At 37.2% G+C, this 576,716-nt stretch overlaps 15 protein-coding genes, 1 long non-coding RNA gene, 2 other non-coding genes and 1 pseudogene across 32 annotated transcripts; 8 read left to right on the top strand and 11 right to left on the bottom strand.

Moving 5' to 3' along the window:
• Positions 1-28,079: 28,079 nt before the first annotated feature.
• Positions 28,080-33,512, bottom strand: LOC117985209 (uncharacterized). The gene is made up of 3 exons (XM_034971902.2): positions 30,605-33,512; positions 29,302-29,422; positions 28,080-28,842 (listed from the first exon to the last, which is right to left on the bottom strand). The coding sequence occupies exons 1-3, from the start codon at positions 33,510-33,512 to the stop codon at positions 28,080-28,082; spliced, it is 3,792 nt and encodes a 1,263-aa protein (XP_034827793.2).
• Positions 33,513-78,842: 45,330 nt separating this feature from the next.
• On the bottom strand, positions 78,843-83,628 carry LOC117984932 (uncharacterized). Its single transcript, XM_034971606.2, has 5 exons — positions 83,332-83,628; positions 82,936-83,004; positions 81,700-81,773; positions 80,323-80,524; positions 78,843-79,153 (listed from the first exon to the last, which is right to left on the bottom strand). The coding sequence occupies exons 1-5, from the start codon at positions 83,371-83,373 to the stop codon at positions 79,061-79,063; spliced, it is 480 nt and encodes a 159-aa protein (XP_034827497.1). The 5' UTR covers positions 83,374-83,628; the 3' UTR covers positions 78,843-79,060.
• Positions 83,629-92,157: 8,529 nt separating this feature from the next.
• LOC138402727 (uncharacterized) lies at positions 92,158-93,863 on the bottom strand. The gene is made up of 2 exons (XR_011237072.1): positions 93,560-93,863; positions 92,158-93,049 (listed from the first exon to the last, which is right to left on the bottom strand). It is a non-coding gene; the product is annotated as an uncharacterized lncRNA (long non-coding RNA).
• A 9,038-nt stretch (positions 93,864-102,901) lies between these two features.
• Positions 102,902-118,772, top strand: LOC117985208 (uncharacterized). The gene is made up of 19 exons (XM_034971901.2): positions 102,902-102,994; positions 103,171-103,383; positions 103,813-103,903; positions 104,212-104,313; positions 104,627-104,842; positions 105,341-105,766; positions 106,905-107,041; positions 109,113-109,325; positions 109,583-109,673; positions 109,803-109,904; positions 110,030-110,245; positions 110,361-110,798; positions 111,201-111,353; positions 114,183-114,406; positions 114,981-115,071; positions 115,193-115,294; positions 115,818-116,033; positions 116,157-116,594; positions 118,608-118,772. The coding sequence occupies exons 1-19, from the start codon at positions 102,915-102,917 to the stop codon at positions 118,770-118,772; spliced, it is 3,714 nt and encodes a 1,237-aa protein (XP_034827792.2). The 5' UTR covers positions 102,902-102,914.
• A 23,117-nt stretch (positions 118,773-141,889) lies between these two features.
• On the bottom strand, positions 141,890-161,370 carry sand (sandman). Its single transcript, XM_034971600.2, has 11 exons — positions 160,952-161,370; positions 152,860-153,043; positions 151,207-151,354; positions 150,333-150,469; positions 148,464-148,565; positions 147,560-147,663; positions 146,053-146,165; positions 145,226-145,408; positions 144,815-144,904; positions 144,372-144,501; positions 141,890-143,879 (listed from the first exon to the last, which is right to left on the bottom strand). The coding sequence occupies exons 2-11, from the start codon at positions 152,975-152,977 to the stop codon at positions 143,811-143,813; spliced, it is 1,194 nt and encodes a 397-aa protein (XP_034827491.1). The 5' UTR covers positions 152,978-153,043; positions 160,952-161,370; the 3' UTR covers positions 141,890-143,810.
• A 4,375-nt stretch (positions 161,371-165,745) lies between these two features.
• On the top strand, positions 165,746-169,288 carry RpLP2 (ribosomal protein LP2). The gene is made up of 5 exons (XM_034971607.2): positions 165,746-165,853; positions 166,507-166,679; positions 168,007-168,099; positions 168,571-168,651; positions 169,242-169,288. Exons 2-4 carry the CDS (start codon positions 166,508-166,510, stop codon positions 168,639-168,641), a joined length of 336 nt encoding a protein of 111 aa, XP_034827498.1. The 5' UTR covers positions 165,746-165,853; position 166,507; the 3' UTR covers positions 168,642-168,651; positions 169,242-169,288.
• Positions 169,289-175,060: 5,772 nt separating this feature from the next.
• LOC117984921 (armadillo repeat-containing protein 2) lies at positions 175,061-192,230 on the bottom strand. Of its 2 annotated transcripts, XM_069500701.1 has the most exons (21): positions 192,129-192,230; positions 190,629-190,751; positions 187,677-187,812; positions 187,019-187,160; positions 186,460-186,580; positions 186,114-186,251; positions 185,526-185,673; positions 185,008-185,215; positions 183,976-184,078; positions 183,566-183,738; positions 182,988-183,184; positions 182,583-182,751; positions 181,697-181,811; positions 181,328-181,377; positions 180,981-181,109; positions 180,519-180,669; positions 179,557-179,700; positions 178,754-178,984; positions 177,607-177,692; positions 176,354-176,487; positions 175,061-175,760 (listed from the first exon to the last, which is right to left on the bottom strand). In XM_069500701.1, the coding sequence occupies exons 2-21, from the start codon at positions 190,735-190,737 to the stop codon at positions 175,598-175,600; spliced, it is 2,847 nt and encodes a 948-aa protein (XP_069356802.1). In that variant the 5' UTR covers positions 190,738-190,751; positions 192,129-192,230; the 3' UTR covers positions 175,061-175,597. The 2 variants fall into 2 exon arrangements, with proteins under 2 accessions (XP_069356802.1, XP_069356803.1); XM_069500702.1 differs by lacking the exon at positions 186,114-186,251.
• Positions 178,086-178,157, bottom strand: TRNAW-CCA (transfer RNA tryptophan (anticodon CCA)). Its single transcript has one exon. It is a non-coding gene; the product is annotated as a tRNA-Trp (tRNA).
• A 3,452-nt stretch (positions 192,231-195,682) lies between the features above and the next one.
• Positions 195,683-200,480, top strand: Gos28 (golgi SNAP receptor complex member Gos28). Its single transcript, XM_034971604.2, has 6 exons — positions 195,683-195,881; positions 196,395-196,570; positions 197,083-197,172; positions 197,263-197,411; positions 198,241-198,357; positions 199,248-200,480. The coding sequence occupies exons 1-6, from the start codon at positions 195,851-195,853 to the stop codon at positions 199,366-199,368; spliced, it is 684 nt and encodes a 227-aa protein (XP_034827495.1). The 5' UTR covers positions 195,683-195,850; the 3' UTR covers positions 199,369-200,480.
• Positions 200,481-201,742: 1,262 nt separating this feature from the next.
• On the top strand, positions 201,743-204,993 carry Pis (phosphatidylinositol synthase). The gene is made up of 4 exons (XM_034971605.2): positions 201,743-202,043; positions 202,182-202,316; positions 203,070-203,387; positions 203,831-204,993. Exons 1-4 carry the CDS (start codon positions 201,995-201,997, stop codon positions 203,989-203,991), a joined length of 663 nt encoding a protein of 220 aa, XP_034827496.1. The 5' UTR covers positions 201,743-201,994; the 3' UTR covers positions 203,992-204,993.
• Positions 204,994-205,520: 527 nt separating this feature from the next.
• On the bottom strand, positions 205,521-209,695 carry CCT6 (chaperonin containing TCP1 subunit 6). Its single transcript, XM_034971599.2, has 6 exons — positions 209,469-209,695; positions 208,861-209,060; positions 208,480-208,619; positions 207,802-207,949; positions 207,093-207,286; positions 205,521-206,505 (listed from the first exon to the last, which is right to left on the bottom strand). Exons 1-6 carry the CDS (start codon positions 209,603-209,605, stop codon positions 205,729-205,731), a joined length of 1,596 nt encoding a protein of 531 aa, XP_034827490.1. The 5' UTR covers positions 209,606-209,695; the 3' UTR covers positions 205,521-205,728.
• Positions 209,696-210,641: 946 nt separating this feature from the next.
• On the top strand, positions 210,642-244,216 carry Usp32 (Ubiquitin specific protease 32). 5 transcript variants are annotated; one of them, XM_034971587.2, is made up of 26 exons: positions 210,642-210,816; positions 210,888-211,122; positions 211,269-211,587; positions 215,143-215,371; positions 221,873-222,153; positions 222,549-222,738; positions 225,561-225,752; positions 226,093-226,382; positions 226,493-226,577; positions 226,727-226,866; positions 227,488-227,705; positions 228,460-228,589; positions 228,921-229,046; positions 229,885-230,097; positions 230,488-230,677; positions 231,073-231,187; positions 231,838-231,992; positions 232,603-232,763; positions 234,349-234,596; positions 234,749-234,937; positions 238,880-239,022; positions 239,622-239,740; positions 240,663-240,800; positions 241,645-241,830; positions 242,287-242,742; positions 242,959-244,216. In XM_034971587.2, exons 1-26 carry the CDS (start codon positions 210,759-210,761, stop codon positions 243,232-243,234), a joined length of 5,082 nt encoding a protein of 1,693 aa, XP_034827478.1. In that variant the 5' UTR covers positions 210,642-210,758; the 3' UTR covers positions 243,235-244,216. The 5 variants fall into 5 exon arrangements, with proteins under 5 accessions (XP_034827478.1, XP_034827480.1, XP_034827479.1 ...); XM_034971589.2 differs by having other exon boundaries at positions 222,546-222,738; positions 232,603-232,703; positions 234,352-234,596; XM_034971588.2 differs by having other exon boundaries at positions 222,546-222,738; positions 232,603-232,703.
• Positions 244,217-247,977: 3,761 nt separating this feature from the next.
• Positions 247,978-277,980, bottom strand: 14-3-3epsilon (tyrosine 3-monooxygenase/tryptophan 5-monooxygenase activation protein epsilon). Its single transcript, XM_034971602.2, has 6 exons — positions 277,793-277,980; positions 274,528-274,691; positions 267,425-267,580; positions 251,846-252,004; positions 250,598-250,787; positions 247,978-249,478 (listed from the first exon to the last, which is right to left on the bottom strand). Exons 1-6 carry the CDS (start codon positions 277,854-277,856, stop codon positions 249,423-249,425), a joined length of 789 nt encoding a protein of 262 aa, XP_034827493.1. The 5' UTR covers positions 277,857-277,980; the 3' UTR covers positions 247,978-249,422.
• Positions 277,981-280,039: 2,059 nt separating this feature from the next.
• LOC117984922 (PHD finger protein 12) lies at positions 280,040-293,080 on the top strand. Its single transcript, XM_034971597.2, has 14 exons — positions 280,040-280,323; positions 281,317-281,501; positions 281,892-282,038; positions 283,751-283,956; positions 284,870-285,018; positions 285,453-285,527; positions 286,129-286,262; positions 286,992-287,110; positions 287,674-287,870; positions 288,752-288,997; positions 289,494-289,795; positions 290,013-290,157; positions 290,970-291,148; positions 291,741-293,080. The coding sequence occupies exons 1-14, from the start codon at positions 280,276-280,278 to the stop codon at positions 291,946-291,948; spliced, it is 2,340 nt and encodes a 779-aa protein (XP_034827488.1). The 5' UTR covers positions 280,040-280,275; the 3' UTR covers positions 291,949-293,080.
• A 135-nt stretch (positions 293,081-293,215) lies between these two features.
• LOC117984928 (GPN-loop GTPase 3) lies at positions 293,216-296,548 on the bottom strand. Its single transcript, XM_034971601.2, has 5 exons — positions 296,252-296,548; positions 295,699-295,895; positions 295,120-295,334; positions 294,411-294,516; positions 293,216-293,502 (listed from the first exon to the last, which is right to left on the bottom strand). The coding sequence occupies exons 1-5, from the start codon at positions 296,294-296,296 to the stop codon at positions 293,238-293,240; spliced, it is 828 nt and encodes a 275-aa protein (XP_034827492.1). The 5' UTR covers positions 296,297-296,548; the 3' UTR covers positions 293,216-293,237.
• Positions 296,549-297,029: 481 nt separating this feature from the next.
• Positions 297,030-298,949, top strand: LOC117984923 (heat shock protein 68-like; annotated as a pseudogene).
• A 327-nt stretch (positions 298,950-299,276) lies between these two features.
• On the bottom strand, positions 299,277-526,213 carry LOC117984920 (homeobox protein cut-like). 10 transcript variants are annotated; one of them, XM_069500690.1, is made up of 11 exons: positions 525,763-526,213; positions 501,778-502,143; positions 408,190-408,519; positions 345,499-345,680; positions 330,775-330,858; positions 330,492-330,625; positions 329,521-330,033; positions 306,708-306,895; positions 306,039-306,184; positions 304,807-305,708; positions 299,277-304,236 (listed from the first exon to the last, which is right to left on the bottom strand). In XM_069500690.1, the coding sequence occupies exons 2-11, from the start codon at positions 501,898-501,900 to the stop codon at positions 302,678-302,680; spliced, it is 4,161 nt and encodes a 1,386-aa protein (XP_069356791.1). In that variant the 5' UTR covers positions 501,901-502,143; positions 525,763-526,213; the 3' UTR covers positions 299,277-302,677. The 10 variants fall into 10 exon arrangements, with proteins under 10 accessions (XP_069356791.1, XP_069356792.1, XP_069356794.1 ...); XM_069500691.1 differs by having other exon boundaries at positions 304,807-305,687; XM_069500693.1 differs by lacking the exon at positions 525,763-526,213 and adding an exon at positions 493,166-493,221 and having other exon boundaries at positions 501,778-501,895.
• On the top strand, positions 441,942-445,329 carry LOC117984924 (uncharacterized). Its single transcript, XM_034971598.2, has 2 exons — positions 441,942-442,186; positions 442,403-445,329. Exon 2 carries the CDS (start codon positions 442,773-442,775, stop codon positions 444,669-444,671), a length of 1,899 nt encoding a protein of 632 aa, XP_034827489.1. The 5' UTR covers positions 441,942-442,186; positions 442,403-442,772; the 3' UTR covers positions 444,672-445,329.
• Positions 526,214-559,889: 33,676 nt separating the features above from the next.
• Positions 559,890-559,971, bottom strand: TRNAL-AAG (transfer RNA leucine (anticodon AAG)). Its single transcript has one exon. It is a non-coding gene; the product is annotated as a tRNA-Leu (tRNA).
• Positions 559,972-576,716: the final 16,745 nt, after the last annotated feature.

Here is a 576,716-nt window from a genome sequence, read left to right as displayed (position 1 = left end):
CCTAATTTGAATTCAGTCCACACGGTGGATGGTTTTATCGCAGCTGAGTTTGGCCACGTTCGTACGAAGTTGGTGTGAAAAAGGTTTGCTGCATACACTTTATAGGTATACGTACACACAGAGAGCTATCGTATTCATAAAGCAGCAATGTCCTCAAAAATGGCCCAATGGTATACAAATCATCTTGTAAGTTCATACATGGCAAAGGGGAAGCATTTGCCAGAAAGAAGTGTGTTTATTTTATTTATTTTTGAGACTTTACTGACATTAGTATTTTGTCTATAAGCTACCAGGATGTGACTGAAATTATAATTAAGTAACAACTTTATAGTTTGGTAGAACCCAAATCGTATATTAATTTTTAAAACATCGTGCTCAACTCTGAAAGTAATTTTCAACGATACCACAAAAGTCGGTGTATTGCCAAAAAATAATTTTTGATCCCCCATTGGCTTCTTCGCCTCAAATATGCAATTTTCGACTTTAGGCCATTGATTTTCACATCATTTTTAAATTTGATTTTTTACTAAATTATAAGTTATAATAAGGCTTCACAGACGGACGGACAAGTGCTAATTCATCAAGTACACTCGGAGACCTCGCTTCGGTCGATCAATAATAATTAAAGTAGGGGTCACTCTTTTGACGCCTGTTGTACTCTGTGAAGTCTACTGCTCCATAGTCTAACTCAATGCCTATAAAAGTAGAAAAACGTGTCATATTGTTATCGTTTTGCACAGAGTTCTTCCATTGTCGGCTAGTGTTCCAAAAAGATAACTAAAAAACTAGAAACGCATATCAAACTAGGACTAGAATTCTGTTCTGACCTGAATCACTAAATCCCACTGAAAATAGTAGCTACACTTAATTGATCGTAACTTAAAAAAAACATACTAACAGCCGCACTCAGAATCACTTAATCGTTACTTAAGTTTAGTCAAAACGAGACCGCGCTATATCTCTCTTATAAATCTGTCTCGTTTTAACTCAATCTTAAGTAACGATTAGCGACTCTGAGTACGACTGTAAGTTCCACTTGCACAAGGATAGGTAAAATGAGTTTTTTGTAATGCTGTCTCTTTTTGGCAAGAGCATATTAATACGGATGCCAAAAGTAAGAGCTAACTATAGAGATCTATAGTTAAACTTTTAAACTTTGAGGCTGTCTGGCAGGGGGTTGCCGTGATACTAGGTTTCTGGCTATGCGTGATTTCTAATACTATTCTGAAGAAAATATAAAAAAATTAGACTTCATACTTGGACGTAAGATTTTTTACACATTGATCCAAACAAATAACCAAACGTTCCTCGCAGTGCTGAGGACAATACGCAAATAAACTTTCATCATTAACGAAGATCTTGCATGCGCTGGCTCTTAGTACCTACATAATTTTCGATTGTAGGTATATTATGTTTTTTTCAAGAGCTCCTATAAACAAGTATACCTATCTAACATTATGAGCATAATATTTTTCTTCGCCCTCCCCGAGTTCTGACACATAATTATGTAACGTAGCCGAATACAAGCCGAATTTACTTAATATAATCATTCTTCATTTCACGGTTTCTGTACATGTAACAGCTTTGACACATGTCATAGAGCCATGCGGCTGCATACATCATCCGCGACATGCTACACATGACAGTGATGTATTTTATTATAATAGCTTTTGTTTGCGCACGTCGTGCTACCAATTAAGCTGTTAATCTGATAGGCGACTTTTTATCAAACTACTAACGAGTAGGTATAAAGAAATAATAGAGAATGGGATTTGACCTACGATATCCATATCTAATAAGTAATATTATAAATTAGAAAGTGTGTCAGTCTGTCTGTCTGTTAGCATTTGGTGCAGAGATAGCTTGGTGGACGGACATAGGCTACTCTTAGGATGAGATCCATAGAGCGCACTCTGACTTAGCTTAGACTTAAGACAGAGTTAAAACGAGACAGAGCTATATCTCTAGCATAAATAAATCTGTCTCGTTTTAACTTAATCTGAAGTCTGAGCAAAGTCAAATAGCGCTCTATAGATCTCAGCCTAAATACTTCACATATCTGACAAACTCACGGAAAAAGTCGTGGGCATCATCTTTTTGGCATGAAGAATGAAGATATTTTGCATCCCGGAAATGGACATAGGCTACTTTTTATCCAGGAAAATGAAAAAGTTCTCATGGTATTTTTAATAAACCTTAATCCACGCGGATGAAGTCACGGGCATCACCTAGTTACTAATAATTATAATAGGGGTTATCTAGTAGATACAGTAGGTGCGATGACATAGACAAACAAACAAAAATATAATATGAAAGTAACACCCGTCTTTATGCGTTGGAAGTGAAGCCGATTCATCGACATACGTTAAACGCTTACAAAGGCTTTTCAATGGATTATCTAGCTCAAAGTCGAGCTTACTGGCTATCCGAAGCTAGTGATGGGATACGTTATCGACAGTCGGTAGCCAACGATATCGCTGATGTGTGTATGCGGACCGGTTAGAACTTTACGACTAATCCATAATCCATATCACTCGGCGGGAAATAATCGATCAATCGTACTTTATGATGTAGGTATAGTCCGCGACAGGTTGTGAGGGGTATGAGGCGGACGCCCCGCACACCCGCACGTCACCCGCAGTCGTTAAAAATTATTAGTTTGTGAACTATAGTGGCAATAGAAATACAGTTTTTAGGTCTCGACCTGTTATGGTTCACAAGATACAGCCCGCTGACAGACAGACGGATGGACGGACGGACAGCGGAGTCTAAGGCTGAGATCTAATAGAGCGCACTTTGACTTTGCTGAGACTTAAGATTGAGTTAAAACGAGACAGATTTATGTGAGAGATATAGCTCTGTCTCGTTTTAACTCTGTCTTAAGTCTAAGCTAAGTCAGAGTGCGTTCTATAGATCTTACCCTTTGTAATAGGGTCCCGTTGGTCCCTTCGGGTACGGTACCCTAATAATATGAATAATACAGTGTAATTAACCAGAACCGTAGCACCTAAGCAATGAGTGGCAAAAACGAGTATTTTGCAATATTTTCCAAACAGGGGTCTCACCTTAATTCTACATAATTAATCATTCCGTATTTCGGCGGTGTTCCATTTAAGCCGTAGTTTTTCAAAATGAAATATGAAGTGAGGTTTAGAGGTTGTTTGTTCTATTAAAAACAGAATTTGCGAGATTTTTTAGGATAAAACAAAATAAATGCTTTCTGGCATACCTAATTACGAGTTAATGGTTTTTCTTTAGTACCTAAGTATTAATACAAGTTGAATCAAATTAGGAGTAGGCAATCGACCCACATGGAAATCAAATCTAGCCTAGATTCGGTTTAATTTTTAATTTAAATTTTAAATGAACTTAAATTCATACATTTTGAAGCAACCACTTTGTTCTTGTGTCCTTTTTCTAGCAGAATATTATACCACATTACCTACCAAAAGATATTATTGATATCATTATAAAGTTAGAGAACGACAGAAAAAAAACTTAAGATTTTTAATATGTACCTATCGAAAGACTGTTATTGTGAGTCATCATCATCATCATGATCAACCCACCCGCGCCGGCTCACTACAGAGTACGAGTCTATACAAAAAGAGATATCAGCGTATTTAATCCTTAGTCATTGCAACTTCAGATTCGACTACTTGTTTTGTGCAAACTATATTCTAAACGTACCAACTACATAGCTGCATAGTTTGTTTTATGATAGTGACTTGTCGACAAGCTAAAGCTCTGAATTACCCCGAACATATTAGCGAACCTCAACAACTTAGCTAGAAGATAACCTTTAAGCTATAAAGCTTGATTTACTGACTGCCACAACTTAAGTTAGATTTACTAGGCACCTTGAACCGCTACTTAGAATGTATTATGTACTTTATTGGATTAATTGACTTGTATCCATGGACTTAATAATTAACCGATTTCTAAAAAAGAGGTGGTTCTCAATTCAGCCCGTTTTTTTTCTCCAAACTTGTAACTTTGTCCACTTGCTCAGAAATCGGTTTAGTAAATCCTGAGAACACTATTGACGTAGACATAGACTATGTCCGATATATCCGCTACAGAATACTGAAAGTATGGAAAGTACCTCATAAAAATGTCTTCAATAAATTCTAAATTCAAAAACGTTAAGCCGCAGATGCGATCTTATAGCTTCGTCTGAAGCAAATTGGTATAATAACTGTATTATTTTTTGAACCCTATGGAACCCATCACAAAGTCTATATTATGTATTGTATTCTTTAGGAGCCTTGTAAATCTAGGGAGAAGGCTTAACCGATGACAGTTATATTGGTTCGGTTTAACTTATTTACGTTCTGTATTTCAGGTCAAGTTTTGCAAGTATCTGAGATTGAAAATCGCTTACTTCTTTGGAAACTTCTCTGAGCATTGTTTGACCCAGCTTAACCAGTCTATTATTTACTGTAATAATATTATTATTATTTTATATAGGTCTTTTTTTAATTGTACCTAATGAATGTTATTTTATTTAGGTCTTCTTAATAGTCGTATGCGATAGTCGTCGAGTTGTTATTCTAAGATAGTCGTATATCGAGCGGTGATAGCCTAGTAGTTAAGACGTCGGCCTTCTATTCTGGAGGTCAGGGGTTCGATCCGAAACACGCACCTCTAACTTTCTGGAGTTCTTTGCGTTTTAAGCAATCAAATATCACTTGGTGTAACTGTGACAGAAATTATCGTGAGGGAACCTGCAATTTGCATGCCTGAGAGTTATATAGGTACTTGTAATGTTCTCAAAGGTGTGTGAAGTCAGCCAATTTGCATTAGTCGTATTCCCCATTGCTGTGGGGCGCGATCCCTTTCTATTAATCACATAAGGGTAAAAGTTTTCTTGGAATAATAATGCGGGGGGTCCCAGATCCTTCCGCATACAACTCAACTAAGAGAACGAGTTTTCGACGCTAAGGTTTTTATATTAATTATTATCAGATGTTAGTGATAATAACCAGGACAACTTAACGTGCTGTCCAAGCCACGGTGAAAACGGAAAGGCCAAATTTGAACCTCCAAAGTCAGACACCCATCCAGTTACCGACTTGCGTCAACTTAACTTAACGATCGCAATCGATTGATATGCTTCACAACTAGGCCAAACGTCTCTCGTAGACGTCTAGTTGTGACAACACAATTTACGAGTATATAGGTAGGTACACTAAACCATACCTAACCTATTTATTTGACGATATCAATAATTATATTTCTCCTGATTGCTACTACCACGTCTTATCAAAACAACCTGGGAAGCCATCTTGAGTTAGTTCTTGTATGCACTAATGAAGCTGTTTATACATCAACTCATTCTATAAACCTTAGTCACCACCGATGACTGTGGTTTATATAATGCGTTGATATTATGCCAAAATTCAGTGGAATTCTGATAGATTTTCGTAAAATCAATTTTGTTTAGCATTGATTGATATCTACAATTTCGGAGAACTTAGTTTTGAAATAACAATCTACTTAGGTACCTACTGCAAATACCTAATTTAAATGTTTTATCATCCAAGTAATATAAAGTAAACATAAGAACTGAATACTTAGTCGGTACGCGTCTTTCAAAAGAAAGCTAAAAAAGTCGGGCACATTCACGAGACAGCATTAACATAAGAAAGACTAAGTAGATAAAAGTTTTAAAAAATCAAGACCTACTCAGAAAGCATTATTTAATGATGATAGGCTCTTTGACTCTGACAATGATAAATTAGGTCATTTCCCAAGTTTGATAACTTACCCAATCGACAGACAGACAATTTGAGATATTTCAGGACTTTCATTCTGTCATTAATATAGTACACATAATGATGCCCGCGATTTCATCTGCGAGAATTTAAGTTTTTTTAAAATCCCGTGTTAGTTTTAATTTTCGAGAATAAGATAAAAAGTATGTTAAAAAATCGCGTCCAACTGTTGCTGCGTTGTAGCGTGATCGAAGGGCAAACCAACACACAAACACACACTGTCACATATTTTATAATGAGTTCTAGTAGGTATGTATATTAATTTATAGTAGGTATATGACCCATTACAGGCCGTGGTCTATATAATAGAGAAAATCTACATGAGAAAATCTCAATAATGCAGCAGAATAAACTCAACGTTCATAATATTATACAAAGTATCAGTCAATCCGGTTACTCTTACATACATCGATATACTTAGAATAATTATAGTTGATCATAGATTTTATATGCATAGACCAAGTTGTAAATTTACGTAAAACTAGCTGTTGCCCGCAAATCCTTCATACAAACCTTGTCTTAACAATTACAAACACAAAAAAAAGAATTATCCAATTTGGTGCAGTCGGTCGGAAGTTATGTACGTACACAGGTACATTGAGGCGATTCTATTTTATTTATATACTTAGATTTTATTCTTAAAAGCCGAAATTTTTTACGCTTGAAGAATTACAAGAACTAAGAATAATTCTATTTCAAAAAAACACATGTGCGTAAAATATTTTTATTGAAAAATACTAAACTCTCCAAAGAGGTTCTAAGTCCCAACCCTTCTACCTATCCGAGGGTATACAATGTACATAGAATAAATATATACAAAGCAAGTTATTTAATTTGGCGAGGGCCCGCCCGGTATACAAACAAACTTAAAAGTCGACCACATCTTTCCATTATTCAGCATTTTGAAAGTTCGCAATAGGGTCCGGTCACTTTTCTATTAGACTAGCCTTTGTACCCGTCTCTACTGAGTAGTAGTTGCGATACTGAATATTCAGTAATCTAACTAGGTAGATACTATGGGTTGCTTAGTTTGTGAAAATGAATAAATCACTGACCAATATAATTGGCTTATTCAGCGATAAAGTATTAGTTGGCATTTCGCAGAAGAAATGAGGCCTTATTAGATAGAAAATCAAACTACATAAATTGGCGCTAGTTATCCGAGCAATGAAGCAATCTGAAAAGTACCAATATAAAAAAATATAAAAAACCGGCCAAGTGCGAGTCAGGCTCGCGCAATGAGGGTTCCGTACTATCGTATTTTTTCGACATTTTGCACGACAATTCAAAAACTATGATGCATAAAAATAAACAAAAATCGGTTTTAGAATGTACAGGTTTTCATATGATACCCCACTTGATATAGTTATCTCACTTCGAAAGTTGAAAATACTAATTATTAGTTCATGACCACAATTTAATTTTTTTTGTATGATCTAACCCTAAATTCACGGTTTTCAGCATTCAGATTTTTCCCTAAATGTCAGCTATAAGATCTACCTACCCGCCAAATTTCATGATTGTAGATCAACGGGAAGTACCCTGTAGTTTTCTTGACAGACAGACAGACAGACAACAAAGTGATCCTATAAGGGTTCCGTTTTTCCTTTTGAGGTACGGAACCCTAAAAATATAAGTATTTTTTTAATTGTTAAAGAGGTACCTACCTATTGTTGGATGTTTTTTAATACGGTAAAAAAAAACAGAAAATCTCAAATAGAGTTATAACGGGTGCTTTTATTAGCAAAATAAAATGAGTGGCTTAGCTTGTTTTACCAACCAAGAAATCGATCTTATGATAATATTATGATCACATATTTTAAATTATGATTTTTTCTTTAAATTCTTGGTAAAAAAGCTCTGCACTTAGGCCACACGATGCGTTTCTGTGGATTTGAATATTGGGTGCCACAGGGGCACTGCGTTTGCCGCTCCGGCAGAAAGTATGGCGTTGCACCGCACCACCCCTCTCAGCCTGGTGCCTGGCGCCGCACGACGTCCTAACGCATCGTGTGGCATGGTACACCGATTTCTATGTAGGATGACGCAGCGGCACCGCTCGGGCGCCACACCACCAACGCAACGCATCGTGAGGCTTCACTTTAACCTACATAACACTACTGAGTGCTCCAATGTGCGTAGTCTTTAAAGAAGCGTTAAATTACTACGCGTAGAATTATGATGTACCTGTACATCCGTACACATTTGTATCTAATTCGCCGCCTCATTATCAAACGGTCTCATTTGCCGGTCGTTGCTCGCTAAACCCCAAACACGCTGGCGTTAAATTAACATTTTACAACGAGTTACATCATTATGTTTAAACAAAACAGCGTGCTTATTTGTAAAACTTAATTAGAACAAAATTTAGTCGTTAATTATGTGAGAGCGGAAGACCAGGAGGATGGATAGGTAAATCTTCTAAGGAAGACAGATGGAATCGTCTCACTCTATCTCGTCTAACAATTTCGTACAAAATTAAGATCGTTTGGCATGTCAAAATCTTTAATCACTCTCCTTTTAAGTACGGCCCATAATCTAAATATATAAAAGGAAAAGGTGACTGACTGACTGACAGACTGATCTATCAACGCACAGCTCAAACTACTGGACGGATCGGGCTGAAATTTGGCATGCAGATAGCTATTATGACGTAGGCGTCCGCTAAGAAAGGATTTTGGAAAATTCAACTCCTAAGGGGGTAAAATAGGGGTTTGTTTGTGTAGTCCACGCGGACGAAGTAGCGAGCATAAGCTAGTTTAAACATAATACAATAATCTCATTCTTGTAATCGATCGATATAACAATAACGTGTTAAAGAGGTCAATCATATAAGTTTCAACACAATACGTTACAGTGAAAATGAAAAACTTATCTATGTACTTACTGTACGTGAATCATGTCCGCGTAAAATGGAGCCAAGAACACTGACTGCATTTCCGCGCTGCACAGCCAGACTGATCCTTTGCGCACGAAATCAGCCAACCTTTCTGTCACCAGACGGTGAAATGACTCGTAAGATTTTTTAGCTCTAAGACTCCAACCTCATGGTCTCCACGGCAAGCGAAATGTAACTCTCGATGAGAGAGACATACTTAATTGCGCCTCGTACCAGTTTTAGCCATTCCTGCAGCATCAGGGTCAAGATGAAGATTGGTCAGAACGTATCGACGACGTCAAGATGCCGACACACGAGTATCTGCCTATGTGATGCCGATACGTTCTGACTATAAAAAATATTCAACCGTCAAATCTAAAATAACAAAGAAACTACAAAAAAGCAATTACCCGCTATTTTCATATTATACCTATTATTTTATTTTGTAATAGACGCTCGCGCTGTAACGAAAATTCTGTACAAGACAGAAAGCGAGTTTTAATAATGTTCGGAAGTTTTAATTAAAGTTTGAAGACGCGTGCAGTCTTTGAGCAGTGTTGTGAAAAAAAAGTAGTTTCTTGGTGGTGGAAAAATGAAAAATGGAAAGTAAAAAAAATATCTATTATATTTTTAAATACATCATCACCATGATCAATCCATCGCCGGCTCTCTACAGAGCACGGGTCTCCTCTAAGATTCCATGCTGGCCAAGTGTGGATTAGCAGACTTCACACACCTTTGAGAACATTATGGAGAACTCACAGGCATGCCTCACGATGTTTTCTTTCACCGCTAAGTAAGTGAAATTTTAATTACTTAAAACGCACGTAATTTCGATAGAACTTTTAAATACATACTTATTACAATTTATATTTGGTCATGGGTATAATTCTGAGATATTTTTGGATTTTATTATTATGAAATAGGACTTAAATTAATTGTATCAAACATGTAGGTGTATCAGTGTTATTAAACGGGATTTTTGGGAAATCTGCAAAGATTATCCATCATTCAATGTAATTATTATTAATAGGTACTGGAAAATAAAATATGAATATAGGTTATTATATTGCATTCATCATAAAACTACGTTCATAATAATTAAAGCGAGTTAATTATCTGCTTAATTTGTTTTAATGACCCTTGTTATATCGGACTAATTTATTGGTACTCATACTTAACCGTTTTATTACGATTTACTCGCCCATGAATAAATAATAATTAACCTCTCTGTTGGATAGAAGCAGACTATTTTGTGGAAGTCCATAATAAACAAGGAACAACAAGCTTAACTCGCTATAATCCGCCAATAGGGACGAATCTGTATGTTACAACGTGCAGCAAGTGATGTACACCACCCACCCTTCCACCACTACTACTACCACATAAATCTTCTGTTGTATGGTCTTCTTCTGTATCTATGTCTGTATGCACAACGTGCAGCAAATGCTGTACATGTACACCACCCACCCTCCCACAACTACTACCACATAAATCTTATGTTGTATGGTCTTCTTCTTCCTTACCCTATCCCACACTACGTGGGGTCGGCACAACATGTCTTCTTCTTCCACTCACTTCTGTCATCCGTCAACGTACTATCCACCCCTTTTACACGTATCTCACGCAATCTATCCACCTTTTTTTGGTCGTCCTCTCCTGTTTTTTCCATCCAAATGCATTTATAACATTCTTCTAGTGACATGGCTTTCTTCCCTCCGCATTATATGCCCATACCATGCCAGCCTATTAGCCCCATCTTTTCTACCACTGGCGCTACTTTCAAACTTCCCCTTATATATTCATTCTTTATCTTATCCATCCTTGTCACACCACACATCCACCTCAACATTCGCATTTCAGTCGCATGTACTCGCCTTTCATCCGTCCCTTTTACCGCCCAACATTCAGAACCATATAATGTGACAGATCTGTGTTTCTTCTGTTGTATGGTGATGGTGCATATTGCTTGCTTTGCTTGATTCTTTATTAGTATGAGGGTGGGCATGCAATGAGTACCCTACAGATTTGTTTTTTTTGGTATATTATAGAGAATTAAGCTTGTTATTATTTGTAAATAGTTTTTCTCTCTCTAAGTCGTAGGTATTCCTCAAAGCTGAGGATTGGAATTCATCCCTCTTATCAATTTTAATAATAACGTTTCGAAGATAAATATTCATTGGGTCCTCAGATCCTTCGCATTGAACTCGACTAAGAGTAATAAGTTCTATTGTTAAGTTTAATGATTGCTATTATTAATATGACTTGCCAATGCACGGAAGATTGGTAATTACTACATTCACCCGATCATATCACCCATCCCGACTTTGCTCGAAGTGACATAATTATTATTCAGCAAAATCGATGGGTACGCAATGTCACAATGAAGCTGCACAGCGTTTCACATCTACACATTTTGTAGGAATTTTTTTACATCTAGTGAACGATTAAAGATTGACTATTGACATCGTGTAGTACCTACTTTTAGAAAGTTTATTTTTATATGTCAGTGAATCTGTTTCTTCTTTACATAATATTATACTATATAAATTACCATGGTCACAACACTTTGAAAGAAGATATTTTCCTACTGGAATTATTTAACCAGGCTAATAATGTGCACTTTGTAAAGAAAATTTAACACGATACGATCTCAAAGTAAATTCAATCCACGTGTATGAACCAAAATAAGCTGAAAATAAAAATCACACTAACGAAATGTCGCACTACAAAATAATCATGCTATGTATATTATTTTTTGTAACAAAAGTTTTGAAGATGCACTCTAAGGCCCAGTCACGTGCTGTGTAAAGTAAATAATGTATGAGTTATTATGACAGTTTATCTAATAATAAACATTTTGAGTTCTGTTTATCTAATAATAAACATTTTGAGAGGAGACGTGTGCTCAGTATAGTAGCCAGTGGGTCGGCGATGGGTCATGATGATGATGATGAATAACAAACAACGACGTCTTCAATCTGGTTACCTGACAATACTGTGACTGCCGCTGCCGGGCGAACATGATAAATAGACCCTTGTAATAAATAATAAACAGGCCCTGTTTAAATAAGAAGATAAATTTTTTGCCACTGTCTCACGGAGGTATCAATTTTGACATAGTCTAAATGTCGCATCGTTGCAGCAAGGGCGAAAAGAAAAGTTGGTAGTGTGCTCTATACGTTAAAACCAAAATGCAACCAAAAGCTAAATTACGTGACTACCTACGTCGTAGAGCGCTACGCCGTAGAACGCTACGCTGCTGTGATCCCAGGGGCGCGCCATTTCTCCACGGATAGCAATCTATGTGCTGCGAAGAAATAACATTTGTTGAGTTTCAAATACTGTTCGTGTTCTGCAATTCCAAGATTTATTCAGCAGTGTTGCTGGAGAATCTAGTTTTCTTTTTATTTTTGTATGCAATATAAGGATTAAGGGTACCGCAATTTTCGATCGATAGTAGGTAGTTACTAAATATTAAAATTCAACGGTTTCAACTAAATTAGTCAAAGAGAGTTCGATAGAACACGAAAGTACTTTTTATATCCACAAGACCAAGGGTTCCCGTGGGATTTTAAAATATCAAAAGCTAATAAATGTAAAATTCTTAAGAGAAATCCAAGATGAAGTACTCGTATTTTCCAAAGAATACTCTTTGTCCTTTTATGTGAGTACTTATTAAAGTTTTATACAAAAATTAAAATTTTCTAAAGGATGTAAATCTGTCCACAATAAAATGTGAGTACAACGCCTCAGGAACGTGCCCCGATTACCATGGTGCATACAATGTGCAACGTAAGTTTGGCTAAAGAAATAGTAAAAGATACAATTCTAGCTGATGCCTTGATTGTTTGCGTTGATTTAGTTCTTTAAAAGTCCCGTGGGAACTTTTTGATTTTCCGGAATAAAAAGTAGCCTATGTTCCTTATTTCCATCTTGCATCTATACCAAGTAGTAGTTATTATATTCATTCTTCGAGACAAGAAAATATCAAATCATACAGCTTTTTTGTATCGCCACGCGAAAGATTAAATTGTTTAAAGACTACATTTTGATAGAAAAATTCTGATTCTAATTTCTCTAGACCAAAATTCTGATTGTTAAATAAATTTTAAAAGAATTATCTAAATCATGACAAATATAAACGAACGAATTTTGACATTTGCAGTTTTCAGTTTTTAAATCTCTCCCTCGGCTAAAGTTATTTTAATACTAAATGATGCTTGCGGCTTCGTCCACGTGGATATTCCAGGATACCTACGAATCATCACACAGAAAACTTCCTGAAGTATTTACAGCTGGGATGTGATGTTCACCTTTTAGGCTTTATAGCATCTCAAGAGACATTTAAAACTCGTGTTCTGGTGTGTATATCACGTTGGTACGCTAAATTCCGCAGCTAATGGGTGTGATGTTTACACGGATGCTGCCTCACATGCACTACTTGCCAGACCTTGGAAACTGGCGCATAGGTGCATTTTTCCCTAACATAGGAAAATTAAACATTTAAAACCTGCGGTTTTAAGATTTTAAATGGTGCAAATTTTTCTCTAGTAAATTTTAATACTAGATGATGCCCGCGACATCATCCGCCTGTATTAAGGTTTTTAAAAATCCCGTTGGAATCATTGATTTATCGGCTTAAGAAGTAGTCTATGTCTACAATCTCCAGGATGCAAGTTATATCTACAGTACTTCAATAGATAATAATGCTCGTAAGTTCATCCATGTGGATTTAGGTGGTTGAAAATTCCCGATGGAACTCTTTGACTTTGCGAAATCAAAGTAGCCTATACCTATCTTTCCCAAGGATGCAAGCTCTTGACCAAATTTAGTGAAAATTGGTTAAACGAATGGACAGTGTAAAACTAGTAGATAGACAGATAGACAGACACATTTTGCATTTATAATGTTAGTAATAGAAGTAAGAATTTGGATCCACTTTGTTAAAAAATAACTCAAAATCACGAAAAATTGCTCCTTTGAACATGGTCAACACTTTTCATTTACAATAGAATATTTACTCAAAATAAATCCAATCAATACCCTCTCGTAGTTTGAAATAGTCATTTAAGCGAGGAAACTAAACTCGAGATAAGCAATCCGCAAGTAAAATTGAAAATAAAGTCTTATCATATTTATTTTTGGAAAAATTTGCTTTGAAAAAGTATTTTTCAAGTCATTATTTTCTTATAAGCAAAGTTTTGAGTATTCGAAGTCAATTCAAGTCGTATAAAGGCGCACAATCTTCGGTCCTATCCTCTTGGGTTATTTTATGAACGATATTGTATTATTATATTTTATAAATCGTTCAAATACTGAGAAATCAAAAATTGTGTTGTATCGATCAGTAAGATTTATATTATTCCTATCCTATAAAAATTACGAGTTACGCTTGATTTAGGTAATTAAAGATTTTTTTAATAAAAAGACATTAAAAATAAGGGCCAGTGCAGATCAAGCGCGCTGAGTGACATATAGTGTGTTATCTATGGACGGTTGCTCGAGTCGAGATGCGGGGAGTGGCGGCGAGAAGAAGAGTCGCAGCTCTGCGAGTAGCACTGAGTAAAGGCGCGCCGCACCGATTGTTGTCTTCTTGTGCAAGGTTTACTTATATATTTTGATATATCAAATTTTTAAGAGGCTTTTGGAAGAAAGAAAGAAAAACGTTTATTTCTTAAATTGTGCCACACATCACATATTCGTCCTAAGAGTTGGTTATCTCGGCGCTTCCTCCAGTTGAGCGTTAAAGCCAACATGCCTCAGAAGTTAAGGAATAAACTGTGTCATGTGTGGCACAACCCGAAAAAAGGTTCCAGCTCTGTATAATGCTGTATGCCTTGATACACAAGAGCATAGGTACAACACAGATCTTCAGCCAGGACCCTGAACCTCGGTTTTATAGGACACCTATATGCCAGCTCCAAAAGTGCACGGTTATAATATAGGTTTTATCAGCTGGCTCCGCGCCGCATTTCTGCGACTCGCTGCGTTGCCAAAATGCGCTTATTCCTATTAACACAGTTTCACCCGCAGGTGAATTTAAATTGATAAAAAGAGAGGCTGCGCCTCGGTGACACTTCACTCTGTACTAACGCCCACTAGGGCGTTGTGCCTAATATTACCTAGGTATTATTATTTTTAAGCCAAAACATCCCTTTATTTTAGTTTATCTTATGGTTTCATTTATAATACTTATAAGTTATTTATATCTTTAGTTATAATTATTATTAATATTGTTTTAAATTAGATGGTAGAAATTTTACTTTACCTTTCCACTAAACCGGATATATATCCTCCATTTGCAATCAAAAATAGGGCGATGAAAGCGTACCATAATCTAGTTTCTCCACAAAGGAAGCACTAAGTCTTTGAGTGCGTCGTTAATCCAGGATGCTCTACATTTTGTCTTCTCCTTTTACGAAGCTTTTACGGTTATAGGGCATGTAGGTGCGTTTTAAATTGAGAAGAACTTAAACTACCTTGATTAAATAATATGTTTAAAATACAGGCAAAAATAACAAAAGTCTGCTTCTTCCAAATTATCTTCGAAAGAAATATATAATATAATAATATTTTTATTCACAATTCACTTTAGGCACACACTTGACCCAATCATACCTGATAGGAAGTGGTGATGTGGTCTAAGATGGGACGTCAAGTACCATGTAGGATTCGCCCAGACGAGCTATGCTTTACATAAATATAATTTACTAGTCAGCCGCCCTGTCTTCGCACGGGTAGCTTATTACAGTTTTTTCAAATAAAATATAGGCTATGTTACTCAAGAATAATGTGGCTTACTACTGGTGAAAGAATTTTCAAAATCAGAATGTCCTCCTCATGATAAATGAAATCTTTCGATTTTATCATGAGGAGAAAGAATGGATCTGAGATTTTATAGGTCTTAGGACATTTAGGTACTTATTGCATATTTTGACACTTTGATAATATTTAAAAGGAAAGATTATGTGTGTACTAAATCTATCTAGTCTTGACTCTAAGTAAATTCGGAAGAAATTCAAAGTACGCTGTATAGAATATCTAATCCTAAATATTATAATTAAGTACAGGTTTTAGGAAAAAAAGTTCCAAATTATCCTGTTGGAAAATTATACTTATTTTACACAGAGAGGGTAGACGAAAACTTATATAAAAGCTAAGTTTCTTCGCTACAAAGAAAAGAAACAATGGCGTCCTTAAACTTTGGCCAGCCTTTAACATTAACTTTGTAACTTTGAAATATCAGAATTTCAAAATACAATACGCTCAAATAAAACATGACCAAAGTAAAAACTTTTTGGTAGGCAGCCTAATTATACGCTTGATTGAAATCTTACCGAAGATAATCATCAATTATTAATACTAATTGTAAAATAGTAGCTTGATTGACTCACAGACAATGCCTACCGGTGGAACATGAAACTTTCAATGTTGCATGCTAGCTATCCTGTTTAACGTAGACTCTCACTAGATTTAGAAGGAACGACAATCTTAATAACTTAAAGCCACACGGATGAAGTCGCGAGAATCAGCTAGTTATTTTGATAATTATAATTTTGTTTTCTTTGATTTTCCAGAATAAAAATTAATACTTTTTCAGATCATAAAATCATGTTAATCTGTTGCTCAGTTGTAGCGTGATTGAAGGACAAACCAACAAAAACAGCTGTTTAACATTATAATATGGGTAGTGACGATAGTGATAAAACTCAAGAAACTCTACGACGTTAGTTTTAGTATACGTAAAACCTGAAAGTAGTTTTTGTAGAATCAGTACCAGAATCGATTGCAATCATTTTTACTACGGGTTATATGTTGACAAAAAAATACTTTAAAATCCTGTAAGTTTGAACACCTAGTTGAATGACTGCATGCACCAGCTGACTCGAGCCGCACAAGCACATGATCGACGCCAGCCGTCCCTTTCGCTCACAGCCGCACGCTTGGGGTGACCATGTTTTTCGAGGACAACGACTCAACACAACAAGCTTATGACTTCGTAAATTTTCATTAAATATTTTTTAAATTTTGTATAGAGGTATATTTTTTATGTAAAAATATTCGACACGTGTTTTGTCAAGATCCTTGAAAGCTTAATCTAAACTCACGAGGTACTTCAGAAGGACAGCGAACATCAATCCTGGCAGCATGATTCTCAATGACTCAAAAAAAGCAGGGATATTAATAGAGGCAAGAACCTTTTTACTAAAACAAAAGAACTCTCACTTAGGACAAAAGGGCACTTAATTATAAAGCTCGTAAGCTTTTTCGTCATGGAACCATGATGGAAAAGCCTGTAAGTGTTCTTCGGGCAACATTATTACGTCATTAATTAATATTGTTTTATTTAATTTACTCATATCTCTCAATCACATACTTAATTTCTTACTTCAAGAAAAACAAACTTCCGTATGCAGTGGTGAGCCCTCTGGGTTTGTAAATGGGAGGCCCTGAGTTTAATTCTTGGCAGAAGCAATTTGCAAATTTATATATCTTTAGGTTTGATCTGGTGAGAGGCTTCGGGAAAAAATCAAGTTCATAACGAACCAAAAATGTTCATAGTTCATCAGATGACTAAAACTAAACACAAGGTATTTCAGCAATTTATTAAATGTGGCAATTTTCCGTTTCATCGTGACATATCGTCTCCTCGAGAATGGATCTCCTCTCGGAATGAGCAGGGTGTAGTGTATATATAGTCTGCCACGCTAGCCCAGTGCAGATTGGAAGACTTGACACACCCAGAACATTGTGGAAAACTCTCAGGCATGTAGATTTCCTCGTGTTGTTTTCCTTCATCGTTAAAGCAAGTGGTATTCATAACTCCGAAAAGTAAGAGGTGCGTGTCCGGGATTGAACCCCATTTTCTTTTGTTTTTTATCGTTGGGAAATGCATTTACGCATCACTCCCGTGAACGTGTACTATGATAATGTAACCTAACTACATAATAAAATCTACGAAAGCTCTAAGGAAGACAAATCTAATAAGATTACATAAAGCAACAAGTAGACTTGTACAAAGCGTATGTAAAGTGCCATATTAGCAAGTTGCATGTATTAACTCAAGACTACTTAGTTGTTTACTTAAAGGCAATTTGCGTTCCGAGAGTGTTCCAACTGTTCCTCAAGTCTAACTTTGTAATTTTATACTATTAGAAGAGCGATGTTCGTAACATGTCCCTCTAGAGTCTAGAGGCCCACTTAAACCGGTTTTTGGTCAACCATTCTACTCGTTTGGATAGATCCGGGATGCGTCAATGGTAAGTTGGAGTACTTTGGTCATAATTTGAAAAACAGCAAATACGACAGATTTAATGTAGATAACGGGTACATACCACGATTAATTTGAAGTACTCGTGGTATGTACTATAATGTTATACATTATAAAATATGTCGTTAAATCACGAAATAAGCTTAAAATCATTAGCAAATACGACTTCCTTCAGCTCATAATTCAGGGGAAATAAGCCGGCAGAAGACCACCTGGTCGAAGAAGAACATCGTAGCTCAAGAATTTACGCCTATGGGACCGAAAGAGTCATCATCATGATCGACTCATCACCGGTTCACTACAGAGCACGGGTCTCCTCTCAGAGTGAGAAGGGTTTTGGCCATAGTCTACCACGCTGGCCATGTGCGGATTGGTAGACTTCACACACCTTTGAGAACATTATGGAGAACTCTCAGGCATGCAAGTTTTCTCACGATGTTTTCCTTCACCGTTAAAGCAAGTGATATTTATTTAATTAAAATGCACATAGCTCCGAAAAGTTAGAGGTGCGTGCCCGGGATCGAACCCCCCGACCTCCGATTAGAAGGCGGACGTCCTAACCACTAGGCTATCACAGCACCGAAAGAGCAAAGAGTACCCGATCTTAATTCTGCGTAGCAGCGTCTAAGGTGCAGATAGCCCTAATGGTTGCCCACTTCCGATAGGAGACGGCACTACAAGAGGAAGAAACATTGTCCTTACTGGGATACATCAGCGATAATGTCTCTCGTCGCGGTTGGCGTGTCTTTTTAGAAGAGGTCGCAGAATCCATTTTCAACAGGATCAATTAATGCATTGTATAACTTATTTACACAGGTTGTCTAACTTTTCGGAGTTATGTTATCGCTTTTTCGAGTTAAGTATGTATCCTTCCCATTACATTTTAGCTTCGCAACCCGTTGATGTATGTCGGTTACTCTGACTACTACGGATCTCCTCATTTTTCATCTGGTCACGTAGACAAACTTCAAACCTAGCTCTTACCATAATTTTCTAATCAAAAACATAATCATGCAATGAAAAGAGTTCCAATCAATCATACAAAACACTTTAGAGGTTCCCCTAAATCACACACGAAAATTGCTATAACATAAAATCAACCTTCCAAAACACATGACGTCTTTGATAAATTACAGAAATATCAATCCATCAATCTTCTGGGCTTTTTATAGATTTTGATATGATCCTTGCTACCACTTGATATTTAGCTATACGCCTACATATTATAGTACGCGACAGGTCGAGGTAATAAATTACTTGATCTGTGTTAATTAGTTATAACTAACATAACTGTAATAATTATTTTGAACTAGCTGATGCCCGGGACTTCGTCCGCGTAGATTTTCTTTGATTTTTCCGGGATAAAAGTAGCCTATGTCCTTCCCTGGGATGCAAAGCTACCTCTGTACCGAATTTCGTCAAAATTGGTTGAACTGTTGGGCCGTGAAAGGCGACAGACAGACAGACACACTTTCGCATTTATAACATTATTATGGATAATATGGATGAAGGTGTCGAAAAGATTCCTATCCTATGTTTACATTTTCATAATGATAGTTGCAGCTATAGATTAGTCCATATCGAAAGGTTATTAGGTATTTAACATAAAGATAGGAGGTTTTCTTTTTTTTTTCAATTTGCACGAGCTTCGTAAAACGAATATTGGTTACTACCAACAAGGCGTATCTACATCTACACTAATATTATAAAGAGGAAAACTTTGTTTGTTTGTTTGTTTGTTTGTTTGTTTGTTTGTTTGTTTGTTTGTACTGAATAGGCTCAAAAACTACTGGACCGATTTTAAAAATTCTTTCACCATTCGAAAGCTACATTATCCACGAGTAACATAGGCTATATTTTATTTTGGAAAAAAAATAGGGTTCCGTAAGATATTTGGGTTTTTCGGACACAAGGTGTAAAAAATCAACCAGAAAAGTTACTTATTTTGCGTACGCTGCCTAAACTATAAAAGATAGAACCATAAAATGTTCTAATTAATTGTAGATCTTATAAATATCTACAAAAAAGTCCGCGACACACTATACCCATCTATGTCGAGTGAGGCACAGCAACCATTTTTTTATTTAAAAATCTTAAATTTTTTTTGGACTACATTTAAACGCGTTTATTTTACTCATGCTATTAATCCTTATCAAAATAAATGATTTCATCACTAAGAACAGTTTATGGAGATAATATTTGGTCTTTGAATGATTAAAATTGGACGTTTGGTTTTGAAGTTATGGCGAAATTAAAATATTACGATTTCTGCTGCACGGCCCGTTGCGAAGTGGGCGTCACCAAGGCGGGGGTGCGCGTGCGGGAGGGGAGTTTAGTAATATTATAAAGAGGTAGTAGAGGAGGTAGGGGGTAATCTCTGGAACTACTGAACCGATTTTAAAAATTCTTTCACCAGTATTAAGCTACATTATTCCTGAGTGACATAGGCTATACGGGATCTTTAAAAACATAAAACCACGCGGGCGAAGCCGCGGGGATCAGCTATATTATATAAAGAGGTAATGTCGTTAAGTTTGTTTGTAGGGGGTAATCTTTAGAACTACTGAACCGATTTTAAAAATTCTTTCACCAGTAGAAAGCTACATTATTCCTGAGTGACATAGGCTATACGGGATCTTTAAAAACCTAAATCTACGCGGGCGAAGCCGCGGGGATCAGCTAGTAGTTTAATATGCTTTTTACTCGCAGCCTCATCAAGTTGGCAATGATCGAGTAACAGAAAAGAAAAGACTACTTTTTAATAAATTCAATATAAGTCCTTAGTTTTGAGTACTGAACATATTGTTCATTGAGTTTATGTGTCGATTTACGGCGGTTACGCACTCATCCGATCCAAGTCCGTGAAAATACGTTCCGAAGTTTTCATAGAACTATTTGTGTGGTATGACGTAGATATTTTTTATATCCGTATTTTCACGGATTCAGATCGGATGCGTGCATAATTGCTCTTATACCTAAAATGCAAAGTGCTTCTGGCCTGCTATCACTTAACATATGCTAGTACGTTACTACTAGCTTAATTACGGCACAGATACGGCCAGATGCTGAGAGCCATAATGTTGAGAAGGGAAGATAGAGAAAAACAAGAAAAAAAGGAGAGAGAGCAACCAGAGGGTCAGCACGAAGTAATGTTACACGGTTCCGTGCTGATCTCGCAGAGGGGGAGGTCTTTTTAGTCCGTGCGAGTCGGACACACCCTGTCGATAGACAGAAGTCCATTAGGGATTTTTCCTCCTCCTAGAAAAAAAAAAAGCTTCATTTAACAACTAGTTTATCTTATTTATAATGCCCGAGGGAGCCTCCTAGCACACGAGTAGATATATAAACCAGAGGGGAAGCTTCATACTAGCGGCTGGCTGTAGGTACACTCACTCATAGCGCAGCTCACGCACACCACGACGTGTCACGGACGCTCCGTTTGCTGCCGTTTGCCATCGAACTGGGCGCAAACGGAACGTCCGTGGCACGTCGTGGTGTGCGTGAGCTAGTGTGAAGCTTCCCCTCTGGTCTAAAATATTTACTCGTGTGCCCCTAGCGCAGACGTGTAGGTACACCATCCCAGCACCTCGAGAGAAGGCTGTCTAACGTACTAGCTAATGGGCTGAGGAGGGTGTTGGTGCTACTTAGTAGCCTGTGCATCATGAACGTAAATCATGACAAAACAGGTTTTTCGTTTTTCAAACAGTACAAGTTATTTTTGACAAAAGTATTCTAAGCTAAGTATGTATTTGCTTGCTTTGCTTGCGTTAGTTGTTTAAAAGAAATGTATACACGTATGCCGCTCTAACGTCCCGTCCACATGTTTAATGGCCACAGACTCTCAAAGGCGGAAAGCATAAATTACGATCGAGATCGGATGCCGTGGTTTCCGAGTGCCGATACTAAAATACATTTGTTACGTTCCTTCATCCTTTTTACTCTTTATTTTATCTATTTGCTCTATTCCAGCTTTTAAATATAAATAGTTCTTCAGGACATTTCGTCGGTCTAGGATTCCGGTTTATGTAATATCGACTCTAATATTCCGAGAAGGAAATTTGTTTCTAGCTACCATATTATGATCTTAGGAATTTTAAAGTTGTTTCATCAAAGAGTTTATAACTGGTACTCTTCTCAAAGCTAAAATAAAAAAATCTTACGAAAAACACATTCTTCAAGCCTAAAGCGTTTTACCTTCGTTCCACGCACAGAGAATTTAGGTGGTGATCTGTGGTTCCACAACTCCTAAAAGACTAGTACATATACCTGATTTTTAATTTAAAAAGACCACTTTAGTTCTTGAGTGCTTCTCTAAGTTTAGTCAAAATTCAGAATGCAGTATTTCATCACGAAAAGGTCCTTGACGTTTCAAAATCTAAATATACAAAAAGAAAAGGTGACTGATATATCAACGCACAGCTCAAACTACTAGACGGAGCGGCCTGAAATTTGGCATGCGGATAGCTATTATGAGTTAGGTATCCGCTAAGAAAGTATTTTTGAAAATTCAACCCGATGGGTGTGAAATAGGGGTTTGTATATAGTCCACGCGGACGAAATCGCGAGCATAAACTAGTGGCTTATGAAATTCTACTTAAATACCGCTTTACACAAACATTTAGAGGACCTTTTCATTGAATTATTAAAACTAAAACTTCCCTTAGTTTCCCCTCTAGAAAGAGCTATAAGGATAAATCTGTAATAATAGATCGGAAACGCTTCAGGGTTGTAGTTAGGGTTGCCAATATGCATTTGATATTTACTTTTACAATAAAATTAAAATATCAAATTTCTTAGTTCAAGTTTTTAACGTGGTTTTCGCCTCATCTGACGACAAAAAGGCTGGCTCATTTTTGGTACAAAAGATTTGCCAAGCTCGCGTGAAACTATAGACAGTATTCTTGGCACCATTCCACGCGGGCATGATTTGTATAGTAATTAGATAATACTAGTAAGCCGGGTGTGAGATAAGTATAATACTAGCTTTAAATTTTACTGTGACATTTTCAATTTAAAAAATCCAAGTTACTACTCATCTTCATATAGATATAGATAAGATTACCAGACCACTTAATTTCGCCAATATAATGAATAAACTTGGAGAACTTGGAGAACTTGCAGAATACAATATCACAAAGCATACAGAAAAAAACAGCTTTGTTGAAAGGGATACCTAATATTTTGTGAAGTTGAACTTCCGATACAAGTTATCTGCCATTTTTCGTATGAAAAAGTTTGACAACCCTATTTCGAAGTGCCGATACTGGACACATAATTGTTATGTATTTCAGACCTTCGGGGTAAAGTTTTGTGCGAATGCAAAAGCAAAATATGTAACCCACGGGGGGTTACATATTTTGCTTTTATGGACTAAACTGAAGCTTTGGATAAAATCGTTAGGTACAATGACTCGACTACCACTCTTTATCGCCTAATTGGGATTGTCGTACCTAGCAGCTTACATAGCTTAATTAGCTTTAATAAATATGAAGTTGAATTTATCTGATTGCTTTTATTCTGACATAACAGTAGGTTTTTTAAATGAAAATAGTGAGCAAACGAGCAGGTGGGGACTACCGCCACCTTGAATATTTGTAGCACCAGAGGAACCGCCAAGGCATTGCCAGACTTTCACGAATTTGTTGATCTGACACTTGAATCTAATAGTGAATCGAAATCTATAGTGGGAACACTGCAGTCAGTCAGTCACCTTTTCCTTTTATATATTTAGATTTTATAATTTATAATTTATTTCCACAAAAACAAAAGATTACAATGTAGATTTCTTCGTGCTCGTAATTATAGAGAGTTACTGTTGCTTTGATAATATATTTTAGTAAGTATATCAGAAAGAAATTATACTTACCTACTAAATTTTTCTGATTGTAACAATAGCAGATGGCAATCGAGGTAAATTGCTTTGCAATGACCTCAAGTCCCGAAGGTATTAAAATAGACAAAATTAAAGCCCCTAAGCCTCTTAAGGTAAACTTAATTTTAACTTTTGCCGACTCTTTGTCGAGCGAACAGTAAATATGCGAAGTAAACGAAATAAACTTCGTTTGACTCATTAAGAAAGATATGTTTTTGTGCTTACGTAATTTACTTTGGCTTCGTTTTTAGTTAATGGAAAAATTACAAAATGTTGCGTCCTAACCAGGAATATTCGCTTGTAATGTAACAGCTTGGGATCGAGCGTTACATTGCATTGGTAAATACCTCAACTGCCGTTCTATACCTACCGACCCGAGTTTTGCACGCTATACATTGCGAGTTTGATAAATACTAAATCACTAAAACTACAAAATAAGGCAAATGGTTATTGGTATTGGATTGTGTTTAGGTATTATAACAATAACGCTAAGTTTTTGCTAGCATTCTGGTTACATCCTGTATATTTAAGTATATTTACTTGAATAAAGCCACAATAAAAGAGACCGTTAAACAAACTCGCTAACTTAGCAATAGAATAATTCTCACTATTCCATACGAGAACAGAAACCGTCATGTTAGCACAAACAAGGGAATGTTAGACATAAAAAGGCAAATAAAATACTTTATGTCACGTAGTTCATCCCCGAATAGGTTTTTTAATATCCACAAAATACATTACTTCAAGTTTTTACGATGTTTGCTACATTTCGTGTTAGCTTTATTGTATAGGACGTGTGAGATGTGTGTTGAGGACTTATGTGTGAACTAGTATAGTTCCGATGTCATCATCATCATGATCAACCCATCGCCAGCTCAGTACAGAGCACGGGTCTCTTCTCAGAGTGAGAAAGGTTTTGGCTAAAGTCAACCACGCTGGCCAAGTGCGGATTAGCAGACTTCACACACCTCACATTAGAATGTGAGGTGTGTGAAGCAAGTGATATTAACTTTCTTAAAACGCACATAACTTCGAAAAGTTAGAGGTGCGTGCCCGGAATCGAACCCCTGACCTCCAATTAGGAGGCGGACGCCCTAACCACTAGGCTATCACACCAAGTTCCTATTTAATTAAAGCTTATTTTGATTTAGGTCCTAATGAACATAAATATCTGCTGTGGTCTAACTTAACTGTAGTTCCACAAACAAATAAAGGAAACATTAATGACTTCAACTTTAACTTGCCGGAGCTTCCTTTCACTCTTAAGCCAAGCACACACTAAATACGCAGTTCACGACAGTTATACAGCTTTTGAAATAAAGGATTCAAAAAGCATGCAAACAAGCGAGGGTTCGCCTACACAGACAGCCGTGAAAAATAGGCTATGAAACGGCTTTCTGACGTGAGCCGTCTAGGCAAGCGCGGCAAAGTGTTACCCTGATATTGGTACTGATTCTGAGCACAACTAAATTTTAGAGTATTCGCATCTTCTTCTTACTAATGTGATATGAAAAGGATGGACACAGTTTGACAGTTTTAAATTTTATTTAGAGCTGTCAAACCTCGTGAATTTAGTTGCCAGTCGCGAGCCTATTGTTTAAAGGACATTGCCCAAGTGACTATGGGACTCAGTATCGCTACCAAATAAGTTGTCCACTAATAAAATAGAGCTTAATTTTTAGGATAGTTTTATTACATTTAATTACACATTTAAAAAAAATCTAAACCACCGGATTCCGCAGAAATATGGTGAAGAACGACCTCCGAAATTAGAATTTTCGAAACTGTTAATTCGCTGCTAACTTACGTTTTACTGAAATATTTCTCTTTATTAAATATATTTCTAAAGAAATCTGTATTATAGAAGCCTCAATAGCTCAACAGTTAAAAGGTGTGGACTGAAATCCGAAGGGTCGCCGGTTCAAACCCCACCTGTCGCACTACTGTCGTACCTACTCAGGTGGCACTAGCTTGACGCTTTCGTCCTACGTCGGCAACGATGCGGCAGCATTCTATAGAACGCGACAGGTCAATATGACAATCGGGGTGACGTGCGGCTGTGCCGAGCGTCCCCAGCCTCATACCCCGATTGCCATCTTGACCTGTCGCATACTATGGGTGTCCGCTAGCTGCGCACTGGCATTGGTAGCACACATATAGGCACCGCGTCTAGCCGTGACGTGTAAAAGGCCTCGCGCTCACGTGGAACACCTAAGCCCGCAGCGATGCACGCGGCGTCATGCCACAGCGAGGCGTCACCTATACAGAATACATAACTATATGTTAAACATTGCTTTTAATCAGTTAATTAAGTGAATTGAATGATGATAAGATAGGTATACACACCTCTAACTTGTGTAAGTTATGTGTGTTTTAAGCAATTAAATATCACTTTCTTTAAAGGTGAAGGAAAACATCGTGAGGAAACCTGCATGCATTCACTATACTGTCCTGAAAGATGTGTGAAGTATGCCAATCAATCCACTTGGCCAGCATGGGAGACTATGGCCCTTCTCACTCTGTAAGGAGACCCATGCTCTGTAGCGAGCCGGTGATGGGTTGATCATGATGATGATTAAGTAATTACTAGTTACAAATCGAAATAACACACACAGAATACATAACTATATGTACAGATAATAAATTGCAACATGTACAGATAATAGTTTATACAGTACAGATTGAATGTACATAGTATAGGTACTATGACTGGTAAAATACAGGTATTTAAGCGGGTAACATATCTGCATATGCCACTTCATCTGTATAGGCTGTCTAATGGGTAAGTAGTACTTTTCATTATTATACATACCAAGTGTGCAGAAATCCAACGCAGAATAATATTTCTTTCCTCAGAGTCTGAAGGCTGTGCGAGGACGTAGAGATAAGCCACATGCATAACTCGCACTCTGTGTCCAAATAAAGCAGCAGGTGCTAGCCCGGCTCGGAGAGCTTTTTGTGATGAACCAAAACACTCCATGCAAATGACATGTTCATGTGAAATCTGTCAAATCATATATTTACAATATTAGATAATTTCAAAAGCATTTGCAATTCTTCTTTGATCAGTTAATTGTTTTTAATCAGTTAATTAAGTGAATAATGATAAGATACAACGACTCACACAATCAACACAAACAAAGACACAACTCAACTGTTAGTTATGTGCGTTTTAAGCAATTAAATATCACTTTCTTTAACGGTGAAGGAAAACATCGTGAGGAAACCTGTACGCTTGAGTTCTCCGTAATGTTCTCAAAAGGTGTTCTAACCACATTTCACGACAGTTAGGTTACTTCTAATAAAACGTCGAGGCTTCGACATCACGCAAATAGCTCTAATGTAGCCCTATTTTCCATGATTTACCGTTTTCACGTCACCTTAACCTATTATTTGACATATCGTCGATTCAGAATCAAGCCGAGAGCTTCCTCACTTTACTTCACTCTGCCCTAACACTCTTATAAACCAAATAATTATTTATTTATTACTTACCTACTGGTGCAGGTGAATTCCAAGATCCAAAAGTCGCAGTGGAGAGTCCCGGAAGGAATGGATGACGACATGATGGATTTTCCATAACATAATATGTGTATTATCTATGTCTACAACTAACTAGGCGTCTGTAGATTCCTAGATCACTTTGTCTAATTATTAAATAGTGATTAAACAAAAATTAAACAGCAGTAATAGTGTTCTGTGCTTTAGCTGAACAACCACAGAGAACGAATTAAAAACAAACAATTTATTTGACATTAGGGATGTCATATCGATCCGATATCGATTTTCAAAGAATCTATTTTTGTGACAAGAAAATCGATCTACGTTCCGATTTTTGCTTCTTTATTTTAGATTGAGTTCACGCAAACAGAGTAAAAAAGAAGCAATATAAAAATAGTAAACAACTACTAAAATAAAATAAGTACATATATTAAACATACTACACATGGGTAACATTGGTATAATATTATTTTAAAAAAGGGTTTTAGAATATGATTAGTAATTATTTGATGTCATTAAACAATTTACAGCATGTTTTACCTTTAATTCAATTTGTTGGCGCGTAGAAGTTTCGTAAAGAATAAATTGTGCTGATACTAATAGACTTTAATTTCGGTTTTACAGTATTATAAAAAAGAAGGCAAAAACAGTGACAACAGTAACAGTGGTTCGAAATCGTATTCGGTATGTATCTTGTCTTGACGTTTTTGAAAAGATTGTCAGCTTGCGAATTACGTGGACCAATGATATTAGCCCACGGCCGTGATGTGTTTCGTTTCACGCCGAAACATGCCCCCGGCCTTGGAACGCTGAGCTTCCAAGACTATCCTCGTCAGGATCGACTAATGGGCAGATCTTCGTATAGGCTCGCCTCACAAGTCCGGATGCAGTTTGTATTTCAGCGACCCTTGAGATTCCATCCTTCCCAGGTATGTTTCTGATGACTCGTCCGAGATGCCATCTCAACGGTGGGAAGTTGTCCTCTTTGATGATGACCATAGTGTTGGGTTTAAGGTCTTGCGTGTTCTCTCTCCACTTGGTCCGTGTTTGCAGCTCGGATATGTATTCTTTCGACCAGCGTCTCCAAAAATGTTGTCGAATTTGCTCAACTCTCTGGTACCGATCGAGTCTATGCGTGGGCGTATCCTCCAGGTTGTCGTAGGCAGGTGCGGTGAGCGTACGGCCAACCAGGAAATGAGCAGGACTAAGAGGAAGGAAGTCGTTGGGATCGGACGACATTGGAGTGAGAGGGCGAGAGTTCAGGACAGCTTCAACTTGTGCTAAGACGGTGCTGAACTCTTCGTATGTGAGATGCGCGTTACCGACCACGCGGCGAAGGTGGTATTTACACGAGCGTACTCCACGTTCCCATAATCCCGACATGTGACTGGCGTAGGGTACGATGAACTTGAATTTGATTTTTTGTTGATTTGCGTATTCGATAATGTCAGAACTACAACGTTCTAAAAATTGAGCGAATTCGTTTTTAAGTCCGACCATATTTCGGCCATTATCGGACCAAATTTCGGCAGGTTTTGACCTGCGGGAGACGAAACGATGTAGTGTGAGACAGTAAGCTTTAGTAGTAAGGTCACTCACCAGCTCTAAATGCAATGCGCGCGTTACAAAACATATAAAGATACAAATATATGCCTTTGTAGTTTTAGCTCCCCTACCTTTTCTGTTAAGAATGTACACTGGGCCAGCATAGTCAACGCCGCACCGATAGAACGGAAAAGTAGGTGTAATCCTCTCGCTGGGAAGATTTCCCATTAGAGGAGTGAGCGTTTGACCTCGCAGGCGCTTACACACAACACAGTCGTGAACGACTTTTCTAGCGAGATTTCTGCCTGCAATCGGCCACCATGATTCACGGAGATGAAAGAGAAGCGCCTGCGGAGCAGCGTGTAGCAATGATTTGTGTTCGTTCCGGAAGAGAAGAAGAGTGAAATGATGTTTGCTTGACAGCAAAATTGGATGTTTTTTATTATAGTCGAACTCTGAGTAGTCCAATCTGCCACCGACTCGCAGCAGCTTATCGTCATCAATAAACAAATTTAATTTACTTAAATTATGTTTATTCTTCAGTGCGCGATTGCTGGATATTGACTTGTACTCGACTGGAAAAGATTCCAGTTGAGAAAGCCTAATCAACAAGTTATCGGCTTCTCTCAGCTCATCGACGGTAAGAACACCCGACCGTTTATTCAGTTTATTGCGCGTATTATGTAAAAACCGTAAAACATATGCAGTTGAGCGTCTTAGCCGACTGAACTGAGAGAATCGTTCAAAATCGATAGCAGATTGCCCTTCAGAGCTCGACTTATCCTGGACTACTAGCGCGGTTATTTCACTACTCTTCATTTCCGGCAAGTCATTTGATTGCCTTTCGTGCGTGTAAAAGGGTGGTACGTTTTCGCAGTCAAATTCACGGTCGCGAAGGAAGGATGGCCCTTCCCACCATAAATCAGAAGAAGAGAGCTCCTCGAGATTCACAACCCCACGCGAAACGAGGTCAGCTGGGTTCTCTTTCCCGCTTACATGACGCCACGGAAGCTCCTTCGTCAAATCGTGAATTTCTATCGTCCTATTTTGAACGAACGTTTTTAATAATCTTGGCGGCATGCGCAGCCAACCTAAGACGATCGTCGAGTCCGTCCAAAACATTACGTGGTCGAAGTTGTAGTGAAGCGAATTGCGAACCTTGTTATAAAGGCGAGCACCCACTAGAGCGCCGAGAAGCTCTAACCGTGGGATGCTAACAGTTTTTAGCGGTGCGACTTTCCCTTTTGAGCATAGCAATTGCACTTTGACCGTATTCGCGGTTACGGTCCTTATGTAAACGCACGCGCCGTACGCGGTTTGAGATGCATCGCTAAAAATATGTATCTCGGTAGATATAGAATTAGTATCCATAACATATCGAGGGACGCGTATTGTGTTCAAGATCGACAGCGAAGCGAGAAACCGGTTCCACTGACGCGCGATGTCCGTAGGTGCGCTGTCGTCCCACTCCAATTTTAATAACCACAGCTGTTGTAATAACATTTTTGCAGTTAAAATAAATGGACTTAGAATTCCTAACGGATCGAAAATTTGAGATGCGTATGATAGAATTATGCGCTTAGTTATAGGTTCAGTACTATCAGACTTAAACTCCGTATTGAAATAAAATTCGTCGCTGTCATTAAGCCAACCAATACCTAATGTTTTATGATTCGTATTCTCCGCGAGTATTTGTTTAGAAGCGCGCGACGATGACACGGTCGCGGGTTCGCATGTAAAATTGAAAATCCACTTACGTAGCGGGAAACAGCCAGCTTGCAACGTCTTGGTTGTTTCTTCGCACAATTTTATCAAGACTTCTTTATCATCCGAACCCGTGATCATGTCGTCTACGTAAAAATCTTCATTAATTATTCGTGAAACTTCACTATTTGTGGTTTCAATAGCGAGTTGTTTTAGGCAGCGACAACTTAGAAAAGCCGCGGACGCGGTTCCGTAGGTAACCGTGTTGAGGCGATAGACACCTAGTGGCTGCGTGGGTTCGTCGCGCCAGAGAATCAGCTGAAGATCTCGCTGCGTTTCATCTACAAGGCACTGTCGGTACATCTTCTCGATATCTGCGCATGCGACGTACCGATGTTGCCTGAAGCGCAATATAATTGAAATTAGGTCGCCTTGGATGGGCGGGCCTACCAGCTGAAGGTCATTATAGCTGATTCCCGAGCTAGAAACGGCCCCAGCATCATAAACGACCCTAAGCCTGGTACTAGAGTGATTTTCGCGGAATACACCGTGATGCGGCATAAAATAATGAGGGGTTCCGTAGGTCGAAACGCGAGTCATATGACCTAGGCTCTCATATTCATGAAGAAAGTCTGCGTATAGTTTCTTGTAAGCGGGCGCGCGTTCTAACCGCTTTTCTAACGCCAGGAAGCGTCGTTCTGCCTGTGGAAGTGATTCGCCCAAAAGGTCGGGTGATGACTTAAGAGGTATACTCACAATAAACCGTCCCTCATCATTGCGCGTCGTAGTACGAGTGAACAGTTCTTCGCAAGCGTGCTCAGCATCTGTGCGATCCCGATCCCGAGGGAACTCCTCGATCTCCCAGAATTGGCGTAATTGCGTGTCTATGGATTGCGTGAAGTTACACTGGATAAGACTATCGTTGCGCGTATTTAATACGATAGGTCCTGATATTATCCAGCCTAAATGCGTATTTTGTAAATAAGGCCCGTTAGGTAACCTTATATTACCTTCGTGTATTAATTCCCAAAATATATCTGCGCCGATTAAAATATCAATTTTTCGGGAATCAAGAAAATGCGGGTCTGCCAGCTGTAAACTATTAGGTATATGGAACCTCGCGCGTTCATAATGTACAGCGGGCAGCGTAGTTGAAATTTGCGGCAATACGAAGCAATGTAGTTTAGTGGCGTAAGTAGATATGCGTGATTTTATCTCAATGTCGCATGATTTAGTACATTGCGTCACTGAGTTACCTACACCTCTTATTTCGTGAGTGGACTGTAATAATTCTACCCCTAGTTTTTTACTAAAGGCTTCAGTTATGAAGCTGCGTTCGCTTCCGTTATCTAATAATGCATTTGCGAGTAAATAAACATTATTTCGAGCCCGTACCTCGATGATTGCAGTGGACAATAAAACCGGTCGCAAAGAACGATGTGTGCGTTTATCGCTGTGTGCATTATTTGCATAGAACACTGCATCCGCGGGGCAGAGGAGCGGCGCGGTGGGGCTTGAATCGACACTTGCGCCCGCGCCGGTTAGTTGCTGGTTATCGAATGTCGAGTGCATAGTTAGGGAACCGCTAGTGTTACCTATCGGTTTTGTATCACCCGGGGGATGGTTTAAGTCATCCGAAGGGTGGATTAGGGAATTATGCTTCTTAAAATACCGACGGCAACCACCGAATTTGCAAAATTCAGCAGTGTGGCTACTATTTTTCATGCAATTTTCGCATAATTTCCTATCGCGAAGAAATTTCAATTTCGATTCCAAATTAGAGTTAATGAATTGTGAACAAGCGTAAAGTTGATGGAAACCGTTGCACATAATACAGTTCTTTGGCGCGGAGTGACGATCGTGCGGTTTAGTGGTGGAAACATTGCATTTTGTGGATAACTTCGTTCGGTCGATTTCGTTTGATCGATTTGTTCGATTATTTTTCGTGTCTTTTGAGTCCTTATTAATTTGTGACGAATGTGAATCCTGCAATGTTTCTAGCATGTCCGCACGATTTTTTAGGAAGTTAATTAAATCGTCAACCTTTAATTTTAATTTGGAATCGTTATTGTTTGTTATCAAAGTGCCTTTATGCTGTTCCCACTCGCGTTCAGTGGTTTTATCTAGCTTAGACACCATGATATAAATAACCAGCGAATGCCACGAGTCCACAGGTTCCCCTAGGATCTTTAATGCGCGTATATTTTTAAGAATTGTGTCACTAAGTGTTCGAATCGAAGCAGGGGATTCTTTACTCAACGGTTGAATGTTGAATATTGATTTTATGTGATTGTGAACTAATAATCGGCTATTATTATAGCGATTGAGTAAAAGATCCCATGCGACGGAATAATTGTCAGATGTAAATTCTAATGAGTCAATCACTAGCTCGGCACTACCCTTCAGCGAAGACTTCAGGTAGTGGAATTTCTGGATACTGGTTATTTCATCTGAATCGTGCACTAATGATTGAAATGTATCCCTAAATTCCAGCCAGTGCTCGTATGACCCATCAAAGGACGGTAATGTTATGGTAGGTAGTTTTACTGAGCGTAACTGACTATTTTCGCATGTTTTCGAAAAAGTTGTGACCTTACCGCTGCTACTGCCATCACAACTATTTACTAATAATTCAGCCTGTGACAATGTACTATAGTAGCAGTCCTCGAACTGCTCTCTTTGAGTTAATTGATCATCGAGATCAGCTTCATTGACACATTCTTCTATCCTAGACTGAATGCTATTAAACTCGCGATAAAGATTCGTGGCACCTTCAATGCGTAACTTTAAATCTATTTTGTTTTGAGGCGTTGCGACATTTGCATCAAAACTATTAACGTAGGTTCCAAATTTGGTTAATCTACCTTTAAGGGTGCCACGTTTTTTAGTTAGATCGCGTACTAGTAGTTCTAACTTATCATCGCTGAGCCCTAGTTGCGGAGATTTGTCACGATTTGCCATTTTGGGAAAGTGGAAGTACTTACGTGAGGATACTTACCTTAAATAGCAGCTAGCGGGTTGCACATGAACGTTTGCGAAGTAACAGCACAATATTAAACAAGCGAAGTAAGGGAGGATGATTCGTGGATAGGTTGACCGTATCCTGCGCGTCTCGAAGTCAGCCAGCCCTTGCGTCTTCGAATTGGTGATTCTTGCGATGAATCCTTGTCCGTTATTCCATAGGCCGTAGTATGCGTTTATATTTGGTAAAGAAGGTCCAAAAACTATGTTGGCGCGTAGAAGTTTCGTAAAGAATAAATTGTGCTGATACTAATAGACTTTAATTTCGGTTTTACAGTATTATAAAAAAGAAGGCAAAAACAGTGACAACAGTAACAGTGGTTCGAAATCGTATTCGGTATGTATCTTGTCTTGACGTTTTTGAAAAGATTGTCAGCTTGCGAATTACGTGGACCAATGATATTAGCCCACGGCCGTGATGTGTTTCGTTTCACGCCGAAACACAATTGAACTATTTAATAATTAAAATATAGGTATCGAAAAAAATCGAAGATTTATTTTTGCGAAATAAATATTCCAGACCTCGGTTTTTTTTTATCCGTTCCTCAGATTTCGATTCGAATCGATCTAAAAATCGATCTTTTTTTTGAAGATTCACCATTTAGATTTGACATTCGACAACCTCTTGATTACGGTGAAATTACAGCTACAATGTCGCGATCGCAATCACCTATTTGTTGACGCTCACTATTTGCTACAATGCATTGCAATAATATGAATATAGTACCTACGCGACAGGTTGAAATGACAATCGGGAAGGGAACGCAACCCGCCCCCACCCCCCGTGTTTAATCGTTGCGTGCGAATGCGGGTGGGTGTGCGGGGCGTCCCCTCACCTCATACCCCGATTGCCATCTCAACCTGTCGCGGACTATAACATAATAATTCTATTACTATTGTAATAACGACAGGGGCTCGATTTTGTTTCGATTTTGTTAATTAATGTCCGCTACAATGTAACGATCTCAATCACTTCTGATTGGTTGAGGCGTGCTTACTGTTGCCTATAATGCATTTGCATTGTTGCAACAAGAATACCAAAAATTCAGCCAATCACAACAATTATTGCGATTGTAATAAGGATTGATGCATGAAAGTAATAATCGGAATCGCAAGACGTCATCATAATCGACCTAAGCTTATCAATTCCTTGATTCGCGTCACTACATGTTTTGCTAATGTCAGGAAAATGAACAAAACAACTACTTTTATTTCGGTCAGTTTCTAATTATACGGCTGTTTTTTTATTTCGTAACATTTTAAATGTTTTTTAAAATTAAAAACAGGAATTACTAATTTCACCATTTCGGTGTACAGCTATATCTATAGCGATACCAGTGGTGGGCAGTCTCCTTTTGTAGAGCGCACTTTTAGTGCACACAAAATTATTTAAATGTAATTTTAGAGTATTTAAATGTAAAATTCATGTTCCTTCCTTTTTTACCAATATCAAAAAAAAGATGCAGATACTCTAAATTTTGTTTAGAGAAAGACAACATAATCGGCGCCATTATAAGGAAGTAAGTTTCTAAAGGATATAGGAAGTAGTAATATCTGTGAAACTCCCTATCCGATTTCAAAAAATTCTTTCACTGATCGATAGTGCTAATTAATATTATTCTTGAGTGGTAGAAATAATTTATATATTAATGGCTATAAATTATAACAAGCATTCGAAGTTGCGGATAAAAGGTTCTAAAATAAAGGTGTACTAAAATAAATTAAATATTCACTATTTTAGCGTATCGGATAAAACAGCTTTACTCATGTATTTCGTCGACGTTAGCCCGACTAGTTTCGAACCCGTCCAGGGTCCTTTTTCAGAAATTACGGAACTTTAAATTACGGGGACTTTTTCAGAATAAAACGAATTCAGAATAAGTCGAGCTAACGTCGACAAAATACGTGAGTAAAGTAGTTTTATCATACAAATATTCACTAACTAGCTGATGCTCGTGACTTCGTTCGCATGGATTTAGGTTTTTAAAATCCCGGCGGAACTCTTTGATTTTAAAACCAATAAACCAATAAACCAACAAACAAACACACTTTCGCATTTATAATAATTACAGCTACAGGTCTACCGTAGTGTTACGTAGTAGATACCTATAGGACGTCGATTCAAGGTCAAGCCAAGAGCCGATTCACTCTAGTTCACTCTACTAAAGACCCTCTTCTGTTGTTAGGAGTTATGTTAATAAACGAAAGCTTACTTCATCATCATCATCATCATCATCATCATCATCATCATCATCATCAACCAATAGACGTCCACTGCTGGACATAGGTCTCTTGTAAGGACTTCCACACGCCACGGTCTTGCGCCGCCTGGATCTAGCGGCTCCCTGTCACTCGTCTGATGTCGTCCGTCCACCTAGTGGCGGGTCTTCCAACGCTGCGTCTTCCGGTGCGAGGTCGCCATTCCAGCACCTTGGGACCCCAACGTCTATCAGTTGTACGAACTATGTGCCTTGCCCATTGCCACTTCAGCTCCGCAACCCGTTGAGCTATGTCGGTTACTCTAGTTCTCCTACGGATCTCCTCATTACGCTTACTTACGCTACGAAAGCTTACTTAGCAATGGCATAAGCAGTGTTATTTGGGGGTGCATCTATCAGAAATATTTTATAGCCTTTATTAGACGACCCACAGAATATTAAGCTCCATTTTGTGTTGTGTCAGCACGACACAAACAAAAGTTTCCTCCACCCTGAATACCAATGCGCGCCAGGTCTTACTCGTAGATCCAAACTGAAAACTACTCAACCTTTGTAAACTACACGACAACACAAACACAACAACTAAAAGTATTTTCAACCTTACTGTTGTTGGAATAAAGATGGGAAGAACTGTAAGCTTAAGTTTGTAAATTGCTGGTATCCTCAACTGCATAACCCCGCACTTGCAATTAGTGCAGGAACAGGAATCTATGTAGGAATTCCTTTTCAAACTACAGCCTCTATCGCATAGATGCTGCCCAGAAATAGGCAATTTAGACGCATCTGCAATAACTTTGCATACACATCTTGCCTATTTGTTTCCGAGCAATAACTACATAGGTACCATACTTAAACTATACTTTTTGTTACATAGTTATTTATTTAAGCTTTTTACAAGTGGCATGTCACACAGAACAAGACTGCTTTGTGAACTTGCTGTTGATATACCGAAATATAATAAAATTAGCTGATGCCCACGACTTCGTTCACGTGGTTTTAGGTTTTTAAAATCCCGTAGGAACTCGTTGTTTTTCCGGGATAAAAGGTAGCCTATGTCACTCTCCAGGTCTTTGACTATACCCATGCAAAAAATCACGTCAATCCGTTGCACCGTTGCGACGTGATTGAAGGACAAACCAACAATCCAATAAACCAACAAACAGGCACACTTTCGCATTTATAATAAGGGTACTGAAAAATAAGAGTACTGAAATAAGGGTACCTACTGGCTACTGATAAAATAAAATACACTTTTGCTGGTTTACTAGCATTTGCTAGTAACCCAGCCCCACCAGTTGCTAGTAAACCAACCGCAACCGCATTCAGCCGCATTCGCCCGCACCGGGTTAGCGCGGGGGCTGTGCGTTCCCTCCCCGATTGCTATCTTTATCGGTCGTGTACTATACCTACTACTTAGTACATACGGTTACTTTTTAAAATTTCTAAAGGATAATTACCGAGCAAATAAGACAGTAGAGTGACAGTAGTCGGGGACAGCGTGATTGCTTAACTTTCTGCATAATTGGTGGGTCGAAGTTACTTGAACTTTGTAGAAAATTGTTCGTCGAGGAAATTTTCTGAACTGAAAACTTGAAACTTTGCTTTCTAAGGAATAGACCTTGCTTTTCTATACCAGGTTCTGCTTTTTAGAGGATATTTGAGATTTTGCCTGGCACGCCAGTAACAATTTACATGATTGTATAGCCTAGTCGCTTCTTAACCACTAGGTTCCTATTCCGAGTCTGGGAGTCCGAGGTTTGATCCCGGGCAATTAAGTATCACTTGCTTTAACGGTGAAGGAAAATTTCGTGAGGAAACTTTCGCATGTCTGAGAGTTTTTCAAAATGTTCTCAAAGTTGTGTGAAGTATGCCAATCCGCACTTGGCTATACTGGCGTGTGGCAAACATGGCCAAGCCTTTGCCTCTCTGAGAAGAGACCCGTTCTCAGTAGTGAGTCACGATGGGTCGACGATACTGATGATTAAAAGCGAAAGATAACGGATCGACATCGACGTCACTAAAGCTTTTTGTTTTTTTAAATGATTTTGTCTTTATCAAAACTTCCTACAATAATTAATTTCATTTAAAGTCTTTTAAAGTGAAATTAAGCATGTATTGTTAGGTATCATTTTGGCTATTTCTCTTTTGACTATCTGTTATAAGTTGTACGTTGTCATAACAAAAGTGCAATATTCCGCCCTGTTACCACTGATGTAGATTTCAATGTCTGTTACTAAAATAATAATGCATTGCCATTGTTTCTATTAATAGATTGATTGTTTTCAAAATAAAACATAACTGAGTAATCCAAACAATTTTGCGAAAATAATTGAAAGGAAGTACGAATGAATTGCCTCAATAAATTGAACAAATAGCAGCGTTTATGGAACTTTATTGCTTTTTCAATCATTTTAATGTCCGGAACTTCCGTGGGACAATCACTGTGTGAAATGAAACGAATAGTGACAAATGTAAGAATTGCGATCTTTCTCCATGATCGCGATGGTATCAATCATGACAATATGCCAAAGGTGTCATGACCCACAGGCGACAACTATTGGCAGTATATGAATGCTACACGAATTTCATTCCTTCCTACAAATAGAATTTAAAAAAAAAATACGTTGTTATAGTAATATTGCTTTTTGAACAATTAGTCGGCCATGAGACATGGTCGCTAACTATGGACTATTTAAGAAAGCTCAGAGTCGATGGTGATAATACTAGTCAAACCTTTTTATTCTGTAAGATGCATAGAGGTTATGTGATTCATCATGGGGCGTTACCTTTTAATAGTTATTTATGCAACTGTTGTATAAGGAGGGGCATTAAACACGAAAGTCGGTTAAAAAGAGACAGCGCTATACTGCTGGCATAAATCTGTCGTTATGCCAGCAGTAAGCGCTGTCTCTTTTTCACAGGAGTGTTATAATGAAATTCAGTACGACATTATAACACTCGTTTGGATGCTTTAATGGTTATTAAGATATTGGGTGTTTTAATGTTGGCAATAAGCTAACTGTTTCAGAATCTTTTATAGAGGATTTAAAGCATGGGTGTAGATAAAACAAACATTATAATTACCTTTATGTACATTATAATGCTAAAAATCTACGTACAAAGCTTAGGCAAGTCGAGTCGCGTGTCCGGAATAAATCCTCAACTTTTTACACCGCCATTTTCCTCTATAAAAGTTAGCCATTTGCGCATAGTTTTAAAACTGTGACCCGCTTTCAGTGGAGCGACAGTAATGCCATAATAATGCCGCGGTGAAAGGCAAAGCTACAGAACAGGGTTGACTGCTGTATAGGTACATAAGCTTATAAATTCTCTAGTCAGTATGTACTTCCATCTATACTTATCTACTTACTACTAATATTATGAATTTGTATGTAGGGGTAATCAGCGGAACGAATGATCCGATTCTGAAAATTCTTTCACTGATTGATATAAATCTACATTAATAGCTATCTCCAAGTGCAGGAGGCTACAGTATGCGGCGGAAAATAATATACCGACGTTTAGAAAGAGAAAGCTGTTTTATAGAGCATTGTCTCTGTCGTTGAGACCGATCAAAACGTCACACAGGTATGAGTGACAGATACAGCGCTCTACAATTCCGAAATCTAAATATATAAAAGGAAGAGCTGACTAACTGACTGACTGACTGATCTAACAAAGCACAGCTCAAAAATAGGTATATTTACTGTTCACCTTTCAGTTGTTGTTGTTGTTGTTGTTGTGTTGTTCAGTTAGTCAGTCAGTCACCTTTTCCTTTTATATATTTAGATTTTTAAGGTAGACAATATAAAACGCAACAGCGAAGAAACTAGAAAGACTGGTTCCCTATTATAAAATGCCTATGCAAAGAATAAATTCAGAAAATTACAATTATTTTCCTTAGTAAAACTGAGGGCCAAGGCAAAGTTGTATAGTATAAAGAATGAACGTTAAATAAAGTTAAAAAGTAAATCTAGGTCATCCTGTCTGGGATTAACAATGCACTTAAGGAGTTAGTGCTCTCTTTTGTCTTGAAGGATATGGCGTCCCGGTAATCCTTAGCTTTAAGAGCAAAGAAAAGGCTCTTAAAAGGCAAATTGATCTTCAAGGCGCTAAGTAAATAAAAGAAGTGTTAATTTGTTCGTAAAGTTATACTAAGTACTTTGAATTCAAACTATTTTCCTTAGGACGTCCGTCTCCTATTCGGGAAGTTGGGGGTTCAATCCCGAGCCTCAATCCATTGGCATCGGCACAGAAATGTATGATGATAATTACCTATGTCTTTCAGCCAGTATATCTATTTTGTATGTACAAAATATATTTACTTTAAAAAATACTCCATAAAAAATTTGTCAAAAAACTTGAACCATGAAAGACGTTGCTATACGTCCCATTCCCGGTGACCCGGTCAGTAAGCTATTTGTTCTGTTTTGAATGGGAATTTCAAAAAAGGCAAAAGTAAAACTTGAAGCTTCTCTGAAAATTGAACGAATATATCTTTGGGGAACAGAGTTGCCAAAATACACAATACCGCTACATTTTGTATGTGAAATCGAACATTTATGTTAATTTACACATATTAAAATTTAATAATTATTAGCACTTACATATAATATTATTTTCCTTCATCATCAATCATGTTTCTGTCTTATATTATTTATTGCTTTTTTAAGTTTTTTTTTAATGTTTCTATTGTGTTGTTAGTGTTTTCCCTTTTTAGGGTTCCGTACTCAAAGGTTGCCAACGGGACCCAAATTACGAATATTACGAAGCCTCCGCTGTCCATCCGTCCACACGTCTGTCTGTCAGCGGGCTGTTCATGAACCGTAATAGGTACAGAGTTGAAAAACACGTCGATCTTTTGTGATGTGATTAAAGGACAAACTAACAAAGCCTAATAATAACTAACCAATAAACCAACGAACAAACACACTTTTGCATTTATAATAATTAATGGGTAGTGGTGCGAAAGTGTGTTTGTTGTTAAAGTTGTTAAAGACCTTGAAAGTGACATAGGCTATATAATATATCATAGCCAGGATAAATATTATTTATCCTGGAAAATTAAGAGTGCCTATGGAATTTTTCAAATAATGAATTCGCGGGCATTAGTATTACTACCTCGTACGACTAGAGTATGATATCAAGCAACGATTTTACATACTGTTTTGATTTGAATATCCATCCAGACTGACGGTTTTTTTTTTCTTTTATCCAATGCTCGCGTTGCTGTCTATGACGCCTTCAGGGTATTTTCTTACAATTACTTCGTACCCCGTTTCCCTATCCACGATGAAAGGAAAACAGCTCCATTTGCTTTTGATGTAGTTACAAAGCACAGTCTAGAAAAAGGAAATTGAAATTCATAGAAAAGTTTTCAAAGTACACTTACAAAAAAAAACTTTTCACTCTTGCCGTGTCCATTTTCAATCCTTTTTAACCGACTCCTCTATTAGCTGAAACTGTTTTATTCTATTAAAGGCATCGTTAAACAAAAATGTTCACGGATCTAGAGCGATTGTTGCAGTGCCTATTTTTGGCCATGAATTAACCATCAATTTAATATCAACGACGATCTATCAACGCACAGCTCAAACTACTGGACGGATCGGGCTGCAATTTGGCATGCAGATAGCTATTATGACGTAGGCATCCGCTAAGAAAGGATTTTTGAAAATTTTACCCCTAAAGGGGTGAAATAGGGGTTTGAAATTTGTATAGCCCACGCGGACAAAGTCGCGGGCATAAGCTAGTTCTATAATTAAAAGGTAAAATCCTGACAAAGCATAAAATACCTACCAACATCGATAAATTACGCAGTGGCCTCACTAGTGTTCGAATTACTAGTTAGTTTGTTGCCAAAGTGGAAAGGCACTTGCAATGAAATTTCGCCTGGAACTACTTGAAATTAAGTTTCCAATCTTAAACTATCGGATAAACGGCTTTACTCACGTATTTCGTGGACGTTAGCCCGACTAGTTTTGAACCCATCCAAGTAGTTTTTCAGAAATTGCAGAACTTTAAATTACGGAGACTTTTTCAGAATAAAACGAATTCAGAAATAGTCGAGCTAACGTCGACGAAATACGTGAGTAAAGCCGTTTTATCATACAAATATTCACTAACTAGCTGATGCCCGCGACTTTGTTCGCATGGATTTAGGTTTTTAAAATCCCGGGGGAACTCTTTGATTTTCCAGGATAAAAAGTAGCCTAGTCACTCTCTAGGTCTTTAACTGTACCCATGCAAAAAATCACGACAATCCGTTGCGCCATTGCGACGTGATTGAAGGACAAACCAACAAACCAATAAACCAATAAACAAACACACTTTTGCATTTATAATAATTATACAGCTATAGCTCGACCGTAGTATAGACCTATAGGTATATAGTTGATACCTATAGAACATCGACTCAAGGTCAAGACAAGAGCCGATTCACTCTAGTTCACTCTACTAAAGACCCTCTTATGTTGTTACTTATGTTAATAAACGAAAGCTTACTTCACCATCATCATCATCAACCAATAGACGTCCACCGCTGGACATAGGTCTCTTGTAAGGACTTCCACACGCCACGGTCTTGCGCCGCCTGGATCCAGCGGCTCCCTGCGACTCGTCTGATGTCGTCCGTCCACCTAGTGGGGGGTCTTCCAACGCTGCGTCTTCCGGTGCGAGGTCGCCATTCCAGCACCTTGGGACCCCAACGTCTATCGGTTGTACGAACTATGTGCCCTGCCCATTGCCACTTCAGCTTCGCAACCCGTTGAGCTATGTCAGTTACTCTAGTTCTCCTACGGATCTCCTCATTACGCTTACTTACGCTACGAAAGCTTGCTAGCAATGACATGAGCAGTGTTATTGGGGGGTGCATCTGTCAGACATATTTTATGGCCTTTATTAGACGACCCACAGAATATTAAGCTCCATTTTGTGTTACCACGAAGGCAGCGGGCGTAGACAATCAGCACGACACAAACAAAAGTTTCCTCCACCCTGAATACCAATGCGCGCCAGGCCTTACTCGTAGATCCAAACTGAAAACTACTCAACCTTTGTAAACTACACGACAACACAAACACAACAACTAAAAGTATTTTCAACCTTACTGTTGTTGGAATAAAGATGGGAAGAACTGTAAGCTTAAGTTTGTAAATTGCTGGTATCCTCAACTGCATAACCCCGCACTTGCAATTAGTGCAGGAACAGGAATCTATGTAGGAATTCCTTTTCAAACTACAGCCTCTATCGCATAGATGCTGCCCAGAAATAGGCAATTTAGACGCATCTGCAATAACTTTGCATACACATCTTGCCTATTTGTTTCCGAGCAATAACTACATAGGTACATACTTAAACTATACTTTTTGTTACATAGTTATTTATAAGCTTTTTATAAGTGGCATGTCACACAGAAAAAGACTGCTTTGTGAACTTGCTGTTGATGTACCGAAATATAATAAACTAGCTGATGCCCACGACTTCGTTCACGTGGTTTTAGGTTTTTAAAAATCCCGTAGGAACTCGTTGTTTTTCCGGGATAAAAGGTAGCCTATGTCACTCTCCAGGTCTTTGACTATACCCATGCAAAAAATCACGTCAATCCGTTGCACCGTTGCGACGTGATTGAAGGACAAACCAACAATCCAATAAACCAACAAACAGACACACTTTCGCATTTATAATAAGGGTACTGAAAAATAAGAGTACTGAAATAAGGGTACCTACTGGCTACTGATAAAATAAAATACACTTTTGCTGGGTTACTAGCAGTGGCGTGCAGGTCATAGAGGCATAAATGCACTGCTTACCCCAGTTGTAATAGCTCAATTCAAATTTTACATTATGACCTGCCAGTAAACAGGTTCCTACCTAACTAATGCCTACCCTGGCTTCAAACCCTGTGCACGCCACTGGTTACTAGCATTTGCTAGTAACCCAGCCCCACCAATTGCTAGTAAACCAACCGCAACCGCATTCAACCGCAGTCGCCCGCACCGGGTTAGCGCGGGGGCTGTGCGTTCCCTCCCCGATTGCTATCTCGATCTGTCGTGTACTATACCTACTACTTAGTACTTACGGTTACTTTTTAAAATTTATAAAGGATAATTACCGAGCAAATAAGACAGTAGAGTGACAGTAGTCGGGGACAGCGTGATTGCTTAACTTTCTGCATAATTGGTGGGTCGAAGTTACTTGAACTTTGTAGAAAATTGTTCGTCGAGGAAATTTTCTGAACTGAAAACTTGAAACTTTGCTTTCTAAGGAATAGACCTTGCTTTTCTATACCAGGTTCTGCTTTTTAGAGGATATTTGAGATTTTGCCTGGCACGCCAGTAACAATTTACATGATTGTATAGCCTAGTCGCTTCTTAACCACTAGGTTCCTATTCCGAGTCTGGGAGTCCGAGGTTTGATCCCGGGCAATTAAGTATCACTTGCTTTAACGGTGAAGGAAAATTTCGTGAGGAAACTTTCGCATGTCTGAGAGTTTTTCAAAATGTTCTCAAAGTTGTGTGAAGTATGCCAATCCGCACTTGGCTATACTGGCGTGTGGCAAACATGGCCAAGCCTTTGCCTCTCTGAGAAGAGACCCGTTCTCAGTAGTGAGTCGCGATGGGTCGACGATACTGATGATTAAAAGCGAAAGATAACGGATCGACATCGACGTCACTAAAGCTTTTTGTTTTTTTAAATGATTTTGTCTTTATCAAAACTTCCTACAATAATTAATTTCATTTAAAGTCTTTTAAAGTGAAATTAAGCATGTATTGTTAGGTATCATTTTGGCTATTTCTCTTTTGACTATCTGTTTATAAGTTGTACGTTGTCATAACAAAAGTGCAATATTCCGCCCTGTTACCACTGATGTAGATTTCAATGTCTGTTACTATAATAATAATGCATTGCCATTGTTTCTATTAATAGATTGATTGTTTTCAAAATAAAACATAACTGAGTAATCCAAACAATTTTGCGAAAATAATTGAAAGGAAGTACGAATGAATTGCCTCAATAAATTGAACAAATAGCAGCGTTTATGGAACTTTATTGCTTTTTCAATCATTTTAATGTCCGGAACTTCCGTGGGACAATCACTGTGTGAAATGAAACGAATAGTGACAAATGTAAGAATTGCGATCTTTCTCCAGATCGCGATGGTATCAATCATGACAATATGCCAAAGGTGTCATGACCCACAAAGCGACAACTATTGGCAGTATATATGAGTGCCACACGAATTTCATTCCTTCTTACAAATAGATTTTTTTTTTAATTACGTTGTTATAGTAATATTGCTTTTTGAACAATTAGTCGGCCATGAGACATGGTCGCTAACTATGGACTATTTAAGAAAGCTCAGAGTCGATGGTGATAATACTAGTCAAACCTTTTTATTCTGTAAGATGCATAGAGGTTATGTGATTCATCATGGGGCGTTACCTTTTAATAGTTATTTATGCAACTGTTGTATAAAGAGGGGCATAAAGCATGGGTGTAGATAAAACAAACATTATAATTACCTTTATGTACATTATAATGCTAAAAATCTACGTACAAAGCTTAGGCAAGTCGAGTCGCGTGTCCGGAATAAATCCTCAACTTTTTACACCGCCATTTGCCTCTATAAAAGTTAGCCATTTGCGCATAGTTTTAAAACTGTGACCCGCTTTCAGTGGAGCGACAGTAATGCCATAATAATGCCGCGGTGAAAGGCAAAGCTACAGAACAGGGTTGACTGCTGTATAGGTACATAAGCTTATAAATTCTCTAGTCAGTATGTACTTCCATCTATACTTATCTACTTACTACTAATATTATGAATTTGTATGTAGGGGTAATCAGCGGAACGAATGATCCGATTCTGAAAATTATTTCACTGATTGATATAAATCTACATTAATAGCTATCTCCAAGTGCAGGAGGCTACAGTATGCGGCGGAAAATAATATACCGACGTTTAGAAAGAGAAAGCTGTTTTATAGAGCATTGTCTCTGTCGTTGAGACCGATCAAAACGTCACACAGGTATGAGTGACAGATACAGCGTTCTACAATTCCGAAATCTAAATATATAAAAGGAAGAGCTGACTAACTGACTGACTGACTGATCTAACAAAGCACAGCTCAAACTACTCGACGGATCGAGCTGAAATTTGGCATGCAGATAGCTATTATGACGTAGACATCCGTTAAGAAAGGATTTTTGAAAATTCAACCTAAGAGGGTGAAATAGGGATTCGAAATTTGTGTACTCCACGCGAAAGAAGTCGCGGGAATAAGCTAGTCTCATTCTAAAGGTCGATGTACATTATTTTCTGCCGCGTACTGTACTGGAACTTGAAAGAGACCGCTATTTAGTGATGACCGGCCCTTTTGTGCCTACTTTTTAAGATTACTTTTTTGTAACCTGTCATTTGTGTTTAGTGGTGCAATGAAAACTACATACAATACAACAAATAAAACATACATACATACATTAGTAGCTTTCTTCTGTGGATCACGCAGGCGAAGTCGCGAGCAAAAGCTTATGGTAACTTTGATAAAACTCAACCGATGTAAACGTAATTATTACGACCCAAAACTTAAGCAATACCTATTACCTATGTATAGAATCCTTCTTATCCGGAAAAACAAAAAGTTTCCATGCGATTTTAACAGAAAACAAAAATCCATGAGGGCTGTTTAGTAGTAGGTAAATAAAGTTTAGCAAGATAAATTTATACCTATTATTTACAGCTTGCTTGCCCGGGTTTCACATGGCTAGCTTTGTCTTCCCCAAAAATCATAGTAATTACTATCTCTACCCAAGTGAAAACTTAGTAAGTAATAATGTTAAGTAGTTGAAACAATATTCGCAATCACACTATGATAAAGAATGCATAATAGTGACACGCATACCTGGGAGGATGTTTTATAAAGACTCGTTTGAGTCGTATCCCTTTTCTGATAAGAGGTGAACAGTAAATATACCTACCTGTACTTGGCGGTAACCCTAGAACTGCAGGAAACGGGTTAAGTTGCGGTGCGCGAGATAGATTAAAAGGCTTGTGCGGTGGTCTAATGTACTGAGGGTGTTCTCTTTAAAACTGTTATTAGATTTCATTTGTTTTATTTTTTACATAAAGCACTTGTCCGACGATTAGCGAGAAACAAGTTGAGCTAAAACTAATAACGAATTGGCGAGCTACGACAAGCCAGTGTGTAGTTTTCTTGCTGGGCTATGAGCGTGTGTGCAAGTGCAACGGGCAATTACTATACTCTGTCCGCAGATAGGACTCTCTCTGTTACGTAATCTAAATAAATAAAAGGAAAAGGTGACTGACTGACTGACTGATCTATCAACGCACAGCTCCATCTGCTGGACAGATATGAGACTAGCTTATGCTCGTGACTTCATCCGCGTGGACTACACAAATTTCAAACCCCTATTTCACCCTCTTATGGGTTGAATTTTCAAAAATCCTTTCTTAACGGATGCCTACTTCATAATAGCTATCTGCATGCCAAATTTCAGCCCGATCCGTCCAGTAGTTTGAGCTTTGCGTTGGTAGATCAGTTAGTCAGTCAGTCACCTTTTCCTTTTATATATTTAGATTTTTAAGGTAGACAATATAAAACGCAACAGCGAAGAAACTAGAAAGACTGGTTCCCTATTATAAAATGCCTATGCAAAGAATAAATTCAGAAAATTACAATTATTTTCCTTAGTAAAACTGAGGGCCAAGGCAAAGTTGTAGTATAAAGAATGAACGTTAAATAAAGTTAAAAAGTAAATCTAGGTCATCCTGTCTGGGATTAACAATGCACTTAAGGAGTTAGTGCTCTCTTTGTCTTGAAGGATATGGCGTCCCGGTAATCCTTAGCTTTAAGAGCAAAGAAAAGGCTCTTAAAAGGCAAATTGATCTTCAAGTCGCATCAAAGAGGCGCTAAGTAAATAAAAGAAGTGTTAATTTGTTCGTAAAGTTATACTAAGTACTTTGAATTCAAACTAATTTTCTTAGGACGTCCGTCTCCTATTCGGGAAGTTGGGGGTTCAATCCCGAGCCTCAATCCATTGGCATCGGCACAGAAATGTATGATGATAATTACCTATGTCTTTCAGCCAGTATATCTATTTTGTATGTACAAAATATATTTACTTCACTGTTATTACTAAAAAATACTCCATAAAAAATTTGTCAAAAAACTTGAACCATGAAAGACGTTGCTATACGTCCCATTCCCGGTGACCCGGTCAGTAAGCTATTTGTTCTGTTTTGAATGGGAATTTCAAAAAAGGCAAAAGTAAAACTTGAAGCTTCTCTGAAAATTGAACGAATATATCTTTGGGGAACAGAGTTGCCAAAATACACAATACCGCTACATTTTGTATGTGAAATCGAACATTTATGTTAATTTACACATATTAAAATTTAATAATTATTAGCACTTACATATAATATTATTTTCCTTCATCATCAATCATGTTTCTGTCTTATATTATTTATTGCTTTTTTAAGTTTTTTTTTTTAATGTTTCTATTGTGTTGTTAGTGTTTTCCCTTTTTAGGGTTCCGTACTCAAAGGTTGCCAACGGGACCCGAATTACGAATATTACGAAGCCTCCGCTGTCCATCCGTCCACACGTCTGTCTGTCAGCGGGCTGTTCATGAACCGTAATAGGTACAGAGTTGAAAAACACGTCGGTCTTTTGTGATGTGATTAAAGGACAAACTAACAAAGCCACTAACCAATAAACCAACGAACAAACACACTTTTGCATTTATAATAATTAATGGGTAGTGGTGCGAAAGTGTGTTTGTTGTTAAAGTTGTTAAAGACCTTGAAAGTGACATAGGCTATATAATATATCATAGCCAGGATAAATATTATTTATCCTGGAAAATTAAGAGTGTCTATGGAATTTTTCAAATAATGAATTCGCGGGCATTAGTATTACTACCTCGTACGACTAGAGTATGATATCAAGCAACGATTTTACATACTGTTTTGATTTGAATATCCATCCAGACTGACGGTTTTTTTTTCTTTTATCCAATGCTTGCGTTGCTGTCTATGACGCCTTCAGGGTATTTTCTTACAATTACTTCGTACCCCGTTTCCCTAACCACGATGAAAGGAAAACAGCTCCATTTGCTTTTGATGTAGTTACAAAGCACAGTCTAGAAAAAGGAAATTGAAATTCATAGAAAAGTTTTAAAAGTACACTTACAAAAAAAACTTTTCACTCTTGCCGTGTCCATTTTCAATCCTTTTTAACCGACTCCTCTATTAGCTGAAACTGTTTTATTCTATTAAAGGCATCGTTAAACAAAAATGTTCACGGATCTAGAGCGATTGTTGCAATGCCTATTTTTGGCCAAGAATTAACCATCAATTTAATATCAACGACGATCTATCAACGCACAGCTCAAACTACTGGACGGATCGGGCTGCAATTTGGCATGCAGATAGCTATTATGACGTAGGCATCCGCTAAGAAAGGATTTTTGAAAATTTTACCCCTAAGGGGGTGAAATAGGGGTTTGAAATTTGTATAGCCCACGCGGACAAAGTCGCGGGCATAAGCTAGTTCTATAATTAAAAGGTAAAATCCTGACAAAGCATAAAATACCTACCAACATCGATAAATTACGCAGTGGCCTCACTAGTGTTCGAATTACTAGTTAGTTTGTTGCCAAAGTGGAAAGGCACTTGCAATGAAATTTCGCCTGGAACTACTTGAAATTAAGTTTCCAATCTTCCTTTGTTAGACATCGAATTGTGTCTTGTTTGAGCTGGATAACAGACCCATCGCAGGGGACACTCCAAATTGCTGCACTAATCACCACTATCGCGTTATGCACTTGAGGGTACAAGATATACCAACATAAATTTGCCGTCTTGATAACCTCTACTGCTTTAGCAATAAAGTTCACTTTAAAGATAAATAGTGAAATAAAATATACAGTATGCTGTTTATCCTAGTGCGGTGAAGTTTCAATACCTGCATGGAATAAACCATTTTGAGTCTTGCAGATGTTGTTTAATTTGTGGAACAATGAAAGAATACCTATACTTTATGCTATGCAGTAGGTATGCGATCTCGTACTAGCAAAGAGCTATAAAGAGATTAATCTTAAATCGAAACTGTCTACTATTCATACTTAGATAAATAGGAAGTTTGAGCTGTGCGTTGATAGATCAGTCAGTCAGTCAGTCACTTTTTCCTTTTATATATTTAAACGAAGGTCTGACCCTCACAGGCCCCAAGTCTACTAGGTGAAAGACAACAAATCAAACTGGTGACAGTAACGCGAGTCAGACGTCACGCACATCGGGAGGCATGCATCAAATCGCGATATAATTGCAGTTGCAGCCCATATCATTGCAGTCAACGTAACTATCTATAATTAAGTATTAATCCTGCTGGTAAAGATTTATTATACTTCACTATCAATAAAATGGGATAATATTATTTGATCCTCTAAAATAATCATTGGTCATCTTTTAATGAGCAGTTTTTAAAATAAAATATGATCTTTTTTATGACGCGATCGTATCCATTTGTCCGGCTAAAATCTTAGATTACCTAGTTTAGTGACTTCGTCCGCGGGGTACGGTTTAGGTTTTTAAAAATCCCGTGGGAACTCTTTTCTTTTCCGAAATAAAAAGTAGCCATGTCCTTCCCCGGGATGTAATTTAACTCTGTACCAAATTTCATTAAAATCGGTTAAACTGTTGGGCTTGGGTTGAAAAGCTAACAGACAGACACACTTTCGCATTTATAATATTAGTATGGATAGACCCGTGTTAGCCTAACGCCTTCTATTCGGAAGATCAGGGGTTCGATCCATTCGATTCAATACATTTTTCCCACCTTTTAACGTAGTATAAGTCGATAACATCGGTATTAAAAGCTCGCTTATCGATAGAAAACTTCGTCCGTGAAAATAAAACCTTATTGAATCTGATATCGGTCCTTGGAAAGTATTCAGCTTAGAACTTAAAATGAAATCAATTCTATTGATTACTTTTGAAAATTGAACTTTACTACGACGATGTTATTGGTTAAAAAGGTAAACGGTCGTTTTTTGTAACAAACTAGATGATGCCCGCGACTTCATCTGCGTGGATTTAGGTTTTTAAAAAACCCATGGGGACTGTTTAATTTTCCGGGACAAAAAGTAGCCTATGTCCTTCCCCGGGACGCAAGGTATCTCTATATCAAATTTCGTCAAAATCTGTTGAACGGATGGGCAGTGAAAAGTTAGAAGACAGACAAACAGACACACTTTCGTATTTACAATATTAGTATGCAAGTATGAATAGTAACAAATAAGACTTTACTTTATAAGGCTCTCAGTTACCATAAGGGGTTTTCCATTTAAAACGAATACCGATTACCCCTGTCCTGTCCCCTATGTATAAAACCATTATTCCAGCTCATACTAATATCGTTATCCAAAAGAAATAGGAATTTATTCGCTCGCTATGAATATCTATTGTCTGATTATTTTTATAAGAATCCGCTATCAATTTCTATTCCACAGTCATAACAATCAGAATAACATGGTTCAGCAATGTCCTGTCTTATGAAAATACACTAAATAAATTACAGTTTAACGGAAAATAGGAGTGCTATATGGCAGTTTCGACATCCTACTTATATTAAAGGCGAAAGTGATTTATCCTTCAATCACTCCATAATGGAGCTATGGATCGACGGAAATATTTTAAAGGTATATCACAAAAACTACTTTTTGTGTCGCAACATTAGAGCTTCCACGGAATCCATATCCATATCCATACTAATATTATAAAAGCGAAAGTATGGCTGTCTGTCTGTCGCTAGCTTTTCACGGCTCAACACGTTAACCGATTTTGATGAAATTTGGTACAGAGTTAACTTACGTCCCGGAGACATAGGCTACTTTTTATCCCGGAAAATTATAGAGTTCCTACGGGATTTAAAAAAATCCTAAATCCACGCGGATGACGTCACGAACATCATCTAGTTTTTAATAACTAAATCCATGCAGACGAAGTCGCGGGCACTATCTAGTCGTTTACATAGTCGGTCACCAAATCGATGGCCGTTGGGCAGACGTGTCCTATAAGGATCAGTGTAACCTATTATATTAACAAATTGTAATGATCCCCATTTTTGTATGAAATGTAATGTAATGAGAGTTTCTATAAACAATTTATATTGTTTATAGAAACACTATTATTATTATTATGTATTAAGAAGTAGACGGAATGACACACTTTTTAAACCTTCGTGGTTTTTTGCTGTGTCTAAATTGGATTTGATAAACATTCTCTATGTTGGTAATTAAAAAAAAAAAAAAAAAAAAAAAAAAAGGCAAATGCAGCTTGGGAAGTAAGGAGAGCTTTAGCCTGTTAGTCCAACCATCAAGAAAGCCGAGCCGAGGTTTTGGTGCACTCTCGGAAAGGGTTCGAAAGTAGATTGAAGATATCAGTAAGTATATATCGGTTGATTGTACTTGTTGCAACATATGACTAAAGTCAATTACTTTACCGAACTGGAAAAAACGAGAAAAATGTTATTATGATCACTATTACATCTGGCAGAAATTGTTTCAAACTTGAAAAAAAGTTCTGATCAAATCGTCAATTTCGATCAAACACCGATTGTTTATGTAGATATTATTGTTGTTATATTATTGTTTGGGGACAGTTTACAAGTCAAAAAACAACAGATTGTAAAATGCATTCAAAAATTATTGCTCCTACATGAGAAAACAAAATGTAAATTTGTTTTGTGTGCTTTTCCTTATTCTGGTACATTAAACAAACAACAAAATGATAAAATACATACTTTAAATTTGAAAATGTATAATCTCACTAAACATTATAGTGAAGCTATTTTTTATTTTGACATTAATAGTATTAAATTGACTAATAAGTTTAAATTGACCGGAGACAGTATGTATCTGCCGAAGAGATGTAAGATGCATATTGCCTCACTATTAGCACATAATTTAAATGATTCAGTTACAAGTGTTGTAACAAACTCTTTTGACTCTTATACAAACTGTACTTCTAGTACAAATATTTATAATATTGACTCAAGTACTTCTAGTACAAATATTTATAATATTGACTCGAGTACTTCTAGTACTAATTTTTCTATTATTGACTCGAGCAATAGTGTAAGTACTATTAGGAACCCTATTGCTTGTTTAAACTAGACAGTAAGACAACGGAGGAGCCCTGTCACATGAAAAATGTACATCAAAGTATACAGAGCTTCACCGGCAAAGAATTAGAAATTGCAAGTTGTTGCAAAAAATCTAATGTTATCAATCTGGTGCACCAAAATATTCAATGTATCAGAGGGAAAGATCTGGAAATAGAACTTTTTTTGAATAATTTCAATATTGATATTTTATGTATAACTGAGCATTGGTTAAAAAATCATGAGTATACATTCAATTTTGGTAATCACCAGGTTGGTAGTTCGTTCACCAGAACCAATGCGATTCATGGCGGCTCGTTAATTTTGCTTAGCAAACAATTAAAATTCAAGAATCGAAATGACATAGAGAGCCTGTCTGTTGAGCGAACAATAGAACTATCCTCAGTTGAACTTGAGCAATTCATTGTTGTGTCTGTATATAGACCACCCTTGTCTAACTTTGATCTTTTTGAAAAGGTAATGGATGAAGTCTTATTCAAAATCTCAAAATCAAATAAAAAGCTGATTGTGTGCGGAGACTTTAATGTAAATATTTTGGAAAGTAGCCCTTTAAATGGCAAATTATTAAATCTTTTCAAATCCTACAACCTATCCAACATGTTTATGGAGCCTACAAGAATAACTGTAACTAGCGCCACATGTATAGACAATATTTTTACAAATATAAATCCAATTACTAAAACCATAATTAGCAAATTGGATTCGGATCATTGTGGACAGTTGATCCAGTTTGAAAATTTGAAGAAAAAAAATTCTAAACGTAGAATAACCTTTGTACCAGTAACGTCTGACCGAATTGAGAATATGAGACTAAGCCTTATAAAACACCTTCCATTTTTGTCAAATGGGTTTAGTCCTGATGAAATGTATAATACATTTTTTAATATATTCAATACTATATTTAACTCAATATTCACCAGTAAATCGGTCTTGACTACTGATGCAAAAGTTTTTAGTGAATGGGCAACAGTAGAACTACATAAAAGTAGACAAAAACTATATGAATTGTATGCGGAGCGACAATATGATACTGGTGACGAATTCAAGCAGTACGTTCAACTGTTTTCCAAAAAGTTTAAGAGAGATTGCATTGCAGCCAAGTCAAAATATATCCAGGCAAAAATTAAAAACAGCTCCAATGTAGTAAAAACTACCTGGAAAATAGTTAACGAAGAAACAGGAAGAGTGACACATAAAACTTGTAATTTTGAACTAAAATATCATGACAAGTTGATTACGTCAGACCCCGAGGTTGCAACCGTTTTCGAGACCTTCTTTACAGATATTCCTGTTTCTACTACAAAATCATTGAACTCTTCAGCAGCCGCCGCTCTCTCACTATTGGAGGATAACGTGCCTGAATGTAATAAAATGTTTGAATTCAGTCACGTTAGTTGCTCTGACGTTATCAAAGCTTTTAAATTAATTAATAATAAGAAAACAAATGATCTGTGGGGCATTTCCGTTAACGTTGTGAAATCATTAATTGATATTGTTGCACCCGAGTTAGCATTAATATTCAATAATTGTGTTGACTGTGGTGAGTTTCCAGACTTAATGAAACATAGTAAAATAATTCCATTATTTAAATCAGGTAGTACTAGTGACCCCACTAACTTCAGACCGATATCTGTACTACCCACTTTTAGTAAAATCTTTGAAAAAATAATTTTAACTCAACTGCTTAATTTTTTCAACATTAATGATTTATTTCACACCAAACAGTTTGGTTTTACACGGGGTCGCTCAACAACCGATGCTGGTGTTGAGTTAATACTAAATATATTTGAAGCCTGGGAGGAATCACGTGATGCGCTTGGCGTTTTATGTGATTTATCCAAGGCTTTCGACTGCGTTGATCATGAAACATTGGTCGCGAAATTGCACCATTATGGAATTAGGGGTGCAGCATTGGAATTGATGAGTTCTTACCTAAATGATAGAATACAAAGGGTAGACGTGAATGGAAAGCGATCTCCCGGATCCGTTGTAAAAATGGGGGTGCCACAAGGTTCCATCTTAGGACCTTTTCTGTTCCTTATTTACATCAATGACCTTCCTTACCTCGCTAAGGACAATTACGGGATAGTCTTGTTTGCTGATGATACATCACTTTTATTTAAAATCAATCGATACTTAACAACTTTTGATGAAGTAAACAATTCTCTCACCAAGTTAGTACAGTGGTTCGAAGCTAATAACCTGCTTCTCAACGGGAAAAAGACAAAGTGTATTAAATTCACTTTACCAAATGTTAAGCAGGTGAAAACCACTGTGCAACTTAATAATGAGGAATTAGATTTAGTGGATACCGCTATTTTTCTTGGAATAACGTTAGATGCAAAACTTCAATGGGGCTCTCATATAAATAACTTATCGAACAGACTTAGTTCTGCCGCATATGCGGTAAAAAAGATTCGCCAGTTGACAGACATAGAAACTGCGAGACTAGTATATTTTAGTTACTTTCACAGCATTATGTCATATGGTATATTATTATGGGGTAATGCTGCTGATATTAATTCTATTTTTGTGCTGCAGAAAAGGGCTGTTCGAGCCATATACAGTATGGGGCCACGAGAGTCGCTGAGAACTAAATTTAGGGAAGTTAAAATTATGACAGTGCATAATCAATATATTTTTGAAAATTTACTGTACGTACATAAAAACATAAATAAATTTAAAAAAAAAAGTGACTTTCATAATATAAATACTAGAAATAAAAATAAACTTGTAATTCCCGCCTCTAGGCTCAGTAAAGTTAGCAATTCATTTGCTCGTAATTCCATACGTTTCTATAATAAGCTTCCAGAAGACATATTGGAGATGTCTCTCAACAAGTTCAAAGTTTTCATAAAACGTAAACTAATTGAAAAATCCTATTACAATGTAAAGGATTATTTAAATGATAAGCAAGCTTGGGAATGAGTTGCTTAACGACTTTGTGATAGTTCTAATAAGTTTCAATAAATTTGTAAAGTGGTGATAATAAAAAGAATACCCGGCTGAGTTTGTTGTGGGCTCTTCTCAGACCTGGGCGCGTTTGGAACCCTCGTAGCTTTAGTTTTAAGTTTGCGTTATAATTATCACCACTATATTATCTTACAAATCTAACACTATACCAGACAATCAATAAGAGTAATTTATTACCTATTTTGAATAAATCATTTGACTTTGACTTTGACTTTGATATAGGTATACCCAAAGCCCCGAGCAAAATCCTAATTGTGACAACGAAACGTGATAATAACTGAATCGCAACAGCGATCCATCACAAACAATAATCTGCATTAGGGAATTAGAAGATACCCAGCTGGTGCGCTCGAATTTTAAGTGGCTACATTCATTTGAACATTTCAATTATATATTATTCTGAGGATTAAGTCATATTTTACGTCACAATATTCATGCTACGAGCTAAGTAAGTATTATAACACAGTTATAAAATAAATCAAAGCAAAACATTTTAATAATAATTAAAAACGTTTTTTATTTATTCAGATACAAGCTAGCCCTTGACTGCAGTATCACCTGTTGGTGAGTGATGACTGATGATGCAGTCTAAGATTGAAGCGGGCTAATCTGGAAGGGGTATGGCAGTTTTTATTATATCCACACCCCTTTCTTTTCTACACGGCATCGTTCCCGAACGCTAAATCGCTTGGAGGCACGGCTTTGTCGGTAGGGTGTTAACTAGCCACGGCCGGAGCCTCCCACCAGACGAGACCAGAAATTTAGAAATTATAAAATTCCAAACCCCTGCCGGAAATTGAACCCGGGACCTCCCACTAAGACAACAAAACAAGACAACAGCGCTTACCACTGCGCCAAGGAGGTCGTCACAATAATACTTTATTCACAAAATATAATGCGCTGCAACTGATCGCACAATTTTAATGGGAGGATTGTTTCGAAAACATCAAAATCAGTGAACGGAATCAACACAATCAACGTGGCACCGATTCGCTGGACAAATCCGTCACAAACAGTGTACAAACTGCATTAGAACAATTGACGGTGGGCCACTGATTTGATTATTTCACTGACTATGCACACTGCACAGTACCTTCCTCGTATTGCAAGGCTGGCCTGGTTGCTATGACCTGAGCTCTAAGTTCGGAGAAGGCTTGGAATATCTCTGTGTGATTAAAATCAGAAATTAAAAGCTAAATAAAAGAAACAACTGTTTGATAACTGACATAAGTTGGATAGAAGCAGGTGCTACTTTGCAGAATCCATGATATATATTTTATCATCCATACTAATTACTAATATTATAAATGTGAAAGTGTGTCTGCCTGTCCGTCTGTCTGTCTGTCTGTCTGTCTGTCTGTCTGTCTGTCTGCTAGCTTTTCACGGCCCATCGGTTCAACCAATTTTGACCGAGTACAGAGATAGCTTGAAAAATCAATGAGTTCCCAATGGATTTTTAAAAACCTAATTCCATGCGGACAAAGTCGCGGGCATCATCTTGTATGCAATAAAGAAGCTTACTTTGTACTTAATTGTAATGTTGAAAAATAGTATAGCGAGGAATTCAAAGGCACGAGCGCAAATAATTTTGCAGCCGTGCGGAACACACAACTTTTCATCTTACAACCGCTAGGAAAACAAACCAAAATTTTAATATTTTAATATGGAGCGGGGACAAAAAAAAATCAAAATAATGGCCACACATAAAACCTGCAATCAGTACAAATAAGTATTGTTTGAGACAAAATATTCTAAAGTGTCACGTTTCCGAGATATAAACTATCAAAGCTTACTGGTACCTCTGATTCTGATAACTTATATATGTCACCGGAAGTAAACAAGAACCGCAAGTTTATAAATTTCTTGTTTATGTTGATAAATTTGCGAAAATATGAGCGTAAAATAATACTATTTATAAAATAATATAATTTCCTAGGAAATTTATAAACTTGCGGTTCCTGTTATCTTCCGGTGACATATACATACCTTAATGTAGCTGGGATAACTCATTTGTCTTATCCAAGTTGCTGAAATAGTGAGCCCGCAGCGGATTGTTAGTAGATGCTCCAAGGTGGGCAGATGATATTTAAAACGAGTTGCAGGGAGCCACTGGGCATAAGCAGCACAAGGACCTAGAGTACAGAAATTTCTTCAAGGACCTACGTCCTTGAAGAAATTTCTGTACTCTAGGTCCATGTGCTGCTTTTAAATATCATCTGCCCACCTTGGAGCATCTACTAACAATCCGCTGCGGGCTCACTATTTCAGCAACTTGGATAAGACAAATTAGTAGTTATTTGAAAAGCTTAATGGCCAAAGCCGAACTGAGGACTGAAACCTGAATTTTGGTGAGCCAAAGAAGTTATAAGATTTTTAAGCCCTGTAGGGAATCTACATCATACTAATATTACAAATGCGAAAGTGTGTCTATCTGTCTGTCTGCTAGCTTTTCACGGCCCATTTAACCTATTTACCCTAGGCTTTTAATCTATTTTGATGAAATTTGATACAGAGTTGCTTACATCCCCGGGGAGGACAAAGGCTACTTTTTATCCTGGAAAATCAAAGAGTCCCCACAGGATTCTTAAAAACCTAAAAACACGCGAACAAAGTCGCGAGCACTATCTAGTTCCTTTTAAATATGGCCTACATAAGTGGCCTATAACGTGATTGCTCTAGGATAGAACTTTAAAGATTTGTTGAGTTACTAAATAGTTAGTCTAAATAAATTCTTCAATGGTTATCAGTAATTAATTCCTAAAGCCCTAAATAGGATTATCAGTGTAATTTATTGAAAGTGTAAATGTTGAAGCACCACAATTAAACAACAATTAGATGAGATCCTTCATCAAAGGGACCAGAGTACAAATTACTTAAGCAATTATTCGCAAAGTCCTCAAAGTAAACACCTGATTAGCATAATAGTTGGTTACAGGAAAGGGTTGAACGCGCTTGTTTAGCTAATTATTTTAGAAAACAAGATGAATTTAAAATAATTGTTTTATTCTTTTTATTTCTTTAGAAGTTAGCTCTTCACTGTGATCTCACCTGGTGGTAAATGATGATGCTGTCTATGATGGAAGCCGGCTAACTAGGAAGGCATACTTACTGCAGTTTTATACTATAAACCCATATCCCCGGAAATGTCGATTACTACGCGGCAGCGCACGCTAAATAGCGTAGCAGCACAGTTTTGCCAGTAGAGTGGTAACTAGATAGTAGTCTCTTGTTAACACGTCACGATCTTGCGCCACCTGAATCCAGCGGCTCCCTGCGACTTGTTTGGCGACGTCTGGGGGTACGCCAATGCTGGGTTTTCCGGTGCAATTGCCCTGCGACCACAACGTCTATCCGTTTTTCCAACTAACTGCCTGTCCATTGCCGTTTCTCTGGTTCTACGGATCTCTTCATTTCTGATTTCATAGCTTTTATTTTAAGTTTACGTAATTAATTATCATCTCATCACTATCGTACAAATCCAACAATAGACAGTCAAAAAGTGTACATTGGTACCTATTTTGAATAATTGATTGATTTTATTTCCAGCTTATGTCTTGAAATCAATAGGTGGATGCGTTTTTTCACACTTGCTTCTCATGCTGATGCTGATGGAGGAGGTTTGCGCCTTCTGGAGCAATAATACATCTCTCTGTCCTTAATGGGCATCCAAATTATGCAATGTAAAGATTCCCCTCCCTTTAATGGAGTTTTAATTGACTTATAAATTAGCATTTGCGAAAAAAGTATATTTTTAAAACATTAACGAGATTATCTTTCAATTATAATAAAGGTTAATAGATCGTTTTAATTACTTGGATAAAATACATTTTCTACAGTATTAAAGAAAATTCAGACCGCTCAAGTCCAATAGAGGTGTTTTAGAGATTGAGGAAAAGTTTATATGAGCAAAGTTTCAAAGCTTTACTGAAGCAGGAAGCTTAGCGAATCGCAGCGGAAATGCAGCTACCGTTTTTGCGAGATGCGTGCAAAAATAAATAAATGGACAAGTTATTACAATACACTACTTCTTGAACACCACTTTACCCGAAAGGGTCAAGCTATATCTCTGAAACCGGTTTTAATTCGTTTGTAGGCTATCGAAGTACGAAAATGGGTTCGATAGTAATTTATGCAGGTTGGGCCCACGATCGTAGTCGGGTTTTAGATTTCAACTTTATCTTGTTTGACATAACAATAAGAATAATATGACTAAAAAGTGGTATTATGTGTAATATAACTTTTTTGAAATAGGGTTGCAATTGGCTAGCGCTGAATCATCTCTCTACAGAAATCCTTTGAACCAAAACAAACTGGAACTTTTTGGAACAAACAAACAGAATCCAACTGGAATTCGATCTCTTTGGTTGAGATGCAGGCGACCATCGTGCACTCGCTCCGCTGCGCTGGACGTCAAACGAAACGAAATCTCTAGAAATTCGCATGATTGGTTTCAGCCTCTACTGTGCTCACAGTTTGCAAAATTCTCTGAGTCTGACTCTGGATTATAACCTTAATGGGATACAGTTCTTGCAACTCACGAAGGCTACTGAACTTTACTTGTGGTAACGTCGTTTACATGGTCATAGCGTAAGTGTGTATGCATGTTGGACCAATCAGTCGCGAGCAAGCGCTCGCAAACGCACACATTTAGTGTCCTTTCCGTATACCGATACAACTTAAACACAAGCATGAATCAGTGGCCTTCGTGAAATGCAAGAACTGTACTGATTATATGTAAACATCTACAGTAGTCGGCAGGTAATTATTGTACATCGACTATTAGAAAAAGATTTCGGCTTCGTAGAGCGTTGTCCCTGTAACTCATACCCATGTGACGTTTTGTCGGTCTCAACAACAGAGACAACGCTCTATAAAACCGCTACCTTTTTCTAAAGGTTGATGTATAATATTATGTTCTGCGGGTACTGTAGCTAACTCGCCTTGGCTGCTTACCAGTGGGCTTACCTATTTCATACACTGAATGTAACTTCATTGTGAAGTGTTCTAAATAAAACACCGGTCCAGTGCGAGTCGGACTAGCACACGAATTATAGTTCCGTACCATCGTACAAGGTAAGTATACTAACACTTTTATGTAGAACACCACTGCAAGTTAATTACGGACTGCGCCATCTATAAGTGATTTAGTAAATTAATTTTTTCGTGAACATATTATGTTAATAATAACAAATTTTTTTGTGATTTTTTCCTTTTGATTTTTTTGAATTTTTTCCTTTACTTGTGCTATATGACCTACCTACCTGCCAAATTTCATGATTCCTTTTTTCCTTTTGAGGTACGGATTCCTAAAAACCGGCATGTGCCTTAAGATTATCATAATATAATTCGTTGTTCAGTTTGTTTACTTTTTACTTAATTCTGATTGAGTTTTTGTAAAGGTAGCAGAATAAAGTTTCTATTTTGAGGCAAAGCAAAATTCTTTTAAATGGTGTTTAATCTTTACAACGCAAGGCCGTCAGAGCTTACTTGAATTGCAAAATGATTTTGTATTATGCATGCCTGTTGATCTAGATAAAGGGGTCGCGACACAGAACATTAGCCTGCTTCTTAGAATGCTAATAGTGTCTTAAGTACGTCTTTAGGCCTCGACTCAAAGGTAAAAGCTGTTTTAAAGGAAAAGGAGTACCTACCTAGGTAATCTTGAGAAAGTTCTTAAAACTTATTACTATACGAGTAGGTACTATATCTAAATATATAAAATGAAAAGGTGACTGACTGACTGACTGACTGATCTATTAATGCACAGCTCAAACTACTGGACGGTTCGGGCTGAGGGGGATTCCAACATCAATGGAAATTTGGCATGCAGATAGTTATTACGACGTAGACACCCGCTAAGAAAGGATTTTTGAAAATTCAACCCCTAAAGGGGTAAAATAGGCGTTTGAGACTTGTATAGTCCACGCGGCCGAAGTTGCGGAGAAAAGCTTTAAGATTTTTCAATGGCCCGTCGTCACATTAAATTTTATGTAGGTAGCTATCTAGATATACTATCTTTACTAATATTATGAATGCGGATGTGTGTCTGTCTGTATATTATCTTTTCACGGTCCATCCGTTAGTAGTTCGATGTTGATGAATTTAGTGCATGGCTTACAATTTATATTGCATCGCAGAAACGGACTTAGGTCACTTCCTATCATGAAAAATTTGAGTTTGAAAAATCCCTCAAGATTTTACAAAAAAAAACAAAATTCGCGTGGACGAAGTCATGAAAATCTTAAGATTATAAACTGAATGAAATGTATATGATATGTGTTAATCAATCAGTTAATTCTTTAAAATTCTATAACAGAGAAGTAAAAGTGAAGATATAGGTACCACTCAGGTAGGATTTTAAGAAATTCCAACCGAGCATTGAAAAGCCTAAATTCACGCGCACGAAGTTGTGAAAGTAAGCTAGTAGTAATACATATAAATACAATCTGACTTCTCATCGCATCCTCGCAGTGTACTTTCAGAATTAGCATTTTTATGTTCGTAACAAACAATGTTTCACAGTTAAACGCGCGTTCCTCTACAAACTGTTTTATCCCGAAGTGCCATTTCAATTAGAATAAATGAATGTTAAAATGTTGGCCTCAACGCTCTAGTACCTACAGGATTCAATTACGTTAGTGACGTCTGCCCGTAAGTTCAAAATGTATACTGTGCACAAAGCACATTGATATTGTCACCAACACTCAACCCCATTGACCTGCCTACTGATTCGCTAACTCAGTCTGTTGAACTGCTGAATGATAGCCACCGAGCTCATTTGACATTTTATTTTTAAACTAGCTGCCCCGGCGAACTTCGTACCGCCTAACAGTCGATTCTTTTAATTTAAAAAAAAAATCTCTCCGTAAGAACCATCCTCGTACTTCAAGGAATATTATAAAAAAGAATTAGCGAAATCGGTTAAGCTCTTCTCGAGATTTGCGATCAGCAACACATTTAACGATTCATTTTTATATATAGAAGATAGCTTATGCTTGCGACTTCGTCCGCGTAGACTACATAAATTTCGAACCCCATTTAATCCTCTTAGGGGTGGAATTTCGAAAAATCCTTTCTTAGTTTATACTTACATACTCTTTACAAAGAACACACCCTCCAAATTTTATGTATCTAGGACCAGCGGTTTAGGCTGTGCGTTCAGTCAGGACTTTAAAATTTTATATATACTGATTCATTGAAGGTTTTCTACGAAAAAGTATTTTGATATCACTTAGTGAAACACCAATGAAGACTCGGAACGATCGATACTGAGAAACAATACAAAATTTGCATGAAGAGATGTATCCATGTTGACAGAGGATGGACATCGGTGTTTCACCTGCTTGATTAAAGCCTCAGAGATGCTTTGTGTGTAAGCGTTACGCCACCGCCGTTGATTGTGGATTTCCTGGTACAATTAACAGTATCAATTGGAATTATTACCTTCCCAAAACGTACGTATTTGATTATCTATGGTCATGTGTTGCGGCATGTGTTGCGTATTAGGTATTATTCGAAACAGCTCTAAATTACTCTTATCTTAAATATACTCTTGATCGTTATATGAACCAAATGACCATATCCCAATTATTACACCTACCACATTCGTACCCACTAGCTATAATATAGGTCTTGATGAAGTGAGGTAGGCTACATCATCACCCACTCTTCGGTGTGACTGCAGTCAAGCGCAATCTTTTATTTGTCAACCAGAACGCTAGCAAAAACGAAGACCACGGGATCCTTTTTCAAAGAGTCAGTTCAACCGCGACGCGTGCGCGAACTGACTCCTTGAAAAAGGACCCCGGATGGGTTTGAAACTAGACGGGCTAGCGTCGACTAAACACGTGAGTACAGCCGGGTGTAAGATATGTATAGTAAGTATGTATTTTTACATTTTTAATTATGGAAGCTCAACGGAAAATCCTAGCTTCTTTTCTCGCAACTTTGAGTAAACGCCATTGATGTTGGAATTCTAGGGTAAACACGTTATTCATATACACGACCCGGTCGAATGGGAATGTCAGTGGGCATTCCCATCTTTTCAAATAATGTAATATTTACATGGAAACAGATATAGATGGAAACTTTTTCTGTCTTTGTAATTTTGAAGTCCAGTGTACCATTTTACACCCTCAAGTAGCGTTAGCATACAACGTGTCTATTAAAATATATTAAGTCGGTACATGACCAGATTTAAATCCATTATCTTGCTAACTACTGGGCTAAAAACTGCGAAAACCTGCTTTCTCTTTGAAAAAATACTAAAATTATGGTAACGAACTTAATACTTTGTATTGGAAATGGATACACTATCAAATAAAAACTCTCGTAACTTTCATTCGCCTATATCGTCCATTGTGGCAATTTTTTTTTATAAAGCTGCCGAGCTTTATAGAATACCAGACTAGATGATGTCCGTGACTTAGTCATTTAGGTTTTTTTTTTAAATTCCCGTGAGAACTCTTTGATTTTTTCAGACAAACAAAAATTTTAAAAAATGTTTTTGTTATAAGTAGGTATATACTTTCATAATAATTTATGGATTCATTACAAAGCAATTATTATGACATTACAAACAGACACTTCAATTTTGTTTGTGTAGGTAGATGATTTGAAAATCTAATTTCATGTCTTTACATGAGCAAAGAATAAAAATAAGAATTAAATCCATATTCTTCACTTAATTTCACGAGAATTTCTTCAAAAACTCAATTCATATTCCAATTTTCAACTAGGTATGTCTAGCTTCGCTAAAGCTTAATTAAATTTTGTTGAAAACATCCACGAATGAGCATTAAACGTGGTCGTAAACCTTTTCAACGCTATCACAGTTGTAGACGTTTATTACGCTTTTGATTATGAAAATTAAACGAAAAATCCCGGTTTCCAAGCTTCTTCTTTTTATAATTTCAGCCATTTTGGAGCAAATATTTTAAAAGTAAATTACTTACAGTGGAAAGTTACACACAATAAATATTATTGTTCACGGATTAAGGGAAATAGGTATCATAGTACACTCATTGTAATACAATAGGGTATTTTACCCTTTTTAGGGTTCCGTAGTAAACAAGGAACCCTTACAGTTTCGCCATGTCCGTCCGTCCGTCCTCGGTTAATCTCAGAGACTATTAGTGCTAGAAATCTGTAATTTGGCATGGGTATAAATATTAATCACGCCGACAAAGTGGTGAAATAAAATTGTGATAATTTTTTTTTAGGGTAGCTCCCCTACCCCCTTTCTCAGCCAAATTGTAGTATATAGGAACGTGAAAAAATTCACAGAAGTAGTATATTTATAATCAATTTTAAAGGAAAACTATCATGGCTAAGATGTGACTAGGCCCCGATTCTCTAGTCTCTCTCTAAACTAAATTTAGAGTATCCTTTTCTTTACATTTAAAGACTCTAATGTAATCACCCTGTACCAGTTAAAATATAATACACGAAGTAGTGTGAGTGAGCGTCTTACGCTCGTGGTATGTTACTACTCCGCTGTGATATTTAATAATGAACGTTTTCTTACCTACCTACATTATATAAATGATTGTGTTTTTTACCTATTATGTATATTAAGTCTAAAATACTTTTTAATGTATAGTAAGTTTAAAATAACCCACATTTAGCTTAATGTTGTTAGTTTATATTAAGTAATTGTTAGTTAGCTGTTAAGTATTGAGTATAACAATAAATTAATGTTACGTGTAGGTACCTATCGACTGTCGACGGCACTGGTGTACGGAAAAACTTATTTAAAGTTTATGAATGCACCAAACTTGTTGTAACCTGCAAATATTCTTCTTTAATAAATAAATAAATACAATACAATACAAAACTCTAAATTTTAGTGCACAATACAAATTTAAACTGTAGGTTCGCGAGTGCGTGCTAAAATCAAGGGTTTTACCATCTAAAAATTAAATTAAAAACTGTCAAACTGTGTCTGTCCTTTTCATATTACATTAGTAAGAAGAGCATGCGAATACTCTAAAATTAGGTTGTGCTCAGAATTAGCCCCAATGGAACCCTACACTGCGCGTGGCCCGCCACGCACTTGGCCGGTTTTTTATTTTACAGTTAACGCTATGTCTACCTATTCACAGTTAATTAAATTATGTAGAGAACAAACAGGGAGCATTTTATATCGTAGTTAACAAAAAACAACGTTTTCAACGGTTTCGTACCTAGACGTTTAGGTAGGTATATTATTATGAGCGTTTCATTAAAAAATCTGGCTTTGCTGTTACCTCTGTATAATATGTTTGTCTAGTATGCCTTCGTAGTAATTAGTAAATGTTTTGATTACAATACATTTTGTAAAATTGCACGATAATTATATTGCGAATAAAACATCTGACTGACGCTAGAGTGTGTGCCAACAGTGCCAACAGTGGCAATTTATTTCGACGTCTTTGCGGAGTGATCCTTCTGTACCTGGAAGATCTAGCTAAGTAATCTGTGGTACTTGCGAGTATAACAATTATAAGGAAGAGAATATTGGTCTCACGTATCCCTTTGATAGAATTGGCGGTGCGTGACCAAACTTAGTAATTATTTATTGACACGGGTGAATCATATTATTAGAAGATAGGTCTATTTATTAGACTACTTTAGAGTAAGCAGCTGAGTTTTATTAAACCGGTCGGTGGTAGAATCATATACCCTATAGTCCGCGACAGGTTGAGATGGCAATCGGGGTATGAGACAGCGGGACGCCCTGTATACCCGCACGTCACCCGCGCTCGCCCTCAACGGATTAGCGCGGGGGCTGTGCAGGTGTGCGGGGCGTTCCCTCCCCGATTGCCATTTCAACCTGTCGCGTACTATACCTATCCAAGTAGGCTTACATGAAAAACCGGACAAGTGCGAGTTGAACTCGCGTGGTTTCCTTATTCCAGAGTTACCGACCTGTAAATGCATCCAACATTTTATATAATTTGTATGCTAGCGTATTTAATTTATTCCATGAGTTCAGAAATATTTACTGGACATTCCACTGGCTCAGAGCATGACCCAGTGGAATGTCTGATAAATATCTCTCTTGTTGCAATTCTAATATAACCTTCTAAACGGTGCCCGTGACTTCATTCGCCTGGATTAGGTTTTTAAAAATATCGAGGAAACTTTTATTTTCTGTGATCTAAAATTGTTCACTTTTCAAGTCTTTAGCTATGTTCATGTAAAATTACTTCGTTCCATTGTTCCGTTGTGGTGTGATTGAAGGACAAAAATATAACAAACAAACACACTTCCAGATTCATGGGTAGTTATAATAAGTTATCTTTAATATATAAAAATTCTAATTTAATTTCTATTTCTATTTCTAAGCCTTTATTTATTTCCTTATCTTTAAAATTACAATAAGTTTTCTTACAACTATCTAGTAATTTATTTTACAATTTTTACTTTTATGTTAGTTTTGTTAGTAGGAATATTATGTGTTATTGTGTGTACTCCTATTAGAAACTAGTCGGGCTTACGTCGTCTAAAAACGGGAGTACAGCCGGGAGCATCTATATTCCTAAGAGTTATCCGTAATGTCCTTAAAGGTGTGTAAAGTCTGCCGATCCTCACTTGGCCATGCGTGGCGGACTATTACCTACACATTTCTCATTCTGAGAGGTCATGATGATGATGATGATTATTGCAACTAAGATTGTAACTAATAGTCATAGTCATAGTCATAGTCATTTATTCATAAATACACATTATACGTCAATTACAATAATTTAAATTCTTTTTCTTAATATTTAATAACATATTCTTGTTTCAAGAATAGATTTTTTTTAAATTTAAAATAAAATAAATGTTTTAAACAATTTAGTCTTGGATCTTCCCAAGTCTAAAGCCTTTGTTCTAAGTCTACAGACAAACTCTTGACATAGTAATATAAAGTTGTGCAGATTACGAGTATCTCTCTTCCTATGACAAAAGATATGAAATTGAATTTCAGAATGGAATAAGGCATGAAAGGATAAACAACATTATAATGAAAATGCCTCGGGGTTTAGTCGGAAAAGTGCATTTCAAATAGGTTCCCACAACGGATTCAATGTAGGTAACTATATAACATTTAATATTTTGTCCAAGTAGTAGGTAACGTAATATTTCGCAATTCGAGAGAATGAGATGATCTTCCTTTACTTACCAGCTTTAGCTGTAATATACGAGTATAAGCTAGAAGACACTATCTTTTCTTGCTTCAAAGGTTGTCTGAGAGATAATAATAAAAGAATTTGTATAAGCACTAGATAAGGCTGCCTTTTGTCGTGTTCCTTGTGAGATGAGAAGTAAAAATTTGCATTTAAAGAATCCAATAGCTGAGAAAGGACTTGGTCTATTTATCTAACGCAGCAGCTCTTCAAACTTGTAATACAGAAAACCGCCAGACACTCAGTGTGAGATCTATAGAGCACACTCTAACTTTGCTTAGACTTAAGACAGAATTAAAACAAGACAGATGTATATCTCTCACATAAATCTGTCTCATTTTAATTCAATTAAGTCTGAGCAAAGCCAAAGTGCGCTCTATAGATCTCAGCCTTTAGTGTCGTGGGAACCCCCGCCAGACACCTTTTTTTTATGTGACATGACTGAGGAGTGAGAGGTAGATAAGTCTGCCTCTGGCACGTCAGAGCAAGCCGGTTTGAGAGGGTGTGGTGGTTGGTTGGTGCTGAATGCTTTATCTTACCACATCTTCTACTTCTTCCTAGCGTTTGCCCTGGCTTAAACCAGGGTTATCATGCCAAAATATGATCAGCATATGACATGAATTGCCAATTCCAAAGACATTTAATATCGGATCAATGCATGCTTATAGCTGAAATTATCCAGAAACCGTATGCATACGAGCGATAAAAATTCATAACGATCTTTATGATATCATTATAGTACTTACCGAAATGGAAAATGGCTTTCGAATCGTTTGAAATGTGCACGGACCAGTTTTATGCGTGTATGTTAAGAGAATATTGGAGAATCCTATTATTATCAAAACGATAAAATTTAACAAGACAAAAAGACTTAATTTAAATAAAAAAGAAGAAAAAAAAGTTACCGCAAATGGTCAAAGTAAAATTTTCTGAATTTCATTTTAGTTTTTTTAGACGCTAAGAACTAAAAGCCTAATTCGACTATGTACGTTCTAGAAGATTGTGTGTTGGTGGTAAGTACCTATTGCTTGCTCTCCCTGCGTCTTTAGTAGTCTTTAGTAAGGCGGGCTGTGCATGTCGCCAGTGGCGTGCACAGGGTTTGAAGCCAGGGTAGGCACTAGTTAAGTAAGAGCCTGTTTACTGGCAGTTCATTATGAAAAATATGCATTGAGCTATTCAACTGGGGTAAGCAGTGCATTTATGCCTCTATGACCTGCACGCCACTACATGTCGCATGCTGCACGTTGATACTATGACGTATCACGTAAACATCCGCTAAGAAAGGATTTTTGAAAATTCAACCCCTAAGGGGGTGAAATAGGGGTTTGAAGTTTTTGTAGTACACGCGGGCGAAATCGCGGGCATAAGCTAGTATAATATAGATAAGTTATTACCATGATAAAATGCTATTCCAACTAAAGACTGTAAGAGAAATAATAGAAATCAATTCATTCGTTCAATTCACAGCACGTTTTGTCGCTCGCTCTCGAAGGATAATCCCGTGATATACGATGGAAACACCGATTCTATTCGTACAGCATTTCTAGTTACAGGCACGGCTAGCGCTGTTTGAGAGGCTAGTAGTTACGTTGAAGCGATAAGATTTGAATATATTTAATGTAATATTTTATTACGCCATACGTGTAGTACGCGACAGGTTGAGATGGAAATCGGGGTGGGGAGCACCGCACACCCGCACAGACCCCGCGCTAACTAAGTGCGGGATAACGCGGGTGACGTGTGGGTGTGCGGGACGTCACCCCGCCTCATACCCCGATTGCCATCTCAACCTGTCGCAAAAGTTAAAATTGACAATTTATTGATTTAGAGGATTATACAGGGTGAAACCAGAATGCTAGCAAAAACTTAGCGTTATTGTTATACCTACTACCTAAATACAATCCAATACCAATAACTATTTGCCTCATTTTGTAGTTTTAGTGATTTCATATTTTTCAAACCCGCAATGTGTAGCATGCAAAACTCAGGTCAATGCCTACGACGCGGCATTGACTACGTGTGGCCTACTTATGCAACGTTCGTTGACCTCTAGCGCCAGTCAGGTGTCTTATTTGCAATATATCGTAAAATATTTTTTCGTGTTTGTTTTGTGGTATCGTTATCAGTAATCATCAGTAGGTACTATCACCCGTCTTCGTTTTTGTCAGCTGGTTACACCCTGTATACTACTACTTCTTCTAACTATCTGACCTGCTCCGGCTTTACTCAACTGAAAGTTCTGAAATCTATTATTCCTCTCTTTTTACAGCCAAATTTAATACATAAGTATAATCAATCTATCTTTAATCTGTCGATAGGCTGCTTTAACCAATTGCCCACCGCCAGTAGCTCAAAATATTATGACTGTTGCGTTCTCGCAACCTAGTTCCGCGTATGGAAAAACACATACCGCAACTTCACTCCGCTCCGCTACCGCACCAGTGGACAGGCAGCCTTACCCATGACTATGTCTGCGTTTAATATATTTTACAAATATTAATTCTTACAACATAAATTTTTACATGCTGTGCCTACAAACAAACAGACAGACAACTACATTTTATAACAGTAGAGAAATACAGAAAATAAAACCATGTCGATAGTATTATGATGCCTAATGTTAACCACCATTAACTGAGAATGTATAATTAATGGATCTAAATTGGCAAACTTTAGGGCCCTTAACGAGTGTGTTAGATTAACATCCGTCCTTTATGACAGAAGGCTGTGGTAGTTATACGCCTTCTGCTTTTGGTTTACCTTAGGCTGGAACTTTGATGAGGTAGAGGCGAGTTCGAAACAAATATCCTATAGAATGACCGAATTACACAGACTACGGTTAACGTATACACCACACCACATTCTATATAATTTACACTTGTCCTTCTTTCAACTATAAAGTATCTTTATAGTGTTAAGGTTACCCATTATAATTAATGCAAAAGTGTGTATGTTTGTTGGTTTGTCCTGCAATCACGCTGCAACGGAGCAACGGATTGACGTAATTTTATGCATGGGTATAGTCAACCTGGAGAGCGACATAGGCTACTTTTTATCCCGTAAAATCAAAAAATTCCCACGGGATATTAAAAAAATCTAAAACCACGCATATAAAGTCGCGGGTATCAGCTAGTAGGTAAAACTAGTACCACACGAGTAGATATTATAGACCAGAGGGGAAGCTTCACACTAGCTCACGCACACCACTACGTGCCACGGACGCTCCGTGCGCCCAGTGTGGCGGCTAACGGAGCGTCCGTGACACGTCGTGGTGTGCGTGAGCTGCGCTAGAGTGAGTGAACCTACAGCCAGCCGCTAGTATGAAGCTTCCCCTCTGCTATATATCTACTCGTGTGCTAGTACTGTGGTAATACTTAGAATCACTGAGAGAGACATAGATATCTACTATAATACTATAGGTATTCAACATAGCTCACTCCGCGCTGAGCTATTCTTAGTTTTTGGAAAAGACCAACCATCAGCTATTTATTAAGACCTATATTTTATCCTGCGTATGATTGTACTATCAGATAATTAGTATCATCGGAATGGTAAACAACAATACTTTGTATTTGGACCACGGCCAATTTGATGAGGTCACGGATAAAGAAATGTAATTTTCTTATGAAACCATAACCCGTGTCGTTATTATCCTATACATCAATTCAGATGTTTTTCTTATTCATAAGAAGTGTTTGTTTGATATCATAATGTAAGCAAGCGTGTAAAACTTTTGCATTATTGCATCACTGTCGGTACAGACTCGAAAGACCACCTTTAGGGTGCGTTTCCACTGACGAGGAGTGTACCGTGAATTGGTCAATCGCAGTAATCAAAATCCCTACTATTCATCAGTAGAAACTGTGTGATTGGCCAATTCACGGTCCGCTCCGTGTCAGTGGAAATGCACCCTTAATGAATTAATGTGTAAGCAGTTCAAGCTCCAAGCACTTTTGAATTTGTAAACTGCGATGCTGTGCATAAAACTACCCTGAAAACTGTCATACCTGTGTCAAACTGTATAGTCCGCGACAGGTCGAGACGGCAATCGGTGTATGAGGTGTGCGGGGCGTTCCCGCCCCGCTTGCCATCCACCACCGAGCAAATTAAAAGCGTTGCGGTCAGCGATAATGTCTACAGGATTTGTAATAAGTGCTTCAAAAGTTCAAAAGCGGCCCGAAAAATAAAAGCAAAAATAACAATTTGACCTTATTTCACATTACCTTTCACAATAGTTATTGTACTTTATGTAAACTGAAGTCATAGATATGTATATGTGTACAAAACTGGCCACTTGAGCGATGACAGTTTTAGCGTTTAAACTACCGTGAGTGCTTTCCATTCTAAATAATATCTGTCCCTAGTCCCTGTAACTAGTCGGGTTAACGTCGACTAAACACGTGAGTAAAGCCAGGACAGATATTATTTCGATGACAGTTTGCTCGTGATTTGTCATCTACGTACTAATTCTATATTCAATGGTTGCGGTAAAGGTTCAATGGTTCCGTGGGTCGCGGCTGAAGCGATTGACGTGCGGGCGCGTATTGTAGCAGACCAAATCTTGAACTAAAATGAGACTGATCCTTTGAAAGGCAGCAAAAGACAGTGTTCATAAAGCGAACTACGACATGAACATGAATACAATCCCATATATGCTTTTCAGAATATTATAAGTACCTAAGTACGACAATATAATATGTTGTACGAACTTTTGCCCGTCGACTTCGTCTTTTGCGTGGATTTAGGGTTCTTAAAAGATGTAATTTTTCATATTATGCGAGACGTAGTGCAGACTGCAGGACTGCTCCTTTATAGCTCTTGAAGATATTGATATTTAGTTTGCAGAAGTTCTCTCTGAGCTGATTTGATTTTGATTTGAAATCGATTGGATTCGATATAAGTTTGTTATTATATGATACTAGATGATGCCCGTGACTTCATCCGTGTGGATTTAGATTATTTTTTTAATCCCGTGGTATTTCTTTAATTTTTTGCGATAAAAAGCCTATGTCCTTCCCCGGGATGTCAACTAACTCTATACCAAATTTCATCAAAATCGGTTGAACTGTTGGGCCGTGAAAAGCTAGTAGACAGACAGACAGACACACTTTCGCATTTATAATATTAGAATCGATTTTAGTGTGTGTTTGTGTGTTGAAAAATTTTTGAAGTACTAGGTATAGGTATACTTGTTTAGTGTAGGGTCAGATGTCCAACAATGAAACAGTGGTACACAATAAAACACTGTGAAATCTCTAAAATGCGGCGTTGCCAGATTGTGCAATATATTGCGTTAGGGCACTCTCGTGGACCCCCCGCCCTACCCCAGTTTGCATCGGTGTCGCGTGGGAGCAGACGTATTTGCAGAGTATTTTTAATATTTTCGACAAAAAGTAAGTATTTTCTGCATTCTTTGTAGATTTTTCATTAAATAGTGATTGGAAATTTCATATTTTTCATGATTACCTAACAATAAAGATATTTCATAGATTGACGTGCAATAGATCATATGTTAAAGTGTTACAATTTAGTGAGAAAAAAATTGAGTTTAGTAAAAAAAACCTTGGTAGTCCACAGTGAAACAGTTGCACAATGGACACAATGAAACACTGTTTCAATGTGTACTATCTCGTTTCATTGTGTACCATAACACGTTATAACAATAGGTACAAACATCTTTATTGTAGGTTTATTTCTGTAGGTATGTAAATTTGGTTACAATAAAGAATATTTTACTTTTATTTTACTTAGGTAACATTAATCGATCTTTATTTATTTTTCGTTTAAGATGGCGCGTACTAAAGCCCAAGAAGGTGATAACGTGCTCGTTTTACTGGACGCCAAAAAACTGAAGGTCTACTATGTTAATGATAGACTGATAATGTAGACTGATTAAAGTGAAATTAAGAATAAAACCTTTTGGATTGAACTCAATCGTTTTTTGTCATTTACCCACATTAATCCAAAATGACACAAAATAAGATGAGGCAGACACTATGAATAATTATGTTTCATTGTTGAATTAGTGGTGTTTCATTGCGTACACTACTGTGGACACAATGAAACATTTCCCATTTTTTATTTTTTTATTTATTGCTGATTGATTGCACATTAATTAAAAAAACTATAAATGGCATCTGATAACCAATAAAATTGCCTATACATCTGTAAAAAATTGGATTTCTATCTGTAAAAGCAAAAGGTGTATGAGTCTTTGAATTTTTAGTGTTCCATTGTTGGACACATGACCCTATATGTTAGAGCGCGTTCTGTAATTGACTCTAAATATTATTAATTATACAGTTTTATATTTATACTATAGGTACCTCCAGGTGAAAGAAAATATAGAGAGGCTATTTTGACTTAGTATAAGTATACAGAGATTAGTTATTACACTTACTTATCCCTGGTATAACTTTAGCTACCTACCTAATATATTTTTATAGCTTTTTTTCATATCCATACTTTACATTATTCATTCTACTACTTACGAGATCAGTACCCGTAGTACAAGATTTTACGTCTCACCAAACGAAACCAAATTCGAGAGTCGAAATACTTCCGCGTTACAGTAAAATGGACCTAAACAGCCTTAAATTGAAGTCAAATATTCAATGCCACTGATTTTAATTTCGCAATGTTTCCGCTTGGAGCGAATTTGGTTTGGTTTGGTGAGACGTAAAATCTTGTACTACGGGTACAGAGCGGAATCGTTGTGAGGTAAATTTCTAAACTATACGGATATTGGCGGTCAAAATTCAATTCCGGATCCGCCACAAACCCTGAACGATTCCCGATTCACTTTGCATACACATAAAAGAGTTACATTTTTGCTTGATTTAAAACTTTTCAATAAACGGATGGGCCGTGAAAAGCTAGTAGACAGACAGGCAGATAGACGGATGGACATACAGACAGACACACTTTCGCATTTTATTATTAGTAGGTATGGATTAGTATTAATACTTGAATAGAACAGGTCACGACTTTCAGTAATGACGAATAGGTAGAGAAAGCCTTAAAATGCCTAGATGCGATCAGCACAGAACTTGCATTCCTGGTTCACATGTTCTTTTTAGATACATTTACCTCCGTTATAATATAAGTTTCTCGTGTGTCTCCCGTATCTACCCTATAGCCTAAAGCAAAAAAATATTCACTGCAAACTCGTGAAAGAAATCTTGAAAAATAATTCTGAGATGCGTTTCTTCCATATTCTCATTTTCTTCGCAATCTTGCATACGGCAAAAACTTTTGTTTTACACAACAAAACTTAAATCGCAGTATTTTGCAATGAACGTAGTATAATACTCTTCTTTTTTTAATAAATCCTAGGAAATAATAATTACTTTGTTCGCTTTTTATTTACATTTATAAAATAAAAACCCGTTTTTATTGTTTTCAAATAGTTTACAATAAATAATTATAAAAAGAAAAATTAAATAACAAAATAAAAACATAACCTCCTTTTTTGAAGTCGGTTAGTAAATGAAATTAAATCTAAAACTTCCTCCAAGCCACCGTAGCTAGGCACTGTACCCAAGATGCTGGCAGCATTGCCCCTTTGGATGCCCAAACGAATTCTTTGTCCAAGATGGCTGCCAGCTCCTGGATCCCCGGTTGACTCGGCGCTCCATCTTAGGCTGCGTCATCACTTGCCACCAGGTCTGATTGCAGCCAAGCGCTAGTGTATAAATTAAAAAAAAAACCTTTTTTGAAATATCGTAAGGGCTCGAGCCCCCGAACCCCACGACCCCAATCTCCACCCCAAAAGGCACAAATATGAAGCTCCCACAGAGGTTTTCATACTTGCGCATCTTGGCCCGTACGACTCTGGTGGCCGCTGCACCCGCCATAGAGGACGTCGCCTGAATGTGGGATGTATCTAAAGTATCTACCTGCGCATGTTGAATCCCAAACAAGTGACCTACTCATCCTTCAAGGAACAAGCGCCATATCTTATTTGTTTTTATTTGTTTTAGGGTTCCGTACCTCAAAAGGATAAACGGAACCCTTATAGGATCACTTTGTTGTCTGTTTGTCAGTCTGTCTGTCTGTTTGTCTGTTTGTCAAGAAACCTACAGGGTACTTCCCGTTGACCTAGAACCATGAAATTTGGCAGGTAGGTAGCAAGCAAGCATAAGGGGGAAAATCTGAAAACCGTAAATTTGTGGTTGTATCTCACAAAAAAATTAAATTGTGGTCATGAACTAATACTAGTGTTTTCAATTTTCAAAATAAGATAACTATATCAAGTATTGTATCATATGGAAGGTCTTCACTTGTGGATTCTAAAACAGATTTTTATTTATTTTTATGTGTCATAGTTTTTGATTTATCGTGCAAAATGTCAAAAAAATACGACTGTGTACGGATACCCTCGGTGCGCGAGCCTGACTCACACTTGGCCGGTTTTATAATTTTTAATAATATATTTCACTGCCGTAGTATTGCAGGTAGGCTTAAATGAGCCATTCATAAGACAAAATTACAATGAAAAGATTCATTCGTTTGGTTTGCTAAAGCTAAAATCAAAGTGCTGAATGCTTGTATTATTTCAATAAGTAAGTATTTATTACATAAATACATAAATTCTATTGTACAAGAAAAAATTGATCATAATATAATTATTAACTTCAGTTATAATATCTAAAACATAATAATGATAGTAAATAAGATTAATGCTACTTACCTACTTTAATAGAATTTAGAATATTAACAGCTTTTATAAAGTGAAATCTTTTGTATTAGATTTCTTTCTTATTAATTATCCACAAAACTGGTTCTTTAATGAAATGCATGCAAAAGTATTTTCTCAATACAATAATGTACTAAGAGCCCGCGATGGCCAGACCTTCGTTTCTCTGCGAATTGTCCCCAACACAGGGAGGAACAATCTGCGACTGAAGTTTGGATCATGGTGGCTTTGATAGATAACCGAGTAACAAAGGTGTATAAAATCTTACGTCAAAGTATAAAGTCTAATATTATTTTTATATTTTCTTCGGACTCAAACTTCATCGCTGATCGTTCCTCCCTGTGTTGGCAATTTCCAATTTTATAAAATAACGAAGGTCGGGTACTGTAGAGACATTTCATTTGAGATCAGGTTACCTGCCTGTTGGTTTGTTCGCTATTTTTATTTTATTTTAAATCTTTTAAAAAAATTTAAGCACTTTGAAAGACGGCAAAAGTGGAAACTCCTTTGTTCTACTCCTGACGTAGTCCCTCGACAAAACGGACCATGAGTCCCGTTAAACCTTTTCTTTCACAAATTTATAAATCTTATTAGTATACCTTCGTCAACTCCAATTATACTAGCATTTTAACCTCCTTTCCCCAAGGGTATTCCAAGGTATTTTATTTCCATTGTGCGTGTTAAATTGAACTCAATCAATACTGTTTTCACTTGAACTAGTATTTGCAAAATAGTGTATAATTTTATTCTTATCGAGAGTTACATTTTTGTTCCGTTTGCCGTGGAGACCCTGCTCCTGGCCATGGAGTCTTAGTGCTAAAAAATTACGAGACGTTTCACCGCCTCATCTGGTGACAGACAGGCGGGCATGATTTGTATAATAATAAGATAAGGTAAAGTTTACTAGCTTTAAGTTTTACTGTAATATTTTCATTAAAAAAAATACATACCTGAAATTGCATGATGTAAATTTAGTGTGGTATTCAGTCATATAAGTCATATAATTATTATCCACAGTCGTATTAGGTTATTTTTTATATTTTATTTTTTATTCAGATACAAGTTAGCGCTTGACTGCAATCTCACCTGGTGGTAAGTGACGATGCAGTCTAAGATGGAAGCGGGCTAACCTGGAAGGGGTATAACCCGCATGCTCCTTTGGTTTCTACACGGCATCGTACCGGAACGCTAAATCGCTTGGCGGCATGGCTTAGCCGGTAGGGTGGTAATTAGCCACGGCCGAAGCCTCCCAACAGAGTAGACCAGAAATTTAGAAATTATAAAATTCCAAATCCCTACTAGGAATCGAACCCGGGACCTCCCACTAATCCCTGGCGCAGTGCTTAGCACTGCGCCAGGGAGGTCCTCTATGTTATTCGTAGTGTTATTAGTCGTACCTACCTAACAATAAAATGTTTTAAAATCTCTGAAAAGAATTGACATGATAAAGAATTTGTACAACTCGGCTAAATTTTAAACTAAGACTAAAACTTTATTAGTCTGGCTGAGATCCATAGTAATTAGTAGTCAGTTATGTAAAGTCTGAGCAAATTTTCGACTTCGCTTAACTGAAACTTAAGGCAGACTTAAACACTGAAATAGAAATGTAAAGTACACTAGAAGAAGTGTACTTATCATCCACACAGTTTCTTTTAGTTACCCCACTTAACGTACCGCGAATTAAAATTGGCACTTTGTATCAAATAATTTGATAGCTTATTCCCGCGACTTTGTTCGCGTGGACGACACAAATTTCAAATCCCAATTTTACCCCCTTAGGAGTGAATTTTCAAAAGTCCTTTCTTAGCGGATATCTACATATTTATAGCTATCTGCATGCCCAGCCCGATCCGTCCAACAGTTTGAGCTGTGCGTTGACTGATCAGTCAGTTCTTTATTTTATATACTTATTTAGATGTATCATCACTAACATGTAGGTCCGAGTAGGCTCACATGACGCTCATTGCTGGTTTGTGCGCCAAAATGGCGAAAATCGTGTTTCTTCAATATAATAGGTTGGCAATCGCAGGTTCAGCATTCTGGTATTAATCAAAGTAGGTACCTACGCTCTAAAGATCTCAGCTCTATTAGCATAATGTTGAACTAACTACTAAAAATAGGTAGGTGTTTGGTATTTGTAGTCATTGTTTTTTTTAAAGAATAGAGTTAATGCGTTAGGTGATTTTGTGGCTTTCTGGTACAACTGTTACATCCATAACTTCTCCATCAGCGAGTAAATTTAGATTTGATACTCGGTGTATTCCCATTTCCATGTTTTATTGACGCTGTTGTCGTAAACCGGCGTCATGGGTGGCTTAACCGGCTCCTGATACTGAAACAACGTTATTTGTGAAAATATTATGAAAATTCCTCTCCACAAACCTATAATGGATAACTAAGATCTAGATGGACTAAGATCCCGTGAGGGCCAGAACCCGGACGAAGTTCATGATTTTATAAAAGCTGAAAGTTTATCTGCGTATTGTCCCCAACACAGGGAAGAACGATCTACTTACTAGCTTATGCTCGCGACTTCGTCCGCGTGGACTTCACCCTCTTAGGGGTTGAATTTTCAAAAATCCTTTCATAGCGGATGCCTACGTCATAATAGCTATCTGCGTGCCAAATTTCAGTTTGATCCGTCCAGTAGTTTGAGCTGTGCGTTGATAGATCAGTCAGTCAGTCACCTTTATATATTATTTAGATACTTATAGTAGGAAGTGTAGTATACAGTGTGTTTTTTTAACTGGGACAGTATGGAGAAATCTAATACTATAGGAGATACAGGGAAAGAAAGTCTTAGGAAACTTTAGGTCTTTTTTATGGAAACAATTTTGGCATAGTCGTCGTAATTTTATGGTCGGGCGTGAGTTGTCTATAAAAATCAATGAAATTAACTGACATTTTTTATAATGTCGATCGAGTACTTCAAGAAGACCTCCACCGCTTCGCGGATTACCTACTGTAGAAACAATAAATTACATCTTATTCCCCATACTATCTCAGTAAAAAAAACCGGCCAAGTGCGAGTCAGGCTCGCGCAATGAGGGTTCCGTACTACAGTCGTATTTTTTCGACATTTTGCACGATAATTAAAAAACTATGATGCATAAAAATAAATAAAAATCTGTTTTAGAAAGTACAGGTGAAGACCTTTCATATGATACCCCACTTGATATAGTCACTCACTTCGAAAGTTGAAAATACTAATTATTAGTTCATGACCACAATTTTTTTTTTGTGTGATCTAACCCTAAATTCACGGTTTTCAGTTTTTTCCCCAAATGTCATCTATAAGATCTACCTACCTGCGAAATTTCATGATTCTAGGTCAACGGGAAGTACCCTAGTACGTAGTAACGGGAAGTAGGTTTCTTGACAGACAGACAGACAGACAGACAACAAAGTGATCCTATAAGGGTTCCGTTTTTCCTTTTGAGGTACGGAACCTTAAAAACACACTGTATCGTACGGATAGTACATTAAAGTGTCATAGATTACCTGATTAGGCTCATATACTGGTAGCCCCGGAGTATCCCTCGGAGGTGGACACGGCGGCACTAGATTCAGGGGCTCATACTGATCATCAGAAAGTCCGCTGTCAGGCGAATCCGGTTCCATAGAGTTGAGGTAACCTTTCGGTTCTCGACTCTTATGCACACAGTAATCCCCAGTAAAAGGATTTTGGTACGCTACCACAGTTCTGGAAAAGAATTATCAAATTCTATAAAGGATTTTAAAGTCTGAAGTTGACGATGTATAGAAGTTTTTTTTTCTCATGATTTTGTTTACTGTTACGAAGAAAAGGTAATAAAAATACTAGCTAATGCCTAAGACTTTGTTCACATGGAATTCGCTTTTGAAAATTCTGTTTTCCTGTGGGACAAAGGTATTTTTAGGCATAAAAAGTACCCTATCTCCGTTTCTGTGAGGCAAACTATATTTGTGTCCATCAAGATCCGTTCAGCGGTCAGGCCATACGAACAAACAGGCACATTTCGTATTTATAATATAAGGATGGATGGAATCCTAGCTTATTTCGTAAATTATAAAGTAACTCTTAATTTTATTGATATCATTCTGTTTTTTCTGTTCCGTCTTTGAGTGTGAAACTTGAGAAGCGTATATAAAAAAAATTCAAACAATTGGCGAAAATTTTATACCGAAAATAGAATTAGAGAACACTATCTAATAAAATTGGTACCAAGGTACATTAATAACTAGATGGTGCCCGCGACTTCGTCCGTGTGGTTTTAGGTTTTAAAAACCCCGTGAAAACTCTTTGATTTTCCGGAATAAAAAATAGCCTATGTCTTTCCCCGGGATGAAAGTTATCGCTATACTTACCAAATTTTATCAAAATCGGTTGAACGGAAGGGCCGTGAAAGGCTAGCAGATAGATAAACAGACCTACAGACGGACAGACAGACCTACATACTTCCGCATTTATAATATTAGTATGGATTTGAGTAAGGAGCTATGAAATTATTACTTTTAATAAATAAGAATTTTAAGGGCGGACATTGGAAAAGTTTATTATTTTAAATGTGCAATCAGATAATTTTATTGCTTTAATTATTTTATTTTGGTAAATAATAGGTAATAACTGTGTGGACACACTATACTTACTCTTGTTGAATTTTATGATTAACTTATTAGGATTTACGAGAATAATAAATTTAAATTAATTAGGGGGTCGAAAGTGGTAATATAAAAGTAAAGTATAATTATTATAGCAAGGTACGTTGTCTACATAGCAAGCAAAATTCAATCAACTTATTAATATTTAAATAGGTATGTAAATACTAGAATCGATTATGATACGTATACCCTGACCAAGGTAGGTACTATGTGCCCAGACATTAAAAAAAATCATACCTTAACTGTTCGTTGGTTTCTCCCTCTTTTTTATGAGAAAACAACACTTTCGTAGGTCTCAGCAGTATAGCAACCTGAAAAATTCAGTTGTAATATAATTATAAAATATACCTCTCTAATACTTGAAGGCAAATAAGCCCTTGATTGCGATTTCACCTGATTTTACCTACCACCAGGTAAAAACAATGCCGTCTTAGATAAAAGCGGTAAGTATAACCTAAAAGCCTATTTTTACGTTTTCTACGCAGCATCGTACCAAAACATTGAGGTACCTATTGTTTACTCATATTATTGGTTTGTCCTTCAATCACAACTGAACAACGGATCTACGTGATTTTTTGCGTAGATAGAAAGAATTTTTTGCATGAATGGACTGAAAAAAATATTTTTGTATGTTAAAGACCTGGAGAGTTACATAGGCTTCTTTTTATAATAGAAAGTCAAAGAGTTTCCATGGGATTTTCAAAAACCTAAATCTACAAGGATAAAGTCGCGAGCGTCACCTAAGTAGTTCTTTAATAAATTAGTAAGTCACTATGTAAATTTCTATGAGAGAACTGTACCGAAAATCAACGCCCTAACGAAGTATTCAAGCTCGAACACTCGAACGCTCGAATATACAACGAAATTCGTCAATAAAACAGGATCAGGTGGCTCCCGGGCAAAACATCTCCCCAGGATGAAGGATTTTCCTTTCAAACGAACTTTGAGTAGGTATATCACTTGCACCCGCCTTTCCTGAAGGGTAATAAAGGAACACTCACCCACCCTTATACCTACATATATTTGACTTTGAAATTTATAAAGTTTGACCTTTGAATCATGTATCGTTAAAGGACTAAACAATATACAGAATGCGCGACGAAAACGTGTCCAATATGGCTCCTATAGTAGTTGTCATACAAGAAGCTATTACTAAGATTTCACAATGCGAGGCGCACTTTAGATCCGCGCTACTGCCATACTGTGCGAGCTACTGCCAAATCGTACATGCTTACGCGCGCATTCAGTATGACATCCAGCCGTGCAGTTATAGCGTCGCACTGCCATTGCCTGATTCTGTGTTTAGCTGAAGATTTGGATAGACGATAGAGATGTTAAATAATTTCGTTCCTTTAAACGTATGAACGTGTGTTTTTTATAATTGAATAGGTGAAGCGTGAAGCGACTTTGTTGTATATTATGTAGAGATTTTAAAAAATGGTAATCAATTAATTAATTTTTTTTTAACCATACCTGTCCATTCTGCTGTAGTCTATATACACGGTACGCTGAATATCCGCATGTAAAAACAATTAGGAGTAGCTGAAATGATGTGCAAGGACTGGTTAAATACAAAACATTAATGGTTTACAAAATGAATAGATTGTAATTTACTCGCAGACTATATTATGTAAATGTGTCAAACATAGACCACAGTTCCCATCAAAAGTTCACTTAATTTAATACTTATTGTATATTTTAACAATAACGGAGATATATTGGTGGTTGTCACTTTTTTAAGACGAGTTAATTTATTGCCCTCCTACCTATTCCAATGGATGTTAAGTGATAAATAGGTACGAGTTTTCACATAAGTGCCTTATTCTAAGCAAAAAGTCCTGCATAGTAAATTACCACCAGGTTACTTACCAAAATTGATAACAATAAGATATCGATGTAAATAATTATCATATTTAAACACAGCACTTTGCACTCATTTCACTATTATCCTAAATACACGTAAACATGGAAAAAATCAAAATTCTATGCTCTAACTTCAACGGACACAAGAAACTGAAAATAAGGAACTTTCATGGTTTTCTTATTGGTTGAAAGTATTTTTTATACCTTTACTATTGGCCAAAATCCTCAAGCAAATATAAACTGACCAATCAGATTCTGCTACAGTTTTGATAAAGACGCAACCGCGCTTTTTCAAAGATCATAAATAAAACAGACCTGCTACCATGCTCAAAGATAAGTATGGTACCTATTATTTAACTCCAAAACTCAAGAATTGTATTTTAAAATGTAAAGATAAACTTGAACGCTTCTGTGTGTATCTACACAGCGCGCGACCTTTGCTATTTTATAAAAGCTGAAAGTTTTTTTGGCGATTGTCTCCAACACGGAGGAACGATCAGCGACTATGAAGTCTGGATCATACTGGCTTTGCCAGATAACAGGTAACAAAGACTTATTAGATGTAAGAAATCTTTCGTCAAAGTATATTCTATTTCTTATAAGTCTAATTTATTTATATTTTCTTCAAAATAGTATTAGAAATTACGTCGTGCATTGACTTACACGACACTAAGAGTCGTGGCAATCCCCTGCCAGACACCCTTAAACTTTAAAACTTTATTCTCTCTCATACTGCCTACCTATAACTATTTATTGTTCTTATTAGACCTTTCTGGTAATTAAAGGCATCAATCCTTCAAAAAACGAACTTACCTTCTGCTTGTATAATCTTTGACCCGCAGCGAGAGCTGGCGCCTATGGTGTCGCGACGTCTGTCTCCGAGACCCAAGTTGTGTTATCCCGATCCATACTCCGGGTAGCGTCATCATAAGTAGGTATTATTTGTGTGAATATTAATAAATCGGTGCCGGTACATCAAGTGCGACGGAGTCCGGCTCTATTGGGACTGGTCCCCTCATCACGGACAGGACTATTATAGCGAATAAGCCTGACATCGTGGTAGTGGCCGGGCACAGTCGAGGGTGTTTTTGGTGAACATCACCAGAACCTCGTGATAACTAGGACGGAAAAAAATTTAAATGCAAGTATCTCAATCTGGCTCACGAGGTTTCCGACATGTGGCATGTTCAGTCCACTGAAACCATCCCAATCGTCATATTTTCTGAGAATGGGTTGATCCCAGTCAGCCTCACTCACCATCTGAGGGGTTCCGTGGCAGCTAGGATGCATAAAGTGGTGTTGCTAGATTCAGCTAGGATAGTCCACCGATTTCTCAACCTGTCTTCCTGACCCCCGGCTGTTTGGTCTCCCCTGCCGGGGTGTATTCCTCCTCCCGTTACAAATATTACGTATTTGTATAGAGAAGTGTATTATATTTCCTTTCGGCTTTTATATTTTGTACTAGCTGATGTCCGCGACTTCGTCCGCGTGGATTTAGGCTTTTAAAAATCCCATAGGAACTTGTGATTTTCCGAGATAAAAGTAGCCTATGTCACTCTCCAGGTCTTTATCTATACCCATGCAAAGATCACTTCAATCCGTTGCACCGTTGTGACGTGATTGAAGGACAAACCAACAATTTAACAGACCAACAAACCACTTTTGCATTAATAATAAGGGTACTGAAGTAGGTACTGATATAATAAGGTTTGTGATAGTGTGATGACAATCTTGTAAAAAAAACAACTTGAGACTGTAAACGATGTTTATGAAAAGATCGTTTCAAGCAATTAATTGAAACTTTGCTGATTAAATCTAAATGGAGAGGGATCGACTTTCATGGCGTTGTTACTGACCCTCGTTATATCTTGAACTAAAAGACTCAGTTGTAGCTCTTCTATGTAAGTATATCTCTACATAACATTAAAAAATCGCTTTCACTTATAACTTCTAATCTTTTCAGTGTATTTCAATTTTCAAATATAAACATACCAGAAGTGAATTTTAAATATTAATCACGACTTATCGAGAGTTTTACCTTTTATAATAACCTAACTGCAATATTAACTTGATTAGGTGCTATTTGCCCAATTGCTATTGCGACCATTCAATCAAAATGGCGACCTAAACACAAAAGCATTTAATAGTCGGTCAAGTCTCGCGTCGAAACGAGACTAGCTTTAAAAACCATCAAACACCCGTAGGTATTTTAACAATCGACTCAAAATGTCGACGCAACAGATGACGTGACGTTCCGTTTCAAAGGCGGCAAATATAAGTGCGATAACACAAGGCACTTTTCACTTTCTCGATTTTGCACGATAAATGCAAAACCTATTACTTGTGCTATAAGGCCTACCTACCCACCAAATTTCATGATTCTAGGTCAACGGGAAATACCCTATAAGTTTAATTGACAGACACGATGGACAGAGAGACAGACGGACGGACGGACGGACGGAAAAAATTGTGTTATTAATGGTATTAGAAGAGTGGTCGGAATGTTGAATCTGTAGAATGTGGAATTGGAAAAGGGATTATCCAGAGGAAAATTAATATGTGCGACGGCGTTTCAGATAACCAGAATCTTAATCTGCAAATTTTAATCTCATAGTAAAAGTTGTAAAGTAGATGTAATGTACCTAGTCATTTTATTATTCATCATCTCAACCCATCATCGACCCACTACTGGGATGGGTCTCCTCTTAGAATGAAAAGAGTTTAGGTCATAGTTCACTACATTTGCCGTGCGGATTGACAGACTTCACACATCTTTGAAAGCATGATGGAGAACTCTCAAGCAAGCAAGTTTCCAGACGATGTTTTTTATTTCGCCGTTTCCTCTCCTCGTGCCTCTCCACTGCGAGGTTGGCTGTCATCTATCTCCTCATATGATAATCTTTCGCCAAATGGACTCAATCTAACCGCTGTACCTAAGCGGATAGATTTAGTCCATTTGGCAGTTCATAACAAAATATTGCTACAAGTTTACCAGTCATGATTTTTTCACCATCCTGTTACTATATTAGTCCATACTAATATTTTGAAGAGGCAAAATATGTGAATGGGGAGAAATCTCAGGAACTAATGATTCTATTCTGAAAATCATTTCATTGGAATATAGATAGCTACATTCTTTCTAAATGCTATTAATCATATCACCAGAAAAAGCGTGTATCAAAAGAAAAGCACACTATAAAACACTTTAAATCATATTGTTTACTGTACTATTATAGTCAGAATGAAAGCTAAACTACCCAAATCGAAATACAATTCCGCTACCAACTCCAATTATCCGCTGAATTCACCCCCGGGGTGCTCGATAAATTTTAATTGTGTCCATAAATATTTACATTACAGTTTGCTTTTTGTAATCTAAAGCACCCATTGTAACCGTTCACCTGTTGATAGTTTTGAATTTACCGTTTTAATGTATCCAGTGAGCGAGTTTTAAGTTAGTTTAACGGAACAGTTTGCTTTTTCGTGCAAGGCAATATTAAATGGACAAATATGAAAGAACATATTATACAAAAACCGCCCAAGTGCGTGGCGGGCCACGCGCAGTGTAGGGTTACGAAGTAACAATCCTCGAAAAACGGATATAACTCCTTAACCTGCGAATCCTACTTAGCCATAATAGTTTTCCTTTAAAATTGATTATATATACCTACTACTGTTGTGAATTTTTTCACGTTCCTATATATACTAGCATTTGGCTGATAGAGACATGGGACGACATATAGACTACTTTTTAACCGACTTCCAAATAGGAGGTGGCTCTGAATTCGGCCAGTTTTTTATCCCAAAAATCAAAAAGTTATCACAGGACTTTTAAAACCTAAATCCACCCGCATGAAGTTGTGGAATCATCTGGATTCTAGCAGATTAATATTGCATGATTCTGAATCTTATTAGATGATGTCACTTACATTTGGTTTGCTCCCATTTGGATTTCCTTATGTTAATCCCTTAAAAACTAACTGTACATAAAGTTATTCGCTACTTTTTAACCGGTTACTCAATTTGTAAATCAGAGTTAAATACCACTCTTACATACAATTTTCACCCCTAACAGTTCATACATAAGGATGATAAAGGGTTCTCTCCTGATACCGTATGAGCCGTGTCAAATTATACCGTATGTAAAGTGAAGAGCAATTGACTTTCTACCAGACATCAGCTGTTGGTAACGATGTAAGGAAAGTTGTGCTTTAACGTAAGTACGTGCGCTACAGGTATCCGGTTTTACTTATCTCACCAGATTTTACCTACATATATAGTTATCATAAGTTTCCCCATCAGAGGACCATTCATCTTATCATCTATCATGCGTAGGATGCTGTTGCTGCTTCTACGGACTCTGGACAATAGTGAGACTGTTTTTTTGCGCCAGGTGGCATCAAAGCCACCTGTCTGCGCCTCAGTAGACATAGCCGATGCACTACAAAACTGAGGTTTTTTGGTTTCGACGGTATTGCTTGGTCTTTCTGCTTCTTTAGTAGTGGGTGGGCGAATGGTGCATATCGCTTACTGTACGTTGTACCATACAGATTTGTCTGTTTTGGCGGATTATAGAAAATTAAGATTGTGGTTCCTTCAATAATATCATGGACTTCCGCAAAGTAACGGCTACTTCTACCCAACATCCGAACCTCTTTAGATAACTGAACAAGCGAAGTACCTAAGTAAGCTTAATTTAATAAATTTACTATTTTGTGCACTAGCTGATGCCCGCGACTTTGTCCGCGTGGTTTTTAAAAACCCCGTGAAAACTCTATGGTTTTCCGGGATAAAAAGTAGCCTATAACACTCTCCCGGTCTTTAACTATTATAGTCCATACTCTATACCCATGCGAAAAATCATGTCAATCCATTGCACCGTTGCGACCTGATTGAAGGACAAACCAACAAACAAACACACTTTCGCATTTATAATATGGGTAGTGATTATTTATATCCTTATGTACGTTTTAGTTAGGTACCCACTTTAGAAACTCAAATTATCTAACAATTTCGTTTCCACTATCTTTTCTTTCAGCCTTTGAAGGCCTTTTAAAAACAAAATGGCCGTCCCTTTATCGGATATTGATTGCATTTAGGAATCAGTCTACTTCCATTACCTTGCCGCAAGTCTCCATTTGACGTTTCTCGCCTAATTTCCTCTTAAAGCGACGGTTCAGAATTCGATTCTCGATCGTTTTCCGGTCCGATTGATTTTATTACCGCTATTCCTAAGTCACTTTGCGTTGGAAAATGTTGCTTTCGTTGCCCGTCACCATTTTTATTTCTTTATTTTGCCCGAGCTTAAATGGTTTACGGCTTTGAAGACTGATGGATACAAGTGTTACAAGTATAGAAAGGGGCTGATTACCAGGCAGGGGCAAGGGCGTATCATAAAAAAGCTAAATTTCGCTTATAATTCAGTTTACTGCAGCTAGCTTCAATAAAAATTGGTTCCAATTCTGTTTTACATGTTTACTCTTCTCTATCCACGGCATTTGAATTGAATTATCACGTTATTAATGTGAAACTGCTATAAGACTAAATAAACAGGCATAATACATCAAAAGACTTATTTTACTGAAGACAACGATGACAGCACTATAAGCACCTGACTTGTTTCTTAATTTTCAGGTTATTTTATTTATACCTAGTCGGGTTACAGTTTTTTAATTTTTTATATTTTTCCGTAGTCGGGTTACAGCTTTTTAAACTTTTTCTTTTATTTCAAACTTTTACGTTTTAAACCTTTGAAGCGACCACATCGAAAAGCATCTAGATTGTAGTAGCACCATCTGTTATGTCTAACCAAAACTAACTATTGCAATTTTCACAATGCAATTATTATTATTATTTTATCTTTATCTTTTATTTTTACAGGGCAGTAATTTATGTTAATGCATGCTTACAAAGCTTATTAATTATTTATCTCTAAAATGGTCAAATATAAACACAAACACTCTTTCATTCGATTTTTTCTTAATACCTAAACAATGTACAGACCTACCTTAGAATAATTATTCTACTAAAAAAATTATTTAGCATTTTAATTACTGTTAATCTGTTTTATCACACATTGAAAATCACAAAACAGGTGGAGTGGTGAGGTGAAAACTGTCGCTAGTTGGCGCTACTAGTAGTACAAACAATAAAGTAAAATTTGGTTACTGACACTTGGTATATTTTGTATACTACATTGTTTACCAATGAAATCAACGAGTACATGAATGATTAGAAGCATGTGCTCGTGGTTTTCATTGACTTTAGTAAAGCGTTTGATATGCTGGTATTTGAAACGCTATATTCTAAACTAGAGAAATGTGGAATACAGGGATCCCTCCTAGAATGGTTCAGAAATTATCATCAAAATAGATTAACCTATGTCAAAATAGATAATACGATTAGTGACAGCACACGTACGACCAAAGGAACAGCTCAGGGTTCGATTCTTGGTCCTACCGAATATCTAATGTACGTAAATGAGATGAGTAATCTGTTCAATGAGGGATCCGTGTATCAATTCGCAGATGACACATGCCTCATCGTAGCCAATAGAGACCTGCAGGCGGCCGAGCGATTGATGCAAGCTAACTTTGATACCTTATGTAAATGGGCGCATGATGTTGGACTAGTAATAAATACTAAAAAAACTAAAGCAATGCATATACATACTGCGCACAATAAATCAGTGCATAAGGCTTCTATTGTTGCTCATTCGCACGACTGCCTGCACGGGTACATAAACCCCTGTAACTGTCCGCCCATTGAAATGGTTAGTGAACACATGTATATAGGACTCAAAATCGACAATCGCTTTAATTGGCTCCCTCATATAAACTATATTTGCAATAAATTAAGAGCTATCCTAAGTAAAATGTATATACTTAAATTTAAACTTCCATATAGGACGCTGAGACTGCTTTACTTAGCATTGGCAGACTCTATAATTGATTATGGCTTAAGTAGTTATGGTAGAACCTTCAAAACTTATCTGTTACGCATATACAACTTACAAATAAAAATAATTAAAACCATAGTACCTAAAAAAATTAAATTAAAATTTTCTAATGATTATTCTAAATTATTTAAGTACTGCAAGTTACTGCCAGTGCTAAGTAAGGTTAGCCTGGCGATCCTGAAAGAAGAATATCATAACATAAAGCACCTAACATGTAAAGAGAGAAACAGAAAGCTGCGCATCTTACCAAACTACAAGAAGTTTAAATTACCTAAGAATAATAATAAGTATGGAACTAGAACATGTTCATATATCTTAGCAAATATAATGAATAGCTTACCTTTAACTCTGCAAAATACCTACAGTAAAAGAGCGATTTTTATAAGAAATTGTAAGAGGCACTTCCTGGATCTAGGTGCCTCTTTGGATGCCTAGTCTAGGTCTAGGAAGTGTTTCATGTAACGATATTTTATATGTACAAATATGCACTAATTAACAGCTTTTAATTTTTATAACAGTTTTTTTACATAGATTTTATTAAATTTGTATAACGCGAACTCGCCATCCTCACATAAACTTTAACAGTTTCTAGAGGATGGCAAACTGTTTATTTTAAAATGTATTATTGAAATTTACGTGATCAATAAAAAAAAATATATATATATTTATGAACTCAATATTTTTTCTCTTTCATTTGATATCCCACTCAATACAATAGAAAAAAAAATGTTTTGGAGACCTTCACTATTTTTGATGTAACGTCGATTTTATTCATATGAAATGTAGCCTACGTCACCTGGACCATAATAACAAACCGAAATCGGCAAAGTAGTTTAGGCGCTACAGTGGAACACACATAAATACAAACCTACATACATAATAGACTGCTAAAATCATACATAACCTTTGCTTTTGACTTTGCCGTAGTCGGGTAAAAATGATCAACCAAACAACTAGATACTTCAAATGGATGGATATTGACACTGTTTTCGGAATAAGTACCTACCTACAATATTAATTCCGATTATTAAATAAAATAAAAAGATTTACTTAGTTTTTTGCATTTAATAAAAATAAATTCTTAACAAAACGCGGTTTGTTTTGCGTACCCTTATTAATTATAACGCACCTACTTAATCACAATTATTTTTAATACTTCTTATCCTAGTAAAAAATTGTGTAGTTCGAGTGCAATGTACAGATACAGGTAAAATAATTAGGTCTATATTTTCAAAAATATTAAGTCTATAAAGCGTTTGGCTACTTCTACATATTAATAATAAATCAATAAATAGTAGTTAATACTCGCTTAGATCAATAATAATCGAGATAAGACAATAACACAACAAACACAAATGCAAATGGCACCCAGATCCTCAGGGTAAGGTCACATTAACAATTTTATTTCAGAAATATTTGTCATATCACCTGGTTGGATCCACACACTTGACGCGAAGATAAAATATCAAGCAATACATTTTAAATTAAATAATAAGGGAATACTGGGGCCGATTCTCTTGTACACAATCTCTAAACTAAACTAAATTAACAGGTCTAAATCTAGTGCTATCCTTTTCCACAAGCAACATTATGAAAGGGGATAGCAATAGATTTAGACGTGTCGTTTTAGTTTAGTTTAGAGATTGTGTACATTGGAATTAGCCACAATGTATTAGTAAAAGTTTGCACATCTCGAAACCTTTTATGATTTTCGTAAAGCATTGAGTTTTACGAAAACTTTATCAACATCAGAGTTTAATAAAAAACCGGTCAAGTGCGAGTCAGACTCGCGCACCGAGGTTTCCGTACTCGGGTTTTTGTTTCGACATTTTGCACGATAAATCAAAAACTATAATTCACAAAAATAAATAAAATTCTGTTTTAGAATGTACATGTAAAGTCCTTTCTTATGATACCCTAGTTGGTAGGTACAGTTATCTTACTTTGAAAATTGAAAATACCAATTATTATTATTTTGTTCATGAACACATTTTTTTGTGATGAAACCACAAAATAACAGATAGACAGACAATGAAGTGATCCTATAAGTGTTCCTTTTTTCCTGAAAAGGAAACATTAAAAGTTTAATTATGTATGAACTGTGACTGTAGCACTTTTTCTATCACAATAATTCACAAAGTATGGGCCCTGTGGGCTTTGTAAAAGATTGCACATCTCAACGTTGTTGGTTTGGTAGTAAAATAAATAATCTCTAATAATAGAAAAATTTGAGTAACTAGGTACTTATGTCAAAGTAAAATGGAAGATTAAATGATGTGGTGCAGTTTTTAAAACTCATCATTTTTAAACTCAAAATCTATGAATGTGTTCAAGATATTATGCAAGCTCATACTAACCGTATTGAAAACGCATAGAACCCAACAGTGAATTTCATTTACAGAAAAAATTATAACCACACTTGAGGTTCCACATCTTCCTTTATTCTACTAAAATACGAAACAGCCACCTCCAATGTGAATCTTTGGCAATCCTTACAAAACAGGTAAAATCGACATGTCGCTAATGTGACCTTATCTTATGCTTGATATCAAAACACATTCACTTATAATATGAAAAATCCCGCTAACTAATCTCCATAAAAATGTTTTATGCAGAGTCAGCTAAAGGAGTCAGCTCTGGAGCAGATGGTAAAGGCCTTTCCTTCGTATGCGGAACCAATGGCTGTTTACTGGGAGCTGGTCGCAGGAGTCCACGCCGTGATACCACCGTGAGTAGAACCGTCACTGACACGAAAAACGAAAGCAACTGAAATTAATAGAAAAGATAAAACTATTTAGGCAAACCCAGAAATAGAAATAACAAATGAATGCACTAAAACACTCAAAGAATTCAAACTTAGAAATCTCAGTGTGCCAAAAAATAAGAAAACATTTGAAAAAGATGAAAACTTAAATAATATATCGAAGTTAAAGTTAATCGCCTATAATAATAACCTATCAGACAAATTAATGTTACCTACTTGAAGTCTAACTTATCAATAAAAAAGGCAGGCTAAATGAAAAACAAAAACAAATGTGGAATGCTAGTAAAAAAATTGAGGGAAAATGAAGAATATGCAATGGAATTTATAAATAACTTTATCTACATAGGTACCTACCTAATTTTCTTATAAATGAGATCTATTAATCGTCTTTGTAAACCTGTAGGTACAGTTTTTACAACAAGATAATTAACATAAATATGTGTTCGACGTTCTATTTTAACACTGACCTAGTTTTACGAACAAAGTTATCATTAAACAAATCTTTCTCTTACCGCTGACACTCCAAATGTTGTAACTATTTCGTATGACAAAAACATTATAACAATTTTACTTTATTTATGAAAAAATATAAACAATAACACCACTGTTAACGAGGCTTATAATCACAGAGAAGAAAAGAACAAAATGACAGTCACTGGCTGCTGAGGCTTTGTTTGAAAACACAAGAGACACAGTGATGCAGAACGTAAAGGAATTAGCATTTATCCATACGTGTTTTGTTCACAGTGTGAGAGCACACACGCAGTTGGAAAACAGGTTGACAATGTTGACACTAACCTGTGCGGTGTGGCAACGTCTAGATACAATGTCAAATAGTATGATAATGACACACAGGTGGGTTTAGTACACCTACTGGATAAGTTGCGTGCGCGCAGAGCGGCAACGTCGCAGGCATGCGTCATTTGTTCTTTATTTAAAATCGATGCGCAGGCGCACGCTTTACACCTACGTAATGAGACATCTGCATGATTATCAATTATCATAGGTACTGGAATTTTCTACATTTTACAACTTTTTTGTTGCACGTTTGCTTAATGTATGAGTTTGTTTACCGTCACTCATCCCTATTTTTAGTAGGTAACCAGAAAAAAAAGAAATACGTATTTAGGTACCTTTTATCGTAACGAAATCCATCATGGATTCCACCGGCCATAGGAGAATTATATCGGACTCCTTTCAACTATAAACCTCACGAAGTTCCATTCCATCCCACCGCTGTAGACGGACCGACAACTCATTATTACTCCGCCAGCGGATGTCTGCACGCAGAGGCACGCCGGAACCACAACACGTCAACCAACTCGAGGATCGCACTGTGTGTGATGGACCGCCCCGTGTCCATCATCCAAGGGCGATTCCCTCTCTACGATCTCCATCCTCAATATCTCCGGAGAGCAATACTCGCCTTCCACCTTCTTCCATTACCAAATGAAAGACGTGGTACCTACTCCAACCTTTTATAATAACATTGATAATACAATCGACTTTTTTCAAGATCTTTTAAGGTTCTACGAAAAATACAACCTGGGAAATGAGTCTGATAACTCGGGCAAAGTTACCCAAACATAAAATTGAAAAAGACATTATTATCTGTCGCGGTTGACGACTAATGTATTCTTATCACTTCCAACTTGGTTTTGCGAAGTTAGATGCTTTTATAAGATTCGACAAGGAAGCGAAATTTTTCCCGGTCCACGAATACTGTGTGTATTTTGTAAATTGAAGATTTCAAATCCATACTAATCTATACTTAATATTATCAATGCGAAAGGGTGTCTGTCTATTTGTCTGTCTGCTAGCCTTTCACGGCCCATCCGTTCAACCGATTTTGAAGAAATTTGGTACAGAGATAGGTTGCGTCCCGGGGAAGGACATAGGTTACTTTTTGTCCCGGAAAATCAATGAATTCCCACGGGAATTTTAAAAACCTAAATCAACGCGGACATCATCTAATAGGTAAATTATAAAGTGCTTTTGAATCGTCAAAAGAATCTGTACCACTGCTGGTTCGAAATACCTTTTCTCTATAACGTTAACGGATAGAGGAGCCAAGTATCATTTTTTAACAATGTTATTCATTTTAAATAATATCTGTCCCGGCTGTACTCACGTGTTTAGTCCACGTTAGCCCGACTAGTTTCGAACCCATCCGGGGTTCTTTTTCAAGGGAGTCCTACTTACTCATTTTGTTTTAATTCCTACCTAATTGTGAAACTCTTGTCCTATGCCAAATAATTACAAGCTCAAAATAATATGATATTTTATTGAAAAGGATTCTATGAAAGCGCTTTAAATTGTGAAAGCTTTGTCCGTTACTAAAAAATTTGGTTATTGACAACAAGTTCCGAATATTGAATCTGAATAATAGTATGAGTAGATAATAATTATTATGTAACTCAAATATTTCTTACGTACCTAGTAGGTACCTACCTATTCAATAAATCAATAATAAATTAATGAATAATAATAGCTTATGCTCGCGACTTCGCGTGGACTACACGAATTTCAAACAATTATTTCACCCCCTTAGGGGTTGAATTTTCAAAAATCCTTTCTTAGTGGATGCCTACGTCATAATAGCTATCTGCATGCCAAATTTCAGCTCGATCTGTCCAGTAGTTTGAGCTGTGCGTTTTTCAGGAACGTTCATAAGTGCAACACATTCAAATTTAGCCATTAGAGGTAGTGACGATATTATATTTATACTTTGCACAGTCGTATCGTACGTAGCAAAAGGCACCTCACGAGATATTTATGGGATGTCTGCTGAACGAGAGAAATTCCATCGGAATCTATTTAACTTTCAAGACCTATGTTTGTAAACTTGCAGAGAAATGTTGTTATTCTAGGAGTTGCAGGAAACTTTTACGAATATGCTTACGAAGTATTATTGAAGTTTCAACTCTATTTCGTAATAATTAATAAACAAAATTATTTATTCGGAAAATACGTCTTGGTATCTAGATATAGTACGCGACAGGTCAAGATGGAAATCGGGGAGGGAAAGCCCTCGCACACCCGCACAGCCCTCGCGCTAACACAGTGCGGGCGAACGCGGGTGACGTGTGGGTGTGCGGGACGTCCCCCCACCTCACCGATGGATATCTCAACCTGTCGCAGACCATCCCTCTAAACAACCCGTAATAGCCTAGTGGTTAAGACCGTCAGCCTCCTAGTCAGGGGTTCGGGGTCGATCCTGCTTTAATTAAAATTGATCCCATAAAATTTTAGTAACTTACAGATTGAATGGTATTTGCATCAAAGGTTTAGGCTTTTAAAACCACCACTCATATTATACTAGATGATGCCCGCTACTACGTCCACGTAAACCCGTCCAGGTTTTTAATCCCACGGGCCACGGGAACTCTTTGATTTTCCGGTATAAAAAGTAGTCCGTCCTTCCCCGCGATGCAAGCAGTCTCTGTACGCATCAAAATCGGTTAAGCGGATGGGCCGTGAAAAGCTAGCAGACAGACACAGACAGGCGGAAAGGCAGACGGACAGAGACAGGCAGACTCACTTTCGCATTTATATTGGTACAGATTAAACATACCCCTTAGACCAATGACTTCTATGTACTTATGTATACATAGAAGTAAGAAGTCATTGCCTTAAACTTTAGTATTTAGGTACTCAGTCTAAGCTTGAAAGGTTTAGTGAAAATTCAGATGAATTGATAATCCTTGAAGTACCTGCTTATATTAATGGAAAACTGTTCACGCTGAATTTTAATGTAGGTCTGTATATGTGACGTGAAAAATGGGGAAAACTTGGAAATCTATTGTTGATTGATCGATGGAAATTCCTGTTACTACTACTTACCACAATTTTCACTAGGAAATTCTTCGCAAGCAACGGAAACATATAAAATGAGAAGTGGCGGAACTAAAAACCTAGGAGACCAAAAATTACATGAGTAATGTTTTCGCTTAATTTTTTAAAATCCTTCCTAATGCTGGTATCAAATCGAAACGAAATTGGTTAAACAATAATAATAATTTATCTTGTGTTAAAATAGTAATATTAATAAGTATGGATTATAAGAACTAAATCTTCCTAAATTCATGGAATTGTCAAAATTAGTCAAGTAGGTACTAATTGTTACAACAAAATCATCATCATCTTACATCTTTTTTTTAACGCTGGGAAATGCGTTTACGCACCCCCTTCTGGACGCCAGCCAGCTAACTAGGCAGCCAACCGACTGGTGGGAAGGTATGTGGGACTCGCCGGCCGTGAGGCGACCGGATCCGGAATACCCACTAAAACCCAGCGGCGCTCCTGCGCGTCTGGGTCACAGGAAAATCGAAGCAGTCAACCGCGACCCAGCCAGCGACGTCCGCCGAGGCGGACCCTCTACCGGGGACCCACTCGCGAGGGCCCCACACCGCACGTCCGAGGCGCGCTTAACCGATTACAAACAAAGTTGTGTTTTTCTCCACTAATAACAATTATTAGTTAGTTTGTTCTTCTTCTAGTAAGAGCAAAATATACTAAAACGTTAATACTTTATCTTAGTTGATTATTAGGTATAATATTATGTTATCGGAATATTTTTGATAATTAGTTATGGCATAAGTAGTTCTCGACTCTAACAAAGTTACAGCAAGTCCAATAAAGGGTTCCTGGAACAATATTCAAGTAAATAACCCTGTTCTAATAAATGCCTCTAATAAATCAAGGGTAATAATTACTTGCGGGTCAAATTAGTCACGACAAATAACACCGCAGGCATATCAACGTCTTGGAATTTACGTCCCCTTCATAAAGCCCAGAAAGCACTGCTAACTTTGCCTACCTACCATTTTGACTGCAATAAAACCGTAACACATATTATTAGTACTGAAGTAACCCTAGCACCCGTTTTCCATACAAACATATAGTATAGACTCAATAGAGTAGTAACCAATAATTAAACTCTATGGTTTGTCAGATTTACGTGGATTTACGTAAAAATGTGTATAGTCCGCAATAGGTTGAGGTGGTAATCGGGGTATGAGGCAGGGGGACGTACCGCACACCCGCACTCACCCGCACTGGGTTAGCGCGGGGGCTGTGCGAGTGTGCGGAGCGTTCCCTCCCCAATTATTGTGCATTTAGTTTTAAATTAACACCAACTTAATGATTTGTACAGTACGCGGCTGAAAGTAATGTACATCGACCTTTAGAAGGAGTTAGCCAAGTAGAGCACTATCTCTGTCGTGGAGACCGACAAAACGTCATATAGGTAACCTACATTGTTGTATCTCAACGACAGAGACAAAACCGCTATCTCTTTCTAAAGGACGATGTACAATATTTTCTACCGAGTACTATAGTGCGGTGGACTATACACTTCTCATTCTGAGATAATTCCAATGATCATTAGCGGGCCGGCGCGCGGCGGTGGGTTGAGATGATGACGATGATGTTTTGAGTACAAGCAATTGCACGATTATCCTATTTCTTGTCCAACGATTTTCCCTAGTTTAATTATTTTTTTTTATTACAGGAGGGCACGACCGAACTCAGGCTTTTGCCTTTGGCTCATTTGAATAAATATATCGTACTTTATAGACACAACGCTCTACAAAGCCGAAATGTTATTCTAAAGGCTGATGTATCTACTGTATGTAATTTTTTGTGCTCATAACATAACTTTCTAGTGTGAGCTGTGGCGAGTTAACTAGTCAAAATATAGACGAGAGTTAGTAGTATATTATTTATTAGTAAAGGTAATTTATTTAGTAAGTAATTTTTTGGTAAAGTTGCTTAAAAGTCATAGAAAAATATGAGCCCACGGGAAGCCAATAAAGAGCTAAAAGCAAATTGCGCGGAGCGAAAAGTTTGTCAAGTTGAGAATTCACTGCGAACTCTAGCAAAGAAATTATTTGTTTAATTTATTAGAGAATTTCTTCGTTTTCTCTTTGGAGACTTGATTTAATATAAAACCTTGCTCTAAAGTAATACAATCATCATCATGATCAACCCATCACCGGCTCACTACAGAGCGCGGGTCTCCTCTCAGAGTGAGAAGGGTTTTGGCCATAGTCTACCACGCTGGCCATGTGCGGAATGGTAGACTTCACACACTTTTGAGAACATTATGGAGAACTCTCAGGCATGCAGGTTTCCTCACGATGTTTTCCTTCACCGTTAAAGCAAGTGATATTTAATTAATTAAAACGCACATAATTCCGAAAAGTTAGAGGTGCGTGCCCGGGATCGAACCCCCGACCTCCGATTAGAAGGCGGACGTCCTAACCACTAGGCAATCACTGCTTTTTTTTGTGCATATTATATGTGTATAGTTCGCGACAGGTCGAGATGGCAATCAGGATGTAAGGCGGGGGGATGCTGCGAGCACCCGCACAGTGCCCGCGCTCGCCCGCACTGGGTTAACGCAGGGGCTGTGCAGGGGGTGTGCGGGGCGTCCCCACCCCGATTGCTATCTCGACCTGTCGCGTTAACTGCAGACTCCTTGACTAGCTTGCCTTACCTATTTGGCTTAGGATCATGAGATTATTTCTGGTCAGACCAACAAAAATTATAGGGTCAGAGTATGGCAGTGTCCCCGAAGTTTCGTGCTAAAGACAGGCAAACAATATAGGCACGGCAGTAGTCATACCATCCTTTACTCAAAGAAACTCACAGCATTTTTAAGACTCTTCTATTTTCGTTGTAAGTAAAGGTAGTCTGAAATTTCAGTTACCAAGATTACTTACGTTTATGAAAAATCTCAGGTCAATATTTCCTAATTTTGACACTGAGTAATTTTATTAAGGTTTTGTCTTAAAATATAGCAACCGTACACTGTAATTTTTCCTACTTGGTTTAGTCAACCAAGTAGGAAAAATTACAGTGTACGGTTGCTAAATTTTAAGACAAAACCTTAATAAAATTACTCAGTGTCAACCAACGTAAACTGCGTAATTTTATTAAGGTTTTGTCTTAAAATTTAGCAACCGTACACTGTAATTTTTCCTACTTGGTTGACTAGTCTCCACTGAGATTGGCTGCCATGGCCGAAATTCGGTCAGGAGGTCATTATAAGTAGATTACAAGAGATCTTCCAGGAAAAATACGTAAAAACAAAAATTTATTGTACTTGTTGTTGTAATTATAATGTAGATACCATTATTATGTTAGGAAATAGAATAATTAACGTACATCATAATATCCTCTTTGTTGCTATTAGAACAATGTTATATTTTGGTAAAATAATTAACTGTCGAAAACATGTTTTAGATTACAGAGATTATTTTGAGAGTTCGAGCATAAAATACATACAGGCCGAGCCGGCGGGGGTATTCCGAGGGGGGACTTAGCAGACCATGATAATATACAAAATTCCAGAGACGAAACCATGGTATTTTTCATTTAAAATGTAATTAATAATACAAAAATTCTCGGCCACTCTGTGCCAAGTACTTAAAACTGTCCCAAGTAGCTTAGCGAGAAGGATGCCAACAGGACTCGATTATATTACTAAGACTCCACTGTCCGTCTGTCCGTCGTCCGTCTGTCAGTCAGTAAGCTGTATCTCATGAACTTTAATAGGTAGAGTTAAAATTTTCAAAGAATGTGTTTGTGAAATTTCTATTGCTTTTATAACAACAAATAATAAAAAACCAAGACGGTGAATTTAAAAATGGCTGCCATGCAAATTACAAAAATTTAAAAGTAGGTATTTAAATAGAGTTGTAAATTATCTTGTACGATGATACGGAACCATTCGTGTGCGAATTCGACTCGCACTTTACCAGTTTTTACAAGTATTTAGGTTATAGGATTAGTCATTTTGAAAAGAAATACCCACATAATCTGGCCTTTATAAGTCACAACGTCGTTAGTTTTTTTTTTTTTTTTTTTTTTTTTTTTTTTTTTTTTTTTTTTTTTTTTTTTATTTGCAAAATTGTGGGCATAACAAGTTGACAATAACACAACAGTCCCTTACACAATCGACTGTCACCGACAGTGTGCAAATATTTAGTTTGAATTTAATATTAACATAATTATACATTTATAATAGAAATCGAAAACTTTAGTCACTTAATTATACTCGTATATAATGTCAAACAGTACAATTTCAAATTACTCAGTCAAATTATACAATATTATAGATTATAGATTACGCAGTCAAATTATACAATATTACAGATTACTAGATTATAGATGTAACATTAAAATAGTTAGGTTAACTGGTTATTTTTAGTATGTTATTGTCGTTAAGATATAGTTGTTTATTAGATGTCAGAACTTTTACAAATCAGATACAAAAAGGGATTCCAAAAAGTTCCATTTTGACTTTTTTAATACGGCTGAATTGAACAAAGGATTCAAAAGATTCAAAGCTTCAAGGCATATTTTTAGCTCTCTTTGAATAAACGTGTAAGTAAAGGAAATCACCTCAAAGCTTTTGGCCCAGCTACATAGAAATTCCCTAATATTTTTTTCTTTTAAGAACAGAATAAATCTAAGTAGGTACCTACCTCCGAAGTAAGTGGTAATTTAAGAGTTATTTGGGATACGCCTGGGATTTGAGATAAACACGTTGCCACACATAATGTCTGTCCAGGCTTTTAGAGTTAAACCTTAAAATTGTGGAAATGTCTGGTTCATTCCCGAAATTGTTTAAAGCCTTCCAACGATGAGACAAAGCTTTGGGCAAAATGTTCAAACTTTACAAGTTAGTTTTTACAACTTTCCAACCGTACTTTTGCCTTTTAAACTCAAGATTTTAATGAAGAATGTGAACTATTTTTTTTACCTACCTAGTTACCTACTCAAAAACTTTATTTCATATTGAAAACTATAGAGCAAGATCTCCGAGGCGCCAGACATGTCTTATTTTCTGAGTAACAAAATGTGTGGGATCACACTCACAGCGACATTGAATTGTGTCTGGTGGATGTTTGACCCCTGTTCTGGCTGCTTACAAAAAGTATTAATATAGTTCCCTGAGTATCATAAAATAAAAAATAAGACTCAGACTATAAATAAGATTACCTTATTTTTTCGAACTTTAAAGCGTCTGGCAGAAGTTATGCCACGCGGGAGGTGTCTGGCAGTATTGATTATTAATTATTAACAATATTCTGTACAATATATATAAAAATCAGCACTCAGACTTAAAGAAAAGTGAGCAATGTTTTTAGTAGGTACCTTTAGCAGCTGATATCTTTAAATTGGCCCTTGGTCCAAGCTAGCAAATATGCGAACGTCAAAGGTTAAGTTAAGACTACTACTTAAGACTACTTTTGTTACTCAGAAAATAAGGCAGGTCTGGCGCCTAGGGGATCTTGGTCTAGGTACTAGTAACGATTGTTAGGTTTTTTTTTATCTTTTATTAACAGTAACAGGCTTTTACAGTTGTTAGGTTTGACATCCAAAAAATGACTCAATTTTAGATCAGCAGCCAAATATTTTTAATAAATAATTTCTTGGGGCTTTTTAATCGCTTTGTTGATGTAAAATCGCTAGAAATATTTTGAAGCGCTAACTATGCTTGGACTACAGTGAATGACAATTTTATTTGTTCTTGTTTATCAGGAAAAAGAATGACAAAAGTAATTTTCTGTCATCATTGTCATGGTGATGAGCGTTTCAAATAGAAAACGTAGCAAATCTATTTTTATATTTTGTAATAAAACTTTTGAAGCACGAAAACGTCACCGCGCTATACGCACCCAAAGATTCTACTTACAATATCTTCCTCCATGATTTACAAAGTCGGCATTTCGAGACATAATCTAAAAAGATAAAATCTATTTATGGCGGTCATAATAATTTACAACATAATCATACGCTTATTTAATGTTATCGACAGACATCACTTGACATTTGTATTAAGTTAATTGGTGAAGAATGAGGGCCCTTTGGATTTTGGGTCTGGGCATATTATTAGTTAATACAGCAATTGCTGCAAAACGTGATAAATATTCTGGGTAAGTTACCCAATACACACAACAATTTTATAAGGTTACAATTTCAGTAACTCAATTAATTTTTATTACCTATTATTATACCGACATAAAACATCTCAAAATAAGCTAAGAATTCTATTTATTTCAAATTCATTTATCTCCACTTTCATAAAGTATCAACGAGTTTTTCTGTCCAGATACTCCGTCCATGGTGTCGAGTTACGTCACCGATCAGACCAAAAGGTTATCTATGACCTACAGACAGATTTTAACGTAGATCTCTGGGAGCATGGCGCACCAGGCAGTCACGATGCCTACATCATGCTCTCACCAGAAGACAGGGTAAAAGTTCTCGATATTTTAGATGCAAATGATATGAAACATTACCTTCACCTTGCTGATGTGGCCAAGTAAGTAAACTTCTTGACTGATTTTCAACACATTTTGCAGTCGTCTGGACTCGATGTAATTTAGGAGACAAGTATACAAATATCTTCTTAATAAATATAAAAAGAAAAGTCCCAGCTCACTCACTGACCAACTCATGATAACGCCCAACTCAAACCATCAAGCTCAAGAAAGCTGAAATTTAGCACAGATGTTTCCGCTATAATGACATGGGTTTCTTACGGGAGTGATACCATGGGCTAATCATAAAAACGTATCGCCAAATACCTAAGCTGTGATGCTATATGGGTTCTTAGTTATTATAACTACCATAACGGTAATTTACAGGGTTTCTAATTCAAACATCATAATCATTCCTTTGTATTACAAACAATGAAATCATGAGCAACGTGAAGAAAAATTCAATACTACTTATAATTATTGATTTTTAGAGTCCTGGAAGAACATCAAAATGATTTATTTCATTGGCAGCAGACAAGAAATACTCTGATGCCTTTTCAGACCTACCCGACTTATTCTGAGGTATTATGGAGAATATTGTTTGAGTTTAGTTATTCCCAAAATAATGGAAATCTGATGAATTATATTCTTAATATTAAGTACGCAAATATGTGATAGTCAATAAAAGAAATACCTTTTTTTCATAGAACTTAAAATTCAGACTAAAGAGTCAATAATGTAATATCTAGTAGGTATATACATCATTATGTTCATTTAGTAGAGTGTTCTTGTACTGATAAGCATAAGTGGTCATCTACACAGTCAAGTAGACCTTTCTTTATGGCTACAATTGATCTGATTTACTCATTATTACCTTCATTAAATTTTAGGTAGACGCTTATATGAAACATATTGCAGAACAGTATCCAGATTTAGTAACATTGGTGAATGCAGGCAACAGTTTTGAAGGAAGAGCCATCAAATACTTAAAGGTTACAAAGTTTTGTACCTATAGATTTTTTGCTGTATAGTACAACTAGATGATGCCCGCTACTTCGTCCGCTTGGATTTAGGTTTTTAAACGTCCCGTGGGAACTCTTTGATTTTCCGGGATAAGAAGTATGCCTATGTCCTTCCCCGGGATGCAAGCTATAACTGTACCAAATTTCATCAAAATCGGTTGAACGGATGGGCCGTGAAAGGCTAGCAGTTAAGCAGACACACTTTCGAATTAATATTAGTATGGATATCTCTAACGGCACATAGAACAAAATACCTTCAAACGTTTTTGTACTATAATTGTAGATATCAACCAGTGGCTTCTCAGATCAGAGCAAGCCCATCTATTTTATGGACGCAACAATGCATGCAAGAGAATGGGTGACGACACCCGTGACCCTCTATACAATTCACCGATTGGTGGAAGATTTGAGAGACGAAGACAGAGATCTACTGGAAGATGTTGATTGGATTATTTTGCCGATCGTCAATCCTGATGGATACGAATTCACTCGTACAGAAGTAAGTTTTCATTACTATATACTATATACTACTACTGGAAAATAAAAAGACCGATTGAGATAAAATTATATTCACAGTTCCATACCTATCAAACTAAAAAAATGAAAATTTAATAAAAATTCACCCAAAATGCAGCGCTGATTTACCCAGGAAAAAAAAGTAATTTATAAATTAATAAAATCAACTTTAAATATTTAAATAATAAAACTTATAAGGTCAAACATATTGTTATCATTAATGACTTCAATTTAAGACTATCCTATTTTATGGCTTGAAAAATCAATTGCTTCCAATATACTTCCAATTGTCTTTCTGTTAAACTGATTTACCCAGAAAAAAACAGTATTTATAAAATCAACTATTAATATAAAGGATTAAACTTGTAATCATCAATTTATTAATCAATTATTATTCACTGCTTCATGGCTTCAAAAATCAATCATTTCCAAGATAATTATCTTTCTGTACACTAATATGCTTATTTATAATGTTTTCCAGGATCGTCTCTGGCGCCGAACCCGATCGTTCAACCCAGACGTCAGCACCACTTGCTACGGCGTTGATGCCAACCGCAACTTCGACGTCAACTTTAACACCCTTGGCGTCTCTTCCAACTCTTGCGCTCTAAACTACCCTGGCCATGAGCCCTTTTCCGAGCCCGAAACCAGATATGTGCGAGATATCCTCTTGGAGCATATCGACCGAATACAAATTTACATGAATATTCACAGTTGGGGCAACTTCGTTCTCTATGGCTTTGGCAACAAAACTTTGCCATCTAATGCAGTTCATGTGCATTTTGTTGCAGCTGCGATGGGTGCTCACATAGATTCTGTAAAAATACCGCAAGCTAGATATTATACGATTGGAAATAGTAACTTGATATTGTACGGCAGTTCTGGTAGCGCTCAGGATTACGGTCAGGTATGGTCTAAGTGATAGCTTAGTGGTTACTACGTCCACCTTTTATTCAGGAAGTCGGGGGCTCGATCCCGGGCACGCACCTCCAATTTTTCAGAGTTATGTACGTTTTAAGAAAATAAATATCACACGCTTTAACGGTGAAGGAAAACATTGTGAGGAAACCTGCATGCCTGAGAGTTCTCACTTCTCAATAATGTTCTCAAAGGGTTGTGAAGTTTGCCAATCCTCCGCCGAGATGCAAGCTATCACTGTACCAAATTTTGTCAAAATCGGTTGAACGGATGGGCCGTGAAAGTCTAGCAGACAGACAGACAGACGGACAAACAGACACACTTTCGCATTTATAATATAAGTATGGATTGTTCTTTTTTAACGACAGCCAATCATCAAAACATAATAAGGTAGGTTCTTAATGTTTTTATCTAACTGAATCATCTAATCTTTATTAACACTAATTATTTTAATATCTATGTATAGCCACATTCTTCTAATCCAGGAATATGATAAGCACGTTGCCAAAATGATAAAAAGTCTAGTAGACACGAAGTCAAGATTGCCAACTAAAGAACGTTATAAAAACCCAACGCCCCATAATTTTGCGAGTCGATGATTATTAATTTCTGTGGCGATGAAATCCCTGAGCCTGACGTGATGTTGAAAGTTTGTTCTGTTTCAAATTTGTTTTAAAACATGCGGAGGCATGACAAAAAATGGTTTTGAAAAATCAGGCCAAATTCCATACTGATATTATACAATTAACTAGCTTATGCCCGCGACTTCGTCCGCGTGGACTACACAAATTTCAAACCCCTTTAGGGTTTGAATTCTCAAAAACCCTTTCTTAGCGGATGCCTACGTCATAACAGCTATCATCTTCATGCCAAATTTCAGCCTGATCTGTCCAATAGTTTGAGCTGTGCGTTGATAGATCAGTCAGTCAGTCAGTCACCTTTTCCTTTTATACATTTGGATGTGAAAATGGATCTGTCTCTTTGTCAATCTATCTGTACGTAACCTTTTCACGGGACTTTTAAAAATCTTAATCCATGTAGTTCCTTTAACACACCAAGGAGATAACGTACCTTTAAAACTTGAACTTATCACGGTCAATATAAGATAAAGCAAGATTTATTTTCAGGCTGTTGGCGTGCCATTCTCTTACACGTTGGAACTCCCTGGTTACCGATACGGATTCTTGGTTCCTCCTGAGTACATTGAACAGATAAACACAGAGACCTGGAGAGGTATTGCCGTTACTGCCCGAGTCTCTAACACGTATTACAGTGCGAGAAATCAGAACTGATGTTATAATAAAATATCTGAAAAATGAACTGAAAAATGAATAAAATTTAATTCATTTTACTACCACACCTCTGCATCAAATTAATGGCATGAAAAAATCATGAAACCTCGCCCTAAATAGATACACTAAACAATGGATAGGTAGATAAATAAATTATTTACAAAAACATTTAACTCCGGAAACTATTAATGCTCAAAGTGTGATAAACGATTTTCTCCCAGACACTTCTAAATACAGATAGGAAGATTTAGATTGTATTGTCTTGAGCGCCTTAAACCCCGCGCTTCACTCAGGATTCTAGATGCAACACCCTCGCTACGCTCGGGAGTGACCCTATGCTCCCTCGTTACGTCCCGGCGCCCGTGACGTAAGACATTACATTGCCCTCATGTTGAATAATCTACTATTAGCTCATTAGTCTGTTGCTCACAATTAATTAATTAGAAATTAGAACCTACGGGCTATCCGGGTCCGACGTAAGGCAAAAATAAGGAATTAATACCATCTGATTTTCAATATAACTATCTACTACCGTTATTTATAAAAAAACCGATCAAGTGCGAGTCAGACTTGCGCACTGAGGGTTCCCCTACTATAATCGTATTTTATTGACATTTGCACGATATATCAACCCTACTATGCCTAAAAATAAATAAAACTCAGTTTTAGAATGTTCAAGTAAAGCCCTTTCATAATATGATACCCCACTTGGTATATTATTAATCTTTAAAAGTAGGTACTTAAAAAGTTGAAAATAGCAAACAAAATGAACACATTTTTTTTATTGTGATTTAACCACAAATTCACGGTTTTTATATTTTTTCCCTCATGTCTACTATAAGACCTACCTTCACCTTCCTGCCAAATTTCATGATTCTAGGTCAACGGGAAGTATCCTATAGGTTTCTTGACAGACACACAGACAGACAGAGAACAAAGTGATGCTATAAGGGTTCTGTTTTTCCGTTTGAGGTACGGAATCCTAAAAAGGGAAGGTACCTACGTGTATTTTGATCTCTGATCATGTCACCCACAATTTTTATAGTTGACCTCATTGATTTGAAATTAATTATTATCATCACGCGATAATTTAGGAGATTACTATACCAATAATAATCTTAGTTTCAATCATAAACAGGCAAATATTGGTCGTACAGCAATAAAATTGTGCTTCACAATTCGGCAAAAAATGAGCGCCGTTATTATATTTTTGTTTGTGGGTATAACAATTAATTCAGCGATAGCTGCAAATAGTGATATTTATTCTGGGTAAGTACGATTTTTTCTATATTTAGTCTTAAAAATAAAATAAAAATAGATTTTTTAAATCATATATGTTTATCTTTAAAAGTACAGGCGAATTAATGTACCTATCGGTATAATCATCATTAAACGGAATTTCAGAAATAGAAAATAAGACGGATCTGGCGTCAGTTCAGTCCGTGACCTTGATCATGATGAGACTGATGCCAGATAGATAGAATGACGAAGCACATTTCTACTTAATTAAGTTCAAATTCAACAGAAAAACAACTTAATTCTTACCTTCGATTTATTTAAAGACCTGTGGTAAATCAATATACTTAAAGATTAAAAAATAACAGCGCACCAAGTCAAATCAAATAATTTTTTTCCAGAATTGTAATCCGTTTCAGCAATTTCTGCTACTGCTCACGATTTTAATGCTAGTTCCCTTATATTATGATATGGAGCTGATGTGACAACGCATATTTTGTCCCATATTATTTGGGGCTCGTCCTCGTTACGTTGGGAACCAGTGTCAATCCATCAGGTCTTTTAACAACATCATTTTAGTTTAGTTTAATATTCTTTATTGTACATCATTATAAAAAGAAAAACACAAAAATAACACAAAATAAAAGTATAATTACGGCCTTGTTGCTTTGAAGCGATCTCTACCTACCAGGCAACCAGGTTGAGGCGGATTCAATGTCTAGTGAGAAAGAGTTTAGAGTTACATCATTCACAGTCCTTCATTATTTTTAAGTGCAAATTTAAAAAATCTTATCGTGAAATCCTTAGATATTCCGTGCATGGGGTCCAGATACGTCATCGGTCAGATCAAAAAGTTATCTTCGAAGTACAGGCAGATCTAAACGTAGATCTTTGGGAGCATGGCGCACCAGGGAATCGCGACGCCTTCATCATGCTCTCACCAGAAAACAGGGAGGAAGTTCTTGACATTTTAGATGCAAATAATATGAAACATTATCTACATATTGCTGATGTGGCTGAGTAAGCCTGTTTTTTTTACCTAGAACTACTATAAATTTATGCTATTTGCTTTGCAATATCTTTAGATTCCTTTTCTGGCTATATACCTACATAATTTTAATTTATTTAATGTCTTCTGGATATGCAAAGACAATGATAGAATTGTTTAGTTAGTTATAGAAAACTGTTTGAGTAGGTATCTACGAGTACCCATGGTTTCATTATCTGCCTCGAGGGTATAAAAAAACAAAACTGTTCTAGGTAATTGTAATTTCCAGAACTCTCAGGGAACACGAGGCTGATTTGTCTCGTTGGCGGCAGAGAAGACAGAACTTGGAGCCTTTTCAGACTTATGCAAGATATGATGAGGTAAAAAAAGTCTCTATAAATCAATAAACTTAATCCGTTTTAACGTTTGTGGCATCCACGACCTCAATCAGCGTGACTAACTTTAATTTACCTCTGATTGGAATATTGATTGTTTTTATTAAATTTTAGATTGTTGCGTATATGGAACGAATCGAAAGACAGTATCCAGAGATAGTAACGTTGGTTAACATAGGCAAAAGCTTCGAGGGACGAGACATAAAATACTTAAAGGTGATATGAAGATTTGAATTCTTATTAAAAGTTTATATTAATGCACACGTTCCAGTTTAGAAACTGAAATCTTAAATATAATTTTTTTTAGTCAAAAAAATATGTGAAAAAATATTTTGTTATAGATATCAACAAGTAACTTCGCAAATCCGAACAAACCAATCTACTTTATGGATGCAACAATGCATGCAAGAGAATGGGTGACGGCACCCGTGACCCTCTATGCAATCCACCGATTGGTGGAAGATTTAAGAGAAGAAGACAGAGATCTGCTGGAAAACATTGATTGGATCATATTACCGGTCGTCAATCCTGATGGATATGAATTCAGTCATACAGATGTAAGATTATTAGATTATGTTAATATCAAGAACGAAATGACTAATATAAATTTTCCCATACACAGAAATATTTAATTAGTCTTTGTGAAATTAAAGAGTTTTTAATCATTTCCAGAACCGTATGTGGCGTGGTACACGGTCAGTCAATGAAACAACCAATGAAGTTACTAACACTAGCTGTATTGGTGTTGATCCCAACCGCAACTTTGACGTCAATTTCAATACCCTTGGTGTCTCTAGTGACCCTTGTTCTCAAATATATCCCGGTCATGAACCCTTTTCCGAGGTTGAAACAAGATACATCCGGGATATCCTCTTAGAAAATATTGACCGTATCCAAATCTATATGAACATTCACAGTTGGGGCAACTACGTTCTCTATGGTCTTGATAATGCCACGTTGCCATCTAATGTTGTGGACCAACATCTAGTCGGAGCTGCGATGGGTGCTCACATTGATACTGCAAAGTTGCCGGTTGCCGACTTTTATCTCGTTGGAAACAGCAATCTGATGTTATATGGTACTTCTGGAAGCGCTGCTGATTATGCTTTTGTAAATATATTTTTCTCTATCTATATTATGTCGTTCTGAGGGACAAAATCCGTAATGAGGGTAGCCGTAGGAGAACCAAAGCAAACGACCAAGCTCAACATTAGCAAGTCATGTCTGTCGCAGAACCGATGCCGCTAGGGCAGGGTATTAAATTTCTTAAAACGCACATAACTCATGAGGTTCTTTATTCTTTATTCTTTGCGTTTCACATGCATCTACTTAAAATAATAACATGAGATACATATGAGACCCTGTTAGGTGAGACTCATAAATAATGAAGAGATAAATTGATAAATTATTGGTTTAATTTTAGATCTAGAACAATCATTAATTGAATAATAATACATATTATTTGTGTGGAGAAGGGCGTATGAAGTGTAACCTTAAAACTATACTTTTTAGGTCTCCGGCGTACCGATGTCATACACCCTGGAGCTCCCTGGCTACCGAGATGCATTCGAGGTGCCTCCTCAGTACATCGAGCAAATTAACACGGAAACCTGGCGAGGCATCGCAGTCAGCGCTCGACTCTCCTCCGTATATTATAGTGCGAGGGTGCGGAACTAAAAATATGGAATAAAGATAAAGTATTACCTATACGTTAATAAATTATTAAACTTTTATTAATATTAAACTTGTTTGAATTTGACACCGTATACGATACATATTCTTTATCAAAATTATCTGGGACATGTTCTCAGACTGACTGGGGTACCCTTCTGGTATTATTTCCTTCAAACCATCGCCATTGATAAAATTAAGGGCAAAAGAGAAAAATATCTTTTTGCTTTAACATAATGAACATAAAATTTCGATGAGGTTTAGATTTAATTTCATTTATTTTAGTTTAAATTTGATGTTGTTTTTTTTTACTTCTAATTTAGATTAGACTTAATATTTCTTTGTATACCGTTGGCTTCCTATTAAATAAATAGAAAACTATTAAAGTATTTCATTGACGTATTTATGCACATCATATACGCTATATATACTACTAGATGATGCCCGCGACTTCGTCCGCGTGAATGAACGTTTATTTTAAATTCCTTGGTACCTAACTCTTTTATTTTCCGGAATCAAAAGTAGTATATTATTATGTCCTTTCTCGAGATGCAAGCTGTCTCTGTACCAAATTTCATCGAATTGGGTTAAACGGATGAGCCGTGAAAAGCTAGCAGACACAGACAGTCCGACAGACGGACAGACAGACAGAAACACCTTCGCATTTATAATATTATATTGTCTGGTGGGAGGCTTCGGCCGTGGCTAGTTACCACCCTATCGGCAAAGCTGTGCCGCCAAGCTATTTATAGCGTTCCGGTACGATGCCGTGTAGAGACCAATTAAGGGGCATGGGTTTTAATAAAAACTGCCATACCCCTTCCAGGTTAGCCCGCTTTCATCTTAGACTGCGTTATCACTTACCACCAGGTGAGATTGCAGTCAAGGGCTAAATTGTATCTGATTTTTTTTTTAAAGTATAGATGTTCAAACTAATTGGGACAATATAAGATATAATATTAATTACATCTTGAAAAGTCTAGATTAATGATCGCTTTGGAACTATTGTATACGTATTAACTAAGTTTCCATACTAATATTATAAATGCGAAAGTGTGTCTGTCTGTCTGTCTGCTAGTTTTTCACGGCTCAACCATTCAACCGATTTTGACAAAATTTGGTACAGGGGTAGCTTGCAACCCGGGGAAGGACATTAGGCTACTTTTTATCCCGGTAAATTTAAGAGTTCCCACAGGATTTTTAAAAACCTAAAGCCACGCGTATGAAGTCGGGGGCATCAGCTAGTATAAAATATTATATTATGGCATGTAGGTAATTTGGAAATAAATCAGTCACTATCGAGCAGCTGGACGTTTCATTACAGTACCCGTAGTACAAGATTTTACGTCTCACCAAACCAAACCAAATTCGAGAGTCGAAATACTTCCGCGTTACAGTAAAATAGACCTAAACAGCCTTGAATTGAAGTCAAATATTCAATGCCACTGATTTTAATTTCGCAATGTTTCCGCTTGGAGCGCTGGCTGTAGAAGTGTAGACAAACTTGAGCTTTAAAACAAGGCAGTTAAGATCCAGTTTACTGTAACGCGGAAGTATTTCGACTCTCGAATTTGGTTTGGTTTGGTGAGACGTAAAATCTTGTACTACGGGTACCGAAACGAGTTTGTAATAAGCCCATTAGGAAGCTTCACTATAGTTTGGAACTAGCTACGGAACTGCTGACGTTATGTTTTAAATCCAAAACCAAAATAGCTAAAATTTTCAGTTACTTTTCAGTCTGTTTCTATGCTAATATTATAAAGAGGTATTGTTTGTTAGTTTGCTTGTAAGAAGTAGTCTCTGGAATTACTGAACGGATTTTGAAAATTTTCTTTTATAAAATAACGAGGGTCTCGCACGTGCTGGCTTTTAGTCCATTTTATAGTTAACCTAAATTTAAAACTACATTGCTTGATATCAATATTTATTACACGAAGATAAAATGGATTACCTACTATAAACTTTCAACATTTGTGCTTGATAAATCAGGAAAAATGATTGTCTTTGCATTAATGTTTATATTTGTGTGTCTATCAATTAATTCAGCTGCAAACAGCGATATTTACTCAAGGTATGGCTATTTACTAACAGGTAACAGCTGGCCTGTCCAAGCTTACACTCGGCTGAAACTTAACATCCTTTCTTAGTTATCTAGGTTATAGACAAATCCTATATGCAAAATCACAAGTTTCTATACTCAGCAGTTTGAGCTATACCTACGTTGTGGCTATAAGCTCAAACCGCTGAGTGACCTGGGATACATAAATAAATATGTACCTATACCTAAGTTAGTTTCTCCTTTGAACTATAAATAGATAATCTACTAAGGGCTGATTTCACTAACGTAAAATAACTCTCTGATAACCGATAGTTTTGATATTTTGGCAGCTTTTCAATACAAAAACTGTCATTACTTACGCCCAATTTATTTCTTGGTGAAATCGGCACTTAGTAATTTAGTAAATCTTATGTAAGTCAAATTAAGATTATGCCTTTACAACAGTACCTAACCAAATAGAACCTGAAATCTAATATGCGATATCATCATCATTGTCAACCGACAGACGTCCACCACTGGAAAAGGTCCCTTGTAGGGACTTCCACACGCCACAGTCTTGCGCCGGCTGAATCCAGCCGCTCCCTGTGACTCGTTTAATATTGTCTGTCCATCTAGTGGGAGGTCTTCCGACGATGTTACGCTTTCCGGTGCGAGATCGCCATTCTAGCACTTCGGGACCTCAACGTCTATCGGTTTTTAGTACTATGTACACGATATTAATTTATCAGTTAAAATACATTAATCAATCCAAATTAAACAATTAGACAATTCCTAGATACTCCGTGCACGGCGTCCAGCTTCGTCACCGGTCAGATCAAATAGTGCTCTACGACCTTCAGGTAGATCTGAATGTAGATCTCTGGCAACATGGCGCGCCAGGGGGTCGCGACGCCTACATCATGGTCTCACCAGAAAACAGGGTGGAAGTTCTTGACATTTTAGACTCAAATGATATAAAACATTACCTACATATTGCTGATGTGGCCAAGTTAGTCTATTTTTTTATCAAATAAATAAATAAAATGTTTATTTTCAATTATCTTGCTACGCACATACATGGGTAGTATTTTATCTGGATCAATTAGCGTGCTTATTTACGAAAGTAAGTATATACAATTTTGAAAAATGTTTCAAGATCAAGATCTGGCTAGCCTAGCTAGATTTTTAGATCTGTGGTAAGGATAATTATCAGTACTATCGTTTTAGTGTTCAGAACTTTATATTATGCTAAGTGTGTATTAGCAATAATAATTAAACTTGCAGAAGTTGTTTGAAACAAATGATTTTAAAAGTTTCGAACAACTTAGTATTCTTAGTATAAGTAACTTAGTATAAATAAACTAAAATTGATTTGCCACAAGTTCTTAAACAGTGCAGATAACTTGCAAATAACTTGTCAGAGCTAACTTATACAAGTTTTGCACCTGAACTTTCTTCAACGCTAACTTAGTGAGTTAAGTTAGAAAACCTTGTATTGCCTTAAGTTTCATTCTGACCCCGTCCGTTTATAAGCCCTTGTTTTCCACACCTCAAAACAAAACCGCCATAATTGTGTATTCCAGAACTCTCAGGGAACACGAGGGAGATTTGTCTCGTTGGCAGCAGAGAAGACAGGACCTGAAGCCTTTTCAGACTTATGCAAGATATGCTGAGGTAACAAAATCTCTAAAAATCAATAACAATCTCAATTCGTTTTGTTGCATCCAACGTAACAGATTCTTGAGGCTGGCTTTTATTTACCTCTTAATTGTATCTTTGTGTTTCGATTTTTTAGATTTTGTCGTACATGGAACGAATTGCAACACTGTATCCGAGCATAGCAACTTTGGTGAACATAGGCAAAAGCTTCGAGGGCCGAGATGTAAAATACTTAAAGGTGATAATTATTTATAAACATTCGAGTCATTAATCTTTGTACAGTACGTGGCATAAAGTAATATACATCGGCCTTTAGAATGACATATCGGCTTTGTAGAGCGTGGTCTCTGCCACTCATACCTATATGACGTTTTGTCAGTCTCAACGACAGAGACAATGCTCTTCAAATCCGCTATCTCTTTCTAAAGGTCGCTGTACATTAGTTTCAGCCACGTATCTACCTACCTACTGTATTACAATTGGCACAAATGCTCTCGTTTAAAAATTTGAAAATGGAAACAAGTCGAAACATAAAAAAAATTAAAAACACATTACCTACCCTGCTAAAAAATGAACTAAAAAGTTTAAAAAAACACATTAAAACTGACGCCATACAGCCACCATATTATAGCAGGATGATGGATTCTAACGATACCCCACACATCCTTTGTTCAGATATTTAGAAGTTATGATGTAATACATATATGTACATACATACATGAACCCTGAAAACATTGCGTTACTTTCAATATTTTTTACAGATTTCGACAAGCAGTTTTACCAATTCAAGTAAACCAATCTACTTTATGGATGCAACAATGCATGCACGAGAATGGGTGACGACCCCAGTGACCCTCTATTCAATCCACCGATTGGTGGAAGATTTGAGAGAAGAAGACAGAGATCTGCTGGAAAACGTTGATTGGATCATATTGCCGGTTGTTAATCCTGATGGATATGAATTTAGTCATACTGATGTAAGAATATCAGATTATGTTAATAATTTAATATCAAGAACGAAATGACTGATTTAAATTTTCCCATACACAGAAATATTCAATTAGTCTTTGTGAAATTAAAGAGTTTTTAATCATTTCCAGAACCGTATGTGGCGTGGTACACGGTCAGTCAATGAAACAACCAATGAAGTTACTAACACTAGCTGTGTTGGTGTTGATCCCAACCGCAACTTTGACGTCAATTTCAATACCCTTGGTGTCTCTAGTGACCCTTGTTCTCAAATATATCCCGGTCATGAACCCTTTTCCGAGGTTGAAACAAGATACATCCGGGATATCCTCTTAGAGCACATGGACCGTATCCAAATTTTCATGGACATCCACAGTTGGGGCAACTACGTTCTCTATGGTCTTGATAATGCCACGTTGCCATCTAATGTAGTACACCAGCATCTTGTCGGAGCTGCAATGGGTGCTCACATAGATACTGCGAAGTTACCGGTTGCTGAATTTTATGCTGTTGGCAATAGTAACCTGATGCTATATGGCACTTCTGGAGCAGCTTCTGATTATGCGCTAGTAAATATGAATTTATATTAATGAACAACCTTAAAGTTAGTCTGTCAACTGATGAGGATTTAAAGTTTTATAAGCCTACACATTAATTTCTGGTATTTTAGGCATCCCTACTAAAAAATCATATTCAATTGTAGTCGATTTTGCCAGTCTGACAATGAAGCATTTCCTCATACTCAGTAGGTAGAGGTACCGAAATGATAAGCTGCTATCTTTTGTCGATAACCATCAAATATTTTTTTATGATTGTTACATTTATTTTGGTACCTACTAGCTTATGCTCGCGACTGCGTTCGTGTGGACTACGAAAATTTCAAACCCCGGTTTTACCCCCTTAGGGATTGAATTTTTAAAAATTCTTTCTTAGCGGACGTCTACGTCATAATAGCTATCTGCTTGCCAAATTTCAGCCCGATCCATTCAGTAGTTTGAGCTGTGCGTTGATAGATCAGTCAGTCAGTCATTCACCTTTTCATTTTATATATTTAGACTAGTGGAGGCTAATTAGGTATTAGGCCGCCTTCGTAAGTCTATGATAATAATTATCTTATATATACACTAACATTTTCAGTAGGTAATCAATTCATTTAAGTACTATCTACTCATATTCAATAACGACGATAACTATGTTAATCATAATAGATCAATATATTTTTTTTATCTGATTTTAAGGGGCTTTTATAGGTGACCTATATGCCAGCCCTATCGCTACAAACTAAACTAAAAATAAACTATAGTCAAATCTAAAACTATAACAATTTGAGAGAATCACTAACAAATTCATATACTTTTATTGGCGAAATACTCAAATGTTTGTTTAAAATACCAATATTCATAAAATATAAATATCAAATTGCGATTGCTGTTCGCAATTTCTGTGTGAAATTGCGAACAGCAATCACAATTTGAGACAGCATTCCAACAACAAGTGTGAGAAGTCATCTACTTACCACATACCTCACAATTAGGAGAATCCCTTTTATTAATTAGATGTTTAAACTTGCCTAAAATGGCATATGTCCGGATCTAAGTATAAATGCTATAACTAACTTATTTCTATTAATTTTACTAATTACGAACCAAGGTATACAAGGAGGCTAGGTATGCCATACCGGTGATAACGTAGTGGTATCTCCCGCACGCGTGAGTTATACTTGTGGTGGTGAAGGTGTGTGAAGTTTAATCCGCACTTGACCTGTATGATAGTCTATGCATCTCATTCATTCTGAGAGGAGATCAGTGCTTATATAATGTGCCGTCGATAAGTTGATGACTTGATGATGATGATGATGATGCTAATAATATTGTCATAGAAAATTAAAAAAACAATAAGAAAATAATCATAAGATCATGTACCTATTAAGTTTAAAAATGTTATTATTTTTAGTTAAATGTTATTAGTTGTTGAATTCTTTCTACTTTTTGTTTAATAGAATAAGGTTTTGCGTTTTCTAGGCGCCATAGTTTACAGATAACAGGTTAATCCCACAGAACTTGCTGATGTTAAGTGAGTATTTGAAGGAAGATGCAATATAAGATAGAATAGAATGGCGTCATCACAGCTCATTATCCTGAAAAGATGGCGGGTAACATTTTCGCGGCGAAATCTGAAATTTAAAATTTAAATACATTTTTATTGCACTTATCGACCGAATAAATTTTTTTTTGGTAGTTTATTATCACTTTAGGATTAAATTAAGACATTTTTCAAAAAAGGGTAAAATACCTTATCAGAATACAGACAATATGACTTGCTATCAGTACACCGTGCCGTCGCGTGTTTACCTATACCTACTTGTACTGTGCTTGTACCTAACGAGTATTACACATTTAGCAGAAGAGTAGGCCGTCGTCATGGAACTATGAATCAGCTTAGCTTATTACTAAGTAGTGTTCTAGGGCCGCCATCTTCCCCACTCATGTTTGGTTGAGTACTCGAAGGATTTGGCAGATTTTAAAGACCCCGTATGTGTTTCCACACAAACGTAACCGCTGATATAATTGTGCCTTTTTTAGGTTTCTGGTGTACCGATGTCATACACTCTGGAGCTCCCCGGCTATCGGTATGCATTTCAAGTGCCTCCTGATTACATCGAGCAGATTAACACAGAGACATGGCGGGGTATTGCAGCCAGCGCTCGGCTTGCCTCCGTTTATTATAGTGCGAGGGTGCAAAGCTGAAATTTGGCTATAATTGTAACTAAAGGTAAACTAAAATAAGAATATTTTTATATAATACCTATAAAAAATTATGAACTTTGAAAATATCGGCTGCGCCTGCGACTTCAGTAAAATATGTAAAAAATTTAAATATCAACTATTTTTCACAATAGACGCTGTTTTTTTTACCTTGAATATAGCTTGAAACTTTGAAAGTTGAAAATACTAATTATTTGTTCATGGACACACTTTAATTTTTTTTTCGTGATGTAACCATAAATTCATGGTTTTGCGGATTTTTCCTTTACTTGTGCTTATAAGACCTACCTACCTGCCAAATCTCATGATTCTAGGTCAACAAGAAGTACCCTATACGTTTTCCTAACAGACATACAGACAGACAGACAGACAACGAAGTGATCCTATAAGGGTTCCTTTTTTTCCTTTTGAGGTACGGAACACTAGATATGAAGCAGAGTATAGGGATACAGATTTTTAAAGCTACTGTTATTTAAACATATTATATTATGTTCAAATAATATAATTCATAAAGTGTTATCCTACAAAAACAAAATATTTGAAAATGTCCATTGTGGATTGTAAAAACTTCGTCCGACCCATATCAGTCTTCTTTGGGAAACGAGCAGATTAGGCTTCCTCTCAGAGTAAAGAGTAGCGGAGGTGATTTTAGGACAAAAGTTGCCAAGGTCCTAAATTTTTTGTTTTACTTTATTGAAATGGTACAAAACCAGTTGTAACAAAAAAGTGGTCACATCAAGCCCTAGTAAATCCCCTATTTCGGGGATATTTTTTTAAATAATTACCTAAAAAAATCAATAAAACATTATTCATTATAGGTAGTTATTAATTTTTAATTAATTAATAACTATAGACCTACCATATTATATACTCGTAAGTACTTACATATCAGTCAGTATCAGTTATTACCTTACATGGTTATAATCATTAATCTAAATATAAAGCAGCGATAGATTAATGGTTAAGGAATTGACCTCCTATCCAAGAAATTGGGGTTCGATCCCAGACCTCTTACTAACCGTTAACTCTAACTTTTCGAAGTTATTTCGCGTTTGAGGCAATTGAATATCAATTGCTTTAAAAGCGAAGGAAAACATCGTACCTGCATGCTTGAAAGTTCTCCGTATAAGGTTTTCAAGAAGTGTGAAGTCTGCCAATCCAAACTTGACCATGGTCAGCAGGCAGATGTGTCGGTGTAATGATAATGATGATGATTCGCATTTCCCGTCGTATAAATTACATACTAACTCATTTTTATGTCGCTTTCATGCAAATATTGTATTCAATCCGCTTACGCTAATTAAAGTGAACACAGTATTCTATATAATCCGCCGCGCGCACCATTATAAAGTGTCACACTAATCCTGAACACACTACGTGCAAGCTTGCCGACTTAATATCTTGAACAAGGTTCAAATGCTTACTTTTATAATATAGGTTTAAAATATATACTTAGCACATAATATATCTATCTACATCTTGTCTTGATCTATTTATCTACAAAATAAGAAATTTCGCTTCAAAAATACAAGAGAATATAAGGTAAACAGAGAGAAAGAAAGATTTTCTGCGAAACATCTCAAAACTGCCGCGACTGCGTCCGCGTAAGTTTCTGGTTATTCTCCGGGATAAATAGTAGCCCCGGGATACTAGTTATCTCTATCTTTTCTGTATTGAATTTCACCAACATTCACCACAGACAGACATACTTTCGTATTTAGAAGTATGGATTCTGCATTATCTGCCTCTTTTGAGTCATCAAACACAAACTCACACTGTCAGACTTTCAGAAACATATTTCATTCTTGTGGAGAACCGGCAAGTTTTTCTATGTATTCCAAAGAGATTTAGATTAAGATTCCAAACGCGAAATGAGAATAAAACTACAAGAAACTGTAACGGGTAAAATAGGAACACGCTCCAGCAAGATTATGGAGTAAAACGATACTAATTACTCAGCGTAATGGGCGATTATGTGCCCAAATCGAGAAACTTCTTAATGAAGGTGATTTTACACTAGGTCCATAGTAATAGTCATGTTATAAGCATTATGGAGAATAATTATTAATACTGTTAGAGAGCAATCAGAAAGTTCATCATTACATTATAGTAAACAATATTGACAGTGAAAGACGAATGTTGAATACTTAGCTATAGCAAAATAATTAGCAACGGCAGTTAAATTATTATTAAAATATTTGGACGTCTTTTTTTATGAACAAGATGATGCTCATGATTTCGTTCGTGTCAATTTAGTTAAAATCTGTTTGAGAATATGCAGGTAAAGCCCTTCTTATGAAACCCCACATGGGTATAGTTTGAAAATTGAAAATACATTTTTTTTGTGATGTTTTTTTTATTATTTATTATAGTTATACGCTTGACCACAATCACACCTGATGGGAAGTGATGATGTGGCCTAAGATGGGACGCGTTTACCTAGAAGATGCCTATTCACTCTTGTTTTAAAGATACCCGGGTTGTAATTGGTAGGAAACACATATCGCGGAAGAGTATTCCAAACCTTAGCCATACGTATGAGGAATGATGACGCAAAACGTTTCGTGCATGTAGATGGAATGTCGACGACATAAGGATGGAAACTCGCCCGACGTCTTGCGGTTCGGTGGTAAAATGGTGAAGGGGGGACAAGATCGAAAAGTTCCTAAGCACAATCTCCGAAATATATCCTATAAAACACTGATGTACCACAAATTCACGGTTTTCGGATTTATTCCTTTACTTGTGCCATAAGACCTACCTACCTAACAACTTTCAATATTCTAGGTCAACGGGATTTACCCTATAGGTTATCGCGCAAAATGTCTGTCTGACTCGCACTTGGCCGGTTTTTTATTACACTGAACCCTTCTAATTCTGAGAGAAGACCCGTGCTTAGTTGTGGGCTGGCGGTGGGTAGATATGATCCTCATCATATCTACCCACCGCCAGCCCGATGATGATGATGATACTTATTAGAACTATCCATATAAGAACTATCCATATTTGACGCACTAAATAATCTATTTTTTCCATCGAAATATTTTATCTCGCCCAGATATTAGGAAATTCCAGCAATTCAAGGAGAAAATTTTCCGTTGTAAATTTTGAGAAAGCGTCAGGTCACACTCTTAATTTTTCCAGTAATTGCCTCGAGCGCACTCCACTAATTGGTACACCGATCGCACTTTAGACGTGAGAATTTCTTCAAATTGGCGTGATAAAATTCTTACTTAGGCCCAAAGCACACCGGTAGAGATGAGTGGAGCCAAAGTGCAGTGTCTTTTCCGATAACAACTCAAATTGAGCTTTATTTACTTTATTATAAGGGCAGAGGCGCAAGGCACGTCCAAGTATTCGTTATGCGTCGTTTAAGTCTTCTCCGTGTCTTATTTTCATCATACTACAACAGCTAATATCAACCGTCATAGTGCTAACACACATAAAGCTACAGGATACATAATGCTAAGTTAATGTTATCATTAACAAAAACTCGGCTCCACTCCACTCAGAGGATGTGCGTCAGTGTTTAGTCTTAACTTGACGAGAGTTACTTAAGAGTAGTTCTAGGGTTACTTCTCTCGCGCTCTCCAGCGCATTCCATATAAACGTAATTCAATGCTCATTTCAATGCTCATTTCAGGTCTGGTCCGGATTGGCTGGTTAATAAATAAATAATTTTGCTAGTGAAATAGACATTTCCAATGTAAATAGGGCTTGCGTAGAAGGCAGGCATCACCGAAGTCTCGGACTTTTACGGTACTAAATCTTGGGGCGTTAAATAATTCATGAACACGCCTTAAGGTTTCCTGGATCGAATATTCAGATTCTTGTCCGTAGTATTGGATTTGTTTTTCTCCTTCTGTGTAAGGTTGGGCAAGAACATGTAAATTGAGTGGTATCGACAAGGAATATTAGAACGTACACTTAAATATATTATTATTCAGTGACATTTATTTTATAACTAACTGACTCGCCCCGGCTTCGATCGGGTGGAGTTTAGAAAATTGAGGGGGAGGTTGAATTAAATTTTTCTCTCCGTAAGAACCATTCTCGTACTTCAAGGAATATTTAAAAAAAAGAATTAGCAAAATCGGTTTAGCTGTTCTCGAGATTTGCGATCAGCGATTCATTTTTATAAATTGAGATGTGAAAAGGGACATATAGATGTCCCTTTTCACATCTAAAAGATAAAAAGAAACTATATAATGTACCTATTATTTCTTGATAAGCTCCTACGTCATAAAAGGAACCTACTATCAAAATTTCAAGTTACTAACCTTAGTCGTATAGGCTTGTCCTGACTCCTGACTTATGTCAGTCAGGAGTCAGGACAAGTCTTTTTGTATGGATTACTAAATCAAAACATTACAACATCAATTATATCTACTTAGTATAAAGTACCTTGTCTTCTGCAGTATGGTGCAGTCACTTACAGAATTAGTTGATATGCAAATGAGACGGGCTGAATGCAACTACTTGCGTGTTCTTTCAATCCAGCCTTTAATTAGGTTAACGAGATGTCATTAACGGTAGTACGGAGGAATATTATCATTAATGAAACAGAGGAAAAGGTTTTTGTTTCTGTGCTCTTTTGCGGTGTTATTGATATTCAGATATTCAGGGAAAATGGCGACTGCAGGATATGATCAGTACCCTTATTATAAATGTGAAAGTGTATTTGTTTTTTGGTTTATTGGTTTGTTAGTTTGTTGATTTGCCCTTCAATCACGTCGCAACGGTACAACGAATTGACGTGATTTTTACATGGGTATAGATAAAGACCTGGAGAGTGACATAGGCTACTTTTTATCCCGGAAAATCAAAGAATTCTCACCGGATTTTTAAAAACCTAATTCCACGCGGACGAAGTCGCGGGCATCAACGAGTATAATATACAATAGGGTTTACGTCACCGGAATATAATAAAAACCGTAAGTTTATAAATTTCCTAGGAAAAGAGATTGCCCATTTTCTTAGGAGCTTTGGGCACCCCTATTATAATTGTTATGTCACCATGGTTTTAATTTTATTTTGTAGACAAATAATTAACTCTTTATATTCTGCAAACGATTTCTATTTATTCACCCTGGTTATAAAGAAATATTATTTTTTATATTGCTGATATTGAGGTTATATTTAATTAATACTTGTTCAAAATAAATGCATGTTTACGATTCTAACTGTAATTGTGGATATTTTCAATAATAGAGTGAAAAAAAGTCGTTATAAAACATAATCAAATCAATCGTTATAAAAAAAACACATTTAAAAAAAAAATTTAAGTTTTGACACGACGCCACAAAAGAGGACCCGTTCACAGGCGATCTCCTTTATAAACCTTCGAAGGATTATGAACGAGAGTGAAATTGTATAATTTTACGCTCACATTTTCGCAAATTTATAAATTTGCGACGTCTCGTGGTAAATTTATAAAGTAACGGATATCCATTCGTAAGATTCTAAACGGATCGACCAATTACAGAAGAGCTTTTAATTTTATGCTTCTTTAAAATACGGAAAGTAACACACTGTTCTCTCATTGGTCGATGCTGACAGTGGCTTAAGTACAATCAGACTTGCCAAATTTTAAATTTATCAGGACCTCTACTACTAACTAGTACTACTAAAAGAAGAGAAGAACCTTCTAACCTAACACGGGGTGCCCCGAGTCCCGAGCTCGCTTCGCTCGCTCATGCATCAAATTTATAAACTTACGGTTCTTATTATCTTCCGGTGACATTTACTCAAATAATGAACTCTTTAGCGGTACCATCACATAGCCACTACCCTACAATGTGACTGCAATATGCAGGTAAATAATTTTGTGAGACGAGAATAATTAAGTACAATTAATTTTAAATCACTGAGCCACATCAGTACCACGCACACAGCTCCCGCGCTAACTCGGTGCGGGATATGTGCGGCGCGTCCGTCCCCCCGCCTCATCTCATACCCTAATTGTCATCTCGACCTGTCACGTACTATGTACGTATACCTATGTTAGGCCTACAGAATAACATGGCAGTTTAGTGGAATTCAAAATTAATTGTAACGTTACGTCTCGCAAAATGATTCCCTTATATTAGGCGGAAGTTACGCAAGGCGGGAGATTAATTTCATCTGACAGAGGGAGAAATTGCGCGCTAATACAAATGTGCCGCTAACTCGGTGAGATAAGCCGTGGTTTTACTTTGGTTAAGCTCTGCTCGTGTTATAAGTCCCGCAAATTGCTAATACGCGTGGCCGCCATTTTAGTGCCGCCAGCACTAGACTGAAGTTTTTCTAACGATCGATGTACAATATTTCCTGCCAGGTACTGTATTTTGTCAACGTTTTCTTTCCTACAATTCATTAAACTTTAAAGATATTGTCACGCCGCGTACAATTCCTCGGAATTTCCCGCCAACTCGTTGTCAGGACCATTTTGTAGAGCAATTACTGGGACGCCGGGGCCAATTAACCCGCCTGAAGAATTACCCGGGGTATAATCTGACCAGTGGCCTGCGACATGAATAAGTAAAGTTTTCATTTTACCTTGACGTCTCGCTGTCTGTGACATCTTAGTTCCCAGCCATCGAAATTAGCTACCTACTGAGTTCATTGTCCCAAAATCAGTACCCTTACTATAAATGCGAAAGTGTGTTTGTTTGTTGGTTTGTCCTTCAATCACGTTGCTACGGTGCAACTGATTGACGTGATTTTTTGCATGGGTATAGATAAAGACCTGGCGAGTGACAAAGGCTACTTTTTATCCCGGAAAATCAAAGAGTTCTCACGAGATTTTTGTAAACTATAATTCCACGCAGACGAAGTGGCGGGCATCAGCCAGTAACAGATTATTTGTTTTACTAAGTAGTTTTAGTTTAAACAGTAGATTTTCTACCATAACAGATTCAATTCAAATATAGAAAACACCGGTTACTCACGTACCTATTTAGTTGAAACTAGGCGGGCTAACCGCTAACGTCGATTAAATATGGAGTACAGACGGTTTCTTCTATATTTATAATGGATATCACTCACGATAGTTTAAACGCTAAAATTTCAATTTAGGTAAAAATTGCCTTATCTTAGTGCTATTCAGTATAGGTTTTCTTATTATTCACAACGTTTCACGAGGAATGTTAAATAATGTACGGTTAACGAGATATTCATTATTAAACTAGGTATGCACAGGTAGATAGATAGGTAGGCAGCTATGGAATTAGCAAGGCGACCCGGGCGAAGCCGGGGCGGGTCAATTAGTTTCCAATTAAAATTGACAAAATCAGACCGAATGTCCCCAATACCTTATAATGTCATAACCTCAGGTCATAACAGGGTACAAACTCATTTATTGTCAGGTTCAACCTTCGATTAGAGGTGAAACGGTGGATTACGCGGATTTCGGCGAAACCACGGCTCCGTTAGACCCTCATCAGTGGCAGTTTTAGTTCTAACCGAATATAGTTGTGAAACTCGTTTACTGAGTTAGTTCGGAAAACGTGGTCGAAATCGGACGATAATCAATACTGTTATTAAATGCACCAGTTACTTAGGTATAATGTTATTAAAATAAATTCAATCTTTAGCTGATCTTTACCTGATATTATGTAGGTATGTTATTATTAATACTTTATTGTCATTGTCAAGCTATGATTAGAGGTAGATTACGCGGAGTTCCGCGAAGCCACGGGTCCGTTAGGCCCTCATCAGTGGCCGATTTAGTTTTAACCGAATATAGTTGTGAAACTCGTTTACTAACTTAGTTCGGACATTGTGGTCAAATTCAAACTATGAGGTTATCGTAACTGTTAGCTGTTAGAGTACGTTATCAAATGTACCATTTACTTACCTATACCCTAAAATGTGCTTTAAATAATTTTAATCTTAAGCCGAACCTAAAATTTTGATTCATCGTCATCATCATCATCATTGTCAAGTGATAAACGTCTATTGCTGGACATAAGTCTCCACACTTCACGGACTTGCTTCGCCTGAATTCAGCGGCACCATGCGACTCGGTTGATGTCGTCTGGTTTTGATTAGTTTGTTATCATTACTAATTCTTTATGGCTCACAATTGACAGAAAAATCAACATAGAAGGGATATAGGTTGTATACAGGAGTGTGCAAAGGCGGTCTTATTTAATAAATCAATTTATTTCAGACAACTTACCTTAATTAGATAATGCTAGTTAGTTTTATTGTAATATTTTAATTTCAAAAACAAACTTTTTTAGAAAAGAGTTGTCAACAATCAAAAAGAGATCTTCAACGAGCGAATTAGCTCGTCCCAGAGAAAATAGCCTCATGACTGCATGCGCCTCGCTATCAGGTATGGCAGTTTGTGTCACAGCAAGCTGCCATCTTCCCAATGTCGCATACGAGATAGTAAAGTGAACCTGGAGCGCCCGCCGGGACTATAAGTTCGACGGATCGGGGTGGTGGTCAGTGGTCATCCCATCCCCCGACGCGGCGTTTACGTTTCCTAGCCAGATCAACTCAATCTCGAACCCGAGCAGCGGCCTTTTTTTAACCATTACGGTTTCACAGATAGAAGCTTCAATAAAACCCTTATAGAAATTGAACTAACCATTTTTTTATTAAAAACAATTCTATTAAATAAACTTAAATCTAAATTAAAAGTACTTAAAAAAAATATTAAATTTAAACATACAAACTTCAATAAACCTTACTGACTAACCACGTCGACTGAAAGTCCGCCCCTGGTTGCTCCTGGGCCAAAGGTGCCAACCATTGCCACGCTAAATGGCGATGGACAATCTTTGGACCAAGTAGACCCCAGAATGCGGATCGCAGCCTCGGATATAGAAATAGGTATATAAAGAAAACTTGCTGAGTCTGCAAAAAAATCAATAAAACACTCGGACTTACCGACTTGCATAAATTACGCAAACCGCGAAGTAAACTAAACTAAAACGAATTACAGTCAAACTTAGCTGTAAAGTTGGCAGCAGCAATTCATTATTCTTCCTAGTAAGTGCCAACCGAGCGTAGTAAAAAGAGTTTTATTTTTATCTCATTTCTTTTAGTGAGCGTTCACACCTAAAGGACTGCGCCTGCAAAATGTAGCTTGATATCAGCTGCTCGATTGCGGTAGATGTCAATCTACCGCAATATTGTGTTATTATTATTGTGAGCAGTAGGACCTGTAAAAGTAGCAATAATATAGGTACCCATCTTTACTGAGAATCCAATGTAAACCTGTAGGTCGATTTCGTACAACTGGCATCAATCATTATAATAATCTCAATTATTGTAATTTATTATGCGATTCTTGTTGCAACAATGCATTGTGGAGCGAGCGTCAACCAATCGGAGGTGATTGCGATCGTGACATTGTACCTAACTGTCATTCTACCGCAATCGAGCAGCTGATGTCAAGCTACATTTTTCGTTCACACTATGCGGAGAATACGCTGTAGCTACATCAGAGTAGGTACGTCAGTGTAAGAGTCAGCGACTATGTATGTACCTAACGTTATGATAGCGTACTAACACATACCGGGCTTGTGCTAGCACGTTAATTTTTTTAAATCTCAAAAACCATCTTTCACATTATTGCGTTTCTAATGATAGTGGTTTAGAGCAGATTGAATATAGGTATGGTTCAAAGTCTATAACGGACACACGTAGAAACATTCTGTGTTTTATATATTAAAAAAAGATTGTCAGTTTAGCGTGAATGAAAAGTTATGAAAAGCAGACATAATATGGAAAATCATGCTTTTCCTTACATATATCAGTAACGCTCACTCACAGTCGGTTACTGATAATAATTCGTTAGGTGTGTAGGTGCGCTTAGGGCGTTGATCTCCTATGGTTTAGCTAGATCTCACCAAGTGTGATAAAATCAGACATTAATATAATATTGAACATAAATATAGAGAAATAGATTTTTTATTGCCCATCAGCAAATGTTTGTAACCAAGCCAAGATTGAAGTTACGAGTCAATTTTTGGAACTTGCTAGTATATTATACTATACTAGCGACCCGCCCCGGCTTCGCATGGGTGCAATGTAGATACTAATGTGGTGTCATTGAGGTGTATTTGCCTCGGAAACTCTCAAATGAGATGATTTTTTTCCGACCTAATTCACATTACTTCAATTTCTCTAGAGAACTCTAATTTTTTGAGAATTAAACTATAGCTATAAACCTTCCTTTTGAATAACTCTATCTATTGGTGAAAACCGCATTAAAATCCGTTGCGTAGTTTAAAAGATCAACGCGTTCATACATACATACATACATACAGACGCGGGAAGCGACTTTATTTTATACTATGTAGAGAAGAGAAGGTACACAATTGTATACCTAGCTACATATCGCACGGGTGGCCTTAGGGTAGAACTCAGACCTGCCTTTTTATAACATCTAAAACTCATCTTCATTTACTTCGGCTTTCTTCTTCAGTTACTACCGTACGGTTGTACTTAATGATAGATACATACATATTATATTGAAAATTAATCAAGGTGGAAACCACCGTCGCTTCTTTCGACTCGTTTAAATTTGTCAATCCACCTACTGGGGAACCAGCAGGAGATTGACACTTCAGGACCTTAAGATCCTAAGGTCCATCAAGGCAAGTTAACAACCCCACCTATTTCCACTTCGGTCCTGCAAATTGTTAAATTATGTCGGTTACTCTACTCACTCCTTCTTGAAATCTCTTCGATGAATCTGCTCATTTCTTATTTAACGAAATATCTATAGCTTAGCTACAAGCAGTGACGTGCAATTGACAGAGGCATAAAAGAACTGCTTACCCTAGTTGAAACGATAGGTTGCAGTAGGTCTATAATAAGGTGTATCTAAGGCTAATCTTACTAATAATAATAATAATAATAAATAAATAAATAATTTTTATTTCAGGCAATGAAAATACAACTCATAACAATATACGCAGTATGAAGCGGATTAAATTAATATTAGAATTGAATAGAGTAGAATATAAATGTAAAAAAAAAAATGGAGCTAACAATTTAGCTTACCAATACCCTGGCTTCGGACTCTGTGCACGCCACTGGCTACAGGTTCACTACAGTTTTCTCATTTTCGTATTGGTTTTATTGTTGTGTATACATTAAAGAACAACAAAAAGCAACATTAATTATTGGTGTAAATACAACAAAGTGTACCTATTTTCATTTTATTTAATTACTATGTGATGCAAGCGACTTCGTCCGCGTGAGTTTCGGTTTTAAATGCTGTGGGAACTCGTTGATTTTCCGGGATAAAAGTAGAAAGCCTATGTCCCGAGATGCAAGTTATCTCGGTACTAAATTTCGGTAACCGGTACCAAGTTAAACGGATGGGCCGTGAAAAGCTAGCTGCAGACAGATAGAGGGGCAGGCAGACAGACACACTTTCGCATTTATAATATTAGTATGGACAAGTATGGATATTTAGAAACTGAGACGAAATAGTTGAATAGAATTTAGACGTCGATGTTTTTTAGATAATAGAGAGTAATAGACTCCCTACAGGCTACATGTAACGTTCAGAAAACATAAAAGCTTCACAAAGTGAACGTTCCATCAAAAGTTAATTAAACACACCATATTCTAGACCACGGTTAATTACAAACTTCATCCAACAAAATTAGATGCACTTCACAAAGTACTAATAGACTAAGAACCCGCGAGGGCTAGACCTTCGTTATTTTATAAAAGCTGAAAGTTGTGTATTGCTTTGTGTATTGGCCCCAACACAGTAAGGAACGATCAGTGACTTTGAAGTTTGGATCATGGATCATGGGAGATAACAGGTAACAAAGGTGTAAAAAATCTTACGTCAAAGTGTAAATCAATTTTTTTTCTTTTTTTTAATATTGCATAAATTTTTTCAATATTATGCGCAGAGAAACTTTCAGCTTTTATAAAATAACGAAGGCCTGGCACTCGTGGGCTCTCTCTATATAAGTTAACTGCGACACTTAATATTACAAATTACCTTACAAACCCGCCTTGTACGAGTTGCACTATAAGAAGACTTCTCTATGCAATTTAGTGGGCATTAGTGGCATTATGGCAAAGCCAACACTCTACCAAAAGTAAATCTGCGTTTATACAAACGTTCCGTCCGAACCCTAAAAATGGAAACAAATGAGAACAATTTACCGGAACGTAGTTGTGCCACAGTCACACCGCGCACCTATTAATTAACCACTCGGGCAACCTTAAACTTCTACCGAAACATTTATTTTAATTGACTTTAGCCCTCCTAGAACCAAACTTTTCACTTCACTTTGATTGTTGTTGTTTTCTAAACTAGATAGTTACGATCTTGCTACAAAAGTGTACTAATATAAACTATTTATGAAGATATTACTTATTCTTAATTCACTTCACTTATTAAGTGAAGTGAATTAGGAAACAACTGCGCTCATTTCCCTTTCACAATTAAATTGCTTTGCTAAAGTGTAGATTAGTAATTTAATTAATTATCTTTAGGTGATATTGATAGATTATTATAATAGTTATAGTCGATCCATTTTGCAGTGAAGCTTTTTTCTTATTACACAAATGCCCAAAATAAAGGAATGTGATGTTTTCGTTGTTTCGTTTATTACTCACATACCTACAGTATGTGAGTTTCTTTGTTCCACTTCTAAATGCCTACAGATTTGGATGTATGGATATCATTAGAATCCTTGCATCATCCCGAGTGACACTAGCTTAAAAACTTTTTGAAAAAATAAAATGGGCAGAGTCGTGTTTTTGAATTGTTTACTTGATAGTGCTTTTGTATCTAGTTTGATATTTTGCGAGCACGCCCACGCAGCTACCCATGGTGACTACGTGGGTGTGATCTACGTGCCCTCGCAAAATATCAAACTATGATAGTATGTGAGTGTTCACGTTGAACTTGCGCGTGTCTACACAAAATTTACACACCTACGCTCGCGCTATTGATGTGACTATACACTTATTGGTTTTATCGAAGAGAACGATATTTAGGATCCACGTATTCTTTTAATTTTTTTCAGAAAAAAGTCACATTACGGTGTAATAGACTCCCAACTTAATTACATTCACGTAGGGCACAAGTATATGCCGCAATAAACTCGTCTGCGCCGTAAATCCCGAAATACGTCGTGATGTCGAACAACCCCGAACCTTCTTTATTACCTGCTTTTTACGATGTGTCTTTGTTTAATTAATTTAATTTGTTTATGGGATCGAGCCACAGAGTAGAGGAGTTGATAGGAACGCTATAATGTGAAAATGCTTTTCAAACCCAGGAATTTTGCTAGAGCCCGGATCTTTCATCCACGTGTTCTTGTGCAAATGAATATTACAATAACATAGTGAACAATAGCGAAGCGAGGAATCTGAGTCTACTTGGGAGAATTTACCTTATCCGTACGTCTGTATGTCTGTCCATCCGTCTGTCAGTCATTATAACTTCTGAATTAGTGGGCTTTACAAATTATAATCCGTGTAAACCAATGGTCCAAAGCCGAAAATTACATAAAAAGTTATAAAAAGCTCTGTTCTCTGACGGAAGCTTCTATTTTTGGCCACACTTTATATAAGTATAAATTATGTATGTATGTCTGTTTGTCCGTTATCTATGTGATCGCGCATGCGATTGAGTTGAAACTTTGTACAACTGTGTTGAAAGGATTTTGATACCGTAACTTACCGTTAACTTTATAACAAATGCCGAGCCTTAGCTACTTCTAAAATGTGAATTCGTTCTTGAGTCAAATACGACGAATGGACGAATATAATACATAGCTGTAGAACATAGCACAAGTGGCGTAGACAACTGCTACGAAAAAGCTACGACGGTAGCTCCCTGATCCCTCGTAGATCAAAAAAACTTAGAATAGAATAGAATAGAATAGAATAGAATGTTTTTATTCAGGTAAACTTTTTACAAGCACTTATGAATAGTCAAGTAGTTTTAATTTACCACTGGTTCGGAATGCCGTTCCTACCGAGAAGAACCAGCAAGAAACTCGGCGGTTGCTCTTTTTAATTATTCAATTTACAATGTTATTATACCGTACTATACAAGCCATTGCAGCCCCGTGCATTGCTGGAGCGAGTCAAATCCAAGCTTTTTAATAAGGTACACAAATACGCCCCTGAAGGGTTGTGTTTCAATAAAATTATTTGTCAGATATGAATACAATCGCATACAGAATGAAAATTGACAAGAGGGCATACATAAACTAAGTACATAGTGAAAACCTATTTACAGCACCATTGTATTGAAAAGGGTTTAACGGAGGGCTAGAGGCATTATCCTTTTAATACTACACAATAGATAGACAAGAGGGATCTTACAATAGGATGGACTTTCTTAGTCTAATGCCATCATAAAGGCATCTTATTTTGTAGTTTTTAAGATTCGTATTAGAATGATACGTCATCTGGTACCTATTACACCTATGACTTACACTAGTCATCATCAAACGAAGTTGTCCATTATCACTGAACTCTACTAATACAAGTATGCTGGACTTATTATGGAGAACTCTCAAGCATTCAGCTTTCCTCACGATGTTTTCCTTCACCGTTAAAGCAAGTGATATATTATTTTCTTAAAACGCGCATAACTCCGAAAAGTTACCCTCCCTGTATAGGAGACCGACGTCTTCACCACTAGGCCATCACTGAATAGGTACACAATTGAATTATTATTATCAAACAACAAATAGTTTATTTGTAAATCAATAAGCTTATTGGGGTAGGTAACCCACAACGGAATTACAGACGTCCCTGTTATGTCTAGGACCCTCGTCATTTCAACATTCTAGACCGCAGCAATTTCACTACAGCCACAGTATAAAGAGACGCAGTAGTCCGATAACTTTGAGCTCGCGGTATTGACAACCTCTCAACATAGGTCCCTATAACTATGTATGCCAGCTGGGGTCGCTCTTTCACCCGCACTTACCGCACGATTGCTCTGTCTAGGCGACTTGATCAAACCTCTGTGATTCAACAAACTTTGATCAGAGCTTCTCAGCTTTAAGTTCATAGTACCTAATAAGAGATAGGTAAGACAAAACCACGCGTTTACCTACGAGAGAACAAGGAAATAGGTATTTTTACAATATAGCCTCTCAAACCAATATAATTTTCTAAGATAAAATATTCGTTACCATCATCATGCATCAGATTCATTTGACGATAAGTGAAAACTTCCAGAAGGCGCGTTGGGTGATTTTGCCCGTGTTCGTGCCACTGACATGCTAAAATGTAGTTAGGTACTTGCTTAGTCTCTCAAAGATAAGAAATTCGTACATTTAATAAAGTGATTACCTACCTGTACATCAGTACCCTTATTATAATTGCGAAAGTGTGTTTGTTTGTTGGTTTGTTGGTTTGTCCTTCAATCACGTCGCAACGGTTCAACGGATTGACGTGATTTGCATGGGTATAGATAAAGACCTGGAGAGTGACATAGGCTACTTTTTATCCCGGAAAATCAACGAGTTCCCGCGGGATTTTAAAAAAACCTAATTCCACGCAGATGAAGTCGCGGGCATCAGCTAATATTTAATAAGTAATAACCCTAAACTGGATAGCCATGCAAACTTTTTTTTTAATGAACTCACCAATATAACTTCCGTTGAATAAATTTTTAGTGTTAACTGTTATAAAGCAATACCATTACCACGGAATACAATAACGGTCAAAAGCCACTTGGCATTTGAATAGCACATTCGGTTAGTTAGTTGGCCTTTGTTTTGTTTAAAAACTAGCTGATGCCCGCGACTTCGTCCGCGTGGATTTGCATTTTTCAAAATCCCGAGAGAACTCTTTGATTTTTCGGGATAAAAAGTAGCATCTGTGTTAATCCAGGGTATAATCTATCTCCATTCCAAATTTCATCCAAATCCGTTTTGTCGTTTTTGCGTGATTGAGTAACAAACATCTAAACATCCAAACATCTACACTTTCACATTTACAATATTATTACTAGCTGTTCCCGTATAAGATTTTACGTCTCACCAAACGTTGCTAGAATTCGACAATTGAAACAAAATAACATCAAAGTAAAATGAACCTAAAGAACCTTGAATTGAAGTCAAAAATTCAATGCCACTGATTTTAATTCGATAATTAATTCGCAACGTTTCCGCTTGAAGCGCTGGCTGTAGATGTGTAGACAAACTTGAGCTTTAAAACAAGGCATTGAAGATCCAGTTTACTATAACGCGGAAGTGTTTCGACTTTCGAATTCTAGCAACGTTTGGTGAGACGTAAAATCTTATACTACGGGTTCTGCCCCGGCGAACTTCTTTCCGCCTAATAGTCGATTCAAATTTTTTAATTTTTTCTGTCCGTAAGAATCGTCCTCGTACATCAAGGAATATTATAAAAATAATTAGCGAAATCGGTTCAGCTGTTCTCGAGATTTGCGATCAGCAACACATTTAGTGATTCATTTTTATACTATAGAGATAGATAAAGAAGATAATTTAGGATTAGGATCTTACCTTACCACTGAGTCAACTATGTTCAAGATTGTACTAAGTAAATTAAATGAACGGTGTTTTACTAAAGTTAGTGACTTCCTTTTCACAATATTTTCTGCTCATTTGTAATAAGTAAGTATAAATGTTTTTGTTAAATTATATTATAATTATATAATTTAGCTAAATAATATAACCAATTCAGAGACTAATTTAGTTTAGAGATTTTGTACAAGTTACAACTTAATTAGCACCATTGACTTTCTAGCCTGTTTTATTATATCGTACATTGTACAATCTACAGGATTACAACTAGTTTTACTAGGTTTTTCTTCAATCTTCTTCAATATAGAATATATTCAGAATAAAAATAAAGTGTAAAGTGGTCTAGTCCAAACCCATAACCACGGAAAGCAATAACGATGGAAACCCGTATGGCGTTTGGAGCGTGCATCGGTTAATTGAAATGTTTGGGCTCTATCTCACTGCGGTGTCTGTACCTACCTAGTACCTACCTACGCGCCCGTGAGTTTAATTCCGTAATATTCGAAGGGTGAAGCCGGAAACTTGCTATGGAAACTGCAAACGCTCTGGTTCAGCCCTCTGATGAAATGTTACTTCAAATAGGTAGATACCTACATAATATCTTTGCAATACGCCGCTATAGTTTCAAACGTGGACTAAATCTAAGAACGTCCATAATTCTGTTGGTCTCTACAAAATAAATAAAATTTAAATTAATTTAAATTAAATTAAACTTTGACTTAAACATTTCTTTTTACCTACTATTACTTAACTTATGAACGTAATTTATGCTACACCGAGGCTGTTAGAGTATGACGGCTTATCCAACGACAAGGCATAGAAATAACCCGGGCACGGTGTAGCGTATAATTAACTGGACAAATGACTTTTTTATTCGATTACAAGTTAGCCCCTGTTTGCCTTATCGTGACAGCATAACCTTATTTACAAAATATAAAAGAATGGCTATACAATCTTTATCCAAATCTTTGGCTGATATTTATGTTCGAGCAGCGAAATTAACTTTTGTCAGACAATCTATTCATACCGAGTTCCAACGTCTTTCTGACTGAATTATTGGAATTATCTGTGTCTAGATTTTATTTTTTGCGCAACGGTTATCTGTTGCGCAAAAATGTAAGCTGAGCCTGGCTGTCCAGCGCGGAAATGCAGCCAGTATTTTTGGCACCATTCCACGCGGGCATGATTTGTATAGTAATTAGATAAGGCTTGCTTTAAGTTTTATTCTAATCTTTTCATTAAAAAAGAAAATTTGAAATATCAATAAGTAGCTCAACCAGACATAATATGTATGAACAACTATCATCATCATGATCAACCCATCTCCGGCTCACTACAGAGCACTAGTCTACAACGCTGGCCAAGTGCGGATTGGCAGACTTCACACGCCTTTGAGAACATAATTCGCACGCAGCTCAGTTTTGCTTTAGCCAGCAGACATCTCCGCTCCAGTCTAGCCAGTACGCATCTCAGCACAGCTTCGGTGGACACACCCTTGCTGAAAAACATCTCTTCTCGTCTCCGCTTCAGACATCTCCGCACACCTCCGCTCTGGTGGAGTCCGGGTCTAATAGCATGACACAAGTTCATGTATACCAAAGATGATAGCGGATTAGACTTTAATAACAAAACTGTCAATTCGTGAATAAAGGCTCAGAGGGGCCATTTAATTCCAAAGACAATCCATATACTCGTAAATCATGGTATTCTCTTCCCACCTGAAAAAGTGGGACGAACGAAATGGAATAAATGTACCCCCGAATAGCTGACCCTTATCCCGTATCCGGATGACACATTTGTTAGCACCTTAAAGAGATGGCTGTCATATCTTTCCACGGGGAAAACGGGATATATCGTAAAACAAGTGTCTGTCTTAATTTTAAATATCATATTGCCTTCAGTTTTATGAGGGTCTGCGGTGGAGGTGCGGCCTTTGGATGTGTTTAATAAGTACTGTTGGTACCTACTTAGTAGATATACGTTACTACAATAGGTTTAAAAATCAAGTTCTTGAAGAAACATACATTTTATTTTTAGTACTTTAACGAGGTTATCGCCTCCTTAAAAAAGTGGAATTTGTCATTTCCCTGGGTCTTAAACTATACCCATGCAAAAAATCAAATTGATCTTTTGCTCCGTTACGACGTGATTGAAGGACAAACTAACAACCACATTTTTGCTGTTATAATATGGGTAATAGTTAAAATTCATGTGCAATGCAATTTCATTTTCAATTAAGTATTGACTAGAATCTAAAAGGTCTCGCACTTTGCACTACAATACTCTCCGACCCTGTTTCCTACTTACCTAACAGATCTATAATACAGATGATTCCAACTATCTTACAAGCAATAAATTTCCTGAGGCAGTACGAAGGCCATAACGACCGCAATTCAAATATTATATCTACGATCAGCGTGGATAAATTACAAATAATATTTTATTAGTTCCCCTTTGTTATTTCTATACTTCAATTATACCTACTCTTATGAAATAGATCCAGTTAGAATTTTTGAAAATCTTTTTATTTACTTTTTGTATGAATCGCAAGCAAACGAGTAGGGTCACTTGATGTTACAGTTCTTGCAATTCACGAAGGCAAGTCGCCTTTACTTGTGGTTACGTCGGATACACGGGCTTTGCATAAGTGTGCGTGCATGAGCAAGCGCTCGCAAACGCACATATTCAGTGTATGTTACTTATACCGATACGACTTAAACACAAGCATGAGCCACTCGCCTTCGAGAATTGCAAGAACTGTACGTGATTACCTTGCAGCACCAGAGGAACCGCCAATGCGTTGCTGGCTTTTCAAGAATTTATTGATTCGCCCCAATGTACTTATGCAGAAAATTCAATCCGCTGCTCAGTTGCGGTAAGATTGAATTACAAACGATCAAACAAACATAATAATATTAGCAGTTATTTAGTGATAAATTAACACATCACGTCAAAAACAAACACGCTATGAGAACGGACGCACAAACCCTGGGCCGACACAGCTCATTCAATTTTACGCTTATTAAAATATCAAAACTTCGTGTTTTCATTTTAAACTAGGTATACTATTAATATTACAGTAGCCCTAGCACAATCAGTGCGACATATCTCCCGAGGTCGAGTGCGAGGTCACTCTATACGTACGTTGACTTAGCTTTGCGTTGTAGGAATATATATGTGAAAATGTCCACTCTGATGTCTTGTTTCGTCTTACGGTGCCAGGTCGCCATTCCAGCACCTTGGGACCCCAAAGTCTATCGGTTTTCCGAACTGTGTGCCCTGCCCATTGCCACTTCAGCTCGCAACCCGTTGAGCTACGTCGGTTACTCTAGTTCTCCTACGGATCTCCTCATTTCTAATTTGATCACGTAGAGAAACTCCAAGCATGGCTCTTTCTATCGCCAGCGGGCGTTTCAGGCAGCATCGCCGCGTCCCTGCGACTCGTCTCCGTCGTCGTTCCGCTGAACGACGACGGAGACGAGTCGCAGGGAGCCGCTGGATTCAGGCGGCGCAAGACCGTGGCGTGTGGAAGTCTCTACAAGAGACCTATGTCCAGCAATGGACGTCTATCGGTTGATGATGATGATGATGATGAATGTCCATTGCAACCCGTAAAACGTAAAACCACGTTGCCCAACAAACAGACCCACGCAGCTGAAATGTGCCACGTGTCCGTGCACAGCGTGCGCCGTGCGCAACATTGGGACAATTCCTTATTGATGAAAAAGCTGTGAGAAAGCGTTGTCGCACTCATCAAAGCTTGGGCTGCAGTTGGTGTGATTTACGTCTGAATACCTCTGTTGTTTCATGTTTGTCAATACCTAAACAATTACCTATTACAATAAAACTTAATTAATTACCTATTTACATATTATTTTGTGTAAATACGAATGCAGTATCGGTGATAGCCGACGTCAGCTTACGATACGTGAAGTCTGGGAACCAACCCTGAGCAGGCACCTCTAACTTTTTGGAGTTATGTGCGTTTTAACTTTTAAGCAATTAAATATCACTTGCTTTACCTAATGGTAAAAAAAATAAAAGTTCCACTGTGAATAGCCAAGTTTGGACAAACGACGTCCATTACAATTCTGAAACTCGTTTCTATAATAAATGCACGTAATCCCTCCTTTCCTTAACTCGCTGCCACTAATGCTCCCGAGTGCACCTTGCGAACAAAAAGCAAGCGATGCAATCAAGAACGTACTCTTTACCTCTACAGGGTCCCGTATAACAAGGAGTCCGTGCTTATAATATTTTAAATGTGAAAATGACGTGTCCATACGCGTAACCAATTTTGTTGAAATCTGGCACAAACATAGCTCGCATTCCATGGGCTAGCTTTTGTCCCGGAAAATCAGAATTCCCATTTACACTACTATTTACTATTACGAAATTTGATACAAAGATACATCCGGGAGACAGACAGGGCACGCTACATTTCGACCCGGAAAATCAAAAAGTTTCCACGGGATTTTGAGAAACCTAAATCAACGTAGTCGCGGACATCAATATAGCGGGGAAAAAAGTTCGTCAAGGAAGATGTGATATGATAATTTCTGAAGTAAATAATGAACATGATTCGGTAGGCACTTCTAATTACAATAACCTTATGTTCAATAGGTACAGATTTTAACCTACTCTTTCCTATTACAACATGGTAGTATAAAAAGATGACAGCGATCAAAGAGCTTGTTGGGTCACTTACAATAATAAGTACATTGTATACATTACAAACACTTACATTCAAAAGTACATTTTGATATTATAAGGGAGGTAAGTAGGTAGATATTATATTATGTTACTTTTTGCAAACCAGTTGAATTTTAAGCAAGTTTCATCACGTGCTTACAATAAGTTACACGGCCGACAGTGGGGCCAGGGACAAAGAGGAATTTTTGAATGTTTAGAACCATTAAACGATTATACGACTTCACTCCCGCTTCTATCGTTTGATGCTTAAAAATAAAAATTAATTAGAATTTTAGAGGATGTAGATAAGTATTACGGATCTCTAAGCTAACTACACGGCGGGTACAGTCCGCATTCTCAAGCACCTAATGTCGGTAAGTGCCAGTGGCCACTGAAAAACCCCTGAATTTTCTGCGCTTAATCCCTGCCCCTCAGATAGATTAACGCCACGGCACGTACAACCTGTATTTTTTTAGACTAAACAAGTGGAATTGGCGTTGGTTTTCTTTGATGAATTCTAAAGTCGTGCTCAACTAGGCGCAAACTCTAGTTTCTTTCACAGACTACAGGAAAAGGACGGAACTCTCTTCATAAAAGTAGGTACCTTATCAAGTCCATTGTACTTGTACCTATTACAGTTTTCCGAACATCGCAGTCATTATAAGCATACTTAACCTACATACGTTTTAATAGAGTAGGTAGTGCTGTGTAAAGTAAGCGCCTATATTTTGAAGTAGGTACCTATAGTATGCGATAAGTCGAAATGGCAATCGGGGAGGGAACGCTCCGCACACCAGCACAGCCCCCGCGCTAACCAGCTGCGGGCGAGCGTGGGTGACGTGCAGAAGTGCGGGGCGGGGCGGGGCAGCCTCATACCCCGATTGCCATCTTAACCTGTCGCGGACTATACGTTACGTTACTAATTGTATGTCACATTTGAAAGCCTGACAGTGTGTTCAACGCACAAGGATTGTGGTAAGATATATAAACATTTTATTTTCTTTTAACATAGCGTATCTTGTCCAGTTGCCTGTCAGGAGCCTGACATGTGGTTAAAATTACGTAACGGTTAGCGTTAAACTTTGACCACCAGTAAAAATCAAAGTAGGTTGCACAAGTTAGTATATTCATACCTCCATGATTAAGGTTAAAGATAAAATTTTGTACCAAGTTAACAAATTGACTTTTGACCCACTCTGCTTTTATTGACGGTTAAAGTTTAACTCAGCCTGTAATCTTAACTTCAAACGTATGTCACGAAACTGGACTTTAGTGGACATGTAATTTAGTTGTGAGTAAAATAACAGTCAAACTTCTCATTTGTTATGTAACTTTGCCGACTTTGGTAACTAAACCTCGAAGATATCGTGCAATGAATCTGATAGTGAAGTGATAGACAACGATAAAAATGGCGTACACACCGTGACGCAGTTATTGTTAGATATTTTGAGTAATGTACAACTAATTTGCATGTCCACTTCAATACGCAATAAGTACTAGACTTGCTGGATATTGTATAAGTTCCATGCCTACTTACCTTGAGCTTTGGAGGTGAAGGCGAAGCGAAACGAAGATAAAGAGAAGATAATTTAGAGGACGATCTGCTCTGCATATTTTGTTTTAATTTAATCCTATTTCAACTGAAAGGGTTTCGAAAGGGTAGTTTACTGTAAACATAATATCATATTCATCGAAGCCCTGGATAATCCTTCATTGTTTAAAATCTCAATATTTTATTCTCTAACCATTCTCTAACATAGTACGACGCATACAATATTAAAGGTTCGGTCAATTTCATGCCCGATCATTGATGTGAAGTGCTTTGATTTAAAAATCCCGTGCGAACTAATTGATTTCCTGGGATAAAAAGTGGCCTATGTCACTCTCCAGGTCTTTAAATATACCCATGCAAAAATCACGTTGGTCCGTTTGTTCCGTTATTGAAGGTCAAACCAATAAACCTACAAACCAACAAACAACACACTTTCGCATTTATAGTCCGTACAAAATAAGAACTCACTCGCCATTTGAAATCTATGTGTCAACTGTCATGTCAAAATTTAGGTTCACCTTTAAAATAAGGCCCAAAATCGTACTTTTAACACGAAAGTTGACACAAAGCACAAAAAGTTAAAATGACGAGTGAGATCTCATTTTGTACGCATTATACATAATATTATATTATCTGAAAGTAGACTCAGAACTGTGCTAGAAATATCTTGTTGGGAAACGGCTACAATGAGTTTTAGGAAATCAAAATCAATTCATTCATTTTAATCGATAAATTAAATAAAAACTATGGAAAATACTTATAATAAACGTGGAACCTGGCTTCCATCTGCGTTGGTCCTAATAATCTAAGCTGATTCATAGCTTAATGGTGTTCCCTTTAAACTACTAAGTTTATTTGTTCAATGGGCAAATAACGAATTGACAAAGTGCAGAGTAGGCTACTTGACTCATATCTAATTTCGTCCAATAAATGATTATTTATTATAGTATTTTGCTTAAGACAACGAAATATATCAATAACAATTATTAAAAACGCAGGATGGATATATAAATCCAATTTAAAAAAATACAGTTTTTATTTTTATTTGAAACTCAGAAAACGCTGTCAGCCATGATGTGACGTCATTAAATATGTAAACAAACAAATTTCATCCCTATTGACTAACGTAGTATCCATATATATAAAATTTCAAGTCCAGACTAACTTATATCAACGCACAGCCTAAACATCTAAACAGCTGGTCCTAGATACATGAAATTTGGTGGGTGTGTTCTTTGTAGGTAAAGAGAAGGTATCCACTAGGAAAGGATTTTTTGAAATTCCACCCCTGAGTGGGTTAAATGGGGGTTTGAAATTTATGAAGTCCAGGCGGGCGAAGTCACGAGCATAAGCTAGTTTTTATATATTTCTAAAAACTCATAGTAAACGTAAAAAATTATCGTTTTCTCTTTATAAATTGAATAAGTTATTAAGTAAGACTTACAACAAAGTGATCTTTGCAAAAATAAATTTGGGTTGCAGTCGTTAGTGATATAGGATCCCTTTAAGCAAGTCTTCGCGTGTTACGTATATTTATTTCACTGGGCACTCTAATCCACAACTTTCCTGTGGTCTTTATCGATGCGTTTTTACATTCTCGGATGATACACTAACGATAATTACTATATTTTTCATGTAAACTAGTATAGAAGTCATGTTTATTAAACTTTGGGAGGTTATGCTGTTGTTTACAAATGCATGACGTCAGAGCACAGATAATCTATCGGCCAAACATGGCCGACAGTGTTTTCACCTGTCTAAGAAAAATATATTTTAAAATTAAAGTTTTACGGTTTTTAGGGCGCAAAAAATATAGTGTTAATTTTTTTGATCTAATAGGATAAATATTAACCATTTAAGACCTACTTAAAAAAGTGTCAACTAGCCTATTGATTTGCCACAGATAAACATCAATTCTGCACTTCAGCAAAATAATGATTTCATGCCTGCACGTATGCTCGCTAAATGTAGACATATAGGTACCTACCTAAATAATAATAAAATATTATTATTTATATAACTTATATATAATAAGTTTTATAATTACATTTATTTCGCGAATCTTAGTTTATACTTAACATAATATTAAGTTTTACTTTATATTAAGTAATAATTACACCTTTGAATAATATGTTAGGACGTTGAAGTTAAATATCCGACTTATGAAGTTATTCACAGAAACTACACGTCCGAGTTGTTGAGTACAACTTCACAGTCTCAGAGTGCTCTAACTATAAACTATGTAATTGCTAGTTATGTACAACTTCTCGGGATTCAACATCGTCATCTTTTGCAGCGGCAAATGCGTCTCAAAGCCCTCTTGAGACCAGCGTAGTAGTGTATAACTTGCTCCTGAAAATAAAATAATTAAGATTTAGATAGATAGTGATAGAGGGACCGTATTACTAAGCCTCCGCTGTCCATCCGTAGGTGTCTGCCTGTCTGTCAGTAGGCTGCATCTCATAACTAGGTAGAGTTGAAATTTTGACAAAGTAGGTATGTATTCTATTTCTATACTGAGTGAACAAGTTCACTTTACCTGCATGAGATTGAAGCACATGGCGACGAGTGCCATCCCCAGCATGAGGTAGAGTGAGCACACTATGAGCGAGGTGCCTATGCGTGGCGTGTACACTCGATCACCCGGCACGAGTTCACCAAAATTGATTCTGAGTGAACAAGTTCACTTTACCTGCATGAGATTAAAGCACATGGCGACGAGTGCCATCCCCAGCATGAGGTGGATGAGCACACTATGAGCGAGGTGCCTATGCGTGGCGTGTACACTCGATCACCCGGCACGAGTTCACCAAAATTGATTCTGAGTGAACAAGTTCACTTTACCTGCATGAGATTGAAGCACATGGCGACGAGTGCCATCCCCAGCATGAGGTAGAGTGAGCACACTATGAACGAGGTCTCTATTCGTGGCGTGTATACTCGTTCACCCGGCACGAAGTCGCCAAAACCAATACTGGATAGAAACATAAAAACACATTGTTGTCTGATTCTAACCAATTAAAACAAAAATAAGCCTGGATAAGTAGATAGTTAAAGGGTTTTTTGAATAATGTACCTAAGACCATTCACGTAGTTGAGAAACTTGACTTTGACATTAAGTATGAGTATCTACCTCAAAGTAAAGGATCAAGAGGATAAAATATGCTACTTGAGGGAAATTAAAATTTAAAATTATCTCGACTTTTACCGCAGCCTCTTTTAATAACCAATGAGGTAATGTTTTGTACGACGAAGTAATTTATGAAAAACACTTATAACTCAATTACCTGCTTAATGATATAAAGCAAAAGTAGGCGCCATCCAATTTATCCCACTTCTCCCAAAGGCCAAAGATCATGGACCCGAACATGATGTATCTAAAAAATCACAAATTCTCAGTCTTATCAGAAAATCCATATCCATACTTATATTATGAATGCGAATGTGTGTCTGATACTGTCTGTCTGCTAGCGTTTCACGGCCCAATAGTTTAACCGATTTACATAAAATTTGGTACAGAATTAGCTTACATCCCGGGGACGGACATAGGCTACTTTTTATCCCGGAACATCAAAGAGTTCCCATGGGATTTAAAAAAGAACGAAATCAACGCGGACATCATCTAGTAATTTAAAAGAAGAAGATATTTTCATGTAGCGCATCTATCTTAGAACATCAAAACATAGAAGAAGACTTACCCAACCATAATAGCAACACATACGCTAATAGGTACGGTGATGGTTTGAGCGTCAAAGGTGACGTAGCTGAAGTCGCTCAAAGCAGGGCTATCCTGATGGACGGGGGCGGACCAGCCGCGGACTTCCGGACGCATCCGAGGGGAATACGGCTGGGGCATGGATATACTTCGCATGTAGGCTCTTCTACAAAAAAAAACTTATAATGTATATAAAAGGAAAAGCTGACTGACTGATTGCTCTAACAACGCACAGCTCAAACCACTGGACAGATCGGGTTGAAATTTGGCATGCAGATAGCTATTATGACGTAGACATCTGCAAATTTTTGGGGGCATTTTTTTATGGGTCTAGAATTAATTATTACCTATAGAGAATAATGAAAAAATCATGATTTTTTTATTTATAGATTTTTTGCTGGTTGTTCTTGGTAGGAACGGCATTCCGAACCAGTGGTAAATTAAAACTACCTGACTATTCATAAGCACTTGTAAAAAGTTTACATAAATAAAAAACATTCTATTCTATTTTATTCTATTCTATTTATTTTTAACATAAAAATAGAGTAATTCCACCTGGAAAGTATTTTTTATGTTGAAAAAATAAAAAAATATTTGTCGTTTACGCATTGTGACGTCGTTATTCGCTTTTTGTACAGCGTGACGTTAGTAATTCATAATGTTAAAAATAAATAAAATCATGATTTTTTAAGTATGAATTCTAGCCGCATAAACTACCACTATACAAAAAACATATCATTTTATTACTACATACAGTCCAAGACCCTACTGGTTGTAACCACTGTATTTTGAATTGCAGTAAGTAAGTACCTCGGGTCAGGAGGGTGGGGTGGTATTCTGTAATCGGGGGTGACATCCGACTCTGTGTAGTCTTCTCTCCACTCTCTGGGTCTCTCTATACTCTCCGCCTCGCTAGTTTCATACTGCAACAAACCTTTGCTTTACTAATAAAAGTTGTTCTCTGTTTCTACCTTTGCCACGATGCCAAATAAAGATAACAATCTAAATATATAAAATGAAAAGGTGACTGACTGACTGACTGATCTATCAACGCACAGCTCAAACTACTGGACCGATCGGGCTGAAATTTGGCATGCAGATAGGTATTATGACGTAGGCATCCGCTAAGAAAGGATTTTAGAAAATTCAACCCCTAAGGGGGTGAAATAGGGGTTTGAAATTTGTGTAGTCCACGCGGACGAAGTCGCGAGCGTAAGCTAGTAGGTATAATATAATATATAACCGTGACACTAAATTATGATTGAAGGTACCTACTTGGAACAAAAATACGAAAGGAACTCAAAGCAACAAAAACAGTGTGCACGTATAAAAACGAAAAAGCCCAACCACATATTACATTATATAATTATATGAAGCGCGACGTGTTTACGGTGTAAATGTAATTACTCGCATCATTATTCGAACTTCAGACGCGTATTATGTGCCAACCCGTATAAAGGGAATGAGAACAACGTAAAAATGTTATTTAAATCCGAATAAGTTTTTGGTCCGATGTTTTAATATAGGTTATTCTTCCGGGTCATTATACTTAGCCATTGTGAGGGTATTTATTTACCTATAGTCCGCCGTCCGCGACAGGTCGAGATGGCAATCGGGGGAACGCCCCGCACACCGCGCGTCACCCGCGCTTGCCCGTTCCAGGTTAGTGCGAGGGTTTTCGAGTGTGCGGGGCGCCCCGTTCACACCCCGATTGCGATCTCGACCTGTCGCGTACTATACTAGCAACAATGTTTTTCTTAATAAAAACAGTACCTTGCCAACATACCCAATGTTACCTGGACAGTGGACAGACTGATAGAACGCGTCAGTCATATTAGAACTCTAGCAAAACCTTAGCGCCTACCTAAACACCATTAAATAACAATCACCATTTGCCTTATACTAGTATAGTAGTTTTAGTGATTTAGTATTTTTCAAACCCGCAATGCATAGCGTGCAAAACCCGGGGTCAAAGCCCCACCTAAGATGCGGCATTGATCCCACAGCACCTATACTGTGCCTATACGCAACGTTCGTTGACCTCTAGCGTCATGTCAGTCAGGTGGTTTATATTTGCAATACATTGCGAACTTTTAAATACTTTTTCGCGTTATTTTGTAGTATCTTATCAGTGATCATCAGAACTGTCTATCACCTGACTTCGTGTTATCTAGCATTCTAATTAAATCTGTATGTATATAGCGCAGTCGGTACGATACGAATCTACGTTATCTAACCTTGTAGAGGATAAGAAAGCGTCTATTATGACATGATTAGGTATAGCCCATGGCTGAATAGTTTTCAGATATTTACATACCTGCGTTCGAAAATGGACGACACGTCTTCTTGGAAAGCCAGGGCAACCCCTGCATAAGCATACTAGTGCGTATATGCATTTGAACCAACTTGCCAATAGCTCACCTGAAACCAAAATACCTACTATTACCGTCATAGTGTAATCCATACTTCCATACTAATATCATAAATGCAAAAGTATGTCTGTCTGTCTGCTAGCTTTTCACGGCCCAACAGTTAAACCGATTTTTATGAAATTTAGTACAGAGTTAGCTTACATCCCGGTGGCGGACATAGGCTCCTTTTTATCCCGGAAAATCAAAGAGTTCTCACGGGATTTTTAAAAATCTAAATCCACGCGGACAAAGTCGCGGGCATCATCTCATCATGATCAACCCATCACCGGGTCACTACAGAGCACAGGTGTCCTCTCAGAGTGAGAAGGGTTTTAGCCATAGTTTACCACGCTGGCCAAGTGCGGATTGGCAGACTTTCAGATTTTTTTTCAGTTTCAGATCTCACACACCTTTGAGAACATTATGGGGAACTCTCAGGCATGCAGATTTCTTCACGATGTTTTCCTTCACCGTTAAAGCAAGTGATATTTTAATTACTTAAAAACGCACATAACTCCGAAAAGTTAGAAAGGTGCGTGCCCGGGATCGAACCCCCGACCTCCGATTGGAAGGCGGAAGTCCTAACCACTAGGCTACCACATCATCATCATCAGGCAGGCATCATCTAGTTTCATATAAATAAAGCACAAACACTTAGCATGTCCTTGGGCTATGTCTTGAGCAACAGTCCCGTCAGCGCTGACATCGCTGATGCCATCAGCATTTCTTCAATGCGCTCAATGTGACTGAATCTTACACGTAATTTTCATTTTACAGTCTACGTCTAAGTAATATTTGGGGAAATCTTACCAACATTGCTGAGGTATAGCAAAAAGAGAGGCATTCCCAGAAGAGCGTAGAAGACAGTCATAATTTTTCCCCAACTGGTTCGAGGGCTGAGATGGCCATAGCCTGAAATCCAATAAGAAATTTATATAAATCACAGTCATGAAAAGTGGGGCGTTACATAAGCGGAAACTCTTCAACCCTTATAGATATTTTCTACTCGCCCCCTTCTCTTCTTAATTTCCCTTAACTTAACCTTCCCTTCACAAATTCAAATAGAATAGAATATGTTTTTTATTCATGTAAACTTTTTACAAGTGCATATGAATAGTCAGGTAGTTTTAATTTACCACTGGTTCGGAATGCCGTTCCTAGCGAGAAGAACCAGCAAGAAACTCGGCGGTTGCTCTTTTTAATTTTTTAATTTACAATGTTATTATACCGTACTATATACCAAATACCTATCCACTCTACAAGTTTATCAAATACTCTCAGGTTCGACACAGTAAGACCATAGCAAAATATCTTGTACCTACCCTTGGTGCCGTACCTTAGCCGTTCTATAATCCATTTGCGTTGAGATGAGGCGCGGTATTGTCATAGAATGAATAACTTCATACTGTGGTATACTACAACTCTTTCAACTGTGCCTTTTTCAGCATATTCTCAATCATAGCGGTTTAAATATTCAGCTATGGATACGCTACTACCATATTATCAGTGTATTTTATCAGTGCCTCCAAAAAAATGGCATTCGACATTTTTCAGAAGAGACTAAAAACTGGTTCCTTTTTTACTGGATGCACTATACCTATTATGTTTATCGACTTTCTAGCTAGACCTTCACATTCACAACTATGTTCTTTAAACTCAAGAAGTGCAGATACAGATACTTGAGGTCCCTGATTTCGAATTGAATCCGGCACTCAACCGGCTCACCACTGTGTCATTGAGGTCGTCACAAAATGTTAAACTTCTATTTTGTGGCTAGGATTACAAAATCTCAATGATCCCATTCTATTTGACTTCAAACATGAATAAAATAAGTGGGTCATATCAGATAAGGTTTTATGTTCGTTTTTATGTGAAGGTCTCTTAGTGCCCCATAAAATATGGCAACATCAATGTGATTACAATATTCTGTTGATACCCTCTTACTGCGAAAGGTTTTATGGTTTTTGGTTCATATTAGTGGGCCTGCTAAGTGAGATCCATACACTAAAGGAACTAACTATTTATGTCCATGTCTACATATTACAAAACATTGATGTAATAAATTATACCTATTAAAAATAAAGCCATACCAAAAGATCTATAGTATATAATAATTTCATAAAGAATTCGAAGTTTTATATTTCAGCAGATGCCCAAAAGAGAGACAATGCTTTAAAAACAAAGGTGTATAAATCGCTTCCCGCAGGCGATGTATTGGCAATAATGTGATTGGCCGGTTTATAGAAGTCACAGTTTTAAAATTTTCGCGCACTCTGTCCAAATGGTTACCCACATGCAGATCAAATTGTATGTGTTTAAATTCAGATTTTTTAAGGGTTTAGAAAACCGCTCGCATTTCAAATGCTTTTCATAGCGACCTAAGGATAATAACTAACGACCTCTTCAAAAACTAAGTGGGTATGGTTTTACCTAGAAATCACTACCCCTATTATAAATGTGAAAGTGTGTTTGTTTGTTGGTTTGTCCTTCAATCAGGTCGCAACGGAGCAACGGATCGATGTGATTTTTTGCATGGGTATAGTTTAAGACCTGGAAAGGGACATTGGCTACTTTTTATCCCGGAAAATCAAAGAGTTCCCACGGGATTTTTAAAAACCTAAATCCACGCGTACGAAGTCACGGGCATCAGCTAGTCGATGATAAAGTTTAGTTTGTTACCTATAGTGGTGATGACAGTGAGAGAGTACAGGAAGGCGGAGGAGAAGCTCCACTGCCTCGCCGAGCGACCTCCGTCCCAGCCACGACGCACTGCCTTTACAATTTTTCCTTGATAGCTCTTCAGTTCGATGCTAATGCTAAAACAAGAGATAAGTAGCTTAAAAAACCGGCCAAGTGCGAATCAGGCTCGCGCGCCGAGGGTTCCGCAGTACAGTCGTATTTTTTCGACATTTTGCACGATAAATCAAAAACTATGATTTATAAAAATAAATAAAAATCTGTTTTAGAATCCACAGGTGAAGCCCTTTCATATGATACCCCACTTGATATAGTTATCTTACTTTGATAGTTGAAAATACTAATTATTAGTTCATGACCACAATTTAATTTTTTTGTGTGATGTAACCACAAATTCACGGTTTTCAGATTTTTCTCCTTGTCTGGTATAAGACCTACCTACCTGCCAAATTTCATGATTCTAGGTCAACAAGAAGTACCCTGTAGGTTTCTTGACAGACAGACAGACGGACAGACAGGCAGGCAGACATCAAAGTGATCCTATAAGGGTTTCGTTTTTCTTTTTGAGGTACGGAACCCTAAAAAAAAAATTTAAAAATATGTGGTTCTGAACTGAACCGATTTTAAAAGCCTCGGTGGCTAATCTCAAGGCTACATAAGCTTTAGCGTTTAAACAATCGTGGGTGATTTCCACTATACATCCGGAGAAACCGGCTTTACTCACGTGAGTAAAGTCGGTTTCTCCTACATGTGTAATATAACAGCTCCTCATAAAATCTACATCGCGATAGTGAAGGTATAAGTGTGTAAACTATTATGCAGTATGTGAACCTTAAAAAATCAGTCAAAGCTTTACCTTTCCTTTAGAGCAGTCTCGTTAAACAAATTGAGAGTTAACGTAACATTTTGCCACAGATATTGGGCTGTGCTGTCTCTTTCCCGCGACATATTGTTCACTCGCTCAATCTCACTTGCATCTTCTATTGCTTGGAACATGAAAGCACCTGAAAAAAGCATAAATATTTTTTAACTACCACAAAACACTTAATAGTACCGTACAGGCAAGTACGTTCGGCAAAGACGTTTAAATAAATAGTGACTCTTGTAACGATACAATGAAGTGCAATTTCAGTTCGCGCAGCTCTGCGGTCTAAAGTTTAACAAATACCTTTCTTTCTATCGCGTAAACTCTTATCTCTTATATCTCTCTCTATTATGAGATTGAAGGGAAGCAGGAGCCAGCGGCGGCTCCCGTCGACGTGAGTAGGTAATTAATAAGTAGAGCTATTAGTAATATCCTCCAGCTTTCACCTATAATGTGATCGTCAATGCCTGTCACCCGTAAATTAGCTTATTCAAAGTTGAACAAAAGTTTACGCCTAATAACCCTTTTAATATTAACGAAAATTAAACGCCCGAATACAATAGATTTATTGGGCACAAAAATCGATTTCCGAAGGTCTTTGTTAATGTAACAGCATAAATAATTTACGCTCCATTGAATTTTGAATCTCGATGGTAATCATTTATTCTATAATATAAATGAGCTCTTATAAATTGTGATTTTCCTGTTATAAATTATATGAGCAAATTTTTCCAAGGCACAGTTTTTCTCGATAAACGATTAGTGTTCATCTATCAGCAAATGACGTTGCCTCTCTGGCACATGTGGTGAGCGCTGCGGCCTTATAAGTGGTATGAAGTGGGAGGCTGGGGCAATTTACAAATCTATAATTTCTAGAAAGTCTATGGTCTGGTCTGGTTAGAGGCTACGGCCGTGACTAGTTTCCACCCTACCGGCAAAGCCATGCTGCCAAGCGATATAGCGGTCCAGTACTATGCCGTGTAGAAGTTGTTTCGGATTGATTATGCTGCGTAGGCCCTACTGGCCGCTACAGCGTCACCGGGGGAGGTGGCGAGCGCGAAGCTCCGCCTGGGGGTGAACCCTAGGACTCGAAGAAATAATTCGAGAGATCGGGGGGCAACGTCCTCCTAAGGGCGCCTCCTGTGAGGCTCGAACCACGGCTTAGGATGACGTTGGGATGGGTGGAGTTGTTGGACTACTGGTTAGTCCGCACGCCCCCGAGACCGTGGCGTGAGTCCACGTCCGGGTGACGTTAGAAATCGGGGACCTCGTCTTCGCCGGCGAAGACGCTGTAAGGAGGTTGACTTGTGATGTGTAGCCCTACGAGATAGGGAGCATTGTCGGTCATGATTTGATCGTCAGGATCGTTAAGGACGTGCTTAAGGCGTCTTTTGTCGGGGGGGGGGGTCCGTGTAGAAGCCGGGGGTATGGGTTAAATAGATCTGCCATGCCCCTTCCAAGTAAGCCCGCTTCCATTGTACCTATAATTTGTAATCGATAAAAAATTGAAAAACTCGTGGGCGGCTGCATACTGACTTTCGTAATGTCGCGCTCGTCGCTTCACTGGCCGCGCCATCGTCGCCGTGCATCGTGGGCGGCGATAAGAGAAGGTTAATGACAAAAACAGTATTCAAAGTTACTTACCAGCGATAGTATATGCGACCACCAACACAATAATTCCGACGTTGGAGAAAAGGAAGGCGAGTAGGCTTCTCACGTAGTTGCGAATGCGCGAAGCTAGCCTGCGCTTGCGACGTGGCATATTCTACGTCATCCTGGCCACGCTTGCGCCATCAGGTCGACTAACTCATAGCGCAGGCAGAAACATCTGGAATAAAGTTTTTTTTATAAAAAATATAAATTAAAAATTTAAGCAAAAAATATTACAATTAAATCATCATAACTAACTATTTTCAACACAAATAGATAATAATGTCATCATACAATTCGATAAAATATATGAAAAAGAAAATTATGTGACAAAAATGAGAAAAGTGTAATATTTACATCATTATATCAACACGTTACACATTTTTAAGATGAATAATGTGAGTCGGAAGTTCTGTATCATAAAATATTACCAACATTTACACAATTTTGATGCTAGAATTAACCTAAAACCCTTTTTAATAAAACGCTATTTAAATGAAGTATGTGGATTTTGCACTATTTCATTTTTAACGATGACAGGTTAAATTTTGTTTACGAATTACGATCTTTTATATTTAGAACATTTTGATCATTCATGTTCAACCATCATTCAATCGACGCGCATGCTCAAGGCATAGGTCTCTTAAAAGGATTTTCAATGATCGTGTAGGTAAAGCTTGACTCTCTGTGACTTGTTTCATATTCATCTATGCTTCCTGCCTGTTTTTAGGGTTCCGTACCTCAAAAGGAAAAATGGAACCCTTATAGGATCACTTTGTTGTCTGTCTGTCGGTCTGTCAAGAAACCTACAGGGTACTTCCCGTTGACCTAGAATCATGAAATTTGGCAGATAGGTAGGTCTTATAGCTGACATTCGGGGAAAAATCTAATTTGAATTTTTTGTATGAATTTGTGGTAACATCACACAAAGAAAATTAAATTGTGGTCATAAAGTAGTAGGTATTTCATATTTTTTTCATCATTACTCATTAGTATTGTCAATTTATTTTCGAAGTAAGATAACTATATCAAGTGGGGTATCATATTGAAAGGTCTTCACCTGTGCATTCTAAAACAGATTTTTATTTATTTTTATGCATCATAGTTATTGAATTATCGTGCAAAATGTCGAAAAAATACAACTGTAGTACGGAACCCTGGTTGCGCGAGCCTGACTCGCACTTGGCCGGTTTTTTTCTTTCTGAAGGTTTTTGGCATAGCAAAGTAAGTCAGGCATCTTACGCTACCTAGTAAGTTATAAAAGTTAATTAACTTATCTATTTTGTTTTAATAAAATTGCCAAACTATGTATCAGTAGAATTATAATATTATTCTAGTTCGTTTATTTTCTGTGATAGGTACTTAGAGCTATTAACAGAATTAAGTAGATTTGAATGGAAGTTACCACTACCAAAGTTAATCTACACAAAAGTCATCTCAACAGTGCTCTATATAGATTAAAATGAGGACGAAGTGCTCGTATTCTAAGAGGTTTTAGGATAAGAACACTTAAGAATAATAAAGTCTTAGAACAAAGTAGTCCTACGACCCTTTTAAGGTTGACTTACTATATTAAGTCAATGATTGACTGTGGGGCGATTTTCATTCTCCAGATAACTTTTAACTGGGAATTTTGATGATAAAACAGTTTTTGTGTAGGAAATCGAACATCGAAATTCGTCAAGTAAAATTTAAGTAAGTAACGATAGAAAAATAAAGCTGAGCTGATTCATAGTTCCATGGAAAAATCAGCCCTGTTTTATATCTGTACACTAATATTATAAGCAGGTAAAGTTTGTAACTTTGAATCTAAGGGGTAATCTTTGGAACTAATGATCCGATTCTGAAAATTCCTCCACTGATATTTATAGCTACATTTATATCCCCGAGTGTTATTATAGGTACGCTTTAAATTATATCACGCGGGTGGAAACGCGGGAAAAAACAAGTACCTACCTCCTCATAAGTTATGTGAAAGACCGCAAAGGGATTTTACATCAAAGTAGACTAAATTGATGGGGTTCTTTTTATCTTTCTTAAAAATGTTATAAAAAAGCATATACCTATTATTTCCAGCATTATATTTAAACATTGTAAGTACACAATTAAAATAGTAAAAACTCAAGAGACTTTTCTTCACCGTTTAATTTTGTGTTTTATTTTGCTTCTAACTGAGCGTAAAACGTAAGTAGGTAGATTTTCTATGGATAAAGTTTGAGCCTACGATTTCAAACTTCAGTTTCTTGCCGGCTGTTTTCAGTAGAACCTCCTTTCCGGATCGATATGGTGGACTTTTGACCCATAATAAACGCCTAAGTATAAAGTAAAAATATTTTGATTTAAAATATAAAGAGAAGCGTCCAGTAACAACATATTATATTGTGAAGTATTCTAATTAAAGCTGCACAACTTTTTAAATGTTTATTTTTCGGCCTTTTGCATTTGCTTTTTTAAAATATAACACCCGTTCGAAACAATTAATGCATATATGATACGACGTTCGGTGAAAAATAAAACCCTTTGAAACGAATGTAAACGTGAATAAAACAAACAACGAAATAAAATGAAAACTTCATTGTAGGTAGGTAAATAAAATACCTGCCTGGCCAATGTAAGTAACAATACCAAAATTAAAGTGTTTGTATTGAAAGAAATGGATCCAGGCGGCGCAAGACCGTGGCGTGTGGAAGTCCCTACAAGAGACCTATTTCCAGCAGTAGACGTCTATTGGTTGATGATGATGATGATGATGATGATGATGATGATGATGATGATGATGATTGAAAGAAAAACGTTCATTTAAAAATGCCATTATTTAGATTGAACTAATAATAATATTATTCAAGAATATTATAGTCAGCTGTCATGTCAAAAGTACAAGGACTAAAATCGTACTTTTGATATGAAATTAGACACAAAATAAAAATGACGCGTGAGGAGTTAAATTTTACGCGTTACACACTAAATAAATCCGTTGCAGATAGTCAGTCAGTCGAGTTTCTATATTCTTGTTTAGCTTAATTATGTATCTATTGCGTAATCCATTTACGAATATGACTTTATTGTTTATTTTGCTATTGATTATATTAAATTACTAGCTGACCCGCCCCGGCTTCGCTCGGGTGAAATTTAGAAAATCGAGGTGGGGGTTGAATTTCCGAAAATCCTGAAATACATAATAATCCTGAAATACATAAGAACTTTTGCGTAGGTGTAGTTTTAAGAACGAAATCTAAAAAAAATCGCACGAAATAGAGAGCCGACCTCGCGACTGAGCCGCGCGGGTACCTTACTCATAGATCTAAACTCCCCTCCCGCACGCGCACCCCCGCCTTGGTGACGCCCACTTCGCAACGGGCCGTGCAGCAGAAATCGTAATATTTAAATTTCGCCATAACTTCAAAACCAAACGTCCAATTTTAATCATTCAAAGACCAAATATTATCTCCATAAACTGTTCTTAGTGATGAAATCATTTATTTTGATAAGGATTAATAGCATGAGTAAAATAAACGCGTTTAAATGTAGTCCAAAAAAAATTCAAGATTTTTAAATAAAAAAATGGTTGCTGTGCCTCACTCGACATAGATGGGTATAGTGTGTCGCGGACTTTTTTGTAGATATTTATAAGATCTACAATTAATTAGAACATTTTATGGTTCTATCTTTTATAGTTTAGGCAGCGTACGCAAAATAAGTAACTTTTTTGTTTGTTTTTTTTCACCTTGTGTCCGAAAAACCCAAATATCTTACGGAACCCTATTTTTTTCCAAAATAAAATATAGCCTATGTTACTCGTGGATAATGTAGCTTTCGAATGGTGAAAGAATTTTTAAAATCGGTCCAGTAGTTTTTGAGCCTATTCAGTACAATCAAACAAACAAACAAACAAACAAACAAACAAACAAACAAACAAACAAAGTTTACCTCTTTATAATATTAGTGTAGATGTAGATAACTGGGTCAATACGTAAGTACGTCAATACTTACAATAATTATTTTGTGTAGATTGTAACGCAACTGCCAATAATAATATTAGCTGATCGTCCTTGTTATTAGAGTTATTAATATTGTACATACGTAGGTTTGTACTGTACTGTATCAATTTATATTGAATTGATCAATATTTTGGATATTGGCTAATTTAGTTCCAACTGTTTGATGAATAGAAATCCTCGAAAAATGACAGCCTCGCATCAGAAAGCTCAGCGTCGTTGCTAGCCAGACCCTCACTAGGTGGATGGATATAATGAGCAAACGAGTATCAGGTAGGCTGGATTCAGACGGCAGGACCGTAGCGTGTGTAAATACCTACAAGAGACCTGTATGTCCAGCAATGTACGTCTACTGTTGACGATAATGATGACGATGATGACTCAAACTCGCTCTTTAAACGTATGTATTCAAACCTAATCCATGTAAACGGATAAATGAAACAAAATATTTTCTATTATCTTTGGAAACAGCATTAAAAGTACAAAAACTGCTGAGATCAATGGAAACCGTCTGCGCCGCGCGCCGCCGCGCCGTCACAAACTGACACAATATATAAGTTATTAACGTGCGCTACGTCACATCCCGCCCACGCTTGTTTTAAATTTATTGTCCCGTGGGGCCACTGAACAAGCGACCAACTTCAACTAAGAACGCGTAGCGATATTTACACATTAGCAATTATTTTTTTCGGTTGTTTAGCGTATATTTGCCATTAGCTGGACTCAAATCACGAGAAATTGCTGCGACGCGGACGAATTAATCAAAACGCGCACTTTTGTAAACCGTTGCAATTTGAAAAGACGTCGCACATTTGGGGCACGTGCTCAAGCATGAAAGATATAAAGAATTCCTACAACTCATTATGATGGCCAAAGTTTCCGGAGACGTTGGTTTCAAAAATAAGTCCTGGCTAGCGGCTACACAGTATCCGAGAATCTCCCGAGAATGGACGAAAATGACAGGTGCCGTCTTCGCCGCGCAAAAAACAGATTTCAAATCTGACTCAAGTATTCGAAACGAAACTGACTGATTGTTTCGAAATCGCTTCTTCTTATAACTTGTTTCATAAGTAAATCATCCGTAGCAACAGTGACGAATGGCGACGCGACGCGCGTCATAATTAGCCCCATGTCACGGAACCAAGGTTTGATTCTCGGTTTATTACTTACATTTTACTGAGTAATTAAATTCGAGTGCCTTGTTAACCTTGCTTTAATTAAAATAAGTACGATTTTGTAGTTCCAGCTTTTAACGCAATAAGTTAAATTTAATATCAATCTGGTTTACACTTTACATTTTTTTTTTTACTGTGACTTAAGTTTGCGATGACAATCATGCCTGATAGATGAAAAAAAAGATGTCTATTCACTCAAGTTATAAGACGTGGCAGGAATCGCCGGAAGGGCGTTAACACAGAGAGCGCTTCACTTATAAGAAATGTTGAACAAAAATGGTTCGCTGAAATAGATTGGATGTCAACCACATTAAGATTTCAAACATGAGTTATTTCTTATTAGATAATTGCCGCGATTTCGTCCGCGTGGATTTAGATTTTTAAAACCCTGTGGGAATTCTTTGATTTTCTGAAACAAGAAGCCTATTTCCGTCCCCGTATCTCTGTACCAAAGGTTAAAATCACTTGAACGGATGGGCCGTGAAAAGCTAGCAGACGGACAGGCAGACACACACTTTCGTGTTAGTATGGATATATGGAGTTATGGATTAGTTTTCTTCTCTAATCAATAATATTAAAGCTTACGTTTTTATTATTAATTTAATGCAACAATATTCCTCAGCGACTGACGGACGCCTCAGGATAGCCGGGAAGTTTAACAAAAAATACGAAAATTCAGCATTTTATTCTTGCTGTCGGCCCAAAAACTTTTAATTTTCGGACCAGCATAAAATATCATGTGCGTTAATTACTTTGGAGTTTTCAGACGTTTTTTTTACGTAAAAGCCAGTTTACAAAAGAACGAACAAAAACCGCGGTGAAATTTCTGCAGCATTAATTAGGAAGCCACAGTTTTGTCACCGAACTCTACTCTTTCTGGACACTGTGTTTTTACTTCCTTTTTGTGTAAAAGATTATTTATAGTCGGACTGTTCAACAACTTTCAGTGTCTGCTGTGCCTGTACATTATGAAAGCGTAGGAAAATCCAAATAAAACTTTCAATAATTTGTGCTGAAAGCTGAAAAAAAACATTTGTGCTGTAAACAAACTGGATACTTTTTACCAATTTTACTTATTAAAGATTTATTTTACTTTAACCGACTTCAAAAAAGAAATAAGTTCAAAGTGTTGGGTTATTTTACCTTTATTATTGTTGATTTGTGCAGATTAGTAACGAGTGTCATAAATAACCACGAAATGCTCTTACCTAAGGCTGCCACATCTCGTGAGCCAATTAAGTAATAAGATTTATAATATTCTAAACAATAAACAACACATGAATCTGTTAAATATCACTAAACGTTTGAAGATTTAATATTGATCTAGTCTGAAAATACCTGGCATACAATAAACAGTGCCGTGAATAGCTGTTCAATCTAGGTATTTCTACTTATCTTTATTATTTAAATGAAATTGAACAGAAACACTGACTAGGAATTGGTAAGTAGGTACACATAAACCTACCAAGTTAATAAATTAATGGTTAAATACAACTAAGTATAGTAGGTATGTACAGCTTTATTCACATCAAAAATGCATTATAAATTATAATGATACATTAGCTTTTATGTCTGACCTCGTAATTTATAAACAGTGAAAAAACATTGATTTCTTTGTTCAATTAGGTACAATTACTGTGATGCCTGGATAAACAAACAACCAGAAAATCATACCTACCAACAGACAAACTTAGTTATTAAACAAGACATAAAATTTAAAAATTTAAAACTCGCAAATAACTGCTAAGCCACCTGGCACCTACCCAGGGCCGTCTTCGCCCGGGGGTTCAACGGGTGCGGTGCACCCGGGCGCAAGGTCCTAGGGGGCGCAAGGTGACTGCCAGAAATTTCGGTAGGTGCCTACTACACTGAGACCACGCCAGCGGAGCCGCGAGCATAGCCAGCCGGGCAAAATGCCACAGGCCCACGGACCAAGGCTAACTTTCGCACCCCGGCGCCGAATATGCTTGGGCCGGCCCTGCACCTACCCTATAAGAATAACCTTAAATCTTACCTAATAACCTGCTCTGAGGCTGCTCTGTACTGGTAGTAGGTACCTACCCTTGCAGCATGATGTTGAGGAGATCGAGCCTGGAGTAGGTATAGTGACAAAGTATATACTAGGTAAGCTACAGCCCACAATAGCTATTTACAACGGCAGATCCCCAGTCTTCATCGTTTGGGTCGTACCACTGCAGCATCAGGTTGAGTAGGTAAGAATCCACACTACCCCTATTATAAATGTGAAAGTATATTTGTTTGTTGGTTTGTTAGTTTGTTCTTCAATCACGTCGCAACGGATCGACGTGATTATTTGCATGGGTATACTCAAAGACCAGGAGAGTGAGATAGGTTAATTTTTATCCCGGAAAATTAGAGAGTTTCCACGGGATTTTTAAAAACCTAAACCCACGCGGACAAAGTCGCCTGCATTATCTAGTAAGTACATTATTACACACACATACCTACCTATTTAACTTCAGCTATAATATATTCGTTGTACGCAACTGTCTAAACTCCGTGATAGCCTCGTAGTTAAGACGTCCGCTTCAAATTCGGGAGGTCGGGAGTTCAATCCCGGAAGTGGACCTTTAACTTTTCATAGTTATGTGGGCTTTAAGCATATCAAGGAAAATATCGTGAGGAAACCTGTACGCCTGAGATTTTTCCATAATGCTCTCAAAAATGTGTAAAGTCTGCCAATCCGCACTTAGCCAGCGTAGTGGACCATGGCCAAACCCCTCCTCATTCTAAAAGACAAGTTGTGTTCAGTAGTAAGCCGGTAGTGGGTTGATCATGATAATGATGAACTATCTAAATAAATTAGAGGCAAACCAGAAAATTACTGATATGTAATTTAAGATTTATACAAAGTTAGTAAAGCCATGCAGAGCTTTAAATGTGTTGTAAACTTACCGCATTCCCAAACAAATCCATTAAATAATTTTAACGGAAAATTCAATTTTGAACACCCTTATCTGTGAAAGTTTCATCATTGGCCAAAAGTAATTACGATTATAATATTATTCAATAGATAATATTATTCATTACATTAAATAAATAATTCACAGTTATGACACTTCTCATACGATTGGTAGGTTCCTACTAGTAAATAATAACAAAATATCACTAAATTATGTTCGCGTATTGAGATTCACTAGAAGTCGCACAATTAGTCAGAAAAATGACTAAAGTCGCCTTTTCATAAGAACTACCACGTTATACATAATTATTATGCTTGGTGGTGTGTAAGTTCGTAGGTTAACGAATAAATTATACGCTTATTTTCTCAATTCAGTACTGTCAGCTTCATTGAACAAGTAGCTTAAAAGCTGCGCGCGCGCCTACTAACATTGACTATGATTTGATCCAATGATTAAAATGATAATAGAAGTGGCAGCCGGAACACAATGTTATTTTCTCACATAATCATATTATTTAAAAAAAACCGGCCAAGTGCGAGTCAGGCTCGCGCAACGAAGGTTCCGTACTACACTCGTATTTTTTCGACATTTTGCACGATAATTCAAAAACTATGATGCATAAAAATAAATAAAAATCTGTTTTAGAATGCACAGGTGAAGACCTTTCATGTGAAACCCCACTTGATATAGTTATCTTACTTAAAAAATTGAAAATACTAATAGGCTACTTGACAATTTTTTTAAGTTGGTCTTAAATGGTTAATATTTGTCCTATTATATCAAAAAAATTAACACTATATTTTTTTGCGCCCTAAAAACCGTAAAACTTTAATTTAAAAAAATATTTTTCTTAGACAGGTGAAAACACTGTCGGCCATGTTTGGCCGATAGATTATCTGTGCTCTGACGTCATGCATTTGTAAACAACAGTATAACCACAGGGTTATACTGTTGTTCATGACCACAATTTAATTTTTTTGTGTGATGTAACCACAAAATCAGGATTTTCAGATTTTTCCCCAAATATCAGCTATAAGACTTACCTACCTGCCAAATTTCATGATTCTAGGTCAACAGGAAGTACCCTGTAGGTTTCTTGACAGACAGACAGACAGACAGACAACAAAGTGATCCTATAAGGGTTCCGTTTTTCCTTTTGAGGTACGGAACCCTACAAATAGAGAATTGTATTATTAACTCATATTATTAACTCTGAGTTAGAGGCGCGTGCCCGGGATCGAACACCAAACGTCCCGACTATGGAAGCCGACGTCTCACAGCTTTTTTACAAATGATAATATTTGAGCCTTGAGGCGTATCTGACTTATTTTACTCATACTCTATGACAAAAGCATCTAATAATAGTGCGCGTGCGACGCTGGGCGTTCTCGTATCAGTTTTAGTTTTTATTGTGCACGTCGAGTATTTCTGGAGAACTCTGTGAAACTCACCGACTGGTGCAGAATAACTAGATTATCGGCCATTACCTAGTTACGTACTCTTCTGGTTAAACCCTGATTTTTGAAAACACAGATTTTTATAATTTTTAGGGTTCCGTACGTCAAAAGGAAAAAAGGAACCCTTATAGGATCACTTCGTTGTCTATCTGTCCGTCTGTCTGTCAAGAAACCTATAGGGTACTTCTCGTTGACCTAGAATCATGGAAATTTGGTACGTAGATAGGTCTTATAGCACAAGTAAAAGAACAACTCTGAAAACTGTGATATTTGTTGTTACATCACAAAAAACTTTAAATGTCTTCATGATCAAATAATTAGGATTTTCAACTTTCATAGTCCCCAGTTTCAAAATATGCATAATAGTCATAAATATATTTTTATGCATAATAGTTTTTGATTTATTACACGCATGCATGTATTCACATATACGTGCAGGCCTGCGTGTGTGTGTGTGTGTGTGTGTGTGTGTTCTGTGTGTGTGTGTGTGTGTGTGTGTTTGTTGTAATCATGGTGTAATTATGTGGTAGTATTGCGCAAGTCCTGCACCGCTTTCACCATCAATTAGTGATACCCTTTAACGTACCTACCTAATTTATTTCTAGTCAAGTAACCTACAGATCTGCGCAATTATTTTATTAAAACAAAATAGGTCGATTAATATTCCACGTCAATAATATAAGTTGTTGGCTTATGTCGTAATCCGGTATCCGCGATTATATCTGAGTTATTAATGTAGTACCCGAATTTATTGTTTCTTGTAGGGCTGACAACTCTTCAGTGTTTTCCTAATTATGACTTTTTTAAACACCGAAAATATTACAATAAATCTTAACGCTAGGCCTTATCTAATTTACTGTGCAAATCATGCCCGCGTGAAATGGTGCCAAGAACTACATTTCCGCGCCGGACAGCCAGACTAATCCTTTGTGCAAATCATGTAGCCAGCTCTTGTCACCAGATGACTGCGATGTCACGAGATTAACCGAGGTGAAATGTCTCGTAAATTTTTCTTTTGGACTAAGACTCCCAGGGTATCCACAGCAAACGGAACTAAAATGTATAAATAACTCTCGATAAGAGAGGCATACAAGTGCACCGCTTATCAGTTTCAGCCATTTCTGCTGTGTCTCCCGGTCTCGATGCTGTCTCCCTGATATGACACGTTACAGGACCAATGTGTCAACGCACGTATAATTTAAAATATACATTTTTGGCAACCCTAAGCAAAATCAGCAAATAAATTCGATTTGAAACAGTAAATAATTTGTATATCTGTAACAAAAAAAAACAATCTTGGGGTTTATCTAGGTACACCGTAGATACAAGGCATGATACCTAATAATCCATATTATAAATGCAAAAGTGTGTCTGTCTATCTGCTAGCCTTTCACGACCCATCCGTTCAACCGATCTTGACGAAATTTGCTACAGAGATAGCTTGTATAGGTACCGGGGAAGAGGCTACTTTCTATCCCGGAATATTCAAGCGTTCCAACGGGATTTTCCAAAACCTAATTCCAGGCGGATGAAGTCGCGGGCATCATCTAGTACCTATCATAATATTTTAATCATACACAGCGAAACCAATAATTAATTTTTGTAGTCAATAGGTTTTTATCATTCTTATGTCAATAGTTTATTATTTCATGGATCCCTTGTACTCTCTAAATATTACCTACTTCTTACTCCCATAATAATAATTATACATAATAGTATTAGTTATTATACTCTTCTTCTTCTTATTTTGCTTTGTGATTATTATACTCTTGAACTTCCGTTTGAACCGCCGCGCCAAACGTAGTGATTATAATATACTCTTTGGCGCCGCCACGCAATGACTTTGACACGTTTCTAAAGTTATACTCCAAGTTATACTCACTGTAATCTGTCAAATAGATAGTGCATATAAAGTGCGACAAGGCTATGTTGGCGCGTGACAAAAATCTGAACTAACGTTGCCGTCAATTAGTGTCCCCTTTGTTCTTGTTTGAATATTGCCATTACATGGTGTTTTACCCTGGATGATGTAATTATTATGATGGTTTAGGTACCTAGTCCCAAATTACATAAAATAAAAACATTTAAAACTCATTGCAGTAGATTAGAAGTAGATTATCATTGTGTCTATCATTCAAAATATTACGTGTTTAAAATTTCAACACAATTTTAAACATTTTTCATACAATAGTAGGTACCTAACTAGTGTATCAATAACTTTATCTCTCTAAAAACCGTGTTAGTAAAGGAAGCCATAATTTACAAGAAAAACGATGACAAAGAAATTTTGAATCTGAAATTGGAAATTGAAATTTATTGTTTGCAAACGAGCATCCGCAGCTTTGAAAAATCTGATCTTATTGCTTTATTATATAAAACGAAAAGGTGACTGACTGACTGACTAATCTATCAACGTACAGCTCAAACTACTGACCGGATCGGTCTGAAATTTGGCATGCAGATAGCTATTATGAAGTAGACATCCGCTAAGAAAGGATTTTTGAAAATTCAACCTCTAAGGGGGTAAAATTAGGGTTCAAAATGTGTAGTTTATGCGGACGAAGTCGCGAGCATAAACTAGTTGCTTATATACATTGTACAAACATAATATTAATCTGTCTCATTTTAATACTAGGTATCTTCATTAGTCTGAGCAAAGTTAAAGGTCGCTCTATAGAAAGGTTTTCAAAGTACTAGGGCTAAGGTCAACGAACCCAATGGTTGGCAAGTTTCTAGTTTGCCTTCAATTATTATAGTTAACTAGTTAATATAATGTCCAATGGCAATCTTAGGTACAGAACAATGAATGAAACAAAAATTTTATTTAATCCCACTGCTTGCAAATTGCAATCTATGTACTTAAATAAAATTTATAGCGCTGACTACCAAAATAGTTAGGAGGCTAAAACTAAAGCTTGGTAGTTAATCGCACTGGAAATCAAAAAAAAATCATCAAGTTAGTTTTTTTTTTTTTTAAGAATATTAGCTATGTTAAAATGACTTATATTCCCCTTTCCTCTCCAACTAAGCGTCAAGCTTGTGCTAGGAGTAGGTACGACAATAGTGCAACAGCCGGGGTTTGAACCGTCGACCTTTAGGTTTTCAGTCCACTCCTCTACCCGTTGAGCTATTGAGGCTTTAAACTTCAATATATAAAAATGCAATATCAAAGTATAAAAATCTGCAAGTTGTAATTAATAAAAGGTTATTTTTCCAATAAACTTAAAATCTAAGGTAAATAAATTGAGACTAAGCATTGGGTAAAGTGAAATTAAGATCATGCAACACTGAAATGGTTTGACATTTCCCTAGTTTCCGTAGATCACGTAGATGACATGACATTTGTGATTTGAGTTTGACATTTCTGATTTCTGTGAATTCTTTTTCGCAAACGTCTGTTTACGGCGCAACACGTTTCGTGTCTTTACGACTTAAAAGTAAGTTATTTTTAATAAAATACCACATGAATTTCAGAAAAAAAGAATTCAGTAACCCGTTTCATGCAGAATTAACAAAAATAATTAAAAGTTTTACAAGATTAACTTAGATTAAAGTGCAGTGCCCGCCCAAGTGAATTCGGTGATCAAACATGTTTTGGTTGTGTCGATGATTATTACACATGTAATTTTGTTTGCCTAAATTTATTTACAAGCTTTAACAGCTTAAAGTGCGAATGAATTCAGGTATTCAATTAAAACAATATTATGCTATGACCGCTGTTGCCTCTTTCGCGCCTCACTTCAGATATTTACCTACCTACGTTTTCAGATAGTTTTAATGCTTCGTAACAGATATTTTAGTGATATAATCCTAGTTTTATTTATTTATATGGTGATCTCTATTCATTATTTTCCCATGCTAAAAGTAGATAAGGATGCAAGCTTTATGTTTTTGCCCTAACAAATCATGCGGTCAAAGCTGTGGGCATCATCTAGTTCTACATACTGACAGCCTTTCTTCACTAGGCCATAGCTCATCTATCCTTCACATAAATGTCTCACTTAGCAAGTCTAAGCAACTGTCAATGCTAACTAGCAGCAACACATGTATTGTGGATAAGGAGTGTAACCTCAAATGTGTTTTATTGCAGAATGCGTTACGTGGCCGCGTATTTGTTAGCCGTGCTGGGCGGCAAGCCATCCCCAGCTGCAGCGGACCTGGAAAAGATCCTTAGCTCAGTCGGTATTGAAGCTGACGCTGACAAACTAAAGAGAGTCATCGATGAGCTCAAAGGAAAGTCAGTGGAGGACTTGATGGTGCAAGGTGAGTTTTGTAGTGTTTTGTTGATTAGAATAAAGTCAATCAGTGGGGCCGATTCCCTAGTACACAATCTCTAAACTAAACTAAATTAACAGGTCTAAATCAAGTGCTTTCCTTTTCCGCAAGCAACATGATGAAAGGGATAGCAATAGATTTAGACGAGATATTTTAGTTTAGTTTAGAGATTGTGTACAAAGGAATTAGCCACAATGGGGCCGATTCTCTAGTACACAATCTCTAAACTAAACTAAATTAATAGGTCTAAATCTAGTGCTTTCCTTTTCCGCAAGCAACATTATGAAAGGGATAGCAATAGGTTTAGACGTGATATTTTAGTTTAGTTTAGAGATTGTGTACAAAGGAATTAGCCACAATGGGGCCGATTCTCTTGTACACAATATCTTAACTAAACTAAATTAACAGGTCTAAATCTAGTGCTATCCTTTTCCGCAAGCAACATTATGAAAGGGATAGCAATAGATTTAGACGTGCCATTTTAGTTTAGTTTAGAGATTGTGTACAACGGAATTAGCCACATTGTCTGTCTATTCACACTTTGGAAGTACTAACTCAAGAAACGGTAAACAAAATTCAATGTGAAATAATATAGGTAGCGTTACTCGAAGGTTTTGCATATCAATATGTAAGACTACCTGTGCAAAGCTAGTTAATATCCTACTAATAATAATAATAAGCCTTTTATTTACATTTTACAAACTTCATGTGTTTACTTATTTTGTAATAATGTTAGTTGTTTTAGTAAATAGATTAAAAGTTAGTGTTAGTCTTTGATGGATCCCAAAGTCTGGATGAAAGCCTCCTCCATTTCTTTGCACTTATTCCTGTTTTGGGCAGCATACATCCAATCTCTTCCAGCCAGTACTATAATGTCTTGAGACCACCGTTTCTTGGGTCTGCCTACTTTCCGCTTTCCAAGTGGTCCAGTCTACTAATATGAATGAGAAAGTACATATGATTATATCATTTATTTGGTTACAAAAACATAGGTTTAAAACAGTGTTAGTTAACTTTATGCTTTAAATTGATCATTATAACCCATACAGCACTTATGTAAACTGTATAATGTTGTAAACTGTGCTGTTTTGACTGTACATTGTGTTTAATTGTGTATGTCACAAGTTTATTAACTTTCTATAAGCTTGGCGTGAACTTCTATACCATAGGTTTTAATTTATCATGATGATATAACTACATACACCATCTTTCGTCTGAAAAAAATGCTGTTACATTTCTCACTGATGCTGATCCCACTCCTGATATGCCACGTATTCTATTTGCGTGTGTTTAAAATGATAATATAACTTTGCAGGTCGTGAGAAGCTGTCCTCGATGCCAGCGGGAGGCGCAGCCCCTGCTGCCGCCGCCGCCGCGCCTGCCGCTGCGGCTGCTGAGGAGAAGAAAGGTAAGAACCACCATCGTTACCCCATCCCTGGCTCACTACTGAGCACAGGTCTTCTCAGAATGTCGAGTTCTTTTAGAATGGACTTCATCCAGAACATTATCCATACACAGGAGTGTACATAAGACATTTATCTTTAGAATAAGGACATTCTAAAGATAAATGGCTTATGTATTTCAGAAGCTTAGTAGGTGTACCTTCAGTTTTAAAGTTGACGAGTTCACAAACAAAGCATCATGCTTTTTAAGCATTGAACTTTTGGGGTGGAATATGTCTTGGAACTGTCAAACTTCAGTGCAATGTCCGAATTCAAGATCACAGTTAAATTTTTTATCTTTTATGATGAATATAATTAACCATCTTTCGACTGAGAATCAGTGCTGTATCTTTAAACTACTGACAACCTTATTTGTATGAACCCTAATTAGTATGAAGTTGTTATATTGTTACTCATATTGTTTCATCTCATTGCAGAAGAGAAGGAGACCAAGAAGGAAGACTCAGAGTCTGACGATGAAGACATGGGCTTCGGTCTCTTTGACTAAGCATAGGAAGGTATGTGAAATCATATTCTATTTAAAAGCTAGATTTCAACATGAGCAGATTGAATTAGAGTGAGGAAATTATCAGTTTGACCCTGAATCAACATCTAATATGCCTAATATTTGTCAGATGTTGATTCAGGATACAAGTGACGTGAAATCAAACATACCTAGTTGCTTATTAGCCTACCTACATTGACGCCTGCCATTGTAGTTGAAACTTGAAACCTTTTGTTTTTCTTCTACTTTGGGGGTTCTTGAATACCCTGTATCACTTCGACCGTCTCCGATCCATTGTGTTTGCCAACATCAAAACAGTTATGAAACTTGTAACAACTTACAAGTTTCATAACTGTTTTGAACTGTGACATGGCATTATTCAAGGGGTGGATCATTAGATTCCTGAAAGGCCAGCAATACATGGGCCTTTCCTCTGGTGTTGCAAATGTTCATGGACGGTGGTAATCACTTAACATTAGGTGACCCACCTGCTTTTATGCTTGCTATTTTTTTAAAGCAGTTTATTGTAATGTCAGTGCCAAATAGATAAAATAAGAATAGTATGATTAATAAATAATAATAGATGTTATTCTTTTGTTTCAGGTTGCGATGCACGCGGTTTTTTATTCCATTTTTGGTGTAAGCGTAAATTGACTAAAGTATGTTTCTGTGAAATATACAGTGCAAAAAATCGAATTGTTTTATTTTGTTCACTTCTACAAGCTAAAAATATAAATTAGATAAGTATAGTCCGCAATGTGGCAATCGGGGTATGAGGCGGGGGACACCTCCTCCACCTCCACTTTTGCAATTAGCTGTAAATTAATTCAATATTATTAGGTATACTTTAACACCTAATGTAATATCATTTATGAATATGGTATTGTAAAATGCTGAAATGGCTATATATATATTCGGCATATTCCCGACCTGTCGCGTAGTATAATAATATTATGTTGTATTAATCATCGATATTATTTAACTCGTTATTTGCACAAGGTAGACTGCGCAAGTAGAAATGACACTGATTACCTGAAAATAAAAATTCATTCTATAAGTATATCTAAATGTATAAAAGGAAAGATCTATCTACGCACAGCTCAAACAACTGGATGGATCGGGCTGAAATTTGGGCATGTAGATATCTATTATGACGTAGGCATCCGCTAAGAAAGGATTTTTGGAAAAAAAGACCCTGGAAAATCGAGTTCGCACCGGGCTTTTTTACTAATGCCACATAGATGAACTTGTGGGCATCATCTATTTGGTCGAGATAGCTTTCATACTATAGACTCCTTTTTATAAGGGTTCCGTACGTCAAAAGGAACTCTTATACGATCACTTCGTCGTCTGTCGTGTCTGTCAAGAAAACCTATAAGGTACTTTCTGTTTGATCCAGAACCTTTTTTCTTAAGGGGGGAAAGGATTTTTAAGCTCGATAAATCTTTTAGATGGGCACAGGTGTCGAAAAATCGAGATTTTCGGATAGGGTCAGTTTGTTTACAATGTGGAATGAAAATACTTATTACTGTTATAATATTCGACCGCTGCAGACTGAATGTCCCCATGGGCGAATAGTGCGGTTCGTTGAGAATCAACTGCTTGAACATCAGCTCCAAATCGAATGACATGCGCTGGCCAACTCCAGTCAGGTGGTAAATTAATTTGCTTAATACCACCCTCGTTTCAGTCGCCTGGGGGTTATAAAACACGCATGAGATCTACCTAAACTAGTTACAAAAAACATACTGTATTTAAGTCCCGCAAATTGCTAATGCGCGTGGCTGCCATTTTAGTGACGTCAGCACTAGACTGAAGTTTCGAGCTGATGGTATATTTTTATTTCGGCTGACGTCATTTCGATGTTAATGCGACATGGTTCCAGCGCAATAGCAATTTGCGGGACTTATATACAGTATGTTTTTTAACAGGCATTATGGGGGAATCCAAAACCATGGGAGATAACAGGGAAACTGTCTTAGGAACTTGTAGGTCTAGATCTTTTTTGTAAAATCAATTTTGGCATAGTACTCAAATTCATCTCTCCATAAAATCAATGAAATTTACTAAGTAAATTTTTTTAATGTCGTTCGACTCAGGATCATTTCATTGTACCTATCGAAAGAAAAAAAAGTTCCAAAAAGGAAGCAGAAGTTGTTCAAATTTAAGAAAAAAATCGGAGCAGTTGTTCAAATTTAAGTAAGGTAGTTAATTGTTGAAATTATCAGTTATTTCTGGGTATAGCCGTAAATTGCGACATGTGGTCTTACTACTAAGTCTTGTGGTGGTAACTACTAAGTAATAGACAAAATAGACCTACCTCTTTAAAAATCCGATGATAATTCTCAATGTAAAGTACTATCTTAGCAGTGTAACAGATGCAAATAATTAAAGTTATATACTGGAACCAATTTAATTGACCTGAAAAAATATTAACCTTAGAATTCGTGCGGATATTGTAATACCTATAGGCATCAATGAGGCCCCCAGAAATTTTAACAAAGGGGCCTCGTAAATTCCATTGTTTAGATACTAGATAGTTTAGTCCGATGTGAGTCTAAAATGTATCTAGAGCTTAGACTTGAGCCTCAAGAGATAAAGAAAGATAATTTGTGAAATCATGTGTTGTTAGTGTCTATATTTGTAAAAGATATTAATTAAGGTAATAAGGTATTGTTTTGTGATTGAATGACGTCATATTATCAAGACTAAGTAAGATGTTGGTTTTAAAGTTACCTATCGGCTTTCCTGTCCAGTTGCAGTTGTGCAAGTTGTGTTGTGTTTAGCTTGTTTAGAGCTTTTAATTTTTTCTCAGAACCATTAACAGCCGGGGGCCTTAGCCAAGTAGTAAGCATATAAAAGTTAAGTAATAAGATTCTTGAAATTCACTATAACTTACCAGGCGAGACCGACATATTAAAAAAGAATAAATAACCATATAATAATAAGGAATGAATAGTATCGAAAACGATCAGAAACATAATAAAGCCATCATTCTTATTCGTTCTTAAAGCTACGTCGCATAAAGAGACATAGGATTTTGTTAGCGTCCGTATGTTTATTGAGATTTCCTTTGTTTTCACTAATCCTAAAACATAATAACAAATTATATTATTACTAGATGATGCCCGCGACTTCGTCCGCGTAGATTTAGGTTAAAAATCCCGTGAGAGCTGTTTAATTTTTCGGGATAAAAAGTATGTCCTTCCCCGGGATGTAAGCTAACTCTGTACCAAATTTCATCACAATCGGTTAAACTTTTGGGCCGTGAAAAGCTAGCAGACCGACAGATAGTCATAGACAGACACACTTTCGCATTTATAATATTAGTATGGATTACTTAATTACTCATTATTGCACACATTTTACAGGTCGGCACTTGTCCGGTTCAAGTTAGAGTCAGACTCGCACACGAAGAGTTCCGTAGTTACGATCGTACAAGAATTCTCAAACCAGTAGATATAATAAAAAAATATCTGCAAGTTAATAACGGACAGCGCCATCTTGATATGATTTAGTAAACTACTAATTATTTGGTCGTGGACATTAATTTTTATTATTTTGTTTGTGACGTTACCACAAATTCACAGTTTTCGGAATTCTCCTTTACTTGTGCTATAAGACTACCTATCCTTAACACATAAAAGGGATAATATAGACTGTACAGGAAGGTGCAAACTGCGAAGGCAGTAATTTTGCTAAAATAATCTACCTATTACAAATTTATTTATTGTATCTAAAAAGCAATTATAACATGCCTACCATTAATTAATGTACCTACCAGTCACACGCAACAGTCCTTCTAGTTCCTGATTTAGTAACTTAAATATTACAAATATGTTCAGAGCAAAATACATAATTTGTATCTCCAAAAACAATTTCGTAATATACACGAACTCATGTATGATAAAAAAAAATTTTCCAGGCGCCGCTGTAAATTGAAATGATTATTCTATAATATTTTTTAAATAATAATAAGGTATCTATACTCTAATTTAACAGGCATGTACTTAAAACGTAATTTGGAGTTATTATCATCCTGCTATTGAAAATAAATTTAGTTAACAAGTAACTAATGTTAGTATTTTTGGCCATTTTCAGAATAGGTAGGTACATACGATATACCTTCTACATCCATAATTATAAAAATATTCACGAAGAGTGAATGCATTATTATTGAACCAAATATGACCAAATAAGGCAGTAATATCGCTTTGCGTGTTTCGATTAATTTTGTTGGGATGACGCTGGTCAAAGTTATACTTCTTTTGACCTGGAAATAAAAGAACCAATAGAGAAAACATAAGTAGACCACAATGGAATGGCAGAATTTCCATAATTGACGAGCCAAAGTCAAATGGGCCTCTGCACGCGACATCATTCCTCATGTCCCGACGGTTCCTGCAAATCTATCGTTGGGCTCGTGAGTTTTAGTCGGTCATACGTTTTATAAGTAGGTACATATTATTTGCCCTGTCTTTACCTGTTTTAAAATATTCATATTCTCAATCATATTTTTCATCATACGAGCGCTCTTATAGGTTCCGATTAAAGCCATCATTGAAGTTAACGTCATATTATGTGACGCCCAAAATAAAGGACCCCAAAAGTCAATTAGGATTCCATTTTTTAGAAAATTAATAATGATTCCAATAATTCCAGCTAAGTCTGCAAAATATTTGTTCTAATTATTAATATTGTTATTATAAAACATGGGTTTAAAGTGTAGTAAGGGAGCATTTTACTGTAGAAAAATACATACTTATCAAAGTCATAAAAATTTTACTACAGATGGTATATCTATTTGACACAGATGCGCTGTAGCCGTTGTTAAGTTTCTTAAGTTGGACAGGTGCTACGCCAGCAAAACGGGAAGCTCGTAATAACAACACCCAGCCTCCATCGAGTAGGCACTCGACCTTTTTCTTATCCATTTGAAAACCCCTGTTAACTTATCACGACATGCAATAAAAAGCAAAAGCAACCTGTAAAAGAAATGGAAAAATGGGCCTTTTACACCTTTTTATTCGTTTTTAGTAGTTTAAATAATAAATGAAGATTGAAAGTTACTAAACCTCGGATAATTAGTACTAACTTCAGAATTCATTTATTAGGTATTTATTAATAATAATAATATGTAGGTAGATTGTAGACATCATAATGATGATCTATGTATGTACAGTACCTCCGTTAAGTGAGTCAATAGTCGTTATTCGAAAGTAAATAACTCTACCAAGCACGGTGGCTTTGGATGCATAACTATGTATATTTGTTGTAAAGTGTCATTGTATCTGATGAAAATTTAATGTTGAGTTTTATTAAAAATCCTCATTTCTATTACACGTTATATTATGTTTTTTGTGATTCATGTATGTAGATTTAACTAGTAGGTGCATTAAAAACTGGCGGTATAGATTAGAAGACAGAACTGATATAACTTTTAATAAGTGCATGGTACGAAGGTAAATCAATATTTGTAAAGTACCTACGTTAGCTTCTTATATCATGTGGAAACAATGTTAAAGTAGGTACAATAGTTTTGAAAGTCGTAAAAATCTTTAGCTATTTATGCATATATTGACATCAAATACTAATTTACTCAACTTACTAACCTACAACTGGAAAAATATCTGAGGCCCCCGACTGGAGGGGGCCTCAATGCCCTTAACCTATGATAGGGTTAATTAGTATATTTTAATTTTAAATTAAACTTAACCAACTAGGATATCCTAGTTGGGTAAGCGAAGGGCCTAAGTAATTGAGTAATGATTCTGATTTTAATTAATCATTAAATTAAAATCAAAATATTGTAGATAGGTATATAGAAAAAAAAACTGTAAGTAGGTAGGTATTGAATAAATTTTTAATAATATACAAATACATACAGATTACAGAACAACCTTATATTAGGGGTATGGGTATAACCTTTTATAATAAAATCCCGCAAACTATTTTGGACTTACCTTTGCACAAGTTTAAAAAATCTATTAAAAATATGCTCCTGAAAAAAGCATATTACACAATTTAAGATTATCTAAATGATAAAAGAGCGTGGATTTGACCTACAGCTCGTTCCAGCAACGTACAAGACTGCAAATACTATTTTATACCTCGTACCTACCTTTAATATTATTAGAGCCTCAATAGCTCAACCGGTAAAGGAGTGGACTGAAAACCGAAAGGCCGACGGTTCAAACCCCGCCCGTTGCACTATTGTCGTACCTACTCCTAGCACAAGCCTGACGCTTAGTTGGAGAGGAAAGGGGAATATTAGTCATTTAACATTGCTAATATTCTTTTTTAATCTTGTACCTATATCAAATATTTGAAAAGAGCAACCGCCGAGTTTCTTGCTTGTTCTTCTCGGTAGGAGAGGCATTCCGAACCAGTGGTAGATGCATCCGAATATTCGAAAGTACTTGTAAAAGTCTATTTGAATAAAAATGATTTTTATTTATTTATTTTATTTTTATTATTACATACGAGTACGAGTTTACCTACCTACCTAGGAACAATAAGTAGTCTATCACTATAGAACACACGCTAGAGCTTCAGCTATTTAGAGCTATTTAGCTAGAGCACCTAAGTCGATTTGATTTTTATTCAAGGTAGGTACCTACTTAATATACCTAACTACATATTTCCTCTCTTTGAGAAAACATTTTCTTCTCTATCAGGCTTTTATTCTATGGCGCGGCGCTCCTTATAATTGAAGTTTTGAAGTTTGGACTTTTATTAGACGGACGCATCCCAAGGATGCCAACGGGACCCCATTAATACAAAACAGTAAGGTATTACTAAGCCTCCGTCTGTCTGTCTGTCAGTGGGCTGTATCTACCTATGTCGTGACTTGTAATATACTTAGGTAGAGAGCTGAAATTGTCACAGAGTGTGTAGGTGTTTCTATTGTCGCTATACCTAACATTAATTAGCCAGTTTTATTGCCAAAGTTTTTCTCGTCAGTCTGTGCCTACTGAGGCGTCAGCTCTCGGAGGACGCAGTTGTTCCAACAATGGTATGGCGACTCCTATCAACTCCTCCCACGCCGCTAATCTCTTACACGGACCACATTCACACTCTTCTATCTCGCCCTCTTCAAAACCCAAGTCTTCGCCTGAGTAACTGTGGGAAGAAAACGATACAGTTAGGGCTTCTTCATCATCATGATCAACCCATCGCCGGCTCACTGTAGGTATCTGTAGTGAGCACGGCGGGGTGATTACGTATCTCGCGACAGGCTTGCGACAGGCGTAAATCTCGCGATCATTGCTGTCAAACGTCACACGTAACAGCGGCTAGAGAGAGACAGCAATAGCCACAAAGCAAAATAAGAAGAAGAAGAGAGACAGCAAATGAACTGTCACATTGCTACTGCTGTCGCGTTGCTGTCGCTACTGCAACGTTTTACGTAATCACCCCGCGGGTCTCCTCTCAGAGTGAGAAGGATTTTGGCCATAGTCTACCATGCTGGCCATGTGCGGATTCGTAGACTTCACATATTTGAGAAAATTATGGAGAACCCTCAGGCATGCAGGTTTCCTCACGATGTTTTCCTTTACCGTTACAGCAAGTGACATTTAATTACTTAAAACCCACATAACTCCGAAAAGTTAGAGATGCGTGCCCGGATCGAATGTGCGGGTGTGCGGAGCGTTCCCCCGCCTCATACCCCGATTGCCATCTTGACCAGTCACGTACTATAGATAGGTACCTACCGTTCGCCTTCGTCATCATCTTGTTCCAGATGCAAGTCCTCCTCCACACTGTATGCCTTGACCGCCAGGTTGGGCTCATGGCAAAAATCTTTCACTGCGTGCTGATAATTGTTGTTATCAATATCGAATTTCACCTGTAAAACAATAAAAATTGAAATCTTAACTAAACCGGTTTTGATAAAATATTTTAAAAGATACAATTAGTATCACGTAAATAATAGTGTAACGGGTCCATTCTTATGTCGTCGATATTCCATCTACACGCACGAAACGCTTTGCGTCATCATTCCTCATACGCATGGCTAGGGTCTGGAATACTCTTCCAAGATATGTGTTTCCTACCAATTACAACCCGGGTATCTTTAAAACAAGAGTGAATAGGCATCTTCTAGGTAAACGCGTCCCATCTTAGGCCGCATCATCACTTTCCATCAGGTGTGATTGTGGTCAAGCGTTCGCCTAGATAATGAATTAAAAAAATAAAAAAATACCTCAGGGATGACAGTAAATGATAAAGTATTTTGACACCAGCTCTACTATTATCGCACTGACCTCTACTATATTTAATACAATACTTACCTAAGTACAGTACGTGGCAGAAAGTAATGTACATCGACATTTAGAAGGAGATAGCAGATTTTTAGAGCGTTGTCCCTGTCGTTGAGATGGACAAAACGTCATATAGGTATGAGTGACATAGACAACGCTCTACAATGCCGAAATGTAATTCTAAAGGCCGATGAACATTACTATCTGCCGCGTAGATACTGTAAGTATATGCTGGACTTGCGATTGCCAACCTATTTTTGAAGAAACTTGATTTTCGACATTTTGGCGCTGCTGATAGCACTCAGCAGTGAGCGGCATGTGAGCGAACCTGCTCGAAACTCAAATATTAAGGATGTCGCTCATCCACCAATTATTTTAAGTTACAAAGTGTCAATTTTAATTCTCGGTAGGTACGCTCGGTGGCGCGTTTCAAATCGGCAGAAAAATTACTTTCATTTTGTATGGCACACCTCTTCCAGCGTACTTACATATACCTACGTTCATTTCAGTGATTATTATGATCTAAGTAGATCTAGGTGTGTAGTACGCGACAGGTCGAGATGGCAATCGGGGTGGGGACGGACGCCCTGCACACCCGCTCAGCCCGCACGCTAAGCTAAGCTAAGCGCGGGTGACTACGGGTCTGCGGGGCGTCCCTCCGCCTTTGCCAAATCGACCTGTCGCGTTCTATACTCAGTACTTACGTGATGAAGTCTAGACAGCTGAGGGTCGCTGGCACGTCGATCTCCAATTTTCGGTACTTCGCAGGCGGTGAACATTGAATCATCATCTAAACAAACATTATTACATATTTCATTTCAAAAAATGCAGGTTGGACTCGCACACGAATGGTTCCGTACCATCATACATGAAATAACACTATTATAATTTTAAAATTTCATTGCGGACATTTCGAAATTTTTATCATTTGTAAAGCGGCAATAGAAAATACAAATTCTGTGAAAATTTCAACTCTCTATGTATGTTCTCTATCTATTACCTAAAGATATAGCCCGCTGAGTGCTGACAGACGACGATCGCCCCATTCGGCTTGGCAGTTGTCACACTTTGGGTACGGAACCCTAATAAAAAAATACGTTTGGGGAGGCAACGTAACAAAAATAGATTAATTAATTATTTTATCTTTTAAAAATATTGGAAAATACGAAAAAAGTGTTTGATGTGACCCCGACGTGATTTGAACACGCAACCTTCTGATCTGGAGTCAGACGCGCTACCGTTGCGCCACGGAGTCCTGTATGCCAATTGACGAAATACAAAATCATATGACCGGCGCAAATCTGACGCAGCGCAGAGCATTTATCACTGCCAAACCATTATCGACTTTGCATGAGTTGAAATAATATCGAAAATCAATTGACACAACTACCTACTAGTGAACTATTCTGACTTTCCCTTTTACTCTCGGCGACCTAGAACTTTTCGCTCATTCCAAAGAGTGTAATTCTGAGAGCAATCGAGGATCAATAGGTAGGTAGGTAGTAGGTTGGCGAGGGGTTGAATCTCGGGGGAGAATCTCGACTTGGTATTGATTTGCTCATGACTTATGTGAAAATCTATACTTAGAGCGCACTTTAACTTTGCTCAGACTTAAGGTTGAGTTAAAACGAGGCAGATTTATGAGAGAGATTAATCGTCTCGTTTTAACTCTGTCTTAAGTCTAAGCAAAGTCAGAGTGCGCTCTATAAGATCTCACTTTTAGTGGCTGTAGGTTGGTTCGAGAGGACGATGTGCTTGCCCAAACCCAAATTATAAAAAAGGCGCGTGCATGTAGAGCGTAGCAGAGGACATGACGTGCGATGGTGCGTGTGATACCTACTCATAACTCACCAATAAAGACAGCGAGCGCAGCAGTGGTTTGCTGCGCCTGTGTGGGGTCAAGAGGACGATGTGCCTGCGCGTTCCAGAGCGCGCGTGCTAGTAACGCGGCGGAGGACACGTCACGCGTGTGCGCCGCGTCGCTGAGGGCGCGCGCTGCGGCGGCCGCGGCGTCACCCGCGCCGCCCGCCCCGCACACGTTTACCAGCACCCCCGCCGCCGCGCAGCGTACACTGGGATCTTCTATAGGTATGTACAACAGAATCACAAAATAATTCGTCAAACATACCAAAGTACATAAAGTATAGGTAAAATAACTAGTATTGATATGCTCAATATGTCAACGATTCCAGTTCAGTTCGATTAAATTCGATTTTCAGACCCGCTGGAATAGAAAGATTCTACACAGACGGGCTGCATTTGGACTACCAGGCGACTGCCATGGAAAATTGTTTGGATGCAGTTTTTGTGCAGTAATACAATAATTGTGTCGTAACTTATGCCATCTTTAATTTTAAATCCATATTTTAATTAAGTAAGTAAACGATTTTAAGATTACTGCTTCTTACGGGTCCCAACTCCCAACATGGGCGGTAAATCCATTATTATGAGGGCAGCTACGTGCCAGCTCAGGAGTGCCTGGTGGACCACATTTTCACTCTGCTTGGGACATGTGATGACTGATGACATCTTGACCGGCCAGTCCACTTTCCTCGTCGAGATGATTGATGAACGAGACTGCTGCCATCGTCAAACATGCTACCTTTACACTCGCTTGTGTTGCTTGGTGAGGTATTGTTGGTTGCAAGTCCTACCGTGGTGTTGCAGTGGAGGCAACGCGTCAAGAGCACCCTCCAGCACGATGAGCTGCGACGCACGCGCGGATCGCGACAAGTTGCCCAGCGCTCGCACCGCTTCACACGCCGCTGCGCCTGTACCGCGCACCCATCGACATGTGGCTGCACAAACGGGCTATTATTGCTACATACGTCAGTAAATATGTCCAATAGGTATATTCCGTGCATCACTTGCGCGCGAAAGGTGGTAAAGAGTAAAGACCCATTCACACTGTTGTTCACCTCGCTCGTTCTCAAGCTTTTACGCCGTGATTCGCGCGCTCCTACTTAATCAGCTGAACTTTTTGGGTGCATTAAAATTGATTAAGTACCATGTTTAACGCTACTTAGAGCAAACGTGTCGACAGCGGCATGAGTGACTAACTACTAACAAAGCATTCAGCCGTTCCTCGTAAGTTGCGGAATACGGACGCCATATGGCGCGGTCCGTACGCGCCGTAGTCGGCCATGGTCGGCGTGCGGGCAGACAGACCGCAGCCTTAGGAAATAGGACCAGATCTATGGAGCGTGCCTACTTTAACTTTGCTCAAACTTAAGACAGTAAAAATGAGACAGCTTTTCGATCTTGTCCCCCCTTCAGCTTTTTACCAACGTACCTCAACACGCCGAGCGAGTTTCCATCCTTCTGTCGTTAACATTCAATCTATCACATAGGAAACGCTTTGCGACCTCATTCCTCATACGCATAGCTAAGGTTTGGACCTACCTACCTACCTACTCTTTTCCGCGATCTGTGTTTCCTACCTACAATCCCGGTAGAACGTTTCTTTAAAACGAGAGTTAATTGGCATCTTCTATGCAAACGCGTCCCACCTTAGGCCACATCACCATTTCCTTCAGCAAAGTATAGATCTCTATATCTCTATCTCTTTAACCTTTGCCTTTCTAAGTTCAATAACAAGTAGGTACAACGTTCAAACCTTTACAAAGCTGCTCCAAGATATGTTGATGTGAGGATTCCGGAGGCTCGAAGAAGAATGTGATGTTGTTGAGAGTTGCGAGTGCTGCCATCGCCAGCTCCTCGTGGCGCTCCACCCATGAGTTGTAGTCTGCCTCAGACATATCTACTGCCTGTACCAAAGCATTACATCCTATGAATAGGTATACAGTAGGTAGTACTTACCCGGCAGGAAATATTGTACATCGACCTTTGAAAAGAGATAGCAGTTTCGTAGAGCATCGTCTCTGTCGTTGAGACCGACAAAACGTCAAATAGATACGAGTGACAGAGACAACTAAAGGTCGATGCACAATATTTACTGCTGGGTACCGAACTTCTATTAGGTACCTTATGTAGGTATTATTCATAATTTCTAATGGACTTTTTAAAATTATGATGATAAAAGAAGAAGAATGTTATAGAGTATATTAATTTTATTGACCTTATGGACAGGTTTCTCGGCCAATTGCAAGCAAGAGAGCAGCACCCGAACAGTTCGTTCAGCATGCGTCGCCGCCAAACCTCTGCCAGCGAGCTCGGCGAGGCAGAGGTTAGCTATCACGCGTACTGTCTATGGAAAAGTTATTAAGTTAAAACATAAAACTAATTTTAATGCAAAGGTAGCCAAATCCAGAAAATATACAACGGAGAATGTTTTTTGGTTAGCCGCCAGTAGAGTTAAGATAGGTATTATAGAGTCTAGTGCTTTAAAATAATATAGCACGAAAAGTTAACCAACCTTTCATTGTGGAGAAACCAAAGACATTTAGGTACCGTGACAAGCCTTACCTTTATGAGTACGTCTTCATTAGATCCGTCAGATCCTCCAAGGTCCGATCCTTGAAAAATAAAGAATTTCTATGTAATATTTTAAAAGCTATGACCTACGGCCTGTGTTATTATTATTTATTGAAGTGTTATATAGTTCTGTACCCACTACCCACCCTAGGTAGGTTTCAGAACTAAAATATAATAGGTAGGTACTTACTTCAATGTAAGTAGTTCAATGAGAACTACAGAACACTGACCTGTTCAAAGCCAGGATGGTTAACAAGTCAAGTATGTGCTAGGCAATGGAAGACTTTTTAAGTACTAAAATTCGAGTTATGCAGGTGGCTCTTCAATTAAGCAGTAAAACAGTATTAAAATTCCGCTTACCAACTAAATGTAAGTCTGGATCGGAATCAAGATCTTTCGCATCGTTCTCATTCCGCTGAGTGTAAGATTCTAATACTGTCAGTAGCACATCAATGCCGCCTTCCTCGTTGTAAATCTAAGGTGTAACAGAAATAAAATAAAAGCCTAATTATAAAATCAAAAATTCATGGAGCATTCCTGACAGCATTTTTTATTCACATTGGCCACTCGGCATTATTGGCATTATCGTGTTGTAGGTACAGTAAATATGCGGAAGCGCATTGACCTGACAAATTTATTAAGACAAAAGAAGCAGGTATAAATGGTTGAACAAGAAGTTACAAATGGCTGAATCCGCTTCCACCAGCGCAGCGGTGTTCTTTCGGACCTACGTTATGGGGTATTCAAAAGTAAGTAAATAAACCCTCAAATGTTTGCAACTGCGGAATTTAGAAGTTCTTCTGGTGCTTCAGGTGTTATGGGCAGGATCAATCAGTTAGCCTGCTCCGTGCCAGTTATAAAACAAACTCATATATTATTGTCTGAAATGGGCGGAGAACACAGTTCAAAGAACCGATACTTAGACGCTAAGGTTTCATGGTGCTGGAATGACGACCGGCGGACTGATTACGTATCTCGCGACAGGCTTGCGACAGGCGTAAATCTCATAGCCGCAAAGCAAAATAAGAAGAAGGAGAAGAGAGACAGCAAATGAACTGTCGCATTGATACTGCGGTCGCTACTGCAACGTTTTACGTAATCACCCCGCGGGAAGCGCTGTATTGGCAGACCCCCCAGATAGACAGGCATCCCCAGGTAGGTAGGAAGCTGCTGCATTCAGGCGGCGCAAGATCGTAGTCTGTGTGATGTGAAAGTCCTTACGAGAGACTATGGTTGGAGTACGTACGTTAATACGAGCCTGTTCATCCGCTGCAGCCATGTTGCCCAGAGTGTACGCCAAGCGGACAGTAAGAGGAGCTCTAGAGGCGCACGCCGCTAAAGCTGTGAGCAACGCACACGCGCTTATTGGCGACGCACACAACCACGCACAACAGTTGTCTTCTGCTGATAAAACGCTGTAACAAAATTATTGGAATGAACCACTATCCACTACCCATATTATAAATGTGAAAGTGTGTTTCTTTATTGGTTTGTCGTTCAAATAATACCAACTTCTTTTTTGTTGCATATATTATAGTCAAAGGTCTGGAGAATGACTTAGATTACTGTTTATCCCGCGACAACTTTCATCTTGTAGTGTAGACTGTAGTGAGAGTTTCAATAAAGAAAAGTATCTAATCTATCATTCTACCTGAGACACCTCGCCACATTGGTGAGCACGTCTCGATCAGTGTGCAAGGTAAGCGCGGCGAGCAGCTCGGCGAGCACTCCACTAGCTGCAAATGCTCGCCCGCTCCCCTCATTACTCGCCAGGTTCCGAAGCGCGCCCGTCACTTGGTACAATGCGTGAGTCGCTTGTTCGGAAACATGACGAGGTCTTTCTGCTTTCTGAAAAATTTCATAATGTTTTAAAACAAATAACAGAGGACGTTTTACACCACTTGTGAGCATTGTTTTTGTGTGTCCAATGTAGTCAAATTCATTGTAAATAGCATGATAATACAAAAGTTGAACTCTTCAACAGGTCACTTCTGTAATGATCGGTATTTTAAGGGTTCTGTAACCCATAAAATAAAAATGTAACCAACTAACTAATCTAATTAGCAACTCTATAGCAACCATCAAAGTACGTCAATACAATACATTCAAAACATTCAAAATCAATAATATAAATGGTTATGAGGACATTGGGAACAATCTAAGTATCTAAGTATTTAAGAAGTATTTAAGATCACTAATTATTAATTTATTTTTGACATCTAGGCCTACCGCATTATTCAGTATTTTGAGGTGTAGTGCGGCAAGAGGCAACGCACCAGCGCTATGCGCCAACGCACACAGCCGCGGCTCCAACGCCAGAAACCGCAACGCACCCGCCGCGTACACGCAGCATTCGCTTTCTGACAACGGATCCACACGACCGCATCCTTCGACTAGCAACTCTAACGATTTAAAAGTTTTAATCAATTATTTTGCTTACTAGGTGTTCTTACAAACTATAGGAACATTTTCAAAACTCTTTTGTAAATATTTATCATAATTTTCCTAAACTTAATAAGACGTATGCTATCTTGGCCCTAACCTACCTAGCCCATAGGTATTATCTGTTTTTAAATTTGTGAATGCTACAAGATTACAGGGATTTTATTTATGTGAACTGAAACTTGGTGTTTTCTTACCAAGAAGATTACTGTTCTTGAAAAAGTGATCGTTTTTGTCATTTCTCGCGATTTTGAACACCAGTTTGCAAGCAGCTGCCAGGTGTGTACCAGTTACGCCCATCTAAAAAAAGGGAAAATATTTAATTTACTAGAAGTGTTGATAAATAAAGCCGGAAAAAAGTTTAAAGGGAACTACCCTAAGCAGGTTTTTCAGCGTGTACCTAGCTTACTTTAATAAGTTTCAATAGCATGACAAAGCTCGAAGATAAAAAAGTTGCGAGCTGGTGATAATTTATTATGTTTGCTAGTCACGAACAGTTAAATAGCTGACAATTAGATTAGATCATGTTGGAAAAAGTTGCGTGAGAAAAAACAATATAAGGACGAAACCAAAATAGCACGATGACAACCAAGAATATTTCAAAAGTAAAAATAATTAACTCAACAATCAATACTGCGCCTAAGAGCGATCTGAAAATTGGCAGTAGGTAGGTAGGTAACAAAAGTGTTCTAGAAATCTAAGTGAGGTCAAGACAGATGAAATTGTTGTCTTTGTATATGTAGTAATTGTTTCGTCTGCCTCCTAATCGGCGGTCCAGGGTTCGATCCCAGGTACGCAGATGCGTAGGGGTGCCAGCAAGGTAACCTCCCAGTGTATCTGGTTGCTGCTGGTCCCTTTTGGATGCATCGGGCATCCGAGGGGAAGAGCAGTATTCGGGCCGGTGCACCCCCGGTAATATGGCTAATAATCTCTCTTTGGGGATATTGTTAGCCATGGCTAATGACCTGGCAGGGGGGAAGTTTCTCCGCGTGTCCCTCTTACTAGCAGAGGGCACAGTGGACTAAGCGAAGGATGGGACGCAGGCGACGTGTGCGGAGTTTGCACTTGTCGCCCGTTGGGTCCCCGGGTCGGGAGGCCGTACACTTGGCCAGTATGGTAGACTATGGCCAAACCCCTCACATTCTGAGGGGAGACCCTCAATAGTGAGCAGCAATGGGTTGATGATGATTGCTTAAACAATAAAGTAAAAATTATATGCGAAGTCGTACCGTAAGCATAGCCCTCGCTATAGCTACTAGAACTCGCTCATCTTCGCAGTCAATATGCGTGTATAGTGAACGGAGCACTAACTCACGAAGACTGTTCGCTGGTGACGTTTTCATAATAATGTTCTGAAGAGCGGCAAGCAATTGAATGATTCGGTCTACGTCACGAGTTTTCTGCGAAAGTGCTTCGGCTAACTCCAGGACACTCATACTGCAAACCAAAACAATAAATTTAAAAAATATAGTACCAATTTAAATTGTACCTATCTATTAAAAGCTAAAGACGTTGAATAGTATACCTACTCCTCAAACTCGAGCTAAGGAAATGTTTGAGTCTCAAAGTAGTCAAAGGAATATTCATACACCGTTCAATCAATTATCAGAAAGCAGCCAGAAAAAATATGATATAGGTACGAAGCTAGTTTCAAGATAAGCTTAATTGATACAAAAGTGCTTTTAATGAGAGAGATATCAGAAGAAATATAACGCAGAAGAAAAAGATATAAAATATCAAGACTAACTTGTTATAATCATCGTTGCCTCGAAATGTGTTGGGCAACTGAACTTCAAGTTGTTTGACAAATACTTCTCCAATCGTAGTGCCCGCCTCGCATGAAATTGATTTGGACGCGAATTGTTTTCTTTTACTAGATGTGTCAGAACTAACACCTAAAAAAAACACAGTCTAATAAAACATCAAGTTGAAAAAGTCAAAGTCAAAGTGTAAAGGAAACTACGAGAACTTCATATCAACTGCTAGTTGTCGCTTAGCTAAAAGAGAATAGATTTTACTCAGTTGAGGAGCATACTCAAAATAAAGATGACATGGGAGAAAGTAAGGCAATTGTTATTACTCAATATATCGATAATTTAATACTCTAATCCGTGTATTCTTTTCCATTTCATATTCGAGAGTTATTTTTTTGTACCAAGAATTAGTAGGTAACAATAAAAATAAGATGAGAAAGCCGTGGACAGGGTAGCTCTTATCTCTATAAGAGATCTCTTACATTGACCCTGGGTAGTGGGAGAGGTTTTAAATGAAGAATAATAGTTATGTACATCTATTTTGTTGGTTAATAATGAAACTGTAACTAAGTACATCTTACCGACAGTAAGAGGGACTTTCTTACACTTATTAAGCTCATTTTTATTTATTGGATTTTCACTCAACACGGGTCTTTTTTCGGTACTGAAAGGTCTTGTTACAGAAATCGATTGGGTTAAATCCGAACTTATATTGGAAACTGCAAATCATTAGTATTTTAAAATTCTATAATTTAATTAAGCAATAGTTTTCAGGGAGCTTTGGCAGAATAGGTACGTTATTCAAAGGGGGAAATACCTAAGCTAATCATTCTTAATTTGTGGCTATGTTATAATTTCAGTGAGTAGATATTCCTATTATGAAAATTTTCGATTAGCGGCGTTGAAGATGAAATTAACATAAGATACCAGTTTGTTCAGTAGTATTTCTCCGATGCAAGGGCTTGCTTCTACCACTGAGATGGGGTAACTTGGTGAACCGGCTCCAACCTTCGTTTGATCGCTCTTGTGCATCTCGCAACGGTCGAACCTACACAATTTTAAGCCATTTACTAAGCATGATTTTAATCTGCTAGATATCACTACCCTCACTACCCCTATTATAAATGCGAAAGTGTGTTTGTTTTTGTTGGTTTGTCCTTCAATCACGTCACAACGGAGCAACTGATCGACATGATTTTTTGCATGGGTATTGTTAAAGACCTGGAGAGTGACACAGGCAAATTTTTATCCCGGAAAATCAAAGAGTTCCCACGGGATTTTTAAAAACCTAAAACCAAATACCATAATATGGGTAATGATAAGTAGGTAGGTAACTAGGTACTTAAAAGTAAAAGTTAGGTATATTGTGTTACAATTTATATAAAACTGTCCCAAATCTAAAAATGGTAGCTTGTGGTAAATAGATGATTCAATTTTTTAATAAACTTAGCAAAAAATACTTATTGCATGGTATTTTTATACTTACAGCTGGTATTTTCTTGGAATAATTTTCCGCTGGCATCTCTCGTCCGATAGAGTCTTCATCCCGATTACCAGACTGGACACCTCCAGCTATGCCAACGACCAAATCGTCTTCGCTGCTCTCCGTTAATGTCAGATATTTCAGGCTAAAAATAGTTCAAAACTCATTTTAAAACCATGCCATCACCAAATAGGTTTTCATAAAGTTTTCATACGTTTATTTCAAACTACAAGTACTTTATAGTCCAGTCAATTTACTCTCTTTACGCTCTTTTTTTCGAAGGCCTATTTGATGAATACTAGACTCCACCTAGAGCCTAGTATTCGTCTAATAGGCCTTTGAAAAAGAATATATTTGTGGGCGTGTTTGCTTTATAAAATTACTAGATGATGCCCGAGATATCGTTCCTTGGGATTTAGGTTTTTTAAAATACCGTGAGAACTCTTTAATTTTCCGGAATAAAAATTAGCCTATGTAGCATATAAGCTATCTTTATTCTAACAGACAGACAGAAGGACACACTTTCACATTTATAACATTTAATATGGATTACTTACATAGTTTTAAGTTAGTCCAGTTAAATTATTTTTAATCAATATAAACTTTTAATCGTTCGTCTGTCGCAATTGCAAGTTTATATAAAATATAAGTTAAAAGTTACTCAAACGCGCTGGGCGGGCGGGCGTCCTTCCGCGCATTTTCAGTGAACAGTGTGCGTTGCGGTTCGCGCGGCGTGAACGGCCGACGCGTGCGCAACGGACGCAAGGCGCCTCCCGCATTCGCCATGCTGCTCATCTCTGAAACACCGAAAATAATACGAGTAGTACGCGACAGGTCGAGATAGCAATCGGGAAGGGAACTCCCCGCACACCCGCACAGCGCCCGCGCTAACTGCGCGACCTGTCACGGACTATATAGTTTTATGTACCTAGTACCTACCTATACAAGTAATAAATAAGTACCTACCTAACTTATTTATTGGTTATTAGGTATGTATTTTTCGTTTTGTTGATTTTAATAACTACTATGTGGCATTTAATTAATTAAAATGGAGGTACTAATGGGCTTTGCTACTAAAATAAGGCTTTTTAATTTTAATTAATACCTACCCGTAGTAAAAATGTTGTAAAAGGTACCTAGTGAAGATTCATATTTAGGTAATACGAGTACCTAGGTAATATACGGATAGGTTTAGCTTATAGGTAGGTATAAGTTTACAATTTAAGAATAATACTTTACAACATTACAATTATTTATTGTCCTGTTCTACAATTTATCATTTGTATACTTAGGTCGGTACCTAAGTTCTTACTAACATTTTTAATCTTGAATTTAGCACAAAGCAATTGCTTCCATCTGCATCAATCCCGTTAGCTACCACAGTTTACTCTACGTGCTATTTAAATACGTAACAACGGAAACCTTAGCAACCCCTTAGTTACACTTCACAACTTTACCGACCTTTATAGAGTTCAACTACCTAACTACTAACAGGACCTATTTACATATTATACAATAGACTTATTCCTAGGATTACAAATAAAGACTTTTAAAGTAGATGTTTCCGTATCGTGTTATCAATGCTCTAGAATCACATCACATAGGTAGGTAATCATAAGTCATAGCACTGGAATTCATGTGAAAATATTCATGTAGGTACTAACTATAAAAGATAATAAGACTAAGTTAAGTAAGTAGATTTATTTCACAGATGAGGGAATTTATTTGCATATTATTTACCTACTATTTAATATTATTGCTAGAGACCGCCCGCCACTTCGCTCCCGTGAGATTTTTAAAAAATCCAGCCTTTTACTTTCCTAATTTATAAAGAAACCATGCTTTCTAGGTCCAAAGGTTTGGGCTGGGCGTTGATGAGTCAGTCAGTGAGTGAGTGAAAATTTCAGGCCTAAGAAAATTCTCCGCTGTGTTCATATTTTGCGTTTCTTCGGCTAATTTTCAACTTATTATAAATTTAGTACGTTATTAGAAAGCTGAGAATGTGTAGAAGTTTTGGAGATAATCTGCAGGCCAAGAACTTTTCTGAAGAAAAATAACATTTTTGGCAAAGTAACCAAACATAAATTATGAAACTGGTACAGTTTAGATCCCTAACCGGAAAACCTATAAGAATTATTTTTATTTTAGTACTTATAATTATTGTTAATTAAGTTGTCTACCACTCACAGCCGTACTCAGAGTCACTTAACCGTTACTTAAGGCATTCCTTATCCATACTAATTCATGCCTTAAGTAACGATTCAGCGACTGTTAGAAACTTACTAAAAAGTTGGCAATATGCCATTTTTTAATTAATGTTTAAAGAAACAAATACGTATTTTTCAGAAAAACACAAAATGATCAAAAACTCAAAAACGAGCCCTTTTTGCTCATAGGTGTTTAGAGGTCAAATTGATAGCATTTGGCCTCCTCAACAAGCTCTCAAAGGTGCCTTAACGTTTTACTGGACGTCATGTATAAATATCATACATATTATAGTTTATATATAAAAAATTGGAGCTGTTTCTGAGGACTTCCCAAGATTGGTTGTTTTACGCCTTCATTGACTCCACTCGTTTTTATTTTATTAAGTAATTACTTTACTGGTCGTTGTCAGTATTTTCTAGAAGATGTATAAATATGCATAAAATACCTCTGAAAATCTTATCTATCATGTTATTATTCAATCCACCATTTTGACAATGACGATGTTACGAGCTTCTTGACGTCAGAAAAACCGTGCACCTTCGTGTGCGCGTCTGACTCGTAGGGTTCCAACAGGGTTCCATACCATCGTACAATATTATCTAGTTAGGTAGGTAGGTACTTACTTACCTTTTTTTAATTTACATGACGGCCATTTCGAATTTTTCATTGTTTGTTGTTATAGCAGCAATCAAAACACACATTCTGTGACAATTTCAACTTTCCACCTATTACGGTTCATGAGATACAGCCTGAGACAGATGCTGACAAACAGAGAGACAGATGGACGGACAGTGGAGGCTTCGGGATTTTAAAGGTCCCGTCGGCATCCTTCAGATACGGAACCCTACAAATGTACAAAAATAATACTACAGTGACATTCGCGTGACTCGGTGGTATTGCGACAATAACGTGAAATGTGGTGTGGAACAATGCTCAATCACAGCTCGAAGCTACAAAAATCATAAAGGTACCTACTTACTTAATAATGTTTTATTCAGCAAACCTTACAGCTATGTCCTATACCTTTGTACCTAAAATCGCATGCGAAATGAAGTCGATAATATCCTCCCTATCTACTTATATTAAGTATGTTCCTATTTATGACTACTACATATATTTCGACACCTGCAACTAAAAACATCGTAACTCACTTTTTAGCGATTTTGAGTTACAATGATATTCATAGTGAACAAAAAATACTCTTTTTTTAGCTCACCTAATATTATATTAGGATACCTACATAGATATAGATATGGTCACGACTCACGACATAATATTATAACGTTAAAAGTACGTTATTTCATAGTCCTTGAAACTATGAAATAACGTACTTTTCAGGTTATATCACTGATTTATCAAGGGGTGTGGGGGAATAGAGTAGAAGTAGGATTGTGATTATACTGACCAGCACTGATAGCAGCTCGGGCTTCGCTGATAATCTCTGCGGAGGTCTTGCGGCGCGGGGCTGCATAGAAAGGCGCGCCGAAGCTTCGCCTAGCACCCCTGTCGGACATCTCTTACACTGCAACTAAACCTAACATATTAGCATCTTAAAGTGCATCATCATTTAGCTACTAGATGAGAAATAAAGAAAGAAAGAGATCGCAGTCAAGAGCTATAACTCGTTTACAATTCTTAATTATAATATGAATAATAAAAATAAAATTAAAATAAACTTTGACGACGACTTTTTATAGGTTAGTGGTTGAATGATGGAACGTCTTTCCTTAGGTACCCGGTATTGACAGATTCTGGTTTTGCCAGATTCGCATACAGGTACATTCGGGATTAAACAGATTCGCTACACGGCAGAAATTGTACAGTCGAAATTCGAACGTAAAGTCATAAAAACTCTTGAGATTACTAACCTACTGTTTTGTGCCAAAGAAAGGATCGGTAACTCAGCTAAATGTTGTGGATACAAAATGTAAACCACAACGGTCCTAAATGAGGGAAGACCTGATCTTGGTGACTAAGTATAAAATATTACATAGGTAGTTCTTTGTATTATACTATTTGACCGGTAATGACCGGTAGAACCCGTACCTTCAACTTTCAAGCTAGATTTACAGACAGTGATTAGGTGAGGTGACACGCGGCGTTTGACCCACTTTCACTAATGCTAGATAGTTAAATCACAGATACTATAATACACCTATACTATCATCATTAACCCTCGATAGAAAGTATAACGTATCTATACTGAGTTCCTTTTTCGTTTATTTTTACCCGACTGCGCAACGCAAAGGAGTGGTTAAGTCTCCATCAGTCGCATACAATACATTCTTTGTTTGCTCCTTTTTGATGCTCTAAGTCCTAAGAGACTAAACGCGTGGACTGATTTTAATGATTCTTGCACCAATAGATTTGTCTTAATCTTGCGTCACTATACAAAAAGGTATCAAAGTACTGAAAATGCAGCAAAACGCTACTAGGCATCATATTGGATCAAATAAAAATGAAAGTCTATCTATATATTACTAGCTGACCTGATGTCCGCAACTTCGTCCGCGTGGATTTAGGTTTTTTTTAAATCCCGTGGGAACTCTTTGATTTTCCGGGATAAAAACTAGTCTATGTTACTTTCCAAATCACGTGAATCCGTTGCTCAGTTGCAACGTGATTGAAGGACAAACCAACAAACAAACACACTTTCGCAGTTATAATAAGGATAATGATATTAATTTTTCTAAGCTTCCAAGTATTGTTTTTTTAATTGTATTCCGTCGTGATGTGAATACTAATCGTCTGAACGGATGAATAAGTAGGTACCTATTTAATTGGTAATTTTATCATAACAAATCCAGCTACATAAATAAATTACTTAGCTGATATCTAACATATTATTTAGATTTTACAGAACTTTTTCAATAGAGTTTTAGTACATAACATTACGTATATTTACCTCTAGTTCTACTTTCACATGTAATGTAGCTAGGCTCGACTAACGGTTGGGCGGGCATTGAGCTCCGCGCGCGAAACGCCACTGTTTTCATGCCGTGCCGCCTTTCGGCTTTCAGTCGTAGACTGTCGTAGCTCGTAGCTGTTATTGTAGCGATAACAGTGATTGTTGAGTTGCGATCACAAACACCTACTTTTATACTTCTTTTTATACTTCTATTATACTTCTATACTAATATTATGAAGAGGTAAAGTTTGTGATTTTGTTTGTAGACGGTAATCTCTGGAACTAGTGAATTTATTTTGAAAAGTCTTTCACCAGTAGAAACTACATTATTCCTGAGTGACATAGGCTAGGTATTTTAGGTCAAAAAAAATTAGAGATCCCTACGAAAATTGTAATAAGCTACCCGACCTACCAAGACTCCGCAGTCCGCTATAATTTTTGAATTAAATAAAAAATACTTCGCATTGAAAATGTTCGATTCAAAATTTTAAATACAATTTTGGTTTTTAAAAACCCCGTAGGAACTCTTTGTTTTCCCGGTATAAAAAGTAGTCTATGTCACTCTCCAGGTCTTTAATATTATATATCTATTATATATATAGTCTATACCACGCAAAAAAATCACGTTGATCCGTTGCAACGTGATTGAAGGACAATCCAACAAACCAATAAACCAACAAAAGAACACACTTTCGCATTTATAATATGGGTACTGATTGTGGAAGTTCCTATAGAAACACCTACGTCGCAGTGGACTACTTCTATCGGTTGACGACGATGATGATGATGATGATGAAGTACACCTAAATACTATGACTGCCTTCATAATATTGAAGCACGTCGTATGCACACAACACGCTTCTATTTGAAGGCAGTTTTTAGGTAGGTAGGAAGGTATGGTAATTAATATAAATATAGACAAAAAATCATTGATTGATCATAATATTTTCATTAGCGCACTCTAGAAGGTACCGATCGATTGGTAGCGGGAACTCGGGACTCAGTCACCTTGGTTACTAGTTTCAAACACTTCAGACAACTTACACTTATACAGGTAGGTACTTACGAAACTCATTAGTTGTTATCATAGAAACATTTTATATCTTGCACCTACTAGCTCACTCTCTCTGGCTTCGCACGGGTGTCGGGTAGGCTAATAATGACTAATCTATTGGCAAATACTTTTTAACAACCGTGTTACAATTAAGACACCTCGTTTCTAAATTGCATATAATATTGTTGTTGTATTATGATTTATGTAGGTATACTTACCTAGTAGACATCGATGCCTACTAGTTTATTACCACAAACGACAAAATTGGATGATTTTATTTATTAGAGGAGTATTTATAGATCTATGTAGAGAAGGAAAAGAACTTGATTAGAAGATAATATAGGCTAGGTCCACGATAGGTCCTTGTAAGTACCAGCTACTTCGTTCGTTGGGACGCCTGAGTCACCCCTGAGCCTTTTATATAAGTACCTACTTAAGTACTTAATATTATTTATTTGGAAAGGAAATCTATACTATTGCCATACAAAATTTTACGATCTAGGATTTCAATTACGGATAATTACGAACATAACGAATATAATAATCACTAAGGTTAATTACAAATTACAACAGAAATGTAGGTATATTATATCGTATATCGTGATTATATATCCGCTTATATCCGTCACTTACGTGACTGACATGTTTTTGTCATGCCAACAAGCACAAAGTACCTAGACTAATAAGGTTAGATTAAATTAAGTATTAAAAAAAAACTGTGAGCCTAGTGGTTAGGATGTCCGGACGTCCGCCTTCTAATCGGAGGTCGAGGATTCGATCCTGGGCACGCACCTCTAACTTTTATACATTCTACTTAACTATTTTTGTTGCGAAGCTGAAGTATCTTGTGAAGTGTCCATGGGCAGGGCACATAGTTTGAACTTTGAAGATCCGTTAGAGTTTGGGGTACCAAACCAACTCACAAGGTGCTGGAATGGTAATCCCGCACTGGAATACGCAGCGGTGTTAGACCGCGGCGTGTGACTGTATAAGTCTATACAAAAGACCTACATCCAGCTGTGGACTTATATGGATTGACGACTAAAATAATTATTAGTGATTCGCTATTGTTTTATAACAATGTCAATGACGAGTCATCCATCCATCCATCCATCAGCCTGTTTGCGTCCAATGCTGTACATAGGCCTTTCCAAGAGCGCGCCACCAAACACGGTCCTCCGCCTTCCTCATCCAACCGCTCCCCACCACCTTCTTCAGGTCATCGGTCCAGCGGGCGGGGGGTCGTCCTACACTGCGCTTACCGGTACGCGGTAGCATAGAGTAAAGCAATAGACTGAAAGGTATATCTTGTAGATACGAATACACGAAACACTCTCGCCCGCACCGGGTAAGCGCGGGGGCTGCATAGGGGGGCTGTGCTGTGATTGCCATCTCGACCTGTCGCGTACTACGTTACAAGGTTGTTTTAACAAAAGTTATTGCGGAAGACTGGGAATTATTAGGCACCCGCATCAGGTACGTTGATTTGAAGGTGATAATATTATGTAGGTACCTATTACACAGATGTTGTGTAACGATTTTTCAGTTCTTGCTGCAATTTTTTAAAAACCACTCTTTCTCAGTTTTTCGTACCTAGAGTAATTTTATTTATTAGGTAACCCGTAACTATGTTTTGCCTGGGAGGTCGTCCCTCTACCTGCACGTGAAGCCGTTATCCGTTTATGGTTTAACCGAATGTTGACAAAAGGTATACAGTACGCGGCAGAAAGATGTACATCGACCTTTAGAAGGAGATAGGAGATTTGTAGAACATACTCGTCATTGCTCAGCGTGCTATGGAGCGAGCTATGTTGGGTATCACTCTCAGGGATAAAATCAGCTCAAATTCACGGTTTTCGGACTGTTTCCTTTACTTGTGCTATAAGACCCACCTACCTACCAAATACCTACCTACTAGGCCAACGGGAAGTACCCTATAGGTACTTAAGTTTTCTTGACAGATACGATAGACAGACGGACAGACAGCCAGACAACTAAGAAGTGATACTATAAGGTTTCCTTTTTTCTTTTGAGGTAGATAACGGAACTCTAAAAATTATGACGATGACTATACCATAGAGTAAAGGCTTGATTTTTTTTTTTTTTTTAATTTATTTTACGGCCCTGGATAACAGTCCTTTAAGGCCCACCGACCAGAAATAAAAAAGAAAAGGCCTGTAAAGGCTTGATTTTGGACATAAACATAGAGCTAAGACCATGCCACTAAGACATAGAGCACCATAGAAGCCGTAGATAGAAGCCAATAGTAGTAATAATCTATGATAGAAGCATTAAGCATTCCACCAAAGAATTTCTAAGTACTACCTACTCAAAGAAGTTGGAAGTACTACTACGTATGGTACTAGTAGTAGTACTTCCAACTTCTTTGGGTACCTACTACCTACTTTATTCCTATGTCGATGCATTCTATGCATTCCACTGATTCCACGCCACGAACCTATTGGCAGATGTCAAAATTGATGATTATATTTTGTCAAGTTGTCAATTGATTGTCAACAAGTTGTTCGTTTCTTCTAGGTACGTAAATTATGAGAATAATTATAATAAACAAAAGCTAATAAAATAATAATTGTATAGATAAACAATTCTCCTAACGTTCCGCATAAATCGCTAGGTAACTGAAATAGTATTGGACTTGAACAAAATGTCTACAATGGCAGGCTCGAGTTGGGAAGGTGAGTGCTATAATTTATAATCACAGTTTATAACATAGACCAGCGACGAACTGTAAATCAAATTTGTGACGTAGAATCTTTATCCCTGAGTAGTTAATGCTACGATGTATCTCTAAAAACCATATCAGAAGCTTGAAGCTACCAACCAAACCATCCATTCCTATGTTTTTTCTTGAAATGACACCATAAGAAAGTGTCTATTAACTGTGAGAGGCCTTTTAGACTGATGATGTTACTTGCATTTGCACTGCAATTTATTGCTCTCTCCAATATATTTTACTGTGTACTATTATTGCTTGTAAGTCTATAAACTTGGTTATTTGATTAGTCATATCTGATTCGGAAAATATGTACTTAAGTACTATCTATTGAAATAAAATATTATGCTAAAACAAGAAATCTGGTGTTAATAGTAGTGCTTCCGCTATACAAAAGATCACATCATTTTATTACTGCAGTCCAAGTTTCTATTGGTACTACTATAAAAATAATCTACTTTACAAATTGTTGCAGAAGTAAGAAAGCAAGCCCGCACACTGGAAAATGACATAGATGTGAAGCTGGTGGCATTCAGTAAACTTGGAGTCAGCTCTGGGTCGTCGGGCCTAAGTTCCGAAAATGTACCTTTGATAAATAGCGAGGACATGTTTGACACCTTATCTATGGAGCTGCAACAGTTATTAAATAAGGTCTAAAATCGATGATAGCCTAGTTGTTAAGATTTCAGACTCATATTCATGAGGGTCTGGATTTGACAGACAGACAAACACCTCTAACTTTTAAGGAAAGGTGTGTGCTATAGGCAATTATACATCACCACTTGCTTTAACAATGCAGGAAAACATTGTGACGAAATCTTAAGGGCCGATTTCCATCCAAGCAGAGTGGAGAGATGTGTTCATCTCGACGACATCTGTGATGGGTCTACCCGTTTCTTAAAAGATGACAAAAAAATTATCACATCATCTTTAAGAAATTTGACTGGTTGACTGATCATCATCTCTTTGCTAGGTTGCTGGGCCTTGTACCTGAGATTTTCTCACTGTTTTGCAAGGTGTTTAAAGTTAGACATTGAAAATTCCCAAATTGCCCCTGCTGGGAATCAAACGCAGATATTGGTTATATTTATACCTGTATTTCTCTGTAGCTACCTAACAGTTTATATACATTTCTTCCATGCTTTATACTTTATATTTTACAGCTGTCAGCACTAAACGACAGAATGGCAGACTTAGCGCCAAGTGGCACAGCTACATTGCATACTATCAAGCGACATAGGGAGATTCTCATGGTAAGTACTTTTGCACAAGGTTTAATGTATATTTAACTAGCTGATGCCCGCAGGATGATGATGATAATGACTGAAATTTGTATTTTACAGGACTATCAGCAAGAGTTTCAAAAGACCTCAGCTCGTGTGAGCGCGCGCCGTGAAAGAGAGGAGCTGCTACGCGGAGGCAGTCCGCCGCCCGCCGCGCCCGGCCTCAGCCGACGCGACCAGTACGCTAAGGAGGCCAACCACTTGCACAGGTATGCAATCCCAGTGTCTTTAGTGACAAAAATCCCACATAAGGCAAAATCTCCCTGAGGAAGTTAAGTACCTCCCATACAACCCTATCTTCTATAGGAAGCTATGGATCTTTAGAGATCCGCCATTTACAACAAAGGGTATATGATAACGCTCAATTTGCATTGGAATAGTCTAGTTAAGATCGCTCCTTTGTCACACACTTATCGCACGATTGGTCTATACTCTGTCCGCGGAAAGAAGTTGGCATAGCGCTCTCTCTGGTACGTAATCTCATACAAATGATAGAGACTAAAATCTCAGTGGCCGCTAACCATATGAGTGACCAGCCAATCACAAAAATTAACTATGTTTTCTAATTGAATTTCGAATGTTATTTGAAAATATGTTTGTAGATTGGTTGGTGACTCAAAACTGTTAACGCCCCCTGAGTTTTCTTATTGAGTCTCTATTATTTGTATGGGATTACCTAACAGAGAGAGAGTGCTATACTAACTTCTTTCCGCAGATAGGGTAAAGACAGACAACCACCTATAGACTCCTAATAGCCGGACACCCCCGATCGCCAAGCTTAGGCAGTTGCTTAGCATAAAAGTCGGACTACACCCATTCGGTACCCTCATTTCGTACATAGTCTTGATTATGTGACTTTTGAGTCCATTAATCACAACAAAACATTCTCCCCTGTCCCTCGCCAACATTTTACGATTTTCTTTTCATGCAAAAACTTGTATATGCATACTCTTGAGGTTGAATTCTCTATGAGCATAGATGGCTTTGTCGAACCTTTATTGTTTATGCAATATCATATCCTGACTCTGACCGTTTCAGTTCGCACATTCTCGTGGACGAGCAGATCAACATAGCGATGGAAGCGCGCGAGCACCTCACCTCGCAGCGGTACACCTTCAAGCGCATGCAGACCAGGTTCAACGACATCACCAACAGGTGAGCTGATAATAACATACGGCCATAGCCGTACGCGCCGAAACTACGCGGCCGAAATACGTTAGCGTGGTCAGACTGTTTTCTGTACCACTTAAGCACAAGGTCTTATAGCACAAGTAAAGGAAAGAATTCGAAAACCGTGAATTTGTGGTTACATCACAAAAAATTTAAGTATGTGTTCATGAACAAATAATTAGCATTTTCAATTTTCAAAGTAAGATAACTATACCAAGTAACTATACCAACTATATAAGTTATTATGAAAAGGCTTTACCTGTACATTCTAAATCAGAGTTTTATTTATTTTTAGGCATAATAGTTTTTGATTTATCGCGCTAAATGTCGAAAAAAATACCCGAGTTCGGAACCCTCGGTGCGCGAGTATTTTTTTTTTTTTTGTTTAAAAGAATATTAGCCATGTTAAATGACTAATATTCCGCTTTCCTCTCCAACTAAGCGTCAGGCTTGTGCTAGGAGTAGGTACGACAATAGTGCAACGGGCGGGATTTGAACCGTCGACCTTGCGGTTTTCAGTCCACTCCTTTACCGGTTGAGCTATTGAGGCTCTGAACAGAGGCAACTTTACCGGTTGAGCTATTACTAGCACTTGGCAGGCCTTTTCATAAGCTTATCCATACTTAAAAATTGCGAAAGTTTTCTGTCTTTCTATAACCTTTTCACGGTCCATCCGCTTAACCGATTTTGGCGTAATTTGTTACAAAGATAGCTCGCATCCCAGAGACAGCAACTTTTAATCTCGTGAAAATATTATTCCTATAAGATTATTAAAACCAAAATCCACGCGGATGACTTCGCTGGAACCATTTATATGATAATAATTTACTTTTTAACAAAACTCAAATATTCCAAAATGGTGTAATTCCCCACAGGTTCCCGATGTTAAACAGTCTAATCTACCGGATAAACGCGCGCAAACGGCGCGATTCTCTCATCATTGGCATCGTGGTTGCCGTCTGCACATTCCTCCTCTTGCTATATGCATTCCATTAAACTTTCTATATCTGAACTTAAGATTTCACTTTATATGAATTAGTTTTGTAATGTATAGTAATCGTGAAGGCATTACGGAAGTTGAGACTTGAGACTACTCAGGTATACTCAGGGACAGCTGACATTTCGTTCCATTACGTTAAAAAGGTAACGTTAATATAGCGGTATACCGTAATATGATCAGTGATCACAAACTAACCGGCTAGTTGGAAAGCTTGGAGCACCGCAGAGACGTAAGCTCTCTTTGCGTGTTCTATCGCCTCTATAGTGGGGAGTGCTCTGAAGAGTTGTTTGATCTCATTCCACCCTCCTTTTTCTACAACAGCACCGCACGCCACCGCAAACAATTTCACCCTCACCATCTGGGTGTCTGGCGCACTTGACCGCCCGTTGTGCCAGATCCTTTTTTCCACGCACATGCAAACTGTGGAATCAAATCCCTTCGGCGGTGTTCCCATTAGATTACAACATGGGTTTATTCAAGGGGCGGACCAACAAATTCCTGAAAGGCTGGCAACGCACTAATGGTTCCTCTGGTACTTTGATAACGCTACGAAAAGAACCGGTAATTAAGTCTCTGGGTGTACTGTTCTGGGACGGCTTGTGAGGCACGTAAGGCGAATTGCAAGAGGGTGACAGTAAAATAACATTTCATGGACGCGCTTTATGCTTGTGATGAACAACAAACACTAGCAAGCACGCGGACGAGTGTTTGCGTTGCGTATGCTTGCCGACACTTGTCGTTCGATCCGTTTGGCTGCTAGCCAAACCATAGCTAAACACTGCGTATAAAAAGTACTCTGTGGTGTTTGCCGATGCTTGCTGTATATTGTTTGCCACAAGCATGAAATGCGCCCTTCAGTAGTTGAAATTCAGGATTTTGTGCAACGACTAACTATGCAATCGGGGTATGAGGCGGGGGAACGCCCCGCACACCCGCACGTCACCCGGTGCACGGGCTGTGCGAGGCGTCCCCATCCCGATTTAACGAAAAAATATCTAAACACATTAGCTGATTTTACAATTACATGTATTAAGTAAACAGTTGTAAGTATATTGTAAATATTATATTAAATTGTAATCGTCGGAAAATAAATTATTTTATGGTATAAGTACTGATGTTGTTATTTTCTTGTCTTCCTCTCCTTCGCTGATGTCTTCACCTTTTGAAAAGCACACTTGCGGACATACCGAAATAAAAGCTATGAAGAAGAAAGGAAAGGACCTTGAAAGGAAAGGAGTAAGTAGGTATACTGTGTGCAAAACTAGTGGTCCAATCTGAAAATGAGGCGAATGACTTGCACATTGTACAAAAATCGGTCTAGTGAGAGTCACTCACACATGAAGGGTTCCGTACCATTGTACAAGAAACTTTCATGGCGACAATTTTGAAATTTTTAGTAACTATTTGTTGTTACAGTGGCAATAGAAATACACATTCGGTGAAAATTTTAAGTCTACCTATTATGGCTCACGAGTCACGAGATACAGCGCGCTGATAGACGGACGGACAGCGGAGTAGTAATATGGTCCCTTTGGCATCCTTCGGGTACAGAACTCTGTGATAAATATCTGCTCAAAAAACTAGAACCCCAGAGCTTAAAAGCCAATAAAAAAGTTAAAATGTCAAACAGCATCAGTGATGCCGAGTGTGACGATACTTGTACTTGTATCAATACTTTGGAATCCACAGTATTGATACAAGTATCGTGCTTCCAAAAAGTTACCGAAAATGTCATTTTAACAAAGCATCCAAAGTTTGGATCTAAGGTATGTTTGGATCAATCCTGATCGCAACTATGCGATATTATGATACTTTAGACTGTATCGATTTCAATCCAATCCTCAAATATTAAATCGTATAGTAGGTATGGTAATAGTTTTTCACGAATATCATAAAATATTAAATACATTTTACGATCTACTAATATTCGTTTTTTTTCTTTGGTGAAACCATCTTTATGCTTAGTATTCTTGAGATTTAATTATTATTTATTATCAAAGAAAAGGTATACAGTAGGTTATTAACACCGTTTAGTAATGGTGTTGATGATGTACACTCTCAGTAATTCCTCAAGTAATGAGTTGCCATCTTTCTCAATCCGCGCCACCTCCATAATATTTTAACTTTCTAGATTATAATTATAATTACGTAATAAAATTCATTAATTCCCGTAGTGCTAGGTATATAACGCACAATAGACGGAAATGAAGTGCTGAGAAACCAGCCCAGAGAGAAGAAAGGAAGTAATGGTACCTATAGGTACTTGTTTCGATCTAATATATCGGAGTATCGTATATACGATATCGATATACGAATATTGAGTAAAGTATTGGATTGGATCGTGCATCCCATCCCTTTTGAAGGTTATCGGCACCCTATATTCAATGTACTCTGTGGTTATCGGAATTTATTTGGATTTTGAAGTGATTTTGGATTCGTGTTTTCGCCTTTCCAGCTAAGTACCTACCTAATTGAATTAGTATAGGTATTGATAGATGCAAGTAATATAAAATCACTATCATTACCTACCTACCGATTGTTCAGTCAATATCATCATTATTAAAACTATTTCTGGTCGGTGATTAAAACTTGTTCAAAAGTTAGTACGTCTCATTCAACATCATGACTGAGTCAAAGGAAAATATTTTTTTGTTTGTTCCTAACATAATTGGTAAGTTATTAAAATAGCTGACCTTAGAATAACAACTCGATAGCCGACTATACTTACCTTCAACAAGGATTGTAAAATTACTTTAAGTACCTATATCCCTCAAATATTGTTTTTACTTCAAAAGAATTTTCATTCCAGGATTCGCCAGAGTTATCCTGGCGATTATATCGTTCTACTTTATGCCGACACACTGTGTATTGGCATGTACATGTTATATTACTTCGGCCTTGCTTGATGCATTTGATGGACACGCCGCTCGAATGTTCAATCAAAGTAAGTGTTTATACATAAAGTGATTACTAAGCCCCAATCTATCTAATCTAATTATAATTAAATAAACAAGTGCCATACAAGTGCCCAATATTTAACTATAAATTAGTAGGTAGGTTAAGTTTTTTAATATTAACCTTTTATTTCATGAACAGAAAACTAAATGTTTTCTATTCAATATTCGACAACCTCTCCTGGCACAGGGGTCTTATAAACGGGATGTCCCAGGTTTGATTCCCAGCAGAGGAAATTTGGCAGTTTATAATTTCTAAATTATAGTTTTTGGTCTGGTCTGGTGGGACGCTTCTGCAGTGGCTAGTTCAGCAATCTGAAAATGCGCAAATCCACAATCCCTATCAGCAAATGCATGCTGCCAAGCGATTTAGCATTCTGGCACAATGCTGTACAGAAATCGATAAACAGTCGGGGTTTAATAAAATTGCCATACCCCTTCTAAGTTAGCCCGCATCCATCTTAGACTGCATTATCACTTACCACTGCACAAGGTGAGATCGCAGTCAAGGGCTAGCTTGTAACGGAATAAAAAATGCTATATTCAGCAGGTGTAAATTTTTACATAGGTTGCAGATTCTCTGAATTTGCAAATTAAACTTGTTTATTAAGTTTGCCGGTGCAAATGTATGATATCTGAAACTCAGAATATACATAAAACACCTTCAGATATAATTCACAATATAATATACACAATTTATTGTTTTTAAATTGAACTTATGTAATAGTCTCGAAAAATTTTAGGCACGAAATTTGGAGCAATGTTGGATCAGTTGACGGACCGTGCTGGCACTGCTGGCCTTATGATGACTCTAGCAACATTCTATCCTGAATATACATTTTGGTTCCAAATGTCCATGGCCATTGATATAACCTGTCACTGGATTTACTTGCACACTTCCACATTGCAAGGAAAGACGTCACATAAGTTTATTGATATTGGAGAAAATCCTATAATGCATCTATACTATACTAATAAGAATGTCCTGTTCTTTATGTGCGCTGGAAATGAAGCGTTTTATGCTGCTTTATATGTCATGTACTTCTATACAGGACCTGTTGGTGAGAATAATTTATTAGAAAATGTTAATCAATCATTTTATTTATTGCTAATTTGGGTTATATACAGTGGTCTTATTCTAAACTAGCTTATGCTTCATCCTTATAGCTTATGCAACTTCATCCGCATGGACTACACAAATTTTAAACTCCTATTTCACCCCTTTAGGGGTCGAATTTAGGTATCTCGTGCCAAATTTCAGCCCGATCCGTCCAGTGCATAGTTTGAACTGTGTGTTGATAGATCAGTCAGTCAGTCAGTCACCTATTCCTTGTTATATTTAGAGTTTAGACTATTTAAAATAGCTTTAATATAATTGACAAACAAAATATTGACTATTTATATAAATAATTTTCTATTTTCTATTAAATAACTATATGTATAACAAACATCAAATAACTTATTTTTTTTCTTGTCATTTGAAAATAACTTTTTTCCTTTTCAGTAATGGGAATCGGGTTATTCAAACTGATAGCTTTGATATCTATGCCAGTTGCAGTTGTGAAGGCTGGCATTTCCGTTCTACACGGCATTGTAGCTTCTATCAACCTGTCTATTATAGATGTGAATGAACGAGCAGCCATCGCACAGAAGCAAAACAATTGAATACAACTGCAAATCTCTACTTTCCTATTTAGTTGTACTTTGAATGTTTTATAATTTATTTCCAAAACTAGCTGATCCCTGCGGCTTCGCCCGCGTTTTTAATCCCGTGGGAACTTTGATCTTTCAGGACAAGTAGCCTATCCCTAGTAGCCCGAAGACGCAAGGATGCAATACCAAATTTTGTAAAAACATGTAAACGCAAATCGGTTCAGAAATCTCACGAGATTTCAGTGTACATAGGCAGATAAACACAACTCCTCCTTTTTTTAAAGTTGATTAAAAAAGTAGCCCTTTGGTTAATCCTCTACTAGTCTGTGAAAGTCCCGTCAAAATAGGTTCAGCCGTTCCGAAGATTAGCCCATTCAAACATACAGGCACTTCAATTTTATTTATTAGTATAGATTGAAAAATGCCAAATTATTTTTACAGCTGTAGATACAAGTGATATTACACATTTTATAAAACATCAAGAAAAAATTGATTGTAATGTTAATTTGGTCTTTGGACTATAATTAGTTTAATCTCTTGATGTTTAAGATATATGAGTAGTGTATGAGTAGTTGAATTTGGGAAATTATTTTTATCTTTCGTGCATTTAATTAAGAATTGATGTGTTGATCCGAATTCCAAATGTATTTACCTAATTATTGTATTTTTTTATTGGGCCAATAAGCCTATTATTTAATTTGACCAAAGTAAAATAAGTAATTTTTTTTAAAGAATGTTTAATTTAATGTTAATTTATTGTTCTGTGATATTTACGCAATTTTTTATGCAGATGGTTTTGTTATAAAAATACTTCCTATTTAAGTAATATTTTTAAATCATTACTAGTCAACATAAATTATTATTATACACATTCTCAATTTGTTATTGGGTACTTATTGAAATAACTGAAACTTGTGTTGAATTGTTAATTCCATATCTATACTTATAATAAATTTTAAATAATTTTAGTAAGTACAGAAAATTTAATAAATAGATCATTTATGTTTCAATCAGTGGAGTTTTTTGAAGCCCTATTTATATCAACACAGATTTCTGTACTTGGTTGGGTAATACAACTTGGTGAAAACAATTTTACTAGTGTTTTAAAATGTTTAATCTGGTGGGAGGCTTCGACCGTGGCTTAGTTACCACCCTACCGGCAAAGCTGTTCCGCCAAGCATAACGTTCAGGTACAATGCCATGTAGAAACCAAAGGGGTATGGGTAATAACTGCCATACTCCTTCTAGGTTAGCCTGCTTCCTCAGACTGCATCATCACTTACCACCAGGTGAGATTGCAGTGAAGTGTCAACTTGTATATGAATAAAAAAGAGTTTTCCATAAAGTTAATTTTTCCTTTACTAAATATTTTTGCATAATCGTGATTCTAGTATAATATCCACCATGTTGCATGACATAAGTAATAACTGAGAACCCAAAGTAGTTTAGAAATTATCAAGGGAACATACTTAGATTGATAATAGTGTTATTTTCAGGTAAAAACACAGTAGAATTTTTGAGTAAGACTTAATAAAAAAGCATTATTTTAAAAGATTTTTATTAGCTTTAGTAATAATTATTTATTAAGCAAATAATAGTTCATTAAAATAATGCTGAAATTTTAAACACTAGGCACCATTAACCCAGTAAAACAGCTTTTGCAATAAATGCATTGTTAACTAAAATATTAGTACACATTAGAAGTAAATTAAACATTTTAATGGATAAGCAAATCACTGAAACTTAAAGTTATCCTTTGAGGCTAGACATTCCAGCTCTCATGATTTCATCTACAAGAAGGAGGTTGCTGGCGATGACTGAACAGGAGTTAATAATCTGCTTTTTCACAATATAATTATCATATACTCCTAAATCAGCTGGCTTCATCGGTTCACCAGTGCTTAAATCCAAACCAATAGGGTCCGGGCTAAGACGTGATTCCTCTTGAAGTTTCACAATCGTATCCTGAGCATCAAACCCTGAATTCACAGCTAAGGTCTTTGGGATAACTAATAGAGCTTCTGCGTATGCTTGGATACCAAGACGAGCCTTGCCTTTAACTGTGTCCTTAAACTTCTGTAGTTCAGTATTAGCTTTGATTTCGAAAGCGCCTGCACCCGGCATCACACATTTATCCTCAATTGCATTGTTGATTGCTCTTAGACCGTCGCGCACAGCATCTTTAATCTGTATGAGAGTGTGCTTGTTAGGGCCTTTAATAAGAATGGTGACAGACTGAGGGTTCTTGCACTCCTCAACAAATGTATACTTGTCCTCTCCGAGAATGTGTTCGTAAACCAAACCAGCATAACCCAGGTGTTCCTCTGACAATTCTTCCACGGAGTTCATGGCGGTACCACCGCAGGCTAAAGCTAGGCGTTCCATGTTGCGTCTCTTGGCTCTACGGAGAGCAATTATACCCTCCTTAGCAAAAGCATCCAGTGAAAGGGGATCGACACCCTTCTGGTTAATAACCACAAATGACTTGTTGGTACCGTCACACAATTTTTTCTTCAAAGCGATGATCTGTAAACAAATTTTAATAATATAATAATTGCATGATACTTCTGTTAAGAGATTTGATATGCCATAATATTTTCTATTGTATTAGCATTGGCAAAATTATTGAAGACCAACAAGAACAAAAGATTATAAAGTGGCTAGTTACCATACTACCGGGATAGACCTGTTCTGTCTCTGGGATGCAAGCTATCTCAGTATCAAATTTCTTCAAAATCAGATACACTGTAGATAGGTTGTAAAAAGGTAGCTGACAGACAGAGCTGAACTGAGTTATTGGATTGCTATGCTACATACAGTTTCGTAGTAAAATATGCAAGGCGAATCACTAATGATTCGATTCGGTGACCTAGTAGACATTACAATTTACATTATCATAGTACTAGCATGCCCACGACTTTGTTCGCTTTTATTTAGGTTTTTAAAAATCCAGTGGGTACTTAGATTTTCCGAGATAAAAAGTAGCCCATGTCACTCTCCAGGTCTTTAACTATACCCATGCAAAAAATCACGTCAATCCGTTGCGACGTGATTGAAGTACAAACCAACAAAGAAACACTTTCGCATTTATAATATGGGTAGTGATTTTTTACCTTTTGAACCCTCTGGTCAATGAAATCTCTCTCAGCGGCAACAAGTTTCTCCCGATCCTCTGCTGATTTATAGAAGAAGCCCGAGTTAACTTCTGTCTTCTCATATTCAAGGGAAACATTGCATGTTAAAATGTAGGCATTTTCGACGCGTTTCGGCATGTCTGGGTGACGAGCCCCATGGTCCATCACCAAACCTGAAACATCATAACTTGTGAGACTGCAATCTTATTTGACAGTACTGTAGCAGGCTAACATTAACCGGCAAGAAGCATAGCAGTTCATTAAATCCATAATCTGATCATATTTTTTTCAGTCGGAGGAGTTTTAGCAAACCAATTTAGGAGCTGGCAAACAGAACAAATTTTGTAGTATAGCAAAAAAACTGAGACTACAATTATTGAATTTTAAGATCTTCTATTGGACTGATCCGATTTTGTTTGAAAACACACTTTTTCAGCTTATTTTTACATTTCACCCCACTGCAAGCCTGTTAAGTTTTCATAAAAAATAGTAACAGGGGTCGATGTAACTGCATAAATTTAACCAACTTACTGCTGTCCCGATTTTTTCTCTAGACAATGAAATGATCCTTACGTGAAACTGAGTCGATCAGCATTTAAAAAAATTCAATTTTATTTATTTTTATAGACAACTCTGCCAAAATTGTTTTTACATAATAAGACTTAGATACCTATAATATATAAGATACCTTTGATAAGTGTGGTCTCCGTAGCAGTCTTATGTTGCATTTCCATGAGTTCCACCATGTGCAGGTCGACAGGTTTGCCCGGTGTGCGTATGGCTAACACACCATCCACACACGCGGCAGTTAACACATCGGCTAGACTTGGATGAACCTGTAGGAAATAAAGGAACAATTAGTAATTCATCACTACCAAAATGCTAAAGTGTGTTTGTTGCTTTGTCTTCCAAACACATCACAAGAGACCAATGTAATTTTTTCATTGGTGTAGTTAAAGACCTGAAGAATGACAGGCTACTTTTTATCCCAGAAAATTAGAGATCCCACTGGATTTTTAAAATCCCTAAATCTATGCGGCCACTAGCTAGTATAATAATATATATGTTGATGATGTAAAAATTTAATCCTGGGTTTAATTCCCTGTCTGAAATTTCTCGATACTGGCCCACAGTCAGGAAGTTGGCAGTGTCTCATCCCCGTGCCCCAGAGAGCATGTAAAGCTGTTGGTCCTGTGCTTTTTCAGTTGTGTTGGACTTCCATCCCATCGGACTATGAGAGTAAAGGAATAGAGTAGAGTGCATCTGTATTTGGGGGTGTAAAGTATGCACTAAATGCACTACAATCCTGTGGAGATTGGCATTGAGACCAAAATTCAGTAAGGACATTACTATTACTAATAATTACCTTGGTTTTCAGTGAAGTTCGAGCAACATCAAGCAGATTTTCTCTCTTAATCTCAATGGGAATTTTCATAGACTCCAATATTTCGAGAGCCTTAGTGCGGGCAACATCAAAACCTTCAGTGAGGATTCTTGGGTGCAAACCTTTAGAAAAATATCACTTTATTTATTCATTTCTGGATTGTTAATTTTATCTCAAAGGTAGACAGACCAAAATTGTTGTTTATAATCTTATAACTGTAGAACATCTGTTATAAGATTTCTACAGTTTGCTACAGTCTACAGTTTATCTAGCCATTAGGAATAAGAATAGGAATTTGTTTGGCTTTTAAATAAGCTATAGATTATATTATTATAGATGTACATATATATATGTAGGAAATACCTTCACTGATATATATGTCAGCCTGCTTCAGCAACTCTCCAATGAGCAGAACAGTGGAGGTGGTACCGTCGCCAGTAGCATCGTCTTGCGCAGTGGAAGCGCGAGCGATGAGCGACGCCGTTGGATGTTGGATCTGCATCTCATGAAGCAACACATTGCCATCTTTTGTTATCTTTATGTCTCCAGCACCAGACACCAACCTTTAAAAAAAGTTTTCATGCCTTTTAACGTTTGAAAGGAATCTGTTTTTGGAGACTAGGTTTTGTTCTGACCTTGCTGTGTGATATCAAGCTGTCTAGACTTTAATCAAAGTCAGAACAGTAAGTCTGTCGGTCGAAATGTCCTTACGTCTTATCGGTTTAGTGGTTTAGGGTGATGCACATAGAAACAATGTAATAATAGAGAAACTTGAAATTCAAAAACTAAAGAACGCTTGGACGTGATTTTTGTACCGGTAACTGGAACCACATGATTTCTGAAGTCTTTATATTTACATTAATTTATGTTGCACTGCAATTATGGTATGTGCATCATAAAAGTACTGTTGTAAAATATGTTCTAAAGCACGCACGAAGCTGATAAATCCATAAATAGAAAAATTAACTCACATTTTCATTGTACCCTTAGGACCGAGGTTAGTTTTCATTACATCTTGAATGCCCTTCGCAGCTGACATGTTCACAGCTAAAGCTTGAGCTGCTCTCGCAAACTCAGCTTTAGGATTTAGTAAACTTATAGCGGACATTGTTTTAGAAATATTAAACCCAAAAAATTATTGAAAAAGAAATCACACTACAATCACCTGAACAAGAAAGAAATCCAGAGACCAGAAACATTACTGGTCTGTGACCAGAAACTTTAAATGCAGTCTGTGGCTATGTTCCTTGTTCCTTCCTAGCTTTGTGGTATCAAAATCAATGCTACCAACACTGGAAAATGCAAATCTTGCAAAAACCTTCCGCATCTCTCTTTGACTAAAAAATTGAGGCGAGAGATCGGACCACGATGGTGTCCGACCTCTCAATGTAGCTCGACAGTCGAAGTGGGACAGCGGTGGGACAGCAATAATGTATAGAATCTATACATCTATACTATAGATCAACCAAAAAGAGTCGAAATTAAATGAGGGCGCCACTTTCGTTGATCTAGCAACACCATGTACTGCAACCAAAACAATATTGATACTTGATATTTTTTAATTATTAATGAAAGTGAAAATACACGCTCTATATCCTCAATTAATACGGTTAGTAATGGGTGAGCTTGATATTCAGCCAAAAAAGGTATTAAAACTTTGTTATTCATCTCATCAGTACGTTTGAAAATCATCTTGTTGGTAATGTAGCTGTCATTTGGTATTTTTCGTACAAATAAACCAGTAAATTACTAAAACTCATGTAGAAATCAACTTTTTTTTTTATCTTTAACAACACTGATATTAATTTTAGGGTTGCGCTTTATAAACATTTCAGTTCCAAAACATTTAATTTCAACTCTAAACGGTCCCACTGTAATGGTTGATCCATATGCTTGTGACAAACAGCAAGCGTGTGCACAGGTATGCTTGCCAACGCTTTGGAGCATAGAGCGTGCCTATTGGCAGGCAAGCGGCAAGCCATCTGTGGTGTTTGCCGATGCTTGCAGATTGTTGTGGTTGTTTGCCACAGTGGCGCTGGCTTAAGGACGACCCATAGATTATTATGACTATGGTATAAAGGACGACCGTCAGGTATTTATTCTGAGGTCTTTTAGCATTTTGACATAGGAAAAAACTGAAAAAAAATAAAAATATTCAATATGGCTGTTGATCATAGGACGTGTGCTGTCAGCTGTAATATTTTTTATTTCTTTGTATTTATTACGCCTAAAAATGTTGTGATTGTTCTAAATAAGTAAATATGGGCGTGAAAGATTCTAAACCGAGTTTTATTTCGTACGACGATGCAGCAAAGCGAGGTATTTGGTGTTCTAATGAAGTGCGTTGTATTTTTCATAGAAATCTCGCCAATTTACTGTTTAATTTGCAGTGTCTGATAGTGATTTAAGGCGTATACGTGAGGCGTTTAAGAGATGTGCCGGGGCGAATGGTTCGGCCTTGAGTTTGGATGCTTTCATCCACGAAGTGTTGTGTGATGGGGTCCCGCACGAAGTGTCCGAGTGGTTGTATCAGGCTTGTGGTGGCACCAAGCGGGGCATTACGTTCAAGGACTTGCTCTGCGGTGTCGTTGTTCTCACGAAAGGCAATATTGAGGAGAAAATAAAGTAAGGAACTGCAATGTAAACAATTGCCCTTCAATCGATTTTTTTTCTAGTTTACTTCAGATGAATTAAATTTTTGCTAAACTAAACGCTAAACGAAATCATGATTTTAAAGATAGTATAATTCAGTTTTTTAATCCAAACAACAGGTTCCTCTGGACACTGTATGTCAACAATCAAAGTGATAATGGTACATACATATACAAGAGAGATTTTGCACGAGCTTTACACTTGGAGAATACATCCCTACATATAACAGAAGCTCACCGTACCATAGAAATATTAACAAGTTTGTTTGGAAGTGGAGAACGAGTCACATTTGATCAGTTCCGTTCGTGGCTACTCATACACAAGGATGCTACAGTGTTGTCTAAGTGGCTGCTCTGTGATAAAGGCAATGTGGCTCAGGACTTAGAGACACCTACATTTTACCAGAGCCTTGCTGGAGTCACACATTTAGAGGAAAGGGTAAGTTGTATTTACTGACCCAAATATAAGTAATTTAAAAATATAAAGTCTAGCACTATTCCAGTATTCACTGGGTAAACACTAAACATTCTGAAAATATGCAGGATATAAGTATTTTTACATAGAAAATTAGTATCTATCCTTCTGTCTTTTGTTACATATTATGTGTTTGTGTCTTGTTCATCCAAATGAGTTAAAACTTTGTACAGTTGTTACTTGTTGTCCATCAACATGCGGGGCATTAGCCAGTAGTTAAGTAATAATATTGAACTATTCTTAGTTATCACTTATCAACAACAGTGAATGTTACAGAATAATAATAATGAAACACCTATACAATGTTAGTGATAAGAGCTGACACCTTTGAATACATATTAAAATAGAGTTCAAAGTTATCTAAATGACATTATAATATAATTAATTATTAAATAAGAATTTTGCATTGATAGAAAATTCAATACATAATAATTATCAATAATTAATTAGCATAAGGTTGATTGATTAAAACAATAAACTACTACCATTATACTAACTATTTAAACTAGAATCTATATTATCCTTGATGCTAAAAATAATTATTATTTATTACCATAGCCTAATATTTGAAATATCGTCGATTCAGGATCAAACTGAGTTCTTTCACTCTAATTCTCTTTGACATGATCCAATAAAAAGCACATAGTAGTATGTAGGTACTTTTATTCTCTTACTTAACACTATATCTGCGACATTTATTTTCTGTTATCTTCATGTGTGTTTATTTATTACAATAACCCCAAGATTTTTTTCTTGTATTACATAAATTATTTTTATATTTATTACTTAAAAGTAGGTAAATTATGGTAACTACTTAATAATAATTTTCGCTGCTTGCTTTTGATTTATTATATCAATAAGGTTTTGCCAATGGTACCCTATTACTACTAAGCCTTAGCTCTCTGTAGTCATCTGTCTGTCTGTCAGTGGGCTGTATCTCATGAACCATAATAGTTTATTTCTATTACTGCTATAACTACAAATAACTAAAAACCAAGATGGCAAATTTCAAAATAGCCACCATGCAAATTAAAAAAAATTAAAAACTGGTAAAGTTTTTTTAAGACTATGACTAAATGGTGTGGCTTCGCGTACGCGACAAGTCAGTGCAATCGTTACTAGCACTACTAATTTCATATTCTTTTCCCGATATACCTAACTGTGTTAAGTGGTTTTATTGAGGAAATATAAACTAACCACAGGTTATTTCTTAATTTTTACGATTACACATTGCATACTAAATAGCAGTTGGTTTTTACGGCAGGCAAACGCGGTTTTAAAAGGAAAAAGCGTATACTTAGATGTGTTTTTATAACTAGTCTACGTCTAGTACCTACGACGAAATGACATTACATACTTATTACTTATATATATATTTTAAGGCCCCATATTGAAATTTTTGTGACTTGGAAGACCGTAATTTAAAATTTATAAATACAACTTTGATATTGGAATATGTGCTTTAATTAAAGACCCAATATAGCACATATACCTACCTACCTAGTATTTTTTTAATCATTATATCTATTTAATATTTTACGAATTTTTATTTAAGTTTTCCTTATTTAGACCTATTTAAAATTATAGTCATGTAAAAGGAAAATATGAATGCTGTAGAAGTATACATACATCAATACATGTATAGAATATGTATCCTACTGACTGTAGATAAACCTAGTGGTTAAGACGTCGCGCGTCGCAACCTCCTGTTCGAGAGGTCCAGGTTTCAACCTCGGGTACACACCTCTGATTTTTCAGAGTTATGTGCGTTTTGATTTTAAACAATTAAACATGAATGGTGAAGGAAAACACCGTCAGGAAACTATAATGCCTGAGAGTTCTCCATAATATTCTCAAAAAGGTGTGTGAAGTCTGTCAATCCATACTTGGCCAGCGTGGTAGGCTATGGCCTATACCCATGTCATTCTGAGGAGAGATACGTGCTGCGAGAGTAGCATAATATTCTCAAAAAGGTGTGTGAAGTCTGTTAATCCATACTTGGCCAGCGTGGTAGGCTATGGCCTATACCCATGTCATTCTGAGGAGAGATACGTGCTGCGAGAGTAGTGGGACGGTGATTATGATGGATTGATGATGATGATGATGATGATGAACCATAGATATGATATTATTACTACTTACTGTTAAAATTTGCTTCTTACTTTATACTTTATCAGATAATCTTACGTAAATAGGTGGTACGCAATCGCCCTTAAGTTGCTAATGTTAGTCGGCCATTGATCTGTAAACGAAAAACCAGTTACTCCAAGGTTAGACAACCAAGCTTATTTATACCTGTGGAAAATGCAACATAACCCTTTGATACCCATGCACGTTGATATAAAAAAAAAACAATACCTTAGTTCCATGAAAACTATCTTTATGCAATGTTTTAAGTGTGTACGTAAGATAAGAGTTATAGTCCTTTCATTCATAAAATATCCGTGTTTTAAGAAATTGAACATTGACCTTATCAAAAATAAGAAAAGCCTTATTTACATACTAGCTGATGCCCGCGATTTCCTCCGCGTGGATTTAGATTTTTTTAAATCCCGTGGGATCTCTTTGATTTTCCGGGATAAAATCCTATGCCACTCCTATGTCACTCTCCAGGTCTTTAACTGTACCCATGCAAAAAATCACGTCGATCCGTTGCTCCGTTGCGACGTGATTGAAGGACAAACCAATCAACCAACAAACACTTTCGCATTTATAATATGGGGAGTGATTTATTATGTAGGATATATTTTACAATTCCTGAATGAATACTCGTGATTTTTTGCGCAGCGCAAATATTTAATAGTTAAGTATTTTAATTTAGAAATGAATTCCACTGAAATATCTTAACACGTCATATAAGTATTTTTAGTCTGTACTGCATATCTTTTATTTGGTTTATCAATGACCACGCATGCATTTGTTGGAAGCAGCAAACGTGGGAGTGGGAGAAACTTGTGATACTTACACATAAATTTGAACAAAAATGATTTATTTGAGTTAGAATGCATTTCAAGAATTTTAGGATCTTTTATTCTTTCTCAGTATTACAGTAGATAAAATTATTGCAATATGCTCACAAGATTTTTGTGACATTCAAGCTACGTATGTAAAATGTGTAGGGAAATCCTTGGGCTATCAAAACAAAACTAAAAGAAAGGTGAAACCTTGAATATACGAAGTCTACAGGTTCGAGGTTTGCGTGTTTTGATCAAATTGTAGGTAGGTACAATTGGTACATGTCACTATTGCTTCTTACAATTACTGACCTCTAACCAGTACGCTGGACCTGCGATTGCCGACATGTTTTTGAAGCAACTTTTTTTCGCCATTTTGGCGCTGATAGCAGCAGTGAGCGTCATGTGAGCGTACTCGGAACTAAATATTTGTGATGAAACATCTGTCAGCATAGTGTCATTTGACACAAAGTGTTAATTTTAATTCCCAGTACGATCGATGGGGCGCTTCGAATCGGTACAAAAATAACTGTCATTTTGTATGTAATAGGGTAACTCTTTGCAGGATATAATAGAGCTAGAGAAATGCTTCTGGTCCCTTCGCAATGCGGCACCGACTGGGGAGCTGGACGCGACCAGCATGCGTGGTCTCCTGTCGCCACCCCTGCCTCGAGCCGCCTTCGAAGGCACGTTCCTCGCCTTTGACGAGAACAGGGATGGCCATATCGATTTTAAGGAGCTATGCTGTGGATTAAGCGCCGCTTGCAGAGGACCTACCACTGAAAGGCTCAAATGTAAGTGCTTATTGGATTATTCAGTTCTTTGTCAGATCTACTGCTGCCATCTCTGGCTCGAACCGCCTTCGAGAGTATGACGCCTCACCTTTGACGAGAAAAAATTCGATCATATTGATATACTAATCTACTCTTATAAAAGTTTTCAATAGAGTAGATTGTATGTTGACTAAGATTAATCAGCAGACTAAAGTAAAATAAGACGTATCATACTACTTGCTAGGACGAAAACTATTCATCACTATTCCTATTTTATCCATTATCTATCGATAGTTAGGTACAGCATAATGTCTTGTAATTATTTTTGGCTAGAGTATACATACATAGAGTTAATCTTTTTAAGGTCTCAAATAACCTTTAAGAATACATACATAGTTAATCAATACCTAGTGCTTTCTCCTTAATTGCTAGATAAGTGAACTGGTTTAAACATTAAAACAACTTATATTTTATACTAAAAATATATTCTGTAAGATATTTGTGTATTCAAATCTGTGTAACTACATGAATCTGATAAAAGCTAAAGCGCTTGACAGCAGGTGACTTTTATATTTACAATGGGGCTGATTCTCTTGTACACAATCTCTAAACTAAACTAAATTAACAGGTCTAAATCTAGTGCTATCCTTTTCCGCAAGCAACAATATGAAAGGGATAGCAATAGATTTAGATGTCTCATTTTAGCTTAGTTTAGAAATTGTGTACAACGGAATTAGCCACAATATCTTGTGTGTATATCGAGTTAATGAAGATAATATCGTTTCAAAAATTTTGTCAGGATCGAAATGTAATTATACGACCGAGTTCACTATTCCTAGAACACGCTAAATCCTTTGAGTATTAACCTATATAAGGAGATAAAAAACCGGCCAAGTGCGAGTCAAGTCAAGAATGAGGGTTCCGTACTACAGTCGTATTTTTTCGACATTTTGCACGATAATTCAAAAACTATGATGCATAAAAATAAATAAAAATCTGTTTTAGAATGTACAGGTGAAGACCTTTCATATGATACCCCACTTGATATAGTCACTCACTTCGAAAGTTGAAAATACTAATTATTAGTTCATGACCACAATTTAATTTTTTTTGTGTGATCTAACCCTAAATTCACGGTTTTCAGATTTTTCCCCAAATGTCAGCTATAAGATCTACCTACCTGCCAAATTTCATGATTCTAGGTCAACGGGAAGTACCCTGTAGATTTCTTGACAGACAGACTACAAAGTGATCCTATAAGCGTTCCGTTTTTCCTTTTGAGGTACGGAACCCTAAAAATCATAAGGAAAAAGTAAAAGTTATTTTTATTTTTTCTTTCTTTCTTTCAAAATCTTAATCATAAATCATAATGATATCTATGAATTCTATGATACGCGGAATGCCAAAGACGAAGTTATCAAAATTAAATGAGTAGTTAGCCAATTTTAATAAATATAAACAACTGCTAAACTAGTGTTAAGCAGTTGGATCTATCGGATTTCTCGTAATCGCGTAAAAATATGTAATTATGCATAATTAGGTATACAGACTTCTGCAAAACAATCCTATATGGAAGCTAATTTAGTATCTGAAGTAACACTATTGTTTTGCACGTCATGCCGAGCAACCGGCGTGATGTATCTCAGTGGCACTATCTGTCTCACAGTAACAACATGAGTAATCTACGGTTACCTACGTAATAAAACACTCATAAGTCATTCAAACAGAAAGGATTTGTGCATGAAAATGCACAACGGTGAATGAAAACATCGTGAGGAAACCTGCCTGCTTGAGAATTCTCCATAATGTTCTCAAAGGTGTGTGAAGTCTGTCAATCCGCACTTGGCCAATGCAGCGTGGTGGATTATGGCTAAACCCTTCTCATACTAAGAGGAGACCCGTGCTTTGTAGTGAGCCGGCTGAAGGTTGATCATGATGATCGCTAATGACACCTATTTTAGTTCACTCTGCCTATATCCAGCAGTGGACGTCTATCGGTTTATAATGATTATATGTATATAATGTAAGTGCCTGAAATACTCTGAAATGCTTACAAGTAGTACAGTAATTAAAAGTATACTTACGGCTAGACAGTATCCCAAATAGTGCTATCTCACTGTTACTTGGAAGATGTAACGACCTTCAAGGTCGTGCTATTTATATCCATGTTTGAACAGCACATACCTAATTTTTTGTGTTCTTTTTACGTCGCGAATAAGATAGGGTTATTTAGGATAACTTTAGTACTAATTTATGCCTATTATGCTGTTACCTACAAGACCCCGACACTTCATACAAGCTTACCGATTGAATCATCTGGGATCGCGGTATGCGTAAATCGTGCGGGACAAGGACAACGCTGGACACAATACTACTGCTAGCCTAATACTAATAACTACTAACCTACTAACTAATAATATTGACCTAATAGAAATCATTGAGACTACCATTGAGTTGTTCGAAACAAATTCAGGTGGAGATTAAACTACTTTAATCACAAGAACCCTATGGTATCTCGTCATTAAATTAGTTTAATAATCACTTAAATTTTTTTCCGAAGAACTCAGCGTAAAAGTCGTTAACTTTAGAGTTTCTAGGTATCACGATTGAATAATTATGCTGGTTCAAGCCCGTCTCCTTCTAATTTTCTTGGATTAACATTTCTCTCTTTTTTGCCTATATCTGTGATTTCTTACCTATATTTTTAATGTACAACTTATAATAACTTAATCTTATAAAGGTTTAAATTTATTTTACTCCAAGGTGAAAAGCTTTAGAACATTTCCTATAGATTCTAAAAGCTAACATCATAGTATCCATTTATAAAACACTGACAAAATATCGGAAAGTACCTTACTACCTAAGGGCGTGCTTAAACGGTATCAAGTATCATTTAATCGTACTCGTATGTACAGATGAAATATACACGCGATCGATAAGCTATCTACTTTATCGGCGTTCCCAATTCAATACGGTGTCATCATGTCAGTTATTATTACTAATCAGGCGATAGTGAATTTGCATTAGCGCCCCATTGACTGATGTAATTAATTATGCTAGGTATATCTAATTATTAAACACTTGGTCAAACTGAGCTATTGTTCCTACTTAGGGAAAGCAAAGTTATACAATTTTTACTTTTAGCCCTTCTCATTTTTACTTAGCGCATCCCTGTTTGGATACTTTCAAGCTTAATTGTAATTTTGGCGAATCTTCACTGCGAAATTCGTTGCTTTACGTCACAAAGATACCAGACCGAACCTGTTAGGTACCTATATTATATTATATCAGGCAAATTCAGTTTCCAAAATTAGTTATCTACACTAATATTATAAAGAGGAAAACTTTGTTTGTTTGTTTGTTTGTTTGTTTGTTTGTTTGTACTGAATAGGCTCAAAAACTACTGGACCGATTTTAAAAATTCTTTCACCATTCGAAAGCTACATTATCCACGAGTAACATAGGCTATATTTTATTTTGGAAAAAAATAGGGTTCCGTAAGATATTTGGGTTTTTCGGACACAAGGTGTAAAAAATCAACCAGAAAAGTTACTTATTTTGCGTACGCTGCCTAAACTATAAAAGATAGAACCATAAAATGTTCTAATTAATTGTAGATCTTATAAATATCTACAAAAAAGTCCGCGACACACTATACCCATCTATGTCGAGTGAGGCACAGCAACCATTTTTTTATTTAAAAATCTTAAATTTTTTTTGGACTACATTTAAACGCGTTTATTTTACTCATGCTATTAATCCTTATCAAAATAAATGATTTCATCACTAAGAACAGTTTATGGAGATAATATTTGGTCTTTGAATGATTAAAATTGGACGTTTGGTTTTGAAGTTATGGCGAAATTAAAATATTACGATTTCTGCTGCACGGCCCGTTGTATTATATATATTATATAATATTATAAAGAGGAAAACTTTGTTTGTTTGTTTGTTTGTTTGTTTGTTTGTTTGTTTGTACTGAATAGGCTCAAAAACTACTGGACCGATTTTAAAAATTCTTTCACCATTCGAAAGCTACATTATCCACGAGTAACATAGGCTATATTTTATTTTGGAAAAAATAGGGTTCCGTAAGATATTTGGGTTTTTCGGACACAAGGTGTAAAAAATCAACCAGAAAAGTTACTTATTTTGCGTACGCTGCCTAAACTATAAAAGATAGAACCATAAAATGTTCTAATTAATTGTAGATCTTATAAATATCTACAAAAAAGTCCGCGACACACTATACCCATCTATGTCGAGTGAGGCACAGCAACCATTTTTTTATTTAAAAATCTTGAATTTTTTTGGACTACATTTAAACGCGTTTATTTTACTCATGCTATTAATCCTTATCAAAATATCAGATTTCATCACTAAGAACAGTTTATGGAGATAATATTTGGTCTTTGAATGATTAAAATTGGACGTTTGGTTTTGAAGTTATGGCGAAATTAAAATATTACGATTTCTGCTGCACGGCCCGTTGTATTATTATATAAAGAGGTAATGTCGTTAAGTTTGTTTGTAGGGGGTAATCTTTAGAACTACTGAACCGATTTTAAAAATTCTTTCACCAGTAGAAAGCTACATTATTCCTGAGTGACATAGGCTATACGGGATCTTTAAAAACCTAAATCTACGCGGGCGAAGCCGCGGGGATCAGCTAGTGGATCATAAACCAGTAAAATAGGTTGACAAAGAAGTATGAATTAGCATAAAAACAATCGAAATCGAATTGAATTGTATAACAAGATATACCTATAGTACGCGACAGGTCAAGATAGCAATCGGGGCATGAGGCGGAGAGACGCCCGCACACCCGCATATCACCCGCGCTCACCAGCACCGGGTTAGCACGGGGGCTGTCCGGGTGTGCGGGGCGTTCCCACGCCGATTACCAGCTCGACCTGTCGCGTACTATAGTTGCATAGATTTTAATTATTTGTTTCCTTTCGTATAAACTGATTAACGATTTCCCATCGACAAATAATTAACATTCCGTCATACACTAAACTGTTATAGATTAGTTGTCAGCAACGGATTTCCGGCCCCCTTGCACGTTCCAAACTAAATTCAATATATGGACTAACCAAGTTACTAAAGCTTCAACCTTTTGAGTAACTTTTAGTAGAGTAGCCTCGACTTGACACACACCGAAGCTAAAATGGAGACGTCTTCTCGTCCATCACCACGTTTGGATTGAGGCTCCTTTCCTTGGTACAGAAAATGATCCCACTCGATTTTATAATCCTACATAATATCCTAGTGATTGTCGACCTGTTTTTGAAGCAACTTGATTTTCGCCATTTTGGCGCCGATAGCAGCAGTGAGCGTCGTGTGAGCGTACTCGGAACTAAATATTAGTGATGAGACATCTGACAACAATATTGTCAACACGAAGACCATTTGACACAAAGTATCAATTTAATTTTCTATACGTTCGGCTGGACGCTTCGAATCGGCACAATAAAATAACTGTCGTTTTGTATGAACCACCTCTTCTAGCGTACTTGTAATTAAGTCCATTAAATGATTGCAATTAATTTACAACTCTTGCGAAAACGAATTAGAATTGCCGGAGGAATGCGATAATTTTGATTACATAATTGATTATTATTAAACATTAATAACCTGACATGAGAAGGAAATACCTATTTAGAACAATGAACACAAAAGCAGAGAATAGAGATAGATACAAATAACTAAGACTCACGCTATTAATCAAGTAATTAAATAGGCCAAGGCAGATATTTGCAGAGTAGGTACGTCGCTTACCGAGAAATGGTTTATTGGATTTTCATTGTGATAACTATTTGTTAGGATGTATGTTACTAACATAACTGCAATAAGATAGAACACACAAGATAATACATATTACAAGGTTACGGCTTCTATTGATACATAGATGGTATTGTGTACTGGAATAAATTTATCGGTAAGCACAAAAACAAATGCGAAACAGTCGATGTTATTTGATGTAATTTATTTACTTTGGCATAACTAAAGAGCTGTGTGTTTGATATTTTTTGATCAATAGGATTTGCTAACAAAGGAATCGTGTAACCCTTATTGGAGTTCTGTAGATCTAACACAAAAGTTTGAAGCAATTGCGATCACCTGTGATTGGCTGATACTCTTAGTCTCTTACTATTGGCTGAAATGCATAGCTGCAGCAAGAATAAGATTTTAAAATGTGACGATCAGAAATTTTAGGCTAGCCTCCTGAGTCCTGATATTGTTTTACTTTGGTTTGCTTATTATATTCATATATAAAATCTTACTTTAACTTACATTCATCGGAAGACTGAGTCTTCTAGACAGTCGAGCTCCAATCTAGACCTCATCATTGCTTTTTATTAAGCATGATTGTCGTCAAGTGCAAGATATCTCGCAATAAAATAAAATAAATTCTTGTGTCAATCTGGGAGTATAAAATTTATTTAGAATTTTCGGAAAGTTGCGCAGTCATATTCCATGCGAATAAGAACTTTACTTGATAGTTTTCTTTCTTTTCAGTTTGCTTCAAAATCTTCGATCTTGATCGAGATGGTATTCTCAATAAGAAAGAGCTCATCGACATGGTTGGAATCCTCTGCACCGTTGCCAACGAAGCTCTCAAGAATCAGGGTTCCCGGAGCTCCACGCCATCCGATGGGGAATCTGAGAGTGACAAGTGCTTCGACCCTGAAATCATACTGCTGAACTTGAAGGACAAACTTATTACGATCCCAAACGAAGGAAGGAAGCCTATGTTCCGTTTGGGTTCAACGACTGACGATATCGTCATGCTGAATGAGGTAAACTACACTTTTAAGACTCATAATATTCTTTTATTACGAAAATTCGTATCTATTTTATTGAAGGTTCGTTACGTCATATCTTTCAACATCTTACCCCGTTATCTGCAGCGAATTTTTAATCGTATGGTAATTTTTCTAATGTGTAATTTTTATTCAACGAACTTTGTAGATTTTATTTTTTAAAGTTTTAAGACAATTGCAAACTAAATACTATACAAAAAGTACAATTTGCCCCTAAAGTTGAATTTTGAAAAATGCTTGGTGGATGGGGTCCTAACCGAAATTATCATTTCGATTTTCTAGTACTACACAGGTATAATATATTCGATTTGGCCATAGATGAATAAATACGGGCATGTCCCTAATTTAAATAAATTACTATTTATTAGCAGACACCAGAAGAAGCAAAAGAAGATGAAGGTATCATCGGGGCTGAGATGGCGCTGCGTCTAGAGGAGTTCCTGATATGGAGCGTAGAAGTAGCAGAAGCGTTAGTTTCACCTTTCTTGGAGCTGCTATTTGATGTGTGTCATGTAGTACTTGGCCTGAGACCACAGTGCAGGCATCGCGAACGTGATATTGGTGAGTGGACTTAATTGCAGCCTAGCGACCGCCCATGGCTTGTCTTGACGGAAATATCAAACCTCTTTATCACCTTCTTCTTCTTCTTCTTCTAGTGCCTCTTCATTTCTGAATGTCAGCAGTCAGTTGTTTAAACTACTCCTTGTCCATGGCTAGGCGGAAGAGTTCTCAGACTGTTTTTATGCCAGTCCACTCCCTGATGTTACGTAGAAATGACTTCTTCCTTTATTACCTATCGCGTGGTAATTTCGAAAAATCCGGCCTTATTCCTTGTCTACATTATAAAGGGCGGACCCCCTTTAGGTCTTTCTTGCAATCAATTAAACAGTCAACATGGATCGTTTCAAATAGTGCGTCCCAACAAACAGACCTCTGCCTTCCTCATCCAGCTATTTTTCGCCACCTTCATGGCTGTTGGTTTACTAAGCTGGTAATTAATCCTCCCATTGCATACCTTACGCAGTCTACACTCTAGAACAAGTCTGCCCCAGCAGCCATCTGTTCTACTATTTATTTATTTATTTATAGTCTAGCGCTTTTCTGCAATCAAACCTGTTGGCAAGTCATGATGGAGCGTGCTTGCCTTGAAGATGCCTATTTTCACTCTTGACAATAATGTACCCATATTAAAATTGACGGGGAAAACTGATGCTGATGCTGATGCCATAAGTTAAATTCCAAAATACAAACAGTTCATCCAGTAATTCTACCCAACTAGAATGAAGGAAAGAATGCAGTAGGTTATTGATAAGGTGAGGGGTGTGTCTAGTAAGTAACTGACTTAGGTCATTTTATCTCTCTATACTCTCCATGTTTAATGCGTAATCATCCAATTTTCTTAAATAAACATAACGTAATAGCGAGAGAGAACTTCATAGTCGTTGATCGTTCCTTCCTGTATTGGGGACAGTTTGCACATAAATTTTCTTATTAAAGAAACGCTTTTATAAAATAACGTAGGTCTGGCCTTCACGGGCTCTTAGTCCATAAGCAATCCATGTCAAGTGTAGTATGGCATTGTGTCACCGATAACGACTTTGTATTATGGTATGTAATATATTCACTTTATTATAATGTACTCACTGGATTATCTTTCACCGATGTTACTTTGCATACAATTATTGACGTATAAAAAACCGGCGAAGTGCGAGTCAGGCTCGCGCAATAAGGGTTCCGTACTGCAGTCTTATTTTTTCGACATTTTGCACTATAATTCAAAAACTATGATGCATAAAAATAAATAAAAATCTGTTTTAGAATGCACAGAAGAAGACCTATCATATTATGATACCCCCACTTGATATAGTTATCTTACTAAGAAAATTGAAAATACTAATTGTTAGTTTATAACCACAATTTAATTTTTTTTGTGTGATGTAACTACAAATTCACGGTTTTCAGATTTTTCCCCTAATACCAGTTATAAGACCCACCTACCTACCAAACTTCATGATTCTAGGTCAACGGGAAGTACCCTGTAGGTTTCTTGAAAGACAGACAGACAGACAACAAAGTGATCCTATAAGAGTTCCGTTTTTCCTTTTGAGGTACGGAACCCAAAAAATCGACTTATCTCCATACCGGTAGCAGGTTTTGCACTTTAATGACTTCTACCAAGTTCATAATAATTATTATTTTTATCATATTATTATAACAAAGTTGCAAAGCGAACTTTGATAATAAATAATTATTTTCTTTAGTATCAGATGATATTGTATCATATTATTATGTACATGTGAAATAATAAAATGATGAAGATAAGATTTTGTGTTATGCATTTTATTATTTGATTGACGTCCATCAGTCTTAGAATAATAATTTATCAATAACTAGCTTATCCCCGCGACCTCGTCCGCGTGGACTACACAAATTTCACACCTCTATCCCTATTTTACTCACTTAGGGGTTGAGTTTCCTAAAACCCTTTCTTAGCGGATGTCTACGTCATAATAGCTATCTGCATTCTGCATGCCTTGCCCGACGATCTGTCTAGCAGTTTGAACTGTGCGTTGATAGATCAGTCAGTCACTTTTCCTTTTATATATTTTTTAACATTTGGCCCAAAATGGGGCATACGAGTAGAGCGTTGAGACGTTTCGGTATTCGGTAATTGAAGTTCGTCTATTTAATCTTCAATTATATTTTATGTCCCCTACCTGGTCAATCCCAAGTTAAGAGTTATTTAACATTTATTAAACTTCCTAATGTTAAAATCGCGGTAATCATTTGCTTTACCTACACTTGAAGTAAATTCTAAAATACATTTTTACATTATTAAAAAATTGAAAATTTTGAAACTGGTAATAATTCCCAAATTAATAATGATTATTTATTTATTTACAAAACCCTTCTCACTCTGAGTGGAAACTCGTGCTCTGTTGTGAGCCGGCGATGGGTTGATCATGATGATGATGATTTATTCCCCTGTCTATCGCGGCCTTGGTTGCCTGAGTCTGGTTCAGCAATTTAATGTGCGTTTAAAAATTATTTCACAATCGTTCTATCGATCTGAAAATTGACCTTTACGCATGAAGTTAAAATAGAACAAAGGTTTAAAGTAAATTTAGGTGTACCATGCTTGTCATAGAGGCGATGGCCGTTGGAGCCCAAAAGTCCTACAGTGGAGACCGCGTATCTACAAGTAAGCGTAAGACCGCCCTCCAGCACAATAAGCCGACGATATAAACAAACTGTTGGGAAGTAGCTGGATGTGGTAGGCTTAGAACCGGGTGTGGGAGCGCTCCTTACGAAAGATGGATGTCCACAGGCTGACGATGATGAAGCAACGCAGCCTCTAACTTTGATTCAATCCTTTCTTTTAGTGTTGGGTTGGGTGCGGCGCGAGACCTGCCGTGGTCTAGCCGTGGGGCAGTTCTGGTACCTAGTGTCAGCGGAGTGGTGGAGTGCGTGGCTCATATACGCGTCTGCACCCCCGCACTCCTGCTGCCGTGCCACGCGGCCCCATCTAGATGACGCTGTTGTGTGTGATGACAGCTTTACTACCAATTCTACGGGTAAGTTGAACAATCATCATAACTATGTTACCAAATTCGAGTGCCGAAATACTTTAGATTCAAAGTAAAATAGACCTTAACTGCGTTCTGTTTTAAGGCTCAAGTTCGTATTTACATCTACAGTTAGCGCTCCGAGCGGAAACCTTGGCCTTAACATCGGCGATATTGAATTTTTGACTTCAAATCTAGGACTGAGACGCATGTACAGACTGCCTTAGTCTGTAGTGGTTTAGTGTTTGATTTGACTTGTAAATTCGATCTACGTTGGTTAGATGTAAAATCTCATACTAAGCTTTTTTTTCTTGACGGCAAATGTGCTTCAGAAATGGGTCTATTACAGAATCAATGGGCTCGTTACTATGGCGAGCGGAGAGCACTTCACTAGGCAGCGCGGGCGGCAGCAGCGGAGTGAGCAGCGGCATAGGCCGGGGCCCCCCGCATCCCGGCGCCGTCGACAACTCCCGCCTGCTAGCCCCCGGCGCTGCGCCTGCGAGGACTTTGACGGGGGAAGGCGGCCATTTACGAAGAGATATCACACTCGCTCAGCATAGAGACTTCGAGCTTGTTCCTGATGCGTTGTGGCGCGCTCTAGCGCTGTGGTATGGCGCCCCGGACCCGCTTCCTAGACAGGTATGTTCCTTTTACTCTTTATTTTCTGCGGACACGTGATTTGGTGGACACCCATCTATTAAAAATCGTTTAGCGTAGCTTAGGTGTTAATTTAATCCTTTTGTCCATAGGTTATAAGACCGCCGAATTCGGATGTGGAGTTAGAACTGTACCCGCTTCAGTTGAAGATTTTGCGACACGTCCCTAGTCCACAAAGCAAGTAGCCGACTTCAGTTATTTTGCTGCCTGTATATTGAAAACAAAAATCTGCTCTGCTTTGTACCCTGTTACGTTGCATGTTTCACTATACATATACATACAGCCATAAATTCCTAAGATTTATTCATACGTCGGACTGGTTGTAGGAACAACGTCTCTCAGCGCGATAGGTGCCATGGGCGGCGCGGGCGTGGGCAGCGTAGGCGGCGCCCTTTGCGCACCTTCGCCGCCAGAGAGACAACTTGCATACACGGCGGCGTTCTCCAGACTCGCCACTGTGAGACAGGTGAGTCAGACATCGCACTGGTTGTAGAAACAACGTCTCTCAGCGCGATAGGCGCCATAGGCAGCGCGGCCGTTGGCAGTGTAGGCGCCGGAGAGACAACTCGCCTACACGGCTGCCTTTTCCTGACTCGACACTGTGAGACAGGTAAGCCGTTTTGTAAAAAAAGCAGACTGCAAACCTCAAATTGTAGACCTCTTTCTCTTTAGTCCAAAATCCGTTTCCGCACTCAGACGTTCGTTCTTTGAATGTGAGACTTCCCGCCGGATCACTCCAAGAATCCCAGCAGTCAGTGAGAACTTCTGCATGTGTGCTAGAAGCCAATGTAGACTTTACGTTGATCAAAATCTCCTTTACGCTTGAGTTCCTGCGCTTGTTCCGACGACTTATTTTAGCGCAAAAAAGTTTTTCCTATTCAGAAGAAAAGAAACTAATAAATAGCCTGTCACTATGATTACATTTCGCATTCATACCGACCACAGACACTATCTTTGCTGCTGCTGGTTGCTATCGTAGCCCTCGGAAATATTTTAAAGAATTAAATTTACAAAATCTGGGGCAGAAGCAAACTGCAGCTGGATTTTTCTTTTTTTACAATGATTTGAAAGATTCGTTTCGGTTCAGGTGACTGAGTTTCTGTGTGGTGCGTTGGGGCTAGCACGCGAGGACGTCCGTTTGTGGGCGCTCGGGAACAACGCAGGAAGCGGCTGCGGCAGCGCTGCATTGCTTCTGGATGATGAACGGCCAACACTTCAAGCGCTGCGCTTGGACGAACGGACAAGGTTACTGCTTGAAGTGCGGAACCCGGACCTGACCTGGCCTGAAGAAATTGGGGCTTTAGGGTGAGTATCATAATAGACGGTTTAGCACGGAAGGATGTCCGTTTTTGGGCGCTCGGGAATAACGCAGGGTGCGGCTGCGGCAGCGCTGCATTACTTCGAGACTATGAACGGCCAACGCTTCAAGCGCTGAAGAAATCATACAATAAAACGCTGCTTTGGCATGAGTGCTGTAGCCCATAATTCTGGCTATTGCTGGGAGTGCGGTATCCGGGCCTAACCAGGCCAGAGGAGATTGGTGCTTTGGCCCAATTTGTTTTGTTGCAAATAGTCTAGCATACGACGGCATCCATTTCAACGTGAAAACGCCTACCTATACCTGTTTTGGGGGTCTCCTGGCCAGAGATTTTTGGTGGGGAAATGTAAGGCAAAATTTGCTGGAACTTTAATAACCACGCATTTTTCAAGTACCAACTAGCTTTTTTCTAAATCTAAATAATCTAAAATTCAATTATAGTTTTGAAATATGAAAAACTCACATTTGTTATAAGTGTCAAAGTACTAGTTTCCAATATTACAGTAGCCAGCAAGAAATATATTGTACATCGACCTTTAGAAAGAGATAGCGGTTTCGTAGAACGTTGTTTCTGCCGCTGAGTCCGACAAAACGTCACATATATGTATGAGTGACAGACAACGCTCTACGAAGCCAAAATTTCATTCTAAAGGTCGACACTACAATATTTCCTGCCAGCTACTGTACAATAGTTTGTCAGGAAGAATCTCCTATTAGTAAACGTATATCGTTTGTGGGCAGTGCGAGTACAGGCGCGGGCAGCAGTCGCTGGGCCGAGCGGCGCGAGACGCTGACCGCGCCGCAGATGGCCGGCGCCACGGGCCTCCACAACCTCGGCAACACTTGCTACATGAACGCGGCTTTGCAGAGCGTAAGTTCGCTCATCAAACATTCTTAACATCTTACTTTTATCATTATAATTTTTTAAATTATCATTAAGTGGGATGGACCGCATTAGAGCGCATTAAAGCTTCAAAATATTATTTTTCAATCTATTGTTTGGTTCATGTCACACAACAGCGGCTCAGCACAGAGCATTGTTGTTTCCAAAAGAAAATTTTGACGTGCAGCCCCGCCGTCAGTACAACATTTTGACAGCTCCATAGAACACGATTTTTTAAATAGACCGTCATTAAGCATTAATTTAGTTCAATGATTAACATATAATCCAAAAAATATACTTAGTAATTCTTTTCTTACAGGTATGGAACACCGGTCCGCTCACTCAGTATTTTAACTCTGGTATGCACATGTATGAAGTGAACACAAGCAACCCTCTCGGAACTAAAGGCGTGTTGGCGGTTCGGTACGGCGAGCTATGTAAGGAGGTCAGTAATATTCAAAACTTTAGCTACAGTCGTTTGACCTTTTGACGAGATTTAATATTAGTTTTTTTTCACCTGTTAATTTTTTAGTTGAATGAGTATATTTTATTTATGTAATAGTTTAAGGACGAGCCTGACTGTTGTAAACAAGCCCCTCCCACATTGTTCTCCACCGATGGTTTACAACAGTGCAATTTGCAACAAGAATTCGTTGTAATTACTGTTGTAAACCACCGCTGGAGACCAATGTGGAGGGCTTGTTTACAACAATCTTGCTCGACCTTTAGTACAGCACTACCACTTTTGTAAGTGGCATCGGCAAAATTCGTTGGCGCAGAAAAGCGCAACCTAACGCCGACTAAAACCGAGTATACACCAATGAAATAAAGACCTTATTACTTGGTTTTAAACACAAGAACAACAGAGCGGGCTATCGTGCTCATAATTCGCGCATACAAAACATGCGCGTAGGCAAAAATCAATTGGGAAGTCCCCGGCTTCACTTCGTCCTTGCAATATTATTCGGCCGGCAATTGCTGTACTATTTTTCATCAATATTGAGCAGAACGTAATACATAATAATCTTACATACATAATATGATAATATATAAGCATGCAAATGAATAATATCTAGTAATGATAATTGTAATAATTTTAATCCTATTCTTATTGTATCACTAATATTTACCATTTTATTGTACCTAAAATTGTATTTGCAATACCCTGACAGGGTCCCGTGTATTCAGCTTTTAGCTTTAAGCACCCACCATCAATTAATGTAAATGTACATGAAAGCAAATAAATAAATCTGAATCTGAATCTGAATCCCGCCCACGAACAGGTATGGTCGTGCAGCGCACGATCGGTAGCACCCTTACGCGTGCGCTGGTGCGTGTCCAGACACGCGCGTGCGTTGGCTGGCGGCGGGCAACACGACGCGCAAGAGTTGCTAGCGTGGCTGCTGGACGCTCTACACGAAGACCTCAACAGAGCCGCCCCTCCGCCTCGCTCGCCGCTCCCGGCCGCCTCCGACTCTGACAGCCGCCCTGACCAGGTGAGCACGCGTCACGAAACTTGGCATAGTCGCTTGTTAGACACAATATGGTGCGTCGGTGCATATCTTGGACCTGCTTGAGCACGCTAACACTAGCTAGCTATGTTACTAGCAGTGGAGCATTTTGGGGATCCAAATTAAAATGTATAAATTATAATACAGTAGTGCTTGAATTTTGTAAATATAATATCTCCTCCTCTCTTTTATTTTTTGGATTTGTCACACCTGCACATGTATCAATGCACTGCACATTGTTCATCTCTCTCTCAGCTGCTATAGAATTCAAGCGAGAGGCGATTATGTAAAAAAAATTGTCCCTTAATTTATGGGCTTTGTGTTGTCCTTTTTCTATTTATAATTTTAAAATTAGTCTATCTCTGTCTTACACAGGTGGTGGCAGCGGAAGCGTGGGCAGCGTACGCGGCTCGCAACGACTCCATAATGACGGAACTGTTCTACGGACAGCTCAAGTCCAAGGTGCGGTGCTGTTCGTGCGGCCGCGAGTCCGTGCGGTTCGACACATTCAACATGCTCAGTTTGCCGCTACCTATGGAGTCCTATGTACGCGCCACGGTCAGGGGTAAGAATCTTAGCTTACTTCCTTTATCACGTCGAACTTTATGTGTGTCGATAGTTATGTGTTAGCTAATTTAAGCTAATCGGAGATAATTTGAGGAACTGAAACAACCAAAGCCACTAAGACCTGGCTACTCAGAGCGCTAGTGCACCCCATATCTCTTGAAGCCGTGGACTTTGGTCACATATTTATACGCGACGTTGTCTCCAGTGAACATCTAGTAGTTCAAGGAAGTTAATTTATGAATGTTGGAAATAAATGTGTTAGGTAACTCCTAAGATTTTTACCTTGTTTGCGATACAGATGACGGGTGAAAATCTTGTCCAGAAATATTCCATATAGCCGCCCCTCGGAATCCAATCAGAATTCTGCTTTCCTAATTTTTATATTGTTTTTAGTGATACTGTTGGACGGGTCGGTTCCGGTGAAGTATGGCGTGAGGATCAACTCGGAAGGCACATATTTGGACTTGAAGAAAAAATTGTCGGAATTGTGCGGCTTATTGCATGAGCTGTAAGTGATTTTATATTTCCGAGATCAACTCTCTGAACCTATGATATTATTAATACTAATACTACATTTATAAATGTGATAATGTGTCTGTCTGTCTAGCTTTTCACGGTCCTTTTAAGGTATTTTGACGAGGTACAAAGTTCCCACGGGATTTTCAAAATATCTTAATTCGCGTTTAGGAAGTCGTGGGCCTGTGTCGCGGGAATTATCTATTTTCTACAGAAGCAGGCTACTTTTTCGGAAAAGTTCCTACAGGATTTTCAAAACACCTAAATCCACGCGTACGTGGGTCACTGGCATTATCTAATATGTAACAAAGAAGTACAGTACGCGGCAAAAAATAATGTACATCGGCCTTTAGAATGACATTTCGGCTTTGTAGAGCGTTGTCTCTGTCACTCATGCCTATACGTTTTGTCGGTCTCAACGACAGAGACAATGCTCTACAAACCCGCTATCTCCTTGTAAAGGTCGATGTACATTATTTTCTACCGCGTACTGTAGATACATTACATACGCGTCTACAAGACTGAAGTGATGAATTAAAGCTACTGCATTTGGGTCAAAGTAGAGCGTTATTCCTTCTACTCTCGTGCTTTTCTGAGTGTTTTCATACGGTTATTTCAATGGCTACTTTGTTTCTTCAATAGAATGCTGCTTGTGCTGCTATCGGGGGCAACTATAGGACGCGTGCTAGAAGACGGGGCAAAAGTATCGCCTAATACTGCGCAGGAACTTTTCGTGTACGAACTACCTGCGCCTGATACAGACTCCAGCGATGGGGAAGACTCGCTGCCAACATTGGGTGAGACTAACTGCTCGACTTTATTATACCTACTGTAGGTACTTAATTATGTAGAGGGCTATTTTAAACAAAAATCGTGTTCTATGATGCTCTCAAAATTAGTATGACACTGGAAATCAAGTCGCAGTTCGCAATTTTTTTATTCGGAATGACCTGACGAAGTGCGTAACTAGCCAAAATATAAGTCCCGCAAATTGCTATTGCGCTGGAACCATGTCTCATTAGCATCGAAATGACGTCATTTTGACGTCAGGCGAAATAAAAATATACCATCAGCTCGAAACTTCAGTCGTTGACTTTTATCTAAAGTTACCAAGGTAAAATGGCAGTACAGCTTTAGTACACAAATAATTTATTGTTTCGAATGAACGCCTTTTAATAAGTTTATTTCATTTACTATAGGCACACGCTAATACGCACATGAATTTTTTATAAGTAACATATATATTAAACAAATCTAATATCAAAACCAGGTGAGGTTATAGAAACAATAAGTAACATTTCCCAGTGTTGCAGGTTTCTAAAAAATCACTGTCAGCTTTCGTTAGACTGACTAAATATTACTGTCTATTTCGTGCTAGTGTAGGTATAATGTTAAGGAACACTTCAGATTACGCCAATGAGCTGGAGGAGACGGACTCGGGCGTGACGGAGGGCTCGGGCTCGGGCTGGGTGGACGGCGCGGCGAGCGGCTCGCCGGACGGCGGCGAGGTGAGTGTGGCGCGCGCCGCCTCCTCCTCGCTCTGCATGCCTGCACTCTTCTGCTTTAAGGTTAGCCCCCACCCCACTCCGCACAACCCCGCTTAGGCTGCCTGTCCACTGGTGCGACGAAGAGAGAAGCGGAGCGGAGCTGTGCAAATATTAACCAATAGAATTCCCGCACCGCTTTAGCGGACAAGGATTTGCGGACTAGTTTAAAAAATTCATACATTTTAACTCGGGGAAGCGGAGCGGGGAAGCAGAGCGGGGAAGCGGGGCTAGCTACGCATATGGAAAACAAAACACAGTCCGCAACTCCGCTCTGCATTACTTTCTGGCTCCACTCCGCTACCTAGCTCCGCGTCTATGGACAGATACAGTCCGCAACTCCGCTCCGCATTACTTTCTCGCTCCGCTCCGCTACCTATTCCCGCACCAGTGGACAGGCAGCCTTACACTTACACCGTGTTCACACGACATTTACACTAGCGGTGGACGATTCATTTTTTTATTCAAATACAAGTTAGTTAAGTAATGATGCAGCTTAAGATGGAAGCGGGCACATACACACACACACATAAAGAACACATTGAATTTACTACTGTATACAATAAGACACGAGTCACGACACGAGTTCAATGTAAAAATCCTGTAAATATTTTGTAATAATTTTAACTGCATATTTAATGCTCTGTAAAAAGTAAGCAATTTTGGGGAATTACTAGTTAAAACTTTAAACAACTGACTAATAATAACATGTACGTTGTACAAAATTAACAATAATGGTCTAAGTTTGCTTTATAACTAAACATTCCTCAATAGGCGACAAAATTATGTTTTCTATCATGAGGTAATACATACTTCGACAATTTAAAAACTGTGCATATTAATTTAAAAGTAAAAGTAATAAGTTGTATAATTTAGAAACTGACGACATACAAGACGGTCACAGGTATAATATAAAACCTATCCATTCTATTCTTTGTTCGCAAATATAAAATGCTATTGTCTAAAATCACACTAAGCTTTTGTATTGCAGCAGAACGTAAGGTAGCAAGGATTTTGCTTAAGATTGGAAAAACAATATTTTGCATACTTCACGTAGGAACTTAGATGTTTGATGAACACTTTGTCTATAAAGTTTTATCTTGCTAATTATTGTATTTTCATTGTAAATGTTTTTCTTTACTTTTCACACCTTTTTTACATTTTTACGTTTTGAGTATTTGGAGCTTTTTTTCAATTATTATTTTTTAGCTTAGTGGGTGTATCATTGAGTTATGTTTGTAAATTGCTATGCCGTATGTGAGTTTTAGTGCTAATGATCAAAATAAACGTACAATAATGTTGCTAATATAGAAGTTATGTCCGATTTTTTATTAAACAAAACTATAATTAACTAACATCCGAGACAACTGAGCCAGGGCCTATTTTCACTATTCTTGTCTTGAATAATTTTGGTTTGATTATAAACACACCATAACACCTCCCCCCTACTATTGTAACGTTTAAAAGGTGTCACAACCTCGAGCAATGAGGATTACAATGCAGAGAAAACTTTCTCTTTATCTTTACTCATTAGCAACATTATTTTTTATAATACCATTCGTAGTGTAACTTGTAATAAGAAATAACAGTTAGACCGAATGTTTTGCAGCAGTCGCGTTCGGAAATTCTTATGTCCCAGAGTCCACCGACCGCTGCTTACGGAGAGCGGCACACTTTACCGAGAGGAACTCGGCCCAATCATTCGCCCACGCCGAGTGTGCGCTCGCTCAACGTGCGCAACACGCCGCGCTTCGCGAGCGTCAAGTTTGCGTCATCGCCCGCCCACATGTATAGACTGAACCACTTGAGCGACTCGTCGTACTACGATAACGCGCATTACCTGATCGCAGTGCATAGGTGAGTCGACACTGTACCTAGAGGAACAGCCAATCACTTGTCCATACAAAGTGTGCGCTCACTGAACGTGCGTAACGCGCCGCGCTTCGCGAGCATAAACTGTAAATTATTGTTTAACCTAGTTTTTTTTATAAGTGATGTATTTTATATAGGAAACAAGTGGCAGGAGAAGCGTACCTGGTACCGTGGCAGCGCGCGCGGCTCGCTCTGTTCGGAGTGCCGCTCGTGGTGCGCGCCGCGCCCGGTGCGTCCGGCCGCGAGCTGTACGCGCGCGTGTGGACGCACGTCGCGCGACTGCTGTCGGCACGGCCCGCCACCCGCGCCAACCATGCCACTGATTGGTATGTACTACTCTATACCATTCTGTATAGAATTATCAAACAATTGACAGAAAAACGTGCTCTGTTCGGATTTCCGTCGCACGCGGTACGCAAGTCGCGACTTGCCCGGTGCATACGGTCGCGAGCTGGGTGGATGAAACAAACTTACAAATTGATGTTTAATTTATTTTACTCAGTTTAAAACATATTCAAGAAAAGTTGTAAGTTGTTGTGGAACATGGAGTGACGGCGTTTTGTACAGTATAAAATTTCCTAAAGCCGCGTTTTCACAGCTCGTCCTGGGTAGTCGACTTGGTCGTTTTACAAAACTGTTTTACACGTTTCGACGAAAGCTCAGTCGAAATTAGCGTAGGCAGAAATATAGCGCCGAATAAATCAAATCAAATCATTTATTCAAATTGGGTACATTGTACAGTTTTTGATTGTGGAATTTGTAAGGTAAAACATAATAATAATAATAAAAATAAGTTGTCTTTGCATAAGCACAGACAACTTTACTGTATGTAGTGAGTATATTAATACCAAAAATTCACTTAGAATACTATCATTAAATATTAGAAGCATTCATAAAAATTTCAACCAATTGCTAGTTTCCCTTGAACTTCTTAAAATAGATTTTGACATTTTAATTCTCACCGAGTGTAGGATTAAGCATCAGGCGTCCAATCACAACTTACCTGGGTTTCAATCTGTGTCCACTAAGATAAATCCGGTACAAAATGATGGTGTTGTTGTTTTTATTAGAGATACAATTGCCTATAGTTGTACAGAACTTGAAGTTTTTGGCGCCAATTGTTTACAACTCAACTTAAATGACGAGCTCACTTTGATTGCCCTTTACAGATCGCCTTCTTGCAATAACATCGAAATTTTTTTAGATTCCCTAGATCATAAACTTAAACAGATAAGTCGTTCAAGAAATATAATACTAATGGGTGACACTAATATTAATATTATTGACAATGTACACCCACAAGCAAATGATTATTTAGCACTGTTAGCCCTTCATAATATAGAAGTTGGAATCAACGTACCGACCAGAGAGAATAGCTGTCTTGATCACTGCATGGTAAGACTAAAAAACAAAACTGCTAAATTTGCTGTATTAAAAACTGATATCACCGATCATTATCTTACTCTTTGCAGTGTAAGCTCTGAACAAAAATGTTCTTACCCTGAACAGAAGAAAAATTCTTTTCAAAAACGATGTGTCGACTATGAGCAACTCCTCAAAGACATAAGTGGACAATCGTGGAATGAAGTTTGTAAAGCAACAGATGTTGACAAAGCCTTCCTATTATTTCATGACATTCTTAGTACACATATTAAGAATAACACTACATTTAAAAAAATACCTCACTCTAGAGTTAAATTGAAACCTTGGATTACGGATGGACTTCTTACGTGTATAAAAAAAAGAAACAAACTTTATAATCTATTTAAAAAATTTCCTAACCAATCTGTCAATAAAGCCAATTACTTAAAATATAGAAATATATGTAATCGAATAATAAAAGAAACAAGAGAAAAATATTTCAGAAAGAAAATTATTAAACACTCAGGGGACTCTAAAAAGATATGGGAAATTCTAAATGAAGCCTCTAATAGAAAAACTGAACAGAAGTTGTCTATTAGAGAAATGTTAATAAATAATCAAATTCTAAATTTTTCATCAGAACCAAACAAGATAACTAATACTTTTAATAATTTTTTCTGCTCAGTAGGACATGACCTTGCCCAAAAGCATCTGAATACTGTAGGCGTCACAGAGGAAACCCTATGCAACAAAATTAATTTCTCCCTTGTAGATAAAGTATTTTACTTAAAGCCTACAAATCAAGCTGAGGTGAGTAAATTCATAGGGACTCTAAAAAACACGGATTCTTGTGGACACGATGGCATTACCGCTAAAATATTAAAATTACTGAATCGCGAAATTGCTGCTCCACTATCATGTATTATTAATTTAAGCTTTAAAGCAGGAATATTCCCACAGACCTTAAAAACGGCTATAATTATGCCACTACATAAGAAAGGGCCAACTAACATAATGTCAAACTATCGTCCCATTTCTCTTTTGCCAACTACTGCAAAAATTATTGAAAAAATAATGAAAACCAGGATTATTGCATATACTACTGATATTTTATATAATAATCAATATGGGTTTAGAGATAAAATGGGAACCGGTGATGCAATAGCTGAATTAACAAAGCAAATTGTACTGAACCATGAAAATAAAAATAAAACAATTGCTGTGTTCATAGATCTTGCCAAAGCTTTTGATACCATTTCACATCAGTTACTGCTAACAAAATTAGAGAGGTACGGATTCACTGGAAATGCACTAAACTGGTTCAGTAGTTATCTTAAAAATCGGAAACAATTTGTACGAGTTGATAATAAAGTTAGCGCTGAAAACAATTCAGAAATAATATTTGGTGTCCCTCAGGGGAGCGTATTAGGCCCTATCTTGTTCAATATCTATCTTAATGACTTTTGTTCGCTATTGACAGACAATCAGACAGACTCAAAATCTCTATGTTTTGCAGATGACACTGTTTTGTTATTTTCAGCCTCGACGTGGGAAAGTACCATCCAAAAAGCCGAACATGGCCTTCGTCTAGCTAAGGGGTGGTATGACAATAATCTGCTAACCTTAAATGATGATAAAACTTTATGTATGTGTTTCTCTCCCACCAGTGCCGGTCTTCCGACCGAGACTCCGAAGATTAGAGTGCACTCTTGTTTGAATAAGTCTGACTGTGCAAACTGCAAAATATTATCATGTACTAATAGCACAACTTATCTCGGTATTATTGTTGATCAACATCTGAGGTGGGATAAGCACGTAGACATGCTGACTAAAAAAGTCCGAAGCTTGAGCTATATATACAATAATTTAAGAAACATTATGAGTGTTAACCTACTGTTAAGAGTTTACTGCTGTTTAACTCAGTCGTTAATATTATATGGCATTATAGCCTGGGGCTCATGTGGATCAACTTTACTAGACAAACTAAATAAGGCTCAAAAACTTAATCTCAAAATTATCTTAAAAAAGAACCGACGATTTCCTACGGAAGAATTATTTAAGCTAAGTAAAGTACTAACCCCAAGAAAAATATTCATTTGGCAAATAACAATGTATATGGCAAAATATATAGACAACTTCACAATCGAGCAAACTCCCAGTCACCGTAGGCAAAGGCAGCTAAGATGTTCAGTTCCCCGACGAACGTCTGGATTCTCGAGTAGACATTTTACAGCTGCGGCACCAAAACTATTCAATAACCTTCCGCTGGAGGTATCTAATCTGATTTTATGTGCCCAGCGCCCATCCTTAAAGAAAAAACTTAAATTCTATATAAAGAAATTTCTCCTAGAAACCTCTTTTGAAAATTTTAAACGTCTTTATGACAAGATCTGTTGAAACGAATGCTTTAACTTATTACAACTTATCCTATCTATTTAAATTATATATCTAAACTCCGTATGCATTAACACTGTTGCACCAAATAAAGTATAGTTTTAGTAATGTATGAATATATATATAGTATAGTATAAATATAGTATAGTATATAATATAATATAATATTAGTATGAATGAGGTCGATGAACTTTGTCAGCCCTAGCACAGACTACGGTCTATTTGGGCTGCAAACTGCCAACACCAGTCGCGGCTTTTTGTCTAGTGCTTTGGTCTGGAAGTTGGTGTGAATTATTCGCTTTTTTTTGTCTAAATAAAAAAAAAAAAAAAAAAAAAAAAAAAAAAAACAAAGCTACGAGTGCTCCAAACACCCCCAGTATAAAGTAGTGTCAGTGGTAATTTGTGTTGCGGCCGTTAGTCTACCCGCTTCTCAATGAACGGAGTAACAGACACGTAACGTCCCGCGTCTCCCGTAACGAGGGACGTGTGCAATGTTTGTATTTTGTTGGCAGTGACGATAGCCTGGGCTACGAGTTCCCGTTCACGTTGCGCGTGGTGGCCGGCGACGGGCTGTGGTGCGCGCTGTGCGCCTGGCCCGCGCTGTGCCGCGGCTGCGCGCTGCCCACCGACGACGCGCCGCTCGTCGCTTGCAATGGTAACACTATACACGACTACTTCTTAATTATAGTGCGTACAAAATAAATGGGTCAACCGCCATGTCAAAAGTACAGTTCACCTTTAAAATAAGGACTAAGTACTTTTGACATGAAGTTAGACCCGACATACAGTACGCGGCAGAAAGTAATGTACATCGGCTTTTAGAACGACATTTCGGCTTTGTAGAGCATTGTCTCAGTCACTCATATGAGTCATACCTATATGACGTGTTGTCGGTCTCAACGACAATGCTCTACAAATCCGCTATATCCTTCTAAAGGTCGATGTACATTACTTTCTGCCGCGTACTGTACCACCATTAATTATGCGATTTTTAATCGTTGTTAATTAATCGTGGTATACACCCGTTTTATACAATACAGTATGTTCTTCGTAATGTTCCATAAGTCTGCCCAATCGCACTTGGCCAACGTGATGTACTATGGCATAGACCCCTATGGCATTCTTATTGTAAATGTTAATCTTTTTGAGAAAATAAATGTATTTAAACCGAAACCCTTCTCATTGTGAGAAGAGACCCGTGCTCAGTAGTGCGCCGGCGATGGGTTGAGCTGATGATGAATGTCCTTCGTTCAGGCACAGTGCGCGCGCGGCGGAGGTCGGCCGGCGCTCGGCCCGACATTCCTGACACCAACTCTCCTATCGCGAAGGCGAAACTCTACAGGCAGACCAGTGCACGACTGACTGACGCTGAGGTAAGTTGCACGACGAAAAACATATAGTGACAAATAAATTATTTCTCAAAGTAGTGATAATTGGGCCGATTCTCTTGTTCACAATCTCTAAACTAAACTACATTACCAGGTCTAAATCTAGTACTATCCTTTTCCGCAAGCAACATTATGAAAGGGATAGATGTAGATTTAGACGCGCAATTTTAGTTTAGTTTAGAGATATTGTACAACGGAATTAGCCACACTATGTAGTTTTTGCAGTGGTGGTGATTACAGGTTTGACCTATAATCAATACCCATATTATGAGTGCGAAAGTGTGTTTGTTTGTTGGTTTATTGGTTTTTTCTTCAATTACGTCGCAACAGATCGACGTGATTTTTTGCATGGATATAATTAAAAACCTGGAGAGTGGCTACTTTTTATCCCGGGATTTCTAAAACCTAAATCCACGCGGACGAAGTCGCGGGCATCAGCTAGTCCAAGATAAAATATACAATGCTTTGAGAAAAATGACAGAGTGAATTAGAGTTAAGGGAAACTTTCGGTTTGATCCTGAATCGATGATATTATGACAAATATGGCTATGGTGACGTACAATCAAAGAAAAATAGGGCTACTTTAGAGCTACGCGAGTAAAATGTAACATTTGACGCCTGCCAGTGACGTCGAAGCTTCGACGTTTTGTTAAAAGTTTCCCAACTGTCGTGGACTGTGGAAATCAAATCAAATCAAAATATTTTTTATTCAATTTAAACTTCTACAATTACTTTTGAATTGTCAAATGCATCTACCATTGGTTCGGAATGATTTTCCTACCGAGAAGAACCAGCAAGAAACTCGGCGGTTGCTCTTTTCAATGAATGAATGAATAATACAAGAATTCAAAAAAAAGCATTTTAAGCATATTCAGGTACAGAAGTGTCGTATCGTATTGTTTTGTAGAACGACAGTCGCGTCGGCGGCGGCGAGGTTCGCCGGCTGGACCTCACCGCGTTGCGCAACGTGCGCGGGCGGGTCATGCTGGCCATCGACTGGGACCCCACGGCGCTGCATCTGCGATACCAGACCACTCGGGAAAAGGTATTGTGCACTTCACAAATCTCGAGTTCCACTTATACCACACAATTCTTGATATACCTACTAAGGCCATTACGAACGTGCGAACGTGGTTATAAATCATTACGATCATAGGGCATTGAGAATGAAGGCAGAAGTCGTTATCGATGAAGGGATGACGTTTGGACGCAGGTACTAGACGCAGGTAAAAAGTATCTGCGCTTGTATGACCTGTTATAGACTATCGACAAATCCTTTTGTTACACTTACACACGACACCAGAGCATCAGGTTCCAGTTCCATAACGCCTGTGCGAGTGTGAGGTCTGATAAATATGATTTATGACCCAGTTCGCACGTTCGTTATGGCCTTAGTATAGCAGCTTTCAGCTATAGAAGGCTCACTCCGCGAAAACGTTTGAATAAGTAGCGACTCTAACAACGCAATAAATTGAAATTCAGCCCGCACATCAAATCACTACCCATGTTAAAATCGAAAGTGTTCGTTTGTTGGTTTGTCCGTCAATCACGTCGCAACGGAGCAACGGATGGACGTGATTTTTTGCATGGGTATAGGTAAAGACCTGGAGAGTGACATAGGCTACTTTTTATCCCGGAAAATCAAAGAGTTCCCACGGGAATTTTAAAAACTAAATCCACGCGAACGAAGTCGCGGGCAGCTAGTAAAAAATAAAAGAGCGGCGTTCATCATTTGATCTCACTTACACAACAGACCCGTCTATAGTGTGTGTGCGAGACGGAATGATTAACTTAAAACCTTATTAAGTAAACCTGTAATGAATAGAAGACAGGGTACATTAAGTGATTTGCTTAAGCCTTATAGGTGTATTTGATTGTGTGATGCTCAGGCGTGGATAGAACACGGCTCGGTGGCTGAATGCGAAGCGGCAACGTCCAGGCCCATCGACCTGGGCAGTTGTCTTCGCGCCTTCACCTCTGAGGAACGGTTGGAGCAACGGTACCACTGTGCTGCGTGTCGAAGCGCGCAACCCGCCACCAAGAAACTGCAGATATGGAGGCTACCACCCATCATTGTAAGTATTGCGAGTTAGCTCAATCACTCGCTACACTCAACACTCACTCATCACTGGATCAATGCTGGATCCGGAGGCCGTCGACCTGGCTACGACTGCCCAGGTTGCTGGAAGCTTCTACCTCTGTAGAACGTTTGAAGCAACGCTACCATTGCATGCGTGTGTAACACGGGTGCATGATTTACGCATCTCATCTCGAGCCCAGCGGTTTCTTAATAAGCTGTTGCTTGTAGCCGTCAGCTTAGGTCAACCGCAACCTCCAGCCGCGCGTAGTAAAGAGAGTTGAGATGCGAGTGGTAGATCCAGCGGCCACACATCCCTACTGACAGCTGGTCTTAAGAAAAGAATTTCTTAAGAGCAGCTTCCTCGGAAAGCGTAATCGAGAAGACGAGAATCTTAAAGTCATTTAGAAAACTTGACACTGAACTAGAATTTATTCAAAATCTTTTATTTCAGATAATCCATTTGAAACGTTTCCAATACGTGAACAACAAATGGATAAAATCACATAAAGTAGTGAATTTCCCATTCCAAGACTTCGACCCGACGCCGTACCTCGCCTCCGTGCCTCAGGAGACTATACTCAGGCATACAGAACTGAAGAACTTAAATAAACGACGCTCCTCAATGTTCGTTGACGTAGATGATCATATATCAGAAAGCGATACGGAGAATTCTGACGACGATGTGTTGAGAACTAACGATACACCGTCCAATGACTTGTCGAAAAGGAAAAGCAAGTACGAAAAGAAGAAAAGAGAGTCAGTGGAAGTGAAAGGCAGACAGAGGTTGGAGTCGACGAGTTTGACGGCAACGCCTGTGCTGGATGATAATCTGGTTGATTTCCATCAGCATCATTTAAAGCCTGATCAGGATACCTTCGACTTGAAGTATAGATTGTATGCTGTTGTGGTGAGTTAAATACGAATCTACATAATATTAAAGGATACTGACTGACTGACATGTCAACACACAGCTTAAATCGCTGGGTCCAGACATTTGAGATTTTTGATGTAATAGGGCAATTCTCATAAAGCCCTGAATTTTCAGATTTCTTTGAATAATTTTTGTCTAATTTAGACGTGTAGACTTTTTGCTTAGAAAAGTAATGGGCCATTTTCATTTCAGTCACACTCGGGGCAGCTAAGTGGGGGTCACTACGTGGCATACGCACGCAACCCCTCAGGCGCCTGGTTGTGTTACAACGACAGCTCGTGTCGAGAGCTCCCCGCAAGACCCCAACCGCCCCTCGACCCCGCGGCCGCATACCTTCTGTTCTACGAGAGAAAAGGACTGCGATACGACGCGTACTTGCCCGACACGAGGGGACAACCCCCGCCACAACTGCCCGACCTACTCGACCCTGATGATGCGGACCTAGGGAAAATGTGCGTTATCTCTTAGTGCAGGAACGTGTAAAAATATTTGTTGTGAAAAATTAGTGCAAGGATAACAATAATTATTCTACGAGAGAAAGGAGGGAGAGGTACGACGCGTACTTGCCAGAAACGATGGCGCAACCTTCGCCGCAACCGCCCGACTTACGCGACCCTTATGAATTATGATACGGACCTAAAGAAAATGTGCTCATCTCTTAGTGCGGGAATGTGTAAAAATGTTTGCGGTGTAAATTTAGTGCAAGGAAATCTATGTAGGAAGGGGCGAGAGATATGATGTGTTCTTGCCCGATACCAGGGGTCAACCCCCTCCACAACCGCCACCTACTCGATCCTGATGATGCGGATCTAGGGAAAATGTGCGTTCTCTTAGTGCGGGGATATGCTATGAAAAAATATTTGCTGTCTGAACACGTAACATTTATGTCAGGATTGCAAAAACCTGTCACAAAACAAAGGGTTTCGTGATTCGATTATAGTGTGCAAATGTGGAACTAGAGAAAATGTGTGGCAGCATCAATTCTTCCAGAGAAAACGATAAGCCGCACATTTGCCCAACACGAGAGGCCATGCTAATCCCGTGGTATCCGTATCTGAAGACAAATAGATTAGCCTCCAAAACAAATGCAACTAACAAGAGTCAGCCAGACAACCGCAATATACATATACGCTTTGAGGCTGCAGCCTAAAAGCATGATAAAAGAAATAAAAGAAAAATTTGTTAATAAAAGAAGAATTTGGTAATAAGAAAGATAATGAAAGATAGTGCCATGTCCCTGACACCACCAGCAAGCCACAAGGCAACTTGTACCTCTAGTACAGAACGCCTACTATGTAAATGTCTCAAAACTGTAAATAATTTACTCAATGCCAATGTGTTTAAATAATTATGTGTATTATATGCAAAATATATGACTGTGCTATGTAATATGTATGAGCTCAGTACGGAATTCTGACATTACTTTTCTAATCTAAATAATAAAAAATAATATATTCTTATAATTTTAGCGTTAAAACTATTGTGAGTGATTTCCATTATACATATACCACACACTGGCTTTACTCACGTGTTTATTCTTATGATATAAATAGTTTCCAAAAATGTGTAAGTCTTATGTATGTAATGTCATCCATTCCATCTCAAACAGATCTCATATCTTTGATTCAAACTGATTATTATCTTTGAAATTTCCTAAACAGTCATTCTAAATAGGAATAAATTGAAGCTACCTAAAGTACAAAAACTTTTTGATCAGAGAAAAATATTAGTGTGGTTACAATTATACACTTATGGCCTAAATAATATGTTATGAATTTCAAATTGTACATAATACTCTTAGCGGCCTTATAAGTTTAAATTATATGCTTTTACTAGATGATGACCGCGACTTCGTCCTCATGGATAAATCTTAATTTTCAGGGATACAAGATAATAAAAATCGATTAAACAGATGGGTTTCTAATAATTTTTTATTTAATTAAAAGCTACTGAAAATCCTGTGAATATAACACTTTTCTGATTGTTTAGTTATTTATGGAGACTGATGTGATTTTAAATAGAATATTATGAAATTTGTGACGTACGACATTAACTCGTATTTTATTTCAATGTGTTTATGTAATTTAAAAAAATTAAGTAGGTATATTAATTTTAATGCCTTATACACTTTGTTAGCAGCAATGCTATATGTCCATAATTTAATGCATTTAAAATAAGGGGTCATCCATTTCTTAGCCGATTTTTAAAGACTTACCTCTCACTTAACATACCTGATCAAACGTGAGTTGTCCATAAATGAATAAAATTAACTAAGTAATTTTATTAATGGTCATGTTCCATGATAATTTCATTGTATCTCAAGAATCAAATCGGGACAGCAGAAATTGGTCAGAAATGAAATGTTATCCATACTTAGTTGAATTTGCTTTGAATATTGAATGAACAAAAAACTAAATTATGACCAACTTAATGTTTTTTTTTGTTACAATTAGTTAAATGATTTTATTTTTTTCCTTTAAAATTAAGTGATCTTCACATGATATTTAAAAAAAAAAACTATTTTTGTATGGACCACATATGACCAAAAATGGTCTAAAGTAACTGTATCAAAATAATTGTTTTCGAAATAGTATGATTCCTATGATAGTTTTTCTGGAACTTCCTGTTTCTACTATTTACTGTATTTACTGGTAATCTAAGGAATTTCCGCACACTGTAAAAGAAAATAACCTTTTCAAAAATATCACTAGAGTTTGGCTAATGAAAGATGAGACTGAAAAAGCGCGGCAAATTAAAAAAATGCAAGTATGGCAGCCCTATTTGTATGACAGACCTGGAATAACCGGAATTCACACTTTAAAATTACTTATTTTTATTATAAATTCCAGGTCTGTCACACTAATTTCAGGGCTGCCATACTGATATTTTCTAAATTTGCCGCGCTTTTCCAGTCTCATCTTTCCTTAGCCAGAGCTGCCAGACTAGCACTGCTGCTGAACATTACATTGAACAAATAACCATAAGTCATATAATAGAAACTATTTTATCCTTTACTAATGTAAGTGGAAGCTTAATTGCGTAGTTGTTTGTATGTCATATAATTCTATTATTAAAATGTTGTGTATATTCACTATTTAATTAAAGAAATGAGAATGGAAGTCATTAAATTAAGCCTGAGTGAACTCAAAACTGATATTTTAATATTAATTAGAATAATTTGACTAATGCAATGTTTTTTTTCTGATTTGCTTATTCTGGCCTGTGATTCTACCGGAATAGAAACGGTTGTATTTAACAGTCTATATTTTACGTGTTGACGATTGTACTATTCTGATACTTATGTATTGAAGTCATAAGTATGTATTTAAATATACAGTTGACCCTGTCTAAAATGTAAAGGTAATTCATATGTATATTATGAAAATAGGAACCGTTTGTGCGTCGCGTGTATAATGTTGTTGGTCGTCTCAAAAACTATCATCCGCCAACATAAATAATAAATATATTTAAATTTAAAATGTATTTTAAATTTAAATAACAAACATACAGGCTGGATAAAGCATTATTATTTAAAAAGTGTATAAAGTCAATTTTTCTTAATTTACAGATTTTATATTCTTAACTATCACTAATAAATAATTGTATTGGCACAAAGTCAGGTATTCTAATTATTATCCATTAAAAACATATTTTTCATACGGAATATGCATGTAGGTATGTTATGAAGTATTAGCGCTTTAATATTCTATCTAATATTAATGATTATATTATTTTACTGTTATCAATTTGAAATAGTATGAGTTAATTACCCTGTGCAATAAATATTATTATTTTGGAAACCGTTGTTTTATTTGTTAAGAGTGCTCTACATGGTCGCTCCAACTCGAGCGTGCGAGCAATGAGCATGCTAGTGCAATCAACATAATAATGGCATGCGGCGGCGAGCGGGACATACCGTGAACGTCAGGATGGCCGATGAGGTCCTGGAAAACTGATGAAATATCTTCCAAATAATTGTACCTAAATTGTACTATTTAGTACCTTTATTAAGATAATTAGTACCTTCATCAATTAAATAATAAATAAAGAATCTGATACACCGGCCATTCTGACGTCAGGTTCGCCGTTGTGTTTTTTACCTGGCTTATAGCTACGATTATCATTCTAAAAGTTACGTAGATAATTGTACCTACCGAAACATCCAATGCATAATGAAAATTTCACCAAAATTGCACACAAAATAATATTTGTTTCCGCGCCATACAAATATTTAAGGCTCCCCCCACACAGGCGCGTTATTATAGATCGATAATATCGCATGCGTTATTGCGATAATGCATCCCGATTCCTTGCACACAGCTGCGTTTTCATCGTCCCGATATTTCTTACGAGAGAGCGCGGAAAATTGTTTAGAATGACATTCCAAGTCTAGGGTTTTGCTAATGTCGATTGCGGTAATTCCACGCTGTATTACTTACCTTCGTTTCTGGCGTCTTTTTTGGTCATCTTCCATTGCTACTGTTTGTAATAAGCATTCTTCATCTGATGATATGATATCCATATTATATTATAGAACAGTTTTTAGGACACTCATACAGTCATGTAACCACTCTCAAACTGTCGATAAAACCAAACGTCCTACAAGGGTGTGTACGGGTGTTTGCATCCTGATACAAAACATTCTAGAACTCATATCGGAATATTGCAGGACGGAAAAACGCAACGTCCTACTTCCATTGCAGCGTTATTATCGCAGCAGTGTGTAACTACATGACCATCCTAATACAAAATGTACTGAAACAGATATCGCAATAACGCATGCGATATTATCGACCTATAATAACGCGCCTGTGTGGGGGAGCCTTAAATATTTGTATGGCGCGGAAACAAATATTATTTTGTGCATGGTGAGATTTTCATTATGCATTGGATGTTTCGGTAGGTACTATTTATCGACGTAACTTTTAGAATGATAATCGTAGCTATAAGCCAGGTACAAAAACACAACGGCGAATCTGACATCAGAATGGCCGGTGTATGAGATTCTTTAATTATTATTTAATTGATCAAGGTACTAATTATCTTAATAAAGGTACTAAATAGTACAATTTACGTACAATTATTTGGAAGATATTTCATCAGTTTTCCAGGACCTCACCGGCCATCCTGACGTTCACTAGTATAATTACGAACCAAGTGTAAGTGTACAGGGGGTACATAGGTGTATAGTAGAAATAAAGGAAACCAGGATTTGGACTTTTGAATTTTATTATTAGATTTACACTGTCATTTACAATAAATTTCCATGTAGATGGTAGGACATAAACCAATATTGCATAACACTAAGGCTAATTGCATCAGTATTTTTTGTGGATAAATTAACAAAATTATATGCAATATTACAAATTCAAATAAAAATAACGCTAATATCTTACTCGGGCACGCACTTGCTGCACACTGCCATGCCCCACTACTTCGGAGTAGTTCCAACAAACATTGGCCAAATTCAGTTTAACATAGGTATGAAGATGGAATGTCTTCGAGTGGGCGATACATCGCAAATAAATAATTTTTCCAAGTGCATAACCTTAACCTAGCACAACTTTAGAACTACCGTTTGTCCTGTAATAATCGTAGAGATGTAGCGCTACAGCGATATTTTCGAGAAACATGCGAAATTAAAAATAAATTAAAATATACAAAATCTCTATCACAATACTCGTAAGTAATTAAAGCGATTCAAGTGTGAATACTCCAAAAGTTGTAATACGAAGCGCAGACTCATCGACGCCCCTCGCCCATACAACCGAGCACTACATAGTAGTCACGATCACGAGCAGTCCGCAGACGCGGCGACGGTGCGCCCATCGCTTAGCTAAATATTGCGAGTAACTACATATATCATCTAATAAAATGTTACCGTTTAAAGTATATAATAAACGATCGAATGTATACAAATGAAGGGCGCGCGGAAGACTCGCGGCGGTCACGTATAAAACGACTATTTGTGCAGACCGAGCATCGACACTGAGTGACACATACGATACAGAGTAACTATGACATCCACGTGATACATACACTTCGCTACTGTGTATACAAATTAAATACAACGTTACACTTTACTGAATTTGTCGCTGTGGTGCTTGTACTATGCGATTTACGACAGAATTAATAACATTCATTTTACACACGGTATAAAATACTTAGAAAATTTACAATTTCCATCTTAATAGGGTGGAGAGTCGGGAAGATGGAGGAGTGTACTAGTGTCAGCCGACACAGGGTCTCCCGTGGAGAAGCTAAGGAGTTAACATTAGAGATCAATTCAAAGTGAACCGTTAAGAAAATACATCCTTAAGAACATACACAGATAAAATGCAATACCAAAGTACTTTTCTTAAACATTATATATTTTTTTCTCGTAATCGAAAACGAAACATTGAATATATCAAAAGAAGTACATATTTAAAATGTATATTATTACTAGTAGATAATTTGACACGATACATAAACGAAAGTTGCTATGTACGTTAGAATGTAACGGCCAATTTACTCAGTGTATGTACGCGAGTAGTTAGAACGTCCCGGAGGCGAGTTGAGCTGGAAACCTTTACAACCGGTTGTCATTGAGGGCTGGGTCTTAACATGATACTATAGTTATTTTTTTATTATATTTAAATAGAATGTTAAAAGTATTACGACACATCCTGATCTTCCACGTCCTGTGCTTGTTCTTTCTGTTCGGCTTCACCTGAGGGGAAAAAGATCATCATTAAAACCTAGTACTAAAACTAATAAACATATTATAGCGAAGTTCCTTGTTGTAAAAATACAGTGTGCGCTTGTTGGGCAAGGGCTTGTGTATTAATTAATCTTAAGGGTCAACTATACACATCTCCGCCCCACTCCGTTTCAGTGGACAGACACCCTTAGTCTATGACCTAGACACAAACTGATATGTTTAAATTAAAATCTAAAGCAAGCAGTATTTTTAAATTCGATTTTGTATTGAAATGTACAGATGCACTTTAAAGACCGCGGCTTCGACGATTCGACGACAGCGGTGGTCGGGGCGCCGTCCATAATCATCATTTAAAATACAAATAATATATTTAAGATTAGGTTAAATGTGGCCCAGAACGAATTCAGAGCACCCCAACTACTCACTGTCTTACTCTTAAACATTAGGTTTTTGAATTTTGAACGAGTCATGGGGCAGCACATTTGAAAACATTCTAAGGGTAGAACAGAAAAGACTACCAGGAGCCAGGCGTCTCTGATTCAAAAGCACTTTTAACCAATATTTTTCAATCAAAACTGTTTTTGACCAATGTTGTTAGTCAAGTTTTGACTTTTTTTTTCAGTTTAAACTTAGGCTGCAGCTCACCTGCTATTTGGTATGATTGCAGTCAAGTGCAAGAATATACAGGATGTAATTTGAACGACAGCAAAAACCAAGATAGGTGATAGTACTGATGATAAAAAAAACGCGACATCATTAATAAAAAATCCTACATTTTTTAAAAGTTTGCAATGTATATGCAAATAAAACATCTGACTGACGCTATAAGTCAACGAAAGTTGCATAGATAGGTGCCGCGGGGTCAATGCCACGTTGTAGGCGGGGCATTGACCGCGAGTTTTGCATGCTACATTATGCATTGTGGGTTTGAAACATACTAAATCTCTAAAAGTATATGTCAAATAGGTATTGGTATTGGATTGTGTTTAGATATTATAATAATAGTGCTAAAGTTTTGCTAGCGTTCTAATTACATCCTGTATGGTTAAAAAAAGTTACAAGTAGTTTTGACCAGATAAGAGTTGGCTGAAGCATATACGCAGGTGTTGCGCTAGTGGTCGTGCTCACCGGACTCGCCGTCGCCCTGCATGTCGGAGGTCCAGAGCGTGAGGTTGTCGCGCAGCAGCTGCATGATGAGCGTGGAGTCCTTGTAGCTCTCCTCCGACAGCGTGTCCAGTTCGGCAATTGCGTCGTCGAACGCCGCCTTCGCCAGCCGGCACGCGCGGTCCGGGCTGTTGAGGATTTCGTAGTAGAACACCTGGGGGACAAACAGACCATTAGCTACAGTTATCAGATATACTTTGGTGTGCTCATAAACACAACCTTGTTCCTCCTTCACTGTTCTACCACAAAGCAGCGAGTCAACATCCAATGTATTTGTACAAAGCATTTGTTCAAACTTTCTAACATGAACTGTTAAGGTCTACAATGTAAAAAAAATACAATATGAAATACATTGAAAAATTTAACATTTTGTGTAAAACTGAAGGAATTTATGGTTTTCTTTGCTCAATGACATCAGCGCTCATAACACGTCATCTGGTTTTAGTAAGTGATTAACACCTTCTGTTAACTGCTACATTGTAAGGAGTCTTATGTCATATTTTCATTGCGATTAAATTAATGTGTGCAAATAAAAATGCAGTGAACTGATTACAAATTGGTTATTATTATGAACTGACAACTGCTTGTCTTTCAGCCCTACTTTGTATGCTATGTAGACTGAGTAGAAAGAACTACCTCTCATATATTAGTTACTAAAGATGAGTCTTTAGTAACTAATATATGAGAGGTAACTCTTCTACTTCAATGGACACTTCATTACAATCATCACAATGTCAAACGAAAGACTTCTGCAGCTGGACATAGGATCTCTTGTAGAGATTTCCATACACCACGAGGTCTTGCAACGCCTGATTCTAGCGACTCCCTGTGACTCGTCTGTCAACCTAGTGGGAGGTTCTGCCAATGCTGCGCTTTCCGGTACGAAGTCGCCATTTTAGCGCCTTGGGACCCCAAATTATACATTTGGTAGGCTGTGGTATGGCACATCTGAACCCTACCTGTAAGTTTGTAGTAAATTTTGTTTAGTTAAGGTATTCATAGTCAAGATAGGGACTTCCTAAGGGAACGATTCAGACGACATACCTATTGAGTCATACACAACCTTAATGCATTGCATAAAGGACACGTCATGTCGTTTGGATCGTCCTCTAAACAAGCCCCAATCTTGAGTATGAGTTCCAGTGATAGTGTGCGATAATCCCGTGCTGGCCGTATATGACGTTTTAGGTAGGTGTGAGTGGCTCGACTCACCGAGAAGTTGAGCGCGAGGCCGAGGCGGATGGGGTGTGTGGGCGGCAGTTCCGTCATGGCGATGTCGGAGGCGGCCTTGTACGCGACCAGCGAGTTCTCGGCCGCCTCCTTGCGGTCGTTGCCTGTTGCGAACTCCGCCAGGTACCGGTGGTAGTCACCCTGGAATGCAGATAATACACATTTACATTTTATTTTAACTTAAGAGTATAAGCTTATTAAACTCGATGATGCCTGCGACTTATATCGCGTAACTTTCGTTTTTTTGTATTTGACTCCCTAGGATAAAAATATATCTGTGTCAAGGATGCCAGCTATCTTTATACCAAATTGATGATATGTCCATAACTTCATCCACATAGATTTCAATTTTAAAAGTCCTGTGGGGAGGGGACTCCTTGATTTTCTGGGACAAAAAATAGCCATGACCTTCCCCAGGATGCAAGCTATCTGTCTACAAAATTTCGTCAAAATCGGTTAAACGGTTGGGCCGGGTAAAGCTAGCATAGGCCACACTTTCGGATTTATAAAATTGATAAAGTATGACTTAAATGTTCTCTCGACAGAATTTGCGCTTCTAAACTAATATGTAGGATATTAATTCTAGATATATTTATATCATTGAAAAAGAGTTGTTTTATGTAGTATTTAGATCTCTGAACGCAATTTTACACTTATATATATTATAATATGTTGTGTTGTGTTGTTCATACTTATCTCATTTGAACCATTTATGCCCGATTTCACGAACATCCCCTAAACAATCACATAGTTAGATGACCGCTAAGCTAAAAGGTCCCCTAAATCAACCCATAACTAAAATTTGTTTTCACGAGCGCAACAGGCCTCTTACTATGGGACTCCTTCGTATGTGACAGATTTTTTACGACGATAGTGAATGATACAGAGTTGTTGTTACCGGTTGTATCGGAAATGATTAATTTTTATAGAAAAAATACTTAATTCATGTATTATTTTACCGGAGAAATATTTCTTTTGTATTTTGACCGATACATATTATCATTTTGTGTGAATATACAATAAAACATATTTTTAGTCTATGATTGGCAGTCTGTTAGATCTGTGCTTTGACTGTTTTGGTATATATTGCGAATTTAATTAAATAGAGTACTTGTAGTACGTGACAGGTCGAGATGGCAATCGGGGTATGAGGCGGGGGGACGCCCCGCACACCCACACGTCACCCGTGGTTTCCCGCACCAGGCCAGCATGGGGCTGTACGGGTGTGCCCCGCCTCAGACCCCCATTGCCATCTCGACCTGTTACGTACTACGAGTACTCTATTTACCGCGCATTTTGTATTATATTTTATTAAGTATCCCCAATAATAAATAAAATAAGTACCTTTTAGTTAGCACGAAACAGACTCATTCAAACCATTCAAAATTTACCTTTAGGTGAGCAATAAACTACCTACCTACCTAACCTTTTATGCTTTTATTTCGTAGCTTCAATAGTAGGTAAGTGTGTTTTTTTAGTTTCAATTTGGATTTAAGTTTATTTTTCAGAATTGTTATTTATTATAATACCTATTTCATTTAAAATTGGTTAGATATATAAAAAACTTACCTATTATCAGGAAATCCCAAAAAAACCTGTACCAAATTTCGTCCAAATCGTTTGAATGGATGGGCCATGAAAAACTAGCAGACAGACAGACAGACGCATTTTCGCATTATTATGTATTAGTATGAAAGATATAGTATCAATCCTATCTAAATTATCAAGGAAATCAAATAAATCAGTGTCCATCATGCCTTCTTTAAGTAACTTTTACTTATGTGAAGGTTTATGGGACCAATTATCCACCTCCTAAATTTAGGAGACCGTTTAGTCAGTAAGGGACTCTTTAAAACTGGTGAAACAGAAACGATCCCCTAACTGGCCCCTAAATAAACTTAGGGGTCCCTTAAATCTTATGGGTCGTTGGTGAAATTGGGCATTAATGTCATAAAAAGCTTTTAGTTAAAATCATCAAGCAGACACGCGTAAACGTGCCACTCTAGTGTGTAAGGAGGTATTACATAATCCCCTGCAGACTAAATCGATGCGCAAGTCCCTAGTTTCATAAAGAGAGCACTAAATCAAAGGATGCATATGCAATGCGTACTGGATAGAGCCCTTTCATCTTGTCTGCGTGTATAGAGTGTACTACATTATAATAATGGGAATAGAAGAAAGGTACATGGGCCGTCGTGTGAGAGTCAAGGGGACACTGATAAGGTTTTTTTTAATAAAGTGGTTAATTAAAACTTTTACTGCTACTAAATGTCACCTTCGAGAGCAAAATTAAAATAAATTAAAGCGACATATTACAAATAGATTGACTATTATTAAATTCGGCCGTTAGTCTAGGACTCTTGGTCAATTATAAGGGCTTATTCAATAACTCGCACAAAATGTATATATTATATTATATGCTATGAAAATCTACAAATATAAAGTCTTGACTGACCCAAGTGCTATAAAAAGTCAAAGTCAAATCATTTATTCAAATTGAGTACCATTCTACACTTGTTGATTGTCAAATGTTGAATTTGTAAGATAATGATGTAATGGTGTTAATAAATAAGTAATTAATTACGTAAAACTAAAGCTACGAGGGACGAAAATGTAAAAAATATTCATTACAATCAAGTAAGTCATATTATAGGAATTCTTGTTTTGAATCCATAAATATAACAAGCAATTTTGTGAAATCATGAAGTTTGGAATGTCTGTATCCAAGCAGAAACTGAAGTAAATTATGCCATTTCGTATGCTTAAGCACTACAATCTTGGAGGTGAGCCAGAATTTGGGGAAACTATTCTTTTTCATTGCGAAATACGTGAACTAGACTCCAGAAATTACATATTTAAATACACGTGCCAAAGTGTAACTAATTTATCCAACTAGCTATCTTACAATAGGCTAGTTGACACTTTTTTTAAGTAGGTCTTAAATGGTTAATATTTGTCCTATTAGATCAAAAAAATTAACACTATATTTTTTTGCGCCCTAAAAACCGTAAAACTTTAATTTAAAAATATATTTTTCTTAGACAGGTGAAAACACTGTCGGCCATGTTTGGCCGATAGATTATCTGTGCTCTGACGTCATGCATTTGTAAACAACAGCATAACCTCCCAAAGTTTAATAAACATGACTTCTATACTAGTTTACATGAAAAATATAGTAATTATCGTTATTGTATCATCCGAGAATGTAAAAACGCATCGATAAAGACCACAGGAAAGTTGTGGATTAGAGTGCCCAGTGAAATAAATATACGTAACACGCGAAGACTTGCTAAAAGGGATCCTATATGACTAACGACTGCAACCCAAACTTATTTTTGCAAAGATCACTTTGTTGTAAGTCTTACTTAATAACTTATTCAATTTATAAAGAGAAAACGATAATTTTTTACGTTTACTATGAGTTTTTAGAAATATATAAAAACTAGCTTATGCTCGTGACTTCGCCCGCGTGAACTTCATAAATTTCAAACCCCCATTTAACCCACTCAGGGGTGGAATTTCAAAAAATCCTTTCCTAGTGGATACCTTCTCTTTACCTACAAAGAACACACCCACCAAATTTCATGTATCTAAGACCAGCTGTTTAGATGTTTAGGCTGTGCGTTGATATATAAGTTAGTCAGGACATTTTATATATATGGATACTACGTTAGTCCGCGCGTGACATAGGGATGACATTTCTTTGTTTACATATTTAATGACGTCACATCATGGCTGACAGCGTTTTCTGCGTTTCAAATAAAAATAAAAACTGTATTTTTTTTAATTGGATTTATATATCCATCCTGCGTTTTTAATAATTGTTATTGATATATTTCGTTGTCTTAAGCAAAATACTATAATAAATAATCATTTATTGGACGAAATTAGATATGAGTCAAGTAGCCTATTGCAGGATAGTATTGAATTGACCTATGATTTCAATCATTCATCAATAGGTACTTGCAAATATAATTTCAAAGTCCCGAAAGGTGTTGAATATTCATCATGGTAATATACAACTTACAGCATATTGTTTCATGGTTAGTAGGTACACTTTTTATTTCATAGTAAGTAGGGTACACTCTGACTTTTTCATATTTTTGTGAAATAATAAAATTCTTCTGAATGAACACTCAAGGAACTGCTGGAATTAGACATTCAGAGAACGGAACAGACAAACTAGAACTAACGGACCGAAAGGTATAAGCTGAAAATTTTATTTAAAAAATCCGATGTAAGTTAAAATTTATTCCAACTTCATCCACGCAAAATTCTTCTCGATAGGTGTCAGTCCTTCAAGCCCTGCATAAAGGTTTCATTTACTGGTCGCCTTACTCATAGATATTGATTTTCCTACATATTATGGAGTTACGGCGTAGCAAGCTATTGGAACCACGCGGTTTGCCAAATTTGTGACGTCACAGGCATATTCGAAGAATGACGCGACTAACATCGTAAATGGGGTTGCAGTGAACGAGGGGTGTGGCGTCGCGGCGATCCAGATTCCAGAAGTATTGTGCGCCTACTTTAGGCGTCATTTATTATCAGTTACGTCATTATTGTTTCGTGTATCGTGACCAAAATGCGTATAATTATGACGCCTTGACGATCATAAAGCTAAAACTAGAGCTCTAAAATCTGTGATAACCTTGCGGAATTCCGTTAAGTAAAAATTTTATTATAACAAAGGCACACATAGCAACGCGACGGATGTGGCTTAGTTTATGATAAGGAGGCCATATCAAATGATTCGTCTGGATGAATATTGCATCACTTCGTTACCACGTATTTTTATCAGAATTTAGACATTTTTAATAATAATTTATGATAACAAATTATACCAGTTTTTAGGGTCCCGTACCGGCAAATATCTTGTGAACCGTAATAGGTAGAGAACTGAAATTTTCGCAGAATGTGTATTTCTATTGCCGCTATAACAACAAATAATAAACATTTCAAAATGGCTGACATGAAAAAAATCAAAGTGTTATTTCTTGTACTATGATACGGAACCCTTCGTGTGCGAGTCCGTCTCTCACTTGACCGATTTTTTATCGATATGACTATACACGTTGAAGCTCATGTCACGACTGGGTGGTGGAGTAAACTGAACTTGGATCCATTCAACTTTTATGCCTTTTGTTTACGTAAAGTATCACCGCTAAGACGTCTCAATGTGAAGTACTCATGCTCTAGATATATTAAGCGGCTTGACGTGCGCTTAATGAGGAAATACGTCGTCAGCCTGATTAACGCTTATTAAATTAATAATCAAGGTACCGAGTGTGACCTGTCTATCAATGCTTCGGCACGAAAACATTCGAAATCATTTTACAAAAAAAAAAGATTCCGACGAATTGAGAAACTCCTCCTTTTTTTGAAGTCGGTTAAAAACAATTGAAATTATTTCACGAGATACAACTTTTAGTCCAATCAAATTAAATACATACCAATGACACGTCTTTGCCTTTGCTAACTTAATAAAATTAAGAATCAAGCTAAACCGAGTGTGAACTATTATCTATAACTGCTTCCGCACAAAAATATGCGTCGACTTTTTTCTAAAAGACAATGGCAATTATTTCACCAGGTACAATTTAAATTGGTGTTTAGCACGCTTACCTCAAACGCATAACGGATCAATATTTTTTATTTAGAAGTAAATTTAGAAGAATATCGACCTCAGGTTAGCGGAGGTCATCGCAACATAAAAGGGTAAAATATTAAATAACGTTGAGCGAAGTCTGTAACGGAAGAATGTGAAATAGGTATCGAGGTGATATTGAATTTTTCCGCGGCTTGTATGGTTAAATTAATGTGTTGTGCCGACTGAAATCGACCACTGAATATATTGAATTGATTATGTAAGCTTTTTGTTAAGAATAGCATTGTATGACAAAATAGGTCAATACGCCATAGTTTTGATATTGATCTAGAATGTCGTCTGATTACAAGCTTTTATATATTGCAATATATGTAAGTATGAAACTATGTTTGTTCAGGTGGAATCTTGCAACTCAATTATTTTGAAGCAGATATCTACAACCAATTAAGCTGAAATTTTGTATAAACGTTTAGTTTGGATGACAATACATATGCAGGCTGGCTATGTGACGTCATTCTAAATCCATCATGGCGGAACAGCCAAGATGGCGCACTAGTTATTTTTAATGCATTCCTACAATATGGGTATCAATAAATTCAGACTTTTTTGAAGTTCTAAAGGCGCGTTGGGCGATTTTGGGATGGGTAAAAAATTCAAGGTCGCGTCACCGACATGCTAACGTTCAGAGTGCCGATAGATGTAAAATCTAATGTTAATGGTTTTAATTCACAAATTATCAAATTTTTGTTTTTGATAGTAGTATCTAAAACAAAAAATTAAGTGTCAAATTAATTGTAGAATTAATTTGCAAATCAAAAAAAACCTCTGTTATTTCATATTTTAAGTTGCCCTAACGATTTTTGCCAGTTTTTTTGGCACTGTAAAATTGCAGGCACAATTTTACAACCGATTTTTTAAACTTATTAATTGTCTAGTCTACCTCGAATAGTATCTAGAATAATAAAGTGGGTATGCAAAAATTTAATCTAATCAGATAACAACAGATAGTACAAAACAGTGCACATTTTATTTAGTAGGTAAACTCTCAGTAGGTGAACGTTTACAAAATTTAAGATTAGATAGGTAGGTATTATTTATCTACATCTAAATACGAGTATTATTATGCAATACTGAAATTCGTGCAATCGTCGCAAAAAAAAATATTATTTATCATTTTTTCAGACGTTCCCCTTGGGCACTCCAACTATATCGGAAGTTGTATAAGTAAAGCTGGAGATTGACTTGTACCGTTTGTTTGTAATGTATCATTCGAGGCGATCTTGTTACAATACAGGCGCCACAGACCGTTGGCCGTTTTTTTACGGCTTGCGCTTGCGATTTGCTCTCGCGATGACGCGACCTGCATTGATTGACTTGTAATACACTCGGCGTCAAAAAAATCGCACCTTTCAAAAAATCTACTTCAAACAATTTTAAACCTTATTTGACATCAATAATGAGGGTCATGTTGGGTATCATTTGAAAGGGGATGAAATGGAGAGCACAAAAACAATTCAATTGATTATTTTTCTTTTACTGGAAGAGCACAAAAAAAGAAGAAGAAAACACTTACAATTTTGCTTCTTAAGACAGCCGCTAGTTGCGCTACCTTTTGTAGGTATAAAATGGTCAATACAGGTACAATCGGGGTCATTCGCTATCTAACCGTTGAAGTGGACACACGAGAAGCTCATTCCCAAGAAAAATACCTTTGAAGATGGATACCACTATTGATGAGGCCGCCCAAGTGATTGCACTACTGCAATCAGGCATGCGGCAGTGTGATGTCGCTCGGCAACTCAACTTGAGCCGTTTTTTCGGTTCGAAGAGTGTACCAGCGTTTCCTGGAGACCGGTGGCTTCGTCCGAAGACATGGGTCTGGTAGACGTCGCTGCACCTCGGAGAGAGACGACCGATTCATCGTAGTGACGTCTTTGAGAAATCGGTTCTTAAATGCTGTTGAGTTGCGACAGCAGCTCCAGACAACTAACAGAAGAACTGTGAGTGTGTCTACGGTTAGACGAAGACTGAGGGAGAAGAAAATAGCGGCGCGAAAAGCTGCTACGGGTCCCAAATTGACCGCAGAGCATCGGCGAGCCCGCTTGCAATTCGCTCGCGAACACGTCAATTGGACCCTCGAACAATGGAAAGCTGTTCTCTTCTCAGACGAGACGAGAGTGTGCCTTTTCTGCAACGACAGACGCAAAAGAGTGTACAGAAGACAGGGTGAACGATTCGCCCAAGCCTGCATCCAGGAGACGGTGGAATATGGAGGCGGTTCTTGTATGTTCTGGGGCGGCATGTCTGCCGACGGCAAAACCGACCTTGTTTGCGTCTCCCGGGCTCGAGGTGCTCGCGGGCAAGGGTCACTGACTGCTCACCGGTACATCACAGAGATCCTGGAAGAACATGTGGTCCCCTATGCCAGTTTTGTTGGCGAGGGGTTCATGTTGATGCACGACAACGCTCGCGCTCACACTGCAATTATTGTGCGCGAGTACCTTCAAGAGGTTGGGATCTCTGTCATGCACTGGCCAGCAAGAAGTCCAGACCTGAACCCGATTGAGCACCTATGGGACCATTTAAAACGCAAGGTTCGGTCTCGTGATCCCGCTCCTACGACTCTCCAGGAACTCAAAGATACTGTTATTGAGGAATGTAACACTATCCCTCAAGAAGACATTTTAAAATTGATAAGATCCATGAGGGATCGTATGGAAGCCGTCATCAGGGCAAGGGGGGGTAACACTAGATTTTAGATTATTTTTAAGATCATTTTTTGTATTCTTTTTTGTATAATTAATCTGTTTTAAATTAAGGCCTAATTAAGGATTTTTACTGTTTCATAAACTTCTTTTTTTGTGCTGTTCCAATAAAAGAAAAATAATTAATTGAATTGTTTTTGTGCTCTCCATTTCATCCCCTTTCAAATGATACCCAACATGACCCTCATTATTGATGTCAAATAAGGTTTAAAATTGTTTGAAGTAGATTTTTTGAAAGGTGCGATTTTTTTGACGCCGAGTGTATAACACTCAAAGGGAATTCGCGAAAAAACCGACAGTCGCGTGTAGCACGCGGCGCTCGCCGCGAATGATACATTACAAACTAACGTTACAAGTCAGTCTTTGGTTTGAATTACAAAAACTCGAAACATTACACCAAAATGTATCCTTTGAATGATTGACACTATGACGTTGAGCATAGTGGCGCTAATTCTGTTGTACTCTAACCTAAACCTAAACTAAATTTTAGATTCTTTAATTTTAGGATTTCTATTTCTAAACTGCATTCGCTTTTTTGCTTCAACTAAATTTAAACATCCTAAATGGCCGTCTAAAATGACGTTTGAATTGAATAGTAAGTGTTGCTATTTAAGATAACAAGAACTGCACTAAATTTGTGTTTGATTTTCCCCTTTAATCTTAAAACTATTTTTTGCGAAAAATATCGAACGATGTTACTTGAAATACAAAAATAATAACTTTACTTGATTTATTTAGGTCGAATCACAATAAAAGTGTCGAAAATTGAAGTTTTGTTCATTTTATCGTGTGAAGTAGGCTTAAGTCTTTGATCAAAAGTGCTAGAACCCAGAGCCGTAAAACTAGTTAAAAAAACAGATCTATTATTTTTGTTGCAAATATAATTTCTAACCTAATTTCTTTATGTTTTGTGGTTAAAGAATCTTAGTTTTTGTTACAAAACTTTGTGAAAATAGTGGTTATGTGCATAAAATAGATAAAAGCAAAGAATTTTGCTTGGAATCTTACCTACCTACCTTACCTTGAAATCACCGAGGTACCTAATTGTCAAACTCTTGCTAGGAAATCAATGCAAACAGATGAAAAGCAATCATCCTAAATAACTGACTGCCACAGAGTACATTGAATATACAGGTAAAGGAATATACAGCGAGGAAGTTCTGAAACTTGGCGGTATACTTACAAATCTGGCGTGCAAGGACGTGGAACGAGGTATCCATGAATTCTGCTATGAATTCAACAAACTAAGGCGGTAATGTGATTTAAGGCATGAAAGTACCTACAAGATCAAGATTGAATGTATATACCTACGTGTATAATAATAATAATAACAGGTAACAGCTGGTATCATCATAATGATCAACTCATTGCCAGCTCACCTCTCAAAATGTAGTTTGGCCATAGTCCACCACTCTGTCCAAGTGCAGATTGACAGACTTCACACACCTTTGAGAACACTATGGAGAACTCTCAGGCATGTAGGTTTCCTCACAATGTTTTCCTTCACGGTTAAAGAAAGTGATACTTAATTGCTTATTAAACAGCTAGTACATATTATAATATAGCAAAAAATGGAAGTGTAGCATACCTACATAAAAATAATAATTACAGGCAACAGTTAGTATCATCACACGATCAACTCATTGCCGGCTGACTACTGAGCAGGGGACTCCTCTCAAAACGGGAAGAGTTTGGCCATTGTCCACCACTCTGGCCGAGTGCACATTGACAGATTTCACACACCTTTGAGAACACTATGGAGAACTCTCAGGCATTTAGGTTTCCTCACAATGGTTTGGTTCACCGTTAAAGAAAGTGATGCTTAATTGCATAGTAAACAGCTAGTATGCATAGCAAAAAATTGAAGTGTAGGATACATTAGGTACACCTTTCAACACATCATCATAACAAACTTTCAACGTTGATAATTTTTATTTCAGCCCATTTCATGAAACCAAGTATATGGAGTCTGCGAGTTAAAAAGATGTTCCGTCACTCATCTACCAAAAATGAACAGTTGTTTCCTAAACTTAATTTTTATTTAAATGTTATTGAAATAAATATTAATTATGTACAGTACAGAATGAAACATATGTATATATTTTATTTAATAAAAGTAATTGTTAATTAAGTATCTGATTGAAGTTTTCTTGCTTTTGTTAGGAAATTCTTGCCTTCATCATACTGAGCAGCTGTAGTATGACTTAGTTGTACTAGTACTACCTGAAAAATGAAATTTATAATCTATAGGTATAAATAGTTCAAAATTAGTTTTCAGTCCCTATTTATATCAATTTCAATGCAGTCTTCACCATAACAATTATAAAATCATTTTTTGAGGTTTGCATATTCTTTGGCTAAAATCTATAGAGTACTTATACTTTGAATTAGCTCAGACTAGACATAGTTAAAACATAATACTTTAAGCACAGATATGTATAGAGAGCATACTTTGACTTTGCTCTGACGTAAGTTTCAGTTAAAACGAGACAGATTTATGCCAATGATATAACTCTGTCTCTTTTATCAGTATCTTAAGTCTATGCAAAGTCAGAGATCTATAGATTTCAAACTAAATAAAGGTTGAGTCTATAGATTTCTGTATTAATTTGTAGAATTATAGGAATGTGTAGAAAACTTTAGTCCGTTTTCAATAAAATAGATCTAGAAAAGATAAAAGAAATCAAATTATTTTTTGACGTTATTTCTCTTCTAACTATGGGTTCCATACCTCAAAAGGAACCATTATAGGATCACTTTAGGTACTAGAAGTACCCTATATACTTCTTGTGACCTAAAGGCAGGTAGCTAGGTCAGTACATCATCATCATCATCATCATTATTATCAATCCATCGCCGGGTCACTACTACTGAGCACGGGTCACCTCTCCGAATAAGGTGTTTTGGCCATAATCTACCACACTGACCAAGTGCGGATTGGCAGACTTCACACATTTTTGAGGATGTTATGGAGAAGTCCTAGCTTTTCTCTCTCTCTTCTGTACATATTATGTAAATGTAAAAATATAAACTGACTGACTGACATCAGCATATAAGCTGCTGACTCCTGAGTCTAGTAATTTATTAAGCTGCTGAGTTTAAAAACTTGAGAATTTGCATGTAAGGAACGTTTACTTTAAGTACCTATATAGACCACTACGACATAATTTTCAGATACTTACATAGGTACTTATTCCACCCGAACAAAGCTGGGGCAGGTACAACTCAGGCAGGTCAGCTAGTTAACCTGAAATGTGATACCCATATGGGTATGGGTATACCTATATAGGTATACCCATATGGGTATGGGTATACCTATATAGGTAAACTCAACAAGATCCTATCATGATATGTTTAGGAATTACAAGATGTATCTACTAGGTACTTCTCAACTAAAACTTATCAGATGATTAAAGTGAACCCAGGCTATGTCAGTTAGTTGTAGTTATCTATACTGTACTGTAGCTAGTATAAGTACCTACTTATGCATGTAATAGGTAGTCTTTCAAGCAGGTATCTACTGAGTTGAAAATAAAGAAGTAACTGGGTACTACTCAAGTACTTAGTTCAATACTAGGGGTATGTAAGTATAAGACATAACTAAATGTAAAATCTGTTAATTTAGCCTATAAATAAACCTTTAGGTGAACTCATTAAGATTTTAGAACTTAAACTTTATTATAAGTACCTACTCTACCACCACACTTATTCTGCTTTATTTTTGATATGTTTAGCAATAAGTAGTAGGTAGTAGGAATTAATCTCATTGATAATGATAACAAGGCATCAAGTTTTACCTTGGCATACCTAATTGGCAAAGATTTATGTTCACACTAATATTTAGGTAGCTACCTATGCAAGTTTTTGTCTCTGGGTATGTTCCTTTATGCATCTAACCTAGTTGGGCACAGAGATTTTTCACAAGGACACATACTAGTGAAGGATATACTTATAGGCTACTTTTATTAGGTAGGTAGGTAAGCTAAGTACCTACAGAAAAGTATCCTAGTCCCACAGGATTTTCGAACAGCTGCCACTTGCTAGTTAAGAAATAAGGAGACTTAAGGATCTTAGGTTTGCCTTGCTGAAGCCGCCAGGATGTCTGTGGAGGTGTCTGATACTCTTAGACAACAAAGTAGATAACCAACCTAATTATTTTTTGTGAATTAACGACGAGCCAGAGAAACCACGTATATTTCCATTTTATAAAGTTTAAATTAAATTAAAACACTTAAAAGATACTTTTTTTATCTTAAATATAACAATTCTAAACTCAAATAAAAATATTTCTTTCAAAACACGTCCATTTTGCCATTTAAGCAGACTCTTTAAATTTAGTGGGCACCTCGCGAGGTCCACTCTAATTTTAGAAAATTTTAGGTTGACGTTTCTTAATTTAGGCATTTAGTTCGTGCAACAGAATAACTTTTGCTCTTTAAAATCTAAATTGAATAGTTTAGTGCTGTCAAATTCAATTTTAGGTTAGACCTGTCATTTAAGTGGGTTTTCAGAATAACACACCTTTCTAAGTCTAATATTAGACATTTTAAAATTAGAAAACCGCCTAGAGAATCGGCCCCATTGTTTGATCATCTGTGGTTTGATCCATAGGTACTTTCCCCGAACCACAGACAAGACAAAAGAAATCGCAATAGGTACTAGACGCCATTTGAAACATCTGCCTAAGATAATAGATGACAAGACCAAGGATATTGTAATAATATTATCATTAACATTGAATCGCTTACGTATGATGCCATTAGATAAAAATCAAGACTAAAATAGTAGCGGGGAAGCGCTACAGGTGGAGTTGTGTGTTCCTTTTATGCAAATGTAAATTAATGCACATTGGTACATAACTTCTTCGACGTGACATTTTTATTTGCCTTCATTACTCTAAGGATTACAAATTATTGCATTATATGAGGTTGAGTTTATTTACATATTCCCGAAAAGATATTCTTATACCATTTCATCTACGTGTGAGGGGGTATTAGTAGCCTATGTAAATGCGGCTTTTTATCTTCAACGAAAATAGATTATGATTTTACGAGTAAGTAGATTTTTAGATGCTACTTCTAGTGAAACAAAGTTCACTCATGTACAAGCTGCGTTTATGAAATTAACCTTTAACAACGTCCGAACCCAGCTGAATCATAGACTTAACATAGAACCTTGAGTGAATCCCAGCGGCATCCAACATAATATTATGTACTCATTACACGACATAGATACGTGTTAGCAACTAAATTGCTATTTAAGACGAATACTCACAACTATTGTTAACTGCTACTTTTAACTATAGGCTATAATTGACAGCAATGAGTATTGGTAGTTAGTAAGCCAATTTAAATTTAATTAAATTACTACCTTAATTATGCAATATACATATGTCTAAAATACACGAAATCTGAGATGCACGGGGTATATTAATTGACATTTACAAATTAGTCCAATTATTCCAGTTTATTGAAATCAAGCAAAGTCAATCATTTAAGCTAAGCGTATGCTGAGATGCAGCATGCAGGCGACGTAGTTCAGAACAGAGCAGATTTTATGATGCATGAACATACTGAGAGCTGCGTATGCTAGGATGCAAAACCGTGCGACGCAGACATGTGTCTGTGCTGCTCTGCGTCACGTTGTAGTGGCGGCACAGATATTATATGCGCGTCGCGTGCACGTCAGAAACGTCTATACTTTCTTTATACCAATGAGTCTGTGTCACTCAGCTGCGTAGCAGCATACGCTCGTGACCTATGTCTACCTCAACTGCCCTGCCCTGCAAAATCTGTACTGTGCAATGCTACGCCAGCTGCATCTCAGTATACGTTTAAACTTATAAGTTTAAATGCTCGCTTTCATTAAAACGTTAGGCCAATGTCGATAAATGCTCACGCCTAGATGAATCATACAAATCCTGACTAACTCATACTTTATTCATGACTTACTAATAAATTTAAGTCAATTTGGCTCACGGTGCCTACACATAGAAGCACTTTCTAATTACAGTGTAATATTTTAATGAGATGAATGATTACCGTGTTTAAAATTACTTATAATTCCATAGACTAAGGTACCTATAAATATAAATTATGATACGCTCAATTGCATTGTCTCGCGTGATCATACAACGAGCGTCTAGACTGTAGACATTGATGATAAACCAAAGTTTGCTTCAGAAAAAAGTTGTTGTCAGACATGACTAATGGTTCCGCTTTTTGATACTGAGTAACTCGTGCTTCTAGCTTAGCTTTAAACATGAGTGAGAAACCTATGAAAATCTTCATAGGTGTCAAATATTTTATCAATCTTTTGCATATTTATAACATGATAATATATTAAACTAAGTTACGCCTCGAAAAATAAACAGGGCACATAAAAACAATTAGGTCCGAACGAAGAGCAACGTAGCGAAAATAATAAATAACAATTTAATACCTGTATATTATTTCTAACATACAGTTTTTGACATAATAGAAAAACATTAATCGTGATTTGACTGCAAAACAATAAGCGAAAGTAATATTAATTGATTTTGTGACAAATGTTGACAATCAACAAGTTTTATAATCCGGCAAGTTACTTAAACTTGAGTCTGTGCTTGAGCTTGAAAGGAATAAATGTAAAAGTTTTGCTGTGATGTACTTGTGCAGAGAAGTAGAACCTTTTGGAGAAACGGCACGCGTAGTAATAGTTTCTAGATAATAAGTGCGAGTCAGTAATTATAAGGGTAAGGTACCTATAGATATTCCGTTCTTGGGTATTTTTTCGACATTTTGCACGATAAATTTATTATGCATAACAATAAATAAAAATCTGTTTTAGAATGTAGAGGTTACAGGTACAGGTACAGGAACACATTTTTTTTGTGATGTAACCCACAAATTCACGGTTTTCGGATTTTTTCCTTTACTTGTGCTATAAGACTTAACTACCCACTTTTCATGATTCTAGGTCAAGGGTCATACCCTATAAGTTTTCTTGACACGACAGACAGACAACGAAGTGATCCTATAAGGGTTCCTTTTCCCTTTTGAAGTATGGAACCCTAAAAATGGTGGTGGAAACCCACTGAAAACGTTGTGTTGTCCAATATGCTCTTGAATGATTGCTAAACTAAGATAATAGCCCAATTTTACGATCCGTTATACTGATAATATGTAGCAATGTTATCTTTGTGCCTACCTTCATTTTGTAATAGAAGACTTTGGATTCGCCCGTCTGCGAGCTGGGGATGAGGTGCTTGTCGAGCACGTTGAGAATGTCAGAGCAGATGTCGCGTAACTCCTTTTCTACCTGGCTGCGGTACGCCCGGATCATGTTGAGTTTGTCCTCTGCGCCCTGCAAACAATTTATACCATTACACTTAGCATGCCACCGTTTTCTTTGAGAAACATTATGAAAATGAAAAGGATGGCAATATATTTATGTAGTCGTTTTCATGAAGTAGAGAGTAATGGAAAGTTCACTTCCAATACTTATTATACTTATTACTAATAAACTGAAAATGAAGAAACTGATATTCAAGATAACCACTAAGATAACATCTTAATTGTTTTTCAGTTTGTTGAAAATAATAGATAATTTATGTATCCTACGTATTAACGTTAGTACTATTATATATTCTGTGGTATTCGTTATTTGTAGTAAATATGGCATTCATCGTAGTATACGAATAGTCACGCGATAACAGTTTATAATGTTATGTTAAGCATCAGGGGAGCACAAAATTACTTTTATACAATAATTTATGCATAATCTATAACTTTGGAGAATTTACTATTGTAATGTTCCTAGATCACTCAATGGGTCTAAAGATTAAACAACGAGATTGTAAGTTGTAACTTAACTGTACCCTGTAGAAAACCGATATGTAGTTGGATAATATAGATTCGCTTTAGAACTAACCTCATGCTCATATCTATGTCATTGGTAGTATTTAAACGAGTACAAATTATGACGTAAGTTGTTTTTCGTTGTCGTGTACATACTTTTCAAGATCTTACTAGATAAACTACTACTAGACGATGCCCGCGACTATGTCCGTGTGGATTTCGGGTTTTTTTAAATCTCGTAGAAACTCTTCGATTTTCCGGGGTAAAAACTAGCCTGTATCTGTATCCGGGTTTCAAACTATCTCTGTGCAAAATAGATGATGCCCGCGACTTTGTCCAAAATCCTGTGGAAACTGATTTTCCGGGACAAAAAGTAAGCTACGTCCGTTTCCGGAATGCAAGCTACATATATCTGTATACCAAATTTCATCAAAATCGGTTAAACAGATAGGCTCTGAAAAGCTAACAGAAAGACGGAGACATACTCTCGCATTAATAATATTAGTATGGATATTTTGATCGTAAAATGCAATCTTGTCTGACGATGAGATAGATACAGTTCTGTGGAGTGTGATAATCTGGGTAGTATTGAAGAGTATAATAACTGGTTAAATAGTACTGATCTTACACAAAACTTCCTAGATTGACCGACAAGAAACGTTTTACGCGAGTTGATAAAATCTGTAACATATCCATGACATAGTATTCTCGCGGTGGTCATGGCTCATGCCTCTGGATCTTATCCACTGATGCAAACATGCATCTCGCCGCCTTAGACGCCATCGTCACGGACGAGAGAATCGCGGCGATAGTCTCGCCGTGTGACAAAATTCGATACAAACTATGGGCCACAGGGCGATACTTTCGCGGCGATAGTTTGTCATCGAATTTTCACACGGCAAGACTATCGCTGCGATTCTCTCGTCCGTGGAGATGGCGCGTTAACATGTACACTATTTAACGCACGCATTTATAGCTTTAAAGACAAAGGGTACATGACGTCAGACCAGTATTTTCTTTACGAAATGTAATTTTCCGTTCTCATTTCCTTTAGCCTTTCGCTGTCGGTGTAATGCAAATTGATATCATGAAGAAAATACGCAATCTTTTTGTGTTATTGTTTGCCATAAATACATAAATACAATAGCCATTTATAACTTTGAAAAAAAAAACAACATTTTCAGTCATTTTTGTTGGTAATTTCTACTAGTTATCTATAGGGTATAAGACATCTTACGGAACATAGAAAAAAATGCGCCGAATTGAATCCTTTCTGGAATTCGGTCAAAAAGGACAGCGTTTCAGTCTTCTCAATTCGATATTTGAATAACCTAGGTATGCAGGAATTTTCGACTAATACCACTGACTGTACCGAAATAGTAATTTTTATTAATATTATATTGCCATTGAAAAGTATTAGGATAAGAAGAAATTTTTAAATGGAAAATACATTCTAAATTGGTCACCTAAAATGGATCAAGAGAATAACAACAGCCTGGCGTTACACGATTCTGAAAGGTTCGTGGTTGTTCAATCGTTACCCCTGACCTATTTTTATGAGGACGGGTCATCAAATGAGACGTTAGCCACTTTTAAAAGCACTGGTTGCGAATATGGACATTAATAATTTAACAATACAAACGCAACGTACGAATAGGTAACTTGAATAAAATGTTGAAGATTTTATATGAATGAATAAGTAATATTAAAGCTATAACTATATTATTATCGCTACGCAATACCATTATTATTTTATTTTTTAGATTTAAGACATTTTCTCAGACTAGAAAACTAGTAAAAATTTTCATCATCAACAACCTATCGCCGGCTCACTACTGAACACAGATCACCTCTCAGAAAGAGAAGGGTTTGGCCACAGTCCATCACGCTGGCCAAGTGTGGATTAACAGAATTCACAGACCTTTGAGAACATTATTGAGAACTCTTGAGGTTTGCAGGTTTGTGTTTTCGTTCACCGCTAAAGCAAGTGATATTTAATTGCTTAAAACGCACGTAACTCCGGAAAGTTAAAGGTTGCGTGCCCGGTATCGAACCCCCGACCCCCAAATAGGAGGCCGACGTCTTAACCACTAGGCTATCACCGCATAAATTAAAAAAAGATTCTATAGAAGTTCAAATATTATCTGATAAGACAATATGAGATAAGAAAGAGGTGAGGTGGGAATTACGTGATCAATACGAAATTCAGAGCATACCTAAGCTACCTATTCATGGCGACCTTGGCCCATTTCAGACCCCAAATGCTGTTCGCCTTTTTCACTTACTGAACAGCTGTGCTGCACAATTTTAACAACTTTTGGCACTTTTAATTTGATTACCACGTTGTTTGTACAAGCTTTTTTATGTTTTTTCCAAGCAAGCAACGTTGCAAAATAATGAACGTTTTGTACAAACGTATTTATTTATTTAATACTTCTTTGCACACCGTAAATAAGAAAGAAAATACATAAAAACAGAAAATGAATTAATTAAGAAATTGGCAACGAATTGCAAAATAATGAACGTTTTGTACAAACGTATTTATTTATTTATTTAATACTTTTTTGCACACCGTAAATAAGAAAGAAAATACATAAAAACAGAAAATGAATTAATTAAAAAATTGGCAACGAAGGCCTATTAGCTAACGCAATCTTATTGATATAGCCAGAAGATCCTTCTACTGCCTTCGGTTCTCCACCTCTCCTATCTGTGATCCCCAGGAGAAAGATTTGTCTTAAATTAGCCCAACAGCATTTCGTACTGTATATTTATAGTTCATCGATCTTTAATGATATTATGAAATCTAATCGTAGCTTTTAAAAATATTGTGCAGTTCAAAACAGATCTATTTCTCTAAACTACAAGATCTAACCTTGGGAGAGCTTGTTGGAACTGCGCCTGATCGAACTATGAAAATAAGGGAATAGAGATTGCACTTATATTTTTGAGATTGGCCGAAGTGGTCCAAACTCTGTTGGGATAAACTAGAAAACGCCCGCGACTTAGTCCAAATGGTTTTTTTAAAAATCCTGTGTAAAATCCCGTGGGAACCCTTTGATTTTTCGGGATAAAATGATAGCCTATGTCACTGTCCAGGTCTTTAACTATACCCATGAATAAAAACTCGTCGATCAGTTGCTCCTTTGCGACGTGATTGAAGGACAAACAAACACTTTCGCATTTATGATATGGGTACTGATAATAAAAATAATCGATAATAGTTCATAGTGTGATTTCTTGCAGTTAGAAAAGAGAAAATGCTCAATATTATCTACCTTTCCTACTCTGGCGTTTATTTCGGTTTAGGAATTCGCAGGAATCTGTGTTTTCGATAGTGAAAGCCCTTTATGATAATTTCATTAAACTTGTCTTACTACCAGACTACTTTCACGATAAAACATGTAAATGGTAGACTAATGAAGAGTAATGCCGATAAATAAACAAAAGGTCGTTCGCTCATTACATGAAACGTCCCCGCCCAATTGCGTAACGTGCGAGTTACACAGGGCAGCTCCCCCGTGGCTCAACAATTTCTATTAATTTATATTTGGTAAAAAAAATCATAGTTTCAAAAAAAAATATTACTTAAATATTAAAGTGCCTGTCTGCACGGCCCATCCGCCGTGAAAAGCTAGCACACGGACCGACAACCGATTTTGACAAGGTAGACAAGCCCCTCAATTGTGTAAGAAAAACGTATTCATCGTTATCGTAATCGTCAACAAATTCTGCCCTTTGATTGGCTGTGAAAAAATGTAAACAGCGAATCAACCAATCAAAGGGCAGAATTTTTTGACGATTACGATAACGATGAATACGTTTTTCTTACACAATCGGGGGGTAGGTGTGGTAAAAGGGCTTTTGCATCCTGGAGATGGACTATCGTCGTTTAAGTTCTAAACTGGCAACTTTACAGGAGAGCGAAAAACTAGATGTTTTCAGAGGTTTTGGTTTGTTATGAATACCGTGCAGTTACTTTGTTTATTTTTAAGAGTTTCTGTTGGACGTTTCTTGTTTCTGACTGGCCAAGACGACGCATCTTTCGATTCTATTTTTTCTAGCGAATGTATTAGAACCTAAGCGACGATAATTTGACTTTTTTCCCGAAAATCAAAAGTTCCCATGGGACTTTAAAACCCCTAAATCCAAGAGGACGAAGTCGCTGGATCAACTAGTCTAGATGTAATAAAATCTATAACAAAAGAACCATTTTCCTGTAATGCAGATAAAATCTTAGCCAGATGAAAAAATCCATGTGGAAAAATGTTTCATCCGACCACAGATAATAATTTCGGTAATGGATAAGCGAATAGATACCTCATACGTGATCTGTTTAGCAAAGGATTTTCAGAGATTTACCGACATTCCATTACATTGATAATACCGATACGACTCTGTGAAATAAGATCCATTTTACCGCACTCGCATTGGTTCTCCTGTTTCAGACGCCTAGCCTGGCGACGAGTGATTGTGTAAGAATTAAATGGATTTGGATATTGCGACATAACTACGCATAATATGGGGAAATAATAATAATAACAATAGAATTGACAATTTAATATTCTTGAGAGAGATTACAAGACTATTTTGGACCTTATCGTTTAGTGTTTTGTTCTAATTCTAAAAGAAAGCTACTTTTTTCGTCAGGCCACACTTACGTATTTAGTCGAGGTGGCCTTTTAGATACAAAACATGGGTAGAAACGATCACCCTTCAATCCAATTTCAACCATACGGATAAGTGAATAAAGCTGAGTTTCAGTTATTATCTGAAAGGCCACAGCTGCGACTCAACTTGCGCAACTCAACTTTCAAGTGCGCACTGATGGTTAGTCGATGTTTGTGCTTGGAACTAGAACCATCAACGGGTGGTAGATGATAGTAGAATAGTTAATTTAACATTAATTATACAGAAGGGCTGGCTCAGCCTGGCTGTTTTTGCGCAACGGATCAGCCTGGCTGTCCAGCGCGGAAATGCAGCCAGTATTCTTGGCACCATTCCATGCAGGCATGATTCGTATAGTAATTAGATAAGGCTAGCTTTAAGTTATATTGTAATATTTTCACATTAAAAAAAAAACAGGGTTTTTAATAAAAACCCGTATGTTTCTAATTTTATCCATTTATAGGCACACGCTTGACCACAATCACACAAGATGGGAAGTGATGATGTGGCCTAAGATGGGACGCGTTTACCTAGAAGATGCCTATTCACTCGTTTTAAATATATCTACTCGAGTTAAAAAGGTTTTTAAGTAGAACCTACTCTTTGCAAACACTACTGTAGGAAGATAATTACGTAATTTATGGACGCCCCCCAAAGTCCTTGTTTAATGTGTCTACATGACAGAACCTACATGCAACAAGTTTTTGGATTCATTGGATTCATAGGCTGTGGTTGTACATTTTTTGTCAGTAAGTCATAGTATTGTTTTATAATAATTAATAATTATGTTCAGCTTCAAGTAATTTTATGTGTCATAGTACTAATATACTTCATAAAAAAAGTATAATATGCATAAATACAAATATTATGCATTGGTATAGTAATGAACAGAAAGGGCAATGTGCTGATAATAATTAATTTCTTAACCAATTAAGAAGTTTTATCAAGGTAAACCACATTATAAGCAGGTGAATAACCTCAATACGCACAAATATTCAGATATATATAATACCCAAAATGAAGAATAACGGCAGATTGAAGCAGATAATATAAGTAAATATTATGTAGTAAAATAAAATCCAATAAATACATTTCTAGATTTGTTGGCTACAAATTAGAATTAGCACATATATTATTATGTATATATAATAGTGATGATTATACAATTTATATGCAAAATTTAATTTTTAATTTAAAATCCTAAAAATGCCATCCTTTAACAATTTTCCTTGTGGGATCTGTAAGTTTGGAATTAGTGCGCAGAAAAATCTTGAAAATATAGAAAATAAAGTAGTTGCAACAAAGGGTCAAGTAGACATGGTTTAGCTATTGAGATCTTGATGGTTACACTGCAAAAATCTATCTTACGAATGATTTCTTTCTTTCTTCCTTCTGCGTATTGATTTGCTAATTCAGTGATAGCCACCAAGTTCATTTGTCATATATTTTTAATTCTATGAAAAGGTTTTCTATAAAAGATTATTTTAAATTCACTATAAGCACAAGCTTGACCACAATTACACCTGATGGAAAGTTATAATGTTTCCTAAGATGGGATGGGACGAATTTGCATAGAAGATGGATATTCACTCTTTTTTAATCTTAGTTTGGTAGTGGTAAAGGTAGTCTTAGGGCCTTTGAGCACCCATTCGTATTCGATTCATATCCGTGATTCTTCGAACTGGCCGTCATACAAATACATTTGATTCATACATTTTTCACAGATCTGTCAAATCATGGATAAGTGCACAGAGGCCCATAATTATGTATAAAAAGTGAACATACTTTTGTTTCTTCTTTCTGTTCAATTGATGAAATAATCCTCCAGGAGGCTCGCCGGGCGCCAATCACATTCTTATATGCAACAGAGAGAAGGTTCCTCTCCTCCACTGTTAGTTCATTGTCTGAGATGTTACGTGAGGCCACATTCTTCATCGCCTCAACCATTTCTGGAAATAATGTAGCCATTATTGTATAGAGTTATAGTTTCTATGGTAGAGCTCATGGCATGGCATTCATATTTTTAACCAACTTAAAAGAAGGGAGTATTCAACCCATAATTATGTATGTTTGAACCTATGTCTATGAGCAGTGGTGTGCACAGAGTTATAGTAAGTCAAAGTCAAAGTCAAATGATTTATTCAAAATAGGTAATAAATTAGTCTTTTTGATGGTCAGATGTTGGATTTGTAAGATATAGTGGTGATAATTATTACGCAAACTTAAAACCAAAGCTACGAGGGTTCCAAACGTGCCCAGGTCTGAGAAGAGCCCACAACAAACTCAGCCAGTTTAGGTACAAGGACTATTATTACTGGCTGGTCATAATGAAAAAAATTGATCAAGTGCAAGTCAGACTCGCACATGAAGGGTTCTGTACCGTTATATAACAAATAACACATTTTTTATTTATATTTTCATGGTGGACATTTTGGATTTTTTATTATTTGTTGTTATAGCTGTAATCATAAATACATGAACAAATTTTAATTTTTTTGTTATGTAAGCACAAATTCACGGTTGTCGGATTTTTTCCTTTACTTGTGCTATAAGACCTACCTACCTGCCAAATTTCATGATTCCAGGTCAATGGAAAGTACCCCATAGGTTATAACAGACACGACAGACAGACAACAAAGTTATAATATATGGGTTCCTTTTTTTTCTTTGAGTATTGGAACCCTAAAAAATAAATTAAGGTAGATAAGCAGCACTTTTTGACTTGCATCCAGCTGTTTATGAGAACAGATATAAATCTGAAAATAGGGAATATAACAGCTAGAATCTGCCTATTAAGAATTCTAAAGGATATGAGTGTGATGATGATCATCCAGTATTTTGATGAAAAAAACCCAGCCCAATTTAGTAGCAATTTACTCTAGCTATGTGGAAATAGGAATTAATCTAGACTTCATTTGACCCATTTCCACCAAGTCTCCTAACCTAAGCCAAAGTAACCTAAGCTGAGGTATTGCTTTAATGCTTTACCTAGAACTTTTGAGATATGACTTATGTGAGGTAAACTATGAAAATGAAGCGATTCTATTGGTGGTTTTTCACACATCCCTTATTAAGTATCAATGCACATCTTGTATTGGAAAGAGAAAGTAGATAGTGTTTATGGATGACAAAGATTCTCAATTAAATTAAGAGAATAAAAATTCATGCAATCCTTTTTGGAAGGATATTTATGGTGAAAAGCTTAACACTACTTTTAAATCTGTTTTGTGTTAAAAATATTACAGACTAGCTGATGCCCGCGACTTTGTCCGCGTGGATTTACGTTTTTCAAAATCCCGCGGGACCTCTTTTATTTTCCGGGATAAAAAGTAGCCTTTGTGTTAATCCAGGGTATAACCTATCTCCATTCCAAATTTTAGCCAAATCCGTCCAGTAGTTTTTGCGTGAAGGAGTAACAAACATACACACGCACACACACAAACTTTCGCCTTTATAATATTAGTCGGGATACATGGATGCACCATAACATGCATCCACACAGCCGTTACTTTTTTGTGGAGTAATGTCTTGCAACATCATTGTTTAAAACATAATATAATATTAATAAACTTTAAGGAGCTTTCAGTAATTGGTTGTTAGCCAGTTAGCAGGAAATGTTGCTTAACAAATAACAACTACAAGTAACAAGCTACTAACATCATGTTAACATAGGTTAAATAGGTATAGGTGCTAAATTAGAACCTGGATCAAATACTAAGAATTATGTAGAATATAGCTGAATATAACATGCCTGGCATGACTTTCAATTCTGTACAGCACTTGACAAGAATAAATAGTTGTGGGTAAGCAATTTTCACCAATGTGACCTAATTTTTGTAGCATATTGATAAGAAAGAAAATAAGTTTTACTAGAACTTTTGAGAATAAACATTATACTATTTCATTACTTAGTATAAAGTAGTGTTGAAATACTAAATACATAGTAGATACAATCAAAATTATGAGGCATTAAGCACAGCATATTAATATCACTTTTTAAAGTTTGAATGCATTAGAAAGTTTTCTGACATAGGAATTGAAACTTTTTATTTCACTTGCACATCACTGCACTTTCACTTGCATTGATATTTTCCCAATTGATTTTTTGTCCATTTGACCAGGTTGATAATATAGTGAAATCTGTTATAGAGGACCATTTCATTAATAAATTAGTGTGCACAACCTACTGCAAAGTCGAAATTGTGTTGTAAGTCACAAAAACGTGTTTTATCAAAATCGACATAATAAAAACTACGATAAATGGAGTCTGGAATTCAATTAGAGGAAAGTTCATCTTTACGAAAATTCATTGCGAATTTTATATAAGGCTGATGGCTAACACATTGAATATGACATTGCAAGATTTCTGTATGAATCATGTGTGAAAGTGTGAACAGGGTAGACCTTACAGTTAATAGTTTGTAGAGACACAAAAGATGTGAATGTATGATAAAAGTCCGAAATGTTCACAGCCAATGTGTTTGGAAATAATAGGTGAAAAGCTCCCCAGAGCAGAGATGACCTTTTGCCACATAATCTAGAACATTTAGAATCTCTTAGCGACAAATATCACCAAGGTAAGCTATGCATGAATGAATTCGATGACATCGATCGAGTATTACGACTCCAGGAAAAAAGGACATTTTTTCGTACATTTTCTCGACTAAACGTCATTATATGTACAGAAATTATGTTTTTAAGATATGAAATCAATTACTCATTAGCCAGGGACCTTCCGTTGTAAGAATTTTAGCAGTTTTAAATCTTTTTTCAGCCTAAAAGGTAAAGGGCATCCCACCGGCGGATGACGCATCGATCGCTGACCAAGCCTAGCGAATGCCATTGATTTATAGGACTTATACTGATAAACGCCCTAAAATGAATGTAATAAAGTAATGTTTAGCTAAAAAATAGCAGAACTGTGGATGTAGAATGCTATCTGACTGCCAAAAATCTTTTACTTCCAAGAATTCCGTCTTTCAACTGTCGGCAAAAATAGTAAGGAAATAAACGTCCTAATAAATAAGATAGCTCAAAAATATGCACTTACCATCGTAACGCTCGGCCTGCTCGGCTAGCTTAGCTTTATACACATTATCTTCCCTTTCCGACATTGTGGATGACAAATGATTTTTCACTAACTAAAACCGAATCGCCAGGTCACTAATTCACCAAGATGGCCGCGCCCGCCAACCGAATCCGAATTCGATCTTCAACTAAACTCCGCCCATGACGTCACAAAAATGGCAGTTTCCGCTAGTAAAATGTTGCTATCTTGTTGCAGTCTTTGCAACATCCGCTAGACAAGAAATTAACTCACTTACTGTCATTTACACTGTAATAGTGACAAAAATGGCAGGCATGAGTCAGTGAGCAGGATTCAGGAGTCAAGAGTCGGTATTAAGGAGTCATGACAGGTCACAGGACTCAGTCAGAACTCAGGAGGAGGCTTGGCTGTAAGAATTATGATATAAAACGATACCGTGACGATAGGATTTTCAATCTAATTATTATATTACCTAACAGTTAACAAAGAATATCTTCTTTCAAAATCCCTATTCATAATGACATTATAATACAAAAGTTGTTTATTAGTTTATCCACATTCACACTGCAACCTACCTAACAGACGGATGTGGTTTTTGCATGGATTATGAATATTTTAATAGACCTTGAGCGTGACATAGGCTACTTCGTACACCGACAAATCGAAGAAACATAACAGGATTTTTATAAACCATAATCCACGCTATTGAAGTCGTGGCCGTGGGCATTTGCCATCTAGTGCACTGCAGGTCAGTGTAGCAGTTATTATAGTAGGTACGCAACAGGTCAAGATGGCAATCGGGGTGGGAACACCCCGCACACCCACACAGATCCCATGCTAACCAGTGTGACTTGCGGGTATGTGAGGCGTCCCCCCGTCTCCCTGACTGCCATCTCGACCTGTCGTGTACTATTCAATACAACAACTATAAAACTATACTTGTACTTGCTACTAAATACTAATCAAAGTGTAAGAGAGATTTAATCGGACTATTGGTTAAATATTTTTTCGTCTGTGAACATCTTGTTAGATTTGTGTATTTACTGTGGGCACTGTAGGTTACTCAAAATTATCTGTGTCTGTCAGCTTCAAAAATGTTAGAACCCAGAGCTTTTAGAGCCTGTTTGAAAAAAAACCATGTCTATGAAAATCATAGACTAAAAACTGCATAAAATGTTTTTCTTCTGGTCGGTGATGGCAACGGTCTTATAGGTCTTATAGTATACCATAGATAACAAACACACTTTATACCAGAGATAGTATACCAATCGTAGATTGAGTTAAAAAGCTAGATTGAAGTACTGTGTAACCGCGTATGAGATAGCGATAGCACGACGTAACGATGAATAACACGACAATAGGCTACTTGACAATTTTTTTAAGTTGGTCTTAAATGGTTAATATTTGTCCTATTATATCAAAAAAATTAACACTATATTTTTTTGCGCCCTAAAAACCGTAAAACTTTAATTTAACAAACAACAGTATAACCCTGTGGTTATACTGTTGTTTACAAATGCATGACGTCAGAGCACAGATAATCTATCGGCCAAACATGGCCGACAGTGTTTTCACCTGTCTAAGAAAAATATTTTTTTAAATTAAAGTTTTACGGTTTTTAGGGCGCAAAAAAATATAGTGTTAATTTTTTTGATATAATAGGACAAATATTAACCATTTAAGACCAACTTAAAAAAATTGTCAAGTAGCCTATTATTACCATTGTTTAGTAGTCAATATTTGTATTAACCGATCAACAATATTTGTATTAAACGTTTTTTATGTGAAAACAAGTAAATAACTAATGAGACATACAATTACGCCACGAATTCTCATGGTTTGTTGTGCAACTAAAGATGCATTCCTTGTATGCATTCTTGAAAAAAATCGGTTACACGATAAGGGACAAAAATAGGGTAGCTGCGTCTCTGTTTATCACATTAGTAACTTTATCGGAAGTGTCTAGCCGACTGCCCGACGACGGCCCGCCGCTACCGGTCTCGACCGGCGGATGTTTATCTAATCTTTCAAATATTATTTCACCGACTCTCGGATGGCTAGCAGCGTTCAACTTTATCTGTGCTCTCTTTTTAGTGTGAATGAGAAAGCAAACGTTCCTGTATCTAGCTTTATTACTCTATCTACGATACCAATGTACTCTGTACTCTGTGGGTTGGTCTCGGTGGTGGTGATTTTATTGCTACTCTTTGGATGTAGTAAAATCCAAAATTCTGGTCGGTGATCCAAAATCACAGAGTACATTGAATATATAACCATATAAAAAAATTATATGGTTAAATTCATCTAGGTACTTTCTGTTCTGTTCTGTTTTTTATTTTTATTGTTAATGCTATGTTAATGCTATTTTGACCAACATTTCATCTCATTGAGGATGTTTGGAATGTAACAAGCCACAAAGAAAAATTGTTAGTGTTCATTCCACGGATGTTGTAGTTTGGCTCATCGGCTGTGGAGTTCGACGCAAAATGTCTAACGTGGGATACGATCTCGACACGTCTGGCGGACTTATGCCGGTAATAAGTAAAATTATACACTTTCTGCTCAATTTGCAGACTTACACTACTTACTACATCATTATTTACAATGACGAACTGGGTCGGTTCAGCTTCCTAAAGAGAGACGCCAGCTCTTCTTTAATCGCTATGCTCCCTAGCTGACTGTAAAGGTAAACAAATGAAAACTTGACGGAGAAACGCGAAAGCGACTCCTTTACCCGGCTTTTCAGAGGTTCAAAATTTTGTTTGTTTGTATCATAGTATCAGCTTATCAGTTTTGTCTGGTGGGAGGCTTCGGCCGTGGCTAGTTACCACCCTACCGGCAAAGCCGTGCCGCCAAGCGATTTAGCGTTCCAATACGATGCCGTGTAGAAACCAAAGGGGCATGAGTGTTAATATGTTTGGATTAGTAAATCAAACACTTGAGTTCACCATTAGAATATGTATTCACTGAGGAGTGCCAATATGAACTAATTGTCACTCTTTTTGCAACCTACCCACTTACATTAACTTTATTCATACAACAAAGTAAGAAGTAGGTACCTACTCTAAACACAAACTTTGATATACATAACAAAGTGTATTAAAAAAAAACTGATATACCTCTTCCAGGTTAGCCTGCTTCCATCTTAGACTGCATCATCACTTACCACCAGGTGAGATTGCAGTCAAAGGCTTGTATCTGTAAATCTTGTATCTGAATAAAATAAAATAAATCAGCTTTTTCGCGGTAATAAGCTGATTTATTTTATTTAATAGCACATCTTTTTTTTTTAAATTAAATTTTTTGGGATCTTTCAATCACTATGTGACTATGTCAGATCCATAATACCCTAATTACACTTCTCTCTATTTTAACTTAGTACATAATATTCTTACGTTTCCATAAACGCTTTTCTGTAAAGAAGCGACTTGTTTACCTTTTATGTCTACTAGGTTTTATAAATAAAATTAGCAGTTTTTTTTGTCCTGAATTTTTAGTTTTTAATTAATTTTGGCGTATTTGTTTAGCTTATTCGGGCGCTAATAAAACCACCAGACGAAGAGATAAGCACTCAAAAGCCAAAGAAAACTCAACACCCTTACTACAAGCGGCCAGGAAAAGGACATAATCATGACTCGTGTGATGCATGTGGTGAAGGGGGTGATTTGATATGCTGTGACCGCTGCCCAGCCAGCTTTCATCTTGGATGCTAGTGAGTTTAAATTTTATAATAAGTATGTGTTTCAAATGTTGGTAATATCACAACTCAGGGGCCACTAGGTCTCTTCTCTCAGAATGAGAAGGCTTAGGCCATAGTGCAACAGCTGGCCAAGTGCAGAGTATGCAACTTTACATAGAGAGAACTTTAGAGATTTGTAGAGCACAGTCTCGGTTGTTGAGGCCGACAAAGCGACATATGGGTATGAGTGACAGAGACAATGCTCTACAAAGATGAAATGTCATTGTAAAGGCCGATGTTCATCACTTTCGGCCGTGTACTGTAGCTAGAGAAACATCATGTACTAGATAAAGTATTGGTAACTAGTATAAAATGAAATAAATTAATACACATATTTTTTTTATCAAGGTATATTATTTCCAGTGATCCACCTCTGGATGAAAATGACATCCCGTCAGGTCTCTGGCTGTGTCGCGAGTGCTATGCCAATGATGAGAAGCCAGCCAGCACCCGCTCCAGCCGGGCACAGTCGCCTGCTGACAACAAATCTGACACTGATAAGAAGACCAGGTGAGAGGAGGAAGAAAGGAAGGAGAAAATTTACACACACAAATACACAAAATTTCATGCCTCTCACTCTCCATTTGTTCATTTTCTCTCTAGCGTTAAGGTTATCCGAAAGAGATGGCTACTTAGCAATAAGACCGCCTTTTAGTATAAGTCCCGCAAATTGCTAATGCGCATGACCGCCATTTTTGTGACGTCAGCACTGGACTGAAGTTTCGAGCTGATGGTATATTTTTTCTTAAATATACGCCAAATGACGTCAAAATGACGTCATTTCGATGTTAATGAGACATGGCTCCAGCGCAATAACAATTTGCGGGACTTATACCTACTTTTAAGATGTCTTTTTGTAACCTGTCATTTGTGTTTTGTGGTGCAATAAAGAATATACATACAATCATACATACAAAATTTATTTAAGTTTGTCATAAAGTGTAAATTTTCTCCTTTGCTTCAAGGTGAGCATTTAGGCCAGGGTCACCCATATAGTTTCACTTACTACACTAATGTGTGTAGGCCACACTACCAGTGCCTATGATGAAATGCTGGAAGAGAGTCGGCTATCGACAATTAATCTGACAATGAAGCCGATTCTCTTGTACACAATCTCTAAACTAAACTAAATTAACAGGTCTAAATCTAGTGCCATCCTTTCCCGTAAGCAACATTATGAAAGGGATAGCAATAGATTTAGGCGTGACATTTTAGTTTAGTTTAGAGATTGTGTACAATGGAATTAGCCACATTGATAAGAAGACTGACCATTTTTTAATATAAATACTGTACAGTACCACTTTTATAAGTCATCCCTGAACATATTTTGTAAGTTATTCTGCGTAGTTATACCTGCGCAGACATCTTATTTTTGAATGGCGCGAAAATATCTCAATTTCAGTATCAGGCAATTCCCAAAGACTAGGTCGGTTGGGTAGTGAAACCAGCAGCTTAACATGATTTCATAGAAGCTGTTACCCTTCAGTTATGTACTACAAGTTTTTATTTAAAATACTAGATGGTGCCCGCGACTTCGCGTGGAATTAGGTTTTTAAAAATCACGTGAGAACAATTTGATTTTCGGGGATGTCATTCTCCAGGTCTCAAACTATATCCATGCAAAAAATCACGTCGATCCGTTGCTCCGTTGCGACGTGATTGAAGGACAAACCATATGGGTAGCAGTGGCGAAGGGTGAAAATCTGAAAAAGGGAAGCCGGAAACGTACTTACCTAAAAGAATATCAGCTGTTCCGGAGGTATTATAGGGTAACTCGGATCCAACAGAGTTATTAGCGTCAAATTTGTCTGACCTGTCAGAGTTGCAAATTCGTATTCGCTACTGGGCCAGATTAAATTGGTGGGCTCTTTGTTCGTCACCCGTAAAGCGAGACAGACCTAGTTCGCTTCTTTCGCTTTCGCTAGGGAAATGAAAGAGATAGATACTAAGCAAAAATCTATCTGGGAAAGCCGATATCTTGCGGGTTATACGGTGTATGGTACCTTACATTAGCTGATATGCAGTATGCTTTTAACTTAAATATAATAACAAAAAAAATTTAGCATGCGTGACAATCGGACCTTTGGCCTACATTTATGTGAAGTAGTACCTACGCTATAGGTATGCCAATTCTTAAAGAGAAGCCCATAGGAATCGTGTTATATTGACTCTTCGCCGCTGATGGGTAGTGATATTTAGTAAAAATAAGTTTTTATACCTAGATCACAAAGGAGTAGTCGCGCTAACTCGCTCAGCAAGAAGAAGAAAGACGACAAAGAAGAGGAAGAGATCAAGAAAGAGCCTGAACCGGAACATGACCTTACACCAATGGAGATCTTGGTGAAGGCAGCCAAAGTTATGAACCCTAAACAGTTTGAGTTGCCGCGTGAAATGAAGATCCCTTGTATATTCCCTGGCACTGAAAAAGGTAACTTTGATATTAGGTTTGTTATCAAACCAGCTTATGCTCGCAACTTCGTCCGCGTGGACTTCAAACATTTCAGACCCCTATTTCACCCCCTTAGGCGTTGAATTTTTAAAAATCCTTTTTAGCGGATGCCTACGTCATAATAGCTATCTGCATGCCAAATTTCAGCCCGATCCGTCCAATAGTTTCAGCTGTGTGTTGATAGATCAGTCATTCAGTCAGTCACTCACCTTTTCTTTTTATATATTTAGACTATATGGTGCCCGTGACTTGGCCCATTTTTTAAATTAAAAATCCCATAGGAACTTTTCCGGGATAACAAGTAGTCTATGTCTGTCTAGGATGCAATCTATCTCTGTACCAAGTAAATGATGCCCCTACTCTTACTCTTTGATTTTCCAGGACCAAAAATGATCTGAGATGCAAGCTATCTCTGTACTTTTAATTTTAAATTGGTTTAATAATTGGACTGTGAAAAGCTAGCAAACACACACTTTCGCATTTATAATATTAGTATCGATTACATTGGACTAAAATACGATTGGATTTAGCAAAATTACGTTTTTGAGAAATTAATACCTAAACCGTGGTAGCTAGTAGCTATGACTACCGCCTCCTATTTGGGACGTCGTAGGTTCGATCCCGGGCACGCACCTCTTAACTTTTCGGAGCTCTGCGCGTTTTAAGAAATTAATTATCACTTGCTTTATTCGTGAAGGAAAACATCGTGAGGAAACCTGCATGCCTGAGAGTTCTCCATAATGTTCTTAAAGGTGTGTGAAGTCTGCCAATCTGCACTTGGCCATCGTGGTGGACTATGGCCAAACCCTTCTCTTATTGAGAGGAGGGTCCGTGCTCTGTAATGAGCCGGTTATGGGTTGATCATGACGATGATACGTACCTTCCTTTTCAGAGGTTAATGGCAAAAACGGCAACGGCGTAGTGTCGGTGGACGCTTGGGGCTGCGTGCCTCTGCCAGCGAAGTCTTGCTTCGTGTGTCGCGCCACTTGCAAGCTGGCCCCGCTACTGCAGTGTGACTATTGCCCTCTACTCTTCCATCAGGTAGCAAGACCATCATTTTATTTTGTTTGTTTGTTTTAAACTCTTTACTCAGTACCCTTATTATATATGCCGAAGTGTTTGTTTGTTGATTTGTCCTTCAATCACGTCGCAACAGTGCAACGGATTGACGTGATTTTTTGCATGGGTATAAATACCCTACACCTGGAGAGTGACATAGGCTACTTTTTATTCTGGAAAATTAAAGAATTCCCACGGGATTTTTAAAAACCTAATTCCACGCAGACGAAGTCGCGAGCATAAGCTAGTTTAATCTGTATATTTTCTCTGCTTGATACATGACCAAAGAAAGTAATAATGGGAATGTGTTCCATGGAAGATGGACTCTTGATGTTGTATTATTCGAGAACAAACTTGTTGGTCTAGTTCTTCCTCATTCCTTTAATGGTTGGATGAGAGTTATGATATTGTTACAGGACTGCTTGGATCCACCACTGACTGCCCTTCCAACTGGACGATGGATGTGTCCCAATCACGTCGAACAATACATTGTGAGTGTTTCTCATTCCAATACAACGTATGTTTTAGTATATGCGAAACACAAAATTTCAATAATATTTAATGAAAACTTACTAAGTTACACCTATGCTTGTTGTGTTGAGTCGTTGTCCCGCAAAAATATGGTCACCCGAGGCGAGCGCTCCCGTTTGCGCGGCTTGAATCTGCTGGTGCATGCGCTCATTCAACTATGTGTTCAAACTTGCAGGATTTTAAAGTTTTTTTTTCGTCAAAATATTTTTGTTAAATTTTTATTTAATTATGTTATTTTGTTTGTTATTGTAAAATGTCGAAAAAATACAACTTTTGTATTTTTTCATAAAAATAAATAAAAATCGGTTTTAGAATGTACAAGTAAAGCGCTTTCATATGATACCCCACTTGATATAGTTATCTCACTTCGAAAGTTGAAAATACTAATTATTAGTTATATTCACACACCTGTATATTCTATAACAGATTTTTATTTATTTTTATGCATCATAGTTTTTGAATTATCGTGCAAAATGTCGAAAAAATACGACTGTAGTACGGAACCCTCGTTGCGCGAGCCTGACTCGCACTTGGCCGGTTTTTTATCACTCTTTTGACTAGGACTGGAAATTGGTGCGGTCTATCTCCGCAACAGAACGTGCGGCGCTATGGGAGCGGTTCAGTGGGCCCGTAGACCAGCACGCGGTCAAGGTTGACTTCATACGTCGCGCGCGTAACCCTAGACCCTCCTTCCGGTGAGTGCATGACATGTACAGTACGCGGCAGACAGTAATGTACATCGGCCTTTAGAATGACATTTCGGCTTTGTAGAGCGTTGTCTCTGTCACTCATACCTGTATGACGTTTTGTCGGTCTCAACGACAGAGACAACTCCATAAATCTGCTATCTCCTTCTAAAGGTCAAGGTCTTTCTGCCGCGTACTGTACGAATTAAGAATTCTCTCTTTGATAGCACGTGGTTGTACGTGAGAGCATGCTTATCCAATCAACATTTACGGGCGTAACATACTCAAGAGCGAGATGCGCTGTGTTTAACAACGCAAATCAACGTTTAGTATTACCTTTTTTTTTTTGCAAAAGTAATGGATTTTTAGAACAAACTTAAGACTTTGAAATTATTGTTAAGTATGCTTTTCGTTAGTTTTGCAATTTATTCGTTTCTTATCTAAATGTAACAGGAAAAAGTGACTGACTGGACTGGCCAACTGATCTATCAACGCACAGCTCAAACTACTGGACGGATCGGGCTGAAACTTGACATGCAGATAGCTATTATGACGTAGGCATCCGCTAAGGATTTTTGAAAATGCAACCCCTAAGGGGGTGAAATAGGGGTTTGAAATGCCGCCACCTGTCGGATAAAATGGCAGTGTGGATTAAAAAATCTAGTCAACATGGTAAACATCATCATGATGACTCCAAAATCTAGTTGGCATCCTAATGAGCACCAATGTATGGTGCAGGGTGAAAGTTCCGGTGGGCATGCGCGGGCGCGTGGTGGTGCCGCGCATGGTGCGGCTGCACTACCGCCGCCCCCCGGCCCTGCTGCCCTCCCGCCGCGAGCACGTGCGCTGCGAGAAAGGTACGAAGCCGAAACAAAATATCATCACACCTATATCTAGTATACTTAGTAGTAGATTTTGATATCGAAACTCGAAATCTTACAGTACAATATAAATCGACCCAGTACCAACAGACTCAGAGCCCATAACGACAACTTTGTAAAATAAAAGAAACTGTGTTGAATTGAGTAACCTCCTCCTTTATATGAAGTCAGTCAAAAAGGCAGTCTCTGGCCGGCCACCCGGCCGGAGTGGTAGTTCAATAAAAATAATTAAACTGCCACTAGTGAAGTTTAATTATATTTAGGCTTTTAAAATTTGCTCCTTAAAGCAAATTGAGAAACTTTCAATAAAAAAAACTGCTCGGTATATAGTTTGTAATTTGGGATGGAAGTTATGTTTTTTTATATGTTTCATATTACTATATGATATAAAATTTTGTGAAGCGTGTTCTATGTTATATGACGAGATAGAAATAAACCTACTCTGACCTTTTCCTACTAAAGCCGAAAGAAAAGGATGCGCTGAACATGAATTTGATATATTTTGGCGCACATCAACTTAACACAAAAGTAATTTTCAGTACTCAAACACCTCAAAGCCGGTGGCTCCTACGAAGACTCCGATGAAGAGGATGACGTGACGCAGATATGCATGAATCTCTCATGCCCGGAGTACACTGGCGAAGGGAAATGCCCGTTGAAGTCGCCGAAACTGAAGGGGGCCACTAAAAAGGACGCCGATGAGGACCTCAAAGCTATAGAAGAAAATGAACCCATGGTCAGAAAATTTAAAGAACTAAAGAAATATTTATCTAATAGAGGATGCCTGCGACTTAGTCCGCGTGGATTTAGCTTTATTAAAAATCCCGTGGGAACTCTTTGATTTTCTGGGATAAAAAGTTACCTTTGTCAATTTCCGGGATGCAAGCTACCTCTGTACCAAATTTCATATAAATCAATCAAACGGATGGGCCTTAAAGAATCCCGTGGGAACTCTTTTATTTTCCGGGGTAAAAAGTAGCCTATTTCTTCCACGGGATGTACCTAAGCTAACCCTGTACCAAATTTTATCAAAATCGGTTAAACTGTTGGGCTGTGAAAAGCTAGCAGACAGACAGACAAACTTTCGCATTTATAATATTAGTATGGATGTGGATGAATGTTTCATACCTGGAGTATAGTGGATTAGGCAAATTGTCCTTATATTCGCCCGAACAGAAAGGAGAGTACTAAAAAGGACGCAAGAGGATCTGAAAGCAGCTAGCAGAACCTAGAAGAGAATAATAAGAGAGCAATATCTGTTTGTTTTAAATATTAAACTTTAGATGCCCAGTGTATACATAGTACGCGCAAAACAAGTAGTCCGATCTGAAGTTACAACATGGCGGTTTGCGCGGGTCACAGACATAAGAATTAAATACACAAGCATGGTTGAGATCTGTTTATGTACAACTAGCTGATGCCCGCGACTTCGTCCGCGTGGAATTAGGTTTTTTAAAAAGCCCGTGAGAACTCTTTGATTTTCCGGGATAAAAGTGTTGGTTTGTCCTTCAATAACGTCGCAACGGAGCAACGGATCGACGAGATTTTTTGCATGAGTATAGTTAAAGACCTGGAGAGTCAGGCATCAGCTAGTAAATAATCAATATTTATCCACAGTTGGAAAGAAATACAGATTCGAGCGACTTCTCAGACTCCGACTTCGAGCACCTAACAGCGTCCGTGAAGAAACGCAAAGTGTCTCAAAGCGAGGACAAGAGTCCTGGCAAGCGCGGCTCGAAGCCTCAACGCTTGGAGCTCTGTGCGGAAGAAGGTGTAGAGGAGTTGCTGGCCACCGTCGAGGAACAGCTCCAGAAGCTGGACGAGAGGCTCATTAAACTGCTGGCTTGGCAACGGCTGCAACAAGTGAGGAAAATTGAACATCCATTCCCTATTACACCTTATAAGAATCCAGATACTTTAAATCAAAACCGTTGAAGAGCCTCTGCAAAAGAGCTTCTAAGATCTTTGGATCTTAGAATCTTTTTTAGAAAAAAATTACACAAAGCACTGACACTTTCAAAGGTCTGAAGCTTTACTTGAATCCGTAATTTTCTCCAGCACAAAATTACAGATTCAAGCAAAGCTTTAGCTTCAAAAGCTTCAAACTTACAGGGGAACATACAGGGGTTTTGAATGAATTTTTTCTAAAATAATTCGCGACCCGAATCACGTCGCAAAAATTCGGATAGCAAGACCCTATGTATGAAATCCAGATCGCGTCGCTTCACAGTTTTGAATAGGCTCATATAGCAAGTTGAGATACGCCGCGAGAGATTTATTAGTTGCCTTTTGTTTGTTTAGATTGTGTTGCCGTCATTCCGTGTGCGAAAGGCCGAACTAAGTATTTCTCTGTTGTCAGGTAGCTGCTGGCGAGGCGGGCGCAGGGCGCTGGCGCCGCAGCGGCACCGGCACGTGGGGCCCGCGCGCCGCCTCTGCGCTGCGTGCCGCCACGCGTGCCCGGCTCGCCAAACTCGGCGTGCGGCGCTTGCCCCTACCGTCGGAGTTGTTACCGCGTGCAGACCGAGAACGGATCGCGGCTACAGTGTGGGGCCCCGCTCCTGCACCCGCGCCCTCCCCGGTGCCTAAACCGCCACACCCCGCACTGGACCTTGCCGATGCGCTCGTTAAGGCTGCGTTATGCGAACTGAAGCCACCTGCCAAGTGAGTCAATAGATTCCAGACGAACTCACCAGTTTTTGTGCCTGTCCGCAGTCTGCAAGACGCGCCGAGTTTAAGAAATATTAACCGCCAATGTTCTTAGCAAAGGAAAATTCAAAATGGCCGCCATGCTAATAAAAAATTATATCTCGCATGATGGTCCCGTAGTACCCATCATATGCGAGTCCGACTCGCATTGGACCGGTTTTTTTTGCCACAGAAATGGCGGCGAAGCGGCGTTGGGTCGCGCGATTCCGATGCGCCTGTCGTCTCTGAGCATCGGCAGCGACGGCGCCTGCGACGTGGTGTTGGACGGCCGCTGCCGCCGCGTATCGCCGCGACATGCGATTATATTCTGCGACGAGGTCAGTCAAACAAACTTATTCGCACATCAACTTTGTAATCACTACCATAACCATACAATATTAATATTATAAATGCGAAATTTTGGTTGTATGTTGGTTTGTCCTTCAATCACGCTGCAACGGATTTTTGAAAATCTAAATCCACTATCACGAAGTCGCAGGCATTAACTATTTTTCATATGAGAAATTAGTCTAGTTGGCAATTTTGACTGATGCTTGGTTTACTCTACCGGCAGTCTTATAATGACTAAGCGCTTTAAGGTTTTGGTACGATGCTGCTTAGAAAGTAGAAAACTATTAGCAGTGGCGTAGCTAGGTAAGTAAGGGCCCTGGGGCAAATCAAAAAATGGGGCCCGCTGCTATCTAAACTGGTTAGGTTTCTCGAAAAAAAAGTCTCTACTCAAATTCACAATAAAACGCACATCGATGAATAATAAAACGCACATATCGCTATTCGTCAAATTGACAACACTGCCAACCCACAGAAAGAATTTAGGGGAATTCCCTAGATATAACTTTTGAATTTCTCTCAACTGAGTTGCCATGATTAAACCCGGGTTGCAACCTGTCATATTTATTTTGAAAATGGGAGAAATTTTTAAAAGTTCAGTTTGATCGAGATTTTCTGGTAAGGATTCGAGGGCCCTCTGAGCTTGAGGGCCCCGGGACGCTGCCCCGCCTAGCCACTGCCTATTAGGTTCATGTCGTGGTCCATCCTTGCTAGGTGGAACTCGCTGGTGGAAAACCCAGCATGACGACTGGATGTCTTAATTCTGGTAACTTATATTGTTCATACGATGTTGTCTGAGTAGGTGACGCACCATTTCGAGCTGATCAACTACTCGGAGTGGGGCTCGCGCGTGAACGGCGTGCTGTACGCCTGCGACCTGTCGCACGACAGCGCAGCCGACGCGCCGCCGCCACCCGCCGCTGAGTCGCGCGCGCAGGCACTGCGGCAAGTCGTGCGCCACAGGAGGACCAAACCGCCGCGGTACGATGTTCATTATACATATAATATTTCCCATTTAAGTATTTCTTTCCTTGTTCAGTGGACTACGGAACCCTAAAGTTTCGTCCAGTCCGTCTGTCATAGCCATTATAAAAATAAACTATAAAAGCTATGCACTTGACAAGCACATTAATAGAAATGTTTCCATTCGAAGTATGACATAATCATCATCGTCAGGGCAAACAATCCTGTTTTTAGGGTTCCGTACGTCAAAAGGAACCCTTTATATAGGATCACTTTGTTGTATGTCTGTCAAGAAATCCTGTAGGGTACTTCCCGTTGCCCTAGAGTCATGAAATTTGGTAGGTAGATAGGTCTTATAGCACAAGTAAAGGAATAAATCCGAAAGCCTTAAATTAAAATGTGTTCTTGAACATTTTTTTTTTTAATTTTCAAAGTACATATTATCTATACCAAATGGGGTATCATAAGAAATCACTTTACCTGTACATTCTGAAACAGATTATTATGCCTAATAGTTTTTGATTTATCGTGCAAAATGTCGAAAGAATACGACTGAAGTACGGAACCCTCGGTGAGCGAGTTTCACTCTCACTTGGCCGGTTTTCTTCAGACTCAACGGCTCTCTCACCGTACCAATAGAAGAAGAGACAGAATGCAAATGCCCTGGCGTGCCGCCCCCCTCGGGCGCGGCTTGGGAGGGCTCTGCGCTGGTGCCACACGGCGCCCTGTTGCAGTTCGGATGCCGCATGTACGTGTTCAGCATCACTGACCATCACACCTTCCCGCACCAGCCTGAGGTGGATGAACCTGCACTGTGAATATTGTATGGCGAAGAATTTTGTTGGCACCACATGGCGCCATGTCAAAGTGCTATGTCGCACGGTTTTGTAGTTCTAGTTCTAGAGGAAACTTGGTTTGTGTTTAGCACCACACGGCAACCGAGTTTTTTTGGGCCACAAGGCGTTTTATTATGGTTGGTGTAATGTTAAAGTTTTATGTCACTCAGTTTCGTATTTCTAATATCATAGAGTAGGTAAATGATGTTTCTTTTAGCCACGATCCGGCGGTGAATTTGTGCCTCATGGCGTCATGTTATGGTATGTGACGTTGAGACTCTTTTCTATATCGGAAAAAGGCTAGTCGGAAGGCCTTGGCGCCTCGCCACCCGCATGCGTGGCTTGAAAAGCCCACTTTGATGCCACACGGCAGCCGCATGTTCAGCATCACTGACCATCAGCCCTACCCGCACCAACATGAGGTGGATGACCCTGCGCTGCGAATATATGGCATACTAGCTGATGCCCGCGACTTCGTCCGCGTGGATTTAAATTTTTCAAAACTCCGACTTTCCGGGATAAAAAGTAGCCTATGTGTTAATCCAAGGTATAATCTATCTCTATTCCAAATTGCATCCAAATCCGTTCATCCGTTTTTGCGTGATTGAGTAACAATTGAATTTAACAAACATCCAAACTTTCACGTTTACAATATTATTAGACTAGGATTAGGATATGGCTAGGAATTTGTGGTGTAGGTACATAGTGGCACCATGTTATAGATTTAGTTTAACAATCTACATTTTATGGAATTATTAGATGCTTAGATAAACGATTTAAATAAAAAATTTAATCATAATAATATTATATGTATGCTGTATTTTAAATTATCCTAAAATTTAAAATTGAGTATTTCAATTTGGATTTGCTGCTTGATATAAAAACTTTAGCGGGTGTTATAATACTATAACTTAATATAATATTCATACCAACTAGGTTTAATAAAAATTAAACCTAGTTGGTATGAATATTATATTGTATTAATAATAATTATAATTGTTAATTTTAGTAATCATTAAGATAAAATTGTACTTGTGCTTTCAATACCTTAAGTGATAAAAGTGACAAGTTGGTTATTTTAAGTCTTGCTTATTGCAGTCTGTGCTTGTATTAGTATGCCCCTCTAAAATAAAGTTTGTTAAATCTAATTTGTTTTTGTTGTTGTTAAATAAAAAATATTTTTTTTCCTAAACAGTAATTACAACAGTGCAAGAACGAAAATCAACGTGGGAATAAGTAAAATAACATATTGAAAAAATATTAATGGTTTATTAATCATTTTCGTCTGGTTCTGGCTCATCAAAATCTCTTATTTTAACATCAGCATCTTCGCCGTATTGGATGATATTATCTATGGTCAGTAGTATGTTTTCTATGCTTTCTTCCTCCTTGATGTTGAGTGGGTAGAATCTGACCAAACTGAAGTTCTCTATAACTTCTCCAATAGCTTCAGTTAATTTAGCGTATTTTTCATGCCATTTTGATTTTGCGTTTCTCATATCTGCTAGTAAAATGTGCGGGTCTGGATCGAGGTAACTGAAAAATAAAAAATCTATCTATGGAGAGATAGAAGCTGTGGAAGCGGTTAGGACTTACGCCTTCTAATCGGAGGTCGGGGGTTCGATCCCGGGCATGCACCTCTAACTTTTCGGAGTGTGTGCGTTTTAGTTAATTAAATATCACTTGCTTTAACATTGAAGGATAACATGGTGAGGAAACCTGCATACCTGAGTTCACCATAATATTTTCAAAGGTGTGTGAAGTCTACCAATCCGCACATGGCCAGCGTGGTAGACTATGGCCAAAACCCTTCTCACTTTGAGAGGAGACCCGTGCTTTGTAGTGAGCCGGTGATGGGTTGATCATGATGATGATGATGATGGAGAGATTGTTGTAAAGGTAAGTCGCAAGAGCAAGCCAGAGATAATATTAATATCAGAGTGTTGGTAGACATGTAATCTTATGCTGATATCATTACATTTTTTGTTTGTCTTTCATTCTGCATCTTTTCTTAAAATGCAACATCTGAACACAAAATGAATCAAAAGTGACTAATTAAATGAGACAATCGAGTCAACATTGACTCCAAATGAACCATCAGATACCAACATCATAAATCTTAATAAAGTTGTCACAAAATAATAGATTTTTCACACAACTTTAATCTATCAATGTGGTTAATTGGAAATTAATGATGAAAAAAAACCACATCCTAAATTAATTGATATTCCTTTCATGATGCTCCTTGCAGAAAAGGATAAGCGCTAAATTAAGAGGGGAACATTATTATACAATTATATAAGGGGAACAATTTTTTTTTTGTGAGTATATTTATGTTAATTAGTAATTTAATTAGTGTAAATGGGCTACATGTCCGTTCTAATTAAATAAATAAATAATAATAATTTGGTGGAGAACAGAAAATACAGTGTTGTGATACCTACTTATCAAGTTGATTTCTTGCTGATTTACTGAGCAGATCCATTTTAGTTAATATATTAACGTGCGGCAGCTCCAGGTTTACCATCACGCTGAGGGCGGCCATTGTTCCTGAAAAATTATACAAAATCTTTTTACTCCAATCTGATCATGAGACGTATGATTGCATATTGTACAAAAACAGATCTCAGCCAGATTTGTCTATGACCTGAATAAACTGCCATGTTGCAACTTGTAATTGGTAGGACATTAAATGCAGGTTTTATTTTTAAGGATTTTGGTTTTCAAATATCTCATGGGAACTCTTTGTGATAAAAAGTAGCGTAAATACATCTCCAAGCTATCTCTGTACCAAACTATGAAATTGGTTAAGTAAGCCATGCATAGGCAACAGACAGACACACACTTTGGCATTTATAATATAAGTATGGATTATCACTACACAATATATAAATGTGAAAGTGTTTGTTAGTTTGTCCTTCAATCACATTGCAACAGAACGACAGATTGACGTAATTTTTTGCATGGTATAGTGAAGGACTTGGAGAGGGACAAGGGCTATACTTTATCCTGGAAAATCAGAGTTCCCACAGGATTTTCAAAAACCTGAATACGTGTGGACGAAGTCATAGGAATCCGCTAGTTGTGATTTTGATTTTTGAGTAGTATATTTAGATTAAAAAATGTTATTATGTGTAAATGACACCAACGTACCTGATAAAAACTTAGCTCCATCAACCATGAACTGTGAATCAATCATAAAGACAACACATATCCTGAAGTTCCACTTCTCTAGAGTATCCACTAGTTTCCTGATGACTGGTAAATGGGTATACAGCTCTATTTGACCCGGACAGTCAAACAGGATGTAGTCATCATCCACATCGCCTAGTTGCTCTTCAAGCCAGTCACAGTTTTCTAATAAAGTTCTGAAATGTAGATTATTTACCACATTACTTTACAAACTTCATTTCAGCATGTTTCCAGTATTAATCAGTTTGATACTATATGGGTCAAGAATAAATTACCCTGTTACATAAGTGCATGGTGACTCTAAAAATCTGTTAACAAACAAACGCTGAAGGACCTTAAGTACCGGTTTTCCACCCGGAGCATAAATACCTTTTCTCAAAGAACATTTTGAGAAAAGGTATTTATGCACTGGGAGGAATATTCTATAAAGAGGAAAGATTTGTTTGCTTGTAATCTGAAACTACTGAATTCATTTTGATAATGCTTTCACCGTTAGAAGAAACTTAAAACTAGCTAGTTAGATAAATAGATAAGAATTACTCTAAACAAAAGACAAGTCCTCCATTTGGCCCAAACTGTAGTTCTTCATCTTCCATTGCATCATCCAAGTGTATTAGCTCTCTGATGTCTACAAGGGGCTCATAATCAAAATGCTCTGCTGCTGGATCCAGATTCACCACTTCTATTATACGTTTTGTATCGGTGGCATGTTTAACTATTGTTGAGCAGTATGTGGACTGTAAACAAACAAAATTATAAGTTTAAAGATATTACAAGTTTAATTCAATAACTAAGTTTATTGGATTTTTACCTATATCGAAGAGTTATTATAAAATAAATACGGCAAACTTTTAAGGGTGGTTGCATAGACACGCTTACCGCCAGCGCCGGCGGTAATACTAGAGCGATAAGTGATCCTTGCTAGCACACTAATAACGTTGCAGCGGATCGACGTGTTTTTTTTATTAAGACCAGAGTGATATACCAATATAGGTCCCGTGAAATCAGACTTTCCATGGGGTATTGAAGAAGTTAAATCCATGAATCGTCGTTCAGCCGGGGCATGATTTAGTCTAAAGTTAATAATTCTTACCTTTCCACTGCCAGCCGGGCCGACAACTAATTGAGCATATCTCATTTTTAAATTATTTAGAAAGTTTAACTGATTTGCTTATAAAATTCTAAAAACAATGATTACGCTTTACAATACCTATGTACAAAGAACTTGCCTATGTAGTTTATAATCATCGATGTTTATAATAAGTCAAATCTTTAGAAAAGAAAAAAGGAACCTAAATAACCTAATGTTTGTTTGAATTGATAAAAGGTTTGAATTGAAGATTTTTAGGTTAGCCGCGATTTTTTATAAATTTTGACAGATCTGTGTAAATGTTTTGTTTTTGTCGGTGGCTCGTCGGTGGACTAAACCATCTGTCACTGTCAATTAATACCTATGTCAATTGTCATATTTTTTACGAGACATTTCACCGCGATTAATAGCCTGTGAATAGCCTCAACTGGTGACAGAAGGGCTGGCTCATTTTTTGCGCAGCGGATCAGCCTGGCTGTCCAGCGCGGAAATGCAGCCAGTATTCTTGGCACCATTCCACGCGGTCATGATTTATATAGTAATTAGATAAGGCTAGCTTTAAGTTTTATTGTCAAAATAATATGCGTACCTATAACGTATATGGACGTATATTATGGGTATATTTTTCAGACCATAGACCTAAACCTTAAGTTCTAGTCTTTTGAATTTAGACCTACACACACGACCTGATTCGATCGTACACGCCTACTGAATAGATTTTTGAATTTGGTTTTTAAAATAATTAAATTTGACAACATTATCATTATTAGGCACTTAAAATAAATAAAAAATGCCTCCAGCCATTGGCATAGATTTGGGAACAACTTATTCCTGCGTAGGTGTGTGGCAACATGGAAATGTGGACATTCAAGATTATAGCAAATGAACAGGGAAATCGAACAACACCATCATACGTAGCATTTACAGAAACAGAGCGACTTATAGGCGACGCTGCTAAAAACCAGGTTGCTCTTAACCCAAGCAACACTATATTTGATGCCAAGCGCTTAATAGGGAGAAAGTTCGATGAACCTAATATACAGCAAGACCTCAAACACTGGCCATTCAAAGTTATAAATGACGGCGGTAAGCCGAAAATTCAAGTCACGTACAAATGCCAGACCAAACGGTTTGCCCCTGAGGAGATAACTAGCATGGTTTTGATCAAAATGAAAGAGATAGCCGAAGCATATATAGGAACTTCTGTAAGAAATGCTGTTACAGTAATTACAGTCCCTGCATATTTTAACGATTCGCAGAGGCAGGCCACTAAAGATGCTGGGGCTATCGCAGGTTTAAATGTTCTTCGTATTATGAACGAACCAACTGCTGCTGCGTTGGACTACGGATTGGACAAGAATTTAAAAGGAGAAAGAAATGTGCTAATTTTTGATTTAGGGGGAGGCACGTTTGATGTTTCGATTCTAACCATTGACGAGGGTTCATTATTCGGCGACTAGATTATTAGGCGATAGCGACTGCGGGAGATACACATCTTGGTGGAGAAGATTTTGACAGTCGCATTGTAAGCTTTCTTGCTAACGAATTTAAGAGAAAGCATAAAAAAGATCTGTGTTCCAATCCTAAATCTTTACGACGTCTTAGAACAGCAGCGGAAAGAGCTAAGAGAACGCTGTCCTCTAGTATTGAAGCTAACATAGAACTTGATGCCTTAAATGAGGGTATAGATTTCTTCTCAAGAATATCTAGAGCACGTTTTGAAGAGCTTAATGGAGATCTCTTCTCTTCAACATTAGATCCAGTAGGGAAGGCTCTGAAAGATGCTAAGCTCGATAAAACTTCTATACATGACATTGTTTTAGTCGGAGGTTCTACACGCATACCTAAAATACAAAGTTTGCTGCAAAACTATTTCAACGGCAAGAAGCTTAATTTGTCTATCAATCCTGACGAAGCTGTCGCATATGGAGCAGCAATACAAGCTGCTATATTGAGTGGAGACCGTCATTCCAAAATTCAAAACGTCTTACTTGTCGATGTCACTCCTTTGTCACTAGGAATAGAAACTGTTGGAGGGGTTATGACAAATATTATAGAACGTAACGCAAAGATTCCTTGTAATCATTCTCAAACTTTTACAACATATTCCGATAACCAACCAGCTGTTACTATTCAAGTCTACGAAGGTGAAAGGGCCTTGACCAAGGACAATAATTTACTGGGAAATTTTGATTTAACTGGCATTCCACCGGCTCCACGCGGTGTCCCACAGATCGATGTATCCTTTGATTTGGACGCCAATGGAATACTTAATGTATCAGCTAAAGAAAATAGTACCGGTAAAAGTAAGAACATTGTTATTAAGAATGATAAAGGACGCCTCTCGCAAGCTGATATAGACAAGATGATTTCGGATGCTGATAAATACAAGGATTAAGATAATAGACAAAGAGATCGCGTGGCAGCTCGTCATAAACTGGAAACTTATATTTTCGGTATGAAGCAAGCCATCGATGAAGCTGGTGGTAAAGTTGGAGATTCTGAGAGTTCTACAGCGCGTCGGTTATGTAAAGAGGCTTTGAGTTGGCTTGAGAAGAATTCTTTGGCAAAGAAAGTCGAGTATGAGAATAAACTGAAGGAGTTGTCAGCTGTTTGCGCTCCTATCATGAAAAAGCTACATGGAATAGGTTCGAAAACTGGTAAAGGCAGCGACGGACCACTTATCGAGGAAATTGATTGAAAGTGTACCATATCATATTATTATTGCGACGATAGTATTATTGTTTTGATTTAATAAAGAAAATACTTCTTACTTACACATACCTACTTGCGTCGATATTTTTCTCTCTTCGCTTCTTTCACTTCTGTATCTTCAGAAGTCAGGATGGCAAAATTCAGATTAACTTTTAGAGCCACTAGGTACGCAATGTCGACTAGTCGGCCGGGCGACTACCTAGTCGACAGTGCGTAATGGCTCTTACATACTCTTTATAATTATTATGAAGACGTGCTTAGCAAAAGTTACGAGACGCTTCATGGATAACTTACTTTTTTAATAAAACAAACATTGATTAGCAATTTTTTTATTTTAATTTAATAACTTTAGAAATTGTTCAGAAAGAAGACAATGTTTTCAGCGTCATTATCATTAATATTATGATATGAACAATAATAATTACCGCTATAACTTTATCCCTATGTCATAATGTAATAGAGATAACGTAGTACATAATCGACTATTAGCTACATTACTTATGTACAGTTAATTGCTACCTCAATACCAACAGAACAATTAAAGTTAAGACGCCAAATTACAATTTTGGTCACCGCGAATATTTCATATAATGCATTATGCCTGAAATTGTATAAATTTCAGGCTTGTTTGTTAATTTTTCGGATCAAAACCTAATAACATAAAAAAATGTAAACTAGTTCGGTAGACGTAGATTACTAGTTAGGTACCTACTTTCATTTTGGATACCACATCGACAAAGGCTGAAGTGAAGCATTCGTTAACGAAGCACCATCAATAACGTATAATATATCTATTATTATTTTAACATTTACTTTTCATTGCTGATTTTTTTTTTTGGCATTCATCGTCTTTATCTAAAAATGACCCCAATTATTGTTTTATTTTTGTTGTCCGTAAAATGGGCCGAGGTCCGAGAGCCTTTTAAATAACATACCTACCTATTTGATAAAAGTTTGAAGTTGATATGGTGTTGGTTCTTGGTAGGAGATTTGAATCAGGGCGAAAAAGTACTGAGGATTGATCGGAGATCACTGAAAATGTATCTGAAACTAGTTTTTCCAAAAAGGAAAAAAAACTTGATGATGGCGGTTGAAGAATAGTAATATTTAAAAGCAAATCTGACCTACAACGTGTGGGCTTTCCCTAAATCTGACGTCTGAAAACTAAGATTTGGACAATTTTTAACGTTATAATATATCTGCTTTTCGAGGATTATGACTACGGAACCCTACACTGCGCCTACTGCCCTACACTTGGCCGGTTTTAATTTTTCGTCCTGATTATGCCGTGGCTGTAGCTGTGATAGCCTAGTGGTTAGGACGTCCGCCTTCTAATCGGAGGTCGGGGGTTCGATCCCGGGCACGCACCTCTAACTTTTCGGAGTTATGTGCGTTTTAATTAACTAAACATCACTTGCTTTAACGGTGAAGGAAAACATATAGTGAGGAAACCTGCATGCCTGAGAGTCTTCCATAATGTTCTCAAAGGTGTGTGAAGTCTACCAATCCGCACATGGCCAGCGTGGTAGACTATGGCCAAAATCCTTTTCACTCTGAGAGGAGACCCGTGCTCTGTAGTGAGCCGGTGATGGGTTGATCATAATGATGATGATGAAATATGTATAACGCAACAGGTGCCCTGTAGGTACCTACCTACTTTGTTTAAAATTTCGTTTCTCTGTACCACAGTAGCAGCTAGTAAGTAGGCTCAGATTAATCTGAGTATGTAGGTATCGTAATAATTCACAATGCATTGCTTCAGCTGCTGCCTTCAGGCACAGCTCAAACAGACTCACAGAAGTCAAACCCGGGTTTTCTCATTCTTTAAGCGGGGGTTTCATTCTATTTAGCTCGTAAGCTTGGCACGTTACCAAAAAAATCTCTAGGTGTTTTATAAATATAAATGGAAGTTTTGAATAGGTAAAGCATACATTTGAATAATATATTTTCTTTCCTATAAGTAGGTAGTAGACACCTACCTACTTTATAAATTAGATGGAAGTAATATTTTGAGCAGTAGATAATATTATGAAAATGCTTCACAAAATATTCTCGGTACCTATTCATATAATAACAATATTATAAATCCATATAAATATTCTTTATAAAGCAAGCTATTTGGTTGACGAAAAATTAATATTAAGTAAACGCAACATTTCGAAGAAATTACCTCTTCAATAAAAACATATCTGATTAAAAATTTAAAATAATATCATAACTGTTAAACAGCCTAAAAGGTCTCATTATATTGACTATTATCGCTAAATCTTATTTATTTACTTATTATTTTATATAACATCGATATGTATGGAGTTTGGTATTACTAAGAACTGAATAATCGTTGAAAGTTCATTTTAATGTACCTATACTGAAATTTGTCAAAAAGACGGTTCATTTAATTTCCAAATTTAGGGCCTAAAGTTATATTATTTGAGATGATATATTATTTCAATCGACACACTTTAGAAAGTTTATAATTTTGATTATTATTCATGAATTTTCACATATTTATTGTAATTACTTTCGGGTTGCTATTTTCCTACTTACCTATTTTACTGTCTAAATGTGGCCTTTCTTATTTACAAGAAATAATATAAGTAAATATTTACATTGTGATGCAAGGAGTTTGGTTCCTTTAATGTACATTTTTTTATCTCCTAATAAACAAGGAAACAAAGGTGCAACAAAAAATAAAACAACAAAAAGCGAAAATAGATTAAAAGCAAATTTATTGCTAAAATAAAATAAAACTATAACCAAAAGCAATACATCATTTGCTTAACTGTAGTGTACTTTATTTCTGTCTAGATTTGTACGTTCTCTAAAATAATAAAAAAATATCAATAGTACAACTCTGATATACCTACTTCTACGGACAGGGCAAGAAAAAGAATAGGTAGATATAGGTTGATAAAACTGGCAATTAATACAAAATGAATCGTAGGCGTACCGTTGGTATCATAATAATACGTAATTATAGAAATAAAACATAAAATTATTAAAAATAAAAATTCATAATTTAAATGTAACTCAAGTAAACCAATCTATAATATTTAAAACCTTACCGGTTCATATAAACATAATAATACTTTTCAACTGGGGTTTCGTATAGACTATAGACCATAGCTTAAATTTACATCTGATTGCACTTTAAAAATTTTAACAATTAAATGAACCTTTACTACCCCTAATTAATTATCGACAACGATAAACTTTATCTTACAGAATACAACGTACCGCTAGCCTACGTACATATATACAGGACCGTGGCTCACGGGCTACTTCGATACATATTTGGTATATTTATTTACAATAATCGAATAAGACATAAGTAAGCCATAACTTAAAATTACTCAGATATCCGTACCTTTCGAGGTACTCAACTCTCGTGTATAAAATTAAAGCAAAATGCAACTTTTGTATCGTAAGTTTACAATTTATCCGTCGGCGTCGGAAGCGACTAAGCGCACCGCGAGCCGAACACTATGTACAGAGTCTTTGGCCTTACAATCGAATCATAACAGAACACATCTAACTACTCCATATATTTGCACTCAACCTCGCCTCACCGGGCGGCCGGACGCGTTCTCCATTCGATGGATCGCACTCCTATCTAGAATAAATAACCGTCCAATGCGACATTAACTAACACTCGGACCCGTTTTAACCGCTAACACTCCTATAAGAGTTCATATGGTTCATATTCACTACAGTCTAGTACTCCCACCGGTCGTCGTCCGCTTCAGTCTTTATCTTGTCCTCCGGGAGGACGTCGGGGGAAAGCGCGGCTCGCGGCGGCAGAGGTGGCAAGACTGCGGGCGAGGCGGGCGAGTGCGGCGAGGCGGGCGGCGAAGGCTCGCGCGGCGCGGGCGACGGTTCCACTCGCACCGTCTGCTCCGCCTCGCGCCGGAAGTCGTCGCTCCGCATCACGCACACGCCGTTGATGATCACCTCGTCGGGGTTGCGCGGCTTCTCGTCCTGCCAGTCAGGGTTCACCCACTGCGGCGCCGCGGGTTTCCGTCTACTCGAGCGCCCCGCGGGCGTCGATGCCGTCTTCGGCTCAGTCTTGGATTCGTCGTCGAGCGAGTCTTCCGAGCCGAGGTTGCTCTCGACGTCGTCGTCCTCGAAGTCATCGCCGTCAGGCTCTCGTTTCAGTGGCATCGACAGGTCGAGGCCGCCGGTCGGATTCTTCACCCGCTCGTCCGGGGGAAGAAGACCCCGGCCTATCAGGGCGGCAAAATTGGAGTTCGCTGCGAAGTAGGGGGGGTAAGGTAACGGAACTCCAGCGAGCCCCATTCTCTCTTTCTGGAGCTCGAGGAGCCTCTGGTTTAGTAGAAGACGGAACTGCACGGGATCGAAAGGAGCCGACGATTGCTCGCGCGCGGGAGGTTCGGCCGGCAGACCATGGGGGGCCTGCTGTTTTAGCCGCATTCTATGGTTGTGAAACCAATTAGTTATAGTTCTGGTGGAAAGACCCAATTCTGCCGCAAGAAACTCAATCGTCGGCATATTCGGGTAAGGATCGAGGGCGAACGCCAGCCTCAGCGCTTCCTTCTGTTCCTCGGAGAACAACACTCGTTGTTTTTTGGCAGAGGGGACGCCAGACGTGGGTCCCGGAGAGCTCGAGTGGTAGAACTCCGAAGTGTCATTCGACGACGTATCCGAGGAGTTGTCCTGACCGGGGCCGCTCGATCTCCGTCTCTTGTTAGCCTCTCGCCTCTCGTTCTTTAACGCTTGTAGACGGTCGATGTTGTGGGCATCGCTGAGCCACAACTGCATTCTGATGAATGGTTCTCGGCCTTTTATACTGAGCATATGCCACGGTTTGGGCTTCGACAAGAGTTCACTGACCGACCCCTGCGACAAGCCTAGCACGGCTTCGCCGAATATTTTTTGGCCGATGTTGTTCGCCAGTAACGCCTCCTTTATTTTGGTGGTGATCGTCTGCGTGTCGAGGTCCTGTGTCAAGGCGGCCATCTCGTAGACGCTGGGCGACATGTGCTGGTGCAGGCCGCGCATGGCCACGGGCTGGTGGTGCGGCGGAGGCGGCGGCTTCCGCTCCTTGGTGTTGTCGTGGTGCTGCGGCGGCAGCGTGACGGCGTGGTGCGGCGGGAAGCCGGGCGGCGTCAGCAGCAGCGGCGGCGGCTGCCCCAGGTGAGCGAGGTGCGCGGGCCCAAGCAGCTGCTCCTGCTGCATCTTGCTCAGCAACGACGTCGCATCTGAGATCATTTTTTGTGTCGGTGGCATTGGCTTTGTCATGTTCGGCGGACAAGCTGCAAAGAGGAAATAATGAAATTTAAAACGTCTGTTTTAAAATAAAATGTAATATTCATAAGTAGCTAGTATTACTAGCTTATTCCCGCGACTTCGTCCGTGTGGACTACACAAATTTCAAACCCCTATCTTACTCCCTTAAGGGCTGTATTTCCAAAAATCCTTAGCGGACGGCGGACGCCTACGTCATGCTATTATACGGCATGCAATTATTAGCTATCTGTATGTTAAATTTCAGCCCGATCCGTCCAGTGGTTTGAGTTGTATGTTAATAGATTAGTCAGTGAGTCAGTCAGTCAGTCAGTCAGTTCAGCTTTTGCTTTTATGTATTTAGATTCAGAAATTTAATTAATTTTTTAATAAAATAAATAAGTAACTGAAAATCTTAGCTCAAAGTCAAAATTAGGTACATTTAAAACTTAAAAACATTTTAGACAGATATGGTTCACATTTTTTTGAATTTACTGTTGTTCATAGAAGTAGGAATATACTTGTAGATACTTCAGAGATATTCACTTGTAATACCTATGTACATGTAAAAGGACTTGTCAATTTATAAAACAACTTACGAGGTGCTCCGCTGTAGTTTCCTGTCCTCATAAGTTTTTCGGGCGCGATTTTATACTGCGATGCGACCAGTTTATGAACGGCGTTGTCGTCCTCCAGGAACATCTTCATTCTGATGAAAGGCTCCCTTCCCTTTTGCGTGAGCATATGCCACGGTTTTGGCCGGGCGAGTAGATCGCTCACGGAACCTTGTGACAACCCGAGAACGGATTCACCGAATAATCTTTGGCTGATCGAGTATTGGCTTAAAGCTTCCTTTACCCTCTTGACAATATCTTCTGTATTTAAATTATTAAAGAGATCGAACTGTTGCTGCGTGATCGGCGGCAGGACCGCTTTCATTGACCGCTGCGGAGGCGCATGGTGCGGTGGATTCGGTGGTTGTGAGATTAAACTATTCGTTATTGAAGCCATTCGTTGCAAGGGGCTCGCCGCAGCCGAATTACTGAAGTCATCGTTTGGCGTAATCGCGGGGGGAAGAATTGCGTTACCGAGCGGGCTGGACGCTGACGATCCCGTCGACTGCTGCCCTGGTTCCAGTTTTGGTCTAACTAAGGAGAAAGCACTACCCGCGTGCCTTATGGCTTCCTCGGCGTCCATAGATCTATCCTTATCACTATCAGTCATTCCGTTAATTTTGGTATTCTTATCTTTGGGAAGGGAGAGATCCTGGACCGCTCCAGACCCGTTTATGTGTTGGTTTTGCGCTTGCATTGCTTGTTGCTGGAGCGCAAGAAGATTAGGGAACGGTGGCATTCCTGGCAAGTTATGGAGGTTTGGAATGTTGCCACCAGGTTGAATTTTGGCAAGTTCCCGGTGATAAGCTTCTAGCGCCATGCGGATGTCTTCGGGTGGTCTCTCTATATGTGGGGGCATGCCGCCGCTGAAAAAAGGGGGAAACATGCTACATGTTAGTTTTAGACTGGCTGTTCTCGTTTAAATTGTGGCAAATATTTTGTTACTTCATTTTTGGATATTTTTTTTTTTTTTTTAATAGATATAGCGAGCAAGCGAGCAGGCGGGTCACCTGATGTTAAGTGATTACCGCCGCCCATGAACATTTGCAGCACCAGAGGAGCCGCCGATGCGTTGCCGGCCTTTTAGGAATTTGTTGGTCCGCCCCTTGAATAACCCCATGTTATAATCTAGAGGGAACACCGCCGATGGGAGTTGGTTCCACAGTTATATAGTGGATATAGTCTACTTGTAACTCTCCAAATAGTAAGATACGTACCCAGGAAAGCCATCACGACTATGCCGCATATCATCGACTCTCCTGGTCATAATTTTGGCCAGTTCCTCTTGGTATATGCGCACCACTTTCTCTTGAGGAATGTCATCGTTCTCATATTTTTTCAATCTTCTATTTTGACTTGAATCCTGTAAAATAAAACACTGATTTTTAAGTAGGTATACCTAGTTTAAATGTACGCAAGTTAGGTTAGCATTATTTTAGTGCCCAGAATTGTCAAAGATCTCCATCCTACTATTCACTGAATGTTGTACTATAAGTGGTGAGGTTGGACGCTCTTCAGCCTTCTGGATTTTATCGCATGAGCGATCGTTTTTAGCATGTAGGCATTAGAAGTTGACCTAATACAATGCGATTACGCGAACGTCGCAAGTTCGCGCGAATTTTACGAAGGCGCGATCAAACATACTGATCTCGAACAGGTGTCCTAATTAGCATTCGCGTGATGATCGCGTATTCTGGGTCTATTTGACGCAAGTACGCGACAGTCGCATCGTTTACTCAGCGATGATCGCGTAATCGCGTTGTATTAGTACGCCGCCTTAGACAAGCTTGAGCTATGGCTGAAGCAATGGCTACACGCTCAGGCGATAGTAGCCAAAGTGCACCCAGCCTGAGAGAGAATTTACCTACGAAATAAAGGATATTAACCTTATTGGAGAAAGGCGAAGGGCACTGTGTCCGCGGTGAGCTGGAGTCTCCGTTGCTTCTAGAGTCATCGTTGTTGGGCTGGCCAGTGGGGGTCTTCATTATGTGGGAGGCCTCGAGCATATGCGCAAGCCGGTCATCGCCCTCCCCCTCCGGTCTTCCAAAGCCAGTTCCGCCATCTTTCGTCCCAACTGGAATAGATACAAAAATATCTTTAGCGATTGGTTGTTGGATTCCTACTGTAGCATTGGTTCATAAGAAAAAAATACTGATGTAAGTAAGTGTCGTAATAATACAAATGAAATTGTTTGAGAAAATTATTTGGCTAGGGAACCGAAATAAACGTATGAGAGCTATCGCGAAGTCGCAAAATCTCAAGTCATCGTTAGTTTCCTAGCTCTTTGTTGTTATTATAATAGGTAGGTAGGTACATTCGGTAGGCATATTTTAACTTCATCATCACGCACAATTTTAATTGCGGTTAAATTGTGTCGCACAGAAGCGCTTGCCAAGTAATAAATAAAGGAGTTATATTTGGTACAATTGAAATTAGGTAGGTCATTAAAGCTGAAGTGCAACGGATGGCACATTAAACGTTATCGTTGAATGGGGCCGGCCACTCGTCGCCTAAGCCAGTAATCCTAAAATGGCGCCTGCGCATCCATAAACAACTGAAGATTCGCGCGAAAACCGCCCGCCATATTGTGGTCATTCATCCTGTCACCATATTGTCTCTGGGTTTACAATGAAACTCTATTTAGATGTTGATTTATTATATGCTCACATTAGTCTAATTGAGACGTGCCATTAATTTATAACCTAGGTACAGTAAAGATGCTTTTAGATACATCTAACTGCAATATCTAAGTACTTACTATAGGTAGGTACTTACTTAGGACTAGAGTTTCATTTAAAGTATTTTCATTTAGAAGACTTATAATAATATAATATAATAATATACAACCACCTATCGTTTGAAAAGGTACATTTTTATTCTTGCAGTTTTTTCTCTATTGAGAAACTTAAAATAAGACAAAACTTAGATCGACGTGAAAGTACGCATGCATAGCTTTCGTGAAACGCTACGCAAATTATGTGACCGATTCCTCGTGTAAATAGACCATTGAAAGTCAAATGATTGAAGCTTATTACGCACGGCTTACTACGCCAGTCGACACCGGCGACGGTTCGTGAGAATGCCGGTAATGGTGGAAACACCGAACCCGTAATTTCTTTTCGTTTTTTTTCTAAAACAAGCTTTGACACACGACATCTGTCGGCATACTTTGCCAGTGTTTTGGTAGTGTTATTTACGCTGCGGTGTCTTAATGACTCCAAGAAGAGGGCCTTTCAAGATGTATCGTATTAATTTTCAGATCACAAAGACTTAATTGCATTCTTAAATTTTATTTTAAAACCGACAATATGTTCAACGATTCGTCGGGGTAATTTTGTTTATTTTAGATACGGCGATGCAAGGGAAAATGCTTCTTGATTAATTGGCTGTAAACGGCACAATGCAATGCAATGTTTTTTGTTGAGAGCAGATTGTTTTTATTGGGATGTAAAGAAGCTCTTTATTTATCGAAATGTAAAACACAGTCAATTCGGTTCCACTGTTAACACTTCATTCGTACTTGATGTAAGAAAAAGTCATTTCAACATTCATTGTTTCCGCTAAAAACTCTAAGTAGATGCATTACTTTTCTTTTTCTTTTGCTAGGTGTATTAATTTTGCTAACAACATTGTTTACCTAGTAGAACACAGATGACCCAATTACATCTATATATATAAAAGGACAAAGTGACTGACTGACTGACTGACTGACTGACTGACTGACTGACTGACTGACTGACTGTCTGACTGATCTATCAACGCACAGCTCAAACTACTGGACGGATCGGGCTGAAATTTGGCATGCAGATAGCTATTATGACGAAGGCATCCGCTAAGAAAGGATTTTTGAAAATTCAACTCCTAAGGGGGTTAAATAGGGGTTTGAAATTTTGTAGTCCACGCGGACGAAGTCGCGGGCATAAGCTAGTTCAAAATAAGAAGGTCTTTGACTTTAATAAAATAAAATAACATTCATTATTCTTTACAATTCAAGCAGTTACACTACCTACCCTACTTACAATTTCATTTAAATATTCAGTTACATTAATTTATTAATTTACAGGGTAGTAGTATATTGATATCATTGTATCATCATTATCATCGTCGTCAACTGATAAACGCCCACAGCTGGACATCTCTCTAGGGAGGCAGGTCTCTTGTAGGGACTTCCATACGCCACTGTGTTGCGCCGCTTGAATCTAGCGGATCCCTGCGACTCATTTGATGTCGTCGGTATTGTATAGTTTTACTTAAATCAAACATATTATAAAAGTAGTGTTTAATTCAATTCATTCTTAGTTACATTTATTTATATCTGCTTTGTCCTTGACTCTACGAGAGTAATTTAAACAAAGAAATTATCGGGTTCACAGATTTCGTCGGGTTGATAATGTCTACTTAATTTCACAGTTAGGAGGTCATTCATTACAATTCTATGCAAATATCTTTCACGTGCTATATAAATGGGTGCAGCTTTCATTTTATTCGTAACTCTATGCGGATTTTCCTTACAACGTTTGACGCAACCTTTGTATATTGTAATCGCAATACTGTACTCATTTTTTCTCACGTGCCACTTCGATTCGTTAAGTATGCAAGCGACATAATCATGTCCTTCTATAGACTTTAACTTTTTTATATATTTTGCTTTTTTGTGAAATCACCATTCACAGAGTTAACGACTTATGACTAAGAACGTGATACAAATATATTTACCGAGATGGCGAGCACGTCGTCGAGATTATCATCTACATGACCATAATGTTCACGGTTTTCAACTCATAACTGTTTGACAATAACTCTATATACGTGGTCTGGATTTATAATTGCCTAGTTTACTCCTTAATGACTGGTTAATTGGGCATTCAATTTTTGTACTTCGAATACTTTTAGGAAATTAAATATCTCAAACGTGTCGTTACTGCTATGGAGATCTGAGATTGGGTCATGTTGCGTCAATGTTTAATTGTAACTACCACGTATTAAGTATGTCTTTTTATATCTAACATCTGAAATAGAGCGTTCTCCACCAACTGCCACCTCACTCAACCATCTCTAACTATATAAAAGCTACGTTTCTTTGCAGTGTACAAATAATATTATAAAGTTAGAAATCCATTTTTTTTATCTAGAAGAAATTGTCTCTTCTTTTTCAAAAGTAACTTCAGCAACATCCCTTAAATATGGTTAAATATCATAACAGTTATTACATAAGTAGATAGTAACACGAAATATTTCTCGTGGCTTTTTGTTCCACTACTTTCTTTTTAAATAATTACTATACTGTCACAGAATCACGCACGTTATGAGCACTTTGCAATGGAAAATTTCGACACAAATGGGCACTAAAACTACAAGGCTCAATGTTATTCGCATTTGCCGAGTTTTGTGTGTGATTTGTATATTTATTTTATTGCTAGCGGCTTGTTTCTCTGCCTAACTAGTTGTTGCAATGTCTGTATTTACCTACCAGTACCTAGGTACCTAGATATTATATCCAAATTGTAAACATTTTTTCAAACCACTCGCTCTAGAATGCCTTGTTACAGACCTGTTAGCTAAGGGTAAATTATGTCATAACATTCCTATACCTTAGCCGCGTTGTAATGTTGTACTGAAATCCATTACGCCTTAAGGGATGTAATGTTGTACTGAAATCCATTACGTCTTAAGGGATGTAATGTAATTTGAATTTAGAAAATCCCACACCTGAAGCAAATTCTGTTCCTTACAAGTAGTTTTTAGTTCAAGCTGCTCTCTCAGTCCCCATGGACTCATAGATTATTGAAAATTAGGGAGTTTTCAATAATCTATGAGGCTATAATGGCAAGACTATCCCAAGATGCTAGAATGGCAACCTCGCAGTGTTATAAAACGAGTTACAGGAGGGTAGCTGCTGGATCAAGGCCGTGGCGTGTGGAAGTTCCTACAAGAAAACTATATTTGGTGGACAGTGGTTTACCAGTGGACGTCTATCGGTTGACGATGATGTTGATGATAGATGTACAAATTTTTTCTGTTTTGCTAATGTAGGCAAAGAAAATAATGATTTTTATCATTATTAATAACTATGTTTGCTCCAAGCACGAATTAGTAGATAAAATGTAGTATAAATTTCGTGTCTTGTGCGCTATAATTCCAAATAATTATAGGTTAATCAAGATCGTCCTAGCAAGTTCCCAATTGAGTCATAGTCACGCGATTACATTGTCGCCGTTTAACTTTAACAGTTATGTCAATATCCCATGATAGCATATTTAAATTTGGGACGTGCTCTGAACCTCAAACAGTGATATGGTGATATCCAATTAGTTGATTTCAAATTCACTCGATACAGGGGCCGTCGATAAATTTCAACACACGTTTATTATTGCCTTTGATCTTCTAGTAGACGTTTTGTTATTCTGAATACGGCACGAGGACAATTACCGAGACGTGCTTCAGAATATCGTCAAAAATTGCGCTTGTTTTGTATCCACTTTGTCGCACCATTTTGTGCGTGTCTACAAAATGGCCGCGATTGTTAACTTACTATCGATTTACTTTCATTTCTTATCTTGCCGCAGGGCCGTAAACTGTAAAACGATAATATCACTTCTTTATTGTGGTCATTACGATGTGCATTTTTGATGGATATTGGGAGTAAAAAAGTAGCTTACAATTAGTACCATCCGGTCACGGAAGTCTCATTTATTGTATTTGATTAAATGTATCTATTTATAGAATGTGCTATGTTTTTGTTCGAGTTCAGACAAAGTCCGCTTTTTGCAGAGCTGCTGTTGATCTTGTATGCCATTCATTATATCATATTAGCTACCTACCATAGGAATACCTATTTAGGGTCTAAAAGTTGCTTTTAAAAAGGACAACGATCGCTAAGTTTTTCTTTAATATCCTTACACCTCGTAATTGCGGCATAACAAAAAAGCAGAGAAATTATTTGTTTATGCGACAACGTATCGCGTGCGTGCACGCTAAAACTATACCTCTGTAGCGGTTATTGATTGCTAATGTTGTATGAATATTCAAATGCTTGGAAAGTAAAGGCGCCCTAAATTGTAGTGTCACTGTGACAATAAAAAAAAATATACTGCTAATTTCTTCATGGCATATATCCGTCCGTGGCGAATGGGGAATGCGTATCCGGGATTGTAAATCAAGGTGGGTAGTTGGAGAAAGAAAGGGGTGAGAGTGCGCGCTAGACGTCACAGAACGAATCGATGCTCATTTGCATTGAGTCGTCCGTGAAGGCGGACGTCAGGGCCGCTCGAAAGTGTTGCGGGTACCGAAAAAAAAGCCCGCATTTGAATTGTTAATACGATGCAAGAAATTTTTGCATAAAAGCAGTCTATAGTTAAAATCGTAACCTCCGTAGTAATAGAGAAATGTACAAATGTGATATTTAGAATAATAAGTAAGCTAGCTATAAACGTTTTTCCACTTTAATGACTTTTATCACGTGCCTTATAAAAGTTACATATAAGTGACAAGCGAAGCTCATTAATTGTAGAGACCGTTGGATTCCTGTCAATATCGCATTTCTTTCCTGCGGCCTTTCCCATGAGTTATTAGAGTAGGTTACGTCAAGAATTTCTTTTGTCCGGAGTGTGTTCGGTTTGCAGTGCGTGCGTAGGGAGCGGGGGCTGATCAGTATCGCGTGCTAGATGGCAATCAGCAGGGGCAGCGACCACGATTGATTCTAGAGAGGCCAAACGATCGCCCCCACGGTTCTAACCGACAATGCTAAGTTGTTTCAATTAAACAGCACATCCAATCGTATCATCTTTACAAATCCTAAATTATTCAGTCCGTCAGTTTTCTCTAGGTATGAGTACTTATACTTAAAGAACAAAAAGTTTAGTTGACCGAATCAATAAAGCAGTAAATAAAGTTAAGTAATAAAATAGCTGATTAGAAGACAACAAATCGACATCGTACATTTAGTGATTTAGCAAAATTTAGCTTCAGCGAGATGATAAAATAAAATATGTATAATTGTCTATAGAACCTTGTTTTGCTGTAGATAGGTAGGTACGTTAAAATTCCCCTGAGTGAGTAAAAACGTTAAGAGCATTCGTCGTGCGGACGCCTGTAGTTTGTTAACTAGATTCGATAATCAATTTTGTGAGCTGCGCGGAGCAGCACGGTCTGCACTTTACTAGGGTTTACGAACAAAGAAACCAGGACTGTTTGCTACTTTGATAAAAAGATATGTGCCTATTTTTTTTTAAGTGTAGTTTTTAGCAGAGAATGATAACATACAAGCTAACATGTAAGCTAACTCTGTACCGATCAAAATAGGTAAAACTGATAGGTAAACCGTGAAAAGCTAGCAGACACATTTTCCCATTTATAATATTAGTATGGAATATGGATTAAAACGTGATTATAATTATAGAGGAGAATTATAGAGGCTTTTTAGTGAAGTATGTGGTTAGATGGTTTAGTAAGTAATAACAAAACTTAAGGTCAGCTAAAACATGTTTTCAAAAAACTTAGTGTTAGACGTGATTTTCCACCCTAGTATCGGCCCACGGGGGCTGCATAACTTTTAACGATAGCAAAGTTTTTTAACGAAATAAACGGATTCCCGTCAACGGCGGACGTACGTAATACAGTTAGTCGCACCTGATCGTCTGCACCATCCTTATTTATTTTAGACGATTTTAGGCGTTATTAACACTAAAGCTTTCAAAAGAATATCCATACTTCCTTCCATATCTACTAATCACTACCCATATTTTTAATTTTTTATTTATAAATGCGAAAGTCTGTCTGTCTGTCTGCTATTTATTCATGTCCCACCCGTTTAACATTTGACGAAATTTGGTACAGAGATGGTACATCATGGCACCCGTGAAGGACACAGGTAAGTAATTTTTGTCTCGTAAAATCACGCTTTCCGAGATTTTCTCACGGGATTTAAAAAAAACTTTAAAGCCACACTAAAGATTTTGGAGGCATCATTTATTTGTACAGAGATAGCTTGTATCTCGGAAACAAATATAGGAAGAAATATCCCGGAAAATCGATGAGTCGATTTTTAAAAATCGAAACTTACGCGGAAGAAATTACGGGCTGATCATCTAGACAGAAATAAAAAAATCAAAGAAAACAGACAGAAAAAATCTCGGAAAACTCGATTTTAGATGTATACCTATATAATGATTGTTTCCTCAACGTTGTTTTAAACATTTAAATCGACCAGTGAGTGCTGCTAAAGTTTAATATGGGGCCAAAGCTTACCAAAAACTATTTTTCCATTAACACTTTTAACAGAAAAAATTTGGTTTCAACATTGCAGATTAGGGAATTATTTTTATAGCATTTTCTTTGTCTAATTTCACGGGTCCATATTATGAAAAAGAATAATATTTAAACTGGCATAATGAGTTAAACAAAAACAAGATTCCGATTATAAATATTGCGAAGTACCTAGGTAGATAGGTATGTACTACCTTCACATTTTTTCGATTCACTTTTAAGTAGATTATCTAAATAGAAATTAGTTGCGATTTGTGTAGGAGAACGCAATCGCTTATTATGTTTGTCATGCGGTTTTTGCTTGTATTGATTTTCACGGAGGTTTATTGATTGTTATGGCGATTGATTGCGGTTCGGCACGCAAGGCTTAACGTGCTACCGAGTGCAACTGCCTTTCTTTATTCTTATCCGTAATTAAACCTCGTCACATATATTATTCATAGACCACCGGTTATGACCATTGACCATAGATTATAGTAAATACTACAGTTTTTATAGAATGTCAAGACAATGAGGCGGGAAATTATAGATTAGGTACATCTTGACATTTAAAAATGATTTGTTGACTTTTACCTATATTCTCTGGTAGTTCCGTATTGAATAAAAAAGCCGGCTGATTTATTTCCTATATTACGATAGTAAAAACGTTTAAAGATTTCGAATAGATTTTTCGTCAATTGACCCTAATTTTATAATAACGACTAATTCATAGCCCACACATTAATTCAAACTAATTAAGCGAGGCAGGGTAGAGATGTAAAATGGCGGCTCACAAATCGCACCAAACTGACAAGTTAAACAGCCCATCTTCTGCGACAGATCTGTGAAATATACGCTTCTCAAGATAGGCGTGTCATTAATTTATCGCTAACATGTCACACTTATTTGTATAAAGTGTTGGTTCCAATGATGCATAAAGCTTTAAGTATTAATACGTTATTATAACCATTCCAATGTTTTCAATCTGTCAACTCTATCAAAGACAATCGACTTGAGGGTGCCATTTATTTGCCGGACTTCGCTGCCATTATTTTGAGTAAAATGGTGTTGCCAAGTGTATGTGGTAACAATAACTCTTATAATTGTGAAAACTACAAATAAATCAACCTTTTTCGAGTGATTTATCCCGCAATAATAATAGCTGTTTTGTTCACACCGAATTTTGGGATTCGTTTTAAATGATCGCTTTAGTGGAATCGAAACATCGCGTGGGCGAGGATGTGTTTACGATAGTGCGGTTACTGCTTATAAAATAATTGCCGGTCGACGCACGACGAGTAATGTGCCCTTAATATGCTGAAGAGCTTTATTGGAAATCGCATTTAAAGTTGAGTAAACATCTAAGAGCGAGTCATAAACAATTATAAAAATATATGCTAAACATTCAATAAAGCAGCTAATAAATTAATCTTTTTTGAGTTGAGTGAGTTGAGAAAGTTTGAGAGTTGTTTCGATACTACTTACTTACTTATCTATTGTTGTTTAAAAAATAATTTCTGAGAAAATTGCCAATAACGTTTTTAAATGAATCTTTTGTGCCTGTGTACTCGTATGTAGCTCTATCTTTCTTTTGCGTAATTTTGACACTTTATAGTTATTTTCAAATTGCTCCTATTGTGCCTATGATATAGATAGGTTCATTCATATCCGATGCCAAAATTCCATATCATTGCGTCCTCAGCACAATTAGTCGGACTAAAATAAGATTGCACTAAATTATCACAATCAAGCCATCTCGACTAGCGCGCAATATATTCGTTAAACGCATCTATTTATAAGCCGTCGTCCTTTTATCTAGATAGCTTCTGGGTTGCCATGATGACACTGGTGATTCACCGTAAAGTGGTGTTAATTTTGCTCGTTGTATGAAATTATTATTTTCATAAGTTGGTTCTAATTAGGTAGTGAACGTGCTTGGCGAAGTCTTTTTATTTTATTATACTTAAATTATAAAATTATGCGGATTGAGTGAAAAGGTTAAATATTTTGTTTACAAAATTATAATAGATCTCAGGAGCGAGTACAACAGCCGATGCCCAGCCGAATGCTATCTCGCTTGCAATCATTTACTTACGCGTAACAATTACTTTGCCGCTATTATCCCGGACAGTCAGTTAGGTATAACATCATAAAGTGTATACCGAGACACGGTATTATAATCATAAATATGCCCGTAAAGAGGTCTGATTGCTTCGTCGGAAGCCATCAAAGCGGCCGCGGGACGGCGAGCATTCTTGGCTAAATAATTTCTTGACCCTACGCACTTGCCGCCACTCGACAACAGATGGCGTTACGCGTACATTGTTCAGCGCATACCCGGCTTTTTATTTTAGACTTTTTGCGTTATTTCAGCATAAACGCTCTTTAAACGGCTATTTAGTTTTTCAAAGGCGCTTTCTAAGTGGCTGCCGTGCCGAGGGAGTTTTTGCGAGAAATGTCTTTTGTTATGAGTAGGTACCTACCCTACCAGTAATAATTGCGCCATAAATTAAACGTCTGGTTCAGTCATCGTAATATCATAATATTTAAGCTATGGTCATTTATGATTATTTTACTACAAACAATGAGGCTAATTCCGTTGTACGCAATCTCTAAACTAAACTAAAATGGCACGTCTAAATCTATTACTATCCCTTTCATAATGTTGCTTGCGGGAAAGGATGGCACTAGATTTAGACCTGTTAATTTAGTTTAGTTTAGAGATTGTGTACAAGAGAATCGGCCCCAATCTAAAACTTACACGTTACAAAAATGTGATGACACCAGTTATCGATAGATGGCGCACTCAATACCTTGAGCTTTGCAAGTTCCGTCCTATAGCGGACAAAAGGTCTTTAATAATAATAATAGGGAAAAATAAGCTATATAAAATCATTATTTAACTTATTTATTAATCTTAATAATTATACAAATATCTATATTCAGATTAATTATGAACCTGAAATGTTATTTTTGTCTTTAATTCCCAATACAGTTGATCGAGTACTAGTAATAAAATTAGCGATCATCCATGGGTGGAAATTTTGTTGTTTGTTTGGAACTTTGTGATTTACGATATATTGTTTAGCAGTTAGCACTTCCGATCTCCGATGTGACGAAAAGCCCGTCTACTTGAGTTTGATTTAGTTTAGAACAAGGTTAGATATTTCAAAGACGGATAGATATACCTACTTACCTACTTACCTTAAATTAAGGAGCACATATCTAGGTAGATATATAAAAAATTTTTTAGATAGGATACCTACGTAACGTAGTGTTTTATTTCTATTTTTTTTATTCATTATAGGTATAGGTACGCTTGACCACAATCACAACTGATGGGATGTGATGATGTGGGATGATGAGATGGGACGCGTTAGTAATAAATGATTTTTTTTATTATCGGCATAAGTTCAGAAACGTGTGTTAAAATGTGCAATTTATCAAAATATGCTAAATAAGAAGGTTAGTAAAGTTGTAAAAATCATCAAGTTTAATAATTCTCATAACATGGACTCTACTCGAATTTCGGATATTATTTCGGATAGGATAATATTATTGTGAGTTAATAACATATTACCGTACCTGGGTACGTTCGCAAATTGAATGGGATAAAAGTAGATAGAGTAAAAGCGTCAACGAGCTCTATCTAGTTCTACGCACTAGACGGGTCATTCTGAATGAAAAAAATTGCGGGCTGCCACTGTTTTAGTTTACAGTTTTATGTCCAGTATTCTGTTGTAGGTAGGTACGTAATTTCTATACTAAACTAAAATAACAGGTCGCAAATTGCTAATCATCATTACCTTTCATCATGATCCCTGTAAATAGACAGGATAGGACTGGATTTAGAGTCCTATCAATTTAGTTTAGTTTAGAGATTGTAGCTAATTTGGTTGTAGGTACACAATCTCGAAACTAAACCAAAATTTCAGGTCTAAATGTATACATAATGCTTTCTGCAGAAAAGGGCAGCCCTATAGACTGAGACCTGTCAATTTAGTTATATTTATAGATTGTGTACAATAGAATCACCTCTTAGTCACACAGTGGCGTGCAGGCCATAGAGGCATATAGGCACTGCTTACCCTACCATTTGGGATCTACAAAATCATATTATGAAAGCCTTCAAAAAAAAAATTAAAAAAAAATTTTTTTTTATATCTAATTGGTATTATCATAATTAGTATAGAATTATTAAAAAAACTATAACATAATTAGTTTAAAATAATTATGTTAATATTGGGTAAGTACACTTATTCAAAAACTCGCCGCCCGGCCTATCGATCGCGATCGCATAACGATCGCGATCGGGATCACGCAGTCGACATCGGACGAAAAGCTGCGTCTCGAAATGCTTACGGTTTACACAAGACAACGTCTTTGTGTGTCTCACATTTCTCCTAGAAATCTGTCAATGTGTGCGTCAAATTGCGGACCTAATAAGCAGAGCTTCTGTCCAATCACAAGAGAAAAATTTATATCAGACCTGTTTTGAAAACCGCGCGCGATTTAAATTCGTAAAAACATATGAATGTTTTATCTGTTGCAATCAAAATAAGATTATGATTCTGTACTTTTTCAATTTAATTAATTTATTGATATTATTTTCCGTAAACTTAAGTACGTTTTAGATTCTAAAAAAATAACATTATGATAAAATTTGAAATTTGTTTATTTGAATAGTTAGTGCCCTCTATTGAGTAGCGGACTTCCAAAAGCTTTTCAGTTCTCTCAAGTATTAACCTGTCGTTAAGTATTAACTAGATGGCAGCTGTTTAGCTGTGGCGTGCAGGTCATAGAGGCATACATGCACTGCGTTCCCCAGTTGTAATAGCTCAGCATATTTTTCATGATGACCTGCCAGTAAACAGGTTCCTACCTAACCCTACCTTACCTACCCTGCCTACCCTGGCTTAAAAGTCTGTGGAGTCACAGTATTATACCGAAAACTACTTCTACTACTACGGTGGGTCTCACTATTCCCGTTGAGCTTTCCCATTGACGGTAATACCTACTGATGCTACTTGTATCACTATTCCCATTGCGTTTTTATACCGCGACTATTAGCGACCATAGAAAACGCTTATCTATTTCAATAATACTCTTGACTCAATATTCTGCTTTGACAGTTAGGTATTTCTCTGAAAGATAAAGTTTGTTGTGGCTATTTTCTTTAAGATATTGTCAATTTTGATTTTTTACTTGGTGTTTAAAAACGCTCCAAATGGGAATATGGGAACATTTGTAGGAGGACATGAGTCTCACTATTTCCATTGGTCGTTTCTTAAGTCAATGGGTATAATGAGACTGATTTGAAAAAAAAACGTGCAGTCTCAGTATTATTATTGCAATGGGTAATGGGAATAGTGAGACCCACCCTACTAATTACTAATTTTGACAGTTTTATAGAGCACGATTATTGTTTAAAATAACCCTTCTATTGTATTAATTAATTTCAACGAATGCCCCGCTTTGTCCGGTCAATGGCAATGGCGGGATTATCGGGACACGTTCAGAAACTGTAGCTGTCAGAAGCGTTTACAGCAAAGTTGCCAACTTGCAAATGTATCGCGAAGTGAACACACTCGGACGCATCGAGCTTAATGCCTTTCAGTTAGTTAGTGCTGTCGTGAACTTTGAACTGGAAATGGTAGGTAGCGTTTTATTTTTAACTAGAAGATGCCCGCGACTTCGTACGCGTGGATTTAGGTTTTTAAGTCCCGTGGGAACTCTGTTTTCTGGGTAAGTACATAAAAAGTAACCTATGTCCTTCGCCGGGATGTACCTAGTCTAATTCTGTACCAAATTTTATCAAAATCTTTGAATCATATTGGGCCATGAAAGCTAGCAGACAGACAGACAGACACACTTTCACATTCATAATATTAGTATGGATTTGTATTGTCATAGGCCACAGAAACATTAGACATCGATATAGATTTTTTAGGGTTCCGTAGTCAACAAGCAACCCTAAAAATTCCAAGGAACCCGAGGAATTCCGCCATGTCCGTCTGTCCGTTTGCGACTTAGCTCAGAGAATTGTAGTAGCGTAATATAATATGATTTAATGTTAGAAATAGCCCTTCTATTGAGTTCAATGAATAGCGCCCTATGTCAATGGCAATTATCGGGACTCGTTCAGAAACTGTAGCTCTCAGAAATGTTTACAGCAAAGTTGCCAGCTTGCAAATGTATCGCGAAGTGAACACACTCGGACCCATTTCAGTTAGTGCTGTCTCGAACGTTGGACTGGAAACGGGAGAGTTTTTTTTAATAATTTGTATTGTCATCATTTTAAGGTCACTGAAACATAAGTAGGTATATAGGTAGATTCCGATATATTTTAAATCTAAGTATTATTATAAACTCTATGATAACCGCCATTTCGTTCACGTAGACAAAAAAAGCCCGTGGGAATTTTAAGCTTATTTCGTGGTTTAACGACACATTGTATTGTATAAAACGCGTACATACCACGATTAATCAGGTGATTTTTAACTGCCAATATTTCGGCTCAGTTGCACGAGTCGTGGTCACGACGGGACTGCACGAGCTGTCAAGAAGCTCGTGAAGTTCCAGCGAAAAGAACAAGAAAGGGGGTAGATCGGTATTGCCCATAATAGCTCGAACCTACCTATCCGAAATAAAAGGATGTCTTTCTCCAGGATGCAAGCTATCTCTGTACCAAATTTCGCTACCTACCAGCATGAGTTACCTGTAAATTAATTGGTTTCGTAAACTAGTACTTTTCAGCATGAAATTCTAGGTTTATTAATAATAATATTATCTCAACAAAATATTACCAAGTTCCTTTATATTTTGTAAGTATTTAAATTATTCATTTAATTCCGATCCCATTACCGATAGATAGTTTAGCTTCGTCCTGAAACTTAACGTTTCATTACACGCAATTTTCCAGCAATTTCATAAACGACAAAAGCCCAATTGAATATTAAAATTTGCTTAGCGCTTAACTAAGAGCACTAGGGGAGTTTAGACTTAGAGTATGCGAGCGAGGACCGTTAACTACAAGCGACTACGCTTAACTTGGGTAAAGCTTTGGTGTCCTGCGCTGGCCGATAGTGGCCATTGAAAATAGATTTTCACGCTACGCCCCAACCGCTTTGGAGTGCCGAACTTTATCCAAATATTGTGCTCGAAGCCTTTTCAACGGCTGAAAGGTGGAGGTTCTCATTTCATTTTTATGTATAGTCGCATACTTAGTTGGACATAACTTTGCAGTTTCCTTTTTTAAATTATTAAATTATTTTTGTATAACGCCGCAACTGAGCAACGGATCGACGTGTTTTTGTTATGGATTTAGTAAAGACCTGGAGAGTAACATAGGCTACTTTTTATCCCGTAAAATCAAAGACTTCGCACGTGATTTGAAAACCTAAATCCACGTGGACGAAATCCCAGGCATCAGTTAGTGATTGATAATTTGATTCGCGTTTACCTACCTATTTATTACACCTATTTATTACATATAAGTACATATTATGTGATAGGTAATTTATGTTCTTGTTTTAGCAAAGTTGAAACTTCTACCAATTTACCAAACATATTTGAAATTGGACTTTTAAAAACAAACTTGAACTATGGCGTCAAAAACAAACGCTCTTTTTTCAAACACGTTTCGTTACACGGACGTTTGTTTCACGCGTGTTAGTTCTAAAATAGAAAAACTTTTTATTTCGAACGTATTTATATTTAAAACCGTCGTCTTAAATTAGTAATTTATCAATGACGTGTATAAACGAGTGTTTGAATTTATTGCTAAATCGGAAGTCGAGCAATGTGCAATATGGTTGATTTTTTACCCATTAAAGGGAGAGGAAAAAAGTAAAAATAAACATGTCAGAACGCTATCACTCAAGCGTACTGCGAGCAATAAGAACAACAATTATAACAACTATAACTAGTCTTAATTGGACCGAAGGATTAACTGAATAATAAATACGACTTTTATATGGTGTGAAAAAAGTCAATATTGCTAACTGGCAGTGTTCATTGCTTGATATACGTTGATAGGTAACCGATTTATTCGCTCTACTCCGGGATATTGAACGTAGACACGATAGATATCGGATTAAAATTTAAAATGAACAACGGAAGCGCGCTCGCTACATTGCTATCGACCATTAATTAGAAAGAAGTTGACTTTTGAATTTCGAATTGCAATTTCTTTTTCAAAGACAACACATTAATCGGACACGTTCGCACGCGAATTGTTCGATGGTAATTTTTATAAATGTCAAAAGACAGAACTGTATAACAGTACTTACAATATTTCTACTTTTTACAAAATAATAATGAACACAACACAACAAGAAATGGTCACTTCAGTAAATGCCAAGGACACAGCCGAATGCGTTGACACCCCGTGAACTAAGATACTATAATATTACCAAAGACAAAACTGACTTTAATTATTATTTCTTCTTCAACAAAATATGCCACTTTTTCAAAGTCGTTTACAGTAAACTTAGTTGTTTTCGATTCATATAGTAGGTATAATGCATCTTTTAATTAGGTTGTTTCTGTGTCAGTTATGTGAAGTAGGTATTAAATCATTAGGCACTTACATAATATGATTAATTCAAAGAGTTCCAGTGACAAACTACAAATTATAGAATTTACACTGTTTACACTTTATCTACCTTCTATTTAATTAAAAGGCTACACCTACACAATTATTGTTCCTATTAACTTTGACGTTAAAACTAGAGGTCTTAGGTGTTGCCAACAACACTTGTACAAGGTTGTCACCTAACCGCAAACGTACGAACATAAACTCTAATTTTTACATATCAGGTAGAAAGTATAAAATCAGCCAAGTGCGAGTCGGACTAACAAACAAAGGGTACTGTACCATCGTACAAGAAATAACACGTTTAAATTATTATTTTTAATTTTCGGTGGCCATTTTGAAACCCTAAAAAAGAATCCTGAAATCAATAAATTAAAAAAAAGCAAGTGTTTAGAGTCATGCTGGCTATTTTATAATGGAATCTGTATAGCTAGGTGTTAGGTTTGACAGGCATTATAGAATTAAGAATACCTGTGCACCTTTTGAATTATTTGAAAATTACTACTTTCACCGTCTTGACTCTGTAACAACCTTTAGTTTAAAAAAAGTTAATAGCCTCCATATATTGCACGTTACTTTCCCCCTTTCGCGCTAATTAATAAAGGTTTTTATCATGTCCATTACATGTTTATGGGCGGCCAGTCATTTACGTATGAAATACCTATGCAATTTACGCGTCAAGTATAGATTTTTTTCCAATAATTAAACCGTTTGTTACGGCTCAATAGTTATTTGATTGATATGTAATTTATGTACGCGTTTTGTTAAAGACTAATGTTTCTTGTATAATCAATGTAAATGTAATAGAATCATTGAATGGGTATCAATTACGTATAATCAATAAGCATGGTTTATTGATTATGTGTAACAAAGTGTTCTTGAAATTATTCAATCGAATGAAATAATGTAGGTACTTCTATTACATGCTTAGGTACTATGCGTAGACTATTTCAAGCACGGTATGTGATGAGCATGTTTTGATTTTTTTGAAGCATTATAGGTGTCGTTTTACCCAAAGGTGCATAAACGCCGCACCAGTATGCCGCTAGGTATGAATTTGTCTACTTTTTAATGAGCTTTGCCTATCTGGAGTTTTAGTATACCTATCTACGTCAGAGTGTAAGATCAAAGCAAAGCTTAGTAGTCCGTACAAAATGAGTTCTCATGCGCCTTTTTAACTCTATGTGTCTACTTAAGGTCTACTGTCATGTCTAAAGTAAAGTCTACCTTTAAAATAAGGACTAAAATCATACTTTTGAGATGACAGTTGACACAAATTTAAAATGGCACGTAAGACCTCATTTTGAACGCATTATAAGAGAGGCAAAGGAGTTGACTCAAGGTTGAGTACCGACATACGAAGTTTCTCTTTAAATTTGTATAACGCGAACTCGCCATCCTCACATAAACTTCAACAGTTTCTAGAGGATGGCGAACTGTTTATTTTAAAATGTATTTTTTGAAATTTACGTGATCAATAAAATAAAAAAAACCTCAAAAAATAATTGCATAACTTCGTCAAAAAGCAATTATACCTATCTTATTATTTCTCTACCTATTGAATTGTGGCCTACCCACATTAAGCTTCGAACAAATACAAAAAAAACCGGACAAGTGCGAGTCAGACTCGCACACCCAGGGTTCCGTACTACAGTCGTATTTTTTCGACATTTTGCACGATATGCATAAACATGAATAAAAATCTGTTTTAGATTGTACAGTGCAGTGCAGTGTTGCCCTTTCATATGTTATCCCATATGAAAGGGCTTTAATACAGTTATCTTACTTTGAAAATTTAAAATACTAATTATTTAGGTTCATGAACACATTGTAATTTTTATGTGATGTAACCACAAATTCACGTTTTTTGGATATTTCCCTTTATTTGTGCTACAAGACCCCTCTACCAAATTTTATGATTCTAGGTCAACGGTAAGTACCCCTATAGGTTTTCTTGACAGACACGACAGACAGACAACAAAGTGATCCTATAAAGGTTCCTTTTTTTTGAGGTACAAAATCCTAAAAATGTATAGACAAGTACTTTTGCACCTGAAACATTCACGCACCATCGCAGCCACCATAAACGCCGTGAGAGCGGACAACAATAGCGTTGTACAACAGAGCCGGACACGTGGGAACCGGCCACTTGTGAAAATGCCGGAAAATCACATGCTGCCCGCAGCACGCCGTAATGAGACGCCATTGATATGTATTTATCTACAACCGTTTACCTATTCATATATTTTCTAGATTTTACAATATCTGCCGATAGTACTGTACCTAGATAGAGTCCGGCAGCGACAGGTCGAGATAGCAATCGAGGAGGGAACGTTCCGCACTCCCGCACGTCCTCCGCGCTAATTTGGTGCGTTCGAGCGCGGAACACATGCGGGTGTGCGGAGCGTTCCCCGACTTCTCTCGACTCTAGCCATCTCGACCTGTCGCGTACCTACTAGACTATACCACAGACTATTTATTTATTTAGGGGCTTTTATATTTATATAAAGCCCTATTATAATCTAAATAAGTACATACAATCAAAACAAGAAATTCTTAACCTAACGAAATAACACAAATACCTACTAAAAAAGAAAAAGTTAAGCTATAGATTCTGTATTTTTAATTTTTAGGGTTCCATACCTCAAATGAAAAAAAGGAACCCTTATAGGCTCCTTTGTTGTCTATCTGTCCGCCTGTCTGTCTGTCTGTCGTGTCTGTCAAGAAACCCTATAGGGTACTTTCCGTACCTAGAACCATGAAAATTGGCAGGTAGGTTGGTCTTATAGCACAAGTAAAGGAATTAATTCCGAAACCCGTGAATTTGTGGATAGGTCACAAAAAAAATTAAGAGTGTTCATGAATACATTACTAGTATTTTCAATTTACCCTATTAAATAAAAACAAACTGTACCTACCATCATATGAAAGGACTTTACTTGTAGGTAGGTACATGCTAAAACAGATTTTTACTTATTTTTGTGTTTCTGCCGCTTACTGTAAATTAAAAGAAAACAAAAACATATTTCACATTTTAAGATGAAGTAAAACATTTTGAGGAAACCTGCATGCCTAAAAGTTCTCTATAATGTTCTCAAAGGTGTGTGAAGTTTGCCAATCTGCACTTGGTCAGCGTGGTAGACTAAGGCCAAATCCTACTCATTCTGAGAGGAAACCAGTGCTCAGTAGTGAGCCAGCAATGAGTTGATCGTGATGATGACGATTCTTATACCTATTTTCACATTGACAGGCGCGCGCAGGTACTAGGGCTGAGATCTACCTATAGAGCGCACTTTGACTTTGCTCAGACTTTAAGATGAGTTAAGACTACATATATTATTCTATGGTTAAGACGAGACAGATTTATGTGAGAGATATAGCTCTGTCTCGTTTTAACTCTGTCTTAAGTCTAAGCTAAATCAGAGTGCGCTCTATAGATCTCTGAGGTGAGATCTATAGAGCGCACTCTTAAAGTCGCATAAATAAAGTCGCTTTTTTCAGTGTGAGTTGTGAGTTGTGACGAGCTTCGTACAATTGCTTACTATAAAAATACTAGGTCCGAATTAAAGGGAAAGTACTGGGAAGAACAAACTGACAAACAATACAATACATGTTATGACACCGACTGCGGTGCGTTCCCACGTAACTATTATGGTTTGTCCAGTAATCAGCATAGGTACTAATATCCGTAGGTAGATACAAATTGCAAAACGATACGAACGAAACGTAAAATTTAAAAAATCTTGAGTTAATCTAGAACATTGAAAGTAGGTACAGCACGAAGACTTTAGTAGGTAGATATATAACTATAGTAGTAGGTGTATAAAATAAAAAAAAACCGGCCAAGTGCGAGTCAGGCTCGCGCAATGAGGGTTCCGTACTATAGTCGTATTTTTTCGACATTTTGCACGATAATTCAAAAACTATGATGGATAAAAATAAATAAAAATCTGTTTTAGAATATACAGGTGAAGACCTTTCATATGATACCCGACATGATATGGTCACTCACTTCGAAAGTTGAAAATACTAATTATTAGTTCATGACCACAATAAATTTTTTTTGTGTGATCTAACCCTAAATTCACAGTTTTCAGATTTTTCCCCAAATGTCAGCTATAAGATCTACCTACCTGCCAAATTTCATGATTCTAGGTCAACGGGAAGTACCCTGTAGGTTTCTTGACAGACAGACAGACAGACAGACAACAAAGTGATCCTATAAGGGTTCCGTTTTTCCTTTTGAGGTACGGAACCCTAAAAACTGACTGATTGACTAACTGAATGACTATCAACGCGCAGGTCAAACTACTGAACGGGTCGGGCTGGATAGATATAGATCTATTATTACGTAGACATCCGCTAAGAAAGGATTTTTGAAAATTCAGTCCCTAAAGCGGTAAAACAGGGGTTTGAAATTTATTTAGTCTACGCGGATGAAGTCACTCGCGCTTTCCCGCACCGGGTTAGTGCGGGGGCTGTGCGGGTGTGCGTCCCCACTCCGATTGACATCTCGACCTGTCACGTAATAAATACTTGGTACAGAGATACATCCTGAGACGAATATAGTCTTCTTTTTATCACGAAAAATCAAATAGTTACCACGGGATTTATAATATGCAGGTAAATCGAAACTTACGCGGACGAAATTGTAGGCATCATCTAGTAATATACAAATATAAGCCATAATTTAGGTCAAGTCTTCGTCGTATTCTAACGTGAATCTGGTTTCAATTTACCTGAAATGCCTAATGATAAAATCTGTGAATCTAGCTTTTGTCCAAGTCATAAATGTTATAAATCACAACTCAAGGTGTGTATAAACTCCGCTAATTAAAGGTCTAAAGGATAAAATCATTAATAAAATCTGTTAATCTAAAGAACAAAGGTAGTCAAAAGGAAAAGTTCATTCCCAATTATCTGACTATCTACTCGTGACTGCACATTCAAAGGGTAGGTAATAATGCACGCCATTGTCTTCATACATCGCCGCATTGTCACAGTGTGTACTCTGCATTACGGCTCTCTTCAAATCATAGACATTAAACCTTCCGAATACCTCGACCTTTTAATATATTTTTCATGGATTTTACTGGATTTCACAAAAAAAGTTGGGATACTGAATTTTGAATCTTTTGGTTCCTTTGGGATTGGGAAGTAGGTAGGTCGGCAAAAAATAGTGATAGTTTTTAATACTAGTGATTAATATTACATAACATTTATAATGTGTTGTGTGTGCATTTTATTTCTCTTTCAAGTTTGTCTTGTTGAGTCTAGTTGTATTGAATTACTTTATCATTATATTTCGAAACATAATCATTTTTTTCCTTCTCGTTAAATTCTAACAATAATCGTTCCGGAGTTCTACAATGATTATGAAAACAAAACATGTCCATGGCTAAAAGCATTTTTTTTTTCACTTTTCTTTTTTTGAAATAGGTTTGTTTTGTTCGTATTCGGCAGACGTGATTTCTGTCAAAACAAATGCTTAGACGACACGTAATGGCAACAAATCCTCTGTGAGGTGTGGACAGTTCCTTTTCATTGTACTACCCACACTTTTGTCCGTTTGTCCAGTCGTTTGTCCGAGCGATCTGCATTGTGATATCAACCACTTTTTTGCCTTTCATGTATCTTTTTTTGGGCACCAGATGACGTGTGTGATACACGTAGGTACCTACATACCTACCTATCTTTTTTAAATTAGCGTACAATTTTTCCAGTATTCATTTCAAGAAAAACGATACAGTATTATAATAAAGCATTAGTAGACTGTTATTTAATATACAAAATAAGCAAATAAAATTCAAAAAAGATCTAAACTATTCTCCGTCATTTAAAACTTAAAAACAAAAACAAAATGGCGGGCGGCATTAACAAAGGCGACACGTATTAAAACTATAAATCGAAGTCGCGGTACGGCCGGGAGTTGACCATGTCCCCTTACCACCCACCCCCCTTTTTGTAGCAAGGGAGGGGAGACTTGGTCTTACGAAGCTAGTTTCCGCACGGGAAGGAAAGGAGGCAGGATTTTCAAGGACGGGGAGAGAGGAACAAACAAAAATAACATGTGTTAAACAAAAAAAGTGCGGAAAGCGGAGTTGCCATCACGGTGATGTGTTGAATTAGACCTACTGACGAAAGAACATCGAAAGAATATAGGCCAAATTGATATTTTTTCTTATAAATCTTTTAGTAGTAGATTTTGTATCCTATATGACGTAAATCCTTTCAAGTTTGTAATGGCAACTCCATGAATTATACGTACTAATGATAATAGGGTGGTAAAATTTTGATTAATTGTTTGAATTGGACTATCATTCCTCGTAAGCCTGAAATGATCGTCCAACTAAAATATAAGAAGTTTAAGAACTCCAATTCAATTGTACCAAAGTTTTGATCAAAAATGTATGATATCTTTTGTTTTCAGCGGTAAACGATCCGGGTCACGTTAAACAGTTACCGTTGGATTGTTCTCATGATTGATGGGCTATTTGACAAGCGCTGATAACGGATAACGTGGCAAACCGTTCGGAAGATTGACTCGGGGGAGAAATTGATGGAACGGAACATTCCGGTATGAAAACATGCGGAATGAGCTGCCACCAATAATACTTCTCTGATTAACTGATTTATGGCAAAAAAACGATTATGGCAATGATTTTTAATCGTCCGATGCGCACCGTGTTCTGCTGTTTTTACTAGATTAATCAGTCAACGATATTTTCTTGAAAACAATAACAATATCTAATGAGTGAAAGAGTACGTATAAATTACTTACTTATATGGCAGAAATGATTAGGAGAAGATTATTTATTGGTAGTAACTCATGTGTAAACAAACGTGTTCTGTATAGATACCTTTTTTAGGAATCAGTGATTTCAGTAGCATGATGGCTGCCTCGTCGCACGCCCACGCATGCATCTTTCTGTACGAGTCTCGCCCTTTCTCGGTTAACTTGTCCCACGGCTTCGGTTTCGATAGCAGCTCCGACACCGTCCCCTGGGACAGGCCCAGGACGTACTTCGCAAACAATCTCTGACCGATGTTGTGGACCGACAGGAGCTCTCGGACTCGCCGGCTTATGTGCAACGTATCGAGGTTGGAATTGGCGTATTTGTCCATATTGTATCTGAGCATCTCTTGCAACCGCGCTTCCATCGGGTCGCCCTTAGGGATGAGCGAGTCCCCGAGGCGGCCGACGAGCGCGCCGGGCGGCAGAGGGCCCATGTCTTCCGCGAACCTGTAGGGGCGGTGCTCCTCGAAGCGGAAGGGGCTCGGCGGAGGGAGCGGCAGCGGCACTGGCCCGTTGTTGTTGTGGTGCGTCGTGTTGTTATTCAGCGGAGGTGGCGTGCTGGGCCACTCCTCACCACCTGCGATGAGAGCACGGTTACGCGGGAACACGAGGAGGGTTGGAGGGATACGGGGGGTGGGGTTCACGCACGCCCGTAAGCGGCTTTCACGTACGAATTCGCTGTCGGCATGCTTCAAGTTCGCATATTTATTCAGACGTCTACGTCGCGGTTACGCGCGTTCGTGAGCCGAATCTAGCGTGGAGGTGGTGGGAACTTGGATTCCTCGTACTCCGCGGCGTAATGGTCAAACGGACACGGAATGACGCGGACTAGCTACGGCAAGTCGAGCGCGCGCTTGATTGCAGACACCCGGCCCGACTGGAGCTTATGACCTCATTTATGGCCATCGCAACGAGTTATGCTTACAAATTGCGAAATAAGCTCGAGTTGGACAGATGTAGCATGTAATACTTGACGATTTTTTTCGGCAGAATTAGGTAAGATTAGTGAAGAAAGTGCGTTTTCGTGGTACTTACCAATAATATCCCGTCTCTCCGCGCTTCGTTCGCGTTCGTTTGAGCTGTCGCGATGTGCAGAAACAGCGGGTGAGCGCAGCGCCTCTTTGCGCTCTACTCGCTCATTTGGACCCAATTCCATCGACCGAAGTAAACTGGAACAAAATAAAATAATTATTAATCCTAGACATATTTAATTTCATGCATAACATGAGCAGGTATGTGACGATATAGGGATTTATTTATATCTCATCTTTTGTATCATAAGTATGCAGGTAAAAGGTATTTAAATAAAATATCTTACTGATTTTGCGATCCGAATATGTCTTTAGGGAGTGAATGTGAGTGAGGCCTCTCAATTGGGCCCAGCTCCGAAAATCGGAGCATGCTGTAACAAGGAGAACACGGTTGTTATAATATCTAGCAGAATATACAAAAAAAAATTAAATCCTTTTCGAAATGCATAGTGCATCGCAAGGTTATAATATTTCGTGTATCATTTTTCTACAAGCGAGATTTATAACTTAATTTTAAATAAGATCTCCTTCAACACAAAATGTCGAGGCTGAATTTATATTACTTATCAGGCGTGCTCTTATCTGCTAATAATAGGGAAGCCATCTTCGAATTTCGTAAAGCAGGATATACAGCTGATATTGTATTCGCTGAAATATTTCATTTTAAAACACAACACAGAGTTGGTTAGTTGATAGGTAAATATACCTACTTCATACAGTTTTTTCTTTTAGAGAAATGCATATTAAGCATTATTTTAATAAACTATTGGTTTCCTAGACTCATTGATGAATGATAGCTATCTCTATGCATATATACTAGTCTCGATGGCAAAATAAACAGATTCCACTAGGTACATAGATCTTTTAAATAAAATTGACACAAGATGACTGAATTTGACAAGAATGGGATATTTATGTAGATAAATGTAATTGCATAATAAAGAACGTATAAACTGTACCTAGATACTTTTTTTATAAATAAGCGGTGATAGTTGAGTAGTTAAGACGTCGGCTTCCTATTCGGGGAGTCCGGCGTTCGATCCCAGGCACGCACCTCTAACTTCTCGGAGTTAAGTGGGTTTTAAGCAATTAAATATCACTTGCTTTATTTATAGTAAAACATTGTTAGGAAAGCTATGGCCTGACAGTTCTCCATAATGTTCTCAAAGGTGTGTGAAGTTTGCTAATCCGCATTTGGTCAGCGTGGTGGACTATTGCCTGAACCTGAGAGGGGACCCATGCTCTGTAGTGGGCCAGCGATGGGTTGATGATGACGATCATGATGATTTTATAAATGAAAACAAGAAAACTTAAATGAATCTTGTTGATGTTTTGAAATCGTATCTACAATAGGTACCTACTACCAAGACATGTCCCTGGTAAACAAACCGTTTGGCTCTCCTACCCGATAGGACCTTCAAAGGGTTGCGTCTCAATAAATTTATGAAAGGATTGCCAATAAGGACACCGGGATATCCTATTAATTAAAATACTTAATTAATTCACCTTGAACGGCGCGCGGTAATCAATGCTTGCTCAATTTATTAAGGTATCGGAATGACCCTACCCTTATTATCGGGAGGTACTAACTTATTCTACTTAAGTTATCGTACTTTTCAGATTAAATTACAATTATTTTTCCAACGTAGGTATGTAGTACAAACATCAGAGACACATTGCGTATGTTTTGTTAAGTAAATAGGTAAGTACATGGGTTTCTTTAGAATATTATTTATCAGTCATGCAGCTTCAACGTTAAAGGTACGTATTATATCTATTGCTAGAAATGCACATAGTTTCGAAAAGTTAAAGGTGCGTACCTGTGTATCGTACCCCGAGCCCACCGAATAGGAATGCCAACGACGACTTAAGCACTAGGCTATCACCCCTTTTTTGAAGTGGAGGCAAACACAATGGATCTGAGAACGGTCGAAGTGATACAGGGTATTCAAGAACCTGCATAGCCCCAAAGTATAAGAGGAGATCAACCCTTTTTCTAAATAAGCCAAACGATATGTTATAAAATTCATCAATACAATAATATATAAAATGATACAATCTACTCTTTAGCGACTGTAATATGAGTCTAAAGTCTACATTTTCTGAGTACAGTAACCGAATCGATTGAACAACAAATCTGGCAACAAATCGACTCGCCTCAAGCTTCAGATTTTCACACCTACAACAATAGGGTTGTACCTTAATTACAATTTAATATATCACCAATTAAGCCTTTGATCGGGACAATGGGGCTAAATTTAGTAGTCTACTACCTACATTGTAGAGGCTTGGGGGGATGTGACGATCAGATTCGGTCGTGTGTTCGAGGCACTCTAAATAGTAAACGCTGTATCGAGTCCCCAGGTGATTCGAACGTGAATGGCTAATTGTTTCAATTCATAGCTTAAGTGTAGTTGTTTTCTTATGGAGGGAATTTCGCTGTTAGATTGGCGAGATTTGATAGTTTCCACTTATGAACGGATTTTGCTCACATGAATAGGTAATTTCGCGTTAGGTTAGGTATTTACAAGTAGGTACGTTTTCGGTGCAATTGAATATTTAAAATTAAAAAGTACCTACCTACGTAACGTAGCTAATATCTGCATATTTTGATCATTAAACTAAAATATAAAATTTAATTATTATTTGTTATTGTAATATAAGGAAAATGAACGTATTAATTAGTATTAAAAATTATAGTCCGCGACAGGTCGAGGTGACATTCGGGGTATGAGGAGGGGGAACGCCCCGCACACCCGCACGTCACCCGCCCTCGCCCGCAGCGAGTTAGCGCGGGGCCTGTGCGGGTGTGCAGGGTGTTCCCTCCCCGGTTGCCATCTCGACCTGTCGCGTACTACAAGTACCTACCTACACAGTGATACCCTAGTGGTTAAGACTTCAGCCTTTTAATCGGGATTTCCGCACCCTGAACACGCACCTCTAACTTTTTGGAGTTGGTATGTAGATGCGTGTTAGGCAATAAAATATCACTTGCTTTAACTATTAAGGAGAACATCATGATGAAACCTGCATGCCTGTGAGCTCTCCATAATGTTCTCAAAAGTGTGTAAGTCTGTCTGACTAAAATACAGCCATGAGTGTTTGCAGTTACATCCTTAAATATTAGGTGTACCTATTATCAGAACACTTTACAAGTTGCCGGTGAAAATTAGTTTTAACTAAAATGTAATGCCGAGATAGGATTTAGTTTAAGATCAGCTAACTTATCAATTTGGGTGAATCTTTTAAAACTTCCATAGGTTCTGTAGTTTAAGCGAACCTGATACACGGTTGTATCTTGCGAGAGTGGCCGCCATATTGGCTTAGTTTTAACAACCTTTAAGGCTAGAAAATGTGAAGAGTAGAAAAAAAATATTTTATGAAATAACACTGAATTTGATCTGAGTTACGAATTAAATAAAAGAGTAAAGCGATGTATTCAACTCAATTATGATAATAGGTATATATGATACGAAATTAGAAATGAGAAGATCCGTTGGGCAAATGGCAATAGAGTAACCGATATAGCTCAACGGTTTGCGAAGCTGAAGTGGCAATGGGCATGGCACATAGTTCGTAAATCCGAAAGATGTTGGGATCTCAAGGTGTTGGAATGGCGACCTCGCACCGGAAGACACAGCGTTAGAAGATCCCTGACTAGGTGGACGGACGACATCAGGCAAATTGTAGGGAGCCGCTGGATTCAGGCGGCACAAGACCGTGGTGTTTGGAAGTCCCTACAAGAGACCTATGTCCAGCAGTGGACGTCTATCTGTTGATGATGATGATGATGATGATACTTATAATATTATGGAAAGCAGGTTCCACAGAGAAAAACAGGCATGAACTACCTAATTAAATTTCACTTTGAGCTACTAAGTTAGGAGGTAGGTGCCTACCTACTCCGGCTATGCGGACAAAGTCGCGAGTATTATCTATTAAGTACATAAATAATAATCAAGTTAATAGGCTACAACAACATCACATTTTTTTTTTAATATTTTTAACTATAATTAAGTAGCGACTGCATTCCTTTCTCTATTCCAAAGGGAAGCTTAAAAGCATCTTTGTCTCGAAAGCCTTCAGTTAAGGCGTGTAACACTGTATATTTTACGAGGGCAGGCCGCCAGTGTGGAGGAAGTTTTAAAATTTCTTACCAATTGAATAACTTAGGTACACATATTTTGACCTACTGACAGACATTCTAAGCTTTACCAGTTTACGTTGGAGCCTAGACATGACATTTATTAGATGATAGGTTCGATTATTTCATTGGCCTGTTTAATTAGACACCATACCCAATGTACTTAACCACTTTTTAATTCGGGTTGTGACTTAAGATTTTTTTTTGTGATAAGTCATAATACCTAGTGGTCTAGGCATAGAAGCTTTAAATCGCTCAGTGTGGGCCAGCGATGATGATGATGATAATAAAAATCTAATTTTCCAGTGACAAAAATGTAGGTAAGTATATCTATATAATATATAAAAGGAAAAAATGACTGACTGACTGACTGACTGACTGATCTATCAACACACAGCTCAAATTACTGGACGGATCGGGCTGAAATTAATTGGCATGCAGATAGCTATTATGACGTAGGCATCCGCTAAAAAAGTATTTTTCAAAATTCAACCCCTAAAGGGGTAAAATAGGAGTCTGAAATTTGTGAAGTCCACGCGGACGAAGTCGCAGGAATAAACTAGTTGAATCATAAAAGTAAATAAGGCACACTTCTAGGTTCTAATCGAGATTTAAACTCCCATAGACACATTAAAGGAAACTAGGTAATTTAGCATTACCTATGAAACTGTGATAGCCTAGTGGTTAGGACGTCCACCTTCTAATCGGAGGTCGGGGGTTCGATCCCGGGCACGCACCTCTAACTTTTCAGAGTTATGTGCATTTTTATTAATTGAATATCACTTGCTTTAACGGTGAAGGAAAACGTGACGAAACCTGCATGTCTGAGAGTTCTCCATAATGTTCTCAAAGGTGTGTGAAGTCTACCAATCCGCACATGGCCAGCGTAGTAGACTATGGCCAAAACCCTTCTCACTCTAAAAGGAGACCCGGGCTCTGTAGTAAGCCGGTGATGGGTTGATCATGATGATGATGATGTTTTAACCATGATTAACATAGGTCCCATACCGACCAAGGCTTAAAAAGAAAAAATAACGTGTACTTACTTTTAACCCTTGGCAGGTAGGTAGGTACCTATATGAGTTACCATTAATTAAAGGTAAATAATGTAACGACGGTGTCCTCGATGTTTTGCACGGAACTTTAAAAGCATCTTTGTAATAAAAGCCTTCAGTTTAAAGCGACATACACACTGAATATTTTACGAGTACAAGTAACCCCCGCGTTGGAGAGACATTTTGATTTAATTATCTACCTACCCAACTCGGTTTTCTAGTGTAAATATCGTAGTTTTTAAGGTAACATTTGGTGTAGGTACCTGTTAGATTAAGTTGATACAGATAAAACCATAAATCAAGAACCTTCATGGGGCTTTGTAGAATGGGAAAGCCTGACTCCTGAGGATACAATAAATTACAAAATTGCTATTATTTCAATATTTTTTCAATGTTTAAGTTCTGATGATTTTGAAAAATTGTCAAAGCTAGAAATTGATTCCTATGTTATTTAGGCTTCTTAAATGATAACCTAAATCCATGTGGACAAATTAGTAGGCGTCATCAGTTATTTGGTAGGTATAGAGCTAGTATGCACTCCGGACTTGAAAATAGACTAACTTTTATACCGGAAAATCAAAGAATTCCTACTAGATTTTTAAAAAGGCCGAAATCCACGCGGACAAAGTCGCGGACAGCATCTAGTAGGTAGGTATCTACGTAGCTATCTACCTACAAACAGTATCGAGGAAATAGCTATACAAGTTGGATGCAAAATACCTTTACCATTCTCCTTTTGTACAAACGCCTTTGAAGTACCGATTTGATACTTATAAATCAATATCAGAATCCCCTTTAGGAGTAGCTGGGTAGGTATGTCTTTATGAGATTCCGTCGAGGGTGCCGACTCTCGATAATTTATTAATCACGATAAAATATGGAGACAATTATACCAATCCGTTAATTTGGAATATTCTAGAGTATTTTTGATAAAAATCTGGCCTTAGAGTTTTATTGTGTCAAGGAAGACTCCATTTTAATATATTTTACAAAGTGTAAAATTGAAAACAACGTAAGATTGTATCTTTATCAGGAGATATTCCGATTTAGAACAATCACAGATAAGTTATCTACCGCCAATCACAAGTGTAATCGATAAAGCGGAGAAGGACATCTTTTGCGATATCGGAACAATGACGCTGACGTCACAATCGGAGCTTATCAGCCAAATCATCGGTCGACGATAACAGGCGCCCCGCCCAGCTACGGACTGACCAATCGCGACCGATCGATTGGTCAATACGAGATCCGGTACGCCTTTCCGAACGCGCCGATACACAGAGTCCAATATCGCCGTCCAAAGCCCGCGCTGTCAAACTTCAAGTTTCTCTTTTTTTCCCAAAACTTGTTTGTTGACAAAGGCTCGTTTCCTAGTTCTTACATACAAACCATACAAACGTCTGGTCGAGAAAATTATGTCAACACTACGCAGTAAAAAGCTTAGTCTGTTTATGAGCCAAAAAATGTCGGGGAGCGTAAATTAGTTGATAATTTGTGTGTGACTAAAGTTTCGTTAAACGTAAGTCAAACATCGCCTAAGCAAATGGAGACAGGTGTCCACGATAGGCCCTCTATATTGATATATAGGAGGCAAACATCGCTCCGTATGCTAGTAACGCATTACATACTCGTGTATTTGTTTTCCCGGGTAATATGTAAATCATGTGTGCTTAGTTTTTAATTAAACAAGAGATAAGCGGTGCTTCATTCCTTATTTGCCTTTTTTAGTTTCAACTTAGTGTATCAACATTGTAAGTTGAAAAGTTTGATTGTGTCCCTGCGCTTCGGAGATTTACCCATATCACAATTTTTGTTTGTTGACTCTATGAAGAGCTCGACTTTCCTTGATCAAATAAAATGCAAGATTTCATCAGTTGGTAGATAACGCCGTATGGAATTAAACTCAGCGCATAGTTATCAACCGCCCGCAATATTCAAATATGAAACGAATTTTGAATTTAATCAAAATTCAGAAAGCGAACGGCACCGATCTCGGAATTAGTCGAGATTTGGCGCAGTATCATCTAGAAATCAATCCGTTCCACCCCCTATTAAGCTTTAATCTTCGAAGGCTGGCTATAACTTAATCCCAACTTGAGAAGCGGTATAAATAAGCAATAAACCGCTACAGGTGCTTCGAACAGTTTCTATTGGGCGCAGATTGAATAGAGAGCACAGATTATGTTGGATTATTATTTTTCGGAGCTCATGAAAGTGAATGTCGGTTCCGATCATGGGAAAATCGACAAATGCTCTCGCGTGCTAGGCAATAATTGAGTCGGGGAAGTTTTTTCTATTGTATTTCTCATTTATCTATCAGCTTGTCGTGTAAGTCGATAGTTTGTCTGATTTCCGAACGAAGAAGGAGGGTGGAAAGCCCTTAATCTTTCAATAACTTTGATGTACGTACTATGAAAACGGAAACGCTCAAACACGAAAATATCTTTCACGTATTGCTATATTTATAAATTTAATCATTGGTGTTATATTCCTGTCAATTGTGGAAAATTAATGATGTAGGTAGCTATGTACCTACCTAATAAGTTAGCGATAAAGGTGGATTAAAACACCATAGAAATATTAGAGATTAGAATGCGCAGCGCAACACTTCCGCTCAGGAATCGATCGATCACTATAAATAGTAATTCTTTTACGGATTGTTTATGATGTTTGCACAGGCGTGATTTTATGTCGCGAGCGTCGCGTCGGCCCGTTTGATGTCACAAGCCCTTTGATGAGTCAAAGACGCCGCCCATCGTTTGCCATATTGGTAAAAATAACACATTAAACTATGGAAAACATTGGTTGAACGTGTTTTGGTTGATGAATTTATAGACCACGGACAGATATCTTAATTAGATCTTCTCACTTTTTTCATTGATTTAGTTGTTAATTTGGCAAGCTTTTAGACGATGTGTTAAGTGTACCTACTATTACCTAGTAGGTACCGACTAACTAGTACAGTACATGGAATACTAAAATAGAAAATGACGTACCGACTTATTCAGGTAAGGTAGGTATTTATCTATTACTAGATGATGCCCGCGACTTCGTCCGCGGAGATTTAGGTTTCTTAAGAATCCCGTAGGAACTCTTTGAATTTCCGGGATAAAAGTAGTCTATGTCCTTCCCCGGGATGCAAGTTAACTCTGTACCAAATTTTGTTAAAATCGGTTGAATTGATGGGCCGTGAAAAGCTAGCAGACAGACAGACAGGTAGGTACAGATGTACCTACAGGTGGTTGGATTGGTAACTTTTGCCGAAATCGTAGCTTTGAGAAAAAGTATTAGGTTACCTAGGTACACTAGGGACTTTTACTCGTTCACTTAGGCATTACTTTCCTTAGTATGATCTAGCGATTAAAATAACATTGTTTTTCTTCCTCATTTTGAGCAACCCATCGTCGGCCCAATACCTACTGAGCACGGGTCTCCTCTCAGAATGAGAAGGGTTTAGGCCCTAGTCTGCCACGCTGGCCAAGTGCGGATTGGCTGACTATTGACAGACCCAATTCAAATCAAAATTTGGAGATTTTTTTTCAATTTGGAATTTAGGTAATTATTTTTGAATTATGAATAGAAAAGCGGTGCATTTGAGGTAATTTCGGCTAATTGAGGGGAAAACGAGGATGTTTTGTGTGGATAGGTGGCTAATTGATGGGTGTTTGCGCGCTTTCATCGGATGTTGACGGATTCCATCCGCTTTCACTGCTATCTGTGGGAATACCCATATCATCATCATGATTTTATCAAAGGTGTGTGAAGTTTGCCAATCCACACTGGGTCAGCGTGGCAGTCTATGGCCTAACCCTTCTCATTCGGAGAGGAGAATCTTGCTCAGCGGTCAGCTGGCTTGCGGCGATGGGTTGATCATGATGAGTTTCAGCCTGCAGGACTAAAGATCTGCCGATTGTGGGTGTTATTCGTACATACGTTGCCATAGCGTAGGGTGCCGCGCCGCTGCTGTCTCGCGTTCTGTTTGCTTCAGGTTTTAGTCCACTCAATCATTCTTTCCTAACCGCATCCTCTAATGATTTTATGTGTTTAGGTTGTCGAAATAACTCAGTGCGATGTTTGTTTCCACGTCTACGTGTTTTCCGACATTTGGACACGTTTTCTTGTAACTTAGAACTCTGTGTGTGTTATTTGTGAACACTTGTTTGTGTCTTAGGTGCGTGTAGATAATAGGTAGACACTACACATAATTTCAAATAAATAAATGAAAAGTTCCGTCTTTGATTTGGATTTACTTAAATGCTTTTTCATCATTATAATCATCAACAATCCGTCGCCGGCTCACTACTTGCTTACTAAAACGGATCTCCTCTCACTCTTAGAAAGACTTACGACTTACTAACTTGACTTAGCGAGCCATAGCAAGCTGAAAAAGTGTAGACTTAACATACTTTTAGGAACATTATGGAGAACTCTCAGGTAGCAGGTTTCCTCACGATGTTTTCCTTCACCGTTCAAGCAAGTGATATTTGATTTCATGAAATTCACATAATTCCGAAAAGTTACAGGACCCGGGATTGAACCCCAGACACCTCGAATTCCAAGAGGTGGACGTCTTAGCGCTTAATAGTCTTAAAAAAATACTGATTACAAAGATTTTTTGAAAATACGGTAAGCTTAGGTACCTATATATACCTACTCTTGTGGGCATACTAATTTTAGATGATTATCAGATAGTATTTAAAAGACAGAAACACATGTTATGCCTGACTCACAGATCATGCTAGATCGGGTTCTAGTTATCACAGCATCTAAGAATATTAATCGTTGACCATTTACCTGGTTATAGGTATTATCTTTAATTGCTTGTACTTAGTCTTTTCAAAGTATAAAACACTAACTTACTCTTATTGGCTTGTTTTCTGTTTTTGATCGGTTAGCTTCGTTAGCTTATAGAATTTATAATAGTACTAGCTTATGCTCGCGACTACGTCCGCGTGGACTACACAAATTTCACCCCCTTAGGGGTTGACTTTTCAAAAATTCTTTCTTAGCGAATGCTTACGTCATAATAGCTATCTGCATGCCAAATTTCAGCCCGATCCGTTCAGTAGTCAGTGCTGTGCATTGATAGATTAGTCAGTCAGTCAGTCAGTCACCTTTTCCTTTTATAGGTATATTTAGACTAACGTAGCATGGGTACCAAGAAGGTACCAACTGCCGTAGTTTGACAGATAGACCGCAGGCTGAGTGACGATCATCACGTTTAATGGGCCTACACTCTTTCTTTAAAAGCTAGTTATGTAATAGCAAAACGGGCAGTAGGTCATTTACAAGTCTATTACCTGTTGACCAAAATTTTCTGCAACATAAAATCAAATTGCTTTTATTTTGGTAACGGTAATCGTAACTAAGAGATGGGTATGTATTGTATCTACCTGTAGTATGCTAAAAACAACAACAAAAAAAAAGAAATGTAGAGAAACCAATCTTAAAACTTGACCTGTTTCACAATTAATATATATTTTAATAAGAAAAAATAATTGTAATTATTAATTATCAAGTAACTTTCAAGTAGGACTCACCGTTGCGCGTCGCGAGAAGCAAAATTAATTATCCGATCAAGATAATATTTAATGTTGATAATAATCAAATTTATTCACATTAAGCTGGTAATTGCTCCATAATGTATATTATTTATTAACCATATTTAATAAATATGTACCGACCTACCTACTTTGCAGTCATATTTAAGTTACCCAACTAATATTATTTTATTTTAATTGCAACAGAATAGTCATTATTCACTATTCAGCCATCCGAATTATGTTTTCCATTTTTAGAAAAATAATGATTCATCGAGCGCCTCGTTCAAGCTACTCATCATCAAGTAGGTAACATCGTTCTTTTTGCAAAAGGCTCAAAACTTGAGTTTGAATTAATTATTATAGGATACATCCATGTAAGCATAAATTGGAGAAATTTATTTTAAGAAGAATATGAATCATGACTAATATTCCCCTTTCCCCTCCAACTAAGCGTTAAGCTTGTGCTAGGAGTAGGTACGACAATAGTGTAAGAGCGATCACGCACTCATCCGATCCGTGAAAATACGGATATAAAAAATAACTACCTACGTCATAATATTATGTCATAAGCTTCCATACAAATAGTTCTATGACTACTTCGGAAATCGGAACGTATTTTCACGGACTCGGGTCGGATGAGTGCGTAACCGCCCTAACGGGTGGGGTTTGAACTTTAAACCGCCGACCTTTCGGATTTCAGTCCGCTCCTTTAACCGTTGGGCTATTGAAATTTGGTTAAGCCTCAACCCATCATGCAAAATGGATGAAATACTTCATGGTTTATATGGGGACCCATAAAGTGCCCACTTGTTGCTTTAGCAAGTGATTTTTATAGGACTTTATCAAATCCACGTTTTTATTTATATTATTCTTTACGTATAACTGATAGGTAGGTAGTTGCTTTGTATGTACTTACTATTAAAACGAGAGTGCGTAATTCTTAGAAAAGGGCTTGGTACTTAACTTAAAAAAGCCTCATAGACAACCGAAAAGGATCTTTATGTATTGCTTGTATCTAATGTTCTGTCTACATCTTCTTCCACACACTAAAAGGTTCGAACCACTTCGAACTTCGGAGCGTCAACATCGGGGGTCCCGAACAATGTTTTTTATTATTCCTCCTTTTTTATCCCCAAATCGGTTGAAGTCGCGACAGGTCCCAAAAAGTCCTAGCATCTACACGCTAAACGATTCGAGATAAGGAATTTAGCAGCCTCCCCTATATTTACACAATTTATTGATACACAAATCGCTCCCTGAGAACTTCGAAATGTTATTTTTTTAGTTTCCTGCTCCATCAGTGGGAAATATAAATAGAATTATGGACCGTTAATAAAGAAATGGAAATAATAATTATGATTAGTTTCCTGCCTTTATCTAAGATTCTTGTCTTTCTTTATCAGTTTAGTTTCCAGAATTTCGTGATGAAATAAAGGATGCAAGCTATCTCTGTACCAAACGTTAAAATCGCTCAAACCACGGACCGTGAAAGTGTATGGATTTGTATGGATAATAATACTTCTCAGCTTCAAAAGAAAGACTGGAAGATAAAGCTCGCAAACATTGCACCATAAATAGACGTATAATAGAAGTTATTTATACGTCGTCGTATGCAATTGTTTTATTAATAAGCGCACACCTTATCAGTCAAAGGTAGGGTCGGCAAATAGGTACAGTTTGCGTGGCTTTGTGTAAAGACAACTGGCATTGTTGTATAGTTAATTCCCTATTTTGTTAGTTATTCGCTATTTGTACTGCTTATTCATACGAGGTATTTCTTTTATCCGCTTGCACAAGTTTAGATTTAATATTTGCATGTGCTTTTGTTTGTGCTCGTGAGTTAATCATTCCGCAACTATTTTGTATACATCATTGTTCGTCTTTCGTCTTATTTGATTAAGTCTGACGCGAGAAGAGACCACGGAATAAATATTAGACGAGACTATTAAATTATAATCTATTTAATGTTGCGAATTTGAATTATAGTTATTTTCCTAACTCATAATTATTTGAGAAAATATGTATTGTGCATTCAAGGTTAAGTTATACCTATGTATAGTTGAAAACAGAGACATCCTCTAGTAGACTATAAGTATACCATCGAGAGTTTCAACTATCATTTCAAAAAAATCTGTACTATTGGAAAGAGGTCACGACTCTCAGCAATGCGATATACGATGTGGAGAAAGATAGTGAGTCTCAATAAGCGCAAGACCGTGGCGTGTGGAAGTCCCCACTAGATACCTATGTCCAACAGTGCACGTCTATTGGTTGATGATGAACTAAATTAAAAATAATCAAGAAACTCTCTAACCAACCGGAAATTAACGATTTCTATATTAATATTCAAATTCTTTGAAATGCCTGCTAGATGATGTATATGCAGTGCACACAAAGGCACAAGTCCTCCATCGAAGGCCTAGGCGGTTGCTCAACATGTAAACATAGATAGGGGCTCGTAGCTAATCTCAGAGGTCAACGTCTCTGATAAACGTTATCAAGTTTATTAACACGTGCCTCCCGTGTATCGTTTAGGCGCGTCGCCCGAATTGTTTGGACAATCGTTTCCGGGTTTCAAGGATCATTGAGATGATTTTAGGCATTTGGATGTTCTCTCCGGCGCATCAGTGTGGTATGGGTTTAAATACTTTCAGGTCTAGTAGTTAAGCTTTGGTTACGTATAGTTTCCTTTTTATCACCCTGTTGTTATGATTTAGCATCCAGACTACATCCTAGAGGCATGGCTTTTTAAAGGAGTATGACCGTTTTCCTTTCAGGTTAGGTATTGTTTTTCTAACTATTGAAACATTTTTTGTCCATACAACGAAGTCATCAAATCCAAAACTGTCAGATCTTTTTATAAAAGAAAAGCTGACTGATTGATCATCACATAGTTAAAACTACTGGACGTACCGGGCTGACATTTGGCATGCCGATAGCTATTAATATGACGTAGCATCCGCTAAGAAAGGATTTTTGAAAATACAACCCCTAACCCCCGTTCCCACTTGTCGTTTGTCGTTTGTTGATTGTCGGTTGATGTTCCAGTGGCAGTACATTTTGACACAAAGTCGGTTTCCGACAAGTATGAATAGCTTCATATAAACTAATGTTCTGCCACTTGAACATCCGATTTAAATCCGGGCCCGACAAACGACAAGTGGGAAAGAGGGGGTTAGGGCGTATAGGGGTTTAAAATTTGTGTAGTCCATGCAGACGAAGTCGCGAGTATAAGCTAGTTATATAATAAAACAAAATTTAGCAAACTAAGGCACGTGGAATTTAAGATTATTGGGTAGAGTTTCTTAAATATTACGAGTGTAGAGCAGAAGCTTGATCAAAATAAAAATTTCAGTATAAATAAGTCTTTTTTGTTATTTAATTAATCTTAAAGTTGGCAAGAAACTTCAGGATTAATTAAATAACATAAAATAATCTAACATTAGAACAGATTAGTAAATAGTTGCTAAAGTCCTAATAGCACGAAGGATAAAAATAACCGAGGTCCGGTCACATAATATAGGCGCGACATTGCAAAAGTATAAACAAATTGAATCATCCATCACTAATACATCCTGAGAGGTAAAGCCTCGATCGCGGCGCTTTGACAAAGAGCAAGAATTCCCTGGCACCATGGGTGATTCGCGTGTTGCATCTCTAATGTGTTAAATAAATAAATATTTTAATGTGGATAAACTTGGAATCTTGTTTCTGACAATGCAGTTTCCTTGAATCGTAAGTGCTGGAATCATACCTATAAATAGTTTCATTAGGCACATTCTACTTTCAATAATTGTAGGGTGAGCACGATCTTTTGCATCTGAAGTAAAGTAATCGTAGAAGTTCTCCATCCATTTTTAGATCCACGCATTACAAACTTATACCTAATGATTTATCGACAATACTAAAATCAATATACGTTCGATGATTGCGTGATACGTGGATTGAATTCCGAAGTTGAAATGAATAAGTATACAATGTTTTCATTAGGAATAATCTTCTAGAATATTATTCAAGCAAAATATAATTGAATAATTTTTTAGTGCAATACAGTCAGGTAAAAGGAAGGTGCAAAGATAGGCGCTACTGGCGGGAGTTCCTGCTTTACCGCGCTATTGGTTCATCAGTCAATCTTTGTGTCCTGGGAAGCAGAAACTTACTCTTGGCAAGATACATCCCTGCTGTCGTTTAGAGATTTTTTTTAACTGACAGCGTCGGTATCATCAAGAAAGTTAAGATTTTCTTGATATTAAAATACTGAATACTCACCTGATTTCTCTCTTTATGTCGTCATAATCCCTCTGCGTATCTAGCCGTGCTTCTAGCCTCGCGATGTGCTGTTTCTTCTCATCCAGCCTTTCTTCTAGCCGCTGCAGCTGCTGCGCGTGCGCTTCTTGAAGTGCTGAAAGTGACGCTTGGAGTCGCCGAACGTCTTCTACTAGTTGAGCAATCTGAAATGAAGAAAACATATTTTTACAAGCTGTAGTTTTGTCTGCGTGTGTGTAGTTATATTTTCAAAAACTCTTGGGATCTCTTTAATTTTCCGGGTTAAAGAGCAGCCTATGTTCGTCTCCGGGAACAGACAGACAGCAAGGTAACATCTTGACACATAAATATAGCATTTCTATTTTCTCACAAATGTATTGAAAAACATTAAGATTACGAACTTGTCACGATAGTGAATCTTCGGCTACTTCTGGGGCTTGCAAACGTGGATCCGTTTGCAACAACCTACTTTCCCATTGTATCACAATGTACCAAAATCGTATTAAATATTTAAATCGTAACAAAATCTTACAGATAGACGTAACAACCATTTGACAATAAGTAGGCAGGCAAGCTTTGGAATGTGACGTCATTTTTATTTTGCCTATGATAATAATAGGTAATTAGTGTTGATATGGCAATATTATAACAATTAGCGATAACGAATAAGAGTTGACACCTATTTGTTAACGCTGTAGTAATAAAAACATTACGATCTTCATTTTAGGTAATATTTATTTAAAATTATAAATTTAGATAATTTGAGTATTAAAGTGAAATACTGCAATTATATCGTAAAGCTTTTATTATATAAAAATGATAAATTAATCCTTAACACTTCAGAAAATAAGATAAGGATTGGTTTATTTGGAATGGTATTTTATACACACTATTACCTACATAATGAAGGTACCTACTACCTATATATACATTTTTGCAGTGTGACCACTGACCACATGAGTAGATCACTACCCCTATTAGGTATAAATGCGAAAGTGTGTTTGTTTGTTGGTATGTTGGTTTGTCCTTCAATTACGTCGCAATGGAGCAATGATTCGACGTGATTTTTTGCATGGGTATAGTCAAAGATCTGGAGAGTGACATAGGCTACTTTTTGTAAACGGATCTTGATCATGATTATGACTCTTATTTGGCGCGTTGGGCGATTTTGGGATTCAGTCCCCTCTAACTGCCAATTATTTTTGTAACATTTGTAAAGAAAAAGATATAGAAATCAATTTTTTTATTCTTTTGTAGGGTTCCGTACCTCAAAAGGAAAAACGGAACTCTTATAGGATCACTTTATTGTCTATCTGTCTGTCTGTCTGTCTGTCTTTCTGTCTGTCTATCTGTCTATCTGTCTATCTGTCTATCTGTCTGTCTGACGGTCTGTCAAGAAAGCTACAGGGTACTTCCCGTTGACCTAGAATTATGAAATTTGGAAGGAAGGTAGGTCTTATAGCTGACATTAGGGGAAAAATCTGAAAATCGTAAATTTGTGGTTACATCACACAAAAAAAATTAAATTTGGGTTATCGTGCACAATGTCGAAAAAATACGACTGTAGTATGGAACCCTCATTGTGCGAGCCTGACTCGCACGTGGCCGGTTTTTTTATTTTGAAAAATAAAAACCATTTGGTTTTTAATTCTTATCAACTAATGCAACACTAGGTATAGTAGCTACGTATCTACTTACTGTTGTATTAAAAAGTGACATATTAATCCCCGCGTCACACAATATCGAGATAAAAATGATGAGTTTGTTCAGGCATTATTTGATTAATTAGCTGATAACTTATAATATGTAGTCTATTTAGCGAGCGGAGGTTTCTGATTGGCGTGCTAAGCCGCCATATTGTGGATGTCATGTTATCAGTTATTAGCAGATTAATTATAAACTATATTTCAAAACCCCAAATATCCTGTCCTACCTACCTACCTATTGATAAGATAATTTTTTTGTATTTTTTGTTTGGAGTTTCAAGTAATTTATATTATAAAAGTGTAAGCTGAGTTAGATTTTAATAATAATTAATCAATGTCAATTAATTTATCATAACATATTGCATGCTATAATAGGAGAATTTGGCTATACCTTCTTGTTTTTGTAACATCTCCACTGTTTACCCATATTCGCAATAAAGAAATTTGAATTTGAATTTAAATGGTCGCATAAGTTCTAACGACATAAGATATATTTACCTACTAGCTGATGACCACGACACAGACAGACAGCAAATACACTTTCGATTAGTATGGATTTGGTGCTCCTGAAATCACTTGTATAAAGCAACAAGCTCTGAGAAAATGTACTAAAAGATTTGCTTGGGTATGAAATAACATAACTCCCGTTAAAAACACAATGGTTGATATGATACATAATATGGCCTTCGATTAGCGTAAAGGAAGCGTTGATTTCCGCCGCAGCCAAGATACTCATCTTCACGGTCGAACGGCAGCGACGCTCGTGCAAGCGATACCTACAGGTCATAAGATTTTTCAGAGCTTCGTAAAAAAACAAGGAACCCTTAGTTTCGTCCAGTCCGTCCATCCGTTTGCCAGTCTGTCTATTTTTCTGTCGGTTTGTCCATCGACAAGAACGGTTAGAGCTTATTTCAAATTACGGGATATACCTAAATTATATTATAGTCCGATCAATATTGGCGTTCTCAACATTCGTATCAATTTTTACTCTAAGCTTTATGAATTTGATTTGAAATCACTTGTTAAATATATGAATTTTCTTGCTGCCTAACAAAATAACGTAGATAATATTAGGTAATATAATCTACAGTCCACGCAATACCTATTTTAGTTAATCTATACTAAAAGTAGATATTATAATGAGGTATTGTTATTTTGTATGTAAGTAAACTCCTGAAGTCAGAGCTAATAATCTGATTCTGAAAATTCTTATAAGTGACATTATCGCCGAGTTATATAATCGCCTCGTATATTATTGGCATGGAAATGAGAATAGTACAGTACACGGCCATTTAGAATGTAATGTACATCGGCCATTAGAATGACATTTCGGCTTTTTAGAGCGTTGTCTCTGTCACTCGTACCTACCTACATGACATTTTGTCGGTCTCAACGACAGGGACATAGCTCTACAAATCTGCCATCTATGTACATTACTTTCTGCCGCGTACTGTGAAATTGTGTTCTTATTATTGCACTAGTAGGCATACCTAATACATTTTATTTGAATGGTTTTTAACTTTCTAGTTCACACAAAAAAAAATTGTGGTCATGATCTAAAACTTAGTATTTTTAATTTTCGAAGTAAGATAACTATATCAAGTGGGGTATCATATGAAAGGGCTGGATCTGCTTCATTCTAAAACCGGTTTCATTTTATTTTTATGCATCATAGTTTTTGAATTATCGTGCAAAATGTCGAAAAAATACGACTGTAGTACGGAACATTCGTTGCGCGAGCCTGACTCGCATTTGGCCGGTTTTCATTCATTAAATGAGATCTACCTACTATAAAAGCAACAAAATATCTGTACCTACTCGAATATTTTTAATTAGTATGATGAATTGATGATTTATAAACCTATTTCAAATATTATATTTTGACTTTAAAATCACATAAGTAAATAGGTACCTACCTAACACTTAAATAATTTATGTTGATCATAATAACACCAAAATCCATCATGCGTGCAATTTTAATTTGGATTTTATATTTGTACGTGCTTAATGTACCTACCTATATATTTATCTACTGTACTTATTTCATATTTTGAATAAATTAAATTGTAATTATAATTATCATTATAACGATTTTTACCTACCTATATTGATTGTAGAATAGTATACAGTAGAGTAGGTAGAATCACATGTAGCATCTACAAAAATATGTGATACATTTATATACCATATTAATGACAATAATTCATACTTCTATCTAATAATAATCTAAATGCGAAAGTGTCTGCCTTTTCTGTCTGCTAGCTTTTCACGGCCTAACCGTTTAACTGATTTTAACGAAAGGTACAAAGCAGAGATATGTACAAGTAGGTATAGAGATAGCTTGCATCCCGGGGAAGGACATAGGTCACATAGGCTACTTTTGTTTCGGAAAAATCAAAGAATTTCCACAGGATTTCAAAAATCAAAATCCACGCCGATGAAGTCGCGGGTGACACAGAGATAGACATGACATCCTGGAGACGGATAAAGGCTACTTTTTATCCCGGGAAAATCAAAGAGTATTCTCGGCAGTTTCTTAAACAAAACTCTACGTGGACATCGTATAATTAGTGTAAAAGTCGCGGGCATCATCTAGTGTAAAATAAAATCCAACGGATCCTCTAGTAAGTTCTGCTAATGCTCACGATACAATGAACGCGTAGTTCCTTTAACAACAATGAAAACAGTGTAAACACATATTTGTCCTTTTGATAGGACAACATAAAAAGTATTAGCCGAAACGAAATTCGCCGGGACAGAACCGCGAGTAATTATTGTCTTAATTCGGCTCTGCACTGACCGCCATTACGCTAGTGGTAAGTCATAAGCGATAGCGGTTAAATAGGGATGTGGCTAACTAATCAAAGTAGCAACTCTTTATCAAACATCAAAATGCATCTTAGTAGGTTGATATGTTTGTAATTTGTATGTATTAGTGAAATGTAACATCATAAACATTCAACATAATTTTTTAATTTGATCGATAATTTGATTGGTTATAAAACTTAAAACTAACGGAGAACGATTTAGGAAGATCCTTTATTAAATAATCACTAAAAAAAATTATTTTTAATATAGAAAATGTCAGTCAGATTAGCCAAACGCGAATTGGCAGACCAGGCATGCAGGTTTCCTCACGTTTTCCTTCACCGTTCAAACAAGTGATATTTAATTATTGCTTTGCATACACATAACTCCGAAAAGTTAAAGATTCGTGCCCGGGATCGAACCTACCAAATAGGGGGCGAACGTCTTAACCACTATTCACTAGGTTATCACGGCTCTTAATTATTATCATTTTGCTATTTGTAATTGTTCTGTATTGGCTATTTGTAAGGCGTTGCTTTACTTTTAGAAGTAAAGAATGGCAAAGGTAATCGCTTACGCTTGTGTTTTGGAGAAGAAAAGGGGTTTCTTCGCTAAGGGTTAAAGGGTAGCCCTCGACAATTACCTACAATCATTACTATGGTCAATTATGTTTTCGACCACCGACCATCACAGTTACAGGTTTTTATAGGGCCGGCTTTTTAGTTTAATTGCTGTCTTTTTGGACGCCTGCGTGTGATTACATGAACCCCGTTCTGGGTGATTTCTGTGATCAACGGTCCGTGATGTGTGAAGTTACATCAGTACACTCTCTAATAATGAGGGTAGGATCTGAATTGTTATGTTCGACGCCATATTAACGAGTCAGAAGAATTTACTTGTAAGAATGTCCAATTAATGTCCAATATAAGATAGAGACTGATTTTTTTTTTTAAATAAAATAAAACATAATGGTCCTTTGCATTTCCTCATTCTTATTCGATAAAATAGTGAATAGTCCATACTAATATTGTACCTAAATGCCAAAGTGTGTTTGTTTGTATGTAAAATAACAATATTATGTTAAAAATAGGGTGCATGATATTATTAGATAATATTTATAGTATAAATGCGAAAGTGTGTTTGTTTGTTAGTTTGTCCTTCAATCACGCCGCGATGGAATAAAGGATTGGCGTCATTTTTTGCAAGGATATAATTAAAGATCTGGCGAGTCAGATATAAGCTAGGTAATTTTATCCCGAAAAATCAAAGAGTTCCGACGTGATTTTTAAAAACGTAAAGTCATGGGGACGAAGTCGCGGGTGTCAGCTAGTATTCTATACCTTTAGGGAAAATCAGATTTATTTCGAATATTTATCTTCTACTAGCTGATGCCCGCGGCTTCGCCCTCGTGGATTTAGGTTTTTAACAATCCCGTGGAAACTCTTTGGTTTTCCGGGATAAAAAGTAGCCTATTTCACTCTCCAGGTCTCCCGGTCATGCAAAAAATCAGGTCAATCCGTTGCTCCGTTGCGACATGATTGAAGGACAAACCAACAAACCCATAAACCAACAAACAAACACACTTTCGCATTTATAATAAGGGTAAGTACTGATATCATCCTTCGGTAATGAAAGGGTTGATGAAGTATCGCATTCCAAGCAACCTTTTCTCATTAGGAAATAATCCACCGACGGTATCCGGCTGATAATCTCAAATACAACGAGAATATCGTGCCAAATGACAGAAATCGTCGAAAAAACAACGAGACAACGATATCGCGTGCGGCCGCACAAGTTATTGCGATTCCATTTAATACCTCGCCATTGAAGATCGAGCCTTTCTAAGCTCCGACTTGCTTTGGGCAAAACAACTAACTAGAGTAGGTAAATGAGTTTTTTAGTAGGTGCAAACCCTGAAAAGACTTGTCCTAACTGACTGACTTACTGACTGATCTATCAAAACACAACCTAAAAAGCTGGGATCATAAGCTTGAAGTTATGACTGTGTTCCTTGTAGGAGGTATTAGGCACTCACTAATAAAGGATTTTTCAAAATTTCACACCCACACCTTAGGGAGTATATCCACCCTGAAGACATGAAAATCTGATCATGAAAGCCCGTCATGTTGACGGGGCTGTTCAAGTATCTAGTGATCAAATACCAAAATACAAAACTTTCGATAAAAACGATAAAAATTAGTGGTTTTTTTTTTTTTTTTTTTTTTTTTTTTTTTTTTTTTTTTTTTTTTTTTTTTTAATAGATATAGCGAGCAAGCGAGCAGGCGGGTCACCTGATGTTAAGTGATTACCGCCGCCCATGAACATTTGCAGCACCAGAGGAGCCGCCGATGCGTTGCCGGCCTTACCACCACGTATATAGGTAGCCACGTATACCTATATTATTTCAGAAAGGAGTTTCGATTCGACAGTTTATATTGTTTCTAAAATCCATGTCCAGTAGGTAACATGAACTAAGCGTGCATAATAGTTTTGAAACTATAGCATAAATTCCCTGCGCGGAATTAAAATTCATCATAATGGATTGACATTCTCATATGCACACTCACATTAATAGACAAAGAATTTGATCGAAAACAGGAGAATGTGAAAGAACGCCAATGCCAATAGACAGAGAATCTAATAAAGTAACAAAACTCAACCAATTCGACCCCTGACAATCCATCGTCATAAATTTGCACAGGTCTCAATCACAAAAGAAGTGATGAAAGACAAGTGGGCGAATAAAAAAGGCATAATACGCCATTTTGCCGTCACAAAGTGGAATCCATGTCGGCGATCTGTCAAACTGGTCAAACATGAGCGAATTGGCGGGCAACCGTTATTAGCCGACCGAATAGGAGCGTTCAGACGCCGCGAGGAGTCCGAGGACGGCGACCCTCTTCCCAAATTCGAGCGCCGAAATCTGCCGAGCTGCTAAAAGCAAAAAGACGTTGCGATAGCTTCTACGGGCGGAAGTCGCCGTTTTCTTTTTTCAGCATCTATCGCACTGTATAGTTTGCAGCGAGTTTCATTTCGGGGAAAAATGATAAATGACGTGAATGATTGAACAGCCGGACACGAGTTTCGAATCTCCGAAAGAGATTTCAGCCTGTCTGTTTTACATTTCATTCCAATTGTGACGGGTTGACAGCGGCGCATCTATTGGAATTAAAATGCAAAATTTTATCGGTCATTTAGTGGATTGTCACGACATCGGCTACATTCCATAAATATTCACAACAATTGTCGCGGTGCTTTTATAAAACGCAGGTTGATTGACAGCAGACGTCACGACTATCAATCAGGAATGCGTGATCAGAAAACCTCGTGTGATAAAAATTTGCCGACACGGATCTCTCGTATGATACCTACCTCCAACGCGACGCCTGTTATTCACCGCGGTACCTACACAAGGTAGATAATTCAATGGCGACTTTTGTTTTTGCGAATATGGTGTCATATTTGACGTTGACAGCGAAATTGGCGGGAAATTTGTCTATGGTATTTCGATTTCAATGCTCGCTTGGATTTCGTGTTTGAAAAGCATTGACAAGAGCCATTAGTAGGCGATGTTCAGCGATGGTTCAGCGATTAGTTTCCACCGCTGACAGCTGCATTTCGATTTTTTGGTTCGCCTGCCGTTTTCGACATGAGCCGATACGAAAATCAAGCTTTCATAGACAACTGGAATGCAATTGTCTGTAGTTTTGAGGCGGAGAACGAAATGAAGCAATTATAAGTTGTGGAACCTCATTTATTGCTTGTCTGTCGTGCAGTCATAAAATTGGACGGAAAACTTTGTTTTGCTTGTTACGTTTATACGTTTTTAACGTTTGAAAGGTCAATCGGAATCATATTTAGTACTACTACTACTTAAGTATTTTGATATTTTGTGTTATGAAAAGCTTCTTCTTCATGCGCTGAAGTAATGTTCCCCCATGTATTACCTACCTACTGTTATTTTTTGGTTTTTAAATTAAAAAATTGGACAGTGACCCAAAACATTCAACCTTAACTATCAATTAAATATCTCGACATTATTGAGCGTGGTACCTATCAACTTTCTGACGTATTACTCTCCCCAATCTGTATATATAAAATTCAAAGTACTGACGTATTGACTGACTTACGAGTATATATCAACGCGCAGCTTACACCGCTGGTCCTAGACATGAAATTTGGAGAGTGTGTTTTTTCTAAAGAGCACTGGTCCTAGACATGAAATTTGGAGAGTGTGTTTTTTCTAAAGAGCAGGTATCCATTAAGAAAGGATTTTTCCAAATTCCATCCCTAAGTGGGTTAAATGGGGGGTTGAAAATTAAGTAGTCCACGCGCATGAAGTCTCGAGAATAAGCTAGTTTCGTATATAAATTACAGTTTATTACGTAGGTTAGCGTTACCCAAAATTCGGATCTTGGAAATCTACGTAAATCCATTACTCACTAGACACCAGGTGATCATTAACTCCGTTATAAATAACTCGAAAAGGATCCAATTTGGTCAGTCCCAACTCCCAGCCTTCTTACCGCGTCAGCAATGCACGCAAATGAAACACGCTATTTCACTGCAACTATTGGTAGGTATTAAAAAGTAAGGAAAGTGGTGCTCCAAAAGCTTTCTTTCAGTTTTTAGGGTTCCGTACCTCAAAAGGAAAAACGGAACCCTTATAGGATCACTTTGTTGTCTGTCTGTCTGTCAGTCAAGAAACCTACAGGGTACTTCCCGTTGACCTAGACCCATGAAATTTGGCAGGTAGGTAGGTCTTATAGCAGACATTCGGGAAAAAATCTGAAAACCGTGAATTTAGGGTTAGATCACACAAAAAAAATTGTGGTCATGAACTAATAATTAGTATTTTCAATTTTCGAAGTAAGATAACTATATCAAGTGGGGGTATCATATGAAAGGGATTTACCTGTGCATTCTAAAACAGATTTTTATTTATTTTTATGCATCATAGTTTTTGAATTATCGTGCAAAATGTCGAAAAAATACCACTGTAGTAGGTATACGGAACCCTCAGTGCGCGAGCCTGACTCGCACTTGGCCGGTTTTTCTTTTAAGAATGTGCTTATGCTTAGTACTTACCTACATACCTATTCAGTCATTCTTCAAAATATTCGATAACGACTAAATGAGGTATTTCACAGAAGTGTTATATCTAATCTAGACAGTAGTAGTGACTAATTAGGAGATCTAGTATTGAGAAGGTCAAATTGTATTTAAGCTGAACAAATTTTACGACGAAATATTTAAATTTTTTGCTTAGGGAACTAGTATGCACAAATGAATGAATATTCTTTTATTGGTTATAGTACATCAAAATCATTTAAAAATTAGTGTCAATTTTGGTAAATACTTATTCGTTCTTTTGTAATCTAACGTACACATTCGCTTGGTCTATGTTTAGTAGTAAGTATAATTGAATTATCGCAATACTTTCTTCCCTCCTATAACTCCGTAGTAGGTACGAGTACTAATAGAAAAAAAAGTACAATTCGCCAAGTTTTATTTCTGTACGTTACTATAAAGCATGCATCATTGTGGGGGTGTTTTCGCAGAGATATCTGGGCTAGATTATTTTGAGTAACGGCGAAGCAATGGGGGTGAAAAAGTGCAGGTGGAATGAAGGTAGAATATAAAATATCGTTTTGGTGGGTGCAATTAAAAAGTGTTGTGATGTAGCGTGCTTGATAAGTCTTGGTCGAAGCTTCTTAAGACGCTACGTGAAACTATTAGGTAAGTTCTGTGGGTACAGTACGCAGCAGAAAATAATATACATCGACCTTTAGAATGAGATTTTGGCTTTGTAGAGCGTTATCTCTGTCACTCATACCTATGTGACGTTTTGTCGGTCTCAACGACAGAGACAATGCTCTACGAAACCGCTATCTTTTTGTAAAGGTCGATATACATTATTTTCTGCCGTGTACTGTAACTTATAGATAATATGTACCCACCTGAAAAAAGAAATATGTATTTATATAATATATAATAATCCACATAATATTTAAGGCGTATTTGTAGGTGTATCCTTCGATAGCACTTAATAACATTATAATACATAATATATCTACAATGTAACACTATATTATATTAATAAACTTTTTAACTTAAATAATATTAAAACTGCATATAAATGTAAAACGAACTAATATAATATGAAGCAGGGAATACCTACAGCTGATTTCGGATTTTCGCCTTCGTTTGAGAACGCAATCTAATCTAGATAATAATTTTCAGTTCCTATTTATCGCTTCGTTGCTATCTAAAATTAGTTCCATTCCACTTTTCACGTATTTTAGTTTTTTCTTTTAGAACGAACATTTCATTACTGGATTTATGTTTAAATATTTATTGCACGTTTTGCACATATTTACCTAAATTTTCTTGGTGTAGAACAAATAAAATGTTAGAAACGAATAACACGCGAATTAAACATTTGTTTACAAATCATATCAATAGACAAGCTTTTCGGCTTAAAAGCATATTTTATAGTATATAATCGTACTAGATGATGCCCACAAGTTCGTCCGACGTAGTTCGACGAAGTTTTTTTACAATCCTATATCCGTTTCCGGGATGCAAGTTATCTCTGTACTACATTTATCATAATCGGTTAAACGCATGGGCCATGAAAAGGTAACAGACCGACAACTTTCAATCAAGAATGTCTATTAGTATGGATTGCAATGGATTAAAATTTTATTAATCACACCAACATTTTTTTCCATGCACCTACACGAAATTTCAGGGACCTATACATTTATGACCTTGCGCATATTAAGTGATTCTTATTAAAAATACATATAATACACTAAACTTAACTTAAAAGCTAGCCTAACTAGAAGCCTAGAAATCATGCCCGCGTGGAATGGTGTCAAGAATACTGGCTGCATTTCTGTGCTGAACGGCCAGACCGATCCTTTGAATCCTTTGCACAAAAATGATCCAGCACTACTGTTATCAAATGAGGCAATTAACAGCGGTGAACTGTCTCGTAAAAACTTTTTGGCGTTAAGCAAGAACTATAATAATGAATTAGAGCAAAGTAATATAATAATTAAATTAAAAGAACATTTCATTTTTATAGCACGAATGATTTACATAATCGACGCACTGGCTGATATAAGCGTACGCCAATCTCCGACATCCCGATTGCGAAAGGTCCCGAGTCCCGACTTAAGTGTCCCGTTCCGATGTGGAACGGAGATTGAATCACGACGCGCGTGATGGAACGGCGCGTTATGCTGAAGGAACGAGTGAAGAAACGTGCGAGCCTGTGACATTTACTACGGATTCAGAATTAATTTATTATTATTGATTTTGAGAAATAAAATTTGATTGAGGATTAAATAAATTAATTTTGTGTTTACGTACACTTGCTCTAACTAGTCGTAAGATTGCTGGCATTTTGAACTAAATAAATCGTTTTAAGTAATAAAAATAAAAATATTGTAACTTAAATATTTTAATTTGAAATAGTACCTAGTTAGAAATCGATGAAATAATTTTGAAGATAAAAACAAAATTTTTGCGTCACCTTGCATTCGAGATTTTTTTGTGTCTTATTTTAGTCATGAATGAAAACTATCTGTATTTAATTAAACAATAACGAACCAGCATACCTAATATCACACAATTAATTTACCTACAATTCAAAAAATTTGCCAACGTCATACGAGTAATATTTTCAATTTGATTATACTGAATTACCTAAAATGAACATCTGGCGGCAAGATTAGTTTATTTTCGAGTTTACTATACAATTTTTAAATATACAACTTTCCATAAAATTACCTAACAAGAAGACAATGTAGGAATCAAAGTATTGCGACGACGCAACAAGTGTCGATAAAGTTTAAATAAAAAAATAAAAAAACGTACAAAAGTTTCATTTTTTGCATCAAATGATAGAGTTCATAATAAAGGAATCAGACGAACGGAAAAGCTCGAAATTCGATATTAGTAATTAGTCGGAGTTTTCTAATTAGACTGAACAAATAGACGAAATAAAGCATTAAGCAGTTGTGCAAATACTATGGAAGAAGGGGGATTCTTTGCTGATCTAAATAGGCACTGGATACGACATCAAATAAAAAAATGTATATCCGTTTAAAATGTTAGGGGAAACCGTAAATATAGCGCTTTTATTAATATTTTATTAAGCTGAATAAAATACAGACTATAGACTTCAGACACGGTTGAGAATGTTATGGAAAATTTTCGATGTCATTCGCTACGAATCACGATGTTTTTCTTCACCTTAACGGTGATAAGCAAGTGATATTTAATTGCTTAAAACGCACATAGCACCGAAAAGATAGAGGCTAGATAGAGGCCCTGTCTCGAATCCCTAAGATGTATGTCAATAATTTTGTAAAGATAGTGTAAGAAACATTTTCTTTTTAATGCATTTTATCTAACTACGCTTGAACCACTTCCAGGATACGTGATTCTGTGTAAACACTCCTATGCAAGCTTCGTAAGCAAATAATATGACAAGATAAAGAGAATGGGAAACGATATTATGCTCATTGGAACATTCAATTTACTGTGAATACTAAGTATAAGCTATTTTAGTACTCTTGTCTAGGTGCTAAGGATGGCTCTACATTTTACATTTATAGTAGGTATCATTTAATTTAGGTGCATCGTGAATATACGATACGCTGATGCGTTTTATCTCCTAATCATTTAAATTATTGTATTGTATTATACAATATAGCATTTAAAAAACAGTAAATATTTTGATAGACCAATAATACAAAATGGACCCATCCTAAAACTTAATAATAATGTAAGTCTTAACTTAGAAGAGTAAATACTTGCCATGTATTAAGTATATAAGTGTTTCTCAAATAAGTAAATAATATTCAAAATAAAAATGTTGATGAAATTGTTGAGAGGAGACCGGGGCCAGTGAGTACAGCGTCAATAAAAAAAATTCAATTACTTAAATGGGAGTGCTAATTTCAAAACACGTAAAGGTGTATTCACACAATCGCAAAAGGCGCGCCGATTCGGGACTTAGCCGTTTACAGTTCACATACAGGCACGTATCACAACACCGCTCAGTGACAAGATTATATTAGATGCGTTGAGGTACTATGTCTATGACGTTAACGGTGAGTGGCGTGACGCATCGAATGTGTAAATGCAGGGTAACAAATTTAGTGCAGTATTAGACGTCCTTATTGCGAATATAACAGGATTGATTAAATTTGACTTGCTATCTGTCTGTTGGAAGTGGAATAGAAAAATATTTAGCCGTGTATCGATATTTAATTTCCGAAACATAAATGGAAAGTCAGTATATAATTCTACCTATAGACGTACTAATGAGACTGTTCTTTATTAAAAACACTCATTAGCAGATAAAATGCGAACAGATTCTTTTCATACATCATCAAGCAAGAGCATTACTGAAAATAGACTGCATATTAACGTAACAATTCTTTCTCCGAGATTCCTCAGCTCGTGATTGGTAAGTACTTACCTGACCAATTAGGCCCGAGTATAAACAGTTCCTAACGACTTCAAACAAAATGGCACTCAAATTATGAGCCTGGTTTTAAAAGATATATAATTGCGGGCTAGAAAGAGCCGCCATCATAGTTGTTATCATTCCAGAGTAAGTCTGCAAATTCCATCTACATGTTGACACCCGCATATCTTAAGACGCCTATGCGCAAATCATTTTTTCACACAAATTCCACTCTTGCGGCTCAGTGTAATTATAAATAAAATTGACATTAATTGCCCCGACTTCGAAGTAGGTTAGGGATTTCTAGAAATAATTCCCTTAATGTGTAATGAAGAAGTTTTTTCAATGTTGCAACTTTGCTCGATGTCCTGTGTGGTACGTAGATCGTTTTGATATAAACAATTAAATTGTATTAATGATCGGGCTTAACCTTATTAAACTGCTTGTTATAAGCCCCTTTTGAAAATTAATCCACCTTACAGTTTCAATACAAATGAAGGTATTTATGTATAAAGTAAGCATAGTACGAGAAGAGCGGTGACAGTTTAGTGGTTAAGACGTCGGCTTCCTAGTCGGGAGGTCCGGGGTCCGATCTCGGGCACGCAGTTGTTGTCGGGGCTACGTGCGTTTTTAGAAATTAAATATCACTTGCTTTAACTGTCAAAAAAAAACAGCGTGAGGAAACCTGAATGCCTGGGAGTTTACTATAATGTTCTCAACGGTGTCTGAAGTGTGCCAATTTAACTATGGCCCTTATCATTCTGATAGGAGCCCCGTGCTCTGTAGTTGATCATGATGATGATGATGATGATTGATGATAATGTAGCTTGGTAAGTGGACATAGTATAGATAAGCAACTGAGTTACAAAATACTAAATTTTATATACAAAATTAATAATGAAACGCATGCAATACTATGGACACTATTTTCCCTAATTGGATCCACGACTCTTAAGAAACAGACAAATACTACAACAATAATATAGCTAATTACTTTGTAATGAAACCGCGGTTTACCCAGTCGAGCGAGAATCCTGCACTAAACAACAGTAACAGACGAGACACACATTAAAAAATCAATACTAGAACAGAACACGCTCACAATTAAGACGCATCCCTCAAACGTCATAGCACCCTTACTCTAAAAACACACCAACAACATACAACAAAAACACTAACATCTCTAACACAATGACGTAGCGTTGAAAATTGAACAACAATTGTTTTACAGCGCACAGTCGTCGTAAGAATTATCCCGCAGAAATTTTGTCTCATAACATAACACGCAAAAATCAACAACAGGCGTATCATAATGCAACAAAAACCAAAATCGAATGGCAATCGTCGAATCGGGAGCAAATATGGTAAAGAATTATCCCGCTAGCAAAAATGTACACCCTTGCTGGGGTAGCGTGGGCACTTTGGGCAATATGCAAAAGTTGGGGTGGCGGGGGGGCAAGGGGGATGTCGTGATTAGGCCGTGTGTGACGATGCGCATCTTATGCCCGCATTACCCTTTCGTTTTCCTTCCGATAGCTGCCTTTGTGGGGCGGTCCCTTTACTTATCTGTATAAAAAGTAGATCACACGATACCAATTTCTTCTAGCTTTTTCATAAGCGCCGCTCATTCAAATCTTTTTCCGACATATTGACGCCTTTGATATAGTCCGATGACTTATTGAGACTTTTTGATGTCATAATTTTTTCAGAGATTTTCATTTTTAGATTATTATTTATTTCGTGAGCTCATAAAAGTCTGTTCAAATAAACGTTCTAATGATATAATTCCGAATTAGTTAGTTTCGTAGTAATAAATACTGTGTATGTTAAGGGCAAAATACACATAGACAAACTTTGCGAGCTGCATCTGTGAGTAGAGAAAGTTGAAATATCAAACAGTCATTACAGTACCTCATGACTTACTAAGTTTTTGCTCGAGCAAAGTTGCCGACACCGGCACAATCGACTAAATGTAATCCCCATTAGCAAAATAAACTACATTTGCTAAGGGCGGACTCGTTAACACACTTTCCAAGTTTCCCATCGAAAACTACCCCGTTTAGACTTCCAAATACGTTCACCGAGGACAAACTAATAAACGTGAATGTTTAATATTCTACCAAATCTTCATCGCCCCCCTTCCTCCGAAATTTCAATACGAGCTTAAGTAATATCGAATTCAGGAACCGCATTCGAACGAACAACGTCTCAAAAGCCGTTCCCGCTATTGGTTCATAAGACATTTCAGTTCCGAGCCACCCAAGAGCCTGATACAGACGTTATGGACGATTCAGGGAGTGATTTCCCTTGAAACCAATGTAGCATATAAATACCATTATTTTGAAACAATACACATTTTCGCCCCCGTCGTGTTGTTTTGAAGAAACTTCAAATGCCTCATGAATATTCCGATTTTGTGCGTATTGATTTTTTCAATAATAATTCTTGACTTAAATATTATAAGTACTATTGGCTTACAATCGTTACTAAGATTATCATCATCATCATCATCATGATCAACGCATCGCCAGCTGCTCACTACAGAGCAGATATTTCCTCTCAGAATGAGAAGGATTTGGCCATAGATTACCACGCTGGCCAAGTGCGGAAGTTACTACGATACAGATGCATAATTAGGTACAGTACGCGGCAGAAAATAATGTACACCGATCTTTAGAATGAGATTTCGGCTTTGTAGAGCGTTGTCTTTGTCACTCATACCTATGTGATGTTTTGTCGGTCTCAACGACAGAGACAATGCTCTACAAAACCGCTATCTCTTTCTAAAGGTCGATGTATATTATTTTCTGCCGCGTACTGTACCATTACTTTAAACTATTTCAGAAAAAGGGAAGAAATTGTTGGCACATATTTTTATAGAAGCCATTCTTCGTTTTTCAACTCTGTTTAAAAGGCAGTAATTTATCAATATCTACTTACCCCCATTCTCCTCACTCACACATCGCCGTCTAATGAAATCAGACATCCCGGCGCAATTGTAGATTCAATTAGTACACAGCAGTTGCCATTCTTATCGGTGGAGACGATTTTACGAACGAATTAATCCGAAAACATACGATTCCTATCTCCCCCTGCCTCCTCCGTCTTTAGCAAAGTATGTTTATACGTATCGATGTTCCATTGTATTTGTTGAGAGTAATTAAGTACGTATGGATTGGATGTTGACGACTTTAAACGCTTATGTACGTACTTACTTATTTATTACTGTACGTAGGTAATAAATAGGTATGTACACATGAGCAGGGAATGTTTGACACCCATTTTACGAGTGAATATAGTAGCATTCGTATAATAACGAAAATTATGAAGTCAAGGGCCATTGTTGTCAACCGATAGACATCCACTGATTGTAGGTAGGGATCCATTAAAGCGGAGAAGTATTTAGCAGGATCCATCATCACTTTTCATCAGGTGTGATTGTGGTCAAGCGTGTGCCTATCACTATGTTAGTATTATTATAAATTCGAAAGTGTGTTTGTTTGTTGGTTTGTTGGTTTATTTGTTTGTCCTTCAATTACGTCACAACTTAGCAACGGATCAACGTGATTTTTTATGGGTAGGTATAGTCAAAGACCTGGAGAGTGACCTGGAGAGTGAAAATCAAAAAGTTCCCAGTAATGAATAAATAAATAAGTAAAAACATTTTTGTATGCAATTAAACTTTTACAAGTACTTTTAAGTCGTTAAATGCATCTACCACTGGTTTGGAATGCCTTTCCTACCGAAGAGAACCAGCAAGAAACTCGGCGGTTGCTCTTTTAAAAGATTTGATATACACTATAAATAGAAAAGAAACCTTTAATTTCACTCTAGTAATCTATTTTACCTCTGTTACAATAGAGAGGGTAAACACAGTTGTTTACCATAAATAAGTTAACCCACTCAAACAATTTAAACTAATTTGACACTATCGACAAAACAGAATCAAAATAAATAAAATTGAATTAAAAGGGACAATTCAATTCACTCTATTTTTTATCACGCAATCAAAATACGACCGTGGCTGATCGGTAATCATCGATAGACGATTATCAAGGGGAAACGCGAGGGTTTTTTAGGGTTCCGTACCTCAAAAGGAAAAACGGAACCCTTATAGGATCACTTTGTTGTCTGTCTGTCTGTCAAGAAACCTACAGGGTACTTTCCGTTGACCTAGAATCATGAAAATTGGCAGGTAGGTAGATCTTATAGCTGACATTTGGGGAAAAAACCGGAAAACCGTGTATTTAGGGTTAGATCACACAAAAAAATTAAATTGTGGTCATGAACTAATAATTAGTATTTTCAACTTTCGAAGTGAGTGACTATATCAAGTGGGGTATCATATGAAAGGTATTCACCTGTACATTCTAAAACAGATTTTTATTTATTTTTATGCATCATAGTTTTTGAATTATCGTGCAAAATGTCGAATAAATACGACTGTAGTACGGAACCCTCATTGCGCGAGCTTGACTCGCACTTGGCCGGTTTTTTGTAAACTATTGATCAATTGATCGCGCCTCGATATTGTGGATTATTGATAGATTGATATTAATGCCGTGGGGTGGCGGTTTTTTTCAATATGTTAGGTATTGACGTCACCACAATTGGATATTGTGTAATTCTATTGTAAGGTTTTTTTTGTTAACTTGTTTGTGGACCGTCTCGTTATTGGCATTTTTTTGTGAAGGTTTGTTTATTGAATGTTTGATTTGGCCGAGGGTGATTTAGACGATCGAGTGGGTTATTTGTTGAGAACGTTTCGGTGTATTAATTTTTTGAAATATTTCGATGTTTGAACTGTGTAAATCAAGTTGGTTATGTTGAATAAAATGTTTAAGCAATTAGGGTTGTGAGTACCTACCTACTTACTTATAATTATTTAATTGCCTTTATTAAGAACCTATAATTGATGTGTAAATCGCTAAGAATTCTAAGTTGTTATATAATTATTATAGTGTGCGCAAAGCAAATATTCCAATCCAGAAGTTAGACGTATAAGTCCGCGACAGGTTAAGATGACAATCGGGGTATGAGGCAGGAAGACGCCCCGCACAACCGCACGTTAACCGCGCTCGCCCGCACCAGGCTAGCGCGGGCGCTGTGCGGGGCGTTCCCTTCATGATACGTTAGACAGAAGTTTCAACATGGCGATTTGTGCAGGTCATAGACTAAGGATTAAATACCCAGCTGAAGTTCGTTTTTGCACAATGCGCAGTCATACGCCTCGTTTTCATGTTGGACTAGGTACCTACTAGTTTTGTGCACACTATACCTAGTTGATTACGTTGCGTTCATCCTGCGAAGAAACATCACAATCACCGTATAAAGAGAGACTCAGTAGTCCAACGCCTTTGATCTTCACGTCACCGCGTCGACCCTTCCACCCTAGGACCCATACGTAGGCCAACTCGTGTCGCTTCTTAGTCCCGCATTTACCGCACGATTGCCACGAACCTCTGTATGTAATACACTTCTCTGTGACTAAATTCTACGAAAGTTACTTTTCTTCTTTTATGGAAATCATATTTCAAATCTCATACTCGATATATTTATTAATTAAATAAGTACCTAATTAAATACGTAGTCGTTATGTATAAGCTGTCACATAAATTTTCGTTTTCACGTGTTTCTACTCTAATATTTTTCAATAAAAGGTATAACACGGCAATAAAATCCCCCAGTTTCCTCACTACAAAGGAGGGGGTGACAATTCGGGATTCGATCGCGCAAATTAATATACAATATGAGACGGTTTTCATATTCGGCTCACTCCAATACGCGAAATTGACACCACAATATTCCAAACAGAAATAAGATTGCCTGGAGCCACCCCCGTGGAGGCACTTTATTATATCCAACGTCTTCGCGATTGAAACCAATTGTTAATTGAGCCATATCTATGAAAATGGCGTCTGTGCGAGCCGATTCTTATCGGTATTCGCCGTTAAATTTATTATAGGCAGTTTAGCGTGAAACGGAACGATTTTTGGGATCCGATTAAATTTTAGGCCGATTTAGGTTCTAATCAATAAAATTCATTCCGTCTATTAAATATTTAATAATTTTCACGTTATTCATGAAATAAATTAAGTTTTTTAAATGTTATTTCAATGACTATTTGGAGAAAGGGAACTGAATCAACTGAATTTAAAATAACGGGAATCATTTTTTCAATTTTTAGAAATTCAGCTTTGTAATTGGTTAATTCAAAACTTAACTGTCATTTCTACAAATCGTGTAGCAATATTTTTAAAGAATTCTCACGAACTTGTGAATATTTCTTTAATACTTAAACTAATCTACAACTCAAATATAAATGCGTATGTCTATCAGTCTGTTACCTTTTGATGACTCCAATGAAACGATCTGGATGAAAATTGGCAAATTGACATCCAGGATAGTTTTTCTTGACTGACTCACAGACTAACTTTTACTTCTTTGTGATTATTTTAGTAAGTAAGTATACCTATTTCTTAAAATAACGGACGAAGTGTGGTGGGAAACGCTGTATTATTTGTGCCAAAATTGAAAGGCACCCGACAATAGTTAGACAAATGAATAAATCCAAATGGAAATTTCCTATTCGTGAACAATAGTTAGATTTTAGAGGCTTGTATCTCATACAGACAGATTGATTGGGCTCTTCCTAATGCTACGCAGCGGAGGAGTACGCTTATTGTGATAAGAAAGGGGCTTAAATGAGCTTGAAGTACTAAATGTTATAAAAACATTAAAATAAAATATATATTTTGAAATAGTTTTCATGGTTTTCACGTAGGAATACCTATAATGTCATTTTAAAAATTAATTTTTTATTCTGCATTGTGTAAAGCTGAATTTCATAGTCAAGATAGGGGTTTCTAATTTCTTAGAGGACGATTCAAACGACATGTGTGATATTTAACCTTTATGCAATGCATTAATGTTGTCGGTATATGACACGATATGTTGTCTGAATCGTCTTGTAAAGAAGCCTGTGAATTCCGGTGTAAGAAGTTCATGTGATCCTTCCTTATTTAGATTGCTTTTAGACCACTCAATAATAGCCTAGTTTGGAGATTTGTGTACTAAAATCGAACCAGCAATAAAACGCGTTTAACATGTTGCAGACTTCCAACTTTAAAGGCACCGAATACTAAATGTACTGGGGTGGTAAAAGACAAACAGCCAACATCTTTCTAGCAGTTCGTTTCCCTATACATCACAGCCGATATCTATAACTACATAGAATCACTAGCGGATAAATCATATCGCGTTCTCATAAATTTCGGTTCGCTCTCCATATTTTGTTACCTGGCCCGTTTGTTACGATTTTATTATGAAAATGAATGGCGGGCGGGGAGGCAGGGGGGACGATCAAAAGGGTTCCTAATTCGTACGTTCGCCGTTGCACACTATAGCAACTAGAGAGTTTTATGGACCGAATCTTTTATGGGATAATCAAATTTTGTAATATTAATGCTTCGAATTCGTCTGGGAATTCATTTTCTAGTTGTTTCATTCGCGGTTACGTCTACCCGATATGTAGATGTTTTCTAATTGTAGATCTATTCATAAACCACTGCTATGTTGGACTGAATTTAATTTTCTTATTATTATTACTAGCTGATGCCCATGACTTGTCCGCGTGATTTTAGGTTTATAAAAATCCTGTGGGATCTCTTTGATTTCCGGGATAAAAAGTAGTCTATGTCCGTCTTCACTTTTCAGGATCTAAGGAGCTATCTCTGGACCTACCAACTAGATGTGAATTTAGGTTTTTAAAAATCCCGTGGGAACTCTTTGATTTTCGGGAACAAAAATAGGCTATGTCTATCTCCGGAATGCAACTATCTTTGTAGTCCGTACCAAATTTCGTCAAAATCGGTTAAATGGATAGACCGTGAAATGCTAAGCGGACAGACAGACATACTTGCGCATTTATAATAGACATTGGTAGCTATGGATTTTAGTACGCGACAGGTCGAGATGGCAATCGGGGAGGGAACACCCCGCACAACCACACAGCCCCCGCGCTAGTCCGGTGCGGACAAGCGCGGGTGACGTGCGGGTGTGCGAGTCGTCCCCCCGCCTCGTACCCCGATTGCCATTTCGATCTATCGCGTAGGTACTATAGGTAAGTATCTACTCTGTACAATATCTGCGTTCGGAAAACTTTTTGAATATTAATTGAATTTTATTGTTTCATTCGTCTACAGATACGAATATACTTCGCTGTTCGTATTGAGAAGGTATTGTTTGTTCAAATTTATTTATGTTTCACTTCCTCAAATTTAATTTGCGGCTGTACGAGTAGGTATGTAGGTAGGTACTAAATTCAAATAATTAATACGTTCCATGTACCTATTCAAGTTTTTCTTTTGTTATGTTTAGTTTGTCGTTCACGGAGAGAATTAATTGGAATTTTCATTGTTAAGAACACACGTGTAATTAGAAAACAGCGAAGGTTCAAAAATAATTCTTGCGACTGTCTGTGGGTGCGCGGCGTTGTAATTAAAAATTGTTACCTTTGCTCTATAGTCGATGGTACACCGACTCTTGTCGAATGAAAATATTTCACTATATTTTGTTGGCACTAGGTACAACCTACTGTAGCGAGCGGCGAAATCTAAATTTAAATTTGGAATACCTAATACTTTCGTACCTCCTTTGTAAGCTTCGTCAAGTACCTACGTACGTATGTCTGTCTGTCACAGGCCTAGCATTATGAAACTCCAGATAGACAACCTTCATACAATTGTATTTTTAAAAGTGAAGACAAATACGTACTTTTGCTAGTGATAACTGATAACATAAGCGTGACACAGACTACTTAATATAATTATTATAACGCACCTTTTGACATCTAGCGTGCTTCAAAAAATGGCAGCCCGTTGCCAGGGTTGTAACTATATTTCGCGTCAGTTCAAAATATTCATCGGTGTGGGGACGCCCTGCACACCCGCACAGCCGTCTCGCTAACCCCGTGCGGCACGTGCGGGTGTGCGGGGCGTCCCCCCGCATCATGCCCCGATTGACATCTCGACCGTCGCGTCGCGAACTATAGCTAGGTGGTCGACCAAGTTGAGGTCGTGTGTCATGTGTGGTACATGTAAGTATAATATTTCGAACAAACCGTACCTACAACAGAAGTATAGTGAGAAAAAAAATAGTTTGTTCTAATATTAAAAAGTTTCTGATTATTCTTACGCGGGTTCTGACACGCACTTGTATTGATCAATTGTTATTTTTAAATATTGAATTACAGGTAGGTACCTATTTACTCAGTTATTTTTACAATATTAAATTGGAATTTAATTATTTCTTTGCTATTTAGAACGATTCGAGGTAAGAGCTTTTACGAGCTTTGGCTCTTACTGTTGATTACGAAATACGTCTTATTGTTAACGGCTATGCATATATCAAACGAATGTAATCGTGGAAACCTGTGAAAATATGTAAATTGATCCTCGGAGATGCCGGACCGACGGACTGAGTGAAATTTGAATATAAACTTTCCATAGTACCATATAAGCGCCATTTATTTTGTCCGCTCATAAAATATAATGATTTTTGACGTTGCTCTCGGCTATATTAATTTTGCGGCAGCCATGTTATAAAGGGTGTGTTGAAATATCGAAAGGTATTTGTGTCGAGTACCTACCTACCTACTTGGCGACTAATATCGATGACGTAATATGAAGAATTCAAAATCAAAAAATCAAATTCGAAAAAATCTCGAATCGAAAGACAATGCCTCTATAAATCTAGTATTTTTATGTTAAATCTGGTAATCTGTACCTAAAGAGTAACTAAGTTAGCAAACTAAGCACAGTGGACCCTTGGGACCCTACAAACATTGAAGGTAATGTACTCAAATATTTTTACTTAGCTAGAGTATAGAGGTAGGTACTAACTTGCTGTTATTTTACCTTTTTCTTCTAAACTCACATTATAGAAAAAAAGTCACAAAGTAAAAATGGCATCAGACCTGCTGGCTGCTGCATACCTAAACACATTTTAAAATTCGCAAAAACAATAAAATTTCAAAAACTCATAATTGAATTTCTAAACGCGTCTAAAATTCGGAAAAACGACAACAAAACGTCCTCCACTCGTCGCTAAGAGATCCGAATGTATTTACATAAAAAACAAATAATACATCGGGACGAGATGCGCGCATAAAATTAAAATCGATCAGAAATTCTACCCTTCGAATTAAATATCATTGCCCTGTCTCACACAAACAAACCTACACGAACACAGCTAAGATCTAGATTAAAGTCGAAGGGTGATCAAATTTTTGAACGAGACCAAATTTAAATTTCGAACGACCGTTTCTAATCATTCATATTTTCATTCCGCAATTATTTCTTATCAAACGGAGGTATGCTTTGAAACGAGTAAAATCTACATTCTTATAATCCATAGAGCGGCAGATATTTAAAAAATACGCGATCCCAATGGGGTGTAGCTTAAAATATCGGCCCGCACTTATTTGCATACTAACTAAAATAATTTATTATTTTTTCTCGGAGGGTTGCCAATGTGGGGTGAGATACAATGGGTATAACTAGAAACTGAGTGTTATTGGCTTGATCGCGTCGTAGTAACATTTTTATGCTTCCACGACATTTATTTGGAAGCATTTTGATAGGCAATATTAATCTTGCAGTCGTAATTCGGTAACGATTTAGGTATATTGCAGAAAACTGTCGGCGTTAAATACTTCATAACGTAAATTGAACAAGTTTTGCAACAAACTTAAAAGTTGGTTGAAGCGATCAAAACGTAAAACTGTTTGGCAATGTTTGAAAATAGTCGACCGGGGACTCCACAATACGAGCGAAGCACTCAGGACCGACGATACGTTACGAAATTCTAAATCCAATACAGAGAACCGCGGCTCGAAGCAAACTACTAACAAAACAAATAATGTACCGAATATACACGAAAATGCAATATTCGACGTCAAAACAGGAGATGCTTAAAAGTTGGAATCAAAGCGATTCGAAAATCAAAGTACGGTCGGCAAAGGACTGTTGCATCCTTACAAAATAGCGTGTGATTGCGAACAAAGAGAACAGAAGACAACTTTCCGAACGAGCCGGAAAAAGTTTGCCGACTCTTCGTTGACTGTCGATGTCGTATTGTTCGACGTTTCAATCTCGTGTCAACGGTTATTAATTTTTGAACTGATGCGTTCGGAATTCAAATTAGCTGTTTCGAGTTACTTCAGTTTTAAAAAGGACTTTTGCTTTCAATTGTTTTCTATGTCTTTATTTTGTTTACCTTGTCCGCTACGATGTTGTTCTGTTTTATTTGTTGTATTCGACCACAGTATTCGACAATAAAGACGCCAATATTATAATAGCCTAACTTGTACATCTATGAGAGCAACTTTCAAACGATAAAATTTTAAACGTTTAAAAAAGAGGTCATTACTTTTTTTTTTGGGACTGTCTACGTGGAATAAAATCGCGAGTTCTGCTGACGCTGGCGTAGAATTCCGAACGAAATTATCATCCATATCAAAGGGAATATTTTAAATATCTATACATAAACATGGCGGAGTTAGGTCCAGTCCAGACGGCCCCACACCACAGCACAAGATTTACGCCCGTTTCACGCGATACTGTCTAAATGCGAGTTCACAGATGCATAATATTTTAATACTTTTTTTTACGTCTGGGCGTGCTTTTGTTTCAAATCGATTAATGAAGGGTTAGAAATTTTGGGGGATGAACTTCAATGTTTCTAAACAATCGTGAAAGTTGGGTTTTTAGTTACAATAAGTTTAGCATATTGAGGTCATACTTATAGGTTATGTATTGTCACAAACTTTGTAGTATGATTTCTACTTATAGTCATTTTATTAGGCTAGTCTCGAATTGCGGATGCAGATCGGTCTAAAGAAACCTAAAATTATTATCTACATATAACATCGGCCATTACAAAACAAAACGCACAGGGGGAGACGCATCGGGCAAAAGATATCGGACTGGAAAGGGGTTGATTTTGATTGAATATCTGTTATTAAGGCCCTCCGCGCACACAGCCGCATTAAATAATATACACATTTAGTTTATTAATATGCATGAGTCCTGGTAAAAGTGTGCACCTCACCTCTGCTTTCGATGTGTGCGTGCGGGGTGTCGTAAGTACCGCACTGCTTACAACTTAAGGTCATAGACAGTATTTTCTCTTTATAATTAAAAAATGAACTGTGTATTTCAAACTACAGATAATAGTCGTAAAAGTTACTCTTCAAAAATAAATTAGTGTTGAGTACACAAATAATAATTAAAATTTTGGAACAACGAAATTAATTTCGCACATTCTACATCAGGAGACGTCCTATTATTCGTACTTATTATAAATACGACTGATTCTACGCGCTTGATGGCACAGAATAATTAATGAGCGATATTCCGAGGATGTGAGGTTTCCTTTCATAAAATTCGCGTCTTATTGTTTTCAGCGCGATCCATTTATTTTTTGTTTGCCAACTTCCGAATTAATTTACTCTCGGTTATGTACTGCTATCACAAGCAGGGACTTTTTGTGTAGATCTGCTACGGTTTTTGGCGTCTTATATTATAAATCATAGGCCAAGTGTCCACTGGCAAGTTTTCTTGCAGAAGTCGTTGTAATTGTCGTGTCAATTGCTGCAAGTTTTTAGTGAATAAAATTTGCAGAAGTTGAGCTGCTGTGAGTTAGTTGTTTACACAGTACAAAATGCTGACTTCTGCAAGAAATTGCGGGAGTTACTTGCCAGTCAACACTTGGTCTGACAGCGCTATCTTAGTACCTACTTGATATTCTATTTACCTCGCAGAATCACTGTCAATAACGTTAGGTTCTCATCAGATTTTAGTTTTATGATTTGAACCTACTATACTTTTCACTTTTCAAATAAAATGAGTGTCGTGTTTTACAAATTCTTCACAAAGTAGCTTCGGCGAAATATTTTTGCAAAACTGACGCAGAATTTATGAAACCTAATATTTAATCGTACCTAATTCATTGTAACTATTAAATGATTTCATAATAAAAATCTCTATTTCGGAATACACCACTATAATGTTTAAGATCTGTTTTACGATTTTGAATTCGGTAAGTAGGTACAGTTTATTTCGAATAGAATATCAAATGACGTCAACATTTTTTGTACAAAAAATCCATAGAGAATTTTATTTTTTAAAATACGCTGAACAAACATTCGGCAATGACTGAAATGTCAGGTGTCATGTCATTATTTACGAAATTAACAAATGAGAAGCGAACAAATTGCGTCCAAAAATCTATTTTCGTTTGATTGACGCGGAGTGGAATCGAATTGGCAAGCAAAACGGGGCAGTATAGATGGCGCTCGTGTCTTAAGCGCGATGTCAGCCATCATTAATAGGTTGTCAAAATCAAAATGCTGTCTTTTCATTAGGGAGAAGTATCGATAAAACTTTTGTTGAGTTTCGTGCCGGCTCTTCTCAGTGTAGTTTGTTTTGTTAAACATATTAAAAGAGCCATCAGTTGGCCTATACATGAAATATATATTTTTAAATATCGAGTTGGATTTTTATCTATTCAGTTAGTCTCAATGAAAATGATACTCTAATTACATAATATAGATTTTTTTGTAAAGAAATACCAAGTAAATGAGCAGGCTGGTCACCTGATGTTAAGTGATTACCGCCGCCCATGAACAACAGAGGAACTGCCGATGCGTTGCCGGCCTTTCAGGAATTTGTTGGTCCGCCCGCGCCCCTTGAATAACTCATGATGTAGTCTAGTTGTAGTAGTTGGTTCCACAGTTTGCATGTGCGTGGAAAGAAGGATCTGGCACAACGGACGGTCGAAGTGCACCAGACACCCAGGTGGATTAGGGGTGGATATGGGTCAGGATATAATTATACAAACATACCAATATTGTTTGTTGTTATGTTTCTTGTTCCTTGTAATTCTTATTTTTGAGCATCATCATAAAAAATCACAATTGTTTGCACAAGTTACAAACATTTTGGTCAAAGGGAATGGTATTATGGTATATCTACATACTTATAGGTATTTACTTTTATAATAGCTACTAAATGACGAGATTTTACAAGTAAAGAAGAAACTAGGTAGGTAGGTACATACATATAGAATCAAAAATGACTATACACGTAGCTGAATCCAAAAAAATTATATCTTGGTATAAAATGTTGTCGATATTCTCTTAAACTACTAAATCTCGTCCCTAGTTCAGAGCAATCAGACATGCGACGATCTCGACAGATGACATTCCGAATTATAGCAATTTTGGTTGACATCTTCACGGTTACGCCTAAACTTAGCCGTGAGAGATGTAGAGTGGATGTGGAATCGTATAAATTACGTTTAAAAAGCGGCGGCTTTTAATTAATAGGACACAGTAAACACGGTTAAAACAGATTTTAAAGAATGTAAGAAGAATGATGAGCTGGCAATTTTTGTAGCTAATTTCTGTTATTTAGGCAGTACTTAAGTGGGGACTTCCGACAAAAGTGCAAACTTAAAACTATAAAATAGCGGTTTTTTAGGAATTTCCATAATTTGTAAATTAACATTGGTCTAGTTTTTGCATCTATCGGCATTCCAAACACTATTAACATTAGCATGTCGTTAACGCGTCCTTGAGGTTTCTACCCATCCCGAAAACGACAAACACGCTTCAATAAATGAAATCAAAAGATCGCTATCATTAGGTATAGGTAGATACATACGCCGATAATATCATTATTGAAGCATATTAACGCTCTGTTTAGGTATTCGTATCAAGATTCTTATTATTTATTGGTTCGGTTTCAAAGACTGTCTTACGTAATATTAAAAAGCACTTGTCACAGTCTTTGAGTTTGTTAAAAATACTCATATTTTATTGCGGGCAAACAAAATATATCGCTCTGGATTTCAAGAGAAATTTATTTCGGATGATATTCGGGATGTAAAGAGTCGAGATATTTTGAGATTTATCCCGTGTCGAATCGGTGAAATTAGTCAATAGTAAAATTTAAAATATACGAGTGAAAATAAAATTTAATCAAATCTCGCGTTGGAACTAATAAAATTTCGCTTCAAGGAAGTTTGGCTTTGATCCAAATTTTTAATGAACGCGTTTTTTTGTATAAAAAATGAAAAGTAGCGCAATATGAATATTCGATAGCACGCGTCGTGTCGCCCTGCGGATACAGTCCACTGGACAAGAACCTCACAGAAAGCGATTTTTGACGTATACTCGTACGTACGTATAGTAGCGACAGGATGTAATGGCGATCGGGGGGGGGGGGGGGACGCCCCGCCTCATACCCCGATTGATTGATTAGTACCCTATCTTATACTTGTACCCATTGACGTAGGAAGAATAAATACTCTTTCTGTACCAGTGTAGCATAAATACATTTGAAGCATCATTTTACTTGGCCATTCCACAAATTTCTAGGGCGAGTGTGTCTCGACCAAACACTGTAGAACTAGACCTTAACCTGCTTAGATAACACATGAATAGGTATGTTACATAAGGATACATACATGTTATGGACATTTGCAACACCACAGGAACCTACAATGCGCTGGCGGCTTTTTAGGAATTTATTGAAACTAACGTTTATGTTCCATTTCCACAGTCATGAAAGAAATCGCTAATATCTTCCAACTTGAAACCCATTCAAGAAGGGTCCTTTTAACAGGGTTGTTCACCTTGTACCAAAGGGTTAATTCTATACGAAAGGGTTATTACAGGCGGACTGCGTGATTATGATTGTATATATTCGATCCGTTTGAGGTATTGCGTGCCAGAAATGCTTTTGTTGTTTTGTTTTTATTTTCGGGTTACAACTGGATGCTTGGCGTTGTCTATGCCATACGATTATTTTTGTAAATTTCTCTTCTGTCATTAACGATTTGTAATTTAAAAGTGTGATAGCCTAGTCTTCCTATTTGGGGGGTCCGGGTTTCGATCCCGGGCACGAACCTCTCTTCGTGATGAAACCTGCCTACCTGAGAGTTCTCCGTAAAGCTCTCAACGATTTTATTAAAGTATTATATATTAAAGTTTGCCAATCCGCGCTTGGCCAGTGTGGTGGACTATGGAAAACCTTTCTCACTATGAAAGGAGACCCGTATTCAGTAGTGAGCTCAGCTGAGCTGGGCGATAAAGACGCACATTCGATACATTTTGTCAGTAGTCGCATTTGCATTATTGACGGTCCAATGACACATCGCTACTGTAGGTACCGCGATCTTATTTTCGGCTGTATCGCTACAAAAAGTCGCCGTCGATATCATGGTCAAAGAAAACTTCGTAAGGAAACCTGTATGCTTGAGAATTCTAGGTAATATTCTCAAAATTGTATGAAGTCCGCCAATCCACACTTGAGCCGCATGGTGGACTCTGTCCTTTCTCATTCTGAGACGAGACCCGCCTTAGTAGGTCGGCTGATGCTGATGAAAATATTGTTATGTAGGTATATACTATACTATAATATTATAAAAAGGTAAAGTTAAAAACCCGGTGCTGGCGAGCGCGGGTGACGTGCGGGGAGTCCCCTCGCCCCATACCCCGATTGCCATCTCAATCTGTCGCGTACTATCTATTATTGTATGAGTGACTTATGTTATATTTCATAGGTATTCAAAAAAATAGAGTGGAATATTTCCTCTCAAGCAACCCACGCGAATCCGGGTCAGGTCGCTAGTGATATTTTTTTTTTTGAAAATACATAATGTATTATTTTTAATTAGCATACACAAAGCCGCCTCACCCGCGGGGGTAGTTTAACTTAATATATAATTCAGATGCAATGTGCAAGTGTTGTATGTATTAATGTATTATAAGGGTATGCTCTCTGGGGACCAAAATTTGAGATGGGGGCGTTCAAAAATCATGGATCGAACCCTATCGAATGAAATCTTTGTGTCAATACGCTGTACCCCTTTCCCGGAGGGGTCAACTTTTTAGACACATATAAATAATACGTCTACGGGACACACTTGTACTCATATATATAATTTGACGACCTCCCTGGCGCAGTGATGAGCGCTGGTCTTAATAGTGGGAGGTCCCGGGTTCGATTCCTGGCAGGGGTTTGGAATTTTATATTTCTAAATTTCTGGTCTGGTCTGGTGGGAGGCTTCGGCCGTGGCTAGTTACCACCCTACCGGCAAAGCCGTGCCGCCAAGCGATTTAGCGTTCCGGTACGTTGCTGTGTAGAAACCAAAGGGATATGGGTTTAATAAAAACTGCCATACCCCTTCCAGGTTAGCCCGCTATCATCTTAGATTGCATCATCACTTACCACCAGGTGAGATTGCAGTCAAGGGCTAACTTGTATCTGAATAAAAAAAATAAAAAAAAATATATGCCCAGATTTGGGCTTTAATGTCTAATGAATCACACTATATCAGTACCCTTATTATAAATGCGAAAGTGTTTGTTTGTTGGTTTATTGGTTTGTTGGTTTGTCCTTCAATCACGTCGCAACGGTGCAACGGATTGATGTGATTTTTTGTATGGGTGTAGATAAAGACCTGCAGAGTGACATGAGCTGCTTTGTATCATGGAAAATCATAGAGATCCCATTTTTAAACACCTAAATCCACGCGGATGACATCGCGAGCATAAGCCAGTAGGTAGTTGATAAAAATATGTCGCCTCTTTCCTCCTAATTTAAACTGATTCCATCGAGAAAGTATATGTAACAGAAATATCAGTAAATAATAGGGGGTGGACAGACATCGATTGATCTCGTCGCCAAGGGTGCGATGTAAGGGTTGCTTAAAATATTGCAAGGGTGCCGCTGATATCATCAAACGTACATAAGTTAGAGCTGGACATCGATTTTCTTAACTGATCGGGAAAACCGGTATTTTAAGTAATATTTTTATTATAAGCTAAAAGCCGATTTTCGGAAGTTAAGGAGCCAACTAAGTACCTACTTATATTTTTGTGAACGTGAAACATAACTGTATTTATCCGGTTTTCCAAATAGAGTCTAGGTCTAATACGGCCTTAACTGCTGAATGTTTTATCTTTTTCTTCTTTAGGGTTCCGTATCCACGGTCCGTCTATCTGTCTGTCTGTCAGCGGGCTGTAAGTACCTATTTCATGAACCGTAACAGGTTGAACAGAGTTGAAATTTCCCGCACGTCACCCGCGCTCGCCCGCACCGGGTTAGCGCGGGGGCTGTGTGGGTATGCAGGACGTTCCCACCTCGATTGCCATCTCGACCTGTCGCGTACTATACATATATTTGAATGAATTAAAAATAAAGACTGTTGAATTAAATAAAAGAAAATACAAAACATTAGAATGCAATTCCAAATGCTCCGAGCTCGAAAAATAGTTGAAGAACAAATAGTTTTAGTTTGAAACTGGGTCTTAACCCTTCACTGCCATCAATTTAAACACAAACAAAAAGTCGAAACGAGGCGCAAGTCAGTTTATAATTCACTTTTATTATACAGTGTCAGGCGATAGGCCCGATTATTTAGCGGATCCAAAATGGCGGGCCGTGATAACACTATTTTTCGAAGCTACAACACAATTGACACTGTGTTTCGTAGTCTAAGAAAGTTTGTTTTCACGTAGGCGTTGGTGGAATACGCTTTTGGGATTCGCGTGACCGAGGCGCGTTGTTTTTGACACGGAATTGTCTGTAGTTTTCACACTCAAATTTTCGTTTACTCGCTTTTCGGCAGTGCAATTAGTGATTGTTATCTTCTGCGCCTATACTGCACGGAGTCGAAGGCATTGCCTCTGATATTTGGAAATATATCTTGTAGGTAGGCAGGTATACGAACAACCAAAATCAGCATAAATCTAGATTTACACGAGTCGATTATCGTCGCGCAACTAGTCAGCAACCACGTTGCACAAAGTCGAAAGCTGGTTTAATTTAGAAGTATTCTATTCGAATTGATATTTATTTACCATGGTTTATTGTACTGCATAGTGAAAATTGACCAGTCTAAAACCAGCTTAACAGGCAAAGGGAGTAAATTTGAAAATTTAAGAAAATTATTTTTAAATATACCTACCTCCGAACTCCATGTTTATAACCTAATAAATGTCTAATAGATACATATCTCCAAGTATTTTGGCTTCGCTATTAATTCATAGTTTTTTGCAGCAATAATTAATGATGTCATTTATTGCTGGCTGCAAAAAACAATGAACCGTTTCTTAAAATAAGTACCTATTGAAAATGCAACAAATCGGATAAGCAACAAAAACTTTACGCACACTATCATAGAGCTTACACACAGTACACACACAGATGTAGAGATTTAAGTATTGAAACTAACCCTTTAAACCCCCATGATATGTAAAATTGGAGCCGAAATATTAGTAATAAATGCGTGTAATTAATCATTCGAATATGGGTAGTGACTGTGGCGTTCGCTAATATTAGGTAGTGGCGGAGGGCAAAAATCAAACGCAACGGAAAAACATCGCACGGTTTTGTAAACTTTTCTTATTGCGTCATTACCGAATTTTCGCTCTCTCGATCACGATGAATTAGATTGACAGTGTGGCTGATTCCTTTGTACACAATCTCTAAACTAAACTAAAATATCACGTCTAAATCTATTGCTATCCCTTTCATAATGTTGCTTGCGGAAAAGGAAAGCACTATATTTAGACCTGTTAATTTAGTTTAGTTTAGAGATTGTGTACTAGAGAATCGGCCCAATTATTTTACTCATTTAGATATTTCTTAGAATCAACTATATCTATGTTATGCCTAGTTATAAATGCGAAAATGTATCATAATATGGCTGAACAACTGGCTGCATCCATTGCGCAAAAAACCGGCAAAGTGCGAGTCAGACTCGCTCACAGGGTTCCGTACTCTCTTCCGTATTCTATTCTTTTTGACATTTTGCACGGTAAATCAAAAACTATTATGCATGAAAATGAATGAAAATCTGTTTTAGAATGTACAGATAGCCCTTTCATATGATACCCCACTTGGTACAGTTATCTTACTATGAAAATTGAAAATACTAATTGTTTGTTTATGAACACATAATTTTGTGATGTAACCACAAACTCACGGTGTTCGAATTTTTCCTTTCACTTGTGCTTCAAAAACGACTTACATGCCAAATTTCATGATTCTAGGTCAACGGGAAGTACCCTATAGGTTTTCTTGACAGACACGACAGACGGAGAGACAAATATACAGACAACGAAGTGATCCTTTAATGTGATAAGGGTTCTTTTTTCTTTTTGAGGTACGGAACCCTAAAAATGAGCCAGCCCTTCTGTCACCAAAAGCCGTGGTAAAACGTCTGGTAAGATTTTTTTAGCTTATATATCTATTTATTGATGGAAGTTCAAAATATTTCTAAACTTTTTGAACTTTCTTTCCTAATTGACAGCTTTATAGGTAGGTATGTAGTGATGGTGAAGGAATAATATATAAAATCCAAAATTTCCTCGTCATCAAAAATCAATGAGCCGACGTAAGATAATTCGAGGCGCGTTCAAGTCGCATAAATCATTTGACGATGTATCAACAATGGCTCCTATAAACACACCCCGAGTAATTAATTAAAATTATTAATGACAGGACAAAATAATGCGAAATCGATAATTTCTCGTACGTTACACCCGTTAGGATGGATGGTTGCGCTCAAGTCTTTTGTAAAGGAATATCTATCGTGGCAAAGGTGGTTTTCTATATGAAATTATAGATAGATAGGTACCTACTTTAACTAAAGTATGTCAAAACAAAGTTTTCAGATTATAACAGTTAGTTAGTTTCAGATTATAAATAAGTCATCATCATCGTCAACCTATCGCCAGCTCAAGTGAAAGGGTTTGGTCAACCAATCTTAAGCCGCGTCGACATCAATAAAAAATTGCGTTGTGCGTCAAGTTTACCGAAAATCACTGTACTTACTTACCTATTATTGTGAAATACAAATTTTTGTCAGTGTTCACGTGTTTACGGTGGGGAATTTATTTTACGCATTATACAGTGTAAAGTGTTCATCGCACGACGCTAATTTTACTGGTGTGGATGAGGCTTTTTGACAATAAAATCCCCCCAAAAACATTTCATGTAAATTTGGTTGCCAAGACTCACAAGTTCATAATGCTTTCACTGTTAAAAAGTTATGAGATAAGTGATACTTAGTATTTTTAGTAAGTTTGCTGAGGACACCTTATCCTGAAAATTTCAGCTTTCTAGCGTCATCCAGACCGAAGCTATGACTGCTCGAAAATACGACGAAACGCTTCGAGAAAAGGTACGTAGTGCCCCGTCCTTTAGTTTGGCTCGTCTTGGCGGGGGCACTGCCGTGCCCCCTGATGTGTTGGCAATATACCTATCTACTTATTGCAATTTTAATGCAACATAGGATTCAAACCTATATTCTTCAACTATAAATGCTTAACTTGATTTTTCCGATATAAAAGGTTATCGGTGTGTACGGTTGTTTATACTACGCGAAAGCATACATTTTTACAGAATCTAAATCCGTTTTTATCAAGATCGTAATACTGCATGGATAAAAATTTCGCCGAAAAACAATACAACCATCATTCTCTTTGAACAGCCGATAAAAATACTTAAGCAATCAACGGGTTATTAATTCACTTATATTTCGTTTTTTTTTTTGCCTTTTTTAATAGCTGGAATATGCAGATGCTAGGTCGTTTTCTTTTATTGACAGTTTATGGTTCGGAAACTGGAATGGGTTTATTTCGTTTCATATTTGAATTTGGTTCTGCGACTGAGTATGGCTAGAAATAGGTATATTTTTACAAGCAAGGAAACGTTTTCAACTGTAAATGCTCTATATGGTTTTTCATCTTTGTCTATTTTAAAACTAACAAATAGATAGAGATAGACCTAAACAAAAAAATATAATAGGTACAAGCTTTTGCTTTTTAAAATTTTTTGCTCTAAACACATTCAAAACGTGGAATTCAACGTTGGAGCAGCTTCCTATTTTAAGCACTTAGTTGATAGAGTAGTTTGAATAGACTAGAAAGGATTTAAAAATCTTATAAATAGTTCTAGTATACCTATATAGTAGTAGTATAGGCGATTAAAGCAGCTCTTAAGGACAGTTTAAAAATTAATGGTACATTCTACGAAGGGTCATTCAAAACTAAAGATATTGTGCACTATTTCAAGACTATTTCAAAGGATTACGATTCCTCAGTGTTTTATTTATCTGTGAACTGACAGTCGATACGGAATGGTCAGTTTAAAAATGGAACCTTTTAATAGTCACGCGATTCCGAGTAATCGTTTGACATTTTGAGATTAACTGTATTAATGCCGGTGCTTAAGACAATTTGGTTTCTTTAGACTGGGCGACCACGATCCACGACACGACTTTCACTAAAGTGAACTACGCTGGGTACACTGGGTGGGAACACTATGCTGGGTAAGTACGATAATTTCAGCGGACGTGTGAATGTTTTTATGTGAAACCCTTAACCTTTAGCAGATAGCTCTGGTTCATTATAAAATTGTCAGAATACAGCCAATGTACAAAGAATACCTATAGTCCGCGACAGGTTGAGATAGCAATCGGGGTGGGGACGCCTCGCATACCCGCACAACCCCCGCACTAGCCCGATGCGGGAGAGCGCAGGTGACGTGCGGGTGTGCGGGACGTCTCCCCGCCTGGTACCCCGATTGCCATTTCAACCTGTCGCATACTATAGACATACTTGGCATTAGTCAATAAAGCACCGGTGATCGACAACTGCGTGTTGCACTCCGTAGGTTTCACAGTTTCAAAAGCCAGTCGCAGCGATTTAGTGAGACGCTAGACTTTTATCTGTCATTTTTATACCACAATTAGTGCAACAATTATTATCAATGCCAACTAATATACGACTTTTTTAGCGTTTAAACTACCGTGAGTGATTTCCATTATAAATACTATCTGTCCCGGCTTACTCCAACGGGCTAACGTCGACTACACACGTGAGTAAGCCGGGACAGATAGTATTTATACGACTTTTGTTTAAATTATGTAAGAGTATAAGACTAAAAAATATAGATCTAATATGCATTACTTTTAGGAGGCATTTTGATAAAAACCATAATACATATTTATTTACAAAGTATCGTAACGTTATCGTTGAATATAAAAGCGGCTATTCAGAGATATTGACAAATATGAGCCATTAAGTAGCGTCGATCGCTAAGTGTTTGTCGATTGTTGCCCGTTTAATTCCGATACGGAAGCTATCGCGACTAATATGTAACCTGTTACCATTATTTAAATATTTAATAATATAATGTCAAGTTTTTTTATTACAAACTAGCTGCCCTGACGAACTTCGTTCCGCCTAACAGTCGATTCTTTTTCAAGCAAGTTTTTAAATTTTTCTCTCCGTAAGAACCATCCTCGTACTTCAAGGAATATTATAAAAAAAGAATTGGCGAAATCGGTTCAGCTGTTCTCGAAATTTGCGATGAGCAACACATTTAGTGATTCATTTTTATATTATAGACTAGCTATGCCCATGATTTAGTTCGTATGGGTTTTGGGTTTCAAAAATCCCGTGGGAATTTTAGATTTTGCGGGATAAAAAGTAGTCTATGTCCGACTGTCCGTCCCTGGGATGTCAGCTAACTTTGTACTAAATTTCATCAAAACTAGCAGACAGGCAGGCATACTTTCGTGTTTATTAGGGTTCCCTACCTCAAAAGGAAAAAAGGAACCCTTATAGGATCAATTTGTTGTCTCTCCGTCTGTCCGTTTGTCTGTCGTGTCGGTCAAGAAAACATACTTCCCGTTGGCCTAGAATCATGAAATTTGGCAGGTAGGTAGGTCTTATAGCACAACATCACACAAAAAAATGTGTTTATGAACAAATAATTAGTATTTTCAATTTTAAAAGTAAGATAACTATGTATACCTCGTGGGATATTATATGAAAGGACTTTACCTGTATATTCTAAAACAGTTTTTTATTTATTTTTATGCATAATGGTTTTTGATTTATCGTGCAAAATGTCGAAAAAAATAGCCGAGTACGGAACTATTTAATATTATTATTAATCATAATATTAAATAGTTCCGTACTCGGCAATTTTTTTTTACATTGTAGATTTTTTACATTTTCTGATATTATTAGTATCTCTAGACTCAGCTTCATTTCACTCTGTAGGTATGCCTTTACCTTTGAGGTAAAGAGGGTAAAAAATATTAAAAAGAAATATCCATGTTAAACTTACAAATAGGAAGGGAAGAATACTCTGGATTTCTAGGATCTAATTACTGAAGAATATTCTGGTAATCCTTACCTGTAAAAAAACAAAATAAAATAACTATTTGTTATAAAATAAAATAACTAGTTTAATGCTAGTTTAACTAACAAATAAAATGAGATAGTAGATAAAATTATAAGAAAACCCCAAAAACTTTGTATATTGGTGGCGTATTTCTCTATATCTATTTCGTTTTTCTAATCTCAAAATGGTAAAAAGGCAGCGACAGCCCAGAGGTCTAGTAGCTTTTAGACTTTGGCCTTCCAATCATGGGGTCCCGGGTTCGCTTCGAACTTTTACAGCTATTATATACGTTTTAAACGTTAAACAAGTGGTAAGTACAAGTTGTTTTAACAGTAAAGGAAAACATCGTGAAGAAACCTGCATGCCTGAGTGGTCTCTTACTTAAATGACCCGTGTTAAAATGATGAGTCATTTTTAAACGACTTCAAAAAATGCAGGTTCTGTATTCAACCCGTATGTAAGTATGTATTTATGTATGGCCGCGATTATCTCTAAGACAATTTTTTTTAAAAGAACAAATCGGTTAAGTGGTTTGCAGGATCAGTGACGTCACGCCAGTGTTGGCCGGCCATATTTAAACCGACCAACCATCTGTAAAGGGGGTGGCAGAATTACCGAATGAGCCGCGCGATTACAGCCCCCGTACAATAGCCTGTAGACGACATTATCGTCTACTCTATCTTTGAATACAAAGTTAAGTAACAGCCTATTAATCGACTTTGTCCAGAAAACACCTTGCTTAGTTTTAGAATATTAAGTACCTACCTAATGTTTTTGTAATTGCTGGCCAAACTCAAAGTAAAGGCGAGTGCCTTTATAAATTGAATTAAAAATTAAAATACACATGTTGGTAAAATAGGAAAAATCAACGATCCTTTCGCCCAAAATTATAAACAAACAAGCTGTTTTACAAAGAAAAGTTTGTACGCGAAAAACATTTGTTTGTTTTTGTGTTCTCAACGCGACAAAAGATATACGCGTTTCGAATTGTTAAAGCAATTTCAAGTCTCTAGTAGCAGGGGTGAACATGACACCGTGGTGAGTTCACATTGATTCAGCAAACGCTCGTTTAAATTTTCACGTTTAAAACAACCAGGTACTTTTCTGTAGAGTAAGTAAAAATTCTTAATTACACATAGGTAAATAAATATTACCAAAGATATTATTATAAAACTCCAGATAGGCAAAATTCATACAATTTTGTCTTGAGAAATGAAGACAAATTCGCATGCTTGTGTACGTGACTCATACCTACGTTACATCGATATTCGTGCGGAGTTTACGCATCTTTTGACATCTTCAAGCGTGCTTCAAAAAATGGCGGCCCGTTATCAGGGTTGAATATGACATACAAAATCACGACAGAGTAATTACCAGCAAGTTAGAATAAACATTATTTTTTCCACTTTCTTCACCAATTTTTCTAAAATTATTTATAGAACACACCAGGCTACGTAATTATAAATAGTTTCCAAATAAAAACACTCATCTATTTTATAATAAATACTTATTTTAGGTAACAATCCCAATCCTAAGAAAACATTTTTGGCATTTTGTAGGGAAAGGGTTTTAAAATGACGCATTGCAATGTGCCAAAATACAAAAATACTTTTTCAATACAAATACGGTAAATAGGATTTAAAATATCTGCGGGATAAACAATTTGAAATTTCTATAATATGTATTACAATACAATTATTATATTCAAGTAATTGATTGTCATTTCTGTTGACAGCAACGAAGCGCACGTCAGCGTCTCTCGTATGAAGGGTCGCTAATAAGGGTTGGGCCAAGAAATTTGTAAGTAGGCCGGCATAAGGGTATTAATTGTATTATTCTAGAGGAGGGATCGGAAGAATTATCAATTAGACAAAGAAAACCGATGGGAAAGAGAGGGTTGGCTAGTACTTATGCTACAAATGTTTGATATTTGTTTTAAGTGCTAAATCAATGCACTGAGTACCTATTTATTAGCATTTTCAGAAAGATTTGGGACGAATCGGCAAATTTCACAGACTTTTCAGAACATTATGGAGAATTTTAAGACATGCAGATTATTAACAAGGCCTTAACTTAACTACCAACTATCACCGCTTTAACTTTTTAACAATATTGCCACTGAAATGGACATAATATTGAATAAGTGCGCTGGAAGACGTTTGCCATACAAAATGAAACTGCATCAATGGTTTGTAGAAAGGGCAAATATATTCGAATACTATGTACAAGAAACATGGCTCATTCGTCCTACCGACCGTACCGGGGGTTAAAATTGTCTTCAAATGGTCTTACATAATATTATGTAAGACCATGTTTTATGACTAACATTTAGTTCCGAGTACCCTCACATACGCTCACTGCTGCTATCAGCGTGCAAAATGGAGAAATTTAAGTTGCTGCAAAAACGTCGGCAATTGCAGATCCAGCGTGTATTAGATATAAGTAGGTCTGTGGTTGATACATACTAGTGCAGCAATAAAAACCTAAAACCAACACGCGTGCTGGTCTACTGTAAATAAAAGGGCGTCGTGTCGGTTTGACTATACAATGACCCATAAATATGAAAATAACCAAAGCCTACTTATCAGCACGCTAATCAAATATTAATTTTATTGATATGATTTTTACCTTTTAAAATTTATTGCCTATTAAAACCTTTTTTGTTGGGCACAATACAAAAATATGACTAAATCGGTCATAAAAACATAAATTAACTAACTTAAAATTTGATTAATCCGAAGTGGTTTTATTTATTTTAACACGTTTTTATTAACTCGCTTTTTTGTTTTACTAGAAGGTGCCCGCGACCTTAAAAGATTTTTAATATCCTGTGGGAAGTCTTTGTTTTCCGGGATAAAAAGTAGCCTGTATCTGTCTTCGGGATGCTAGCTATTGCTCTTAGATTAATTATTCTATAATCTGATCTATTGCTGTACCAAACTTTAAAATCGGTTAAACGGATAGGCCGTGAAAAGATAGCAGGCAGACAGACATAAACACAGTTTCGCATATATTAGGATGGATAGTATCTATGGTTTACCTAGTATGGATTGTTAACCCCCGATGCAAACAGAATAGAGGAGAGTGGTTTTAGAAGTTAAGTGACCATTTTATGTCTGTATGCCATGTCTATTTGTGGATGGACCAATTACAATGCGGTTTATAATTAAACAGCATGTTTAGTCGAGACGGTTCTTAGTTACATGTTATGAAAATATTTTCAGCCATTTAAGGATTATATACCTTACTAGCTTATGCTCGCGACTTCGTCCGCGTGGACTACACAAATTTCAAACCTCTATTTCAACCCCTTAGGAGTTGAATTTTCAAAAATCCTTTCTTAGCGGATGCCTACGTCATAATAGCTATCTGCATGCCAAATTTCAGCCCGATCCGTCCAGTAGTTTGAGCTGTGCGTTGATAGATCAGTCAGTCAGTCAGTCAGTCACCTTTTCCTTTTATATATTTAGACTACAGTATGCGACAGGTCGAGATGACAATCGGAGTATGAGACGGGGGGACGCTCCGCACACCCGCACGTCACCCGCACTGTCACGCACCGGGTTAGCGCGGGGACTGTGCAGGGCGTCCCCTGTCACCAATTGTCATCTCGACTTGTCGATTACTATTGGTAGGTACTAGGAAGGTACTTACTTAAGGTCACCCTTGTGAAGCCAGGGCGTATCAGTACAGTCATATCATAAAGATCGAATCAAAAATAAAAAGCAAATGCTCCTTTTGTATAGGATAAATCTCGTATCGTGTATTAAAATTAAAAAACGCACCCCGTTCGGGGGGTGTTTCGTAAATCAGTCGTCCCTGCAGACGGGGTGGTAGGGGGTCTTTGATTTTCCGCAACATTCGTCTTAGCATTAGTACTTAAAAGTCGTTGTTTTCCCTTTAATTGTATCGGTTCCCTTTTCGGCTCTCCGGGCACATACTGCGTTGTACCGCGGAAACCATTTTGTTTTCTCGTGATTGGATGTTTCTTAATCGGTTCATTGTGGGAAGACTTGTTTCGAAATTCACTTGATAATAATCTTTAAGCTTATTTTATTAACAACTAGCTGACTAGCCCCACGACTTAGTGCGCGTGGACTTTTTTATTTTTCAAAATCCCGCGGGAACTCTTTGATTTTCCCGAATAAAAAGTAGCCTATGTGGTAATCCAGGGTATAATCTATCTCAATTCCAAATTTCATCCAAATCCGTTCAGCCGTTTTTGCGTGAGTAACAAACATCCAAACATCTACACTTTCACATTTATAATATTAGTAGGATAACAAGTGCACACAACATTCTCACATAATAATAATAATAAATCTTTTTTATTCAAGTAAACTTTTACAAGTACTTTCGAATCGTCGGATGCATCTACCACTGGTTCGGAATGCCTTTCCTACCGAGAAGAACCAGCAAGAAACTCGGCGGTTGCCCTTTTCAAATATTTGATATACAATATTATGCCATGCGTCATATACCTAAGGTCTAAGCTCTAATACGTGTTGGCCAAGTTTTATTTTTATGTCAGTCTGTTTCTCCTTTTATATAATATTAGCTTATGCTCGTGAATTCGTCTTTGTATCTTCGTGTGGATTTTACAAATGCTGCTATAATGCTGTATGATATAGGGTTTTGAACCCCATATCATACCTCATATTGATAACTCTATCTACATGTATTCCCACATGTTATTCCATATATAACTAGGCTGCTCATCGCTTTAGCACAAAAGCCACGAAATAAAATACGAATACTAAAGAGAAAATCTGAAAAGCCAATATATGACCAACATTAGCCAAAGTAAAAGTAGAAAGCTCACAAACGACAAATTAAAATCCTCTCAAAAGAACGCAAGCTTTTTAATCCTTTACCGATGATCAACTTTGAACTTTACAATCGATTTTCATCTTTATCCTAATGTTGTTAAGGTTTTGATTAATTTTAAGGGGTGTTGTAGAAATAATTAATTAACACTCCACCGTTTTTTGTCCCAAGCCTCAGGTGGCGAAAACCTTAAATAAATAATCGAAGGTATTAACTCCCCTTCATTATCGGTCTAAATGCTTCAGTATTTATTGGAGACAACGACAACTTTGTGTTCGAGATCAGAGACATTTTGTACCAACGATGGTTCACATTTGAATAGGAATCTATTCTTCGATATTTTGTAATTATTATAATCGATCTATTTTTCAGCAAAGTTCTCGTACATTAAATGGTTTTTAACCGACTTCAAAAAAAGGAGGAGGTTCTCAATTCGTCGGAATCTTTTTTTTTATTTTTTATTTTATTTTTTATGTATGTTCCCCGATTACTCGAAGACGCCTGGACCGATTTTGAAAATTCTTTTTTTGTTTGAAAGGGTATACTTCAAAGTTGGTCCCATTTAAATTTGGTGAAGATCTGATGAACATCTTCGAAGATAGATACTGGAACTCCTCAACGGATAAGAGTAAATTGCTCGCGATCAGTGTAATAGCTTAGTAAACAGTAGATTTTTAACCAGTCATAGCATAATTCCATGGGACCACTAAAAATTGTGCAATAATTTTTTTTACAAAAAAAAATAAAAACCGACTTCGATACACAAACACTAAAAATTGAAAAATAATTTAATTTATTACCGAATATATTATGTATACAAGAGTTAATATAGTTCCATAATAATATTTTTTGGGGTCGGTGCCAATGAGGTGCCATTGTGGAGTCTCATAAAAATATGAAGTCTAGACGATTCGCGCAGCTAGAGCTAATTGGCACCGGCACCAAAAAATATTATTATGGAACTATATTAACTCTTGTATACATAATATATTCGGTAATAAATTAAATTATTTTTCAATTTTTAGTGTTTGTGTATCGAAGTCGGTTTTTATTTTTTTTTTGTTGCTCAATCAATCACGATAGTTAGGTACAATTTTTTTTAATATTTTAACTAGATGCCCGCGAATTTGTCTAAGTGTATCTTAGAGACGTACAGACCTACATAGGCTACTTTTTATTTCGGAAAATATCAAGGAGTTTCCACGAGATTAAAAAAATCTAAATCTACGCGGACGAATTCGCGGGTATCATCTAGTCTAGTTATTAATGAATGAAAAAGAGCGTGAAGGAACGAAAGGTAGAGTTCGAATTTTTCTTAATAATAAAAGAGCCTGATCGAAAGGAAGCCTCTTTTCTTTTTATCGGCGCATCATAGAAGATTGCTCGGAATCGAACCCATTATCCACGGCATGTCATTCTGCGGCGGGCGCACTCAGGCCGAACATTAATGTAAATTGCTAAAGCGAATTGAGTGGATTTTTATATTGTACGAAACGAAAAGAATATTACTTTAGCAGGTTTACAAAACAATCTGTTTCCAGGACATGTCCTGATATTTAGTGAATATTTAATTAATTTTAGTATGTACACAATAATATGACACAAAGGTAGACAGACATTTTTCTTATATTTCTTATCGATTTAAGTAGCAACTTACGTTTAACACCAAGCAGGTTAGTAAAATAAGCGTAGAACCTTGTTATATCTAATGAAAAATTCTAGGAGAAAAATTCCAAAAGGCTCTGTACTAGCATTAGATGAAGTTCTAGCTTCAAATACGTTTGCTAAAGTTATGAGTTATGACAGAGCTGTAACTTTCATTGATGTCAATTGTACAAATATTTGAACAGATTCAGAACTCGCGTCTCAACTTATAATGGTCTCGTCAAACAAAGTGTATCACAAGACATCAATCAATAAACCCGTAGATCTATCGCGTTCAGCTAATTCCGACTGTCATAAATTGTGGCATTAATTTAACGGCAAACCATTAGATAGATACTAGTATCCTCTGAGAACTATTTCTATAGATAGGTACAATACACAATAACATTAACGTGAAACACTATAGGGCAACAATAGAAACGCGACTCTATTTATCTGTTCTATAAGTACAATTTACTACAAAATTATTTATATATAGAGCATTCTACGCCGGACAATTTTGAAAGGAAGCGTTTTCCAATTGAATATCAATCTTATCAATGAAGAAAGAGGGTTTCTTATCGATATAAGTAATCGGTGGAACATTAGGTAAATTGCTTAATGCCCTCTAAACGGATGGTGTAGTAGTGTTTCGTTTCGGGGTAAGTACCGACTACTGTACGAGAAGAATTTAAATAGATGTTTGTTTATAAAAGATGCTGAGGAAACAGAATTTAAAAAAAGCTTCATTTTCTTTTGAACAACAATAAAATGTCTAACTGAGATCTTACAATGCATTATGCAATGTCTCAATGCAAATATTCAGTACGTAAAGCCACGTGTGTGCAATTTTAATGATACAATTTAATCTAAATATTATATAAAACGAAAAGGTGACTGACTGACTGACTGACTGACTGACTGATCTATGGACGCATAGCTCAAACTACTGGATGGATCGGGCTGAAATTTGGCACGTAGATAACCAGGCACTATTATGACGCAGACATCCGCTAAGAAAGGATTTTTGAAAATTCAACCCCTAAGGGGGTGAAATAGGGGTTTGAAATTTGTGTAGTCCACGCGGACGAAGTCGCGAGCATAAGCTAGTTTAAATCTATGTCCCTTAAACTTATCCGTACATTTATTTTAGATCATTACCCACATTATAAATGCGAAAAAGTGTTTTTAAAGAGAGAGAGAGAGAGAGATCGAAGTGATTTTAAAGACCCGGAGAGTGACATAGGCTACATATATTAATTCCGAAAGATCAAAGAGTTTCGTTCAAAAAAAGATCAAAAAAATGACGTTTTTTGTCCGGGAGCCCCCTTAAATATTTATTTTATTCTGTTTAAATACTAAATATTTGTTGCTTTAGCGGCAACAGAAATACATCATCTGTGAAAATTTCAAAGTTCATGACACGGACAGACGGACAGATAGATGGAAAGACGGATGGAAACGGACGGCCTACGCTAGTCTATAGCCCTTTCATTATACCCATGCAAAAATCATTCCTTTGCGACGTGATTGAAGGACAAACCGATAAACCCACAAAAAATACACTTTCGCTCTTATAATAATAACGGGTTAGTATTGTTATCATATTATATTCAATAATGTATCTAATTTTTTATTATAACTTACCTCATTATTCTAAACGGTCTATTGATGCACTTATCGACATCCTATTGCTGGTAACTATCACAACAGGATACGCTATCGGCGGTCGCCGGTTCGGTTGTGCCGAAAATATGGACGCAACTATATAACAACGAGAAATTGTTTGTATAATCGGTATCTGCTAATACCCACCGGATGGCACTTACACGTGGATCGATCGATTTGTTTTTAAATACTCCCCAAAGTTACGTAACATTATCGATTAATTATTAAATTACGAAAAATCACCTCAATCGCCCACTTCTGCGAACGGATATCTTTTCAGAATGAAAAGTTACATTGGTCAAGTAGGACGGATTGGTTGACTTCACACACCTTTGAGAACATTATAGAGAACTATCAAGCATACTGCATGCAGGTTTCCTCAATGTCATATTTAAATGCTTAAAAAGTATGATAGGTTAGGTATACCCACGTATACCTAACTCCGGAAAGTTCGTTCTTGTTTTAAACTTTTTTTTGCACATAAAAAATAGAATGTGTAGTACGCGACAGGTTAAAAAAAAAGATTCCGACGAATTGAGAACCTCCTCCTTTTTTTGAAGTCGGTTAAAAATGGTAATCGGGGAGGAAACGTCCTGCACACTCGCATTGCCCCCGCGCTAACCAGGTTTGGGCGAGCACGGGTGACGTGCGAGCGTGCGGGACGGCGCGACTCCCCGTGTCATACCCCGATGCCCATCTCAACCTGTCGTAGACTATACGTAGGCGAACTTAAACCTACTATAAGTCCCGCAAATTGCTATTGCGCTGGAGCCATGTCTCTATAACATCGAAATGACTTCATTTTGACGTCAGCCGAAATAAAAATATATCAGCAGCTCGAAACTTCAGTCTAGTGCTGAGGTCACTAAGATAGCGGCCACGCGCAATAGCAATTTCCCGGGACTTTACCTAGAGGTATTCTTTTCCAGTTAACCTTTGGTATAAAAGTTGTGGAATTTTCGACCTTGGTGATAAGCTGAAAAACGCATAAAAGGGGGTCGTGATTAAAATGGTTTTAACGAGACTCTTCGGTTCTTGCGAATTCTTTTCTGACGAAAACGATGAAAAGTGTAGAGCATAGCTACTCAGACCAGCCCGCGTTTGGAAGCCATTCATAGCTTTCTTTAGTCTTTGATGGACAAGTAATTAAAGATTTTAAATCAGTTTAAATGTGGTTTATATAATCCACCATAACCTCACGACTTAGGTACATATATAGATGTTTAATTAAACGATTCATTCAACAAGTATAGGCACGCCGTGCCAGGTCAAGATGGCAATCGGGGTATGAGGCGGGAACGCCCCGCACACCCGCCCGTCACCCGCACTATCCCGCATTGGATTAGCGTGGTAGATGTGCGGGTGATCGGGGCCGATTGCCAGCTCAACCTGTCGCGCACTAATTGTGCAGTGTTATCCATTTTGAATAAATGACAGACTTTTGACTTGAACTTGAATTAATTACCTACTTAATGAAAGCGGATTCCTTTAAAAGTATGAATTAATAAACATAATGTTACTAATACTTTGGGAACATATGTATTTTTGTAAAACTATTGATATTATCGTAATTAGTGTGAACGGCTAAATTTGACCCCGTATCGATAAGGCGGGCCGTTGACTTCGCTTGTTTTTTTTAAATAACGATATTTGGTAAAATCGATAATAAATCACAATATTTTTTCCGTAGAAATTGCGTCAATGCGGAAATATGTCAAAACAAAATTGTATAATAGGTAGGTACCTTAGCTGTACCTATAGTAGGAAAAAATAGAATAGAACACAAAAGAGAATAGAAAATAAGTAGTTTTATTAATAAATTTTTAGTATAAAAACTACTGGAATGGCCTGCCTATAGCGCATGAAATTCAGCGGCAGCTCTTTTAAAAACATAATAATATAAACTGTAGATATGCCATATCCAGCGCATTGCTGAAAGCGAGTCAAATCCACACCCTTTTATCATTGAAAGAGCCTTGATAATCTACAGAAATGTACTGATGAGTATCTATTGTCATAATAATCATTTCAACCAATCGCTGGCCCACTACTGAACACGGGTCTCATCTCAGAATAAGAAGGGCTTAGCCAGTCCACCTCACTGCCGAAGTGGGGATAGTGAGAACATTATGAAAAAATCTCAGGCATGCACTATACTCACGATGTTTTCTTGAGTAATCATAAATAGATAGTTCCTTAAAATGAACTCCAAAATGTTAGAGGTGCGTATCTGGCTTAAACCACGGATCCTCTGAATAGAAGGTCGACGTCTTAACCATAGTAAGTAGGCTATCACCGCTTCCTTTTCGCGTCTAAATCATATTTAGTACAGATAAAAAATTACAGAACCGGTAGGATATGAAGAACCTGTGCCTGTCTTGGACGCCTCCTAACCCGGAGCGCCTTTAACCATTAGGTCACTGTGGTCTGTGGTTACGGTTCACCTATCGATTGTGCCGAAATTTCAGATACTAAGTATATACTTTGTTCAGCAAATAGGTACTAAGCAACTGTTGATGAGATCTATCGTTTCGTGTCCACTATAGCACCTACGAGGTAAACTCAACATAATAAAGTGATCACTGATCACGCTTAAGATGTAGGTGACCTAGACCGGAACAAATAACTGTCTTACGTATACCAATACAATCTGTCAGGTGAGGTGATCGAACCTACCACCGCTGCATACATATAACGGGTTAACGAGCCGTGATTCTGGCATAAATTGTACTGGTTGCCAAAGCCAAGTGCGACCTCTCACTACTCTCAGCTGAGGTATCGACACAAACATTACAATAACAAAGGGATGAATAACTCGAATATTAAAATCCGTTTGTTTCCGTGTCAAAAAATTAATATTAACGATATCTTCAACAATGAAGTGGTGGAAAAAAAGGGAATAATTTATGCGAGACATTTCTTTTGGCGCCTTTGTTTTTGGGCTGCAGATATTCAATTTAATTGAATTATTTCAGTGGCGTGTTTGTTGGGAGCTATTTTTTTCACTTTTATTTTCGCTCCGAGTTATAAAACTTTGATTGAGTCGGCGTTATTACCGATTACTTCAGCCTGTCGATCAGCAACACCTCCTCTAAGCGTATCGAAACATGTATCCATTATTTACGAACCTAGTAGGTACTTTAAGTGTGTTAATAAATCAACATTTCTTTGAAGTTTTGAAAAAACAGCGGCATTTGCTACAGTCTCTTACAACTGCCATCAATTGATACAGAAGCTTGCAAAGCTACAGACGTATTAATATTGTCCTTTAAATAAGTTGAATGAAGAAAAAAATGAATCAGTACTCGCTATTAAAAGTCCCGTATCAATAGATCAGCTCCGATTAAAAGCAGCTGGACATTCGAATTTACATCGGCCATAAATGGGTGTCGTACGACCAATAACGTCGCACAAAATTGGTAATAGTCTGAAAATTTTTGTAAGCAATTTTGCTTCTTTTGCAATCGAGTCAAAAACCACAGTCGCGTGTAAAGTTTTCTTGGTAAACATACACTACTGTGGTGAACTTAAAATTTCGATTGAATGGTATTTTATTAGGAACCGGTTAGAACCGGTTTGGAACCCCACGACACGTGGTCAGAAGCTTTTTGTCATTCAAAGTATTAAAATTATCGGTTGTTTTGTCCCACAATGTATTGTGTCCAATGTCCTCAAAATTGATGATTTATTTTCATTTGCAGCTGATCTGACTGCACCCAAATAAACGATGACTAATTTCATAAATATCCAGTTTTGGACATTCATATTTCAGAAGTCCAAATAATTTAATAATATTAAATGTGATCAAAAATTTTGCAGTCCCCAGTTGGAAGATTGAAATAATTTTATCAGTTTAATAAGCTTTAATCTCACTTGTTGTCGTAACCATAACAGCTATAAAATCTAGACCTGAGCAAAGTTAAAAAGATTAACAAAATCTTTTCAAATCACGGCATAAGTATTAGTTTTCGCGAATTTTAAAGTTTTCAGTAAATAAAGCTACGAGCAGTCAATACAAGGCGAGTGGAATATCAATCATGGCAACTTCATACAGCAAAGATACGGCTTCTTGTTCTCCGGGGAAATCTATCAAGAATTTGACTTTTCCGAAACCTGTACACTCTTTATAGTTCTATAATGAATGCAAAAGATTTTCACAAATACTTAACTAGTTTTGAATACGTTTTATTAAAAATACATCAAGGTTAATGCAAAGTTTAGTACATAGACTATACTACATATTATACTGGTTTAGTTTGGAGATGAATCTGCATAAATCTTAAGTCTGAAATAAAGAATGAAAAGCAAATGCCTTTTATTACGTAGGTAGGATCACGTACATATTTCCTAAGTTGTGTGAAAATAGATATGAAGATAAAAACCACTCTTAATTTTGTAGATATAGTTAATATGGTTTGTTATGTAGATTTGAACCCTCTCTTCTTTGTAATAGCGTCTACCACAACAAAGGTAGAATATAGGCATAATAATATCCCCAATAAACATCACCCATATCGGGCCCATAAAATGTATCAAAGGATTTCATTATTTCGAAATTCGCAACTGAACTTCCCTCACCAGAAGACTCCCCATGAATTCTTAATGAGCAAATTAACAGCACCTATTGTTTAGCACCGATGTTTTTTTATATTAGAATATTAATAACCTTCCCCATTGTCTCAGGGATCCGAGGGTGCGAAGAAAAATGTTCCACCATTCAAAAGTAGAAACGGGGGGTAGAAAGTTTGATTTGATTGATTTTTGCATTAATTTCAATAAAAAATAATGAACAGTTTTGTTTTGGACATGAGGTAATTGCGTTCGGGAAGTTCTTTTGTTTCAATGTTTTTAGGCAAATTGTTTTCAAAGTCGAAATAATATGAATGATGTTTATCAATATTTTATTCTCAGCCTATAATAAAAATAATGATTAATGATTACAATTGAATCTTTAAAATCATCGGAAAATATTTGTGTTGGCTTTATGGGGAACAGGTAATCTTAGAATAGAATATTATTAGAATTTATCTTTTCTTTATCATAGTAACTATAGATAATTGCAAGATTCCAGTTGGATTAATGTATGCTGATAAAATACCATTTAAAGACGCGATAAGAGCCACACTTAGCATGAAACCAATAAGTACGTTACAGTGCAGTCTCACAGAATTTGTCAATTCCTCAGAATTCGGTAGATCAGACAATATTCCCCTTAATGGTAATATAGAAACAGATAGGGCATTATACCGATAATATGTCACAAATCATCTTCTACGCTACACAAACTTTATAATGAATTGACATATTCTGAACACGTGTTACTTGCTACGAACTAACGCGCACCGACATATGACAACGTGCATGATCAGTCTCCAGTCCAAAATAAACCTTATCAAGAAACGCATTTAGCTAAATTTCATTCAACTCTATAATTACATTACATACATATACGCTATCGGAAATTAGTTCTTATTAGTATATATTGAAGAAAGTGTTTCGATTATTTCATTGAGAACTGTACGAGTCATTATCGTCTGGAGTACGTATTCTAATAAGAGGTGTAATAATATGTGAAGTGATTGTTATTTCGATCGGTGCTTATGCGTCTACTGTTTAAGTTTCTTCGACATGTTTAATGATATCTTTGTCCTTCTCTTGTTGTAGTCAGAACTTTTATATTTTCATCTATTAGGTCAGTCCATCTCTTTGTCGGTCTATGTGCTTTATTCAGAAACTATTAAAACTAGAAAGTTGATGTACTGTATGCCACACGAACTAGTCAAACTAAAAAAAAAAACTTTTAAAAACAACTAACTATTATAGCAATAATTCTTATAAGTGAAAAAGTTCTTATTTACTTGCTATGGTAAAAATAATGACGATTCTCACGATGTAGGTACATTTATCTTAATACCATCATGTTAAGATTATAGGGATCCATCATGTTTTATGTATAGCGATATAATGAATTCGACTTGGTATTAGAATTAGGTTATCAATATTAATTAGCTATTACAATAAATGGCCTCCGCAGTTCCTGGAGGCGCTGATGCGTTTAATTAAAATGTAATGAACATTATTGATTGAAGAACCTAACATATATAAATATCAGTAAGCTTATAAGATGGTTATGTTTATGCAACATTTTCTTTGAATGCTATTTAGAGTAATCACTATTTTTCTCCTTCGGTCAATCGTTTGGTATACATTTATATATTATGTGTCATTGGGGCTTTGCCAAATGTCATTTCCAGTATGTTTCTTATTTACGAATGTTATGCTTATCGTTAAATTTTGAAAGTGATAGATGTAATAATGTTCAAACTTTTGTACCATGAGGTAATTTGTGTAAGGTGTCAGAATAGAAATGGATTCGACGATCGTCTGGTGCAATGGCCAGAGTACCTGCCTGCTACATTGTGATTTCTTTTTAAGCTGTTTCTTCTAGTTTTATTTTGAAGTTTTTGAGTTCCTAAATATAAACATTTTTTTTGATACAAATCAAACTAGACGTTAAGAATACTAGTAGAAGTTAAAATACGAATAAAAAATAGATACAGAGTTAGATATCAGAGCGATGTTTCTGTCGGAAATAGTTTCGACATCTTAATGATATATCGAATATCATCAACACTTTTCACGTTATTATGATATTTTAAAAGCACTCGTAACTAATGATGATGTTGTGAATGAAAATAAAGTAACTAGGATAAATAACTATAAAGTTTCACCTTTAAAATTAATAATTATCTTAGAGTTCATAGCATTATCAAAATTCAGGTAAAACATGCCAATAGTTTATATTAATTCCGAATCATACCTTCGCTCTTTCGGCATAATGTGTCACCATTTAAATTGTTTCAGCTTGAGTCAGTTATGTAAACAACTGACTAACAAAATGACTAAAGCGTACAATATGATATCATTAGAAGGCCTAAATCGACGTCGCATCTTCGACGAATCGCTTATCTTTAACGTTATCTGTAAATTTATAGGCTGCTCTTAATACCCTGAAATATATCTCAGGGTTATATTTAAATGGTTAGTGATGTAGAAATAGCTTATTTAATAACAACTAGTAACTTAATAACAAAATAATTAATAGTCCACTGAAATATTGAAATTGATTAATTTCTTACAACTCGCAACAAACACATTAGCTCGTCATATAAAAACCGGCCAAGTGCGAGTCATGTTGTTGTTGAGTCATGAGTGTTCTGCGGGGCGATTGTCTAAAACCTGCATCAATCATTATTACAATCTCAATTGTTCTGATTGGCTGAATTTGTGCGATTCTTGTTGCAACAATGAGCAACAATGCATTGTGGTCAATAGTGAGCGAGCATTAACCAATCAGAGATGATTGCGATCGTGACATTGTACTTAGCTGTCAAACAACCGCGGTAGGGCCGCTGGTTTCTTGACAGACCGACAGACAGACAGACAGACAACAAAGTGATTCTATAAGGGTTCCGTTTTTTCTTTTGAGGTACATGAGGTACGGAACCCTAAAAATGGCAAATTTAAAAATATAACCTTTCTTGTAACCAAGTTATAGGTAAGGTAACTATTGTTTATTCGTATTTGATCAATTAGTAGGCTTTGGGCTAATAGCTAAAAATGTTAGTGACGTCTGCTGTAAAACCGAGAATTACCGTTTTAAAAGAAACAAAAGTTCGAAAATAAGCAAGCCTTTGAAGATAAATAATTTATTGCTCCACTATAACCTGCATAAGAAAGAAATGTTGATAAACATCGAACATTAAATATGTAACTGTTGACGATCGTAAAAGATGGAAGCCAGACGTAGTACATACATAAATATCACTTCGTAGGAAGTATAACTTTTATTAGTTTGGCGTCGTAGAGCCGTACTTACGTTCGGCAAATTAAAAATAAAAAAGAAACTCCACGGACAATTTGCATGGAAACACATTCGTTTGATCTGTAATCTCGTCTTTTGAACGGCGTTCGACTTAACTGATCACGATGATTTTTCTCAACGCATGAGATACATTGATATACGGGGCCGTAAAATCCTCTTAGCGAAGTGGATATTAAGATACTCTCGATAATATCAGCATCCCGTGCGCGGGCGTCGCGTTCCGCTAATAGATCCAACAGGTGTGCCGCGGGGTGGTCTATTCGGGCTACGAATTTTTTGTTTACGTTTCACGAATTTATCGCATACGTTGACGTCTTGAGGCGCTTTTTTGATTCATGCTCGCTGTCGCTTTTTAATACTGATTTACAATAAAAACAGAAATGTTTCACCGGCGATTGATGCTAGTTATGATTAATGTCGAGCCTTTGATGTCGGCAGCTATGAATCTATCGAGTTGGCTTCTGAATATCGACGCTCAGTGTGTATAAATAAACTAGCGTGAGTACGCGAGTTTCAGATTCGTTCAAGTTAATTATGAGCTTATTAAGGTGCTCGCTTACAGAGCACCTCAACGTTTAATTTTGATACCAATAACGCGAAAATTATTGACAGATAAAATGTAATTTGTAGAACTCTGTAATCTAAGCTGAAGTACGTATCGAGAGATTCTCCCACAGTTGGTACGTTTTCAACATCAACAAAAAAGCCAATACACCCAATTTGAGAACGATTACTAAATTCCGATAGAGTTAATATGAAAAACTCAATTTACCATCGACGTTACACACGCTACGTTGTCACGGTAGGGGCAAATTGCTCTTTTTTTGGACCGTTAAAATTAGACTAATCAGCATTGAGTACAAAGAATCACATCGCTTTCATCATCGACACGATGATGTTTACTTCGTATCTTCCAAGAAGCCGACCCCAACATTCAATACTTGGAAATAAATATGTGAGTTTGACATTTGCTTTCATGTACGCTCGCATGTTTCGTGTGTAATTATGGACTTCGGTGCTGGTAGTTGTCCTTATAGCTATGCCGTTAGAGTTGAGTTTTGCTCGTCGATTTTATCTAGTTTTTTGTTATTAAATTATCGTGCGTGGCGATTTCAGAGATGATAGGTTTGGTTTGATGGGGCGTCTGATTGCATCTCTTGTCGACGTTTCGAATCCGTTGCTTTCTCTTTGATTGACTGCTATTAAAGGCGCGTTTGTCTTGTTTGACGTCTACGAGGTCAAAGGCAATCAGAGGCTGCACATTGGTTTCAAATTCGCATGAATCATTTGCGTTTCAGAGCAACAATGTAGAGGTAATAAACGTATTTGTCGTTGAAGTCTCACGCTATTTGATCATTTCGAAGCTAAATACGTAATTTATAACTTTATCATTAAACTAGTTATGATAATATACTATTTTACAGGTATATTAAAATCTAAGTTGGTAGTCATATTCGATATGCGTGTAAATCATTAGTCATTTTGCGTTCAAAGATAATTCACTGCCGAACCGACAGTAAGTTTACGACAGTCGAAACCTAATAAGAGAAACGCGTGCGCCAACCAAAAATAACAAAATTAAAATAAATCGAACGACAGACAGTCGTCATAAACTAATTTCGAGTGTTTTCCTTTTTGTGTGCACAAAAATAGCGTCATCACTCTTTCATGTCCCGCTCCGAAGTGACATTAAGAATTTACAGTTCAGGATTTAGTTTGTTTGTTTGTTTAAAAAATGTCTTTATTAATAATTAGCAAAAATATATACATAGTTTATGACCTATTAACCTAGGATAAACACATAAAAATATAATTAAACATAGTTTGGCAGGCTAAGACGCCCCTTTCAAACTTACCAGCTTCATATTTTACCGTTCTATTTACACCATAAATACACCAACAATAGGATAAAAATTAGTTATGCTAACCTTAGTACACCGGTTATCACTTGTAATAAAGGGTAAATCAGGATTTAGTGCTACGCCATCCATGCGATTGAGTTCAAAGTCTGGGCCATCACTTGACATAAGGTTCTAGATTAAGATACGAGTTATATATTATGAGTTAATTATCTACTCGTACTTTCAACTCTAGTAATTTTGTAACCCATAATATGTAGAATACGTAGGTAGGTATGTACTCACTACGTTCGTACGTCCCCAGTCGTTGGTTATAGTTACATAGGTAAACGGGACTACTTTGTTAAACCACATAACATTAATGTTATGCGGCTTAACAATTTTTGTCTTTCGTCTTTCGTTTGTTTATGTTAAGCTGAATTTGTATGCTTTTTGTTTGCGAAATTTTTGAGTCAAACACAACACCGAGAAGCAGTAGAAAGTTACGTCCACAATTACCTTTTTATAGGGCTTTTTTGACAGTTGTCTTAACGAAGTTAAATGGAAATTGCGATCCAATCAAAACCAATTCACTGAAGCCATAATCAAAAAAGTTGTTTTCAGAACTGAATCGTTTATCGGTTGTCATCAAAAAGAAATAACATTTCAACCCTTCTATGCCACTTAATTAAAATCGAGTCAGATCTCGGAAAAAGAAACGAAAACAAAAACTGAGGGAAAAAGTTTGTCACTTCGTTCGATAGGGTTTATAAAAAAAATTATGAAAACTCGTTTCGATGGGGAAAATGGAAATCATAGAAATCAAATTTGTAATGTTGATTTTTGGGGTTCAGAGTCTGAAGGACGTAAATACGCATATACTGCCTAGTTTACTATTCTGTACCTATACAATTTTGAATAGGCACTTAATAGGTATATCCAAATTAAATGCAGTCGAAAACATAAGCTTGATTTGATTCTCGGCTAGATTGTTTCCGTGTGACCTCAGTAAGTAACAGAACAAACTAGTAATACAATGTAACAATGAAACAATTCAATTACAATATTTACTTATAATATTAAGCCTTGACATACAGTCAGAAAAAATTGATATTTTTAACTTCCAAAAAGGATTAGATTCTCAATTTGGTGTGTTTTTAATTCCTAATGAGATTTCCAAACATTGGAAACTTAACACCAGAACTGAACCTTGACTTCCGTAATACAGAATACTGCCATCAATCTAAAATACCCTATCTTAGACAGTGTCATCTCTTTAATCTGTAGCGAACTAGGTTGGTCTGAGGTTTCTTAAATTTTAGACCTCTGTGTAGTGTGTATGCTACAATTACTATAGCCCGCGACAGTTTGAGCTGGCAATCGGGGTATGAGGCGTGGGGACGCCCCGCACACCCGCACGTCACCTGTGCTAGCCCACACTGGGTTAGCGCGGTGGCTGTGCTGGTGTTCCCTCCCCGATTGTCATCTCGACCTGTCACGTACCGTAGGTACTTAACTTTATAGTGATAATTACTTTATGTGACAGACTATAATAGCTTGGCGACTGGCTTCCATCGAAGGGGTAGGCAAATAAGAAACGAAAAAACTGGCCAAGTGCGAGTCAGACTCGCGCAGTGCGCACCGAGAGTTCCGTACTACAGTCGTATTTTTTCGACATTTGGACGACAAATAAAATTAAACAAAAATCAAACGAAGTGATCGTTTAAGGGTTCCTTTTTCCTTTTGAGGTACGGAACCCTAAATAGACTGAACAAGAATGATATAATACTACAAGAATGACTGTGTGCGTGACGGGTGTATGGGTGTGTATACTCAAATAACCTTAAAACGCATGGCTCTAGAAATACAGATCTTGTTCCATAAAGCCTAATTTAACATTTTCAACTGCCTATTCATATTTAAATTTTCATATGCAAGTTTCGAGTTCAAAAATAACTCAACGCTTTTCCAACCATATTGAATTTACAGCGATTACCTGTAAAGAATATTGCAAAGCCTAAACTGATTTTGTGTAGATTCCATTTACGGTACTGAAAAATAGCCTATTGAAGGATAAAGAAATAAAGCCTCCAATTCACTACAACACAGATTTCGGCGATTCAATGCATTAATGACGGCTCGTGAATGGGAAGAATTCAGTTGCACCGTCCGTAGCCATTCAGTCGGTGCATGGTTTTTGAATTAATTCGTTTTTGCCTATTTTCCAGGGCCTTTTTAACATTTATGTGCTAGTTAGCAAAACTGGTGCTTAATGTTCATAAATGTTGATGCAATCTTTAGAATACCAACATAATATATCCATACGAATATTATAAATTGTATTATACAATATATATAAATAAATATTATAAATCGTTTCCACGGCCCATCCCTTTGAAAGATTTTGACGAAAGTTACAGAGATAGCTCTTTTTTTTAATAGGGATAGCGAGCAAACGAGCAGGCGGGTCACCTGATGTTGAGTGATTGCAGCTCATGAACATTTGCAGCACCAGAGGAACTGCCGATGCGTTGCTGACCTTTTAGGAATTCGTTGGTCCGCCCCTTGAATAACCCCATGTCATAATCTAGTGAGAACACCGCCGATGGGAGTTGCATCCCAAAGGTGGATGTATAGGCTACTTTTTATTCCGGAAAATCAAAGAGTTCTCACGGGATTTTTAAAAGCCTGGACCCACGCAACAGAAGTCGCGGGCATCATTTAGTTATAAAGTATATGCTATAAATTCCATAATATGTTTTGTTGCTATACCTGTATTAAAAAATTTAATGCTTCTAAATAGCCAAGCGTATAATTACATACATACCTAATACTTTAAAGATATTCGAACTATTCAGAACGCCGCCATTTACAACCTTATCCATTTACCAGTATAACTTTAATTGATATTTGCGTTTCATAAAATAATTTGCTACTCCCATAAGTACGTAGTCTATCTATCTATATCTTAATATATAAAAAGAAAGAAAAGCTGACTAACTGACTGACTGATCTATCAACGCACAGCTCAAACTACTGGATGGATTGGGCTGATAATTGGCTTGCAGATAGCTATCATGATATAGACTTCCGCTAAGGATTTTTGAAAATTCAACTCCTAAGGGGGTAAAAACGGGTTCGAAATTTGATTAGTCCATGCGGACGAAATGAAGTCGCGAGAATAAGCTACGAGTAGTTATCTATAAAATGATTGAAGATCGATACGCATAGATCGTACTTACGTAGCCTACGTAGACGGTAGAGCACATTATAATCACCTTTTTTACGTAGTTTTGTCGACCATATTTTACGTTTTATTAATTTAGTACTAGCATTGAAATATCCGGTGTTAAATATATCGATAGTGGTACAATCAATCAATATTAACGCTCCAGTTCAATCAGACAGTGATGTTGCGTTAAAACCAATGTAGCTATTTATTAGTGTCCGACATCCACAATAGTATTGCACGAGTGTTTCTAGTGAGGTTTTCTGTTTATAAATAGTAATTTATTACTTTAAAAGCTCATTGCCTGAGAGCCGATTTTTCAATCGCCAAATACTATATTTGGCCGTGATTACACCTGTAACTCAAGTAAGTAGCTTACGTAATTAATTGACAATATTTTCATAACAAATTTACTAAGGTAAATATACTTATAAGAGTGTTTACATTGATAAATTTGTCGTAAGTCCATCATGTAAACTTACAGGTGTATCCGCGGCCTTACGATAAATTTACTAATGTAAACACTCCTATAATAGGTAAGTATTTACAGTAGTAAATTTGTTATCCAATAATTACGTAAGCTAAAAGTAGAGATGTCCAGACGTTATGACGAGAAAGTTTCAAAGTAAGACTAAAGAAAAGTTCTGGCAACTAAGCCAGTTATCTTAAAAATCATATCATTATTTTCCTTACTTGTGATTTGAAAAAAATCTTCTTCTAGTATAATATAGGCAATATCTCCACGATTCTCCACGAAGTCGCAATAAACAAAAAACAAAAAAAAAAGGAATATCGACTTTATTTATGTCACATCTGCAATTTCTACCATTATGCTTGAACGTCTTTAACCAAGTGGTCATTCTTCGAAACCCTCTTGTTTAATTGGCCCATACAGTGCTTGTTTGTAATGCCACGTGATATTTATTTAGTGCAAGGATTACCGACGTTCGGTACCGATCAATCATTCCATTGAACATATCCTGTTCCCCTGCTATAGGGCTGTCTTGATTGATTGTCGATGGCCGAGTATCGGGACTATCGATAGCTAGTTCTTGTAGCTAATCTCTTATATCTATAAAACACAAAAATGTTTCTATCTGTGTCCGTTCTGGACTTTAAAACCATGTAACAGATGTGCCCAAAACCGGTTTCAATAAAAAGGCAATAATGCGAAGATGGTTTTAGAATCCTATTTTAGTTTCAGAGCAGTAGCACACGCTGGGTATCCGCTATTTGGCTATATAAAAAAATAGTTTTTACTTATTCGTGTCTATCTAACATGTTAGATTGACACGAATAATTAAAAACTATTTTTAACAGTCTGCCAAGTTTTCACGACTCAGCCGTTTAACCGATTTTGACGAAATTTAATATAGCGATAACTTGGATCCCGGGGATGGACATCTATATAGTGTATATTGCTTATTAATTATACTTCTGGACCCAAATCCACGCGAACGAAGCCGCAGGCGTCAACTAGTTATATATCAGTATGGAAAAATACAGTTTAATATAAACAATCGTATTATTTGTATGCTAATATAATAACTCTCAGCTAAATAAACTTGAACTTTCATGTGATGGCACTTTTATGGATTTAAAGACTAATAAAAAAATCTTCCATTGCTATTAAAAAATTCAAAAATAACAAACAATGATGGCATTAAAATGTATTACCTATTTATTTTAAGCAACCGTAGTCTGCATAATTACATTAATATACTACTACATATAGTTTTAATATGTATGTATAACGGTACTGGGTAATTGTTTTTTACTAATTAAAAATATATGAATGAAGCTCCCATAGTTCAACGACCGAAGTGAAGTTTGGCTTCTACATATGTAGTTTACATGAGACATCAGTCTTGCTATTCTTAAAGTTTACTTGCAAATTATTGTCTTCGAGACTAAATCAATAGGTGGTCCTCAGCTGGAAGGATAAAGCAAAAAAGGATTTTTATTTAGTTAAGTAGCTGATGCCCGCGACTTCGTCCGCGTGGATTTGGTTTAAAAATCCCGTGGGAACTCTTTGATTTTCTGGAATAAAAAGTAAAAAGTAGCCTATGTCACTCTCCAGGTCTTTATCTACACCCATGCAAAATATCACGTCAATCCGTTGCACCGTTGCGACGTGATTGAAGGACCAACCAACACACAAACACACTTTCGCATTTATAATAAGGGTAGTGATTAATGCAACCTATTGCAAAGCTATTGAGGTAATTATGGAATTATCTCAGAAGCTCAACGGTTAACGGAGCGAGCGGACTGAAATCGGAAAAGTCGGGCGGTTCAAACCTCACCTGTTGTACTTACTATTGTTGTAGGTACCTACTCCTAGCGAGGTTTACGCTTAGTTGGAGAGGAAAGGGGAATATTAGTCGTGATAAACATGGCTCATATTCTTTTTAAAAACAAAAAATTGTATGCAGTTTGAAATCGGTTATCGATACTTTACCGTCCCTAAATGTAGCCAACTGTCAAATCCAATTCAGCGTTGCCCCCGCGCATGTAATTGATTTATTGATCGTACGTTACATTCGATACGCGATGGCTGCGCGGGCGCACCGCAAGGCTATTGCATCCTTTAACTATAATTTTCTAGCCAGTTAACCGAATGACCTCATAGACACAACTCATCCTTTCCTATACGGGATGTAATGATATATCCATTTTGATATCTTCAAGTGTCAGCTTTTATTGATGGATTCGAGACCTTATTAGTCAATTTTTTTCACAACGATCATTAATATCGGATAATTCATCTTGAAAATATTATAGCTACGGCTAGATCGAAGGCAAAATAAACCTAATTTTTGTTTAATTTTAAATGAAATACGACTAAAATGTTAAAAAATAGTGATTAAAAAAACCGGTCAAGTGCGAGTCAGACTCGCATACGAAGGGTTCCGTACCATCGTTCAAGAAATAACACTTCTCAATTTTTTTATGTAATAATAAATTCACGCTTTTCGGATTTTTTCCTTTAGATACCTGTGCTATGAGACAGGTACTACATGCCAAATTTCATGATTCTAATACTCTATAAATTTTGATACCTACCCTTGACCGGTATTGACAAACAGCCAAAGAAGTGATCCTATAGGGGTTTCTTTTTTCTCTGGAGGTACAGAACCCTAAAAATGAAGGCAGATGAAAAACAATATAAAAGATCACATAATATTTGCAGGCAAGAAATATCCTCTTTTTGATGGTTGATTATTACTATACTATCAAATATGTATTTAAAGTTATGGCTTTTCATCTACGTCTATTCTTGTCTTAATTGTAATTAAACATTACTAACCAGTGTTATGGTATTCTTACCTCTTTTTCTTTCGCAGCCAGCTCGTTCTCCAAGTTACTGGTCTGATTAACTACAGGGCTGCTTCTCGAGGAGTTACTATTGCTCCTCGCTGTGGCGGCCATTTCTATTTTTTGTTCTATATCCTCATCAATGTCGGGTGATCTTCTTTTCTCTTCTTTGATATTTGGACTAAATCTATCGGGTATTCTTGTTTCTGATGCCTGATCTCTCGAGGGTTCTATGTGAGAGCCATTGGTCTTAGGGGGTACTGTTGCTTGGAGCGGCGTCGGACTGGTGGTAGCTAGCTGTTCTTTCAGCGTCGTTACCTCCTTCTCCGCCAGGGTAGCTCGCTGTAACAAAAGAGTGCAAAGATTAATTAAATTATATTTTTACAGCATGATCTTAAAGATTATAGTCTCATATAAAATTGGCTCTAGTACAATTTTACAATTCATTGTATTATCGTGATTTAACAGCACTGTTACAGGTTTTGTTACTGAGTTTATTATAATTTTCCATTTGATTTTAAGCTCAATGTCTTTTGTATTATGGCTTGTCCGAGTGGGTATTATTCGTTAGTCTTTGCGTAGTGCAATAGAGGAAACATCGATTCGCATTCGCTTTTCCACATGTTGTGTTTAATCTAATTATTAATCAGTTCCCATAGCCTATTTGTTCTTGTGACCGGTGACGTAGAATCCTTTGTGCTACTTCCTGCCCCATTCATTGCCTGTTCATTTGGTAATCTCTAGATCTCATTAAAACGGATGCGTGATGTTGATTATTGGCCGGTACAAAATCCCTTTTTTATTTGCTAACTACTCGACCGTTTTAGTTTTGTCTGCATTAATGGATAAAATTGCATTTTCATTACAATCGTATTGTTTTTGTGTACAATAGCGTTCAATATTGGTTATTTAGAAAGTTTATTAGGCCATGCTGATGTGTAATGTTAGCGTTAATCACCACCATTAAAAATTAGGTGATACATTGTTAAAGCATGCTGATAATTGAAATGACTCATTGTTTGCAAGAGTATGAAAACCTGTCAGTTTTAGAAATTTTGCGATCGGTTTGTAGTCACCATAAAGCAAGCCAATAAAACCGATGAAACTGATAGCTTTCAAGCAAGATTTGAGTAATTAAAGCAAATGACGGAAAAATGTTTGAAATGCACGCAGCGTGGGCGCGTGGCGTGGACAGATAGCATCGTCTCTTGGACTGCTTAGGGTGTTGCTAGACTGAATGAGTTAACATTACTTTTAGATTATAGATTTCCGTTAAACAAAAATATATAAAGCTTCATCGAGGTCATCATGATACTGAAAAATTGTAGATGAATGATGAAATACGGAAAATGTAATATTCCAAATTGAAAACTACTGACTTTTGGGCTTTTCATAAAATATGTTTCTTATCAGTGCAACTTATTATTGATAATATAATAGCATAACATAGCTTGAGAGCATTATTAAATGTTAAAACTTTCTAATTAAAAGAATATTCTTTAGTTAATTACGATAAAATTGTAGATCATGTACATCTCAAACCTCGCCCGTTCGTCATATACTCGACAGCTTTGCTCGTAATTGGCTGCCTCTATTTCTTGTGCATTATTGCATGAAGCCTTATAGATATTGCGTCCACGCACATTTCACGTGATGCGATGAAATCAGTGATTGCCGGATTAATAGCGTAGATTCAACCAGCAATTAGTGCTTATCAGTCTTTCAATTCATTTGTTTGATTACCTCTTTTATAGTTATAAAAGCATCGGCCAATGACTGGAGAAATAATAATGTTTTTAAATAAGTAAGTAAAAACAACTTTAGTAGGATTAACAGCTTTTTATTTTTAAATCTTAGATTAAAGGATTGTTACCACAACAATGTGATTTTGACCTGTGACACTATGTTAATTTTTTTAGTACCACCACGTACCACTAGATTAGCGATCACACTAATCATCATTTGATGTCAGCGATAACATTTAAGGTTAAGGGTGTTGCAAGAGTCTTACATCATTATAATTATTGCGATAATTATAGACCAGGGTTGAATAGCGTATAATCGTGATCCTTTTAATCCTTTTAAAAGTGTCAGAATATTTTTTTCGATTTTTTTCATAAAATTGAGAATTTTGAAATCTATAAACAGAAACGCTTATAGAGGTGACAGAGCATTTGTGACACGTTCAACTCATAATCAGCATCATGATTCAGACAATAACGACAGCAGTGATCAATCACACTCAATTGCCGCAGAAGATGTTACGTAAGTGTGCGACAATACTTTAGTTTCTGCCTACGTTCGAGGATTAAGTGGGAGGGATGTTAACACAAAGATCAAATAGATTCAATACCGTATTAATCTAGATTAAATTGTAAATAGGTATTGTTACTAGTATAGGCCTCTATCAATATAATGGGTAATATGTTTAGACGGAAGGAGTATTTCGAGAGCCTAAAGCATTATTATCCCAAGAAAACCACAACTTTTTTAAACCGGTAAAGGACAAGAGTCGCGAACTTCAGATAAAGAAAGAAGGTGAACATTGGAAGTGGCTTAATATCAGCTATACTTAACATGCAAAAACGTAATGAAACTCACTGTGTAAATTAGTTATTCTATTTTGGTTTAATGTTTAAATTAGTATTATGACAGTATTTTTTAGATGATGGATTAGTAGTCTAAGAAAGGATGTGTTACGACTCCACATAATTATTTAAAAACCCGTCTAGAGTGAGTCAGACTTACGGATCGAGGGTTCTGTAATCTGTAGGTACTATAGTCGTATTTTTTTGACATTATGCACGATAAATCAAAAACTATTATGCATAAAAATTAATAAAAATCTATTTAAGAATGTATGTACTTACCTTTAATATGATACCCCGCTTGGTATACCTAGTAGTCTTACTTTGAAAGTTGAAAATACTACTTATTTTTTCATGAACACATTTCAATTATTTTTTTGTGATATAACCTCAAACGGTTTTCAGATTTTTCCCCTTATGTGTGCTATAAGACCTACCTATTTGCCAAATTTCATGATTCTAGGTCAACGGGAAGCAACCTATAGGTTTCGTGAGAGACACGACAGACAGACGGACAACGAAGTAATCCTTTAAGGGTTTCTTTTTGCCTTTTGAGGTACGGAACCCTAAAAACCAGTGAAATCAGCAACAACGGTCAACAGTATGGAAGATTACACGAATTTATAATTTGTGAGCAGACGTTCTAGTTGTAATTATATAAAACCATTTCAATTTTCGACCGAATAATAATCTTATGTTTACAACTAGAAAGTTAGAAATTGTTCGAAAGCGATGCAAACATTGCGGTCATTCATTAAAAATCATGAATGTTTGCCTACTCAATTACACACGAGGTTCAAGCGAGTTTAATTGTGTGAACGGTAACATAAATGTAATAAAAATAATTTCGGATCATTAAAAATAACCGAAACTTCAAATATTAGAAGAAATTTTTATAATTACGATTGTAACGGCGCTGCGACAACACCCAAATACTTTAATGTGAGAAAACCTCACAATGACGAAATTCTGTGGACATGATAATTAGACATTGATTTATTTTCGTTTTAAACGAACAATAGTAATGCCATTGATAACAATCGCACTGGACTTGAGGTTGGAATTATTCTTAATATTCAAGAGTAACCTGCTCTATCTTTATTTTTGCAAAACGATTTTTAATTATTCAGAGGCGAGGTAAATTTTAATAAAATATAGATGTCATTTGTAAGCGGTTATCGTCTAGTGGTTTAGACGTCAGCTTCCTAGTTTTGAGGTCAATCTCGGGCATGCATTTCTATTTCTAATTATTTCGAAGTTATGTGCATCTTGGGCAGTTAAATATCACTTGTTTTGCCGTGAAGGAAAACATCGTGCGGAAACCCGCGTGCTTGAGACTTCTCCATAACGTTCTGAAAGGTGTGTGAAGTCTGCCAATCCGGACTTGAACGGTTTGGTAGAATATAGCCAAACTCTTTTCATTCGAGAGGAGACTCATGCTCTGTAGTCAGCCGGCGATGATGATGATGGGTTTAATTCAACATAATAAGTAGTTATTATATCTACTTGTGATTGTAAAAATGACCTTTGCATTGTTCTTTTCTGTTTAAAATAGTCCAGATTTCATTATAATTCTCGATCGTTTCAATCAAACTGATGATTTCACGAAAAATATTGATGATAATGAAATGAATCTTACTAAAAGCCTGCAATCTCAAGCTTTTACCTCGGCATTTATCACGAAACAAACAAATCGAACCCGATTAGTGGCAGACAATGGCGATGTTTCGAACAATACAACCTTCAATCCCACCGCGGCTGTATTAATTTCTGTCCTTTCATCGGTATTCATCAATCGGACCTCTATTTAATAAATTTGGAATAGCTTAATCAAAGTTTGAGAATTATATTTTGTTAGCATCGAAACTGGGATGAACAACAAAATAACTTAATAAGAAATGCCAGATGGTTATATTTTTGCCTAATTTTAAGAGAAGTAATATCTAACCCCTACTACCTGAGTGGCCGACGTAGCTCATCGGTTGCGAAGCTGAAGTGGCAATGGGCAGGGCACATAGATCGAAAACCCTAAAAACCGATAGACGTTGAGGTCCCAAGGTGGAACCTGGAATGGTGACCTCGGACCGGAAAACGCAGCCTTGGAAGATCACTAAGTTGACGCATAACATTAAACGAATCGCAGGGAGCAGCTGAATTCAGGTGGCGCAAGACCGTGGCGGTAGAGCGGTGATAGCCTAGTGGTCAAGACGTCCGCCTTCTTTTCGGGAGGTTAGGGGTTCGATCCCGGGCATGCACCTCTAACTTTTCGAAGGTATGTGTGTTTTAAAAAAACAATTAAATACCACTTGCTTTAACGGTGAAGGAAAACATCGTGAGAAAACCTGCATGCCTGAGAGTGAGAGAGAAAGATGTGTGAAGTCTGTCAATCCGCATTGGGCCAGCGTGGCAGACAATGGTCTAAACCCTTCTCACTCTGACAGGAGACCCGGCTCAGTAGTGGGCTGGCAATGGGTTGATCATGATGAAGACCGTGGCATGTGGAAATCCCTACCAAAGGATGTCCAGCAGTGGACGTCTATCGACTGATTAATTATAATAATGATGATGAAAATCTAATTATAAGTAGGTAATTATCGTTATATTTTTTATACCTAGACGACGGCACGGAATGACAAGGTATTTTTAACATGAGGTAAAATAAATACTTGTGTGAGTTGTGCAGGATTGAAAACCATTGGGTCATGGGTGTCAAGTTTTTTAGCCTTTTTTTTTAGGTAAATAGAGGTAATCGGCTAATTCTGTTGGACACAATCTCTAAACTAAACCAAAATTGCTATTATTGTTTATAATGTTTTGTCATCCTATTTATAATGGTTCCTGTGAAAAGGGATAGCACTAGATTTAGACCTATTTACGAGTATATAGTTCAGTGTAGAGATTGTGAGATTCATGGGAAGCCATAACCTCATTTGAGTTATTGTAATTTCAACTATCAATTATTAAACGTTTATAAAGATTTTTGAGTGTAACCAGTATGCTGATAAACTAAAGTTGTATTTACATAAAATGAAATATTTAACAAATTAGATAAAATTGAATTAGAATTGAAAGGAATTAAAACTTTGAATAAAGATATTATGCATAAAATACTAGATTCACAAGTAAATCGCGTTAAACTAGTTGAATCATTAACCAACGGTACCGCTATCGTAACGACTCCTCCCGTGAGACTCTGAACACTTTAATCTATTGCTTAAACAGTTGAATTTTGTGATGGTTCATATAGATAACAGTTCTTTGTTAAATTCGTAGCTAGTGAACGAATCGGTGAAGATTTAATTACTGCTTATAAGCCACTTGCTTTTGATGGTCAATTTGGAATGACTAATAAACTTAAGGTTAATAATACGTGAATTTTAGATTGGGCTAATCAAAATATTTTCTCTTTATTCAACAATAGGTAGCTCTTGAATTTGTATTTGGACACGGTATCTGATATCGCCGTTTTAAATTGACTTAAGGGGGATCAAAAACTACAGACTCATAGAAACTGAACAAATTGCAGGAAAGCACTAAAAATTATTAGTGTCTCAAAGTTTTTTAGCTTTCTTGAAGGTAAATTGAAGTAATCCACAATCTCTACACTAAACTAAAATAACATAAAATATTGCTATACGATTTGCTTTACAATTGTTAAGCAAAGTTCATTAAGTCTTTAGGTTTTCGTCATACACCTACCTTACGTAAGTCTATTTACTTTTAAAACGATTTCCTTATTTGATATCACACAGGTAACATTGGAATTTGTAGCTTTATTGCGAAATTGGCATCAGTTCAGTTACACAGTGAGTCAGTGTTAGCGTGACTCTCATCTGGAATTTTTAACAAGATGACTCTATGGACTGCGAGCAGTTTTATGACTATTGACTATATTTAATTATATAAAGATGAATGTTTGATTTATCATGCAAATTCAACAATGTAGCTCATCATTTGTGATTTATAAGGGACTACTTATAGTCTTAAATCTCGATGAATTTAAGACGATAAATTTAACATGAAACAATTATTTAATTGTCATTCGACCAATTTACGATGCATATAATATTTGAATAACCCAATAGCTTAAAGTTCCCAAATCATATTTACAGAATTTTTGGAAAAATCAACGGAAAGATAACTGCTTAGAGATTTGGGTAATATCGGTATACTCATCTAATAACCAACTTAATTATGTCTAAGTTGGTTGCATCGTAAACTGCTATCAAAACTAGGTCATATTAAGAGAATACAGATTTTATGCAGTTACATATAAAAATTGAGAACGCTACTTTAATATAAATATCGCTGGTGGAAAATCGGAAAACATTACTGAAGGCACACATTGAAAAAATATACATAACTTTTATGTGGCTCCTCGCTGTGTGCGAGCATTATGTTAATTAATTCGACAGAAATCACGGGAACGAAACATTTTCAAACATAACTGTACCTACAGCCTTCGCTAATGTGGAAATGTAATCTAAAAATCGTAAAGCCGAAATAAAAATTACATTTAATTAAGACCGATGCGGTGTGCCCAATTAATATGATACATGAAGAGATGAGACCTGATAACGGTGTAGCTGTGAATTTCAATGAATACATCCGCTCCTAAATCATAATACATACGGCCGTTTGAGCGATAATGAAGGAAAATACTTACGTAGGTAGCTATGTGGTTATAGAACAGTCATTGCTGACTAATTGAACTTTATTGAAGTTTTTGTTATTTACGGACCGATAACAACTGATAAAACCATAGTGCTGAAACTTTACACCTCCTTTTTAGGGTTCCGTACCTCAAAAGGAAAAACGGAACCCTAATAGGATCATTTTGTTGTCTGTCTGTCTGCCTGTCAAGAAACCTACAGGGTACTTCCCGTTGACCTAGAATCATGAAATTTGGCAGGTAGGTAGATCTTATAGCTGACATTTGGGGAAAAATCTGAAAACCGTGAATTTAGGGTTAGATCACACAAAAAAATTAAATTGTGGCCATGAACTAATAATTAGTTTTTTCAATATTTGAAGTAAGGTAACTATATCAAGTGGGGTATCATATGAAAGGGCTTTATCTGTGAATTCTAAAACAGATTTTTATTTATTTTTAAGCATCATAGTTTTTGATTTATCGTGCAAAATGTCGAAAAAATAGGACTTTTGTACGGAACAGGTTGCGCGAGCCTGACTTGCACTTGGCCGGTTTTTATGAGTGTTTTTTATTTTAAAGATGTCTAAGGTCTCAGGTTAGGTTTGTAAGTTAGAATATATCATATCAGAAAGATATACCTAAAGAATTGTTACTACAGTGAAACATCTACATAAATGAGTGTATTTACAAACCTTATCACTTATCAAGGTAATCTGAAATTCCAAAATTAATATTAGGTCTTTTGCGTAAAGTGTTACTTGAAGACTGAAACTAGTGATAAGAGCATGTGGTGAAATTTACGAACGTGATTTCTAAAAGATGTTTAAGGTCACAAGTTAGGTTAGGAAGCTTGGTAAGAAAACCGGTCAAGTGCGAGTCACACTCGCACAGGAAGGTGATACCTTTGACGTCGTCCACGTGAATATACCTAGGCTTTTTAAAGAGTAACAAACACTCAAACTTTCACATTAAGTGTACGTATCTAAATAATAAATAAAAAGGTAAAATCATCAACCGCTAGACGTCCACTGCTGGACATAGGTCTCTCGTAGGGACTTACACACGCCACGGTCTTGCACCGCCTGAATCCAGCGGCTCTCTGCGACTCATCTGATGTCGTCCGTCCATCTAGTGGGAGGTCTTCCAACGCTGCGTCTTCCTGTGCGAGGTCGCCATTCCAGCACCTTGGGACCTCAACGTCTATCGGTTGTACAAACTATACACATAGTCCCGACCTGCACTTCAGCTTCGCAACCCGTTGAGCTATGTCGGTTACTCTAGTTCTCTATTTCTGATTTGATCACGTAGAGTAGCTCCAAGCATAGCTCTCTCCATCGGCAGCTGAGTGACTCTGAGCTTTCTCATGAGGCCCGTAGTTAGCGACCATGTCTCGAATCCATATGTCATCACTGGCTATAAAAAAGTTACGAACCCTCAAACCGGATTAGACCACTGTCACCAATTTCTTCAATGAAAGAAGGGTATTTTGCCCAATGGGACATTACGTACCTTTGCCTAATTACCACCTTATCAGCGCAAAGAAAAACCCGAATTAATTAAGCCCCCCATGTATTGACAGCCGAGCCCTACGGTCTAAACCACCCTCGCCCAAGGAGACCCGTCCTTTATCATATTTATTTTATTTCAATTCGTACGAATTTAATCCTTTTCCATTAATTAGTGACCGCTCCCCGTGTAATGCGGGCCGACCCTTGCGCGTTAATTTTTCTTCGGCAGACGACGGGGCCAGGTCAGGAGGTTTTTGTGGGGCTATCGGAATTGCCTTTGTTTGCGTGCTCGTGTCACGTGTTTAAGAATAATGGACAATAGGCTGTTGCGTATTCTCCCGCATGGAACTACCCTAGTAACGCCTACAATATCTTACTACATAATGTAACAAATGCAAAAGTAGTGTTTGTTTGTGGCTTTGTCTTCTAATCACGCCGCAGCGCAGCAATAGATTGACGTGACGGGGTCATGTCAGGAGGTTTTATGGGGCTATCGGAATTGCCTTTGTTTGTGTGCCCGTGTCACATGGTTAAATATAATGCACAATAGGATATAGAATACCTGTGGATTCTTCCACGTGGAACTACTCTACTAAGTCAAAATGTATTGCTATTTCATTCATAATCCTTCCAGTGGAAAAGGATAGTAGATAAATAAATAAAAAGAAAGATATGGAAACTTCTGTCACCAGATGAGGCTATTAAACGAGATGAAATGTCTTATAAAAATTTTCAGCGGTAAGACTCCATGGCCCCATGGTCTCCACGACAAACGGAACAAAAATGTAATTCTCGATAAGAGAGGCATACTTGCGCCACTTACCGGTTTCAGCCATTTCTGCTGCGGCTCCCGGTCTTGATGCATTAATTAGGTAATAATAAATTAAAAACAAAAATAATTATATCTGCTCGTCATATCATTATAGTTATCTCAGGTTCTTCAAAAAGTACAAATTTTAATTCCAAAGCATTTGGTAATCCACTTTTCTTTCGATAAATTATAATCTTTACAAATTTGGTCCACTCGTTTCAGAGCTATGGCACAAACAAAATAAAAGTAAAATTGAATGCAATTAGCTCTTCATCTTTCTGAAATAATTCCGCAAATATTTTATAAGTACTCGATTGTCATTGTGAAACTTTTTTTATTTAAGTATTAGCTCAAAACATTTAAGGCTTATGGGGTACTGTTTTGGTCTAGTGAACACAACGCTACTTTAGAATGTATAGAACTGGATTTTAATGGTCACGACTTTTTGCTTTATTTAACTTACTTTTTCTACCATCTTTTAAACTTTTAATTCAAAATTCAAATTCTTTTATTTTTTGTAGGAAATTTGTACCACATATGCTGGATAAAATCAAATCAAAATCAAATATACTTTCCGAAATTATGGGTATCAACAGCTGTTATGATGTTTGTTATAAAGTTTAACCCGTCGTGAGACGTGACTCTACCTCTGCCGTTGTCTTAATCACATGTCTTCGTAAGATATTCTGAATAATGATTACATGCTGATTTATTTATTTTAATACTAGATGATGCCCGCGACTTCATCCGCGCGGTTTTAGATTCTTAAAAATCCCGAGGGAACTCTTTGGTTTTCCGCGATAAAAGTAGCATATGTCCTTCCCTGGAATGTAAGCTATCGCTGTACCAAATTTCGTCAAAATCGGTTGAATGGATGGGCCGTGGCCCGTGAAAAACTAGCAGATAGATAGACAGACAGACAGACAGACAGACAGACAGACAGACGGACAGACAGACACACTATCGCATTTATAATATTAGAATGGATTAAGCAAAAAAAAATCAGCACACTTCTGTGTCACTTTCTTGGGATCTTATAAATTAAATGGTTTATTAAGTATCTAATTTAAGGCTTACTCATTAATATCATCGTTATTATTGCTGCCGTGTCTGTTGCCTTGTAAGGCTTTGAATTTTTCAAGTTTATTTACCTATATCGGGCCTTTGTCTGCATCCCCTTCGGCTGTCCCGTCCTTTATATTTGTATCAATTTGTTATTATGAGGATACCATTAAATTTTATCTCTATTGTGCAGCAGTTCATTACATCATCTTGCGCCAAGACTCAAGAGGTACTGGGTTCGATTCTCACTTCGATATAGTTTTCTTGTATTTTCTAAAATTTCGCATGTGTGGTCTGGAGCGGTTAGGTAGAATTAAAAGCGTATCACTTTACAGTTATCCACATCCCTGGATTTAGTAGGTAGTTTAGTAGTACCTGCTATTTAGCCATCACTACCCATAGTATAAATGCGAAAGTGAAGTGTGTTTTTTTGTTGTTTTGTCCTTCAATCACGCAGCAGCGCAGCAACGGATCGCCGTTATTTTGCATAGCTATATAGTTAATGATTCGAAGAGTAACTTTTTATTCCAGAAAAAGTAAATAAATTAATTTCCACGGGATTTTTAAGAACCTAAATCCACGTAGATGCAGTCGCGGAAGAAGGGACAAAGTCCAAAATCAATCATTGAAAATACCAAAAACCATGTTTAAAGATATTAAGCAGTATCCAGAGCTGATTTATAACTATTTTCGCATCATACTTTTGTATATTTTGTAAGAAAAATTCTTTCGCGGCCGCCGAAACGTGCTTCCTCTACGTTGTCGACGGAATAACGCTTCAAAAATAAAACTCTTGGAAGGTAATTCGATGCCGGCGGCAAATTAAAACTGACATTGAGAGATTAAGAGTTCGCCTTGAGTGTGTTGGTAGGTATCGACTGACTGGGGGAATAGACAAACATGTTTTTTTAAATATTAACGCAATCAAAGCTGAGTTTGTTGTGGGCTACTTCTCAGACTAGGGCGCGTTTGGTACCCTAGGAGTTTGTTACTGTTACCTCAATTTATTTGTTGGATTTCACAATTAACAATTCAAAAGTGTACTGTGGTATACCCATTTTGTGTTTAATCAAAAAAAATTCTAAATTTTATTTTCCAAAATATACCTATCAGAATAAAGGGCTCTTGTAAAGTTCTAGTAGTAAATGATCTCCTTTTCTCGGAATCTTTCTCCTCTGTCTTCTTCGGCGGAACGGACATCCAAGTTTAGTACATCCAGATTCGTATCTTTCGGAGTCAAATTGGACTATTGCAAACATTTTAAGATTATTTAGATTAGTTACTGATTAGGACTGTGTACCTAAAAGGCAGTCCTAAATTTTTTGAGTGCAGTATACCTATATACGCGATAGGTCGAGATGGCAATCAGGGCGGGAAAGCCCCGCACAGTAGCACAGCGCCCGCGCTAACCCAGTGCGGGATAGCGCATGATAGTGCGGGTGTGCGGGGCGTCTCCCCACGTCGTACCCCGATTGCTATCTCGACCTACGTACTACATGTTTAAGAAATTCCATAATAAAGGACCTGTCGCGATAACAGAGAGAAAAGAGGTAGATATTCTAAAACGAAACTTTTATGTGAAAAATATTAGATTAAAACTACTTATAGGTAGGAACTTAGGATATCGTAACTACTTTAGTTATAAAAATCGTCGTTGTGATCAACCTGTCATTGGCTCACTACTGAGCACGGATCTTCTCTCACATTGAGAAGGCCATAGTCTACCACGCTGGTCGCTGACCTAATGCGGATTGGCAGACTATAATGTTTTCAAAGGTGTGTGTGAACACATTTGAAAACATTGTAGAGAATTCGCAGGCGTCCAGGATTCCTCACGATATTTTCGTTCACCATTAAAGCAAGTGATATTTAATTGCTTAAAACGCACTTAACACCAAAAAGTTAGAGGTGTGTGCCCGGGATCGAACCCTTGACCTCCCGAAAAAAGGCCGACGTCCTAGGCTATCATTACTTCATAAAAATATATTATATAGATATTCAGTTATAAAAATATTTCTCTATATTTTTTATGAGAAGTTAGCTCAGCGAAACTTACATATAACCGCACAGATTTGATGGCCATTGATAACGTTCGGGTACACACAAACAGACCCCGCGGAGCATGAATTTGCCAACCGCCAGTCAGGTATAGGGCAAACACAAAACCCAAAACGAGTATCCAAACAGAATCCAATCGGAAACTAAATAATTCAATTCACAAATTTCCGAACGAACTCAAACTTGGATTGACAAATTCAAACGGGGTGCTTTTGTAACTGTGTTTATTGCTAAGATATTGCAACTTTATATTGGGGACAGATGAGACAAAGCTTTATGGCATAAGTTTCCGATACCACTAACTACACAATACTTGGGCACTGATTTACAACAATTATATTTTTAAAACTTTAAGGGCATCTGGCCAGGTGTTGCCACGGCACTAAGTGTCTGGCAATGCATGAAGTGATCAGTACCCTCATTATAAATGCGAAAGTGTGTTTGTTTGTTGGTTTGTCCTTCAATCACGTTCGCAACGGAGTAACGGATTGACGTGATTTTTACATGGATATAGTCAAAGATCTGGAGAGTGACATTGGCTACTTTTTAACCCAGAAAACCAAAGAGTTCCCACGGGATTGTTATAAACCTAAATCCACGCGAACGAAGTCATGGGCGTCAGCTAGTTTCTAATAAATTCGACGAAAATATAAAAAAAATTGACTTTATACTTTGCCGAAAGATTTTTTTACACTTTTATTACCTGTTATCTCCCAAAGCCACCATGATCCAAACTTCATAGTCGCTGATCGTTCCTCCCTGTGTTGGGGACTATGTTGACTCCCTGTGTTGATACGCAGAGAAACTTTCAGCTTTTATAAAATAACTAAGGTCTGGCAAGCGCTGGCTCTCTCTCTAATTATCTTTATCATTATAATATTTTGAACTGGACACAACTACAAACACAACAGCTATATGAACTCTAAACTGAAATAATGAATAATGTGATAAACCAAAAAAAGATCTACATTAGGCGTTTTGGTTGGTTCTAGAGTCAATTACGTCAATTACATCAATAATTCCTGTGGCCAGGCGATAGACAATAGCGACAAATTTTTGTTATCATGCGAACACAATAGCCGCTCTATAACCGCTTCAGGTAAAATGTCTCAGGTCTATTGGCGATAGACAGGTATTAGGAGAGAGGAGCTAATCATTATTAGATATTGAATTTTCGTAACTTTGGACTCATCCGCTTTCTAATTTACTAATGAATCCGAGTGGTGCTGCCATTAGCTCCCCCCCCCCATTCACCCACGAGGAGGTGGGAGGGGGTGAAAGGGGTAAGAACTCGCGCGAATTTTCGTCTTTTATACATGTAGAACGATAATCCGATTGGCGATTCGGGCGTTCCACATTCGAATTTTCGTGTGTTTTCGTTAAGTTTCGGTACAGTGATGTGATGTTCAATTTGCGGGATTGTTTTGTTTTACGTTATTACTTGGATTGAAAAGGATGTACTTAATTTGATTATTATCGAATGGTAACCAACTAATCATGTTTTAATGTGAGTGAAAACTATTGCTAGATGGCCACAGAGCTCTTTAAATAGAGGGTCATCTTAGTACCAATTGTTTTATTTATATAAGGTTTTATTTATTTTTATAAGGCCGATTGTCTTCTTTTAGGGTTTCGTGCCCGAAGGGTGCTAACTGGACCCTATTACTAAGCCTCCGCTGTCCGTCCGTCCGTCCGTCCGTCCGTCTATCGGCTGGCTGTATCTCGTGAACTTGAAATTTTCACAAAATGTGTATTTATATTACCGCTATAACAACAAATAATAAAAAATTCAAAATGTCCGCCATGAAAATTAAAAAATGTTATTTCTTTTACGATGGTACGGAACCCTTCGTGTGCGAATCCGACTCGCACTTGGCGGATTTCTTTTTTCTTGTTAGATACTTATCGCTTATCATTGCGTGAAAGGTTTGCTTGTCATCACAGGTTTGAGCTTAGTTTAAACTGAGATTACCGAATGAGTCTAATTTAGAATTTTAGTAGCTACCTAATTTACTTTTTTCTGTAAATCAGTAAAGTTATCCTTACTTTAATAACATGTAGGTAGTGGAAAATTGGCAAAATGTGAACAAATCTCGGGTCTAGCGTGCAGTGCATTAACAAGCCAATATTGAGTTAGCGAGTCAATAAAACTGAACGCCAAGCTCGCACCTGTTCACATGGCACAGATGTGTGGATACGAAGAGAAGGGTGTTGAATTACTATTTAATGCCTACGCGTGGAGTGTCTCTGAGAGGAACGCAATGACTTTTTCATTAACGCAATACTTAGTATGTTTTATAATATCAAACCAATATTGAGTTGGTGCCTGAACTGAACGCCGACACATCTGTTCGCATGGCACAGATGTGTCACGTGTGGGATACGAAGAGAAGGGTGTTGAATTCCTATTTAATGCCAAGGCGTGGAGTGTCTCTGAGAGTAACGTAATGTTTAATTCTTCTTTAACGTAATGTTAGTATGTTCTATGATATCATCGATCATTGAACCAGCCGAATACCAAGTCAAGTATTTTAAGAGTTAAAGTGTTAAAATACTTTCATGTCATGTCTGCGATGAATTTTAATTTATCCTGAAAACTATAAGTACTGTCGTAACGAGAATACTTATAGATGTACAAGTCAAGACAGAATCGAGTTTGATTTAAATAAGTTGGCACCATAATCACTAGCCATGTTATAAACGCAAAGTGTGTTTGTTTGTTGACTTGTCCTACGAATCACGTGTTGCTACGCGATGGATGGATGAATGGATAGACGCGATGTTTTGTATGGTTGTAGTCAAATACCTGGAAAGTGAATAGGCAATTTTTTATCCCGGAAATCAACGAGTTCCCATGGAATTTTTCAAACGTTATCATCATCACGCCAGCATCAGCTACTTTAATCATAAAGTTTTGGCACGTTTTTCTAAAGATTTTTAAGGTTTACTCAAAGAAAAAATAAATAAGATACATCTTAATCTTTAGTGTAGGTAAAATAAACAGGTAAGTATGTAAAGAAATGTAAGATCTGCGTAAGAGTATTACTCTATGTTATATTGGGCGGGCGAAGTTCTGAAATCTATAGGTGTTACCGTATCGGCAATAACTTTGTCGGGACATTCATTCGATTGTTAGAAGTTTCGGGAATAACCGCAAATTGCACCGGCACCTTTGATGTTTTATTAGGTGGTCTGAGTTTGTTTTACAGTAGGTATAATACGCGGCAGAAAATATTGTACATCGACCTTTTTCTGCCGAAGAGAAACTCTAGTTTCTAAGTAACAAATCCGATCACTGAAGGATCATTAATTCACCACAGTTTAGTTTAATTACAATTTTTTTTACACCAACCTGTTGGGCGAGCGATCTGATAAAGTTTTGAGAGACGGCCCGTAACATTGAGTAGCTAGATTCAGATCTGAGCCCAGCTAGCCAACGGGCCAACGGTACCCGAGACAATGCGTGCTCCGATAGGCATCTAAACGAGCTAGTTTAAATATTGTTTAGTGCGATCTTGGTGTGTGATCATAAGCTTTGTGAACGTCTGTTGTTGATAAACTTCGTGCTTTTGTCTTTTGTAGAGGCGGGTAGAATCTATAAAGTATAGACAATAGCCACAGAGTAAGGATGGTATGTTATGAACAACCAGAGGTTCGACGAAGCCATCTAGACAGAGCAATCGTGCGGTAGTCTGTAACGAGCGACCCGGGGTCTCCGTAGTAATGGCGGAACGGGACGGTGAAGAAAAACATCGTGAGGAAGACAGCATGTTTGAGAGTTCTCCATAATGTTCTCAAAGGTGTGTGAAGTCTGCCAATCCGCACTGGGCCATTATGAGATACAACTCTCACTCTACTTACTGCTCTTTTTGTATGTAATACGGATGGCAAACTGCGATCAAAAGTCGTAAAAGGCATTTCCACACCAGCGAGGAAGCTCGTGCGAAGCACCAGAGAGGTGAGTTAATCAATGTAAAGAAATGTAAGTGTTCTGTAAGATACCTAAACAAAATCCATTGAACAAATTGTTTTGAACGCTGAAACTCAACGACTGTTGTTAAAATATGCATCTCCATAATTTACTTAACTATACCACAGTGACTTACAATGTAGGTAGATAAATCTGTGACAATAACAAAAGTATGAAACTATATTTATTTAACCTACATTTAAAACAAATGACAAAAAGGCGACCATCGACAGTCAAGCGCGACGAATTTGACATTTGAAACAAAGATGGCAGCCCGCCAAGCGCTGTCGACGCGCGCATCAATGGCGCCCATTCACGATACATCACCCGAGACGAACGGACGTGCTGCACCGATACGATGAAAATAAATTAAAACCTCCGACTAATTGTAGCTTTGAAAGTTTTGAACAAGATTTATTTTAGCTTCTCACCCTTTCGATTAGTATTTGTATATGTCTTTTTACTACAAAGGAATGATTTCGTTTGGTAATCAGGATACATTTTCGATTTGGCTTAGGTTGCCAATCGTATAAGCTGGAAGTAACCTGTTAAATATTGCGTGATAGCAAATACGATATTTGTCAAGGCTTAGCAAGCCTTAAATACCTTGCTTAAACGATATCAGTGAGTAATAAAAAATAAATAAAAAAATACTTAGTTATTTATTAGTAACTTTTATTTGAGTTTATAAAGGTCTTAACGATAATATCTTTGAAGCCATGTTTTTATGTCAGCTGATATTCGTATCTAATTATGTTAACGTAAACAAATTTAACAAATTTTCTTTAACGATTTTTATCTGGGCTTTCTACATAATATTGTTTTTTGGGTAATAATTAAATTTTCTTTTATTCTAATTTTGATAGTATTTACGAAAATCATCACTCTCCTAACAGATTCAACAGGTGTTCTTTAGGACAGAATAAAAAAACTGATCAAGTGCGGGTCAGAACTCACATAAGGTAGGGTCCATGTTAGTTACTACAGACTTTGATTTTTTTTAAACTATCTATAAAACCTCATAAATATTTTAAAATACCTAGACTGAAGTCCTTACCTTGGTACCTTGTTTTATTACAGAACTAAAAAATACTATGTAGTGATTTTTACGTAGGTTGCCCCATAGCCTGAAGCAGTCTCAAAACAGACAGATAACCAATTAAGCGTAATTATAAATTAACGAAACGAACTAAAAGTCGACGCTGCAAATATTACCGAAGGACAGAGTTGGGAACTTGGAGCAAACTTTGCCGAAACTTTGCCGATGAGATACAAATAGGCATCGGAATTAAGTTGCTCACCATTTCCACTGCCTTTTAATTATTTCCCCCTGCAGGTGGACTTCGATTAACGTTTTGCTTAAACATATACCTAAATAAAGACACCTTGCTAAAAAAAGTAAGAATAAATTATATCCAAAGTTCTTCTAGTTCCAAAGCCAAAAAATCCAAAGTTCTAAAAATCTTAACGAAATACTGTTACTTTTGCAATAGGTACCTATATCGGAGATTTATAGATGACTGGCTTATGCTCGCGACTTCGTCCGCGTGGACTACAAAATTTCAAACCCCTATTTAACCCCCTTAGGAGTTGAATTTTCGAAGAAGAACGACGAAGAAGTTGAAGAAAGTTGAAAAATCCTTTCTTAGCGGATGCCTACGTCATAATAGCTATCTGCATGCCAAATTTCAGCCCGATCCGTCCAGTAGTTTGAGCTGTGCGTTGATAGATCAGTCAGTCAGTCAGTCAGTCATCTCCTTTTATATATTATATATAGATAATAGAATCTATTTACAGAACAGATCTATAATAATAAGAAGGAAACAAACTCCTTGCCTGGATATATTAAACTAATTGACCTAACTGACCCGCTCCGGCGTTACTAGAGTGGAAGGTTTGAAAATCGGTAAAGGGGTGGAATTTTCAAAAATCCTGGAACACGAACTTTTTCATTTTTATGGATATGTCGTGAAAAATTTCTTCAACGACGACGATTTTCATCTCCTATTAACCTAACCCCCGGAGGAGTGAAATTAAAAAAATCTTGAAATACGTATTTCTTCATTTTTAACTGGATCTGGGTTTTTAAAATCCTGTGGAAACTCTTTAATTTACCGGTATAATAAGTAGCGATGTCATTCTTGAGGTCTTTATGCTGAATGCAAAAAATCACATCGATGTATTGCTCCGTTGGGGTTTGATTAAAAGTCAAACCAACAAACAAACACATTTTCACATTTATAATAATAAAATGTTAGTAGAGATGTGGAAAGTGCAAATTTTTTATATTAAATGTGCAATAATTGACGTAAAATTTCTTAACCATTTTACACCCTAACAAATTGCTCCGAACACAATTCTCGCGTAACTAGATCAATATACTATGATGCAATTATAAGTATTTCGTTTAAAGGAGAAAAGGGTAGGGAACAGGAATTAATGGGGATCGATCGGATTAAAAGTGAAGTTTGGGATTTGAACGAAATAGAATTAATTGAGGATGGATTTTGATAAATACTCGCCGATGCTCGGGACTTACTTATAAACCGTTTAGAAGTTAAAGTGGAAAGGATGCTGGCGACAATAATCCTGTTTTTATTTATTGTATCATCATCATCATCATCATTAGCCCATATCAGCCCACTATTGAACACGGTTCTCCTCTCAGACTGAGAACGGCTTTGGCCATAGTCTACCACGCTGGCCAAGTGCGGATTGGTAGACTTCACACGCCTTTGAGAACATTATGGATGCATGCAGGTTTCCCCATAATGTTTTCCTTCACCGTTAAAGCAAGTGATATTTAATTTCTAAATTAAACGCACATAACTCTTAATAGTTAGAGGTGCGTGCCCGGGATCGAATCCCGAACCCTTGATTAGGAGGCCGACATCTTAAGCACTTGGCTATCACCACTTCACCAGGAAAAGTGAATCTCTTAAAATGAGATGATAATAGGCGCTTACAGACAAGGGTCATTCAGATATTCCCTATGATATACCTACCTTCAGTACTTTAAATACAAACCTTGCTTGTAGACGCACAAAAAGACCTACCATCTATTCTGGGAGCGATCTCGAGTCAAGAATCCGAACCCAATTAGATTCGAACCACGCACCAAATGGCTTGCGATGACACCACCCTTCCGAGCTTTGATGTGTAATTAAGCGATCGATGTCGCGAATTAATTGCTTTCGTGAATTACTACTGAAAATTATTAAAAAACTGGTTAAATGCGCGTCATGAGGGACGTGTCACCTAGTTGTGACAACGCATATCAATCGATGCGACTGTTAAGCAACGTTGACCCAAGTCAGTAACTGGACCTCCAATATCGATCACCTGATCGAGTCCGTATTTGGCCTTTTCGTTTCCTCCTTGTTTCGGAGATCAGGTTAAGCTATCAGTCCAGGTCAAACCTAAGAGTCGAAATCTCGTTCGTCGAGTTGTATGCGGAAGTATCTGGGAACTCAACGCATTATTATTCCACAAAAACTTCTACCATTATGTGATACATGGAAAAGGGGTCACGACCCTCAGCAATGAGAAATACGACGCAAAGAGAGAAGTTAGATTTTTCCGTACAAAAATATCGTAAAATCCCCATTGGCCCACTTTCTTGGCGGACGGTCCTACGTACTGTACAGACGCATTAAAATTGATCAACACATAACGACGTTATCCACATAATACACGGACCCTTCTCAGCGGTCACTTCGACAGCGGTTGCCAACCTTTTCCAAATTTTACACCCCCTACCACCCCCTACCACCCTCCTTGCACCCCCTCAAATTTCAACCCACTTTTTACGTCAATGTTTTTCTATAGAAGCCACGGTAACTAAAATGCAGATAAGTCATAAATGGTCAGTTGTGAGTTTTTCTATTTTTTTGATTCATATTTTATTTGATATTTTTTTAGATCATTGGTAGATTATTGGATTAATATATAAAAAACAGCTGACCAACACCGATTTCGCTCGGATGGAATTTCTGAAATCATCATCATCATCAACCGATAGACGTCTACTGCTGGACATAGGTCTCTTGTAGGGACTTCCTACGCTGCGCCTTCTGGCGCAAGGACACCATTTTAGCACCGTGGGCCCCAAAAGATAATTTTATTTCTGAAAATTTTCTCCTAATAGTCTATGTTATCTCTAGAATAAACGTACATGCAAAATCTCAAGTTTCAAGACGCAGTGCCTACAAACAGTTTGAACTGTACGTTGAAGTCAGTCAGCCAATTTCTTCTAATATCAAAAATATTGTCTTCAAATAAACTACCTATTTAAACATATTTGTAGCTGAAATAGGTAAATTTTAAAGATTTTTATAATCTTTATCTTTAGAATAGGTATTTATTTTAATTAGCATTTCTTGTGAAATATCTGGTTTTTATTTATTTATTGTTATTCTGCCTTCGCTCATATCTCGATTGTTGCGTTTTGCACTTAGCTGCGTTCTTCTCGATGTTAGTGGCCGGCAGATATTTCAAACCCACTTTTTACGTCAATGTTTTTCTATAGAAGCCACGTATAAATGGCGAGGGATATCAAAACATCTCCTATCAAAGGGGGGAGGGGGGCAGGTTTTAGGGAAAAGGATTACGTAACGACAAGGATGCCTTTTAAAACGTGATGTGGGGTGTTCGGTGACTCGTCTAGTTTGTTTTTGATCGCTCGGAAAATTTATTGAAGCATAATTTGGACAAGTCACTATTACTAATTTCAGTTTTTACCCGACTACGCTATGGCAATGTGTTTTGGACTTGGGTTTGGTACAAACTGTTACATTAATTTGACGTATTATCCTTATTTGGCGATTTAACATTCCGATACGTTATTACCTTCCTACCTTCCTACCTTCCTACCTACCATCGTAGGTGTACCTATTGCTGCGATTGTTTTGGTGTGTTGATACTAGCCGCATAAAACAAGTTTTGTACTGAACTTTTAAACTGCCATACCTACCCCTAACATCTAAGCATTTTCATTCCCCAAAACTTAGATATTATTTTATTTATTCTAGACAAGTTTAAGTCTTAATTTTAATCAGCGGAGTACATTTTATTCGTATAATTCTAATTTGAATTTGGATACACATTATACTTAAATTTTAATTAATCATAAATCTAATTGTGATTCTAACTCAAGCGTGCATGAAGAACTAATTCAAAGTCTGTCTACTTTTTCACATATATTGCTATAAAAAATATTAAAATAATTTATTCTTAATTTATAAGCATTTAATTGAATCCGAAAATTTCCGCTCTCTTCTTAACACCAACTTTAGTAATTGTTATTTAATTTGCATATTAATCTAAATATATAAAATGAAAAGGTGACTGACTGACTGACTGATCTATCAACACACAGCTCAAACAACTGGACGGATCAGGCTGAAATTAAGCATACAGATAGCTATTATGACGTAGGCATCCACTAAGAAAGAATACTTGAAAATTCAACCCCTAAGGGGGTAAAATAGGGGTTTGAAATGAGTGTAGTCCACGCGGACGAAGTCGCGAGCATAAGCTAGTTTATATATACAAAAGGAAAAGCTTACGGACTGACTGACTGATCTATCAACGAACAGCTTAAATTAGTGGACGGAGCTAAGAATGGATTTTTGAAAATTTTGACATTTGTGTAGTCCACGCAGACGAAGTCGCGAGCATAAGCTAGTCGATTACAATAATATCAGTGAATAACTATAAACCTAGATAAAGTATATAAATCTCCAATTTTTCCGCTTATATTAATTCTTCATATTGACGCACGTTAATTCGCCTCCGGGAGGGGTGTGAAAGGGTGACCGAAGGGGGTGAAAGGGGTCCAGATAACGCGGGAGACATAAAGCGTAGGAGATCGCTAATTCATCATAAGTTAAAGGGTTTTTATGTACGCTCTCTCGGACGATACTCTTTGTACGGGGCGCAAAAAAAGGTTGACGATGTCTGAAGCGATACCATTCGGCGAGGTAAAAAAATCGACGCCTCTCAAAGGCTAAACGTAGATGAGTTATTAATTAACTTTCAGGGAAATTTTAGAACTCCCTGGCACCATTCTAGCGTTCGTTTGTGCGAGCTTCCCTAGTTCCACGTCCATTACCGGTTAGAAGCTAATTACTAATTGCATGGACGCTTTTCTTTGACCTTTTCCTTCATTTCATGCTATGTAATGAAGCATAATGTAAAGTATGTATAAACTGCTAGTTATAATTTTAAAATAGCCTTATTAATACAACATGTCCAGAGAGACCTTCTACAAGTGGTACAATTGTGATAATAATAATAATTATCTATTTATTAAAGTCTGTTTATGTTTGTTGTTTGTCTGTCTGTATGTCTGTTACTGTTCATGGCTTAACCACTAAACTAACTTTGACGGGCACTGAGCATGCATCTTACAAGAGTTAGAGGGATTAAAAATCCACAATCTAGTCAGCTAGTAATCTATTATTCTTTGCAAATAAATCTAATGTTATCAACTCATTTCACTGTAGTGAATACCAGATTTGTATAAAACTAGGTAAATCTGGGTTAATTACCAAGCCCCTTTAAAATACCGGAAACCCAATATGTACATAGAAGAACAATATATGTCAATTAAGCAATTAATTGATTCAAAAGGGCTCAGGCGTCCTTCGTTAGAAGTTTTTCCTGGAACCAAATTGGTTTAACTCAGCGTGCCACGCTCTTTCCCTTTCAGATCACGTCAAGTGTTCTACATAAGGAGTTGACAATATACGTAAAATGAGGATGTCCAAAATCCCCCCCTATCCACATAATTATGATGTGCCTAACTCAGAAGTCAAGTTAGAGCTGCGTGCCCGGGATCGAACCCACGACCTCTAAGGCCGACTTTTTAACCTTGTTCTTAACCTAAGCTATCACCACTTCTTGGCGTACCTATAGTATCTATGTAATTTCTAGCCGAAGTGCGGTTGTAACTGGTTGTAGCCGGTTAAAACTAGATGCAACCGCACTATGGTTTCCAGCAACCCATGTGAAATTGGGGCGATACAACTTAGGCTATATAGAATAAGCTTCCTTACCTCCATGTAATAATTCCAAATTTTCATAATTTTGACCAAACTTCAATTAAGTAGGTATGTATTTTTTTAAACACGATTGTCCATTTATTTGGTTGTAACTTAAAACTCACTTGAACTTTTAAAATGTGCTTATAATATTTTGAAACTAGCCGAATGAAAACTTTTTTTATTTAAAGTAGGTCATTCCAAAGATCATTTACCTAAGTACGATAATATAGATAAGTACGATAGTTAAATACCGTATTACTTAAGTTTTAAAAAATTTAACTTTTTTTTCGCGTTATCGTACTATTATATCTTGATTATATCGTTCAACACGTACAATATTTTTTTTATAAACTTTTTCAAGTTTATAAAGAAAAATATTGTACGTGTATCCGATTAAAAAAAAAATTATAGATGCGTGTATCTGCAAATTGGAAAAAGTTTAAGTCAAATCGGTAAATTTTTATGTTCGAAATTCGAAAATACGGCCTCATCGCGTGAAACGCGCGCGAGCAACTGACGTACAGATAAACGCATCGCGTCTTATCTCAGTAATTAACATAACCGCGCTCCCAAGCTCCCATGCCTCCTTCGAAACATATTTGCATAGCCAAAGAAATCGTATGCTAATCGACGCATCTATTCGACCCCATTCTCGACATTTAATATCGGAATCAATCGCTAAAACAGGTTTAAATATATGATGCGTCTTTGTACTCGCCTAAGATAGGATTAGGGTTAATTCACCCTCGAGGCCAGATGTCAATGTATTGATGTTTAGTGTCGCGAAGAATACGAATATCGGAAATGGGTTTTTTATAATGCGCGCACGGAATAAATCTTGTGCATTGCACCTTTCACTGATCTAGTGTAAGAATGAATAATGGAACCTTCTTCGTGTTGATACATAGTTGGAATAAATTTTAGTTGGATACTAAAAATGTATGATATATTTTTTTAGTGTAACCTAGCTACTTTATTTTTTACTTTTATTACCTACTTCTGGTATGAAATATCAATGTAAGACTGGGTTAAACTGCTCGAATTTTTGCATGTAGGTAAGTTTTCTTGTTCTTCTTTTTCGTAAACCACTCAATTTTTTTCTAAAATGCCACCCAAGCGAAGCTGGAGCGGCTCAGTTATTTTTTTAAATAGAATATGGGAGACTGATTACGACATGCCTAGGTTAAGGACGTATTAATTACTTGAGAAAAGATTCGAAAAGGGTATTGCCAACTAGTCAAATCAGAAACGTTTTATCATCTTAAACCTCATATTTAATTAAAAATTGTTATCAAAGTGGCTCAAAAATAAAAGTAGACTTGAATTTTACGTATTTTGAAATGCATGCAGTCAACACGATAAAAATTTTCATTGATGTGGACTTGGCTTTACTTTAATTTTATTTGTTAGGTACACAAAAATACTGTGATTATTACTTAAAAATTGAATAACTAAGTAATTATAACTGTCGAATAACTATAATAAGTGTGACCCCAACGGACGAACTTTAACCGATCTTTAACAAACAGTTCAAAGATCTCAACCCTTTCATTTCGTGAGAAAAAGGAGGAAACGTTAATTATTATTCGCATATTAAATAGCTGAACTGAACCGGATCCGAAAATAATATCGAATAATTATTGAGAAAATATATTTTATTTGGGCATTAGCATATGCAAGAGGAATAAATCATAGAACAATCGAGTTAGGGGAAGTTCAAGCTCGTTCGGATACTCGGACTGGTTTTCTCTTTTTTTTTTAAATTTATTGACCTACATGTTATGGCAAGGGTCGATCGAGATCAGTTTTAATTATTTGCATATTAAGGTTTTTAATGTAGCGCCCTGTGAGAAAGTTTCGAATCGATTTGGGGCTTTGGCCATGTCATTTACTTATTTGCATTAAATCAACTTAAAAATACATTAATTAAAAAAGTTTAGGTCTGATTTCCAGTTCCTGTTCTGTCCGTTGTAAATTGTTTTGCCCGTACACCGTGACATGACGTATGTACCTAAATTAGATACCTACTTCTTATAAGGATTATTAAATCATTTAAATTAATAAAAAAACTACTTATATTACTAACAATAAAAGAGTCCCACTTCTATATGGAGCGTAACGATTCTTGACTTAAAGTTTGGAAACGAACCGCTTTGGTGAATACATATTTTTTTAATTAATTATCATTAATCTTTATTATGATCGCAATCGGATACTTGTTACGTAGAATTTTCGTATTTACCTCATCTGCAATAAGATACAAAATCGATTGGTCTATCTGACCGTACTTTTTATGAGAAAAATTATTGTTTCAGCTATTCAATGCTCTCGTCGGTTATTGTTCGTTTTAAATACAATTTTGAATTTGGAATTAGAACCGATGTAGATTCAAATTAACGCGTTCGAAATTATGATTAGGATACCGCATGTAGATTTATCAAACCCCGCTTGTTACAATACATAATAGAAAGGATAGGTCCTTTCTATTTGCATATATATACGTATATCTATATTTTGTGGTTAAATTTTGCGTTCGCACTAAGTTGCAATGAAATTAAGAGACTCGTGATTTGAATTCTGGTTAAGTACCTAGTCAATTTAGAAAATGATTTTTTCTAAATTGGCGCTTCGACGCTTGGCACCATCCTGTAGGTAGGTATATCAAATACAGGGTAACTAGTCGATGCCCGCGATTTGGTACGCCTAAATTTATATTTCTAAAAATCCCGTGGGAACTCTTCGACTTTTCGGGATTAAAAGTAGTCTATGTCCTTCCTCGAGATGTTTACTAACTATCTCTCGAGCCGTGGAAAGCAAGCAGGCAGACAGACACACTTCCGCATTTATAATATTAGTAGGTACCTGTGGATATCTAATGATAAATTTTATGTCCGTCTTAATTTGGTTTAATATACCTACTTACTTATAAGTTAACGTGTATCTTATCTTCCGTTCACATGAGATAAAAGTTAATACGTAAATTAAAAATGTCTCATTAATGCAGAACCCTTAAAACATTTAACTGTATTCAATCTTGGCATCGTGAATTCGAAATTTGAAATTTCGACCCTGCGGTATCGAAAGCGTACGTTGAACTGGTCACGGTACACTTGGCAACGTTTAATTGTTAAATTAATAAAAATAAATAACGGTTAACGTTATTTTTTTACAACGTTATTTATTCGTTATCGGCTTATGATCTGTGGTAGAGTTTGGTGGATTTTTATTCAATGTTTTATCTACCGTGTCCATGAATGTTACTTTGTAATGTCGTTAGGTGAATTCAGGTGTTTTAAATACGAGAAACTAGGGTTTGGAAATAAGTAATTACCCGAGAAAACATTACAGTGTACCTATCTGTAGTCAGTACCTGCTATCTAAATGTACATATGTATAACAGGACAAGCTGACTACCTGACTGACTGACTGATCTATCAACACACAGCTAAAACTACTGGACGGATCGGTCTGAAATTTAACATGCAGATAGCTATTAAGATGTAGACGTCCGCTAAGAAAGGATTTTTCAAAATGCAACCCCTTAGGGGGTAAAATGGAGGTTTGAAATTTGTTAGTAGGTATTAGTTACTGTGGTAAGGCAGATATAAACCTGAACCCATAGATAATAATATCAATGAATTTTAGCCGCGATTAAGACGTCCGCCTCCTATTCGGGAGGACACAGGTTCGATCCTGGGCACGCACTTCTGACTTTTCGGAGTGACTAATGTGCGTTTTAAGTAGTTAAGTAAATATCACTTGTTATGCCTAACATTGAAGGAAAACATGGTGAGGAAGTCTGCATGCTTGAGTCTGCGAACTTGGTCAGCGTGGTGGATTATGATCAAACCCTTCTCATCCTGAGAGAAGACCCGTGCTCAGTAGTGAGCCGGTGATGGGGTGATGATGATGATAATGATGTTATTTTAGACAGTAGGTATAATGAATGCAAAAAAACACCAAAAGTATCCTTCAAGCCCTTTTAGAAAATTTAAGAAAAAGTTCAGAAAGCTAAACGTTGCCACATTTTAAATCGCATGATCGACGAAACGTTCAGGAATGAGGAAAACTCCTAAAGTGCCGTGTAACCGATGAGCGCCCTAACGACTCAATCTACGCACATTTAAATTGCCCTTTCCGAACGAAACCTCATTACTTCCCGAAATATAACCTCTATGGAGGCAATAAATAACCTAACGGCGCGCATATTTCAAAACAAGAAAAAAATAACACATAAAATTTCTTTGCCCCACGCGTCTAATGTTGGCGCGTAGCTCCATTGTTGCGGTATGACTGACAGCTACAATAAAATAGTTTCAATCGTAAAAATATTGACTATTGTTGTATATTATTTTCCAATTATTTTTTTACATTTTCAGGTGCCTACTAAATTTGGGCTTTGAAAGAGGCCAAATTAAAACGTTTCTGCATTGTACATAATTTTCTTCAGCGGTATTACTTCTTACTAAAGATCAAAGATATTATTATAAAAATTCAGATAGGCAAAGCTTATAAAACTACATTCGTATTTTAAAAAGTGAAAACAAATTCGTACGCTTGAGTGTCACACGCACGTTCGTAGTGGCACAGACTTATAGACACTGGCGTGCGCGGTTTACGCATCTTTGGGTAAAACGACATCAACGACATTGGGGCTGATTCTCTTGTACACAATCTCTAAACTAAACTAAATTAACGGGTCTAAATCTAGTGCAATCCTTTTCCGCAAGCAACATTATGAAAGGGATAGCAATAGATTTAGACGTGTCAATTTAGTTAAGTTTAGAGATTGTGCACAAGAGAATCAGCCCCATTATCAGTCTATAGAAGTCGTTGCTAGAGATATGATATTTTTGGTATTTTATCATTCGCATCACCAAAACTATGCATACGTAATTTGTATTTAACTAAATAAATCTAGATGAGGATGATAATCAAATAGAAAACAATAACAATAATTTAATTTCAGTAAAAGAGGTAAAATTTTAAGCTTAATGCTATAACTAAATCACGAAAAAACAATGATACACAAAAACTACAAACGATAACGAAGCGACTTTATTAACCAAAACGATTATTCCGCACCGCGCTGGCAGCCAGGCGGGTTTAAAAAACGAACGCATTTTGTCGGGTGACAAAGGAAACGGGGCGGGTGCGTTCCGCGCATAGATTTTTGCATTATTTTAGTATGCAAATGTTCTTGCGATAGCGACAGTGTAAGAGCAATTTAAATTATTTTTTATGGCGCTCCGGAGTATTGAGAGTTTGCCAAGTAACGCGGGATTACCCACCGCGGAATTGCTTCGCGATATTGTGTTCGTGAATTTTGAAATTGCCGATTGATGATGATTCTAAATTCAAACGCATCATTCTGAATTTGTATTTGACATTTTTATTTTTTTGTTGTGAGTCTAGGATTTATGGGCGATTGTTTTATTTTATCACAGGCAAGATTTTTGATTGTATTTTAATTTATTAAGTAGGACTTACGTAAAAGATTTCTGTGCTTATTGTAATTAATAACAGAAACATGGTTTCGCTATTTCATAGTCCACTAAGTACATATTTTACATCAGAGATATTCGTTAGGAATAAATAATGAATATTGCGCACCTGCCTAAATCTAACCTCTCTCTCTTCTTATATTATATTTACCGTATTTAATCTCTACGTAATTTTCAAAATGTACGGTGCAAGGAAAAATCTGATTAGCCTCGATGATATATCGCCACGAATTCCACGCCTTAGTAGCTCTAATTTGAATATTAGACGCGTTATTGAAAAGAAAACTTTCTGAACGGCCCTCCGCAAGCTTTTAATGGTTATTGCCTCTTCCCTTGCTATCTCGTTTCCGAACGAAAAAAATTTAAACCACTACGGTTCAGGTGTTCAGCAATATTTCGATAAATTCTATTTTTAGATTCTCGTTTCAAATCTCATGTTTAGATTACAAATTCGAAATTCTCATTCAAAGGAACGTAGGCATTTATGAAATCCAATGAATTGTTTTAATTCATTATTTCATTCCCGCTTATCTATTTTGTTGGGCGTTCTTAATTCGGGCACGCAGTTCAAATATCGAACGGAAGCGGATACGGTACTGATTCTAATTTCGAACGAAATATCGCAATGTTGCTATTGATAAAATTTTGTGACGAGCTACAATGTCGCTATTATATTGAACGGAAATTTACGATAATGACTAATAATAGGTCGTTTGATGTTATTACGGTTACCATACAGACACATCATGAACGGTATCGACATTGTAGATAGTTAGGTAGTTAGGTAAATACTAGTTTATAGAAAGAAGATAAATTACTATAGATCAGATAACTCCTATAAAAATAATAGATTAATGAAGTTAGGGGGACAGAAACTAAGAAGAAAATAACAATTAGCCATAGAAAACAAATACGTGTGATATGTATGTGACATGTGATAGTTTCATCTCAATCATCAAAATAACTTACGATTTAAAAATAAATTAACGGGCGAAATTAACGCGGTTCTTATAGCGGAATCTGTCGAGCCGAAATAGAAACCGATAAAAAATTTCGTACACATATTATATACGCGATGACGTAAGAAGACATTGTTTAGCAGTTAAGAACCCAGACTCTTGCAAATGTCAACGTCTGTAGTGTAATGAGTGTATTTTACTCTGTGTCGTAACGTAAGGCAACGTATTAAAAAAATACTAATTGACTGCGAGGAGAGTTAAAAAGATATGTACCTACTGAATGGCTTTTAACTCTTTCTTACGATGAATCAGAGCAACTTATAAAGTCTTGTTCTTATGGTTAAGTCAAATACATAAAACATTTCGACACACACTTACACACACGCACACACACGGACACACAGACACACACATATTCAGACCAATTTCACTGCATGAGCTTGTATAAGTCCCGCAAATTTCTATTGCGCTGGAACCATGTCTCATTAACATCGAAATGACGTCATTTTGACGTCAGCCGAAATAAAAATATACCATCAGCTCGAAACTTCAGTCTAGTGCTGACGTCACTAAAATGGCGGCCTTCTTTTTCAAGTTGAAAGAAAGGGGTGCTTTCAAGTTGAAAAAGATTTTGTATAGGTACAGATCCTAAGTGTCTAGAGTAATATTTTAGGATATTATCAGTGATAGTTTTTTATTTCTTCTTCATATAAGAGTTTCTCAAAATCAATGGTTACTTCCGCGTTACGCGCTATCTCGTATCTCCGGTAGGGTAGGTACAAAACGAAGTTGATATAATATGTATTTGAACAATCTCGCCCACGTGGGGCAGATGCGCGTATGCTAATGCGCCTGATCCTTCCGTCAGACCTCCCCGGTCCTTGCTCGATCGATTATAATGATCTTTGAATATCATAGAGACATGTTGCACAAAATATTTTTAAAGATTGTTTTTTTTTTAGTATAAGTCCCGCAAATTGCTATTGCGCAGGAACCATGTCTCATTAACATCGAAATGACGTCATTTTGACGTCAACCGAAATAAAAATATACCATCAGCTCCAATCTTCAGTCTAGTGCTGACGTCACTGACATTGCGGCCACGCGCATTAGCAATTTGCGGGACTTATAGTATTTATATTCTTTTATTTAAAGTAAGCCGCAATATCCTAGTGGTTAAGACGTTTACTTCATACTCGGTAGGTCAGAGGTCTCTGTTAAGCAAATACATACTTATGGTCTGCGACAAGTCGCGATGGCAATCGGGGTATGAGGCGGGAAGGGGGGGGCACTCCGCACACCTGCACGTCACACGCGCTCGCCCACACCTTACTATCTCGACCTGTCGCGTACCTTCTATACCTACTTAAATGATAAAACGGTGATTCAGTGTGCGGCAGCACTTAGAAATCTAAAGAGGAAAACAAAACAAAAGACATTTCATAATCTTCTTAATAATAATGCAAGCTCAATGCGTGTATATTGGACTCCGTTGAATGACCGAGTGACCTCCGCGGACGAACATCTGGCATCGGCCCAAAGCATATAGATCATTTTCACTTCATTTCTTTCACTCTACCAGTCGAGAGAGCAAATCGAATTCGAAAATCAAAATTCTAATATACCTAACTTACTTATAATATGAACCAATTCAGTTTTTTACTATTTATATTAATAATTAATTCTAATCGTAATGATAATAATTTCAATTTAATTTTTGTCATGAAACAAGTACCTATGTGTAGTTGCGGATTTGAATCATAGTGCTTTTGTGTTAATAAATTAATGCATACGATTTGTCACTCCATATCTTTCGCTGTGCAAGAAATCAATTGCGTTCGATTCGAAAATCAAAAATTCAAATCGAGACAGAACTACATGTCCTAATGAGCCAATAACTCGTAGAGACAATAGCGGCGTGGGCGTTCTGAATTCGAAATTATCACAAAAGAATATTAATGTAGGTAACACTTATTCAAATACAGCGCGACGCGTATTCTGAATGTGACAAGAGTGAATCGCTTTAGGATAAAATCAATTAGTATAAAGGAACTTTCTCAACACTTATCTATTTGTTTTGTAACGTCTACATTTTTTACCTACACGTAAAGTAACCTTTAATTGTTCTTTCTATAACAGGTAGGTACATTTCTAAGTAAGTACTGGGTTGTTATACATTTTCTGAATTGAAATAAAATCATAGGAACTTATTTTTGCACTGAAAATTTCTTTAGGCGCGTAGGGCGATTTGGGGCTGGGTAAAGGGTCGTCTCACCGACCAACATTGGTGCTCGGAGTGCCGATAGATGTAAAAACAAACTGAACAAGTGTGAGCCAGAATCACGCACCGAGGGTTCCCTACTTTGAAGAATTGAGTAGAAAAGAAATACAACCGTCTTACTTTGAACGTTGAAAATACTAGTTCACAACATTTATGACGTAACCACAAATTTACGAATTTCAAAAAAAGAGTAACTGTTAATATAAGTTAGTATCTATTTATTATTATTTTTTATGTATGTCGGAGAACAGGAGGATGGCTGATAATTATTATTCATCTTTAGCCGACATCAGAAGGTAGTAATTAATAAGTAGGTACTTTAATCCATGTTCTTTACAAATAGTTCTCAGTAACGTATCGCACATGGAAAGCATCAACGTAACACAACCAGATCACCCTAACCTAACCCTACCTATGGTCGCCTCCAACCACCCCTCACAGCGACCCCTCACCTCACTCTAAACTAGCTAACCTAAGCTAAACACTACATCGTGTGATTAGGGCGCAATTGCTATTGCAACCTCTCAATCAAGTCACGACCTACTCCGTTATCTAATCATCTCAAGGTAATCAATCACAACTTCATGAACGCTCTTAAAAGGATCATTGCATCGACTCTCTTACGATCTAAACCAGATCTTATAATTGACTTCTCATTACTAATTCAGAATATCGCAATAGCTCTACCTTCTCCACTCTGTGCACATCTGCATACAGAACACCATAGCATCGTGCGCCACACGCGCCACGACTACTATCCACCCAAATAAGCGATCACAACAGAAACCAGGTAGAATGTAAGCTATTCGATCTCATGGGCAACTCATTGTCTAATCCATTTCAACATTACACGAGAGTCATCAATGATTCTTTACCAACCGGGTTATACGATTCTAAAGCGGGTACCTACTATCAAAGTTAACTTCAAGTTACTATCGCACTAAACTATCACTTCAAACTAATCATTATCTCAACTGCCGGTATATCTCCAATTACACTCTAAATCACTAGCGTCTGCAGAAATAACCTTAACGGATGTCCAGTGTCCTTATAATAATCTATCCACTGAGCCAAACGTTAACTCACGACTTACTCTAATATTCACCAATAATTAGTATTCCATATTCGTCAAACAACTACGCGAACATTATTAATAGTGCTTTGCACACAAAGTCACCGGATGGCACTAGATGTTACGATTTAACACAATGCACATTAGCATCGAACAATTACTGTTCTAACTATATCACAATCACCGAATTAAATATCACGATTAAGAAACTACCTAGGGGGAGGGGGGGCACATTGATTCACGGGGCACATTGGTACAGTATCTATATCTCAAAACCGATAAACGCTACACAGTCCGGCACATCACTAGAATGCTCAAGGGCATTCACAAGAATGACAGTTGTGACACCGTTCGCCGCCAGTTTGCCGTTGGACCTCAACGGTCACTAACGTGTTGAAAGTGGCGTGCGCCGCTGCCTACAAAAAAAAAAACGTGAAATGTAATTGTGTCTCAGGAGGATTCTTTTAGTTGTTTTTGTTATTATTTGTTACTACAGGTAAGTAAATATAGTTATTATTGTATTTTAAAATGTTTTTGATTGCATTATTATTATATATTAGATAAAATTAATTGTTTGTGGAAAAAGTCCGTTGGGGCACTTTGATACGGTAATGTGCGGGGTACAATGATACGTATCAATCTGCCCTCTAGTGTATTAAAGTGCCCCGTCAAAAATAATAGTTTATTTTATTGTTTATTTTCTTTTTTTCAGAAAATGGTGCGCACGTACAAACCCAAAACTGATAGAAAAAATATCAATGAAGAAAACATTGAAGACGCAATACGTGAAGTATTGTCAAAGACTTTATCTATACGCAAAGCAGCCGACAAATATAGCATCAAAACTGCGACCCTACAACATCGCATAGAAAAAGCCAGAAAATCATTTGAAGCTACCAGAATATTATCTACAAATGAAGCATCCTCTTCATTACAAGCAGAATCTTCTTTATCACAAGCAGGTCCATCTTCACCACAAATAGCACCATCTATGGAGATGGCACAAATAGCGTCATCTTCAGCACACACTACTACTGCAGCTTTATCATCACACACTGCTACAGCTACTTCATCAAACATCTATGGTTCCAAGTATACCGTTGCACAAGTTTTTTTCAATCGAACAAGAAAAGGCATTGACTCAATATTTATTGAATTGTAGTAAAATGCACTACGGCCTTACATTGAGACAGCTTTTGACTTTGGCATACGAGTTCGCAGAATCCTCAGGGTGTAATTATCCAAAATCCTGGAAAAAAAACAAATGCGCTGGAAAAGATTGGGCAGCTGGCTTCAGGAAGAGAAACCCAGAATTGAGTCTACGAAAACCAGAAAACACAAGCGCAGCAAGAAGCTTTGCTTTTAATAAAGCTGCTGTAGCTCAATTTCATGATAATTACGAACGCATAATGAGACAGTACAATTTTACACCCGATCGAATAATAAACTTAGATGAAACAGGCATAAGCACAGTTCTTTCTACTCCTAAAGTTATTGCTGGAAGAAAACAAAGACAGGTGGGACAAATAGTTTCTGCAGAACGCGGAGAGTTAGTTACTTTCTGTGGTATTATTACTGCTACTGGTTCTTCTCTTCCTCCAGTTTATGTCTTTCCAAGAGTTCACTACAAAGATCACTTCCTAAATGGAGCTCCTGATGGAAGTCTAGGGTTGGCAAACAGAAGCGGCTGGATGACATCAGAATTGTTTATAAGAGTTTTGAAACACATTCAACGCCTTACTTCGAGCAATAAAGATAACCCAATTCTAATCATTTGTGACAACCACGAATCGCACATTTCAATAGAAGCTGTTAACTACTGTCGTGACAACGGTATTGTTTATTTGAGTCTGCCCCCACACACGTCACACAAATTGCAACCGCTTGATGTCAGTGTGTTCGGACCCTTCAAAGGCAAATTGAAGATAGCTTTCAACGACTGGCACATTCAAAATGTTGGAAAGACTTTGACCATATACAACATTGCTGAACTGTCAAAATTAGCATATTTGGAATCATTTACACCAAAGAATATCATAGGTGGTTTTTCCAAACCTGGAATTTGGCCAATTAATAAACTGGTATTTGGGGACGACGACTTTGCACCGATAGACATTTTCAGCACAGGTTATCACGATTTGACAGATGAGAACACTCACAAAACACAAGATTTACATTTTGTAGACTCGGAAACAACTCAAAATAATGAAGTTGTTGATAGAGAACAAAATAAAACTCCTACTTTGGATACCGACCCAATTTCAGTGTCTGATGCTGACGATTCTCTACATGTTTCTTCATCACAGGCTATGCTTACTCCTGACGTAGTTAGACCTTATCCAAAAAAGGCGATTACTGACAGTGTCTTAAAAAGAAAAGGAAGAGAAAAGGGACGATCAAGAATATACACTGACACACCAGAAAAAAATAGATTAGAAAGCTTACGTAATGAAAAGGACAGGAAAAGAGAATTACAAAAAGCAAAACAGCATGCAAAAGAATTGAAAACAGCGAAAAATCTGTTGGGGTTAACTGAGCCAAAAAAGAAAAAGAGAGTAACTTCTTTGCCTGCAGAAATAGATTCCGATTCTAGTCTAGATGAAGTCGTGATGACGAGTGATAGTGAAGACATTGAAATGCCATCGGAATCAGAAGAAGAGGTAATTAATGAAGAACCAGTTAATCCTGAACACATAAATATTGGAGATTTCCTACTAATTAAGTTTGAGAAGAAGAAAACTGTGATTCACTACGTTGCCAAAGTCGTATTTAAGTATAATGTGACAGAATATGAAGTATCATATCTCAGAAAAAAAACAGGGTCTTATAAGTTCATATTTCCAATTGTGGAAGACAAAGCAAGTGTGGATGTTAGAGATGTAGTTTTGCAATTACCAAAACCAACTTTCTCCAAAGGCACATCTCGAACATCGTCGCTTTATTCATTTTCGGTAGGTTTAACTCGATATAATATCCAGTAGATTGTTTTGTAATTTATATGAGAGTTTTTATGATTATTTTTGTTAAATTTTTGATGTTTGTTTAATTTTTTAAGAAAACTATTGTTCATTTTGATAGGAGGTTCTAATATTATATTTTCATTAACAATATTCAATGTTAAAGTCTGATTACTTAGTAAGTATATAACTGATTATATAATTAAGAAAATAACAGAGAATTAGTCTTGTTCTATGATGACAATATTGTTTTTTTTTTGTGATTATATTTCTTAAGTAACTTAAGAGACTGATTATGGCTAATGTGCACTCTTAATAAAAAGTGTTTTGCGATCTCAATCAATAAAATTGTTTTATTTCTTAATTTTAAGTAATAATACAGTTTATATTGGGTTTTTAGTCAGTTTAAATTTGCATTTCATATGGATCTAAAATACGTATCAAACTGCCCCACCCCATGTATCAAAGTGCCCCACTGGTGGGGCAGAATGATACAAACATTTTATTTTCTTAAAATCACATTATCTCTATACGTCGCCAATTTTTGCGGTTTTTGCGTAGCCAAAATGTAAGCTGACATATCAGCCAATGCACACATCAAAACAAATATTTAAATATAATGCTTTATGGTCCTCAGAAAAGAGATTTAATTTTTGTGTATCAAAGTGCCCCCCCTCCCCCTACCTATCTCAAAGAATAATAATTAGCTAAGCTATAATCTGATACTTAATTAATTTAATGCGAGAGAAAATTGTGAACAACAACAAAATGCGTGCGTGTCAAAATCCAACTCTGACAACTAAAATAAAGATGGCTACCTTCCGTAGAGTAAAGCTCATACGTTTCTTTTCACGGAGTCTACAGACAGTAAGAACTCTTTCAATATCGACCCTCCAATATGTATATATTATTTTTATGCGTATAACTAACCTAACCTAAATATTTCAGTTAAGGTTTTATTTCTGTCGTCAATCCCCACTGACTGCCAGTTTTTTTAATGAGGTTAACTTTAATGTCAATAAAATAGGTACAAGTAGGTAGTTGACCAAATAAAGTTACATACTTTCAAAGTTTCAAACCATTCGTTCACAAATTGAACCCTTGCATTGCAGAACCCTAATTATCTCGTCATCTAATTTGAATGGTGGCGGCGACAAACTTTTTTTATACCAATTTGAATTATCGAAGGCATTGTGACGGATTCGGTTTTTTTCCCTTTATGCCAGAGCACACCTTTAATCGCGTCGTATTCAAATTTGGAACGCGTTTTTTTAAGAATTATAAATATTGTTTATGATTCGTGTTCCCCGTGTTTTTGCCGTTTCCTGCTGTCAACGATTGTGAATGTGGTGCCGATAATGTAGGACAATAATGCGCGCGAGTCTTTACAATGCGTAGTTTTGTTTTTTTTTTAACAGCGCATGAGCTGTCAAAGTCTACAGCGCAATCTGCCAGTTATTGTTGCTAGTGATGTAATTGATGATATTATTGTGTTTAGGGTTCCGCACCTCAAAAGGAAAAAAGGGACCCTTATAGGATCACTTTGTTGTCCGCCTGTCTGTCAAGAAACCTATAGGGTACCTACTTCCCTTTGACCTAAAATCATGAAATTTGGCAGAAAGGTAGGTCTTATAGCAGACATGAGGGGAAAAATCTGGAAACCGTAAATTTTTGGTTACATCACAAGAAAAAAATTAAAATGTATTAATGAACAAATATTGCTATTTTCAACTTTCAAACCAAGATTACTATACCAATTTGGGGTATCATATGAAAGGGATTTACAATTTTTGTACACTCTAAAACAGATTTTCATTTATTTAAGACACAATAGTTATTGATTTATCGTGTAAAATGTCGATAAAATACGATTGTAATTTGTAATACGGAACCCTCGGTGCGCAAGTCTGCCCGCCTCATACCCCGATTGCCATCTCGACCTGTTGCGTACTATAGGTACCTACTGAAGGAGACTGAAAGTTGAACCCCATCCAGTTCTATCCTAGGCTATGCCTATCCATTAGGTTGTTTATTGTAACAGTCATCTACATATATAAAAGGAACAGGGTGACTGACTGACAGACTGATCTATCAACGCACAGCTCAAACTACTGGACGGATCGGGCTGAAATTTGGCATGCAGATAGCTATTATGACGAAGGCATCCGGTAAGAAAGGATTTTTTAAAATTCAACCCCTAATGGTGTGAAATAGGGGTTTGAAATATGTGTAGTCCAGTCTGTCATACATAGCTGATTTATTTAGGTACCAATGCAATATATGCAATCACTTCGTAACAGAGCTTACAGAACTTTGAATCTAAGTATACTTAGATCACGCCAAACACAGATTAGCCAACCGTAATCAAAACGATACCCAAAAAACAATACCTCAAGGCGTCATTGAAAAAAGAGTCATTTATTCGAATCGAACATGCGGCCGAACAATCTGTGGGGCAACAGTGATTGATCCCACCGATACATCACTACGAGCGGTTTTCTATGAAAAATTGCCATAATCGACTTAAAAACTCATTAGGCCAAGACAAAGGCGACCGCCATCCGTCTAATTTGTTCCTTGATCGAACTCTGATTGCCTTTTTTTGTATCTACCCGAAGTATCTTTAATCCTTGTGATATTATTTTATTTGATCTGCATAAATTATTTTGTTTTTTAGGGGGAGGTCTCGGGTTCGATTCCTGGCAGGGATTTGGAAATTTATAATTTCTAAATTTCTGGTCTGGTGGGAGGCTTCGGCCGTGGCTAGTTACCACCCTACCGGCAAAGCCGTGCCGCCAAGTGATTTAGGGTTCCGGTACTATACCGTGTAGAAACCAAAGGGGCATGGGTTTATTAAAAACTGCAATACCCTTTCCACTTAAACAATGAAGAATCGATCGACGCGATTTTATCATAAGTATGCCAAGTCAAAATCGGTTTGAGCATAATTTATTTTTAAAATGGTTGGCCGTTGGATATGGACACCCTTTTAAATTATTAAGTTGGCGAAATCCCAATCCAGATTACAAATTGTGTACCTACCATAGCCCGCAAATAAACAAAAATGTACTGTCAAAAATGAACTGTTAAAAGCCTGCCCAAAACTGTCCGTCACGTTCCATATTCAAACGAACCAATGAATGGCTGTAGGCTATTGTTTTAAAATTCGAACTCATAATGAACGTACTTAGTAGTTCTTTTTTTAAATCGTTAATCGGTCTTTTCATTTCATTTGATTTTAGTTTTCCAGGTTTAGAGATCCATAGGTGTTTTAAATATAAAAAGTTAGAATGTAATTACTAACTACTTAGTAGGTACCTACTTCCTAATAAATTATTTTAAATAGTAAATTAGGAAAATAAAATAAATATTAAGTTACCTAGGTAGGTACGTAGGTGAAACCATAAGTTATCTAGGTACCTGTAAAAAACAATTCCTAAATAATAAAAATATCTCAAGTCAGGTTTTGATCGTTCTTCCGTCTTCTCAACTATACTTACCTATTGAAAATCTATTTCGCAAAAAATTCTTATCAGACAAAATAACTTAGGTAGGTACCTATACTAAAAAAAAGATTCCGACGAATTGAGAACCTCCTCCTTTTTTTGAAGTCTGTTAAAAATTAAAATAGAGCCCATGCCCAATAAACAGATTCTTACTTGACCGGATTATTAAAATTTAAAATTGGAATAGGAACCTCTCCAACTAGAACGAACGGCACAAGCGAATTCGATTAAGTATTTCGGTATCGCTTATTGTTTTTATTTGATTATTCATTTTATACCTATTTATGTTTTATTGTTTTAAGGGGGATTGTTTGTGGTGAAACTCAATACGAATTAACGGAGAGCGATTTGAAATATAATGGAACGTCAAGTTTATAATCGTAGTTTTTAGTTTGATTCCTTTGATTTTAGAATGTTGGTACAAAGACTGAGTACTATTATACATGGAACTATAGGAATCATACCTACCTACTTATCAACTGTCATGTCAAAAATACGATCCACCTTTAGGTATAATAAGGACTAAAATAACCTGACAGTGGCTAATCTGTGTAAAGCCAGAAGAAGAGGGGGAAAACGGACTAAAATCGTACTTTTGACATGACAATTGACACAAAAAGTAAAAATGGCGCATGAGAACTTAAAATATAAGCATTATACTTAGGTAGGACTAAGAAAGTACCTTCCTATCTAGTTACCTATAATATGATCAAAGCCAGAATCAAATTTAGAAATGAGGTTGTTAACTTAAATTGTCTATCTTAGGAATCAATCCCAGCTCGTTGGTAGATAGGTACCTACGAGGTAGGTAGGTAGGTACCTACCTACTTGTATTTAGGTAGGTATTCGGTAGAACTTGAAGGTTATTTAGTCTTAAAACGTCAAACAATAAGACAAACCATTTAATATTCAAATTACCTTATAAAGACACAGCATCTTCGGTTTGCGAACGTACCTGAGAAAACAAAGAACACTATTAGACTTCTCACTGTTCCAATAAAAATGAGCCAATAAGGGGTTTATTGTTGAAAAAATCTTCAGATAATATTATAAGAATTGTAGAACCTGGGCGTGTCCCTTCCAGGCACGCCTAGTGAAAATCTCTTTCACACATAAAATAAAGTTCATTTTCATGTATCGGGCCTTCGATCGGTTCCGAACGCCCTCACTATCTTACAAGATATCGAGAGAACGCCTTCTTAAAAACATCCAATAACGTCATTTCCAATCTTAAATCATCGGTGTAAGGTCGTATATTGCACGCTGTGGAGCGCAGTAAAATATATTGATGCGGTATCGGTTTTCCATTAACCCTTTCAAGCGAAAAGAAACTCTATCAATCCAAATATAAGGTGGATTTTTCCTTAAGCGAATAAAAAGGAATGTATTGACGTGTTATCGGGGATACCGTTGTCCTTTTCACTCGTATGTTGGCAATATGTATGCGTCCCTGTCGTCGCGAGATGAAGACAAGATTTTCTTTGTAATGTCTGCGCATTCTTTTCTTAAAAGTAAGCAATATTATTCCCGTCGCTCTCGGTAGAGGTCGTTTTGTTCGGGGAAATATGGATCTATAGACAAGACGGTATTTTTCGAAGGCTTCGAGTAGGTTCTTATTGTGTCGTATCGTCTAAGAAATTGAATTGCATACAGCTTTAAGGTTCTTTATGCGTCTAGGATGTAAAGCCTTGAGTTATTGTTATTAGGTTTGTATTTATATTTACAGAACAGCAAATTTTTCTTGTCTTTAAAAGTTAAGAAAAAATTAGAGATTAATATTAGGTACCTACCTAGCCTATACCATACCTACCTACATATCTACATTTATAAAGGTACCCACTATGTAAAAGGTAGATAAGTATTACCCATAGGTACACCTACTATACATTTACATGATCAAACGCCTACAATCATCTTAGAATAGCACAGATCTAGACAAATTGGCTCGCGTTTTAAAGCTAATTTTTCAATAGATTTGAATAAGACCAGATGTTTCTTAAATCAATGGAATGGGTTACCTACCCACCTATATACTTCTCTGGCACAACTAACTTTGCATAAGTAAGTAGATAGGTGAGGTTACATCGCTTTTTCTTCTTTTCTTTAATTGCGAAAGTGACATCATCATAATCTTTATCAACCCCTCGCCAGTTTACTACAGATAACGGGTCTCCTCTCAAAAGGAAAGTGACATAAGTAAAAAATATTTAAAATCTGTCGTCAACCTAATAAATAAGTAAAAGCACCATAATTTAGTCGTTTAACACCGCCTAATCCCTAACGAGGAAGCGTAGTAACTCAAGAAAATAATAAAAACAAATAAATCATCAATTTTCTGAGCGTCGCCCGTCCCGATGCATTTTATTATGTTATCTTATTCCGAATGTTGTTTTAAAACCGATGTGTTATTTGTGTATGACTAGAAATATCTTCCCAAAACACAAATATGATACATGTGGCAACTCAATCCTTGCTCTTGTTTGATTTTTTGTATCTACTGAATTTATTTATGTTATGATTTATTTACAAAAAGCTACGCGGACGCTGCTCTTGAATATGAGAAGATATTCGGGAACCAAGTTCTGCCAAGGTACTGGACCACATTAGCCGTAGAAGGCACCCCACGGACTTGTACGAAGCGATTTGCTTCCTTGTTTCTAATACGCACAACGCACTGCTATAATATGGTCGGCAATGCCCTTCCAGCTTCCGTTTTTCCCGCTAGCTAAGTTTAAAAAAAATTACCATTTTTTTAAATAATATTAGCCTTGTTATTATGACTAATATTCCCCTTTCCCCTCCAATCAAGCGAAAAGCTTGTGCTAGGAGTGGGTACGAGTTACGACAATAGTGCAACGGGTGAGGTTTGAACCGGCGATCTTTCGGAATTCAGTCCGCTCCTTAACCGTTGAGCTATTGAGGCTCTACTTAGTACCTAATATTGGTACCTTCAAAAGAAGAGTGAATAGACACATTCTTGGCAGGCGCGCTCCACCTTAGGATGGATCATCTACTATCATCTACATCTACAGTCAATCGCAAGCCTATAGGTATACTTATAGTTAGTAAAAATATCTGAACAAGGACGCTTGTTGATGTTGTAGAAGTTCTTAGAAAGTTTTGATACGCAATATACCTTATACCTACTTATAAACTGCCCAAAATTCAAATTCTGAGTGAGAGCTCTATAAACCATACTTTGACTTTGGTCATACATCAAAGTCAAAGTAAGCTCTATACTAATCATATAGATTTCAGCCAGCAGCGAGATGTCTTCTCGAAAACGAGTTACTTGATGTTTTATAATGACTAAAATCTGGTTTTTATTTTAATTAGTTGGCTCAGTTGGTACTTTGTTTATTGCTTATTGGTTATAAATAAAATGATATGGATATTATACAATAATTATATATATATATATATATATATATTTATATATATATATAAGATATATATATATATATATATATATATCTTTTTGTCAACAGCGGATTTGGGCCTAAGAGCGTTTAACTTAGATTTGTCCTGATTTATTACTGATTTTTTTAAATTCTATGACAGGTTAGTGCTTGATTGCGATTTCTGCTGATAGCAATAATTGATGTTGCAGTTTAGAGCATGAAAACGCTAAACTGAGAGGTATGGCACTTTTATTGTAGGTACACACATCGGTTGTAGGTAGATATACCTACCTAGGTAAGTCCCGCAAATTGCTATTGCGCTGGAACTATGTCTCATTAACATCGAAATGACGTCATTTTGACGTCAGCCGAAATAAAAATATACCATCAGCAGTGGTAACGTCACTAAAATGGCGACCACGCGCATTAGCAATTTGCGGGACTTATATACACTTACTTATCTACGCAGTATAATTAATTACTTGATGGTATGACTAAGCCGGTATGTACCTAACTAGGCACTGCCATAACCTCCCACTAGACCTGAGAAAATTTAGAACTATGAAGCCCAAAATTGACCTGACCAAAACTAATCGTGATTTCATATAGGAATAGGAACTTACGTCTACTGATGAGAAAAATAACCTTATAAATATAAGTAGACATTTCAATATAGGCAATAATATAGAAGCTCAGCTTTTTCACACAGTAGTACCACCATCCTCGTATATCATACCATAAGAAAAGTTATTACAGAAATTCCCTTTAATATGTCGTCGGGAACGTATCTATGTCATTAGTATCAAAGTATTAACATAAAAAAGCATTTCCTTTTGATTCTGGACACGCATTTATACGAGATCGGCGTTACAGTTTCTGTATTTTATGGCAATCGTAAAATAAATCCCCAAGTAAATGTGGGGTCTAATTATATCGACGGACTCACAAGTCTTCTGTAATGGCCGATCGTGACGTTTATAGATTTATAGAAAGTAAGAGAAATCAAACTAGAGATCTAACTTTGAAGCCTCAATAGTGCAACGATTAAGGAGTGGACTGAAATTCGAGGGAGCCTGTTCCTAGATCAAGCTTTACTGTTAAATTTTTCTGGTGGACAAAAGTTCTAAACTAACTTTTATATGGATTATGGTGTCGAACACACTAGCCACTAGCGCGATATGACCAATCTCTTCCTTCTCTTCCTTCCGATAGTGATGCGTCGTGCAGACGTTTTGTCCTGTCTGTTCCTACTCAGGCGAAGCTCTAAGTATATTATTTGAAGGTATAAAGTAAATTGAGCATTACTAGATCAGTTTTTTGGGCAAGATTATCAAACATTATCGCTACTGTTTCTTTCAGACGATCATGATGGACTAAATTGAAGACAAAGCAATGCCAGTGGAAAAAGAAAGTGCTTAGCTAGACTTGATTGAATTACAGAAAGGTCTGAATCAGAATGTTTGTCATCGTCATCGACCAATGGCGTAGGTACACTGCAGGATAAAACATCATTTTCTGCAGGGACAATTAAATCCTAATATTGTAATAACATCTGATATAGCCCAACAGGGTGTAAAACTGCAATGGCAGTTTAAAGAACTGATAGTCGCTGGGGCACCAGAGTCCAGGGGTAACCAGAAAGCGAAGCATTGGTACTTGGTAGGTCGGTAGGTAAGGTTGTCCTAGCCGGCAAGAAATACTGTATATACATAGGTATTTGTGTACCTAATATCACTTGCTTTAACGGTGAAGCAAAACATCGTGAGGAAACCTGCATGCCTGAGAGTTCGCCATAATGTTTTCAAAGGTGTGTGAAGTCTACCAAACCGCACATGGCCAGCGTGGTAGACTATGGCCAAAACCCTTGTCACGCTGAGAGGAGACCCGTGCCGGCGATGGGTTGATCATGATGACTGTACAAGAGACTTATGTCCAGCCGTGGGCACTGGGCGTCTATCGGTCGACGACGACAGCGGCAAATATAATAACGTGTTCACAATAATCACGCAATCAGCTCGTCACAATCTGCAAACTACAGACAGACACCTGCCACCTGCTGCCCAGTACAAAATTAGCGTGACAATAAATTATTTATAGACGTATAAAACAAAAACTAGCAATAGAGACGCTATATTTAGGGTTCAGTACCTCAAAACGAAAAACGGAACTCTATAAGGGTTTCGTTTTTTCCGGATCACTTTGTTGTCTGTCTGTCTGTCAAGAAACCTACAGGGTACTTCCCGTTGACCTAGAATCATGAAATTTGGCAGGTAGGTAGGTCATATAGCAGACATTCGGGGAAAAATCTGAAAACCGTAAATTTGTGATTACATCACACAAAAAAAATTAAATTGTGGTCATTAACTAAAAAATTAGTATTATCAACTTTCGAAGTAAGATAACTAAGTAGGTATATTAAGTGGTGTATCATAATATGAAAGGGCTTCACCTGTGCATTTTAAAATAGATTTTTATTTATTTCTATGCATCATAGTTTTTGAATTATCGTGCAAAATGTCGAAAAAATACGACTGTAGTACGGAACCCTCGGTGAGCGAGCCTGACTCTCACTTGGCCGGTTTTCGATATGTAGCACGCGTTGGTAATTAGATCGATGAAGATGTACTAAAACACGAGCCTGCCAAGACGATGATTCTTAATGACACTATTACACTAAACGTAAGTATATTTTACAATCCCAATAGAAATACACTCAGACTTCGAGTAACTAATTTCCATTAAATACCATTTTGAATGCGCGCCGTATACCAAATCATTAAATTAAATAATAAATGCTACTTTAGCTTATAATATAAATTATTGACTACATAATGACGTCCGTTTTATTCATGCGTCAAATCAAATATTATATTATTGTGGAGTTAATGGATTTATGGATGCTTAAAATAGAACACAAGAAAAATTTGAATTGATAGAAATAGACGCCACTTTGCGGAAATCCATTACACGCGACGAATAAAATTACTTTATATCAACTATATACACATAGTTTGCAATGGCTATAATGGTATAGTTATCGTACTGTATATTATGTGCTTCATGGATAACTTTGTCGTCTCGCTCAACCGGTAGACGTCCACTGTTGGACGTAAGTATCTTGTAGGGATTTCCATACGCCGTTTATTCGTTTCAGAATTCATCGGCCTTCATTTCATCATTAAAACACACATATCGTTCGAAAAAAAATCATTTTTTTATTCAATTAAACTTTTACAAGTATTTTTGAATCGTCAGAGGCTTCTCTGACATCTCATCATCAGGCAGAGATGAACCAGCAGGAAACTCGGCGGTTGCTCTTTTCAAAAATTTGATATACAATATTATGCCATGTATAAGAAAAGTACCTATTGGCAGTCCTGCGCGTTGCTGGAACGAGCTGCAGGTCAAAACCACGCTCTTTTATCATTTAGGTTTTATCTTCAATTGTGTAATAAGTACCTATGCTTTTTTCAGGAGCATACTTTTAATAGATGTCAAAGATGCATGCTTAGGATTGAATTTTCGACACCCCGAATAGGCGGCAGACGAGTTAACCATTAAGTTATCACCACCTATGGAGAATGTTATACACATATTAGGTATTTTGTTACGTCGTGATCTAGAAAACATCGATTGACAATTCTAACACAGTCATATCGAAGCAAGCTCAATCATCTCTACTGCCAATAGTCCGATTCACTCGTTACATTAATAAGCAATATCCGCTAACCTTTCATACAAATTGCACGTGTCGTCGTTTGTTTAGACGTAAATGTACTCTAATACTAATACTTTAAAGTCTTTATTCGATTAACAAGTGCTAGATTTTTTATGATTTTCAGTTGTCCCCCTTTGATCGATGAATGGGTATCAATACTCAATAGTAATTGAATCCGTCTTATGGATTGTCTATGAAATGCTAATGGGAATGTTTTGTATTATATTATAGGTTTATTTAGTTTATTATAGTATACCTATTAATTCTATTCTATTACACAATACATGCTCGATGAGCAAGCTTCGTAAATTTTTCAAAAAAAGGCTGCCTCGTTTAGCTAGGGCAGAATGCCCTACCCAATTTACAGAAAGCATACCTACTTATGGTATTTTTTTGTCAGGTTGAAATTACTTAATCTACCTATTATTATCTACTATACATTATCTACTATCAATTATTTTTAAATTAATTTTAAAAGTTTTAACAAACAGTAGTTTTAAAAAAAAGCGTTTATTTACTTTAAATAAATTTTCCCTTTAAAGCTTAAGATCGTTTTCATGAAACTATATCTACAGGGTAGGTAACTCTATACTTAAATAATTATTAGGTTGCATGCATAATCTCTTTTATTATTGCTAGTAATAAATAAGTAATTCACACTTTTTTATGAGCTGATGTGATACGTTATGATTTATGAAGTAACCACAGAATTTAATTTGAGCTAATAGAAATGGCATCTCCTGTGTGTAATACACAGTTGTCGACTACACGTTAGTCAATTTTCAGAAACTCACTCAAAAAATACTCCAAAGAACAACCTATTAACATAATATTGTCTAGGGTCCTAATTCCAAATCATCGATTGCAAAAAACGTGCATCAATCATTACTATAAATATAATTGCTGTGAATGGCTGAATTTAGGATATGTTTTCTGCAACAATGCATTTCAGCCAATGATAAGTGGGTATCGGTTAATCAGAAGTCATTTTATAGCTGTCAAACAACGGTGGTAGGCCCCCTTAAAATACTTCTGTTTTTGCAATAAAACGCAATGATATTTGGTGTGGTGGCGCGCTCTTGGGAAGGCCTATGTGCTATGAAGGTATGTGGACGCAAACAGGCAACGTGGCAACTACTTTACACTAGACATGTGTCCGCTATAGCTTAACTTAACTGAAAACCGCTGCCGTGCCTATAGCGTACCATAGCGTTATTGTCGTAGCTAGCAACGGTTTTCAGCTAACATCTATGACGAACCACCTGACAACGCAACGCTGCCAACTGGCAACTGACAATGCATTGTTTGGTTTTTGGTTACTAGAAACGCAATAATTATGCCTTCTCTTTCTTTATTTCACTGAAAGCTGAGAAGGAGCGGTTATTGGCTACCGGCTTAGTAACTAAGAACTTGGTAAACCAAAGCCGACCTTATCTCTATTACGCTAAGGCTTAACTGCACAAGTACTTGTCCATTACACTTTGATCTATCAATCTTAATACAGTTAGCCTTAGAGTAATAGAGATAAGGTCCTCTTTGGTTTATCAATCTTCGTGAAATGTTTTTGGTTAACTGGACTGTGGCAAACTATTCGTGCAGGCGTCCACTATAGTTTGACCTATGTCAATGATCAAATTAAACTTTGCTGCTATGAACTTAAGGTTGTGATTACTTCACGATATTCATGAAAGTCAAACTGGTTTTATTTTAGTGAATATGCGCGCGCTAGCTATACAGACGGTATTGATACGGCAGCTAGCTTAGTTACTACTACGGAAACCGCTGCGCGTTGCGCATATTAAATTACTTGAAACACAACTTTGATACCGATATTCGGCAACGGTTATCAATATCGGTATAGAAACTAAATAACTGTTGATTAACCGTTGACATAAATAGCCAATAACGCCCATCTTTACTTTACACTCCTTTAACACTTCTATACAACCATTTCTGAATTCTGTGGTCGTGGAAGTCTGAAGCAGTCGCGAAGGGTGAAATATAATGTTGAGGACGGAACAACACGCGCGGAAGAACAAAGACTCAATTAGTATAACACATTTTATTAGCCTCGGAGAAAATTGGACCGAACATGATTATTAAATTCATATTATGTTTCATATAATATAACTCACTAGCTACGTATAGCTAGTGAGTTCCGACGTATCGGTATATTTAACTATCTGTACGCTTAGTACGAGTTGATAGTATTCGAGTGTCGAAACACTTCTGCGTTATAGTAAACTGGACCTTAACTGCCTTGTTTTAAAGCTCAAGTTTGTATACACATCAACAGCCAGCGCTCCAAGCGGAAACGTTGCGAAATTAAAATCAGTGGCATTGAATTTTTTACTTTAATTCAAAGTTCTTTAGGTTCATTTTACATTGCCGTTATCGTGTTTCGAATCTCGAATTCTAGCAACGTTGGTGAGACATAAAATCTTATACTAAGCGTAGGTACTAAACCTACCTACCTACCTACTTCTTCGGCTACGGCTAAGGTATGTTCATACCTTTAGTACGCGACAGGTCGAAATGGCAATCGAGGAAAGAACGCCTCGCACCCTGATTGCCATCTCAACCTATCACAGTTTACTATAGGTACCTAAGCTACTCTACTTATAACCTATCTAATTCATGAAGGAGCAGGGTCATTATGAAAACAGTGTAAGGGTAAAAGATGTCCGGCTAAGAGGTGTTTTATCGGAATGATCCCGGATTACTCGTGTATCCTGTCACGGGCCATCGCCTTAATTGGGGTCAATAGTTCCCGGTCAAACCGCCGTTAGTTAAACTTTATCAAAATCGCCAGAGGGCTTACTGACGCCTTTTGTTCATTTATTATTGCTTAGGTTTACTTAGCATTAACATATCGTCACTTAACTTGGTTCATCATGATCAACCCATCGCCGGCTTACTACAGAGCACGGGTCTCTTCTCAGAATGAGAAGAGTTTTGGCCATAGTTAACCCCGCTGGCCCCACACAAATCACAAATCACAAGGTACCTAGGTAAGGTGCCTAGGTTATTATAAATCGTTTGTTTGTTGGTTTGTCTTTCAATCACGTCACAACGGTGCGCATCGGATTCACGTGGTTATTTTGCATGGGTATAGATGAAGACCTGGATTTTTTGGAAAAAACCAAAGCGACGGAAAATCAAAGAGTTCCCACGGGATTTTTAAAAAACCTAATTCCACGCGAACGAAGTCGCGGGCATCAGCTACTTTTTAATAAAAAATTAAAAAAAGAAAATTATTTTAGAACGCTTCTTCGGTGTCCGTCAGTGTTCAGTTTATCAACATCAACAATGACTTACAACTCATTGCATTCAATTTTTAAGCTTTAAAAAAGCTTTCGAATTGCAAAACAAACCGTCCTACCGTCCAACACAAACAGACTCAAATTATCGCATTTCACTTACTTACTAACGAAAACAACACCAATTAATAAGTGTAGACACCTTTAGTTGTCACTCAAAACTCTGTCTTAAAACCCAGTCACAAAGTTTAATTTCCTTCAGCGAGTTTGAAGGACCAAATGCAGAAAGGGTCTAACTCAACAATAAAATACTTTCGGTTAGCCACAACTCAATAAATACTTCATAGTATCGGTTTGAGGGTGCCTGCCCGGACGTCCGGCCTTCGATCTTTCGCCCTCTGGGGCGCCCCCTACAAGGTAGGGACTAGGGTTACATGAGATTCGAATTTCGAATGTATGAATTTCATATAGAATTAATGGTTACAATAAGAATAATTATAATAGTTGGAATTGATCCACATTCCAACTAGCCACGACTGAAGCCTTCTATGAGACTTGAACTACCTACAAATTACAATAACTACCTACATATCTCTTCGTAACAGATGTGCTAGATCTATTAAATACTAATATTATCTATCATCATGATCAACCCATTGCCGGCTTACTACAGAGCACGGGTCTCCTCTCAGAGTGAGAAGGGTTTTGGTCATAGTCTACCACGCTGGCCATGTGCGGATTGGTAGACTTCACACACCTTTGAGAATATTATGGAGAACTCTCAGGTATGCAGGTTTCTTCACGATGTGTTCCTTCACCGTTTAAGCAAGTGACATTTAATTACTTAAAACGCACATAACTCCGAAAAGTTAGAGGTGCGTGCCCGGGATCGAACCCCCGACCTCCGATTAGAAGGCGAACGTCCTAACCACTAGGCTATCACAGCTTTTATCTATAGCATTTTCTATAGCAATAGTAAAATGTCGGATGATACTACTTAATACATTATGATACTAGGAAGGCAATATAACATTATTATCTAGAATTCTAGATAATGCCCGCGAGTTCGTGCGTGAGGGTTTAGGTTTTAAAAATCCCATGGGAACTCTTCGATTTTTCGGAACAAAAAGTAGCCTATGTCCTTCACCGCGATGTAAGCTAATAGTCTACCCTTTGTCAACATCGGTTAAACGGATAGGCCGTGAAGTGGTAGTAGATAGATACACACACTTAGGCATTTAAATAAAGATGTCTTATCTATCTGAATTGAAAGCTACCTATAAGTAGACATAAATTACATAAATTAAATTAAAAGTAAAAGTGTAATTAGATATAATTTTAAAGATTAACTTTCTAAGTGTGCGTATAAAAAATTAAATGAAGATAAAGTAAGTATTAATAAAAATAAATATTTTGTGTTCAATAGTATTAAATATCGGTTCGACGCTAATGGCGGTAATCGAAGCGTTCCAAAACAACAGGTGCCGGGAATCAAACCCACTGACAGTTACACGGCGCATCTGCTCTATTGGGCTATTTTTGGTCTTTGGTCACGAATTGTCTGGTTTGAATGTCTTGTGTTTTAATTTTAAAACATGTCAATTTATCATTTTGATTTAAATAATAAAAACCGGCCAAGTGCGAGTCAGGCTCGCGCAATGAGGGCTCCGTACTACAGTCGTATTTTTTCGACATTTTGCAGGATAATTCAAAAACTATGATACATAAAAATAAATAAAAATCTGTTTTAGAATGCACAGGTGAAGACCTTTCATATGATACCCCACTTGATATAGTCACTCACTTCGAAAGTTGAAAATACTAATTATTAGTTCATGACCACAATTTTTTTTTGTGTGATCCCTAAATTCACGGTTTTCAGATTTTTCCCCAAATGTCAGCTATAAGATCTACCTACCTGCCAAATTTCATGATTCTAGGTCAACGGGAAGTACCCTGTAGGTTTCTTGACACACAGACAGACAGACAGACAGACAACAAATCCTATAAGGGTTCCGTTTTTCCTTATGAGGTACGGAACCCTAAAAATGGGCCAACTGCGAGTCGGACTCGCACACGAAGGGTCCCGTACCATCTACAAGATAATGATAGTAGGTATACCTACTTACCTAACACTATTATGATAGTGACGGACTGCGCCATCTATATGGATCAAATAAATTAATTTTTTCGAGAATACATTTTAATTATTTTTTGTGATGTAACCACAAATTCACTATTTCCGATTTTTTTTACTTTTGACGACGATTGACTTTACGACGTTTTGTCGGTCTCGACGACAGAGACTTAAGGCCGATGTACGTACATAACTTTCTGTCGCGTACTGTAAGTAAAATTATAGGTTTTAATATAATGACAACTACGTAAGTAACAACCACCCACTAAAACAGGGTAAATAAAAACACGGTGGCAACATTTCGTAGTGACAACAACAACCCTACGTACTCCACTGAATTGAATAAGGCATAAAAAATTCAACATTAAACCACTTTAAAGATATCAAAATCAAAAAAAAAAATAGCACAAAGAGGAAAAATCGCATCGAAGATACAAACATTAGCATAACAAAGTGTCGAACCGGAGCGTTTGCGGTGAATTGACAATCTGACAAATTTACAACCGATCGGCATACAAAAGTGCCCTTTCGCATGCAAATTCCTTCTTTCTTCGGCGATTTTTTTCCCGGGGAAACTTCCGCCTATTTTCCCGCTCAACGCACATCCGGCAGGGGCGCCGCATCCGTTCGTTCGGAAATCGGATGAGTTTCGACAAAGATACCTCTATTTCAGCCCTCGCCCCATTGATTCGGCGTAAAGTGGTCATATTTTCTATTTTATATTCTTTATTGACTTTCACAGCTCTATTGCTATATTTATTTTACATGGGTGTGATAGAAACGTTAGGAAAATCTGCTGTCTTGTTTTTGTTTTCGCGGCGCACACTATTAGTTTTAAACTTTTAATCCTTTCTTTCGGTAACTGATGAATTTCGACAAAGATACCTCTATTTCAGCCCTCGCCCCATTGCTTGATTCGGCGTAAAGGGGTTCATCTTTCTATTTTATATTAACTTTCACTAGAATAGAGCTATTGCTTAGTATATCTTTTATTTTACTTACTATTTTGGCGCTACCTTCAGTTTTCTTTCCTCATATTTTTTATGATAATAATTGTAAGAACTTATCATTACATACCTAGGTAATTTGGTCCTTAACCAGATATTCTATAAACTTACTGCCATTGATTAAAAAAAAATTGCGGATTACAATCTCTAATTTTTAAAACAACAAAATTGAACGTTTAAAAATCGAATTCCAAATCCCGAAGTCGGGAGCGCGCGTAATTAGGACAGGTGATTCGCTAATTCGAAAAAGGAATTCGTCTTAATTCCGTTGCGCTTCTACTCGGGAACGATTGCCATCGGCCACTGTGGGAACGTCACGTAGAATATCGGCATTCGTGCAAAAAGTCGCCGCTCTGTGCCAGATTGTAGGCTTTAACAACGTTCCAATAATAAAATAAGATAAAATAAATAAAAAGTCTTTTATTTCAACTTCACTTTCATTTTGGAGTGGGTAAGTAACTACATAACTATAAACGTGTTTCGTTTCTAAATCACCTAGAGACTCACGCCGAGAACATCTAAAAAAGGGAGACAAAGTCTCAGTTTCAGTGGGTTGATTTGCTAACTCAGTGCTCAGCACTGAATGACAGCCACCGAGCTCATTTGACATAGGCTGGTTCTACATTGCTGCTTCACTGAGTGATATTAAAATATTTTTTCGTAGAAAACCTTCAATGTATTAAAAATAAATGTCAAATGAGCTCAGTGGCTATCATTCAGCGTTGAACACTGAGTTAGCGGATCCCCACGCTGGTCTAACTTAAAAGAACACTCATCTAAACATATGAAAGGAAAAGCTGACTGACGATTGACTGATCGATCAACGCACAGCTCAAACTATTGGACGGATCGGGCTGAAAGAAATTTGGCATGCAGATAACTATTATGACGTAGACATCCTCTAAGAAAGGATTTTTGAAAATTCAATCCCTACGGGGGTCGGGGGGTTTAGAATGCAGTCCACGCGGCCGAAGGCGCGGGTATAGGCTAGTCATATAAATATTTGCAACGAGCATAAAAGGGTCGTTACATAACCGACGGACATTCGTGCACAGTTGAAAGTCGAACAGCAGAACTGATTGTATCCGAGACGGCGATCGATCAGGCCCCCACTTCCTCTGCGCGCGCGCCGAGGTCAGGGCCACATGCGCGCGCGCTAGCGTCTGTTGCACGTATGCGATATCATTCTATGAATGGTATGACGTGATCTACTAGAATTTATTTGTATAGTTTGATCACTTGGACGAGACAGAAAAGGTCACTTATTCAAGTATGTTCGTCACAGGTCGAGAAAGCAATTGGGGTATGCGGGGCGTCCCCATCCCGATTGCCATCACACCCCGTCGCGTACTATAGCTATAGTACGCGACAGGTAGATAGGTCATTAGTTAAGCTGGAAATGCTTCAGAATTAGTGCAGAGACATCGTTCAAAGCAACCATGCAATCTATACCTACTAATATTATAAAGAGGAAAATTCCTGAGGAGGAGGCGAGTGACACAGGCTATATTTTTTTTTAAATTGGACATCCCTATAAAAATTGTTATAAGGTACCCATGCAAAGCCGGGGCGGGTCGCTAGCAATCGCATGGTACGCATCAGCCAGTAGTACGGTCATGTTTAGAGATTAGAAAGAGCCACTGCCGAATTGCTTGCCGAAAACCGTATGGTTCGGTACATCACAAAAAAATTTACAATAAGTTTTCAAGATCAAAAAATATTGTTAACTAAGTAAACCACATCATGGATGGCGCTGTTCGTCTACAACTGTTGGAGCGATAATTTTTTACTATACTGGTATGAGATTTTTTGTACGATGGTAAAGAACCCTTCGTGTGCGAATACGGCTCGCACTTGACCAATTTTTTAATTAAGCAAATAATAATCTTCCTTTTATTATAATAGGTAATTATCCAATAAGGTGAGAACGATACGTTCTTCTAATGAACAAGTTTCGTAATTCACAGAATACTAATTACATTTTTTTTTCTTCCAGCTTGGGTCTCGTCTTTACTAGACGATATTCTGTTTAAACATAGGTAATTTATTAGGGCCATTGCTATTGAAAATAAAAATAATTTCAGCGGCGTAGCTTGTACCCACTGTTGTATAGCTTTTTTACCAAGCTCGATACGATCTTCGAATTGTGCACGCCACTTCCTTTCTTATCCAATCGCAATTCGTTCTATCTTACACGAATTTCATTGTTAGTTGTCATTGTTTTTACAGCTTGACTAATGTCTACATGCAAACCTTTATGAGCCACTGTATTTTTATTTTGCAACGCTTTTTGTTAACCTACCACGCACATAAAGGTACTTAATTTTAATTTTAAGTTCGCAATTGTATGTTTTCCTACTTTCATTCCGATCGGGAGCAATAAATTTAACGATTAAACGGTTTTTGTTAGTTTCCGTTTTTTGCGCGGGCGAAATGTGTCGGAGTTGATTAAACGCTTTGAACAGTGGCTGATCATTAATGAAACAATTTACAGAGCGTTCACGATCGGAGCAAAAACGTCGTTCGATCGAAAATCGAATTTGCGGATCGGCATTCGAACGACAGCGCGTCGGCGGCGGCGGCGAGTTCAAAGCGACAATTTTGACAATTAAAACGCTACGCATCGCGCACATTGTCTTCTCAAGACCGCGTGTCCTTGGCAGGAATTTGAAATACAGAACCTCTTTTTACCGGGAACCGGTTTGATTTGTGCCCGGTGGAGTTTTTGTCCGCTCTTGTTTATGCCGCGTTTAATTTTTAATTTCGTTCCTCAACTTTGCGTTTGCGCTCGTCACAATGTTGCGCGCTGACGTCCATCGCATTCGACAGCGAAATTGTCTGTTCGGTAATGAAAAATATAATTTTACTGTGAGATTTTAATAATTTTCCTTACACACTATCACCTACATTGGTACTATTAAGGAAATTTTAATAAGTTTATCATCATCATCATCATCAACCGATAGACGTCCATGACTGCTGGATATACTTACCTAAGTCTCTTGTAGAGACATCCAATCGAAACGCCACGGTCCTGCGCCGCCTGAATCCAGCGGCCCCTCGCATCTCGGCTGATGTCGTCCGTCCACCTAGTGGAACTTTCAACCCTGCGCTTTCCGATGCGAGGTTGCCTTTCTAGCTCCTTGGGAGTTAGGTGAGAGTAGGACCCCAACGTCTATCGGTTTTTCGAACTATGTGTATCCTGATGCCTATTGCCTCTTCAGCTTCGCCACCCGCTGAGTTATCCTACGGATCCTACCTTGGTTTTCCTACGGATCTCCTCATTTCTGATTTGATCACGTAGAGTAACTTCAAGCATAGCTCTAATAAGTTACTTTTGAGTTATTCCATTTCAATTATAAATCACAAAATATAGGAGCGGCATGAGTAGATTATAACAATTAAAATTTTCATTTCAATTAACATATATTTTCATTTTATAGCTGTTTTCATCGAATAGATAATTTATTGAAAATTAGAGAAAAAGGTTTCACTATTCAACTTTAAAACATCGTAAAATTAGAACTATCGGTCGTTATATCGAATTTTAATGTTTAAATTTTAGTTCGATACGTGCCAAGAGTCAGCGGTGTCCGAATAAGTCAGCTTTTTATGACCAATAAAATTTTAAGACCCCATCGGTAGTGGACTCTATCTGTTGTCAAACGATCGATTTTAAACTCCGAATTGATGTGGGTTTACGACACAAAAAAGCACATAATTATTAGTTTTGGAAATGAAAACATAAAAAACATCTTTTTCGTCGTAAATACGGATTGACTTCGGAGGTCGTGAGAGGAATTAACGCTATCTATTGGGACTAGCTGTGATAGCCTAGTGGTTAGGACGTCCGCTTCCTGATCGAAGGTCGAGGATCCGATCCCGGGCACACTTCTAACTTTTCGGAGTTATATGCGTTTTATGTAAGTAAATATCACTTGCTTTAACGGTGAAGGAAAACATCGTAAGGAAACCTGCATTCTTTTGAGAGTTCTCCATAATGTTGCCAAAGGTGTGTGAAGTCTGCCAATCCGCACATGGTAAACTATGGCCAAAACCCTTCTTACTCTGAGAGGAGACCCGCGTGCTCTGAAGTGAGCCATCGATAGGTTGATCATGATGATTGGGACTATGAAATATTTAGCTATTTTGTAATTTGTTTGCTGATCAGTTTCTGTACGTTATCAAATCTAAAATCAGAAATGATGATATCAATATGATTAGAATCTAACGACTACGACCAATAATCTTACCCATGTTTACAGAATAGGCAGAAACAATTTTTAAAGAACTAATATTTTTAATCATTCTGTGTTTATCATTTTACAACCGATGTAAGAGCCGATGTAATTACCAACCCATACAAGCAATAAACAACAAACAACCATAGAGAACATCCCAACATCAAAACAAAAGTGAAATAAAGGAATAAAGTCAGAGGGATCGAAGTTTCGCAACCGCACCGATTCCTTGAACATTCCTCAAGTGATGTTTACAAGTTGAAAAGAAAACTCCCCTTCGTGACACAGGTACAAGGTATTGATATGAAAAACATAGATAGTTCCACATAGTCACAGAAATGTCTTAACTTAAAGTCGCCTGCACGTTTACTGCAATCCTTTATTTGAATCGAACTTTATAAGATATTTTAAGTGCCTGGTAAATAATAAGTTGGATTGACTCTCAATTTATTAATAGGCGGTAGATGATTGATTGGTTGGATCTTGAAGTAAATAATATGAAATACAAGTAATGCCTTAATTTAAAGATGAAAATATCTTCAGACTTGTTTTTCCAACACATTTTAACCGAGAATCTTGTTTTTTGAAATAGATACACAGAAAGATTTTTTATTCAAATAAAATTTTACAAGTGCTTTTGACCTTTTATTCGCTTTTGCAACGTTTTTCTCATACACATGACTAAAGTGTGTTTTATGTTGCCTATCACTTACAATTAAAACAAGAGAGAATAGGCATCTTCTAGGCAAATGCGTCTCATCTTAGATCACATCATTTTCGTGTGATTATAGTCAAGCGTGTGGCGTGCCTATAATGAAAATAACCGGCAAAGTGCAAGTCAGGCTCGCGCACCGAGGGTTCCGTACTACAGTTGTATTTTTGCTACATATTGTACGGTAAATCAAAAGCTATTTAGCATTAAAAAAAAAACTGTTTTAGAATGTACAGGTAAAGCCCTTTTATATGATACCCCACTTGGTATAGTAGTCTTACTATGAAAGATGCAAATACTAAGTATTTGTTCTTGAACACGTTTTGATATTTTTTTTCATGATGTAACCACAAATTCGCGGTTTTCGGATTTTCCCCTTTATGTGTGCTATAATACCTACCTACCTGCTAAATTTCATGATTCTAGGTCAACGGGAAGTATCCTCTACGTTTCTTGACAGAGAGACAGACAACGAAGTGATCCCATAAGGGTTCCATTTTCCTTTTGAGGTACGGAACCCTAAAAATAAAGTAAATCTTCCTAATATACCTACTCGTATCTTGGATGTTGTATATCAACGGTAAAGCAGTACTTAAGGTGTTTTTTTCGCAAACGGATCACGTTCGATGCCTAAGTGAGCCATCTTTGTTTCCGCCCCTCGCGATTCACGCGCAAAATTTTCACTGAACCATCTTCGCCTTATTGATTCTTGTCTTTTGACTACGAATTTTAAAAGGGGTTTCTTGTAAATCACCGAATTCAGAAATTCTCCCGTTTGATTACAGATGTTCTTATTTTGAAAAGATCTTTCTTTATTTATTAATCTGAATATTTTAAATTCTTTGTCTGTTTTTGCAAATCATTATGAATTTCAATTTTATGTCTCTTGTAAGTTGTATCTACTATTAAATATGCTGTTAGAAGGCACTTTAGAAGGATGTACCTGCAATCACTTATTTATGAGCGCATGTTTTTTTATCTTAAAGATAGCCGCGATAGCCTAGTGGTTAAGATGTCCACCTCCTATTAGGAAGACGGAGTTCGATCTCATGCACGCACCTCTATAACTTTTCGGAGTTATGTGCGTTTTAAGCAATTCAATATCAGTTGCTATAACGGTGAAAGAATACATCGTGAGGAAATCTCAGAGTTGTCCACCCACAATGTCCTCAAAGGTGTGTGAAGTCTGCCAATCGCTTTTGGTCATCGTGGTGGACTATGGCCTAAACCCTTCTCATTCTGAGAGGAGGTCTGTGCGGAGTAGTGCGCCGGCGATGCTGATGTTTTTTATTTTTAAGAAACCTAACATAATATTATAGGTAAATACTTACGTATAGTAGGTACCTACCTACGCGACAGGTTGAAATAGCAATCGGGAAGGGAACGCCCCGCATAACCGGACAGCCCCCGCGCTAACCCGGTGCGGGATAATACGGGTGACGGGCGGGTGTGCGGGGCGTCCCCCCGCTTCATACCCCGATTGCCATCTCGATCTGTTGCGTACTACAAGTATAGTAGCCGGCAACAAATATTGCACATCGACCATGAATGAGATTTCAGCTTTGTAGAGCTTTTTCTCTTGTTACGCATACCTATGTGATGTTTTGTCGATCTCAACGACAGAGACAACGCTCTACAAAACCGCTATCCTCATCCGATACTGTACCCAGGTATGTACACATGTTGGGATACCCACTAGTGATGGGGCAAATAATATCGATATTTACATGTATAAAATAGTTTGCATAAGTACACGAAGCCACATATAGCGGTAGCCGGTAAGTCGGTCGACGGAATCGGGTTCAATTGGCTAACGATCGAGTTTGCAATCAGAACGGATTGATCTGTGTTATCTGATAATAGGCGCCCAATTGAGCGGCCGATGGGCACGGGAGCGCCGCGTGATGACCGACGGTACATCATTGATGAATGACGTGAATACACTGATTTTTTTATTAGGGCTCAAGATTCTAGCCCTTTTGAGAGCCAATAGACTTAAAACTGTTTACCACAAAAAATTAAGATCAAGAGTCGAACTCGCACACGATGGGTTCCGTGCCATCGTACAAAAAATAACACTATTTTTTGTGATGTACCTCAATAAAATCACGATTTTCGGATTTTCCCTTTAGGCACTTGTGCTAGGTATAAGACATTGCTTCCTGCCAGAATTCATGATTCTAGGTCAACGGGAAGTAGGTACCCAATAGGTTATGATTCCCTTCACAGACAGGATAGGCAGACATACGGACAGATAATAAAGTGACCCTATAAAAGATCCTTTTTTTCTCTGCAGGTATGGAACCCTTAAAATTAAACCAAGTTTAACTAATAACTAAATTGATGCTGATCATTTAAATTTTTGTGGTAAGGCCGAAAGAATCGAATTCTTATGGCCGGGCAAAGCAGGCGAGAAAATGTAGGAAAGCAAACCCCACCTATAACCCAGGTTGGATAAAAGTTGGTTGGTAAAATAGGGGTTCAGTAGTTAACGCGGACGAATTCCCTGGCAAAGGCTAGTGATTAATAAGAGACCTAAAAGCTATCTGCCGACAAGAACGTATAGTTACCGACTTGTTTTTAAATGAATATATTATTAAAGAACGTTGGCGTGAGTTGAAAGATAAAAGATATTACAGCGTTTTATAGACGACGTTAAGGGCCGAATTAAAATTCTTCAAGTTTTTGAGCTTTCAGGAAATTCATCTTGTTTTTAAATGCTTTCCCATATAAAGGTGTGATATTCGGATCGTGTTAAATACTTTCAAATAATTACTTGGTATATTTAAAAGTATGTATGTTAGTTTATGACCACGATTATGTTCAAGGAACTGGTTTAGGTTTGACCTTTTAATATCCTCAAGGTATCTTCAAGGTTGCATGAACATCCAAGGGTCTGTATAAGATTTTAAAAACCAAGTCCATTCAGTGGTGTTCCTACAAGATTTCAACATGGGTATCATCATCAACATCATCATTTCAACATGGGCATCATCATCAACATCATCCTTTCAACATAGGTATCATCATCAACATCATCATTTCAACATGGGTCATCATCATTGTCTCTACCCACGACCGCCTCTTCTGAGCATGGCTCTCCGTCACTATGAGAACCCAATCACGCTGGCAAAGTGTGGATTTGCAGATTTCATTTACCTTTTAGAATAATATTGAGTACTTTCAGACATATAGGTTTCTTTGCTTTTCTTCATCGCAAGTGATATTTAATTGCTTAAAATGCAACAAAAACTCCAAAAAGCTGGAGGTGCAATGCAATGGCCGGACCCCGCGAAAAGGCCGACGCAAATAAATACGAAATTCTAATTGAGCATATCAAACTAACTATAGTTTATACTCTAGTCTAATTATAGTAGGTATATAGGGCTGTGCGGGTGTGCAGGCTGTTCCTCGCATACTATAGTAGTATCTCTATAAAAATCCGTTCACAAACAGTAAAAAAAAATCAGTAAAAGGATCACACACTGTACCAATAAAGTCGGTTTCCCTCCATACATATAGTTCTTTGATGTTATAACAATCCCGCCGGGGATAAATTGAGTCACTCATTCACTCATTCGATCACGTTTCCTCTCAATTTCTATCGGAAAACAAAAAATATGACGCCTCATTTTTTGTGAACCAACAAAAATATAATAGTTTTGTAGCAACGCCCTCTATGTACTATGCACTAGATGGGTCAATATTGATGATGCCTACTAGTCAAATCAGCAACTTTTTATCAAACGTCAAAATGTGTCTTAGTTATGTAACATAGGTACGACTTCTATTACAAAATCTATTGAAACAATCATCGTCATGACCAATTTCCGGCACATTACTGAGCTACGGGTCTCCTCTCAAAATGAGAAGGCCATAGTCTGCTACGCTCGCTCAGTGCAGATTGGCAGTCATTGAAACTACACTGTATCAAAATATTTTAAAAGCTAAGACGTTACAATATTGCGGAAAGTAATTTCTTTTCTTAGTTTCATAGCCAATGTACACATTCATGTCTGTAGATTGCAATATTATAACACCTATCAGTGTTTTCATGTATTAAGTAAAATATCAAAATATGAAAGGTTATATAGGTACCAATAATAATTCATGCAATTTATTATTTGCGGACAAATTACAGCAATAAAAATGTTGAAACATAAAAATATGAATTAATTGAAAAATTTCACCTGCCCGAAGCAATAACGATAACAATACATCGAAAGGACAATAATTGATACAAATAACCTCCACCATTATTGAAGCGTTAAAAATTAATTGAAAAAAAAAGTATCTAAAAGGCCATAGACAACACATCTCCCCCGGAGACGTGGCCAATGGAAACAAATTAATAATTAATTTTCACGCGGGAAGCTCATGCCAAAGTTGGGGGCATTCGATCTCGTTTTGTTCTAAATTCCAAATTCATCTAGGGAGTACTAAAGTTAAAAAATTGTCTCTGCTACTTTTCCATTCCTTCTTTCGTTTTTTCGGTCAACGTCAGCATTCGATTCTTTTGCTTTGGAAATTATTGCTGGTTTGCTGCTTTTAAATGCTTAGGTACCATCTGGTAATTTTTAATATTATCTATCGCGATTTTATTCTAAATTGTCTCTGTTACTTTTCCATTCGTTATTTCGGTCACCATCAGCGTTAGATTCTTTTGCTTTGGAAATTATTGCTGGTTTTAAATACCAGCTGGTAATTCTTAACTTTTACCTATCGCGATTTTATTCTATCGCTTTCTTTAAAAACTAAAGAATAGATAGTAATATTACCAATATTTTTTAATTAACAATACATCATCATCTTCATCCCATCGCCGGTCCACTACCGAGCACGGGTCTCTTCTCAAAATGAGAAGGGTTTAGACTCATAGTGCTATATTGGCTCAGTACGGATAGGCAGACTTCACACACCTTTGAACACATTACGGAGGACTTTCAGACATGCAGATTTCCTCACGATATATTTCTTCACCTTTTAAGCAAGTGATATTTAATTGCTTAAAAGAAAACGCACATAACTCAAAAGAGTTAGAGGTGCGTGCTCGGAACTGTACCCCCGACCTCCTGAGGCTGATGTTTTAACTACTAGACTATAAGCACTTATTAAAAGTTATTGTGTCAAAAATGAAATAAGGTCGTCAACGTCAAACTTTAATGAATGCGGAATATACAATTGAGACTTTATTACCAAGAAAAAGACAGATAGATATAGGTATTAAAGCGAAACGATTCAGGATCAGAATAATGCGGGTATGTCTATAAAATTATAGCTTAACTCAAGTAGTCATTTTATTTAATGCTTTTTGTATTATTTTATAACTTAACATAAAGTTTCAATTGAACCTCATAATTGCTTCACAGAGAAATATTACACTAGCCTAACTTCACTGTCTCTCTGTGGTTGGATAACACAGATATGGACATACAAGTAGGTACGCTAGATAAGGCGTGTCATATAAAATGACAATTTTGTTTGTGCAGATACCTACGAAGTGCCCCACCGAGCGTACTAGGAATTAAAATTGGCGCTTTGTGTCAAATGATCCTAGTGTTGACTGATGTCTCATCACTAACATTTAGTTTTGAGTGCGCTCACATGACGCTCTCTATTTTGCTGCTATCAGCGCCAAAATAGCTATAAAAACAGGGTTTTTATTTATTTATTCAGATACAAGTTAGCCCTTGACTGCAATCTCACCTGGTGGTAAATGGTAAGTGATGATGCAGTCTAAGGTGGAAGCAAGCTAACCTGGAAGGTGTATGGGAGTTGTTTTAAGCCCATACCTTTGGTTTATACACGGCATCGTACCGGAACGCTAAATCGCTTGGTGGCACGACTTTGCCGGTAGGTTGGTAACTAGCCACCACCGAAGCCTCCCACCAGGCCAGACCAGAGGAATTATAAAATTCCTAATTTCCCCTGTCGGGAATTGAACCCGGGGCCTCCCACTGATAAGACCACAAGCAAGTGCAAGCGCTCACTATGTGCGCCAGGGAGGTCGGCAATAGCAAGTCCAGCGTGCTTGTATTAGTATAGGTCAGTGTTGGATGATAATATTTAGTTGAGCTTAATTTTATATACATTTTATATACAATAATAGAATTATGGTCATTAAATATCCAAATTATGGTCACTATTTTAGACAGCAGATTAAAAATCAAACAAAAGCTTTAATTACCATAGATACACCCTAAACCGAGGTTGCTTCTTATGAACCGATGACATTAATAAAAAAGATTTTATTTCCCAATAAATAACAATAAAAAAAGCATAAAATAGTTCTGGTAGGTAGGTACTTGGTCGCGATCAATACTTACCTTTTTATTACCATTTTATGGGCCGCTGATGGGCCCAAAACGCCTAATTCGACTTCATTACGTGCTGGGGAGACAATAAAATTATGTTTTACCGGTTTCGGGTCTAAAATCTCTACTCGCAGCGAATGCCACACCAGTCCCACGAACCATTTAAGAAATGCACTGCTCTTTTTCCTACCTACCTATAGTCCGCGACAGGTCGAGATGGCAATCGGGTATGAGGCGGAGGACGCCCCGCACATCCACATCGGATGAGATAGCGAGCAAACGAGCAGGCGGGTAACCTGATGTTAAGTGATTACCGTCGTCCATGAACATTTGCAGCACCAGAGGAACTGCCGATGCGTTGCCGGCCTTTCAGGAATTTGTTAGTCCGCCCCATGTTGTAATCTAGTGGGAACACCGCCGATGGGAGTTGATTCCACAGTTTGCATGTGCGTGGAAAGAAAGATCTGGCACAACGGACGGTCGAAGTGCACCAGACACCCAGGAGGTGAGGGTGAAATTGCTTACGGTGGCGCGCGGTGCGGTTGTAGAAAAAAGAGGGTGGAACGTTCCCTCCCCGATTGCCATCTCGACTTGTCGCGTACTATACCTAACTACCTATATGCAAATCACAGTCCTAAAGTGTATTAACAATAAAGTTGTTTTAAATTAAATTAAATTAAAGGGATCTGTCGCTGAAATTGAAGGTGTTTCACGATTTTCGGAAATTCTAAGAGAAAGGGAAGGGAAAATTTAAAGGTACTTTCAAGGGCAGAGAGAGGAAGTGTTCTAGGCTACTCAGGATTCCCTGATTCCACATAGATGAAGTCGCGGGCTAAAGCCAGTATTGTTATATATCTGATTTTCGATGAAACCCTTTCTTAACACCTCCTCACGGCTTTAAAATAGCAATAAAGGAACTAAACAGAGCTAGGTATTTGCGTTAAACATCCATCACTTTCTAGTCATCAGGCTATCGCAGATTCGCCCACGGGACCGAAATTAAATATAAATTGTAAGGGTGGTAAATTGGGCGGAATAGAAATATACCCGGATACGGAATAATCTACCACCTTACAAAGATTAGAGGAAAAAAAATAATAATTTACTTTACTTGATCTATCTACCTAGTAAAGAATAGAAGCTAGCCGTCGACTCCCTTGTAATGTATATGAGGTGTTATAAATGAAATTTGCTAGATGTTAGGCAAAATTGTTTTTAATGTAACTTTTACCGGGGTCGCTTAATACATAGTGATGGCTAATAAGGCTTAGTTATTCTAGCTTAATGCCAAGACTTAATTTAGATACATTAGAATGCCTTAGGTAGATAGTACATAAAATCTATGTTTTAAATTTAAGATGCCATTGGCATGGAATAGACAATGACACAGTAAAATTCATAAAATTGTTTCAAAATAAAAGCTCAGTAGTAAAGACAAGGTTCTTACTGTACACATACACTAAGAAGGTTCACTAAACTGTTCCAGGATACAAACATTTGCTTACTTGTAGGTGCGAAGACTGCAATGTAGCTGGACGGCATCGGCCAAGCTCCCAAAACTCGATTTAACTTGATTCTTCACAACCGAAATGTTTCATTACAAAGATTTTCACCAAGTCTTATCCATAGAATTAAGTTGCCAACGTGAATGTACAAAAGAAATAAATACGGAAAACGAAAGCGAAATACGAAAACCGAAAACTAAAAACGGAAACGCAAACGGAAACCCTGCAACAAAGAAAAACAAGATTATAATTTGTGCTGTGTGAAAATTTCGACACGTGGAATTTTCCCGATCAAACACAACTCACCTATTGAACTCCTGGCCACCAATGGTTTTCAGGAGTCCACCCACAACCCATTATCCTCATTTATTTGGGAAGGTAAAATAACTGGAACTGAAAGGGAAAATCATGAAATTAGGATTTTCTCTAACCAAACCGCCATTTTGTCGAATCCACATTACTTGATTTTTCACTCACCATAATTGATGAAACATTGAAATACGTTAGGATGACTAAATTTATAACTATTGTATTTTCCCAGGCGAAGCCATGGGCGAAAAAGAATGAGATTTTCCTGGAACGAAAAAATTCGTCTTCACATGTTGACTCCAGAAAATTTCTAAATCTCACCAATCGGTGTTGCCAGACGCAACCCGAGTGTGGCCGCTCTCATTTAGTTTGATCATAAAGCCAATTCATTTTTGAATATTTGCGGAACCTAAGGATATATTATAAGAACCGTTTTGTTAATGACTTAACAATAAACAAATGATATTATGGTTTTATTTAATTATTTTGTTTTATTTTTACGACAATTGACAACGAAGCAAACGCCATCTATTGTGGCTCGAATGAACTCTGAACATCGACCCACGCGTAGTTCTGCACCTTGATGCTAGGTGGCACCAACATACTTTGAACAAAATTGATTTTTATTAAAAGCGAAACGCTAATTAGTAGTTCAAAATTTACAACGTCACAATACTTCCCCTCCTACGAAAAGGTTCAACAGGTTGAACCACGCTGCCCTCAGCGTCATCCAACAACTACTAACAATTTGCCTGAAACAAACAAAAAAAACACAGAAGTTACGCGTGAACGCACATCTACTACTAACAAGGAAAATTGTCTAACAAAATAAATATACTGAAAACAGTGTAAGGTTTTATACATTATACTTAACTACACAACCCTAACTTCTAAAAAGAATATATACAAAAAAACTTCATGGTGTCTAAGACACTTGAGTGGAAACATCTTGGCATCATTCTTCAGCTGACTGATAGAATGCGTCTAGGCCTACGGTGGTTCACTCTTTTAAACTACCATCTTAATATTTGTTACTCAACAAATACGGAAAATCTGGTTGTGAACGGGTCCATCTGATATGGCAACCATTCTCTATCCCATTCGGAAAAATAAAACCGAATCAAAATCGGAATATGAGAAAAAAAAAAAACGAAATAACTCTCCTAGAAAATAGATCTCGGAACAGAATCGGAAAAATAACAGAAATGATCCATTATCTAGAAGGAAAACGAAAACAAAACACAAAACCCCCCCCTTTTCGTTATCCCCAAAGTACGATATTTGCATTTTTACTTTCTCAACCGGTTGGTCTACCACAAGCATTCCAATCATCACATATTCATCCCTACATACATCCACTACATTCCTCCTCAACTGAACCATGGTAATGTAACTGTTAACTCAGAACATCACTACACTCATACAAATTCCTAATTGAATATTGATAACTTAAATATTCAAACAGTTTAGACCAAACTAAGTAATGGCAAATATCTACTTCTTAATATCCTTAATATGCCAAGTGCCTATTGGGTGGTTGTCAGCTACTCTAACTAGTTCGTAAACCAAAGGTGACAAAACCTTGACAACCCTGCACTTTTCATACTTAGGTGCCAGCTTAGCTGCGAAAAAATTTGTAGCGTCGCTTTGTGGATAGGTCTTTTTCCACACTATGTCCCCAACAGAATAGCTTGCAGACCTACGCCTTAAGTTGTAATGCGTTGCATACTCTGCATGAGCCTGAAACAAATTTCTCCTAACCTGACCAAATATGTCCTCCAAAGTTCCAAACTTTCCTGCGTATTCCTCCCTTGGAATTCCGGCCTCGTACTCCTTATCCGTGTCCTTATAGAAGGAACCATTTAAAACCGGTTCTCTAGCGTGGACAAGGAAGAACGGGGAGAATCCAGTGGATTCATTAACCGCACTGTTTATGGCGAACTGGACCTTGTACAGGTTTTCGTCCCAGGACCTGTGGTTATCTTTCACAAAAGCGGCTACAGCAGTCATAACAACCTTATTGTACCTCTCAACAAGGTTAACTTGCGGAGTGTACAGTGGTGTGTAGTGTAATTTCGGAATATTATAACGCTTAATGAGATTACGGAATTCAGATCCTGTAAATTGGGACCCATTGTCCACAATCACAGTCTCTGGAACACTATGGTTCAAAAATACAAAATTCTCTAGCGCTTTAACAACAGCGGCACCTGTGGCACGCCGTAACGGAAACAACATTGTATATTTCGAAAAACAACACGTCACCACAAAAAGAAATGTAAATCCTGATTTAGACCTAGGCAAAGGTCCGACTAAATCAGCCGAAATGACCTGAAAAGGTCTCTCGCAGACTTTAGGCTTCCCTAGCAGACCTGGAGTGGCTGATGTCGTGTGTTTATACGCAGAGCAAGTATCACAATTCTTAACGTACTCAACCACGTCCTTATACATACCACGCCAAAAATATCTGAGGGATAATCTGCGATGAGTTTTGAACACACCAAAATGACCTGCAGTTGCATCTGCATGGTTTTGTTGCATAATTCTAAGGATGTCGTTCTTGTGGACTACCTCTTTCCAGTCGAACTCACTGAGAAGCTGGTATTTACATTTACTGTAACGATATAGTTTATCGTTCAAAATACAAAAATTCGGAAAATTTGCTGGATTGATTTTACAGCCATTAAATGTTTTGTCATACCAGTCATCTACCAAAACTTGTTGACTAGAGTTATCATCACGATCACCAACTACATCTACGTGTATGAGTCTCGACAAGGTATCCGGAACTACATTATCACAACCCTTCCTATGTTCGATAACAAAATTATACTGTGATAATCTACAACCCCATCTGGCGAGTCGTCCTGAGGGATTTTCTAAATTTAAGAACCACTTTAGGGATGCATGGTCTGTGATAATTGTGACTGGCTTGGAACCAAATAAGCCTGAAATTTCTCCACTGCAAAAATCACAGCTAGAGCCTCGCGTTCCGTCGCGCTGTAATTCCTTTCGTTTTTATTTAGGCTCCTACTGACATACGCAATGGGATGATCGCAACCATCGGTTTCTTGCGTTAGCATACCGCCAACACCATATGCAGAAGCATCACAATGTATTTTGAATGGTTTTTCAAAATTCGGTACCGCAAGAACAGGTGCGGTTACCAACGCATTCTTCAATGTATTAAATGCTACCTCTGCCTGTTCGCTCCACTCAAATTTAGGTGCGTTCTTTCCTTTACTCGTTAGTCTATTGAGTGGTGCAGCGATGGTTGAAAAATTCCTAATAAAGCGCCTGTACCAAGAACAAGTGCCTAGGAAAATCTTTACCTCCTGTGCAGTTTTTGGGGTCGGAAAGTTCAAAACTGCGGCAACTTTTCCAGGATCTGTGCGTAAACCAAATTCATCCACTATATACCCTAAATATTTCAAAGAGTTTCGAAAAAAATTACATTTATCAAAATTTATGGATAGTTGAGCCATTTTTAGTTTATCCAGAACTCTGTTTAATAAAATTAAATGGGTTTCAAAATCAGCAGAACAAATAACAATATCATCTATATAACAAAATACTATTCCATTTTCAATATCACTACAAAAATTTTGATTAAATAACTGGTCCATTAACCTCTGCTGTCGTGCTGGTGCACCGCATAGGCCAAACGGCATGACTTTAAATTTGAATAACCCTCTACCAGGAACTGTAAAACTGGTTTTTTCCTGAGAGTCGTTAGCTAATGGAATTTGCCAGAAACTTGAACTTAAATCAATCGATGATAAAAACCTTGCCTCTTTCAAGCTATCTAGAATTTGTGGAATGTACGGTATTGAGTATGAATCCCCCTTTGTCACTGAATTTAATTTCCTGCAATCTAGGCAAAATCTCCAGTCTCCATTTGCCTTTTTCACTAAAATTGCTGGGTTATTCCAAGGGCTTTCACTCGGAGTAACTACGTCCATTTCCAGCATCCTATCTAACTCTTTACTTAAAGCTTCCTTCTTTTCGGGAGAAAGTGGATATTGTTTTATTTTTATTGGCAAGGCATCACCGGTGTCAATAACATGTTCAATTAATTTTGTTCTACCCAATCCAATTTTCTCTGAAGAAATATCTAAAAATTTATTTACTACAGATTGGGCTAATTCTTTCTGTTGAGATGATAAGTTTTCAAAAGAAGTGATGGTATGAATTTGTTCATTATCAATCGCACAAATATTGTAAAATTGAGAAGGTGCCTTAATTAATTCTAAATTATCAAAAATGCCAGGGGCTAACTGAAATGTTTTCCAAAAGTCACAGCCAAAAATAACATCCGCTATTATAGAGGGTACTACAAAAAATTTTATTATGTGAGTTACGGAATTATATTTAATCGGAATAAACATATAACCCATGCAATCAAGTTTGTCTCCATTTGCCACTGAAAATGTGGTATGAATACTGCTATGCAGTTTATAACCGAATCTCAAAAAAACCTTGTGCGCCTGGTTACCCAAAATTGACGCGCAAGCACCGGAATCTAGTAAACCTGTAATCTCAAACCCGTCAACAAAAACCTTTAAATATGGCCTAAAGTCTCGTTTATCCACTGAATACAGAACTGTGTCAGGTAAAAGGGATGTTTTGTTGTTAATGACCAAGTTCTTTACTTGTGTCTCTGCACAGTTCTTACTAATTAGTTTTTTGAATTTTTGTCCGGAGCGGGTTTACTAATCGCCTTTTTACTACAACTTGGACATGTCTTTACTGTAAAGTTCTGACGTCCACACGAAAAAACATCTAATAAATTTCGGAACTGTCCTGCAAAATTTAAAGGAATGGTTACCCTTGCCGCACTTGTAACATAGTTGTTTATTTGTTTTCGTAAAATTAGTGCCTTTACTTGTATCAACCTTAGGTGCAGGTGTGACTGAAAGTGTGTTTATCTGTTTTGTCACTTGTTTGTAAGCAAACTCTGAACTTAAAGTTGCCTTACTGTTAGTAGGCTCAGAAAATAAGGCGGAACGCTGCCTCGCAGCCTCTAGTTTGCGACACTTTTCCTTCAACATTGCGACAGACTTAATGTCAACAAGAGCTAATTGTTCTGAGTAAAAAGGGCGAATATTATGTAATAAAATTTTGTAACTTTTGTTCTTCGGAAAGTGGTGTTGACAACCTTGAAAACATGCAAAACATTACAGCGAAATAGATAGACACAGGTTCTTCAGAGCCTTGTGTTCTTGCTCGAATTTCACCTAGCAACCTGTAGTCATAATCTACTGCATCAAATTCCTCTAAAAATAAAGTTTTCAATTCTGACCAAGACGAAACTTGACATTTGTTGCCTCTGTACCATAACAATGCTCGGCCTGTAAAAAGATGAAATGCAGAAACAAATAATTTTCCATCTGAAACGCCATAAGATCTTTTATATTCCTCAACGCGTTCGATGAAACTGCGCGGATCACCCTGTCCGTTGAAATTTAACTTCCACTTGGCAACATTTTTATCACCAGTGCAGTCAACGGCGGTACTCTTGGAATCCAGTGATTCGTCGTGAGACGACTCATTGTCAGCATCTAATCTGGAAATCAAACTCTGCAACTTTGTATGTAATTCACTCTTCCTACTTATTAAGCTGAGTTCGGAACACTGTATTCTCAAAATTCTAAAGTACAAATGTGAAGCTAAAGCTTTAGACCTACAGAGGGCATGTCTATCTTTAGTGTCAGAACACTTTTTTAATAAATCTTCTAAGTCTTGAAGTTTTTTAGTAATAACCCCTAACTCACTTTCAGAAGTGAAATCCGTCTCTAAAATTGATTCAGAAGGAATTTCCTGAATTAATTGTTTTAACTGTTTCTTTAAACCTAGCACTGTAGGTGCTGGAGTTTCGGAACGAATGGATACCTCATAACACAATTCGTCCTTCAGAAGTGAATGAAACTGGGCAAAAGTCTGTTCCATTGTGTTAAGTCAAAACACATTTAACAAAATATCGAGCTTGTGTAACTGTCTATGTTTAGCCTTATACCAATTGGTTAAACACAAACACAAAAGAAGTTATTTAAACTATTAAATATACACAAGCAAAATACACAACAAAAACAATATTCTTAAGTCTATCCTAACTATTTTATCAATTATGTTCCTATTCCAAAATATTGTTAATAATACAAGCACATATTATTACTATAGTAAACAAAATATAACAAAATAAAACTTCCCAAAATTGAATAAATGATTGTAAGGTGCAGTATCACCTTTATGAGTACACAGTGTGTTACAACCTTTACAATTACAAAAGTAAACAGGCAACAAAGTTGCAATGAACTCTGACTAGCATATTATCTTTCAAAAAAACAAAGAGATTGTGCAATGGTTTGATGGCTGTTACTTTACACTTTTAACACATAACCTAAAATACAACAAAATCTGTTTCTAAATGTCACTTTAAACTACCAGCATTCAATTAAACTTAACATGTTTTGTGTGTGAAGTAGCTTTTATCATAACCTTAACACAGCTCTAAACAAAATTTCAACAAAATAATGAAGTATCAAGTCACTGAAAAAAAAATTGTTCATAACTTCATACTTGAACTTAATGTAATCTCTGAATATAGTTTATATATTTAGTTTCACAAGTTGTAACTCTTAGTATTTATAAATGTATGTGTGTAACTAGTTAACGGCACATAGCGTTTCAAAACTTTAATTATACTAAGTTACCGGAAATTTCAAACATAAGATGTACTTACTATTGAAAGCAATACCCAACAACAACTCAGTTAAGCAATGTTTATTACTAAACTGAAGGCAAACATTCACTTATACACCTCCAAGGTAAGTCGATAACATAATTAAACGGCATAAGCACCATTTATAAAGTGTTGATTAAGTAAGAAAAAAAATGTTGGACTATACTCAGAAAATTACTTAAACTATCAAACAAAATTTCTAACTATTAGTTATTATTTAGTTAGTTAACCATAAAAACAGCTTAGTGCTCTTTGCAATGTGTCACCACTTAGAAAATTGTACAATCAGCGGAGTACATTTCATAAAATTCACAAAATTTCTCAAAATATACTGAAATAACTATATAAAAAAACGTTCGGGCGCCATTTGTAAGGGTGGTAAATTGGGCGGAATAGAAATATACCCGGATACGGAATAATCTACCACCTTACAAAGATTAGAGGAAAAAAAATAATAATTTACTTTACTTGATCTATCTACCTAGTAAAGAATAGAAGCTAGCCGTCGACTCCCTTGTAATGTATATGAGGTGTTATAAATGAAATTTGCTAGATGTTAGGCAAAATTGTTTTTAATGTAACTTTTACCGGGGTCGCTTAATACATAGTGATGGCTAATAAGGCTTAGTTATTCTAGCTTAATGCCAAGACTTAATTTAGATACATTAGAATGCCTTAGGTAGATAGTACATAAAATCTATGTTTTAAATTTAAGATGCCATTGGCATGGAATAGACAATGACACAGTAAAATTCATAAAATTGTTTCAAAATAAAAGCTCAGTAGTAAGACAAGGTTCTTACTGTACACATACACTAAGAAGGTTCACTAAACTGTTCCAGGATACAAACATTTGCTTACTTGTAGGTGCGAAGACTGCAATGTAGCTGGACGGCATCGGCCAAGCTCCCAAAACTCGATTTAACTTGATTCTTCACAACCGAAATGTTTCATTACAAAGATTTTCACCAAGTCTTATCCATAGAATTAAGTTGCCAACGTGAATGTACAAAAGAAATAAATACGGAAAACGAAAGCGAAATACGAAAACCGAAAACTAAAAACGGAAACGCAAACGGAAACCCTGCAACAAAGAAAAACAAGATTATAATTTGTGCTGTGTGAAAATTTCGACACGTGGAATTTTCCCGATCAAACACAACTCACCTATTGAACTCCTGGCCACCAATGGTTTTCAGGAGTCCACCCACAACCCATTATCCTCATTTATTTGGGAAGGTAAAATAACTGGAACTGAAAGGGAAAATCATGAAATTAGGATTTTCTCTAACCAAACCGCCATTTTGTCGAATCCACATTACTTGATTTTTCACTCACCATAATTGATGAAACATTGAAATACGTTAGGATGACTAAATTTATAACTATTGTATTTTCCCAGGCGAAGCCATGGGCGAAAAAGAATGAGATTTTCCTGGAACGAAAAAATTCGTCTTCACATGTTGACTCCAGAAAATTTCTAAATCTCACCAATCGGTGTTGCCAGACGCAACCCGAGTGTGGCCGCTCTCATTTAGTTTGATCATAAAGCCAATTCATTTTTGAATATTTGCGGAACCTAAGGATATATTATAAGAACCGTTTTGTTAATGACTTAACAATAAACAAATGATATTATGGTTTTATTTAATTATTTTGTTTTATTTTTACGACAATTGACAACGAAGCAAACGCCATCTATTGTGGCTCGAATGAACTCTGAACATCGACCCACGCGTAGTTCTGCACCTTGATGCTAGGTGGCACCAACATACTTTGAACAAAATTGATTTTTATTAAAAGCGAAACGCTAATTAGTAGTTCAAAATTTACAACGTCACAAAATAAAGGAAATTATGAAATGTTTCTGGACGTAATTACAAACGTCAAACGTGTGGGCGTCCAATCCAATGGCGGACATTAACTCTAAACTTACACAATTTTGTTTTGATCGAGCTATTTAATAATATTTTAGCCTTTGTATAAATATTTTTGCATTTCGTTTCCTCTCTATACTTAGACTTTTTTCTGCTGTAAATTGAACTAGCTTATGCCCGCGACTTCGTCCGCGAGGATTATACAAATTTTGAACCCCTATTTTACCCCCTTAGGGCTTGAATTTTCAAAAATCCTTTCTTAGTGGATCCATCCAGTAGTTTGAGTTGTTCCGTGTGCGTTGATAGATCAGTCAGTGAGTCAGTGAGTCGGCTGACAGTCAGTCAGCTTTTCCTTTTATATTATTAGATTTAAAATATATTGCCTATAAATATATGCACATAAATTCAACATAAATTAAAGATACATAAAATTTATTTGTGCATGAGTAATTCAGATCAATTTAGGATTTTCATTGATTTTATGACTATTTTATGGTTTGTTTTTTGTACATTTATCTAAATTTATTATAATAAAATCAAATTAATACTTTCATTGCATGCAATATTTTAGGATCTATTCTAAACTAGCTAATTGATATGTCCGCGACTTCGTCCGCGTGGACTTCGTGCGTGGACGCACAAACCCCCATTTTACCGTCTTAGGAGTGGAATTTTCAAAAATTCTTTCTTAGCGGATGTCTACGTCATAATTGCTATCGGCGTGCCAAATTTCAGCCCGATCCGTCCAGTAGTTTGAGCTGTGCGTTGATAGATCAGTCAGTCAGTCACCTTTTCCCTTTATATATTTAGATTAGTTGGGAATACACATAATATTCATAAGGATCAGCGCAAACTGAGCAGCAATTTTTTCCAGCAATTTTTTTCATTAATAGATTGATAATGAATTAAATCACAACTAAAACTGAGATCAAAATAGCGTGTAAGAGATAATGCCTTATGGCTTTTCAATTGCACGGTATGAGGTGGGGCAACGCCGCGCACATGGGTCCCCCACCTCATACCCCGATTGCCATCTCGACCTGTCGCGTACTATACCTAACACTGCCCTATAAAGGTTGTAAAAATTAAGCAATATAATACTCATATTATATATACCTATTTAGAACAATGGCGCACAACGAATAGCGTATCGTGTAAACTGCCAAAGTCCTGGCCTTAAAACAATGGCGCTTAAAGCAAATTAAAAAAAATGTCAATATACAGAAGCCGGATTAAAAAACTACCCCATTTTGAATCGATCCTTTCACACTTCATACAATCGCTCACGACGGTTGATTTCCGTTCTTAATTCAAAATTCGAATAGAAACGTCTTTTATTATTATTTTTTAATTTGAATAAACTCAATACGGCAAGGAACTCGATCGTTAATTCAAATATAGTAGTCTCGAATTTCGATTATAGATTCATTCGATAAGTGACCTCGTTTGGAAAGGATATCGCTTATTTATCGATTGAGAATTCAATGATCTAATCAAATGGATCCAACTCAATGCCGGCCTAAAGTTTTATGGGACTCGGGATATGATAGTAGTTAATAGCTTTGTTATTGATACTTGACTCTTGAGATAAACCTATTATAGGTTCTATTATCTATTACTATCTAGTATCTATTACTTTATTGTGTACCTACCTACTATAAAGATATTAAATATTTGTTTCAGAGAAAATCTTAAATTATACTAGCTAACCCACCCTGGTTTAGCTCGAGTGAACTTTTCAAAAACCCTGAAACATGTAGGGTGTTTCAGGGTTTTTGAAAGGTTTCACAAACTGTGGATATAACTTGGAAAGTGACGGACTCTTATAAAAACTTTCATCCCCTATTTAACCCGCCTAAGTATTTAACCCTCCTAAGAAAGGATCTTTGGAAAATGGAATTTCCAAAGATCCTTTCTTATTGAGTGCCTACGTCATAAAAGAAACCTACTGCTGAAATTTCAAGTTTCTAATCCCAGCGGTTTAGGCTGTGTTGACAGATTACTCAATCAGGACAAGTCTTTTTATACGTAGGTTTAATATGCACCCACCAATAGATAGACGTACCTATGTGCATTTACCTTTATTATTTAAAGATTTGCATAAAACATCGCATTCGAAAATGTGATAAAATAAAATATTTTAATTACATGCTATGCGGAAAATGTAGCCGTTAAAATCCTCGGCGGTATCAATCGTAAAGTTTCTTAATATAAAAGCTTAAATTGAAAATAGAAGAGCGTATCCGATCAGAATTCAAAGTGACATTAGTAAAAAAAAGTATCTATAGAAACTCATAAAGTGGTCATAAACACGAAGGAGGTAATAAAAAATCGGTCCGATGTCGTCTTTCAGCTGTCGCGCGCTATTTCCGAACGCATTTCGGCTTTCCAAAATCGAACTCCATCGAACTGCGCGGCAGAATGTACCTACTTTTAAATTTAGAACACTCAACGCACTGCCGAGCGTTGCACCTGTGCAGTTCCTGTTTCGATTTGAATCGAAAAATGAATCCTTTTGTAGAGTTAAAAAGTTTAAATAATAGCTTGATCATCATAATCATCATCAACCAATAGACGTCCACTGCTGGACATAGGTCTCTTGTAGGGACTTCCTCACGCCACGGTCTTGTGCCGCCTGGATCCAGCGGCTCCCTGCGACTCGTCTGATGTCGTCCGTCCACCTAGTGGGGGGTCTTCCAACGCTGAGTCTTCCGGTGTGGGACCCCAACGTCTATCAGTTGTACGAACTATGTGCCCTGCCCATTGCCACTTCAGCTTCGCAACCCGTTGAGCTATGTCGGTTACTCTAGTTCTCCTACGGATCTTCTCATTCCTGATTTGATCACGTAGAGAAACTCCAAGCATAGCTCTCTCCATCGCCCGCTGAGTGACTCTGAGTTTTCTTATGAGGCCCATAGTTAGCGACCATGTCTCGGATCCATTTGTCATCACTGGCAACACGCACTGTTCGCAGTCTTCAAGCACTGAGGAATTTTGGACAAGAAGACATTTCGAAGCTTCCTGAACGCTGCCCAACCGAGTTGGATTTGGCGGAACCGAATAGCTTGATACCTAGGTAATATGTCAGTTTATCAGTATAGTAATATTTTAAAGAGGTCGAAAGTTTGTAGGTTTCGATGTAAGGGGTAATCTCCGGAACTACGTAATAGTCTGATTATGAAAATTATTTAACTGATAGATAGCTTTATCGAAGTCGCGGTACAAAGCTAACTGCTAAATGCAAATTTTATTATAATTACATAATTTTTAGGATTCCGTACCTCAAAAGAAAAAAAGAAACCCTTATAGGATCACTTTGTTGTCCGTCAGTCTGTCGATGAAGAAGACCTATAGGGTACAATTGTACTTCCTGTTAACCTAGAATCATGAAATTCATCTTATATCATCTCATAGCACATCATCATAAGCATCATTATCATCAGCTTGTGGACGTCCACTGTTGGACATAGGCCTTCCCTAAAGAGCGCAATCACACCCGGTCCTCAGCCTTCCTCATTCAGCCACTTCCCGCCAGCCTCTTTATATCGTCGGTCCATCGTAGGTAGGTTACACCACAAGAAAAAATTTAAAATGTGTTCATCAACAAAATATTGGTATTTTCAACATTCAAAGTAAGATTACTATACCAAGTGGGGTTATCATATGAAAGGGCTTTAATTGTTCATTCTAAAATAGATTTTTGTTTGTTTTTATGCATAATAGTTTTTGATTTATCGTGCAAAATGTCGAAAGAATACGAGTTGCCTGAGTCTGACTCGCATTTGCCCGGTTTTTTTTCTGAACATCATTTTGTCTTTCTCATCATTTCAGAAAAAAATGTTTACTTCAAATAAGCTATATTATATACTAGCTGATACTTGCGACTTCGGTAGCATGTATTACGGTTTGAAATAATAAAATTCTCGTAGGAACTTATTGATATTCCGGATAAGAATTACCCAATGTCCTCCAGAAAGTACGCGTGACATCCGTGTCTTTGATTAAGGTCGGTTGAGCTAACTATTACGTATTCTGTAGTTGAGTTGCAAAGTTGAAAAGGTAGCAGACAAACAGACAAGAGTTACTTACGTATTTACAATATAATATTAGCATAGATATTGGGCAGCTAATATACAAAACGTTTTAACCACGTGCCAAGTGGGCGAGTGTTAATGGTGCGATGATCTATTGTTTTTCATTGTTAACAAAAATGCGTCTAAATTATGAATGACGGCTACAACTATTGGAAAAAAATAAATTCATTTTCATTATTTTCAACAGGAAAAAACAACCACGAAATACGAATCAGTCACGTTTCTTGCAACACGTTTCTCTGTAGAGATTTCTGCTATAGGTACCTACATACATACTTATTTATATTGTACCTAGCTGACAAATTCGTCAGCTTATAGTTCGTAAAAAATGAGAACTCACTCGCCATTTTAACTTTATGTGTCAACTGTCATGTCAAAAGTACGGCTTTAAAATAAGGACTAAAATCGAACTTTTGCATTACAGTGCGACACGGCTCTCTTGGCACTTGACATTGACAGGAGGGCGCTGTTGGAGAACAAAGGCTTAGAATATTCAAACAAGAACAAAGGGGACATTTGGCGGCAACGTTAGTTCCGATTTTCGCCACGCGCCAAGCGCCATGTATAATTATACCTATATATATTTTAGGTGTCAACAAGATAAGGTTCAAAACACAAAAATAAAACCCTATGTGACCCTATCTCGTGTGACCCTACTAAGTACTTCTCTTATAATATAGTATGATAGCCTAGTGGTTAAGACGTCGGTCTATTCGAGAGGTCGGGGGCTTGGGAGTTCGAGCCCGGCCACAAACCTCTAGCTTTTCGGAGTTACGTGCGTTTTAAACAATTAAATATCACTAATGACTTCTATATGTATAAGTCATTGAATATCACTTGCTTTAACGGTGAAGTAAAACGTCGCTAGGAAATTTGCATGCCCCAGAGTTATCTACTAAGTATAAGATTCTCAAAGAAAACGGATGAGCAGTGAAAAGCTAATAGACAGACACACTTTCACATTTAAAATTTTAGTAGGTATAGATTTCATGTCGCTAAAAGTTTCTATCAAATTGTAATTTCACTGCAAATAATTGCGTTGAATTGAGAAACCTCTTTTTGGGGTTGGTTAAAAATTAAATAAATTGAGATCAATAGATACCTACTATCATGGAATTAACTAATTGGTCAGAACGGAGTGATTTCACAAATTCCATTCATTTAAAATTCAGCTCATTCCTCAAGTCTCAAGACCGATGAACTGGACGGTACTGATTACAAATGTCACCGATACAAATCCAACGCTCAGGATGTGTCAAAGGCATCGAGCTCGGAATTAAAACGTCACTTCTGCAGACACCTGGAGGCGGATAGAATCTCTTGATTACACCGAATACTCAGAATAATGGACACATAAATAATTTTTACTAATTAATTGGTTGGACGTAGGTATCAGTTCAGTTCCGATAAAAATCGGCCTAAATTTGTACTTAAGACACGTTATTTATTACTCTTGTTGATACAGGTTTTTCAATAATTAGCTGAGAAAATTGTCACCTTTAAAAAAATTGGACATAAGTTGTGCGAAGTAATTGAGTAAGATTTTTTTTCAACGATATAATATAAATGTTTTATATCAAGATATATAAGATCGGCTTTTGATTAAAAAATAGGTTTAAATGAGTTTTATGTTCTTGAATGACAACCTTTAAGGTTAAAACGACATTTCTGAAATTGATTGGCTATATTTTTCTAATTTTATGTTCCACTGGCCACTGTGAAACAAAAATATATATCGTTTGAGTGCGGAAAAATGTTCGTGCTTTCGCCCCGATTGAGAGCTCGAGCTATAAATTCATATCACAACACTAAAGTTTCGTAACGATAATCATTAACTGACAAACATCGTAAAGTGGAGGCGAAATAGAACGCATTCTCCCGGTTTATATTTAAATTTAAAATCCGAACGAGCGACATATTTTTAAAAGTTCGAACAGCGACACTTAAAACTAATCGCTGTTTTCGATTCTAGAGCATCTTTTGAAAGAGTTCGAATGTTCGTTCTAATTTTGAAATGTTTTCAATATTCGAATGGCTGCTGTTGCGTGCCGATGGAATCGGAAAAAGATTTCGTTTTTTCATTTACATTCCATGCGATTATAAATAGGAACTCATAGATTTATGAAATTGGAAATTTACCTATTGTGGAACTTACGATTTCATAAATTGGAGGAAATTTAAAAAAAAATTAGGAAGTAAAAAAATAGGTATCATAAATTATAAATTATAAATTATAAATTATTTTATTGATCAAAAACATACATAGGTTACAAGTACATCTGCATATTTAAAAGTAACAAATACATGCTTATAATAAGATACCAATTTTGTTAAGTATACAGAAATACCGACTGTCCCTAAGCTAGGTATATACCTGTGTTTTAGGCGACAGCACTCTCCTTAAAATTCATGACTCATTTTATAATAGAAAGGAAATGAAAACGGCATGTAAGGTAGGTATAAAATTAAACATATTTACACTATTTCAGTTAGAAACAGGTGTGTGTGTTTGTGTGTGTGTGTGTGTGTGTATTATATATTTATTTTGTAGTAATAATATATATTTTGATATAATATATATATATATATGATATATATATGTATTTAATTATATAATCATTTCCAACAACTTTTCAGTATCACAATAATATGTTCGTGTAAGTAACCACTCTTTGACTCTTTTTTTGCATTCGTTTTTATTTAAGGGATATATATTTAAGACTTTATTTATTTCATTATAGATTCTACAACTATTAATATAGTATTGTCTCCCGATCAAGATCGATATAAAACTTAGCTTAGCTCTCAGCTCACGCATTATATTTCTATTAGTCACGTATATTTCTATTAGTCTTATACTATTTCTTTACTTATTCAATTCTAGGTGTTAATGTGTCGATTATCGCCGCTTGAAAATCTCATTAGCGAACGTCTGGCATTCAGATTTTTTTATTGTAAGCGTGTAGTGTATAAAATATACAAAGTCGTATTTTGAAAAGATACTGTTTATGTTTCTTTTGCATTATTGTCTTGGTATCAGTTTAATATTGAACCAATTTTGAAATACTTTTTTTGGGTAAGTAATATAAGCCTTGGTCTATGATCTCACTGTAGATGTTAAGTGACAATGCAGCCAAGATGGAATGGCCATACCTACCCATTCTAGTTAAATAAAAAATGGGTAACACACGTTTTTATTGATATAGGATGTACTAGATTCTTCATCGATGTACCTTTTAAACTAACATTTAAACTAAATTAACAGCCTGTAAGAAATTGGAACATGCACTAGAAACACTATCAGAATGTCTGTAATAGTAAAAAAGTTCGTTACGGGTCTGTTTTTCAACATTCTGCAAACGTCAAGATGAAATAAATAAATACTTTCACCGAAGCGCAATAAATTTACACTAATATAATATATAGATATAATAAGACGTCGCCAATTAACCTTTGGGTTTCACGACATCAGTTAAAACGTAATGCCACTCGTAAATCACTCGCACTCGTCCTTTATATCAGCTCACGATGTATCGATGCGCAATTAATCGATATGTGCAAGTAATATCGCGATTAATCGACCTTACTAATTGGTATCGGTTTACTTGGATACTTATCTTTATTTTATTAACTGACAAAAATCAAAATTCTCGATCGATTTTTTTTATTAAAAGTAAAAATGTGCAAAACTGATTCCGCACGATTTATTTAGCCCAAAGTGGTTAAAGCAATACAATCTGTAAAGCATATTGATATTTGAGAGCAACAAAAGAAATACTTTTATAGATATTCAATTTTAGGTAACAGAAAACCTTAAACTATCGACAAATGACTACGAACGTATACAAAAATGGAGGTTCACTTTTTGTTCTCTAAAACACTAGATAATTATGTGTTGTTAGATCAAAAATTACTGTTCAATAGAATCAAGGACGATTGATTTTAAGCTACATGTATCTATTTGGCATCTTATAGTTTGCCTACACATCCATTATTCATTCGCAGACATTAAGCTTTGATACCGGTTGCTGCCATTCCATATAATATTCAGGTTTTATTTTGTAAATTGTTGTCGCTACTTCTTAATTTAAAAAAAACCGGCCAAGTGCGAGTCAGGCTCGCACAACGAGGGTTCGGTACTACAGTCGTATTTTTTCGACATTTTGCACGATAATTCAAAAACTATGATGCATAAAAATAAATAAAAATGTGTTTTAGAATGTACAAGTGAAGACCTTTCATATGATACCCCACTTGAGATAGTTATCTTACTTCGAAAATTGAAAATACTAATTATTAGTTTATGACCACAATTTTATTTTGTGTAATTGAACCACAAATTCACGGTTTTCAGATTTTTCCCCTAATGCCAGCTATAAAACCTACCTACCTGCCAAATTTCATGATTCTAGGTCAACGGGAAGTAGGTACCCTGTAGGTTTGTTGACAGACAACAAACCTACAGGACGGACGGACGGACGGACAGACAGACATTCGCATTTATTATAATATTAGTATGGATCGGCCAACTTATGGCACTTATTTAATTATTAATTACTCTTATCTATTTTTCGTTAAAGATGAATATTGAATGGTGATGTGACTTTGTGCCTGTCAATTTATATCAAAGATATCAATGCTTTGATCCATAAGTGACACCTACCTAGTGTTGATTGTCTATTATAGGTACTTTTATTGTTTCTGTTTTCTGTACTTATTTGTGTGGTGTACCTACAATAAAAGTAGGTACACCACAGCAATACAAAATATAATATGTAATATTTTAATTGCCAGTTTTTACTTTCTTTATAAGACTTAACAGTACAGGTACATCCAGAACATAATGTCATCTAGATGTCTATAAAAATAAGTCTAATAACTGGCCGGACGTTCTCAAAGCGACAATCATTATATGTATTACAATACAGTTTTATTCCACCAAATCTGTATGTCAGTACCAACATTCGTGTCTCGAGGCTCTATACCTAATAACCATCAATGATCGGGCCGATTGTGAAAAATATCATTAAAAAACCATCAGCGCTTGATGATTCCGCTGTACCGCGCTGCCCGTCATCAACCACAATCGATTCTTTATATTTTTTTTGCTTTATTAAATTATCGAGTTCGTGACTAGTGTTGCCAGATTAACAGGTTTCGTCGGAATATTCACTCCCACACTTGAAGCATCAATTGCCTGAAAAAAATTACTTAGTTTTTTAATTCGAATTTTATATGAATACTTCTTTGGTATGAGTAGAAACTTCAAAGTCGTGTCACCAACACCCTAATGTTAATAGTGCTCTGCTCTTAATACCAATAGATGTAAAAATCTAAAGGAATTGTTATGATTTTAATTTACAAATTATGAAATTTTAATTTATTTAATAATTTGAAAAATTCAAAAAAAAATCCGCTATTATTTCATAGTTTTAAATTTTCAGTCATGTCGGCAGTTTCTATTAAGTACCAATTTTTTCATTCACTATTGTGCATGCTTGACCACACACCACAATCACACCTGATTTTGAAAGTTATGATGTGGCCTAATATGGCACGCGTTTACCTAGAAGATGTCTATTCATTCTTGTTTCCAAGACACTTTCGCATTTGTAAAAGTCGGAATTACTGCGGGGAATCGAAATTCGTTCCCGGTTTTTTTTACCCACGACATACCCACATAGTTCTAACTCACCATGAACTCACGGTCGATTATCCACGACATTGATTTCCGAATTCTCTAAATGACATCTGAAAGGAGCACAAATAATAGATTACTACACTTAAAGCGGAAATGATGATGGCATTTCAGTCTTATAAAGTTCATGTGAAAGAAATTAAAATCAAGTTAAGAACTGACTCATAAATTCAGTGTTATGCAAATAGGAAACTCGATGGCAAGGCACTTCACTACAGTGTTTGCCGATCGATTTAATTTATTACCACCACCGACTACGTTCAATAGCTGGAGCTTTAAATGGGTTGAGTAGTTGGGTAATGATCCAAATAAAGTATCGATAAGGCACGCCCACTTATAGATGCGGTGGGTGGAGCGCAAATCGAATTAGTGAGGTCGATGCATCGATTAGTCGAAACGTATCGACAAAAAACACGATTAGCTCCGAAATCATCGACAGTCGAAAAAAGGTAACAACCGACGGTTAATGGCGGTTTTTGTTCGGAATTCGAAGATTTGAATTCGTAATTTCAACCGCAAGGCGTTCGAATCATTTGTCAGTGACAATTTTTTCGTTGCAATCGATTTTTAAATACAGGTTAAGCTTTTTTGTTGGAGGCCGAGTTCGCGACGTAAGATTCCGAGATTTGGTTGTTAGTTGTATTATTTTTTTCTTTCGGATATAATTAAGGTTTTTAAAATAATATTGCCCTTGAACACACGAGTTCGGTTCTTGATCACAGATCTTTGGCCAAGTCATAAATTTTGTCTTGCTTTTCTTAATTTTTCAAAGCTAAATAGGCAAAATATCTTCTGTCTTGTAAATCTGCAAAAACAAACAATTTTAATGTTTTAGTATTTTATTACTTACATAGAAATTTGACCAAAAATTTAGCTCTGCGATCGACCGGTAAGGAATTTTCAGTTCAAGATACAGGTTGACAGAACTAAACACAAAAAAGTGATTTCGAGCTGTCTAAGCCTAACTTTGACCATGCATGGGAAAGTTGGACATTTTTTGCTCAATCCACATTCCGCCCCAAGGCCGTGGGAATGCCATGGCACCATGGAACCGATGACATTCCGTAGGGAAATTCGAAATTCGTAATGCGCTTTGATACAATCGAATGTATCGGAACGATTAATTGGAATCGAATATTTTGGTTGGTTTCTTAACACAATTTTTTAACGTTATCTTGTTTTACGCCCATACAAATATAGATAACCTAAATAAGGAATGGCAGTTTAGTATGAATTGTATTAAAATTTTTAATTCTCTTTTATTTCTTCAGACTTCCGAGATCTTAATCAAGCATCGACTCTATGCGTTTATAAAGTATAAATTTTAAGTTCTCATTCGCCATTTTAACTTTATGTGTCAACTGTCTTGTCAAAAGTACGATTTTAGTCCTAATTTTAAAGGTGAACCGTACCGTATGTAAAAAACATGACAGTTGACAAATACCTAGAGTTAAAATAGCGAGTGAGTTCTCATTTTGTACGGACTATACCTACTTGACTCTCTAACAAACAAAACAACTAAACAAACACTTGGATCTCTACAAAAGTAATTATTCGAGACGATTTGTTCTCGATTGATTGATTTGGACAAGGTGGTGGGTTCTTAGCAGGGGTGATTCGCTAATTCAGTGACCAGATAGCCATCAAACACATGACATTGGTTAGTTCTACATTGCTGGTTCACTGAGCGATATTAAAATAAGTTTTCGTAGAAAACTTTCAATGGATTAATAAATAAACGTCAAATGAGCTCGGTGGCTATCATTCAGTTGATGACTGAGTTAGCGAATCATCTCGCAGATCCTTCCGCATATCTAAAACTTGACAAGAGAACGAGATTCCGACTCTTAGGGTTTTCACAGTTATTATCAAATGTTATTGATAATAGCTGGGACCGACATACAACTTACAGTGCTCTCCAAGGCAAATAGGAAACGAAAAGGCCAAAGGACCTCCAAAGTCGGTCACCTATCCAGTTACAATGTCAACGTTGCTTGACAATCTCCATCGATTGATATACACTGTCACAAGTCACAACTAGGCCACACGTCCCTCAATTTTACTGCACTTACGAGGCTTAATAATAATATTAAATTAATTCTTATACTTACTAGGAGCTATATGTATTTTATACACTACTATTAAAGCGCAGCATAAAATCAAAAGCAATCCTAACTCAAATTGGTCGTATATAAATTGATCGAACGTATCGGCATCCGTATTCTGATCAATTATTTATTAACGATCGACAACGCGATTTTATTGATGTTAATTGTTAGTTTTATTCACTTAAGACTGTTTCCCGCTCGATTTAAAAATCATTTATATTAAGTTGATGACAATCAGGCTTAGTTAATGAAACGCAATGAATTAAATAAAGAATAAAGTAAGAATCTATAATATTATTGAAAACAAACAGGTTTGCCTACGAAAATTAGTTCAGATGTACGCGTGAGATGCAACGGCGATTCGTTGGTCCATACCATAATACATAATTATTATAAATGCGTAAGTGTGTCTGGCTGTTTGTCTGCTTGCTATTCACGGCTCATCAATTTAATTGATTTTGACGAAATTTGCCTACAGGGATAGCTTGCATCCTAAGGATGGACATGAGCTATTTTAGCGTTTAAACTATCGTGAGTGATTTCCATTATATATAATCTCTATAAACTAGTCGGGCTAACGTCGACTAAACACGTGAGTAAAGCCGGGACAGATATTATATACTTATAATGACATGAGCTATTTATGGTTCCGAAAATCAAAGACTTCCCACGGGATTTTTCATAACCCTAAATCTACACGGACAAAGTCGAGCGTCATCTAGTTGATTATTAACGAATATGAAAAGGAAAAATTTAAAACGAGTAGAGAACAAACCTTTAACAGGTTACTGCTGTTCGACGGTCGCTTTTGATGCGGTTTTAAACGCTCCAGCCCGAGATGGGTGGCTAATAGCGGGTTTATTGATATTGGTTTTGTCAGAAAGCGATCATTCCGTTTATGGTTGTTTTATAATACAATTGATAATTCCGTGGAAATAACGGCGTGTATCGGGGATTTATTAGCAATATAATAACATTACTTTATGTTTCCAGTTATCGATAAATGAATGCTACTGTATTGAGTCAAATTATTATGAAGCCTCTATTATATCGCGGCTGCACTACACTGAACTAAATTATTTGATACATCTTAGCTTAAGTCGTCTTCTTCAATCAAACCAATGAATGACTTTTTTATTCATCTCATGTGCAATCATTTATCGAAGATCTTATGCAAACATCTATTAATGTAAGTAAGAAAGAGAAAGCTTTATACATCTTTCAATGTCTCGTTACTGTTAATGTACCAATTGACATCAGTGCACTTCAGTGTCGCAGACACTTCAGGGAAACTTAATTTTCTATTACAGAGTCATCGAGTCTTCGATTAGACATTAATCACTTACAGCGAACCATAAGACATTCGCAAGCTTTCCCAGCGAGAGACATCACAGAATTCTAAGCAGTCTTAATACATGGTATTAAAACAAAACGTCCTTGCGACTCGTAATCGATAAGTGCGATTCGAGGCACGGCATATGTAAATTTAAATGTAAATATGCTTTTTAATCAATATAAGGCTTAGTGGGTGCTTTGCTAGTAATACTAAAACAATACTATCGGGGCTCAGCATTCAAATGTGCAGTGTATCACTGGGACGCATCGGCGAACTCCGTTCCTTGAACGGGGATGAATATTTATTTCACATCGCGATTTTAATACGAGACTCTATTGTTCATATTTGTCGCTATTGCGAATATTATTGCGGTTGCCAGCGCGTTCGCGTCGATCCAGAATAGGACTGTATATGTTTTAATTGAAATACCGAATGTTGTCAATTTTTAAATTAATGCTTCATTGCTAGTCATGGCGGCAATATTTATTTTCTTTTCAAAACTCAAATATCGAATGTAGACATTTTAAATTAATGGCTACCTACCTATTTTTTTACTTTTGCAAATATTTGAATATCTAATATTGATCATTACCTACTTATAGGTAAGTAAATGGTTTCATGCTTGTGATGTTCGTGACATGAATATTTCTTTTAATGTCTCATTTTATTTTTACGTTTAATTGAAAATGTTATTTTGTCACAATAGAAAATTTAATTAAACGACTAATCAGTCAATGTTATTGACACCATTAAGAGCTAATGGTCGGTCTCCAATCGATCTATAGATACGCGACGGATTAACGGCGCAGAACAATTCTATTGGCAACGATCGCAAGCCAAACTGCCAATATTGTTTTATCATGTTTTGTTATCTGTTGAAAGCTATTATGTGGATCTACACCATTTAAAACCAAATTAATTACGAGAATGCTAAATATAAGCTCATCTTTAAAATAAATTTTACGATTAACCCCAACTGACTCAGAGCTTCGTGTTTTTAAATACGTAAAAAAATGTTAGCTTTCGATTTGTATCATGAACAAAGGTTTTAAAAATTGGTCCGTTGGGTTAGACTAAAAGAGTTAAATATATAAAACACACGAACTGCAGGACTTGACACTGTATTTATATACTTTAGTTTTCCTTCATCAATCCATTGACCATTGACCTAGTGAATTAATGAACCAGTTCGAATTGTTCAAAGATAAAGTCTAAGCTCGAGCCGCTATACATATCTTACACCCGGCTGTAATCACGTGTTAAGTCGACGTTAGCCCGACTAGTTTCGAACCCATCCGGAGTTCTTTTTCAAGGAGTCAGTTCGCGCACGCGTCGCGGTTGAGACTAAACACGCGAGTACAGCCGGGTGTAAGATATGTATAATATGGAAATCACTCACGATAGTTTAAACACTCGAGCCGATAGTTTTATTTACACAAAAAGGCATGAAGTGTTCAAAAATGAACTAAAATATTATGAGCCAATGAACTATTGAATCAATGAACCAATTCAGACTGTTCAAACTTTCAAAAATAAAGTCTAAACTCTAATTAATTATTATTAATGAGAGTTTTGTTTACACAAAAGTCATATACTGTTGAAAATGCATTAAAATAATAATGAGCCAATAAACTAGTGAATTGATGAACCAGTTGAAATTGATCAATGATAAGTTTACATACGCCACGAGGCTTCGAGGCTTCGAGATAGCAATTTAATGCAATTATCAGTGTCAACGGTGATGGTACATAATTGCAGTCCTTGACACCGTCCAAAATCAATGTCGAGTCATAGATCAGGTGCAATTTAGAAAGGCTAGCATACAGACAGACACACTTTTGCATTTAAAATATTAGTATGGATTACTATAGATTGTTCTATTTTTTTCAGTCTAAACTTGGGCTAAGGGACTATGGGCTTGTTAACACAAAAAGTCATGTACTGTTGAGAATGAACTAAAATATTAATGAGCCAATGAACTAGGCAGTGAATTAATGAACCAGTTCAGACTGTTAAAAGATAAACGATTTACATACGCTACGGGCTGTTATTGTGATTTGAAAGGCTTCGAGATAGCAATTTAATGCAATTATCAGTGTCAACGGTAATGATACATAATTGCAGCCATTGACACCGCGTCTAAAATCAATGGCGAGTCATAGATCACGCGCGATTAGATCTGTGGTACTAATTATGTGTATGCTCGCACGCAAAATAGATAAAGGGGGGATAAGTTAAGTAGGCAGGTAGTAGGTACAATAATTTATTTATTTATTTTAATTTGTACCAAAAACATTTACAATAAAGAGAAAAAGAGAGTTAGAGTGGACGGGGAAGAACTGTACTATACTACTGTTTTTTGTAGTTATCTGTATATTTAAAATTCAAAGACCTGACTGACTTATAATAATATATCAACGCACATCCTTAACCGCTGGTCCTAGAGACCTAAATAAAACTGCCTACTTTGACCTTTCCCTATAATTTAATCGCAATCCATCTCAAAATGTATCACTCTACTAGCACAAACATATTATTTATTCATATTTTCATGTTCACATCATTTTCAGCATCCTCTTATATAAGTGAATGTAAATCTTATCTGTAAATAGAACCTTGAAAAATTCATTCGAAACGATTAAAACGCTCAGTTCCTCTTATTCATTGTTACGCAACATCCCATCTCTATCGAGGCTGCAATAAGCAGATAGATAGATATCTTTGAATACATTATCAACGTTCAACGCAAACGTCTATTGCCTTCCACGTAATGATGTTGATCATTGGATCTATCGACAAAAATCAATCTTAAAATTGTCCCATGTAATCATCACCGCCAATCCGTAATTGGCCAGCGTGTACGGCCAATTTTCCCTCATTCTGAGAGAAGGCCCGGGATCAAACCCTCGACCTCCCAAATAAGAGGCGACCGTAACCTATGATGGTTATTTGATAAAACGAAAAGGTGACTGACTATAACTGATCTATCAACGCACAGCTTAAAATACTGGGCGGATCGGGCTGTTATTTGGCATGCAGCTATTATGACATAGGCATCCGCTAAGAAAGGATTTTTGAAAATTCAACCCCTAAAGGGGTGAAATAGGGGTTTGAAATTTGTGTAATCCACGCGGACGAAGTCGCGACTATAACCTAGTTTTAATATATAAAATCATATTCGAAAAAAACAGCTCAGGCTCTCGTGGCCTGATAGAGATAATATTATACCTATCGCATTAAAATGACTAAAGACTCATTTCTTATCTCGTCTCGTCTTTTATTTTCCCATCACTATTTCCAAAATAATTCTGCCTTGTAGAATACGGCAATGAGCAATTCGATTTGGTTTTTCTACTTCCTATTCCACTTTTGTTATTGTAACCAGTTAGTTTCATTGTAAATATTTTCTACCGCGTATGAATGTGTACCAACATATCCATTGTTCTAATTACTTATTTCGTATTTAGTGAAACTATTGTATAATAATTCAGATTTTCAATATTTTTTTTAAGCTGTGATTGCCTAGTGGTTAGGACGTCCGCCTTCTAACCGGAGGTCTGGGGTTCGATCCCGGGCACGCACATCTGACTTTCGGAGTTAGGTGTGTTTTAATGAATTAAATATCACTTGCTTTAACGGTGAAGGAAAACATCGTGAGGAAACCTGCATGCCTGAGAGTTCTCCATAATGTTCTCAAAGGATGTGTGAAGTGTACCAATCCGCACATGGCCAGCGTGGTAGACTATAACCAAAACCCTTCTCACTCTGAGAGGAGACCCGTGCTGTGTAATGAGCCGGCGATGGGCTGATCATGATGATGATTATCATTTCTCACAGGTATTTTTTCTAAATTTTTATTGTGTTGTTATTTAAATTTGTCTTTTTATGGAGCAAATTCTTGTAGTCACATCTGAGGTTTTGTCTTGGTAGTTCATGCACAGACTAGATGAAATAAATGGACAGAGCTTTAGAGAAAATACTTGTTTAGAAGAATGAAGCTAGTTACCTATGCATGTAGGTAAGTCTTGTTTATAATAATTGGCTTCTCAGGATCTGTTTATTATCTTCTTTAGTCTTGATTATAAGATAAATAGTAGATTATAAATTATAATATAGATAACATAATTTATACAATATATATTATAAAACATAGAGTAAGGAAGCAGTTATACTTATCTGTGACCATCAAAGTACAAAGACTATCCATACTTAATATTATAAATGCGAAAGTGTATTTGTTTGTTAGTTTATTGATTTGTCTTTTAATTACGTCGTAACGGAGTAACGGATCGACGTGATTTTTGCAAGGGTATAGTTAAAGACCTGGAGAGTGACAATATTATGAAAAGTTTCTCTATCTAAAGCCGTCTCTTGTAGGTTAAGGTAACTAAGCCCTTTCCTCCGCTCACAGTCCAGTCCAGTCCAGCTTTTTGTATGACAACCGCTAAACTTCGTTTCGAAGAAGGCACGTAATGTTGATGAGAATGAGATTGACATAGGCTACTTTTTATCCTGAAAAATCGAAGAGGTCGAATCGAATCCACACGGTCGAAGTTGCGGCCATCAGCTATTAGGATTAGCTTACCTATATTATAAATGCCAAAGTGTGTTTGTTGGTTTATTGGTTTGTCCTTCAATCACGTCGCAATGGAGGGATAGACGTGATTTTTTGCATGGGTATAGTTGAAGACTTGGAGAGTGACACAGGCTACTTTTTATCCCGGAAAATCAAAGAGTTCCTAAGGGATTCTTAAAAACCTAAATCCACGCGGACAAAGTGGCGGATATCAGATAGTAATGTATATGGCTCAAAGTCGATCAGATATTAGCATAACGGTTGTTACAACAATAGACATAATTGTTTTGAACCACGGATCGGTTCGAAGGCCCCGATGTTACCTACAGGTTAATTGCGGTTGGTATTAATTGATTTTGTGGGTATACTGCTTTTTGTTATCCTTATCATTCGTACCTGTGTGTAATTCCATTACTTCTAATTGCTATCGATAGTGTAAAGTACCCTTTTAGTTATAACAGGACTTGTTTGGTGTTATGTGTTTATTTTGTTTGTTTTGTGTAAATAGGTAGTAATGATTAGGCCCTTGGTGAGATGCATTCGTAATAATATAATGACCTAATGAGGTATGGTAATGAGGTAAATTTACCTGTTGCCAGAACTGCGCTAGGAGATATATCCTTTCCTTCTTGAAGAGCCAGTCCATCGAGTGCATAGCTTGCACCTCCGCCTCCGGTGCGGCGGGCAGGCTGGCCGCGCCGGTCGGGTGCATCCGGACGTCCGCACCGCGCTCACTCCCGGCGCATAATGACCCGTCACCCTCTTACCGTGCATACGACTACTTCAAACTTCGAACGCCACATTTTATTTCAATCTACCTTCCAGTCACTATACTAGGTCCTTCATACAAACTTTTTTGTATCAGTATCGATGTTTGTACGAGTATTCTGATTGTTCTTTTTTCGTTCGCGTGCCGTTTCTTTGTTTAGTTTCTTATTGTGTTATGCCTGACAACCTGAAACAGAAGAAAAAATATTGAATAGGGGAAGTTTTATATCGATTCCATTGTCGAGTTTGCGGCTAAGATATTTACTCGATCAGAGCGGCTAATCAAAAGATCCTAATATAATAAATAAAAATATTTATGTTAAGTAGGTAGGTCGTAGAGTTGGAGGTGGAGCAGCGTTGAAAGAATATTGAGTTATTGTTATTCAAAAACTAGTGTTAAAACGAATTTATTGTTAAAAAGTACCCGGAAAGACACTGACTAGGTTGGCAATTTTCCATTTAGTTATTTCGGGTTACAAAATTGGGTGAAAACTATATTAAACTAAATAGTTTTATTTGGTCACCCTGGTTAACCGAGTTCGAAATTATCTAGTTTTGTATGTGACTTATTGACAAACAAAATTATAATTAAATGGAGCCAATTTGGCTATTTCTTTTGACTTCTTTTCTTTTCTTATTTGTCACTAACATAAAGTTTGTATCATCGGTTCGTTTGGCAGACAATCGGCCAGTGGGGTGTTCGTGTCGAAACTAATTTGGTTATGTTCGATGCTCGGGCCGATATCGCGAAGAAAAAAGGAGGAAAATTGACAGGTCGGGGCGTAAAGAAGTAGTCCGTTCACGCCAAGACGTTGATGCCCTTAATCGTTTTTTTGCCTGTCTGATTCTTTTTCGGGGCCTCAGATATCAAAGTTTATGGAAATGGTAGGGTTTTAATGTTTTATTAAAAAAAGGTCGTCAGCAAGATATCTATTGATCAAGTTTGACTTTGAATATTTAATTAGGTATAATATAGTCTGAATAAAATTAATTATATCTAGAATAAAAATGAAATTATAATAATTATGGTAAAAGATTATCAATATTTGCACGCCGAAAAGACAGACTAGGTACTTATGTCGAGACTAATAAAATAACAAGTGACCATTTTTTTTTTTAGATGGCTTGAGCAAGTATCGTCGCGTGGGTATTGAAAGTACCTATCATTTTGATTTTAAGGGATGAAAGTAGCTTATACCCATATATAGGAGTCCTACCTCCTATGCTTCACTTTTATGAAAAAATTCTAGCTGCTCTTTCCAGCTGTTTTCTTTACTCTGTGTCAAAGACAATACATTGTGCTTTTTTATTATTCTCTATTTTTTTATTTACAGACGATTTTTTAATTTTTTTAACTTAAGTAACTACCCACTAGCTGATGCCCGCGACTTCGTTCGTGGGAACTCTTTGATTTTTCCATGATAAAAGTAGCCTGTGTCACTCTCCAGTCTTTAACAGCTATATCCATGCAAAAAATCGGGTCGATCCGTTGCACCCCTCACGCTTCCCTATCCGCCTTCTCCACTCCTGTCTCGCTGGCGAATAAGTTTAGAATAGAATAGAATTTTCTTAATATCGATTGCATTGAAGCATTGGACCTGTTACAATTTTATTAAACCTAAGTATAGATAAAGACTAACTTTCGCCACAAGGTAAATAATAAGTACACATTGAGGTCGATCGCCGCATTATAAGACATAATATTGTAAATAAAGTCCGATTATTATCTAAACAATTAAGCAAGCGGGGGGTGGCGCCTACGACCAACTTATCGCCGCCTCGACAAAGAGTTGTAAAACCGTCGCTTGGAAATTTGTAACTTTGACACAAGGTACAAGATCATAGCGAGGATAGGTAGGCGTAATCTAATTTTTCTTAAATGACTTAAAAAGATAAACAAGTAGCTTCTCGCTGGAATGCGTAAAGCGCAGGCCACATTGGGAACGAAGCGAAACGAAGCTAAGTTCGTTTCGCTTCGCTCATGTCGCTGCCGCGTCTTTTCATACGTCCTTCACACCGCGAACTACAGAGCTTAACTAAGCCAGCGATTCGTACCTTAGCAAACCAGCGAAGCGAACTTAGTTTCATTTGGCTTCGCTCCCAATGCGGCCTGCACTTAATAAAACAATAGCCATTACACTATCAAGTTTACTAGACGCCCGCTTCATGTCCGCTGCAAGCTTGACAGTAAACTTTATCGTGTATGGCCAACGTAAAAGCGTAGGTACGTAGGTATACGTGGCCCATAAGACCTTGATCGAAATGAAGATTGAAATCATGATATGAGTGAAAAACCTCCAGAAGGTCTAAAGTGCGAGGCAAAGCGCGTCGCTTACGAATTTCTCCAAGAGGGTTTCTGCGATTTGTTCATCTTTAAAACAAGGATCTCCTTCTCGCTATTTTCTTTAACTTGGGCCACACGCGGGGTGGCGACCCGGGCAGAAACGGTGAATTACTAGCGTGTCAATCAATAAACATGATAAGTGCGAGTTTCGTGCGCCGATATGCAAACAGGATTACACCAACACGGCACGAACCCACCGCCTGCGATCGGAAACTATTGACTGCGGTCAATCTGACATGTTTGATTTTGTAAATTGGAACAACAGTTTTTTTATAGAGATAACGATCTTCTCAGGTGTAAGGTTAGCGAGCTTCTATCTTAAGACTCGGAGAGAAGCTATGCTCAGAGGTTTTTATTTATTTATTCAGATAAAAGTAAGCCCTTGTAGCGGACTAACCTGGAAGGGGTATGGCAGTTTTTTTAATAAACCCATGCCCCTTTGGTATACACGGCATCGTACCGGAACGCTAAATCGCTTGGCGGCACGGCTTTGTCGGTAGGGTGGTAACTAGCCACCAAGCCTCCCACCAGACCAGACCAGAAATTTAGAAATTTAAAATTCCTAATCCCTGCCAGAAATCGAACCCCGGACCTCACACTAATAAGACCACAGCGCTTACCACTGCGCCAGGGAGGTTGTCAAGAGGTCGGTCGTCGTTCAGAGGTTTTCTACGTGATTAAATCAGAAATGAGGAGATCCGTAGGAGAACTAGAGTAACTGACGTAGCTCAACGGGTTGCGAAGCTGAAGTGGCAATGGGCAGGGCACTTAGTTCGGGAAACCGATATTCGTTGGGGGTCTGGAATGGCGACCTCGCACCGGAAGGCGCAGAGTTGGAAGCACCCCACGAGGATGGACGGACGACGTCAGACTCCGTAAAGTTAGATGTGCTTGCCCGGGATCATACCCCCGACTTACCATTCAGTAGGCTATCACCGCTTATATTATTACTAGATGATGCTCGCGACTTTGTCTGCGTGGATTTAGGTTTTCAAAATTCCATGGAAACTTTGAGATTCCGGGTCAAAAATTAGGGTATGCCCGCCCATGGGACGTAAGGTACCTATCTCTCTAACAAATATCGTCAAAATCTGTTTACCGGTTGGACCGTGATAAGGTGATCGACAAATACAGAAAGACAGACACATTTTCGCATTTATAATATTACCTTCTAGACAATGCCCCCGACTTCGTATGCGTGGATTTAGATTTTTTAAACGCCCCTGGGAACTCTTTGATTTTCTGATATAAAAAGTAGCCTATGCCCGTGTCCGGGATGTAATAAGTATCTCTGTACCATATTTGGTCAAAATCGGTTAAACGGATGGGCCGTAAAACAGTACGACCTACTTAGACAGATAGACACATTTTTGCATTTATAATATTAGTGGATTATTGATTTATTATAATATAGCGTTAATTTATTCCGTCTGCGGAATAAAACAGTCATTTCATTCAACAGTTGTTACTTACATATTAGTTGTCGTCTAGTACCGCATATAGTAGAAAGTGGCACGATAATAAGCGTTGTGTGCCGCCTTATCTATCACATCTGGCCTCCCCTGCTAATGAATATTAACTAATAAACTGTTGTATATCGCCGAAGCGGGTTCAAGTGGGAATTATTTCTGTGTGACTCATTTTTGGTGGCATTAAATAAAATTGATAGGTTAACGTAAAAATTTGAATATCTATAGCACTTACCTAGTTGCTAGAGACTTTCCCCACTTTCCCTACTGTTAGTTTATTTAGGTGAATCAGCGATATTTTTTATTAGGATTCCGTAACTCAAAAGAGAACCCTTTTAGACTCACTTAGTTGTCTGTCTATCGTACATTATCTGTCAAGACACGTCAAGGGAATCAAAACTTAGATATAGGGTACTTCCCGTTGAGCTAGAATCATCAAAGGCAGGTAGGAATGTCTTATCGTACAAGTTAAAAGAAAATCCGAAAACCGTCAATTTGTGGTTACATCACAAATTAATAAAATTATTTTTTGTACGATAGTACGGAACCTTTCGTGTGCGAATCTGACTCGCACTTGGTCGGTTTTTACTTATTTCAATTTGGTAAATTTTGTTCAATTCTGTTTTTCAGTACAGATTACAAATACAAAAGTCATCATCACCATCATGCACAACCCATTGGGTACCAGCCCACTACTGAGAACGGGTCTCCTCTTAGAATGAGAAGCGTTTAGGCCATAGTCCGCCACGTGAGCCTTGTGCGAATCGGCAGACTTCACACACCTTTGAGAAAACATAGGTACGTACATTTTAACATAATATTTTCAGATAAATAAAGATTTCATAAATAGCTGCGAATATTTTCAATAATATTATTATTTAGTCTACCACTTAAGTCTTAAACAGTGATTTATTCGACGACTTCCGTTAAGTTTATAGACAATAAAAAATAAAAGCGAGACAGGTGCTTGATGTGAACCGATCCGAACATCGCCGCAAACAATTTTATCACTCCCATAAATATTACTAACAGAAGATCACCGCACGCCTCAACCATAGACTATTCGTGCAAGATAGATGGCCAACGAACTGCCCTGAAATGAAACTACATTGCAACAAGGCTCTCTTGGAACTTGAATGACATTGACAGGGGGGCGCTGTTGGAGAACACAGGCTTAGAATATTCAAACAAGAACAAAGGGGACACTTGACGGCAACGTTAGTTCCAATTTTCGCCACGCGCCAAGATATCCTTGTCGCACTGTAGCTAATATAAGAAGCGTATAACCCAACGTACAAGTGGACTAATTTAAAACCGCTCAGCGAGCTATGGAGAAGGCTATGGTTAGGTGATTCTACAGTAGAATCTAGGTCACTGATACAGCCCAAACCATAAGCTGAAGTGGCAGTGGTCTAGCTTGGTTGTCGTCGCGTAGGGGCGACGGCCGTTGTAGCTGAAAAGTCTTAGATTGACTCAAAATTCACGCAGGCTAAGAAACTGGCAGAAGTCAATTAGCGAAGTGTTTGGACTCTATTAGCATAGAGTAAGGAATATCTACTCATGTGCTATTAGTCTGACACCCATATTTGCTTCATTTTCATGATTCCATCTATCTTCTTCAATTAGGTCATTGGCTTAAACTTTAAAAACACTTCATATTTAGCATCAAACTTTCAGTTATAGCTCTTAACTCTACAACAATATGGTTCCTTTTCCAATATTCGTGTCCATTTTAACGGCAAAGTAACCTATGTTAATGTAGTCAATACAGAATGGCAGTATAAAATCTATCGTGCATTTCGTGACAGAAAGTTAGCAAAGTTTTCAATCGATGCCTTTTAGTTCGACGTTTCTTTTACGGGGCCATTTGCTGTCCTAATTATTTATATTCATGCGATTACGTGGCACTTTTTAACCTTTAACCTTTTGAAAAAGGTTTAAGACTTTAGGAACCTTTGCAACGGTTGTTTAGTTCTTTCCATTGAGTCAGACTATAGAACAAATAAATCTCATAAGTGCATTGGGAAATATGAAAATATGAAAATATCGCACTAGTAGGCATGCTCAAAAGATTGCGATATTATTGGTAGACAGAGTTAAAGGAGATGTAGCGCTAATTTATTGACTACATAGGCTACTCTATGGCTGAAACTTGTAGCCAGATCGGTCCTGACTCCTGAACCAATGTAGAATTTTGTATTTCTTCAGTAATTAGGTAGGTAGGTAAACTCAAAGTCAAATGAATCAAAGTATTGACGCTCCATCTTTCAAAACGATAATAACACGGCTCCGTTGGCGTAAAAATCGTTTAAAAAAATATTCTATCAAAGGTTTCTAAAAACCGATTGAATCAAAGAGTGGAATCGCTAAATAAAAGTTATCATATAAAACCTTTTTCACGTAGGAATACAAACGGTAAACGTGCATCCACCATTTTATCCCTACGTCAATATGCACTTAGCACACGTTCAAAAAGCACTCGTGTATCCAAACAAAGAATGGCAACTCGAAATCCATCAATCAAAGAACTGCAATGAAATAATCGAATTTCCGAACGTCGAGTGCAGTTCAAAGCACGAACGAGGAACCGCAACAGATTAACAGAAATAAAAAAAACGTTCGGAAACATGACTAATATCTGGCACAAAGTTCAGTGTCGATATCGCGTCTATGGCAACAAAAGAAGGAAAGAACGGTGGGGAAGGAATTCAAAAAAGGAACGCTTCGTGCGCGCGGCATTCAAATTTCGGCGGCATAGATGCCGATTTTGATTTTGGAATGCTCCTCGTTCGTATCGCACAGATTATTATTGACATTTTTCGATATTGGAACTGGACTTATTTGAAAAATTTATAAACAGGTCAAAGAGTATGAGAGAAGTGCAGACCGCGCAGATGCGTCATTATTAGTAGGTATGCCTAATATTTTTAGTGGGTAGGTAGATAAATAACGTTATCATAATGTGGACTTGTATTTCAGTCAAGCGTCTATAGAAGCAAAAGTAACTGTAGTCTTTACAATCATGATAATTATTAAATTGGACAAAAAAATTATAGATATCTTTCTAATAGCTTGATGATCAATAATAATTATATAATTACTTATAGTTATTTATTAACACGCTAGAAAGGACGGTTAACGGATATCGGAGTAATGAAACGTTCGATATAATGAAAATTTCAATTTGATCGATATAGTCTATAGAAGCTGTTTTGTTAAATATCCACTTATCACGATAAGGTAAAAGCCAGATTATAGGCACTATAATTGATTTAACGTAGCGTGTCACAGTTTATTATTCGACGATTGGTTTTTTTTGTTTTTTTGAAAAATACCATTTATGAAATACCATGAATAAACGCAACTTCTCGAAACATTGTAAGTTCGTTAACTATACCTACTTAGTAGGTAATATATTATTATCATTTATTTTAAAGCGTATACTAGACTAGCTTGTGCTCGCAACTTCATCCGCGTGGACTACACAAATTTAAAACCCCTATTTCACCCCCAAAGGGGTTGAATTTTCAAAAATCTTTTCTTAACGGATGCCTACGTCATAATAGCTATCTGCATGCCAGATTTCAGCCCGATCCGTCCAGTAGTTTGAGCTGTGCGTTGATAGATCATTCAGTCAGTCAGTCACCTTTTCATTTTATATATTTAGATTACAATAAATCATATTATAAAGTCATGGAGTTATACACTAAATACTAGGGTATCTAGTTTATAAGATATGTACTAATTAGGTAAAATAGATTTTTTAAATTTAAATTCTACTAGGTAAGTAGGTACTCCTTCGCATTCCAAGTATCACGAAACTTAAGCAATGGCTATCAATCATCAGATAAAATTTTATTTTAATAATAATTTTGTAAGTTTTTGGTAAGTTTTAGGCAAAATTCGCTCTTGACCCATTATAATTTAAACACGGCAGGTGCATATTAATTCCCTTTTGTACATTGAGTTATTAACTCATTAGATATAACGATAAATGAGGGCCGTTTGATAAGATATCGTATAACATTAGATTATTATATACCTTCTTTCGTGCTACGAACGGTTGAAACATTTTTTAAGTAAATATAGATAAGTAGATCATTAGGTATTAAGTATGACATTTAGTCTATAGCTTTTTTCTGATAAACTTCTACGTCTCTCAATCAATCAGCCTATTTGCGTGCACTGCTGGACATAGGTCTTCCCGAGAGTGCGCCGCCAGACATGGTCCTCCGCCTTCCTCATCCACCCACTTCCCGCTATTTTCTTAAGATCATCAGTCCAGCAGGTTGGAGATCACTTTGCACTTGCCGGTACGCGGTCTCCATTTCAGAACAGGTCTGCCCCAGCAGCCATGAGTTCTGCGACAGACATGGCTTGCCCACTGCTACTTCAGCTTGCTAAGTTGCTGAGCTAAGTCGTGACGGTTACTATGGTTCTTCTACAGATGCCCTCGTTACTCAAAGAGACACCCAACGTAGCCCGCTCCATAGAACGCTGAGCAACTTTGCAACTGTCAGTGTTCAGTTCAGTCTCATACGTTATCACATGTAGGACTGCGTCTTTAATAAGAAAATAATATAATTTACAAAAACAAAGAAAATAATTTTTTAAATTTAGAACTGTGCACTAAATTGAGAATTCATATTTTTATCCAATTAGTATAAATAAATACCTAGCTTAGGAATGATAATAATTTTATTGAAATGGCTAAATCTCATTTTGTTAATTATATTAAATTAACTCATAGCTCTTAACTAATGTTTAGATTGCATCCCATAATATTTCTTCATAGTTTAAAACGGGAATGGCGGCAAAAAGGAATCTGTCTCCCACACATGTGTACCAAACTTTATTATGCTCATTAATACTCTAAAATATCGATGTTATTTTTAACACACAAATAATAAATGTATCAATGTACTCCCCAGAGAATAATTAGACGATTTATTATTCATTAGGATTATAATATAGTGTGAGATGACATAATGGCGGTAAAAAAGTAAAATGTTTATGGTATGAAAAAAGGCCACATTGTTTATGGCTACGGTAGCACCTTGTGGGGTTGTCGTAGATTGGTATCGTTGACGACTATTATATTGTTCTATTTTTTAATTTACAATGTTGACCCACATATTATTAGTACCATATTTGATATTTGGGTTAGCAGGAAATTCTTTATAATGGACAGGGAAGTTCATACATACTGTGTTAATTTTATTTTATCTGATAAAAAAAAATTAAACTTATTATACTCTACCTACCAATTTTATAATCATTTCGGTGCTTTCGTTCTATACCTAGTTACATATTATTAAGTAGTATCTAAATTCATAATTTTAGCATATTTTACATATTTTTGATTGCAAACTACACGTAAAAAGGATACTTTATAATAATATTAAAATAGGGAAGTCTGATTTGCAATTTTTTTGATTTGATACCTACCCCCTAGAAATAGCCTAGGTACATTTCAAATTTCAAGTTAAAATAACAATAGTTAAAAAAAATTCTATAAAAACTTCTCCCCCCTATTTTACTACCCTTAAGGGGGAATTTCCCAAATTAACTTATACAGATTTTTATTATTTAAAGCTAATAACCTAAAGGTCGATTTTCACGTCTCTAACTCCAAAAACAGGACTTTCATACAACCTTCGGACCCCCCCCCCCCCTTTCACACACTTAGGGGGAGGGGGGAAGGGGGGGAGGGGGGGGGGGATTTTTCAAAACCGTTTTTTAGCTGACACCTACGCTTTAGAAAGAACCTACCTTCCAAATTTCAAGTTTGTAGGCTTTATAGTTTCTGAGATTTCGTGATTAGTCAGTCAGTGAGTGTTATTTCTCTTTTATATATTTAGATTAGTATGGATGTTACAGATATCTACAATCTGCATATAATATATTTCTCTATGTTTAAAAGACAAACATTAATAAAGCAAACTCGGGTTCCCACTGCCCTGCGTGCCGCGGCATCACTATAATGACATTTCCATACGTCTAGAGGGGAGACAGAAAAAGACATCCAAGAGAATTATGACATTTCGATGTTCCTTACCACGCTATTGAGTGTCTGTTTTAAAAAACGATATGAATGTCAGTATTGCTCAATATTTCTATCACGTGTCTCTACTTAGACACGACGTTTATTTATCGTACAAGTAAAAGAAGGTTAGCAATTTATTATCGTAATGTATCGAGTCAATAAATTTTATATTCTATGATTAGCTTATGCTCGCGACTTCATCCGCATGGACTACACAAACTTCAACCCCTATTTTACCCCCTTAGGTGTTGAATTTTGAAAAATGATTTCTTAGCGGATGTCTATCTGCATGCCATATTTCAGCCCGATCCCGCATCCGTCCAGTAGTTTGAGCTCTGCGTTGATAGATCAGTCAGTCAGTCAATGAGTCAGTCAGTCAGCTTTTCTAATAACTTAATGAAATTTTATACAAAAATGTATTTTTATTATTAAAAAGCAATAATAAATAAAATAAATGAAAAACATGTAAGTACTAAGTATTATGCAGGTTAGGTAAGTACCTAGTACTTACTACCTACCTATACCTACCTACTGAAGAACATCGGTGCAATAATTTACCTGTCAACCGATGTCGATCGTTTGACGTGCTGCCAGCTCCGAAATGTCAAGCAATCATCAATTTTGGATTGCGACATTTATATTCCAATAAAATATAAAAACCTTGTGAGTTCGTATTTTTAGTACTTTCCAACTGCCCGAGAAGATGTCTACTTATTAAAATATTGGGTTAAATACATCGATATAAATGACAAGATATGCCCAAGCGAACAAAATTTTTCACGGTTTTGGAACCAAATAAATCAGCGCCACCTCTTAGATACTAATGAACGACCCGTTTGAAATCCAGACGTCACTGAGGTTGCATTGGTGCTAAATAAACATTTTAGGACCAATGAGTCGGTGCCATTTTGCTTGTTCAATGGCCCTGTCCTTACGAAGTAATAAATATATAAGTCCATGGTTATATACCTAGCTATCTATGCTGCATTTGAATTCGTTATTTGCTTTTGTCAAAAATAAATTATTTCTCAGTGATTATTAAATAGAAGGTCTTCCAAAATACGTACAATCCACGTCCTTGGTTAGTTTTATGTGTAATAACCATTTTAAATTATCGATTGAACTAAAAAAGTTCGTCAAATCATTGTGACGTCAAATGCCAGTATTTCATAGAAGCTCGCATACTATAAGTGCGTGTTTTGACGTTTTATAAAACGATACCTACTGATTTGACTAGTTGTCCTTTTTGACACTGCCTGTACATATAAATCGTTCGCCACTGTACAGCAAAAGTTAGACAGACAAACGAAAACAAAAGCGATCGGGGTCGACTCAATAACGTCATAAACCTTTGCCCGTTGATAAAACTATTAAAAAATAAAAACCAAAAAAACAAACACCATTGATCTCACGCGTGCAACACATGTGATGGAAGAGAGGGATGCCGCTATACGACTGAGCGACACAGGGATATTTTGCTTTTTTTTTCGAGCACCGATTTCGCCACATGGTTCAGTTTGTTACTGTTTATCCGATTAAATTCTATCGGTAGCCTTTTATTGAGTTTGGTTTTCGTTTTTTAACCAGAAATGGAAAAAAGAACTTCAGAATATAATTTTTAAGAAGCTTGGCCTGGTTTTGGTGATGTTTATTATTATTCTGAATTTGTGAAAATAAAATTGACAAGCTCTTATTTCTCAATTCGGATAATTTAATTAAGTATAAATATACATACATTTTAACAATACTTAAATAAAAAATAAAACTTTATTCATTTACCTGTAGAAAAACATATCACTAAAAATGTTATACGTTGTACGTAGTATAACAGGTACTTTTATTCTATACCTATTGATTTTACAAGTAATTTATAAAATCACTAAAATGGATAGTTATCTACTTAGAAACCTATGACAAAACTAGTCGTAAAATAAAAATATATCTAGAGTAGGAAGGCACCTACACACCTACTTAATTAAGGTTTAGAAATAAGATAAGATTTCAGAAAATACCACAAAAACTTGTAAATTTTTCTAGAATGTTTATTGCTAGGTACAAAATATTGGATGGAATAAGCGGAAAATCGCATAAGTAGACGGAATTCATGGCTAGTAAAATTTGACACCAGAAAAATAACGTAATTCGATTACCACCGGTTGTAACAAAGGTGAAACTGTGGGACAAACACATTTTTGTTGTCGTGTACGTATAAAGTATTCCGTGTCACCAGAAAGTAACACAAATTCCATTAGCATCTAGAACTGTTTTTATTTCGATTATTCGTAGGAATCTATAAAAATTGCTAATAACAATATAACAGAGCCTCGTATTCCAAGGATCAGCCGTTTCTTATCAGAGACAAATTGAGCTATGATTTTTTTTTCTCACGGGTTTACCAAGCGATAGTCAACCTTAAGTATAGAGCAAGATGATTCAAAATATTATTTATGCATCAGTAGGTCGAACTACGTGCTAGAAGGCATGAGTGTAAGCGGAAAAAAAATATACGCCCATTCTACACTTTTGCGATTCCGTTTGGTTTTTTACCTTTTTAAGCTTCATTGTGGTAATAAAATTCATCTTCTATTCCCTGTAATATGCTGTCTGGCAGTTGCTAGTTTATTGACCGAGCGTAGAACCGACCGACCGAAATCACACTAAAGATTAAAAAATTTCACATTTGAGGATGGTATCCTACAGCTATAATGTTTTTTTAAAATTACAGCCAGTGTCATTCGGGATAATGTAAGGATTGTAACGGTACCCCATACATCCTTCAGGCATTTAGAAGTTATGGTGGAATAAAGAAACTCACATAGGTACATACATATTATAATATGAACACTGAAAACATTACACTCCTTTTCTTGGGCAGACTTTTAAAAAATCTCATTCCACGCGCATTTTGGTTCCTTTCAACCACGCGTAAAGATCATTTTTTAGTATATTTAAATTAATATCTTATATTCAGATAATATTATAATCAATTGAAAGATTTTCTTTTTAGACTTCCTGTTAGAACAAAGCTTCTTCTCTTCTTCTATCGCTACCTTCTCTTGTGACTTGTGGCACACGGTGTAAAGTGTCGTTGTACCTATTGGTTAAACAAACTGTTACAAGTTTAATTAGTGCAGTTAGGTAAGTGTGGTTTTTGTATCCCATAGAAGCAGCGATAGAACGTCGTCAGGTCCGGGGTTCAATCTCACGCTCGCCACCACATTATTCCGGTTTATTCATCCTGTCACTTACCGCCATCTTCTATAGGTACGTAGTCTCACTAAAAGAGGTCGACATCAGTAGATAAAATAAAAGCTCTATTCAGTTTCATATTGCTTCCCACGCGGCGTGATCCGATGATTACAATTAATTCTCAGAGGTACCTACTATAATAATAACAAATACTCTTAGGATATCGATTGCACGTCCGCTCGCAGCCTCTCGGATTCTGATCGCAGTTTTATGTGATGACTCGCCTTTGAAATGAAATAAATATAATATTTTATTGATTACAAAAATTGCTCATACATATAATATGACGACTTAAGAACATGGAATCCTGGCCCTTGAATTAGGATATTCCGTATCTTAGGGGCCAGTGCCATCCCATACATAGTGACTAGCTGACCCGCCTCGGCTTCGCTCGGATGGAGCTTAAAAAATCGAGATGGGGGTTCAATTTCCAAAAATCCTGAAATCCATATTTCTTCATTTGTTACCGAAAATCCAAATACCAATTTTCATGCAAATAACTTGAAAAATGACGGACTTTCATACAAACTTCCATCCCCCATTTAACCCACTTAGGGGTAGAATTTCAAAAAATCCTTGCTTAGTGGATACCTACTCTTTACAAACAGCGGTTTAGGCTGTGCGTTGATATATTATGTCAGTCAGTCAGGACTTTGAATTTTATTTATATAGATTGTCCTTAAAATTAATTAGTAACACTAGTAACTTTGTCTCGTGGTTTTGTTTGCTTGATTCTGTACCTACCTACTACTACCTACTTCTGTTCAAGGTAGGTAGGTAATTATAATATGTTTTTTTTTTAATCTAAATCCATGCGAACTAAGTCGCGGGGAAAAGCTAGTCAATCAATATCGGTAGGTATAGACTTACCATAAACATTTTTTGTAGTGTAGGCAGAGCTTTAAACAATAGGTAGATTATAATAAAGGGTGTTGCTAAGTACTTAATTGCTTAAGTGCGCTGCCCAGAATCGAAATCCGGACTTCCCGACTAAGAGGCCAACGTCTTAACCACTAGGCTATCACAGCATTTGTCATTTGCCTGCGGCATACTAAATAACGTGGACACTGACAGTTGGCCTCGTCCACAAACTAAAGGTCGCTCAGCGCGCTATGGAGCGAGCTATGTTGGGTATTACTCTCAGGGATAAAATCCGGAACGAGGAAATTCGCAGAAGAACAAAAGCGACCGACATATCTCAAAGGATTAGTGGGCTGAAGTGGCAATGGGCAGGTCATGTCTGTCGCAGAACCGACGGCCGATGGGGCAGACGTGTTCTGGAGTGGAGACCGCGTACCGGTAAGCGCAGTGTGGAACGACCCCCAGCCCGTTGGACCGATGCAGACCTGAAAAAGGTGGTGGGAAGCGGATGGATGAGGAAGGCGGAGGACCGTGTTTGGGGCGCGCTCTTGGAAAGGCCTATGTCCAGGAGTGGACGCAAACAGGCTGATGGATTGGATTGGATTGGATACTAAACAACTAGTTCGAGCGTGGCCCGTGCATAACTATGGAAGCCATAAAAAGTAAAATTACAATCCAATCGTGTTACCAACCGTCATATTTATGTAAAGCGTTTACACTAAATGGGTACATTGACATTAAATATCTAAACTCAGGTTATAAATTTTATAGGAGATTAAAAATTTGACGCTTCGTAGAAATGACAAAAACTTACATTGAATATTGTCATTAATAATTATGTAGATATGTATTGAATTTCGATTATATTAGTATTTAATTATTCATATATGCTAGTCTAGACCGAGCACACCTTTAACTGCTACCTACTCATAATTGGGTGAATTAGTTAGGAACTGGTTTCATTCTATATTGAGTCTATACCTACTCTATAGGTACCATAATAGTTAACTTTAATAAAAAAACTTTAATAATTTGATAAAGGATGTCTAAGTCTCTGGCAATGGATGACGTGATTTATAATATTATTCCGAAGAAAATATAAAAAAATTGCACTTTATAATTTGACGAAAGATTTTTATCCACCTTTGTTACCTGTTATCTGCCACGACTTACAAACTTCATAGTCGCTAATCGTTCCTACTTGTGTTGGGGACAATGCGCATAGAAACTTTCAGATTTTATAAAATGACGAAGGTCTGGCCCTCACGGACTCTTACTTTATGACTATGATAGCCGTATTTTATGACTGTTCAGTGTTCTTATATGTACCTATACGTATTTGACCAGTTTTTTCCATATAATTTAGTAGGTAATCAGAACATGCTGTATATGAAGGTGTAAAGTGTCTCATTATTATCGGCCAATATGTGACCTATTGCGCCGGATGTATCCCACGATTTGTAGTGCAGATTGTTTATTTTTTGCCAACTGACACCTAAGATATTTTTACAGAAGCTTTATTCATGTTTTTATTGAGTCACCATAATAGGCACGCACCTACTTAGGTAGTTAGGTTTTACAGGTATATCTACTTTACAAATAATATTAATTCATTATTATTGGAACTTATGAGAGTAGTTATATGTACCTACTAGTTATTAGGTACCTTTATAAGTAAACACTTTTTTGTTTATACAACAGGGGAAAATTCTCATGGACACCCGTAGGTAGAGCCGGACTCTGACCGGCTAAAAACCCCTGCTGTCTTCTTGTTGACCGTGTACCCGCCTTTCAGCCTACAACACAGCAACATTCTTGTCTTTTACTCTTTTCCTCTCCTTTTCTCTTCTTCTTCCTTTTCCTTCATTATTATTTCAGCAAAGTCTGTTATAGCTGTCCAGTTTTTCTCATTTTCTAGCATTTTTTCTATTAGATTTTCTACTGTTAAGTCTCCCATTCTACTGACAATCTCTCTTCTCTCTTTTTCCCAGTTTGCACATGCAAATAATGTGTGCATCGCATCATCAACTTCGCTGCAGTAAAAACATCTAGCATCTTGTCTTTTACCAATGCGTACGAGGAAGTCCATGAATACCCCGTCCCCTGTTAGAAAAGTAAACACTTGGTCAAGTACCTAACCTACCTACCTATACCTATAGGAAAGGCATTCCGAACCAGTGGTAGATGCATCCGACTATTCGTAAGCACTTGTAAAAGTTTATACGAATAAAAAAGATTTTCATTTCATTTTCATTTCATTTCATTTCATACGTGCCTATACCTAGTCAACCTATACCTACCTAGTAGTAGTACCTATATGTGTAGGTAACTGCTGAGTTTCTTGATAGAATAGAATAGAATATAATAGAATGTTTTTTTATTCATGTAAACTTTTTACAAGTGCTTATGAATAGTCAGGTAGTTTTAATTTAACACTGGTTCGGAATGCCGTTCCTACCGAGAAGAACCAGCAAGAAACTCGGCGGTTGCTCTTTTTAATTTTTCAATACGATGGTTGGTTGATGTTTTTTCTCAGTAGAAGCACAATTATTGTAGAAGCCATAGTTAGACCAGAATCTCCTATGTGTTAATGCAGGGTATAGTCTATCTCCATTCCAAATTTCATCCAAATCCGTTCAGCCGTTTTTGCGTGATTGAGTAACAAATATCCAAACATCCAAACTTTCACATTTATAATATTACTAGCTGCCCCGGCGAACTTCGTACCGCCTAACAGTCGATTCTTTTTCAGGATTTTTTTTAAAATTTTCTTTCCGTAAGAACCATCCCCGTAGGTAGATACTTCAAGGAATATTATGACAAAAGAATTAGCGAAATCGATTCAGCTGTTCTCGAGATTTGCGATCAGCAACACATTCAGCGATTAATTTTTATATACATACTAGCTGACACACCCCGGCTTCGCTCGGGTGGAGTTTAGAAAATTGAGGGGGAGGTTGAATTAAATTTTTCTCTCCGTAAGAATCATTCTCGTACTTCAAGGAATATTATAAAAAAGAATTAGCGAAATTGGTTCAGCGGTTATCGAGATTTGCGATGAGCAACACATTTAGTGATTTATTTTTATATTATAGATACTTATAAAGAGAATAGATTAGGATTAGGATTAGGATGTAGGTATAATAAGCAGCCGCTACCAATTGCCTAATAGTATATTATTCTATTCTAGTATCTAATTGTAGAGGAAGTGAACTAGTATTGAGATATGGCGGATCGCTTACACCATGTGTTATAATAGTCTTGCTCGTTAATGTTTGTACTACCCATACATATGGTGTACCTACTTACTGTATTAATCATCGATAATTGACTTGGAAGATCATCTTGAATATTAATGTATTTAAATTCAAAATGTGTCTTAAGCCTTTATTACATGTGAACAGGGCCGGATTAAGCCATGTAGGGTCCTCTAGAGTCTAGAGTCTAGGGTCTAGACGATGCAAACCTTGGGGCCCCTGACTTCTCCCTTTTTCAGTTCATGTAAAGTAGGTACCTATAGAGTATTATATCTACAAGCTTTTTTTGTGATTTGTCTTTTTTAAACAAACCTAAAAATTTTGTAAAGCAAAGAAAAACCATTTCGAAATAAAAAAAATTGAAAAAAAAAAACGTAAGCGGCAGAAAATAATGTGCATCGACCTTTAGAATGAGATTTCAGCTTTGTAGAACGTTGTCAATGGCAATAGTTTTATAGCAGAGTTTATAGTTTCGCGACGGGCTGCGGGGCCCCTAGGAGGCCCCGGTCCATCCAGTTCTGTACGTGAAAGCAATTACATGCATACATAATATGAAAACCGTCAATTTAACATGAAAGAAATATCGATAGAATTCTAATTAGAAAAATCAAGTTTTCCAATTTTTCAAAAAAATATTTTTTGGAAATTAAAAAAACAGTTTTTATTTTCCAAAAAAATACTCAAAAATATACATAGTACCTAACCAGTAAGTAAGTACCTACTTATCCAGTTAGGTAAAGTTTTATGAATTAAAATTCATACTTCTACTTAATTATTGTGAGTTGTGCCAAAGATTATAATATTTTATTTTTAATATTAATTTTGTGATTTTTCTGTCGAAAATACAACGACTCTTAGACAACAAAACTTGAAACTAGCCTTATCTAATCACTGTACAGATCATGCCCGCGTGGAATGGTGCCAAGAATACTGGCTGCATTTTGTGACCCATTTAAAATCAATTTATTTTTGTAGGTAAGGCCGATATTTAATTTGGTAGCTATAGTAGGTATATGACAGGCCGAGATGGCAATCGGGGTATGAGGCGGGGGGACGCCCTGCACATCCGCACGTTACCCGCGCTATCCCGCACCAGGTTAGCACGGGGGCTGTGCGGGGCGTCACCACCCCGATTGCCATCTCGACATGTCGCGTACTATAGTATCTACCAAATACTGTAGTCAGCAAATATTAATAACAACAGACAGACAGATCACAGAATAGTTAAGTAAGTAACATGTCAATAATGTAACTGCTCTCGATACATTTTCTAATGGCAAAAACCAGTCAAGTGCGAGTCAGACTCGCGCGCCGAGGGTTCCGTACTACAGTCGTATTTTTTCGACATTTTGCACGATAATTCAAAAACTATTGTGCATAAAAATAAATAAAAAATCTGTTTTCGGATGTATCGATAAATCCCTTTCATATGATACCCCACTTAGTACACAGTACACAGTATAGTAATCTTACTTTGACAGTTGAAAATACTAATTATTTGTTCATGAACACATTTTAATTTTTTTTGTGATGTAACTGGAAAATCGTTTTTCGTTTTTGAAACTAGTTTTCGGATTTATACTTTTAGTTGTGCTATAAGACCTACCTACCAAATTTCATGATTCTAGGTCAACGGGAAATACCCTATAGGGTTTCTTGACAGACGACACAACGGACATACGGACATACAGACAGACAGACAGACAGACAACGAAGTTGATCCTATAAGGGTTTCTTTTTCCTTTTGAGTTACAGAACCCTAAAAACTAGCTCTACATAGCTGAACAATAGGAAATCGTTTATGGTTTTGCCACGTGTGGTTTTGCTCTAGTTAGGTATGTCTGAGCGATTTATTGTCTACTAGCTTCTTCCCGCGACTTTGATCGCGTGATATAATTTATAGGCTATCTAGCACTCGGGGATACCTACTGTAGGTACGTACATACATAAGAAGATAGCTAGGTACCTACTTATATCAGAGTTTTTTTTAGAATCGGATTATTCGTTTCGGAGATTACCTTCTACATCTAAACTTACTTGCCTCTTTATAATACCTATTAGCGTAGAAAAGACTGATAACCGATCCATTGGAGATTTTAAAGCTTGCGCAGATCTCACCTGGTGGTAAGTGATCGTCACATCCGTAACTAATCTGTATATAAGTAGGTAGTAGGTATCTATACTTGCCTAATAATACCTACTTTCTTTACTTCTTCAAGACGACGTTTTTGTGTAGATAGTTAATACGTAGACTCAATAGGTAGATACAAAATAAAAAATATAATAAAAAATATTTTAATTTAGAACCTGTTATGTGCTCGCCACCTATTGCACATTGATAGTAGACCTATTATGTCAGAAATCTTCTCGCAAGTGCCTACAATGACTGTACAAAGTGACAACTCAATCGGATAAACGATGCGCGGACGCATTCCTACCTACGTGGGTAGGCACCTACCTACCTAACGAAGAGATAGGTAGACGTAAGAATTTTACTTACCTACCTATACCTAATATGTACCTACCTATGATTTTTATAAGTAGGTAAGAACTAAGAAGGTACTTACCTTTGATACTTACCTAATTCTAATTTAGAAGATAACTAACTAATCAGATTATCATTTTTCTATAATAAAATATTAGATATTAGGTACCTACCTATTATGTAGGTGCAATACCAACCTATTTGTACCACATATCAAACAAATCACTTAATTTTTATGTAACACAAAAAAAGTTACCTATTCGTTAAATAATTACCTAGGTAAATACCTACCTACCTAAGTTTAGTACGAAAAACTTGTAGGGTAAATTAACCAATATCGATCCATGTGTTTTATAGACTTTGCAGTGGCCCTTGATTACATAATTTTGTTATAAGGGCTAGTGCAAACATGTAAATTAATGAATTAAGATAGGTACGGCAGGCCGATATTACGTAGGAAATTACTTACTGTAATTTCGAGAAGGAATGAAAAAAAACCGGCCAAGTGCGAGTCAGGCTCGCGCAATGAGGGTTCCGTACTACAGTCGTATTTTTTCGACATTTTGCACGATAATTCAAAAACTATGATGCATAAAAATAAATAAAAATCAGTTTTAGAATGTACAGGTGAAGACCTTTCATATGATACCCCACTTGATATAGTCACTCACTTCGAAAGTTGAAAATACTAATTATTAGTTCATGACCAGAATTTAATTTTTTTTGTGTGATCTAACCCTAAATTCACGGTTTTCAGATTTTTCCCCAAATGTCAGCTATAAGATCTACCTACCTGCCAAATTTCATGATTCTAGGTCAACGGGAAGTACCCTGTAGGTGTCTTGACAGACAGACGGACAGACAGACAGACAGACAACAAAGTGATCCTATAAGGGTTCCGTTTTTCGTTTTGAGGTACGGAACCCTAAAAATCACTTAAGTTACCTAAATAATAACACATTAACAGTTGAAAGTAAACATACTTATGTAGATATTTTATAAATAATAACAACTACCTACCTACTACTATAATAATTATGTACTACTTATATAATTGTTGACAAATAACACCTTTGATAAGTAACTTATCGAAAGATTACAGATAGGTAGTTTGATTAATTATTATGTACGACTAGCATTGCATTTTGGAATTACTAAGAAGCTAGTGCCCGCGGCTTTGCCTATGTAAAGTTCACGCCAAACTCTATAGTATTTTTGTTTTTAAAAACCGATTTTGAACAGACGTGGCGCAGTAAATCGTATGAACTGGAAAAGTTACATCATAATCGATTCAGTGGTGACAAGTCATCATGTGTAATGGGCATATAAAAAATCAAAATCAAATAGTTAAAAAAAATCAAACAACAATAAGTGTGGACGTGCCATTCAAAAGATTAGGAAGATCAAACAATATCAGACAAAATGGCCCACTCACCGAAGAAAGGGGTCAAGAACCTCCAGTGACGCCATCTGTACCAATTTCCCCAAACTTCCTAATGAATGACATTGACGAAGAATAATTAATTGTTCTACACAAATGCTGTCTAACTATTTAATTTTTTAAACGAAGCGTTAACTTTTTTCTATAACTAACATACTTATATTATACTTATGGCTGATGTAGAAATTGTTTTTAAATATTTTATCATAGATTTCCTGATGACATCTTGTTGGTAAAAATAAAACGTTCGATACTTAAATTATCATACCTACCTATAGTAAAAATGTTGGTAGGTATAATATATCATTATCCTATATTTATGATTAAGTATACCTACTTACTAAGATTTTTTATTTCTGCTATGACATTAACACAATGAAAAACCTACTCTACGTAATAAGATCATATTTATTTTTATTTTTTACTACATTGAAATTATAAGAATCAAATTCCTCTTCTATTTCTAGACTTATTGAATATTTTTATTAAACAAGTTCAAAATAGGAGCCAATCTTATTCATTCTATTATATAACCAATTAATAAGACAAAGTAGGTACAAAGATTTTATAAATAAATGAAAATATTAGACCCATGTAAACAGTTGTATAACAGATAAGTACCTATACAAAGTTTAGTCGAAAGTATTTTTTTAAAACATAATAAATTTATTTTTTGTAATTTATGTTAAGTTCTATGTTACTTTTGTAACTTTTGTCAAAAATGTGATTGCAATGATGCCTATTGTATGTAAATAAATGAGAGATATATATTATATATACTAAGTAGGTACATATTTAAATAAATTTTAAAATTAAAATAGGTAATTTAAAATTGAATAACATTTAACGTTAAGGGTTTTATAAGACAATTAGTTTAAAGAAAAAGTACCTATCTCAAATGTCTTACTTAAGTACCTACTTATCTGATATCTAGGTAGGTAGGTAGGTACCTACTAATAGTTACAAGTGGATTAATCTAATAATCCCATCGAAATAAATGAGAATAATCCCATACTTCATGCTACAATTAAGTATTATTAGTAGATGGAATTTACTTATGTGAGTACCTACACATATTATATAAAAGGAAAAGCTGACTGACTGACTGACTAACTGAATGACTGACTGACTGGCTGACTGACTGATCTATCAACGCACAGCTCAAACTACTTGACGGATCGGGCTGAAATTTGGCATGCAGATAGCTATTATGGCGTACCTATACATTCGCTAAGAAAGATTTTTTGAAAACTCAACCCCTCAAGGGGGTAAAATAGTCGTTCGAAATTTGTGTAGTCCACGCGGATGAAGTCGCGGGAGTAAGCTACTTTTACTATAAAACCACTTAAGCTTATAGTAAATCAAAAACTCACTTATCTTATTGTAACATTTAAAGTGTCTAACTGTACTAGGTAGTTATAGAACTACTTTTATTTTACTTCATGCCACCTTAACAGTATCAGAAAACCAAAAATTATTAGAATTCAGTATTTTGTTAATACAATAAGCTTGGTCGATCTACCTACTCATAACTACAGGTACATAACTAATAGATTACATTTATTTTTCCATAATTACAATAAAAAGCAAAATATTATCCACATTACACAGTGACATGCTCAAAAAACGAATCCTATTTAAACTAATAAGAATAATGAACATTAAATTTGTTCTATCCAAAGGACAAAATGTCATTGTCCGAATAAAAATAAACCCCGTATGAAGTGCAGGGGAGTTTAGGGTAAAGCACTTAGTAATTGACACTCATCAATCACGTACAACAAAACGAATCGGTTCGTATCGGCATGCCGACGCAGAGACCGGCTGCACTTGCACCAATTAACTCACATTCAATGAGCTATTTGATCTACTGAATGATAGTTGGGCACCGCAATTCTAACTTTTATGTCAATAAGCACTGACTTATAATGTTACTATTAGAAATATATTGATATTTTGGTTTATTTTTTCGTCATGAACTACAAAAAAATTGAGACAACAGAATGTAATGTCACATACGATTTCATACGAACAAGTCGATATAAGTAAGACAACAATTTCTTATTAATTGAACCAATAATTGAACATTTTTAAAATTCTGATTCAATGATTTTATCAGCAAAATTAAAAAAAAAAATAAGAAACTTCTAATCTCATTCATCGTCTTATAAGAATTAACAAATAATAGGTACTTCAAATCTTGTTAGAATATACTTACATGTTTTCTTTAAAAAATACTATAAGTACGTGAAATAGCTTTTGTTTTTAATTTTTTTTTATAATCGAAATTTTTTTTTGACAATTTTTTTTGTCAGCGTATTTTGTATAGCACCGTCTTCTTCGACAGTGATGTTGTATAACAGTGTAGTAGGTGTATTCTTAAGTAAACAATTGGTCAGATATAAATTAAAATCGATTTTATTCCTGTAGTTTTCCTTAGTGAATTTTGGTCAAAATATTTTATTGCTCTTTTTCATTAATATTTTAACTAGGTATATTTGATAATGCTTTTATTTTAGAAAACTACTTATCATAATTTAATAACTTAAGTACCTAATAAAAACTAACATATTTTTGTTTAGAGAATTTTGTCAATGATTACCTACTAAGAAATTAAGATTTAACTACGAGAACGAATTAAAAATAAATCTTACTGTTATTTGAAGTTCAGTTGTCACATGAGATGAAAATGTCTCAGTGATGTCCACATAACACTGTATTAGTCAATTATCACAACAACATAAAATCGTCTGAGAGGTATGGTTTACCAATATTCACTCACAAAGTCATAAACAAAAATATTGTAAAGCAAACAGCTACGCCCAAAATAATCTTATGAGTCCGTGCGAAAACAAAACAATAACATAACACAGAGCGCACAATAATAATTATTCAAGTTCACTGTAGCGCGCAAAAAAATTATAAACAAAAAATAGTACACAAGTATCGAAAGTTCACTTTTCACAATCGATAATCGGATGTACGATTTCGATCCGATTAGTTATTACGTAAGGTAATCCTTTAAGCGGGAGCGGAACGACGTGATCGCGGACGCGCGTCGTTACCGCGACAGTCGACTGCAGTGCGATCCTTCGGACGAGGCCCCACCAGCACTACGCGCATCTGAGGCTCACTCCTTGGCGCGGCCCCGCCCAGTGGGACGCTACTCGGCAGCTAAGATGACCGTCTCCCTCCTTGTCGCTCTGTACCGATACTCCGCGCCCCGTCTCGCTCCCTCGAGGCGACAGTGGGGCGCGCCAATAGGATCGGTTCGGATCGAGTCGAGACGATGAATCGAGATGTGTACTTAGGTATCGCTGCACAAGTCCTTTTGTTGTAGTCGATAATAGGATGCGCTTTTTTTTGCGGCGCAATCGACTGCCCGGCGCTCGGACTTCAAGCTTCAGCGGTGACACTTTATTTGTTTACATTACACACTTTTTAACAGTCATGCTTCATTTATCTAACACCATATCAATTAGATATTGATGTCTCATGCATTTATGCATTAAATTGCATAATTGAATATTAATAAAAAGGTATTTTCATGATATTTATCGGCTTATAGACTAGAACAAAAAACTTTTAAATTGCGCTGTTTATTAAAAAGTTACAGATAAGAAAATAATCTTTAAAAATATAAATGCAATAATAAGATCACCTTGAATATTAAAAGTGCAGAGCAATTGCAAAGGGCAAGAAGACGCGTAGGGTCGTCTGACTCGGCAGGGGTGGCTGAACTCGGTAGGGCGCTATGTAGGTCAGTTTTTGTTTCCCGCCACCCGAAATTCGGTTACTGGGTTTCGTGCGATCGGGAATTCCTCTTTTCGATAGGGTCCATAAGAGATGCACTTACCCTAGTTTTTCTTAAGACGTCACGTGGTAAACCTTGCAGATTTTTAGATAATATCATATATAGGTAACTTCTATATTTATAATGTTTATAAACAATAAAATATTTTATAATGCCAAAAAAGTACCTACTAGTAAGTAGGTACCTACTAACTAAAATGAAATAGTTTTTAGGTGCAAATAGGTAGGTTAGGTACTATATCTACTTATTAATTTTAATTAGATATAGGTAGGTACCTACGTAAGATTTAACTAAACAATTTAAAGTTAGATTTCCATATTCAGTAGGTAAGTAGGTACCTAAGTACTTAACACGTATTTAGATATTATTTTCCTTTGAAAAAACTTGAATAGGTAGGTAGGTACCTATTAAGATTATGTAGGTTGTCATAATACCGACTGATAAGAACTAAATGATAGCTAAAAGGTACTTAACATTTTTATAGGTACCTAGCAGATAGGTACCTAATGCAAAATTAAAAATTCAGTTTTCCTGATACTATTTCATTCAAATAATAATATTTCGTGCTGTTGGTAGAGAGCTATCAGTATGAAGTGAAGCCTGAAGGAACCAACGATCTCTAGGTACTACCGACTTAGTAGCAACAGAAGCTTTACCAAACTACGCGGAGTGCCTCTCGCCACTAGATGGCGTTGCGCGTCGGTTTTTACACTTTCCATGCATTTTCCGATGAGAAACCCACTTTTTCGTTAGTTTTAGGTTGAATCATAAATTTTGAACTATAGTTTTTTTAGCTTATCACTAAAACTTTTTTCATAGGTGTGTGCATTTAGTCTCACGTGTAACCTACTTTATGCTTAGGTAGGTACATACCTATATTGGTCAGTACCTACCTATTAATTAATTTTCTTTACCCTAGTTCTTTAAATGTCTAGTTTTTAAGAATAGCGGAATAAAGAGTCTCTTTTAGCCTAGGTTATAGATACCTAGTTTAGTGGATAGGTTAGATATATTTTTGGACGAACTTTCATGCTTAGGTGCCTACCTACATAGGTAGAGCAAGGGTACCTAAAAGTTTTTTTATTTATCCTTGAAACCGGGAAAGGCATTAGTTAGGCACCTATTTACTTGCAGATTTTTTTAGCCATGTTAAATGACTAATATTCCAGCTAAGCGTCAGGCTTGTGCTAAGAGTAGGTAGGTTATTATATGTCTATTGTTTTTGTTTTGGTGTACAATAAAGCATATTTTACTTTTACTTACTTTACTTTACCTTACTGGTTGAGCTACTGAGGCTCTTTGAGAACATTATGGAGAACTCTCTGCAGGCATGCAGGTTTCCTCACGATGTACCTATTCTTTCATCATTAAAGCTAGTGATTCAGTAGTCGGCAAGAAATATTGTATACCTACATCGATCTTTACAATGAGATTTCAGATTTGTAGAGCGTATTGTCTCTGTCACTCATATCTACCTATCTATTTATGTGAAGTTTTGTCGGTCTCAACGACAGAGACAACGCTCTACAAAACCACTAGGTATCTCTTTCTAAAAGTCGATGTACAATATTTTCTGCCGCTACTGCACCTACTTACCTATTTAGGTAATTGCGTAGTAGGTAATTGCATACTCCGAAAAGTAAGACGTTTGTGCACGGGATCGAAGTTCGAACCTCCAAGTAGGTACCGATTTCCGACCTCTCGAATAAGAGATAGACGTCTTAACCACTAAACTATCACCGGTGCAAGCGCAATAATGGGGCAATTTTAATTTATATCAAAACAATGATGATGACGGTAGGTACCTACCTACCTATTGAGTAAGAGATCTTGATAATCGTCACGACTTAATTTCTTTGTTTCCCAATCGGGGCACAACTTTCGTCATTTTGACAATGTTGAAATGGAAAATCGTGTAAACTGTCGTATAGTGAACTAAAGAATCGTGTAAATATACTTGAATACTTTAGGTATTCTACTTTAGTTACTAACATAGGTTAAGATGGTTACTAACATAATATTGTGGGCCTTTGATGTCTGATGAAATAAAGATTATTTATTTATTGATTTATTAGGAAGAGCAGGTAGGTAGGTACTACCTATCTTTTATTGCGTTTTACTATTAGTAAGTGATTTATCTATACCTTGGAGTTCAGACCTAGTCAAGATAGGGGTTTCTTTAGGGGACCATTCAGACGACAAGATGTGTCATCTTCACAGCTAGTAAGCTTTGATAGCTTAGTGGTTAAGACGTCGGCCTCCTATTCGGGGAGGACGGAGGTTCGACCCCGGGTAGGTACCTACCTATTTATATACCTACCTATCTCTAACTTTTCGGAGTTTTGTGCGTTACAAGCAATAAAAATTCTTCTTCTCAATCGTTCACTCTTGACAGAGTGGTCGTGGCTATGAATTCTTCAGTGCTGCATGTGCGATCTCCCTCCAGCTACATCTATTGGTGGCATTATGTGCACACATGGAGACAGGCGTGTTTGTTGCAGAGCAGATTAGGTCCGTCCACCTAGTTAAAAAAAAAAACTTTTTTATTCAAATAAACTTTTACAAGTACTTTCGAATAGTCGGATGCATCTACCACTGGTTCGGAATGCCTTTCCTACCGAGAAGAACCAGCAAGAAACTCGGCGGTTGCTCTTTTCAAATATTTGATATAGGTAGTTGGCAATTAAAATACGTACTTAGCTAAGTATTTATTAAGTTTACTTTAGAGCAGAGTTTGTGCACAACAGAATTTAGCGCAGTACCTACCTAAGTATCTGTCAATGCAAAATTAAATAGACAGGATCTACGATCTATTTATATTAAGCCTTTCCATACCTACCTATAGGAATCGTATCTGAGACTTCTTGCTTAGGACTTGTATTGCTACGAGTCCTACGAGACCACCTCAGACCAATCGGACTGCCGAAAAAGTAGACTGCCGAAGAAGTATGCAAATAGTTTGGTACCTTACGTAGGCCTGGAATAATTTCTCAATAAATACGTAAGACCTATCAAGCTACTTATACAAAGTCCATTGCGTTGCGCTTTAATTAATTTCTATTGAGGAATTAAAAAAAAGAAAACCGGAAAAGGAACCCTTTCAATGAATATCACGTTTATATTCCTAATTAACTTTTATAGAATTTTTCATAAGTCCGTAAGGAAAAATGCTAATAAATCATTCCGAAATTAATAATTAATAGCAACACTCCAGCGCGGCGCGACGGAAATCAAACGTTATTTCAAATATTCGAAAGAGAGATTTGCATAAGAAGGGATTCTGGACGCCCAGTTTTTTCTTTTAACTTTTTTGAATTCGCCCCCGGATTAGTTATTAAAGAATTGTATGGATGTGCCTCTAGTGATGATACCATTATGTCAACTCATCGCCGGACTACTACTGAGCACGGGTTTCTTCTCGAATGAGGGGTAAAGCCGTAGTCCACCACGCTGACAAAGTGTGTATTGGTAGAGTTCGCACAGTTTTGAGATCATTCATCATTGTTAAAGCAATATTAGCGATATACCTATTTTAATTTTATGTTCCCGGATATACAAAGTAGCCTAAATTCTATCCAAAAATCACGTCGATCCGTTTCATTACAACGGCGCGCGTAGCTATAGGTATCTTTTTTTTTTTTTTTTTTTTTTTTTTTTTTAATTGATCACGTAAATTTCACTAATACATTTTAAAATAAACAGTTCGCCATCCTCTGGAAACTGTTAAAGTTTATGTGAGGATGGCGAGTTCGCGTTATACAAATCTATACGAAGGATAAACCAACATACAAACACACATACGAATTTATAATATTTCTAATACTTAATATTAGCAGTGATAGTATTTATCCGTATCTATAGGTATATATATAATAGGTATAAAAGAAAAGCTGACTGACTGATCTATCAAGGCACAGCTCAAACTACTGGACTGATGGCGCTGAAATTCTTCGGCAGTTCTTCTGGTGCTGCAAATGTTCATGGGCGGCGGTAATCAGTAATCACTTAAAATCCGTAACCATGTGACATCCGCTTAGAAAGGATTTTTGAAAATTCAAACATACAATAGGTACCCATCCTTAAAGGGGTAAAACAGGGGGTTGGAATATGTGTAGTCCATAAGCTAGTTAGGTTAGGTATATTAGGTATTAGGTAATTTAAAAAAAATTGTTTCACTTTTTTCTGATCCATACATTTCCAACGCCACCCTTCCGATGTTATCGCAGGGATCGGTACAGCTGTTTTAATGTGCAAGCAAAGATACCCCAATACTTTCTAATGCTTGCGTTTGTTTTCTTTGTATTTTATTTGTCTCGCCATAGATAGCTGACCCGCCCCGGCTTCGCTTGGTTAAGTTTCTGAAAATCCTACCTTATCTTAGTGGGGGTTGTTATAGCAACCTAAATCGGTAAATGAATAGATGGCAGGAGGCTTGAAGGAAAATTTGGCGTCCATCGGTCCCGGCTACTATACCTAGTAAATATTTTAATCATCATCATCATCAACAACCTATCGCTGGCTCACTATATTGAGCACAGGTCTTCTCTCGATCAAACCCCAGAGCGCAACAAGTATGTTCGAATCTTCAACAGCATCTACCTACCACTGGTTCGGAATCCCTTTCCTATACCGAGAAGAACCAGCAAGAAACCACTGGAACTTGCTGGAACGAGCTGCAGGTCAAATCCACGTTCTTCCACGATAATCTTCAGATCTGAGTCGAAATCGAACTCTTAGGTGAGTCGTACCTGTATAATATGAGTCACCTAAGAGTAGGTAATAAGGGAAGCCCACTGCATAATTGTTCCAAGAAAGTCCCTATGATTGGAAAAGGAAGAGTTCTCCCTTTTGAAAGTAAACACTTTTGAAAGCAGAAAAACAGAAGGAAAGTCCGGAAGATGAGCGTCACACCTGATTGAGGCGCGTTCCACGTGGCACGCAGTGTGTACGCTGACTTGGAAGAGACCGCCACTTAGGCTGAGATCTATAGAGCACACGACATTGCTCAGACTTAATATAAAACTTGCGTTATATCACTGGCACGAATCTGTCTCGCTTCAACTGAAACAAGTCTGAGCAAAGTCAGTTTACGCTCTATAGAGCTCAGCCATAGAATGTTGAGCAACTGATTGAGAAAAACGCTATAGATACCTACGTCCAGATCCGTCTGAGTCTAGGCCAGCGGGATGATTCACTAACTCAGTGATTAGGTAACACTAAAATATGATAGTCATCAGACCCATTTGACATTGGTTGGTTCTACTTTGCTACTTCACTGTGTGATATTAAAATATTTTTTGTAGAAAACCTTCAGAGGATGAAAAATAAATGTCAGATAAGCTCGGTGGCTAAGTGATGGCCACTGGGTTAGCGAATCATCCCGCAGATCGGGCACACCACGCAGGCTTTAACGAAAGTTACAGCTAAACAAAAGGTCCATATTGAACGCAGCTAACGTTTGACGTTCCAGGATGACGCGTCAATAAAAATAATTTAAACACTGAATTAACATGACGACTGTTATAAAGTCTTTAAGCCTCATAAATTATTAATGTTGAACTACATTTTTGTACCGGGAGTCAGTCGCGGCGCTTTGATCGGCCTGTTCGGTGTTAGATACGAGATGAAGCGGTTCTGGTGGAAGGAAACTTTCTGTCGCACTCAATCGGTGAACTTTAGAAGCGTAGGTACGTCCAATCCGACAAAATTTTGACGCTATAGATATGTACTATTATAGCGTGTTTGCGGTGTCTAGTAGGCACAGTAGCCAACAAAAAGTAGCAGTAAAGGTCGATATACAATATTTTCTGCCAAATATGAGCAAATTTAATTTTGATGAAAGTTTTTTGAGGAACAATTTTTGATATCGTATGATAGCATCCAGCCTTTGGTTAGGATATAGACTTGTTTGACGGCAGTGATGGGCAACGGTAGCGATGACAGCAGCATGGTATCCTGTCGTGCTGTTGCTGTCAGGTAAAAAGAGCTCTGCTGGTCGATTATGGAAACGTTGCATCAATGCTATCGTCGTTGTCGTGATTGGCTGTATTTATGGTACTTTTGTTGCAATAATGCATTTTAGACAATAACGAGAAATTGGCCAATCAAGGTGACTGCGATCGTCACATTGTAGCTATTACTTTACCATAATAAAAAGCCAATACTTACGAGGTGGCGATGGAACGTACTTAGGTACATTATTTTAAGTTAAGTTTTGCGCAACCTGCACACCTACCGTTCGCCGGCGCATCTCACTTCACGCCTCCAAACAGATTGATTAATCACCCACTGCCCAGGTTCAAGAACAGAGTTTTTTTTAAGTCAAGGGCTTAACAGGCTTAACTTAATTTCAACTACAGTCGCTTGTAACTTACACCACATATTCAAATGAACTTCGCGCAGTAGTGAGCTTGTAACTTTGTACCAGAGGTTGTACGACGTTGTATTGTTTTTGTTGTCAATAGAAATGCCGACACCACCTATACTACTATCACTACTATTGTGCTATTCTTCTTTTTCTTCGCGTGTCTCTCTGACTAGCGAAGGTTGGCAGTCAGTTTCAGGCACTCTACTCGGTTCTTCGCGAGGCGAACTAGTTCTGCAGCACTCGCGATTCCCGTCCACTCCCGTATGTTGCGCAGCCAAGACTTTTTCTGTGACCGATGACGCTTCTTCTGTCACGTGTAAAAAAAATATTTTTTAATTTGTAGTGGTTTTGGAAGTCGGTTTTTTAATAATTTTTCATAAAGAAAGTAGGTTTATTTGTCTGTGGTAGCCATTATTTCATGTACTTACCAATACCGCCACAAAGTATCGACTGTTGGAAAATAATGCATGAGAGAACATCAGTCCATTGTAGACGAACAATTTCGGTAATGCGAGCAACGGTGGGTGTCGCGGTAAATATCAAACGACAATGTTACCACTGCATTATGTTCATTGAAATTTGAACCTTATCACTTCAGTATTAGGAGGGATTAGACTGCAAATTTGTTCTGGTTTAGTATAGAAATATTCAACCCTTAGAACCGCGATGTGCATTTCGATAATAGAGCACAGAGTAGTGTTGTAGACATGTATTTCTACACTTTTAAAGAAAAACTTTGATTAATAAATTTTCCTCTTCCTCTTCTTCTTCATCATCTCTCAGCTCTTATTCAGATTTTATTACTCCACAGGGTCCACTGACAAAAATTAATTAGTTTCGGTATCTATTGTTGAAAAATACCTAAATTGATAGGTACATAGCTACGGGACTTAATCCTAACTTCTAGGACGTAATCCTAACTTGGAGTACGCTCTATAGTAAACCAGACTCAGGACTCATTGAATCGGGGATGTACACACAGGGCGTTGAACTCTTCTCTCTCGTTCAGCGCCAAAGATGTGAAGAGTGTCATAAAGAGCCTAGTGAGAGGAAAGTCCCCGGGACATGATGGCCTCAGTGTGGAGCACCTTGTGTATGCGGGTCATCATATCTATCGTGTTCTTGCGATGCTTTATACGTTCTGCATTCGTCACTCCTACCTTCCTGCAGATCTAATGGAAAGCGTAGTGGTTCCTGTAGTTAAGAATAAAACAGGCGATATCTCAGACAAAAGTAACTACAGACCTATCTCCCTGGCTGCGATATTAGGAAAAGTGTTTGATGGTCTGCTGGATCGCCAACTCAGTGGATATCTGGAGCTTAATGATGCACAGTTTGGCTTTAGACGAAATCTGTCCACAGAAAGTGCTATACTGGCGCTCAAGCAGACCGTCAAATACTATACGGACAGAAAAACACCTGTATACGCTGCCTTTCTTGACCTTTCCAAGGCGTTTGATCTGGTCTGTTATGAGAAACTATGGGAAAAGCTACAGAGCTTAAATGTGCCGTCAGAATTAATTAATATTCTAAAATATTGGTATAGCTCACAAACAAATAAGGTTAAGTGGGCCGATTCTTTTTCAGAGTCATATCGTCTTGAGTGTGGCGTTAGGCAGGGTGGATTAACATCTCCCGCTCTGTTTAACGTATATATAAACCAGCTGATCGATGAGCTCGGCAGTACTGGAATCGGCTGCTCGATTGATGCAGACGATATGGTCTTGCTGAGCCCATCGATTAGCGCACTCAGAAGGCTCCTCAAGATATGCGAGTCCTATGCTGCGGCTCATGGACTCGTATACAATGTAAAGAAGAGTGAGCTTCTGGTGTTTAAGAGCAAAGGGAACACTGTGGACGATATTCCGCCCATAACCCTTAACGGAGTCTTACTTAAGAGAGTGACTGAATTCAAATATCTGGGGCACATTGTGACAGACGATATGTCTGACGTTAGAGACATAGAGAGGGAGCGTAGGGCGTTGGCGGTCCGATGTAATATGCTAGCCCGGAGGTTTGCACGGTGTAATAGAGACGTAAAGCTCACTCTTTTTAAAGCATATTGTCAGACATTTTACACGTGTAGCCTGTGGGTGACGTATACGCAGAGGGCCTACAACGACCTACGAGTGCAGTATAACAATGGTTTCAGAGTACTGATGGGGTTACCGCGCTGGTGCAGTGCGTCACAGATGTTTGCGGAGGCTCACACAGATGATTTTTACGCGATTGTGAGAAAAAGAGCTGCATCTGTGATGAGCAGGGTGCGTGGGAGCTCCAACAGTATTCTGAGAACATTGGCTGCAAAGTGGGAAAACCCTTTTATGAAACACTGGGTGTACATACACATGAACACCAAGTGGTCAAGGGGGTATATGAATTGATTATAATTTGAATTAATTAATAATAATAATAATTGTAATTTTATTTAGTTACTAACATAGTTAATAAGTTCTTCTGTTACTAACACATTATGGATGAAACATCTGAAATAAAATAAATAATAATAATAATAAATAATTAAAATATGCAGACGTTACATTGTAGGTACGTAGGTAGATACTTATCTATTTTTCGCAACATGAAGCTTCTCCGGAAGATACTTATACCTATTAATACCTTACCCTATACTATACCTTACTCTATACTTACCTATTTAAAGATTAGCTTTTTAAACGGAGGTGCTGCGGGCTGACTTTACTTTACTAGGCAGGTATAAAGTGAAGCTCTGTGTCTTTCATTGCTCTATACAAATCGAGGCCATCAAAGCCTCCAAGATGTTACCGACATGGATTATTGCACTTGTTCTTTGCAATACTTTCAACCGATTCCATTTCAAAAGGAGTACCTACATTTTTGCAAATTGTTATGACTTGCTAGATATATCAGGTGTAATTTAAATCCTATATTATGGTGGACAGTGGACACCCACTATGTAGGTAGGTACTGGATAGGTAGCTTATGAGAATGAGCAGTTAAATAACATTACCAAAGTAAAACATCTTTATATTGCCTCTTGGAAGACCCCCCAATAGGTGGACGGACGAGATCAGACGAGTCGCAGGGAGCCGCTGGATCCAGGCGGCGCGGCGCAAGACCGTGGCGTGTGGAAGTCCCTACAAGAGACCTATGTCCAGCTGTGGACGTCTATTGGTTGATGATGATGATATTGCCTCTATGCATTTTAATCATTGTAAATATCGAAGTAATATTTTTATTTTTACCCAAAAATAGTCATTCTAAAATACCTCTTATAATAATTAAGGAATAAGTCATACTTTTATTTAACGCTACGTGCTGGACCCCCATGCAAGTCATCGCCGGCCGATTCATTGTTTCACCATCAGCCATGTTAATTAATCGTCATTATTATATTCTTCAAATATACCCCAGAAATGACGATTACATATCAAATGAGTGGAATTGGTAGACTTTGTAATGGAATAGACAGGACTGACGAATAATATTAAAGAACCTACAAACCACTATGAAACAAAATTCGTGTTACGGTAGATATACCTAACCCAAATTAATGCATCTACGCGTGCATACCTTTAAAAAAATATTTTGTGCATAATATTAATTGATGAAGGTACCTAACTACCTGTACATCTATAGATATTATTATGTGAGACTAGTCAACTCACAATAATTGTGACTGGTGAGACTTGAGAATGAAGTGAGAGAGACTCCTAAGTCATATGTTTTTACCATTATCTTAATTAATTTCTAAATAGACAGTTAGGTAGGTACTATTAACAGACTTAACCTTTGAAACGCCCCTCTTTTAATCGTGAGACAATATTTATTGGATGTAATTACGCCATCAAATGCCTGAGAAAGAGTGATTCTGATGGTCCATTATGCCACTATGTTATTTAGCTATCGGTACCTAAGCATATTATCACTAAAAAACAAAAAATAGGTAAACAAAATTAAACTTTTACTTTTGTTTCTATCATTCTTGCCTTAATTTCATTTATCAAGGACTTGGGAGTGATGTGAGTTGTGACCTATGAATGGGACCTCTTCTGACTCTCAATATTTATAAGACCACAGTGCTCACCACTGCACCAGGCGCCAGGCTAGGTAGGTCATCGAAACTTTAAATGAATCAGTACCCGTAGTACAAGATTTTACGTCTCACCAAACCAAACCAAATTCGAGAGTCGAAATACTTCCGCGTTACAGTAAACTGGATCTTAAATGCCTTGTTTTAAAGCTCAAGTTTGTCTACACTTCTACAGCCAGCGCTCCAAGCGGAAACATGGCGAAATTAAAATCAGTGGCATTGAATATTTGACTTCAATTCAAGGCTGTTTAGGTCCATTTTACTGTAACGCGGAAGTATTTCGACTCTCGAATTTGGTTTTGTTTGGTGAGACGTAAAATCTTGTACTACGGGCACTGGTGGTTATTCTAGTAGTTTCAGCTCTACATCGTAAAAGCAATTACGGGTAGATGATGCGGGCGCACTGTTGCACGTTGCAATGCTTGCAACTGCGCTGCATCTTGCACTCAATATCCGATACTTGACAATTTGTTATTTTTTAAGTGTTAACAATTTCAAAAATCGATTTGTGTAATATTTGAATTCTGAACCGCTTGGAAACTTAATTTAAAGAAGAAAAAATATTTTATTTTCAAAAAACGGAGTCTTCGTTGCTTATCTACGGAGTTTTTGGAATTATTCTTTTTACTCTTTTCAGTCAGTCACCTTTTCCTTTTTTTTATATACCTATTTAGACTAGCTTATGCTCGCGACTTCGTCCACGTGGACTACACAAGTTTCAAACCCCTATTTCACCCCCTTAGGGGTTGAATTTTCAAAAATCCTTTCTTACCGCATGCCTACGTTATAATAGCTATCTGCATGCTAAATTTCAGCATGATCCGTCCAGTAGTTTGAGCTGTGCGTTGATAGATCAGTCAGTCAGTCAGTCAGTTACTTTTTCCTTTTATATATTTATACTAGCTGACCCTGCGAACTTCGTTCCGCCTAACAGTCGATTCAAATTTTTTAATTTTTTTTAAATCCCCACGATTTAGGACTTCAGTACTTTGCAGCATCAGGATTGAGGAGTTAGGATCCGAAGTTCAATGATGTAGCCTATGCTTGGTACCTAAAATTATTTTGCATCATCCGCAGTTCCTGAAACATTATAGTTTAGGAGTGCTGTACCCTACATCATCAGGGTTGAGGAGTTGAGACTTGAAGTCTGAGAATAAAGTCGTTGCTTGGTACCTACAATATGAATTCACTATGAACACTTCCTGAATCTTGATAACTCAGGCGGGCAGTAACCCTGCAGCATCAGGATTAAGGAGTTGAATCCAGAATTTTTTATGTGACCACCACGAAAACTTTTTTTGTTGATTTAAAAAAAAATTGCAAATCGGTCCAGAAACCTCGAAAAAATCGATGTATAAAAAAGAACCACCTCCTTTTTGACAGTCGGTTAAAAACCGATGACCTTGAAATATTTACGGAACAATTTTTAAAATATCCCCTTTCTAACAAAAAAAGAATGAATGAAATCGGACTACGCGTTAATGAATTACAACTCAGTATACATTTTAACTTTCATCCCCTCTCCTACGGGAACCATGCTGAATTTCGGGATAAAAAGTATCCTATATTCTTCCTCATAGTATGACCTCAAATCGTACCAAGTTTCATTGGAATCCATTCAGTAGTTTCAGCGTGATGCGCGGCCGTGATACAGACAGACAGACAGACAGACAGACAGACAGACAGACAAAAATGAAAAAATTACAGTTTTGGGTTCAGTATCGATTATAGAGTGCCCCCGAAAAAAAATTTTCAAAATATCTTCAATGTACAGAATTTGACCTGTTACAGTTTTATTATAAGTATTGATGATGATTGATGATGATTAAACCCATCCACGCAACTCTCCGCAAAACACACAAAAACACAATCACACTTTCTATCATCAAAAGTGAAACAAAGTTTAAAAAAAACACAAATCAGCTGCGCCAACAAGCGTTACTCGAAGATTTTTTCAAGCCATTGTCAAACGAGATCTAAATATAATAACATCTTGATTTGAATGCGGGGACATCTGTTCAATGGGAGGAAATGATGGGGGTGACAAAAAGCGCACGTGTTCCGTGATTCGATTTCGTTTTGTGTCGTTTTTTTAATGAGCTGTGTCTTAAGATAGTGTCTTATCTGGTATTAATACTTGAAGCAATTTGGTTGGCACCGTTCGTCCTGATCAGAATATGATCATCGTCGAAGTCGAAGTCAAAAATAGATTCTTGCGTTGATTGAATCCAGTGGCCCCCTGTGATTTATTTTATGTCGTTTTTCTACCTACTACCTACATAGTGTAGGGTCTACCAACGCTTTGACTTACATTGCCATCGCCGGCATATATTATTCCTTGATAAATCCTAAGATGTATTTTTTAAAAGCTTAATTTAATTTAATTTAATTTAATTTAAAACAACTTTATTGTTAACAAAATTGTCTTATATTCATCGCAATTCGCAAAACCTATACCTACCTACAGACTATTACCATATATATTCTGTGCTAATACTAAACAGTAGAGAAGAAGAACATCTTTACTCATGAGCTATTACTATAATTAATATTGTTATCATCATCATCATCTCAACCCATCGCCGGATCACTATTGAATAGGTACGGGTCTCCTCTCGGAATAAGAAAAGTGTAGGGCATAATTCACCACGCTGGAGAAGTGCGGATTGGCAAACTTCACACACCTCTGAGAATATAATGAAAAAACTCTCAAGTATGCAGGTTTCCTCACGATGACTTGAGCCAAATGTTTTTAACGAATCGCTCTTAATTTTATCTGTGTCCATTTTTCGACAACAGAACAACGCCCGTCAGAAATAATTTATTATCTATCAAAAAATAATTGTTATAATTACTTATGCAACACTAAGCAGTGTCTCCCCTCTAGTTAGTTTTTTTATTATTCAAATCTTCTAATGACTTGCGCCATTGTGAGGGTTCGAAGTTCAATCGTACGATTTGGATTATTATTACCTTTTTATTATTAAAACAAGTTAAAAAAACATGTTCCTATTTTAAATTTATTTTTGAAAATGCCGTTACAATGTTTACCTAGAGCTTATCTGTAAACTTAGGTCTACTTGTACAAGGAAATTCATTTAGCTACATTTTTGGGCAACCGCATTATGCTCTTGCTAATAAGTGACAACATTACAAAAGTTAACTACGTCCTAGTTCAAGTGGGCCTTGCTTAAGAGATTTCGTAGGTACGTATAGTAAAACTTGAACCACTTAAACAAAATAGAGCAATCTTTTTTTTGTTTATCTACCTATGTAGATAATATAACAATACAGTAGATGAATAGACATTAGACAATATTCAAAAATCGAACATCGAATACCTTTGTTTAAATATTTGAATCCATTCCATTCATTCAATTTTCGAATGTGATCCATCTTTTATGGTTATGTCAAAAAATTTAAACCGAATTTGCATATGAAATGCATTCTATTCTGCCTTATTGTTTGGCGTTTTTATGTTTTTTTAAAACATGGCACTATTTGGTGCAGTCGATGTCACTTTGTGTTTTACGGTTGGAGTTAAATCATAATATTGAATTGCGATTTAGAGTTTTATTTTTCGTAGTATTTTTATAAGCGAGTGCGTGCTAACTGAGCTTTTGGATATAACTTTGTAATCATTTTGTAATGTTTAGAATTTAGAAAACAAAAAAGCTTAACCGATGGCATAAAAAAGGTTCAATAGGTAGATAGAGTAATAAAGCTAGATAAAGGAACGTTTGCTTTCTCATTCACACTAAAAAGAGAGCACAGATAAAGTTACTAATGTGATAAACAGAGACGCAGCTAACCTATTTTTTGTCCCTTATCGTGTAACCGATTTTTACAAGGAAGGAATACAACTTTAGTTGCAAAACAAACTATGAGAATTCGTGGCGTCATTGTATTTCTCATTAGTTATTTACTTGTTTTCACATACCTAAAAAACGTTTAGTACAAATACTGCTTGATCGGTTAATAGTTCATACAAATATTGACTACTAAACAATGGTAGGTAATTGTCGTGTTATTCATCGTTACGTCGTGCTATCGCTCTCTCATACGCGGTTACACAGTACTTTAAAATCTAGTTTTTTTACTCAATCTACGGTTCAATATCTTCAGCAGGTATTTTTTTCAGGGTTTCGTGGAAGTCCAAAGAGACTGCATGTCTGGTAGTGGACGTCTATCGGTTGATGATGAATGATGATCATGATGGAATTATATTAAATGACTAGGTAGGTAGGTATATTCGAAGTACCTATTTGATAGGACTAAACTAGTTTGTATTAAGTTAATCATTTTATTGTTTTCTCACCCTATCAAATAGAGTGTACCTACTTATTAGAAATAGAAAGATTTCAATTCAAACATTTTTTTATACTTAAGTACCTACCTGTACCTACCTATTTTTGGACCGTCAAATGCATCTATTATATCAGTGTTTAAAAAAAATGCTACGTAGGACCAAGGTTTTACCTAGGTAATAAGTTTTAGTATGGACGTAGCAAACTTTTTTTTAGAAAAACAAGTTTTCTAAATTCGCATTTTTTGGCCATATCTCTTAAACTAAATATTTTTCGCAGTTAACGGCTTTTTATATAGGACGGCAGTGGCCATAGAAATCTTTTATGAACGCAAAAAAATTAAAATACATTTGAATAATATATCCAAAAGAAATAAAGTGTAAACCGAGCTAAAAGTTAACTTAACAATTGACATGAAAGTACGCATTAATCTTGGCAACATCTTGGCGTTAAAGAGTACCTTAAAAATACTATACAAATCACTGTATCGCCTCCTAATGATCTTGATACGTCAAATGATCCAGCGAAAGAGACGAAAGACACAACTTTAATACGCTGGCAAGGGACAGAGCTACGAAATCTCACCGGAAACGGAGTAATATATGGCGCATTGTTAGTAATGAGATCGGTTTGTGTGTTTGCTTGTCTGTGGGCGGATGGCTTTAAATAGGTGTCTAGTCTTTTTTAAAAAACCAAATAGGGATTTCTGCGGTCATTATTTCGTTACTTGCACTTTTATTTTTTCAATTTAAAAATCATTGTAAATCTTTAATGGTAACGAGCGATAAAAGTGAGTACCTAAGTACTCTTATAAATTTTTTAAGTAGCATTATTTAAGTAGGTAATTCAATTTGTACTTATTTATATTACTTTCTAGATTTATCATATTATTTAAAAAAAAATTAAAAAACTCAAAATATATTGTAATAGTCTGTGGAGTGTGGACGGATGAAGTCGATGCCGAACCATTCGAACGATATTTGAAATTCAAATTTGGAAATCCATTAGTGCGACTCGTCATTTTAATGTGACACCGTATTGAGTTACTCTAATTGATGGTTCTTTTTTTGAATGCTCCACTTTCAAATTCCGAATGCTAGTTCCGGTGCTTTTTTATGTGTTCAAACAATATCATAGTGTATTCCAAATAAATTTTGATAACATCTTAAGCGGGATCCTCATCTCACTATTAAAAAAAACTGCATAGTGTGTCGTGTTTGGCGAAAATTAGTAAAAGTATAGCTTTATCCACTAACTTATATATCAAAATCCTTTTTTAGTGGACGCCCACGGCTTGTTTCCTGTTATTCCTTATCTACATTATAAATGAAACCTTTGTGCACAACTTTCTAGAGCCAAGGGTTTGGGCACAGATATGGCCAGATATGCAACTAGCCTAGCGTGGCCCCCTCAGTCCCTCTCGCTCAAGCAGAGGTACTTACTTGTGAAATGTTATTCCGTCTATTTTACGTTCGCTTCGGCTATTGTAGCCTAGTATACTGCAACCCACCATTGCACAATAACTTCAAAAACAAAAACAACAAAACGAATCAATTATTTATTTACAATACTTGAGTCATCATAACCTCACTTCACGTTGTTTGCCAAATACTCACCTGCAAATACATTTTGGCAAACAAAAAAAAGTGGCCACGGTGATAAGGACAAAACATAATCATTTTGTCACGTTCTAATAAGAGCATAAATGCATTTAGCTATCTCGCTCTAACAGTAAGTGTCACAATAGGGCTACTTCTAATAGTCCTTGTTCTGAGGGTTTGGGCTAGTCGTTGATGGGTGAGTCAGGACTTTTCTAAAATAGATTTATAATGTAATAGATATAGCATATACTTACCAAGTAATTACTACGTTTTTTCAAAGTTAATTCATTTTGAAGAATATTTTGTCCACCCTTTGCTATTTCTAATGTATCATTTATTTCCAACTCTGTAAAAAGCATTGCAAACGGCCCGTAAAATTCGTATTGATGATTGCATGGATTTGGATCGATACAAAAATCGATTATTGTTTGTCAACCGGCTTCAAATCGCCATCATTAATTTGAATTTCGAACCCGTTTGTAACTGTAACAGTCATTTTGTGCAAAATTAATGATTTTATAATTCGATACGGAATCCGAAATTCGGTGGCAAATGAATCATCTGGAATCATCGTAACTTTATCCGTCAGCAAAATCTTATGTGATCAAAATACCTATCTCGCGGGATTTGTTACCTACCTACACGAATAAATACAAGTACTTACTTAAAAAAAACCGGCCAAGTGCGAGTCAGGCTCGCGCAATGAGGGCTCCGCACTACACTCGTTTTTTTCGACATTTTGCACGATAATTCAAAAACTATGATGCATAAAAATAATTAAAAATCTGTTTTAGAATGTACAGGTGAAGACCTTTCATATGATATCCCACTTGATATAGTTATCTCTCTTCGAAAGATGAAATTAATTATTAGTTATTTATTATTATATATATTATAATTATTAGTTCACGACCACAATTTTTTTTGTGTGATCTAACCCTAAATTCACGGTTTTCAGATTTTCCCCAAATGTCAGCTATAAGATCTACCTACCTGCCAAATTTCAAGATTCTAGGTCAACGGGAAGTGCCTTGTAGGTTTATTGACAGACAGACAGACAACAAAGTGATCCTATAAGGGTTCCGTTTTTCCTTTTGAGGTACGGAACCCTAAAAAACAATTAATTCATATGCTAAATATACCTAAGATTATGTATAAGTAGTGCATAGTGTTCAATGAAGCAAAACCGCACCTGTCTACTGGCGGCAATCTTGATGCTAAACTTACATGGAGATAGCTTCATTTGAATAGTTGTCGTAATATTGAATGAATGAATGTAGGTACTTTTATTGTACACCAAAAAAATTATTACAGAAAAACACACACAAAGCCTAGTTAAAATCAAAGTTAAAATATAGGTACGTATAATATAATGAATGAATGAAATCCCATTTTTTTCATTTTATTTCAAATGCGTACGTACCTACGTACTAAAATCAATTAATATAGGTACAGTACGCGGCAGAAAGTAATGTGCATCGGCCTTTAGAATGACATTTCGGCTTTGTAGAGCGTTGTCACCTATATACCTATGTATATGACGTTATGTCGGTCTCAACGACAGAGACAACGCTCTACAAATCTGCTATCTCCTTCCAAAGGTCGATATACATTACTTTCTGTCGCGAACTGTACTTACGTTGCAAGAAATGAAAATAAAATGACAAAACTAAAATTTTACATATTGGATTTTCAAATTTTGCAGTCTGCAAGTAGGTACGGCCTAGGTACCTACTGCATAGTATAAATACACTTTCATGTGAACAGGGCATTAGCGGGGCATAGTACTTTGTTATGAATTGTCATATAATACATATTTTATTTTCTCATATATAAAAAAATCAAAAATACAAATCTGAATGTATTGCCAGCCCTTTCATAATACTCCCTGCGGAAAAGGTTAGCTTTAGAAGACTTAAGTTTACTTAGTTTAGTTTAGACTTTAGGCAATTGTGTTCATCATTACCTATTATAAAATCCGATTCCATACTTGTGTCTCTATCGAGTATCGACAGTCGACACGTGGTAGTTTTTCCGTTAATAATTGTACAGCAATTACTTATTGACCGTGAAACAGTTATTAGACGATTTTTGTGGTCGGTAATATTATATACGAGTACGTACCTAGGCATATTTATAAGACTTTTATTACGCCCGTAAGTTCAATTCGATTCAATTCAAATTTCTTTATTACGAATATGGGTAAACAGTGAAGATGTTACAAAAACAAAAAGGTACAGCGAAATTCTGCCTATTAGCATGTAATATGTTATGAATTATGATATTATACTTACCTAGCAACGTGTACCTACATAGTTTTGATAAAATTTGTCACATTAAATGCTTAGTCACAAAAAAAAATTAATTACAAATGTCAAAATTTAAAAGAATTAATCTAAAACTTCTCTACGAAGTAATCATTAATCGAATATAAGTATATGCCCGCCACGTGGATTTTTCGTTTTTTAAAAATCTCGTGAAAAAAACTCTGTGTTTGTCGGGATAAATAGTACCTATCTAGTATGTCCATCCCTGGGATGCAGGCTATCTCTGTACCAAATGTCGTCAAAATAGGTTGAACGGATGGGCAGTGAGAAGCCCATATAACTCTTAGGTACACAGATTCATATTTTCGTCCGTGACACTACCTATCTGCAGAATGATGTTAGTATAGCGCTCTCTCTGTCACGTAATCCCATACAAATGATAGAGTCAAAAACCACAAACATGTTTTCAAAAAATTCGAAATTCAGTAATTTAATTTAAATATTTACGAATTATTATATTCATAAATATTCAATTAGAAAAAATACTTAGTGTCGTGTGTGATTGGTTGCCGGTTGGTGCCTCAAAATGGCTAGGTTGAAATTTCTTGCTCTATCATTTGTATGGGATTAATTATATAGAGAGAGCGCTATATGAACACAAAGAAGAAGTTTTTTAGGTAGGGATATGATTAAAATCTGGACTAGATCAATTAGTTCGAAATGACTGAGTAACAGACCTAAGTGGTGTTAGAATAGCGACTTCGCACCGGAAAATGCAGCATTGGAAGACACGAGGTGGACAGACGACATCAAACGAGTCACAAGAAGCCGCTGAATTCAGGCGGCGCAAGTCCCTACAAGAGACGTAAGTCCAGCACTCAGCAGTGGACGACTATCGGTTGATAATGATGACGATCGCCGAGTAACATACCTTTCGAGGAGTAAGTACCTTCCTATTTAGCTCTCATTTAGGATACGATAACAACTGTCTAATAATGTTCAAATATCCCCTTTGGGCCTTCAAAAAGCATTAGGTACACAAAATAATGCATTTCACGTAATTCGATACGATGTTTTGAACCCGTCTTCGCATCTGTCATCGCCATATTGGAATCACCCTCTCATATAAATCCTTCTAAGCATCCGATACAAACCGAGTCAAAATTTGCATACGCCATTTATGGGTTAAAAAATTATCATATGATTACTTTTCATAAATCTTCATAAGATTTTTGAACATTATCCTACAGTCCGCAAAGTTGAAAATGCCTTGTATGTGATTACAGATAAACGATGATGCAAAATCGCAGATGATCTTTTCAATGTTAAAACAAGAAATAGTACAACTAATATTGAACTCTATACCGGGACATGTAAGTTCATATTAGAATGACAAAGGTTACGACAGCATGGGAAAGGTTAACCCTAAAATGGTTTATGATAATTTCTTGCAGCGAATTATTTTTGCTATCATTTTTCAATAGCTCATTAATGGATAGTAAAGCCAATTCGGGCGTAAGTGCCATAGGTTTTAGTTTGCTTTGTTAATGTTCCTGAATACATTTGAGATATTGTGCGGAGACCGATTTTATGGACGTCATTTGAATTTCGATGGCGTTTGAAGGGTTAATTTGCATGATTGTGATTTACAGTTTATTTTTGGTTATGGGTAATGCACTTGAACTCTTAAAGGGCGCATCGTCACACGTTGATCAGTCTGAAAATCCAATCTGTAGAGCCCGGTATCCGTTTGGGCTGCCATTGAAACAGCTAGTGAAAGTTTTGAGTAAACAGTAAACTGCCCGGGATCGATCTTCGAATCCCCGACCGACTCCTATTGAGGAGGGATCGTCCTACCACTAGGCTATCAAGAAATGATGGCATTTTTTTTACATAGGTACAACACATCTCTTGAGCGAGATTTACCAAAGTACCTATAGTACGCGACATGTCGAGATGGCAATCAGGGAGGGAACGCAACGCATACCCGTACAGCCCCCGCGCTAGCCCAGTGCGGGCGAGCGCGAGTGACGTGCGGGTGTGCGGGGCGTCCCCCCACCTCATACCCCGATTGCCATCTCAAGTGTTCTGATTTATGTAATTTTCAAAATACGAATTTATTTATATGAGTCAAAATACTTACATACATAATTTTCGTCTTTTATGTATTGAAGCACTCGCACCGGAAGACGCAGCGTTGGAAGACCCTCCACTAGGTGGACGGACGACATCAGACTGCCGTCTTGCGCCGCTGGATCCAGGCGGCGCAAGACCGTGGCGTGTGGAAGTCCCTACAAGAGACCTATGTCCAGCAGTGGACGTCTATTGGTTGATGATGATGATGATGATGATGATGATGATGATGATGATGTATTGAAGCTGCCAGTTGCCATTGCAACTGTTTCGATACATTATTAACATCATCTTCTTCTTGCTAAAATACAAATATGCCTTTAGCTGTATTTATTTCTCGGAATAGAAGGTAGACAGAATTTTAATTCTTATTTGAAATACATAACATCGTTTCCTATTCCCTGTTCAAAGTAGCTACTTTCCGATTCATATTATGATTGAAGAAGTTTTAAATCCAATTACGCAAGGTGTGTGTAAGTAAATGGCTCAACTAATACTTTACACTGACTATAAATTTCTAACTACTAACACGATAACTATCGAATGACATTTATAGAAACCCCATGTCTTTTGTTAGTACTTCCCGAACAGACCGCAGACTTTCTTATTCAACCGTACACACACACAAACCTCTAATTACGTTTGTATCGGTGACCACCTTAGCAGGTGCAAACCAAGCATAACGGACATCGGTGAACCGTAGCCGAAAATCTTTATCTACCCTCACTCTCAAAGAATAAAGTTCAAATTCCCTTGACAATTCTAAATGAATGGCCAAACCATGGTCGATCTAAAGTTCGAACGCTCTAAAGTTCAATTTTGTGTGTAATTCGATTTCGGTGAAACAATAACATTTCCCTATACGTAAGGTCAATAGCATGATGGGCGAATTCAGTTCGGTTAATTACTGAATGTGTTTAGCGGTTGAAGTATTTTTTGGGAATAACATCCGACAGTGAAAAAACGAACAGTTGTATGAATTATCTCATATGAAATACATTGACGAAAATACAAGTGTTACAGAAAATGAAGTTCATAATAATGAAGAAATGTATGCTTTAGTGGATGTTGTAGAAAAATTACAATATTTTGGAATCTTGCACGAAAATTAAGTGGATTAATATGAACAATTGTATAAGGAAAAGTAACGCATCGATGACTTTATGATAGAAGCAAGTACGAGATAAAAATTTGAAGGTTTTGGTAATCAGTTAACCGTGACTAATTTGACTTTTAATGTATTTAATATAAGTATTTTATTCATTAACATTGTTGATAATGCCGGACTTTGGAACGTGGACTAAGACTAAACTAAAACAATAAAAGATATAATATCAGGGACTCTATGAGATATACTTGATTGAATCTTGATTTTATACTATGCATTAAACACTTTATGAATATGAATATTGAAATAGAAACAGGAAGAGATCTTATTCTAATAAAGAAAGGGTTGGAAAATCGTCACTAGTTCGGAATGCCTTTCTTACTGAAAAGAACCAGCCAGATACTCTGTACCGTACGCGGCAGAAAATAATGTACATCGGCTTTTAAAATGACAATTCGGCTTCGTAGAGCGTTGTCTCTGTCACTCATACCTATATGACGTTTTGTCCGTCTCAACGATAGAGACAATGTTTTACAAATCCGCTATCTCCTTCTAAAGGTCGATGTACTTAAATTTTGCCGCGTAGGTACTGTAGTTGCTCTTTTCAAGTACCTATACAATATGTGTATGGTCCGTTAAAAATTTATCATGATCATGACCCAACTATCGCAGGCCCACTACAAAGCACCGATCTTCTTTCAGAATCAAAAGGGTTTAGGCCATCTGCTACGCTGGACAAGTGTCGATGGCCTTTTTATTTTTTGTAACGCTGGGAAATGCGTTTACGCATCCCCCCCTCCTGGAAGCCAGCCAGCTAACAAGCCAGCCAACCAACTGGAGGGAAGGTATGTGGGACACGCCGGCCGAGAGGCGACCGGAATACCCACTAAAACCCATGCGGCATTCCTGCACGTCGCCTGGCGACTGTGTCACGGGAACGCCGAAGCAAATCACCGCGACCCAGTCAGCGACATCAGCCGAGGCGGACCCTCCACCGGGGACCCCGCTCACGAGGTCCCCCACCACACGTCCGAGGCGCACCAACGATGTGCGCCTCCCCCCCGGGGACCCAACGAGTAACAACGCGATCCCGCGCACGTCGCCCGCGTCCCATCCTCCGCCTCGTCCACTGTGGCCTCTGCTAGTCAGAGGGACACGCGGAGAAACCTCCCCCTGCCAGGTCATTAGCCATGGCTAACAATATCCCCGAAGAGAGATTATTAGCCATGTTACCGGGGTGCACCGGCCCGAATAGTGCTCTTCCCCTCGGATGCCCGAAGGCATCCAAAAAGGACCAGCAGCACCCAGGCACACTGGGAGGTTACCTGGCTGGCACCCCAAGTGTAGATGGCCTACCTTTACTCACCTAACTCCGAAACGTTGCATGCCATAAATTCACGGTTTTCAGATTTTTCCTTTGCTTGTGTTATAATAAGTATAACAGTTCTATTTGCCAAATTTCATGATTCTAGGTTAACGGGAAATAAGTACCCTATAGGTTTTGATTCCCTTGACGGGTCTTGACAGACGCGACAGACTAGAATAGAATAGAATAGAATTTATTTTATTCAAGTAGACTTATTACAATAGACAGACAGAGAAGTAATCTATAAGGGTTAATTTTTTTTCTAGAAACATGGAACACTAAAAATTGATCTACAGTTATGGCATGGCATACACACAATAATACTCAAATGGCGTATAATTCCGGGAAACATGATATGTAGACAACTATTAAAAAACCGGACAAGTGCGAGTCAGACTCGCGCACTGAGGGATCCGTGCTATACCTATTCGTATTTTGCACGGTAAATCAAAATCTATTATACATAAAAATAAATGAAATCTGTCAGCTTTTTCATACTTTGAAAGTTGAAAATACTAATTAATTATTTTTTCATGAACACATTTTAATTTTTTTGTGATGTAACCACAAATTCACGGTTTTAGGATTTTTCCCCTTACGTGAGCTATAAGACCTACCTAGCAATTTCATGATTGTAGGTCAATGGGAAGTACCCTATAGGTTTCTTGACAGAACAGTGATCCTATAAGGGTTCCTTTTTTCCTTTTGAGGTACGGAACCCTAAAAAGAGGTTCGCGTGCAAATTACCATAAGGAGGTAGTGAGAAATTGTACTAACGGCTGTAGCTTGAGGATCGATGACAAACGATTCTAATCATTGTTTATTACAGAATATATTCTACTTTAATGACGTGAACGGTGTTTATATTTAATGGGCCGCTTCGATGTACGCTTGGCCTCAGAATTGGAGTAGCAATTGCATCAAAAACCAGTTGCACTTATGACTTTTTTTCTCACAAAACTCCACACACCCGTGCCATGCAGTGCAAGTAAATTCGATAATTAAGATGCTAAACGAATTTTGCCCTTTGACTGTACCTCTTAGACTGGCTCGGACCTCATGCACCCAGTGGTGTGCAGTTCATAGACGCGTAAAAGTACTGCTTACCATGATTGAAATAGCCCCATGCTTATCTCTCAATGACCTGCCCCCTAGACGCCTTCCTACCCTGGGGCCGATCCCTGTGCATGCCACTGCATGTAGGGTTGCCAGGCGTCCGGATAAAGCCGGACATAGGTAGGCTTTTTGATTGCGTGTCCGGCCAAAATAAACGGTGTCCGGCTTGACCGGCTTTTGTTAGGCTTTTTACATTTCGCAAACGAGCGTGGCCGAGCGCAGGTGAGTCGACTGTCGGTCGCTCCCGCAGGCGGCAGTGCCACCCGACAACAGGATTTATGAGAATAATAAAAAAAGCTGGATTTTACATATAATTTTTTTGACGTACCGATTAATACTAAGACACAAAATCCTCAATAATGTAGGGTGTCCGGCCTTTCTACCCAAATGTCCGGCCAAACTGGCTGGTCTGTCCGGCTATTAGGTTTGGCGACCTGGCAACCCTAACTGCATGTACCTATACCTAGTTACACTTTTGTTTCATAGTTATCTATAAATAGGTAAGTAGGCTACATAATCTACCAAAGATATTATTAAAACTCCAGATAGCCAAAGATCATAGTAGGTACCTACATTGTACAGTACATACATAAACAGGTTAATTATGCCAAACTTTATTATTATAACTAACCCTCTAAACAACTATTGGGCTTGTACCTGACTACTATAGGAGTAGTCGTAAAAGCTAATTTGAATGAAAAGTAATTTGAATTTGGAATAGGGTGATTTAACAAAAAGATCGATAGAATCGATACCACAAACCGCCACGATAATTAACAACGCCACATGTCACTTCAAAGAAAAGCTACTTCGTGAGAAACTAATTACTGGGTGGAGTGAGACAGCAATAGTTGGATATACAGTTCATTGGAGCCGTGATAGCATAGTGTTTAAGACGTCTCTGCCTTTTACTCTGGAGGTCGTGAGTTCGATTCCGGGCACACACCTTTAACTTTTCTGACCTACATGCGTTTTTAAGTACGAGAATCCTACTTAAATATCACTTGCTTTAACGGCGAAGAAAAACATCGTGAGGAAAGCTGAATACTTCAGAGTTCTCCATAATCTTCTTCAAATCTCTGGTCTGGTCTGGTGGGAGGCTTCGGCCGTGGGTAGTTACCACCCTAAAATCGTGCCGCCAAATGGTTTAGCGTTCCAAACCAACCAAACCAAGCGATGTAGAAACCATAGGGGCATGTGTTTAATAAAAACTGCCATACCCCTTTCAGGTTAGCCCGCTTCTATCTTAGACTGCATCATCTCTTACCAGGTGAGATCTTACTAGGTGAGATCTTACCAGGTGAGATCTTACCAGGTGAGATTGCAGTCAAGGGCTGACTTTTATCTGAATTTAAAAAAGACCCTATAGAAATCAATAGGCGAATACCCCATACTTTCGTATTCATTACCTACCCACGAAATCTTGTCGGTTATCTAAGTGAAATAAATTACAGTGCTGTTAATTGATACAGTTTCGATCGGGGGGAGTCGGCGATGCGTCACTCTTATCGGACCGGCCCGCGATCGAATTAATGAGTAGCCTGGCAGATGTTTTAAAGAAGCTATGTAGTGGCTTTATAGTAGCTGCTGTAAAAGCCTAAGAAAGTTGAAAATAGAACCTAGTTTCAAAAAATGATTTAAAATTTTGACAGTATGTACCTATGAATGCTGTGATAGCCTAGTGCCCATAGATAGCCACGTCTCATCTTAGGCCGCATCATCACTTTTTCATAAGTTGTGGTCGAACTCGAGCGTGTGCCTATAAAGAACTAGCTTATGCTCGCGACTTCGTCCGCGTGGACTACACAAATTTCAAACCCCTATTTCACCCCCATAGGGGTTGAATTTTCAAAAGGATTTTTGAAAATTATCTTAGCGAATGCCTACGTCATAATAGCTATCTGCATGCCAAATTTTAGCCTGATCCGTAGATTGAGCTGTGCGTTGATAGATCTGTCAGTCAGTCAGTCAGTCAGTCACCTTTTCCTTTTATATATTTAGCTTTAAAAAGTTTGAGTTGGAGGTATCTTATGATAGAATGGCCTGAAAGATGCTTAAAGAAGCTATAGGTATATAATATACTAGCTTATGCCCACGACTTCATCTGCATGGACCACACTTTCAAACTCATATTATGTTAGGAGTTGATTTTCAAAAAAATCTTTCTTAGTGGATATCTACGTCATATTAATAGCTATCTGCATGCCAAATTTTAGCCCGATCCGCCCAGTAGTTTGAGCACTGCGTTGATAGATGAGTCATTCAGCTTCTTTCCACTGAATAACTGTACTACCTATTCGTTAATAAGTAGAAGTAGAAATAGGTTAACAGGGACCCACGCTATAAACTGTAGCTTTCTTTTAAACCACACGCAGTAACCGTATTATATAGTTAATGCAATAAATATAAATAGTTTTTTTATAATATTAATAGGTAATATTTATTGGTAAATGAAATAAACTAGAGTTACGAAGTAGCGGTGTCTCTGGCAAATGTAACTGTCGGCATAAAATAAGCATTTAATGCATTACAAATTCTTTTCAAAACAGAACTAAGTCGATGCCAATTCACTTTCTCTTTTCGATAGGTATATTTGTGTTCTTTTCAAATGTCACTTTCTACATAAGTACAAGGATCTGTCTGTACGTTGAAATTTAAACTGAAATAAAAAATAGAAGTTCCAAGCTTTCTTCGTTTGTTAAAATTTTGAGTGTAGACCTAATTGATAGCTTTTACATAAAACTCTACCGAATCACTTTTTATTTATAACTTTTGACTTGCTTATGCCCACGACTTCGTACGCGTGGATTTAGGTTTTTAGAAATCCCGTCTCAAAAAAATCTTTGATTTTCTAGGATAAAAAGCAGCCTATGTCACTCACTCTCCAGATCTTAAACTATAGATACCCATCAAAAAATCACGTCCTCTCTTGCTCCGCTCCGACGTGATTGAAGGACAAACCAACAAACAAACATACTTCCGCAATTAGGGACGCTTTCTAGAAACTTGAAATTTTGCATGCAACTTACCTACATTATGCAAAGCCGGGGCAGATCAGCTGCTATAATTTAGGTATTATATTTTCAATAGGTACCTATATGACATGAACCCACTAGTACAGCGTGCCCTTTCGAAAAAAACTTTAATTAATTACTTGTTTCACTTGTTTTATGATTATAGAAATGGGGTTTTTACTGTTTTGTACATAAAATGTTTTTGTTTGCCTACTTTATTTTTAAGTAGGTAAATAGTAGAGTAATAAGACCTTGTATAGGCTTTGGCATTAATTGCGAACCTATAACAAAATTTATATTTTTTATTGTTGTTTCTATACTTCATAAGCCTTATAGTTAATACTAACGTCTATTAATTATTATTAAAAATACATTTATTGAATTGCATCTTTTTAAAACTTTCTATATTAAGTAACAGGATAGAATTATTGTAAGTTATACCTATTAATTATTTATTTAAACAAAGAATAACTGTACGTTTAACCGATTTTCTATGTAAAGTAACTTTTGCTTTTACAATAACGTAATTAATAATAATTGATTACTGTTATTTTATTGTACCTACGTATTGAACATTTTGAAAATAACCAGGAATTACGTATTTTTGTTTTTACCAGCTCTATATTAAACTATTTTTTCTTTGGATATTATCATATTTGCCACCACCATAAATTCCCAAAACTTTATTAATTGATTCATATCGGTCAATCTAATACTAGATGGTACAACAAGGGTATAAAACAAACCATTTCATCCGAGACGTTTATACCTATCCGAGCCGGAGGCGAGGGAAGATATTTAAAATAAAATGGGTTTTATGACACTCTGCTTTTCACTTCGATTGCGAGGAAATGAAACAATAATAATGTTAAAAGTACCTTCATGTCTAAAGTGAAATTTGAGCAAGTTTGTACTGTAAGTGCAAAATGTTACTATCACTGTGTCATCAGATGGATTCTTGTTTACCTACCTATAAACACTTTATGCACAAGAGCATAAAAAACCGTTTCAGTTCGCTTACAGCCAGCACAAAGAAGAACTTTACGAGCATGAGAAGTGAAAAATATTTTTAATTCAAGAAATGTAGTATACTTATGTAGTAGTTTGTTATCACAAAAAAAATCCTCAATATTTTAAACTACTTCATTTATTTCCTTTACTCTAAGATAAATAATTTTTATTAATTAAGTACGGCTGTGAACTATCTAAGCTTGAGGTACTATCAAAATATAGAGTAGTTTGTTAACACGACACCAGTGCCGATATACGTTAAAAAGGAATTATGTGCATTAAATTCTCAACTGACTTTCTTATCGACATCAATTTGTGGCTATACGTCGTTCAGATATATTTGATACTTGATCAGAAGATGAAAGAAAGAAAGAAAAGACGTTTATTTATACAATTGTGCCGCACATCACAACTTAAAGCTAAGAGCTGGTTATTCCGGCGCTTCTTCCACCTGAGAACAAGCAAAAGAAGCGCCGGAACAAACTGTCATATTGTGTGGCACAACCCGAATTGACATTATGGAGAACATAACACAGTATTAACAGCTGCTTAAATAATCATGCTTTGATCACGACATAAATAATTACAGAGATTTTTATGGGGCACATAATTTGGCTTGAAAGTTGGTCAAATTTGATTATGGTTATTTTTAAAAACAGTTAGTAGTGGTAGCGGTCAATTATGTTTATTTGTTCTTTTGTACCGATCGGACTAGCGGATACCCAGCGTATGCTACTACGCTAAATAAAACTAAAAAACAACAACTCTAAAACCGTCTTCGCATCATTGCCTATCTAATGGAACCGGTTTGGAGCACATCGATTGGATGGTTTCAAATCTTTAACGGACACAGTGTAGAAACATTTTTTATGTTTTATAGGTAGGTATACAGAGATGATACCAATTTTAAGTGCTAAAGAATAATTAAACAAAATTGAATACTGCAATAGAGCCATCGTACAACCTATTTTGACAACAATCTTTATGAATAAAAAAAAATTATAACTTTTAATTCTACTTTATCTTGAAGATAAGTTCGCTGGATCTTAAAGCCTAAATGAATATTTAAGAACACCAGATCTTTTTATAGTCCAAGGATTGATCGCTCATGGATGGAAAAAATAAAACAAAAAATAAATGAAATACAAACCTTAAAGTATCAAAACCAGTCAACCCCAGTGCATGACACGTAAATATCGCATGCGACTAACAATCTAATTACCTCAGGCAGGAATCGAACTCCGATCGGTGGGCGATAGCGATCACCGTGGGCCGATTGACCTGCGCCCCCCTGGCTAAATAGCTTGTCCAATCCATATTTTGAATTTGTTTAGTGTAAGGTTTTATGTTCAGCCGTCTTTTAGAATAGTTATTTTGTTTTCTTCGATGCACGAGCATGTTTCTTTAATAATTATTTATTCATGTAAACTAATAACTTAACACTAAAATATAATATTCAATGAAAAAGATGCGAACAAAATAATATAGGTAATACCTATTCGTACTTATAAGAACTTCTGAAGCGCAATTTAAAAAAAGTAAATTGATTTTTTTGACTATCAGTGAGAAGAATTCAACAGTCAATGAATTATGATTTGTATAGACATGATGACTCTTATAGGTATATTATCATACAGTACATTGTATAATATTATTATGGTACCATATTCTTCATATTATATAAACATAAAAAAATGTGTCTACCTATGTCTGTTATAGACTTTGAAACCATCGAAGATGGTTATAGACCACTAAAACAATGCATGAGCCACATTCTTTTTTAGCGTAGTAGCACACGCCGGGTATCCGCTAGTTACTAATATTATTATTATGCACCAATAACGAAATACGAAAGCCATAATTACAATTATTAGGTAAGGTCTTCGTCTCAGAACAAAGTTGGAAATGGATAATTACCATTATGGGGGAACTTGCGACCCGTACAGCATATTGGGAAATTTCAATAACAATGAACAGCTAAACTTGGCACATTACAGCATCGTAATGTAAAACGATTAAAAGGAAAGTTTTTCGAAAAGGGTGTGGCCGTATTGTGACTTAGTTTTGTAATTATATCGAGTTGATACAACGTTCTTTAAGAACGAAGAAAGTGGCGGGAAGCGCGTACATGAGGAAGCTGAAAGACCGTGTTTGGTGGCGCGCTCTTGAAAGGCGAATCGAATTAGGTTAGACACAACATTTGTGATAAATGGAAGTTTTATATTAAGCAAATCCAGAATAATATTAAAAATGTAAAGTACACAGTTTGTTACACCTGGGCACAGACATAAAATAATTTTATCCCGGGAAATCAAAAAGTTTATAAATGTAATTTAATTCACGTGTACGAAGTCGCGGACATCAACTAGTCAGCTATGATATTATGAAGGTATTGAGCACTATTGTAATTTTTTCCGAAATTGCCAGTTAGTGAAGCTTGAGGTTATCTTCAACATCAACGGAGCTCTTTGTGCATTTAGGACTACTCAAGTAGTTTCCTTCATTAATCTCTGTCAGTTACACTTATTTTATAATTTTTATCGCCTTACTTTATTTTATTTTATTACTAATCCGTTTTGTGTTTCCCAGAATTCTTAGGCATTTGGTTAGATGGAGTTACCCATAACCCCATCTAGCCAAATGACTATGCTGTTTAACTGTTTAACTGTTCAGGGCCTTTAATTTTATTACTGAGCACTCGACGTTAAACAGAGAGTTCCCAAAGCATAAACACACTAAAATAACACCAACCACAGTAAATCAGCTCGATAGAGATGTACAATTAGACAATCGGCGCATCGGCGGTCCGTGAGCCATTAGGGTTTTAATTGAAAATAGCGTAAAGGCTGTAAATTGTGAGTGCACCCCGCTGCAATGTCTCTCTGTCCTCTTCGATGTAATTATTGCCCGCCCCGCAATGTTAAGTCCGCGCGAATCTATGATTGTGAAACATTAGCTACTTTTCTTCTGCTTTTTTTCCTATTCAGGCGTTTTTGTTTATATTGAGGGTTAAAAACATTGTTTTGGTCACTTTATGACCATCTTGATCAGAAATATAATACGTAGTTTGAAATAAGCGTAATTTAGGCTGTATACTTTAAGTGCACCCCGTTGCAATCTCTCTGTCCTCTTCGTTGTAATTATTACCCGCTCCACAATGTCACGTCCGCGCAAATCTATCTAATCTAATCAAACAAAGAAAGTAAAGACAACTAAAATAAATTAAAACTAAAGAATAATAATTATTTGTAAAGTCTCAAGTAGGTACACTCCGTTCCCACTTGTCAGCTGTCGGGCCCGGATTTTAATCGGATGTTCCAGTGGCAGAACATTTTGACACAAAATCGGTTTCAGACAAGTGTGACTAGCTAAAATATTCTGACATTGGAACATACGGCTAAAATCCAGGCCCGACAGATGACAAGTGGGAACAGGCTGTTAGGATTATAAGTATAATCCTAACAGTAATAATAGGTAAGTACCTAGAATCCATGAATCAAACAAAACAGAAACTAAACGAGCTGCATAAGTACTTCATGAAAATTCTCTTTGAAAGATTTTTCAAGTGAGGCTGTGTCAGTTTTTAATTGCATGTGGCCTAAATTCAGCATTTTTGGCGGATCGTTTTGACTTTTTTTTGTTACAGCTATCGTAGGTACCCAATTAGTTGTATATTTTAATTATGGGTTTGACAATTAAGTATATCCAAGTATTATTTAATAGAAGAAGCTGTGATAGTCTGCGGTTAAGGTTGTGGTTGTTAAGATGTTCGCCTCCTATTCGGAGGTCGGGGGTTCGATCTGGATATAGTTAAAGACGTGACGTGGAGAGTGAGGTAGGCTACTTTTTATCCCGGAAAATCAAAGTGTTTGGGAACACTTCGCTTAGTTTTTAAAAACCCAAATCCACGCGGACGAAGTCGCGGGCATTAGATAGTATTAGATAATATATTATTACTAAAATCGAGGGATTCGTTAGAACTTAGAGCCTTGATTTGAGAATCATTTAAGAAATATTTGTTATGTGGTATCTATACAAATTCTATTAAATTTTATTTTAGTAATAGTCTGTAACAGCGATTGAAAACAAAGTTATTATGTAGGTAGGTGAGAAGTGGAGTGTGTGAAAAGTGTTTTAAAATGAAACTCAATGGTATATTTGCACGTAATTACAAAGGGGCAAGACGTGAATCACGGCGACGCCTTACGTTTGAAATATTTTAGAGAAATCCTTCCGTCTCGCTGTAATGAGTGTCATATTCGGAACGGACGGTCTGCAAAGAAAGAGAAAGTCTATTATTTTTTTCGAAAACGGAAAGAAAAGCCATTTCTTAACTTGAGATGTTACATACAAAACTAAATTAGGTGGATATCTGTCTGTCACACCATACGAAATAGGTGTAAACTTGTAGTACCTACTTAAGAAGGTATGTCCAGTAAATAAAGAAGCGAAACTTCAAGTCTATAGAAAATAATTTTATGAACAGCGCCCCTACCGGGTCATTTTGTGAACACTTGTTTATCAAACTTATTGGAGGTTCAGAATTAAAGCAGTAGGTATCTACCTAATTTTCGCGTAAAAATATGCAAAAATAAAAAAGCTTAATGGCAGCGGTGGGATTCGAACCCACGCCTCCGAAAAGACTGGTGCCTTAAACCAGCGCCTTAGACCGCTCGGCCACGCTACCCATGTACATAATTACGATATTTTCTTACCTCTTACCCGGGATAGTTCAGATCTATTTTTATTTTAGAGACATTACCTTTGGCTAATTTTGTTATCTAAAGTGAGTGAAGGTCTAAACGTATTGTTATTCCTTCAACAATGCTCCCTGTCAAAAAGGATAGCACTAGTATAAATCTGGGTTCACTAATGAATGACAAAAAACGTATGACAAATTATCAGTTCACCAAAAACTTTTGAAAAACTAATCAAATCACAAACGTCGTATACCGCAAACATATCATTTTACAAAAGATCATTTGACAAATATTCTATTCACAAATGTTTAACTTTCCAAATTTTTAAAAATTTATTATTTCACCAAATAATTTGTTTTTCAAATTCGCGATTTTACAAAATAATAGATGATAAATTTATTATTTGATAAAATAACTAATTAACAAAAAACATACAAAAAGTCTGTTTTGCATACATATGCAAACCCCTATGCAACGCATCAATAATATCATGGGGCTCCTTTTTTCTGGGTGCGAAAAAAAGAAATAACCCACGAAGGGGATGGCGGGGTCCAGACCCCGCCATGCTCTTCTAACCTAACCGTTCCGAGTCGGAGTGGCCCAAGTCCCGAGCTCGCTTCGCTTGCTCTTGATGGTGGGAGCGGGGGTGGATGAGAGAGACCCCCCACCATAGTGGTGGTCTCTTCTCGTCGACCGGGGCCCGTCGACGGAGCCCCGCTTCGCGGGGCTCCTTTTTTCTGGGTGGTAAAAAAAGAAATAACCCACGAAGGGGATGGCGGGGTCTTACAGACCCCGCCATCCCCTTCTAACCTAACCGTTCCGAGTCGGAGTGCCCCAAGTCCCGAGCTCGCTTCGCTCGCTCTTGATGGTGGGAGCGGGGGGGAGGAAAGAGACCCCCCACCATAGTGGTGGTCTCTTCTCGGCGACCGGGGCCCGTCGACGGAGCCCCGCTGCGCGGGGCTCCTTTTTTCTGGGTGGTAAAAAAAGAAATAACCCACGAAGGGGATGGCGGGGTCTTACAGACCCCGCCATCCCCTTCTAACCTAACCGTTCCGAGTCGGAGTGCCCCAAGTCCCGAGCTCGCTTCGCTCGCTCTTGATGGTGGAAGCGGGGGGGATGAGAGAGACCCCCCACCATAGTGGTGGTCTCTTCTCGTCGACCGGGGCCCGTCGACGGAGCCCCGCTTCGCGGGGCTCCTTTTTTCTGGGTGGTAAAAAAAGAAATAACCCACGAAGGGGATGGCGGGGTCTTACAGACCCCGCCATCCCCTTCTAACCTAACCGTTCCGAGTCGGAGTGCCCCAAGTCCCGAGCTCGCTTCGCTCGCTCTTGATGGTGAGAGCGGGGGGGATGAGAGAGACCCCCCCACCATAGTGGTGGTCTCTTCTCGTCGACCGGGGCCCATCGACGGAGCGGAGGAGGGGCTCCGTTTTTCTGGGTTGAAAGAGACCCCCCATTATAGTAAGCGGTCTCTTCCGTCGGCCCGGTCGACATATAAAAGATTTGAGTGAATTCTTAAAGTATTTATCAAACAGTTCATTTTATCAAACAATTCATTTTATCAAAAAAAAAGTGCGATATGTTGTTTTACTAATTAACACGATTAAAGAAATCAATTGTTTGTCAAATGATATTTTATGAAATAACAATTTGTCTGGTAATTTGTTTTATCAAATGAATTATTTGTAGAAACATAAGTTTAATAACGATCATAAAACGATTCATAATTTTGCCAAAATTTGTTTGGGAAATGAAACTTTGTCATTTGTTTTTTGTCAATTGATCGGTCACCATAAATCTGTCAATAGTTTAGTAATACGAGTGTACAACAGAACTAGCCACAATGTAAAACTTTTCTTTCGCCTGGGTATACAATGGAATCCAACATTGATGAGTATTGATATACTTAGAATACAATATAATATATGCGACCTCCTCTATGGCGGGTGCAGCGGCCATCAGCGCCGAACACGCCAAGAGGCGCACATATGAAAACCTCGATGGGAGCTTCGTATTCGTGCCTTTTGGTGTGGAGACCTTGGGGCCGTGAGGCCCGGGGGCTCGAGGTCTTTTTGAAGAAATTGCGAAAAGAGTTATCAAGTCAACCGGGGACCCGAGAGCTGGCAGCTACCTTGGTCGAAGAATTAGTTTGGCCATCCAAAGGGGTAATGCTGCCAGCATTTGGGTACAATGCCTCGCTGCGGTGGTCTTAGATTTAACGAGGTTTTAGATTTAATTTAATTTATTTTAGTTTTAATTTAATGTTGTTTTTTTTTAGATTTAAGTTTATTAATAGTTTAATATAATATATTATATATAATACAATTTATATAAAACAATCTAATATTGATCGGTACCAACCCAAATTAGGCAGGTAAATGTTTAGACAGATTTTAGACCACATTTTTAATATTGCAAAAAAATGCTTAGTAACCAGCTTATGATAGTGACTTCGTCTGCGTGGGCAACACAATTTTCAATCTTTATTTTACCCCCTTAACGGTTGAATTTCTTATTAACTAAAGTCTACGTCATAATAGCTGCTGGATGGATCGGGCTAAAATGGCATGTAGATACTTACATGCCATTTTAGCCCGATCCATCCCGCAAGTAGTTTGAGCTGTGTGTTGATAGATCAGTAGGTAAGCCAGCTTTTCCTTTTATAGGTAAGTAGGTATATTTAGATAAATAAAATTATATTAACAATAAATTATATAATTTTTCCGACCGTACCATCAACTCAACACTACACACGACACATCCGAAGTGTAGCGACGTGTAAAATCTGCATTTCTTTGAGATGCACTTGTGTCCCCCCTCCCCTCTCCCCCCGACGCCTCTTAGATATAGAGCGCTCCACGCTTTGAGGCGCGGCTAGGTTTTGTTACGAGTGCCTAGGTAGCTAGGTGTTTTGTTTTGTTATGATAAAGCGTCAGATAACAATTGCCTTTGTTGTTTTTTACCGATCCGTCGCACTTGTTATTCTAAGTGACTACTAAATAGGGATGTATAGCTACCCTATCTCGTTGCGAAAAAATAGTTGACTGATTTTGCGCTTCCACAATCTCTCCCAAAGCAGTTGTTTATAAGGTTTAAATTTTTCAAGCAATACCTACTTAGGTGGTACCTACTTGATAATTCGATAAATCTATGTCCAATTTAGATAAGCAGCCATGTAGGTACCTACCTACGTCCACTGCTTGGGACGACGACGGTGACATTCAGGTGACTCAAATTAGAGGGCTTAGAAAACCTTTGTAATTCGCAAATGAATCTTTTATTACTTAGCCATGACGTAGATTATCATCATCATCATCATCTTAACGCAGCACCGCCCACTACTTACTTAGTCGCCTCGTCTCCTCTCAGAATGAAAAGGGTTTAGGCACAATTAAGCCTAGTGGTTAGGACGTCCGCCATCTTATCGGCCGGGGGTTCGATCCCGGGCACGCACCTCTAAATTTTCGGAGTTATGTGCGTTTTAATTAATTAAATATCACTTGTTTTAACGGTGAAGGAAAACATCGTGAGGAAACCTGTATGCCTGAGAGTTCTCCATACTGTTATCAAAGGTGTGTGATAGTCTACCAATCCGCACATGGCCAGCGTGGTAGACTATGGCCAAAACCCTTCTAACTGAGAAGAGACCCGTGCTCTGTAGTGAGCCGGTGATGGGTTGACCATGATGATGATGACTAGATTGACGGCCATCACAAGGAGCTGCTGGATTCAGGAGGCGCAAAGACCGTGGCGTGGGGAAATCCCTATACCTACCTACAAGCGACATGTCCAGCATTAGACGTCTAGTCTATTGGTTGACGATGATGATGATGATCTGTAAATCTGCCAAAATTGTATGGAGTTGTTCCTTCCTTTCCGTTTCCTTTCCATATTAATAAGAAAAGCTTTAGGAAAACTACTAGATAGGAGCCACATTTCAAACGCTTCAAATAAAATGGTGGATTTTAATAAAATACCGATTGCAGTCCGTGCTATATTACTTGGAAGTGGGTCGCCACCCCCCTGCCCTGGAGGGGGGCATACATCTCGATCCGGTACGTCGTGATAATTGAGAAATTCCTTCCCTTCCACTCTTGAGTACTTACTGCACAATACGTCACCATGTGAGAACGTTTTTCAATAGCCTACTAGAGAAAAACCTTTTTTGGAAAATAATAATATTGAGCAATAGACCCTTATTCAGCCTTTCTCAAACTAAGCTAACTATTACAAATTAAACTTTGAGGTAGCCTAATATAGTAACTGTTATACTTAAGTCATACTCGCGTGAAATGGTGTCCTAGGGCCCTACCGCGGTTGTTTGACAGCTACAATGTCATGATCGCAATCATCTCTGATTGGTTAATGCTCGCTCACTATTGGCCACAATGCATTGTTGCAACAAGAATCGCACAAATTCAGCCAATCAGAACAATTGAGATTGTAATAATGATTGATGCAGGTTTTAGACAATCGCCCAGCAGAGTAATTGGTTGCATTTCAGCGCTAAACATCCATAACTATCAACGTAATTTTTTGCATGGATAGGTAGGTATTAGTTAAACACTTGGAAAGTGAAATAGGCTAACTTTTATTTAATTTCGTCTAACTGATATTGACGAAAGTTTGACGATAGAGATTGCTTGTATCCTGAGAACGCAAATAGGCTACTTGTTATCCCGGAAATCAACCTGTCACTCATACCTATGTGACTTTTTGTTGGTCTCAACGACAGAACGCTCTACAAAACCGCTAACTATTTCTAAAGGTCGATGTACAATATTTCCTGCCGGGTATTGTACATACTTTTGTCCCTGAAAATCAAAGCATTCCCACAAGATTTAAAATCCTAAAACCACGAGGACAAAGTCGCGAGCATCATCTAATAATTATATTTCTGACTAAACCAAACATAGACTATGCAGCTAGTTATAAAGGAGCAACTGAAAAATCCTGCAAAATAAATACGTACCCAGCGCTGCAAGTCTGAACACATTAATTACGGCCATTCGGAATTCCACCAGCATCGGAAGCTCCGCAAGTCATCACACACACATAAAAAGCAAAATATTTGCATTTTGTAACGTCACGTATATCGTATAGATCGGCCACATCAAGTGTGCTGGGTTCGTGTGTGGTTGAAACTATTGCTTGTGCTATGTTGATTGGACCTATGTTACATGGATAAAAGGCTCAGTTGGTTTGTTCTTCTCAGTAGTAAAGTTGCTGTAACCGACCACTCTTACAATAATCACTTAACAGACCGGTTCAGGAGCCACCACCGTAGCACAGAGTAAGAATAAGATTTGACGAAGCCATCTAAACAAAGCAATTGTGCGGTAAGAGAGCGACCCGAGACGGCCTCAGTGTTTTCTTCTTGTGTGATCTTTATGGCAAAGTCACAGAAGAAGCCTTCGTTGTGTTGTGGTCGTCATTTACTATGAGATTAAAAACGTCGGAGCACTGTGTCTCTCATTATGCTGCGACCGTAGTAACGACCCATCTCACATCAATCTCTTGACAGAGTGGTTCAGGACCCACCACCATGAATGAATGAATGAATGATAGTTTAGTAGCTTTAATATGTCGCTTGCAAACGTCTCTGCCTGGCTGACACTCTCTCAAGTCTCACTATTAGCTTAAATGGACTGTCACAGCAAGATTACTTACCATAAAATTCAGCCAATCACAACAATTGAGATCGTAGCGGATGACGTCGGACGAGTCGCAGGGAGCCGCTGTATTCAGGCGGCACAAAACAGTGGCGTGTGGAAATCCCGACAAGATACCTATGTCCAGCAGTGGACGTCTATCGGTTGATGATGATGATGAGGATGACCTAATGCTTCTCTACTTTATTGACGTTTGACTAAATAACCTACCAATGACGGCGCAAGAAAAACATAAATGCAGCCTGTTCTGCTCTGGGGCCTGTCACAAATTTTCATTATCATCATTCGATAGACTACAATATAAACCTATGTCCACTATCGGACGTAGGTCTCTTGTTGACGGACGTAGGACTCGGAGGTAGGACCTCCACACGCCATGGCCTTGCACCGCCTGAATCTAGCGGCTCTCTGCGTTGGTGTTACTCTACGTGATCAAATCAGGAACATCGCACATACCTAATGCTGTGGAATCCAAAAGATAAAGTGTGGGTAAACACTTTACTAAAAACTATAAATAACTATTTTGTTTCACATGTTTTACATTGTAAAATAAATTCATTGATAAACCGACGCATTACTTACCTCTAGGTAACAACATCCACTTCAGTACCGGCATGCACTCAAGTTAAGCATTCTGACATGCACGAACGCTCATGTTAAGTTCCCCATTCAAAACGAAGACAAGAAAATAGTATCGCTCCAACAATACGCGAGACATAGGTAGACATTCTCCCTGAGTTCTAAGAAATCAGTACAAACTTGGGAGAATTCATTACAGCCAAATCCGGGCCGGGCGCTAGTTTCATATAAAAATGTCAATACCACTCACATTTACACGAAAAATACGAAACACGCACACAGCTGGAAAGCACACATATACAAAACCTTTCGCCGAAGGAATATGTATTGTGGATATATAGGAATAATCTTTTACGCACACGAGTTAAGTTTGGAGTGTGGATTTTTCTCTCTGTGTGCTGCACGTGGGAGTGGGAGGGGGTGGGGGGGAGGGGCATACATTTTCAGGAAGGCTCCGTCAGAAGTCTTTCAGTGTTCAAGCCGCACACATCGCCGGCTATCGGTGAGACGAAGGAGCAAAGAGCGGGTGTAGAGTAGCCCCACGTAGAGGCGGTTTAAATTCATCGATGGTTTTTTGTTGGACAATTTATTTTTAATTTTGTTATGTTTATAATTTTTAAATACTATACCGTCCTCAAGCCAATTTGAATAAATCACTTACGAAAATCCTGTACGCAACTATAGCAACGCAACGTTGCAAGGGTGTACCACTATTATTTTTTAGATAACTCTTTCCACTCTTTCCATGGTAATATTCGCTCATAATAGTTTATTGACCTGAAATATTTCTTGAGAGTAACTCATATCTTTTTAATAGGTAACTTTCATACGTCACGTCCGTTGAAAATGGCCGCCAAACAGAACAGCTGTTTCCATCTTTTATCGACGTAGTACCAAGTAATTAGTGCTATGGATTAAAAGCTCAACTTTTTATTATCAATTGCTGTTCTTTTGAATAAGTTTTGAGGAAGAAGACTTGCTACCTCTATCTTGCGGTAGTCTACGTTTCCCCCCCACTACACAATCGCTCCCAGATCACCAAGTGGGAGGGGGGATACGTGTGTTCGGAAAAATGCCTTACGATCCGCCGCCCGCTGGGTTTTAAGTTTTTTCTCGTATGTTACATTTAATTCGGACTTCGTATAAATATTGTTTTTGCACTTGTTACCGTAGTTAGTCTATATATTTTCTATACCTAGTTAGTATTTTATGAGACAGATGGACAACATAAGTAAAAATGGAATGTATTATAATATTAAGTAAGATAATACTGGTTAAGTAACGGGGAGCCATTTATTATGAAGAATGGTACCTACTTGGTGACTTTCTTTGTATAGTACCTATTTAACTGTGCGCGCATCTTGCAAAATCTTGATGATCGCATACCTACCTACAGTTTGGCGTAAAGAAATCGGAAATTAGTCACAATTATTTAGAGCCTTTTCGGAAGTTTGATGCCACGAACGCTCCACTCCACACACATAAGTACCTGTTTACAGTCGCAGCGATCGAATCGATTCGATCGAGATTTATTATTTCAATACAGCGATCGAACAAAGAAAGTCGTCAGTCGTCAGTCGTCAGTCGTCGTTGTAGGTACACTTGTACCGTCCACTATCTTTTTTTTAAATTTATGTACTAGCATTTGGCTGCAATGAGACCTGGAAGTGGACCACGCTTGCCTAGTAGGTAGATATCTATTCACTCTTGATTTGTAAGTAATATTCAAAGTGGAAGGGAAAACTGATTCCGCAAGGGTGTTCCACTTGTCTTCTCCATAAGGTGCATTTTTACCACTACTTATCTAGGTATTGCAGGAAATAGTCGCCAATTTGTATCGACCCTACAGCCATCGAGCGATCTAAAGTCTTATCAATTTACCTACGTTAGTCTGAGTTCCATGTCATTGTGATTGAATACAATTCCAACAACACAAAATTTGCATAATGGCTTCAGAGCCACTCCGATTATGCCCTAAGGTGTTACGACTTAGCACTAGAGCGTGTACTGCAGGCCTAATTTAGCCGATTTAAGAGACACTTTGGACAATGATGATGATGATGAAGTACTTGTGTACTTGATGAAGTACTGAATACCTACATCATCCTTACAGTGAACGTTGGCTGTGGGACTGAAACTTTTACATGACAATGAACCAAAAGCTTAATTTGCTATAATCCGCTGAAACAGGTCGAATTTGTATGGTGCATCATACAGCATGCGACATGCACCGCTCGTCCTTCCATCATCCTCAGGAGATGTAGATGCTCCGGTGTCGGGACGAAACGTGCGTCGAGTGTTTTGAGATTTGTGTGGTGCTGCATGGTGGTGGTGCGTATTGCTTGCCTGGTGGCTGCTTTTCCCTGCATGTTTAGCGTGGGAGGGCGAGCGGTGCATGTTGCACCATACAGATTCGACCTGTTTCAGCGGAGTAAAGCAAATTAAGCTTTTGGTTCATTGTATATCATCTATGTCTGCTTCTTTACAACATTTTACGTGACATTTTCGATGAATATGATATCGGTATTAGTTTAGTCATAGCTGATAGTATGTTTAATACTTTTAAATAATTTAAAACTGAAAGTACCCTACTACATAATAGCTATATGCTATATATAGTTATTTTTAATGTATACGTAAGTACATAGATTTTTTTAAATATAAAATCACTAGTGAATAGCTTAACAAACGTGCTAGATTTACTACAATACATTTATCAAATTCTTTAATTATAAATCCAGCGAATGAACAGAATATTCAAGTCTGGCTATATTTTTAAAAAATCGTTTCACACGTACGTCTCCCCCTAGGGGGTGGCCAGGTGCACTATATTACGATACTTGTGCTGCTCAGATTATTAGTTGCTTGTAGTGGTAACGGACGGTGAATACAGGGCGACGAAGGTTTTGCAGTGCAATTATTTCGCATTCAAATGCAATTTTTAAAACTCAGTATTTTCTTTTTGATTTCCTGCTAGGTACTTACTATTTATAGTTTAGACTGTATGAATTTATGTTCTCGCGTTCAAAGACTTTAAAGTAAGTATTTGGGTATATAAATGACCTTTAGGTTTTACGTTTCTAAAGTAGGTAAATACTAAATACCTACACGGTACAGCTGTTGATCATGGTCAAGACAGTATCGGTCTATGAAAATTTTATTCAAAGAAAAATAACATCATTTTCATCAGTACCCATAATATTATAAAATGTGAAAGTGTGTTTGTTTGTTGGTTTATTGGTTTGTTGGTTTGTCCTTCAACCACGTCGCAACGGTGCAAGAGATCGACGTGATTTTTTTGCATGGATATAGTTAAAGACCTGGAGAGTGGCATAGGCTACTTTGTATCCCGGAAAATCAAAGAGTTCCCACAGAATTTTTAAAAATCTAAATCCACTGTTTTTTTTTTTTTTTTTTATTTATTTATTTATACAGTACCTATAGGTACAGTGTATTGGCGCGGTATTTACGCACTTTTTGACACCTGCGAATTGCGATTGATATTTAAAAAAATGGCGATCCGTTACAAGGTTTTGATTCCAATAAGAAAGGTTCCCTTCAGCGAAATTTCGATGGTTCCCTAAGAATTTCAGTTCGATATTTTATCTAGTAAGCTTTATATTCCAAGATTTAAAAGTTTGTTTCAAACTTACATTTCAGTAGGTAGGTATGCTCAAATAGAATTTTATCTTCTAGGTATTTTGAATTTTGCATAGAACTTTATCACTTTCAACTATAGGTAAGTACGTCCCTTACAGAAAAGCACGACTTGCTCATGCCATAAATCATCCAAAACTTCCGCGCATACCAAACATCTTTAATATAACTCATAACCCAAACACACTCATATATTCCAGAACTCTTATTGAACATTATGCACCAGAATGAGAAACGTTCCAGAAAATTTCAAAATTCGAACGGAACATTTAAGTTCCGTGTGTCCGTTATGAATTCGAAGCGCGCGTTCTATATTCAAATTGGCCGACGCTATTGGCTGCCGCCGGGTGGTATTTTACATCGGATGAAATTTCTACGGTACAGAAAGCTCCTCGTAATGTCTATGCATAAAGTATTTTAAACTTGTTAAAATGCAACGTATTCTCTGGAAGTGAAGCGCGGGAAACTCGGGCGTTATCAAAAGGGGTTATTTAGTAGATCTTGTCCTTTGTGAGGTGCAAAGGTATTTTCAACGTGTATTGGATAACGAGCGCTGAAATTAACATTTTGTAGCGCGACCAAATTAACATCTTTTTTAGTCAGTAGGTACTTAGTACGTACCTATGTATTTTACAAGAACGATGGCGAAAGGAAACTTTAAAAGGAAGCTGTTTTTTCTCTGTACCTAAGTTTGTAAATAAAAGTATTTGAATGAAATTGCTGTAGCTGTTACAGACCAATCAACAGACATACACATAGACATACACCGATATGATTCGTTCACTATGATTTATCACTTGCCGTCATGTTGGCAAGAAAGTAGGTACTTAGGTATACTGTTGCAAGGTATGTTTAAGCAACTACCTAATATGTAGATTGTAGGTACAATCTAAATATATAAAAGAGAAATACACTCACTGACTGACTGACTGACTAATCACGAAATCTCAGAAACTATAAAGCCTACAAACTTGAAATTTGGAAGGTAGGTTCTTACTAAGACGTAGGTGTCAGCTAAGAAACTGTTTTGAAAAATTCCCCCCCTAAGGGTGCGAAAGGGGGGGTCGAAGGTTGTATGAAAGTCCTATGTTTTGGAGTTAGAGACGTGAAAATCGACATTTAGGTTATTAGCTTTAAATAATAAAAATCTGTATAATTCAATTTGGGAAATTCCCCCCTTAAGGGTGGTAAAATAGGGGGGCAATGTTTGTATAGAAAAGTTTAAACAATTGTTATTTTTACTTTTTTTTTTTTTTTTTTTTTTTTTTTTTTTTTAAATACAATAAAACTTAAAGCTAGCCTTATCTAATTACTATATAAATCATGACCGCGTGGAATGGTGCCAAGAATACTGGCTGCATTTCCGCGCTGGACAGCCAGGCTGATCCGCTGCGCAAAAAATGAGCCAGCCCTTCTGTCACCAGTTGAGGCTATTAATCGCGGTGAAATGTCTCGTAAAAAATTTTTAGCACTAAGACTCCATGGCCCCAGGGTCATTTTTACTTGAAATTTGAAATGTAGGCTATTTCTAGGGGGTAGGTATCAGATAAGAAAGGATCTAACTAAATTCCCCCCTGAGGGAGTAAAATGGGGGTGTAAGGATTACATGAAAATCCTGTTTTTGAAGTTAGAGATATGAAGATTGGCATTTAATTATTCTGTGTTCCGTGCCTTATAAGGTGAGACTGAGTGAGTAGGTAAGTGAGGCCTTTTGCAGCGGGAAAATTTCAGATCTCATGAGAAGTACGCGGACGAAGTCGCGGGCATCTGCTAGTAACAATATAAAATTATAACATTATAAAAATCCAACAAAGATTAACCTTCTAAAAATTTTTCACTATTCGCCGGCGTTAACTTGAAATTATTCTCACCTTTTAAATAAAATCAAAGTGTACGTTCGCTGCAAGTTTCCTAGCTGTTCTTTATGGACTCCATAAAAATAGCTGTATTTACGAGTTCCCTCTGAACTTCGCTTCTACTACGGAAACTCGATCTCGGCACGAGTAGCTTTACAAACCGCTGTATCTTTACAAACTACTGGCCTGTAAATAGTAATATCGGTCTTTTGCTACTTTGCTAGGCAATGCTAAATCAAAAGTCATAAGTGGGTCACATACCTACTGCAAAAGGGACCTAATAACATAGAGACATGGTTGCATGATATGGTGAAGGAAAACATCTAGGAAATCTGCACACCTTAGAGTTCTGCATAATGTTCTCAAAGGTGTGTGAAGTCTACCAATGTGCACCTGGCCTGCGTGGTAGACTAAGGCCAAACCCCTTCTCATTCTGAAAGGAGATCCGTGCTCTGTAGTGAGCCGGCGATGGATAGATCATGATGATGATGATGATCTGTACCTAAATAGTAACATCGGCCTTTTGCTATATTACATGGCATTGTCAAAAGACGAGCACCGAGCACGAGTGATGAAACACCGACCACCGATACCACTTGCTGTCATATAGTCTACCGCGCTGGCGAAGTGCGGATTGACAGACTTCACACACCCTTGACTTGCAGGTTTTCTCACGATGTTTTTCTTGACCGCTAAACGGATTGCCTTAAACGCACATAACTCCGGAAAGTTAGGGGTGCGTGCCCGGGATCGAACTCTAGACCCGACTAGGGAGCCGACGTTTCAACCACTTGGCTATTCACCGCTTTTTTCAATACATTACGAGTATTATATTCATTATTATTTTGAGTGTGTTTCACATTGAACACGCGTGGTAGTAGGTAGGTATCAGAAAACTAGGTAGAGATTTATCTTAGTCTAGCAGTTCTGTACGAGCTATGAAATAGATCTACCTCTACTAAGGTTTCATATGGAGCTTAGGAGTAAAAACTTATTTTTAACGTCTACCTACTTGAAATTTGATCTACCATCTCTGAGTGGGGTATCACACATTAAAATTTTTATTACGTTATATCGATTTTTAAGATCGAATTTTGACTATTTTCTAGTACGTCTGGTACGTACATTACTTTGTCTGGTGAGAGGCTTTGGTCGTGGCTAGTTACCCCACTACCGGCAAAACCGTGCCGCCAGGCGATTTAGCGTGCCGGTACGATAGGTACCGTGTAAAAACTAAAGGGGTATGGGTTTGATACAAACTGCCACACCCCTTCCAGGTTAGCCCGCTTCCATCTTAGATGGCATCATCACTTACCACGAGGTGAGATTGCAGTCAAGGACTAACTAGTACCTACCTGAATTAAAAAAAAAAAACATTTTTACGATGATTTGAACTGATAACAACATGAATGTTAACAAATCCAAGACTCATTTTACCTACCTACTACCTTACCTAGTACCTACCTACTAGAAATTATTTAGAAATTAAAATTGCCAAATTTCCCCAAATGGGCATCGAATCTGGGCCCTTCAACTTTTAAGGCCAGGTGGTGCAATAACATATGGAAAGTGGCTGGCACTGTTGGATGCTAAGGCCATAGATCATGAATTGACTAGCCTTAAGACTTTTGATGAAGATGATCAACATTATCATTATCATCACCTCAACCCCTCACTGGTCAACTACTGGGTGCGGGGTCTCCTCTCAGAACATGAGAAGGTTTTAGATCACAGTCCATCACGCTGGCCAAGTGCGGATTGGTAGACTTAACACACTTTCGAGAAGATTGAAGGCAACTCTCAGGTATGCATGTTTCCTCACGATGTTTTCCTTCACCGCTAGCCGAAGTAATATTTCGAAACAAGAAAAGTTGAAGGTGTGGGCCCGGGATCGAATCCCGGACCACCGAGGTCGGAGTCTTAGCCATTAGGCTATCACCGCGTTGAAGAGGATATACCTAGAATTAAAACTAGTTAGTGCAAAAGGTAGCCATCACAGAGCTGTGCGACTGTAGATCAATAGAATCTAGGCGACTACGACGCGATGCTTCGAACGAATATATCTATAGCTGGGGATTCAACAAAATGGTTGCTGCTGAGTTTTTAACCACTTCGAAAAAAAAGATAGATGTGTGATGTGGCTTAGTTGTGCATATCAATGTAAAAACCATCGGTGCATATCAATAGATACCTAGTGCTGATTTAGCAACGTTGACCCAAAATGGTAAATGGTGGTACTTTAGAGATTCAAAGACCTTTGGCTTCGTATTATAATATAAAACTAGGTGACACCCACGACTTCATCCGTGTGGATTTAGGTTTTTAAAAACCTTGGAGAATTTCTTTGTTTTTTGGGATAAAAAGTAGCTCATGCCCGTCCTTGGGATGTAAGCTATCTCTGTACCAAATTTCGTCAAAATCAGTTGAACGGATAGGCCGTGAAAAGGCTAGCAGACAGACAGACACACTTTGGCATTTATAATATTAAATATCGATGAGAAACTGACTAACATATTAACGTACCTACCTGCAGCTTTAGCGTTGGATAAACTTGAGATTTTACATGTGGGTTTTCTTTTTAAGAAATACCTAAAGGATTTTGAGATATTAAAAAAGAAAAACTATCAGCAATAAAGGTTAAAAAAAAAAAAAAAAAAGGATTTTGAGAAATTCTACCGAAACGAAACCGGGGCGAGTCAACTAGTCTAATATAAAATCTAGTACGATAGTAAGGAACTTTAAAATCTTTATACACGTCCAAAAAACAATTTAATAAAACACCAAAAGACGAAATGTAAAAAAAATTAACATACGTCCATATCCGCCGAAGCCGCAGCTACGTACAAGCGACGTTGGAAAAATATTTTTCCATTTCAAATAAGTATACGGAAAAGCGCATATATTTGCCTTATCTGGAGTTGGTTAAATATTAGTTAGGTAGTGAACACAACTGTGAACGTATATTTAGGGTTCCGTAGCTAAAATTGTAACTACTCTGTCTGAAAGTTACAGTGTTGCCTATACTTGTTTGTAATCGATAAACTTTGACACTACTGAATCGATTTTGATAATTATTTCACCATTAGAAAGCAACAGTAGTATCAGACAGTGCTATAAATGACATTAGGTATCTATTGGTGCTTCCAGGCTAGCCCGTTTCCTTTTTAAACAGATCGCAGTAAATGTATCTACCCTAAATTCGATTTTTTTAGGGTTCATTACCTCAAAAGGGAAAAAGGAACCCTAATAGGATCACTTCGTGGTCTGTCTGTCTGTCTGTCTGTCTGTTTGTCTTTCTGTCTGTCGTGTCTGTCTGTCTGTCGTGTCTGTCAAGAAACCTACAGGGTACTTCCCGTTGACCGTTGAAAAAGGAGGTCAGAAATTTGTGCGGGACAGGGTAACATTTTTTTTTCATATAGGATTCAAATAGGTAGAATACTAGATACCAAATAATGCGTTGTAAAAATTAGCATACAGTTTATGCCATAACTGACACTTTGCATCAGACATTAATTATTTAGACACTCAACGGAACCTTCCACAGACTATTTCGGTTCGAAGTTAGCCGGTTTTTTTATTAATAGCCAGTGTTGAGTGAGAATATTCATTCAACCGTATTCTCTCTATATTTTTTGCGTAGTCTGCTTTGAATTTAATTTATTAAAAACGCTCTGGTATTGGAGTTTTATCAATGGAATAGTTTTTAGCTTTGGCTGCGTTTGTTTATTCATATTTTCTAAGCCGAAGCCTCACATATTATGAAAGGCATATATTTTTTTTACTAAATGCATAACTGTTTTTATCTAACTACGGGAAAGCGAAAAAGGGACTTTGATTTTAACGTGTAGGCCTACATACCTACCTAAATCATCATCATCAGCACCTCGGAACGAACTCCAACGTTTATTGGTTTTTCGAACTATGTGCCTTCACCATTGCCACTTCAGCTTTGCAAAATTGCAACCTGTTAAGCTATGTCAGTCACTCTGGTTCTCCCACGGATCCTCATTTCTGATTTGATAACGTAGAGAAACTGTAAGCATAGCTCTCTCTATCGCTCGCTGAATGACTCTGAGCTTTCATATAGGGCCCAATAGTCACTAGTTAGCGACCATAATTGTTGTCTCGACGTTCAAAAATCGTTTATGATTCATGGAAAGAAACAAGATTCGATTCTTCACGCGTTCGAAATTCAAATAGGCAATACCACTCATACACCAATCAGTAAGCTCTTTATGACCAACCGATCACGCACGTGTACGTCACTGATACAGGCCGATACCTACCGATCGGTACATCGTAAAATACCTATCGAAGGCGTTTTCAGCTCGTATTCAAACGTCGAACGTGTATCGGTTCGAGTGTGCGCCGTGTTGCCCAATCGCGCGGAATCAATCATCCAATCGGAGGCCAGCGTTTGTACTCGATAGAAACTGTACCAGAATCTCATGACCTCTGACTACGGTTATTCGAAGTCTTATTGCATAGAGCTATGGTTTATTCTATCTTCTTTTAGGGGTCAAAGTACGGTGGTGTTTGGAAAATGAAGGTTCGATCCGCCATTGGCTATCGGATGTACGTCACGTAGATTTTCCACGGGCTTTTTTCTCGTATATGCATCCGTTTACGGAAACGACTGAGGCTATTGGTAAAAGGTTTTACATAGATTTTGTATTGAATGGTTTTTGCTTCATGTAGTGAATTCGACATGTCTACTTAAATAGATAGATTCCTACCTAATTATTTATTGATTAATAAAATAGTGTTTGCTAACCAATTTGCTAACATAACAGGTATTTTTGTAAACATTATTCATACAAATTTTTACAGGGACGAGAGCATAGTTCACAGATCGATTCTTACCCCTTTGACCAGGGAGGTCCCTGGCGCAGTGGTGAGCGCTGTGTCTTATTAGTGGGAGGTCCCGGGTTCGATTCCTGGCAGGGGTTTGGAATTTTATAATTTCTAA

The sequence above is a fragment of the Maniola hyperantus genome, chromosome 9, assembly GCF_902806685.2.
Source record: "Maniola hyperantus chromosome 9, iAphHyp1.2, whole genome shotgun sequence".
In the NCBI taxonomy this organism is placed as follows: Eukaryota; Metazoa; Arthropoda; class Insecta; order Lepidoptera; family Nymphalidae; genus Maniola; species Maniola hyperantus.
This window is presented reverse-complemented; position numbering and strand designations above follow the sequence as displayed.

Coding starts and splice junctions, on each gene's coding strand:
- RpLP2 (XM_034971607.2), top strand. CDS start 166,508: ATGCGTTACGTGGCCGCGTATTTGTTAGCCGTGCTGGGCGGCAAGCCA. Junction 166,680..168,006: donor GGAGGACTTGATGGTGCAAG/GTGAGTTTTGTA, acceptor ATAACTTTGCAG/GTCGTGAGAAGCTGTCCTCG. Junction 168,100..168,570: donor GGCTGCTGAGGAGAAGAAAG/GTAAGAACCACC, acceptor ATCTCATTGCAG/AAGAGAAGGAGACCAAGAAG.
- LOC117984928 (XM_034971601.2), bottom strand. CDS start 296,296: ATGAGATATGCTCAATTAGTTGTCGGCCCGGCTGGCAGTGGAAAG. Junction 295,335..295,698: donor GGACTTGTCTTTTGTTTAGA/GTAATTCTTATC, acceptor TCTACATTTCAG/AACTTTATTAGAAAACTGTG. Junction 294,517..295,119: donor TGGAGCTAAGTTTTTATCAG/GTACGTTGGTGT, acceptor ATAATTTTTCAG/GAACAATGGCCGCCCTCAGC.
- LOC117985209 (XM_034971902.2), bottom strand. CDS start 33,512: ATGGCAAATCGTGACAAATCTCCGCAACTAGGGCTCAGCGATGATAAG. Junction 29,423..30,604: donor AGCTGGCTGTTTCCCGCTAC/GTAAGTGGATTT, acceptor AATCTTTTCCAG/TCGAGTACAAGTCAATATCC. Junction 28,843..29,301: donor GGCAGATTGGACTACTCAGA/GTTCGACTATAA, acceptor CGTCTCCCGCAG/GTCAAAACCTGCCGAAATTT.
- LOC117984922 (XM_034971597.2), top strand. CDS start 280,276: ATGTCTAACGTGGGATACGATCTCGACACGTCTGGCGGACTTATGCCG. Junction 285,019..285,452: donor GCCCTCTACTCTTCCATCAG/GTAGCAAGACCA, acceptor ATATTGTTACAG/GACTGCTTGGATCCACCACT. Junction 291,149..291,740: donor AGGAGGACCAAACCGCCGCG/GTACGATGTTCA, acceptor GGTTTTCTTCAG/ACTCAACGGCTCTCTCACCG.
- LOC117984920 (XM_069500690.1), bottom strand. CDS start 501,900: ATGCACCCGACCGGCGCGGCCAGCCTGCCCGCCGCACCGGAGGCGGAG. Junction 408,520..501,777: donor TAGCGCAGTTCTGGCAACAG/GTAAATTTACCT, acceptor CTTTTGTTACAG/CGAGCTACCCTGGCGGAGAA. Junction 330,034..330,491: donor GGAGAGACGGGATATTATTG/GTAAGTACCACG, acceptor CTCTCATCGCAG/GTGGTGAGGAGTGGCCCAGC.
- LOC117984932 (XM_034971606.2), bottom strand. CDS start 83,373: ATGATAATTATTTACATCGATATCTTATTGTTATCAATTTTG. Junction 83,005..83,331: donor TCTTATTGTTATCAATTTTG/GTAAGTAACCTG, acceptor ACATCATTTCAG/CTACTCCTAATTGTTTTTAC. Junction 79,154..80,322: donor CAGTATATGAGCCTAATCAG/GTAATCTATGAC, acceptor ACGTTGTTTCAG/TATCAGGAGCCGGTTAAGCC.
- LOC117985208 (XM_034971901.2), top strand. CDS start 102,915: ATGAGGGCCCTTTGGATTTTGGGTCTGGGCATATTATTAGTTAATACA. Junction 103,904..104,211: donor CCTACCCGACTTATTCTGAG/GTATTATGGAGA, acceptor ATTAAATTTTAG/GTAGACGCTTATATGAAACA. Junction 110,799..111,200: donor GCGCTGCTGATTATGCTTTT/GTAAATATATTT, acceptor TATACTTTTTAG/GTCTCCGGCGTACCGATGTC.
- LOC117984924 (XM_034971598.2), top strand. CDS start 442,773: ATGGTTCCAAGTATACCGTTGCACAAGTTTTTTTCAATCGAACAAGAA.
- LOC117984921 (XM_069500701.1), bottom strand. CDS start 190,737: ATGTCCGACAGGGGTGCTAGGCGAAGCTTCGGCGCGCCTTTCTATGCA. Junction 185,674..186,113: donor GAAAGTCCCTCTTACTGTCG/GTAAGATGTACT, acceptor TGTTTTTTTTAG/GTGTTAGTTCTGACACATCT. Junction 175,761..176,353: donor GATGATGACGAAGGCGAACG/GTAGGTACCTAT, acceptor TTCTTCCCACAG/TTACTCAGGCGAAGACTTGG.
- sand (XM_034971600.2), bottom strand. CDS start 152,977: ATGCCACGTCGCAAGCGCAGGCTAGCTTCGCGCATTCGCAACTACGTG. Junction 151,355..152,859: donor GGTCGCATATACTATCGCTG/GTAAGTAACTTT, acceptor TGCTTTTTTCAG/GTGCTTTCATGTTCCAAGCA. Junction 144,502..144,814: donor TGCTTTATATCATTAAGCAG/GTAATTGAGTTA, acceptor GTTTCTATCCAG/TATTGGTTTTGGCGACTTCG.
- Gos28 (XM_034971604.2), top strand. CDS start 195,851: ATGTCTACAATGGCAGGCTCGAGTTGGGAAG. Junction 197,412..198,240: donor GAGGCCAACCACTTGCACAG/GTATGCAATCCC, acceptor TGACCGTTTCAG/TTCGCACATTCTCGTGGACG. Junction 198,358..199,247: donor TTCAACGACATCACCAACAG/GTGAGCTGATAA, acceptor AATTCCCCACAG/GTTCCCGATGTTAAACAGTC.
- CCT6 (XM_034971599.2), bottom strand. CDS start 209,605: ATGTCCGCTATAAGTTTACTAAATCCTAAAGCTGAGTTTGCGAGAGCA. Junction 207,950..208,479: donor GAACTTCACTGAAAACCAAG/GTAATTATTAGT, acceptor TATTTCCTACAG/GTTCATCCAAGTCTAGCCGA. Junction 207,287..207,801: donor GGAGACCACACTTATCAAAG/GTATCTTATATA, acceptor ATGATGTTTCAG/GTTTGGTGATGGACCATGGG.
- 14-3-3epsilon (XM_034971602.2), bottom strand. CDS start 277,856: ATGTCGGAAAGGGAAGATAATGTGTATAAAGCTAAGCTAGCCGAGCAG. Junction 274,692..277,792: donor GCAGGCCGAGCGTTACGATG/GTAAGTGCATAT, acceptor CATTATTTCCAG/AAATGGTTGAGGCGATGAAG. Junction 252,005..267,424: donor TCTTCTATTACAAAATGAAG/GTAGGCACAAAG, acceptor TCTGCATTCCAG/GGTGACTACCACCGGTACCT.
- Usp32 (XM_034971585.2), top strand. CDS start 210,759: ATGGGCGTGAAAGATTCTAAACCGAGTTTTATTTCGTACGACGATGCA. Junction 234,938..238,879: donor GCCAACCATGCCACTGATTG/GTATGTACTACT, acceptor TTTTGTTGGCAG/TGACGATAGCCTGGGCTACG. Junction 242,743..242,958: donor ATAGATTGTATGCTGTTGTG/GTGAGTTAAATA, acceptor TTTTCATTTCAG/TCACACTCGGGGCAGCTAAG.
- Pis (XM_034971605.2), top strand. CDS start 201,995: ATGACTGAGTCAAAGGAAAATATTTTTTTGTTTGTTCCTAACATAATT. Junction 202,317..203,069: donor CGCTCGAATGTTCAATCAAA/GTAAGTGTTTAT, acceptor GAAAAATTTTAG/GCACGAAATTTGGAGCAATG. Junction 203,388..203,830: donor CTTCTATACAGGACCTGTTG/GTGAGAATAATT, acceptor TTTCCTTTTCAG/TAATGGGAATCGGGTTATTC.